This window comes from Pinus tabuliformis, chromosome 4_2, assembly GCF_031772625.1.
Source record: "Pinus tabuliformis cultivar Carrire ecotype Pingquan chromosome 4_2, CPIR1, whole genome shotgun sequence".
Classification (NCBI taxonomy): Eukaryota; Viridiplantae; Streptophyta; class Pinopsida; order Pinales; family Pinaceae; genus Pinus; species Pinus tabuliformis.
The window spans coordinates 458,209,165-458,785,880 of record NC_142304.1 but is presented as its reverse complement, the minus strand read 5'-3'; the positions used below and the strand labels follow the sequence as shown (position 1 = coordinate 458,785,880).

General features: G+C 39.0%; 1 protein-coding gene across 3 annotated transcripts; it reads left to right on the top strand.

Annotated features, from left to right (window-relative positions):
- Positions 1-116,053: 116,053 nt before the first annotated feature.
- Positions 116,054-511,450, top strand: UPL6 (ubiquitin protein ligase 6). 3 transcript variants are annotated; one of them, XM_089428856.1, is made up of 26 exons: positions 116,054-116,813; positions 124,868-124,968; positions 125,139-125,266; positions 149,139-149,250; positions 184,724-184,901; positions 202,282-202,458; positions 202,783-202,965; positions 252,805-252,886; positions 262,669-262,778; positions 262,941-263,248; positions 263,442-263,538; positions 263,957-264,100; positions 275,884-275,970; positions 276,090-276,176; positions 276,495-276,629; positions 276,753-276,878; positions 280,894-280,992; positions 336,171-336,238; positions 371,453-371,519; positions 404,568-404,738; positions 404,903-404,992; positions 417,732-417,812; positions 504,397-504,470; positions 510,164-510,235; positions 510,345-510,437; positions 510,545-511,450. In XM_089428856.1, exons 1-26 carry the CDS (start codon positions 116,655-116,657, stop codon positions 510,609-510,611), a joined length of 3,096 nt encoding a protein of 1,031 aa, XP_089284982.1. In that variant the 5' UTR covers positions 116,054-116,654; the 3' UTR covers positions 510,612-511,450. The 3 variants fall into 3 exon arrangements, with proteins under 3 accessions (XP_089284982.1, XP_089284980.1, XP_089284981.1); XM_089428854.1 differs by having other exon boundaries at positions 116,055-116,813; positions 276,489-276,629; XM_089428855.1 differs by having other exon boundaries at positions 116,056-116,813; positions 124,868-124,965; positions 276,489-276,629.
- The last annotated feature ends 65,266 nt before the right edge of the window (positions 511,451-576,716 follow it).

The following is a 576,716-nucleotide window of genomic DNA, read 5'->3' as shown; positions in this document are numbered from 1 at the left end:
GTTAAAAAATGAAACAAAGTGTCAGAGCATGGTTCTTGGTCTTGTGTCAAGCTCCTTAAAAAATGAAACAAGGAGTCTTGAGGATAGTTCTTTTACTGTGTCAACCTCGTTAAAAAATGAAACAACTCCCTTTTCCAAATCGAGTATTTGATTAAGATCTCGTCAAATTCCAGTCGAGTCTTTCCTTGATCTTGAAAGTGAAACTTCATTCCATCCACCTTTTAGCAACCCGATGTCTACTTCGGTGAATGAAATGAAGTTTGGGGGGCATGTGCCTCGACTCTCATCATGCTGGGGGCATGCCATTTTTTCATCCAAGCATAGTTTTTCATTTCAATCTTGTGTAAACATGAAACCGAATCCAAGCATAATTTTTCATTTCAAGCTTGTGTAAACATGAAACTGAATCCAAGAATAGCTTTAGCTTTTTGTTTCAATCTTATGTAAACATGAAACCGAATCGAAGCATAGTTCCTTGTGGTTCAGGCTTGTATAAAAATGAACCCATCTCCATTTTAACCCTCATGATTGCCATTTTTATCAGCCTCTCCCATCAGATAAGCCTTGGTTTTTTCTCCATTCCATCACCACCATCTCTTTGGCCGATCATTCGCTTTCACTTGGTTGTTTTACCCTTTCTTGAGGAACCGCAACAATGAGTGGTTTTACTAGCCAACCTCTTGACCTCTTAGTTTTTGAGCAGTTCCACCATAACCGGAACCAGTTGCTACCCTTTATACCACTCGTTCCTCCAAGACGAGTCACCTTTAAGCTCTTTTCTGACTCGTAAAAAATGAAAAGATTGCCGAGTATTTTTCCCTTTTAGACTCGTTAAAGCAAATAAAAGCACGAAGTCATCTTTGATCTCTTTTTTGACTCTCAAAATATGAAATATTGCCAAGCTCTTATCATTTTGAACTCGTTAAACGCTGTGAAACGTCATTTACCCAGTATACGTTTACCCCTTTTTTCTGGCTGGGATAAAACTATTTACGAAAAAGGTATACCTTAGCCAAACATGACTAGAAGGTTCTCTTGAATATTGTTTTCTACCTTTTCAGGTTCGAGAGACAACTTAATGAAAAGGGATCCTTCGATTTTTCTTTTCTGTGTCTTTTTCAAACTCTCTAAACATGAAAAAAATTTCGAGTTTCACCTTTGTCGGACTCGTTAAAGATTAAACGACATAGGACTTGTCATTATGACAAGACTAAGCTTATCCTTCTGTTGTGGCCAGCAACAACCCCCCTTCTTATTTAGTTTTATCACTAGTACTAAATAAGTGGGGACCCTTTTTCAAAAATTTAAAAAAATCAATTAATGCTTGTATTCCCTTTTTCAATAAAACTTACTATCATACACTTAGGATAATACCCTAGAAAAATCTAAAAAGACTTAAGTTTTATGATAAGTTAGAATAAAATCACTCCTTAAAGCGCGTTGCATCGCAAAAAGGGTAATGGATGCCTTCTTACAAGAGGAATTCTAAAAGTGCGAAATCGCGATGCGAAATCACACATCAAAAAGACCCCCATCGCATCGCATGCCTCAAACATCACTTACGCTGAAATGCCTTCAACCACCGATATGTGATGGCGCATCTCGCAAATCGCATTTCACAGAAAACACATTGATGGATTATTACCACACACAACGGATTTGCGATATTGCGATCTGCGATATTGCGAAGCAAATCGCAAAATCGCCTTATCGCAAATCTTCAGGGCTCGTTGTTCAAAAAAGATTTTTCCATAAACCGAGACCTAGTTATGCGTGTTAATGTTAATCAATGAGTTTGTTGGCAATCATTAATGAAATATGGTTTTGATCTGATCGAGGAGCCATTTCACGTAAGGTGGTATATTTTATATGTTTTCTGCATTTAAAGCTTTCCCGTCACCTTTTTCTTATCATCATTCTCACCTCATTTGTAAACTGCAGGAGCAAAGAGCAGGGAAGTATACATAGCAGTGTTCAGGATATTATGGGAAAGAAGGGTAAAGCTCTGAGTTCTGAAGATAAAGAAATGATGCCCTTGTACACAGACACCACCTGTAACAAAGACGCCGGCATTACTACTTGGGAAGGCATGTACAGCCTACTCGAGGAAGAAAATCCCAAGGTAATGGAGGTTACAGCTACTGCAGGCTCACACAGATCTTTTGAGGCGTCTATTACAGACCTAGCATGTTCATTCTTGCATAGGATAGCAGCGAGGCCCAAAATTCTTCCGTACATGGACATGGTTAAATGGATACTATATAATGTTGATATCACGTATAGATAATTTAAAGCTCAAAACCATGAACTCACGGAGTCGTTATTTTCACAAAATTTAAGCTTTATATCCTCTAGCAAAAAGCGCGCAAAAGGCGAAAATCGCACCAGGGAAGCTCGAATCGAGAAACAGAGGCAGTTTTCGATGCGGATTAGCGCCTAGCGCTAATCATGCATCACCAGGAAAACCCCTCGAGATGGAAAGCCTTTAATTGCTCAGTCGCCTATAAGCCCAGAAATTTGTAAGAAAAAACGCTAAAGGCGAAAAGCAAAACTTGAACTCTAGACCAGTGGTATTTATCAGATATATCATCAAGTGGTATGTAGATATCTACCAAATGTATAGCATCTACAGACAAGTTGGAGATAGAAGGCTCAAGACAAAGCAGAGTCCATCAAAAGGTTAACCAAGTTGAACTGGGATTCTTACTGGATGTACTTGGTAAAACCACACAGCCAATGCATGACTCTCAAATGTATTGACAATTCTGCCGAGAAGATGGCGCCAGCTCTTACCTATTCTGTTTTCGCAAGACAGCTAAAGTCAGAAGTCGGCCAGCCAACTCTCCTCAAGCAAATGTTGAATGCTTGCGAATACAAGGAACAGATACATAGATAGTTAGTTATTAGTTTTAGTTTTAATTTTACTTTATTTTTGCCTGAAATGAGGACGGTCATTTAAACCGCATCTTACATTTTTGTAATAAATTATTTTTAGATTTAGCTAGTAGTATTTAAACCCTTCTCATGCATTTAGAGAAGGGTCCAGAAATTTATCAAAAACTTGTCCTCAGAACATGCACTTTTGCACCCTCCAAGGAGGTTTTGATGAATGAATGGAACAGGATTTATTGATATCTGTGTTTAATATCTACTACTGATGTTGCACTTTTGTACTCTTAGTGGATGTTGGATTAAGAAGAAATAGATCATTATTGCTTGAAGCTCATGAGTAGAACTAGTTATAAATGGTACTTTTATCTCTTAACTATTTCTGCTTATGTGTTAAGGTGATATTCATGTTCAGTTATTTATGTATGAATGCTTAAATTCTTGAGTTATCATTTGGCACTTTTGTACGGTGATAGCTATTTATTTATGCTTAATATATGAGTAGCTTATTATGCGATATGTTTTTCATAACTGTTTCGTATAACTTTTTATATGGAATGGTTTATCTTTATTGAATTCTTTTCTCATGGCAGTTGAATGATCTTTATTACCAGTTGTTATTTGAAATCATTTTAGATCGCATAACAGAAAGATTACATCCCGGGTTAGTTTAGAATTAGATATTTCTATTTATTAGAATATGATTGCATGTTGTTAGATTAGATTTAGAATAAAAGCATTTTACTTAGGAATCATTAGGAAAGAAATATCAATTCTCAACACACACACACACACACATATATTGGGAAACTGGTCCCATATCCCCAGTCGGACCCACTATACCAGACGGAAAATGAGCTGCTAACCAAGGTCCGGACCGGGTGGGTATCCCCCTTGTTGTACACCCAATTTTCGGGGCTTCAACACCTTCCTAGGGCTCGTTAAAGTTTACTAGGTAGGATCCATCCGAAGGATGGGCTTATATTATAAGCATATGTCATACCCTTCAAGCTTGTGTTTCAAAAATAACTGGGTAATCACCAGAAATGGTGGGGGAAAATTGGAAGTATTCATCAGTTGTATTCTTCACTTGAGGCAGCATGTCGCTCTTGAACATTGACACTCATTTGTTGTTCGTGTCAAGTTTTGGGACATCCTCACTCTATCACTTTCCTTCCTGGGTTTGGGTTATCCATTTTAACCTATCATCTGATCTCTGCCACATCACCATCACCTTTGATCCTATGATGTAAAATGTTGCCAAACTCCAGAGTCATGTCATCCACATGTTCAAGAGAAGTCTTCTTGCCTGTACATTGTCTGATCATCTGTCACATTCTTGGATTACTCTCATTCATTGTGTTTCTCGTTTCGTGCCGATGATGAAGGATCCATTAGGACCTTCTTTTGACGGATCGCTTACTATCGACTTCAGCTCATTATCTAGGAAGTTGATCTAGGAACTCCTTTCCAATACCTTAGAGCTTGCATGCCTCAATGGCAACTTCTTCTCACTAGACGATAGGTTCTCATCATTAGCCCTCAATCGAGTGATTTCACAGGTGTTTGAATTTAATTCCTTATTCACACTTCGTGAATGTAATGATAGTACCTTGAGAGCCATTGACATTATGGGTGGTTTCTCTCGCGCTTGTTAACGATTCACATCATTGGGCGGTAATCAAGTGATTTTGTAGCATGTTTGACTTTAACACGTGTATTCACATGTTAGAATTTGTACTTTGATCGGGTCGTGTTGGAGTGCAAGAACCTAGGCTTAGATCACAAAACTCCAGGTTGCGAGGAGTGATGAGTCATTCATGATTATATACATGATTCTTTAGATGAATGGTTGTGACCATGTCGTGGGTATCATTTTGATCCTGCTCAGTCGAATGGCAGCAATCATACCGTGGTATTTTCATTTTAATGCTCTCTATGCGAATGGCTGCACCTATGCCATGGATCTATTTCATATGATCCCTTCAGTCGGATGGGTGCGTCCATGCCGAGGATCCATGCACATGATCCTTTTCTTGATGGATAGTTGCGCCTATACCATGGATTCATGTATTGTTATATGCCTCTCATGTTTATCAGGCATGACTATCAGATTTCATATATGTACATGTATGTTTGATTTTCAGGTCTTTGAGTGTTGGTATTCCAAGTCCTTGCTCCATCTTAAAGCATTTCATCCATCGCTCTCAACTCTGACTTCATGCTTTAGGGGGCATCTGTTACACAGTAATTTGTCACTCCCCGTTCCTGATCCGGAGAACCCTAGTAGTGACTACTATGTTATAATTTCACCATGAAACCTATGCTCTTGCATCCCTTGAAGTTTGAAGAAATTACTCCCCACTCCCTTCAGAACATTTCCAGAGAATCCTTCATAACCCAATTTTTAAGATCAACGCTCATTTACAGTGTCTCACCCGCGTCGATGGCAGATTTTTACACTGTGACCCACACCAATCGGTGCTATTGTTAGCCTAATACCTGCACCGGTCTACTTCTAGATTGTTTTTATAAAAGGAAACGGAGTTTCACATCTAGAAACTTCTAGTGGCAATGTGTTGGATGTTCGTTTGGTTGGATAAGGGTCAAGAACTCCATATAAGGTTCTTTCCCCCTTAAAAGTGGACCTTCCCAAGGAGATGAGACCTTCTAAATCCCTTGAGTGGATCTCATTATTATCCTCCTCTCCCTATATAAACCACTTCCTCTTACCCTTTTTGGTTACAATACAACACATAGTGAAAGTGGTGGAGAAATAGAACCAGCTGCAAAATTCTAAAATCTTTAGCTTTTCATAGAAGAAGATTAGTCTTAGCTGACAAAAGACTAGTATTTGGTAGCTAAAGCATGAGGAGAGAGAGTTAGGGCTTGGAAGCCATTTCATGTCAAGCTAGAGGATGGAAAGAGTGTTGAAAAGGCATGTAGCGGGACTTGGATACCTTAAAGGAGATCTCCAATGTCAAGGCTTCGGTTGTATTTTTATTTGAAGTTTATTTTAATACAACTAATGGTTTATTTCCTATATCAGGGGTAATATTATATTTGATAGCTTATAACTCCTTGACATTTTAAGTATATTGGATTCGATTTTATGCTATCACATTTGTTGTTGTTTCTTGCATGTTTGTTTCAGGTACTTGAATGAAAGGAACGAAAGGAAGCTGAAGCAAGGAAGCAAGATCACCATCAAGTGGATTAGCGTTATAAGAGGTTGGCCCTCCTATTCGATTCTAATTCAAGGAAATTTACATTAGATTGTCTTGTTTGTGGCTAGACCCACTCTCTTGGGCTAGAGGGATCATCTCTGTCCACAGAGAGGATATTCCTATTCCACATGCCCTGCATTTTTTATCGTTTCTTCAAGGTCAGTTCCATAGGAACTTATGGCAGCTATATGATTTATTTTCACTCTCCTGATGAGTGCATCAGCCATTTTGTTTTCTTTGTATTTAATGTATTTGATCTCAAAACCAAACTCGTCGAGTGTGGCCAACCATCTATCTTGCCTTGCATTTAATTTAGGTCGATCGAACAAATATTTCAGCCCTCCATGATCAGTCATTAGAGCAAATATTCTGACAAGAATGTAGTGTCTCCAAATTTTGAATGCATGGATGATGGCAGTAAATTCCAATTCATGACTTACATAGTTTTTCTCATGTTCATTCACCTTCCGAGATTCATAACAGACCACTTGACCTTCTTGCATCAAGACTCCACCCAATTCCTCTTTGCAGGAATTTTTCCATACAATAAAATCCTTCTCAGGATACGCTATTCGTAGCACTGGTGCATTAGTTAACAACTACTTCAAATGATTAAATCTTGTTGCACTATCAACCATCCAGTAAAACTTCTTCTCTTTCTTTTGCAATGTAGAAATTGGGTGGCCAATTTTGGAGAAGTGCTTGATGAACCTCCTATAATAGCCTTCCAACCCCATGAATGACTTAATTTTGGCCACATTCTTAGGTGTTAGCCTTTCCATGATGGCCTTAATCTTCTCTACATCAAATGCTACCCCCTCTTTTGAGACAATGTGTCCCTAGTAATGGATCTATGATTGGAAGAAGTCACATTTACTAATTTTGCATAAATATTATGCTCTCTTAATAGTTTAGTACTTCAACCAGATGTTCTTTATATTCCTCGGTCTTTGAATAGAGCAGAATACCATCAACAAAAACCACTACAAATTTATTCAACTAAGGGAACAACACATTGTTCATAAGGCACATAAAAGTTGCAGGGGCATTAGTAAGAACAACCATGTGGACAATGGAACCTTGACTAGTCGCAGTTACCAAGGTGGAATATTTCATGGGAATATTTTAGAGAATATTCTTTTTTGATGTTGTGAGGAATCTAAAAGATTCCCTGAGGGGCCAGATTTATAGGTGGTAGAATGGGGCCAAGTTTATACTCATTTTAACCATAATTTTGCAAGGATCACAATCATGCGATCTGTTTTTACATATGAGCAATGAATTTCATGGGTCATGTTAGAAAATCAAATTTTCCATTAATTTTTGGGCATGGAGTTCGAGACAACAATGCGCCTTTCAGAAGTACGTCATGTTTATAGTCAAAAGTCTAAGGAGGACGATACGGACCAGTTGGTGTTGTGATTGTTGTGTTTTGAGAAGTTAAATTTCAAGTCACTCCCAAGAATAAAGGTATAATGATGTATTTTTCCATGCACTTGATTTTCATTTAATGAGATGAATGAAGTGGCCTCCCACTATTGAAACAGGGCGTGAAGATGTAATCCACACTAGACAAACTCTGTTATCAAACTTTTGCGTGCATTATCTTTATGATATCCTTTATGTTGCTTCTTTTTTAAGTGTTTTCATACATGGTTTTTCATGTAATTCTTCTAACATCAACGGAAGAAAATATCATGGATAATGTCAATAAATTAGAAATACCGGATCAGTTCCCCAACAGCAAAGATCTTCATTAAAAGTTTATTTATGGCTTCTCCTGTAGCAACGAACATAGCCCTAGATCTTCTTAATCAGTAGATATTTATACATGTTCAATAATTCCATAATATCCTATGTATTTATTATCCAATCTTGATCTGTCTTGTAGCAAGGAGAGAGTCCCTAAATTCTCTCATTCTTCAGATCTTTAGAATCTTCCCAAAATTCTATAAAATAACTAATATTAGGCACATAAACAAATAAACTCTAAACAATAATAATAACACATTAAAGTTGAAAAATACATTATTAAGTGCATAAGGAAAGGTTTAATGTGCCTAGGAAAGGTTAGATGGGCCTGTTGATGGTGTTGGACCTGCCAAAATTCAGGGGATCTCCCCAATAAGAAGTACCAACTAGACCTCAGACCGTTTAAAGTAGGAGTCCCAGTAGTGGGTGGTAATGTAGTGCCTTGACCACGGTAGTGCCTAGAGATAAGTATGATGACTTTGGGTGGAAGCAAGCGTGTGACCTTGCAATGAGTCAAGTGATATGCATAGGGATTCTAACACACAGAGGGGAAAAATAAGTGTAGCCCTTAGAAGCCTGCAATAATATGCAGCCTGAAAGGAACACATGAGTGAAATGACATCACAAGTTGGAATGAGGAATAGTCCACAAACCAAAGTGACGGGTTAATCCAACAACACGCATTCAACAAAATTCATACAATTGCATACAAAGTAGTTAATAATAAAATCTGTAAGTTACACAACATACATCGCTAAAGCAACCAGAATAGTCCAACTAAAATAACAACATATGCATGAAAGCGTGTTGGCTCTATTATTATTATTATAAGTGAAATTTCCATAAATACATACACCATTGACAGCCACTAGCCCCAATACTGGAACATTACAGTCAAGAACACCTACTCCTCCAAAGAATTATACTCGCTCTATGTTGTGGAGAAACCAAGGCTTGTCACAATACTCCTAAGCCTTTTCTAAGCCTAAGCCTAGCCAAAATATTAGCTCCAAAAAGCATGTTCTATGAGTTATGGGGTTCTATTTGTAACAAAGGGTGAGGTGACCCTTGACATTCCCCTTTGTGACTCTTTGACTACCTTCATGACTCTTCAACTTCTAAATAACTCATTACATTACGTAGTGACTGTTCACATTCCACTAATGACACTTGAAATTTCACTTACAACATATTTACAAATAATATACATTTTCCACATGTACCAATGTGAGACAAAATAGGTTAGATATAGCCTAACAAGACAAAAACACTATGACTAAAAAGTTTGGGGAAATACTAACTCAAAAACCTCCACTTGATGCTTTTAGGTCACGTATTGATGCCAAGCATGGTATTGTGCGATGATGTTCCCAAACTGCTTGATGGTGTCTTTCTGATAGCAAACTCTTGCCTCCATAGCTTTTGGGTATATGGTATTGGAACCTTTGTCCAACTCATCCTAAAGCATGTGCATTATGGTTTTGACCATAACAAGACCACCAATGTGCTTCTGCATGTTTTGTACGCTCAACTCCAAGTCATCGTTGGTGGCCTCTCGCCTTAGCTACTCCATGTACCTATCGATCTCTAGCAGGATTTGGTTCTTGTGCTTAGCTTCAGTGAGGGAAATGATTGACAGGATCCTATGATTTCTCGCCGTGACATCCAAACTCTTATACAACCGTGCATATGAAGCTTATATGTTTCTAACGAACAGGGCAAGTTGCTCATAGTTCAGGATCAACATATGGACCTTCGCTTTCTCTGGCTCTACATGCGGCGTCATCATCTTTGGCAAGTAAAGCGGGGACCTTTGGACCGCATTGTCCACTCTTGCAAATGGGCGATGGCAGCATGTATGTCCCTAATATTTTGGAAAAACCTTTTGCTCCATTGTTGAAAGTTATGCAGATGGACAACTTCCTTATGCACGTTGACGAATTTGTCATTGAGCTTCCACATGGTAGTATCAAGTGTTGATACTTTAGCAAGTATCACTTTCCTCATCTCTACTATTATGGAACATGAGCTCTGCTCTCTAGATTATTCTGCCTCTTTCTTGGTCACCTACAATTTCTTTGCCATCTATTCATTCTCGGTGAACAGGAACTTGACATTTGAGCTCATGACGCCTGCATAAGCCAAAGTGGCATCGACCATGGCAACTGGATGCTTTCTCACATCTAACACTATCACCCTTTCCTTCATGAACGCAAGTGACACATGATCATCCTAGAAACGCTTTCTCTGTGCCTGTACAATCTTCTTTTACAACTCGTCAAATGATAGATTGTACACATCCATCACTAGATCATCATCAAGGAGAACAACTTCTCCTTGCTCATTCGGGATTGGTTTTAACACAAGAGGTGGTGGAGACTGAGAGGTGACCTCAAGTGCTCTCGGCATGAGATCAGTGTCTTGGTCCTGTGGCTTCTACTCCAACTCCATATCTGTCACTTCAATCAGTTGCTCAATCTACTGAGCAAGCTCCCGATCCTACATCTGCTCAGCCTCTTCTTCAGTTGCCAATTGTTTTGACTCCTCAAACGGTATGGGCGTTGTTTGCTCTATCATCACACCTTGCCTTTCTTCTTCCTCTTTTTTCTGATTCTCTTCCCTTTCTCTCCTTCTTAGCTCCTGCTCTTCCTTCAATTTCTTTTATGTTTCCTCCAACTTCCGTTTTGCTTCCTCCAGCCTTTATTTTTATCTTTTCCTTCACTCTACTCTCTTTAACCATTTCTCCCTCTTTGCCTCCATTGCCAGAGTTGCTTTCTCAGTTATATGATATGCTTTCATCTTATAGATTTTCTCAGGCTTTGGGTTCTCGGCAATCTTCCTCTTGCCCTTGTCCTATGTTTGTTTGTTGCTTATTGTTGTTGTTGTTGTTGCTTCCTGCACTGATGTTGTCGGCATAGCAACTTTCCATGTTGTGGCTATACTGGTCAGCTCGTGGAGCTTGGAGTCATTGCAACAGTATCTCCAAGGTCCCTCCTCATGCCAATGAAATGTCTCGTGGATCCATTGATAGTACACCTTTGCACAGTGGTTCTTGCAAATACCATGGGGATCATACAGATTATAGTCTTTGGTGCCAAACTGGAACTTCACTATCTCCTTAGCTTCAGCGTCTGCATCTTTCAAGCTCTTAATCTTGTACAATCTAATCAATAAAGGAAGAGCGGGCCATGGTGACTTCTTACTTCTTTGCAACCCTATTGATAGCCCTGTGGAGATGTGGTATGAGACCTCTTACATGACCAACTTGTCTGTGGCATACCTTGGTAGAACATGCGGAGGCTTATTTATGCCAAACATCCTGATGAAGGTGCCACCAGGTGAGGCATACTAATCTGCAATGCCAAGTATTGCCTCCATCGCTTCTTTGGACATGTAAGTGGATCCTGCTTAAAGATCAACTTGTACAATGGGATGATTAAATAGTCAGTCAACCTCACCATAACTCCTCAATAGCTGCAGTCGGAAAGCAACTTGCAATAAATGTTGACGATAATTTCTTTCGGTGTCCATGTCCAGCTCATGCAAGGAAACTAATGTTGGGCACAAATTGCATCAAGTAAATACGCGGACATGTATAATCTTTCTTGCTCATCATTTGGTGAATTTTGGGCGTTAGTCACATCGAATTTCAACTAAAGAGCCAACAAATCCGACCAGTTTAATGGCCTTCCATCATTCACCAGTTGGTCCAACATAACTAACCAATTTTCAGGAAAGGTCTCCGTGCTCTCTTGACCATATAATCGGCATGCAAATATGATCAAGAACTGGTAAGCCTTCCTGAGAGACTTTGTCTTGTAAACATGATTGGTTGTCGTTCTAAACTTCGACGTCTCTTTCACCCAACGCTTTATAATATCCCTAGTGTTCACAAAGCTATGGGTGGCATAGAAAAGTGAGTCCATGCGATTCACCAGCTGAGGTAAATGATACATCTGATTATAGTTATTTGTCCTTAAGGTGGAAAGGTTTATCCCACTGGCACTTCTCAATGTCATAGTCTCTAGATCTGTGTGTGAGACAATCCAGTGGATGATGTCTGCACATTGGAAGGCGCGGTACCTGCATGCAACCTTGTGTAAGCCTGACCGGTGGATATTGATGTAAAATTGTTGATCCTCTAAGCCTTCCTTGAAGTACTCTGCAAAGATATCCTTGATTTCCTGCCATGTTAGCTTCATGCCCTTCTCAATGAACAACTAAGTGTCTGCATAAACAGGGAAATTCAATGACACCTGCTCAACTGCTTCCCCAATTCTACTCTCGATAGTATCTTTTGATGCAGCTTTCTTGGAGGCCATGTTACTTGTAACTACTAAAGAGTTGCTCAAAAACTATTGTACCTGGAGACAGAGAGGACGCTCATGGCATACAAATGTTAGCTTGAAACCAAAACCTCTTCAAGAACAGACCAAGCAACAAACTGGGCAAATGTCGGGAGGGATTGCACAATTTTGGCTCACATAGGTGACTAGCTTCCAGTTGGAACTGAACATTGTGTATTCCCAATAGTTAGTTTGGAGGTCTTGTTGACTGGAACTGCGCAATGTGCAATTCAATCTAGGTACAGGCTAGGAGAGACTATGTGTTTCATAGTCTCAGTGACCAAGGCTCGAGATTGGCTCCTGGAACTGCACATTGCGCAGATGTAGCCAGGATTGGGTAACCTCTGCACAATTCTAGAAGCCAAGGTTGAGGCCTTGAGTTCCAGAAATGCACAATGCATGCTTGGGAAAACGAGATTTGGGCCAAGGAAGCCCAGATATGCCCAAGGGGAGTAAGAACTTGAACAGATCTGAGGGGTAATGCGATGTTGGGTGGATATCAAAGTGAATGATGATGCATGCAAGTGAAACAAGTGAAGGAATCAATCAAACTGAAGGAAAATGAAACATGTGGATAGAGTCGCCACAACGACGACCATTAGTGCAAAAACTAGGTGATGCATGCAACACTTGGGAAAGGCAATGCAAAACATAAAACAACACTTCTACAAGCTAAACAATTTAAAACACCATAGGTCATTTAACAGAATGAGTGAAAGAATACTTTCACAAGCTAAACAACAAAAGCGGTAGAAAAATGAAAAAAAGAATAAAAAAGCAAGACTTACCCGGAAAAGCGACGACGATTGCATCGAAGGTTCCTTGATCTCCTTGGGAATGCCATAGGTCCAAGATTGAATGTGAAAATGAGCTTCGACAACGTCGATTAAATAGATTTGGTCAATTTAGGGTTTATGACGCAAAGACCAACAATCAAGGAAAGGGTGACACTTGGCGGCAGTTTCGAAAATAACTCAAGTGTCTCCTCCATGCTGCTAAAAGTAGATCCCTATTTTCTATGGATGATTTTTCACTTTTTTACTTTTTACTTTTTTCGGGAAAAGTTTCCATGCATGGCCTAGAGAGATTGCACAGCTCTGGGAAGGACTAAGCAACTCACTAGCTCATGCACTGAGCAGCTTCTGAGGGAGAAGCTTCTGCGCAATTTCTAGGTTGAGTGGCTCTAGGCTCCCTCACAGGCTCTGCATAATTTCCAAACTGAAGGTTGGCTATTAGCTGGCTCTGCACATATTTGGATTTGAAGGCTCACTGTCAACTTGGACTACGCAATTCTTGAAAGAAAGGCTGGTTGCCCTCAAGGATTGCATAGTTCACTAAGGCAAGCCTGGAACTGGGTTGAAACCAAGTCAAGGGATTGGCTCATGGGTTAGGCAGTAAACCAAGTGAGAAAAAACAAGCCAAAATGAAAAAGATAAAGCTTAATCAAAGCACAAGTACCTAGGTTAGTGCAAGATGAGCTACTGTGATTTAGAAGGAAGGCTCAAAAACGAAGCATAGGCAAAATCTTGGAGGGGGGGTGTAGCCGCTACAACATTGACGACACACTGGTAGAACTCTAGCTCTATGTATGGACCTTGTCTCACGTAAAGCAAGTCTAACTCTTCCAGAAGTATTGTTTGATTCTTCGATTTGTCATACCTTCTTCAATAGCTTGAGTTAAAAATGTAGTCCCTACCATTCTCTTTATCTGCAGCACACATACCAAGCCAAGGCAACTGAGTTGTTTCGATTGGGGATGAGGGCTATAATTATGCACAAGTAATATAGACCGTTAGAGTTTTAGTTTCATCTCTGGTGTTTCTTCGCTCCCAGTAGGCCTGGACAGTACCCCGACAAAGTCACTTTAGGAACACAAGCATTGCTCCATTGCCAACGAGATTGAACAGTACCCTCGCAGAGTTACTTGCTTCACCTCTTTGTGCAGGAAGCCTTTCTATTATTTCGCCTTTATTTTATTTTTCACTTCATTTTTTTTTGTTTTCAAAGAATTGTGCATAGGCACTTATTTATTTTATGAGGCGGAAGAGGGATCCCCACTTATTCAGAGAATAAGAGGTTGTCCTTCAGGGAAGGTTGTTTATATATACCTCTCACATACTTGTTTAAGGTTTTCCCCCTCTCCTTACTCTACTTGCTTGAGTTGACAAGGGTTAATCGCATATAGAAAACCGAATAGAGTAGGTGTTGTTAGAGCCTAGATTTGTCTCAGGCTGAAAAGACAAGGTTCTAGGTCCACATCAAACCACGCTCAGCCTCATAGCTAGCCCTACGAGGACAGGAGAGGGCTCTCTCCGGGTCGATCTCGGCAAAAGATAAGCGATGTGGCTCGAGATGACTGATTTTGCAACTAATATTAGGCTAGGTATTAAATGCAGGGATTTGATTTGGTTTTTTGAGGGTTTTACTGAAAAATGGGAAAGGCAAATTTGGGCTCGGGGATGAGGCACAGTTTCTGGAGAGTTCTGATTGGGGCAAGGAAGGCAATCATTTTGATGCTTTAAATTGATTGAATGGATAGATCAGACTGGTGAGGAGCTAAGGAGAGAAAGAGAGTCTCAAGAATTCTCCTTAAACTGATGAAAACATAGAAATTTAAACAAATTCAAAGGCAGAGCAGTTAATGGATTCTACCTTAATCACTCATTTGTTCAAATTCAGAAGAAGAAGCAGGAAAATGATACACATAACACTAATTAACTTAAAATTACTCAGAGAAGCACACCATCAAAACATAAAGCCGCATGGATCCCAAACAGTGTTGCAAAACCCTGGTCTTTCCTTAGCCAAAAGTGCAGAGATAGAATGTACAATGATATGCCAAAGTAATCCCAAGTGCCCAACCCTAAAAATGACTTAGAAATTACATGATATAGACTAGCCCAACCCATTCCCTTGCTTCTAGGGGTCGAGCTCATCATTCTAGGAGCTGTTTCAACCAATTCTAAACAAAGCACTAAAATCTAGGCAGTCAAAACAACTTGCCTCTATAAGGTAGGAAACTGATTCATTCATTAAATTTTCACTTTTTAGTGAATGAATCCTCTAGAACAAGTAAATAAGTGCCAGAATTACATCATGTTCATCCAATTACATCAAGATAGGTCAAAAATAACATCACAAAGCAAAACTAGTCAAACTGGCTGAATTTCTGCGTTGGAAGGTGAAAAATTGGGCAAAAAACCTCTGTGCGCCGTGCCAATCTTTGTATGTGTCGCGCCACTTTGATGTTGATTTTGAGGTATTTTATTTAGGCCAAATTGAGCCCAAGTGTGCTTGTTGGAAATCCTTGCCTGTCTACTTTCCAACCCAAGTGGAATTTCTAAATTTGGTGCCCATTTGCCCCTCCAAAATCTCAATCTCCCAAGACTGCTCTCTGTGTGTCAAAATAGGGGTAGAGAGGTCATTTTTAGGGTGTTTTTGACCTCCTAAGGACTCAAAACTTGCCCAAACTTCTTGGCCATGCACCAAAAGTCATGATTTTTCATGAAAAATCCAAAAATATAAAGTTTTTTGCATTTGGAGCCTCCTATCATAAGCGCGCACCACGTGGCGCGGCGCACAGGGAGAAAAACCCTGTTTTTTGTACAAAAATTTGCAAAAATACCAAAAATGCCCCAAATTTCTTGAAATTTGGGCTGGAGCTTCTTCATTAAGTTTTATGTTGGGCTAAAGAGGCTTCGGCCAATATCTGAAGATGATCGAGCTCCCTTTGCCTCTTTTTCTTCCTTATTGCCTTTCTCAATTTTGCCTTCAAATTCCTGATTCGGGCCTTGCACACCTTGTTTCGTGCCATGTAGTGGAAAGCCATGTGTCTCAGCAAAGCATGGTCCTTGTCTGCCTTGTCATCCAACCTCTCTAGGTGCATGTTAACTCTCTCAATATTGGCCTCTCGATCCTCATTAATCTCTTGCTCCAATGACGTGAGCTCAACTTTTCTCCTTTGTGCAGCCTGGCGATTCTCGCGAATGTTTTGTAGCTCCATGATTGCTTGTTGATCCTCAAGCTGTTTGTTCCTCTACTCCAAGTACTTCATGGTCCACTTATCTCTCTCCAAGTCAAGGGATAAGGCTTGGATCTTTGTTTGCTGCTCCTGGATGATCTCCCTAAGCTTGGCACTTTGTGGGCCCGTATCTGTATCATCATCATGAATGAGAATGAAGTCAGTCTCTCTTTCACCTGAAGGCCCCTCATCTTGCATTGGCCTCTTGCCTTTTTCCTATTCCTGTGATGCTGATGGAGAAAGCGAGGCCCCTTCCACCCCGGGTGGAGATAACACTCACTTTGCCGCTGCAAACAAATGTCTGGTGCCTCTCTGATATGTGATGAATACCGGCACACTAGCGGTCTCATGGTGCTCATACTGATGAGAAGGTCCACCTTCATGCTTAACCTCTGATAATCCCCGTGAAGCTCTGAAGAAGTCATGAGAGATGAAATCATTACAAGTGATGCCCTATACTTGAAGCTGGTGAGCCACCAAAATCTTAATAAGAGCAAAATGATAGACACTGTTAAGTTGCTGCTGAGGGGTTTTATGTTGCATAAAGGTGGTCATCCTCTCTATGTTTTGGCAAATGAAATACGGAATGTTCATCATCTGTACCCTGGTGAAATGCATGAGCAACCTGATGTGATAAGCATAGAGATGAGAGAACCGTCCCTCACAGCTGAAATATTCGTGATCAACTTCATTAGTGGAGCATATTCATCTTTCAGATATCGGAACGGGAATACTCTCTTGAGCTGCCTCAAGAAACTGGTTTTAATGTATGGCTCATAATGCTACCGGTCAATCTTCTGTTTCTTGTGCCATGGTTCACCAATGTTCGGTATGTCGGTTTCTAATGAGACAAATTCTGGTGTAAGCGTGAAGGTGACACCAGCGAAGGTAGCTTGATCTCCATGTAAGTGCAGCACAAAAAGACGAGCTAGCTCATGATGAAATTAAACACTAGCCACCTTTTGGCAAAACTCATAGCATGACTGATGCTGAAAACAAGAGATGGCAAGAGGGCAGGCCTGCAATTCTGTAAGGGTGGTTGGTTCTTCTCTAACATGTCTACCACCTTTATGAGGCCTCCGGGGTACCTGTTCTTCCAAGGGTGAGTCACTTTGGGTTTCCACTTCATAGTCCGATGAATGCTCAGATGCCATGACTGCTGTACAAAATACCTTGAAGAAAAGATGTTGTTGTATATGAGTTGTGCTTGGACTGCTCTTTAATGATGTATGAAACTACTGTGTTGTATGTAATATAGTTGGATTCTACCACCAAGGGGAACAAAAATGCAACAAGGGAATGTTAGGAAGGGGAAAACAGTAAGGTATTATGGAATATTGGAATAAAATTTTATTAGGAAGAGGAGGGGGGTTTAAGGGGTTTTATATATGGGAATAGGGTTTAGGGTTTGGGATTGTTGTATAGGGTTGGGAGATTTTTATAAGGGCTAGGGTTTTGGGGTTTTGGGATTTGAATGTAGGAAAGAAAATGTAGAATTGATGAGCTTAGTGGGAGGGGGTAGGAAATGATGAAACAAGGGAGAAATGGGGAAGGAGGAGAGTCCTTGGTGACAAATCAAAGATTGAAGAACCCACAGCAATCTTCCTTTGAAGTCACTTTAGATGTAGTGTTTGAGGTGTGAGGTTGGAGGATTTGGTACAGAGCATGTAGGAGAAGGGAATAATGAACTTAGGTGATAGGGAATTAGGGATTGGTGAAGAGAAGGGAACAATGGGAAGGAGAAATGATTTTGGTGGAAAAACAGCGAGTTCTGAAACCCTGGCAGCAAGTTTGCTTATGTTTATAGAAGGAGGTTTTGATATATGTGTTCACCCATGTCATCCACCATCACTAATCACAAAACTGGATGAAATATCAAAATAGCAACACTACCTGGCAAATCCACGAAAGTTATGAGCAAATTGGTGAAATTTGAAACAATTTCGGGCTTTGGACTATATGCGTTGCGCCAAGAACCCAGTGCGCCGCGCGCTCCCAGTGCGCTGCGCCCGTTCAGAATAACACTGGGCAGTTTAACCCAGTGCGTTGCGCCACCTGTTCTGTGCGCCGCGTCGGCTAACTGCAAACAATTTCGCCCCAAAACACGCACTTTCTCACCCAATTCACTTTGAAACGCTTCTCTTTGACCTTGGCATGCAGAATGGCATTGATCTTCATGGCAAAACCTTTATAAAGACTTTGATTTGATTTTTGGTTCTTCAAAACCCATTTTTGTAATGTTTTGAAATTGGCACTTTTGCACAATTAATACAACTCTGTTTTTTTCTGTTTCCTCCTTGTTTTTGGTTTGAATGATGAATTTCTTGGTAATTTTTTGTAGGGATAGTTGTCATGGAATTTGGCAAAGGAGACCAGGGCTGTGCCTGAAGATTTCAAGAACTGAAAATTTTGGAAAATTATTACAAAAAACGAAATGTCGACTTGTCTTCAAAACAGAGTTTTGAAGAAAATTCATAATCCATCCGTATGATGATAAAACTCTTTGAAATAACAACTTATTAAGAACCTCCCTCTGGCCTGCTGGCTTTATTAGACCTTTTTGAAGACCAAATTGACTAACCCTAGACCTAATGACTAAAATGACGGTTATGACCTAGAAACTGAAACATGACTGCAAATAACTTTTAAAACTTGATTTTGAGGGACAGACCTGAGCCAGAAGTGCAAAGCATGAGGGGGATGAATGACAAAATCCCTTCCGTCAGATTTATGGCATGCTCCTAGCAGAATGCAACTGATCGAGCGAGATGGGACACCTAAAAATGAAATGCAAAAAAAGTTTTGATCTCTGACGGAGGGATGACCAGACCGACTCTAACAGGCGTACAAGCTAAGAGTGCAAGCGTCGTGATTTCATCGTGACTCACTCTGAAAAGAATGCATTTTCCATCAGGGTATCATCAACTAGAAGAAATGCAAGATCTTCATAAAGAGAGGAAATAGATAGATAACCAAGAGTTGCTAGATGTACAAGTCCTCTTGTATTTCACCCCATTTGTCTCAAGAAACCAAACACGGTTTCATGCGGGAACTAACCTACGGGTGCACAAGCAAACAAGCAAAAGAAGTAAGACAAAGCAAAAAAAAGTAAGAAAAACAAAACAAGAAAGCAAACACTACTCCTACTCCTAAGCTAAGTAGAGCATGGGCCAACTCACAAGAAGTGATATTTCCAATGTAGCCACTGTCGCATTGGTTGACCCATGTAGGCGATAGCATTATCAACAAGAAAGATATTCAAGGATTTCAACAGATAAGAAAGATAAAGCAATGCAAACCAAATAGTTTGAAGTTTGAATGCATCCACAGAAAAGAAAAGATTGAAAGCACATGAAAGGCACTCTACAAACGTATCATGGTGTTCTGTCACATTACGCGTCAACGACAAGCATGTACACACCTTAAAACATGAAAAACAAGTTTTTGGCTTAAGGGAGCCTGACCCAGGTTCAGAGTTGTTCGCGCCAACCAACAAAACCCTAATTGTTGTCCCTTTCGGCAACAACCTGCATAGCGCAGGCTACAGTCTCACCTGAAGCAGTATTGGGGGATGCTAGAACCAGGTTTTTGCATCCAGGTACGATATGATAAGTGGTCTTAATCCCTCATAGCTCAGATCTGCCTTCGCACATATCTATATCCTTTTATGGTCCGCTACTGTAACTCTTAGAAAACGGCTCCTAGACCTTGGTGAAAGTCAGCGATCAGACTCTATAGGCCCCAAATATGCAAATTGTCCACTTTCGCACACTAATTAATAAACCTAGATATATATTCGTGCAGATCTATCCAATTCATCAAAAATCATAACATAATTAACCCTTAGCTTTGCAAAAACAAATAATTACTTAGTTCATGCATAAATATTAAAGGTTCAGTAGGTTCGCACAACAATTACACATTATCCCACAAAAACATATCATTGAGCGATAAAGAATAACATGAACAGAAATAAGAATTGTTATGTTCCTATAGCAATAGGTGTCATATATCATGATTGACTTGGTTTAGCTCTGAAATATGTACATACCTTTGCTTTCTACAAATGTTTTCCATATTTGTAAAAAATTAAAAAATTAAAAAATGTAAAGAGGTTATGCCCTAAAAGAAAAATCAAAGGGAAAAAAGAATGAAATGGTCAGAAAAAATAAAAAATGAACCCCAAGAAAAATAGAAAGACCATGAAAGTGTGCAAGTCAAATGCCACTGCTATTTTACTTTTTGTACAATAATGATTGTGTGCAAAATGTTGTTATGCCACAATCCATGGTAACAAAATAGTTTAATCTTGGTTATTCCATGTTTTGAATTTCATGCTTAAAGATAGAGAATAAAATCTGACCAAACTGTTTAATCTTGGCAGATAAGTAGATAGGTAGAGTGAATAAAAAGATGCTCAACAATTTAATCTGAGACATTGGATGTAATAAGGTTAGACTTAGTTAGATTTCTATTGTAAAAGGAAAAGAAAAGTTTGATAAGGGTTTGCCAGTTTAAGTGCACCCTAATAAAAGAAGAAAAAATGGTTGGATAAGTATTAGGGTAAGTAGATGAATGGTTGCAGAATTATGTATGATGAAGATTATCCAGATATCAAGTCATATACTTTCATCATCAAAAGCACTTAAAGGTATGGATGACAATGAAGACATTTACATCATAGACAAAAATCAAACTAATTAACCTCCTCACTCATTTTTCCTTAAATTTTACTAATTTCCCATAAGTACTAAAGGCACCAACAACCTGAAAGTTAAAGGGGCTCAGAGAATTTCTCTGACTTCTGGAGGGACCGGACCCTCAGCCCAATAACTTGTAAGGCCTAAGTGCTAAAGCCCCTTCATCAAAATTCACCCCCTTCATAATTCATTCATTCCCTTCACATCCTTTCCAAGGTAAAATCACTCTTTACCTGGGAATAAATGGTTTTTTATAAAAACCCCCCAAATACATTTTAGCCTAAGTTATAATGTTGGATGATGAATGTATTTTCGGAAGCATTTACTTGGTGCATTTTCTTTTCCATGGTCATATTAACTCTTAATCCTTATTATTTATTTAACTCTCGAAACAAATTACCCTTTCTTGTATTATTACTAAAAATCCCAAAATAAATAAATGTCCCGTCCCAAGGTTTGAAAAATAAACCATAATTAAGTTAATTAAGTTGGATTAATTAATCGAACCGCAATTAATTAAGAGCCAAAACCCCTGACGTGTTAAAAAGGGATTAATTAGTCACCTGGATTAATTAATAGCCTCTTCGCCAATACATTCACCCCCGATATCATTAAAATTAGTAATCCTTCATTCGTCCAATCATATCATCCCCAATATAATTAAAGTCAATTTAATTATGTTGATTGTGCCATCGGGCCCCTTTCATTAACTTCCTAACACTTTCCGCCGCCGATTGCCATTTGATCTGCCCTCCCTCATCCAACGACTCTTACTCATATCATGCGGGCCTTTTAGTCTAACGTTAACCATGTGATATAAGATGTTTTGACTTTTCACTGATGCTACGTGTCATTCGATTTGTGGCATCGCGCGACCCTCTGCCAAAACCACCAACCTCCCAAAAGGTGTGCGATGAAAACCATTACCACTTCCGCTTGCTGCCTCCACTAAACGACAAAGTGTCCCATCGGTTAGTTGACACCAACTGTCGTTTTCCCATTCACCCACCAAAAGACATTGACTTTGTGCATAAAAACAAAAATATTCATTACTTTCCCTTTTTACCGAGAAAAGAAACTTCTGCTTTCCATGCACGCACAGAATACGTCCAGACTAGCAACTTACTCCCAACCGCCAACCACCATCAGTCGTTCAACTCCAGGCCACTGCAGACTACTGTGCAAACCCAGCAAAGCATTCACCACAGCCATTTCTCCCTTCAGTCAACTATAACCAGGTATTTACGGCATTTCCTTCTCAGAAACCCTGTTTTTGTACTGAAACCTCCACCAAATTACACTAAACTCAAGTATTCTAGTACAATTAAGCTGTTTCTTAGCTCCAAGGCTTCCCCAAGCACGTGTTTTATCCAAAAAACCTTGAAAACCCCACTTTTCTTCCTTGAATACACAAGAACCAAGGATGGAGGTTCCTGTCGCCCTAAATGTCACGCCAATCACTACTCCCCACAGGGATTTGGACCACCTTCCCTTGGCCGATAAAGATTTTCAAATCGAGGTCCTTACTTTTGAAGAGACCCCCTTGAAGCTACACTGCAAGTATCAGGACAATTATCTGAATAATGCTGATAGAATAGGCCTTTGGGAGTCAAACCTACCTAAATATTAATTCCCCACTGTCCATTTTTTCCCAGATATTTTCCACCAATGCCATGCAAACTATGACCCCAATCTGAGAGTTGTAATGTCCCCTGACAAGAAATTGCTTTTCACCATTACAGCTAAGTCTATAAATGAAATGTTGCAATTACAGCCTAGCCAGGACCTCACTGCCCTCTCCATTGTCGATTTACTTGAGAAATCTTCAAGGCTATCTAGTTCTGAAATTAACCAAATCTGTCAGACTTTCATGGAAGAAAAATACAGGCCAAAAGACCCCCCTCCTTACATGTCAAGCTTCTTTACTAATCTGGCAAGGATATCATCACCATGATTGCTTGAATTCTGGATTTTACTCCTAGTGAATATGTAGATGAGTTGACCTTAGCCTACATGTCTATTTTCACCCTTGGTCAACCTCCTGCAGCCAAATTTGACTATGCTACATTCATTGCTGATAAGATGCATGACCAATTTATGAGATTAGAGAATGAGAACCTATTTAAATATTCTTCAGTCCTGTATCATCTTTTCCTCTACTACCAAACTGATAAATTCCCTTTCTCTATGCAAAAGCTTGACACTAGAGGGAACCCCTGGTCAGTCATCTTCTGGACTTCCATTTTTCACAATTCGCCTTCTTCTCCCTATCCTTATACACATTTTATTGATCAATTTTTGCATCTTGTAACTACCATGTTGATAAGAAGTCCCCCTCCTAAAATCAGTGATGATATTAAGAGAATTCTTCAGTTATCCAAGCAATACAAGATTGGGGACTGGTACTTGTACTAGAACCACACCGAGATCAGAATTTATGGGTGTGAGCTGCCTCCCTTTAAACTACCCAAATACCTCCCCATGCGATTATTTACCCTGGAGTACTACAGGCAAATGATCAATTCTGATGAAATCCACTTTATGAAGGCTAAGAAGAAAGCTCAACTAAGGATAAAGGATCACCTAGACCGATTTATTTGCAACAACAGAAAAGCGGGGGAAGAGGCAGAGGAAATCCTTGAGAGATTGAGATTGAAAAAGAATTTCATCTAGCCTTATGATCCTCATAGCTTCATCTGTGACAGAAGGCAAAAGCATAAGCTCTCCCCCTACATCCATCATAGAATTCCAGAGATAGAACAATATGCAAATCAAAATGAATGGGTGGGAGGAACACTTATAGAACAAGATAGTCCATAAGTTGAAGTAGAAAATGTTATGAAATATTTGGAAAAAGGACTTGATCTGGATTCCTTTGAACAGGTGCCTGAAGAATCTTCACAGAGACCAACACAAGAGCATAGTGCACAAATATCAGGACAACCTAAGACTTCAGGACAGGGAAAAGATTCAGGGTCATAGAGCATTTCAGAGGAGTTGACCCAGACTGATACAAACATGGGCAACCCTCCAGTATTGCAGACCCCTCTTAATGAGGAGAGAATTCAAAAAATAAGTAGGAATGATGCTAGCCCCTCTAAAGTGCCATTGGACCAGGTATATGTGAAGAGGCAGAGATTGAATCCTCTGTCTGAACAGGAATATGAAGAGACAAGAAGTGACACAATGCAAACAACACTAGCAGGGGAGACACCATCTACCTCTCAAACACAGGCACTAAGCAGGCAGCAAAGTGTAGAAGTGTCATCACTAAGGAAGCTTCAGAGCAAAGCGAGGGTTTGAAAGAAAAATACAAACAGATTAAGGCTAGGAATGAGAAGCTCAAAGCTCAAACCTATGCCCACTATCTGAAAATGGCTCCCACAAATCAGACAAGGTTGATGTCAGCCTTTGATATCAAAGATGGAAAAATGCAGATGAGATTTTGAATCCAACAGTACAACAGCCAAAGTCCATGGCTGATTATTTAAGAACAAATTTTGAAGTCCTTGCCAAAGACATCCACCCAATTGATTAGATCGAGCTCCATAAGCAAACGGGTGAGATGGTCTATTCCACATTGACGAGTACAGCCATCACTGCACATCAGTTGCAGAATTCTCTGAGTAATACTACAGCACAGTTACAATTGAAAAAAGCCTCTTCTGAGGCTAAGGACACCAGGATAAAATCATTAGAAGACCTGGTGATTGAGTTGGGACATGATCCCAAAGATGTTAAAGCAACTAAAAGATTGATAAAGAAAAAGAATGATGACATTGTTGCACTCAGGAAACAACGTAAACTCCCTCTCCTCATACATCCACAAACTGCAGAAGTAATTGAGAAACAAAATGAGGAAGAACTTATGGACTTGATCCTTAAGTTGAATGAGTAGTTGAAAGAAACAGAGCAAGAACTAGAAAAATCTTTGTAGTCCAAACAGGGTGAGCCGACCACCATTCCTCAAACTATAACACCCATGGTTTCTACAGCAATGCCATCTACTATTGCAACATCTTTGGCACCCAACATTCCCCTAGCAACAGCCCTGACAGCAACAACAACAGCAAGTACATCAGAAGCAACAGTAACTTCAACAAAGCAAATAGAGGAATTAATAAAGTCCATGGCGGAAATGAAAATCCAAGCAACTGAAATAAAGAAACTAAAAGAAATGGTTACCAGCTTGGAAAGAAATTATGACCTATCACAGATTAATTACACTGAAGAAGAGAGAAAAAATAGAAGAATGACTGAAAGGATTAAAACATTAGAGAAGGACTTAACATTGGAAAAGCTTTTGAGAGATATTAGAGAGATTTTATGGACCAATATCATTGATTCCATCAATGATATTTGGTTTGCTATTCAAATCATTTTTGAACAGATAGAGTTAGTCAAACTAGCTACAAAGGCTATACAGAAGACCAGGGAAGAATTGGGAGAGAAACCTGAAGAGGAAACCCAATTGATCAACTTCTTGAATAGCAAAAACAAGCAACATCTAGAACAATGGGATATCGAGGATCGAACTGGTACTATCCTTGACATTACGAAAGTTCTTACTAAGAAGAACTTAATGCTAAACCTGGAAATAAGATGTCAAAGTATTCATGAAGACATAGCTGATTTTATGGTAAAATATGACATTCTAAGAGATAAAGGACTGCCAAGTCCACTGGTCATAAATGACAAGTTGATGACTCATGAGGACTACATTGAGAAACTGCACAAACAAGCCAAAAGTCAAGCCAGCTCTTCCACCGTGAAAGCACTACCTATAGGAAAAGTGTTGTATGATGGTTTGGAAAATCTTTTCTATATTGAGCATGAAGTGAAGCACCTGTTCACAGTCCAACCCAATTTTGTAAAATACACTGAAGATGACAAACTATACAGGAAACTGATCAGGATGAAGATACCAAATGAATAATGGTGGACCAGCATGACCGATATCCTATAATTTACTATAGTAACTCTGAGGTAAATAGAAATATTTACTAAGGTAAAGGTTGGTAAATAGGTAAAGAGTATCAGGAACAGGTAAAGAGTATCAGTAGGGAAAAGTAAGCAAAGATCCAGCACACAATTACTAAAGCAACAACAAGAGGCAAATCCGAGTTTCAACCTCTAGCTCTTCCATAAATAAAGGGACAGTAGCAATCAGTTTTACATATGTCTCTATCTTTTTGTAAAAGATATTTTGTATTCCCTAGAATAAATCTCATATGGTTATGAGATATTTTTGATGTAATTTTTGTATAAATACTTCTCCATTCGAAGTATTGTGTGTGGATTCTATAACATCTTTGTAAATCTATGCTATCAAGCTAAGAAAGCTTTTGTACTCAAAATTGGATTTTTCTGGAAAAGGAATGAAAGTTGAGGACATTTCATCATATTCTCGTGCAGTATAACTACAAATAAGCATTTTATCCTTTTGATTTATGTGTTTTCTATATGTTTCAATGTTTCATGCAGTTTAAATCTAAATGGTAAAATAGTCAAAGTGTATCAGAATTAGCTTTATTTCTCTCTGCTATCAACAATTTACCATTTCTGTGTTTTCTTCTAAACTATTTCAATAAAGGAATTCTTAACTGCTCCTTTGTCCCTGTAGTTTTCTCTAATAAATTCCTGGTATATGATTCTTAATTGCCCTCTGCTAGTTGACCTATCTTCCTTTCCTCTTTCTAATCCTAACTTGAGGATTCTTCATTGCCCTCTAGTTTTGAGAAGAAATATCATCCATTCAAGCCCCAAAGTTTGTTTCTATTCTGCTATCCTGCCTGTTGAACTCATACCTCAGCAATTTGACTTAATCCAGTGTATTATCCCTGATTGACTCCATAGCCCAATGGCCTAAAAGCGTAGTTTGCCCATTTTTTTTAGAACTCCGCCACTCTCAAACAAAACAACCTCATCGAACATTAATAGCTAGCCTAAAATCTTTTCAAACATAGCCAAATCATAAAGAGAGAGCCCTCTCTGGACTTAGGTGGGCTAGAACCTAGGTCTAAAAGATTGGTTTGTAGTTACCTTGGATCCTTTTCTTCTTTCCAATAACTTCTAAGGAAAATCTGAGTGATAACATAGTGGTGACCATACTGGGGAAGAACTAATCCTCAGTTGAAGTAAACCTTTAAGAAACCTAAAAAGCTTAATTTGAAGTATCTTTAAGGAGTGATAGAAGTTATTTTGAAAAATCCATAAAGAATAACATTTAAAAGACTTAAAATCTAGCCTCAGGGAAAACTCATTACACCAGGGTTAATCCTGATCCAAATCCTCCCCCTGTGTTTGAAAATCCCAACCTGATTCCAAGAATCCTTAGAAGACAAGAAAATTCATTGAGCCCCAGACCTTTCTTCAGATCACATTCATGTCCTGTTGAGTTGCTTTTCCTAGAAGATCTTTCTTTTGATGAACATTTTGAACTCTCTCTATTTAGAACCACATCTGATAATGAATTATTGGACCTAGTCCAAGACATAGAATTCCTCAGAGAACTTGAAACCCAACAAGCCAATTTGTCAATTGATCGATATTTGTAGAAGTCCACTTAGTCATCTCTTACCACCGATAGAACACCTGTATTTTCTGAAACTACTTCTCCTTCTGCTAGTTCATCATTATTCCCTCACTCTTCTGAAATCCATTCCACCCCTCCCTTCATCCCTTCACTTCCTCCCCAGCCAAATGTCACCCAACATCCCACCACTACCTCCAGTTCTTCCTCCACAACCCAAACACCTCTTGTTACCCCAACTCCTGTTCATACTACTATCCAACCTAGAATCATTGCCAATAGATATGCTCCCCTTGTGATGCCTGCTCCCCTAGGTGCCATGCCTCAAGACTATCAGAGTAAAATTACTACTTTTGATGGCACTAGAACCTACACAGCTCAGCAGCACACTAAGAAAATGACCGACTATTTTGAGATATATGAAATTGGCACAGTTGACGGTCAAATGAGAATTTTTGTTTAGAGTCCGACTGGGGAAGTTAGAAACTCGTTTAGATCTTTAGCCCCCCAAAGTATAGATAGCTTAAGAATTCTTTACCAACAATTCTTGAATAGGTGGGAGAAAAGGAAGGACCCCCTGCAAATTTTGTCTGAATATGAAAACCTTAAAAGGGGACCTCATGAAACCATTCAGGGCTATTGCGCTAGGTTCAATAGTGTTTATAGTGCCATTCCACTTGACCTTAGACCCCCACTTGGTTTAGCCCTGATCAAATTTCCTGATGGATTTGATTTAGATATGGCTTTCCAGTTAAGAGAAAGGAACCCCCCCACTCTGGAAGAAATGCAGAGTGTAGCAATAAGTGTTGAGGCTAACCTACTTTCCAAAAAAGCCAAATCTAGGAATGAGAGAAGAATACCTGCAAAAGAAGAGAATACACCCTTTGAATAAAAGATGGATGCTATAGTTAAAGGAATGGATAGATTGTTGGACAGAGTTGAAATAATTGAAAGGAAATCTCCTTGGGATGGCCAACAGGCTAATTCAGGGATAAATCCTAATTTTAGAAAAAATCAGAACCAAAATTCTATAAAGAATATCCCTGACTAGCATATCAGACCACCTTTCCAAGAAAACTATGCAAAGGCCTCCCACTCAGAAGACCCTGAACAAGACACTCATATAAATTTAATGGGTCTAGATGATGAGGAAGATGTCTTCCTAACTCAGGACGACCAAGAGTCCCATATATTGCAACAATTCCAAACCCAAATAGGAGATTCATTTGATTTCAGACAAGGATATGACTCTGCTATTTTTGAGGTACATAAGCAGTATAATTTAAGAAGCAGAAAAAGTATTGATACCCCTGAACCAAACCAGAAAATAGGTCCTAATCAACCTAAAAAGGATAAAACAGTTCCACTGACAAAAACACTTCAAATCCTTTCTAGGAAAAATCAAAATCCTCCCAGCCCCAACATAGAAGATGTATTTGATAGTCAACCCAACAATGAACAACCTTCCACTTCACTTCCCTCCAAGGAAACAGTGGAAGAGTCTCCAAAGATCGGATTAGAAAAATCAGCAAAGGATGTCCCAATTCCTGAAAGAGAAGAAAACATAGAAAACACTGCTGCCAAAGTTTCAAATGCTCCAACAGACAAAGCACCTTTGCCCTTTAATATTGGAGCAAAGGTGGCCAAGCTTAAAATTTCAATTCCTTTGACAAAACTGGTAAAACATGATGTTTACAGGTCTCAGATAAACAAATCATTAAAAATCATCGAAAATGAAGATTCTATAAATCTCTTTAATGACCAGCCCGAGTTAATTTTTGGCCCTGAAATAAATGGGAAACCAATGGAAGGAGGGATACCACCCTTCTATGTCAATCTCAATATCCATGACAAGATTTTTCATAATGCCATGTTTGACTCTGGTGCCTTGCACAATCTCATGCCCAAGTCTGTTATGGAGAAACTCAACTTAGACATCACTAGACCCTATAGGGATTTATTTTCCATTGATTCGAGTAGAGTAAGGTGTTTAGGACTTATAAAAGATTTGTGTGTCTCTTTGGTTCAGAACCCTGTCAAAATTATACTTATGGACATTGTTGTAACAGATATCCCACCCAAGTATGGCATGTTATTGTCCAGATCCTGGGGAGGCAAACTTCAGGGGTCTCTACAATTAGACATGTCATATGCTACCATATCTGTTTTTGGACAACCAAAGAAGCTATATAGAGAAACTTTAATGAAGTATGTAGTGAGTAGTCAGGAGAGACCTCAAAACTTTCCTATTTACTCAGTGCATTCTGATATGGATTCCTTTATTCTCTATAATGCATAAACTAATCCAGAAGATACTCTAAATGATATAGCAGCAGAACCAAAAGAAATTGTAAAAGAAAAGTCAATTGTCCAAATTCAAGAGATGTCAGATGACAAAGAAAATCCAGATGCCTTAGCTAAAAAAGATTCCACTACCCCGGATGAAAACTATGAACATGAAATCTTATGGAATTTAGAGTTTGGTGGTTCAGTAAACAAATTAGGTGCAGGAGCAGGAGTATGGATTTATAACCTAGAAAATGATCATGCAGAGGGATATGCCTATAGATTAAATTTCAAATGTACAAACAATATGGCAGAATATGAAGCACTCCTGCTAGGCCTCAAGCTAGTCAAAAGATTAGAAGCTATAAGGGTATCAATCATGGGAGATTCTGAAATGATAGTTAAACAGATTAAAGGAGTTTACATAACCAGAGACCCTAGGTTAGGACTTTATAAAGGAACAATCATAGAAATACTAAACACATTTTTAGAAACCAAACTTGTTGTTATCCCCAGAAAACACAACATGCAAGCTCACAACCTAGCCATGTTTGCTAGTACTTGTAAGCTGCCTTTCGATCCTAATCATCAGTATACTGCTGAGGTCAGGCATAGACCTGCAATTCCTGACAATTTAAAGAACTGGCAAGTATTTGAGAATGATCAGCAAATCAATAATTTTTTAACTTTAGATAATGAATTTGTAAATACCAACATAGATACTGACATAATAGTATATTTTAATTATTCTAATCAAACAGAAATAAATGAGCTAGAAGGAGATCAAATAAAAGATAGACTTCATCCTACAAAATTCACAAAAATAGATATTCAAGATTTAAAACAAATGGAAATTGATGAAATGATTGATGATGAAACTGAAGTCATAAACCTCAAAGATAATTTCTTGCCCAAAGGATTAACTCCTTTGGAGGACTTATTTGACTCAAATGATATTCCTAAAAAGCCTAAGATGGAGCCCTTGAAAGCAGACATTGAAGAATGCAACATAGGAACTCAAGAGAATCCTAAGCTGATAAAATTGTCTAAATCATTACCCCCTGATGAAAAGTTGAAATATATTGAGCTAATGAAAGAATTCCAGGATGTTTTTGCCTGGAGTTATGAAGACTTAAAATCCTATGATACTAGTATTATACAACACACTATCCCTTTGAAAGAAGATCAGAAACCTTTTAGGCAAAAGCTAAGAAGAATTAATCCTATTTTATTACCTTCCATTGAAAAGGAGATCAAACGAATGTATGAAGTAGGAATCATTGCCCCCATTAGGTTTTCAGATTAGGTATCTAATCTTGTCCCTACAAGAAAGAAAACAGGAGAAATCAGACTGTGTGTTGACCTTAGAAATTTGAACAAAGTCTCACTCAAAGACAACTATCCCTTACCTAAGATGGATCACATACTACAGAAGGTAGTAGGTTCTACAAGGATTTCACTTTTAGATGGATTCTCGAGTTACAACCAAATTTTAGTCCATCCTGATGACCAAGAAAAAACTGCATTCACAACATCATGGGGCACCTTCATGTACGTCAAAATGCCCTTTGGATTGAAAAATGCAGGAGCCACCTTTCAAAGGGCAATGGATATTGCTTTTGCAAAGGAAATCCATCATTTCCTGGTTATATACCTTGATGATATTACAATGGTTTCTAAGTCAGATCAACAACACCTGGATCATATTAGGAAAGTTTTTCTTAAATGCAGAAAATATGGCATTTCTCTGAACCCAAAGAAATATTTATTTGGGTTGGAAGAAGGAAAATTGTTAGGCCACATTATCTCTAAAGATGGAATCCGAATTGACCCAACCAGGATTGAAGCTATCTTGCAAATACCTCACCCAAGAAATATTAAAGAACTTCAGGCATTTTTAGGGAAAATAAATTTTTTAAGAAGATCCATCTCTAACTTAGCTGAACTAATTAGATTATCGAATAACATGTTGAAAAAAGATTCGGCTATTAAGTGGACAGTAGAGGCTAAAAAATCATTCGAAGAAATAAAATTAGCCTTAACTCGAACACCAGTCCTTACAAGCCCAAAATTTGACAGAGACTTCATTATCTTTTCCTTTGCATTAGAACACACCATAACTGCAGTCTTACTACAAAAGGATGATCAAGAATGTGATAAACCAATAGCCTTTTTCAGTAAAGCTCTTATAGATGCCTCATTAAAGTATAAAATAATGGAGAAACAAGCTTTTGCTTTAGTAAAAGCTATTAAGGATTTCAGAGTGTAGATTTTGTATTCTCATGTAATAGCTTATGTTCCCAATGCTGTAGTCAAAGACATCCTGACACAGGATGGAGTTGATGGAAAGAGGAGAAAATGGATAGCTACTATTTTAGAATATGATTTAGAGATAAAACCTACCAAGTTAATTAAAGGTCAGGGGTTAGCCAAACTTATGGCAAAAACAAATTTCCAAGCCTTAGACATAAATCTTATTGCAGAACTGGATAACGAATAGGAGATGGCAACTCCACAGATCAGCCAACCCTTTCTAGATTCCCCTTGGTATGTTGATATTATATATGTTCTACAAAACATGCAAGCTCCTCCAGGGTTATCCAGAACTAAGAGTACGTTTTTTAAAATGAAAGCTTCAAAAATTTTCATTATGGATAACACTTTGTTTTGGAAAAATCATGAACGTATTTTGTTGAACTGTTTATTAAAAGAATAATCTAACAAAGTACTCCAAGAATTTCATGCAGGGGATTGTGGTGGACATCTCTACTGGAAGTCAACTGCTGACAAAATTCTAAGAGCTGGAGTTTACTGGTCAACCTTGTTTGCAGATGTTAAAAAATTTGTAACTTCCTGCCATAAATGCCAGATCTTTGAAGGCAAAAGAAAAATTTTACCCCTGCTTTTGAAACCTATTTCCACAAAAAACACTTTTCAACAATGGGGTCTTGACTTCATTGGAGAAATCCATCCCCCCTCTTCTGCTCAGCATAAATAGATACTCACTACAACTGATTACTTTACCAAATGGATAGAAGGCATTCCCTCTAGACAGGCCACGGATACTATAATAATAGACTTTCTAGAGGCTAATATTTTGTCTAGGTTTGGTTGTCCTAACAAAATCATCGCAGATAATGTTGCAGTCTTCAACTCAAAGAAAATGATTGATTTCTATCACAAGTATCATATAACACTTGGTCATTCCACAACTTACTATCCTTAAGGGAATGGACTTGCAGAATCCTCCAATAAAAGTCTAATGAATATTATCAAAAAACTATTGGAAGACAATAAGAAAACTTGGAACAAGAAATTAACCAATGCTTTGTGGGCAGATAGACTTACAACTAAGAAATCCATTGGAACCAATCCTTATGAGCTAGTGTGGGATGGAGGCAGTTTTCCCTTCATTTTTAGGAGTTTCAGTCATGAAATTACTTCAAGAAACCCAAGTGGAACCAAATGATATACCAAGGAGAATTAACCAAACTATCCATTTACAGCAAACCAGGGAGGAAGTATACAATAGAGCCCAAGTACTGCAAGAAAAACTTAAGAAGATTTTTGATAAAAGGACCAAAGCAGAAGACTTCTACCTGGGAGACAAAGTGTTAAAGTGGGATTCAAGAAGAGAGGACAAAGGGAAACATGGGAAGTTTGACTTCCTGTGGAAAGGTCCATACATCATATATGCCTTCAGAGGAAATAATTCATATTTTCTTAAAGAATTGGATGGTGCAGAGATCGAAGGAGGACTAGTCAATGGTCGAATGTTAAAGCACTACATTGACCCAATTTACTAATTTTACCAGTTCAGTTGTACATACTATATCCTTCATAATGTTCAGTGTTGATTGGATGGTAATTTTGGAGTTGAAGCCCGAAGAGAAGGCCCTAAGCTTCAAAAGTTTTATTGTCAGTAAATATCAATAAGGCAACAAGGTAAAGGAGAATTGCAGAGTAAAAATCAAAGTTTTTCAAAGGCCATTGATCTACAGTTCTTGACTTTCCACCAGGAAAAGCCATCCCCAAGTGGATCCATTGTTATGTTCCTATACCAATAGGTGTCATATATCATGATTGACTTGGTTTAGCTCTGAAATATGTACTCACCTTTGCTTTCTACAAATGTTTTCGATATTTGTAAAAAATCAAAAAATTAAAAAATATAAAGAGGGCATGCCATAAAAGAAAAATCAAAGGGCAAAAAGAATGAAAAGGTCAGAAAAAATAAAAAAATGAACCCCAAGAAAAATAAAAAGACCATGAAAGTATGCAAGTCAAATGTCACTGCTATTTTACTTTTTGTACAATAATGATTGTGTGCAAAATGTTGTTATGCCACAATCCATGGTAACCAAATAGTTTAATCTTGGTTATTCCATGTTTTGAATTTCATGCTTAGAGATAGAGAATAAAATCTGACCAAACTGTTTAATCTTGGTAGATAAGTAGATAGGTAGAGTGAATAAAAGGATGCTCAACAGTTTAATCTGAGCCCTTGGATGTAATAAGGTTAGACTTAGTTAGATTTCTATTGTAAAAGGAAAAGAAAAGTTTGATAAGGGTTTGCCAGTTTAAGTGCACCCTAATAAAAGAAGAAAAAATGGTAGGATAAGTAGGTAGGGTAAGTAGATGAATGGTTGCAGAATTATGTATGATGAATGATTATCCAGATATCAAGTCATATACTTTCATCATCAAAAGCACTTAAAGATATGGATGACAATGAAGACATTTACATCATAGACAAAAGTCAAACTAATTAACCTCCTCACTTATTTTTCCCTAAATTTTACTAATTTCCCATAAGTACTAAAGGCGCCAACAACCTGAAAGTTAAAGGGGCTCAAAGCATTTCCCTAACTTCTGGAGGGACCGGACCCTCAGCCCAATAACTTATAAGGCCTAAGTGCTAAAGCCCCTTCATCAAAATTCACCCCCTTCATAATTAATTCATTCCCTTCAAATCCTTTCCAAGGTAAAATCACTCTTTACTTGGGAAAAATAAATGGGTTTTTATAAAACCCCCCCAAACACATTTTAGCCTAAGTTATAATGTTGGATGATGAATGTATTTTCGGAAGTATTTACTTAGCGCATTTTCTTTTCCATGGTCATATTAGCTCTTAATTATTATTATTTATTTAACTCCCGAAATAAATTACCCTTTCCCGTATTATTACTAAAAATCCCAAAATAAATAAATATCTCGTCCCAAGGTATGAAAAATAAACCATAATTAAGTTAATTAAGTTGGATTAATTAATCGAACTGTGATTAATTAAGAGCCAAAACCCCCGACGTGTTAAAAAGGGATTAATTAGTCACCTGGATTAATTCATAGCCTCTCCGCCAATACATTCACCCCCGATATCATTAAAATTATTAATCCTTCATTCATCCAATCATATCATCCCTGATAAAAGTCAATTTAATTATTTTGATTATGCCATTTGGCCCATTCCATTAACTTTCTAACACTTTCCGCTGCCGATTGTCGTTTGATCTGCCCTCCCTCATCTAACGACTCTCACTTATATCGCACGGGTCTTTTGGTCGAACGTTAACCACGCGATATAAGCTGTTTTGAATTTTCGCCGATGCTACGTGTCATTCGATTTGTGGCATCGCGCGACCCTCTGCCAAAACCACCAACCTCCCAAAAGCTGTGCGATGAAAACCATTACCGCTCCCGCTTACCGCCTTCGCTAAACGACGAAGTGTCCCATTGGTTAGTTGACACCAACTGTCGTTTTCCTATTCACCCGCCAAAAGACATTGCCTTTGTGCATAAAAACAAAAATATTAATTGTTTTCCCTTTTTCCCAAGAAAAGAAACTTTTGCCTGCCATGCACGCACAAAATACGTCCACACCAGCAACTTACTCCCAATCGCCAACCACCATCAGTCATTGAACTCTAGGCCATTGCAGACTACTGTGCGCACCCAGCAAAGCATTCACAACAGCCATTTCTCCCTTCAGTCCACTATAACCAGGTATTTACTGCATTTCCTCCTCAGAAACCCTGTTTTTGTACTGAAACCTCCACCAAATTACTCTAAACTCAAGTATTCCATTACAATTAAGCTGTTTTTTAGCTCCAAGGCTTCCCCAAGCACTTGTTTTATCCAAAAAACCTTGATAACCCCACATTTCTTCCTCGAATACACAAGAACCAAGGATGGAGGTTCGTGTCGCCCTAAATGTCACACTAATCACTACTCCCCACAGGGTTTTGGACCACCTTCCCTTGGCCTATAAAGATTTTCAAATCAAGGACCTTACTTTTGAAGAAACCCCCTTGAAGCTACACTGCAAGTATCGGGACAATTATCTAAATGATGCTGATAGAATAGGTCTTTGGGAGTCAAACCTACCTAAATATGAATTCCCCACTGTCCATAGTTTCCCAGATATTGTCCACCAATGTCATGCAAACTATGACCCCAATCTGAGAGCTATAATGTCCCCTGACAAGAAAGTCCTTTTCACCATTACAGCTGAGTCTATAAATGAAATGTTGCAATTACAGCCTGGCCAGGACCACACTCCCCTCTCCGTTTCCGATTTACTTGAGAAATATTCAAGGCTATCTAGTTATGAAATTAACCAAATTTGTCAGACTTTCATGGAAGAAAAATATAGGCCAGAAGACCCCCCTCCTTACATGTCAAGCTTCTTTACTAATCTGGGCAAGGATATCATCACCATGATTGCTTGCATTCTGGGTTTTACTACTAGTGAATATGTAGATGAGTTGACCTTAGCCTACATGTCTATTTTCACCCCTGGTCAACCTCCTGCAACCAAATTTGACTATGCTACATTCATTGCTGATAAGATGCATGACCAATTTATGAGATTAGAGAATGACAGACTATTTAAATATTCTTCAGTCTTGTATCATCTTTTCCTCTACTACCAAATTGATAAATTCCCTTTCTCTATGCAAAATCTTGACACTAGAGGGAACCCCAGGTCAGTCATCTTCTCGACTTCCATTTTTCACAATTCGCCTTCTTCTCCCTATCCTTATACACATTTTATTGATCAATTTGTGCATCTTGTAACTACCATGTTGATAGGAAGTCCCCCTCCTAAAACCAGTGATGATATTAAGAGAATTCTTTAGTTATCCAAGCAATACAAGATTAGGGACTGGTACTTGTACCAAAACCACACCGAGATCAGAATTTATGGGTGTGAGCTGCCTCCCTTTAAACTACCCAAATACCTCCCCATGCGATTATTTTCCCTGGAGTACTACAGGCAAATTATCAATTCTAATGAAATCCACTTTATGAAGGCTAAGAAGAAAGCTCAACTAAGGATAAAGGATAACCTAGACCGATTTATTTGCAACAACAGAAAAGCAGGGGAAGAGGCAGAGGAAATCCTTGAGAGATTGAGATTGAAAAAGAATTTCATCTGGCCTTATGATCCTCATAGCTTCATCTGTGACAGAAGGAAAAAGCATAAGCTCTCCCCCTACATCCATCATAAAATTCCAGAGGTAGAACAATATGCAAATCAAAATGAATGGGTGGAAGGAACACTTATAGAACAAGATAGTACACAAGTTGAAGTAGAAAATGTTACGAAATATTTGGAAAAAAGACTTGATGTGGATTCCTTTGAATAGGTGCCTGAAGAATCTTCACAGAGACCAACACAGGAGCATAGTGCACAAACATCAGGACAACCTGAGACTTCAGGACAGGGAAAAGATTCAGGATCACAAAGCATTTCAGAGGAGTTGACCCAGACTGATACAAACATGGGCAACCCTTCAGTATTGCAAACCCCTCTTAATGAGGAGAGAACTCAAAAAAGAAGTAGGAATGAGGCTAGCCCCTCTACAGTACCATTGGACCAGGTATATGTGAAGAGGCAGAGATTGAATCCTCTGTCTGAACAGGAGTATGAAGAGACAAGAAGTGACACAGTGCAAACAACACTAGCAGGGGAGACACCATCTACCTCTCAAACACAGGCACTAAGAAGGCAGCAAAGTGTAGAAGTGTCATCACTAAGGACAACTTCAGAGAAAAGCCAAGATTTTAAATAAAAATACAAAGAGATTAAGGCTAGGAATGAGAAGCTCAAAGCTCAAACCTATGCCCACTATCTGAAAATGGCTCCTACAAATCAGACAAGGTTGATGTCAACCTTTGATATCAAAGAGAGAAAAATGCAGATGATCTTTTTGAAGCCAACAGTACAACAGCCAAAGTCCGTGGCTGATTATTTAAGAACAAATTTTGAAGTTCTTGCTAGAGACATCCACCCAATTGATCAGATGGAGCTCCATAAGCAAACGGGTGAGATGGTCTATTCCACATTGACGAGTACAGCCATCACTGCACATCAGTTGCAAAATTCTCTGAGTAATACTACAGCACTATTACAATTGGAAAAAGCCTCTTCTCAGGCTAAGGACACCAGGATAAAATCATTAGAAAACCTGGTGATTGAGTTGGGACATGATCCCAAAGATGTTAAAGCAGTTGAAAGATTGATAAAGAAAAATAATGATGACATTACTACACTCAGGAAACAACTTAAACTCCCTCCCCTCATACATCCACAAACTGCATGAGTAATTGAGAAACAAAATGAGGAAAATTTATGGACTTGATCCTTAAGTTGAATGAGTAGTTGAAAGAAACAAAGCAAGAACTAGAAAAATCTTTATAGTCCAAACAGGGTGAGCCGATCACCATTCCTCAAACTGTAACACCCATGGTTTCTACAACAGTGCCATCTACTATTGCAACATCTTTGGCACCCAACATTCCCCTAGCAACAGCCCTGCCAGCAACAACAACAGCAAGTACATTAGAAGCAGCAGTAACATCAACAAGCAAACAGAGGACTTAAGAAAATCCATGCAGGAAATGAAAATCCAAGCAACTGAAATAAAGAAACTAAAAGAAATGGTTACCAGCTTGGAAGGAAATTATGAGCTATCATGGATTAATTACACCGAAGAAGAGAGAAAAAATAGAAGAATGACTGAAAGGATTAAAACATTAGAGAAGGACTTAACATTGGAAAAGCCTTTGAGAGATAGTAGAGAGATTTTATGGACCAATATCATTGATTCCATCAATGATATTTGGTCTGCTATTCAAATCATTTTTGAACAGACAGAGTTAGTCAAACTAGCTACAGAGGCTATACAGAAGAACATGCAAGAATTGGGAGAGAAACCTGAAGAGGCAACCCAATTGATCAACTTCTTGACTAGTAAAAGCAAGCAACAGCTGGAACAATGGGTAATCGAGGATCGAACTGGTACTATCCTTGAAATTAAGAAAGTTCTTACTAAGAAGAACTTAATGCTGAACCTAGAAAGAAGATGTCAAAGTATTCAAGAAGACATAGATGATTTTATGGTAAAATATGACATTCTCAGAGATAAAGGAATGCCAAGTCCATTGGTCATAAATGACAAGATGATGACTCATGAGGACTACATTGAGAAACTGCACAAACAAGCCAAAAGTCAAGCCAGCTCTTCCACCGTGAAAGCACTACCTACAGGAAAAGTGTTGTATGATGGTTTGGAAAATCTTTTCTATATTGAGCATGAAGTGAAGCACCTGTTCATAGTCCAACCCAATTTTGAAAAATACACTGAATCTGACGAAATATACAGGAAATTGATCAGGATGAAGATATCAAATGAAGAATGGTGGACCATCATGACCGATATCCTATAATTTACTATAGTAACTTTGAGGTAAATAGAAATATTTACTAAGGTAAAGGTTGGTAAACAGGTAAAGAGTATCAGGAACAGGTAAAGAGTATCAGTAGGGAAAAGTAAGCAAATATCCAACACACAATTACTAGAGCAACTGCAACAGGCAAATCCGAGTTTCAACCTCCAGCTCTTCCATAAATAAAGGGACAACAGCAATCAGTTTTACATCTGTCTCTATCTTTTTGTAAAAGATATTTTGTATTCCCTAGACTAAATCTCATATGGTTATGAGATATTTTTTATGTAATTTTTGTATAAATACTTCTCCATTCGAAGTATTGTGTGTGGATTCTATAACATCTCTGTAAATCTATGCTATCAAGCTAAGAAAGCTTTTGTACTCAAAATTGGATTTTCGCTGGAAAATGAATGAAAGTTGAGGACATTTCATCAGATTCTCGTGCAGTATAATTACAAATGTATTATGTCCTTCTGATTTATGTGTTTTCTATATGTTTCAATGTTTCATGCATTTTAAATCTAAATGGTAAAATAGTCAAAGTGTATCAGAATTAGCTTTATTGCTCTCTGCTATCAACAGTTTACCATTTCTGTGTTTTCTTCTAAACTATTTCGATAAAGGATTTTTAATTGCTCCTCTGTCCCTATAGTTTTCTCTAATAAGTCCCTGGTATAGGATTCTTAATTGCCCTCTACTATTTGACCTATCTTCCTTTCCTCTTTCTAATCCTAACTTGAGGATTCTTGATTGCCCTCTAGTTTTGAGAAGAAAGATCATCCATTCAAGCCCCAAATTTTGTTTCTATTCTACTATCCTCCCTGTTGAACTCATACCTCGGCAATTTGACTTAATCTAGTGAATTATCCCTGATTGACTCCATAGCCCAATGGCCTAAAAGCCTAGTTTGCCCATTTGTTTCAGAACTCCACCACTCAAACAAAACAACCTCATCGAACATTAATAGCTAGCCTAAAATCTTTTCAAACATAGCTAAATCATAAAGAGAGAGCCCTCTTTGGACTTAGGTGGGCTAGAACCTAGGTCTAAAAGATTGGTTTGTAGTTACCTTGGATCCTTTCCTTCTTTCCAATAACTTCTAAGGAAAATCTGAGTGATAACAAGAATAATATTCAAAGGCAAGGTATTTCTCCCAAAAATTGTCTTTATTAAGTTCAGCGTTCAATTTACAAACTTCTCCACCTTGCGCACTCAGGTGCAGGGCTCCGCACACTGAGTTGTGGACTTACCAAGGTCTCCTGCGCACTCAGGTGTAGAAGCCATCCCCTTTCTCCTAATTATAGGAAACAGAGCTTTCCTACCTTAGCACTACCCAAAACAATCTCTATCTTGACTTCATTTTTTCTTCTAGACTCACTATGACTCAAATATATATAGCATTTCCATTACAATACCATGGCCCACGACCTATGGGTGAGTCTAAAAACTGACCTATCACTTACCCAAACAAGGGGCTAAATCCCTTTTGACTCCTACTTAACTGTGCTCTCCACATCCACATTTCGCAGAGACTTTACATTCTTTAAAAAACTTTTACAAAATTTGGTTAAACTAACCCCAAAACTGACCTTGGGGACCCTATCCCAATAGGCCCCCAACACAAATATGGTGACTCGCCCTCGAGTCACTCGGCTGGCACCTCGATCTTGCTACGGAGGCCACCTAATTTGACCTGTAATGTTGTGATATCAGCAGAACTCTATACCGTGCCTACTGAACTTCCTCCACTAAATTTTTTGTCTTCGGGCCTTCCACTACTAGGCGCATTATTCTCTGTGTCTGTTGCAGTATTCTTAACATTTCTTGAAGCAATAGAGTAAGCTGACAGGCTCACTCTATCCAAGGTTGTAATATGGCCTTGAGAAGGCCCTCTTTCCTTTGTAGCCGTTTCGTCTGTGATTGCAGCTGCTTGCCTTCGTGCAATCGCGCAAGGCATTGTGTTGGCGCCAAAGTGCATGCAATCGCTCGAACTTCATCATACTTGCATTGTGTCTACTGGATATCTATGTTAAGCCTCTGCAAGTTTGGGTCCTCCTGCAAGTTCGTCCATAACTCCATGGACAGATCAAACATCATAGACATTCGGTGACTGTTGTATCCATTGTGCCCATGTTTTCCCTTATCGTTGCTCCCAAACCTCTGGCAGAGTGGTTGGTTGCAACTTCAGCTGTAGCTCTAAGATCTTCATCTAAAAATCGAATGTTACTTTGTCGATCTCATCCTTCGACGTGCCGACCGCCACAGGCAATTTTCAGATTTTTGTTGTCGGTGCGGCATCCTCTGAAATGTTCAACTTTGGAACTATCTTGCAGGCCCACGTTATCGTTGTATCCAAGCTCTGACTATGTGCTTGCAGCTCCTTCTCTTTTAGAGCCTGAGATTTCTCTGCGAACATCTGCTCATTGTTGAACTTGACTTCAATGACTGTGAGTGCATGCTGCTCTTAGATCCTCAGCTCGTCTTAAGCACCCTGATGCAATGCATGGAGGATCTGAAGTGGTAGCACAACCAAGTTTACCCCCATGTCCTTAAATGTACTTAACACAGCGTGTTCTTCCTCTGATTCTACGTGGATTGATCATTCTGGTAGGGGAATGACTCTGAGATCCATAGTCTGTTCCAGCTCTGCGACTTTCTCGCTCCCTTGTGCTAGGCTCACTTGCACCCCGCTCTCTTGCCCCACGCTCGCTTGAATCCTGCTGGTTTGGATTTGTAGCTTGCACAGATCCTTCTAGACGCTCCCTAGCATCTGCATGTATTGTTTTTCAAATTATTGTCACAACTTTGTTGTGGTGTCTCTAACCTTTTCGCCAATCTCATCAAGATCCCCTTTTGTGAGGACCATCAGGTCGATGCGCGTCTGCTTGTCTGATTTATGCTTCTTTCATGGCCCAATAATTGTCTCATTTTAGCGCTTCTTCAATGTGAAGGGAGTGCTCTGCTCCTCTCCACTGCCTCCTTCCGGCTCTAAGTGTTCATGCTCGTCTGTATGCTCGGAAGCTGATTTTTGAACTTCCTTTGTGCCAATGTGCTCCACCTCGGCACGCTCTTTGTCAATGCACTTTTTTTCTGCAATTGCCTTAGCAGTAGCTTCTTTCTTCTTCTATTCAGCCAATGCTCGCGTTGCCTTCTGCGCGGCAGAGCTCTTGGTACCCTTACTAGTACCTGCACCAAGGTCTGCGGGTTCGCACCACTCCATTGGCCAACTCCCCACAATCTCCTGCACATGTGTTTCTGATACTAAGTATGGAAGCTTGTTCCATATATGCTTAGGGTCCTTCCAGATCCTGATTGAGACGTTATGGAAATCGACCTTGAACTCCGTGAAGGCCCTCAATTTCTCGAACAAGGTTAGGGACAAACTTGGCCACTGTTTTATCATTGTTCGAAGATCCATTTCCATTAATATCAAAAAAAAATTGATTCTTTGATCCTCTTTGAATCCTTTGTCGCCCACAGTGAAGTGAACTTCGCTGCCTCTGGTAAGTCTTCCGCCTGCGGAGGAAACTGGCTATCCTCCGGCAATTTCCATGCTACTAATACAATTGATAGCAGGAGCCACGCATAATGAAACAGTTTGTTGTCCTCCTCAGCTTCACGATAGTTCGCGAGGAACTCCTTGCACAAATACTTCGTCCAGTTACATTATACTCCCTTCGCGCACTAGGCATCCAATGACACTACTCGCACCAGAACTTCATCCGTGCGACATTTCCTCATGATCTTGTCTGCAAGAATTTGGGCAGTGAACTGCACCACCTAGTCCTGAATAAAGCGGATAGAATGTATGTGCAACTTCTTAACTAGACCAAATTTTGCCTTCATCTCATCTGCGAGCTCCTTTTCTCCACTTTTCCCTCCAAACTCCTTGGCAGGGTCCTCTCCTTTGTTATCTGATGAATGGGCATATCGGTGGTCAGGATGGGTTCCCGAAGCCATAGGCACCCATCATGCACCAGCATGAGCAGCTGGCGCACACACACGGTGTTAATATTTGATCTATGAAAATGTGGTATGCAAAGCAGTTGCAACAACCCAGCCTGCTCAACACCTCTGACCCACTTCATGGGTTCCAACCATGTAACTCTAATCTCTTCATAGTAGATCTTCTTCATATATTTTCTAATGGCCAAATGAGGGAATCTCTCATGGTTTGTAATGTTCCAATCTTCCATCTTCAGCTCCAGAATGTGCGTTAAGACCGTGCCTTTGAATTCAACCTATTCTGGCAACAGGGGCGTCGAAACCATGAATTTCCTAGATTCAGGGTATTTGGTTATTTTGGTTTTTCCTTTTCGCGAAGGGATATACTTTGTGATACGTGTGATATGCTCGCTCTCCTCGGCATCCAACTCCTCCACACCTTGGAAATATTCTTCCTCCAAATCTACAACTTTCTCTTACTACTTATCATTTTTCTCCTTCTCTCACACCTCCAGGTTCTTCCTCGGTGACTGTTTCACCGCATAGGTTACTTTTTCTTCTCTTTTGCAGTCGATTGCTTTTGCCTAGGCAACCTCGACATCGTAGGCATAGTGGGTGTAGCTTCCATGCTCGTTATTTCAGGTGTCACCGCGGCGGAGTTGGTAGCTTCAGGACTAATGACTTTTGTGAGATTTGTGGCAGTCATTTGCTTGAGAATAGTCCTCTTGTTAATTTCAGGCAACGTCAAGAATATCAAACTAGCAATTAAGTCCTCCCAAACCTTATGATTCATACAACGACAATAAGATGGATCATACAGAATTCTCAGAATGCAAAGTGTTCTTCGATGGACCAACATGCTCAATTTATAGGAGTTTTTGAATTCAAATCCAACTGTTCCCTCCAATTTCTTATCATAAATGCGTCTTTGGTGGCAGATCTTCAAAGATTTTCACCATAAATGGCACCTACCCACTCCTCTTAACGGAAATTTTTTCATCAAATCATGAATAGTGACTCCAACGGCTACTTTTAGACCCCTATGTTCGGCACCATCCTCCATGGCGCAGCTCATCTAGTGCAGCTTCACCTGTTGCACTAACCTTCCTACTATGTTTTTCTCCTTGTCGGGCAACATAGTTTATAGTACCACAATCCCTTGCAGCTGCCTGGATTATTAAGATTGTCCTGCTACCATATAGTCATTGCGCAAGGGCAGGATCCCTTATGTATAGCTTCAGCCTACTTCCATTCACTTTCCCAGGGAATGGTTCCCCATTCAGCTTCGCAAGCTGAACTATGCCACCATCTGTGATCTCCTTAACAACATATGGCCCTAACCAGTGCATTTGAAATTTCCCTGGAAATTTGGTGAACTTGCTATCATATAATAGCACTAAATCATCTATCTTAAAAGTGCATAGCTTAATATGCCTATCGTGCCATGCTTTCTCACGTTCCTTTTGTACTTGCTGGTGAAATCCTGCAAGAAAGTGGTCCTCTTCTAACTCCATGATCTGCGTGAGTCATTCCTCCAAGGTCTCGCAATCCACCATCTCTGTCAAAGCTGCAATACATAAACTTGGCACAATATACTCCATGGGCATCACTGCTTCAATTCCATAGACCAACTTAAACAGTGTTTGGCACGTCAACTTCTTGCAAGTCATCCTATAAGCCCATAACACTTCTGGAACGCGCATATCCCAATCATTTCTTTGTGCGTTGTAGACCTTCGTTAATGAATTCTCCAAAATTTTCTTAAACGCTTCCACCGTTCCATTCATCTGTGGGTGATATGGCGTGCTCTTTTGATGATACACCTAGAATTCCTCAAGCATCACACTGATCGTTTCATTTAAGAAGTGTGTACCCCTATCACTCATCAATATCTTAGGGCATCCAAACTACGTTAAGACATATTCAAACAAAAACTTCGTACCGGTGGCAGCTGTATAATCCTTCACTGGCTGCGCTTCCACCCATCTGGTTAAATACTATGTTGCAGTAATGATATATCGCGCATTTGTCTTCTTACTTTGTGGTTGTATTGGACCTATGAAGTCAATGGCCCATTTATCAAATACCTGCAATGAAGCCTGAGGATTTAAAGGAAATTCATCCCTTTTTGAAGGATTCCCCATCCTTTGGCAATAATCGCACGCCTTACAATATGTCGTAGAATCCTTGTGTAATGCCGGCCACCATAACCAAGCGCACAAAATCTTCTGTGCGATTGCTTTTCCTGCGTAGTGACCTCCTGCCACTCCTCCATGTGCATCAGCTAAGATACTAGCACGTTCAAATTCAGGAACATATTTTCGTAACTCATTCATTCCCATCTTATACAAATGACCGGCAATCACTAAAAAATCCGCAGCGCGGACTACTAACTCCTTTTTCTAGGTAGAATAGCCTTCCAGAGTTTTTCTTGTTGTTAAAAACTGAATAATATCCACGAAATGGTCATCCACGACACGCACCACAAATAGTTGCGCATCCGGAAGTCCTTCCTCCAAACTACTTGGTTCTTCGCCCATTTCAATCCTTGACAGATGGTCTGGTCCTGCATTCAGCCTTCCAGGCTTCACAATCACTTCAAAATCAGTCTTTATTAAGTTCAGCATCCAATTTACAGACTTCTCCACCCTACACACTCAGCTGTAGGGGTTCGCGCACTCAGCTGCGGACTTACCAAGGTCTCCTACGCACTCAACTGCATGACCATTCCCCTTTCACCTAAGTACAGGAAATAGAGCTTTCCTGCCTTAGCACTACCCAAAACAATCTTTATCTTAACTTCATTTTTTCTTCTAGACTCGCTATGACCCAAATATATATAGCATTTCCAATACAATACCATGGCCCGCGGCCTATGGATGAGTCTTAAAACCGACCTATCACTTACCCAAACAAGGGAATAAAGCCTCTTTGACTCCTACTTAATTGCTCGCTCTGCATCCACATTTTATGGAGACTTTACCTTCTTTACAAAACTTTTACAAATTTTGGTTAAGCTAACCACAAAACTTACCCTGGGGACCTCATCCCAACATGTGAAAACATGAAGAAAGAGGAAATGTTTTGTTTCGCAACAGTGCTTGCTACATATGACTCCTCCAATGCATGAGCGATGGTATCGTGTGGTTCTGGTGGAGGATGCGAAAACTGTGAATTGGATTGATTTTCATTGTGAGCAAGAGAGTGATGAGGAGCCTGGGGAGATTTAATAGATTTCTAATCGGAAGTGGAGATGACCTCAAGCCTACGAGAACCTCACATAACCATCAACTTGGGCTGAAGTGCCTCGATAGCTTGAGTTTCCATTTCATCAAAAGATGTATCATCAAAGACTGGTGCCTTAGAAGGATCAACAGTAGGTGAATTAGAATCGTCATCAAATGAATGGGTGAAAAGATCACGACAGCCATGATCAAAAAATTCAAGATGGATAATGATATAATCATGATCTGACAAATTGTAGAGAGGGGTTGATGAAAAAAAAATAAAAATCACCCTCTGAGTTTCTAGAAATGAAAGATGAGAGATCCAGTGCGTCTAGGAAGAAATATGTGTCCTCTCCGCAATCAAATGATAGACTAACATCCTGCACGTTCTGTGAATGATCGAAAATGGAAACATCCAGAGATGGATTTTCACAAGAGGAATCATAAATCGCAAAATTGCATAAGATGTCAAGATAATGTGGATAAAAGGAGGTCCTCCTTCACCATATATTCTTGTTCATATTCCCACACATACTAATAAAAAATGATAGCGCATGTTAACTGTTCAACACCAACTCCACCCACAACTTGATCCTCATGAAAATCACATGTGGAATTCGGAACGGATGAACACAACACACCAAAATCCAAAGGATCAAAGGAACCGGTGGACAGAGGCCTAGCGGATCAGACCACGTGACAACCTTCATGATTGCAGTTCAAATCTGAGCAGAAATATAGAGCAGGTGGGATAGGAGGAGATGGTGACAGTTCAACAAGCGGGTTCACAAATTCTCCCACCTCTTCATGCAGAGATAGAGTTGTTTGATGAGAAGGGGGCAAAGGGTCACTTGGGACAGAAACATCATACGTCTTAGATGTAGCAGCTCCAACATCAAGGTATGTTGGGAGAGATTCAGCAGTTTGTAACTTGTGTTGATTCTCAGAGAGGTAAACAAGATATTGAAATATTCCTTCCATAAATTTCTAGTCGACTTCATCTTTTGGAAATTCAAATAGTAATGAAGAAAGCGATCATAAAAGTGCTCAAGTGATTCGTCAGGTGCTTTTCGCAATTTTAAAATTTTCTAATGAAGTGCTTTACGGTCATAACGAATGAAAGCACAACATAATTCTTTGAACATGTGATTGAAAGAGTGTACAAAGGCTGTGGGCAATGTGTGACACCATTGCTTGACGCGCCCTTCGAATGTGAAAGCGAACAACCCACATGTGATGTCATCCAAGGTGACATCATCCATGTCACAGAAGCCCAAAAATGAAATTGCGTGAATTAACAGGGGTATTTCATTTTCGCCATCAAATTTGTATCTGGACAAGTAATATATAACATCCACCGACACGTCGAAATCAATAGCGTGAGAGAAACATTTTAGGGTTGTGTTTGTGATATAAGTCATGAATCATGTGCAAAAATTCAAAATAGACTTCAAGGGCTCATCTTGTCATTTGGCCCTCCTTCTAGCGCCAAAATGTTGACGGTGTTGGACTTGTCAACATTTAGGGGATCTCCCTGGTAAGAAGTCCCAACTAGACCTCAAACCGTTCGGAGTAGGAGTCCCAACAATGGGTGGTAATGTAGTTCCTTGACTGTAGTAGTGCGTAGAGATAAGTATGATGACTTTGGGTGGAAGCAAGTGTGTGACCTTGCAGCAAGTCAAGTGAGATGCATGGGGGTTCTAACACACAGAGGGGGAAAGATGTGTGCCCCTTAAAAGCCTATAATAGTACACAACCTGAAAGGAACACACAAGCTGGAATGTCAAATAGTCCATAAACCAAAGTGATGGTTTAATCCAACAACACACATTCAACAAGATACATACAATTGCATACAAAGTAGTTGATAAGCAAAGGCATAAGTTAAACAACATACATCGCTAAAGCAACCAGAATAGTCCAACTATAATAACAACATATGCATGAAAGCGTGTTGGCTCTGTTATTATTATTATAAGTGAAAGTTCCATCCATACATACACCAATGAAAACCACTAGCCCCAATAGTGGAACATTACAGTCAAGAACACCTGCTCCTCCAAAGAAGTATACTGGCTCTACGTTGTGGAGAAGTCTAGGCTCGTGACAATACTCCCAAGCCTGTTCTAAGCCTAAGCCTAACCAAAAGTTAGGCTCCCAAAAGCTTCTTCTATGAGTTATGATGTTCTATTTAAAACAAATGGTGGGGTGACCCTTGACATTCCCCTTTGTGACTCTTTGACTACCCTCATGACTCTTCAACTTATAAATAACTCATTACATTACGTAGCGATTATTCACATTCCAATAATGAAACTTCGAATTTCACTTACAACATATTTACAAATAATATACATTTTCCACATGAACCCATGTGAGACAAAATAGGCTAGAGACAGCCTAACAAGACAAAACACTATGACTCAGAAGTTTAGGGAAAGACCAACTCGACAACCTCCACTTAATGCTTCTCAGTCGCATACTGATGCCAAGCTTGGTACTGTGCGACGATGTCCCCAAACTGGTTGATGGTATCTTTCTGATAGCGGACTCTTGCCTCCATAGCTTCTAGGTATATGGTCTTAGAACCTTTATCTAACTCATCCTGAAGCATGTGCAGCATGGTTTTGACCATAACATGACCGCCAATATACTTCTGCATGTTTTGTGCGCTTAGCTCCAAGTCATCGTTGGTGGCCTCTTGTCTTAGCTACTCCATGTACTTGTCGATCTCTAGCCGGACTTGGTTCTTGTGCTTAGCTTCGATGAGGGAACTGATTGACGAGATCTTGTGCGTTCTCACCATGACATCCAAACTCTTATATAATTGTGCATATGAAGCATGTATGATGTTGAAAAATGGGGAAAGTTGCTCATAGTTTTGGATCGACATCCATACCTTTGCTTTGTCTAGCTCTGCCTACGGCTTCATCATCTTTGGAAAGTAAAGTGGGGCCCCTTTGTATCACATTTTCCACTCTTGCACATGGGCGATGGCAGCATGTATGTCTCTAAGAGTTTGGACAAACCTTTTGCTCTGCTGCTAAACGTTATGCAAATGAACAATAGCGTTATGCATGGTGACGAATCCATCATAGAGCTTCCGCATGGTAGTCTCAAGTGTTGATACTTCAGCAAGTATCACTTTCCTCATCTATGTCATTACAGAAACTGCGCTCTACACTCTGGATTGTTCTACCTCTTTCCTGGACGCCTGCAATTTCTTTGCCATCTATTCATCCTCTGCTAACAGGAACTTGACATTTGAGCTTGTGGTTCCTGCATAATCCAAATTGGCATCGGCCATGGAAACTAGATGCTTTCTGACATCTGACACTATCACCCTTTCCTTCATGAATGTAGGTGACACCTGTTCATCAGGGAAATTATTTCTTTGTGTCGTTACAATCTTCTTTTGCAACTTGTCAAATGATAGATTGTACAAATCCATCACCAGATCATCATCGATGAGAACAACTTCTCCTTTCTCACTCAGGACTGGTTCTGACACTAGAGGTGGTGGAGAGTGAGAGGTGACCTTGGGTGCTCTCGGCACGAAGTCAGTGTCTTGGTCGTGTGACTCTTGCCCCAACTCCATGTATGTCCCTTCAATCACTTCCTCAATCTGATGAGCAAGCTCTCGATCTTGCATCTGCTCACCCTTTTCTTCAATTGTCGATTGTTTAGACTTCTCAATTTGTATGGCCATTGTTTGCTATGTCATCATGCCTTTCCTTTGTTCATAAAACAATCAGATTGTAGCAGAGACCCATATCTGAGAGTTAGGGTGGTTGGTGGTCCATTATGACCCCTCCACACATAGCACAACAACATATCTTTGTAAACAAACTCTATAAAGACCCGAAACACAGATGTAATCAAGGTTAATGGATATTGTTTTGATGTAAGGTTCAACTTCTGGAGACTGTAACTACTGTGATACCTGCAGCATCTGGTCTTCATTTTCAGTTAATGCAAGCTTCTTTTACTGTTAATTGCTCACTTTCCACTTCTTCTTTGTTCCAGGTTGTGCTTGTTATGCATTTTTCATGTGCTCTTGATGTTTAGCATTAGAGGGGCTGTCATCCCACCTCTGTGTTAGAATATAGTATGTATTATTGAAGGTGTATGCAGGTTTCTGTTTTCTTGGTGCCAGAGAGTTATCATCCTGTCTACGCATTAGGAAATAGATTTACAAACCTTTCTACTGGTTGCAGCCGGCCATCACATGGTCTTGTGCATCTGCTGGTGTCGTCAGTATTCTTCATCTTCACCTGTTCCTCAAACTGTGAGTAATTGGTGGTTTAAAGCCTTGTAGTCTGGGGGTGTTCACCCATGTCTGGGGTTAAGCATAGTAGAAGTGGTTATCTGGCTTTAATATGCATCATTCCTTCCATTCATCCACCATTTTCCAACATTTTTGTTGAGTTTGTAATGTTCCCGAGCATCTCTGAGATACAACCTAGGAGAGTTTCTTGGGGTGATAACAGTTCCTATTTGCGGGAATTTGTGCATAACAAAATCCTTCTCAGGATCTATTATTCTTAGCATTGGTGCATTGGTTTACAACTGCTTCAAATGATCGAATCTTGTTGCACAAGCAACCATCCCTTCAAACTTATTTTCTTTCTTTTGCAATGCAGTAATTGGGTGGCCAATTTTGGAGAATTTCTTGATGAACCTCCTATAATAGCCTGCCAACCCCATAAATGACCTAATTTTGGCCACATTCATAGGCGTTGGCCTTTCCATGATGGCCTTAATCTTCTCTAAATCAATTTATACCCCCTCTTTTGAGACAATGTGTCCCAAGTAATGTATATACGATTGGAAGAAGCCACATTTACTAAGTTTTTCATAAATCTTACGCTCTCTTAGCAGTTGTATTATTGTGACCAGATTATCTTTATATTTCTCATTGGTCTTTGAATGGAGCATAATGGCATAGAAATAAATAAAAACAAAAAACAAAAACAAAACAAAAATAAACAAACAAACAAAAACCTACAAATTTATTGAAGTAAGGGCACCACACATTGTTCATACGGTACATAAAAGTTGCAGGGGCACTAGTAAGCCCAAAGGGCACACTAAATTCGGCATAACTACCAAAATTGTCAGTCCCTGAAAAATTTAGGAGCAAAGCGATGGCCCAATCATATGGGACCACGTGGCTCCCACAGAATGGCCAAGTTGGCCCCTGGTTGACCAATATTGGAAGCAAATATATTAATCAGCCAGCACTTAATTTCAACGGGTCATCATTTCAATTTTATCGGCGAACATTCCAACATTATACAAGCAATGATATGTGTGTGTGTGTGTGTGATAGCGGTTATGAGCGATAACAATACATGTTTAAAATCTAGCCACAGTTATAACGAAAATGTCTCGATAGTTTCCAATGACAAATGGTTTCCAAACCATAAATCCCAGCAATCCGATTTGTGATAGACAATTTTAATAAATGTTTGGATGTTTTAAAAGTTTGGTGGTCAATGGTATTCATATTCAACAGCCAACAGTTACACGACGAAGTTCCAACTTAACAAAACCGTCGACTGTTAGGATTCCAACAACAAACACCACAACCGGTGGATGGTCATTTGAACGACATATATAAATAGTGGAAGGTTTGAAACATGTTTACAGTTGGCAAAAATATATAATCCAACAGCCAAACCACACAACTAAACTTGGCGATGGGTGATAAAATATTGTTGTTTCATTTAAAATAGCCATGGTTTTGGCGGTTTGTTATGTGCTATGTTCGGCGAAATTGTTATCAGAGCGAAGTTTTGAATATATTCCATGGGTGTATTTAAATTAGGTTGTTTTCGTTATATAAATTGGGACTCAGATGGAGTCAAACCCGGGACCCCCAGACGGGCCTAATGACCCAGCATTCATGATCTAACTATGGTTCCAGGCTGATGGACTTTGTAAAGTCAGCCACTTTATTTTATTTAAATCGATTGCATGCCATTCAAATGGAGAGTAGAACCATGAGCGGAAACTCTGGCGGCGGAACCAGGTTGAGCACATGGGAGGATGGAACCGTGACTAGCGAAACCATGTGGCCAATGGAACCTTGACTAGGCAAAGTTACCAAGGTGGAAAATTTCATGGGAATATTCCAGATAATATTATTTTTTGATGTTGCGAGAAATCTAAAAGATTCCTTGAGGGGCTAGATTTGCAGTTGGCATAATGGGGCCAAGTTTATACTCGTTTTAACTAGAATTTCGCAAGGATCACAATGATGTTGTATGTTTTTACATATGAGAAGTGAATTTCATGGGTCATGGTAGAAACTCACATTTTCCATTAATGGTTGGGCATGGAGATTGCACCTTTTAGAAGCAGGTCATGTTTACAGTCAAAAGTCTCAAGAGCACGAGACGAACCTACTAGTGTTGTGATTATTGTGTTTTGAGCAGTTGAATTTCAAATCACTCTCAAGAATAGAGGTATAATGGTGTATTTTTCCATGCACTTCCTTTTCTTTTGATCAGATGAATGAAGCAGCCTCCCCACTATTGAAATAGGGCCTGGAGATGTAAACCACACTCGACGAACTTCGTTATCAATTTTTTGTATGCATTGTCTTTATGGTCTCCTTTATGTTGCTTCTTCTTTAAGTGTTTGCATACATGGCTTCTCAAGCAATTCTGATAACATAAACCGAAGAAAAGATCTTAGATAATACCGATAAATCAGAAATACCGGATCAAGTCCCTAACCGACGAAATCTTCATTAAATGTTGAGTTTTAGCTTCTCCTGTAGCAAGGAACACGACCCTAGATTTTCTTAATCAGTGGATATTAAGATATGTTCAATAATTCCATAATATCCTATGTATTTATTATCCAATCTTGGTATTTCCTGTATAAGGAAAGATTTAATGTGACTAGGAAAGGTTAAATGGGGCTTAATTTGCATCTAATTTTGAAGCCCATCAATAAATTGTGCTAAAATATCACATTATTCCCAAATCTACAAATAGTTCCTTCCAAAATTTTGAAGTAAATTTGGCATCTCTATCTGAGATGATTTTCTTGGCAATTCCATGCAATCTCACAATTTTCTTTATGGCAATTTTAGGCACATCACTTGTTGAATTTGTGGACTTAACAACTACAAAGTGATCCAAGTAGCTATAGACATGCTCATAATTCAGAAGTGGCTCAGTAAAATCTCAAAAATAAAAGTTGTCGGATTAGAGTGAAACCAAGGCCAGATTGTAGTGCTCATTGCCCTAATTCTAACTGTGTGAACGACACTCAAATTCGAGTTTGTATGATCACGTTATAGCTGGTCAAATTTGTAGTCAAACTTGTCCAAGTGGTCATCTTAATGAGGCAACAATTTGGCAGCGACCTGGTGCATGGAATCCAGCCACCGGAATGGGCGAATTTGTTGCCTACTTAATATCAACACAGACCCTTAAAAAATTCGTAAAAAAAAATGCTAGTTGTTTCATTAAAATATATATATGTAGAGAGAGAGAGAGAGGGGCGGTAGGATGCCACCCCCGGGCATCATTATACTATAAAACCCTAACAACAACAAAAAATGTGATTTGGTCGACGAGTGGTCAAACCCCACCGACCCTAAACATTAACATACAACCTCACGTATACCCTATATATCTGTTAAACAAACACATGTCAGAACCTGCTCAGCCCGGTGGGGCCGGTCCGGCATCCGAGCAGTTCCAACCCCACCGACTCCCATATGGTGCATCATATTTTGGTGCTTTGTTATTTTTTAAACACCCCAATCCAATTATAACCACTTGCCAACTCATCGGTCGTTGGGTTTTGTAAACTCCGCCAAGCCAATAGTATTTAAACTCTCATAATTCATTCAACCAGGAACTAGCGGTGGAGGACAAACCAGAGCAGAAGAATGAGTGGGCAGAGGTGTGGAACCATGAGTAGGGAATATGTTGAGATGCCAAAAAGATTCCCTTAGAGGGTCAGAGGTGCGAATGTCAGAATTTGACAAGCTTATAGTCATTTTTGCACATTTTCTCACCAAGATTCCAACCATGTGGTTTGTTTCTCCATCTCAGCAACATAAATTCAAGTAGCCAACAACAAGGTGTCTTGGCATAATCTTAAGGAATCTAAAAGATTCCCTTGGAGGCTGATTTTTTATCGAGGCAGAATGATGCCAACTTTATAGTCATTTTTCACAGAATTTCGCAGGGAGCGCAGTGGTGTGCTCAGATCTTCATACAAGCAACAAAATTTTCTGTCATATTCAAGAAGGAATCTTTGGGGAAATCTTCAAGATTCCAAAGTGTCCAAAATTTGACGTTGTCAGAAAGGGGTGCCACAAATTCAGCAGTGATGTCTATTTCAGCAGCTGAGCTTTGCATTTTTTAGCCATCCCCGAAAGTGCAGGTAAATGATGCATTTATGTCATGTTTTTCTTCTGGTTTGTTGAGATGGCGTTTTTGTTGTTGAGATCCATTATTACCATTATGTTCACGGACACTTGTATGCCACATCATGTGAGATTTTATTAGCTTGTATTGTTGAGGAAATTTTCCCATATGAGTGAGAGTTCCTGAGAACGTCTCATGGAGAGACATGCCACTCTGGTTGAGGGTATTCATCCTTGTAATGACAAATAATGTACTATGTACTCATCATCATCTTGCAGCATTTAATGAAGCGGCCTCCCCACTCTTGACACTAGGGCCTGAAGACGTAACCCACGATGAGTGAACTCCATTATCAATGTGTTTTGTGTCCTGTGATTTGATGGTTGTTGTTATGTTTCATTTTCTTTAAAGTATGCACATGTGGCTGTTTTATGCTCTTTCACATGAAATTTTGCTAACATCATAGAAGTAAAAGATCTTGGATAATTTCGGTAGCTGAAGAGATCTAGATCAAGTTTGGTATTAGAGCGGTCTTCTTGCTGATGTGAATTGCAAGTGTGAATGATTGAATGTGCAACAAGAAGGGAAATGGAGAACAATAAAGATCTCTACGAGGACCTCCTCAAAATGGAACTCATGGTGGACATAATGCATTAAGATTATGAGAAGAAAATAGCAAGGGAGGAATGAGAGAAAGAAAGGTCATAGGATGATTCTCTATCTAACCCCTCGAGTGAAGATTCATCTTCTTCATCGTCTTCTCATTATTCTGATGAGGAGATCAATCAAAGCCTTCAAGCAGAGAATGTTGAATCGAGGAGACTTCTACGAGAAGAAAAAGAGGAAAAGCAGAGACTACAACTTCAATTATGAGCCACGGTAGATGCCTTGGAAAAATTGAGGCACAACGAAGGCTTAGCAAAGCCATTATCACCTGTTTCAGAATCGATAACTGAGGTAAATAATGTTGATCATTCTTCAGTTTCATTTTGACATGACGTTATTTTTGTTGGAAACATGGAGGTACCCATTTCAAGAACTGGCATGAAACTCCTTACAAATATGGGATATAAAGGAGGAGGATTTGGTGTTAATGGCCAAGGGATGACTCAACCATTGGAGGTTGTACAAAGACCTCGTTTTTCAGGTTTGGGATAAACTGAAGGAGACTGCTCAAAGGTGTTATAAGCTTCCAAGGAATTTTTGAAACCATCGAGGAAAGAGAATTATGGGAACACATTGCCATCCTTCCATGACAGTGCACATCACAAAGGGAGAGCTAAGGCAAACTCTCATTGCTAGGATCACACCAAAGACAGTGAAGAGAGGTATTAACAGTCTCAGTACTCTAAAGTTCATATTGATTACAAGCATGTTAATGATGAACTTAAATCATGACATGTAGAAACTTGTCGTTTTTTTTTGTTTACATAACCATGTGTTTGCTAAGCGCTGGAAGAGAATGGCAGCAAGAAAGAGGATGAGGTGTGAAAGGCCTTCTCCACATCAGGGAAATAAGAAGGTTTAACAGGTTTGGAGGAAGAAGACTTTTTGTAGTCATTGCAATAGAGGTGGACATCAAAAATCCATGTGTTGGAGGCTCCATCCAGAGCAACGTCGTAATGACAAAGCACTCATGCAGAAACCAGTTAGTGAAGGTGTTCAACAAGCAAATCTGCCACACCCCTCGTGGTTCACTTTGTTGAGTAAGAGATGGTTTTACTAGATTTAGTAGCTTGTCATGGCCACATTTTGTAAATCATGTGTTGCAATTTAAATTGTAAAAGTGATGATGTGTTTTCCATCACTTATTAAAGCAACGATGATGTTTTGGCCTTTTATTGATAGTTGGGGCATTAGATTCTATTCTAATGTAAACTTGACCAAAGAGTGTGTGTTATAAACTCTTGGCAAGTATGGGGATGCTTGGGTCATTGTTGGTCATGTAATTGATCATGTAATTTGCAAATATTGTACTACAGGTTTGTAGAGGATGCAGGTGTCGGTTCATCACTTATGGCTCTGAAGGACAAGGGTGAAGGAGAAGGAAGGGTGACATGTCAGGACACTTGTGGTGCAGACAATGTAACACAGTAGTTGTAGAATATGTTCATTCTTTTGGAGGACCAAAACCTCCTCAATGGGGAGAAATGATCCAAGTGGCTCCAGACACGCTCAAAATTCAGAAGTGGCTCAGCAGAAGCTCAAAAATCAAAGTTGTCGGATTAGAGTGAAACCAAGACTAGATTGTAGTGCTCATCGCCCTAATTCCAACAGTTTGAATGACACTCAAATCCAAGTTTGTGTGCTCAAGTTATAGCTGGTCAAAGTTCTGGTGAAACATGACCAAGTGACAGTCTTAACAAGGCAACAATTTGGCAGCGACCCGGTGCATGGAGTCTGACCACCGGAACGGGTGAATTTGTTGCCTACTTAATTTCCCCAGTGACCCTTAAAAAATCGGTCAAAAAAATTGGCTAGTTGTTTCATTAAAAAAAAATCAAAATAAGGGTAGCGGGATGCCACCCCCAGGCATTGTTATATTATAAAAATAAATAAATAAAAAATAATGTGATTTTATCGACAGGCGGTCAATTCTCTCCGACCCCTAAATTAACATACAACCACGCATACACCATATATATCCATTAAACAAACATACGCCAGAACCGGCGGGGCTTGAACCCGCCCGGCCCGGTGGGGTCCGCCCACCACCCCGGTAGTTCCCCAACCTTAAACCAAACTGCATAATAAAAACAAACAGCCAAGACTGCAGTATGCGCTGACCGTCAGAGTTATCAATAATCACCTGTAAAATTTAACAAAGTGCCAAAAGCCAATGCACCATATGGGGGTCGGTGGGGTTGGAACCCCTAACAATCCCACTCCCATTATAACCACTTGCCAACCCATTGGCCATTGCATTTTGTAAAATCTGCCAACCAAATAGTATTTAAACTCTCATAATCCATTCGATCAGGGACCAATGGTGGAGGGAAAACCAGAGTGGAACCATGAGCGGGCAGAGGTGTGGAACCATGCGCAGGGAATATGTCGAGATGCGAAAATGATTCCCTTAGAGGGTCAGAGGTGAGAGTTTTAGAATTTGATAAGCTTATAGTCATTTTTACACGTTTTATCACCAGGATTATAACTTTGTGCTCCATTTCCCCTTCCGAGTAGCAGAAATTCAGGTAGCCAGTAGCAATGAATCTTGGAATAATCTTGAGGAAACTAAAAGATTCCCTTAGAGGTTGATTTTTGACCGAGGCAGAATGATACCAACTTTATAGTCATTTTTCATAGAATTTATCAGGGAACACAATGGTGTGCTCAAAATCTTCGTCCTAGCAACGGAATGTTTGGCCATCTTCATGAAGTAATCTTTGGGGGAATCTTCAAGATTCCTAAGGGTCCAGAATTTGCCGGTGTCATAAAGGGGCAAAGTTCATAGTCATTTGACACAATTTCGCGCCACAAATTCAACGATGATGTTCATTTCAGCAGCTGAGCTTTGAATTTTTTGTCCATCCCTAAAAGTGGAGGCAAATGATTCAGTTATGTCATGCGTTTCTTCTGATTTGCTAAGATGATGTTTTTGTTGTTGAGATCCATGATTACCATTATTTTGACGGATACTTGTATGCCACATCATGTGAGATTTTATTAGCTTATCTTGTTGACAAAATTTGCCCATATTTGTGAGAGTTCTTGAGAACGTCTCATGGAGAGACATGCCACTTTGGTTGAGGGTATTCATCCTTGTAATGACAAAGAATGTACTCTTTACTCATCATCATCTTGCAACATTTAATGAAGTGGCCTCCCCACTCTTGACACCAGGGCCTGGAGATGTAACCCACACTGGGTGAACTTCGTTATCAATGTGTTTTGTGTCCTGTGATTTGATGGTTTTCATTATGTTTCATTTGCTTTAAAGTATGCACATGTGGTTGTTTTATGCTCTTCCACATGTAATTTTTCTAACATCACAAAAGTAAAAGATCTTGGATAATTCTAGTAGCTAAAGAGATCTGGATCACAAAACGAGGCAATTTGCTCAACTTGTCAACCACTACCATGACTGCATCATTTTGTTTACAAGTCTTTGGTAGCCATGTAATAAATTCCATAGAAATCACTTTCCAATTCCATTATGGAATGGTAATGGGTTGCATTAAGCCAGTTGGGTGCTTGCACTCAACCATTACTTGTTGGCATTGTATGCACTTGGAGATGAAATCAACCACCTCGCTTTCCAAGTCTAGCGAATAGTAAAATTTCTTGATGGTTGTTAGAGTCTTTGTGTAACCTGGGCGATCAGAGTATGGTTTGGCATGACACTCCTTCAATATCAACTACTTTAGATTGCCCTCATTTAGAACATAGATTCTATTCCTGAGTCTAATCAACCCATTTTTTTAGAGAAAAATATTTCTTGTCTTGTTCACCTACAAACTCTTGCTGCGATTTCTCCTTTAACTGTTGATATTTTCATCTTGTTGCCCTGCAATTTTTATCCTATCTTCAAGGTCAATTCCATAAGACCTTATGGCATCGATATGGCTTATTTTCACTCTCTTTTTGAGTGCATCAACCATTGTGTTCTCTTAGTGTTTAATGTATTTGATCTCATAACCAAACTCATTGGGTATGGCCAGCCATCTAGCTTACCTTGCATTTAATTTAGGTTGATCGAACAAATATTTCAGCCCTCCATTATCAGTCATGAGAGTAAATATTCTGCTAAGAAAGTAGTGTCTCCACATTTTGAATGAATGGATGATGGAAGTCACTTCCAAGTCACGAGTTACATAGTTTTGCTCACGTTCATTCACCTTCAAAGATTCATAACAAACCACTTGGCCTTCTTGCATCAAGACTCCACCCAGTCCCTCTTTGCAGGAATTTGTGCATACAATAAAATCCTTCTCAGGATCTGTTATTCTTAGCACTAGTGCATTGGTTAACACTACTCCAAATGATCAAAGTGTGCTAAACAATCAACCATCCATTCAAACTTCTATTATTTCTTTTGCAATGTAGTAATTGAGTGGCCAATTTTGGAGAAGTTCTTGATGAACCTCCTATACTAGCCTTCCAACCCCATAAATGACTTGATTTTGGCCACATTCTTAGGTGTTGGCCTTTTCATGATGGCCTTAATCTTGTCTAGATCAACTGCTACCCCCTCTTTTGAGACAATGTGTCCCTATTAATGGATCTATGATTGGAAGAAGTCACATTTACTAAGTTTTGCATAAATATTATGCTCTCTTAACAGTTGTAGTACTGCAAGAAAATACTCTTTATATTCTTCCTTGACCTTTGAATAGAGTATAATTCCATCAACAAAAACTACTACAAATTTATTCAAGGGCACAACACATTGTTTATAAGGCACATAAAATTTGCAGAGGCATTAGTAAGCCCAAAGGCAGAACAAGGCAGAACACAATATTCATAAGGCACATAAAAGTTTCAAGGGCATTAGTAAGCCCAAAGGGCACAATAAGTTCGATAGAACCGCCAAAATTGGCGGTATCCAATAAATTTGGCAGCAAAATGATGGCCCAATCAGGTGGTGCCACGTGGAACCCACGGAATGGCCAAGTTGGCCCCTTGTTGACCAATATTTTCAATGGTTATATTAATTGACCAACAGTTAATTTCAATGGGTCATCATTTCAATTTTATCGACGAACATTCCAACATTATACCAGTGGTGATATATATATCAACGGTTATGAGTGGTAAGAATATATGTTTAAAATCCAACTACAGTTATAATAAAAATGGCTCGACAGCTTTAAATGACAAACAATTTCCAAACCATAAATCCCAGTAGTCCGATTTGTGACGAAAAATTTTAATAAATGCTTGGAAGTTTTAAAACTTTGGTGGTCAATGCTATTTATATTCGGTAGCCAACAGTTACACGGTGAAGTTCCACAGTGTTGAGTAGTTCCAACTTAACAAAAACGTCGACGGTTGGGATTTCGTAACAAACACCACAACCTGTGGATGGTCATTTGAACAATGAATAGAAATAGTTGAAGGTTTGAAACATGTTTACAATTGGCGGAAATATATAACTTGACAATCAACCCACAAAACTGAACTTGGTGATGGGCGATAAAATATTGTTGTTTTATTTAAATAACCATGGGTTTCACAGTTTGTTCTGTGCTATGTTTGGTGAAATTGTTATCGTGGCAGAGTTCCAATATATTCCACAGGTGTATTTAAAATGGGTTGTTTTCGTTATATAAAATGGGACCCAGACGGAGTCGAACCTGCGACCCTTGGATATGCCTAATGACCTAACATTCATGTGCTAACTATGGTGTCAGGCCGACGGACATTGTAAAGTCTGTCGCCTCATTTTATTTAAATGGAGAACGGAGCCGTGAGCAAGAACTCAAACATCAAAACTAGGCCAAGCACATGGGAGGATGGAACTGTGACCAGCGGAACCATGTGGCCAATCCAACCTTGACTAGGCGCAGTTACAAAGGTGGAATATTTCATGGGAATATTCTAAAGAATAATTTTTTTGATGTTGTGAGAAATCTAAAAGATTCCCTAAGGGGCCTAATTTGCTGTTGGCGGAATGGGGCCAAGCTTATACTCATTTTAAATGGAATTTCACAAGGGTTGCAATAGTGCAGTTTGTTTTTACATATGAGCATCGAATTTCATGGGTCATGGTAGAAACTCGCCTTTTCCATTAGTTGTTGGGAATGGAGTTTAAGACAACAATGCACCTTTCAGAAGTAGGCCATGTTTACAATCAAAAGTCTTAGGAGGACGAGACGAACCTGCTGGTGTTGTGATTGTTGTGTGTTGAGCAGTTGAATTTGAAGTTACTCCCAAGAATAGAGGTATAATTATGTATTTTTTCATGCATTTTATTTTCTTTTGATGAGATGAATGAAGCGACCTCCCCACTATTGAAATAAGGACCAGAAACATAATCCACACTAGACAAACTCTGTTATCAAACTTTTGTGTGCATTACTTTTATGGTCTCATTTATGTTGCTTCTTCTTTAAGTGTTTGCATAGATGATTTTTCATGTAATTCTGCTAACATCAGCCAAAGAAAAAGTCTTGGATAATGCCGATAAATCAGAAATACCGAATCAGGTCCCCAACAACACAAATCTTCATTAAATGTTGAGTTCTGGCTTCTCCCGTAGCAAAGAAAACAACCCTATATTTTCATAATCAGACGATATTTATATCGTTCAATAATTCTGTAATATCCTATGCATTTATTATCCAATCCTGGTATGTCCTATAACAGGGAGAGAGTCCCTAAATTCTCTCATTTTGAAGGTCTTTAAAATCTGCCCAATATTCTGCAAAATAAATAATATTAGGCACATAATAAACAAATCATCTCTAAACATTACTAAAAACATATTAAAGTTGAAAAATACATTATTAAGTACATAAGGAAAAGTTTAATGTGCCTAAGAAAGGTTAGATGGGCCTTAATTTGTATCTAATTTGGAAGCCCATCAACAAGTTGTGCTAAAATCCAACTCCATTCCCAAACCTGCAAATAGTTCCTTCCAAAACTTTGAAGTAAATTTAGCATCTCTATCTGAGATGATTTTCTTGGTAACTCCATGAAATCTCATTATTTTCTTTATGGAAATTTTAGGCACGTCACTTGCTGAATTCGTGGACTTAACAACTAGAAAGTGAGCCACTTTGCTCACCTTATCAACCACTACGATGACTACATCATGTTGTTTACAAATCTTTGGTAGACTAGTAATAAAGTCCATAGAAATCACTTTCCATTTCCATTACAAAATGGTAATAGGCTACAATAAGCCAGTTGGGTGCTTGCACTCAAACTTTACTTATTGGCAAAATGTGCACTTGGAGATGAAATCAGCCACCTCCCTTTTCAAGTCGATCCAATAGTAAAATTTCTTAATGGTCGTTAAAGTCTTTTGATAATTTGGGTGAGCAGAGTATGATTTGGCACAACACTCCTTCAATATCAACTACTTTAGATTTCCCTCATTTGGCACATAGATTCTATTCCTGAAGCTAATCAACCCATTTTCTGACAGGCAATATTCCTTGTCCTATTCACCCACAAACTTGTAGAAATTCTCACTGTAGATTAAACTGATTATGCAATGTACTAAAGCAAAATACTTAATCTACTTCTACAATCAAACTTGCAGAAGCTTAATCGATTTTGAGCAAGATCAAACAGAACACATATAACAGAGAAGAAGATTCAATCACACATGAAACACAGAGGAATACTCTAGGGAAAGCCTCAGCTAAAAACCCCGTTATTTGTATTATCATACAAGTGGAAATAGCTCAAGATTACACAAAGCTTTAGCTCTCAAGCTATACAGCTCTTAGTACAATCCCTCACTATTGCTCATAGACAGAATGGACAACGCACATGCCTTCCTTCAGTCCTCCAAGCCTCCTATTTCCTTGCGCAGTTTCTCCTGGGTCCTCCAGCTGTAACCTGTGTGATTCTCACCTCACACACTGCTCTGACCTCTGTAGAAACTGCGCAATCCTCAAGGAATGAATTCCTTCTGCATGCAAGAGATATTCACATGGAAATATTCTAGCAACTGATAGTACACTATCCCTGCCTTTAATCTCAACTGGGTCTTTGTCTGAACTGACATGCATGAGTTATTTACAAGAGAATATTCAGTTATCTGGAGAACAGTAGTTGCATGCATGCATGCATTAACTGACTGAACTCACAATTAGTTCCACAAACTATTTGGAACTAATTTAACTGGACTTAACTCAGTTAAATGAGCTAACTAATTACAACTCAAATACAACTTATCTTTATCTCCTTAATTAAAGGATAATTGTTGCATGTCTTCACAAAGACTTCATGTTTGAATTTTACCAACTAATTAACTCAAGATGAATTAATTAATTATTTTACAAACAGCTGGTGAGACTAAATTCGAATTTTAATTCTCAATTTTAATTCAAGGACAAATTAAAATTGGAATATATCCTAAAATGCTATTTATAGCATTTCTATTTTTAGCATTTCTTGTTGTTGTTTTCAACACTCCCTCTCAACAAGAAAGGGATTATCTGTCACCCCGATCCTGCCTTTGTGGAACTCAAATTTACACTTTGACAATGCCTTAGTCAAAATGTCAGCATCTTGCTCCTCAGTCGAAATATACTACAACAACATGATCCTCCTCGCCACACAGTCTCTGAGATGATGATACCAAATGTCAATATGCTTGGACCTGTCATGAAATATTGGATTCTCAGAGAGTTTGATACAACTTTGATTATCACAATAGGTCACAGTTGGATCCATCCTATGATCAAACAAACCAACTAGAGCTTTCCGCATCCAAATGGCCTCACATGCTGCCTGACTCGCAGCCATGTATTCAGCCTCTACTGAGCTAAGTGCAACTGACCTCTGTTTCCTGCCGTACAAAGAAACTACAGCTGAACCAAGGTTGAAAATTCCTCCTGATGTGCTCTTTCGATCTAATGGACTCCCTACCCAATCTGCATCTCTGAAGCCCTATAGCTTCACTCCCTCTAATTGTCTGTACCATAATCCATACTGAGATGTGCCTCTGAGGTATCTCAAAACATGCTTCGTTGCCTTCCAAAATAGCTTGGTAGTCTGAACCATAGCTTGACTCAATTGGTTCACCGCAAAGCACAAATTTGGTCTTGTGTTCACTAAATGCATCAATGAACCCACAAGCTGCCGATACACAGTAGCTTCTACTACCTCACCTGAAGTAGCATCCTCCTTCCTCCAGTTACCTACTAGAGGAGTCTGTATGGGCTTGCACTTCTCCATGTGGAATCTCCCGAGTATCTCATTGGCATACTTTCCATGAGACACAAAAACTTCCCCATCCTTTTGCCACACTTCCATGCCTTGAAAGTAGTGCATTAGACCCATGTCTTTCATCTCGAACTCTCTTGAAAGGTCCTCCTTACAAGAAATGATCAATTGATCATCACCTGTCAATATCAGATCATCAACACAAAGAACAATGATCAACTGATTACCTTCCACCATGATGTGGTACAAGTTCGCATCCGCTTCACTCTTTGTGAAGCCCAACCCGGTGAAGTAGTTGTCGATCCTGGTGTACCAAGCACGAGGTGCTTGCTTCAGCCTGGACAAAGCTCTCTTGAGTTAACACACATGTGACTCACGATCGAAGGTCTCAAACCCTTTCGGCTACTCTATGTACACCTCTTCCTCAATCTCGCCATTGAGGAATGTAGTCTTCACATCCATCTGATGGATCTTCCAACCCATCTGTGTTGATAGTCCAACATCGATCTGATAGATGAGTACCTTGCTACAGGAGCAAAAGTCTCATCATAGTCGATCCCCTTAACCTATGAGAAACCATGGGCAACAAACCTTGCCTTATGTTTCTCCACACGACCATCAGCAGCATGCTTTACTTTGTAAAGCCAACGGGAACTCACAACTGACTTGTTCTTTGGTCTTGGAACCACATCCCAAACACTTTCCAAACTACGGAGTCATACTCCTCCACCATAACATCAACCCAAACCGGCTGTTGCACTACTTCCTCAAAGGAAGATGGTTCGGTCTCTACACATTCCCCAACAAGGACCATGTAACCAGTGTACCACTCAGGTGACCCCCTCTGTCTGTGCTAAGAAGATGGTTCTCCCACATTCTCTCTCACATCCTACAACAATCTATCAGCTTCTCTTGTGCACTTCCGCCCATCTCTGGAAGACTCTGCATGAGTGGATGTCTCCACTCCTGAAACCTTTGCATGTAGCTGCTTCGCATCAGTCTGAGGCTCCTCCTCCTTAGGAACCAAAAGTTCCTCCTCTGCCTACATCTTGAGCTCCCTCTCAAGGGAAACTCGCATGGCCTTCAGCTCATCGAACTTAAGATCTCTACAGACCACTGCTCTTTGACTGGTAGGCAAATACACCAGATAGTTGTGGGGAGTATCAGTGTACCCCACAAGTATCCCCAACTGTGTTGTTAGCTCTAGCTTCTTCAGGGCATCCTTGGTCACATGGCAATAAACCAATGAGCCAAAGATCCTAAAGTGACTCACATCTGGTCTCTTCCCAGAGAAAGCTTCCTCTAGTGTCTTCATCCCAAGTACGCGATGCGGTCTTCTATTCTGCAAGTTAACCGCTATGTTGCATGCCTCAGCCTACAAATGAAGTGGTAGGCCTTCGTCATGCAGCATCGCCCGAGCTACCCCCACAATCATTCTATTATTCCTCTGTTGTTTATGAGGTGCCATCAACTCCCATTTAATTCCTTCTGCTGCACAGAAGTCCTTAAACTCTTGAGAGACATACTCTCCACCATTGTCGCTTCGCAAGGCCCTGATCTTCTTTCCTGATTCTTTCTCAACCAAGTCTTTGAACTCACAAAACCTTGAGAACGTTTGATCCTTCTTCTACATGAAATAGATCCAGTATCTACAAGAAAAATCATTAATTAAAATAAAATAGTACCTTTATTTAGTGGTGGAGGCTGTCGAGAATGGTCCACACACATCTATATGAAGTCGCTCCAATATTGCTTCAGCTCGATTGTCTTGATCCTGAAAGGAAGATTTTGCATACTTACCCAAGGTACAACCTTTGCATGTGTCCACTTGCTCAAGTTTACCTTTGGGAAGTCCGGTAGAAATCTGCTGCATTATCTTCAAGGCCCCATGATGCGAGTGGCCCAACCTTCTATGCCATAACTCGCCAATATATTGACTTTGCACCAATTCTGCTTTGGAACTCAATGCAACACAATCATCTACCTCCAACTTGTAGAGATTATTCACTCGAATCCCAAACCTCTTTGTCTGACCCCTGGCTATGTGTCTCAGGAATGCCTTTCCTTTACTGAAGACTACATCATAACCTTTGTCTTCCAACATCGCAATTGATACCAAGTTTTTCTTCAGTCCAGGCACATACTTTACATCTATCAGGGTGAGAGGAGCTCCATGCTCCCTTTGAAACACAACCATACCTTCACCTGAAACACGGTACTTTCCATCATTTCCCATCTCTATGTGCATATGGAGGTCTTTCTCATCCAAGGTACTAAATAAACTCTTATCGCCGGTCATGTGGAATGAGGCTCCACTGTCCAGGTACCAAACACAACCCACCATTGATGAAACCATGCATGTGATGAGGGTAAAATCCAATTCGAACTGTGAGGCCAAAGCTTCACCATCTGATCCTTTTGAGGATCCCTTCTTGGATTTCTACAATGGATAATTAGTTTCATAATGGCCCACCTCATGACAATTAAAGCATCGCACTTTAGATTTGTCAATCTTCTTCCCACCATGGGAAGAACTTGATTTGGAATGGGGAGCCTTCCCTTTCCCTTTCCTCGCCTTACTTGCAAAGGTTAGATTTTCTTCATCGTCATGCTTAGATGAGGAACCATCTCTGGCGCTTCTCCTGATCTCCTCCTGCATCAGATCCGACCACAGTCATTCCCAATCTGGCAGTTTCTCTCTTCCATTCACTAAGTCCTCGTAGCTATGCCAGCTCTTAGGAAGACCACGGAGAGCAAGACTCACCATATCATCATCAGCTATCGTGATTCCTGCACTTCCAAGCTCATCTTTGCAGGTGGTGAGTGTTGAGATTGCAACAAGATGATGGAGCTTAGTGAAAAGAGTCGCCTTCACTAAGTGGGCCCGCAGGTTATTTTTGGCGCAAGTCTATTTTTAGAATGTCTATTTTTAGACATATGGATCATGTCTATGGATTGCAGGTTGCTGTTTATGGATGATTGATCAAGTTGGGAAAAAATAGATGGACTTCTATTTTTGATGAAAGTGTGAGTGATCACAGTGTGAGTGATCAAAGTCTATTTTTAGACTGGCTGTCAAAAATAGAAAAGTCAAATATTATTATCTCGCAATAATATTTGGACTATAAACTTAATCTTATTCTCTTGGAGCACTTCAGTTTGAGCTATAGAGGTGGCACATGCAGTTGTCAGAAGGAAATACGCTTTTCTTATGAGTCAGTTGAGTTGTTGCATGCATGACTTCACTTAGAACTCAATCAGTTGAGTTTGGTGGAGTTGATGGAGTTGTGTTCAGTTTAGCTTTGTTAAACTGGTTGTATTTAGTCTAACTGGCAAATAGACTAGAGATGAGTTGGGTGAATTAGTTATTAATTAATTCACAAGTTATTAAATCATAATACAACTAATGAATACATCAGTTAACTCAGTTGCATGTCAGTGCATGTTTAGTTCAACAGGGACAGGTGGTAGAGAATCAGATTGCTATCAGTTGTGACTATAGTTGTGCACCAGGTCTTGCACAATCAAGGGATTGAGTATGCCAATGAGTTTGCTCACGTATTTGCCCACATTATAGCTTGTGCTCACGTCCAACAAAGTGTGAGTGACTATTTTGCAGGTGAAAAACGAGTTTGGTGAGCCATTCTCATCAGTTCTTGAGCAGGTATTGAGCAGTGGAGGCAGGCAAGCAGTGGAAGAGATTTGGAGATCAGATCTGAGTTGTATTGTGTGTAACAGAGGTGGAGATACTTGTGAGAAGTATTATGCTGTGTAATGTTACATGACTCAATCATTAATATAAAGATAGTTGGGGTTTTTAGCGAGATGCTTTCCCCGGGATACATACTGTGTTAATGTGTGAATGCTCTTGATGTTTTATTGTTATTGATGCTACTATATTGATGATCAACGTAGAGGAGCTTATGTATTGTGTATGTTTTCCGCAATACTACATGATCAGGATAATCTCCATTGAATATGTGTTAAATTATTCAAAATTTCTACATGGTATCAGAGCGAGCTAGATAATTGTAGAAAAAGTTTCTACATGGTATCGGAGCTATTGATCATCAGATCTACTATTCAGGAAGTGTTTACATTCTATTTCTTCAGGCAGAGTCTGTAATCGGGCCAGGTAGCCTCTGGATTCATCCTTCCTTTGGAAGGTGAAATATCCGGTAAAATCCCATACAGTCAATCTCTGTACGAGAAATATTTTGTTCTCACGAATTCTAGATCGGAAGCAGTTGAGTTGGTTGCTGGTGGAATTCGAATTTGCAGCAGTGTTTTCTTGGTGACAACGCAGCAATGTCTTTCAACGGATTGCGATTGGAGTATGCTCTTGAGGTAGCTCAAACTATATTGCATGGAAGGACAGGATGGAGGCAGTATTGGATGATAACGGGCTGAAGGAGTTCATAGATACGGATATCCCAAAGCCTACTGATGCTACTGAGGTGGAAGATTGGCAAAAGAAGACCGCAAAATGTTGAAGGATTCTGTTGGAGGGCATGAAGGATCACATTGTGTCCAGCCTCCATGGAAAGGCTACTCCATATTTGATGTGGAAATCATTAACAAAATTATTCCAAAGCAAGAGCGATCAAAGGAAGCTGGTGCTCAATGATAAACTCAGAAACATCAAATGCGAGAAGGGTGACAGTATTCCCAAGTATCTCACGAAGTTCACTCAGTGTCGAGATGAGTTGGGAAGTGTGGGGGTTACTGTCGATAATGAGGACTTGGTGAGCTTGGCTCTCCTTGGTCTTCCGAAGAGTTGCATTCCTATCAGGACTCTGTCAATGGTCGGGAGAAGTTGCCAGGATGGGAAAGACTATGGTCAGATCTTGTGCAAGAGGAGATCAGGCGGAGTACCAGGGACGGATCTTCGTCAAAGGGAGCTGATGAAGAGAATTGGGCTTTGGCTGCCAAAGCAAAGAAAGGGAAGAGCAAGAAAGCTTCTCAGTCTGGTGCGAAAGGCAAGAAGCAGGATATGTCCAAGGTGAAGTGTTTTCACTGTCACCAGCACGGACACTATGCCACAAATTGTCTGCAGAAGAAGAAGAACAAGCAAGCTGTTGTATCTGCAGGGGGAGAGGCCTTAGCTTCTCAGTTTGAGCTTGATTTTTCATTGATCGCATGCTTGGTTTCAAGTGTGATGGGATCAGTGTGGTTCTTGGACAGTGGTGCGTCTTTTCACATGACGGGAGATAGAGATTTGTTCTCTGATCTGGAGGACAAAGATCTTGGAATACACATCGAGATGGGTGATGATGGTAGATATAGTGCGACCGGTATCGGTACCATTTCCTTTGAGAGGGAGTCTGGTAAACCCTTTGTATTGAAGGAAGTCATGCATGTTCCAGGATTGAAGAAGAATCTCATCTCAGTGGCGATGTTAGAAGACAAGGGGTATGATGTTGTTTTCAGCGAGGGAAAGGCCTTCCTGCGCAGCAAGACAACTGGTGAGACCCGGAAGATAGGGGTTCGAGTGAGGAACCTTTATCAGTTGCATGTAGATGGATGCGCAGCAATGGCAGGCAAGGCAGAAGGATTGGTGAGCCGGGATGATGGCGAGTTGTGGCACAGGAGATTGGGTCACCTTCACCATGGAGCCTTCAAGATACTGCAGCAGATCACTACAGGGCTTCCTAAAGGCACACTTGCGCAGTCAGATCAGTGCAAGGGGTGTACTTTGGGGAAGTTTGTGAAAGCCACCTTTCACGAGAAGGATAGTCGCGCCACGACGATCCTTGAGAGAATTCACACAGACGTGTGTGGACCTTTCTCAGTTGCTTCGACAGCAAAACACAGGTATTATGTGATTTTTGTTGATGATTTCTCTCGTAAGTGCTGGATCTTCTTCATGCAGAAGAAGAGCGAGACATATTCAAAGTTTTGTGAATTCAAAGCACTGGTCGAGAAGGAGTCGGGGAAGAAGGTGAAGGCTCTTAGGAGCGATAATGGTGGTGAATACATCTCGGACGAGTTCAAGGATTTCTGCAAGACAGAAGGGATTCGTAGAGAGCTCATAGCTCCCCATAACCCACAGCAGAACGGGGTAGCTGAGCGAAAGAACAGAACGATTGTGGGTGTTGCACGGGCAATGTTGCATGATCAGGGCCTACCCCTTCACTTGTGGGCGGAAGCATGCAATACAGAAGTTTATGTGCAGAACCGTTGTCCTCATAGGATACTTGGCATGAATACACCCGAGGAGGCTTATTCTGGTAAGAAGCCTGATCTTTCTCATTTGAGGATTTTTGGTGCTAACGTTTACATGCATGTGACGAAGGATGCCAGGAAGAAGTTGGAGCCGTGTTGTGGGGAAAAATGCCTATGCAGGACGATCCTATCCACCTAAGGTGTGACAGTGCCTTAGCAACAAACAGAGACAGCTATTCTAGTATTCTTCCTTTATGAATTAAGAATGAAGAGATAGATAGAAGGACTAACCGATGTCTTCCGTTTGTCCCTCGATCCAGCTTCTCTTCTCTTGGAGTGTTCCCAGCTACTTGCCTTCTCGCTCGCCCAGCTTCAAGAGGTTTCTGCAAAATCACAAGAAGAGAACACTACACAAGACATGGATTCATATTCATAACTAGTTCAGGATTAGAAATAAACTAAACATACTAATGCATTCATACATCAAAAATACATCAGCATATAGGAGAAACCAAGATAGCTTTATTGATGAATAACAAGGTTCAGGAAGAGATACAACCCAGAGGGCTCCAATCCAGCATCTCCTTCCCAGCAAATGGAATTCCTATCTTCACCCCCTTCAAAGCATTAAGCACCCAATGATTCCAATCTCAAACCAACAGCAATTCTTTGCAATAACAAAATTCCAGCCTCTAGATCTCATGGAGGAGAGATCCATATATAGATGTTTGGAGAGAGGATGAGTCAGCTTGAGATCTGACTAGTGTCCTCTCCCTCTGTCAGTTCTTGAGTCCACTTGGAGGTTCTTGCTTCCACTTGGAGATTTGGAACCTCTTACTCATCACCAGTCGAATTCCCTGAGGCAAGTGTCATTTTGGAAGCTTCCTGGGTTTTGACACCTTGAGAAATGAGCCTGCCACATGTCCACTCTCGTTCAGCGCAGGTAGCCAGTGTTCCATTTGACATTCAACGCAGGTAGCTAGTGTTGGCTTTGACATTCAGTGCAAACAGCTAGTGTAGCCACTGAAATGATCCTGAATTGACTTGTTTTTGAGCAGTTTCTGGTGGAGAACTTCTGTGAATTGCTGTGGTTTGTTAGCCTTGTTCCTCTAGGGGTAGGAACAACATGTTTAGGGACTTTGGATCCCTTAGATTATGGACATTTCATGCTCAATGTTGTAAGGCACAAAAATGTCTATAACAGTTGCCCCCTAAAGTATGAGGCTGTTTATCGGGCGAAATGCTTTATCAGGGGGATCCGAAGTTCATCCAATGCTGAGAGGAGACCTGTAATAAGATACAATACAATACATTATTTTTCATACTACTTTCATGATCTAGCTGAGGCGAGCATTCCCATGCTCAGCTTTATAAATTCATTTTTCTGTACATAGAACAGACCATCGTCTGATGGTAGACGGATAATTTTGATGAAATTATCATCCTTTGAGTAGGATGATTATCTGCTGCAATGATGTACATGTCAATGTCTTTATTTTTCCTGAATATATATCGCAGCCCGGATGGATGAAACTAGATCCGGGGTCTTCAAACTCGTTCGATCTTCACTCTAAGTACAAGTCGATCCATGTGAGAAATGCTCTAAAGTCGAGCATGGAAAGACATCGCTTGATTACCGGTCAATGATGTAAACCGTTAACAAGCGCGAGAGGAATCACCGATAATGATAATGACCCTCAAGGTACTGCAGTACAATTCACATGGTGTGAAAAAGGACTTGGCGTCGAACACCACGCAAAATCTTTCGGTCGAAGGTCATTGATGTATACCTGTCGCCGGAAGTGAGAAACTTGCCATTGAGGCATGCAAGCTTCAAAGTACTGAAGGGGTTGTTCCTAGATCAACTTCTTGGATAATGAGCTGATGTCGACAAGAAGTGATCCGTCAAAGGAGGGCCTTAATGAATCCCACATCAGTGACACGGAACGGAGCTAATGATTTTAATGGAGGTGAAAACGATCTGTGACATATGATTCAGGGTGGCGGTCATGAAAGGATGAAGGATAATGTATGGCAGTGGATGGGACACGATTGACTTTCCTGAACGACTTCTCTTGAACATATGGCGACATTGATGCGATGGATCAGTAGCATTACCCCAAATATGGATGGTATGGCGAGACCATGGATGTGACCGGTGAATGAAACAACCCAACCCGATTGTGGTACGGAGGAAAAGTGTCATGTTCAAGAGCGACTTGCTACCATCAAAGTTTTCTTTAGTTTCTCCCAATTTTTCCCCAGTCATTGCTGACCAGTACCTCTTTATTTTTGTCAAGCTTGAGGAGGATAACATATGCTTGTTCTATAACCTGCCCTTCGGGCAAGCCCATCGCTATGTTTTAACAAGCCTAGCGATAGTGAAACTCGTTCTCGTCTAAAGACAAGTTTGTCGCTATTTAATGATTTTAACGAGTCTAACGACAAGGATAACTCGATCCTTTTCATTTTTAGGGAGTCTGAAAAGGTACATAAAGTTAACTCCAAAAGTCCTTTTTCGTCATCTAATTCCTTAAGTCCGAAAAAGTATAAAACAATACAGAAGGGATGAGTTTTCGATAGTTTTAACGAGCCGAATAAAACAAGCGCTCGATCTTTTTGTGCAATAATCCCTCAGGTCCAAAAAGATTAAAATCTAGAGGAGGGATAGCACTTCCTGTCCCTTTAACGAGCTGGAAGGCCAAGGACTCGGCAATCTTTTCATATTTTACGAGTCAGTTGAAAAGAGCTTAAAGAAGACTCGTTTTTTGAGGAACGAGTGATAAACAGGTTTAGCAGCTGATTCCAGGTACAGGTTGGAATTTTCCAATCACGGCAGTGTCACAAGGATGGCTAGGTGTAATCACTCTTCGCAGCTATTCCTCAAAATGGGTAAACAATCATATGGAGGTGAACGATCGGCCAAATGAAAAGTGGAGGTGACGGTGCAAACACGACCAAGGCTTTAATGGCTGATGATATTACATTCACAGTGGTTATTTACCGGGATAGTTCATTTTTTAACGAGCTTAAACGCGGGTGGAAACATTTGCTCAATCTTATGTTTATTTTTTAACGAGCATGAACTATGTGCTAAAACTGCTCGGATCTTGCGTTTATTTTTTAACGAGCATGAACTGTGTGCTAAAACTGCTCGAATCTTGCGTTTATTTTTTAACGAGCATGAACTGTGTGCTAAAACTGCTCGAATCTAAGTTTGCATGCCCCCAGCATAATAACGCAAATCGAGGTGCATGCCCCCCAAGCTTCATTGCATTCAACTTGGTGGTTGGAATGAAGGTTTACTTTGAGATTTGGAAAGGAGATTGTTTCATTTTTTAATGAGGTTGACACAGTAAAAGAACTATCCTCATGACTCCTTGTTTCATTTTTTAACGAGGTTGACACGAGATAAGAACCGTCCTCGGAGCCCACTGTATTTACAATATTTCTATTAGGGCGATGATCCACGCTGACAAAATGTTTAGGAATCTTCCGAATCCATTAGATATAGAAGATTTCATATTGTAGGTTTCCACTGTGGCCACTTCCGCCAGATTACTTGCAGGCGGTAGGGCAAAAGTACCCATTAAGGCAGGGTCTTTTAGGAGACCTACTCCGATATTTTGAAGTGAATGATTGCTTCCATGGATCATTGGAATGCTTCCCGTAACTTGTGAACTGTCGGGGAGGAAAGTTTGTTGGTCGACGACTGTAATTCCTCCTTGAAAGGGAAATGAAATCTTCCTGAAGTAGGTCGACACAACTGCAGCCATGGCATATATCCAGGGCCTTCCCAGTAGGATGTTGTAATCGAGGTTTCCATCAATTACTTCAACATCAATTCCTATTGTTTTTCCCCCTAGTTCAACTTGCAAGTTACTTAAAATCCCGTATGGAGTGTATGATCGTCCATCAAATGCTTTTAACGTCGTTGACGATCTCGACAAGGGTGGTGAGCCTAAATTCTTCCAGCAACTCATCGACATAATAAACGTAGATGCCCCCTCATCAATAATTGTTCGATGAACAGTTTTGTTGAGGGCTTTCACTTGAATAAGGAAAGCTAGTTGAGCTGGTAACTGAGGGTCATATCCTTTATGATCAAAGGCCACAAGATTGGAATCCCTTGGGCCAATCCCACCTATTGCTGATAATAAAGCTTGCTCTTGGGAGAGGCAATTTTGCGGTACCTCAAGCGTCGACATAGTGGACGGCGATTGGGCCAGGTCCTCTATTATATTATAATTCTGTGCTATTTTTGCACGAGGATTAAATGTTGACTTGTGTACTACTCCCTTTGGCAACTTTATCATTGGTTCAGGAATGATGGGTGGCACAACTTTGGTCAAAGTTGTTGTCGAACTACTAGGTTGTTCATTAGCCTTGTTATTCGACAGTTGTGGATTCCCGTAATCTTTATTCCTTGTCAAAGCATCATTTTGCTGCTTTGAGATAGACAACATAAGCACTTGGGATCGGGAAGCATTTTGATTAGCAACCAGATTTTGACCTGGGTTTGGGAACGGATCAATTAACACAGCTGAGGTTTGCGAACTTTTGAAGAACCTTCTAAGCTCAGCTTTGTATGGACAATCGGCTGTCCAATGATCCTCGTCACATATCATGCATGGACTTTTTGGTTTCCCTTTCCTAGGAGGGTTTGAAGAAGTTTTTTCAGGGGATGACCCACCCTCTTTCTTCTTCTTCCCTTTGTTTTGCTTCTTCTTGCTCCCTGATTGTTTGGTTTCTTTGCCCTTATCTGCTGATACGGCATTTACTTTCGAAGCAAGAATTTCTTCTTTTGCATTTTGATCCGAATTCTTACGGGCTTTCTTAGACGAAGCCTTTGTCGATTTCGCGTTTGTCGTGCCAATCACACCATCGCTGGCATGAGAGTCACTATTTGATTTAGGAGGAGGAGGAATTGAGAATTCCGGTCTAGGGGCGTCAGGTATTTTGTCATAGAGCGTGCCAAACTGAGTATAAACTAAGTCTAGATATTGTGCACGAGCAATGACTTGCTCCTCTGTTACGACTCCCCCCTTTGCCACATCTTCTGTTATAGCAGGAAGTAACGACTTTATAAACCATTCAGCTAACAGCTGATCGGGAACGTATGTTTTCACCATCCTACGACGACGATGCCACTCATGTATATGATCGGATATATGAGTGGTCGTTGTCTGCTTGAAGTTGGTTAAGATTTCGGTTCCCGTTTCATACCTTATCGGTAATTGAAAATGGGTTAAGAAAGTCGTGGCTAGGGAGTTGAAATTGTCGAACGAGGCTCTAGGTAATTCAATATACCATTTTGCTGTTGGACCCGTTAACGTCCTCTGGAAAAGGCGAAGCCTTATCGAATCATCATTTAGGGTGTTTGATGAACACCACAGATGGAAAGTCATCACGTGATTCGATGGGTCTTCACCTGGATTTCCATTGAATTTAGGAATGTCTGATGGAAGTTTGTGAGGAATCGCTGGCCACCAAGGGGCGTAAGCAATCGGATCGTTGGTTAACCAGTGTAAATCGGGTAACTCTAAAGTTGCCACGAATGGTAACTGTTGATTCAGGTTAGGTGAAGCATACCCAGGGTACGATGGAATTGCCTGAGCAGTGGGCCTTTGCATACCAGCATAATGTAATTGATGTTGGTATGACTGATACGGTTGGTGGATTTGACCACTATAAAGCGGTTGGTTTTGACCGTTTTGAATATACGGTTGTCCACTGTTCGCAAAGATCTGCTGCTCAGAACCTTGGTACACTTGCTGGAATTGTGGTTGTTGGTATTGCACCAACCATGGTTGTGAAGCCATGTTCTGTTGTGATATACTAATTGTTGGACCAAGGTGTGGGGTAATTGTACCCGTTTGGACCTGTGTCGCCCCACCAGTTGGCGATTGTGGTTGTGTCACAGGGTCAAGGGGCTGTTGCATTACAAGCTGAGAAATCTGAGGTTGACATACAACAGGCAACGTTTGAACTTGCGACACTGTCACAATAGCCGGTGTGGTCGGGATGTTCGACATAGGTACACACTGTTGCATAGAATATACAACCCTTGGTTGTTGAGGTAGCATAGGTACCCAACCACTTGATGTAATTCCAGTATAACCTGAATACTATTGTGAACTCCCGTATGGATACCCTCCCGGAGGGGGTAATGAAAGGGCATACTGCCCCCCATACGGTAGCAATCTGGAACTCAAGGGGATTGTTTGTCCTTGTGGACTGGATTGCCCGAATTGACCTCCAAATGGATCAATCTGGCGAGTCTCAACATAAGAGTTGCTGGATATTATTCCGGATGAACAAACTGGAACAGACCACACTGTCGAAATAGTCCCTTGGTGGACTCCTTCTAGCGGTTGTGAGCTAGTCGGGACAGATGGTATGCCGGCAAACATTGTCGGAGTGACGGCAGGGGCTTCTGCTGTCGTTGTGTCGTTCGACACAGTTTGACGGTTGTTCAGACATTTTGAGTCTATCCAATAGATTGCCTAGCGATTCTACAGGAACTTCCACTTGTGGTGGACTAACTTCTGATGAAGGAAATAGAGTGACCCCGACTCCAAAATGGGTTGGAGTACTTGCTTGCGGATCCTCTACAATTTCCTCTATCGCAATCAAACCCGGTGGAAGAGGAAGACCGTCAGGTCCGTAAAATATTTCTGGTGCCGAAGAAGGGGTTGAATCGACAGCGACAGTTGTTTGAGGAGCAAGACTCTCTGAACCGGTTACAGATGGAACTGGTTTAGTAACGCAAGTATTTGCTCCCAGACTAGGATCAGTGTTACTGTCCCTCTGTGGCTATTGAACTTCTTCTATAGAGGCAGGGTTTCCAGAAATGTTTGGAGTAACCGGAATCTCAGATGTTGTTGGAACACTTGTTCTAACTTTGATAAGAGATTTTGAACCGGTTAAACGAGTTCGCTTTGTCCGTACTGTTTTCGATTCCGGAGACAAAGACGGTTGACTCGTAAGCCTCCGCGAACGACGGGGTTTCAATTGACTTTCTTCCACGATTGCGGATTACTCGATCAACCAAAATACAAAAGGGGAAAGTGTGTTTCCGAATTAAATGAATTTTCTAGACGCTTTTAGACACAACTTGCTTTTTCACTTTTAAAGAGTCGAGAAAAAGCTAAAGATGACTCTAGTCTCCTTCGATGTTTTAACGAGCCCGAAGTGACAAATGCTCGGATGGACTTTTTCCGTTATAGAGTCTGAAAAAGGCCAAAAGGAACTGCTCTGGAGTTCTAGGCAGAGGGTGTGCCAAACTTTTCGCAAAACCGCAGAATACTTTTTAGGGTACGGGCGGTCGATCTTCCTGAATGCTGTGTTCAGTGCATTGCGATCAGTAGGGCGGCCGACACGACTTCCTAAGGATAAAGGTTTTATGCCTATAGGGGTCTCCCAATATATACGCGACGGTACGTGGGAGCACAATCCGTACTGGCGCTATCGTCCCTCAGGAGGAATCACCCACCATCCACGAGATCGACAGTCACCAGGCTTAACGACGCCGGAACACATCTCTAGCCTAGACCTCTATGTTGTGTGTTATATTACAAAGCGTTGTTAAGTTCATTCAATTTATTTTAGGTTGATCTTTTTAGAAGTTTGCCTTTCAAGGTTCACCACGAGATGTATGATACAATTCCTAAATGCAGTCTAAAGATGATAAGCAAGCTTTATATCTTTTCAACTTTTGAAAATCCTAGCTACTAAGGGAAAAGAAAGACACCATCTTTTCTCAAAGAGCAATCAGCACACTCTAATGCACTTTTCCTAAATCCAACATGCAAACTATCAAATGCAAATGCACAATGCAGGTGTTTGTTTTCCGCTTTCTTAGTATTGATGCCTACAAAGAAAGCTTTTTGTACAACTTTGAATTTTCTTTTAAATGATCAATACAAACAAGTTTACTTTTTCGAAATCAGAGAGGGTAGAAGAGATTACAACACTTAACGATTTTCGAAATGAAGACTTGTTTCGACACTTAAAAGAGACAAATTCAAACCAATAAGCAAAAGTAAATGTATAATCAATCTGCAAACAGCCAATGAACTCTCTTCTAAGATCGCAATCAACAGATCTAAATCAAGGGCTACAGGATGACTATTTCACTCATGCAAAGGAAAACTGTAAATGACGCCACAAACACATAAAAACACTCACAGTATTTTTGTACAAAAGGAGGCGGAATGTAAGCAGAGAAAAGGAGTTATCAGACTGGTACCTATGCTGGTTACAGGCTGCAAAAATCAGAGATCAAAACAAGGCAAAACAGAGCAGAGAACCCCAGCTGCACAAGGGCAAACTGGTTCAGCGCAACCTCAACACAGAGGTTTTGACATTCAGCGCAGGTAGCCTTCACGGGAATTGCGTTGAAATGCAGAATCCCTTCACTGGGTCTGCGCTGAAGGAGAAACTCTCGTTTCCCACAGGTTCTGGGTCACAGATTGCTATTTAATCAACTGTTTCAGGCCAAATAAAAGCAACAAGCAAGGCACAATCAAAGGGATGCTTTGAGGGGGTACTAAGATCTATCACAAAGGATCATCAAATCATTTGTGAATCCATTGTTGAGATCATAGACAAGTCCAGTAATTGGATCAAAGCAGCAAATTTCTACTTTGCATCCGGGAATAGCAGATGCAGTTCGATTGTTGCTGTCAAGTCTATGAAACAAACAATGATAGAAACACAAATAAAATGACTAAACAAATCTCCCCAGCGGAGTCGCCAATTTGTTGTGGGGAAAAATGCCTATGCAGGACGATCCTATCCACCTAAGGCTATCCACCTAAGGTGTGACAGTGCCTTAGCAACAAACAGAGACAGCTATTCTAGTATTCTTCCTTTATGAATTAAGAATGAAGAGATAGATAGAAGGACTAACCGATGTCTTTCGTTTGTCCCTCGATCCGGCTTCTCTTCTCTTGGAGTGTTCCCAGCTACTTGCCTTCTCGCTCGCCCAGCTTCAAGAGGTTTCTGCAAAATCACAAGAAGAGAACACTACACAAGACATGGATTCATATTCATAACTAGTTCAGGATTAGAAATAAACTAAAGATACTAATGCATTCATACATCAAAAATACATCAGCATATAGGAGAAACCAAGATAGCTTTATTGATGAATAACAAGGTTCAGGAAGAGATACAACCCAGAGGGCTCCAATCCAGCATCTCCTTCCCAGCAAATGGAATTCCTATCTTCACCCCCTTCAAAGCATTAAGCACCTAATGATTCCAATCTCAAACCAACAACAATTCTTTGCAATAACAAAATTCCAGCCTCTAGATCTCATGGAGGAGAGATCCATATATAGATGTTTGGAGAGAGGATGAGTCAGCTTGAGATCTGACTAGTGTCCTCTCCCTCTGTCAGTTCTTGAGTCCACTTGGAGGTTCTTGCTTCCACTTGGAGATTTGGAACCTCTTACTCATCACCAGTCGAATTCCCTGAGGCAAGTGTCATTTTGGAAGCTTCCTGGGTTTTGACACCTTGAGAAATGAGCCTGCCACATGTCCACTCTCGTTCAGCGCAGGTAGCCAGTGTTCCATTTGACATTCAACGCAGGTAGCCAGTGTTGGCTTTGACATTCAGCGCAAATAGCTAGTGTAGCCACTGAAATGATCCTGAATTGACTTGTTTTTGAGCAGTTTCTGGTGGAGAACTTCTGTGAATTGCTGTGGTTTGTTAGCCTTGTTCCTCTAGGGGTAGGAACAACATGTTTAGGGACTTTGGATCCCTTAGATTATGGACATTTCATGCTAAATGTTGTAAGGCATAAAAATGTCTATAACAAGCCGACCGCAGAGGTTAGGATATTTGTGGGGTACACTGATACGCCCCACAACTATCGTGTGTATTTGCCAGACAGTGGTAAAACTGTTGTGCGACGGGATATAAAATTTCAGGAGGAGAAAGCCATGAAGTGTTCGCTTGAGAGGGAGCTACACTTGCATGCAGATGAGGAGCTATTAGTTCCTAAGGATGAGCTTCAGGACGTGGATCAGCCACAGGACGAGGTTCATGGAGTGGAAGAGACCACTCATGCAGCGCCAACCGTCAGAGGGCGAAAGCGCTTGACAGAAGCTGAGCGACTGGCTCAAGATGCAGAGAAAGTTGTAGGACCACCTATAGCCCAACGCAGGCAGAGACAGTCACCTGATCGGTACACTGGATACATGGCTCTTATGAGCAAGTGTGTTGTGGATGAGCCATCCTCTTTCGAGGAAGCTGTGGAGGATCCCGCATGGGTAGACGCCATGGTGGAAGAGTATGATTCTATTGTCAGAAACAGTGCATGGGAGATTGTTCCTAGACCGGAAGGGAAATCAGTGGTGGGTTCGAGATGGATCTACAAAGTTAAGCAGGCAGCTGACGGGAGTGTGGAGAAGTACAAGGCAAGATTTGTTGCCCGAGGCTTTTCACAGATCGAGGGGATCGATTATGAGGAGACCTTTGCACCTGTCGCAAGGTATTCTTCCATACGGACGATTCTTTCTCTCTCAGCGCAGATGGGATGGCACATTCATCAGATGGATGTGAAGACTGCGTTCCTCAACGGAGTCATTGAGGAGGAGGTGTACATTGAGCAACCCGAAGGCTTTGAAGTCTTCAGCAGCGAGTCGCATGTGTGCAGGCTCAAGAGAGCGTTGTATGGGTTGAAGCAAGCACCACGTGCTTGGTACACACGGATAGACAGCTATTTCACAGGACTTGGATTCTCCAAGAGCGAGGCGGATCCGAACCTATACCAGAATGTGGTGGAGGGTAAGTTGCTTATCATTGTACTGTATGTTGATGATTTGATTATAACGGGTGATGAGCTGTTGATACTGTCATGCAAGAAGGATCTTGCTACAGAGTTTGAGATGAAGGATTTGGGCCCCCTTCACTATTTCCTGGGATTGGAAATATGGCAGCGCAGTGGTGGACTGTTTGTTTCTCGGGGCAAGTATGCTCGGGAGATACTAGAGAAGTTCAACATGCATGGTTGTAAGCCTGTTGATACTCCTCTTCCTGGAGGTTGGAGGAAGGAGGATGCCACTTCGGGAGAAGAAGTGGATGCCACTGTTTATCGACAGTTGGTGGGGTCGCTGATGTATTTGGTCAATACACGACCTGATATATGCTATGCAGTTAACCAGCTTTCACAAGATATGGTTAAGCCTACCAAGCTCTTCTGGAAGGCGGGCAAGCATGTATTGCGCTACTTGAGAGGCACATCGGGATATGGTTTGTGGTACAGACAGGAGGATGAGGTGAAGCTATGTGGCTTCACGGATGCAGATTGGGCAGGGAGCCCAACAGATAGAAAGAGCACATCAGGAGGGGTCTTCAGTATTGGATCGACAGCAGTTTCTTGGTACAGCAGGAAACAGAGATCCGTGGCACTCAGTTCAACGGAGGCCGAGTATATGGCAGCAAATTTGGCTGCATGCGAGGCTATATGGATGAGGAAGATCCTAGTTGGTTTGTTCGGTTCTCATTTGGATCCTACTGTGATTTACTGTGATAACCAGAGTTGCATTAAACTCTCGGCTAATCCTGTATTTCATGATAGATCTAAACATATTGACATCAGGTACCATCATATCAGAGATTTTGTGCAGCGGAGGATCATGTTACTTTCGTACATTCCAATGGAGGATCAGGATGCTGATATTCTGACGAAGGCTCTCACCAGGAGCAAATTCGAGTACCACCGAGGCAGGATAGGGGTTGCTGATAATCCATATCTTGTCGAGAGGGAGTGTTGAGATTGCAACAAGATGATGGAGCTTAGTGAAAAGAGTCGCCTTCACTAAGTGGGCCCGCAGGCTATTTTTGGCGCAAGTCTATTTTTAGACTATGTCTATTTTTAGACATATGGATAATGTCTATGGATTGCAGGTTGTTGTTTATGGATGATTGATCAAGTTGGGAAAAAATAGATGGACTTCTATTTTTGATGAAAGTGTGAGTGATCAAAGTCTATTTTTAGACTGGCTGTCAAAAATAGAAAAGTCAAATATTATTATCTCACAATAATATTTGGACTATAAACTTAATCTTATTCTCTTGGAGCACTTCAGTTTGAGCTATAGAGGTGGCACATGTAGCTGTCAGAAGGAAATACGCTTTTCTTATGAGTCAGTTGAGTTGTTGCATGCATGACTTCAGTTAGAACTCAATCAGTTGAGTTTGGTGGAGTTGATGGAGTTGTGTTCAGTTTAGCTTTGTTAAATTGGTTGTATTTAGTCTAACTGGCAAATAGACTAGAGATGAGTTGGGTGAATTAGTTATTAATTAATTCACAAGTTATTAACTCATAATACAACTAATGAATACATCAGTTAACTCAGTTGCATGTCAGTGCATGTTCAGTTCAACAGGGACAGGTGGTAGAGAATCAGATTGCTATCAGTTGTGACTATAGTTGTGCACCAGATCTTGCACAATCAAGGGATTGAGTATGCCAATGAGTTTGCTCACGTATTTGCCCACATTATAGCTTGTGCTCACGTCCAACAAAGTGTGAGTGACTATTTTGCAGGTGAAAAACGAGTTTGGTGAGCCATTCTCATCAGTTCTTGAGCAGGAATTGAGCAGTGGAAGCAGGTAAGTAGTGGAAGAGATTTGGAGATCAGATCTGAGCTGTAATGTGTGTAACAGAGGTGGAGATACTTGTGAGAAGTATTATGTTGTGTAATGTTACATGACTCAATCATTAATATACAGATAGTTGGGGTTTTTAGCGAGATGCTTTCCCTGGGATACATACTGTGTTAATGTGTGAATGCTCTTGATGTTTTATTGTTATTGATGCTGCTATATTGATGATCAACGTAGAGGAGCTTATGTATTGTGTATGTTTTCCGCAATAGTACATGATCAGGATAATCTCCATTGAATATGTGTTAAATTATTCAAAATTTCTACATGGTATCAGAGCGAGCTAGATAATTGTAGAAAAAGTTTCTACATGGTATCGGAGCTATTGATCATCAGATCTACTATTCAGGAAGTGTTTACATTCTATTTCTTCAGGCAGAGTCTGTAATCGGGCCAGGTAGCCTCTGGATTCATCCTTCCTTTGGAAGGTGAAATATTCGATAAAAGCCCATACAGTCAATCTCTATACGAGAAATATTTTGTTCTCACGAATTCTAGATCGGAAGCAGTTGAGTTGGTTGCTGGTGGAATTCGAATTTGCAGCAGTGTTTTCTTGGTGACAACGCAGCAATGTCTTTCAACGGATTGCGATTGGAGTATGCTCTTGAGGGCAGCTCAAACTATATTGCATGGAAGGACAGGATGGAGGCAGTATTGGATGATAACAAGCTGAAGGAGTTCATAGATATGGATATCCCAAAGCCTACTGATGCTGCTGAGGCGAAAGTTTGGCAAAAGAAGACCGCAAAATGTCGAAGGATTCTGTTGGAGGGCGTGAAGGATCACATTGTGTCCAGCCTCCGTGGAAAGGCTACTCCATATTTGATGTGGAAATCATTAACAAAATTATTCCAAAGCAAGAGCGATCAGAGGAAGCTGGCGCTCAAAGATAAACTCAGAAACATCAAATGCGAGAAGGGTGACAGTATTCCCAAGTATCTCATGAAGTTCACTCAGTGTCGAGATGAGTTGGGAAGTGTGGGGGTTACTGTTGATGATGAGGACTTGGTGAGCTTGGCTCTCCTTGGTCTTCCGAAGAGTTGGCATTCCTATCAGGACTCTGTCAATGGTCGGGAGAAGTTGCCAGGATGGGAAAGACTATGGTCAGATCTTGTGCAGGAGGAGATCAGGCGGAGTACCAGGGACGGATCTTCGTCAAAGGGAGCTGGTGAAGAGAATTGTGCTTTGGCTGCCAAAGCAAAGAAAGGGAAGAGCAAGAAAGCTTCTCAGTCTAGTGCGAAAGGCAAGAAGCAGGATATGTCCAAGGTGAAGTGTTTTCACTGTCACCAGCACGGACTCGTTCAGATATGTAGAGATCGTGTCGCCCTTTTCGCACTTGATTTTCCAAAGCTTGTCCTTCAGTGCTAGCTTCCTCTGGTCATTGTTGTTCTGATATAGATCCTTCAACGTATTCCACATTGAAAATGGAGTCTCCTTCCCATGGAGACTCGAGACAATATGGTCTTGGACTCCCTCCAGAAGAATCCTCCTCGCTCTCGCCACACATTTTTTCCATTCTGCCAATTCTTGGGCATTAGCTGCTGCTGGCTTGGGGACTTCTTGATCAATGAAGTCCTTCAAACCATTGTCCTCTAATACTGCTTCCATGCGATCCTTCCATGCTATGTAATTCTAGCTGCCATCCAGGGCATACTTGAGTCTCAAGCCATTGAACGCCATTGGTGAACTTTTAAATGTGATAAGAAATCGATTTTGTACCTACAATCAAGAACTTCAAACTTCGAACTCCTCCCTTCTTTGTATACTGTTCTCCGCTTTGATCACCTTTTCTCTGATACCATATAGAAATTCCCACTGTAGATTAAACTGATTATGCAATGTACTAAAGAAAAATACTTAATCTACTTCTACATCAAACTTGCGGAAGCTTAATCGATTTTGAGCAAGATCAAATAGAACACATATAACATAGAAGAAGATTCAATCACACATGAAACACAAAAGAATACTCTGGGGAAAGCCTCAGCTAAAAACCCCACTATCTGTATTATCATACAAGTGGAAATATCTCAGGATTACACAAAGCTTTAGCTCTCAAGCTATCCAGCTCTTAGTACAATCCCTCACTGCTGCTCATAGATGGAATAGACAACACACATGGCTTCCTTCAGTCCTCCAAGCCTCCTATTTCCTTGCTCAGTTTCTCCTGGGTCCTCAAGCTGTAACCTGTGTGATTCTCACCTCACACACTGCTCTGACCTGTGTAGAAACTACGCAATCCTCAAGGAATGAATTCCTTCTACATGCAAGAGATATTCACATGGGAATATTCTAGCAACTAATAGTACATTGTCCGTGCCTTTAATCTCAACTGGGTCTTTATTTGAATTGACATGCATGAGTTATTTATGAGAGAATATTCAGTTATTTGGAGAACGCTGGTTGCACGCATACATGCATTAACTGACTGAACTCACAATTAGTTCCACAAACTGTTTGGAACTAATCTAACTGGGCTTAACTTAGTTAACTGATCTAACTAATTACAACTCATCCTTATCTCCTTAATTAAGGGATAACTTCCTCAATCAAAGGGATAATTCATCCATGTCTTCACAAAGACTTCATGTTTGAATTTTACCAACTAATTAACTCAATATGAATTAATTAATTATTTTTCAAACAGCTGGTGAGACTAAATTCGAATTTTAATTCTCAATTTTAATTCAAGGACAAATTAAAATTGGAAGATATCCTGAAATGCTATCTATAGCAATGCTATTTATCGCATTTCTATTTTAGCATTTCTTGTTGCTATTTTCAACAACACATATAATAGAGAAGAAGATTCAATCACACATGAAACACAGACGAATACTCTTGGGAAAGCCTCAGCTAAAAACCCTGCTATTTGTATTATCATATAAGTGGAAATATCTCAGGATTACACAAAGCTTTAGCTCTCAAGCTATATAGCTCTCAGTACAATCCCTCACTACTGCTCATAGATAGAATAGACAACACACATGCCTTCCTTCAATCCTCCAAGCCTCCTATTTCCTTGTGCAGTTTCTCCTGGGTCCTCTAGCTGTAACTTGTGTGATTCTCACCTCACACACTGCTTTGACCTCTGTAGAAACTCCTCAAGGAATGAATTCCTTCTGCATGCAAGAGATATTCACATGGGAATATTCTAGCAATTGATAGTACATTGTCCCTACCTTTAATCTCAATTGGGTCTTCGTCTGAACTGACATGCATGAGTTATTTATGAGAGAATATTCAGTTATATGTGTTATGTTTGATCTTGCTCAAAATCGATTAAGCTTCCACAAGTTTGATTGTAGAAGTAGATTAAGTATTTTGTTTTAGTACATTGCATAATTAGTTTAATCTACAGTGAGAATTTCTATTCCTGAAGCTAATCAACCCATTTTCTGAGAGGCAATATTTCTTGTCTTGTTCACCCACAAACTCTTGTTGCAATTTTTCCTTTAATTGTTGATATTTTTCATCTTACTACACTGCATTTGTTATCCTTTCTTCAAGGTAAGTTCCATAGAAACTTATGGCAGTTATATGCTTATTTCCACTCTCCCGCTGAGCGGAACAACCATTGTGTTCTCTTTGCCTTTAATGTATCTGATCTCAAAACCAAACCTGTTGAGTGTGACCAACCATCTAGCTTGCCTTGCATTTAATTTAGGTTGATCGAACAAATATTTCAACCCTCCTTGATTAGTCATTAGAGTAAATATTCTACTAAGAAGGTAGTGTCTCCACATTTTGAATGCATGGATGATGGCAGTCAATTCCAAGAGTGACATAGTTTTGCTCATGTTCATTAACCTTACAAGATTCATAACAGACCACTTGACCTTCTTGCATCAAGACTCCACCCACTCCCTCTTTACAGGAATTTGTGCATATTATAAAATCCTTCTCAGGATCAGTTTTTCTTAGCACTAGTACGTTGGTTAACAACTACTTCAAATGATCGAAGCTTGTTACACAATCATCCATCCATTCAAACTTCTTCTCTTTCTTTTGTAATGCAGTAATTGGGTGGCCAATTTTGGAGAAGTTCTTGATGAACCTTTTATAATAGCCTACCAACCCAATAAATGACTTAATTTTGGTCACATTCTTAGGTGTTTTCCTTTACATGATGGCCTTAATCTTCTCTAGATCAATTGCTACCCCCTCTTTTGAGACAATGTGTCCCAAATAATGGATCTATGATTGGAAGAAGTCACATTTACTAAGTTTTCATAAAGCTTATGCTCTCTTAACAGTTGTGGTACTGCAACCAAATGCTCTTTATATTCCTCCTTAGTATTTGAATATAGCAGAATGCCATTAAAAAAACCACTACAAACTTATGCAAGTAAAGGCACAACACATTGTTCATAAGGAACATAAAAGTTGCAGGGGCATTGGTAAGCCCAAAGGGCACACTAAATTCGGCAGAATCACCAAAACTGGCAGTATCTAATAAATTTGGTAGCAAAATGATGGCCCAATCATATGGGACCACATGGCCTAATCATATGGTGCCACGTGGCACTCACTGAATGGCCAAGTTGGCCCTGGGTTGAACAATATTGGCAGCGGTTATATATATCAGCCAAGAGTTAATTTCAACGGGTCATCATTCAATTTTATCGGTGAAAATTCCAACATTATATATATATATATATATATATATATATATATATATATATATATATATATATATATATATATATATATATATATATATATATATATATATATATATATATATATACATATACATACATACAGATAACGCAACTGGATTTTAAACATGTATTGTTATCAGTGGTTATCAGAGGTAACAATACATGTTCAAAATCTAGCTATGTTTTTAATGAAAATGGCTTGACATTTTCCAACGACAAACGGTTTCCAAACCATAAAGCTCAACAGTTCGAGTTGTGATGGACAATTTTAATAAATGTTTAGTAGTTTTAAAACTTTGACGTCAATGGTATTTATATTCAGCAGCCAACAGTTACGCGACAAAGTTCCAATGACATTGAGCAATTCCAACTTAACAAAATCATCGGTGGTTGGGATTCCAGCAACAAACACCACAATCGATGGATGGTTGTTTGATCGACGGATAGAAATAGTCGAAGGTTTGAAACATGTTTATGGTTGGTGAAAATACATAACCCGACAACCATTCCACACAGCTAAACTTGGCAATGGGCAATAAAATATTGTTGTTTCATTTAAAACAACCATGGGTTTGGCATTTTGTTATGTGCTGTGTTCGACGAAATTATTATTAGGGCGAAGTTCCGAATATATTCCATGGGTGTATTTAAAACGGTTCGTTTTCGTTATATAAAACGGGACATGAACGGAGTCAAATCTGCAACCCATGAACATGCCTAATGAGCCAGCATTCATATGCTAACTATGGTGTCAGGCCGACGGACTTTGTAAAGTTTGTCGCCTCATTTTATTTAAATCGATTGCATGCCATTCAAATGGAAAATGAAGCCGTGAGCAGGAAATGAGATGGTGGAACCAGGTCGAGCTCACGAGAGGATGGAACCATGACCAATAGAACCATGTGGCCAAGGGAACCTTGACTAGGTGCAGTTACCAAGGTAGAATATTTCATGCGAATATTCCAAAGAATATTATTTTTTATGTTGTGAGGAATTTAAAAGATTCCTCGAGGGGCCAGATTTGCAAGCGGCAGAATGAGGCCAAGTTTATACTCATTTTAACCAGAATTTCACAAGGATCGTAATGGTGTAATATGTTTTTGCATATGAGCAATGAATTTCATGGGTCATGCTAAAAACTCATCTTTTCCATTAGTTTGTTGACATGGATTTCAAGACAACAATGCACCTTTCATAAGTAATTCATGTTTACAGTCAAAAGTCTCAAGAGGACGGGACAGACCTGTTAGCGTTGTGATTGTTGTGTTTTGAGGAGTTGAATTTCAAGTCACTCCCAAAAATAAAGGTATAATGATGTATTTTGCCATGCACTTGATTTCCTTTTGAAGAGATGAATGAAGTGACCTCCCCATTATTGACACAGGGCCCGAAGATTTAATCCACACTGGACAAACTTTGTTATCAAACTTTTGTGTGCATTATCTTTATGGTCTCCTTGATTTTGCTTCTTCTTTAAGTGTTTACATACATGTTTTTTCATGCAATTATGCTAACATCAACCAAAGAAAAGATATTGGATAATGTTGATAAATCATAAATACGGATGAGGTCCCCGACAACAGAAATCTTCATTAAATGTTGAGTTTTGGCTTCTCTTGTAGCAGAGAACACAAACCTAGATTTTATTAATTAATAGATATTTAGATTTGTTCAATAATTCCATTAATTTCCTATGTATTTTTTATACAATAATGGTTTGTCCTGTAACAGGGAGAGAGTCCCTAAATTCTCTCGTTCTGCAGATCTTAGAGATCTACCCAATTTTCTGCAAAATAAATAATATTAGGCACATAATAAACAAATCATCTCTAAAAATTCCTAAGAAATTATTAACTTTGAAAAATACATTTTTAAGTGCATGAGGAAAGGTTTAATGTGCCTAGGAAAGGTTAGATGGGCTTTAATTTGAATCTAATTTTGAAGTCCATCAATAAGTTGTGCTAAAATCCAAATCTATTCCCAAACTTGCAAATAGTTCCTTCCAAAATTTTGAAGTAAATTTGGCATCTCTATCTGAGATGATTTTCTTGGGAACTCTGTGCAATCTCACAATTTTCTTTGTGGAAATTTTAGGCACATCACTTGTTGAATTCGTGGAGTTAATGGCTAGAAAGTGAGTCACCTTGCTAAACTTGTCAACCATTACCATGACTGCATCATGATTTTTAGAAGTCTTTGGTAGCCCTGCAATTAAGTCCAAAGAAATCACTTTCCACTTCCATTACAAAATGGTAATAGGTTGTAATAAGCCAGTTGGGTGCTTGCACTAAACCTTTACTTGTTGGTATTGTATGCACTTGGAGATGAAATCGACCACCTCCCTTTTCAATTTGGTCCAATAGTAAAATTTCTTGATGGTTGTTAGGGTCTTTTGATAACCTGGGTGATCACAATATGGTTTGGCATGACACTCCTTCAATATTAGCTACTTTAGATTTCCCTCATTTGGCACATATATTCTATTCCTGAATCTAATCAACCAATTTTATAAGAGGCAATATTCCTTGTCCTATTCACCCATAAACTCTTGTTGCAATTTCTCCTTTAACTATTGATATTTTTCATCTTGTTGCCATGCATTTTTTGTCCTTTCTTCAAGGTAAATTCCATAGGAACTGAGGGCTATTATATGGCTTATTTGCATTGTCCTGCTGAGCGCTTAAGCCATTGTGTTCTCTTTGCCTTTAACATATTTGATCTCAAAACCAAAGTCGTTGAGTGTGGCAAGCCATATATCTTGCCTTGCATTTAATTTAGGTTGATCAAACAAATATTTTAGCCCTCCACGATCAGTCATTAGAGTAAATATTCTACCAAGAAGGTAGTGTCTCCACATTTTGAATGCATGGATGATGGCAGTCAATTCCAAGTCACTAGTTACATAGTTTTTCTCGTGTTCATTCACCTTTTGAGATTCATAACATACCACTTGACCTGCTTGCATCAAGACTTTACCCAATTCCTCTTTGTAGAATTTGTGCATATGATAAAATCCTTCTCAAGATTTGTTATTCTTAGCATTGATGCATTGGTTAACAACTACTTCAAATGATAAAATCTTGCTGCACAATCAACCATCCATTCAAACTTCTTCTCTTTCTTTTGCAATGTAGTAATTGGGTGGCCAATTTTGGAGAAGTTCTTGATGAACCTCCTATAATAGATTGTGAACCCCATAAATGACTTAATTTTTGCCACACTCTTAGGTGTTGGCATGTCCATGATGGCCTTAATCTTGTCTATATCAACTCCTGCCCCCTCTTTTGAGACAATGTGTCCCAAGTAATGGGTCTATGATTGGAAGAAGTCACCTTTACTAAGTTTTTCATAAAGCTTATGCTCTCTTAACAGTTGTAGTACTGCGAACAGATGCTCTTTATATTCCTCCTTGGTCTTTCAATAGAGTAGAATGACATCAACCAAAACCATTAATTTATTCAAGTAATGGCGCAAAAAATTGTTCATAAGGCACATAAAAGTTGCAAGGGCATTAATAAGCCCAAAGGGCACTATCACAAACTCGTAGTGCCCATATCTTGTTCTGAAGGTTGTTTTATGGACATCCTCGTCCTTAATGCATACTTGATGATAGCTTGATCCCATATCAATCTTAGAGAAAATTGCTACTCCCCTTAACTGATCGAATAAATCATCAATTTGTGGCAAGGGATACCTATTCTTAATGGTCAACTTGTTCAATTGTCTGTAATCAATTCAAAGCTTGTGTCGTCCTTTCTCTTTATGAATATAATTGGTATTCCTCGTGGAGACACACTTGGCCTTATGTAGCCCTTCTCCAATATCTCCTTGGGTTGTAGCTTCATCTCAATCAATTCCGAAGTGCTCATTTTATATGGATCCTTTGATGTTGGTGTTACTCTCAGAATTATTTCAATAGAAAAATCCACCTCTCTATGAGGAGCAAACCCATGTATCTATTCAGGAAAACCATCTTTAAACTCTTTCAAAATGGGATATTTTGATAGGACACCATTGTCTCTCTCCCCAACATTATTGTTAGCTTCAACGCTACTTGTAATTTGCACAAAAAATAGGATATATTTCTTCTTTTATCTTCTTTTGGCTTGCATGGTCATAACTAATCTTACTGATATGAGCTTTTGTTTTCCCTGCAATATCCTTCTTTCCCCTACTTCGTCAAGGCATTCAAAGGCCTTTTCATAACAATCTACCTTAATTTGATGTTTGGTCAACCAATCCATGCAAACCAGTATGTTGTATGCTCCTAATGGCAACACATTCAGATTTGCAACTACTGGCTTCCCATTCAATTTAATTGGACAAGCTCTCACCCAATGCTCAATTCTTCTTTTTTGTCCCCGTGGTCAGTTGAACTAGCCAAGACTTTATGCACTTCGTTCTTCAATGATCATTTTTCAACAATGGTGGGATTGATGTAACTAAAATTTGAACTAGGGTCGATCAAAACTGAAATGCTTTGGTCACAGAGCATACCTTCCATTCCTATAATGAATACCTGGTAATCAACTTGGTGATTATCCATTGCTACACAAATCCTAGGTATATTTTGGGCCATGTCTTTGACTCCCTCTACTTCCTCTGCATTGTACAGTCTCGGGCCATTGTACTTGTGTTGTGGACAATCCTTTCTTAAGTTATTCCCTCCACAATTCCAGCACTTATATGGACCTTTCCCATAATTCTTGGTTTATTCCCCCATAGGATTAGTAGAGTAGCCTCTTCTAGCAGCGTTGCACTTTTGTTAATGTTCTTGATTAACAAGGGCCGTATTCATTCCCTTGGTCACTCTTTGCCTTTTTCCTTTAAATTTAGCATTGCTTTTGAATTTTCAGCCTCACTTATACTCAGGTTTGTGCCTAGACTCTCATAGCAGTGCTTTAGTTTCTGAATTGCATCAATAATGTCTTGGGTTCATCGAATTCAATTCTATCCTTGAAGGGTTGTGGCAGTCCACTGACATACCTATGAATCTTTGCTTTTCCTTCCTTGAGGTGGGGAACATACCTTAACAACTCTAAGAATTTAGTGTTATACTCCTCATATGACATTTGCCCCAATCTGAGCTCATAGAATTCCTTAGCCTTGTTGTCAAAGTATCTCTAAGATATATACTTTTTCCTAAAATATTCCTCAAATTACTTCCAAGACAACTCCTCTTCTCTTATTCTCTTTACATTTTTCAAATCTTCCCACCAGATGTGAGCCTTTCCATTTAGGCTGAAAGTAGCTACCCTCACTTTCATGTTCTCTTGATGGTCATGAATTTTGAAGAACTTCTTCATCCCAAGCAGCCATGCCTCAAAATATTTTAATTTCCTCATTTCACCATCAAATGTAGGAGGCTTGGCCTTCTTAAACTCCTCTGGTACATACTCTCTTTCCCTTCCTTTCCCATGATAATGATGTTGAAGATGATATCTTTTGTAAGTAGCACCAGAGTGTTGTCCATGAGTGTCGATCCTTCTCTTTGGGGTACTCAATGGAGTATTCCTTCTCACAGTGTTATCATTTTAGTGTTTGTGCCTTTTTTCCCATTGGTTCTTTCTTCTTGTCCCAAATGTCTTTACATATCCCTATGGCTATCCCCAATTTGTGCTACCTCTACCTCTTTAAGTCTAGCATGCTTTGCAATATGACTGCATTGACTTCTACTTGTTTCTCTTGTGCTCTAACAAGTCTTTCATTAGTAGCTTTGCAACACCTTATTTCAGCTCTTAAGCTCCTCAATATGTCCACCCAATAAGGAGAGTCTTCCCTTCCTCATCGCTCAACTGATCTTTCCTCTTCAACTATCCTTTCTTCTTCATATGCATGTTGTGACTAATTGGAGATATATTGCACCATTCTTGTCCTCATATCTTGGAACCCTAGAGTCTTCTTATGTGTTGTCACACGCACACAACTCTTAGATATAAATAAAATTCAAATGCATAATAGACGTTATCACCTTCACTTGTTATTGGAAATCTGCTTATGTAAATCTAGCTACAACATTACTTCTCAACTAGTACATCAACATTAATAATATCATATCAATCATCAATACCATGCTACATGCATATATAACAATGTAAGCACACCAACAATACATACAATCAATCCACATAAAAAACAAGTTTCCAATGTTTATCACAAGTCTTTAAGGCCTCACTTGATCTCCAAAGGTCTAGTGTTGAACCTTCACTCTGCTAGTGTTGTAACAGGGCACCAATTTATTCCCAATGGTCTAGAGTTAGACACTTGTCTTCTCTGCCTCTATGATAGAGCCCATCCAATCCAAGTGTTGAAACTGGAAGCTCTGATACCACTTTGTAACATACCCCCTACTATCCCTAGCCTGTACTAAAGGTAGAAGGAGGCAATTACTATGATGACCCAACCTCAAAAGTTCAATTATGGAAATGGAGTCTAGTTTTTTTTATCCTTTTCAACTCCCTCAAAATTAAAATGGATGAAATCGTTGCGTTTATCTCATTGAGACCTTTCCAACGATATAAAATTTTCCCAATCTAACTCCCAGATAAAAAGGTATGGCCAATTAATCACTGGCCTATTAGGTCTTATCATGTGGCGCCCACGTGCTTTGATTTTATTAGGGTCCACCTTTACACCTTCATGGGATATGATGTGTCCAAGGTATTCTACTTCTTCCTTTCCAAAGGTACATTTGGACTTTTTTGCGTAAAATTGGTTTTCTTTAAGTAGTGTAAGAACCTTATCCAAATGTTGCAAGTGCTCCTTCCAAGTTTTACTGTAAATTAGAATATCATCAAAGAATACTAATACAAACTTTCTGAGGTGTGGGCGAAATAATTCATTCATAGTTGCTTGAAACGTTGCTGGTGCATTGGTTAATCCAAATGGCATTACTTTAAATTCATAATGACCTTCATGTGTTCGGAATGCGGTTTTTGGTATGTCTTCTACTCTTATTCTAATTTGGTAGTAACCTGATCTTAGATCCAATTTTGAGAAATACCTTGCGCCATGTAACTCATCCAACATTTCGTCGATAAAGGGAATGGGAAACTTATTTTTAATTGTTATTTTGTTTAATCCCCTATAGTCAATACATAGCCTGAATGACCCATCTTTCTTCCTTACCAACACCACTGGAGCAGCGTAAGGACTTTTACTTTTCGAGATGATTCCACACCTTAAGAGGTCTTGGATTAATCTCTCGATTTCTGTTTTTTGGTGATGTGGATATCGGTATGGCTTGATGTTAACCGGGTCTGATCCTGCCTTGACTTCTATTGTATGCTCAATTTCCCTATTAGGCGGCATCTTTAGAGGTAGATCTTGAAATACTTCTTCATGTTTCTTAATTAAATCTTGTATCTCTGGTGACTCTTCACTTGTCATATTTGCGGATAACATTTCTAACTGATGACATTGTACTACATAAGCAGGTGCTCCTTTTCGAATCATCTTCATCATCTGAGATGATGATACAATTTGATTTTCCGGTGCTTGGAACCCATGTAATTTGTACTTTTGACCTCCCCATTTGAATTTTATAAATTGTATTTGGTGGTTAGCGGCATAAGTACCTAAGGTTCGCAACCATTGAACACCTAAAACTACATCTACTCCTCCTAATGGTACTGTGAAAAATGACGATTCTAAACTGAAGTCTTGAATTTGTAATTTAACCTTATGGCATTTTCCCACCTTTTCAATCTTTTTACCGTTAGCTATCATCACTTTCATGTTTGGTAAGGGAAATGAAAATATATTGAGTCTCTTTGCCATGGTTGCATCTAGAAAATTGTGTGTGCTTCCCGAGTCGACGAGAACCACTACGTTGTTCTTCTTTATGTGTCCTTTTAATTTTAAGGTCTGAGGTTGTGATATACCTGTCATAGCTGATAATGATACTTGTGGAATACTTTCGTCATCTATTTCTGGTGAGAATTCTGGGGCATCTTCTGTTTCTTCAATATCAGACTCTTCACTATTTGAATCATTGGTTGCTTCACAATTATATAGGTTCTTTGGTTCCTTTCCTTTAACACACCTATGTTTGGGGTCCCACTTCTCACCACAGCGTTTACATTTACCCTCTTTTATCCTTTGCTTTTCCACATTAGATTTTTCATCTTCACGACGATGTGGGGGAACATATCTTGTCTTATTTGAGTCCATATACTGGGGTATCCTTCGTCTTGCATAAGCTTTTTCCGTTGTTGACCAAAACATTGGTTCAGATTTCTTTTCAGCTGTTTTTGCTTTTCGTCTTGCTTCTTCTATAGATGTAATATCATGCATCTCAAGTTCTGCTTGTAAATGGGTTTTGAGCCCCGAGATGTATGACTGAATTAGACGAGATTCTGATAACCCTGGTACTCGCGTCACTAAAGTCTCCCATTCTTGAGTGTATTCATCCACACTCCCTTTTTGTCGTAATTTAATGAGTTTTGAAAAGAACTCTTCTTCCCTCACACCTTGGAATCTTTTGAAGAATGCATCTTTAAATCTCCTCCAGCTAATGACGTGTGTTGTCTTTTTCCACCACATGTACCAGTTATATGCTTCTCCCTCCATTTTCATGGATGCATGTCTGAGCTTTTCGTCATCGTCAGTGATGTCATATATTTCAAAGTATTCTTCTGCTTTATTTATCCATGCCACATTGTTTTTTTCGTTCCCATCGAATTTAGGCATCTCAACCTTTACCCTCTTCTGGTATGTGGCTAATGGTTGAGCAAAAAGAGGGTGTTGACTAGTAAGGGTATCCCAAAGTTGCTTGTTTGTGAAGGCAGTGTTACTTGCTTCTTGGTGGTGTGTCATTGATTTTTTTGGGGATTCATCCTTGTCATGAGAATCTGTGGACTTAGTTGACTCTGGCGAGATGTGTTCTTGATTCTCTTCACCTTCTTTCAATAGCTCTTCGGGTGTACAATTCGACTTTTTACACAGACTTTTCAGCATTGTTAAAACTTCTCTCAAGCTTACTCCTGTTTGGACATGTTGACTTTCCATTTTTATCTCTATTCGATTTGTCGTATCTTCAAGATTTTTTATTTTGTCTGCTTGTTCCCCAAGCTTGCTCTCGACGTCATTTAATCTCTTACTGACTTCGTCGTGGTTGTTATTTATCCTTTGCTCTGCATCCAACAACCTTTTCTGGAAATCCGCCATTGTCATTGTCGACATTGAGCGGGTGTGCGGAGGCGTGTATTTATTTGCCAGCTAAAAAATATTTCCTTTCTCTTCTTTTTTTTTTTTAAATAATTAAATTAAATTAATTTAATAATTTAATTTAATTAATTAATAAATATATATTTTAAATTAAATTAATTTAATAATTTAATTTAATAAATATAAATATATATTTATTTAATTATAAATTATAATAATTAATTTAGAATTATTAATTATTATAAATATATATATATATATATAATTTAAAGTTATAAATTATATAACTTTTTATTAAATTGTATATATATAATATATATAATTATAATGTGATATATATATACCCGAATCACAGAATTACGTTATAATTTTTTTTTTATATATATGGTTTCTAACCGGCACGTCTGTTGGCAACTTATAACCGGCACGTCTGTTGGCAACTTATATGACTTCTAACCGGCACGTTATACCAGATGGAATGACTTCTAACCGGCACGTCTGTTGGCGTACTCCTTCAGTTCACGATTTTTTTTTTTAAGAAAACAGCGTCCGTTAATTGGGATATGGTGCCCGCGGATGGAATGGGGGACGCAATGACCGGGGTGTATGAAAAATGGTCGGCAGCGGACAGGAGGAAGCGATGATACAGTGGGCAGGGAGCACGGAGTGTGGACCGATAGTTGATTGTAGACAGGTTGTCTAGCAGCAGAATGTATAGCGCGTGGGCAGAGGGAACAAGCAATGGACAGTGGAGAAATGATGGGGATATAGTTACGTTGAACAATGGGGACAAGGTGGAGACAATGACAGAGACTGGTGAACGCGGGGTGTGTTGCCAGGCGAGAAGATCGCTGCTCTGATACCAGATGGAACAGAAATTCTGATACGCAGACTATAAATGAATAAAATACTTTATTAAAATGATGAAAATTACAGATGATGATGTTTACAGTGGGGATGCCTGGCTTATATATCGCCAGGGACACCCTTTCGGAAAGGGCATGATCTTATGATCGTGCCCTTTCGCCTAACTAAACCTAAATTAAATAATAAATCTAAAATTAACTATTTTTTTCATAACAGCATCCCAAGAAGTTTCCATGTCACCGTTATGCCACCTAGCGAGCCTATGTGGAAGGTGTGTCGACCTTCGCAGTCGAAGATTAGCCCTTCCTCATGAAACAACAAAACTTAAATCTAACCAAGGTCCCAACCCTGACCCAGAGGTTGCACCTGACCTTACTTATGGGGCCAAATACGCACCAGACCTCGACTATCCCGACTCCCAACTAGTGGGTCCCATCCACCTACTTGGTTTGAGCCTTGTTAGTTGAGAATGAACTCATCCCGAGTTCTGATTTCCGACTGATTCACTCAACCCTTGACCTGGTAGGTCCCACGGGTGAATTCAACCTATTTTGGAAGTGTTTATACTTAGCAATTGTTTTTTATTTTCTTTCTAATTTCAGACAAACCCAAACCATACCAAATTCGACCACCCATGAAGTAATAAAATTTCCTCTATGAGATCAAGAATTGGAACATGAATATCTCATGGACTCTTCCCAACGCTCCTTCAGCATGAAAGCCATTAAATGATGTGCTTGCGCTATTAGCTAAGATGAAGTGCACAAATGAGCTTACTCACAAAATTTATTGGGATGACAATAAAAACTTGGGCTATTTCTTTCCCAATGGAATACACAAAGAACGTGCAACTTGAGTGCACTTCTCAAAGTCACAAGAATTCAACCCAACTTCCTAGCCCCAACATATAGATGTTTGCATTACTGTTTATTCGCAACAACTAATCTGTGCAAAGCATAAAATGAAATTAACAACAATACATGCTAGCTAATCATGTTCATTAAATTCAATGAAATAAACATAGAGATTCACCATCTCCTTAAGACTAGAAAATCACTGAGAATGAAGCTCTCAAAATATGTACAAGAACTCAACCATTCCTCGTAAATTTATATAAGAATCAACACTTCCATGTACACATAGGAATCTAACATTCTTGTAGCAATTACGTGAGTCACATTGCCTTTCATACAAGGGACACATATCCCTCACATCTACTATCATAAATAACCCTCATAACCAACATGGATATAATATCATTGACACATCAATTGTATTGAGCACTATATATAGACAAATCAGAGTTATACCACTCTTCAACATCGATTCATGCACTCAATACATCATCCCTGAGAAGATTGACCAAGGCATCAACATTTCATATTCATACATGAAACCAAATTCCACATATATGATCAACATTTAAACAAATTACCCAACATAATCAATGCTTAAGATATCAACACTATAAATCATTCATGAACCCAAGTTTCATACATTCAAGTAACCTTTAAATCAACACAGTAAGTATTCTTGTGAGATTCAATGGCACATATAATTGTAAACACTTATCTTATATCCAAAGTCTGGTAAACTGAGATTGAGACTTCAACTCTCCAACCAACCATAGACAAGCTACAACCGCATTTAATTGTAGCTATCACCCCTAAGCCAGAGTCCTGGTGCTTGAGGTGGAGTGCTTTTAAGAGGAAATTCAACCAATATTAATAGTTGAAACAGGATTTCATAGGGCACACTTCCTTCACCCGCCAGCTACACAAGTGTGACATCTCCTATGAGTTAATTTCCCTTGTAAACATTATAAATAATTCCCTTGTAATTATGTAATTACAAGAATTAAAAATGGCCGAGAAAGGAACACAAATTCCCTTGCTTGAGGTAGTTTATTATTTTAAATATCAGTCATGGGCTGACTGAGTAGTTTTAATTGAGTTGATTGTGTATTAGAAACCAGTTGAATAGATAAGGACAAACCCATGTACCTGCTGAGAAAAGGCCACAAGCAAGACAAGGACAACAATTAATGAAAAAGATGGGGCACACTACCCAAGGCAGTTAGATTGTGTAGGTCACTCATAAATGGGAAAAACCATTGTGGTCAGAGTGGGGGGGGGCATTCTCTTTAATCACATTCTCTCACATGTTGTAGGGGATAGGGGATACACACAAATGAAAAGAGGAGGTTGGGAGGCTCCTGTTGAAACAAGAAGAAGGGAGGTCATGAGGCTCCTAAGTGATAAATCTGAATCGCTAAGAGGGTAGAAAAGGTTATGAGGATTCAGAGAATTCTGGGAGAAGAGACACTTTGATGATAACAAGTTGAAAATCCCATGGGCTTGTTGACTAATAATCACGAAGCATAACTCTGATGATAACCAACTAAGAAAACCCATGAGGCTTGCTGACTGAAATTCACAGAGCAGTGATTGTGCCTTATAGGGATGATAAAATCCACTGGAAACTTTGTTGGTTGATAACCTTGAGGAGTGTAGACTCACAGGCTTGTAGGTTGATAATACCTGATGGTAGTTCAATGGGGTTTGGGCTTAGAAATCTGGTAGATGAGACCACTGAGCCACTGGAATGTGCACTCTTATTTCTTCAAAGATAACATAGTTGATTAACCCTCCAACTAATCAACTATGTTATCTTTGAAGAAATAAGAGTGCACATTCCAACAGATCAGTGGTCTCATCTACTTGGTTTCTAAGCCCAAATCCCATGGAACCACCATCAGGTATTATCAACCCACTAGCCTATAATATATATAACTCCACATCTGAATTAAGACTCTTTGTGTCCAAATCCCTGGAGCTGCTAGGATGTTGTATTATCAGTCCCTTTGACTAAAGGAAAGTTTTCCCTGACTCATGTGAAATCTTTGAATAGTGGGTGGGTGAAGGCAGTGTGGCATTGAGACAACCCGTTTTCGCTAATGATACTAGTTTGATTCCCTTAGTAGAAGATGGATGTATGCTAATGACGTGGTTCATCATATTTATTCGACTTGATAGCTGGTGGGTGGAGATGAGGCAATCTTGAGACACTATGTTTCAACTGATATTATTGGTTTAAAAACTCCTTCGAAAACATCTACCTCAAGATTTTGAATTTGGCTCGAGGGTGACAGTTGCAAGAAATACTTGCCTGCAACTTGTCTATGGTTGGGTGGAGAGTTAAGTCCCACTCTCAGTTGTTAATCCTCTTTGCCATATAAGATAAGTTATCTAATTATGCTTCTAATGTTTAAATAATATGCACATGCTTAACATGTTGGCTGCATGTTAATGCTGGTTGAGGAATGTGATTTTATGTGTTATATTAGATACCAAGTGCCCTGTATAAATGCTTGAAGGAATGGTTGGAATTATATGTGTGTTGTGTGAACATGAGTCACAATGATTTTATATTCAAGGGACTAAATAAATATTTGTATGTGTTTGTGAGATTTCATGAGACTGGTGATTGGCATGTATTATGGCCATCATTGTGTGTAGGTCGTCTATATCTCTGATAATGGTATGATTATGTATTTATATTGTAATTGAGGAAGCTGGTTAAGTTTCTTGTGAGTTGATGAAGGGAACTAAGGTGCCTATTATGTATATCTCAATGGGTGAGTCTCCCTGGACGACCTATTACGTTGGTGAAAGGAATTGTTATAAAGCTAGTTTTATTGTTTTAAGCTCAGGAAGGATAACTCCAGTTGAAAGCTCGAGAGAGATAACTCCCAAGTGAGCCATGTAAGAACCTTAAGAGCAATGTCTAAGTCCTAGAGTCGAGCCTGAATGTCCGTAGAACCACCGTAGCTGAGACATGGACCAAATCCCTCGAGAGAAACTCAAAAATTATTATGGGCATGACCCCACTAACATTGACCTTTGACACTTTAACTATCAGCTCATATGATCCTTAATTGGTGACCAAGACCCCAAAATATCATATTTCAGTGTTTTGGGACCCAAGACATTTTCGTGTCTCCTTAGTTTCTTCCAGGAAAGTTTTGTCCGAGAGGTTCTGTTCCGAGACAGAAAAGGGCTTCCCATCATCTGTTGTACTTAAATTTTCATCCCAACACCTCAAATTTTCAACCCCGTGATGGTGAATATTATTCGTTTCTTAACGGGTGCCTTTTTGTCAATTGTTGGAAAATTTCTTCGTCTCGGCAATTCAACGCTTAATCTCTTGGAGTTTCTCTTAGGGATTTTTTCTCCGATATAGGTTTCCACCATGGTGAGTTTCCCTCGAGATGATGTGGCGATAGTGTGCCTGAGCACGAGTTTCTTCCAAGAAGGTTTTCCTCCGAGATGGTTTCTTTTAGGAAGTTATTTTTGAGGTGATGTGGCAGGAGTGGGCCCGAACATGGATTTCCTTCGAGAGTTTTCTCCAAGAAAGGCTTTTCTTCCCAGAAGGGTTATCTCTAGGAGTTCTTGCCAATAATAACTCCTTCCAAAATGGGGGTTTCGCTGAGAATAATTTCTGCTGAGAATGGAGTTGCTTTTGAAGAGGTTAGCTCGAGCTGATGTGGGCCTCATAACCTCAAAATCTTGGACCTCATAGTTAAAATTTTGGTGCTACAAAGTTTTCTTTGGGGTGGTTTCTTCCGGGAGGATCATATTCGGGGTGTCAAGGCAGGAACAAACTCGAGTTGTTGATGTTGCTTCCTGTTAAGAGAGGACACATGGAGAGAGACCACCGGTGTGGTTAAATAAGGAAGGGAGTATGAGTGGTTTGATAACTTATTCATGTAAACAAATACTTAAATGTGGTGACCCCGACCATGTATAGGGCGACAACTAGCACCTTGTTGCTAAGTGGAAATGAGAAAGTTGATTGGGACAATCACATTATGGCATGGCACTAAACTTCAAATGGTCATATATTTCGATCTAGAGTTTAGATCAAGACAAAGTTTATATCACCATAATCTTCTAGACGAGACGAACGCAACTATGTCATCTATTTGAGGTTTTGAACAATTCAGAAATAATTAAATTTTTAGACTTCATTTCCATAATGCTACCTTGGATCTTGGGTCATCATAGTAACCACCTCCTTCTAATCCATTTGGGTTTGGGATTAGGAGGGGGCGTGTTACAACAAGCTTCCACTCAACCTTTCCAAACTTTACAGACATGATTAACACCCATGCCATGATACCATAGTATAAAGAATCTTAGCACACTTTTAGGAGAATAGAGTTCACTTCAAGGGAAGTTTCATCAGCTGGATAAGCTACTGTTGGGTAAAGAGATCACCTCTATAGGTACTTCATCAATGAGTGATCCAGGCGGATCTTCAGATACAATGGCGTGGAAAAACTTAGAAATCCAAGTGGGAAGAATGAAGTCAACCCAGAACTAGAGCAGAGATCTCGTCTTCCTGATTCCAACGGTGCAAGCGGTACTTCAATCTGAGTCCGGATGATGAAGTTATCGCCTGAAGAAGGATGCATTAGTCCTTAAGAAAATGAGGAATTTCCTTTGAAAAGGAGTCTTAAGCCTTTAAGGCCAAATCGCAATCGGAGGTTGCATATGGGCGGATTTAAGCTTTGGGCCATGGAAACCCCAATCGCCGATCTTCGATCAGATCGGATCGGCAGATCGGAGGCAATCACAATTGGAGGACTTACATGTATATCGGCGAGTGGGCAGTGCGATCAGCGATTTATCGGATCGGCAAAACCCTTATCGAACACCCGGAGCAATATATGAGTGGGGGTGCCGATGCGATCGGCCAACGCCGATATCGGCAATTGGCGATCGGTCATTCCCGATAACAAGGACAGAGACACCTCGATATGCCGATTCGCGACCTTAGCGTGGGCCTGATATGGATTATAAGCTCGATTTAATGAATTATGAAGTCCGGGTATAGGGCAGATTTCTTAGTGTTTTCGGGATTTTGAAACCTTATCAATGCAAAGATAAAAGTGCCATTTTGAGAGGCGGTTGCACTAGCTGATCCTTCCACTCTACCAGCCTCTGTTATAAGCCAGACAAACTTCGATTTAAATGGGATCCTGTCCAAAGAATCCATTATAAAACACGATCAATGGAAGAGCACGAGAGGGCATGGTTTTGGTGGTAGCACGTTGTTTCGCAGGAGGCCGAGACCATATATTGGTCTGTTTTGGGACAGTTTACAGACTCCAACCCCTTTTATTGCTGCGGGAAGCTTTGGTGCTACATACCTCTCCATCTCAAGCATTCATTTCATAGCCATCTTGCAGATTGGAGGTATAAGCCTCGTGTGGACAATATGATGAATGTAATTCTGTTTATTCATGCCATTTAATAAGAAAGGCCTCCCCATTATTGAGCTGGGCCCGAAGACGTAGTCCGAATTGGACGAACTTCGTTATCAAGCCTTGGTGTCTTCTTTTTGTGCCTTGTTTGTGTTTACTTCTTCCTTCATCGTGTGCACATTGGTGTGTTAAGCTGCAATTTTACATGTAATTCTTTTCTATACATCTACAAGCGAAAACATCCTAGATCACGTGGTATCAGAGTCAGAGCAGGGCTTTTTAGATGTGAATTGCATGTTTGTATGCTAATAAGAGGCAGGCTTCAAAGAGGCGAAGGGAATTTAGAACCTTTCGATCCAAAATCAGGGTGTGTACCTCGGAGAAGAAACATGGTTGAAGAGGAAGCTCGTATTGAAGAGGAGCGCAATTTCAGAAAGACTTTCTATTCAGTGGCAGAGAATTTCAGTCAACTGGTTATAAGACTGGAAAAAATAGAAGAGAGGAACCCAGAAGGACAAGGTTCAGCACATGGGAATGATGGAGAAGAACCCCCTCCTTCTCCTTCTGGTAGTGAAGGTTCTTCTTCCCCTCACCACCATAATCAGAGAAACCCAAAGGATGCATCTAAATAAACTTTTTTTAAATTAGATGTTAAATTTGAGCTTCCTGTGTTTAATGGTGAAAGTAACGCAGAAAAGCTTAACAATTGGATCAGGGAAATTGAGGTTTACTATAGGATTCAACAAATCGTAGAGGATGAGGTGAAAATACAGGTGACCTCTCTACGGTTGGGCAGCACAACTCTCGCTTGGTGGGGGAGCAAATTGCAGAGCAGTAAAAATGTGGGTAAGCTCTTTTCCTCATGGTCTGATTTTACTTCTGCATTAAGGGAACAATTTTATCCCTTAGGATACAAACAAAAATCTTTGATGAATTGGAAATATTTAAGGCAAGGCAAAGTGCAGGATGTTCAGATTTTTACAGAAGAATTTAGGAAGCAAGCACTGAATTTGGGTATTGCACTTGATTCACCTGAAGTTGTAACTAAGTATATTGGCCCACTGCATAGTTATATTCGACATTCATTATTGTTGTTTGAACCAACCACTATTAATGCAACTAGTGTGAAAGCAATTCATATTGAGAACAGGGGCAAGAATGAAAGAGAGGGCCAGTCCAGAAAGCCACCATTCAAACGTCCCAATGGCAAATCCAAAGGGAAATGGAAAGGGAAGGAGAAGAAAACAACGGCAACCAAAGAGGGAGAGCGGCCTTATTGCAATCACTGCAAGAAAGAAGGCCACGATGATGATCACTGTTGGAAGCAACACCCAGAAAGGTGTCCAAAGAAGTATGGAGGAAAAGGGAAGCAGAAAACAGTGGCAGCGGCACAGCAAGACCTTGGATCAGATTCGGGAGATGAAGCGCTGGTCACAGCAGCGGGAACAAAAGGTACCCTTACACCTCCTGTTGATTCTAAATCACATGGAAGCACCAGTTCTATAGATGAGTCCCTTTCAAATGATAGAAAAAGAATTGAATTATTTCATATCAGAGTTGTAGTAAATCACACCAAAGTAGAAACTTTGTTTGATACTGGTTCCTAAGTGAATTTAATTGCAGAATCCCTGGTAAAGAAGCTTGGATTAGAAATGAAACCGCACCCAAAGCCTTACCTGTTGGGATGGATACATGATAAAGCTAAATTGAATGTAACCCAGCAGTGCAAGGTAAAATTTGTGATTGTGTCTAAGCTGGTAGACGAAGTAGAAATGGATGTAATCCCACTGGATATCTGTGGCATGGTATTAGGGAGCTCATACCTGTATGACAAGAATGTAGTATTTTTCCGCCATGAGAATAAATACCACATCACCAAGGATGGGTTAGAGTACATAGTGAGGGCTCATCAAAATAAGATTAACGCCAGCCTCGTAAGCGTTGGGCAGATGAAACGGCTGGTGAATTCCAGTAAGACATGCATGCTTATGGTCGTAAGGGAGAAAGGGGCCGAATTTGCTGACGCATTCCAGGGTTGCAATGGGAAGCATAAACAAGAATTGATGGACTTAATTTATGATTATAATGAATTGTTTCAGGAGCCCCGGGGACTACCTCCAAAGAGGGAAATCGAACACGAAATCCACCTGTTGCATGACGCCCCTCTACCGAATATCGGCATGTACAAGATGTCGGCAATTGAAATGGAGGAGATCAAGCAGCAAGTGAAGGAATTGTTGGACCAAGGCGTAATCAAGCCAAGTTCCTCTCCATGCGATTTGTTGCTTGTTCTAGTGCCCAAGAAGGATGGCAGCTAGAGGATGTGCGTGGACTACCACGCGATCAACAAAATATAAATAAAAAATCGCTATCCCCTCCCACGCATAGATGATTTATTGGATCAATTAAAAAATGTTGTATATTTCACAAAGTTAGATTTGCGCAGTGGCTATCACCAGGTCCGAATTGTGGAGCAGTAGGTGTGGAAAATCGCTTTCAAAACCAAGCAGGGGTTGTTCGAATGGATGGTAATGCCATTCGGGATTTGGAATGCTCCAGCCACCTTTATGCGGGTTATGAATAATATATTTCAGCCTTTAATTGATGAGTTTGTTCTCGTATATTTAGATGATATACTAGTTTTTAGAAAGAATTGGTTTGAACATGTGAGTCATGTAAAGAAAGTGCTTGATGTGTTGAAGAAAGAAAAACTTTTTGTAAAATTTTCAAAGTGTGAGTTCAGGAAAACCTCTTTGGGTTACCTAGGTCATATTGTTGGTCATGGTCAGTTAAAAATTGATCCCGCTAAAGTCGAAGCAATTGTAAATTTTCCTAAGCCTACTAGTGTAACTGAGGTCCGTAGCTTTCTAGGTGTAGTCCAGTATTGGAGGATATTTATTGCTAATTTCTTTGTTATTGTAGCACCTTTGCACACATTGACAAGTGTGAAACAGGTCTTCCAATGGGGAGGAAGACAATAGAAGTCCTTCGAAACATTGAAGGAAAAAATTAGCACTGCGCCAGTCTTAGCCTTACCCGATCTCCAACAGCCATTTGAGATCAAAACCGATGCCAGCAGTTATGCCATGGGAGTTGTACTGATGCAGAAAAAGAAGCCAATTTGTTACCATTCTGAGAAGTTTTCTCAAGCTGTGATAAACTATCCCACCTATGACAAGGAGCTTTATGCCTTGGTGCAGAGTGTGAAAAAGTGGAAACACTACCTGATCGGCAAGGAGACCATCATCCATACAGATCGTCATCCCTTGCAGTACCTTCAGTCACAAACCAAGTTGCAACAAACTCGTCATTTCAAGTGGATGGGCTTTCTCCAATAGTTTCATCTGGTAATAAAGTATAAGAAGGGCACTAGTAATAAAGTGGCCAATATGCTATCTCGCCCTCATATTTCTGCTTCTATTATTTTGCATAATGCTTCGTTGTCTTTTGAAAGTTATGCTGAACAATATGCTAACAATGATGACTTTAAGGAGGTTTATGCAAAACTAACGCATGGTTCACAGGTGGACAACTATCACTTGCAGGGGAAATTGTTGTATCACCTTGGTAAATTGTGTATTCCCACAGGAGAAAGAGTGCATGTAAATCGAGAGGCCCACACCTCTCTTGTGTCTGGACACTTTGGTGTGGAAAAGACTTTATATTGTGTACAAAGATTTTGTTTTTGGCCTCATATGAAAAACATTGTGACTCGCTATGTAAAGGGTTGTGTGATGTGTTCTGTTTTAAAGCCCTCTAATAGAAAACTTGGGCTCTACACACCACTCCCTATTCCAAGTCGTCCATGGGAAAGTGTGTCAATGGACTTTGTAGGAGGTTTACCTTTGTCTAGGAAGGGTCACGATTATTTGTATGTCGTCGTTGACCGTTTTAGCAAAATGTGTATTCTTATGCCTTGTAAAAAGCAGATTACTGCAGAGCAGACTGCTTCTCTTTTCTTTTAGTATGTTTGAGACTACTTTGGATTACCCACACCAATTGTGTCGGATCGAGACTCTCGCTCCCTTTGGGAGTTCTGGACCAGCTTGTGGAGTATGATGGACACCAAACTGAAAAGAAGCACGACATTTCACCCGCAGAGCGACGGACAAACAGAGGTTGTTAATCGTACCATGGTACACTTATTACGAGGCTATTGTGGGAAACATCCCAAGTTGTGGGATGAACATCTCCCCTATATTCAACATCCCTACAACCAAGCAGTGCATTCATCGACTCAGCGTTCACCATTTGAGACATGCTTTGGTTACCTGCCAAAGGACCCTTTAGACATGGTCTTTGGAAGGGAGGATGGCTCCAATGAACGTAATGATAAAGACAAAGCTCAGCAGTTCATTCAGCGAATCCAAATGATTCACTAAGCAGTGCAAGAGTAGTTGGAAAAGAGTCAAGCCCGTTACAAGGCTCGACATGATAAACACTGAGTTGACCATCAATTCCAAGTGGGAGACAAGGTGTGGTTCCACATCAGTAAAGACAGGATGAAGGGAGAAGGAAAGAAGTTGCAGCCAATCCGGTATGGACCATTCACCATATTAAAGAAGATTGGGAACAATGCCTTTCGTCTTGACTTACCGGTATATATGCAGATGAACTCAGTAGTGAATGTGGAGAACCTAAAGCTGTATGAAACTCCTTTGATCATGGACACTAATGAGGTGGGCACAGTTCCTACCATCGATGATTTTGCACCAGAATATCTCGATGAGTTTCCTGAATACATCATCGTCGACAAAAGGACCAGGATTCACGACGAGGAGATGTAGAGTACCTTCAAGTTGGATTCAAGGGAATGCATCCCAGCAAGGCCAGATGGCTGGAGAAAGAGAAAGTGAGGGAACAATTCCCTCACTTGCCAATTGACTAATGAAAAGCTTTTGGCGGTCCAAAAGCTCCTCAATGGGGAGGATTGATCCAGGTGGATCTTCAGATACAATGGCATGGAAAAACTCAGAAATCCAAGTGGGTAGAATGAAGTCAACCTAGGACCAGAGCAGAGATCTCGTCTTCCTGATTCCAACGGTGCAAACGGTACTTCAATCCGAGTCCGGATGATGAAGTTATCGCCCGAAGAAGGATGCTTTAGTCCTTAAGAAAATGAGGAATTTCCTTTGAAAATGAGTCTTAAGCCTTTAAGGCCAAATCACAATCGGAGGTTGCATATGGGCGGATTTAAGCTTTGGGCCGTGGAACCCCCGATCGCCAATCTCCGATCAAATCGAATCAACAGATCGAAGGCAATCACAATTGGAGGACTTACATGTATATCGGCGAGCAGGCAGTGCGGTCAACAATTAATCGAATCGGCGGGACCCTTATCGAACACCTGGGGTGATCTATGTGTGGGGGTGTCGACATCGGTGATCGGTCATTCCCGATAACTAGGACAGAGACACCCCGATATGCCGATTCGCAACCTCAACGCGGACCCGATACAGATTATAAGCCCGATTTAATGAATTGTGAAGTTCGAGTATATGGTTTTTGGGCGGATTTCTTAGTGTTTTCAGGATTTTGAAGCCTTATCAATGCAACTATAAAAGGGCCATTTTGAGAGGTGGTTGCACCCGTCGATCCTTCCACTCTACCAGCCTCTGTTATAAGCTAGACAAACTCCGATTTAAATGGGATCCTGTCCAAAGAATCCATTATAAAACATGATCAATGGAAGAGCACGAGAAGGCATGGTTTTGGTGGCAGCACACTGTTTCGTAGGAGGCCGAGAGCGTATATTGGTCTGTTTAGGGACAGTTTACAGACTCTAGCCCCTTTTATTGCTGCGGGAAGCTTTGGTGCTGCATACCTCTCCATCTCAGGCATTCATTTCATAGCCATCTTGTAGATTGGAGGTATAAGCGTCGTGTGGACAGTTTGATGAATGTAATTCTATTTATTCATGCCATTTAATAAGAAAGGCCTCCCCATTGTTGAGCTGGGCTCAGAGACGTAGTCTAAATTGGACGAACTCCGTTATCAAGCCTTGGTGTCTTCTTTTTGTGCCTTGTATGTGTTTACTTCTTCCTTCATCATGTGCACATTGGTGTGTTAAGCTGCAATTTTACTAGTAATTCTTTTCTATACATCTATAAGCGAAAACATCCTGAATCAGTGAGTCAAACACTAGAGCCTCATCCCTAAGACAACTCTTGGTGCTCACCACCCCTCACAAATACCTAAGTGTCTCTTACCAATCCAGTAGTTTCATCAATACACAAGTTTCTAGTGGGTTCTTCATCCTTTAGCCAAACCACTACTCTCTATAGTATTTCACCCAACAATCCTCTTGAGGTTTCCTCAACTACTTCACCTTTTACCAGAGAACGATCACTCTGATTCTTGATTGATGTTTTGTCATTTCACCTCTACTCCTTAGAGGATTTTTTTTCCAGAGCTCACCATTGTTCATTTCCCCTATGCATGCGTAAGCCGTTCTCTCTCTTATCGGCTTATTTTTGTGCCTCCTCCAACAACTAATCATTTGTCTTTTTCAAGGCTTCACGCAGTCAACTGCTATGGATAGTGCAACCCAGTCTACCTTTAATTTTGTTCTTTGTTTCCTATACTTGTGCAAAAAAGACACATGGGCTTGTCCTTTGCTATTTTTTTGCAAAGCCGTCCCATTAAACCTCTCAACTAACCCATGGTTGATGTATTTAAAATCACCAATTCCTTCAATGATGTGATGGGGCCAATCAATGACCCCAAGAACTAGGGTGATGGACATAATGATAAGGAGTAGAGTTCATGCTTGGCTTTTGCCCACGCGCTATTATTAATGTCCCAACCATCTTTTGCATTTTATTATTTTCTTTTGTTTCTTGCTTGTGGCCATGACATACTTTTAACTTTCTTTTAGCTACGTCAACCTCTAGGGTAACATTTCAAGGCCCGAACCAGATATGTGGACAAGGAGAGGGGGGTGTGCAAGACCCTGTTGACCCAATGATCATGTGGACCTAGAGAAGGGAAATTGTGGAATAGGGCTTGTAATGTGAAGAGGGGAGTGAAAAATATGGAATAGGAAAATGAGCCCATGCTACCAAAATGGGGGTTTCCCAAGTAGTGCCCTTCTTAATGCCATAGGCCACTAGGTGAGATCCCATGAGACTAGGATTGAAGATTAACCCCCCATTTAAGGTGAGGGAACAAAACAACAGTCAAATCCCTTCCTTCTTCCAAGTTACCTAATAGTCCATGCCATAATTTCCCAAATGAAAAGCAAGCATAAGCACCCAATTGCATAATGAAAAACATACATTTTGGGTTGGATTTCCCACATTCTAACATGTGCTCTCACAAATGGGAGAGAAAACTTAAAAATGATGCAAATGGCAGAGATAAAGTGACACATCGCATCCGCTACTAGGTGGTTGTCAGGGGTTGTTGGCTGCCAGCTCGAAGAAGATGAATAAAATAAATGCTCTCCTAGGGGTACCCAATTTTGGTGGGTAACAAGTACCATGTTACATGCACATATCATGATGTAAGCACAACAACAATGCATACAATCAATCCACATAACAAATAGATTTCTAACGCTTATCACAATGCTTTGAGGCCTCACTTGATCTCCAAAGGTCCAATGTTCAACCTCCATTCTGTTAGTGTTGTAACAAGGCACCAATTTATTCCCAAAGGTTTAAGGTTGGATCCTTGTCTTCTCTACCTCTGTGATAGAGTCCATCCAATCCAAGTGTTGAACTTGGAAGCTCTGATGCCACTATGTAACAAACCCCTTACTGTCCCTAACCCTTACTAAAGGTAGAAGGAGGTGTGACTATGATGAGCCAACCTCCAAAGCTCAGTTATGGAAATGGGGTCTAATTTTTCCGATATTTTTCAACTTCCTAAAAATTTAAAGTGGATGACATTATTGCATTCATCTCATCGAGGCATTTCCAATGATATAAAATTTTCCCCAATTTGACTCTCGGATCAAAACATATGGTTGATTAATCACTGGCCTATTAGGTCTTGCCACGTGGCGCCCATGTGGCACCCAAAGCGGTGCCCACGCCGCCGTTATGCCCTCTGGCGAGCCTATGTGGAAGGTGCATTGGTATTTGTAATTACAGGCTAACCCTTCCCACAAAACCACAAACCTTAAATCTAACCAGGGTCCTGACCCTCGCTTGGAGGTTGCACCAAACCTTACTTCTGGGGCGGACTATTCACTGGGCCTCAAATATCTCAACTCCTGACTAGTGGACCCCACTCGACTACTCGACCCATGCCCTATTAGTTAGGCATGGACTCATCTTGAGTTTTGCCTTCCAACATACTTGCCCGACCCTCGACTCGGTGGGTCCCATAGGTGAATTCAACATGTTTTGCGAGTGTTTATACTGAGCAATTTTTTTGTTTTTCTTTCTGATTCACACAGGCATGAACCATACCAAATTCGACCACTACTAAGTAATAAACTTGCTTTTACGAGATCAATATTGAAATTTGAAGATCTCACAGACTCTTCCTAATTCCCCTTCAGCATGGAAGCCATCAAGTGATGCGCTCATGCTAGTAGCTACGTTGAAGCGCACAAATGAGCTTACTCACATAATTTGTTGGGATGACAACAAAAAATTGGGCTTTTTCTTGTATAGAGAACATGTGATTTAAGAGCACTTCTCAGAGTCATAGGAATTCAATCCAACTTCCCAACCCTAACATATAGATGTTTGCATTCCTTTTTATTCACAACAACTCATGTGCACAAAGCATAAATTGAAATTAACAACAATACATGCTAGTTGACCATGTTCATTAAATTCAATAAAATAAACATAGAGATTCACTATCTCCTCAAGACTAGAAAATCACTGAGATTGAAGCTCTCAAGAGACGTAAAAGAACTCAACCATTCCCCATAAATTTATACAAGAATCAAGACTTCCACGTACACATAGGAATCCAACATTTATGTAGTAATTACAAGAGTCACGTTCCCTTTCATACATGGGATACATATCCCTCACATCTACTATGATAAATAAGCCTCATAGCCAACCTGCCTTTAATATTACTGGCACATCAATCGTATTAAGCACTATACACAAACAAATTAGAGTTATACCACTCTTCAACACTAGTTCATGCACTTAATATGTCATCCCTCAGAAGATTGACCAAGGCATCAACATTGCATATTAATATAGGAAACCAAATTCCATAGATATGATTAACATTTAAACAACTTACCCAACATAACAATGCTCAAGATATCAACGCTCCAAATCATTCATGAATCTAAGTTTCATACATTCAAGTAACCTTTAAATCAATACAGTAAGTATTCACGTGAGAATCATTTGCACATATAATTGTAATAAACACTCATCTTATATCCAAAGCCTAACAATTGAGATTGGGACTTCAACTCTCCACCCAACCTTAGACAAGCTACAACCACCTTTACTTGTAATTGTCACCCCTGAGCCAGATTCCAGGTGCTTGAGGTGGAGTGCTTTTAAGAGGAAATTGAAACAATACTAACAGCTGAAACAAGATGTCATAGGGTACACTGCCTTCACCCTCCAGCTACACAAGCTTCCACTCAGCCTTTCAAGACTTTACAAATGTGATTAACACCCATGCTAGGATACCACAATACAGAGAGTCTTAGCTCACTTTCAAGAGAAAAAAATCCACTTCAAGGGAAGTTTCATCGGCTTGATAAGCTACTGTTATGTAAAGAGATCACCTCTCTAGGTGCTTCATCAGTGAGTCAAGCACTAAAGATTCAACCCTAAGGCAACTCTTAGTGGTTCATCAACCCTCACAAATACCTGAATGTCTCTTCCCAATCCAGTAGTTTCATCAATCCACAAGCTTCCGGTGGGTTCTTCAGCCTTTAGGCAAGCCACTACTCTTTATAATATTTAACCCAACAACCCTCTTGAAGTTTCCTTAATTAGTTCACCTTTTGCCAGAGCTCGATCACTGTGATTCTTGATCGTTGTTCTGCTATTTCACCTTCACTCCTTGGAGGAATTTTCTTCCAGTGCTCACCACTGTTCGTTCCCCCTGCGTATGCGTGGGTCGTTCTCTTTCTCGCCAACCTGTTTTCATGCCTCCTCCAACGGACTAATCGTTTGTATTTTTCGAGGCTTCACACAGTCAATTGTCTTAGACAATGCATCCTCATCTGCCTTTAATTTTGTCCTTTATTGCTTATAGTTGTGTCCAAAAGACACATAGGCTTGTCCTTTGCTAATTTATTGCACAATCAACCCCATTATACCTCTTAGCCAACCCATGGCTCACGCATTTAAAATCACCAATTCCCCAAGTAATCTCCCTCCCCAAGCAACTAGAATATGTATCCCTTTCTCTTAGCCAATATATTACAATTATTTATAATGAGGGAAAATTTAACTAGGGGCTGTCACAAACTAGAGCCAATAAGTCGAGCCTAGAGACAGGTTAAGTTAGAGCCAAGGTTAGAGGTGTATATAGAGACAAACTCATGTTCCATGAGCATGACTTGGTTTGTGGTCTTCCTTAGACCACCACACGATAGAAGATTGATTGCTTTCGCCATATAATAATTTGTGATCAACTTCAAACCATAATTTAAATATTTTGTGGTCATCTTTAAACCATTATAAGAGAGCACTTTCATTTTGTAGAAAACATCATATTCTAGCTAGATTGAAATGTTTTAGGAATTGCTTTGAGCCAAGTTCTAGAGTTGGTGGTTAACGTTAAACCATCACTAGTATCATTTTGGTTTGTGGTCTTCCTTAAATCACCACGAGTAGAAGACTTTGAATTTTGCTACCCATTTGGTTTGTGGTCTTCCTAAAACCATCATATTCAGAGTACACATCCAACCATTGGTTGCTATTCAATTCCCTTCTTGAATTCACATGCACCCTTTTGGATTAAAAGGGGAATGTTGAAAACATAATTCTCATTAATTATTCAAAATTGTATTATTAACTTAAAAAGAAGGTGAAAAGTCTTAAATAGCCATTGAAACTCCAAGAAACCTAAAGACATTATATTTTCATATAAATATATACATGTAAAAATAAGTAAGTAAAATATTAAAAAATCTCAACTATAATTAGTCATAATAAACATTAACCATCCTCATAACTAATAACCTATCTTATGTTTAACAAAATTAATATTTCATTTATGTAAATTTAACTTATTTAATTCCAAACTTAAAATCATTCCCAAAAAAAAAAACCAAACCAAACCTCCATCTAATTCTCCAAACCCAAACCTCTCCATGCGTTTAAAACTTTTACATACGAATCGAAACTTGTTAAGTACGAGGACCTCGACTAAATCCTGAAGTTGGACATACATGCCCGGCGGCCGTTTATGGCAATAAAACAGAGTCCCGTGTCGCCGAGCGTTAGGCATTCACTCCCATGAAACGCCGAGCCTGCTGGTTTGACATTTCTTCGGGCTCGGAATTTCCGAGGCTGGGAAGGACGAACTGAGAAGGAAGGGAAGAAAGTATCTCCGTACTGCATGCCCAACATTAAATAGAAAATAAAGAGGAAAGGAGAGGGAGCGCGGAGCTGAGGTGTAGGGCATTCTCACAGCCTTTTTCATTCTTTTGGAATATACACAATTTCTGTCCTGAGTTCCTATTTTAATACAGACAGCAATCAAGCAGCCATTGAAGCATCAGAGTCTGAAAGTCGGAATTGAGTTGAGTTCTAAATTGGGGTAAGAGGGTTAAAGTTAACTATTTTAATACAGACAGCAATCAATCCGCCATTGAAGCAGCAGAGTCTGAAAGTCGGAATTGAGTTGAGTTATAAATTGGGGCAAGAGGGTTAAAGTTCACTATTTTAATACAGAGAACAATCAATCCGCCATTGAAGCAGCAGAATCTGAAAGTTGGAATTGAGTTGAGCTCTAAATTGGGGTAAGAGGGTTAAAGTTAAGAAGACGCAAATGTTTTTCTCCGGCGACCCATCGAGTAAGAAAAAGGTAGATTTGGGAGGGCGGAGTTCTAAGGAGAGAGACAGGCAGAAGTATTTAGAACAGACAAAGCTTGCTCGTGAACATCGCCAGAGGTTGCGTCAGCAGACTCTCAGTGCTCAAGTAATACAGGTGAGTGAGCTCAATTCTACCCACACATATATATTTCGTGTTCTGTTAGGGCCAATAAATTTGATAGAGGTGCCCTAACTACAATATTATAACGATCATGACTTTTACACTGCAACGGATCAATAATTGAACGCAATGCCAGTAGATATTTCACTACTGTCATTAGAAATTTCATCCGTCCAACCCTTGAGGGTCAAAGCCTTACTGCAACGATGTATTTATTCCGACGCCCCATTGGGTCTTAAATGCATTGCGAGTTCAATAGTTGATCTTCTTACATGATTGCAAAGGGATCCTTTTTTGGGGTTCTTAAAGGCCGCTCGGATATATAGTTGAGATAAAAGTCTGGGTTTGCAAATCAAACTTTGGAGCTACCCCGCATTTACATATCTCAAACATAATTAATAATGGTTTTAAATTGTTTTTGAGACTATTCCGGTGAAATTTTGTGTGAGCTTTATCTGCGGTCAAATTTTGTGTGAGCTTTATCTGCGTAAACCATATTAAGGAATGTAGAGTCGACGTGTTAGCCATACTAGTGTGGTCCTGAGCCATACTAGTGTGGTCCATCATCAGGACGAGACCAAAGCATTTTATGGGACTTAAAGTTTCTTTGAGCAGACATATATCTTCGAGTAAATTGTATGAAATATCTTAATCAATGTGGAAAAAGTCGAAGTCGGGATTAATTCGGCAAGGGTCCAAAAGTTGAAAAACTCGGCAAAGTCGGGAGTTTTTCGAAAAAGTCGGCAAAAAGTCGGCAAAATTAAAAAAATACAAAAATATTCATTTTTAAAAAAATCTGGACTTTTTCAATAAAATCCCGACTTTTTCAATAAAATCCCGATTTTTTCAATAAAATCCCGATTTTTTCAAAGAAAAAAAAATCATAAAGAAACTACCACGATTTTTTGGAAAAAGTCCCGATTTAATCCCGACTTTTTCGATTTAATCCCGATTTTTTCGTTTCTTAAAAAGTCGGCAAAAAATCGGCCGATTTAATCCTTTTCTTGAAAAAATCGCGTTTTGGGGAATAAATCCCGATTTTATCAGGACTTTTTCCACACTGATCTTAATACAGGTCAGCTTGCAAAATTTCTGAGGCCGATCATGGACGACGTTAATAAAACTGAAAAAAGAGACCATCTTTTGTCAAAGTTTTATTTATTGATCTTGACGGAAGTACTTAACAGAATCCTATGGCAAGTCATACCCAATAAGTTTTGTTGAATTTTATGCACAGTTTGGGACCCGATTCTGGAAGTTATTCTTAGCAGAAAGCACAAGATGTTCCTGTATGAGGCAAAGTAAAATGATGACCATGTTCATTAGATGTTATTTGACAACCATAATTAACTAATTTTTCTCATCTTCACTACAGAATTAAGGCTAAGGATGGAGTATTCAACAAATTCATAGAATTTAGGGCCTTTGTTGAAAATCAGACATGAAGAATAAAGTACTTCACTTCGAGATTCATAACTTTCTAATCCATGACATGGATTTGTTCATGAGTTTTCAGGCTGAGGCTTGTCATACAACTGTAGGTGTCCTCACAAGATGTTGAGGGACATGACACTAGAGGAGGCATTTATTGGTGTGAAACTAGATTTATCTTCTTATATTCTTGTGCCTGAGGAGAGGAGGACAAAGTTGGAACTCTCCACTATGAAGGGTATCTATTTTGGATACAATGACACTTTTAAAGCTTATAGGGTTTATATTTTGGCTCAAAGGAAGACCATTTTAAGTAGAGATGTGAAGTTTGGTGAGAGAGCTTCCAGTTCTTGTGACTTTCCTTTTGTGATTGAAGAAAGTGAGGAGGCTATTGTTCCAAAGACTGAACTTGATGCCCTCACCTTATGATAAAACCATAGGTGGGTCCGCTTAGAGTGGGGTTACCTGCACCCCTCAAACCCCCCGGACCCCATAGAGTGGGGTTATCTGCACCCCTCAAACCCCCTGTGACTCCCCCCGCTACATAATCGACGCAACGAAAGGGGGGCTTCGTCTCCCTTCTAACCCCCCGGTTAACTACGTGGGCTAGTTGTGGAAAGAATATAACGCAACCCAACAAGACTTGTCCTTCGGTCTAGGCACCACGTCCCAAACATCATTCGTCATGATAGATTCATATTCCTCATTCATTGCATCCGTACAAACTTGGTGCTTTATGGCTTCTTCGAACGAACATGGCTTAGTTTGAACAATAGTACTCATAGCAACTAAGTACCCTTGATACTTGTTTGGTTTCTTACTTTCGCGAAATGTTCCTCTTGGAGTAGTGTGTCTTTTAGCATCTTTGAGCCACAAAGGTCTTTTCGTTGAGGTAGAGGGATCACTGGGAGGTGGATCAATGTGATCTATCGGGCCTTCAACGTCGGGCATAGGCTCATCTATAGGAGGTTCATCCTGTTTTTCCGCATCATCATCATTGCCCTTCCTAGGGATAGGGAGATCTCTGGATTTCCCAAGGGCAGTGTCTTCATCAAAGGTGACATCATGGCTTACTTCCACATCTCTTTGACCAGGCACAAATTCTATATGCCTTTGAATTTTCATTGTACCCCACAAATATACCTTTCTTTGCAGATACTTCCAACTTGTTTCTTTTCTCTTTAGGCACATGAAAATATATGGGACAACCAAAAATTCTAAAATGAGAAACATTAGATTTCTTACCAGTGAATACCTCCTCATGAGTCTTGAAATCCAAAGCTTGAAGGAGGTTCCTATTTTGAACATACACAGTAGTGTTGGCAACTTCTCCCCATAAGAACTTCGGTAGGCCTTGATCACGATGCATGGCATGGGTGGCTTCCATGATTGTTCGGTTCTTCCTTTCAACAACACCATTTTGCTCAGGAGTGTATGGAACAATTTGTTATGTTCTTAATGCCAACCTCTCTGCAAAAGTCATTGAATTCATTTGATTCATATTCAGTTCCATTGTCGGTCCTCAATATCTTGATTTTCTTCCTTGTTTGATTTTCCACCAATGCTTTGAAGAACGAAACCATTTGAACACCTCATCCTTCTTGTTCAAGAAATAGATCCATGTTTTGTGTGAGAAGTCATCCACAAAAATTGCATAGTATAAGTATCCTCCCAATGATGTTACGTGCAACATACTACTACTTCATGATTTGGACCAATTGAAGAATATCGATAGTTTGGCTTTCACTAGAAGGGAATGGTCCTCTTGTAAGTTTCCCAGCCGCATAACCCTGACAAACTACTTCATGATTTATGTTGAACTCGGGCATACCTGTGACCATTTTCCTGACCCGGGTAAGGCTTTGTAATGAAGGTGGGCAAATCTTCAGTGACATAATTCAAATTGAAGAGAAGTATCGCAAGTCAGGGCTCCCAAAGGACTTCCTCCAATTTGATAGAGACCATCAACCCTAAATCCAAGTGTGAATGCATCTTTAAGGTTTCTTTGCCAAATACATACCTTTCCATCAATGAACGCTACCTTGAAGCCTTTATCTTCCATCGCAGAAATAGACACCAGGTTCTTCTTCAAATCAAGCACATACAATACTTCTTGTAGATGAATGGTTTGACCTTGATTCAAGTGAAGAGTGACAATACCTATCCCTTTCACGGGGTAGGTGGCATTATCTCCAAGTATGATTTCCAAATTAGTCTTCTTTTCAACCAAATTTGAGAGGGCTTCCTTGTACCTAGTGAAGTGCCTTGAGGTTCCATTATCAATCAACCAATGATCCAAGGTATCCAGAGGAGAGGTAGTAGATAGAGCGGAAATAAGATAAAACTCATTTTGTTTTTCTACAACATTACTTCCTCATACCTGTAATTTCTCGTCCTTTTGGGAGGTCGACCATTTCCATATCGAGCAACGAGAGCATTCCTCTTTCCTTTATTGTTGAACTTGTTGTTCCTTTGATTGCCATTGCCTTTGAAATTGTTGTTGTTGTTGTCATCATCCCTTGGAGAATTCTTCTTGTGAGGACACTCTCTAGCATAGTGGTCGAACCTGTTACAATTGTAGCACCTTCCTTTTCTTCCTTCTTTGAATCCCTGCTTGAATCCTTGACCCTGTCTCCTTGGACCAACATTATTTTTCCTCTTAGCATGAGTGGAGAAATCAAAAGGCTCATTTCCATTTGAAGGCTTGTCTCTCTCCATCATCATCGTCTCCTCTTGAGTGCATCTAGCCAATAATTCATTGAAACTAGGAATCCTGTCATTGTTGAGAATGGTGGTGTTAAACACATCCCATGCTCTTGAAAGACATCCAAGTGCAATGAGAGCGAGCTCTCTATCAACGATAACTTCTCCAATATATAGTAGGTCATTCTTGATTTGTATTATTCTCATAAGTAGGATTGGATAGACTCCCCTTTGTCCATCTTGATGTCCTTCAACTTGTTCTTCAAAAAGAGGATTTGATTTGCATTGTTTACTTTGAACATCCCAACCAGCTTGTCATACATCTCCTTAGATGTTCCCAAATCAGAAATATAGGCAACCAAATGCTTTTGAATTGAGTCTATGATAATTCTTTTAACTTTGACCTCACCTTTCTTGTACTTAGTTTTTGCAGTAGCAGGTGCATTTGAAGGAGGCTCTACCACTCTTCCCTGCACATAGTCCATGGCATCATGCTCTTCCAAAGTCAAGTCCAAAGTCATCTTCCATGCATGATAGTCAGATTTGTCCTTGAGCTTATCCTCAGATTTGAAGTAAGATGTGGTAGCCATTGAGACTAGTCCAATAATCTTGTCTAATAGATCTCCTTTAGTGATTGCTGTTCTCTCTCTTGCCTAGGCTTTGTCTTCACCTATGCTCTGATACCATGTTAAATTTTGTTAACAATGGTGTGTTCTATACTTAGCACAATTACTTCAATGTACTTTAGCAACCCAATGACAATTTTCAATTTAGTTTCCAATAGCAATCATATCAACCATTAATCGCATTGACAATAAAAGTAAATAGAACATGAAAAATGCAAAAGACAAGGGAACACCAGATTTGGCGGAGGCCAGGGAAAAATCCCAATGTGGGGAAAACCCTTTGATCAATTCTTATTATTATTATATCAAATGTTCAACAGAGAGAGAGAGAGAGTACAAAATGTCAAAGTTGACTTGCCAAATCAAAGTCAAAACAACCCTGTCAAAACCTACAGTCAAATTCAGCCCTAACCAGAAAGTCAAAGATGGTCAACGCAGTAACAAAATTTCCCCTTTGAACCTTAGTCAAAGGTAGTCAAACTCGGCCTCTTTAGCTGGTCAAATAGTAGTCAGAATAGTCCACAAAACAATAGTCAAACTTGGTCAACTGAAGTCAACTACGGTCAAACATGCCTGTGGTCAATGCAGGTCAAAGTGCTCAGAATTTCTCGATTTCTATGCCAATTGTATGCCCTGTCAAAAACGATTTTTTTCCCACAAAAATTGTGGTCAAATGACGAGACAAAGTGTTTGGTCAATGCTGGTAAAACCACTGCAACAGTCCTGAAATTTGGCAGTGCAATTTGCCCAGAAAATTCGTCCTCCTTGCCACACAGGTGAGAGAGAAGATTTGCCCAATAGCTGTACGAACCAATGAGAGAAGGAGAGAAGAAAATGTGTGATTGATGATGCCTAATGAGGTGAGAGGTCACTTATATTTATACAGGTCGTTGAGGGTGAAGTGACACGTCCATTGGGCTTCATGAGCTTACATGATAATGTGGCCAACCTTGACATTTTACACGTGTGGGCATAAATTCAAAAACACATTTTTGCTTGTCCAAATTTGATGATCTTTAGGTTGATTGTGGTCCTCTCGAAAAGAAGAATTTAATGCAATAATTATCTCCATCAAATGAGCTGTCTAAAGTGGAATTGGGCCCTAGTTACTAATTTTAACACCAAGGAGGGCCAATTTGACAATTTTGGTGGACTTTGACTTAGTATAAAATTCAATTTTTTTTCTTCTTACAAATGTCCAAATGGGACATGACTCAATTACATTTTCTTTGACTCAAAATAATTTCTTTTTGACTTTGAGCATGAAGAACATGCATTGACAAAAAATAAAATATAATAATAATGAATATAATAAACATATTGATGATGAAATTACATTACATTATGAAGACCGACACTAGTTACTCTTTTAACAAGCGGAGGATGGATAGGAGTTGTTGGAAGTGGACTCATGCTCATCCCCGAGAGCTTCGATTTGCAATTTGAGGTAAAGATTATTCGTTTGAGGGGGAGGAAAGATAAGAGTTCTTGGAAGGGAACTCATACTCATCCCCGTGTTTTGATCTGCAATTCTACGTAAAGATTATAAGTCGTCGACATTTATTTAGATATTTTAATTAATTTTTAAGTTTATTCTCAGGTGTGAAAAGTAAGTTTAATAGCCACTTATATTAATATAATAACTAATAAGTAATGTTTAAATATTTATAAATGATGCTTTAATTTAGATATTATTAAATTAGTAATTATTTTTAAACGTATTATATAGAAGTTATATATTTAAAAATTTACATGTTTTTTTTTCTTTTTATATAAATTTAAATAATGTTTAATATTTATAAATGATACATTAATTGTGATTTTATTCATCAAATAATTATTTTTATAAGTATTATATATAAAAATTATATATTTAAAAATTAGTATGTGTTTTTTATATTAAAATTTAATTTTTAAAAATTATAAAATATTTTATATTTGCTTGTACTTGCTGTTTCCTTGCAGTATTGGGATCCTGGCTTTTCAAAAGACAGCCAGATCTGTACCCGAATCTGGATCTGAATCCTGGTAACTTAGGTTGTGCTGCCTTTCCTCGGCACTATTTCTTACTACCCTTTTTGCCTTTTGTTTAAGTGTTCATTTCATTGAGCAAGTCCCTTTTTCTTTAGATATTCATAGACAACCATGGGATTAGGGGCAGTGGCCTCATGGCAAGGTGGCATTCACTGAAGCATAACATTTTTAGGCTTTTAGCATTATTTGCTCTTTGCCTCATAGCCTTTCTGGTTTTAATGACTCAGGCTTTTCTTCATTTAGACCATTTCTCTTATCTTTGACAATTCATCATGAAGTGGAAAGTCTTTGTTATGGATTGAATGGGGTGGATGGGTACAATAGAAAGTTTCAAGTATGATCGGGGATGTGTAAGACGGCCCTCGAAACAGTTTCCTAGTAGTACAAGCTGACCTAAGAAGTACAACAGAAAGTGTCAAGTATGATTGGGGATGTGTAAGACGATCCTTGAACCAGTTTCCTGCTAGTACAAGCTGACCCGAGAAATGACAACACTTATAAAAGAAAACCATCTCCCCCATGGTATAATGAGACAACAAATGAGACTGTAACGTTATGAAATTTTATTGGATTTTGGTAGAGTTTACCACTTTCAGAGCAAGACCAATAAGTTATAGTACCACATCCAAGTAAAACCACCAATGCATGGAATATCTGGATAGAACATGCTATAACCAAACTACCATCCATAAGTGCATCTGCAAATCTGAGAGGTGAGGGTGGAGCATCTGATATACCACAGCTGAGCTAGCACAACACTGTATCTGAAGGAGAACATGAGAGAACTGTCTGAGTTTGGAGAGTCCGAGCAAAAAGGCTCCTGGAATGAGGAGCAATACACCCCCACAAGGGTGCCTCTAAGTTAGTTACCCTTTAGGGGGTAACAATCCCCTGCTCAATTGAGATGTTGTTTATACATTGAGATGATCTAGGATCTCTTCAATTGTAATCTAGATGCAAATCTCTGCACTTTTTTGGCAATTATGCTGATTGTAACACAATTTGACAGAGGGACACAAGTATAGACTGACAAGAAAGCATTGATTGAGTTTTTTGTTTCTATTGCTATAGCTGTTGTCTATTAATTTCACAACACTCAGTGATAACTACCTCCATTGATAACTGCTCTTATTCAATTATGGGAGGAAATTATTTCATGCCATCTCATTTCTCTTTGGTGGTGTGTGTAATAGTAATTCTTGTCTCTGTATTGTTGCAAAAGTGTATTCACTATCTTTATTATATACATGACAGAAATGTTATAGAGGAAGAAGGACAGTTGCAATGGCACGGTCAGTGATACGTAAAGAGTTTTGCATTACTTTTGGCGAGTATGGTGAACAGGCTGGCAGGTGGTATTATATATGTACTTCTGTTTCTTTTTGAAATAACTTTACCTCTTCTAAACAGTCTTTTTGATACTTCACAATGATATTTTTGCAGTTCATTCTCCAGTACTTATGATTATCAGTATTAGAGATTTGTTTGGAATTTTTTTTATTTAACAAATCACATGCTTATTTAGGGATGCATTCAAGCCCAGTTCAGAATATCTCCGCCAGTTGTTGTTTTTCTTTCGTGCAAATAACTATGGGGATATTCTTTGCCTTGTGGAAGCCTGTAAATTGCTTCACCAGTCTATCCAAGCGTCTGGTAAGTCTTTTGAAAAATGACTTGTATTTTTATTTTAGATATTAGTAATATATGATGCAGCTTTAGAATATGTTATGATAATATTTGAAATCTTCAGATTTTATTATTGAAAGTAGTCATTTGATTTGATTGTGCTGTTCTGAATGGCAGTCTTCTTCATGCTTGCTTGGTAAATTGATATGCAAAAAAATATTCCCAAAAAGGAAATCGTATCAATATTTAGTTTTATTCACTGTAGACTGATGATGAGAACCATTTGAAGAAGGATCCATCCATGAGAATTGTAAACTTTAAAGGAATAATTTGGAGTATGCCTAGGACAAGGGGCGAATGCCCTTGGTTCAAGCTAGGTGGTAGAGCTGAAATTATGCTAAGAGTGAGTGTTAAATATTGAAATTTCTAGTGACTCCAAACTTTACATCTAGTTAAGAATTCTGCATATGTTGACTTAATAGCCATATCACTCATGCCTCCATGTGTAATTAGCTTGATATTGAACATATTGTAATTAGCTTGTAATTAACTATCATCCTGACACGGTCAAAACACACATGCAGTCCATTTTGTCGTCATGTATTGGAGGCTGTGATGCCATTTGCAGGGAGTTGCAGTCTAGATTGTTGGCCATTTGGAGGAAGGAACAATTGGCCTCACCTGCTGCTTTTGACCTAGCCAAAAGGTTGGTTGAGCAGAACATTAAACTGTTTAAGAGATGGTTTACCTAGGAGGAGTTGCGGTGACCAACTATGCAGCAAGAATGAGCTGAGGAGGAAGGGTCTTTACTTCATCTGCAAGGAACTTTGGGGAACTGACCACTCATGCATGAGAGACATTGAGGAGATGGCAGAGTTAGAGCAGGAGGAGTTTCTTTCTGACTTTTCGGATGAGGATTATGCTTTTATGGTTGAGTCCATGGGTTCTTACGAGGATGCCTCTGAGGAACATGAATATGGGGTTGTTGACAATAGGCCGGATATATATTCCTGTGTGTATGATGAGCAATTAGTAGACCCTTTGGGAGACATTCAGGGAGATGAGTCACTAGTGACTATTCAAAGAGGGCAAGCTATCTTGGGGTGGGAGTATCTGTCATGTCCCCATTTTTATTTTCCTCTATAGTATAGCCAGGGTGGATTTCCAGGGTACATGATGACTAGGTCAAGGGAGCAGGATTATGTCATGAGGTGTCCCAGGGAAGTTTTGATGAGTTTTTATGGGATCCAACGACATTCGCTTGTCATAGACATTATCATGAGCAGTTCCGTGGCTTTTTGTTAATTTTAGATAACAATGGTGTGTTCTATGCTTAAGAGCAATTTACTTCAATTTTTCTTATTAGCCCAATATGAATTTCTAGATTAGCAATCACATTAACATTGATCATCAATGCAGATAGAACATAAACAATAAGCAAAAGACAAGCCAAGACAAGAGGACACAATATTTGGTGGATGCCAGGGAAAAACTCCAATGTGGGGAAAAACCTTTGATCAAATCTTCTTATTATTCTTCAAAAGTTCAGAAGAGAGAGAGAGTACAATATACAAAATTTACTTGCCCAATCACTGCAAAACAATCCAGTCAAACTGCAGTCAACAGGATGGCTTAACCAGAAAGTCGACGTTGGTCAAACCAACAATGAATCTCCTCCAAATCAGCTTAGTCAAATCTAGTCAACTCGACCTCCAAAGATAGTCCAAATCAGCCCAAAACAGTCCTGAAAAATATGGTCAAACTTGGTCAATGCATAGTCAACTTTTGCGGACAAAGCCTTGCAGTCAACGCTGGTCAAATTGCCTAGAAAATCTTAGTTTTTGTGCCAGAATATGCGGCTTGCCCAAACATAAATTCTCCCACAAAATCACATTCAAATGAAGTCAAACATTGCTTGGTCAACGTTGGTCAAAGTTGGCTGCAACTCGGTCAACGCAGAGAACAGAAATATCCAGTCAACTCTTCGCATGTGTGGAGAAGAACAGGTTGCCTGAAATTCGTACGACCCAATCAGATGAAGAGAGAGAAAGATGTGTGATGATGAGTGACCAAATGAGGAAAATGTCTCCTCTATATATACACAATGTTGAGGGTGAAGAGTCACGTCAGTTGGGCTTTATGAGCCTACATTTTAGTATTTTACTTCTGGTCGACCTTAACAATTTGTCCATAGAAGAAATAAATTCATAATTCCATTTGTACTTGTTAGAATGAGATGATCTTTAGATCAATCCTACACCTCTCAAAAAGAGGAATCCAATAAAAATATCATCTCCATCATATGTGCTGTCCAAGGTGGAGTTTGGCCCTAGTTGCTAATTTTAACACTCCCTCTCAACTAGGGAGAAATCCACCTGCCAAACCATCTGTCAATCTGTACCATCTCTGACATCCCTGCTCTACTTTACTGAACCATGAAGAAATAATGAAGAAGAAATGATTGAGAGTGTATGATACCACTCTCCACTAACCCGAAGTTAGTCTCCATTGATCCCAGATCAATATCAAACATCCTAGCATAGGGAGTACGACAGTACACGATGCGTCCATCGGTAGTATTATGGTCCCTATCCTAATTTCCCAACTCAATGGCTAGATGAGAGGTACTTCCCATGAGTCCCACACTGCATGGATAGGATGCATCGATAGGAGAAGGTGAACCACTTATCCTGCTCATATGCCATAGGAGAAGGTGAACCACTCATCCTATGCATATATCTACCATCATGGGGTATCACAGGGGAAGGTGAACCACTCACCCTGTACACAACGCACCATTAGGGGAAGGTGAACCACTCGCCCTATGGTCGCTCATAGCAACAAGAAGTACCGCAAGCCCCCCGGAGCTCCCAGAGCTCAATATCCAACTCAAACGGGACCCTCATAAGAAGGTCTATCCACAACTCCATGTTGTTCGCGGAAGGTTAAGAATTTGACCTTCCTTAGGGGCTTCATAAGAATATTTGCGACCTGTTCATCAGTTCCAATGTGATGGATCCTTATTGCTCCCCATTTTACCATATCTTGGATAAAGTGGTACATGATATCAATATGCTTGGAGCGGTCATGAAACACGAGATTCTCAGAAAGACGAATCCCACTTTTGTTGTTGCAATAGATCATGGTGGTATCCAACACATGCCCAAACAACTCACTAAAGAGCTTCCTCAACCAAACAACTTCACAGGAGGTCATACTAGCAACAATATATTCGGCCTTGGTGATGCTTAAAGAAACCGATTTCTACTTCCTGCTCATCCAGGATATCGAAGCAGAACCTATTGAGAAGCAACATCCCGATGTGCTCTTACGATCCACCACATTGCCAGCCCAGTCAGCATCGAAATAACCATGGAACCTCAAATTCCTAGCAATGTATCTCAGTCCATAGGTGATTGTGCATCGAAGATATCTCAAGAGATTCTTGGCAGCAATCCAATGTATGTGATGAGGCTTGACCATAAATTGACTCAATTTATTCACTACAAAGCATATGTTCAAACGAGAGTTCACTAAGAACATCAAGGCCCCCACGAGTTGACGATACTCAAAAGGATTTCCCAAATTGGTCCCAACAGCACTTTCGCATAACTTCTTGAAGTTAAGTTCCATCGGAGTAGTCACGGACTTGCAATCCACCATCCCAAATCTTTCAAGTAGCTTCACAATATATTTTCCACGGGAAAGGAAAATCTCACTTGGCTTTTGCCAGATCTCCAAGCCTAGGAAGTAGTGCATCAATCCTAGGTCCTTCATCTCAAATTCAGAAGCCAACTCCCTTTTGCATTGATAAATAAGAGGGTTTGCACTTGTTAGAAAGAGATCTTCCACATACAGTACCAAGATGAGAGGTCTACCATTTTCAACCTTAAAGTAAAGGTTCGGATCAACTTCACTTCTTGTAAAACCCAACTTCATCAGATAACTGTCGATCCTCTCATACCAAGCTCGAGGAGCTTGCTTCAACCCATAGATGGCTTTCTTCAACTTGCATACATGTGTCTCCCGATCTTGAACGTCGAACCCCTCGGGTTGTTCAACATAGAATTCCTCCTTAAGTGAGCCATGCAAGAAGGCAATCTTGACATCCATTTGATGTAAATTCTATCCTTGTGAGGCAGAAAGGGCAATGATCGAACAGATGATGGTATATTGGGCACCTGGTGCAAATATCTCATCATAGTCCACACCTTCATTTTGAGAGAAGCCTCGAGCAACAAACCTGGCCTTGAACTTTTCAGCACTTCCATCAACTCCATGCTTGATCTTGTAGAGCCATTCCTTGGTGACAACATATTTGTCCTTGGCTCTAGGGACCACATCCCAAACGTCATTCTTCATAATCGACTCATACTCTTTGTTCATAGCATCCTTCCAAACTTGGTGCTTCACAATTTCTTCGAATGTGCAAGGCTCAATTTGAACAATGGTGCTCATGGCAACTAAGCACCCTTGGTACCTATTGTTGAAATTTCTAAGTCTGACACGTTAGAAATCCCTACTGCATTATCTGGTTTATTTCTCCTACTTGTTTATTACATTAACAAGTTATTTATCTGACTATAAATACTGAAATAAACACAAACGCAACCTTAACTCATATACAGATCATCAATTGAAATACTGAAACAAACACACAAGGGACACTGTTATTTTTTGGACAAACGTCTCCGGAAAAACCCAATGCGGGAAAATCGGTGCAACAGTTTTGAGGGTTTTATTATTATGCAGTTTTCTTGAGTACAACTAGGGTGCCGAAATGGCTCACCCAACAGAGATTGTTACACGACAGTAATACCTCTTCTCGGAGATAGATATTCAACCTCTCAGCTCTAGTCTGCCCCACGAAAATTCTTCCGACGCTTCTCCTAGGCTTTGCTTCAGCCCTGCTAGCTCCTGAACCCTCTACATTAGTCTTCTGATTCTTTGCGTCAGCTCTCTGGCCCTCTGCGTCAGCTCTCTAGCCCTCTGCGTCACCCACATAGGCCCCTCAGCCTCTGCGTAGTCTTTAGTTGCCTTTGCTTAACTTCTGCTGCCTCTGCGTCAGCCTCTTCAATCACTATGCTGACCGTCAGGCACTATCCCTGCCTCTCCGTTATGTACTCACTACCCCTCGTTGCAACAGATCACTTGTTCAAATTTTCTCAGCAAGCCCCGCTCCAGAAAATCGAATTGACTGATCAATCTTGGTGTATTTCCAACTGACCCTCAAGCCTCCTCTTATACTTTCCCTGATGAGTCTTCAACGACCGAGATTAAGTCTCTAATCAACGACTAAGATTAGATTTGACTTGATCCATGTCATTTAGAACCTTCTCTTCCAGTTTTATATTAATATCGATTAATATTTTAATTTTCCTAAGCTTAGACTTAGGAACTCCATTAAAAATATTATTTATTTTAATATCTCTCCAACCGGGTGGAATTTCCCCAACCATTTCTGGGTCTTGGAGATCTCATGTGCTTTAGCCTCTCCACCAATTTTCATTGCTAGTGCACATCCGATGCTACCACAAATCAACACTCCCTCTTAGTGAGGAATGTGCTTTAGTAATGCTCCGCCACTGACCATCACACTGATCCTTCCGCACTGGTACCTGTGCTAATGCTTGGCCTGCTGCCCAACATCCATTGCACTGCTGCTTCATGTACTGGTGCCCATGACACTACCACTGCCACTGCAACATCTGTACTGCAAATCCCTCTCAACATGCTGCGCATGACATTGACACTGCCACTGCTACATCTGTACTGCAACTCGCTCTCAACATGCTACCCATGCTGCCCATAGCACTGCCACTGCTAACTGCTGCACTGCAATTTAGTTATCGAGAAGTAACTAATCTATCCAAATTCTGACATCCTTGTCAGTTTGGAAGCCTCCTGATGCTGAAGCTACCTCTGTTGCTATCCTGTGCTCCCTCTGCGCTGCTGTAAACATCTCTGCGCTTCTCGCACTGCTGCAACCACTTCTGTGCCTCTCGCACTGCTGTAACCTCCACTGCACTGCTACAAACCTCTACACTCTAGCACTGCCTTATTGCTCCATTGCATCTTGCTTCTACCCGACATTCGTCATCCTACTATTGTCGATAAGGGCTCCCATAGTCAGATATGATCCAAGAGTTTGGGCACCTCAAGGATCCTGCCCCTCATCTTCTGTAGTCCTCCTGACTACAACTCGATGTCACCCCACCTCTTCTCTAGAGGTGCATGAGCACTCATGGCACAGTCGTCATCAGTCTCGACTTCTTTCTCCGCCTTAGCCAGAGCTGCCTTGGAGTTGGAAGCCTCTCCCTTGTTCTTCTTCCTGGGACACTAGGATGCATAATGACCCAACTCCCCACAATGGAAGCACATTACCTTGGAGATGTCCTTCTTCTTCTTCCTCTTCCCTTGTTGTCCCGCATATGCCAGAGCCGCATCCTCCTCCTCCTCTTTCTTGATTCGACTTCCCTTCCGCTACTCCCCTCCTTGGTCAACCATCTAATCTCTTCTTGGCGAAGAGCTGCCCACATCTCTTCCCATCCTGGAAGAGTAGGTCTGCCCAAAATGCCTTGGACAAATGTCTCCCACTCCTCAGAGACTGCATTTAGGGAGGTCCTCACCATGAACTCATGATCCGGCATGGCCCGTATGGAAGTAAGTTGGTCACGAATCTCCTACAATCTGAGGAGGTATAGATCTATCTGCTTCCCTTTCTGCATCTGATACGACCGCAGTTGATTTTCTAATAGCATCTTCTGCTGTACATAAGTGCCTTGATACAATGTTGTCAACAATGTCGTCAAAGTATCCCACATCTCCTTTGCTGTGTTCTTTTCAGCAATATGTGGTATGACATGATCCTTGACCCCATCAAGGACACGCACTTTGCCCTCGCCATTGCATCCTCACACTTCTTATTATGAGTTGGGTCGACTGGGATAGCCACGGTTCTCAAGGCGAAGCCCTTGATGCGATGTCTATCCAGGATTGCTAGAATCTTGGCCTTCCAGATGACAAAGTTGGAAGCCCTGTCCAACATGTACTGATCCCTTAGTTCGTTCACTGCCATCTCCGCTCCTCTTCTGGACTCCCTCTGAGTTTTGACTTCCCTCCTGTAAATCTCCTAGTCTTGATTTCCGTGCTAGAATTCTTCTCGCCAAATATCGAACCGCTCCTCTCTAGTCCTCTATGCAATTGCAACTCGGATCTGGATTTCTTGGCTAGAAATCTGTCAAGGTAGCGACTCCCTCTACCTTGGTTCTGTCCTGTTAGGTACTGTTCTACTTCGACAGAAACAACACCCCACCAGCTTCCAATCCACAATCTGTTCACAACTCCCTAGGCCCCGACAACTGAAGAAACTGAGCCTTCCAGCGCTGCGTAATCTTGACAAACGCTGAATCACTCTTCTGGCCAATTGCGTCAAGCCTACCTAGCTGAGTAGGATGACGTGGCTCTTCGTGAGCCTCTTGTGCCTCTCTCTGCCTCTGCGTTGGCCCTCTCTCTGGCTCGAAATGATGATGCAAGCCCTCTGTGTCACTCCTTCTCTGCTGCCTTCTGCTTAAGGGCAGCTCTGCCTCTCGGGACAACTGCTACTACTGCAAATTTCCGATATCGCTGATGCCTTTAGTCCTCCTATGATCTGCAACGCTCTGATACCATGTTGAAATTTCTAAGTCTGACACGTTAGAAATCCCTATTGCATTATCTGGTTTATTTCTCCTACTTGTTTATTACATTAACAAGTTATTTATTTGACTATAAATACTGAAATAAACACAAATGCAGCCTTAACTCATATACAGATCATCAACTTAAATACTGAAACAAACACATAAGGGACACCGTTATTTTTGGACAAACATTCTCGGAAAAACCCAATGCGGGAAAAGCGGTGCAACATTCTGAGGGTTTTATTATTATGCATATTTCTGGAGTACAACTAGGGTGCCGAAATGGCTCAGCCAACAGAGATTGTTACACGACAGTAATACCTCTTCTTGGAGATAGATATTCAGCGTCTCAGCTCTAGTCTGCCCCAGGAAAATTTTTCCGATGCTTCTCCTAGGCTCCGCGTCAGCCCTGCTAGCCTCAATGTAGCTTCTGAACCCTCTACGTCAGCCTTCTGACTCTCTGCATCATCTCTCTGGCCCTTTGCGTCACCCACGCAGTCTCTAGCTGCCTCTGCGTAGCTTCTGTTGCCTTTGCGTAGCTCTCGCAGCCTCTGTGTCAGCCTCTTCAGACACTGCGCTGACCGTCAGGCACTATCCCTGCTTCTCTGCTATGCACTCACTGCCCCTCGTTGCAATAGATCACTTGTTCGAATTTTCTCAGCAAGTCTCGCTCTAGAAAATCGAACTGATTGATCAATCTTTGTGTATCTCCAACTGACTCTCAAGCCTCCTCTTATACTTTTCTTGTTGAGTCTTCAATGGCCGAGATTAAGTCTCTAATCAACAACTAAGATTAGATTTGGCTTGATCCATGTCATTTACAATCTTCTCACCTAGTTTTATATTAATACCCATTAATATTTTAATTTTCCTAAGTTTAGACTTAGGAACTCCATTAAAAATATTAATTATTTTAATATCTCTCCAACTGGGCGAAATTTCCCCAAATCATTTCTGTGTCTTGGAGATCTCATGTGCTTTAGCCTCTCCACCAATTTTCATGGCTAGAGCACATCCGATGCTACCACAAATCAACGCCTATTCGGCTTCTTACTTTCACGAAATGTCCTCGGAGGTGCAATATGTCTCTTGACATCTTCGAGAGTGTCCCTTAGCCATGAGGGTCTCCTTTTTGAGGAGGAGGGGTCATGAGGAGGTGGAACAATGGGATCCATTGGTTCTTCAACATCGGGCATCGACTCATCCTGCGGTTCTCCTTGCTTTCCTGTATCTGTTTCTTTGCCCTTCCTTGGAATAGGAAGGTTCCTAATCTTCCCAAGGGCAACATCTTCATCAAAGGTGACATCATGACTTATTTCCACTTCTCTTTGATCAGGCACATAGATTCTATATGCCTTTGAAGTTTAACTATAACCCACAAATGTTCCTTTCTTCCCAGATGCATCCAATTTGCTTCTCTTTTCTTTTGACACATGAAAATACACGAGGCTACCAAAAATTCTAAAGTGAGAAACATCAGGTTTCTTACTGGTGAAAACTTCTTCGGGAGTTTTGGAGTCCAATGCTTGATGTGGGCATCTATTTTGAACATACATGACAGTGTTGGCAACTTCTCCCCATAGGAACTTTGGAAGGCCTTGATCATGAAGCATGGCACGAGTGGCTTCTGTAATAGAACGATTCTTCCTTTCAGTAACACCATTTTGCTCAGGAGTATATGCAGTAGTAGTCTCCCTCTTAATGCCAACTTCTCCGCAATAATCATTGAACTCATTTGATTCATATTCGGTTCCGTTATCGGCCCTCAATATTTTGATCTTCTTCCCTGTTTGATTTTCAACCAAGGCTTTGAAAGAGCGGAACCATGTGAACACTTTGCCCTTCTTCTTCAAGAAATAAATCCAAGTTTTGCGAGAGAAGTCATGCATAAAGATAACATAATATAAATATCCTCCCAAAGATGTCATGGGCAACATACTAGATGGATCAGAGTGAACCAATTGCAAAATGTTAGTAGTCTTGCTATCACTTGAGGGGAATGGTTCCCTTGTATTTTTTCCTTCGGCACATCCTTGACAAACACCTTCATGTTCTACTTTAAATTCGGGCATACTTGTCACCATCTTTCTTACATCGCGTAGAGCCTTATAATGTAGATGAGCAAACCTTCGGTGCCATATTTCGGATTGAAGAGATGTGTCGCAAGACATAGCTCCCAATGGACTTCCTCCTACTTGATATACGTTGTCAACCCTGAATCCAAAAGCAAATGTTTCTTTGTAATTTCTTTTCCAAACATGTACCTTTCCATCAATGAATGCCACCTTGAATCCTTTGTCTTCCATCGCCAAGATAGATTCCAGGGTCTTCTTTAGATCGGGTTCATATAGTACTTCTTGTAAATGAATGGTGTTACCTTGATTGAATTGAAGAGTAACATTCCCAACTCCTTTCACAAGATAGGTGGCGTTGTCTCCAAGAATGATTTCCAAATTTGTATCCTTTTCTATCAGATTTGAAAGAGCTTCCTTATACCCAGTGAAGTGCCTGTAGGCACGACTATCAATCAACCAATTTCCCAAGGTATCCGGAGGAGAGGCAGTAGAAAGGGCAGATATCAGATAAAATCCTTTTTGCTTGTTATCTACAACATTAGATTCATCATACCTAGAGTTTCTTGATCTTTTGGGAGGTCAATCATTTCCATGTTGAGTAGCGGGAGCATTCCTTTTTCCTTTGTTGTTGAACTTGCCATTCCTTTGATTGTTGTTGCCCCTGAAATTGTTGCGGTTGTTGTTGTCATTATCCCGAGGTGTATCCCTTCTATTAGGACACTCCCTAGCATAATGGCCAACCCTGTTACATTTGAAGCATCTACCCTTTCTTCCATCTTTGAATCCCGACCTTCCTTGACGTTGCTTCTTTGAACCTGCATTGTTCTTCTTTTTAGCATGAGCGAAGAATGCAGTAGGATCATTCCTATTTGAAGGCATGTCTCTCTCTATCATCCTTGTTTCTTCTTGAGTACATCTAGTCAACAATTCATCAAAACTTGGAATCTGGTCATTGTTGAGGATAGTAGCGTTGAACACATCCCATTCACGAGGGAGACCTCCAAGGGCAATGAGAGGGAGCTCCTTGTTGGCAATAACTTCTCCAATTGATAGAAGATCATTTTTGATTTCAGTAATCCTCATGAAGTAGGATTGGATATCTTCTCCTCTTCTCTTCTTTATGTCCTTCAACTTGTTCTTGAGAAAGAGGACTTGGTTTGCATTGCTAGCTTTGAACATGCTAACCAACTTGTCATACATCTCCTTAGATGTGCCCAAATCGGAGATGTAAGCAACTAAATGCTTATGAATAGAATCCCTGATGATCTTCTTAGCTTTGACTTCACCTTTCTTGTACTTTGTCTTAGCGACAATCAATGCATTTGAAAGAGGTTCAATAATCTTTCCCTGCACATAGTCCATAACATCATGCTCTTCCAAAGTCAAGTCAAGAGACATCTTCCATGCATGATAATTAGACTTATCATTGAGCATGTCACCATATTTGAAGTAAGATAAGGAGGCCATTGAATCTTGTCCTTGATCAACAAATCTCAGTGATTGCTCTTCTCACTCTTGCTTGGGTTGTCTTCACCTTAGCTATGATACCATGTTAATTTAAATAACAATGGTATGTTCTATGCTTAAGAGCAATTTACTTCAAATTTTCTTATTAGCCCAATATCAATTTCTAGATTAGCAATCACATTAACATTGATAGTAAATGCATATAGAACATAAACAATAAGAAGAAGACAAGCCAATACAAGAGTACAATATATTTGGCGGATGCCAGGGAAAAACCCCAATGTGGGGAAAACCCTTTGATCGAATCTTCTTATTATTCTTCAAAAGTTCAGCAGAGAGAGAGTACAATATGCAAAATTTACTTCCCAATCACTGTAAGATAGTCCAGTGAAACTGCAATCAACAGGATGCCCTAACCAGAAAGTCAACGCTGGTCAAACCAGCAGTAAATCTCCTCCAAATCAGCTCAGTCAAACCTAGTCAACTCGACTTCCAAAGATAGTCCAAATCAGCCCAAAACAGTCTTGAAAAATTTGGTCAAACTTGGTCAACGCATAGTCAACTTCTACTGACATAGGGCGACAGTCAATGCTAGTTACACTGCCTAGAAAACCTCGGTTTCTATGCTAGAATATGCGGCATGCCCAAATAGAAATTCTCCCACAAACATCACAGACAAATGAAGTCAAACACTGCTCGGTCACCACTGGTCAAAGTAGGTTGCAACTCAGTCAACGCAAAGAACAGAGATATCCAGTCAACTCTTCGCACGTGTGGAGAAGAACAAGCTGCCTGAAATTCGTACGACCCAATCAGATGAAGAGAGAGAAAGATGTGTGATGATGAGTGACCAAATGAGGAAAATGACTCCTCTATATATACACAACGTTGAGGGTGAAGAGACACGTCGGTTGGGCTTTATGAGCCTACATTGACTTTTGGCTAACCTTGACAATTTGTCCATAGAAGAAATAAATTCATAATTCCATTTGTACTTGTTAGAATGAGATGATCTTTAGGTCAATCCTACACCTCTCGGAAAGAGGAATCCAATAAAAATATCATCTCCATCATACAGGCTGTCCAAGGTGGAGTTTGGCCCTAGTTGCCAATTTTAACACTTTTTGATAATTCCTATAAAACGGGGTTATTATTGGGCATAACTTAATTGATTATGCTCAAGGTGGCATTCTGAGAGGAATATTTGACAGACACCTTAGTGAAATAGCTCGATGGAATTGGAACAAGAAGATCTATAGGATGGGATGTTGAGAAGTGATTTCTAGTGTCCAAAGAGAGAATGTTGGGGTGATTTATCATTTTCCCAGCTTAAAAATGACTTTAATTAGTCATTTAATTAAAAGGGGAAAATATTAATTAAGGGGAAAGGGCCAAAAGTGACTTAAATAAATTAAAAAATCACTTAAGATAAAGTCAAGGAGGAGCTTTTTAGGATAATAATAAAATAATAAAATATGATGCTTCTAAAGGCTTGGAGATCTATCTATGGAGTCTTTAAAAGGAGGAGGAGGAAATCATTTGGGATATCTTGGAGTTGAGTATTTTTCTTGTGAAGAGGTTTGGAGAACTAGGATTTCCTAGCTTCAGCAGTAGGCACAGGATGGAAACCCTCGGGTGATTCAATGAGAGTGGGCAAGTACACATCTCTTCCCTTAGTGAATTCACTCAGAATTCACAGGTGTATTTACTAGTTGCAATTACAATTTGACAATTAGATCCAGTGTTGTAGCATATATATTCAGAGGGCGGATCCACTTTGGAGGATCCCATCTCAACAATCCTCCTATTTTTGTCAAATCAATTTTATATTCATATAAATAAAGCTGAGGTTTCCTGCATGTGTTTATTGCTTACTATGAGATTGCAATTTATATATTTACAATTTGCCATTGATTTGATGGTCCATTTTGAGAAATTTGGTTATTGAAATAACGACATAAACAATTTTATGCTAAGTTTGTATTTGGGACATTATAGGGTTGATTATTGTTTTCATATTCTCCTTTGGTCTCTTTATGCAACATGTTTTTCTCTTCCTTATTTTGTTAGTTAATGGTTGTGACTAGGGTCTTTTGGAAGGGGGTTTACAATAGGATGGTTTTTAAGGGGTAATGATTATGTCCAAAGCTAAGGGTATTGTGTGGATACATCAAGGATAAGGGGGATCTGAGGTTGAATGGTGTAGGAGATAGAGATTGGGGAAATTTTGGTTAGGGTAGATGACAAGAGTGTATGTTTGTTGAAGGGATGCAATAAAACCCAAACCCACACCCAAATAATGGTCGTCCAAGTTTGCCAAAGGAGAGGGATTAGAAGTGTGGCCCAGGTGTTCAACAAGGGATGAGGGCTGAGGTTCCCCAATGGGGAAGATTTCTCATATAACATTTGAGGGGCTCAAGATCTGCTTCAAGCGACCATTTGTTCTACAAAACCATTATTTGACTAGTTGTCACCTTTCAATGTAGGCATGGAGATCAAGTGATATATCCATTATAAAGGCATTCTTTCTTGTAGATCCATCCCAAGAATCTAGCGTTGAAGTAGGTATTGGGGTTGGTGGTCACTTATGCTTATGATATGACAAATATTAAGAAATAAGGGGGATTCAATTGTTGCATTGCGGTAAATGAAGGATGTGCTTTATCTTTCTTATGGTTCCCTCCTTAGTAGGTAAAATGGGTGGGTGTATTATAACACTAGCTTGGATGGGTAGATCTTGGTAGGTAGAGTCAGCAAGTGTGTTTTGAGCTGATGAATAGAAAAAATGTTCCCAAAGATTGCCAGGGAAATAAGCTTTGAAAATATTTTGTATTAGGTTGGTAGGTAGTACAACTATTGCCATCCATGTAGGTTTCTAGGGTGCCATTAATAGATTGAGTAATCTCCTCTTCTTTCATGCTTGGAATTTTTTAATTGGGTTAGGATTGGATTTGAATTGTAGCATTGACATTGACGGTCATACATATTAATAACCTAGGATAGTCTTTGGGATCCATGTTGGATGTATTTCGAAAGTAGAATGTCCTTTGTTCATTTGTGCCACCCCACATGATCCCACATGTGCTTTTGACTTGCTTTTGGGTCAGTTGGATGAATAGGGGATATAGTTTGTTTCTTGGCTCAAATGTAGGTATAATGGGAAGGAAGAATATCTAGGGCATGAATGTGTTTTGTGGAGTCTTGTCCAATTTGTTCCCTCGAAACTTTCACAATGCTCTCTATTTCATGCCTATACTTCAGTAGCTAATGACATCACTTTACTCAATATTTTGGCATCAATGTTAATGTTGGTGTCAATGTCAATTGTTGCATGAATGAATGCCCCACTAGGGGGGGACATTTTTTAATGAAGCTAGAGCAAAACATATTATTGAGGATTGTCTATGTTGCGAGCAACGTTGGGTTAGTTGCAATTATGGAGAGATCATGCGATGGGATGAAATGAAGAGTGGGGAAGAATGTATGGAGTGGAGGGCAATAAGAGGTGGCTTTATCTATAGAGTGAGTGGTGGAGGGCTTCCATAGTATGTTCACACTTTATTTAGAGAATTCTATTATAGAAACATAAAGGCTACCTTATGGATACATTCAATATCAAAGAAACTAAATAATGCACACTCGTGAAGGTAAGGTGGATGTGGGATTTCAATTGAGCTGTGTAAGGGGTATTTCATGCCATTTGTTTAGGGGCCATGCCTAAGTAAGAAAGTCGAGAAAGGTCAAGCGTGCTTTAAAAAAATAGCTTTGTTACACGCCTCATGCCTCCTCTGCTCTTTGGCTAGTTGAATTGCTTGTTATAGGGCTATAGTCTTCATCCATCCATGGCTTCCTTGTTTATGTTTGATGAATGTTGTTCAATAAGTCAAGTAAGGGTTGATGTTTAAAACCAAGCATTGAATCTCTAATCTTGATCTAGTGTTGTAATTGGGCCTTGGTTTTGCCCCTACAACATTTCTCGCACCACTCTGGGCATAATATTCCATAGGTTTGGAGGGGAAGGAAGGAATGAACCAATCTCTCTATCCAGGTGGGGAACTTCTTGCAGGGAAGCATTAAGCATCGTACTTTATGTAGTATGAAGGTCATGTTTCTTAGAGATGGTGTAGATGGTGTGCATTGTCCTCTCTCATTGGTCAAGTGTCTAAAGATCCCCACATAAATGACTTTGTTAAGTCGGTTGGTCCCCTTTCTTCAAAGAATTGCTTTCCAAATTACCTGTCTCTCAATCATATCCTAGCAAAGTAAGACATAATACTAAAAATATGTGATAGTGCTTGAAGGGAAACCTCCACTCGAGAAAGAAGCAAATAAACCTATAAGTGGGCAATGAAGTAGCCTATACTAGGTGTCCCGAGCTCTCACTTGTAGGTTGGAGGGACCTTTGATCAAGATGGGTGGTAAATTGAGCCAACAAGTATGAATGTTCATTAGTTCCAACGATGGAGGCATCTCTTTCGTCGAGACAAACAATTGGTGACCATGTCCTCCCCTCTTCAAATTTCTTAGCCTACTTCTTGGGTTGTTTGATGTGGTGAGGTGTCTAGCCTCTACATAGGCATCTGTTGACCTTCTTGTAATTTAGAGACAACAAAAGGTGCTAAATCTTGAATTCCCAAAAGTTCATAGCCTTGGTGACAACCCTTTCTAACCTAACGTGTGAAATGACTGTTTGTGCTGGGTCATTCTTTATCTTTCAAAATTGGGTGGTTTGGTTGGGAATCTGCACTTCACTAGGGCAACACCGCTATCCTAGCCCACCTTAGGGGGTGCAGCTCTCACTTCCAATAAAAGATTTATTGAGAGCCAAAATGGACATGATGATTTGTATATGGTATAGCCCCTTAATAAACATATGAACCATAGAACACATTTTTTCTACGTATTTGTTCTTGATTTGGATGAAAACAATGCAGTGGTTTGATTGTTGCCAATAACAAGTACAAGAGGGAATGTATGTGATCTCTCCACTTCTCTAGTCAAACATTCTCCTACAATGGCTTTGACTTCCATTCAAATTAGTGTTCCTCACCAGTCGAATGAGTGTAAGTTGTAGTTTCTATAGTGACAGGGGAGAGGTAGCAGCTTATAAAACCGCAATTGGTTGGCACTTCCATCAAAACTTTGGAAATCAAAATGAAGTGAATCACCACCTAATTGACACAATAGCAAGGGGAAACCGAAGTTGCCACCAGTGCTGCCTGATAGGGAAAGGAGCACCATTTGACTGATCTCAACTATCTCCTTTGAGCGTTGATGAGTGAACTAGAGCTATTCCATTCTTTAACATGGGCATTGGGGGTAGTCTTTGTGAAAGTACAAAGGTACTCCACTCATGTATATCCTTTTGTTGATGCAGGGGAGGGAGGGAGTTGTTAATTTTTAGGGCTAGATCATTCTTTGCTGTAGATAATAGCATTTATAAATAATTTTAACGTTTTACATCACATTCACCCCATAACATCATATAAACATTAGCAATTATGTAGAGAGAACAACAATGCAATGGAACAATAAACAACAATAGAAGAAAAGCATGCACAAATAGAGATACCATGATTTAGGTCAGAATCTCTATCATCATGAATCCATAACAAGTCACTGCCATTATAAGAAGAGTAAGGGTACTGTCATCATAAGAGCATGATTATTGTCATTGAAATATATCTAAGTTACATTAGACAAGGATATTGTCTGAAGATACTGCCCAAGCAAGTCAAAACATATCATGTCATAGAGTAGAGAAGGCCACAACAAACCACATAGAAGCCAATCACAATAATATGTTGCCGCTATATATATCAATGATGCTACAAAACATAAATGAAGCCACTGAATATAAATGATGTCGTTGCATATACTATGATGTCACTGTCACTGTCACTGTCACTGAATATATAAATGATCTCACTGCTTATAGATGATACCACTGTGATGTGAACTCGAGATATTACCGTAATACGAACCTGAGATGTGTGGCATACAAAACAAAGGCATTCAGTGCGAGCCACATGTAGAGCGACACCATAATAGGAGTGCGAGTCTACTTGAATGACAAATGCGAGTCAGAGTGAGTCACAGAAAATAACAATGTGTGTCATCGGAAGTGCGAACCACAATTGTGAGTGTGAGCCTTAGTTATATACGAATTGTTGTGTAAAAAGCGAGCTACTATAATGGGAATGAGCCACTGTACAGAGTATAGTCGTGCCACAGTATCATTGAAATGTGCGAGTGAGCCTGAGAAGAATTGTGCGTGCCATATACACGAGATGCGAGCCATATTTGAACCACAAACAACATATGCAAACCTTATAAGTTAAAGCGAGTCTCAACTATTGGTCAGCGGGCCATGCGAGCCATACGAGCCATCTCTGGATTTAATCAATGAACTATACAAATTTAGCGATGCCAAATCCAACGCCACAAAAATAACTGTGTGATCTATAAAACATGACATATGAGCCACCGATATGTACCATAGAAAAATCACAATGCGTATGAGGCCACTGTAATAATGCATAGAGTTACCAATCAGATAAGAGAACCTTTGAAATTCGATGACCGTGCCTCAGGAAACACGAGCCTCTTCTTCATCAATAGTAATCAAGATGACAAATAATTGATAATCAAACCTTTGAAAAATCCTTTTAATTTATACAATATTAAGGTGCATCGATGAACCCTTTCTAGGGTTTCATTGAATTAAGCCAACTTTAATATATAACATTTAAATATATATTCCAAGAACTCAAAATAATAATAACATTTAAATATATATTCCAAGAACCTTAATAATTTCTTGTCCATGATATTATAAAATTAATATTTCTCTTTGGGGCAGATGGGCTTCCTTTGGGGTTTCCTTAGGGAAATTTATCCCGAAGTTGCCAAAATTTCAACACTCCCTCTCAACTAGGGAGGAATTTCGATCTCAATCAAAAATCTCATCTCAAATATACAAGTCTGCTCCATCATGTCTCATCTCTGATGGCATGCCTTCAATAGAAGAAGGCAGACAACTACATCATCATTGCATCTGGACTCATATCATAGAATAAGAATAATCCACAATCAATGGTAGGGGAGATTGATCCTCCAAACCCTACTATTCTCTAGGTCGAGTCCCATGACCTTCATCTCAGCTACATCAACAAGACATCCATCTCATCACTTTTCCTCTCAACCTTTCTCATCTTCGATCATCATCTGGAGAATGATTTCTCTATCTAAAGAAGATGAATCATCATATGGGAGCTCTGACTTCCACCCTATATCCAAGGACAATAGGTGAGATGCACTTACCACAAGTGTAAGGGTCACATTTTATCCTATTGACCTGTGACAATAGGCGAGATCTACTTACCATGAGAGGTAAGGATCACACTCTATCCTACTGTTCACTGGTCATTCCCACCTAGACCCTCAAGAGTCAAGTGGTAGATATCAACATCCCATCACTTGAGCGAGATACTACTTACCATAAATGGTAAGGATCACACCCTATCTCAAGTCACCTCAACCCATTGGCCAGATGGGGAGGAACAAGCCCAACCTGTGTGTAGGATGCCAACTGGGGTATACTCTGCCAAGTCCCAGACTTGATGGTAGGGGGAGATACCCACTTGTCATAAATGACAAGGATCACACATGCCTTACTTGACAATAGGCGAGATTTACTTACCAGAAGGGTAAGGATCACCCCCTATCCTATTGCCTAGAGTTCCCTAAACCCCAGGAGATTTTCGGCTCAATTCCTTTCCCTGTGAGCTCAAATAGGGGGGAAGAGCATAATTCAGTGTTCTCGATCAGTCGTGACCCCTTCCTCTCATCAGTGCCTTCACTAGGCTTATGACTATTAGTCCTGGTCATAGTGCATGACACCTAGAGAATATCAGGTCAAACACAAGCTTACATGCTGCAACACAAGGATCCAATTGTTTGCCTGCTCATCAATCAAAATGTGATGGAGTCCCATTGCCCCTTTATGCACCATATCCCAGATATAGTGATATCTGATCTTAGTGTGCTTGAACCTATCATGGATCACAAAATTCTTTGCATGTCGGAACCCATTACATGTCACAGTGTATCATTGTTGTGCCAAACATATGTTTAATCAACTCACCAAAGAGCTTTCTCAACCATATTGTCTCATAGCTAATCATGCTAGTGATAATGCACACTGTTTTTCAAAGCAACAAATTTCTATGCCAAGAAATCATCCAGGAAACCAGGGTAGACCTAAGGTAGTACTCAGATGCGATCTTCCAAACATTCTCAGCATCAATGTATCTCAAGTATCTAGCAGTGTGTCTCAGTTCATGAATGACTACATTGTCTAGGTATCCCAATACGAACTTTGCAACATTCCCATATCCAGGCTCTATATGGCTCAAAGAACATATTGCAAATCAAGAATCCGTCAAAACTGTATTTGAAGAGGGGGCTCTCTCGATTGCTTATAGTAAATCATCATGCCAAATCTTTGACATCATACTTCCCTTGACAAGGAAGTCCTCATTATCTCTCTGTTACGCTTCCAATTTCAAGAAGTGGATCATCTTGGCTCAAGGGTCAGCTCCCTCTGGGACTGATCATGGCGATGATTTGATCCTGTCATAAATAGATTGTCAGCATATATAACCAAACATCAGAAGCATACCTGCAGCCTTGAAGAGAGGTTGGTGTCCGTATCAAGTGTCCATCAATCTAGGCATGCCAGGTCCAGATGACTAACTTGAGTCAATATGGAACTTTCTTCAGTCTGTAATCATGAATATCATCTTATGTGCCTCAAAACCTTGAGATAGCTCCAAGAACACTTTTTCTTAAATGTCACGGAGAGAGTCAGCTTTGTATACATCTGATAATAATGCATTTGGCAACAAGAGCTAGGATCTTATCATAACCTTCTTTCTCTGATAGCATACTTCTTATCATAGATTGAACCATATCACAGAAGCATCAAACATTGCTACATCTTAGTCATCAAGAATGGTCCTTGCACGAAGGACATATCATATCAGACTGTTGTCTCAATGATCAATTTACTCCCTTTGAATAGGAAGCTTTTTAAATCATAGTTATCAACCAAGGAGACTGAGACTCTTCCTTCGAGGTCTTGAGCTCTTGTCCATTTTCAAGTGCCACTCTAATCATGGGATGGTTCCATATCTTCCTCAATTTCGATATAGAGGACTTAGTCCTCACATTCATCAGACATACTTGTGACCCTAGAACAAGAGCAAGAGCAACAACGACAAAGTAAATAATCATAATGAAAGTGTACCTGGTGATGAGGTGGGATGATATTTCTTTTCTAAATGTAAGAGTGGCTCCTTCATTTTCTCGCACCAGCTCCCTCTTGGAGCTAACACTTCTTGTGCTACTCTGCATCTTGATGATCCTCAAGATGGATCACATCCTCATCCAAGAAATTAGAGAAATAAAATACTCATGTAGGAAGAATCACCAATAATTGAAAAGAATAAATTCACAAAGAAATGACAAATCTTGAAAGTATTCATCTTTATGTAGATTGAAGGAGGCTCACAACTCCCTCTTGATCCTGTCTCCCTCTTAGCCAGTAGGCATCACTGTCCATCGACCATATGTCAATGTTATCTTCATTAGAAATGCATCCTCTTGAGCATCACCTGTATTCTCTTTCCGATCCTTTCAAGCCCAGTTACAAGATAATTACTACAACACATCATCTCCCATTGGGTAGGAGACAAATCAAACTAGGGTTTCTCTAAATCTGTCATAGGTACTTGAAGAACTCAACAACTTCTCATTGATCAATAAGATTCTGCATCACACTAGGGTTTCAACGCTTTAGAACCCAGACCATATCCAAGGCCACTTCAGGGGTTTCTCCAAACCCTAACTTTCTCTTGTAAGAACAGATCTTCCCTAGGGTTTCCTTAAAACCCTAGGTTTCTTTTAGGTCTCTACCATCTTTATTTGCTTCCATTATCAGTGTCTTCAAGGGGGTGTTCTCAATGACTTCTCTTCAGCACAACTCTGGTACCATATTAATTTTTAGGGCTCGATTGTTCTCTGCTGTAGATAAGTGCATTTATAAATAATTTTAACTTTTTACATCACATTCACCCCATAACATCATATAAACATTAGTAATTATGTAGAGAGAACAACAATGCAATGGAACAATAAACAACAACAGAAGAAAAGCATCCACAAATAGAGACACTATGATTTAGGTCTGAGACCAGGGAAAAACCCCACAAGGGGGAAAACCCAACCAAATTCTTCTTCAATTAGATATTCATCAATTGTTCAGCTGAGATACAAAGTACATCCATAATGAGATACATCATTACATCAGGCCTCCTAGGGCCAATCCAAGTCAGTTCACAACTTCGTTTGTGAACTGACTTCCGATAACCAAATGAGTCCAAGAAAGCTTCTGCCATATCACTGTTGCGAGAAACAATATCATCATCAAGCATTGTCACATCTATTGGGCTATATCAAGTCACTGCCATACATACTAGGTCATCATGGAGCAAGGTCACTGTTATATACATCATAGATTACTATAGTATCACTGCCATGTAGATTCACTGCCATCATGAATCACTGTCATCATGAATCACTGTCATCATGAATCCATAACAAGTCACTGCCATTATAAGAAGAGTAAGGGTACTTTCATTGTAAGTGCATGATTATTGTCATCGAAATATATCTAAGTTACAGTAGACAATTGTCTGAAGATACTGCCTAAGCAAGTCAAAGCATATCATGTCACAGAGTAGAGCAGGCCAAAACAAACCACATAGAAGCCAAACACAATAATATGGTGCCGCTATATATATAAACGATGCTACAGAACATAAATGAAGCCACTGAATATAAATGAGGTCGCTGCATATACTATGATGTCACTGTCACTGAATATATAAATGATGTCACTGCATATAGATGATACCACTGTGATGCGGACCTGAGATGTTACTGTAATACAAACCAGAGATGTGTGGCATACAATACAAAGGTGTTGAGTGCAAGCCACATGTAGAGCGATTCCATATAAGGAGTGCGAGTCTACCTGAATGACAAACGCGAGTTGAGTGAGTCACAAAAAATAACAATTGTGTCATAGGAAGTGCGAACCACAGTTGTGAGTGTTAGCCTTAGATATATACGAGCCGCTGTGTAAAGAGCGAGCTACTATAATGAGAACGAGCTACTGTTCAGAGTATAGTTGTGCCACAGTACCACTGAAATGTTTGAGCGAGCCTCAGAAGAGCTGTGCATGCCATATACATGAAATGCGAGTCACTGAACCTGTGTGAGCCATATTTGAACCACAAACAACATATGCAAACCTTATAAGTTAAAGCAAGTCTCAAATATTGGTCAACGGGCCATGCAAGCCATACGAGTCTTGAGGTATACGAGCCATCTCTGGATTTAATCATTGAACCATACAGATATAGTGATGCCAAATCTGATGCCACAGAAATCACTGTGCGATCTACAGAACAGGACATATGAGCCACCAATATGTGCCTTAGAAAATTCACAATGCGTAGAGCCACTGATGCATATGAGGCCACTGTAATAACGCATAGAGTTACAAATCAGATAAGCAAACCTCTGAAATTCGATGACCAAGATGCCTCAGGAAACACGAGCCTTTTCTTCATCAATAGTAATATATATTTAAATATATATTCCAAGAACCTTAATAATTTCTTGCCCATGATATTATAAAATTAATATTTCTCTTTGGGGCAGATGGGCTTCCTTTGGGGTTTCCTTGGGGAAATTCATCCCAAATTTTAACAGGAATGATCAGATTGGATTGAATGGACTAGTACTTGCTCCTACTCCCTTGACATTGGGTTGCTTTCAAAATTATGCATGTCTTCTCCTTATCTTCCCTATTATTTTATAGTGCTTCAGAACTGATAAACTGTGTTCAATCTCTTCTCGGTCTGTCTTCTAAGTTCAAACAGCTTAAATTTCTTTTCCAATTGTTCTCAGATATCCTTGCACGTAGTGAAGTATCCCTTCCTATTCATATTGGTATTAATTCCGCTTTAAATGCATAGAAACCATGGGGTACAGAGAAATATTCTTTAGATCTGTATAAACCTTGTGATCCATGGGAATTCTGTCCTAAAATCTGGATTCCAGTAAAAAATAAATAGTTAATAGTAGATATAAAGCATTTGGCTGCAATGCCTCCATTAGGAAGGCTTATGGTCACATTGTAATTGAGACAATAGCAAGATTGTTAAGTCCAAAATCGTAAGATAATCCAAATGAACTGACATGATAATAGTAAGGAAATACTCAAGTAGGATATAGTGCTGTATAGGAAGAAGCATGATAGAATATTGAATTTGTAAAACAGTATATGCACAATTGATCTTTTTGAATGTATGGGCCTTCTAAGGTGATTGAAATCAAGTCTTGCTTGTTGGCATCTTTTTAAATGTCTGCTAAGATATTTATAAATAAAGACCCAAGTATTGGTGCCCTTAACTCCCAGTCTAGACTTAAAACTCTGAATTATTATATACATTTCTATCATGCACGATTGCATACCAAATTATAACTGTAACTCTATTAAAGTACCGAAACATGTTTACTTACAAAGCATTTTCCTAATGACAGGAAATATCTTAGACATATTTACAAACGGGGATATTTCTTCTGATCAAGCCATTATACAGTACAGAATAAAATATTTTGTCATTTGCTGTCTACAGGCTGTGCATCAAAACAGGTCAGTGGTGCATATTATTGAGCAAATTAACTGGAATTCCATTTATAATTTATTAAAAATTCCTCTGAGAAGTGTACTTATTTTGTTGATTTTTTTATGAAGTTTGTTGCTTTCCTATTAGGAAGATATTCAATTGAATTCGACTGTCCTGTCGTTAAGATCTGTGGATTGATATTTACTTTAACACATTCTTTTGGATATATTACTTTGACACATCCTTTTGGATCAATATATTACTTTGACACATTCTTTAAGGTACCTTTGATAACAGCTGGTAAGCACATTCTGCAATTTAGATGAGTGTTATGATTTACCCCTGGCATCAGATTTAACTTCCCATATGCATTATCACTTACACCATATGGTTCTTCCAACCCCCCCTCCCTGGCACAGTTTGTGTAAAAGTTGAATGTTTTGGTCATCTTCAAGTCACACACTGGCTTCAGTGACCAATTTTTGTAGCAACCAATATTCTTATATATGATCATGTCTATAGAGAAATGGCTACAGATCTCTTCCTGGAAGGATGAAGTAGCAGTTGTTTTTTGTACTGATCAAAGGCCCTCTTATACAACTTGTGCTTAGTTCATGTTGAACAATGAAAGGACATATAAGTGTTTGGAAGATTTGACATATGGACCCATTAGAAATCAGGATATAGGTTAAACAAGAAAAAGACAAACAGAGCTGTGAAGATTTGACAACTAATCTAGTGGTTAAAACAATCACTGGGAAAACTAGCTGCTTGCTTGATCCATGATGATAAATTTTAATCATGGGTTACATACAACATAGTTCTTCTTGAGTAAAATTGATGTTTTTTTTTGTTTTTTTTGTTTGTTTTGTCTTGAAAAATAATCAAATTCCTTCCAAGATTGCATTCTAGAAGAGATGATCTGGATATTCTGTACTAATTTGAATCTTGCATTCATTTCCCTCTTATACAACTTGTGCTTAGTTCATATTGAACAATGAAAGGACATATCAGTGTTTGGAAGATTTGACATATGGACCCATTAGAAATCAGGATATAGGTTAAACAAGAAAAAGACAAACAGAGCTTTGAAGATTTGACAACTAATCTAGTGGTTAAAACAATCGGGAAAATTAGCTGCTTGCTTGATCCATGATGATAAATTTTAATCATGGGTTACATACAACATAGTTCTTCATGAGTAAAATTGATGTTTTTTTTTGTTTTTTTGCTTTGTCTTGAAAAATAATCAAATTCCTTCCAAGGTCGCATTCTAGAAGAGATGATCTGGATAATCTGTACTAATTTGAATCTTGCATTCATTTAGAACTTTAAACACTTATCTTTTTTCCTAGATGTAAATTATGTTGGTTTTTATCTAAGTTGCATGTAAAAGAATAAGGATACGAATATGGATCTACCTAATTTTTTGAAAAGTCAGAATCTGGATGCACGTAAACAGCACACCTCCACTCACCCATACATATATTATCAAAAAAACCATGAAGTAGACAGAAATTAAATATCTCTAATTATATTTGCCTCATATTGCTCTTAAACTTTGAAATTCAGTCCGCTAAACTCAGATTGTATATTTTAGAAGTGGGAGAGGGGCTATTTTTAGAGAAAATTCAGGGTGTTAGAGCCACACACATTGCTTCTTAGTTGGTTAATTTAGTTTTATTTGTAGAAAACTTGTTTATTTTGAGTATCTGCCAGATTAATGTTTTTGGCTTTTGTGAGATGGATCTAGAGTGTGCTCTGTTGAAGAAAGTGTAACTAGGTTCGGTCTTCATAAATGTACTTTTGATATTTGTATTTATTCAAGAAAAGAAATATTATTTTTATAATATATGTCAATGAGTTTCTTGCTCATTGAAGTAGGTCAAGCACATGTTTAAGTGCTTCTAGGAAGTCAAAAGTCAAAGTATTTATGTAAGACCCTTAGAGGGCATGTTACACTATGTATAAAATAGTATAAAGGTCAAAGGAATACCTCCAAGCAAAGTCCAAGTCCTCTCCATGCAGCAACGTCCTCCAAATGAAGCAAAACAATGGAATAAATTCAAGTCGGCCTGCAGTCTTCTAGTCAGCCTAAAAGGAGGGACAGTCCTCTATATATAGAGGTTGTCCACTCCATTACAACGTAACAAAATGACCTCTGAAACCAGTGAGCAAGGAAGACCAAAAAAGGATAAGAAAAGTCGAAGAAGAAGGAGCCTCTAGTGCAGCGAAGAAGGAGAGACCTAAACCGAAGTTGAAGGGACTGTTTTTAGGGTGAAAACAGTCACACGTGCGAGAAATAGAGGACAGTCTGTGGTCACTACAGCAGCAAGATAACAGTCCTATATATCTCATTGTTTGGGCTAGTAACCTAGGCCTATAAGGCCTCCTACTCAAGCGAAGAAGAGAGTCTCTCAAGCGAAGAAGAAAGGAACCAAAGTATAGGGGAAACCTCCCACACGTGCGAGAAATTAGGGCTGCAGTGCAGCCCTATCAAGTCTGCAACTACACCTCAAGAAGAAGCTAATTTGATCAAGGGAAGGAAGGTATCCTCATTGGTGAAGGATCTCACCAAGGACCAAAGATTGAAGTCTCTTCTAGAGCTCACATAAACAAGGTCTATCAACAGTTGCCGAAAGAAGGAGGAGGACGAAGTGCCGGGAAACAACGTGCAGAAAGGAGAAAGGACTTGACTTGTGCTTGGAGGATATTCTAGTCAAGGGTCTAGGGTTTGGCATTGATCAAGAAAGAAGCTTCAATAAGAGAAAACTTACCGAAGGGTTTTCCTCTCAAGAGAAGAGAGGTTTTGGCCCTGGCATAGAGCCAACATCTTGTGTTCTTGTTTCATGTTTTTGATATCAGTTTGATGAAGTACACACACATGCATTAATAAGAGAAGAAGAAGATTAAGCTAACAAAGACAAATTATAAAAAGACTTCACAAATTGTTATCAAGTCCTGAAGAATCACTCTACATATCATTGCCCTAGATTCTTCAACACGCTCTCCAGCACATCCAACCCAGAAAAGGATTCTGCAGGTATTTGGATCTGTGACTGATCATGCAAATGCTGGATTGTCCATAGGTCTTTTGAGATGCACAACCATAACCTGACAGACTAACAAATTTAGTATTTACAAACAATATATTCTTTATGGATGGACATTGGAGTCATTGAACGCATCACCACAAGTTATTTTTTAATAATTCATTGATAAGCTATGTATCTACTTCCTCAACTAAACTATATTTAATGTGGTCATCAATGTCTATAACTTTATTGTGATTTTCTAACATTAGGGACTCTTAACAGCACCTCTTGATCATGAAATAGATCCTTTATTTATGCCCCCCTTAATACAGAAGCTATTTTTTTTTTTCCCTAGAAGATGATAATTGAGTTATAGATTTTTTACAAAAGCATGATAATGATTTCAGAATCTTTTTTACTAGCAGGTCTTTTCCTCTAATAGATCTGAAATCCCCACAGGGGCTCCATCAGGTTCTTGTCACCCTCATAAAGGTAGAATTCTGCACCAGTTTCACCAGTTCCCCTAGACAATCATCGATGTTGAGAAATCCCTTTACTGTTCTCTGTCCAGAGACTCACTGAGGCAGACACAACTGTTAAAAATAAGAATTCATTGCCTAATTTGTCACCATCAGTGTCATCCAGCTTCCAAACCCTCCTCGCTAGTGGTATCATCAATAACAATATTATTCTTTTCGCCTTCTTTTCTTTAACCTTTACTTTGAGAAGATTTTTTGCTCTGATTTCACATTTCCAGGCTACATGGTCTGGTGTTCAGGATATTAGAAGTGTACGTCTCCTCTTTGTTGTTGACATTATGTTTACCTGTTTTCTTGGTTGCTTTTTATTTCTTGTTTCTTTGTTTGTTGGTTCTTTTGGCAAGAAGGGCAATTTCTTCAGTATTCTTGAATGTGCTAATCATTTTTCTTCTTCAATGCGGGTAGATATAATAGCCTCTGACAATTGCGAAGACGATTAACTGATTGTGAATGCCACACTGCTATAATTTTGGGGTAAACTGTTTAACAATGTTGCTTAAGCATCTTCTTTTGAACTTTTACATGTTCTTTTCAAGGAAACATATCCTGGGGAAACTGCCTGGGCATTTCCCCTCATTTGGAGGATGGCACCCAAGGTAAACTGCAGATTTTTTAGGGCACAAGGCCAGGTCAGCAAGTTCTGATTAGATCGTGTATAGCTCATTGACGGTTGTCTCACTGAGAGAAAACATGTCAGAAATTGGGATTCGAACCTTGGTGGGAAGGCTAACAATTTTTCCTGAGTCCCGAATTGCTGTTTCAAAGATAACATAGCATTCAATGCTTTTGACCCAGACAATCCATTCAACTTGTCCTAAATTTCTTTTGATGGTTTTTGCAAGTCAGGATGATGTAACTCAGAGTTAGCTATAACCAATGTTGCACGACTCAAACTCGTATAAGACTTGTCTGACTATTGACTCGGTGACTCATATAAGAATTGGGAATGACTCGTACAAGACTTGTATAAGACTCAACAAAATACAAAGAAAACTTAAAATATGTTAAATTTTAAGCACAAAAAAGAAACTATTGACATTTCTAATCCTTATAAGTTATCAAACTACAATATATGCAATAATTCATAACATCATCTCATAGCTATGATAGTACAACATAACAAATTCGTTTTTTGTTAGCAAAAAATTTAGATGGTGAATAGGAAAATGAATTATGATTCCATTATCAAAATAAAAAATGGCAGTGAGTTCAAAATTCAAATACATATGTTATAAATGATAAGTTATAGTCTCATAATAATCTTGAGACTCATGCACGACTACGCCTAGAAGAAGCCCTCGAGGAGCTAGTGCCAACCTAAGTTGCACGATACAGGGAAACATGTACGAGTTTCCGAAACGGGCACGGGTACGAAACGTGACCCCTCCCCCCCCCCCAAATTTTGGAAACGGGAAAACATGATATATATATATATATACATATATATATATATATATTAGGAAATTTAAGAAATGTTATGTGTAATCATAATGCATGCATGATACATTATAATTTATTACATTTAATGTTTAAACATTATGATTAAATTGTCCAATGTCAATACACAAACTATAAGTCTCTAAATTTACATTACATTTACTCATGAATGATCACATAATGAAAATAGCAATATCGGAATATCCAAAATCAGCCTTTATTATATATCCAAATATCAAAATCAACCTTTATTATATATATGAGGCTGCAAGTACAATAAAGACTGTGAGGCTGCAAGTACTAGAAAGACAAAAGACTAATCCTGATAAAAAATAGAAGTAGAAGCATGTTCAACAGTGGACAGTGGTGCTGAAGAAGATGATTGGCCAATTCCACTTCTAGGCTCCTGGTCCTCAATATTCAGGGCAACAAGCTCCAAATCAGGGCTTTGTGGATCCACATCCCATTCTTTAGAAGGACCACTGCTATATTCTGGACCCCTACGAGATGCAAGGCGGAGTTTGGAGTGCACATAAACAAGATCCTCTGCCTTCTGTGAGCCCAACCTGTTGCGCCTCACAAAATGAATAAAACCATTGGTGCTCCAATTTCTTTCTGTTGATGAAGAGCTTGCCACTTGTGAAAGAACACGAATGGCAAGGCTTTGCAAATGTACACCATTTGCTCCATGACAAATCCACTACCTAATTAGATTCATGGTGCTTCTCTCCTCCAAAGCTGATATATCTGAATAATCATCTAATCCTGTAGCAAAACTGGTAAATTCTTCCTTCACCTCCCTGTGTAGATGAGCTGGAAACATTCTCATAAGGGATTTTTTCACCCCATTAGCCACCTCTCTATTCTTATGGGGTGCCTTCCTCTTTCGATTGCTTTGAGCAATAAGCTCCTCATCATAAAATTTGGGGTTCAAGGCATGTGCTAAAGTGTGCAATGGAGTGTTGAAATCGTTCCACTTATCAACAATGATTTTCTTGACTAAATCAACAAAATGATCATCAACAAACAAAAGTTGTGGAGACTCTTGTGAAATGATTTCCATAGTTTTTTCAATCATGGAATCCATGCCATCATATACCTCTCCTAAGAAAGGTTGGTCAGTGTCAGCCTTCCAAAGAAGCTCAAATGCATGAGTTGTGAACTTTAGCAAGAAATCTATCTTGTTCCACCAATCCTCATCAAGGCACAATCTACGCACTATATATCCCTGCTCTGAATCTTCTTGTCACCACTTAACCCAAAGTTGACTCACCACCATAGAAACTAATGCTGGCTTAACCTCAACAAGGCGATGCAACATTAGGAAGTTTGAGGCATATCTTGTCTCAACAACTTTTAAGAACTCCAATTTGGAGTACTCTTGAAATATTGCTTGAGATTGGTGGTGGTTGGTGATGAATTTAACAATCTCCCTTGCTTCCCCTGTGATTTCCTTTATCCATGGAACTTTATTGGCGATCTCCTGGAAGATCGGATTTAGATTATGGACTATGCAGGGTGTCCAAAAGATGTGGTCATAACTCCCCTCAATAATTAAACCCGCGGATTTGCAAATTGGTGCATTATCCATGATAACTTGCACCACCCTGTTAGGTCCTATTTGTTCAATAGATTTTATAATAACATCAACAATGAACTATGCATCTTTTACCTCTCTTGAGCAGTCTTATGCCTTTAAAAACATTGCTCCTTTTGGTGAGGTGGCAATGATATTTATCAATGGTCTGCGCCTTGTATTTTTCGATCCATTTGAGACTATGGTAACCACAGAGCTACTCTAGGAAGAACAAATTGGTGATAAGATATCCTCCACAAACTCCTCATTTTTGAAAAGCTGAGTTCTGACTTTCTCATAGTTGGGACCCTTGTACCCTTGAGGAGCTTTGTTAATTGCCTTTATCATATCTTGCCAGTAAGGAGAGCGAACAATATTGAATGGGATACCACATGCATAGATGTACCTAGCCACTCTGGAATCAACTTCTTCTCTCGCTTGCACATTCATCAATTTAGCAATTCTGCCATCTTGAACTGAAGCGGATGCCCCTTTGGTATTTTTGGATGGTGGTTCATGTTGTTGAGTGGCTCTTCTCTTCCTTGCTTCAACTAAATCATTGGTTCAATGTTTGGTGTTGCTTGAGGAGTAGCTTGACTAAGCTCTTCATGCCTTCTTTTAATTCCATTTGCCTCATTTTGCTCTCTTTGAAATGCCCTCCTCACCAGTGGGTTTGTTGTTTTTGTGCAACTTGCAATCTCCTGTCCTCCTCCATGCAAAAGATGTGCCTTCATTCTTAGGTAGGATCCCTTGTATGAATTACTACAAAGATTAGATCGCCATTCCCATGAGCCACTACCTCCACATTTTTGAAGCTTCTAAACATGCCTCCAAAGAGGATAATATTCAGGCCTTGGGTTGGACTTGGGGCTTGAACTTGCACCTTGTTTGGAAGCCATTGCTGCAAAAGAAAAATTAGAAAAACAAATCTGTAAAGAAAAAACGTTTTTTCATATATTTAGAAGCATAAACCCTCGAAAAATAGAAGAAATAGTGGGAAAAAACTAAGAAAATGAATGCTTCTTACCCAAATTATTTTTTTGTGGTTGAAGCTACCCCAAAATGCCACAAAAGACGAGAAATATGGCTGTAGTTGAGCCAAAAACCAAGAATGTTGCCAGAAATTCCCCACTCCAAATTTGCTTGCGAAATCTCTTTCTCTTGTTGCTGAAATCTCCTTTGCTCATTGTTTAAAACACCCTAGCTCAAACCACTGCTTGCTTCCTCTTTTCTCCTTGCTAAAATCATCTGTCTCCAAGTGAAACGACTTGCTCATTCTTGTGATGAGGGAATGAGGCGAGAGTCTTTTTATAACTTGCAAGAGCCATCTAGAAGCATCCAAAAGATATTTTATTTGCCCAATAATATAATAAAAGAAAAAGCTGAAAAACACAACTTAAAGGTGGAAATGCGGCCGTACAACCTAGAAATGCGTTTCAGGCTGCATTGGGCCACGTTTCCTGCACGTGAAACGTGGCAGTACGGCTTGAAACGCATTTCCAAGCCGTACCAAACGTGTTTTTGTACCGTTTCTGCCTAGAAACGACCTTAGGACCAGCGTTTCCTGCAACATAGGTGCCAACATGGAAAGGCTGAAGCAACTGTGAGGTAGGTGTATTTGGAGTTTACTTTTGAGATGGCAAACTAGAGAGATCCTCAGTTTCTTCATCAAGCCAACTAAATCAAGGGACTCCTCCTCGACAACCCAATCAGACTCTAAATCAATACTATCCAATAAAATCCTTTAGCCTCCTTCATTGTGCAATGGAGTCACTCAGCTCCTTCAGTCAACACAGTGAATGAGAAACGTGTCAAATGACAAGTGAATGAGAAATGAGAGGGAGGGAGGTGCTTATAAGTCATTTCCTTTCCTCCATTTTCCCTTTCCCTCCACCGGTTCTGAAAAAGAGAAAAATTTATAAAAATCAAATTTTGGTCTGCGCTGGTCTGCCACGAGTCTAATATGAGTCTTATGCATGCCACGGGTCTTGAAGAGTTTGTACAAGTCTTGGAGGGGGGTCTGAGTCTTATGGGAGGGTCTTGGCCTCTAGACTCATTTTGGCATTTGACTTGTGAAGATTCGCGGGTCTTCAAGTGTCTTATAAGGGTCATACTTCACTGGCTATAACATGTCTAGTGATGTTGCTTTGTCAGCCTTATTCTGCGATCCTACATTGTTTTTCTTGTCATGTAGGTTTTGACTGAGTCCCACTTACCATTTCCCAGATGTTCTTTTGCATTAAATGGAACTAAGTTTTGATATTATGGGTGTGAAAATTCTGACTGATAAATTTTCAAGAGGGGTTTCCATTTCGATAAAAAATACTTCCAAGTTGTCTACTATATCTCTCAAAAAGAACATGAAATTTTTGTCTCTCGGCACCTGGATTTTCAGAGCTTTATACCTCTTCTATTGTACCAGTGCCTTATAAGTTATCTTATACTGTCTCTTTTAGATTTTTTAGCCTTATTTTGCTGGACATTTAGTAGGTAGTATCTATCTTTCTGTTTTTAGCATTGTTCTAGGATATGCCTTGGCAGTCCCACTTTGCAATGACACTGGACGTACCTTTTTAGTTTGACCTACTTTGGTGGTCTTTTGATGGACATTAATAAACTTATCTTATGTATTTATAATTGTAGACATCTTTAGAATGTTGACTCTGTGCCTTGGATGTCTCTGTGCTTCAAATCACGTCTCTACTTACAGTTGGGTCTGCGACAAATTCAGTGGGTTCTGCAATGTATAACATCAGTTTGATTTGATTATGGTTTGGAGTTCCATTCTAGGTCTAGTGTCTGCAACAATGTCTGCACAACTTTTTGTCTAGCGTTGGCATTTACCTTCTTTCCCTCTGGAATAGTCCTTCCTAGCATAGTCCTGACTCCTGATCTTCATGTCATCTACAAGGCTAGACATTTCAGTCCCTTGATTTTTTCTAAAACAACCAGTAATCCTAGAAGTTTGTAATTATCTGTGTACAGCTTTGATATTTAATAGTCTGATGATGACATTGTGTATACTGCCCTCTTTGTTTTCATCAGTGAAAATTGATTCTAAAGAATGATAATGTTATTGCCATAACCTCTATCCATATTATTATTTCCATTACTCTCATAGCAGTACATCTTTGTCTATTTTCATTCTTCTATATAGGGTTCTCTATTTAGGATTAGGAGCATCCATTCCTCCTTTATGCGCCTTGACATAAAGGGTTAATATGGGATTTTATAATCAAATCTCTTCTTCTATGTAAGGAAATTCATTGGTAATGGTTTTCTGTCGTGTATTTCTTTATTGTAATTGGGAGGTTTTCCCTCTCAAAGTGGCATCTTAATAATATTAAAATCCACAATTTCACATACCATTGGAGTGGCACTGTGGTATTTGATGTTGATTGTGTTTTAGATAATTTGGATCATAAAATGATATTATTAGAGCAAGGGATTCTCAGACTGGCACCTTCAAGATTTACATTTCAATGTCGAAGCTATAATTGAAGGGGATATCAAAATTGAATGCCTCTTTGACTTATTTGGAAAGAAGATTTGTAAAAGTATCTCTTATTAAAATTTAGGCAGACCTGGTACTGTAGAAATCTTTGAGAAATGGTATGTACAAGTTTGGCTGCATGTCACAATCCTGAAGAAATACCAAAAATAGTAAGTTTCTCAAGTGTGCATATATTTTGTTTTCCAGCTCGAAACTCCACGTGTGCTGATTCATCTATAAGAGAAGACATTAAGGCTGGAACAAATCAAAATATGAAATTATTTGGTGCCAAAATCAAAGGGTTACAATCTATGCGAGTTCATTCCTTGAGGAATGGATAAAAATAATAGGGTTTAGGAAATTGGGCATGTTACCATGTTACCCACCAAAAAGTGGGTAACCTAGAGGAGAATTTTTTCTCCTCCTTGGACAGCCAGCCAGCCAGCAGCCCTATTGATCAGCACATGACATGATGCCATAGATCCTCAACCTATTGCTTTGGTCGGATTTCCTTCTGCCATATGGCATTCCTTCTTGAAGGAAGGTGGGTCATCCATTGGCGGGTACTTTAACCATTTTGTTATTGTGTGCTTTTACGTAATGTTTTTGGCCATACTAATATGAATCAAGGGGTGAGTAAGATGATTGATCGATCTTGACTATATTCTTGTTCTTGCACTTCACTTGGGAGGTTAGTCTTTGACTCTAGTCCAGTGGGATGTCCTTTTATGCCTTAGGGTTAACTGAAGGACACTATTGGGGAGGCTTTCGTTGAAGCAATGTGCCCATGATATTCCATACTTGCTACTTTCCTATTATTCCATCTCCATTCTTTGTGTTGGTGGTCGTTGGTCATAGGAACTGGCGCCTTCTCATCCTTGTCCTTAAGTCTAGTTTGGAAAACTTTGCCCTGGAGGTTGATGTAGTTAAAAGAAAGGTAAAAGCAAAGAAAGCCACAAAGAAAGAGAAAGATAGCATGCAAAAGATGGTTGGGACAAAAATTAGTACGTGGGAAAAAGCCTAGCATTAGCTCTACCACCCTCATTAGATATCACTTGGTTCCTAGAGCACATGATGCTCCATCAATAAAAATGAACCCTTGTATTGGCCCAATCTTGATGAGCGATAAACTGCTTCATCATTAAGGGGTAATAAATGCTAAATCGCTAAAAGCAAGGTTGGGCCCTTGAGCTATGCACCGAAATCAAAGCATTATCATAAAGAAGTAAAAGGCGCACCAGAGGAGTGGAAAAAACAGGTCGACGAAAGTGGTAATGCCTCCACGATTGCTCCCTCCTTACATCTATACACTTAAATATGTTGGACCACTATTAGTTGGTCACTTGGCTATGTCACCTAGCCTTGAAGTCATGCCCATTCCATTGCCGCCATCTTCACTTGCACCTATGGATTGATGGGTTAACTTGGGACTTGTCACTTCCCCCGGGGGGCTAAAAACACCTAATAGGGTTATCCATCTAGCTATCCCTAACATAAGGAGGGAACACTTATACAGGACTTGGTCTAGTTAGATATTTGAAGGTGATTTTTGTGTGAAGTGTTATTGTGACCCTAACATTAAGTATGGTCCACTATGATGCATCTATGGTTTTTGTTATCTAATGATTGTTGATTTGCACTTGATCTTGAGAAGGTTATTCCAAACGGTTCTCATCACAACAACATATAGCTTCTTGAGGCGATTGCCCCAATTTCTCAACAGAGTGGCAAAGGCCGTACCATCCATTGCAGAGAGAGATTGACCTTGATGATGCAACATTGCCTATCCAAAGCAAAGCGTTGGGCTATTTTATGACCCCACATGATGTTTGACACAAGGAACTCCTATATGCTGAAACACAGAGCCCATGGAGCTTGTTGTTGGGGATATTGATCATGTGCATAGTGGACCTAGGATCACCCTAGGTTGGCCTTGACATTGTTTGATGGGCATCACTTGTTCCAAAGTGTAGATGATGATAGTCATCCTTGAGATGACAAGGGAGGGCTTGTACATTACCTTGGAGCCCCAACGCTTGAGTTTTAGAATGCCACATCACCCCTCTTGCTCCTTTAAGGGGGACATTAGGGCAACATGGAGATGGTCTATTGGCAAGGAGTGACTTTAGAGGCTTGCACATGATCCTTGAGATGCATCTTGGACTATGGAGCACTCATCATCCCATATCACACCTTTTGGTGGCTTATTGAGTTCATTTGGAAGATGACTTCATGCTTCAGGAGCATTTTCGTGTGGGATTTCATGGCACTTTTTTCATGTTTTTTTGAGCTACTTGGTACCTTTTTCTTGTGAAACACTTGAGGTAAACTCGTCAGTAGGGCTTATTTATTGTAATAATGAGGGAGTTAAGTCTCATGTAAGTAGAGTCTCCTCCACTCATTCCTTTTCATCATCACACTTGTAATTTGACTTCTCTCTAAGAGAGTGGGACTTGTCTCTTTTTCGCTACATTGGGAAAATGTGAGGTTTATAATGTGACTTGCTTATGGAAGTGATTTTTGCTTCGAGACATTGTTCTAGTGATTTGAAATTACACTGACTGATTTGCAATAACTTAAAGTGTGAATTGCCTTACATTAGAGGAATTGAAAGGTAGAATTGAGAAATAAATAGCAAGAAGAAAGAATACACGACACAACTTGATAACATAGTTCATTCAATAGTTCACCCAATAGTTAAACAAAGAAATAACTCAAGTGCTTTATTACATCACCATGGAACAATCTGCAACAAAATTGTCTTCACCTACTGTCGATTTGCTTGAAAAGTTATCGCAACTACCTCAACTTTCCATTCAACACATCCAGTGTCTTAGAACAAAACTAACCTGGCTTGCACACTTTGTCAACAAGCAACTCCGATCTGCAATACAATGCCTTTACCAACTCTAGGAAGATTGTTGCACTGATCTTAGGCTCTTCCCGCACTTGATCTGCTTGAAAAATTGCTTCAAACTACACATTCTTTAATCTTGCAGAAATTAGACTCGGCATAAAAACATTACTATGCCTGATATTTCTACACTTGGCCTCTCTTGTGCATTGGTTAAAAAACTGGGTTAATATAGGATAGGTCATAGGATTGAACCCGCAGACTGTTGTGATTTTTCGGGCTTTAGCAATTTTACAATTCAAATAAGATATTACAAGATTTTCTATACAAAGCACTTCCGTGGCGTGTTGGTTAAGTTGTTGGTTTGTTGACGTAGAGGTTATGGGTTCAAACCTTCAGACTATCCAGTTTTACACAATGGGTCTCTCTCTCTCTCTCTCATGTGCAACGAAATTTTGAAGCTTCATCGAAGCTACACTGAAGCTATGAAGCTGCATCAATGTCGAATTTGTGAAGTTGCTAGACTGGAGCTACTGAAGTTACCAGATCGAAACTGTAGTCTTAAAGCCGGGCTGAAGTTTTGAAGCAGGGGATAGAAATTATGGGTTGAAGTTGCATTTGAGACGGTGGCACTTGGTAAAGATATCATCTATCAAAAGGAAGAGCCGACTTGGTGGAGGAGGAAGGTCTTTTGGTTTAGGGTCTTGGTCTATCTCAATTTGAATCTACTAAAGGAAGAGTTCTGACTAGGTTTTCCCCTATAATGGGGTTTTAGCCCTCGCTGAGTGCCTACATTTGGTGTTCATGATCTTCATGTATTTGCTTTGATGATTGCTTGATGAAAAGAAGATAAAGGATGAACATAAAGAAGCTAATAAGAACATAATAATATCGCAAGTAATTATCAACATAAGAAAATCTTTTTGCCTTTTGGATTTTACAACAAGCTTCGACCTTGTAGCTTCATAGCTTCGACCTTGTAGCTTTAGAATTTCAACTTGGCAGTTTCAAAATTTTGACCTAGTAGTTTTAGAATTTTGTCTTGCCCAGAATTTGTAGATACCCTAACACAAGAGAGAGAGAGACGCCCAACACTTTGGTCTTGCTCTTATTCTTCCTTTTCGTCCATTTTCTAGCTTCTATCTTAGGAGATTGAACTTGCTTGAGTGTATGTCCAAATGAGGCTGAGTTCCTTATTATTTATATACTTTTGAGGGGTACAAATTACTATCTTTAGGTCGACTTGTCCCTTCATGTAGGCCGGCTTGATCTTTGCACCATGACGAGGTCTTGGAGGGTCTTTTGACTCAAATAAATTTTCTTTACAATATGTAAAATGCCCAAAAGGATCTTTCATACATGACAATGACTCATTTGACTTGTAGATTCAATGACAAGCCCTAAAAGCGCTGAATACATGCTTGACCTAAAAATAAATTTCCCTTGAGCATGAAACTCATGTCTCAAGAATAACAATAATAAATTTATTTTTCTCATTACATCAAATACATAAAATCATCATTGCATATATCATTATGAAGGCTGAATGTAGTTACATATTTCAACACTCCCTCTTAACTAGGGAGGTATTCATAATCCATACAAGGTACTTGGACATTCTCAATCTGAAGAATTCTCATAAGAAGAGTCGAATTGGTAAACCATCTGTTTAACATCATATCATCCAACATTGTCACATAGCAAGGCCTTGACTAACAACTCTATCTCTCCACAAGATCAGAGTGCAATGCTGGCGAGACAATGACTTATAGACACCATCATCATTGTCTCTCAAGGCACATACCCCACTTGGGTGTTCACAGAGTATGTCCTTCCAGGACTATTCTTATCTTTGGTTCCCACTCCTCAAAGAATACCGGTCCTCTTTGACTACTCTTATCTTGGGTGCCGTACCTCATCCTCAAAGACTATCGGATGCCATATGCTTACCCAATCCTCCATTCTTTCTTCCCAATATGAAGACAAGAATGACGTGCCTATCTCTCCCTCTCAACTAGGGAGGATATACCCATTCCTATAAAGGAATGTGTTGAAGAATCTAGGGCAAAGTAGTGTAGTGTGATTCTTCGTTACTTGATAACAATTTGTGGAGTCTTTTTACTTTTCCTTATTAGCTTATTCTTCTTCTTCTTCTTCTTATTAGTGCATATGTGTGTACTTCATCAAACTGTTACCAAAACATAAAAAACAAGAACACAAGATGTTGGTTCTCTCCCAGGGCCAAAACCTCTCTTTTCTTGAGAGAAAAACCGTTTAGTGATATTCTCTTATTGAAGCTTCTATTGATCAATGCCAAACCCTAGACCCCTAACAAGAGTATCCTCCAAGCACAAGTCAAGTCCTTCCTTCTTTCTGCACCTTATTCCCCGATAGTTTTCCCGACACTTGTTCCGGCACTTCGTCCTCCTTCCGGCACTTCGTTCTCTTACTATGATTCTTGTCTAGAGATAGACCTTCCTTGAGTGAGTCTTCTAGATGAGGTGTTCCTCTTCTATCCCTTGCTCAAGTATACTTCAACTTTGACCAACTGAGATCCTTCTTGAGTGTATGACTGTTCTGCTGCCCTAGTTTTTCACGTGTGGAGAGTACCCTTAGTGAATTAGGGTCTTTCTTCCTTCGCTAGAGAGAGGGGCTTCTTCGCTTGTCTTGGGAGGCCTTGTGAGCCTAGTGTCAAACCCAAACAACACAAAATTATGGACTGCTTCTCCCTGTTGTCATACCCGCAAATTTCTCCTCCTCTTCCTTGCACGTGTGACTGTTTCTAGCCCTAGAAATAGTCCTTTACCTTCGCTGTCCTTCCTTCTTACTTCGCTGCACCTTAGGAGACCCTTTAGACTTCCCTTCCCTTCCTTTTCTCGGCTTATCTCTTCGCTGATTTCAGAGTTTACTTGAATGCGTTATGGAGGAGTGGACAACCTCTATATATAGAGGTCTGTCCCTCCATTTAGGCCGACTTGTCCATTGTTTTCAGGCCGACATGTCAACTGTTTGTAAGCAAACTTGAGGACTGCTAGGAGGCTGATTTGTTGAGCAGACTTCGTATAGTTTCTACGGTGGTGTAGCATGCTTGAAGGAGCTTCTTGATGGTGCCATTGCATAGGAGTAGACTTGACTTTGCTTGGAGGTTTTCCCTTTGACTTTAATATATATTTATACATGGTGTAACATGCCCTTAAGGTCTTCAACATAATTCTTTTGACTCTTTGACTCACCTATAACACTTTGACATGTGCTAGACCTACTTCAATGAGCAAGAAACTCATTGACATATATTATAGAAATAATATTTCTTTTCTTGAATAAGTACAAATATCAAAAGTACATTTATGAACACCGAACCTAGTTACATTTCCTTCAACAGAATGTACCCAAGCTCCCTCTTAGCTAAGGACTTGTCCAAGGTCCCTCTTAACCAGGGACTTGCTTCCAACAACTTTCTGCTTAGGTGGAGATTATGGGACTATCAGTGGCTTGTGGGGCTCCTTCTTTTGATGTCATGAAGTTTATTTTGAACATTATGGAATCTTTATCTTTTCGTAGGGCATCGACCATTCTAACGTTGCATGAAGCGGTGATGCTTTTTGGAAGCAGGGACGCGGAAACATCATTTTCCAAAAATCTAGGAAGCGAAGCGTCTACTATATATATATATTTCATATTTTTTTTGCATTTATATTCAAAACAAACATCCCAAATACCAAATTAGTTGTAGAAGACATGGAAACATGCATATTTTTACATAAATCAAGATAGATATGGCATCCATGATTCCATTGTACATCAATGATTAATTATTCGAGCATCAACCATCTATATTCTAGCAATTACAAACATACGTCAAATTTTCAAGCATATTATGAAACATAAAACATTTAAGCATATTATAAAACATAAAACATAAAGCATGTTATCTAGCAAGTGAGAAACTGTCAACATTAGTTATGTCCAAAATTCAAATAATAATGTTCATAAAATAGGCCACTTGGCCACCACCAAGACAAAAAAGTTCAAATTCACAGCAAGCCTACAAGTCTAGTCTATGACAAAAGTAGTAAATTGTGAATATATCTACTAATATCTCCTCCTTCCACCACGAAGAGTACATGGCAGTGGGCCTCCACGTGGTGGCAATGAAGAAGATGGTCGCTGTGGAAGTTGTGGCACTGAAACTGACGAAGACAAAGCACTTGTTGTTGGTGTTGGACCATGGAACATGGGAACCAAGAGATTAGATGGGGGTGGCATCTCAACTTGATCATCATCATCCTAGATAAGAGCATCCTCTAATTTCTCTAATCGCAACACTCCATCCTCCGAATTGGGCTCCTCTGGATTCCCGTCCCAAACTTTAAGGTCATTATTAGTCTTTGCATCATCACAATAATGGGACAACAATCGTAAGTTGTAATGAACATAAACCAAGCTCTCTGCTCGGTCTAAACTCAACCTATTCCTTTTAACAATGTGGATGAAAGAATAATAGCTCCAACACCTCTCCGCAGAAGAAGTGTTTACCACCTATGATAGCACCCGCAATGCCAAAGTTTGTAGAAGTGGAGTAGCACCTCCATACATGTTCCACCACTCAAGAGAAGAAAAAGTCTCTAGGTCTCTAATTGCATGCATGCTCCCAAATGGACCAGTGCTCAGCGTATAGTTGCTCAACTGTTTTCGTACCATGGCAACCTCCTCATCAGGGAATAATTTATCCAATGCAATTATATATTTTTCTAGAACCTCTGGATCTAGGTGTGGTTTTCTCTTGTTCCCCTCCCCCAGGGGCTGATGTTGAAAACCATGATGGATGATAGTATTTAGGTGTCAAAACATATGCTAATGCATGCAATGGAGCATTTAGCATATCCCATCGTTTTTCCACCTCTGCACAAATATAATTGTACAAGGTGATATCTCTAGGCTCAACAATTTCTTTAATCTGCCCAACATGCTATCCATATGCTCATACACCTCCCCAATTATTGGCTGATCTGGATCTGCAAACATGATCATGCAATAAATTGGTTTGGTGAATTGCAAAACATATTTAACCTGTGACCAAAAGAACATGTCAAGAATAGTGTCCTTGGCTACATTAGCACCATCTCTATCAATGTTAATTTCCTCCCATGATTCAAAGGTCACCATATTAGCTAAAGCTTGTCTCACCTTCACTAGTCGCCTAAAGGTGAGGTAATAACTTGCATATCTTGTTTTTGCAAGTTTAAGCAACTGCAACTTGGAGTAAGTTCCATAGAAGTAGTTTACCCTTTTATGCCTTGTGATAAATTTAATGAGTTGCTTCTCTCTCTTGTAAAGCTCATTAATCCACTCACATTCTTTATGCTTCACAATATCATGCATCAAAAGGTTCAATGTGTGCACCAAGCACCCAAACCAAAAGATGTGTGGATGAGTACGCTCAATAACTTTTCCTGCTACCTTACAATTTACTGCATTATCTGTGATCACTTGAACCACATTATTAGGACCAACATCTTTGATTGATTGCAATAGGAGATCTGCAATGTTTTGGGAAGTTGCACTGATGGAGGAGTCATGACATGTAATAAATACTGCACCACTAGCAGAAACACCAAGAACATTTATCAAATGTTGGTTTCTAATAGTTGTCCACACATCTGATAAATGGATACCCCAAAATCCACCCACTCATTTGTAAAATGTGTCAAAGCTCTTTGAACCTTTGCTTTTTCTCTTTCTAATAACATTGTTCTAGCATACTCATAGTTGGGGGCCTTGTATCCTTTTGGGGCTTCATTGATGGCCTTTACCATTTCATGGAAATAGGGAGAGCGAAGCACATTGAATGGTACACCACAAGCACAAAGAAATCAGAGTATCTTTCCATCCACATCATCCCTCCCAACAACATTAAGGAAATCCCCAATTGTTCTTTTACCTCAAGAGCTTGCAGAAGTACCATGAGGAGATGAGCTACCAAATCTAGAGGTTGCACTTGATTCAGATTGAGTTTTTTGTTTCTTGTTTTTCTGTTGCACAACCTCCCCTATTTGGATGTATTTTCTTCTTTGTTCAACTGAAACCTTTGGGCAAATTGCTATCCCCATGACACCCTTTTTCTCATCACTGTCCATCACCCCACAAAGATGCCTCCTCACATGGGTATATGAAACACTATATGGTTTTCCTCCATGACAACCATGAGGGCACAAAAACTTGTACCTTTCACCACCTTTTCCCCCTTCAAGTTTGGTCGCATAATTCGACAAGGGTATTAATGCAGCTTTTCCCTCTAGTGTTTCAGTGTTCTCATCAGGTTCATCCCCTTCCTCCTCATCATACATTGGGTCACTCATATGGGGACTACTATTGTCTTCTTTTTCTTCTTCCCTTCTATTCCTACTCCCCCTTGCCATCATGATGTTGAAGAAAGTGTAACTAGGTTCGGTCTTCATAATGACACATGCCAATGTAAATGATGTAATTTGTATCTAGCAAATATTTTGTGAATTTGAGTCATGGGTTTCATGCTCAAAAATGTATTTGTTTTAGTAGCTCTCGTTATGAGCTCTAGGCTAGGTGATAAGTTTGTGTCATTGATGTAAGTGTTTACACTTGTCAATTTATAACTTGTGACTCCAAGATCAAGGGCAGGATCATGTGTAAAGACTCCTCCAAGGTCAAGATCAAATGATTAATAAAAGACACCTCCAAGTGAAGATAAAAGAAGCAATATATTTTCGGCCTAAATATATTTAGATATATCCATTCATGTCGGCTATATATCATTATGTAAGTTGGCCTAAACTCAAGATATGTCGGCCTAATGAGCAACATTAAGGAGACTATAAATATGGGTCTCTCCCCTCTCATTAACACACAATCACTAGATCAATTCTGTCTCAATCCATGCAAAGAAGTCTCTCCAAGGGTGCAAGGTAAAGGAGAAGATGAAGGAGCCGCAAAGAAGTCTATTCTGTCATCCATAACCGCAGGAAGCTCTTCCACATGTGCGAGGCTAGGGCATCATTCTATCTGCCCTCATTTCCAAGGAAAACATTCGGTATTGGGTCTATTCTAAAGGCAGATCTGTGCGAAGAAGATTGACTAGTGGAGCGAAGGTTTAAGAGGGCTAGAAGAGCCCTAAACCTCCCACAGGTGCGAAGGTACATGTCATCGTTAGGGCTATGTTACAGTCCCATGTCATCTTCATGATTAGAATTGATTTGAGGCCAAAAGGGTTCGGTTGTGGGCCTAGAAGGAAGCTTCTAGCATAGCGAAGGAGGAGGTTACTAGACCAAGAAGCTCACTCCCACGTGGAAAGATAGAGACATCTTCAGATCTGCTGTAAGGGTTATTGATCAGTCCATATCTATGAAGCAGATCACCTTGTTTCAAGTCTAACGTTGATGACAACCGCTGGGTAAGTGTACTACTTTGGGGAAGTGGAGTGTGAAGAAAGGAGGAAGGGAGAAGGAAGCTGATCCGCAAGTTCCAGATCTGATCCATGTTGCAGCAAATCAGAGGACAACAGTAAGAGAAGATTGTAGCCTTGATCTTGGAGTCAACTTGGTCAAAGGGTCTTTATATTGATCTTAGAAATTTTGTCAAGAGAGGATTCTATAAGAAGAATTACCGCGGGTTTTCCTCTCAGGTTTGGAGAGGTTTTTGCCCTGGCTGCTGCCTATATTTTGTGTTACTGCTCTTTTGTTTATTATGCGTGATAGCTGGTTGATGAAGATAACACACATACATATATGATAATTCTTGTTTGAATAAAGAAAGGATTAAAATACTTCGCAAGCAGTTATCTAAGAAAGAGAAATCATTAACATATCAAGCCTCCAGATTTCTCAACACATGAAAACCAAAAGTGGAATGATACATATAAGCCAAAAAAACACCATCTTGGAATATGAATATAGGTGGTGGACAACTTGCAAATAAATGAGCAAGAAGAAAGAACGGGAAAGAGTAGGAGAGGGAGGAGAGAAAATCAAAAAAATAATGACAAAAAAATGAGGGAGTTTGGGGTTTGCTCTTACCTCTTTAGCTCTTGTAGATGGAAGCCCTTCTTTACTCCTCCAAGCTCCTCCTCCTTCAATGTTCCTAGCTCCACCTTCACTCCTCCAATCTCTCCTCAAGTCTCTCTTCTCCTCCCTTCTCCAAGCTCTCCAAAAACATAAGAGTGAGCAAATGGGAGGTGAAAAGGACTTTTATCCTTTTCATTCCATCCCTAACCCAACACTAACCCACCCCCAACCCAACTTAAGCCCAAAAAAAGAAAAAAATAGTTTAAGTGTCCCACACGGTGGAACCGGCTGGTGGGCCCACGGAAGCGGTCGAGCCAGAAGCGGCCTCAATCTGCGGCGGATCCACGGGTCGATCTACCCTCTGGAACGCGGATATGACATATGGAAATGCAGGTCGGGCCACACGGTTCCCACAGGCAGGAATCGTCTGACCTGACCCGATCCTCGTTTTGGTTTTTTAGAGGGTGGATCAGTGGCGCTTTTGTACGGGACGTGTATCGGGCTTTGGAGCCCAGTGGGGGGGAGACATTTCTTGCAACACTCGCCATCCATCAATTTCCTTCATGAGCAACATTGGTCATGTCATCATTTTCTCTGTTGGAAAGTGATCCTTTAGTCTAGACTCCACATCTGGCTTTTTCCTCATACAACTACCTCTTTCAAGTCATGCTTCCTTTAGGATCTTTCATCCAACAACATGAGTGCTAGTTGTAGGGGACATCTATAACCCTCTTTCGATATTCCTGTATAAACCCATCCAGATGTTGTTGAAAATGTAAAATGAACATCAAATCACAGTGGTGATGGCCTTTCATCATGACATCTAGCTTGCCTGCAACATCTTGCACATTCACAGACACATATCCAAGACTTCATATGTCAAGGGTCTCCCTTCTTTACAGACCTTATCGGGGTCTTCTTCTTTATGAAGATGTCACGATCAATTCTCATAGTCGTCGGATGTTGACTTCCTGTCACCCTAGTTGCATATTTTACGATCTCTTCTTTCTTTGTTCACGTATTGCTTCCCAAGAAATTTCCATACATAGTTCGTTCATCTTTGTCAAGCACCTCATATTCCATATGAGGGCATATTATGTTAATTTCATCTGGTCAATATGTGAACCATGCCTTCATGCATCTTTCCAAAAGAGGAGATCCTTCTTTTGGTCATCTAGGCTTCCTTTAGCAACATGCTTTTCTGGATTGATAGTACTTAACCATCTCGACTAAGGTTGCAGGGGAGCGGCTCCCCCCAAGAACCCGCTCCCGAAGTGCGCTCCCTAATTTTTTTTTGCTCCCTAGCCTTTTTTTGCAAATTTTCTTTTTTGTAAAAACATTCTAAACGCAATTTTTTTCAAAGAAACAATACTTTTTGAGTGAGGCAGCCTAATGATCAAGCCTATGGCCCTCGTATTGATATGTGATTCATGGTAATGTTAAATTCTTAAAGTAAAAGTGACATTCTCCTTAATCTTCATTTTCATCCTTTTACTTAATTTTTTAACATTACCATGATATGGCTCAGGATGTTTGAGACTGGTTCCAACCTCATTGGATTTCATGTCAAGAAAGTAGAATTTTAGATCTCATTCAAAATCCAGCAAACTTATTAGTTTTTCAGGATTTCAGGATTGGGGGGATTGCAATGTTTCCATTGGATTTTGTCATGTACTAGGGTATGGAACTCGTATTTAATCAAGAGCGCCAATCCCTCTATGTACCTTGATGTTAGTGACATTGGTTGTTGAACTCCTCTATCATGACCCTACTAAAAATGTACCTGTCACTCAAACAAAATCTTGACTTGACATGCTATTTTTTTAATATCTTATGTTAATGCTTAGAGGGTGATATTAATGACAAAGATCCTGATTTTCCAACAAGACTTAGAAATTAGACATTTCTCGAGGCAGTGAGAGGCCCAAGCATTAGCAATAGATAATAGATTTACTTGTCTTTTCTAGTTTCTAGTAGTTTTTATAACTGTTGACTCTTTCATATTTATTATGATATTTTTTGTAAATAATATATGATAATTTAAGTTTGACGTTTGAAGTTGGCAATTATAACTTATTGGTAATGAATTATGAAAATGATGCTTTGTGAAAGTTGTTTCATTTCATTTCATTTTATAACATTTCATTTCATGTTAGAATTTTTATATAATTTTGGTGATCAATGATGATAAATGTTATGTATTCAATTTTCAAAGCTTGAAACTCTAAGATTGATGAATCATGAGACTTGATATGTTGTATGTTACTAAATTGTGGATGTGTTTGATGAAGATTATAACTTATAGATGATTGATGTTATATGGTTCAATCTATGTTTTTATGCTTTTTATATCTAATTTATCATTCTACGTGTTTTTGTTGACATATATGCATCAAAATATATATTATATAAAAATTCGCTCCCAAACCGGGAGCTTTTGAAAATGTTGCTCCCCGCTCATGCTCCCACTCTCACTCCCCGCTCACGCTCCCGCTCTCACTCCCCGCTTTCACTCTCGCTCCCATGTAACCTTGATCTCGACATGCTGCATTCCTTTGTCACCATACCATCATCCTTCTAAACAATGAATCCCATACAAGGTGGAATTCTCAGCGAGACACTTGCTTCTTCCAAGAGAGGTGAACCTTCTAATGAAGATTCCAACAAAGGATTTTGATTATCCTCATCCTGCAAATGCTCCTTCCTAATGATGATGATGTATGTTGAACTCCTTCTATCATGCTAGATGACTTTCTTTCAATCATATGTACTATATATGATTTCAATGAGGTTTCCAAGAGCTACTTCCTTTAGATGATAACTGCTACATCTATGTAGACTTCTACTTTAGCTATACCTTCAAGCTTCTCTAATGGTGTCATGAGCTCTTGCTTTAACAATATGCTTCTAGTATGATGCCATCTTCTACTAAGATGTATCTTGTCATAATACTTCTCATCTTGATTGCCATGGTGGAGATCTTTTCACCTCCTACTTCTCCTTGCTATGCATTGGAGATACCTTAATAGTGAAGATCTATCCCGTTGGATTTCTTCTCATCTGTTCTTCCACTTCTTTGGTTGTATGAGCTTCATTTCTTTCTTTCCCCTTGTTGTCCTTCTTGGACTTTGGACACTCTCTCTTGTAGTGCTCATATTCCTGACAACAATAACATTGGATCTTTGACATATTTTTCTTGTTTTTATGAGGACCAAACTACCTAAACTTTCCTTTTCTCTTGGCTATGGCAGCAAATGCTTGGCCTTGCTTGTTTGATCTTACATCGCTTTTTGCCTTTAGTCTGGTTTCTTCAGTTTTACACAATGACCAAAGTTCATTGAATGGGGTAGCTTCCTTCTTTCCATAGATGCTTGATGTAAAGTTACCCCATTCCTTGGGTAGTGCATTGAGCACTATGGTGGTCATTTCTTTATCAGACATTATTTCTCCGAATTCTTGTGGTTGGTCTCTTATTTCTGATACCCTCATAAAGTATGAGGCTATTCCATCTTCCTTTGATATATTCATTTTGTAGAGTTTTTGTCTTAATGATATCACTTCTCCAGCAGTACCTACGAAGAAAAATTATACTAGTTTATCGTATATTTCTTTTGATGTCACCAACTTTGATACATAGGGTATGAGGGGATCCTTGATGGATTCAATGACAATCCTTTGAGCCCTTACTTACCCTTTCATGAGCTTGAGCTTCTTCCTTTGGAGGCTTAGTAATTGATCCCTTAACATGTTCAACGACTTCATTTTCTATCAGGATCAAATCTGTCCTCTTCTTCCATGCAAGAAAGTTTGATGACCCAACCAATTTGTGATTTTGATAGTATATTTATTCATAAATATAAAGGTACTTACTTGTCAAGTGAAGATGCTCCTTGATGACAATATCTTCAACTTGATGCCTTCTTGATTTTGATGATGATGTTGATAACAGAAGATGTGTTCTTGATGAAGATGTCTTCCTCCAAAAGTGATCCTTCAAAGAGAGGGAGATCACCTTGATTCCTTGATGATGATGACAACGCCCCTTCTTGCTTCCCTTGAATGTAGAGGCTTCAAGATGCTTCAATATGTAGTCCTTTTAGGTAGGGTCCTTAAGAGATCTTCTTTGATGATGATGCGCAAGCTTCCCAACAATGCTTCAAGTGAGAAACCCTTCTTTTGATAAGCTAGGGTTGTGAGGTCTTCTTTGCTTGTACTTGACCCTTGTGAATGTCTTTTTGATGGTACAATGTCAATGTTTTGATTTTTTGATACTCCTTTTGATAGTCTTTCTAGTGCTTTTGCCTTTGAGTATCTTTCTTTTAGCTACCTTCCTTGTCTTGTCACCTTAGCTCTGATATCGTGTTGAGAAATCTAGGGGCAACTAGATTATCTGATTTCTCTTACTTTGATAACTACGTGTGATGTTTTTTTGCTTATCTTGATTAGATTTTTTTTCACCTTAATTATTATTGTGTTCTTTTCATCAAACAACTTCCTAATCATTAAGAACAGTGAGACAAAATGACACTAGATATAGGTGATCAGCCAAGGCCAAAACCTCTTCAGTTGAGAGGAAAACCCACAAGAATTCTTCTCTTCTTATAGAATCTTCAATTGACAAATTCCAAGACCTATGATCCTTGACCAAGACCGTCCAAGACCAAGTCAACCTTCCTTGTTGATTTGCACAACGTCCAACAACAAACTTCGACCTTCCAACACTTCTTCAACAACTTCAACTCTCAACAACAATTTCTGTAGCTTCGACCTAGTAGATTCACAGCTTCGACCTTTATGCAACTTCATAGCTTCGACGTTGATGCAGCTTCGACTTAGAAGCAACTTCACAACTTTGACATAGTCACATAGAGGCAACTTCACAACTTCGACCTAGAGGTAGCTTCACAATTTCGACCTTGCAGCGTCACAACTTCAACCTAGAAGCAACTTCATAGCTTTGACCATGTAGCTTCATAATTTTGACCTAGCAGTTTCAGAATTTCGACCTAGCAACTTCATAATTTTGTCTTGCCCAAAAACTGTAGAAACCCTAACACAAGAGAGAGAGAGAGAGGCCCAAAACTTTGATCTTGCTTTTATTCTTCCTTTTCGCCCTTTTTCCAGCTTCTATCTTAGGAGATTGAACTTGGTGAGTATATGTCCAAATGAGGTTGAGTTCCTTCTTATTTATAGGCTTTTGAGGGGTACGAATTGCTATCTTTAGGCTGACTTGTCCCTTCATGTAGGTTGACTTGATCTTTGCACCATGACGAGGTCTTGGAGTGTCTTTTGACTCAAATAAATTTTGTTTACAATATAACATGCCCAAAAGGGTCTTTCATACATGACAATGACTCATTTGACTTGTAGATTCAATGACAAGCCCTAGAAGCACTCAATGGGTGTTTGACCTAAAAATAAATTTCCCTTGAGCATGAAACCCATGCCCCAAGAATAACAATAATAAATTTATTTTCTCATTACATCAAATACATAAAATCATGATTACATATGTCATTATGAAGACCAAACCTAGTTACTTATTTCAACAGATTGTATGTCAAATTTATTACGAAACTTGACAAACTCGATCTTCTTCAGAATCCTTCTTTGTTTGGACTCCCTTGTCTGCAATATGTGTTGCTTCAACCTTCTAACAATTACTCCAAAATCTTGTTAAGCTCCACTAAAGAACCTGAAGTGGTTCTTCCTCTTGACTAACTAGGGTGGAATCTTTCACCACCAAAACTAATCGCGACCAACTAGGTTGTGTCTCCCAACACTGAAACTAGGGATTGTACAAAATGGTTTTCCCCACACATGGTAAGCTGCTAGAGCTCCCAAACCCAATACACAATAATCCAAATCTTTATGGCCTCAAATGATCCCCTCCCTCCCTTTTATTATGATGGGTTGTCAGAATACCATGGGTCAATACCATGGGTCTTCCGAAAACCATGAGCTTTTTCCTTCTTTAAATAAAGTGGCTTTTTTATAGGTTTATTCCTTCATTAAATTTTAAGTCACCTAATAGTCACTTTTATTAATTTAATTACTTAAAATCAACCTAGGGATGACATTAAATTAGTTAGTTGGTCCTCTATTCTCGAAATGTAACATTACAATCCTCCTTCCCCGAGATTGCTTGTCTGGTCGTCCCCAATCAATTCTATTATGTATCTTTTGATTCTTGATGAGCTGCATGAATGTTGGATCCAATTAACTATGATGAAGGCACTGTTAACCTATTGCTGCATCAAATACGAGGGAAATCTGCAACTGCCACTATTTTTCATCTAGGATGAAGCAATACATCCAACCTGGAAATTCCTAGAACCCAAATAGTAATGTGTCAGGCTTCAACACATATTTGCTGTATAATTTCAGTGCTGCTAAACTCCACATCCTAATCACTATCTGTCATATGGTGGGGTGATCCACTTGGATCCCACTGCCAAGTAGGCCCATCAAATTCTGCCATACAGTGGGATGACTCACTTGGATCTCATTGCTAATTAAGGAATATGTCATCCTGCACTCTAGAAAGCTCTTGTTGTGGTGAAATCCTGGCAAAGAGTGTTTTCTCTTAAATTCCCCATTGGATAGGTACCCACTCATAATCTCTCTCCAGTCTAACTGCCATGGACTTTTGATGCAGGATGTGTCAATGGTACCCAAAAGACCTCTAGAGTCCATTACCTTCCCAAAAATGTCTCTACTAGTGCTTGGCAACTTTTGAAAATGTCCACCATGCTGATGTTGCACTACTCTGATTACAATTGGGATGCTTTGATTACTTTTATACCCTGCCTGGATCCCCATATGCTTGTAAGTTTGATACCATCCATCCATGCCACATGCCAAATCTGCTATGTGTGGCTTGAAAATATACTCAGGTGGACCTCTGCTTTTGCATGCCTGATCTATGTATGTCTAAAGAGGGCTACTCCATAATTCAAGAGCGGTCTTCTATTGCAATTCCACTAGCAATTCTAACTATTCCCCAATGGCAATTGTCTTAGAACTCGTAACTCCCTTAAGCTCATTATCTTGCTGTAGTATTGAGTCTTTTAGTGCCTTGATTCTCTCCTTTACTGTTGAAAGGCCTTCCTTTATTTTTTCCTTAGTATGGCTGTCCCTTGGAGGTTGTGGAGGAGAGATCTGTGAAGGGGCACTATCATCCTCACCTGTGAGGGCATCCATATGAATCTCTTCATCTTTTTCCTTTGCTTCCACCAATTAATCATCAAGCGAGTTAAGTTTCATCTTCCCTTCACATTGTCTGACAATATTATGTACCAAATTGTAAGCAACTGTAGAAATAACCTATTGTTGTTTTAGTACAACCACTAATAAGGACATGATGGGCTGGAAAATCTCATCACTCTCATTAATAATGGTAATCATGATAGCTTTTATGTGATCTTGGATGGCTATGTCATGGGTTTCACTGATAGTATCAAGAAAGTGATGAAACATTTGTAGAATAAGATCATCACAGTCTAAATCAAGCATGATGATACATGATTTACCTTTTCCATCAACTCTAGAGCCGTAGTTCTCTTATTGAAAGGACTCCTAATGTCACTTAGCCCACAAAAGCTTTCGGCGATCACATGCAAGGCTGCCTGCATTTTATCATCCTTGAATAGTGCTTTTGGTGTTGTCACCCTTAGAAGCTCACTTAAACAATGTGCAACAACAATTCTTACCTCCTTATCTTCATGTTTCAACAACTTGTGTTTGCCCAAGTAAGTTACCGCTTGAACCATAAGTGCTTGCATTTGTTGGAAAGGTGTTTGATTCACCTTTTGTAAGCATTCTACCACCTCCTTCAGTGAGCTGAGGAGGGTGTCTTTTGATGGAGACCCCTAACTTGGCTTGTCTTTTGCAATGAAAAGTTGTTGCAAAAACTCCATCTTCCCATTGTGCTCATCAACAGACTTTCCCTGCATTCTTATGCTCCTGTAAGTCTTGTTGATTCGACCTGTTGACAACATGTCCTAAAGGTAAATCCAATTCGGAAATTCAACCTGCCGAATCGATTCTCACAGATTCCCCTATCCTGGGAAGGCGTGATCTCCCAGTTTGCTTGAGAGACTTGGCCCGTTATTTATTCACTAGAATTTTCAAGTGTTTTTATTTTTAGAAAAATATGACATTGAAATTTTATCTCAAACACTAGAAGATAAATATTGTAATTTTATTATAAGATTCGCAGGAGGAATTTTATGGATTATTTTTGAGATAAAACATGAAAATGTGTTCTAGAAGATTGCTACTCTAATATGTTGAATCCATACAACACTTTTGCGGAAAAACTCGTTCACTGATGTAATTATTTGCCCAAATTACCGAGACAGCCACAGGATACCACTGGTGTGAACACTTCAAGAAAGATGTAACCAAATTATTGAGACAACTATAGTCCTCTCTATCTAGCAAATTCAGCCTATGAATTTGATTTGGAAAAACACTGGTCCCGCCACTCCTTGCTCAACAATTCGCTGGTTATAAGCATGAAGCTCCATTCCCACGGAATTCTTTAGTTCAACCTTCAACTAAATAAGATCACGTGACCTTCCTCCCCAATGATTGGGGGACTCTGTTTTAGTTCTTCAACTTCCTTTGCTTATTCATTTTGCCCTTCTCTACTAATTGTTGTGCGTGGAGATGGTGATCCGCTCCAATTAGATGGATGCTGCTCAACCCTGACAACTGACGTGTTCTGCTGGGGTCTATGGGATTCTAGATAGTGACTTGCTTCAATCTGTTTGATGCAGCTCAATCTTCGCAATTGATGCGTTTGACTCTAGGACGCTATGAGATTTTATTTTGTTTGGGAACATGGCCCTAATAAAGATTCAATGTTTAATCAGACTTTAATTCGGCCTCCTCAATGGATAATAACGCTTCCCTTTTCAGCCACCTAATATTATGCAATTGACCCTTATTTGATTTGCTACAAATTCGACCCTCGAAACCACGAACTCAGCTGCTATAAACATTGATGAAATCAACCTAATAATTTCAATGAAATCAGCCCTGAATTTCACCCCACGAATTCGGCCTCTGGAAATCCGTCTTCTTGGCCATGAACTCGACCCTTCTTTCTTCAATAATTTCAACCTCCAACTCTATATGGTCTCTGTGCAACTATAGTTTGGCCCTTCTTCCTCAGGTGAATTCGCTTGGAAATCTTAACCACAATAATTCAGTCTGTAGCTTAACTTGAGATTAAATTAGGGGTTTCAGTGCATCACTGTTTTGGTCTTCCAAGCAACTAAGCCTGCAATAGAATTGTGCGAGGGTTTTTAGTAATAAAAAAGGGGACACACACTTCTCCTCACATGACGACTCCACAACTGCAAGAGTGGGTCAATCTCTATGGCTACATGCAACAACTTGATGCTTATGGCTGCTTCCTTTCCCTCAGAATCTTATTCAACTAAATTGTGTTTCACTGGTTCCATAAGCATTGGAACATAGCCTCCACAACGTTCTGAACTCGGCCCTAGGTAGTGGATCATTGACTTGGTCTCAATGCTACAGTGAATTCGGCTCGACAACTTGATCCCTTCCAACAAATATAATAAATCTGACGCAATAAATTCGACTACAATTATAAACAATTGGATTTGCTCCTGGACTCCCTAATTACATATTAGGAAAACAAACAAACTCGATCTTCTTCAGAATCCTTCTCTGGATGGACTCCCTCATTTGCAATATATGCGACTTCAACCTTCTAACAATTACTCCAAAACCTCGCTAAGCTCCACTGAAGAACTTGAAGTGGTTCTTCCTCTTGACTAGCTAGGTTGGAATCTTTCACCACTGAAACTAATGGCCACTACCTAGGGTGTGTCGCTCAACACCGAAACTGGGAACTGCCGAAAATGGGAACTGTACAAGGGTTTTCCCCTCACACGGTAAGCTACTAGAGCTCCCAAATCGAACACACAATAATCCAAATCCTCATGTCTTCAAATGATCATTTGCCTCCCTTTTATTATGATGGGTTCTTAGAATACCATGGGTCAATATCGTGGGTCTTTCGAAAACCATGGGCATTTTTCCTTCTTTTAATAAAGTGTCTTTTAATAGGTTTATTCCTTCATTAAATTTTAAGTCACTTAATAGTCACTTTTATTAATTTAATTACTCAATATCACCTTAGAGATGACATTAAATAATTAAATTAGTTAGCTGGTCCTTTGTTTTTGAAATGGGACATTACATAACCTTCCCATCACTCAAATTAAGAGCCAAGTCAATCCCCTAAAACCAATGTCACATCGTTCGGGCTTGAGTTAGAGCAATTTTAGTCTATGACGTAGATTCTTGCGATTTTTTTTTCAACATGTAATCTGCTTGTCTCGTAATCTCCTCTCCCGGGGTTTTTCCTGTGCCGGTTGGCCTTGAACCTTTGAACAAATTTTCACTCCTGTAACCTACTTGCGAAGGGTTTTTTCTTTGCTACAATTGTGGACTAGCCTCAAACCTGGTTGCCCAAGTTTCTTTTGTGTTAGTTAGCCTCGAACCTAACAATCTGAAATGATTTTTTACCTTTTTTTTGAGGTTCACCGGATTTCGAACCTCAAGGTTTAGGTCGAATGAACCCTATGACATAGCGTGAGACTTGATAAAGACAAAAATGATGCCATGAAGGAAACATGCACCTCAAGAGAAAAAAACAATCTTCAAGAAGGTGGCAATATAACAAACACAATAATATTATAAATAATTATAATAATAATGGTCAAAGGTTAAAGGCCACACACCCTTAACTTGTCACCAATCAATACATATAAGTATATTGTCACGTTACTCATCGTCACATCATCAATTCTTATCTATAATTGTTATTTATTACCAATGATTCTTAGCCTTCTTCATCAGGGAGATTTTCAGTTACAAATTCGAGTTCCTACACACTATGCCCCGCCTTGGGATGACCAGGACAATCACCTCATACTTTCATATGGATCCATTGAGTTAGAACTAGAAGTGAGGGGCATAAGTTCACAGTGCACTAGACAATAGAAGGGGTGAGATTTGGGGTCTCTTCTCAACCTCCCCCCTTCTAGGGATTGACAAATATCATTGAGACTAGTTCGGCAATGCCGAACTGTACATGAGTTCATGTGTCCTTAGAGCACTCGAGGGACCAACTCCAAACAGTTCTAGTGTAGGATGCCCTCGACACATCTGATTACCTACCAGTTCCATAGGGGCAGCTAGATATCTATTTAGATTTTCTTTCTTTTGACCTTGGATGCTAGGAGTATCCCTTGCTTCTACCTCCTGCCCAAGATCATACGATTGGACCCATTGCTGGTTCTAGGGGACTTTGATAGCGACCCTGTGCCCAATTCACATCCCTCACCATTGGTCATCAAACTTAGGAATCTTTGACATCTTTAGCTCCATTGCTAGATCTTCCTTTCTCACTCATTCTTTCTTTGCAGGCTATTGATTATTTTCTATCATGCCATGGTCTTTTATATGCGTGTTACAGTAGCACTATTGCTTGTTTCTTCCTTTCCTTATGTTATTTTTAGTATTTCCTAGGAGTTGTGCTTGCACTTCCACTTTTCGTGTTGATATGCTTGTTACTTTTGTGGTCATTTGTTGGACATTAATAAAATTATCTTATCATATTAGAGGATAAAAGAGAGAGTTTCCATGTTACTTGTGTGAGAGCCAACACACCATGTAATATTTATTATACTATTTTTTAATTATCATTGATTATTTTTCTTCCTGGAATGGATATTGAATCGATGCCGTAGATTGATAATATAAGCATCCACGGTGCTCTCGGCTCTTGTATGTCTTGACACCTTTGTATTAAAATGGTTATGTTATGTAGGTTGTGGTTTGTCCATTCACCAAAACGGGGTGGATCGATGCCCATCCACCAACATACCTATGCTTGCTTGGCTGTCTAAGAAATTCTTCTCATAGATTCTAAATTTGATATAAATAGTATATATGTGAGTTTAAAAGGTAAGTAGTATATATAACTTTATTCTATTTGTGAGTTCAATAGTATATATCATATAAGTTTTAGAGCTATATATACAATAAATAAGTATCAACTTTAACTTTAAAACTTAGTATATATAGCATATAAATATTAATAATAAGTTCAAAAATGTGTGTACTCGGGGTGGGGAGGAGCAATGAAAGGCAATGGGGAAGCATGAAATTAAGGGTTTTGAGGTGATGGCTAAAGATGATGGGTAATCCTCACTTGACAAGGGCTCTTCTTTGGTGGATGGTAATGACTCTAAGAGGAGGAAGCATTGTATGCAAGTTTGTGGTAGAGAGGCAATATTCACTAATGGTCCCTGGTTGCATAGGGAAATTTGCCTAGTTATTCTACAATGTAGCAAACATATTAACTCCTCCTACTCACAAAGCAACCTGCATTATTTGTGGGTGCGATTTGTGGGGATGGCTCCGTATCTCTTGCATCCCAAAATATTTAGGGTGATCGATGATTTCTTGGGTAACTTTCTGTATGCAACCTTGGTAATTGTTTAATAGTAAGGTGTGCCACACATAAACCGGATAGTTTGAAATCAGTTGCTGTAGGAGTGTTGGAGATCGTGTGAATTAAGGTGATGGACTAGGAATGTATTAATTCTTGATGCAGATATTGCCATGAAATATGGCTTGCCTTGCATGACTACCTTAGGTGTGGTTCGCATGGGGTAGCTCAATTGGCAATGGCCGTGGAAATGAAGTCTCGCCGAACCGGAGATCTTGGGTTCAATTCTTGTGCTACCCTCCTTGGAAATGGGGTGAATAACGGACATGTAAAACTCGAAAATGAGAGGGTCCTACCAAGCTTACAAAAAAAATAGAGACTACCTTAGGTGTGATTTTGCTTGATTGAAGAGGAGGAAGTTTGGTTCTTTTTGCAGTTTCCAAGGCATCACATTGGTTTGTGACAAGGCCAATTCTTTGAGTCCTGCAAGTATGTGAAAGAAGAAGATGAGAGTGGAATTTTAGATAAGTTTGAGGAGCATTGCAATCATGCAATGAAAGTGGTAGATTGCTCTAGTAATGTTGATCTAATCATTTTAGGGAAAGAATCCCCTATCATGGATGTTTTGGGGTACCTATCACAAAGTATTGTGAATTTACATGGTTGCACAACTTAATTAGATAAAGATGTCAGTGTTGTTCGTGATGTCCCCGAGGGTTTGAAGGAAATCGTGAATTGAGAGATTGTTCAAGGTACTCTTTGTGTAAGATGTGGTTAGGAGAGTGATGGTTTGGATACACTAGCAAAATATTTGCACACAATACGAGGCTCTCTATAGTCACAAAGAGCTGTTTCTCCTGGTTGTTGTATGATTTTGATCGTAATTAGGTTTTCGGCATAGAACATAGTCCCTGCGCGGCCCTCCTCATCTGAAGCTTGTCAGGGGGATCACTTATTTTTGTTTTCTTTTGCGTTGGGAGAAACAATTGATAGGTAGATGTCTAGGATTCGTCACATACTATATTAGTGAGTCTTTGGACTTCCTCTGGACAACCCTTTGACGGGTCAGTTTACTTTCATGAGATCTCTATTGAATTTTTGTTTGAGACCTAAGGATAGACTTCGCTGGTGTCTGGACCAATAGTCATATAAGCTCTAGGATAATCCAGAGCTTGACTCCCTACACACATGGGACTACTTTTGAGGCTCGATCGAGCAACTGGTGATCCATTTCGAGGTTCTACACCTTGGCTTTGATTGTTAAGAGTGGTTAACTGGCTCTAAGGCTCTCCCTAGGAGTGCATGGACAAACCCCCTTTACCTTGGGTACTCTCTAGAGGAAATTCTTAGATAGTGCATCAGCTCCTTATCCGAATATACAATTGAGTTTCAGACCCTTTTTCTCTCCCCCTTCCTTCAGCCTTGGCTTCTGGTTCCAGCATGTCGTGACATGTGCTTGCTGTGACAGCACTTCTGCATTCATTTTCTGTCTCCTTGATAATTCAGTTTCAGACCCTTCGTCTCCCTTCCCCTTCTTTCAGCCTTGGCTTCTAGTTCCAGCATGTCGTGACATGTTCTTGCCATGAAAGCACTTCTGCATTCATTTTGTTTCCTTCTTTTAGCTATGCAGTTGGTTCCTTCTCTGTTTGATAGCGTAACTGTAGGAGTTGCTTTATCACTCCCATGTGTATTTACGCTATTGTACTTTTCTAGTCACATTGACCTACTTTTGTGGTCATTCGTTGGAATTAGTATTTTTTTTTTGGTCAAAAATACAAAGTTGCAAACAGAGACAAAGTTCCACCAACAATCATGCACTGTTTTGTATTTGATGAATCATCAATCCTGTTATTGACATTGTACTCAGGACGACAAATAAACCTATAATGAAATTATGGATTTTGGTGAGGTGTAGAGAAAATGTCTAAGATAGTGAATGCTATAAATGGTAAAGATTTCTAGCATTCACCAAGTCCAATATGTTTATCCTTCAATGGTTGATATTCCTTTTTGTTGTTTTAATTGAACAGGGAGCAATTAAAGTTCGGGCCTTCAACACTATCAGGATCTGCTGATTTACCAGTGTTTTTGTTGTTAGAGACAGTTATAGTCTTAACAGATCCTGCGCTCCCTTGGTCTGGAAGCACTATGGACTATATTTTGCGGACATATACATTTTGTCATTTCCGTGAGCTAATCCTAACTGTGGTAAGACACCTGTTTGTTTAGATTGTTGAAATTAAACAGTTTTTCCATCAAAACTTCAAAGAGCATGGATCAGGGTTATTGTTTTGCTGGTTATTTCATTGTTTATGGTGATTTTCTCAGTAAAAAGAATATGAATTTTGTTGCGTCAAATATTGTCTTTCTGTTTAGTCTCATCTGCTTAGCTATTCATGCTATGAGTTGTTTGTCAATAAGTGACTGGTCTATCTCAATTGAAATGAAGTTTCCATGTCTTTTCATTTTATCATATGCTGTGTGTTATGCTTTAGACCTTTTCAAAAAATCATAATTGATGTGCTGTTGCCAATGTAAATGTATTTGTTAGTGCTATGACTAAACATGAAAACCTTGGAACCGAACATAAATGTGATTTTGATAGTTTTAATGGAATATTTAGTGCTTACTGTTATTTAATATTATGATCAACCTTGATCAGAAATTTAGTGTTATGAATGTAGCGCATTTATTATTGTTATTGTTATGTGCAGTAACATTGGATTGATCCATAAATGAGTGACTTATAGCCCACTTATTTCACCAACACAGATTTTTGGGGAAATAATATTTTGTTTTCTGTCTTGGTGCAATGCTGAATGCAAATTTATCAGTTGCTAATCATCAACAGGAATTAGAGAATGGCTCTGTTTCAAGCTGTGGTACACTGCTTGCTGTTAAATTATTTATACCAGCTCTGATCTATTTTATTTAAACAAAACCCAGAAAATATTTATCTCAAATAAATTCCGAAACTGCTGATAAAATAAGTACGCTGGTATATTAACTCAGAAAATAATTTACAGTGGAAAATAATTGCAGGAAATCAGACATGTAACAACATGCACAGCAGAAACTTCATCCAAACAATTCACTGTCACTTCTATTAAAATCTGGAAAATATGGGTTACACCCTTAGAGAAAATTTTATACAGAGAAATGTTACTGCTGCAAGGAAACCTGTAACTTGGCCTCCTCCTGAAATTGACCTCAGAAATTCAATGTCAGCTGGAAGAAATCAGTTACAAGAATTTTTGGGCTGCTGTACGGCACCCTTGCTGCCGCATGTGTGGGCTTGGCCTGCTGCTGCCGCATGTGTGGACTCGGCCTCCTCTCAGTAAATCTGCGTTTCTTCTCATGCTGTACTTGGCCCTTACTCTCTCCAACTCGGCTCCTCTGAATTTCTCCCGAAGTTTCCTCAGCAAATTTCTCCCCTTCCTCCTCAGTCAAGTTGAGCCTCTTTAGGTAAAATCTCTTGCTCAAGTGCTCAACAATAATAGTGTTTCACGTCATGACTAGGCTTATTAATGATTTTGTTAGGCCAAATCCCTAACCCTAATTTCCTAAGTGATCAATGGCTAGGATTAAATCCTAAGATCACTTGAGATTATATTGTCTAAGTCACTTAAATAAAGTAACTTACCTATATTTAGACTTAGGCCTAGTAGTTTTCATTAGTTAATTATTGAACTTTTACTAAGTTAAACTTTAGGAAATAAATCAAAAATCACTTACACCTTGCATGCAAGCACCCAGAGAGGCAAATCGAAGTCTTCTCCGTGCTAAGACACAAAGCTAGAAGACGACCTTCCGCAGCTACAGAAATGAACAGTTGCTTGCTTGTTTTTGATGCCCTATTAAATAGACAGATATCTGTTATGTTGAATCTGTGGCCAGAGGGTGCAGCCACAGCACTCAGACCATTGTAATTCTGTCCATTCATACATCTGTCAAAGCTGAGTTTAAGCCTCTATCCTTGCAACTGTCATATATGCATATATTCAAGCACTCTGTGAATAATGCACCAGCAAAATATATGTAAGTGTATGCTGCAAATAACATGTACTCCATGATTTTATGTTTGCATGCAAAGCTGTTTATTCACAGTACAAGACAAATGTATACATACATGCACATATGCCCTTTCTGGCAATTAGTGAATAATTTGTGATTATGCTCTGCTTCATCAATGTGCAGAAGGCAACACTAAATCATCCAATCCTACTGCTGTTTTGTTGTGCCTACACAGTGCTTTTCACCTAGTGTACTTGCCCTATGGTATTTATGAATTCATCATGTGTAGATACTCTAAAAGCAATTAATTATTCATATCAATGATTCAACACAGTGATTTAATTAAAAGAGAGTTAAGCAGCACCAAGCAAGGATTCATACCAGCGACCAGAACAAACCAACAAACAAGAGAAGGCTGTAGAATTTGGCTGGTGATTACTCACACCTACAGTCAAGCAATCCAATAGAACGCCCTATTAATGAACCTGCATTGCAATATTACAACCAAATAATTTTTTGGTGCTGTAGGGAACAGACCGTATGGCTGTGTAGGCATTCAATGCATGGCCAGCACTGGTGGTTGAGCTGTGGGTGTGTCAAACAGTGTACAGCTGTTTTATACCAGAGATCAAACCAATGTTGCTTGAAGCGGGGACATTTTTTGAAGCAGGGTCGCGAAAACGGCATTTCCTAAAAATCTCGGAAGCGAAGAGTCTCAGAAGCGTCTACTATATATATATATATTATTATTTTTTTGCATTTATATTAAAAAAACATCCAAAATACCAAATTAGTTGTAGAAGATATGGAAGAGAAGTCTGACTCAAAGGCTGCTCCAGCAAAAGTTGACAAGGAGGACGACGATGAGGATTGCGCCATGAGTGCTCATGCACCTCTAGAGAAGAGCTGGGGCGATATTGAGTTGTAGTCGGGAGGACTACAGAGGCGCAAGATCCTTGTGGTACCCAAACTCTTGGATCACATACGGCTACGAGAGCCCTTAATGACAGTAGCAGAATGATAGGAGTCAGTTGGTGCGAGGGATGGTGGAGCGACAATGGCAGAGCTAGAGTGCCAAAGTCTGAAGCAACGCAGCAGAGTGTTGAGCAGTGTGGGAGGCACAGAGCAGATACAACAACAACGCAGTTTCATCAGAGAGTCAACACATATTAGCAGTAGAGGTAGCTTCAACATCACGGGGTATCCAGATTGATGAACATGTTAGCTTTTGGGTGATTTTTTAGTTGCTTACTTCTCAGCAAACGAGTTGTAGTGCAGCAGTTATCAGTGGCAGTGCTATGGGCAGCATGATGCAACATATTGAGAGGGAGTTGCAGTACAGATGTAGCAGTGACAGTGGCAGTGTCATGGGCAGCAGTACAGATTGCAACAACACAATGGATGAGGGGCACGAGGCTGAGCATCAGCAACACAGAGGACCGATGCCGTGGATTAGTGCGATACTTTTGCTGGGAAGTATTGCTAGAGCACATTCCTCGCTAAGAGGGAGTGTTGATTTTTGGGTAGCATCAGATGTGCTCTAGCTCCGAAATTTTGTGGAGGGGCTAGAACACATGAGATCTCCAAGACCCAGAAGTCGTTTGGAGATATTCCACTCGGATTGTATTTTATTAAAATAATTAATATTTTTAAAGTCTAAACTTAGGAAAATTAAAATATTAATGGGTATTAATGAAAATATGGATGAGAAGCTTCTAAGAGACGAGGATCAAGTCTAATTTAATCTTATCCGTTGATTAGAGACTTAATCTCGACCGTTGATTTTTCAACAGGAAAAGTATAAATGGAGGCCTGGGGTTAGTTGGAGAAGACACACAGTGAGATTGAGGAAATCGATTTTTTGAGGTGAGAAGTTCTCAGGAGGGAAATTGATTGGGCAGATCTTGTAGCTGCGGGGCAGTGATAGTTCGGGAATATAGACAAAGAAGCGGAGAGAAGCTTGTGGAGGCAGCGTAGTGGCCAAGAGTGATGACGATGGGCCAGTCTGGGCCCACACAGCCTTGACGCAGAGCCAGAAGGGCCAGTGCAGATGGAGAGAACGACCTTTGACGCAGAGAGCCAGAACTGTCGGAATAGTCGAGAAAGATGGCGCAGAGCCTCAAACAGCTCCACGCAGGCCCACATAGTTACTGCGAAGGGGCTGCGCAGTTGTAGCCGGGGCCAACCAATTTTGCTGCCAGATTAGCCAAAATCTGCTGGGTGAAGTGAGGTAAAACTCACTCAGGTTTTCTTCCATTGAATTTATCTATCACTGGTTTGCCGGGAGGGCAACCTGTATTTGTATTTAGATCTTTTGCTTAATAATAGAAAACCCTCAGAGTTGCTACATCGGTTTTCCCGCATTGGGTTTTTCTGAGAACGTTTAGTCCAAAAATAAGTGTGTCGTTTGTGTGTTTGTCTCATTTATTTTTCAGTACTTGATCTGTATATTGGTGTAGGCTGCAATGTATTTACATTAATATTTTCCGAATATTTTTGAAAATAACTTGTTAAATGAAGAACACAATTAGGTAATGCAAATCAGTTTATTGCAGTAGAATTTCTGACTTGTTCAATTAAGAAATTTTCACATGCTCTGCGTCTTCTGCTCCCGACCTTCAGACTGATGCTGATACCCTCTCTCTCTACTTCTCACCTGTAACTCTCTCTCTGATTTTCTCTTGCCAAACTTCGACCAGTGAGAAAATAGATCTTACTTGGGACACTGAGTATCTGCCTCTAGAGTATCTTCCAATTGCCCCTCGATGTCCTTATAATCTTCCAGTTGAGAACCAATGACCCAAATTAGATTCTAATCAATGGTTCGGATCATTTGGACTTGATCTTCGTCTTCTTCTAGAAGTTACACCCACAATTTAGATTAATACCCATTAATTATTTTAATTTCCTAAGTTTAGACTTAGGGTCCCATTAAAAACAATGTTTTAAAATTTCGACTCGACTCCGACTCCGTATCGATTCGGCTGACTCGATTTCAATGACTCGATCGTTGTAAACAATACATTAAATATTTTTATTATTATAAAAAAGCATAATTTTAAAGATTTTCATTCATGTTTCCAAACACACAGCATTAGAATATAGATAGAAGACAACATATGATCAAAGTAGGCTCATGAATATATCCATTACATCAAAATGGCACACAGTGCACTGTCCAATACATACATGATGATGATATAGAGATCAAAATAAAAACACATAACCAAGGAGGCTATAAATGGCCTCTACAACAAAAGTAAACTGTGACCAGTACTACTGGCTACTGCTAGAGGAGTCAAGATCATCTGGCTCAACCTCTGGATCAGAGTCAGATAGGTCAACCAATGTCTCCTCCTCATTATCATCTCTAACTGCAATTGTAGAAGTGGTAGCACTAGCAGGCTGTGCAACAACTGCAAGCTGAGATAGACGAGATATGCGCTTCTGTCGTGGCTGAGCAGAGGAAGCGCTTGCAACTGGAGGACTTACTGGCCCTGAGGCTGGTATAAGTGGATCGGGATCTGCATTCAACTGAACATTATGTTCGAGTGATGCCACCGTCTGTAAATCAGAATCAATATCCTCATTAGAATCAAACTCTGCTGGATGACTCTCCACTACCCAATCTGATGTTGGATCAATATCTTCCAACACAATGGGATCTGAATCAGTTTTTTGTTTAGCAATTGGTTGCGTCTGAGCCGGAGGTTGTATTGGACACGGATTAGATCATTTAACCGTTTTTGATCCAAACGGTTTCTCTTCTTCGTGTGAATCCTCTCAAAGACATACCAATTGTGCTCACACCCAGTAACACCGCAACTTTGACTTAAAATACAAATTGCAAACTTCTGCAATTCAGGACAATGGCTACCAAAAGCCTCCACCATTGTGCTTCGAAAAACATAGGAGTGTAATGAGTTAGCTCAACAAAATTACAAATTATATTCAACTTTCAAATTATAAACGATGTAACAAAATAAGTATTAAGAATTTGAAAATTGAAATTTTTGTTTACCTGGCTCATCTGCGTCCCTTGCATTCTTTGCTAGGTTCTTCCCAAAGGTACCCGTGGCTTTGCTGAAGCTTGTGACCTGTCGGTGTATCTCCAACTGATCACACTCCAATGGGATCATGCGATCAATGCAGTCAATCAATCCATCTCTAACCTCCCCCTTCAAAGCTCCTGTGGCCTTAGCTTTATAATGATACCGTGGGCTCAAAAAATACCCAGCTGCATGTATAGGGCAATGGAGTTGATTGTTCCATCTTTCATCAATGATTGCCCAAATGGGCCCATACTTAGCCACTTTATCCTTGTATGCCCTATTTATTTGCTCCTTTGCTTGATCCATAGCCTCATAAATGAAGCCCATAACCAATCTTTCCCCATCCACCAACTGCAACACCTTAACCAGTGGCTCAACAAGCTTCACAATCTCTGCTGCCTTTCTCCAAAGTATTTCTTAATTAACTTTCTTTTTCAATTCTTTGCCTTCTTGTTTGTGAGATCACTGGCTTTGATTCCATTCATCATTCGAAAATATCTTTTGCAAGTTTCTATGTTGTGAAAGCATAGATTGCAATGTCAAAAAATGAGTAGCAAATCTAGTGATGGCATGCCTAATAATATCCCTGCTCCCTGTGTGTCTCCTCATAAGGCTCAAAATCCATGAATGATTGTAGATAAATTTTGTTATGCTTTTGGCATAATCTACAGTGTTTTTGACCCAATCTAATTTGCGAATGTCCTCAAGCATGAGGTCTATGCAATGTGCAACACATGGGGTCCAAAATATGGTTTTGTGTTTTTCCTCTAACAGTTTACTAGCAAGAACATAGTTAGAGGCATTATCTGTGATGACTTGAACAACATTAGCCACCCGCACCTACTTAACAACCTCATCCAATAGCTGAAACAACAATTGTCCATCTTTTACCTTATCAGATGCATCAACTGATTTTAGCAACATGGTTCCCTATGGGAAGAAGATAAGAAAGTTTATGACGGTATGGTTCCTTTGATCAGTCCATCCATTTGACATGATGGTACATCCTGTTCTTGCCCATGAGTCCTTGAAATCTTTCAAATACTCATTAATGGAGGCAATTTCTTTTTGCAAACGATACCCCCTTATCTCATGCATAGTAGGGCCTTTGAAGCCTTTTCCAACAACATGTATGGCATCAAACATAGGCTCATAATATGGTGAACAGGAAGCATTGAAGGGGATATAAGCATCATGCCACCATCTACATATGTAATCACAAGAAGTTTCCCTCGATTCTTTCTCCCAATGGTTATCTAAAGTGGGTTGCAAAGTTCTACTAGCTTGAGGACCATGTGCATCTCATGGAGAGGAGGGTGTGACAGTGAAATAACTTTTGATATTCATATCACCCTTCTTTTTCGTTTTACCCTTGCCCTTTTCTTGAATAGACTCTAAAGAGGGAGGAACACATCGAAAGGGGTTGGATGCATCAGTACAAGGGATAGAGGAAGAACCCTCAAAATCAAAATGGGGGTTGGTAGCCAACATTTTTTGTATACTCTTCCTCCCAATTTTAGCCTCTAACTCTTTTTGCCTAGCCTTTTCTTCTTTAAACTTCTCAAAGTTGGCGCCATCTTTCTGGTGATTCGCATGGAGTAATTTGGCCTCTAATCCCCGCCAAGTGTTGTTTCAGCCTATTAATGCCCCCAGGACCTTCCTTAATTTTTCTATGGCAAAATTTGCAATGCATTTGACTATCAACCATTTCAACATATGCCTAAGCAACATCTTTCACTCTAGGTGCCATTTTTTCACTTGGAAATCAAAGGAAAAAATTTGAAAATGAAAACAAAAAAAATAGCATTGCTTTAGTGTTCATTTCTTTCACAAAAAACACTCTTTTGAATTTCCAGATTTGCACAAAAAAATAAATATGCAAAAACAGATTTTTACAAGTGAAAAAAAATACCTCTAGGCACAAATTGCCTCCTCAAGGTTGCTCCAACAAACCAACTTCTCATTGCTGCTCCAATGGCTGCCCAAGAAGCTCCTCATTCTTGCTACAATGCTCGCCCAAGACTCCTCACTGCTGCTCCAAAAACAAACTCTACAAGTCCTCACAAACTCTCACTCAAATTCTCACTCAAATGCAATGTTGAGATGGATGTGAGAAAATGAGAGGGGTTGGGTGGGTTTTACAGGGTTTAGGAGAGGGGAATGGACCCCAAAGAACCTAAAGGCAAATTAGAAATGGGTTTGGAGTCCCCAAAAAACAATTAAAAAAGAAAACCGCGTTGTTCTGGCTTTTTCTGGTCGCTTTCACCAAGCCGGCCGAGTAGGCTCGGACTTGGCCGAGCCGACCGGGTTATCACTGATCCGGCCGAGTCGTTAGACAACTCGGCCGACTCGGTAATAACCCGGCTGACCGTTTCGGTTCGAAGGCTGAGTCGACCCGGTGGGGGCATGACTCGGACCGAGTCGGTTTCGAACCGATCATTTTTCAAAACAGTGATAAAAAATAAGTAATTATTTTAATAAAACTGTCTCTGGGTGGAATTTCCCAAAACGATTTTTGGGTATTGTGGAATACATATGTCTAAGCCTCCTTGCAAAATTTGAGACTTGGAGCACATTCGATGCTACCAGAAATCAACACTCCCTGTTAGCGAGGAATGTGCTCTAGCAATGTGACTGCCGAAGCATCCCCTTGTTTTGTAACATCTCCCTCTGCGTTGCTGATGTCTGACATCACTGCCCAACAACTACTGCGCAAGTGTTGCATCTGTACTGTTGCTGACCCTGCCACTGCGAACACTGCATCTGTACTGCAACTCTCTCTCATTCCCTGCCACTGTAACTGAGAATTTACCTGTTTCTGCTACTGAAACAGATTCTCCACCATACCCATTTGCTCTCTGAACTGAATGAACTTAGCTCTTCTTAGAGCCTTTGTGAGTATGTCTGCTACCTGATCTCCTATGGGGACATATTGCAGTTGTACTGCCCCATGCTGAACACAGTCTCTGATAAATTGACATCTGATATTAATGTGTTTCGACCAATCTTGAAATACTTGATTCTCAGAGAGTTTGATACAACTTTGGTTATCACAGTAAATCCTAGTCACTTCCATCCTTTTTATGAAAAAACTCACAAGTAGTTTTCTAAGCCATATAGCTTCGCACGTAGCTGTGCTCACTACCATATATTCAGCTTTTGTTGAGCCTAGAGCTACCGACTTCTGCTTCCTACCACACCAAGAGGTCATTCTTGATCCAACACTGAAGCAGTACCCAGAGGTACTTTTCCGGTCTACTGAACTACTTGCCCAATCTACATCTGTGAATCCATTCAATCTGACATTATCCCCTCGGGAATATTTCAACCCATATCTGACTGTTCCACGCACATACCTTGGAATGTGCCTAGACGCTGCCCAATGCACCCTTTTCGGTTCCATCATGAACTGACTAAGTGTGTAGACAGCGAAGCAAATGTCTTGCTTAGTGTTGACCATATACATGAGCGACCCAATGAGCTGTCTGTACAAGGCGGGGTCCACCTCCTTGTCTCCTGATGCATCTATTTTCTTCCAGTTGGTGATCATGGGAGTAGCCATGGGTCGACAATCCTGCATTCTGAATCTCTTCAGAATTTCTGTAGCATATCTTCCTTGCCCAAGGAAGATCTCTCCATTCTTCTGCCAAACTTCCAATCCTAGAAAATAATGCATTAACGCCATGTCGAATTCTACTTCAAGATTTTTCTTGTACTCCTGTATGAGCCTAGATGACCCTGTTAAAAACAAGTCATCCACATATAATACCAGAATAAGTAGCTTATTCTCTACCATTAAATAGTAGAGATTGGGATCAACATCACTTTTGACGAATCCCAACTGCTGCAAGTAACTATCAATTTGACCATACCATGCTCTGGGTGCCTGCTTAAGCCCATATAGGGCTTTCTTTAATCCACACACATGAGTTCTCTTTTCATGCGTTTCGAAGCCCTTGGGCTGTTTTATATACACCTCTTCTTCTATCACTCCGTTCAGAAATGTTGTCTTGACATCCATCTGGTGAATCTCCCATCCCATTTGAGCTGCTAGGGATATAACAAATTTGATCGAGGAATATCGGGCTACTGGGGCGACGGCCTCTTCATAGTTTGTTCCATCTTTTTGTGTGTACCCTTTTGCCATGAACCTAGCCTTGTACTTCTCTATACTGCCATCTGCAACATACTTGATCTCGTAGATCCACCATAATCCTACAACTGATCTATTCTCTGGTCTAGGTACTACTTCTCAGACATCATTCGTCATGATAGAACTATACTCTTTTACCATGGCATCCACTCAAACTTGGTGTTGAATGACTTCCTGAAAGCTAGAGGGTTCTTCAACCTGTGCTACCAAGGCCTGGTATCTGTCAGGTTGTCTACGTTGCTTCTTCTCGGTTCTAGGAGCTCCAACAAACTCCTCTGCGTCTGCCGTACTTCCCTGTTGGTTCTACCACTGGTGGTGGGAGGCTCAATCAACTTCTCCTCTTGGTCCTGTTGTTCTATCTGCTGAGAACTATCTGGATTTCCTTCTTTTGGGGAAATGCTGGTACTGATCACTATACTCAATCTAGGTGTCTGTCCTCTTGCTTGTCCTCCTCGCTGCCCCTGTTGTTGTTGGACTAATGGAACATCTACTGACTAACCTTCTGCTGGCATCTCTCGAGATTTCCTGAAGGCTCTATTCTCCATGAACTTCACATCTCGTCTCACTACAATCTTCCTACTACTAGGAATGTAGATTCTATATTCCTTTGAGGTTTCACTATATCCTACAAGGTACCCCTTTTCTGCAGTCTGATCCAGTTTACTGTGCTTTTTGTCTGGAATGTGACAATATGTCACGCTTCCAAATATCTTGAGATGACTTACTTCCGGCTCTGTGAGGAGTTCTATTATGGATATATACCGCTATGTTGCAAGCCTCTACCCATAAGAATCTAGGCAAGTCCTGATCATACAACATAGCTTTTGTTGCCCCAACAATAGTTCTATTTTTCTGCTCTGCTACTCCATTCTGCTACGGATTATATGGAGCTGTCCATTCTCTTTTGATGCCCTCCTTTGCGCATAAATATGTGAAATCTTTGTCCGTATATTCTCCACCATTATTAGAACACAATACCTTTATCTTTATCCCTGTCATGTTTTCAACGAGAGCCTTAAACTCTCTGAATCAATCAAAGACCTCATCCTTGGTATTTAAGAAATAGATCCAGGTTTTTCTAAAGTGATCATCAATAAAGGTGACGAAGTATTCGCAACCACTAAGAGCTCTTGTGGACATTGGGCCACAGATATCTGAGTGTATCAATCCCAATACACATTCTCCTCTATTGTTGCTTCTGGAAAGAACTGCTTTAACGTACTTCCCTAGTACGCATCCTCTGCATAAATCATCATGCCTAGTACTAAGGATTGGAACTCCTATAATTGTCCCTCTTAGCATCCTTAGTGCCCCATAGTGTAAGTGTCCCATTCGCCTGTGCCATAATTCTTTCAGTTCCTTTTCACCATTATGACTGCTGCCTATCAGTGCCATTGGAGACTCGAGCTACAACCTATACAGTCAGTTGCTTCGATCTCCAATTTGTCTCCTCTTCTTCCAGCTTGGATGTTTGACATATACTTTCTTTCCAATGAAGTAGACATTGTATCCCTTGTTCTGTAACTTGGGCACTGAAATCAGATTCATTTCTAACCCGGGCACATGCAGAACATTGGTGGCTTGGATGTTGGTCCTTGCTTCCGTTTGAAATGCTATGGTGCCTCTCCTTACTGGAGTACACTTAGTTCTATTTTCCATAGTAATTTGGAAGTCCATTTGTTCTTCTTGATAACTCAAGAAATATTCTCGTACTCTAGTCATATGGGCTGAAGCCCTACTATCAATGTACCAAACATCTGCTGACGCTGAAGTTGCTAAGCACGTGAATTCTTCTTCTAATCTGGAAGATAATTCAGAGACATCTTGAGTTTTCATCTTTGTGCTATTTTTCTAACGATCTCTAACGCTATCCTGCCCCAACAACTGTTGCAGGAAAAACTGTGTTCTCCTAAAGACTACTCTGCGCTGCTACCTTTATCACTAGAAAACTTCAAATTTTGAAATTTTCCTCTTTGTTGACTCTCTTAGAGAGATGTTTTCTCATGAGAATTTTGCCCTCCTAGGCTCGACTGCGCAATTCTTCTGGGATTTGATTTTCTGCCCATGCGGTAGTTTCGAACTCTCTCCTTCTCTTTAATGCGGGCTCTTCCGGTCTGGACTCCTGGTTAACCTTGCTTTGGTACCATGTGAAAATTTCTAAGTAAATCCAACTGCAGTGATTTATATTATTTCTTATACTTATTCACTCAGAAATAAGTTATTCACAACGTTTCTACAACAAATATCGAAATAAATTCTATTGCAGCCTTCACAATTAAAATACTGCGGAAAGTGAATACAAAGAAAAATACTAGCACAAATATAACCACGATGACAGTTATTTTTGACAATTGTCCCCAGAAAAATCCAATGTGGGAAAACCGGTGTAGCAGATGAGGGTTTTTTCATTATTCTTTAGCAAAAATCTCATGTACAAGATACAACCAACATAATAGAAGAGAATTCTCTTTGAGAGATTTTACAGACACTTCTCGATGAGTTACTGATATAGGAGAGGACTTGCTGCCCCCTCTGCGTCTCACTGCATCAGCCCCTGCGTGAGCACTGTGCAATCCCAACGTCACATTGCCTTTGCGCTGTCCTCCCTCTGCACTGCGTCTTTTGCTCCTATCCTTTAGACTGATACTAATACCCTCTCTCTCTGCTTCTCCCTTGCAACTCTCCCTCTGATTCGATTTTCTCTTGCCGAAATTCGACCAGTGAGAAAATCGGTCTTACTTCGGAAACTGAGTATCTTCCAAATGCTCCTCGATGTCCTTATAATCTTCCAGTTGAGAACCGACGCCCGAGATTAGATTCTAATCAATGGCTCAGATCATTTGGACTCGATCTTTGTCTTCTTATAGAAGTTACGCCCACATTTTAGATTAATACCCATTAATTATTTTAATTTCCTAAGTTTAGACTTCGGGTCCCATTAAAAATAATTAATTATTTTAATAAAAATGTCTCCTTGTGGAATTTCCCAAAATGATTTCTGTGTATTGTGGAATACATATGTCTAAGCCGCTCTGCAAAATTTGAGACTTAGAGCACATTCGATGCTACCAGAAATCAATAGAAGGTGTTGCGCTAAGCCTTAAAGGCTGTTAAAGGCAGCAAGAGGCAACCAAACAATGGCAGCGTTAAGCCTTACACAGTAGCGTGAGGATAAAGAGGAGGATGTTAGTGGCAACGTGAGAGAAGGGAGGGATGCTGCAAAAGTTGAAAGGGACTGCAACAAAGGAAGATAGGAGGCAACAAAGGAAGAAAAATTGTTTCAGGGCTGCAGTGAAGCTACAAAAAAGGAGGCCAAGGTTTGCAGGGCAGAAGTGAAGGGGAAAAAGGCCACAACTAGTAAAACGCTGAGCTGAGGAGCAACCAGGAAAGGCCCATGATAGACAGAGAATTAGGGTTTGTCTCAAGCCTTAAAAAATTTGAAATTTTGTTCAAAAATTTTGAATTTCGAACTAAGATATTTTTGCCTCCAATCATTCTCCAATAATTATTATCAAAACCCCCAGATGTGAATGCTTCAATGAAAGATCTAATTGTTTTTTAACCCTGCAAACAAATTTTGAGCCCAGATCTTGCTCTCGAGGGTCTAGATTTGGCTCAGATTTGAAGATTTCCTTGGCTGATTTCTCAGATCTATTCTTGCACAAGTGAAAAGAGAAAATTTCAATACCCAATATGTACAAAAATAGAGAAAATCCCAAAAACCCAAGTGTTAAAATTCAAAATTATGTTACAAAACTTCAGATCTATACAAGTAAATTACATATCTATACAAATAATCTACAGATGTATCAAATTTGAGGAGTATGAGTCCAACTCCGCTTCCAAATTTGTAGCTCTAAGACTCTTCCTAGCTAGATCTAACTATTTAGCACAATTTTTGAAAGATAAATAAATTTTTAAATGAGGTACTAGCCAGGAAAACCCTACAAGAGAAGTTTCGTTTGATAAATGATGGGGTTTCAATCAAGCGGGCTCTTCAAATCTCATGCCTTGGGAGTCCGTTGGTCCAACCAAGGACTTCCCCAAACGCCCAAATTTTAAATACGAATGATTTGTGCAAATACTAGATCAAATTTGTCAGATCGATAGAAATATAAAATAACAATATAATTTTCAACAATTAGAGATACCTGCTAATTCAAATCAAATTAAAATTGCTATCTTAGATCCAATAAATTAAGCAAGATACCTGTGCAATATATTATTCCACGAAAGCTATTGATCGACAATTTATAAGTAATATTCGGCATAAGATTAAAAAACTATACTACCATAAAATATTGAAGAAAAAAACTGCCATCATTAAAACCCCAAAGACTTTGCGTGGTTATTATTTTAAAAATATATACAAAAGAGCTTCGAGAGCTTGTACACGATCTAAAAGATCTGATGAATTGAATGATAACTGACTTTTAATTTATAGATTAATTCTCCAACAGCTAGTTGGCTTGATCTTTGTCGAAGTAATCTCGATCGTTGAAAAATATTTAATTATTTTTTAATCTCTTCCGTTGAAATTGTTTTATTTTTGAGGAAATTCAATTTTTTATTTAATTCAATTTTAATCAACTCAAAATTATTTATTTAGAGTTGATTTCCTCAAAAACTTGACTTTGACTTAATCACCAAGGCCCAAGGGTCCAAAATCTCGTGAAAATTTCAATATTCCCTTGATCGGGGACCTCTAAAAATTAATTCTTCTAAAACCCACGAATTTTTAATTTGGAGAATTATTTTTTCCTAAGACTTAAAATTAATTCAATTTATGGCTTAGGGTTTTACTTTAATTTTTCCAGAAAATTTAATTAATTGACCCATGAGGGAATTAATAAATTTTCCGACCCTCAAATATTTTAGCCATGGTGTCTAAATATGAGGGACCATGCACTAAAATATTTTTTACATCTACATATTACAATTTAATACATGAAGGGGGAACACCCGTTTGTTATAGATCCTCAATTATTTACCCAATTCTGTGACTCAAATATGATCTAGTAGACCAAATGATTTGTAGTAAAATATTTTAGCCAATTAGCTAAAATAATTCCCAAATCACTTTACAAAAGACTCGACTAGAATAATAGGACTTACCTAAGATCTTGACGACAAAATCCACCCTAGCTTTGGGGTGAGGTTCGAGGGAAAAACTCTGCCGATTATTCGTGTTTAGAAACACACATGAATTGGTGAGACGAAAAACTTACTAGGGTAGAACTCATTACCAAAAAAGTAGGCTTACCTAGGTTATTACATACACAGACGGTCTTGCTAGGATCATTTACATTATAAACATGTGGAATGGGTTTACGACTTCTGCAAATGATGACCAATGATGATGATGAAATCTGGATGATCTCACTGTTTGATCATGGTGGAATCTTCTTGCGAAAATGTACACTACTATAGGGTAGTTGACACGGAGTGGTCAACATCCCGCTCTACTTGGGGACATGTTGCTTCATTGAAGGAATGTGAGAATCTAGAATCTGCACCCAAACAACACACAAAATTACATAAGTAGCGTCCATTCAAATAAAATCCAAAAATCATCATATAACATTAAGTGCATGAAATAGAAGCTCTGAAATGTACAACTAACCTAAAGACAAAAGTTAAACCTTAATCTATGAAATAGAATGGTGAAATGGAGACTACTCTAACAAGAAAAATAACAAGGTGTAGGGTTTGAAATACAATACAAAGGATACTCTATGGCATCAGATGTGTTGAATATAGTGCACACTGAGCATTTGCCGAAACCTACTTGCTGAGTTCATACCCTCAACATACCCATGTTCATTTTTTTGGATAAAAATATGCCAAGAAGTTGGGGGATTTTACTCACTTTGACACAAAGAAAACTTTGTTGTTCTGTAGCAGACCTTTGCATTGTTGCAACCAAGGCTTTGATACCACTGTTGTGTACCTGCTATTAAGCCCAACAAAAATAATTGGATATTATTAAAGTAAATGTGTGCATCATGATAAAAAGGCTATGCATCTAACTGGAAATTTTTAAACACGTGGATGCACACCGTTTTAAGCATACACAACAAATGAACAAAAAACAGAATAAAGCTGCAACAATAATACACAACATTTGACAACAACAACAAATGGTGACCATAACACTCATCTCATGAGGAAAATGGCCAACTTGCTGCATATGAGGGACGTTCCTCCCAATTGTAGGCTTTGCTGTTCCATTTATATCAATAGCATGCCACCTGTGAGCTAGTGCTATGAATCCACTAGGAAGGAATCCTAGTTATCTAACACCTATGGCAATTCTCAGCCCCTTACATGGTTGCTTTCATATACAGTATAGCTGGTGCTCCTTCCTAGCACAAAGCTCTTCTTTTGCTCTGCTCTTGCTGTCTAAAAACCATACCCTCCTCTTCTACTTGAATTTCGTTTTTCTCCCTTGCATGTTTGATTCTGATATTTCAATTTTCCAAGAAGTGATTGTACACAGCCCAAGCTCTCGTAAATAGGTGAGATGAGTTTTCCCACCAACCTTTTACATGCTCAATAATTGTGTTATTGAAATGATTAAAATGGGAAATAAAATGTTCATCACAACAAATGATTTAGGAAGGCACGTAAAAACCCCTCAAAATACCCCCTTTAGCATCCTTGTGGAATCATAGCCTCCCAAACATCATCATCCATCCCTCTCGTGTTGCAGCTAATGCTTTACTTTTATTATTAATTTTGATGTACAATTACGATGCTAGGCATTCTGGCACAAAACATACAGGCTTACCATCCTAAATCACATATGTACAGTTACATTATACTTCACAGGAGTTAAAAACTGGGATGTTACATGCAAAGGGCTCTGGCTCATGGACAATCATCTGTCCATGCATGGATAGGTTCTGTGGTTCCTTTGTCCTCCAATCATGAAACAGATTGTCTCATTGAGCCTTCTTCTGTTACTGCCCTTCTTCTTCCCAAGCTTCGATTCTCCCTTGCCTTTTGGCCTTATGTCTTCAAGCTGATTGCTGATTTCAAACTTTGCCTCAATTTAATTTACAAAGCTTGGATGAGGAAATATTTTGGATCCATTTCAGATCACAGACCCAAACATAATTGTGAGCTTTGATGGTTTTCAGATATGGGTTTTATAGTATGAAACATTGTGATAAATCGTCAACTGGTTAGACAGTTATTTGTCCTCATTTTTCTTGTCTCTCAAATGAGAGATTTTGGGTCCACCTTATATAGGTTGCTTTTAAAAAATGGTAGCATATATTCTATGTTATTGGTTGTTATGCATTCAAGCTGAAGTGCAGTTTTTCTGATAATATGGATTCAATTCTCATTTGTACTGTTGTTGCAGCAAGGCATTCAAACCAACATTCCTGGAAGTGGGGTGTCTTATCTAGAGTGTTTACTTACAAGACTTGCTTTGAGTAGTGCTCAGAAGCTCTACACTGCTCACAATATGCATTTGAGTTTTCCAATACAAATTTTGTCCATTCCTTTCCTATGGAAGCAATTTCCAAATCTGAAGCAGGTGAGAAAAGCACTTTGTATTCTGGGCATTTGTGTTTTATCACTATTCATTTGTGGAGGTTGAAATTGAGGTACTTTTCTAATTTGAACAATTATTATTAATTGTGAGGCATTGAGATACAGAGTTATTGACAAATAAGGCTTTGCTTGTAAACCCTATTATGGAATTCATGCTACTTGGTGTTATAAATAAATTATTGGGATGTGCTGTGTTTTTGCAATTGAAATTCTGCTTATTTACAACTTTTACTGGTACAATACAGTCCCTTTTTATAGTTTGAAAGGGCTTACTGCTTTATATGGCATTTTCTGCATATGTTTGCAGGTTGTGATGAGCCAAGGTCTCTGGCCATGTTACGTTCAACAGATAGAAAATGTTTTACCAAGTCTCCGCACTCTTCTTCCTCCAGATACATCTTCACAGCTTCCTAGTCATGCTTGCATGCTTGGTAATGTGCTAGAAGTAGCTGGGTTTGCTTTATCTCGGCCAGATTGTACTCTGCAGACGGTATGAAGTTTACCTTTAGTAAAATCCTGTTATAGCATTCATAATATTAATCGCAGAAGCTACAAATTGTAATGAACGTAATTAACATCAATGGTACTAATAAATAAATGAAGTTCTTAAAGGTTGTGTCCAGTCATACTTGCTGATCATAAAATGGTATTTATATTTTATATTTTCTCTTTTGGCCGCTTATATATGAGCCTTTGTAATGTTTTCATCGGATATGTCAGTGCATGAACCATTTGGTCAACTACAGTGGAATGAGAGTGTGTTTCAACTTTCAATCCCTGTTCGCCAGGAACCAAAATTTCTGTTAGGAGACAATAAAACTTAGGTCGTGAGACATTCATTTCCATTCGAATTTTCTGTTCACTCCTGTATTCACTCCACTGATTTCCACTTGCACTCCTTAATATCCTGTTCATTGCTTTTTCAATTCACGATTTACATGTCCAGTCCGTAATATCCTATTTACATTTGGAAAATTGTCATAATTCACTGCCCTGCAAAGATTATTGAAGGCCTTTGGAACTGGAATCTATCTATTTGGGAATATGTTGGAAGCTGCTCAAAAGAATAAAGAGTAAATAGCAGAGTAAATATAGACACCCAGTATAAAGCAGGAACTGTCATCTGCAATCAGAGTCGTTTGTGTAAAAAATTATAGATTTCCACCGCTATTGGAGACAAACTGTGATTGCAGGTGTCAGTAGTTAGTCAGAATATTGATGACCAATTTTAAATGACACAAAACCCTATAAACAAAATTGACAACGAAAAAATGATGAAGGGGAATAAATTTGTGCTTTTGTGATAAGACCTTTGTCAAAAATGAGCCGTAAGAAGCATCTGAATCTTTTGGAAACTGCATATGAAATGTTGGTGTGTGTTAAGCCAAGCATTAACTGCATATAAAGTTAAAACTTAAAAGTACAGCTGGTGGGCACAAATCCCATTCTGTTAATTTTAGATAACAATGGTATGTTCTATGCTTAGCACAATTTACTTCATTGTTCCTTTAGCAGGCCAATGACAATTTCCAATTATTTCCAGTAGCAATCACATTAACTTAATCACATTGACAGTAAATGCAGTTAGAACATAAAAACATATGTAGAAAACAAGCCAAGACAAGAGGACACAAGATTTGGCGAATGCCAGGGAAAAACCCCAATGTGGGGAAAACCCTTTGATCAAATCTTCTTATTATTATTCAATCTTTCAGCAGATAGAGAGAGTACAAAAATCAAATTCACTTGCCCATTTCAACTTTCAATCCCTGTTGGCCAGGAGCCAAAATTTCTGTTAGGAGACAGTAAAACTTAGGCCGTGAGACATTCATTTCCATTCGAATTTTCTGTTCACTCCTGCATTCACTCCACTGATTTCCACTTGCACTCCTTTATATCCTGTTCATTGCCACATTCACTTCACGATTTCCACTTCGAGTTGATAGTATCCTATTCACTCCTGCATCCACTCCAGTCATTTTTCTCTCGTATATTTAAAAGAAAAAAAAGATAAAGAAGAAAGAAGAAAAACTTTTGGAAAATTGCCATAATTCACTGTCCTGTAAAGATTATTGAAGGCCTTTGGAACTGGAACCTATCTATTTGGGAATGTGTTGGAAGCTGCTCAAAAGAATAAAGATTAAATAGCAGAGTAAATATAGACACCCAGTATAAAGCAGGAACCGTCATCTCCAATCAGAGTTGTTTGTGTAAAAAATTGGTGTTCAGATTCACCTGAACATAGTCATCATTTGCATCTGCCATCAGAAATACTACAAAAAATTATAGATTTCCACCGCTATTGGAGACAAACTGTGATTGCAGGTGTCAGTAGTTAGTCAGAATATCGATGACCAATTTTAAATAACATGAAAGCCTACAAACAAAATTGACAAGGAAAAATTGATTAAGGAGAATAAATTTGTGCTTTTGGGATAAGACCTGTGTCAAGAATGAGCCGTAAGAAGCATCTGAACCTTTTGGAAACTGCATATGAAATGTTGGTGTGTGTTAAGCCAAGCATTATCTGCATATAAAATTAAAATTACAGCAGGTGGGCACAATCCCATTCTGTTAATTTTAGATAACAATGGTATGTTCTATGCTTAGCACAATTTACTTCAATGTTCCTTTAGAAGCCCATTGACAATTTCCGATTATTTCCAGCAGCAATCACATTAATTTAATCACCTTGACAGTAAATGCAGCTAGAACATAAAAATATATGCAGAAAACAAGCCAAGACAAGAGGACTCAAGATTTGGCAGATGCCAGGGGAAAACCCCAATGTGGGGAAACCCTTTGATCAAATCTTATTATTATTATTCAATCGTTCAGCAGAGAAAGAGAGTACAATATTCAAATTCACTTGCCCAATACACGGTCAAATCAGCCCTGTAAAATTCTGCAGTCAACTGCAGTGAATTTCACCCCTAACTAAAAAGTCAACGCTGGTCAAAACATGAGCAAAACTCCACCAAGGCAGGTTGGTCTTCCTTGGTCAAACTCGGCCCGAAGAGGAGGTCAAATGCTGCTCAAAACAGCTCGGTCAAACCCAGTCAAAGGAGAGAGAAAATCTGCTGTGATTTTTTGCGGTCCAAACAAAAGTCAATGCTGGTCAAACAGCCCCAAACACCTTGACTTCTGTGCCGATAAATGCGGCCTCAAGAGCGAAATTCTGCCCCAGAAAATGCAGTGGAACTTGGTCAAAGAAGCTTTGGTCATTGCTGTCCTGAAACTCTGAAATTTGGCCTGCAATTTAAGCCAGAAATTCGTCCTTCCATCCATACTTGTGACAGAGAGAGTTGATCTTCAAGCTGGTCAAACCAATCAGATTTGGAGAGAGAAGAAAGAGTGAGTGATGTCCAAATGAGGAGAGAGGTCATTCCTATTTATACAATTCGATGAGGGTGGGAGGACAGATCTATTGGGCTTCATGAGCCTAGATTACGCTGAGGCCGACCTTAACAATTTGCGCATGAGAGAGAGTAAATTCAAAATTCCACTTTTGCTTGTCCGAATGAGATGATCTTTATATAAAACATGGACCTCTCGGAAAGAGGGATCCAATGCAATAATCATCTCCATCATATGAGCTGTCCCAAGGTGGAATTTGGCCCTAGTTGCCAATTTTAACACTCCCTCTTAAGTAGGGAGAATTCCACCTGCCAATCCATTTGTCATAATCATGCCATCCTGTCATCATGTAACATCTTTGTTATCACTGCTCTGTTGAACCATGGAGTAATAATGAAGAAGAAGTGATCGAGAGTGAGTCACAAGACCTTACCACTCCCCACTAACAGATGTCAGTGCTTGATCCCAGATCAAGTTGTTGAACACCATGCATCCTAGTCATAGGGAATACAACAGTACACGATGCGTCCATTGGTAGTGCTATGGTCCCTAACCACTTTTCCCAACTCATTGGCCAGATGAGATGTATTTCCCATGAGTCATAAACTCCATGGGTAGTATGTGTGCTGGGGCACTAGTAGGAGAAGGTGAACCACTCATCCTACTGATATGCCATAGGAGAAGGTGAAGCACTCATCCTATGCATATGTCAATCGTAGAGGAAGGTGAACCACTCACTCTACACACATGTCAACTATCATGGGGTATCATAGGGGTAGGTGAACCACCCATCCTGTACATAGCGCACCACTAGGGGAAAGTGAACCACTCACCCTATGGTTGCTTATAGCTCCAAGAAGTACCCCAAGCCCCCAGGAGCTCCTAGAGCTCAGTGTCCAACTCATACGGGATCCTCATAGGAGGGTCTTTCCATGACTCCAAGTCTCTCTCAGAAGGTTAAGAATTTGACCTTCCCCAAGGGCTGCGTGAGAATGTCTGCGAACTCCTCATCTGTCCTTAATGTGTTGGAGCCTTGTTGCTGCCTGTTGTACCATATTCCAGATAAAGTGGTACCTGATATCAATAAGCTTGGAGTGGTTGTGGAACCTATGTTGCGGGGGAGCGCCCCCCCCCCCCCCCTCGAACCCGCTCCCGAATCGCGCTCCGGACGGGAGCGTGCTCCCTCAAAAAAATTTATGCTCCCTAGTCTGTTAGGAATCGCCATAGGGAGCGATCGCTCCGGGAGCGATTTGCGCGGGGCCGGGAGCGATCCGGCGGAAAAAAATTCCGTGGACCCGAAAAAAATAAATTTTAAATTTTTTTTTTTTGGTTTTAAAAGGCCAATGGGCCAAAAAAATATTCATTGTTACTTCATTGAGCTTGAGTTTGGAGCTGGAGCAAGAGCAAAGGAGCGAGGAGCAAGTGCTAAGGAGCGAGGAGCAAGTGCCAAGGAGCGAGGAGCAAGCCTGCAGAGGTAAGTAACTTAGTAATTTAGTTAGTTTAGCTGGTTAGGTAGTAATTTAGTTAATTTAATTTAGCTTATTGAGTTTAAAAATCATGTATTTAAATTAAATTAATAAATTAAATTAATTAGTCCCAATAAATTAAATTAATTTGCAGTTTCAAGAATCAAAACCTTACAAACATCAAACACCATGGACCTGGCTATATTTCTTGGCATTTTCCTCTTCCTGGTCCCTTTTATGGTTATTATGGTGCTGGAGAGTAGGAAACGGAGGGGCCAAACTGAAGAGAGGGATGAAGAAGCTGGAGAAAGTCAAATTGGTGAAAACCCCGGTGAGGAGGAGCTGGAGGAGGGTGTACATGACCCTCAAAAAACTAAACAAGACCAAACTCCATTGTGGAAATATGTTAACAGGGCTGAAACAGGGAGAGGGGGTGGAACCACTAAATTTCATTGCCCCCATTGCAACACTGATTACACAGGTTCATACACCCGTGCTAGAAGACACCTCTGCGGGAAAAGGCCATGGGATGGAGACAAAAAATAGGAATCAAAACTTGTACAACGGTGTTAGCGGCGGATAGAGCCAAATACATAAGAGAAGAGGAGGAAGCCCAATACAAATAAAAAAAATCAAGGGGTTTCTTTGAACCAAGCTCACACTCACAAAGAACTCCTTCAGCATCCTCCCAAGGCAGTGGATATGGAGGCACAGGGTCATCATCTTTAAGGCGTAGAACCATATCAGATTTCCTTGATGAGGGGTGTAGGAATGATGTGGATTCAAAGGTTTACAGGTTTCTCTATGCATGTGGGATACCATTCAATGTTCTTCGCTCACCTTATTGGCACAAAATGGTTTCTGCCATAAATGATGCCCCTAAAGGATACAAGAGCGCTGGGTATGACAAGGCAAGAACCGTTGGCCTTGATCATGAAAAAGCAAAAATATCACATTCTTTGAATAGAATGACAAGTTCTTGGACTGACCATGGGGTGTCCATTGTATCTGATGGATGGACAAGTGTAAAAGGCAAGCCATTGATAAGTGTTCTTGCTGTGTCTGTTAGTGGTCCCATCTTTCTAGCTGCACATGATTACTCAGACAAGTTCAAGACCGCCATCAACATTGCAGAAGCATTATTTGAAACAATTGAGCGTATTGGCCCATATAATGTCATCCAAGTCATCACTGATAATGCTCCTAATTGGAAGGCAGCGGGAGCAATTATTGAGGATAAATACCCGAACATATTTTGGTCTGGATGTTTGGTTCACACATTGAACCTTCTGTTGCATGATCTTGTCAAGAACAAAAATGAACAATACCAATGGATTGGTGATTTGTACAAGAAAGGCAAACAAATGATAAAATTTATTACAAATCATAGCAATACCCATGGCCTTTTCCGCAGTCACTCGAGATTGGAGTTGTTGAAGATTGCGAAGACCAGATTTGGTAGCTATTACCTCACCTTCAGGCGCCTTTTGAAGGTAAGAGAGGCATTAGCTAGCATGGTATCAAGTCCACATTGGCAGGTATTAAAGGAAAGGGCTACAAATGTAGCTGACATGGCAGGTTTTGAAATGGTGGAGGAGGCCGCTCTTGATGGGCAGTTTTGGACAACTGTGAGGCAGGTATTGGATTTCACCGAAAGCCAATTTATCACATGATTCGGTTTGCAGATACAGACAAACCAGTGATTGGCGAGGTGTATGAGCAAATGGATACCATGTTGGGGGAAATAAAAGACATTGTTCATAATAGAGATCCCAACTTGTACAAACTGATTCATGATTGTGTGTGTGAACGGTGGAATAGGCTTAATCTTCCACTACATTGCTTGGCGTATATCCTTACGCCAAAATACTACTCTACATCTTGGTTGGGCCAACCTGCAACAGGGGGTGGGGTTAGGACCAAACCCCATTTAGATCCAGAGGTAACTAAAGGATATTTGGAAGCATTAGAAAAGTTGGTACCTGACAGGGAGGAATGTGCAGCTGTGCGCCTTGAAATAGTCAGATACTTCAGTGGCACTGGTTTGTATGGTAACTTCCATGCAATGGACGACAGAGATAGATTTGATACTCTCACATGGTGGGAAACATATGGTGGGCATGGACTTTTGCCAAAATTGGCAATAAAAGTTCTTTCACAGGTTGTAAATACTTCTTCTGCAGAGAAGGTGTTGGAGCACCTACAGCTACATACATAATGTGAAAAGAAATAGACTCAATGAAAACCGAGCAGAAAGCCTGGTTTATGTGCACTACAACTTGAGGTTGTTGAGTCATTACTGTGATCGGGCTTATGAGGATCCCACATATAAAGTTGGGACAATCACCTAGAGGATGACAATTTGGAGGATGGCATTGTACATATTGAAGAACTGGAAGAGGAACTTGTAAGGGATGAAGATGAAGCAGCTGTAGCAGCCATGCCACCTCCACCTCCACCATCCAGTAGCAGTGCTTGAGGTCCGAGTCTTGTTCCTTTGCTGTCGCCACCTCCATCTACACCCTCACGTGGAGGTTCTAGTTCTGGTCGTCGGTCTGTGCGAGAGACTCCTAGAAGACCACCACGACCTGCTTATACTCCTGGAGACTCTCGTGGCAAGGGCCACATGTAGATTCTGATTTACATTTTACTTGTCTTTTTTAGTTTCTATTAGACTTTAGTTTTCATAACTATTGAGTTTTGAGTCCTTGACTCTTGACTCTTTCATATCATAATGATATTTTTTGTAAACAATATATCACTGTGACAATGAAAATTTGAAGTTTGAAGTTGGGCCTTGGCAATTATAACTCATTGGTAATGATGTGAATTATGAATATGATGCTTCGTGAAAGACTAAAGTTGTTTCATTTCATTTCATTATTCATGTTTCATTTTATAAATTTATAACATTTCATATCATGTTAACAGTTAGAAGTTAGGATTTAGAAATATCTTAGATATTACTTCTTGTAATAGTTAAACTTAGCTTACAAGTACAACTTTGGTGATCAATGATGATAAATGTTATTGAATTTTCAATTTTGAAAGCTTGAAGTTGAAACTTTAAGATTGAATTTGATGAATCATGATTCATGATGATGAGACTCAATATGTTGCAGTTGTAATATGTATTTTACTAACTTGTGGACATGGTTGATGACGATTATAATTTCTAGATGATTGATGTGATATGGTTCAATGATCAATCTATATTTTTTTTATGTTTTTTATGTCTAATTCATCATTCTACATGTTTTTTTTGACACATGTATCAAAAATTAAAATATATATATATTTTTAAAAAATCGCTCCCGGATTCGCTCCCAAACCGGGAGCTTCTGAAAATGGTCGCTCCCACTCCCAAGCAACATTGTGTGGAACACGAGATTCTCTGAAAGGCGAATCCCACTCTTGTTGTCGCAGAAGATCATGGTGGTATCCAACATGTGATCAAATAGCTCACTGAAGAGCTTTCTCAACCAAACAGCTTCGCAACAAGCCATACTCGCAACAATGTATTCGGCCTTGGTGTTACTTAGAGCAATCGATTTCTGCTTCCTTCTCTTCCCAGATATTGAAGCAGACCCCAAAGAGAAGCAACACCTAGACATGCTCTTACGATCCACCACACTGCCAACCCAGTCAACATTTGTATATCCATGTAGCCTCAAATTCCCGGCGGTGTATCTTAGTCCATAGTGGATTTTGCCCCGGAGACATCTCAAGAGATTCTTAGTAGCAATCCAATGAATGTGATGAGGCTCGACCATAAATTGACTCAACGTGTTCATAACAAAGCATATATCAGGACGAGAATTGCCAAGAACATCAGGGCCCCCACAAGTTGACAATACTCGGAAGGGTTTGCTAATCGGGTCCAACAACACTTCCACATAGCTTCTTGAAGTTGAGTTCCATCAGAGTATACACAGACTTGCAATCCACCATCCCACATCTCTCAAGTAGCTTCACAATGTATTTTCCTTGAAAAAGGAAAATCTCACTTGGCTTTTGCTAGACCTCCAGCCTTAGGAAATTATGCATCAGTCCTAGGTCCTTCATCTCAAATTCAGAAGCTAACTCCCTTTTGCATTGATGAATGAGATGTTGATTTTTGTAACATTGGATGTGTTCTAGCCACGAAATTTTGTGGAGAGGCTAGAATACATGTATTCTCCAAAACCCATAAATCGTTTATGGAAATTCCACTTAGAGGCGACTTAATTAAAATAATTAATTTTTTTTAATGGTTCCTAAGTCTAAACTTAGGAAATCTGGTTAATTAAAGAGTATTAATTAGGTCATGGTGAGAATCTTCTAGAAGAAGGCATGAATCGATTTCTAGTTAATCTTAGCCATCGATTATGATTTAATCTTGGCCGTTGGTATTTCAACAGAAGATTATAAGAAGTCGATGGGTTGATGGAGAACACATCGGGGTAGATACTCAGTGGCTCAAGCAGATCGATTTTCATAGTGGCTAAAGTTTGGCAAGAGAAAATTGAGTCAGAGAGTGAGTTGCAGGTGGGAGAGAGAGGGCATCAACATAGTCGGAGGGTGCAGGAAAAATCTGGAAGGGGCAGCACAGAGGAGGGATGCAGTTCATCAACGCAGAGGAGTGACACAAGCACTGCGCAGAGGGTGACGCAGAAAGGCCAACGAAAGGGCAGGAGGTCCTCTTCGGGGTCAAAAAAATGCTGTGGAGTGTGAGAAATTCATCAATAAATTTCTCTCAGTGATTCTTCCTCTATTTTGGCTATTCGTATCTTGTACATAAATTATTGTTGAAGATTAATAAAAGAAACCCTCATTTGCTGCACCGGTTTTCCCACATTGGGTTTTTCCGGGGACAATTGTCCAAAAATAATTGTCATTGTGGTTATATATGTGCTAGTATTTTTCTTGTATTTACTTTCTGCAGAATTTTATTTGTGAAGGTTGCAGTGTATGTATTTCGATATTTGCCGTAGAAAACTGCAAATAATTTGTTTAAGTAATTTAACAAATAGGAGAAATATTATCAGTTGTTGCAGTAGGATTTGGGATCACCAAATTTTCACATGGTATCAGAGCACTGGTAAAGCAGGAAGAGCTCGGTTGCAGACAGAAGAAGGATTTCGAAAGCACTGCGTAGGCAACAGTTCGAAACCCCAGAGAGGCTGCACAGTCCATTTGCTAGGTGGGAAATTTTCGTGGAAAATTAATTCTCTGAGTGAGTTGACAGAGAATAAAATTTTCCGGATCGAGATTTGTCAGAGGCAAAGGGAGCAGCGTAGCAGTTTCCACGCAGAGCAGGACGTGTATTTTTGCAGCTGTGAATTCAGTGTTGGGAAGGAAAAATAGCACAAGAAATTATGGATAGTCAAGAAGCCTCAAAATTATCTTCTAGATTGGAAGATGAGTTTGCGTGTTTGTCAAGATTGGCATTAGCTGGTGTCTGGTATATTGATAACGGAGCTTCAACTCACATGACTGGAGTAAGGGAATATTTCTCGAGCTATCAAGAGGAGCAAATGGATTTCCAGATCACTATGGGCAACAAAACTAAGTGTACTCCAGTAGGGAGAGGCACCATAGATTTTTCAGACGGAAGATGGAACCAACACTAGCGCCACGAATGCACTGTATGTGCTAGGATTGGGTATGAACCTAATTTTATTGTCCCAATTGTAGGACAAGGGGTGCGATGCATGCTTTGCAGGAAGGAAAGTATATGTCAAGCATCCCACCTGGAAGAAGGTGAGACATATTGTAGCTCGAAGCAACAGGCTATATAGATTGCAGATCGATTCTCCAATGGCATTGATAGGTAGTGATAACAATAGTGGGGAGGAGCTGAACGAAACTATGGCACAAGAGGATGGGGCACTTGCACCATGGAGCACTTAGGATGCTCAGAGAGATTGTAATAGGAGTTCCAACTCAACACCGAGCACGATGATCTATGCCGAGTATGTGGACCTGGGAAGTACGCAAAAGTTGCATTTCCCAGAAGTGGCAACAGAGCCAATGGCGTGTTCAGATTGATACACAGATATTTGCGGCCCTATGTCCACTAGAGCTCTTAGTGGTGGCGAGTATTTCGTCGCCTTTATTGATGACCATTCTAGAAAAACTTGGATCTACTTCTTAAAGACCAAGGATGAGGTCTTTGATTGGTTTCTAGAGTTCAAGGCTCTCGTAGAAAACATGATTGGGAAAAAGGTCAAGGTACTACTTTCAAATAATGGTGGAGAATGCACGAATAAAGACTTCACAGATTTTTGCACAAAGGTATCAAAAGAGAGTGGACAACTCCCTACAATCCACAACAAAATGGAGTAGCAGAACGAAAGAACAGAACTATAGCCGGGGCAACAAAGGCCATGTTGTATGATTAAGATTTGCTTAGATTTCTATGGGCAGAAGCATGAAACACAACAGTATACATTCAAAACAGGACACCTCAAAGAGCTTTGGGGAAGAAAACGCCAGAGGGAGTCTTCACCGGGAAGAAACCTGAGGTAAGTCATTTGAGGATATTCGGGAGTATGGCCTATTTTCACATTCTAGATGAGAAGCGCAGTAAGTTGGATAAAACTGCAGAAAAAGGGTATCTCGTAGGATATAGTGAGACCTCAAAGGCATACGAAATCAACGTTCCTAGCAACAAGAAGATTGTAGTGAGGCGAGATGTAAAATTCATGGAAGACAAATCTTTCAGAAGATCTCGAGAGATGCCTGTAGGAGATCAATCATCAGAGGTTCCGTTAGTTTAGCAACAGTAGAGATTGCAGGCTGAACAAGTAGGGGGACAATCACAGGATTCGAGTATAGTGACTAGTACCAACATCTCCTTAGTAGCAGGGGATCAGGAAGTTCTTAGCAGACAAAGCTGTAGGAACAGGTCGAGGAACAAATTGAACCTCCCACCACAAGTGGTAGGACTAGTAGGGAAGTGCGTCAGACCTTGAAGGACGCAAAAGAGTTTGTCAGAGCTCCTAGAACCAACAAGAGGCAGCGCAGGCAGTCTGACAGACACTAGGCCTTGGTGGCTCAGGTTGTAGAACCCTCCAATTATCAAGAAGCTGCACAACATAAGGTGTGGGTGGATGCCATGGTAGAAGAGTACAGTTCTATCATGACAAATGATGTTTGGGAGGTGGTTCCTAGACCAAAAGATAGATCAGTTGTGGGTTCTAGATGGATCTACAAGGTCAAGTACGCTATAGATGGCAGTGTGCAGAAATATAAGGCTAGATTCATGGCAAAGGGGTATGCATAAAAAGAAGGAATAGATTGAGGAGACTTGGCTCCAGTTGCGAGATATACCTCTATAAGATCTGTCATATCCCTAGCAGCGTAGATGGGATGGGAAATTCACTAGATGGATGTCAAGATAACATTCTTGAACGGGGTGATAGAAGAAGAGGTGTACATAGAGTAGCCTGAAGGCTTCGAAACTCATGAGAAGCACACTCATGTATTGAAATTGAAGAAAGCCATGTATGGGCTTAAGCAGGTACACAAGGCATGGTATGGTAGGATTGACAGTTACTTGCAGCAGTTGGGATTCATCAAGAGTGATGCAGATCCCAATCTCTACTATTTGATGGTGGAGAATGAGCCTCTCATTCTTGTTTTGTATGTAGATGATCTGTTTTTGACAGGATCATCGAGGCTCATAGAAGACTGCAAAAGGAACCTTGCAGTAGAATTCGACATGAAGGATATGGAGTTGATGCACTATTTTTGCGGGTTGGAAGTATTGCTGACAAATGGGGAAATCTTCCTTGGGCAAAGGAGATATGCTACTAAAATTATGAAGAAATTCAGAATGCAGGATTGCAGACCCATGGCAACACCCATGATTACCAACTGGAAGAAGATAGATGCCTCAGGGGACAAGGAAGTCGACCCTACATTGTACAAACAACTAATTGGGTCACATGTGTATTTGGTCAACACCAGGCCAGACATTTGTTTCGCTATCAATCAATGTTTTAAAACTCCGACTCCGACTCCGACTCCGACTCGGTATCGACTCGGCCGGCTCGATTTCAATGACTCGGTCGTTGTAAAAAATACATTAAATATTTATTTTTTATAAAAACACATAATTTTAAAGATTTTCATTCATGTTTCCAAACACACAACATTAGAATATAGATAGAAGACAACATATGATCATAGTAGGCTCATGAATAGATCCATTATATCAAAATGGCACCTAGTGCACTGTCCAATACATACACGATGATGATATAGAAATCAAAACAAAAACACATAACCAAGGAGGCTATAAATGGCCTTTACAACAAAAGTCTGTGACCAGTACTACTGGCCACTGCTAGAGTTGCCAACATCATCTGGCTCAGTGTTACTTGGGAGAGGGAGCGAAAGTGGGGAGTGAGAGTGAAAACGAGAGCGGGAGCGACATTTTCAGAAGCTCCTGGTTTGGGAGCGAATCCCGGAGGAGTTTGACAACTAATGTCACTAACATCAAGGTACATAGAGGGATTGGTGCTCTTGATTAAATACGAGTTCCATACCCTAATACATGACAAAATTCAATGGAAACATTGCAATCCTCCAATCCTGAAATCCTGAACTGATAAGTTTGCTGGATTTTGAATGAAATCTAAAATTCTACTTTCTCCATATGAAATCCAATGAGGCCGGAACCACTCTCAAACATCCTGAGTCATTTCATGGTAATGTTAAAAATTTAAGTAAAATGATGAAAATGAAGATTAAGGAGAATGTCACTCGAACTGGTTTTTCTGTCGGGTCATAAAATTCTTCAATGACTCGGATCAACTCCACCGTTTCGGATTCGATTCGGCCGAATTTTAAAACAATGCTATCAATACCTTTAGTCAGTTCGTGGTGGAATTGAAAAGAGTGCATTGGGCATCAACTAGGCACATTCTCAGATATGTGTGTGGAATAGTTGGACTCAGGTTGAAATATACTCGAGGAGATGACGTCAGGTTGAGCAGATTCACAGATGTAGATTAGACAGGTAATTAAGTGGACAGGAAAAGTACCTCTAGGTACTGCTTCAACGCTTCTCTTGGTGCAGCAGGAAGCAAAAGTCAGTAGCATTGAGGTCAGCGAAAGCAGAATATATGGTGGCTAGCGCGGCTACGTGCGAAGCCATATGTCTTAGTAAATTGCTGGTTAGTTTGTTTAGGAAGAAAATGGAAGCGACCAATGTTTATTGTGATAATGTTAGGATATTCCGACACATAGGAAATAGTTAAGTATAACTTGGTCTAGTGTAGAGTTAGGTAAAGTGTGTTTCTTTACTATGTACTTTTGTAACTTACGATCCGACGGTCACAATATGTAGTGATTCGATGGTTCATTCTCTCCTCGGTATTATCGACACTTGATCCGTGGCTTAACACCCGATTGGTCCATGATCTCTATTTAAAGAGTATGGAGGGTCATTTGTGGGGTAACCGTTCATGAGAGAAGCTTATGTAAATTTTCTTTCTTTTATTAATAAATTGCCTGAAGTGGCCGCGCTGGCTTAGGCGGTGGATTGTTTCCCTCTTTGAGGGTTTTAACCACGTCAACAATACTGGTGTATTGATCTGTGATCTGTTTGTGAGCGGTGTCCTTTGGTGTTCTGTCTGAGGAACTTACCCTATAAATTCCTACATGGTATCAGAGCCAAGTTGAGGGCTACATCCGTTGGTGATCCAAATTTGAAGCCGGTAGAACTGCATCCGACTGCCGTTTCCTAGATATACTATTTCTGACTGCTTTCAGATCGAGATGACTGCTCTATTGTGTTAGGAGTATATGTTCTAGTGAGGAAGCCCTTTCGTTTCACGCGAAAAGGTTTTCGGTAGCCCTAGCTACGTCATTTTTAAGATCTGGAGGTATACAGTGTTTATTTGCAGTTTTTAGTTATTTTCTCTCTGTTTATTTCGGTTTATTTAGCTCTTTGTTTTTTTAATTACCGGATCTATACCTTTCATTTCTGCGTATGCTCTTTGCCCTGCGACTCTGTGCGATCTGTGTAAATTAGAAATAGAAAGGAAGGATTTTTCTCATGCGTATGCTCTTTTCCGCCGTGCCTTAGTGTGATCTAAGAAAATAAAAAATATTGAGGAAAATATTTAGTTTCCGGCTAAAGCTAACTTCAAGCCGTAAGGTTTTTTTTTTTTTGTATGTCCGTGTTGGGTTTTGTGTTTTTTGTTTTGCAGGCAAAAAAGAGCTTTCTCAAGTAAGCACGCACCCCAAAGCTTCAGTAACTAAAAAAACCCTTCCTCTTTTCCAAAAATTACTAACCTTTTAATCTAGCTCACTTGGTCCAAAGCTACTTTATGAGAATAGAGGTCTTGAGTTCAAGTCTTTCTTTTTGTTGAGCTAATTAGATTAAGTTTGGAAAGGGGGCAGATTTTTTTTAAATATAACATTATCATTCATTTCCGCACATTCCCGCACTTTGTCGGCATCTTCAACAACTTTTCTTCAAAAAGCCATAACTTCTTCATTCGGAAGCCGTTTTCAGAGCCGTTTTTTTTGAATCAGCCTATTTTTTCGAGTTTTTTTCCATTGGAACACTTATTTTCAACATCTACAACTTCAGTTTCTGTTAAAATGGAAAGTCCATGCCAAGTTATTCTTGACAACACCAACTACTTCCAATGGTGGTCCTACATTGTGGATTTACTTAGAAGTAAAGGTCTTTACAGAATAGCCTCAGGCCAAGAAACCAAACCGAAAGATGAAGATAAGGCAGCCAAATGGGAAAATAGGCAAAATCAAGAACGTGGGTTGATAGGGATGTCTGTTTCTTCAGACCTTAGATTCCATATCGCAGAACTTGATACTCCTAATGAAGCAAGGAAGCAGATCACTAAAGTTTTTGGAATTAATAATGAACTTAGAGCCCATCAACTCGAAAATGAGTTTCTTACATTGGACCCCAATAATTTTTCTTTCATTGAAGATTTTCTGTCCAAGTTCAAGACCCTTAGACTTCTTTTGGAAGGTGTTAAGGTTAAGAAAGGAGATAGTAACCTTATCTATTCCATTCTTACTAAGTTGGGACCAGCCTACTCTATGTTTGTTTCCACTTTCCATTCTACAAGAGAAGTGTTCATTTCTTAAGGACAAGACTACAAGTCCCCTTCCTTTGATGCCTTTTGTGATTCTTTAATAAGAGAACAAGAAAAAAACTTACACCTTGGTCTTCTTAATCTTGGAAACTCTTCTAAGAAAGCCTTAGCCGCCCAACAACAACCAAATTCAAAAAATCCTAAGAAGCCATATCCTAAAAAGAATGGTCCTAAACCAAACAATGGTCCTAAACAGTTTCAACCTCAAAATGAAAATTCATTTCAACAAAATGATAAGGCAAATAAAAACAAAGGGAAGAAGACTGATAGACATTGTCACTTTTGTAATTGAGATGGCCACTTAGAATCCAAATGCTTTAAGAAGATGGAAGCCTTGAAAGCAACACTGAAGAAGCATAACATCCATTTGGAGCAGTCTTAAACTTCAACTTCATCTTCAGGAATAACACTTTCTGCATGTGGTTGTCAAACATATCGGTATGGATATGCACTAAATGTATCTTCTTCTTCTAATTCTCATGAGTGGCTCATTGATTTTGGAGATTCTTATCACATGACCAAAAACAAAGCCATGTTTTCTTCTTTAAATGATTGTAACACCAAAAATATATATGTCGGTGATGATAGATCTCTTAGTGTTGTAGGGACTGGGACTGTTCATATAGACAATGGTCAATTTAATGATGTGTTATGTGTTCCAACCTTATCCTGCAACCTTCTATCTGTATATCAGATAACTCATTCATGTGAAGGTAAAATCGTTGAATTTTCACCTCACGATGTTGTAATTAAGGACCTAAGAGATCTTAGACAGATTTTAGCTACTGGCATTGCTGATGATTCTACAAGGTTGTATAAGTTTAACAACTTTGGGTCATCAAATCTTCCCTCGGTATTTGTTGCTCATAATGATGAAGTGAGCAAACTTTGGCATGAGCGATTTGGTCACCAAACTATCGCTCCCTTCAGAATCTATGTAAAGAAAATATGGTAACAGGGCTTCCAATGGTATCTTGCAGTGATGGTGTTTGTTTTGGATGTGTACTCGGAAAACATCATCGGGATAGTTTTGAAAAACGTGCCTCTTGGCACGCCTCAGCCCCTTTATAGCTTGTGCATAGTGATTTATGTGGTCCACTTCCAGTTGTTTCATTCTCTGGCTACAAGTATTTTTTAACTTTCATTGATGATTTCTCCAAACACACTTGGGTATACTTCTTAAAACTCAAGAGTGAAGTATTTAACATGTTCTTGGCCTTTAAGGCCTTTGTTGAAAAACAATCTGGACATCAAATTCTTAAGCTAAGATCTGATAATGGCGGAGAATATGTTAATAACAAATTCATCAACTTTTGCACTGAGAATGGAATTCAAATGCAACACACTGTTCCATATACTCCACAACAAAATGGTGTAGCTGAAAGGAAGAATCGCACCTTAAAGGAAATGGCTAATTGTTTGCATCTTGCCATTACACAATTTGCCACTACTTTCATATCTCTTCAGTCTCTGTTGAATTCTATGTTGGATGTGAAGAGCATGTTTCTTTCACCAGATTGGCGTGCTTTATCTATTAGCCGCAAACTAAAGGGAGAGGGCATATGTAGACTAGTTTCATATGATCAAAGCTTTTGGGCAGGAGTAGAGGATGTGTGTGCCATTTCAGAACCTTTGGTAAGGGTTTTTCGATTGGTTGATGGAGACAAGCCCGTAATGGGCTACTTGTATAAGGCCATGGATATGGCCAAAGAAGCCATTCGTAAGGGAGATGAGGGGTTAAATAAACAACAAGTCATTTGGAGAGTGATTGATGAGCAATGGAACAATACCCTCCATCACCCCATTCATGCTGCAGGTATCTACCTCAGCCTCGCATTTGCTTACGCCTGTGGTTTCAGATTTGATGCTGAGGTGATGGATGGATTCTTCACTTGTGTTGAGAGGACGGTGGCATCTGAGCAAGAACATGAATATATTTCTAAAGAAATGGAGGTATATAGGATGGGAGGTGGCACATTTGGTTTTACCATGGCTATTAAGAATAGGATGACCAAAATGCCAGGTAAGCTTCAGTTTGTTTCAAACTTTCAAGGTTAGAATTTCAATGTTTTTTTTATGTTTCTCATTTTTCTTTTAACTTGTAGATGCTTGGTGGACAAGCTATGGTGGCAGAGTACCCCATCTCCAAAAACTTTCCATTCGAGTGCTCAGCCAAACATGCAATTCCTCTGGGTGTGATTGTAACTGGAGTGTATTTGAAAAAATACACAACAAAAAATGCAAGAGGTAAAAAAAATTCAAATTAATTTTTTTGAATTCATTTGATTATTTTTAATATTTAATTTTTCTAAGTACTAATTTACAATCTATGACCCTAATATAGATTGGAGTCCCAATGCCTCAATGACATGATCTACGTCTACTACAATCTTCGATTGTGGGTGAGACAACTTCAGAAACCTCCTCATGTGGAAGCCATCTCATTGGACAATATTTATACCACTACTGCATGGAGGATCGAGACTGAGAGGTCGACCATGGACTCAATCCTGGATTGGTTAGATGTGGATCCAGAGGAGGTAGCAGTTGCAGGGGAGGGAGAGCCAGATGTAGAGGAGGAGCAACATCAGGGTCAGGAGGCAGAGATGGATGAGGATGATGAGGAGGAGGTGACACCATCTAGGATGCGCAGTAGCAACATAGGACAGAGGCCACCTCTTTCGTCAGCTTCTCAAGGACAAATGACTCCATTTTTATTTCCAGGCGCTGGGCCTTCTTCCTCTAGGGAAAAGGCAAAGCCATTCCCTATTCCCGTAAAAGGGGCAGAGGATCTCAGTGACTGATTACTTTATGACATGTAGATGACTTATGATATACATTTATTATATTTTTTGTTGATATTTTGACTCTTGAGAGTTGAGACTCATATAAGACTTAAGATTCAGGAGTTGATTCACTATTTTGATATGTGATGTAGCACTAGACTTCATATACATATTATATATTAGCTTTCTTTACATGTTTATGTGGAATTGAATTTATTTGATGTTGTGGATACTTTAGATGCTAAAAGAATTTGAATACTTTTGTGTTTATTTATTTATTTTAATTTTGCTGAATTTTTCAAAAAACTCCCGACTTTAACGAGTTTTTCAACTTTTGGACCCTTGTCGATTTAATCTTGACTTTGACTTTTTCCACGTTGACTAGAACACACTCCTCACTAAGAGGGAGTGTCTATTTTTGTAGCATCAGATGTGTTCTAGCCACAAAATTTTGTGGAGAGGCTAGAATACATGTATTCTCCAAAACCAGAAATTGTTTCTGGAAATTCCACCTAGAGACGACTTAATTAAAATAAGTAACTTTTCTTAATGGTTCCTGTTGACCAATACCGGTCAACTACCCATGCAGTACACCCCCTTTTCTTTGCAAGAAAGGGGCAGCACCTGATCAGCGTGTCCGTGCCATCCTGCAGTCATCAGCAGCTTGATTATTTTTGTTGTAAACCCAGTCTGCATGTATGAATTGTAAATAATCCTAGCAGATATGAGTCGTGTATGTAAAATTGCCTAGGTGGACCTAACTTTCTAGTGGTAATCTACGTCCGGAAGGTTTTTCGTCTCACCGATCCATGGATTGGCAGAGTTTTCCTTCAAACCTGACCCCAAAGCCGGGATGGATTTTGTCATTGGAATTTTAGGAGAATCCTAGTGTGTTGATCTGCTAGATTATAGTTGTGTCGCAGAACTGGGTGATTTATGAGGGTCTATGTTAAGTGGGTTTGTCCCCTTAAGATGTAAATTGTAAAAGTCATGATGTAATGTATCTTGAGGGTTGAAAAATGTTTTAAATCCCCTCATGAGCATAGTTTTTAAAACCGTTCACAAAAACCGGTTACCGGTCCAACCGGCCGGTTAGCTGGCCTGTCGGTCGGAACCGGCCTAAAAACCCGGTTAACCCTGCCTTGTGACCGAAATTTAGCCCTAACCGGCCATAAACCGGCCGGTTTGTAGCAAACCGGCCGGTTCCGTCCTAAACCGGCCGGTTTATGGCAAGCCCACCGTAACTTATGAAAAAGCGCAGGCAGTTTGTGGTTTAGGGGTTTTGGGGGGGAGGGAAAGGCATTTTCCCTCCTAAAAGGCCCTCTCCAAGCTATAAGAGACCCCTCTCACTCTCATTTGTCTCACACAACTGATTTGGAGTGTTTGTGAGTTTGTTTGTGAGCTTGGAGAGTGTGGAGTTTATGCTGAAGTAGTCATCTTGGAGTTGGAGTTGGAGCTATTTTGGAGAAAGTGTGTAGCTGTCAGTGGAGTTGCCATCTTCAAGAGGAGACTAAGGGAGCTAGTTTGCATTTCCAGGTAAGGATTTGCACTTGATAATTCCTCATTTGAGTCTGTTGTCCATGAATTTTTTTTTTGTGTTATAAACTTCTCACTTCTATGATCTACCATCCAGGGAGTCATCATGCCTCCAAAAGCTGAAGATACTGCATGGGCTCATTGTGATATGATTGATGGCAAAATGATCTGCAAATATTGCTAAAAATCCATTCAAGGAGGGGGTATTAACAGGTTCAAGCAACACTTGGCTGGGATAGGAGGCCATGTAAAGCCATGTGGAGCACCAAATGAAATAATAGGGCATATTAGGGCAGAATACCTTCAGAAGTTTGAGACTCAAGTCACTGAACCAATAGAGAAGTTTGTGGCTACACAGTTTGGGAGTCGAGACTCAACCAACTGAGTTTGATCATGATGACTGAGACTCATGAGAAGTTTCAACTTCAAGTGATAATGTTGATCACTATTATAGTATTAGTAATTACTATTATCATATATGTAGAGTCTAGACTGAAGTCTTGTAGTAGGCCACTGGCCCCATAGTTTGTAGGCTTTATTTTTGCACTCTAGTGGCCATTTAGAGCCTCATTGCTTATGTATTTTGTCGATGATATGTATTGCACTCGGTGCCATTTTGATATATTCACCTTTAAGGCTTTACATGGTATATCAATGAGCAATCTTTGCATGTTTTGTCTCTATTGGCTTGGAATCATGGTTTTAAATCTTAAAAATAGTTTTTTTCATTAAAAAATAATTATTTAATGTATTTTTCTAAAACCGGTTCGTTTAGACCAAACCAGTCCCGGTTAGACCGGTTCCGGTCGGTAAACCGGTTCATTAGGTGGACCGGTCCGGTCACCGGTTCCGGTTTTAAAAACACTACTCATGAGTCCTAAGTTCTAGGTCCTAGGTGATGTTTCCGAAGGCTTAGTTCGATGATCCATTTTATAAAAATAATAAAATAATAAAATAATAAAATAAATAAAAAATTAAAAAATGAAATAAATAAAAAATAAAAAAATAAAGAAAAAACCCTAAAATAATAAAATAATAATATTTTAAGTGAATGCATGCAAAATATTATTTTTTAATAAATCGACGGATGAGATCAAGAGATATCTTGATCCTCATCAACGGTCGAGATCATTTCAGCATGGATCACTCGAACTAGCCATTGGAGTCATTTCCTTTAAGTAGGGTGCTAGGGGTCAGTTCAAATCATTCGATCTGTGAGTCTGATACTGAAGAAGCTCTCTTGTAAATCTGTTTCTGGTTAAATAAAGAAGACTTTGGGGTCCATATCTTGCTGGTGTTACTCTCTTGAAATGCTGTGAGATTGTTTAATTTTCTGCATATTTTCTTTTCAGCCATTAATAATAGCCTTTTTTATAGAGTATTGTGGGCACAGGTATCTTGTCCACTTGCTAGGGTTTGAGTGCTGTTAGGGTTTCTGAAGTAATGGCAGGTATCTCCATTACTGTTTGAAATCTAGCAGCATTTTTGCCCTCTTTATTGACGGTTGTTTTGAGCTGTGCAGAAAACATTTTCTAAAGGAATTTTGTGGGCGTTCGGGGAAGTTCTCGGCTGAACCAGCCAACTCCCGCAAGCATTTTCGCTGAGCCCAGTTGGATTTGATCCTGGGTCTATCATTCGGTTTATTTTTCTAATTTGCATGAGAGATTTTCTGAAGTTCTTCACAGTGAAAACCATAAATTTTTATTTTTAAAATGTTTTCTGTGCTTACTGCTAAATCTGGCTGCTAAGGGGCCAAAAATTTGTACATTAATCAACTGTCTAGGGTTTTAAATTTCTGCTTTATACAGTCTTCATTAGGGTTTTGTTTTCTTGTGTTTGAGGCTACAAGATTTTCATCAAGAAGCATTTTTAGAAGGAGTTAAAGGCTGCCCAGCCTTCTGCCACCGAGACGGCTGCAAGCACTTTTTGGTGTAGTTTTATTTTGATCAAAGAAGCGAAATCAGAAATCTGTGAGCCTACAGAATACCCACGCTGCTGCTACAGTCAAGAAACCTGTTCATTCGAAAATGCATTGCTGTCGGGGTATCTGATCCGCAGATAGAAATCGATCACCGCAGAATTGCTTATGTTAAGCTTCACGTGAATCATATTCTGGTTTCAAAGTGGCTGCAAATATTTTGACTCGGGGTGAAATCTTTGAATGACAACGTGTTTCCCTCAATTGCCTCCGTCTGGTGCCAGAAGACACATCACTCTTGCGGACTTGTCTCAGGTTTTTTTTTTTTAGAAACCATTGTTATACGTGACTGCAACTCAAAATCGATCCGTCACATTTTCTGTTCATCGACTCAGCATGGACGGATTGGTATAGTGCTGGCCTGTCAACACGCCATCCCAAAATCGTGTCCTTATTTGCCGCCGAGAGCCGTCGGAAATTTCATCTATGCGCCATCACTCGCAGAGTATCAAAACGATTTATGTTAAACTCTGCCTTTGCTGCGTTGTGCGTGGAAGTGGATCGAAATCGCCAGGGTCATCACGCCGCGGGCCAAGTCACGCATATTCACTGAGTATCAATGTTCCAGTTTCTTGGGTTTTACACATCTGCGCAGGTAAATTTGAACCCAAACGCACGCACAGGAACAGGTAATAAAACCTCTGTGGTAAATCGATATTGTTTGTGGTCATGGTATGCGTGAGACTATCGCGTCATTCTTCTGCCTGAAGTTCGATGCGTTTTGATTCATGTTAATAGCGTGGTTTTAGATTTAGGGTTTCGATTCATTTCGTTTTAATTTTGTTTTTTATTTTATGTTAGTTTTCGTTTTATTTTTTGTTTTGGTTTTTAATGTTCATGTGGTTACGTAGGCAGGTGTTAAGATTTGTTTCAATTTGATTCAATTTCATTTAGTTATGTATTATAGTTAAATTTCAATTCTTTTGTTTTAAAATAGTTTCATTTTATTAATTCATAAAAATCAAAAATAAAAAAATATATTTATGTTTTAAATTTTTATTTTAGTTTGTAATTTAAATCTTTTGATTTTCAGTTTAGGACTTTATTAGGATTTAAAAAAAAAAAAATAATTAAAAAAAAAAGATTTTTTTTTAGATATTTTTAGTTTTAAATTTTTTTTGAAAAGCATAAAAATTTTGCGGAAAATTTTCTTTGTCAGATCCAGTTATTTTTCGGGAATTGTCATGTTATATCTTTCATGCTGAGATCTAAATTTTCAAGTCGAGATACGAAATATGATATCTGGTTAATGATTTGTGATTCTCGTGGTGGTTTAAAGCATTCATCTCTTTAAAATTCTCAGTTGCTGGATATCGTTTTGATCACTCTATGAGCCTTTTTGATGACAAATGATTGCTGCTCACGGTTTATCATCTAACAAGTAATCGTTTTAATAGCAATCTCTCAAGGCACTGGTCTGCTAAATTAATCAAATCCATCTAGTGCTTATCATATCGTGTCTCGTGTCTCCCAACCAACTGTTTGGCAGTTGGTCTTCATTATCTCATAGGGTCTACCCCCCTTAGCCGCGGGAGACAAGCTTAAACGGAGGGATCGGGGATTAGAGTGACAGCCCCCGGTCTGAGGGTTGTCGTGTCAATTCGCGCGACAACAGTTCCTATGTTTAAACTTAGGAAATCTAGTTAATTGAAGGGTATTAATTAAGTCATGGTGAGAATCTTCCAGAAGAAGACATGAATCGATTTCTAGTTAATTTTAGCCATTGATTATGATTTAATCTTGGCCTTTGGTACTCCACTAGAAGATTATACGAAGAAGTTGATGGGTTGATGGAGAACACACCAGCGCAGATACTCAGTTGCTCAAGCAGATTGATTTTCTTAGTGGTTGAAATTAGGCAAGAGAAAATCGAGTCAGAGAGTGAGTTGCAGGTGGGAGATAGAGGGCATGAACATACTCTGATAGTGTAGGACAAATCTGGAAGGGGCAACACAAAAGAGGAACGCAGTTCATCAACGCAAAGGAGTGACGCAGGCACTACGCAGTCACTGCGCAGGTGGGTGACGTAGAAAGGCCAACAAAAGGGTAGGAGGTCCTATTTGGGTTAGAAATGCGCTATGGAGTGTGAGAAATTCATCAGTAAATTTCTCTCAGTGATTCTTCCTCTATTTTGGCTATCCGTATCTTGTACAAAAATTATTGCTGAAGATTAATAAAAGAAACCCTCATTTGTTGCACCAGTTTTCCCACATTGGGTTTTTCTGGAGACAATTGTCCAAAAATAATTGTGTCATTGTGGTTATATATGTGCTAGTATTTTCCTTGTATTTACTTTCCGCAAAATTTTATTTGTGAAGGTTGCAATGTATGTATTTCGATATTTGCCATAGAAAACTGTAAATAATTTGTTTAAGTAATTTAACAAATAGGAGAAATATTATTAGTTGTTGCAGTAGGATTTGGGATCTCCAAATTTTCACATGAGAGGGTCATCCCCTGTCAGAAACAGCTCATCCACTTAAAGGACCAAAATGAGAGGCCTGTCCTTTTCAACCTTGAAGCATAGGTTTGGGTCAGCATCACTCCTTGTAAATCCCAACTTCATATGTTAGCTATCAATCCTCTCATACCAAGCCCTAGGGGCTTGCTTCAACCCATAGAGGGATTTCTTCAACCTGCATACGTGTGTCCTACGATCTTGAACGTCGAACCCCTCAGGTTGTTCTACATAGACTTCCTCCTTAAGCGAACCATGTAAGAAAACATTTTTGACATCCATTTGGTGTAGGCTCCATCCTTGCGAGGTAGCAAGGGCTATGATTGAACAAATGGTGGTGGACAACTAGTGCAAATAGCTCATCATAGTCTCAGCATCTTCAAGAGTATTTTTGAGCCACAAAGGTATTTTTATTAAAGTAGAGGGCTCACTAGGAGGTGGATCAATGGGATCCATTGGTCCTTCAACATCGGGCATCGGGTCATCGGTCGGAGGTTCATCCTGCTTTCTTGCATCATCATCATTGTCCTTCCTAGGGATAGGAATATCTCAGACTTTCCTTAGGGCAGAATCTTCATCGAAATTGACATCATGACTTATTTCTACTTTGTTTTGACCATGAACATAGATTCTATATGCTTTCGAAGTTTCACTGTAGCTCAAAAACGTTCCTTTCTTCCCAGATGCATCTATCTTGTTTCTTTTCTCTTTCTGCACATGAAAATATACGGGACAACCAAAAATTCGAAAATGAGAAACATCAGGTTTCTTACCGGTCAAAACTTCTTCGGGTGTCTTGAAGTCCAATGATTGATGTGGGCATCTATTTTAAACATGCACAACGATGTTGGCAACTTCTCCCCATAAGAACTTCGGTAGGCCTTGGTCATGAAGCATGGCACCGGTGGCTTCTATGATAGTTCGATTCTTTGTTTCGAGAACTCCATTTTGCTCAGGAGTATATATAGTAGTGGTCTCCCTCTTAATGCCAACTTCTGTACAATAGTCATTGAATTCATTTGACTCATATTCGGTTCCATTATCGGTCCTCAATATTTTGATCTTCTTTACTGATTGATTCTCGACCAAGGCTTCGAAAGAGCGGAACCATTTGAACACTTTGTCCTTCTTCTTGAAGAAATAGAACCATGTTTTGTGAGAGAAGTCATCCACAAAAATTGCATAGTACAAATATCCGCCCAAAGATGTTATGGGCAACATACCTGATAGATCAGAATGGACCAATTCAAGAATATCGGTAGTTTGACTTTGACTTGAGGGGAATGGTTCCCTTGTGTGTTTTCCAGGTGCACAACTCTGACAAACTCCTTCATGATCTAAGTTGAAGAGAAGTATCACAAGTCATTGCTCCCAACAGACTTCCTCCAACTTGATAGAGACCTTCAATCTTAAATCCAAGAGTGAATGCATCTTTCGAGTTCCTTTGCCAAACACGAACCTTCCCATCAACGAATGTTCCCTTGAAACCTTTATCTTCCATCGCAGAAATAGAGACTAGGTTTTTTTTAGATCAAGTACATACAACAATTCTTGTAAATGGAGGGTTTGACCTTGATTTAAGTGAAGAGTAACAATTCCAATTGCTTTTACGGGATAAGTGGCATTATCCCCAAGTATAATCTCCATATTTGTCTTTCTTTGAATTAAGTTTGAGAGGGCCTCCTTGTACCTAGGGAAGTGATTTGAGGTACCATTATCAATCAACCAATGATCCAATGTATTTGGAGGAGAGGCGGTGGTAAGTGCATAAATAAGATAAAATTTGTTTTGCCTTTCTACAACAGTATTTTCTTCATACCCAAAGTTTCTCGACTTCTTGGGAGGACGACCATTTCCACATCGAGCAATGGGAGCATTCCTCTTTCCTTTATTGGTGAACCTGTTGTTCCTTTGATTGCCATTACCTTTGTAGTTGTTGTTATTGTTGTCATCATCTCTTGGAGTATCCTTCTTGTGAGGACACTCTCTAGCGAAGTGGCCAAACCTGTTCCAATTGAAGCATCTTCCTTTTCTTCCTTCTTTGAATCCTGACTTGAACCCTTGACCTTGTCTTCTTGGAGTAGTATTGTTTTTCCTTTTAGCATGAGCGAAGAAGGCGGTAAGATTGTTTCGATTTGAAGGCTTGTCTCTTTCCATCATCCTTATTTCTTCTTGGGTGCATCTAGCCAATAATTTATCAAATCCTGGAATATTGTTATTGATGAGGATGGTAGTGTTAAACACATCCCATTCTTTTGTAAGGCCACCAAGGTCAATAAGAGTGAGCTCCCTGTCACCAATAACTTCTCCAATAGATAGGAGATCATTCTTGATTTCGGTAATCCTCATGAAGTAGGATTGAATGGATTCTCCTCTATCCATCTTGATGTGTTTCAACTTGTTTTTGAGAAAGAGAACTTGATTTGCATTATTTATTTTGAACATCCCAACCAACTTGTCATACATCTCCTTAGATGTTTCCAAATCAGAAATATAGGCAACCAAAGGCTTGTGAATAGAATTAACACTAATTTTCTTAGCTTTAACCTCACCTTTCATGTACTTTGTTTGTGCAACAATGTATGCATTTGAAGGAGGCTCCACTACTCTTCCTTTGACATAGTCCATGGCATCATTTTCTTCCAAGGTCAAATCTAGAGACATCTTCCATGCATGATAGTCGGATTTGTCCTTCAACTTGTCCTCGGATTTGAAGTAAGATGTAGTCGTCATTGGGACTAGTTCCAAGTTCTTGTCCAATAACTTTACTTAGTGATTGTTTTTCCTCACTCTTGCTTGCGCTTTGTCTTTACCTGAGCTCTGATACCATGATAATTTTAGATGACAATGGTATGTTCTATGCTTAACACAATTTACTTCAATGTTCCTTTAGCAACCCAATGACAATTTCCAATTATTTCCAGTAGCAATCACATTGATAGTAAATGCAGATAGAATATAAAAACATATGCAAAAAACAAGCCAAGACAAGAGGACACAAGATTTGGCGGATGCCAGGGAAAAGCCCCAATGTGGGGAAAACCCTTTGATCAAATCTTCTTATTATTATTCAATAGTTCAACAGAGAAAGAGTACAAAATTCAAATTCACTTGCCCAATACACAGTCAAATCAGCTCTATAAAATTCAGCAGTCAACTGCAGTCAATTCCAGCCCTGTAAAATTCTGCAGTCAACTGCAGTCAATTTCAGCGCTAACCATAAAGTCAACACTGGTCAAAGCAACAACAAAACTCCACCAACGCAGCTCGGTCTTCCTTGGTCAAACTCGGCCTGAAGAGGAGGTCAAATGCTGCCCAAAAGAGCTTGGTCAAACCCAGTCAAAGGAGAGAGAAAGTCTTCTGTGATTTTCTGTGGTAAAACAAAAGTCAACTTGAAGTCAACACTGGTCAAACAGCCCCAAACACCTTGATTTTTGTGCCAATAAATGCGGCCTCAAGAGAGCAAAATTCTGCCTCAGAAAACATAGTCAAACTTGGTCAATGAAGCCTTGGTCAACGCTGTCTCGAAACTTTGAAATTCAGCCTGCAATTTAACCCAAAAATTCGTCCTTCCATCCGCATGTGTGAGAGAGAGAGAGTTGATCTTCAAGTTGTACGAACCAATTAAATTTGGAGAGAGAAGAAATGATGAGTGAGTGATGTCCAAATGAGGAGAGGGGTCATTCCTATTTATACAATTCGATGAGGGTGAGAGGACATATCTATTGGGCTTCATGAGCCTACATTAAGCTGAGGCTGACCTTAACCATTTATGCATGAGAGAGAATAAATTCAAAATTCCACTTCTGCTTGTTTGAATGAGATGATATTTATATCAAACTTGGACCTCTTGGAAAGAGGAATCCAATGCAATAATCATCTCCATCATATGAGCTGTCCCAAGGTGGAATTTGGCCCTAGTTACCAATTTTAACAAGTTCACACTGTCAAGGGCACACTTGCATCTAAGGCGTTAGGTGTTGTGCAAATGCAGAGAATTGCGAAGCATAATGGTGAATCAAGTGAACATGAAAAAAAGCCAAGGGTTAACCATTGTGACCATTGACCATACTAAGTCACATATGAACCTATTAATAGACATATAATAACCAAGGGTATCGTTCAACTACCCAGGTACCATTTTTTTTTTTTTTGGTTTTTCAAGTTGTTTGTGATCCTCCAGGCTTGACTTGTGGCTTGAGGAATCACGACACAGGGGCATCTAATCCGTCAAAGTCACCTAGGGATAGCACCCAGCCTGGGCCACACCAGCCCTAAGCTGACTGGATATTTTTGCATGTCTCCTCCTCCTAGCATAGGGCACAACCATCCCTTGTGAGGTTTGATCGTGGGCCCCCTTGCTAACGAGGCCCATCCTCAACTGGTTGTGCTAGTGGGACTTGACTTAAGGTACCAAATTAACTTAGAGTGTAAGGTGTAAAGTGATAAAGTGAAGCTAGAAGTAATCAATTCAATTTCACAATGTATACAAACAACCATTAGTGGGCCCCTTGTATTTGTCTTCCGACTTGATCTCAAGGATGATCCTAAAATTAGCAAAACATGGCGCCATGACATTGATGATAGAGGTTGCAAAGTTTAATGGCCTATACCACAGACAAAGCACTATATGGGTCAAAAAAATTGAAAAAATATTTTGAGATGTATCTGTGAAAAATATGCCAAGAAACAAATTAAAATAGCTTTGAAATAACTAGATGGTCCTGCATATGAGTGGTGTATGTGGTTCTATCAAAAGCTTAAAGCATTATCAATAAATGGGTCAGTGTTTGTTATTTACTTTTTCAATAGATCCTTAGATAGCAAAGAACATTGTGAAGATAGAAGCATGAGGACTTGCCAAGATGTACTTGCATCAATACAAAACATCCAGGCCTCTTTTGAGAGATTGGAAAATAAATTGCATTATCAAATTAAGATCAACTTAAATGCCAAATATAAGATTTCAATGATGCAATGAGTGCTAAGTGAACTACTCAAAAATCATGAGAAATTAGTCAGTTACGACTAACTCTCATGGAAATGGTCATACGTGAATGACTTACTTAACGCAGTTGAATCCCAAAAATGATATCTAATATAATGCACTGCGTAAACCCCCTAATACTTTGATTTCAATGAAGTTATCAATGAAATTGAAAGTGAAACTATTATTTCAATGGAGTTTTGGTCCCTTCACAAACTGATGACGATTGAAGAATAAAAGAAAACTGATAAGTACAGAGGAAGTATTGGTCACTCCATTGTATGTCCATCACAATTTTATAAAAACCAAGACAATGCTTATTGGAGGTTGGAGCCCTCATGCAACTGTAGAAAATTTAAGGAGTGCTGTAGCCCAACCCAGTTTTCAAGTTTTGCATGGTTTAATGCCCAAACCCATCATAAAACACATGACTGATATTTATATCAGATTTGCATTAACTTGAAACAAGTAGCTACTCTACCATTTACTTTTCAACAACTGATACAAGAGAAAAATAACGAGCACATGCATGAATTTTAGACACTTGTTTTGTTCAAGTTGACCATGGAAAATCCCCACTGTAGGGAAAACCAGAGCTGGAGAAGGATTTTATTTTTGCTTGTTTAGAAATTTTATTACAACAAAATGCAACAAGAGCTTCTACTTATCTCTTCCCTTTTGAAGCATCTCTCAGGTTCTTTTACACTGAATTTCTGGACTGATAATTGTACCCACAGTCTACCTCCTTCAGTGAAGAATACGTTCTCTTAACAGCTTCTTCTATGCTGGAGAATACTCACTGTACAGTCAATATTCTCTGCTCTGAGATACACAGGTCACTTGTACCAATAGCAAGCCTCTCCTTCACAAGCAGCATGCTGAACTTGGCCTCGAATTGTATGCTGTTATAGCTCAGAAAGGGACCCAAAATGTATGCTGAACAGGGCCTGAAGTTTTCACTGAGGGTACCCAGAATTTCGCTGTTAGAGTAACCTCCTACCATAACTCTTGTACACACAAACTGTAACTGAACTTGCTTCTAAAGATGCCCTCGACCTGTGTAGAAAAGCTTAGTGTGACTGTCTTCTTAACTTCGAACTCTCTCCTTGACTTAGATACAGCCTCCAAGAGAATCGAACTGTGGTCTCCCTCCTATCTCTTTGTTGTAGAGTTTCTTCAAGCTCTCTTCCTTTCTCCTTGCTTCTCTCTTCATTGCTGTCATGAGAATAATGAATGAGCTCAATACTCCTTTTCTCCCTTTTTGTCTTCCTTTAGAATAGAGAACCCTAACCGTTGAAATCAAGGGCTGAGATTAAATCTCAGCTCAATGAAATCAATGGTTGAGCTCAAGCCCCTACTTGACCTCCTCCTCATGTGGTCCCCTTTTCTATTAATTAGCCTCCTAATATTTTTAATATTTTCGTACCATGGTCACTTTTTCCTCATAAAGTGTACTTAGTACTTTTTCACATAAAGTGACTTTTAAAACACGTGGCTTTAATAACGTAAACTACCTAGTACATCTCCACATAAATAGTACTTTAGCCCCCTTGATATTAATAAACTTATCATATCACTTAGACAAAATAAGCTTAATGTGTCTCCTAGGCCAAAAGGAGAAATGCCTAGTGTTGTCACCCAAAGTGTACACTAAGGGTCACAACGCTCAGGACAAAGGCTGTCACTATAAACTTTGTCCACTCCATTCTAGCTATCTCCTAGGCAAGCTAAGGGGGTTAGTCCCTAAGAGGTGAAAGATGGATGATGAAGGAAAACTTGTTGGGAACCAACAAGTTCTAGGAGATGCACTGAAAGCTATCTTATTAACTTGACTTAAATTAGATGCAAGCAAGATTAATTGAGCAATGTTTAAGATATTCAATTAAATTTAGACAAACCAGATTTAAAGTTATGAGACCAGTGCCTTTAAATACAATGCTCAAAAAGAAAAGACTTGCAAGATAAATGATTCACCAAGTAACAAGATGACAAATGCTGCTTTAGATGGATGATCAACTAACTTATATGAAATGCAAGATGACACGAGATGTTAAAAACTTAAGCACTTAGATTACGATTTACACTGAGCTAAACGCTAAGTACTTTAATGAAAAATTTCAATTAAACAGATGCTCAAAATACTCAATTTTAAGAACTGAAAGATATACAATTTACCACAATTCCATGAGAGAGTATTCAATAGAAATATTGATCACCATTACTTGAAAATTCTCAATATTTTTTTTTTGCTAAGGCAAGAGTGGATCCTTCTATTCAATTAAAAAGAGAAATATTGTACAAAGGCGACCGCGGCTATGAGGCCCGCCAATACGACAAGCCAACCCTAGTACAAGGTCACAAAACGACAAAGCCTAACCTAGGACGCGGGCCCGCCAAAACAAACTTGCCGTCCAAAACTGACCGTTGGATCTTGAACTGAAGATCCAGTGGATTAGAAAGATATCGGGTGGCCAACAAGCACACATTTTAACAAATGAATCGGACCCGATAAACCCAATAGACCATAATCTATAATCATATCGGGTCCGTTTTTGGCTTAACCTTCGATCACTTTAACCCTCCAAAATCCACCGTTTGCGCGCGATCCCGGAGAGGTCTTGTGAGCAGCTCGAAACATAACCCCTGATGTGGACCCACCAACTTGCACACAAAATCCTGGCCATAGATTATCCTTGCTTGATCCAATGGTTATGGATCATATCGCACAGGCTAAGAGCACCGATAGTTAGCGCGCGATGAAGGCGGTAATTCCTCCCCACCCTTAGCCATGTGTCGCGTGGTGAGTGGAATCGCTCCCAAATGAGAAAAACCGCTTCCTTCTTGATGAGCTTGCGAAATATCGGAAACCACCGCAAGGGCAGTAAAGCTGTTCACTAGAATAAAAGTTGGGGTTTGTCATTACTGAGAAAATCCGGGTTTCGGCTCATGGGCCAAAGGGAGATGAAGATCCCTCTATCCAGCCGCCCCCCTGAGACGTCTGGATTGCCATTACCCATGTTAATGAGGTCGCGATAGACGTGCCACCTAAAATGGATCACACTTATGTCAAAACACTTCATGATGAAACCAGAATAACTTTACCCTGTTACTGTGGCTCTGTGTCAGCATATCCGGTCTCTTGATTTTCCTGATGCTGCTGTCAGTTGCTAAAGGCTCTGGGTGAACATCCCTCCTTCAACCTGTCATTTGTTATCTCCTCCCACCAGCAGCAGAGATCTATATGCTTATTTTGTACCCCCCTCACTGGCAAGCCAGTCCGCCACTTTGTTGGCTTCCCTACGAACATGCACCAACCTGAGGGTTCTCAGCATTCTTAGGTGCGCTTGGATTCTTTGGTAGACTTGCAGAAGTCGCAAATGTTCTGAGATTTTCTTAGGAGCAGCGCCAGCGTTTATCCTTTTTACTGAGTTAATGACTAGTTCTGAATAAGCCTCAATGATGACATTTTGAATGTTGTACTTGAGCAGTATTTCCAGGCATGATTCCATCACCATGAGCTCGGCCATATTGTTAGTAGCTTTGCCAAGATAACTGTGGAAGATGACCTGTCTGTTTCCTTCCTCATCCCTCAAAACCCCTCCATAACTGCTTCTCTAGGATTCCCTTTTGAAGCCCCGTCTATGTTGAATTTTAAAAAACCATGAGAAGGGGGTTGCCAAGAAGACTTTTCTGTTGAGGTTTTCTTGATAATCTGCATAGAGCCCTGAGGGGGAATAACCTTGAGCTCTAATTTCTTCAATATTCTTGCCTCTCTTTGTTCAGTAGGTTTACTTGTAGCTCCTCCTCCTGTATATGTACAGTTTCTTTGAGTTGTTTAAGGACCAGTTTGAGGATGTTACTCACCGGACTCACTTTCTCCTTGAAAATCCTATTGCTACGCTCCTTCCAGACGTTCCAGATTAAGAATCTTGGGGTCAGCATCCAGACAGAGTTTGTGATCTCATTATTCGAGAAATTTTCCCTCCAATTCTTCAAAGTGGTGGTGATGTCATTAGCATCTCTGTCTGTCTGGTCAAAGACTTCTCCAACCCAATTCCAAATAGTTGTGGTGAAAGTGCATCTATTCAGGAGATGATTTATAGTTTCTTCCTATTGCCTACATAAGTGACCTCTTGAGGGGCCAACAAAACCTCTTTTTCTTAGGTTATCCCATGTCAGAATCTTGCCCTGGTGAACCAACCACTTGAACAGATTTACTTTCATCCAATGAGGATTTTCCCATATTTCTTTCCATGTCTTATCAGTGATGGGATGGTTTAGCCCCGCATCTATTCTTTTGGCTTCCTTAAGGTTGAAGAGACCTGTCTTGTTCTTTCCCCATCTTAGTTGATCATTCAAGTTTGAGTTCAATATTTGTCTCTTGTCTAAAAGACCTTGAAGGGCTGTAGCTTGAGTATGCAACATGCCCATTCCACTATAACCTGGAAACCAAGTTCGCCATTTCTTATCATTCCTTGCTTCGTCCCAATAGTCACTTACCCACTTTAGTCCTTTGCTGATGGTATCAGTGTGAATGTCTGCTAATTCTTCACTTCGGAGATTGTTCTCCTGTTGCCAATTGTCCTCCCAGAACCAAGCCATGTTCCCATTTCTGATCTCCCAGAAACTATGGTTTTGGACTAGGGCTCTGTTCTCCCATGCCCTATTCCAAATTGCAGACCCTTTTACTTGTCCTGTCATTCTGATTAGATTTTCTTCCTGCCATTCGCTAGCATATTTGTGCTTCCAGAGTTTTGCCCAAGGGGCTTGAATTTCTTTCAGCCATCTCCACCAGATTTTGGCACCAAGAACTCTATTTAGAATTCTTGGGTCATGAAGACCCAAGCCACCATGGGACTTAGGTTTGCATACTCTGTCCCATGCCACAAGGGCCCATTTCTTCTTTTCTTCACCTTTCCCCCATAGAAAGTCTCTTTGAATGTTTTTTATATTGGTCATTACACCGGCTGGTGCTGGAATGACAGATAGCATATAGATAGGGATACTTTGTAGGACAGCCTTAGTGAGAACTAGTCTCCCTGCTAGATTTGATGCTTTGTTTTCCCATTTGCTGATCTTATCTTTTAGCTTATTAAGAACAGGCTCCCAGATATCCTTGTGAAGCGGTTTGTCAGTAAGAGGAACTCCCAGGTACTTCGTAGGCAGTGTATCCCTTTGAAAGCCCAAAACTCTGGAAATATTTCTTTGAATTGAAATATCTGTATTGAAAAAGAAGATTTTTGATTTAGTGACTTACCTCAGTGCCTGCTGCCCTAGCAAATCCACTCAGAATATGTTTGAATGCTTTGGCTTCCTTAACAGTGGGAGTGCCTTGAAGCATAGTGTCCTCCACAAATTGCTGATGTGTCACTGTGCCCTCACCATGAGTGAGTCTCAGACCCTGAATTCTCCCTTCCTCCTAAGCAGCTCTGATAGCTCTTTCTAACCTTTCCATCATTAGAATGAAGAGGAAAGGAGAAAGAGGATCTCCTTGCCTTAGACCTCTAGAAGGCTTGAAGGTTTTGGAAGGAGCGCCATTGAGAAGAATTAAACAGCTGGCTGTGGTAACTAGCGCCATAACCCATTTTATCCAATCGTGATCAAAGCCATAGGCTTTTAAATTTGCTCTTATATATGACCAAATAAGTTTTTCATAGGCCTTTGCTATGTCCAGTTGCATTATGATTCCAGCCTGTTTGTTGGTAATGAGTGAATAAACAGTGTCATGTGCTTGTATTATATTATCTAGAATTTGTCTTCCTTCCACATAGCCTATTTGTTCCTCTGACACTAGGGTTGGGAGGAGAGGTTTGAGACGATTGGCAATGACTTTGGATATAATTTTGTAGATCACATTGCATAATGCTATAGGTCGAAATTTGTCTGGAGAGGTGGCCTTCTCCTGTTTGGGGATTAAGGCTATGAAAGATTCATTGAGCACCTTTAAGACTTTCTTAAATCTTCGAGAGTCTTCCACTACCTCCAGGATGTCCTGTTTCACTATCTTCCAACAAGCTTTGAAAAAGTCCACATTGAAGCCATCCGGGCCTGGTGCTTTCCCATTTTGCATCTCTTTCACTGCTTCCTCAATTTCTTCCACTGTTACTGGTCTATTGAGATTGAAATTATCTTCTTTGGTGACCAATTTAGGGATGTACTGAGTGAATTTTTTTGTAAACTGGTCTCTATCTTCCGAGGTTTCCTCCGCAATTTTCTAAAAATGCTGGAGTAGAACTTTCTCCATCTCTTCATGAGTGTTTCTCTCTACCCCATGCTGATCTGTAAGTTTCACAATTCTATTGTTGTTTCGGTGAGCTATGGTGGATTTGTGAAAGAATTTGGTGTTTCTCTCCCCTTCTTTGATCCATTGTACTCTGGATTTCTGTCTCCAGAGTATTTCCTCTTGAAGGCATCTGTTGTCCCACTCCTGCTGGAGTAACTCTGCCATCTCTTTCCTTTCATCTGTGTATCCTTCTGTGATAAGAATCTGGTTTATTTCCTTTAGTTTCTTTTCCACCTCTCCTTTAGCTTTGAAGATGTTACCAAATTCCTTTTTGTTCCACTCTTTGAGTCTACCTTTAATGTGTTTGAGCCTGCAGTGAAGCAGGAACATCTTTGTACCTTGAAGGTGAAGATCTTCCTTCCACCATTGTTCAATATTTGTGAGGAAATCTGAATGTGTGAGCCAAGCATTTTCAAACTTGAAGGGGGTGTTCCTTGGTTTTCCAAAAAGGGAGGCTTCTAATTGGATAGGCCAGTGATCTGAACCCCCAAAAGGTAAAATGAGTGCAGTAATGTTGCTTCCCCTGAGAAGAAGTTCCTCTGAAACCATAAATTTGTCCAATTTTGAGGCCACTTGAGTAGGGCCTCCTCTTTTGTTGTTCCAAGTGAAGATTCCATTGCTTGTTTCCATATCAACCAATTTCATATTGGTGATGAAGTTTTGGAAGGCAATTGAATCTCCCCCAAGTATTCTAGTTCCTCCTTTCTTCTCCATGAGTGATTTTGTTATGTTAAAATCACCTCCAAGAATCCATGGTAGAGTTGGGTATCTCTTCTTCATATCCTCCAGTGTTGTGAGGAGTCAAAGTTTGTCCTCCATTGGTTGTGGACCATAGACATTGGTGATCATGTAACATTCCCTGTCTCGCACCGATTGGAAAATCAAAGAAAGGTGATGTCTGGATGCCTCCGCATCAATCACACCAAATTTCTGTGGATCCAAGAGAGTGAGAATACCACCAACGATTTATTTGCCTTAACTTCAAGGTATTCATATCTATTTACCCATTTGCTATGTTTTTCACAGATCTTTTCCATTGAGCATTTGTTTCCTGTATGAATACTATGTCAGGTTTTTCCTCTCTAATCCTTTTACCAAGATTCCTCTGTTTTCTTCTGCTCCCTAGTCCTCTAATGTTCCAGGTTGTGATTTTCATTGAGGTGGGGTTATAAAGGAGTAACTAGAAAGGTCTTTCATCCTTCCTGAATCAATCATGAGCTTGCCACACTCCAGTAGTAATTCCTTCTGTCTTTTTCTACCCCTCCTTTTGCCTGGATTATTTGTTAATTTTCCGGTTATTAATCCTATTGAGGAGGTTCCTTTGTTTTCCTAGTTGTCATGTCCTCTTTTGACTCCTGCAGCTATTTGATGTGCCTTGTTAAGGAATATCTGTTGGACTTTATCCACGTCCTCCTAAGGGATGGAGTTTATTCCCAGGTTTCCGCCCTTCTCTAGAAACTTTTCCAGCTCTAGGTTCTCCCTTTCCAAGATCTCTTGCAAATCTTGATCCTTCGTACCACTTTCACTTTGAGTCATTTCCTGGTCTTTTTCTACTTCCATGGTATTCAAAGAGTCCAACGTGTGTTCATTCTGTTTCTGAATGTACTCTATGCTGGTCTCTTTTTCTTTCCCCCTTGCTGTCTGATTCTCTATACTCCCTTTATCTTCTTCCTCAACTTCTTTTTCTCCTAAGATCTCAAAGCTGTTGTAACTTTTTGTTTTATCATTCACACTAGGGCTATTTTGTGTCTTCCTTCCTCCCCCTTTTCCTTTCCCTCCTACTTTAGTGAAACATATATGGTCTTTGCTTTTGTTGGGATTTAGGTTTTCCTCCCTTTGATTGAGTGGACAGTCTCTGGATAGATGCCCATGCTCATGACATTTGTGACATCGAAACGGGATATGTTCATAGTCAACTGCTTGAACCCATTCCTCATCATAGACTTCTAGAATGACCTCATCTGGAAGGGCTCTTGATAGGTCCATTTCCACACATATGCGGGCATAGGATGTATATTTTCCCCTTAGAGTTGCCTCTGAAATCTTTAAGAAATGGCCTAATTTATTGCTTATAGCTTTTAAAGACTCTGACATCCAGTAATCTAAAGGTAAGGATTATAGTCGAATCCATACCTGTACCAAAGTGAAGGTTTCTCGTTCAGGCACAAAGTTCATCGTCCATGGCCTCATATAGAGCCCAACAGCTACAAAGAAGTATGGCCCTCCTTCAAAGATTCTGTCTCTATCTTCCATGTTCATAAACACCACAGTGAAAAAACCTTTGGATCCAAGATGAATATTTAACTCCCCCTTTGGTTTCCAGTTGTATTTTATCCAGGTGTACAACGCTTTCTCTGATTGCCAGATTCCCATAAATTTACATATGATGGCATAGTTAGCCATGTGATCTCTGCGCTTGCAGAGCTGGATCGTTCAGACTAACCTGAGGTTTAGTTGTGGTCTTGGGTTTATAGGGCCCCATCTTAGCTCTGTTCTCTGACCCTTGACCTCTGTTTTCCACTTTTTCCTCCCGACAGTCTTCTTTGTGGGCCCCTTGATCTGCATTGGTTTTGCTACCTTCCGCCTTCTGAGTTTCTTTGTCTTTTGTCTTGACCTCCCAGGGCTTTGGAGGTTTGTTCTTTTTTCTTCCCCTTCCTCTGTCTGCTACCATATAACTGTAGGAGGGAGTGGAGCTCCCTCCTCCCTATGTCTCCATGGATGCTTGGTACTCGCTGCCACTAGTTTCGTTAAACCCTAGAACCAGAGCTTCGTTGCCTCCCTGATCACGGTGTGTAATTCAAAACCCCCGCATTAGTTGTAAATGTTACTAGTGAGTTTAATGTTGTCAAAAAATTCTCAAAATTAAATATGCAAGAAATATCCAATAATTCAAGTAAATAAATCCACACTTCGAATAAATTTTCTTTTTAAACAATGAGCGATCTCAATAGACATCGAGCATCAAAAATTAAAACCCAATGTCAATTGTCATGAAACCTAGCTGAAGCATGCAAAAGGCTTAAGCACTTAAATTTCAAAAATTAATTACCAGAAAAAACAATGAAATTTAAATGCTAATCAAATAATTACTTCTTCAAGAAATTTTGGAATTAAAATGATTTTCGTAAATAACCAAACCTATAGTCGAGCTTAGAGATAATTTAAAATTTAAGTTACTTTGACTATAAGAACCTTCCCACAATCAAAATTTTCTCAAGGCTAAAGAGTTAAATTAAATGTCTCAAAACCCTTATTTTAAAATAAAACCCAAAAAATTGATTTTCAAAAATATTGTCATAATTTTTATTTTTTTTATAGATGATTTGCGAATGTTTATGAAATTAAAAAGTTAAAGGGGAGGAGCGGGAGCGAGGAGGATACGATGGATGCAACCTGGAAGGAGGAGCTATGGAGGATGTAGGTTGGAAGAGGGATGAGCAACGAGGAACGCTAGTTGAGGGAAGAGCTGAAGACGCTGGGGAGAAGGCTGGCAACAAGGAGAAAAGGATGCAAGCCAGGAGAAGTTAACGTGAAAGACTCAGGAGATGGAGGAGAAAAAAACGCAAAAAGAAAGGGAGCCACTGAGGGATGAGGTTTAGAAGGAGAAAAAACGCATAGGGAAATGGGAGCTGTGGGTAAAGTGAATACGCAGGAGAAAAAAACGCAGAGGAAAAGGGAACCGCTGGAGAAAGGACGCACGATAGAGGGATGAGGGCTTGTAGAGGGATTAAAAACACAGAAAAGAAAGAAAACGCAGAGGAAAAGAAGCTGCAAGGAAGGAAAATGCAGAGGAAAAGAAGCTGCAAGGAAAGAAAACACAGAGATTGGAAGAGGGTTTGCAGATGAGGGGAGGAAAAAAAATCGAAAATGCAAAGGAGGAGATAGCTAGAGCTTCAAGGTAGTAGATGGGAGGAAAAATGGTAGCCCAATGGCCCCAAAAAAAGTTCCCTTAAATTTTTATCTCAAACTGATGTATTTCTGCTTCAATTATTTTATGAGAAAAACCCAGATTTGAAAAATTTAATTTGAAGATTTTGACTGAAACTTTTCCCTGCAAAAAATTGTTTGTGAGACCAGCGAGGGTCTATATCTGTCTCAGATCTTAAAAAATCTCCTTGTAGAACTTTAGATCTGCTCCTGCATAAGTGAAAAAAAATCCAACACCCAATACATATACAAAAATCTAAAACAAAACCCAAATCCCAAGTTAGAAAACTAAAACTAAAATATTTAATTTTTCAGATCTATACACTTAAATTACATATCTATCATATCTGAGGAGTATGAGTCCAACTCCGCCCCCAGATCTGTACATTTGAGACTCTTTCTCGTAAGATCTAACAATTTAGCACAATATTTTGAAGATAAATAGTTTTGTAAGTTTTAGGTATTAGCCTAGGACACGCCTAGTTCAACTTAGAACTTCCCCAAACGCCCAAAATTTCTGAGTCAACTTATTTTTGCACACTTATAAAATAAGTCGTTAAACCAATAGAGGTATAGAATAACTATTAAATCTTTAAAGATTAGAGATACCTGCTAATCAATTAAAAATCTTAATGTTATCTTAAAACCCAACAACCTAAGCACGATACCTGTGTAGTAGATTGATCTACAAGAGCTATTAACCAGCAGCTTATAAATAAGACTAACAAAACTTTAAATACAAGTTACCATAAAATACCAGAGAGGAACACTGCCATCAAGTAAAACCCCAAAGACTTTGCGTTGTATTATTCCATAAAAGTTTACAAGAGCTTCAAGAGCTAGTACACGATTCAATGATTGAATAATTTCGAATGACAAATGACTTCTAATTTATAGATTAATTCTCCAACGACTAATTGGCTTGATCTTCGTCAAAGTAATTTCGACCATCAAAAGCGTTTTAATTATTTTTTAATTTCTTCCGTCAAAATTATTTTATTTTTTGAGGAAATTCGAAATTTTCATTTAATTGAATTTTAATCAACTCAAAATTAAAACTTTTACTTAACTACCAAGGCCCAAGGGTCCAAAATCTACAGAAATTTTCAATATTTCCTTGGTCGTGGGACCTCCAAAAATTAATTATTCTAGAACCCACGAATTTTTAATTTGGAGAATTAATTTTTCCTAGGACTTAATATTAATTAAATTTTTGGCTTATAATTTTAATTTATATTTGCTAGAAAATTTAATTAATTGACTCATGAGGGAATTAATAATTTTTCCAACCCTCATATAATTTAACCATGGTGTCTAAATATGAGGGACCATGCACTAAAATATTTTTTACATCAGGATACTACAATTTAATATATGAAGGGGGAACACCTGTTCGTTATAGACCCCCAATCATTTACCCAATTCTGCGACTCAAATATGATCTAGTAGACCAAGTGATTTGTAGTAAAATAATTTAGCCAATTAGCTAAAATTATTTCCAAATCACATTACAGAAGACTCGACCAGAACATTAGGACTTACTTAAGATCTTGATGACAAAATCCACCTTAGCTTTGGGGTGAGGCTGGAGGGAAAAACTCTGCTAACCATCCGTGTTTAAAAACACACATGCATTAGTGAGACGAAAAACCTCCTAGGATAGAAATTGTTACCAAAGAAGTAGGCTTACCTAGGTTATTACATACATAGATGGTCTTACTATGATCATTTACATTATAAACTTGCAGAATGGGTTTGCAACTTTTACAAAATGATGACTAATGATAATGATGAAATCTTGATTATCTTCACTGCTCGATCATGATGGAATCTTCTTGCGAAAATGTACGCTGCTATAGGGTAGTTGATGCGGAGTGCTCAACACCTAGCAAAAACCTCCTTGGTACCATTTTCAACAATGACCCACTGAATTCTAGGATCAAGTTCTACATTGCATCACATTTGTTGCGTCATCTTCTACTCTCTGTTTCTTAGATCCATGCAGTATATGTGCCATACTTCTGATTACTCAAGAAACTTAGTTATCTATCTTCATAAGATATAAAGATTCTTGTATACTGGACTGAAAATATAATCTCCCTTGATTCTCCCTCGAAAACGAAGCATCTTGAGGAGGGATGAAATGGAGTGAAGATAATCAATATAGATAGTAAATGCACAAATATATAATAAATAAATCATTGTGTCGAGAGGTGCATTCTCTAGCCCACGTAGATTTATAACATATTTCACAAAATAATAAAATAAAAATAGAAATAATAAACAATAATAGAAATATAAGTTCAGTTAAAGTTAAAAATTTATCAGTAAACTAGATTAGATCCATCTTAATGCTGGATCTATCAAGCATTTAGAGGGGTCATATTCTCCAGGTGCAAACCTTTTTTACATTGTAATGACTCAGTTGGACTCTGAGGAATTTTAGCCCTATCGGTGTTTGATAGAGCTATGGTTTAGATCAATCCAAGCTAGTAATAAATAAATAAAGTTCCTAAAGGTTGTGTCCATTCTTATTCATCACTCAATGGTATTTATAATGTATTTATAATGTCACTACAGGTGTATCAAACATATGTAGGTGTATCAATATTATATTATTAGTTTATATTTGTCCTAGGACAACCTATTTAAGAGTCCTCATAATCTTTCCAATGAAATCTTTAGTGAATGAACCGGGTGGTTCATTACAAATATGGAATCTTATTCAACTTTTAGTATACAGTTTTAAATTTTTTTTTTTAATTTTTTTTTTGAGAACATACGATGCATAATTTTGAAAAGTTAGGAAGTAGACATGGAGAACAATTTGTATGCCATGAACCAGAATGCAAAAATGCACATTGCAACCAGTTTGTTAAATTTCCATGAAACTCTGCAACTACTTAGATGAATATCTGAGAATTGAAATCTAGTTTACGTTCACCAAGATACGGATTCTCTTAACAATTCATAAGCAACAGAATAGAAATACAGATATAAAAACACATCACACAAATTGAGACACTTATTTTCTCAAGAAACACAATAGGGAAAACGTGCTTTCTCAATGTGGCTATTTTGTTGATTGTTCTCGGAGCAATTGAATCTATTACAAAGCACTCTGTCTCTTTTGAGAAAGCGTTCTGCTTCTCACACAAATCTCAACTAATACAATTGATCTTGGCTTGCCTTGATCACTACTTGATCTCGGTTCTTGCACACAATTCTTCCTCTGCTGCCTCCTCGACTTGCTCTGCAAAGCTTGCTGTCCTGCTTCAATTCTGCTCCTCCTTCCTTGCGCACTTGAGCCCCTTATTCCTTGCGCTGATCTCCTATTTCCTATTGCACTTTTGGTCCTATTTCTTAGTGCACTTGAGCTCCTATTGTAGAAATGACTCGAAATTTGTAGCTGCTAATGAAATAAAACTGAAATCAATAGACACAATTTTTTTCTACTAAATTATGCAAAAGGAAAACTGAGAATAGAAACACATGCAATCATTCAATCACAATGCACGCAGTTTTTACTGGGGAACCCAATTGGGAAAACCCCCTCCTTTTTTGTATTATATCAGATGAGAACAATGATCTATTACAATGACAAGTTCAATCCTTGAAGCTCAACTTGCACTGCAATATTGATCTCCTACTATGCTTGCTCTGACCAACACTTAGCCAAAATAGGCCTACACCTTCCTCCTATTTCTTTGCGCAATTTCTGCCTTTAAAGAATAGGAAGCTTCTATTTCCTTGCATAATTCCTGAGGAAATTAGCTCACCTTCTCAATGCAAACTCTGTACACTCACTAGTATACAATAATAATTACATTGATGCCTTTTTCCTCCACTTAACTAGGAAATTTGAATTTGCATGCATAAATAGGGCTTTTCTTAGTAAATTGACTAGTTAATTGAGAGATCAGTGAGTTAACAACAATTACATCTACTCAACAGAACTCCTACTACCTCTATTCATGACTAGAGCTCAAATAACTGAGTGTCACTAACTATAACTCCACTAGATTGCTAGATCTTAGCAATCAACCTAAGTTACCGGATCCGGCGCAAGGGGGTCCAGGATCCACGGATCTGATCTTGATCCGGATCCGGATCCAGATATGCTTGGATCCTTGCAGGAAACGATCACGTGGCAGATCGCAATTTGCTGGAAACAGATCCTGGATGGTGGAAACGGATGCTGTGTTGGGGAAACAAATCCTGCAAGGGAAATTTAGCTACCATGCAACCTATACATACTTCAACCTTGCATGATTTGTGATTTCCATTTGTGTATAATAGAGCTTTGGCTCAAACAAGCTATCTAGACCAAGTAAGTTTCAAATATTGGATCCTACGCCTTTGATTCTCTGCTATTGGGTTCAACTCCATCACTTTTCTTATATATTTTATGGTTTTCTTCTATGTTTCCTAACGTTTCGAGCTCATAAATTATTGAGTTTCATGTATTTTCAGAGGTTTTCAGGTGTCCTTAGTGTCAACTTGATTGAAATTTAAAATGCTCTCATGAATTCTCGAATTGAGTATTTAAAAATAATACTTTGCAACATCCATATTCTGTTTCTAAAGGAATTTATGACCAATTGGTTATTTAATCTCAAGTATTTGCTTTCAGACCATTGAAACCTTTTTGGTTTTAATTTTGTAATATAGGATTGGTACTAGGTAGATTGAGGTCTAATTTCAGTTCAACAGGGTTTGTTATGTAATCTTGTTCGTAGATGTTGGAATGCTCCCTCAAGAGTCTAAGACTTGGCTACTCAGATGCACAAAGAAGTACCTGTTAAATGGAGAGTAGGTTTTGTAGGAATCAAGGTTGAAATGGACTATTTAGCATATTTAGTGTTAGGCAGTAAAGTCAGGAAGTTAAGTGATTTTACATATTTGGACTGTTTACATAGTTAGATTGTTTAGTATATTCAGTTACTGTGATTTTTAGATTTTAGGTTTCGTTTGGTGGTTAATACAATGAATTGGTCCCTACTTGCATTCATCCACGAGTTTGTAGACCGCACTCTACTCAATTTTAGACAACAACGAAGACGTTTCAGGCAACAACAAACAATGATTCACCATGCAAAACACGAAAGCAACACGACCCCACTCATTTTTGTACTTACTATTATCAATTATTATATTATCTTTTCGTATGAGGGAGGATGCGTCAAATCAATGTTTCAGTCTTCATATTTGTAATTTATCTAATGATTTTAGTAAGGTTACTTGGGAGCAGGAGCGGGAGAGACATTTTTAGAAGCTCCCTATTTGGGAGCGATATATATATATATATATATATATATATATTGATGCATATATGTCAACAAAAGCATGTAGAATGATGAATTAGATATAAAAAGCATAAAAAATAGATTGGACCATATAACATCAATTTAGAAGTTATAATCTTCATCAACCACGTCCACAAGTTAGTAACATACAACATATTGAGTCTCTTGATTCATCAATCTTAAAGTTTCAAGCTTTCAAAATTCAATATATAACATTTATCATCATTGATCACCAAAGTTGTACTTGTAAGCTAAGTGTAACCATTACAACAAAGAATATCTAACATGAAATGAAACAACTTTCAACTTTCACGAAGCATCATATTCATAATTCATTACCAATGAGTTATAATTGCCAACTTCAAACTTCAAACTTAAATTGTCATATATTGTTTACAAAAAATATCAGAATAAATATGAAAGAGTCAACAATTATTAAAAGAAAAGACAAGTAAATCTATTATCTACAACTTCCTCTTGCCGCCACAAGAAATGTCTAATTTCTGAGTAGGTCATGGTACTGGTGGTCTTCTAGGAGTCTCCTCCTGCATAGTCGCATGACTAGAACCAAAAGGCACATGCCCTCCACGTGAATGGAGGCAATGGAAACAAAGGAACAATACTTGGAACTCGAGCGCTGACATTGCTACTGGATGGTGGGGGTGGCATGGTTGTTGTTGCTTCATCATCGTCTCCCAAAATTTATGCTAACAATTCTTCAAGATGTATAGTGCCATCCTCCAAATTATTGTACCAAGCTACTTACGGAGGTGGCTTTTATATTCTTTGCATGGCCTAGGTCAGTTTCCCTCCTAATTGATAGCCCGGTGAAATGTTGGTAGTTTTTGTAAAATCTTCTAAGATGTTAATTGGTAAAAGTATTGGGGTTGGTTGAATATATTTACCAAAATAACCTAACCCCTTCTTTGTAAGACCTGCATAGAAATATGCTACTGACGTAAGTAAAGCTAGAGATTAATATCATTTGTAGGTCGAGCGCCTAAAGGTCCTTTCCTTAACAGTCGAGCCCCGTTGCCGGTTGTTATCAGTCGAGCCCCGTTGCCGGTCCTTATCAGTCAAGGACTCTGGGGGGTTGCCCCAAATTATATATGTTGGATCCTCATAAACCCGACCACAATAATGACTCAACAACCTCAAGTTGTAGTGCACATAAATCAAACTTTCTACCCAATTTTCATTGAGTTTGTTTCTTCTGACATTTATGTATGAAGTTGTAGGTGCTCCAACACCTCTCTGTAGAAGAAGTATTTACAACCTGTGAGAGAACTTTTTTTGCCAATTTTGGCAAAAGTCCCATGCCGTCATATGCTTCCCACCATGTGAGAGAATCAAATATGTCTCTATCTTCCATTGCATGCAAGGAACCAAACAAACTAGTGCAACTGAAGTGTCTGCCTAATTTAAGACGCATATTAGAACACTCCTCCCTATCGGACTAGCTTGTCTAATGCTTTCATATATCCCTCTTGTAACTCTAGATCTATATGGGGTTTGGCCCTAACCCCACCCTCAGGTGCAGGTTTGCCCAACCAATATGGAGAGTAGTATTTTTGGCATAAGGATATACACCAAGGCATGTAGTGGAGCACTAAGTGTATTTCATTGTGTACACACACAATTGTGAATCATTGTATACAAGTTGGGATCATTTTCCTAAACAATATCTTTTATTTTCCCCAACATGGTATCCATCTGCTCATACGCCTCCCCAATCACTGGTTTATCTGTATTTACAAAATGAATCATGCTATAAATGGGCTTGGACTTTGGTGAATTGCAATACTTACCTCACACGTGACCAAAACATACCATAAAGAGTAGTCTCCTCCCCCTGTTCATAACCTTGCTTGTTAGCTGCATTTGTGGCCCTGTCCTTTAATACCTGCCAGTGTTGACTTGATACCATGCTAGCCAATGACTCTCTTACCTTAAAAAGGCACCTGAAGGTGAGGTAATAGTTAGCAAATCTAGTCGTTGCAATCTTGAACAACTCCAATCTTGAGTGACTGTAGAAAAGCCCATGGGTATTACTATGATTTGTAATAAATTTTATCATTTGTTTGCCTCGTACAAATCACCAATCCATTTGTATTGTTGGTTTTTGTTCTTAAGAATATCATGCATCAAAAGGTTCATTGTGTGAACCAAACACCCAAACCAAAATATGTTGGGGTATTTATCCTCAATAATTGCTCCCTCTGCCTTAAAATTAGCAGCGTTATCAGTAATGACTTGGATGATATTGTATGGCCCAATACATTCAATTGTTTCAAGTAATGGTTCTGCAATGTTGATGCCGGTCTTGAACTTCTTTGAATAATCATACGCTGAAAGGAAGATGGTGCCACTAACAGACACAACAAGAACACTTATCAATGGCTTGCCTTTTACATTTGTCCATCCATCAGATACAATGGACACCCAATGCTGAGTCCAAGAATTTGTCATTTTGCTCAAAGAATGCGATATTTTTGCTTTTTTCATGATCAAGTCCAATGGTTCTAGCCTTGTCATACCGAGGGCTCTTGTATCCTCTGGGGGCATCATTTATGGTAGAAACGATTTCATACCAATAAGGTGAGAAAAGAACATTGAATGGTATCCCACATGCGTAGAGAAACCGGTAAATTTTTGAATCCACATCATTCCTACACCCTTCATCAAGGAAATATGATATGGTTCTGTGCCTTAAAGAGATGTTTGTTCCTGTGCCTCCATATCCACTGCCTTGGGGGGATGCTGATGGAGTTCTTTGTGCATTTGATTGTGAGCTATGTTCAAAGAAACCCTTTGATATTTTAGATTTGTATTGGGCTTCTTCCTCTTCCCTTATGTATTTGACTCTTTTTGTTGCTGACACACTTACACAAGCTTGATTCCTATTGGTTTATCTCCATCCCATGGCCTTTTCCCATAGAGGTGCCTTCTGGCATGGGTGTATGAACTTGTGTAAATGTTGTTGCAATTGTTGCATCTTTGTTTAGTGGTTCCACCCCCTATCCCCGCTTTAGACCTAGTAACGTATTTCCACAATGGGGTTTGGTCTTGTTTAGTTTTTGGGCCTCATTATGTCCATTTTCTTCCTCCTCACCAAGGTACTCCTCTCCAGGGTTTTCATCAAATCCACTATAACTCACTTCTTCATTCTCTTCTTCATCATGATCAACCCTCCTACTCTCCAACACCATAATAACCAAAAAAGGAACCAACAACAAGAAAATGCCAAACCATATAGCCATGATGTTTGAATTTTGAGTCTGCAAAAAATGGAGGAATGGGAATGGGAATGGGAAATAGAGATTTTTTTTCTTCTTAATTTAGCAATGAACATATAAAAAAAATGCTAGATTAGGGTGTAGATCCTACCTCTTTGGCCTTCAATCCCAAGCTCCAATCTCCCTTGCAAGCTCCTCAAGCTCCTCCAAGCTCCTCTCTCTTGCTCTCTCCAAGATCCAAACTCTCTCTTGCTCTCTCCAACTCGACAATGGGTGAATAATGGGAGGGGAGAGGGCCTTTTAAACCTTTCCCCCCTCCCCTTCCCTCCCTCTCTGTTCGCCGGCTGTCGCCTCCCTCTCCGCCACACGACCTTTTTTTAGCATCGACAGGAGCGTTTTTTTAAGAGGGTGAGCGGTCGGGAGCAATTGCTACCCAATTGCTCCCCCTCTTAAAAAATCATTCCCGGAGTGAGGGGGAGCGGTCAAGGAGAAGTCATTCCTGACCGCTCCCCTAATCCCTCCCTCAAAAAAAGAGAGCAATTTTTTTTTAAAGGGACCACGCTCATCAGGTAGCTCCCTACTCGCTCCCGGACGAAGCGTGAATTGAGTGTGGATTCGGGGGAGGGGGCGCTCCCATGCAACCTTGGATTTCAGTTCTAAATGTTGTGATTTATAAATGGTAGATCCCGATCCGAATCCTGCTAACTTAGCAATCAACTCATGCACAACGCTACTTCTTACCCACAAACTGGAATTGACTGACTTAACTAACTGAGTTGGCCATGTCACTCTTGCTAACTGCAACTCAAGTCATCATGCTGATGTGGAAATTCGAATTTCTCCATTTGACTAAGGCACAAGTCAAATGAAGCCTTTTCTTGCTACAATTTAACACCTATCTTTTAGGATCCCAGCTCCACACAACCCGCACACAACCAATTCTCCTAAATCCTAGCACATTTGTGGCTCCTATTTCATGGGAGTTGGGACACAATTCCTGCACTCCACAATCAAGGCTCTCTCTCACAATCACGTAAGCTCTGTCTTGTCACGATTCTTCGCACACAAAACAATTGTGTTTTCCTTGTGCCTTCATCCTAATTTTATAGATTCGATCCATGCTAAATTAGGCTAGTTTAATTTTAGAACTCGACCTCTGATAGCAAGTTAACTAAGTGTTACTCACTCTCCTTCCAATCATCACTAAAGTCGTTAACTCGTGCTCTCTCCAATCAACTGGGGAGATTTAAGTCGCTCTTCCTTCAATCAAGATTGAAGACTAACTTGCTCTAACTGAACTTCTAACTGCTACCTCGTTATGGAGTCAAACTGATGAAGACTCTACTTAACTGAAGCTCCAACTCTACACATTCTAACTTGATGATTATTCTAGTAAACTGGAAATAACTCATCCTAACTGAAGTCTAACTCATGATGACAATTCAAGGTCTTCACCGGCTAAGCCACAAGCCAGAAGACCTTGCTTGCTACATTTTCAACATTGACAAACCATGAAATGTAGACTGTTATCAAAACTCACTTTTTTCATTATTTTAGAATGGGGAGAGGGGCTCTTTTATAGGCGGAAGTTAGGGCTTTAGGGTCTTAAGTGAATCTGGATGTTCTGTATCTGGATCTGAAGCTCCAGTCAAATTTTCATTTTTCACAGCTGATAAGATTATATTTAATATTAAAAAACTGTTTACAAGGGGTTAACATGTGCTAACATTGAAAATTCTGATGCAAACACTATTGGACTAGCCATAACCCTATGCTATTTTATTTTGCTGAAATTGTGAATATATTAATGTGATTTGTTTGTTCAAACTTCACGCAAACTAAAACTTAAGGCATCTAATACTGATACCATGTGGGTATGTTTGGACCAGGTCATGGACTTTGCAACTAGCGCAAGATTTCTTTTGGAGGATATACCACATAATTTTAAGACTTCAAATGCAAAAATATCTGGTAGAGTTTTTTTCTTTTTCTTTTTTGGGTTGTATTAAAAACTGTTTTTCTTGGTTTCAGGAAAATTGGTGTCAATCTGTAGCTTTTTCTATCTTTTTTTTTTAACTGTATAAATGTAATTGTTTTTATTTTAGCAATGCGAATGCAAATTCCTTAAAGTAGAAAGCTATTACTATGCTGATTTTTTTATAGAAACATTCACACTCAGAGGGTTGTTGTATTATGGGCGCTTTCTTCAGATCTTGCTGGTTTGAGATTTGAGCTAAACATTCAAGCAGACAAGTGTTAACTGCTTTTGTTAAAGGACTTTGTTTTCATCATTTGAACATTGTTCTTGCTTGACCAGGTCTTAGCTGCACTTGTGGTAAAACATACTGTTTGTTTGGCTGTTGCTCGTTTGTTTGAACAATGGAGTTGCAGTTTGTCAATATAAAGAGGTTTATGGAGACTTTAAAAAGCAACAAATATGTAGTCATGTTCTATTTGTGCTTTTCTATTCTTAAACCTGGCCATTGCAATATGGTTTATAACATATGTATCTGCTTCTTTGGAATTTATTGTGCAATTATTGTTTCTTCAGATCTGTAAGACACCATTAGTTTAAGTTTTGAAAACTGAATTCTATTTGGTGTTGACACTTACTATCTGTCTATGTTGACACTAAGGAGACCTTGTTCATCAATGATGAGATTTAGTGAAATTTTAAATAACAAAAGAGAGGTTGTCACATTGTATTGCAATTATGAAGAATAGAAAACAAGTCTCGATTGCAAGCTTTGAAGAAACAAGGCATGATGACTATAATTGATCATTGTGTTGGTGAAAATGCCTAACCCAAACTAAAAATGCCAAGAATGCAGAAGCCCGATAAATAACCTGGGCAGGGAAAATGAAGGCTGTAATGGGCAACAAGAACATAAAAAAGAGGTGAGGTACATGATCGAAATGTTTTCTGATCGAGTTCCTTTATTCTTCCAGATTCTCCTGATAGATCATAGATGCGATTAGAAATATGTTTGTAACTTTGTTTTGCATTCAAGCAAACCTGTACAGATACACATACTCCGTGCTGTATTTTTGGTATCCTGTGATAACCTGTTAGTAGGATTCAATCGAGAACTGTAGTTTTCAGCCTGACAATATTAATGCCCTTTACAACTGCTGTGGCAGTTTGATACTTCATCAAACAAACGTGAATATGCCTCGGGAGGAAAGTTGGAATAAAAGAAATCCATTCTTAATTCTTTCGTGACCTTATATAGATGCAACACTAATGAAGATTATATTTAAATCTCGAAGTATCACGATAAGCTTGCTTCTGTGACTGCACTGCCCTTTAGTCAATACAGCATTGCTTTTTCGGTTATGCACAGGCTTCATGTCACCAAAGCCCTGATTCCATGTCAGGAATAGTAGGGCATCCTTAAATATGTGTGATAAACATACTAAATCCAATACATTAATAATCAAACTGTTAATTTTTGGTATGTTCTATGCTTAAGAGCAATTTACTTCAATTTTCTTATTAGCCCAATATCAATATCCAGATTAGCAATCACATCAGCATGATAGTAAAATGCAGATAGAACATAAACATAAACAATAAAAGACAAGCCAAGACAAGAGGACATAAGATGTGGCACCAGCGAGGGACAAACCCCAATGTGGGGAAACCCTTGATCAAATATTCGTATATTCTTCAATAGTTCAGCAGAGAAAGAGATAGTACAAAATTACAAATCTGATGATTTATGACAGCAGCAGTAAAGCCTAGATCAGAAATGTCAATGCTGATCAAACATGATGGAAATCTTCCTCTAAGTGGCTTTGGTCAAACCCCGCCAACATCAGCCTTCAACAGTAAGCTCAATGCAACCAAAAACTACACAGCTGGTTCTGCTCCTAGGAAGATCCTTCAACTCCTCGGAAGATCATCCATATGGCACCAATAGGATGCTGAACCAATCATGGTCAAACCTTGACCCAATACATCTCCCAAAACGCTGTTGACCTCCCCTGAGCTTAAGTCAATTTCAGATTCCCGGAATATTCGGGAATCGGACGGACATGGGTGCGGTCAGCTCTTGCTGCACTTGCTATCACTGCTCCATGAGTTTGGGCATCAAGCTTCACCTCTCATCCTCCAAGCAGTTAATAAAGCAGGCCTTCTAAGGCTCTGGTACCAAGGAGAGACTCCACCACTGCCACACTGTCCAAGTCTGGTAGAACAGCTTTTGCTGCTGGCTATGGCCTGCGGCCTAGCCCAGCAGCAAGTTAGGCCTACGGTCCTCCATCAAACAGCACCCAACAACATGAACACAGCAGTATTAGTCCCACAAGAACTCGTCTTTGCTGTCAGCACTTTCTAGCACCCAACTGTATACACATGCTGATCTGATCTTAGCCTATAGGGCAGTTCTTTTCAACGCATTACTTCACTTTATGACTGTGGCTTACCAACCTTGTAAACAGTCCTTAAGGCATGCCCTAGATAATTTCTTTCAGCATGCTGTCACCTACAGCAAAATGAAATTCTATGCTGTCCTTCCAGGCTTCTTTATGCTTATATTAAGGTTCCTTCTTTGCTGCGAATTAGGGCCTCTCTTTGCTTCAGCCAGGGCTCCTCTTCTTTACTGTGGATTAGGGCCTTCTTGACTGTGGATAAGAGCCTCTCTTCACTGTGGCTAGATCTCTCTTTGACAGCGGTTAGATCTCTCTTGGTCTTCACTACATATTTTCTTTGAGATAGGAAAATTTCTCTCGGCTTTTGTCAGACCTCCAACCCTAGGAAGTAGTGCATCAGTCCTAGGTCCTTCATCTCAAATTCGGAATTCAACTCCCTCTTACATTTGTGAATGAGAGGGTCTGCACCTGTCAGAAAGAGGTCATCCACATAAAGTACTAGTATGAGAGGTTTATCATCCACAACCTTAAAGTAAAGGTTTGGATCGGCTTCACTCCTAGTGAATCTCAACTTTATCAGATAGCTATCAATCCTCTCATACCAAGTCTGGGGTGCTTGCTTCAAACCATAGAGAGCTTTCTTCATCCTACATACATGAGATTCCCAGTCATGAACCTCAAACCCCTCGGGTTGTTCCACATAGTCTTTGAAGTGACGAAACCAGGTGTTTACTTCATCCTTCCAAGAGCTTACGGGCATCATACCAGATATGTCGGAGTGGACCAACTGCAATATATTTGTGGTCTTACTATTACTTGAGGGGAATGGTCCCCTTGTAAGTTTTCCTTCGGTACATACACATTCATGCTCTACTTTGAACTCGGGCATCCCTATCACCATCTGTCTCAACTCGGGTAGGGTCTTATAATGAAGATGGGCAAACCTCCAGAGCCATAATTCAGATTGTAGAGATGTGTCGCAAGACATGGCCCCCAATGGACTTCCTCCAATTTGATACAAAGTGCCAACCCTAAACCCAAGAGTAAAAGCATCTTTAAAATTCCTTTTCTAAACATGTACCTTTCCATCGATGAATGCCACCTTGTAACCTTTGTCTGAAGTGAACAAAGTTCCTTCTTAAGATTAATTACTCCAAAAGACTTGGAATATCAAATTATCCATTAAGGATATAAATATTATATTAAATATGTGAATAAGAATAAGAATGATAATGATAATGATTTACAATGAGAACAATAGGCTTGCTTATATATCACGCAAGCGTCTCTTCATGAAGAGTCATGTCCTATTAGACATGCCTCTTCAACCTAATTATTAGCTTAACTTAACTATTATTTATGATTATTATCTTTTACATTATATTTATATTATTTATATATTTTATTCGTTACGTTGACTCCTTCTTCAGAAAGCTTTGTCCTCAAAGCTTGTCGATGAAAAAAGCTTGATCTCTTTTTCGGCTTTGAAAGTCTTTCTGTTTTGGAATAGTCATCCTCGTCGATACAAGTTGATATGATCTTCTTAGTGACAAACAAAATTGTCGCACCGATAAGGGATCAGACCATCCCAGATTAATCTTCTGTATAGCATTCTGCTCACTGGAATTTTGTGACGACTTGTTAGCATAAGACTGGATTGAGATTACATCACTATTATCTGGAACATCAGTTTGTTGTTTCGGTTCTGACTTGTTCAAATATGTAGCATGGTTGATTCGTCTGTTCTCATGATTCGGATGCCGATATGGAACCTTTTTTGTTTGATTTTTCCTTACTGGGCATGTGCCAATTTTTATATTTTCTTCTGGCGAAGATGTTGTTGAGTTGGTTATGAAACATTCACTGGGGATGTTCATTGTTTGAACTGCAACATCCAAGCGTGTGTTTTCTTCAACTTGCTCGTCTTCTTCTTGAGTTGTGACATTCACTGAATCGATATTTGTTGTTTTGTCATCAACTTGAATTCCTACATTTGATGCTTCCTTCTTGATAAGTTGTTGGACCTGGCTTTCTAATGACTTATTATCCTTAAGTTTCTTAATTTGTGTCAGCAATTTTTCGCTATGGTTTTTAAATCGAGAAACTTCTTCATTTTTGTCAACATTGATTTTGTCAATTTCTTTTTGCATATTTTGTAATAGCTTTTTACCTTCTTGAGACATTACTTTTGAAATATCTGAGATATCTTTTGGTGTTATAGAATTTGGTTTTAGTGTAAAATCTTGGAGCGTTATTTTCTTCTTCTTGTAAGAAAATGTTAAAAACTTCTTCTTTGTATTTAGAATAAAGGAACCTAGAGTTTCCATCCAAGGTAACCCCAAAACAATGTCACTATCAATGTCAATATCGTCAAAACGTAAGGTTTTCACAGTGAATTTTGAGGTAAAAGTATAATCTCCAATATTTAGGTGTAAATTGCTTATATTGTATTGTTTGCCAAAAATATTTGTTTCAACTATATTTGATTCAGGAATCACCAATTGGTTAGCACATTTAGGACTAACATAATTATTCTTTCAGCAGGACAGATAGAGATTATGATATCCTAATCCCTTCCTGCGAGCGATCCGTTGATTTGAAATAATGTATCAACATATTTACCAAAGGTTTCAGGAAACCTTTCATCTCTCATTTTTGGACTACACTCAATTTCTTTATCGGTTGACTCCATTTTTACTTTGTTAAGATGAACTTGGGATTTTTTTTTCTTTTATATATAATATTTTTTTTTAACTCTCTTTTTATTTTAATCTATAAAATATATTTCCACTTCTCTCTTATAAAAATCTAATATATATATATTTCAAATATTCTCTTCTTCTTTTGCTTCTTCTTCTTCTTTTGTTCACTCTTTTAATAAAATTCTTATATAATAATAATTTTTTTTATATATAATTATAAATTATATAGATTATATAATTTTATTTATATATATTATAAAATTAATTATATAAATTTTATATATACTTTTTTGAGACCCACTTTTCTTTTTATATGTAACTATATAAGGCTTATATAGTATCCTTTTTTTATAATTAAAATAATATTTTTTTTAGAATTTGGATGAGTCGTGACTAATTGGATGAGACGTGATTCTTGGTACCGTCACAATCTTTAGATTTGAAAGATTAAAATTATTTAGATTACACCTTTTTTCTCCAATGTTATCAAAATATCTTTTACTTTTAAAATCCCATGAGCTATTACCATGGGTTGTTTTTAAAACCTCATTTACGTTCACGTAAGAGCTTTTGTATCCTTGTTTTTACTTTAACTTTTAAAATACCATGGGCTATTAAATGTTGTCCACGTAAAAAGTAAAACCTCCGTTAAAATGTTCTCCACGTAAAAAGTAAAACCTCCGTTAAAATGTTCTCCACGTAAAAAGTAAAACGTATTCCTTTTGTTTTTTGTTTTTCTTTCTTTTTCTTTTAACTTTCTAAAATACCATGGGCAATTACCATGGGTTGTTTTTAAAACCGCGGGCTTCTCCACATAAAAAGTTTTAAATATACTTGAAAAGATTCCCGCTTATCTTTATTATGCACTTTTATCAATAATGTAAAACCCTTATATATATATATATATATATTTTTTTTTTTTTCACTTTTTTTTTTCTTCGGAATATATTATTTCCTTTCCTCTTTTTTTTTATATACCCTTCTTCTTTATTTTTTATTAATTTTTTTTTTTAAATAATGGCCAAAGACCTAAAAAATGGAGAATCTCCCAATATGTAGCGAAACACTTCAATTATGACAGCAACGAAGTTGATGATAGGTTGATAGCCAAAGGCCTGGTGATCAGCCAACGTGGCTCTGATACCACATGAAGCGAACAAAGTTCCTTCTTAAGATTAATTACTCCAAAAGACTTGGAATATCAAATTATCCATTAAGGATATAAATATTATATTAAATATGTGAATAAGAATAAGAATGATAATGATAATGATTTACAATGAGAACAAGAGGCTTGCTTATATACCACGCAAACGTCTCTTCATGAAGAGTCATGTTCTATTAGACATGCCTCTTCAACCTAATTATTAGCTTAACTTAACTATTATTTATGATTATTATCTTTTACATTATATTTATATTATTTATATATTTTATTCGTTACATTGTCTTCCATTGTCGAAATGGGCACCAGGTTCTGCTAGAGATCAGGTACATATAGAACTTCTTGTAAATGAATCGTGTTATCCTGATTCAATTTAAGGGTAACAGTCCCTACACCCTTTACGGGATAGGTGGCATTGTATCCAAGAATAATCTCCAAGTTTGTTTCCTTCTCTATTAGATTAGAGAGAGCTTCTTTGTATCGATGAAGTGCCTTGAAGCACCACTATCAATAAGCCAATTCCCCAAAGTGTCCGGAGGAGAGGTAGTGGAGAGGGTGGATATAAGATAACACTCCTTTTGGTTATTGTTAACAACATTTGATTCTTCATACATGGAGTTCCTTGATTTCTTGGAGGGTCGACCATTTCTTTGATGTCCTGCATTCCTTTTTCGCTTGCCATTGGAGCTACCATTCCTTTGGTCATTGTTGTTGAAGTTTCCCTTGGAATGATTGTGATCATCATCATGTGATGTGCCCCTTCTATTTGGACACTCCCTTGCATAGTGGCCAAACTTATTGCAAGAAAAGCACCTGCCTTTCCTTCCTCCCTTAGATCCAGGCTTTCCATGAAAATGACCTATAGACCCTGCATTATTTCTCCTTTTGACATGAGTGGACAATGCAGTGGGGTTGCCTCTATTAAAAGACATCTCTTGCTCCACCATTCTTGTTTCTTCTTGAATGCATCTCGACATCAATTCTTCAAACCCTGGAATTTGATCATTATTGAGAATAGTGGTTTTATATATATACCACTCAGGTGGGAGCCCTCCAAGGGTAGTGATAGTAAGTTTCCTGTTAGATATGATTTCTTCAATTGCAAGAAGATCATTCTTGATCTCAATGATTCTTAAGAAGTAGGATTGAATATCCTCGTCCTTGCCCTTCTTAATATCCTTCAACTTATTTTTGAGAAATAAAAGCTGATTTGCGTCACTAACCTTGAACATCCTAACCAACTTGTCATGGATTTCTTTGGAGGTGTTTAGATCAGAGATGTAGGCCACCAGACGCTTGTCAATGGAATCTCTAATAATCTTCTTCGTTTTGACTTCAGCCTTGGTGTACTTGTTCTTTGTAGCAGCCGGTGCATTTGATGGAGGCTCGGGGATTTTACCCCTGACATAGTCCAACACTTCATGTTCTTCAATATCAGATCAAGAGACATCTTCCATCCGTGATAGTTAGACTTTTCACGGAGCTTATCTTTAGCCGGGAAGTGGGATGAGGAACCCATTGAGCCTTTGACCTTGTCCAACTGTCTTCGGTGATTGCTCTTTCACTCTTGCTTGGGCTTTGTCTTCACCTCAACTCCGATACCATGTTAATTTTTGGTATGGTCTATTCTTAAGAGCAATTTACTTCAATTTTCTTATTAGCCCAATATTAATATCCAGAGTAGCAATCACATCAGCATGATAGTAAAATGCAAAGACAAGCCAAGACAAGAGGACACAAGATGTGGCACCAGCCAGGGACAAAACCCAATGTGGGGAAACCCTTGATCAAATCTTCTTATATTCTTCAATAGTTCAGCAGAGAAAGAGATAGTACAAAATTACAAATCTGATGGTTTATGACAGCAGCAGTAAAGCCTAGATCAGAAATGTCAATGCTGATCAAACAGGTTGGAAATCTTCCTCTAAGTGGCTTGGTTAAACTCAGCCAACATCGGCCTTCAACAGTAAGCTCAATGCACCCAAAAACTACACAGCTCGTTCTGCTCCTAGGAAGATCCTTCAACTCCTTGGAAGATCATCCATATGGCACCAAAAGGATGCTGAACCAAACATGGTCAAACCTTCACCCAATGCAGCTCCCAAAACGCTGTTGACCTCTTGCTGCACTTTCTGTCACTGCTCCATGAGTTTGGGCATCAAGCTTCATTCCTCATCGTTCAAGCAGTCAATAAAGCAGGCCTTCTAAGGCTGCGGTGTACCAAGGAGAGACTCCACAGCTGCCACGCTGTCCAAGTCTGGTAGAACAGCCTTTGCTGCTGGCTATGGCCTGTGGCCTAGCCCAGCAGCAAGTTAGGTCTACAGTCCTCCATCAAACAGCACCCAACTACATCAACACAGCAGTATTAGTTCTACAAGAACTCATCTTTGCTGTCAGCACTTTCTAGCACCCAACTGTATACATATGCTGATCTGATCTTAGCCTATAGGGCAGTTCTCTTCAATGCATTACTTTACGTTATGACTGTGGCTTACCAACCTTGTAAATAGTCCTTAAGGCATGCCCTAGATAGCTTCTTTCAACACAGTATTACCTACAGCCAACTGAAATTCTACACTGTCCTTCCAGGCTTCTTTATGCTTATATTAAGGTTCCTTCTTTGTTGCAGATTAGGGCCTCTCTTTTCTGTGGCTAGGGCTCCTCTTCTTGACTGCGGATTAGGGCCTTCTTGACTGCGGATAAGAGCCTCTCTTGACTGCGGCTAGGTCTCTTTTTGACTACAGCTAGGCTTCTCTGATCTTTCTTTCCACCACGTCCTCCTTGTGAGAAGACAAACCCAAACATGTGGAGAGAGAGATCATGAGATGATGTGCTCCTCAAATGACTTGAGGTCTCCTCTATTTAAATGCAACGTTGAGGTTGAGCTGGGGGTAAAAGTGCTTGTTTAGCTTGCTGGCCGACCTTGACAAATTGTCAATAATATGAATAAATTCATATCTCCATAAATACATGTTGGAATCGGATGATCTGTAGATCAATCCTACACCCCTTGGAGAGAGGAATCCAAGAAAAATATCAGCTGCCATAAATAGGGTGATCCACATGGAGTTTGGCCCTAGTTGCCAATTTTAACACAAACACTATATGCTAGTTATTTATAAAGCCTAATTTTGATTTGAGAGACTCTTGAAAAATGTCATTTCTTGAACTGTGAACCCAATTTGAAGCCTTATATTTTCTGTTTCAGATTATGTTAATGTTGTCGATCAGCCCCTGAAAAGGAAACATGTTCGTCAACATTAAACAAAAAGTTGTCTATTTGGGAGTGACCAGCGACTAGCTCATGTTACACTCGTTGTTTGTATGGGATTGATGTGAATGTTTGCATGTTGATTCTCAATTCATTGTATAAAATCTACATTACTTCAAGGATTTGAAAAAATATCTTGATTTTCAGAAGGTGAAATCATGTACAAGGTTTTTGATTTGACTGGAAAAATGTTGCTATGTTGTTTATATCATTGTAATTCATATTATGATGTTTTTCACAGATTATGATGATGACATGGATGTGGAAGAGGATGCGGGTCACATAACACTGAGCAAGGATTTAGAGAGGCAAATCCTTAATGCAGTTGATTTAGATTTTCTGAAACAACTGGTAAGGGCCTGTCTGTCTGGTTCTGCTCTGAACATTCACTTATATTTTCTGAACTTTGTCCACGGATCCTTGTAGGTTCTGATGTCCAATTAATGTTTCAATAACCAGTTTTCTAATCATCTCTTGCATTGATTAATTTTTTGTTGTGAATTTACGGTGTAGGTGAGATTTTTATATGGTGACATCTCTGGTTTTGGTGATAGTACTTTTACTGAAGGGCCATCTGTAAAAGAAGCAGCAGCTGTTACTGCACTTTGTGCTTTTTTGCATGTTTCTATCACAATGTTACCCCTTGAGAATGTCATGACTGGACTTGCATATACAACTGAACTCGTCCCTACTCTTTGGCACTACATGAAACGGTGTCACTTGAGCCAAAGGTGGCCATCTATGGAGGCTTTAGCAGAATTTTTCCCAGGAGATGCTCCGGGTTGGTTGTTGCCTCTTTCTGTTTTCTGCCCATTGTACAGGTGAAATATAGTTAGAGAAATGGCTTTCAGTTTAAATGAGTATTTTTGTAATTGAAGCTTAATATATTTAACACATGCGAAAGTTATATGCTCATATTGTGACAAAAAGAGGCTATGACCAGCGTTTTCTTTTAGATGAAACTCAAGTGAGTTTATTTTATTAGTTAATCATGATACACTGGTTTTCTGTTAGGCATATGTTGATGATTATTGATAATGAGGAGTTCTACGAGCACCAGAAGCCTCTTCCATTGCAAGATGTCAAGGCTTTAGTTATCATTTTAAAAGAGGTATTGGTTTATCTAGCCATCAAAGTGTTGAGTTTAGATTTGTTAAAGTGTACTAATGCTAATTGTTTTCTATCAATGTTATCATTTAGGAGCATTAAAGGGTGTGTTTATTGTCAACAGGATCGTACACTTAACACTGTAGTTATGCACTCCTTTTCCATCCTTGTGATGCAGTGTTTTGTTGGCTTTGGCAAATTATTAGTATAGTGCATTGTATCTGTCCATGGGAAAGAAAATTTGAAAACTTATATGATGGCTAATATAGAAATATAAAAATCTTGGCACCATGAAATTCTACAATATGCAGGCTATTTTCTACACAAGTGAAAACTATTATAGCAGTGGTGAGAGGCTTTCACATTCTGGATTAAACTGCATGTATCTGGTAGATTAAAATATTTTCTTTCTTCTTCAACAGGCATTGTGGCAGCTGCTATGGGTGATCCCCTCTAAGACTTCTGCACCTCAGAAGACTGTTCATTCTGGATCAAATCAAAAGAGATTTCCATTACAATCTATCCGAGAGAGAGTCAGCACAGTAGCAGCTGAACTATTGGCACAGGTTTTCAAACTCTTCAGAATCCTTGACATTGGATGTTCCCAGTGCTATTTTTTCCTTATTTCCTGTATTTATGTGTAGAGAGGTGCATTCTACAACCCAGAATTGGGGAGGTGTCACATGCGAGTGAGTGTGTGTAACACTGGTGTTACATTGCCTTTCGCATAAATAAATAGATGTGTCATGAGTGACTGAGTGAAACACTAACGTCACATCGGTTCTTCATGTTAAAAGAAAATAATATACTTTAATGATAGACAGCTTAGACCCATCTTATAAAGCCCCAAGAGGGATGAAATCCCTCAAGGTGCAAACCTTGCCATTGGTTTTTTCATACCGCTTGATGCTCAATTGATAATGGGTGGTTATATGGGTCTAGGGTGGTCTGCAATACAATTTTGATTACCTTTTTGCCTATACCATTTCTTCTACAGCATTACTGTTTTTGGGCATGTTAGCTAGCCTTCCTAAATAAGTGATATTTGCAGGTTCATGGTCAGTGTTCCATTTGTTATCATTTTGATCGTTGATAGAGAGACTTGTTGTCTGTAAGGGTCTGCTCTAGATTTTTCCATACCTCCTGCTGTTCGATAGATCCGGGGGAGGGAGTTGTGGGCTGTGGTGGTGTGTGTTTTATATGAAACTAAGCTGGTTTGCAATAGAATTCTGAATTCCTTTTTGCTTATACCATTGATTCTAGAGCATTACTGTTTTTGGGCATGTTAGTTAACCTTCCTAAATAAGGGATGTTACAGGTTCATTTATCAGTGTCTCATTCATTATCATTTAGAAAATTGATATAGGGACATGTTATCTGTATTGCTCTCCTCTAGTTACTTGGTGATGCTTTGCTTGTGGTCTAGGATGGCTTCCCCTGCATTACCTATGTCCTTGGGGATGTCAAAAAACTGAAATGAAATGAAATTATATTAGTGTCAACAAATGAGCAAAAAAGGTTGCTGATCTTGAAAGTCATTAACTAATGGAAGCAAAAGAAAGAGTGCCCACGACTTCTCCTCCCTAAAATAAGAAGGAGCATATGGCATAGTAACAAATTAAAGCGGGGTTAAATTTAGAATGGGGAAACCCTCAATAACAAAGTACAGTTCTGGAGAGAGACGCAAAGAGCAATTGATGCTACAATAGATAGAGCAAGTCTATCAAACCATAAGTAGAACATTGAAGAGAAAGTTTTTAAGACCCTAATGCGGGTATGTATGGGGTTAAATCCATATATAATAGTGTGTTGTATAATTGGGGGCCCACATGTGTGATGAGTAAGAATAGCTATATATAAAGGCCAATAGAGTCATTAATGTAGACATGGAATTATGATTTGAACATCTCGATGTACTTCGATTATTTGGGAGTTGTCCTAATGCATGAAGGGTTATTGTATTACCTATGTTCAGATCCGACCCTCTGGGATCCAAGATCCACAGATCGACGGATCGGATCCAGATCCTCCTAGATCTGTCGGAGAACTGATAGCATGGCGAATTCCTGATCGATGGAAATCGATCCCTCGCCTTGGAAACAAATCCTTCACTTTGGAAATGGATCCTTGTAGAATTCCGGATTTCAACTTTTTATTCAACTCGGTTTTTAGTTTTTGGAATTTAGTTTTAGGTTTTTCTTGGCTTAATTGGATGTTCAGTCCCTCATTCTTGTTTTCTATGAGTTTGTCGGCCATAGGATAGCGACAAGAAGAGATTGAGTTGGTTGTGGGCAAAGATAGGCGAGTGAAGCCGTGTGCTTTGTCGAGCCTGGAGTACCTGCAATGTGTTGTGAAGGAAACACTGAGACTGCATTCAACGGTGCCACTGTTGCTTCCTTGCAAGTCAATGGAGGCGTGCATGATAGTGGGATACCACATTCCTACTAAAACGAGGCTCATCGTGAACGCGTGGGTGATTGAGAGAGATCACAATGTGTGGGGAGACCACGCTTTGGTGTTGAAATTGGAGAGGTTTATATATTTTTTAATTTAAATATTTATTTTATGCTTATAAATAAAAGATAATGGTATAATCTATTTATTTTATTAACATATTAATAGAATTTTAAATATTAATTAGTTTTTGCATAATCTAATAAGTTATAAAATTATACTACAAATTATCAAATAACAATGGCATACCAATTATCAAATAACAATAGCATCGTATCAATATATAAATTTATAATACATGAATCTATAAAATGAATAAATAATTTTATTAAATTCTTTAATTTAAAAAATAAGAAATAACACATACATCTATATATCTTCGAAAGCCACTTTTTCTTATACCTATTATATTCTTCATAAATTTAATTTATATAATATATATGATATTCTTTTATTATAAAATTTGAATCATTTATGGTTTACATAATATATATTATAATCTTTTATTATAAAATTTGAATCCGTTTCCATCGATCTGGAATCCTGCAACTTCTTACATTCCAGGACCCCCATCATCTATTCATGATGTAGAGCTGCAATATGCAGAAGAGAATGTAGATCCATTTTAGGACATGTAGTTAAACCTATTGCACATTATGATATTAGTAGAGTGATTAGAGACTCATTTTTGTACTAATATGATTCTTTTTGTATGAGGGAGGATGCATCAATTCATGTTTCAGTGTTCATATTTATAATATATATAATGGTTTCGGTTCTAAATGTTGTGATTTATAAATGGATTTGATTTTTGAATTCTAAAAGTGTTTTTATAAATTTTAAAAATATTACTATAATTTTTGTACTTGATGTATCCTTGCTATATCCAGATCCTGGATTTTAAAAAATCTAGCAAATCTGGATCTGGATCCGTATCCGTATCCGAATCCTGGTAACTAAGTGTATTACTCATCATTATCATTTTGGAAGTTATACTCAATGCCTATATTTGGTATGCATTGTGTGCACACAAGTTTATTATGATATTTTAAGCATTGGGCTCATAACATTTGTTGTTAGAGTAGAAAATTTATGATTTGGGGTCTGGGAACATTCAAACAACACCTTGCATGGTTTGATCTATAATGATTTTTAGGGAACTTTGACTTGAGTGGGGCTTGAAGTGTTGGAAAGAAGACGTTTGTTACCATCACTTGCCCAAATTTCAACTGCAGATTGTGCGACTGTTGGAGTGGTAGTTCGTGCAAGTTCAGTGCTTTTTTTAAGTGCTGAAACTTGTTTAGAAATAGTAGTGTTCACTACAATGGGAATATTGAAGATTATCAGGTCTAGTTGAAGTGAGACCAGTGCCACTTGAAAGATGACGTAGCAATGTGTTATAGGTCTGAAGATCAAATATGTAGGTGTGAAACTAATGAAGTGATGAGTTGTACAAATTCACTCTCCATATAAGGATGGAAAACAATAAGTTTTGGACCTTGGTAAATTGACCAAACATTTTGTTGAAAATTCCAAAGCAAGTGAGACCTAGGGAGTTTTGTATTCATAAACCCACTCTCGTTCGTATTGGGTTGGTTACACAAACTCACTCATTTACATCGAGTCAGGTATTCATAAATTCACTCATTTATAATTTGGTTACACTTGACCTTTATTGAGTTGGGTATTCATATAAATCCACTTCTATTTTGACTTTGACCAATACTATATTGAGTTGGGTCATAACCCTCCTTTCACATTTGTATTTGATGTTTTTTACAATGACCTCCTATTCAGCTTAAGGGGGGATAGTGGAATGATGGTGTAATATTTACAAATGACCATATCTGGCCTCACCGTAATCATTATTGTTGCATATTAGTGTGTTTCTAGGGTTGGGCTCAAACTTGAATTAGTTAGTGCTAATTTATTATATTCCTAGGTGGTTAAGGCTAACCTATTTTTTATGTGGGCCCGTAAGCCCTCTTGGAGAGGGCACCTTATTTGATGAGTTGTGTATATAAATACACTCTCGAGTCTCATTTCTAAGATTCATCATGTGATCTTTTTGATCTCTCTAGTACATGTGATTTAGCCTAAGACTGCTATAAACTCTTTGTTCGCTCGCTCTCCTAAGTCACAGGACACGTCCGCCCTAATACGTGTCGAATACGGTTTTTATCGTGTCCTATAAAATGGAATACGTATTCGCCAGTTTTCGTCGTGTCCTGAATTTGGAAAACGCGTATTTCGTTGGTAGAAAACGTTGCCTGCATAAGCTGCAATTTTTTTGAAAGAAACAAATAATTTTTGAGTGGGGCAGCTTAATGATCAAGTCTAGGCCCTAGTATTGATATGCTATTCATGGTAATGTTAAATTCTTAAAGTAAAAGTGACATTCTCCTTAATCTTCATTTTCATCCTTTTACTTAAATTTTTAACATTACCATGAAATGACTCGATGTTTGAGAGTGGTTCCGGCCTCACTGGATTTCATATGGAGAAAGTAGAATTTTAGATTTCATTCAAAATGCAGCAGACTTATCAGTTTTTTAGGATTTCAGGATTGAGAGATTGTAATGTTTCCAGGTGACACCACCTGCCCGGGCTACCCCTACCACTAGTAGAGGACGTGGTCTACCTCCTATAGCTCCTACTTCTAGTTCTTCAGCTTCTAGAGCATAGCAAACTCCACTGCCAACTCCACCAGCACCAGCATCTACATCTAGAGGGAAAGGGAAGGCTGTGGCATTTTCTCGCAAGAGGGGCAGAGGAAATCAATAGGATTAGACTTTAGTTATTTTCTTATGTGCTTGTAAGTTGTACATGAACAATGAATATTGAATATTCAAGAATCAATACCAAGCATATCACATTCTAATTTCTAAATAGTAAATTTTGATTCTATTTACTTTTTTAAAGTGAACTATGAACTTTGAGAAGTAATTATATTTTAATTTGATTAGATACGCTGCAACCTGCAATTTAATATGGACAAAAAACTATATTTGGTATATATATATATATATATAAAAAACGTGTTCCCCGTGCCCTGTTTTCAGGTCGCTGCGTTTCGTATTGAAAACTCGTATTTACGTGTCCTCCGTGTCTCGTGTCCTCGTGTCATGTGACTTAGTCGCTCTCATGTTATTTGGTTGCATCTCTCTTTAGTGCACTTATGATTCAACGCTCGCTCTCATGTTATTTGGTTGCATCTCTCTTCAGTGCACTTATGATTCAACTCTCTGACAAACTTATTTGGGTTTTAACTTTTCTGTTATTCTTCCCTAGTGATGTTTTTCTTGTCATTTAGTGCACGAAGTACGGTTTGTGGGTTGGTTCTATTTGATCCTTTCACTTTATTATGAATCTTAACATGTTCAATTCTTGCTCTTCAATATTCAAGTGAATTACTCATTAAGTGTATCCATCTTTTGTTTACATCGGAGTTGCGGGGGAGCGGTCCCCCCCCTTCGAACCTGCTCCCAATCCACGCTTCGGGCGGGAGTAGCTCGGGAGCGCGCTCCCGATAAAAAAATTTGCGCTCCCTACCAAAATCAGGAGCGATATCAGGAGCGTCGCTCTCGGAGCGAAAATTATATCTCGGGAGCGATTAGGGAGCGATTGCTCTCGAGCTTTTAATTTTCGCTCCGGGAGCGACGCTGGCAGCGATTTGCGCGAAAAAAATTGCGGATGCGAAAAAAAAATTAATTTAAAAAAATTATGTTTTAAAATGACTTGGGGGCAAAAAAAAATTCATTGTCACTTGAATGAGTTGAGGAGAAGTTGGAGAGCAAGAGCAAAGGAGCAAGGAGAAGCGAGGAGCAAGTGCCGAGGAGCAAGGAGCAAGCCTGCAAAGAGGTTAGTTACATTAGTAACTTAGTAATTTAGTATTTTAAACTTTAGTTAGGTAGTAATTTAGTATAGTTTAGTTAGTTTAATTTATTTAGTAAAAAAGTCTTGAATCTAAATAAAATTAATAAATTAAATTAATTAATCTAAATAAGTTAAATTAATTTTCTCATTCATAGTCCTATTCCCATTCCCATTAAATTTTGCAGATTCAAAAGCCTACAAATATCAAACATCATGGACCTGGCTATATTTCTTGGCATTTTCCTCTTCTTGGTCCCTTTTCTGGTTATTATGGTGCTGGAGAGTAGGAAACGGAGGGGCCAAAATGAAGAGGGGGATGAAGAAGCTGGAGAAAGTGGATTTGATGAAAACCCTGGTGAGGAGGAGCTGGAGGAGGGTGAACATGACTCTCAAAAAACTAAACAAGACCAAACCCCATTGTGGAAATATGTTAATAGGCCTGAAGCAGGGAAAGGGGGTGGAACCACTAAATTTCATTGCCCCCATTGCAACAATAATTACACAGGTTCATACACCCGTGCTAGAAAACACCTCTGCGGGAAAAGGCCATGGGATGGAGATAAACAAATAGGAATCAAAACTTGTGCAGCTGTGTCAACAGCAGATAGAGCCAAATACATAAGGAAAGAGGAGGAAGCCCAATACAAATCTAAAAAATCAAGGGGTTTCTTTGAACCAAGCTCACAATCACAAGCACAAAGAACTCCTTCAGCATCCTCCCAAGGCAGTGGATATGGAGGCACAGGGTCACTAGCTTTAAGGCGTAGAACCATATCAGATTTCCTTGATGAGGGGTGTAGGAATGATGTGGATTCAAAGGTTTACAGGTTTCTCTATGCATGTGGGATACCATTCAATGTTCTTCCTTACCTTATTGGCATGAAATGGTTTTTGCTATAAATGATGCCCCTAAAGGATACAAGAGCCCTGGGTATGACAAGGCAAGAACCGTTGGATTTGATCATGAAAAAGCAAAAATATCACATTCTTTGAATAGAATGACAAGTTCTTGGACTGACCATGGGGTGTCCATTGTATCTGATGGATGGACAAATGTAAAAGGCAAGCCATTGATAAGTGCTTGCTGTGTTTGTTAGTGGTGCCATCTTTCTAACTGAATATGATTGCTCAGATAAGTTCAAGACCGCCATCAACATTGCGTAAGCATTACTTGAAACAATTGACCGTATTGGGCCATACAATGTCATCCAAGTCATCACTGATAATGCTCCTAATTGTAAGGCAACGGGAGCAATTATTGAGGATAAATACCCCAACATATTTTGGTCTGGATGTTTGGTTCACACATTGAACCTTCTGATGCATGATGTTGTCAAGAACAAAAATGCACAATACAAATGGATTGGTGATTTGTATAAGAACGACAAACAATTGATAGAATTTATTACAAATCATAGCAATACCCATGGCCTTTTCCGCAGTCACTCAAGATTGGAGTTGTTGAAGATTGCGAAGACCAGATTTGGTAGCTATTACCTCACCTTCAGGCGCCTTTTGAAGGTAAGAGAGTCATTGGCTAGCATGGTATCAAGTCCACATTGACAGGTATTAAAGGAAAGGGCTACAAATGCAGCTGATAGGCGAGGTTTTGAACTGGTGGAGGAGGCCGCTCTTGATGGTCAGTTTTGGTCAAGTGTGAGGCAAGTATTGGATTTCACCAAGCGCATTTATCACATGATTCGGTTTGCAGATACTGATAAACCAGTGATTGGCGAGGTGTATGAGCAGATGGATACCATGTTGGGGCAAATAAAAGATACTGTTCATAACAGAGATCCCGACTTGTACAAACTGATTCACGATTTTGTGTGTGTACGGTGGAATAAACTTAATCTTCCACTACATTGCTTAGCGTATATCCTTACGCCAAAATACTACTCTACATCTTGGTTGGGCCAACCTGCACCAGGGGGTGGGATTAGGACCAAACCCCATTTAGATGCAGAGGTAACTAGAGGATATTTGCAAGCATTGGAAAAGTTGATACTTGACAGGGAGGAATGTGCAGCTGTGCGCCTTGAAATAGGCAAATACTTCAGTAACACTGGTTTGTTTGGTACCTTCCATGCAATGGAAGACAGAGACAGATTTGATGTTCTCACATGGTGGGAAACATATGGCGGCCATGGACTTTTGCCAAAATTGGCAAAAAAAGTTCTATCACATGTTGTAAATACTTCTTCTGTAGAGAGGTGTTGGAGCACCTACAACTTCATACATAATGTGAAAAGAAATAGACTCAATGAAAACCGTGCAGAAAGCTTGGTTTATGTGCACTACAACTTGAGGTTGTTGAGTCATTACTGTGATTGGGCTTATGAGGATCCCACATATAAAATTTGGGACAACCACCAAGAGGAAGACAATTTGGAGGATGGCACTATACATCTTGAAGAACTGGAAGAGGAACTTATAAGGGATGAAGATGAAGCAGCCGTAGCAGCCATGCCATCTCCACCATCCAGTAGCAGTGCTCGAGTTCTGAGTCTTTTTCCTTTGCTGTTGCCACCTCCATCTACACCCTCACGTGGAGGGCATGTGCCTTCTAGTTCTGGTCGTCGGTCTGTGCGGGAGACTCCTAGAAGACCACCACGACCTGCTTATACTCTTGGAGATTCTCGTGGCAAGGGCCACATGTAGATTTACAGTTTACTTGTCTTTTCTAGTTTCTATTAGTTTTCATAACTGTTGAGTCTTGAGTCCTTGACTCTTGACTCTTGACTTTTTCATATCATAATGATATTTTTTGTAAACAATATATGACTGTGACAATGAAAATTTGAAGTTTGAAGTTGGGAATTATAACTCACTGGTAATGATTGTGATTTATGAATATGATGCTTCGTGAAAGACTAAAGTTGTTTCATTTCATTTCATTATTCATGTTTCATGTTATAACATTTCATTTCATGTTGACAGTTAGAAGTTAGAAATATCTAAGATATTATTTCTTGTAATGGTTAAACTTAGCTTACAAGTACAACTTTGGTGATCAATGATGATAAATGTTATATATTGAATTTTCAATTTTGAAAGCTTGAAGTTGAAACTTTAAGATTGAATTTGATGAATCATGATTCACGAGACTCAATATGTTGCAGTTGTAATATGTATGTTACTAACTTGTGGACATGGTTGATGAAGATTATAACTTCTAGATGATTGATGTGATATGGTTCAATGATCAATCTATGTTTTTTTTTTATGTTTTTTATATGTAATTCATCATTCTACATGTTTGTGTTGACATATATGTATCAAAAATTGAAAAATATAAAAAATATATATATTTTTAAAAAATCGCTCCGGGATTCGCTCCCAAACCGGGAGCTTCTGAAAATGTCGTTCCCGCTCCCACTCCCCGCTTTCGCTCCTGCTTCCAAGTAACATTGGTTTACATACACTCCTTAGAAATCACTTTTGGAGGCACTTTTTGGCAATATGATTCTTCCTCTAGATCAGGGGGCATGTTTTTGCATTTTTTAAGCTATTATATAATACAGTTTGAACTCATATTGGGACAAGAATACATATTTTTGGCCATTCCAATGTCTTTTTTAACAACACTGGTCTTTATTGTTTAATTTTTCAGCTTTGAGGGAAAATCTTATTAATGGTGGGGGCATGTTGTATTCCCATTCATATCATCTTTACTGAGCATTAGATTCTGTATGCATGATCTATTTTGTATGCATGATCATAATATTGCAAAAGTAAGAACAAACCCTTACAATTTTTATAGTGAAACAAAGAGATGTGAGGAAAGAATATGTAAAGTTTGTGATGATAACAAATCAGATGATGAAAACATTTTATTTGAGTGAACAACGTACGTGAAACATAATATCTTATTTTCAAAACATTTGTCACACCTCTAATATTTTATACTATGTGAATCGATGAAAACCAAGGTGAGCTTTATAATTTTGTTTCCAAGTTATTAGATCGTAGAAATAACATGGTTAAACATATTGATTAAATTTTCTTTGATAAATCATAAGATCCAATAAACGAAAGGTTTATCTCAGGCAACAGTAACCTCTTCATCCTCATGATTATTTTAATATTTGTAAAATATATTAAGGGCCTTTTCCCTTTTGTTAGTGACTTAATCTTCAAGTCAGGGTTTTACCTTTGTGGTATAAATAGGGGTTCCCACACACTCATTTGTAACTCTTATCGTTTTATCAATACAATCAGCCAGCTTAGTGCAGCAATCCTCCACGATAACTTGGATTTGTAGGTGCAATCCATCTTTTGGTGTGCAAGGGCCCCGGTGTTTCTCTGCTTCTGGCATTATGTTTGTTACTCCTGGTTTCATGTTTCCTTTACATCAATAGTTGCATTAGTAGTTCCATTTTGGGTACAGGAACACTGCAGAAATTGTGTATGAAGTGAATATTATATGGGTAGCTGATATGCATATGGTTTTGTTTATAAAACCTCTGATTTTGTCAATAAACAAATTATTGGGTCCTGTTCCTAAAAATAACAGAGACCCTTTGTTATTTTTTCAAGTTCAGTAACAGAAAGGTTTTAGCTTATCTAGCTTCTGGTCTTATGGCCATCGCATGTCCTTGTAATGTACAGATAAGATAATATAACTTTATTTTGTCCAACAAATGACCAGACAATATAGGCCAATAGATTATGGGACTAAAGAGTAGAGCAAGTACAAAATAGGAGTGTGAAAGCAATGTCTAGATCAATACTTAAAGCAGAAAAAGATAAAGAACTAAGTATCTAGCTAACAGATGATATAAAACTAAAATGGAAGTACAGGAAATATGCTCGAAATAGAAAGCCTCAGTCATGAACTTAAGATGTCAAGGCTTGGTTGAGCTGGTTGTGCAGAACAAGTTAGGGGACCATGAGACAGGATCCTCATGGGAGTTTTCAATCACTATTAACTGATCCATTTTCTGAGCCTGGGGAGTAGTGTACATGACAGGTGTATTATCTGATCAGTTTGGTGGTCTGGAGGTGTGGGCCTTTGTGTCCTAGAATGACAATGCCTTGTGAGTTTCAATGAGATTGGTTGACTGGGAGGTGTGGGGGTTGTGAGGAAACCAGAGGTCTTACAAATCTGGTATATAAATGAACATTATACAAATATAGTATAAACATAATACTAAATAGTAATATTATATTTACTCAACTGAAGGGTCATAACCCTTCATCCTTGTGACCAGTCAATGAACATTTATACTGTCAGGAGGGTCCTTGTAAATCATCACTCATACATTATTCAAAACAGAAAATATGTCATACTTATCGTTTATGGATTTCCTTACCTTCTCCTATTTGTATTTGATGTTTTATCATTAGCAAGTAAACTGTTTGTAGCAATCCTCTGCATTTTTCCTGACAGAATCAAGAAAACTAAACAGTGAAATGCTCTGCACAAAATGGCCCTGAACTTGTGCCCTTGTTACTCAATTCCCACTAGTGTTTTGGATGCAGAGATGCTCCCATAAGAAGTATTGTGGAAAATCCTAGTGATATCAGCTATGGAACTGTCGTTTGCATGCTTAATTTTTGTAAACCATGTGCATTGAGGAGGGCATTGCCTTTTCACGTTGTTTCAATGGAAGCATTGATAGTAATTTACCGTTCAGACATAAGTACATTACAGTGTATAAAACTTGAACAGAACTTGAAGTTCTTAGATTTTGATGACAAGGATTTTTTGAATGCATCATTATGATAAAACACGACTGCCCATGAAATGATTTTAGAGAACAGTTTGATTTTGATGACAAACAATGATGAGTTGATGGTTCAAATGTGAACCAGTATGCTTTACCAAATTGATAAACATGAATTCTAATGTCTGGGCTCTGAGTTCTCATATATGATTGACAATTTGCAGGGTTGTTGAACAGGTTTAAGTTTTAACTTACATATATTTCTTTATTTTAATATCTAAATTTATTCTCATCTCTGTTGCTATTATTTTTATGTTGTGTGCATAATAGTGTATTTTGGGTATGTACAGTTGCAGGATTGGAATTGTAGGCGAGAATTTACATCACCAAATGATTTTCATGCTCGTGATGCAGTTGATGGAATGTTCTATGCTCAGGTTAATTATTGTTTTTACATGTGATATTGCATTTTCAGATGGGTTGATTGCTTTCTATTTAGTTTTCTTATTTTTTATGATGCAAGAGAAACATAATAATTTACATATGTCCTTTATAGGCTGGAAGTGAAAATTCAAGAGCCCATGAGCTACTGAAACGAGCACCATTCTTAGTGCCATTTACAAACAGGGTTCAAATTTATACTGTGAGTTCAAAGAATTTAGTGATTTGAAGCACAAAGAAACCTCAGGCTTTATTAGCTGTCACTTCTTTGTAGGCTGTTTTAGCCATCTTGTTTTGTCTATGCAATTTAATTTAATGCAAGAAGCATGTGATCAATATTGATTCACAAGGAGTTGTCTTTTGGCGTCTTGCTAGATTTCTTTTGGTTAGAACTTTCTTTGTTGAACGTTACAGGCATACCAGTATAGACTATATAGGTCTTTCTTTGTTGTTTTGGTTCTTGGTTATGCATAACAGTATGTTTGAGAAATAATAATAAGCTTATCTGTGCCAGTCTCAGTTAGCTGCAGCCAGACAACAAAACAGTTTTCACACACCCTTTGTACGGCACCGAATCAGGATAAGGCGGAATCGGGCTGTTGAGGATGCCTTCACTGAACTAAATGGATTGACAGGAGAAGAACTTAGGGGAATGGTTTATTACTAATCTATTGTTGCATCACTACATTGATAATACTTTTGAAGAACTTATTTTGATTATTAATCTGTTATTTGAGACACTGTAATGGAATTTTAAATAAAATATTTTATATTTCAGGTTCGTGTAATATTTGTGAATGAATTTGGAGTTGAAGAGCCTGGTGTTGATGGCGGTGGTATTTTCAAAGATTTTATGGAGAACATAACAAAAACAGCCTTTGATATACAGTATGGACTTTTCAAGGTAATGTGTTGATGCTTGCTCCCATCTTTACTGTCCTTCATCTAGACAAAGTATCATTTGGAGTGAATTCTTCTGGTTTTGATATAATGGCATGCTCACTTTTATGTGTTTGGTATGATGATGTGTATGGTCTGACATCCTTGAATGAATTTGTGAGGTGTTTTTAGATTTGCGTGTCTCTTTATGTTAGGTTTTCTGTGGGTTACTTTAGTCTGAAGGCCCTGTTATATTTTCTGTCAATAGATAATGGGCTCTATCCCCATGAATATCCTTTGCACTTCTTTTCTTGACAGGAGAAATATCTATATGTTGTAAAGTGTTGTGGATACAATGTTAGGTTGAAACAATTCAAAATTTTTTGCCATGGGTAATTTATGCAGAGAAGCAGGATAAATATTGATACCACCACAACCATCTGGAGACAAAAAATTATCAAAATTAGTATTTTGAAATAACAACTAAAGCCTAATATCGGAATGATAAAATATTGGATGTGATAAACTGTATGTTTTCATTGTTTTGATACAAAAGAAAAAGGATGTAGAAAACTGTTAAATATATGGTTGTGTTGGGGTGGTTATAATATATAGTAATAATGGTCATGCAACAACAGCAAGTTCTGGTCATGAATCATGGCCTTAGCAACCACAATGACAAGTTGATTCTTCTGCTTTGTAACCCCATTCTGTTGTGGGTTGTATGGAATAGTTAGCTCCCTCTTGATTCCTACCACCTTGCACAAACCATTGGACTCCTTGGATCTATACTCAACCCACTTGTGCGAGCTCAAGACTCAATCTTATTCCCTGTCTGGTTGTTAACTAGAGCTTTGAACTCCTGAAACCTGTTAGTGACCTCATCGTTGGTCTTTAGGATGTAGATCCAGGCTTTGCGAGAAAAGTCATCAATGAAAGAAACATAGTACATGCTCCCTGAAATTGATTCTACTGACAACCATCGACAATTACATTTGAATGCATTAGGTCTTGAATCTCCTTAGAACTGTGGTCACTGCTTCAAAATGCAGCGTTGGCATGCTTGCCAACTGTGCACCCTGTCTCTTGGAATAGGCAATGCCCTGTAATGCAGATGCCCTAAGCTTTTTTGCCACAACTTGCAAAAGCTATCACTGTTATGAACTAGCAATAGGTTCACCCTGCAACTTCTAAAGATTACCTTCTTTAACCGCTATTACCTGAATTGTATTTGGGCTAGATTCCTATGACCTAGTGAGAACTTGTTGGTTTTTGAACTCAAATGCATAGCCCTTATCATCAAAAACTAATACTGAAGGCAAGTTCTTCTTGAGAACTATAACAAACAAGATATCATCAAAATCTAAAGGGTTAGTTGACTTGAGCTAGAAGGGAATAGTAATAGCTTGTGCTATTGGGGACTTGGTATCATCACCAAGCTCAACTTGCACTCTTCAGTGCTACTTCATAGGCTAGAAAATAACTGTTGGGATGATGTCATATGATTAGATCCTCCACTGTCCACATACCACACATTATTAAAAACCCTGTTGGTAGAAAGGCAAGATACTATTGAGAAATATTTCTTGAGCTTGGCAGCAAATTCATTCATGTATGTTTCTGTAGATGTTGCTAGTAGCTACCTCCTTCTGCTACTACTTCTCTTTACCTTACTTGTTGTCTGGACACTCAGATGCATATTGACTGTGCACAAATGAAGCACATGGTTTTACTCAAGTTCTCCTTTCTTGGCTATGAGGCTAACTCCTCACTCTTTCCCTTACCCTTGCTGGGTCCTTTATCTATGCCCCTATTTGTCTAACTGAACAGGGCTAGGTTCTTGTCACCACCTTTTTTCTGTCTTTTGACTCCATCTGAGTCTTCTCCTGGATACAATCATTCCACAGTGTTTTAAAGCTAGGATGGTTTTCACGAGCACAAATACCTTGGGTAAATGGTTCCATGAAGTTTGTGAATCCATTCAGTGCCATGCTCACTATCTTTGCATCTGAAATCTTATCTTGAACTGCTACAAATTGATCATGAATCTCCATAGCCTTCATAGGGAAACTGGCGACTAAATCTTATCTGGTCATCTCAATGCATCTGAGTTTGTTTCCATACATTCTTTCTGCTTATGATCTCACTACTTTGGTAAGGATAACCAGGATAGTAAACATTTTCTTTGCTGTTTTATTCTCAAATATATGAGGGATCAAATGATCCTTTATGGCATCCATGAACATTTGCTTTGTCTTCTCTGCCTTATATTTGTGAGTTGCCAACTATTGTGCATCTATAGGCGAAGTCACAACATCCTTAATTTCTCAAAGATGTTTCTTGTCCAAAAAGAGTGCAGCCCTCACTTTCCATGATGTGAAGTTTGAGGCACTGTCCAGTCTATCCTTGATTTTGAGGCTGGTTGAGGCCATCTGTGAGATCTAATGCTCTAACTTTCAGATCTAGAAACTAGTCCTTGAAAGTTATATTGAAACCCTCTAATTGCTGGTCCTTTTTGGCAGTTGATTTGCTGTTTTCAATCCTCTTGAGAATATCAACTGGGAAAATAGTTCTGGTACCATGCATTTTTTTTTAATCTTAGGTGATGGCTATCCTAATGTTCTCTCATTAAATAAAGAAAAAACTGAATTTATATAAGAACAAAAAATTAAATTTTTGAACAATGCATCAATTACACATTAGTTGAAAAATGTACAAACAGAAAAAATAAAACACATACATGGATATTTCTCCTTCAGATCATCTTTTCATACCTTTGATCAAGCTTACAAGTTGATCTCATAGTTTTAAAAATCGGAACTGGGTTTTGAATAGGCCCACCTAGCTAATTGGGTTTCAAACTAGAATTGGATCGAACCAGATTTGAAAGAAGTACATCAAATAAAATATTTATTTTTTAATGAAAGTTAATTATTTTGAAGATTCCAAACCATTTAGAGACAAAATATGCAAAGTTTGCTCATCTATATATCATGTAAGGGTCAATATATCAAAATGGCACTGAGTGCAGTATATATCAACAATAAAATAGATAATCAATGAGGGCTCTAAATAGTCTCTAAAATCCAAAAACAATGCTACAAGCTACTGGGCCACTGGTCTACCACAAATCACTGATCAACATGATCACTCTTCATGACCTTGACCTCTTTATGTTTTGGGAGAAAATAACAATATCCTCAATCTTAGCAATTAATCTCCTCAATCCTAACTGCCACCTATCTCAATATTGAGATTTATGTCTAAGATTAGATCCTAATCTAGGTCACTCATGTTCTAGGACTTTTAGAAGAGTTCATTTAGATCCCTATGTCTAGTTGACTTTGAAACATTAGGATTTCACTTTTGTTTCATATTTAAAGTGAAATTACAGTATAGAATAATTTCCCACTTTTCATAACTAGTCACTAAAGAAATGTCTTGAATGAGTTCCTGCACATTCACAATGAACCTGTGCAAAAGCTCCTGCTTGAGCTACATTTCTCAACAGATGAAAGTGTCCATGCCCTGTTGGAGAACAGAGCATACCTTTCTATAGAATATTCAGAAAGTTTATTTGAATTCTAGAAGATGACATTCTGCTATTGTGAAGTGTAATGCTGATGATTTTCTAAATACAAAATTAGAATATGCTACTGATGAATTAATACAATAGTGGCATTGATCGAGCTAAATGGGATAGCCGCTAACAGTTGTAATGATGTTTTAGTTTTCTTTTGCATGTATGTGCTTGTATTTTCTGTCATATAGTTTTTTATGGTTGTAGTTATTTCATCATTTACAGATGTTTTAAGATATATAACCTTCTACAAAGTGATATCATGTTTTTGGAGTCAAAATCACAATGTCTAACTTCGATTGGAATTCTAATTGATGTTTTAATTTTGATTTCTATTATTGTAGAATTGAAAATGAACACCCATTGAAGAATATATCTTCTTTCTTAGAAAGAAAAATGTTACTGGAAGGTTTTATAATTTATTCTGTATTAATAAGCTGCAACCTTTGTTTGGTTGTAGGAAACTGCTGATCATCTTCTCTATCCAAATCCTGCATCAGGCACAATACATCCTGAACATCTCCAATATTTTGAGTTCCTTGGAAAAATTCTTGGAAAGGTGTTGTTCATTCCAGCTCTCATGATTTCTTTTGTACTTTACTTTTGTTTCTATTTTTAAATGCATATTCTACTTTCTGTTTCCTGCGCAAGTTTCATAGATTTACTGCCTGTTAAATTCATAGCTTATGGATCATTTGCAAGCATGGCATTTGAAACGGATATTTTGAAAACACTGTGCACATTACCTCTGGAGCCAATGATTGCGTTATGCCATAAACATTATGATAGGATTTTTTTGTGTTGGGATATTTGCCGAGTTCCTTGGAAATTTCAAATATCCTGCATTTCTCTGTTTTTTCTTGTTAATTTTAGAGATATTGTAGTGTTTGTTGTTTCTTCTTTTGAAGTCAGTTTCTGATATCCACCTATATTGACAGGAAATTTTAACCTTAATCAAACTCCAAAAATAGAAGAATGAAAATAAAAATTGAAATTAAGGTAAAATGGAAAGAGAATTTTTGCAGGGTGGTATTTCAACTGGGAGATTGCCTCCGCCATATGCTTCCAAGTGCCCACACAACTTGCAATATAAATTTCAAATATCAAATCTCTCCTTGGGTTATCTATATTCCCACATAGGGTCCGAACATCTCGGCTTTTTTAGTCTCCAATGTAATGATTAAACCTAGGGAACAAAAAATATTTAAAAAAAATTAAAATCAAACATTTTGGAATAAAAAGCCAAAAACATTGGATAAAAGGATATAAATATAAATGATACTTAAACAGTAGATCTCCTGCAACCCTATACGAATTCAAGAGAGGGAAAAACTGATAGACAGGCAAAACCTTTCAAAATTATTTAAAAGTACGAAAAGGGAGTTGGACATACTTCCAAATACACTGCTGGTTGTGGGAATCCCTCCCTATTCCACAATAAATTGATTATGGAAAACAAAATACACTCTCTCCCTATCAAGATGAGGGAAATGTAATGGGTAATGGAAGCCCTAAAAAAAATCTAGAAAACACACCAAAAAATACAATGGAAATTAGTTGCCATACATGCAAATTCACCCATGGATGAGGGAAATCAATCACCACTCCAAAAAAGCACAGTGATGGCAAAGGAGAATCGTGTTCTCATTCTCAACATGAGCAAAGTCAGTCTCCTCCTTCTTTCTTCCAAACCCTTCCTTCGTTTACAAATTGAGTAAAAAAATGTAATAGCTCAGCCAACCCCTTGCCTGGAATAGATTGAGTTTTCTGACTGGCTTGCTTCCTTGGGTTTGATATTTGGTTTCGTTTTTGAGGTTTTCTTGTATTTTATATGGTATGCAGGCAAAATTGTAATCTTTACTACAGCAAAGCACTTTCAAGGAAACATATATTGCACAGCCACAAAACTTTTATTCAAGAATTGAATTGCATATACATGCCTGATACATTCCACAATTTGTTGAAGGCTGTAATATGAACCTGCCACTCTGATCTGGACTCTAGACAATATCTCAGTTAGTTCTCTGTTGTGTGGACGTAATAAGATCCCCAACAGCGGCATAGTATGGACATTTTTCTAATGTTTCCTAGCCAACACACTCATCTGCAAGAGTGGCTGATCCTGTCTGCGCATTAGCGGCCACCGAGCACTGTAAAGTTTAAGTTTTTTTTGTGGCTGGAGATGGCTTGGTCCAGCTGCTACGTCACCTTTCCCTACAACCTGTCCCTGTGATGTTCTTCCCCATGCAGAAGATAGGCCTCGTATGCTTGTCACGGCTCCTGCCTGACCCAAATGGCTCCCGATCATCTGAAGTGATGGCTGTACTTTGAATGGGAGAGTTCTAATCTCACGCTGTGGTTGTATCCACTGGCTCGAGCCAGATTTTTCCTTAACCAACACAGTCTCCTTGTCTGAGTAGTTACAGCCTGCCTGTCGATGTCATGTAACCAGGATCTGCCTGAAATGTCATATGTGGGCTCACGTAGGTTCTTCCCAGCTCAGCATATACCTGTATTCCAATGGTTCAGGGTCCGATCTTCCTCCGTTAGCCCACTGTTACTCTTTTTAACTGATGCAGTTGGCCTGGCTCCTGCAATTGCTACGGATCTACCCACAATAGCCCTGATCTGCCTCTTGTGGCTCGCTATGCCCCTTCTCAACTGATACAACCTGTCTGGCCGCTACAACTGTTGATTTCCTAAGTGCAATATAGATGAGCACAATTTCCTGAAACTGATAATTTCTTCCAATGATATTGATGTTACTGTAGCACATTCAGATTATCATTAAGCAATTATACTCAAGAGAAATTCAACTATAAATGTGGTAGGGCAGTAGAGATCACAGTAGAACAATAATGCACAGAGACACAAGAAATTTTACCCTGGGAAGACCTTAACTAGGGAAAAGCCCAGCAACCCTTTCTTAGGAGAAATTGCCAATTCAACAAGTGATACAATCTGATTTGCCAGTCAACCTAGGTCAAACTGACCACAGAAACTACTCAGCCCAAACCTGGTCAAACAAACCCAGAACTCGGTGAAACTGTGCTCAGAAAACTTGCCCAGAAATTCCGTCATAAGGCTGCCCATAAGCTTTCGGTCAACCTGTGGTCAGAGGTCCAAATTCTGTCTAGATCAACTTGGTCAAACCTCTGTCAATAGTCAAGCTCTGCGGCCCACATGTGTAGAGTCAACCTGCCCATAAACACTAGTCAAACTGCCCAGAAAACTTCGGTGAGACAGTCTGCTACTGCGGCCCACACGTGCAATGGAAAACTGCTGCTCAAAATCAAATTACATGACAGAAAAGAAGCTTGGTCAAGTCACATGTGTGAGGTCAGACAGATCAGAAACATCTCCAGAAAAATTTGGCTCCTTCATCAGACTTGTTCCCCACATGTGAGCTAGGAAGAGAGAGATGATGTGTAGATTGAATTGAAATCGAGTGCCTTTTTATAGAGGATTTAAGGTGCCCTTATGCTGGGCCGACATGATCCTTTTAGAGGCAACTTGAATTTAAATTTAAAATTTAATTTCCCTCCTTTGAGCGACCTTAAGATTTTGGAGGCAAATTCAAAATTTGAATTTCTTCTTTTAATTTTCTTTGAGAGCTGACTTGGATACAAAATTGTATGTCCATTCTCTTTTAATTTTATGTGCTAAAGCAATTGGAGAATACCAACCACAGCTACTAAAATTCAACAACAACCACATATTCTACCCCAGGTAGCCCGATCCGTACCCCATCTTTTTTCTCAATTGCTGCGGCCTGCCTGGCCACGACAAGAGCCACGCAATAACGCTCAACTTCTTCTCTGTACACAGGTAAACGTCTAGCTCGTTTGGTCATCCTCCCTACACATACAAGTGGCCACAATACTAGTCGATTCTACAAACTCAGTGCACTTCCTCTCACTGGCTCTCACAATAGCGTACCACTTAGGTGTGAAAATTTCTAAATCTACACATCAGAAATCCTACTGCAATGACTGGTTTATAATCTCCTACTTGTTTTTACATTCAACAAGTTATTTAATTATTTAAACAGCAATGAAGATACTATTGTAGGCTACACATACAGACAGATCATGCACTGAAAATAGAACGAGACAAATACACAAGGGACACCGTTATTTTTGGACAAATGTCCCCCGAAAAAACCAGTGCAACATATAGAGGGTTTGTATTATTAAGCAAGCAGAATCTGAGTACAACTGGTTGCCTCTCACACTGGCTAACCTTTCAGAGAAATCCTGGTAGCAAGATATACATACGAGGGTTTACCTCATTCTCCAAGTCACAACTGATCCATTGAATGGCTGACTCTGGCAAGCACTGCAAAAATCCCATCACAATCTGCTTTGTGTGGGCCAACTTCTTGCCTTTGGGAGACTGCGTCACTTCTCTGTTGGATCGATTTGCTGACAGGAGCTTCGACTTTAGCCCTCCCGACTCAGAACATTGAACGCACAAAAAAATCTCGAACTCTTGACAATTATCTCGCATTGCCATTGCAAGAACCCTCTTGGCCTGCGTCAGCTCTGCGTGAGCTCCTTCTTGGGCTGCGTAGGCCTCTTCGCTGCCTCTCTGATTGGTACTCGTTGGTTCAAAACTCTTTTTCGATCCAACTCTTTGCTATTGTCCCTCTCACTGCAATAGATCACTTGTTCGATTTTCTCAGCAAACCTCACCCCAAAAAAATCGAATTGACTGATTTCTCAAGTGTATCTCCAACTAACCCTCAAGCCTCCTCTTATACTTTTACTGTTGATGAATCAACGGCCGAGATTAAGTCCCTAATCAATGAGTAAGATTAAACAGACTTGATCCTCGTCACTTAGAAGTTTCTCACCCATATTCTTATTAATACCCATGAATATTTTTATTTTCCTAAATTTAGACTTAGGAACCCATTAAAAATAATAATTATTTTAGTAACTCCTCATCTGGGTGGAATTTCTCCAAATGATTTATGGGATTTGGAGATCTCATGTGTTCTAGCCCCTCCACAAAATTTCGGAGCTAGAGCACATCCGATGCTACCCAGAATCAACATTAGGATCCTTATTGTGTAAGGTAAATCGAACAACAAATGGACCATTTTGTGGGACTTAATCATTGAAGATTCAACCCCACAACTTGGGAGATACTCCCCTACTCAAAATGATTGATTAGAACTGTGATTTTCTCTAGCAAGCGAAGAGAATCTTGCATGTTGAATTCCAATGAAAGATTTGAGTGATCTTTCTTCTGACTAGCTAGGGTGGATGATTGTCCACCGAAACTGGTTTTTCCTTCCAAGAGTTTTCGTCTGAGGAAGAGATGAGATGCCACACTCTCCAATCCAATCACCAAAAAGAAAAATGCATAATGATGAGAGGGAAATCAATTTCCTCTCTTTTAATTTCCTTTTTTCCCAATTTCCCTCATTTTCTCCAATTTGAATTTTTCCCCTCTTGTTAATTTTTATTTTATTTTTATATTGTTTCTCCCATCACTTTTGTTATTATCACTTTATAACGTCACTTTACAAAGTTGACGTTTTTTTATTAAGCGACCCCCTTTTACTAATTCCCCCAGTGTGACTCTAGCCCACGGGAGTCGAAATTGAGCTAGCGAGTCGTCCCTTTGTCAATCATTCGAGAGGGGACATTACAGTCCTCCCTTCCCAAAGATTGCTTGTCCTCAAGTAATGCCATCACAACTTGGTACTCCATTAACTAGTCCCAACCGAAAATGAAAATTATACCAGGGTCCCAAACCATCATGCAAGATGTGAAGCATCTTCCGCTCAACTCACTGTTTTGCAAAGTATTGACACAAGAGCCCTCATGAATAGAATTGATGAGTAGAGCAACACAATACTGCAATATCTTGATCAATCCCTCAAAAACATTCTCAACTAGGGAACCAGTCCCATGCACCCAATGAGTAAACCCCTAAAATTAACAATTCGATCTTCTCAGAAAAATATCTCGGCCTCCATGACATCCCCAAGTTGCTGAAATTCTATAGTATGTGCAGTGAATACAATTTTTTGATCTGATATTTACTTCCTATTGAATTTTCAAACAATATTTTTTATGCCACCGTTGTCATTGAATAATTACACCTAGATAAACTCAACTATAAATGCAGTGGAAACAATAATGATCATAGAAAGATAGCCATGCACATTAGACACTGTTTTTACCATGGGAAACAAAACCTGAGAGAAAACCCATCAATCTTTTCTTAAGGAAAAATGATCTTTTTAGCAAGGTTTACAAATCACAATTTGTCTAGAAATTTGTGCCAATATTACAAGTCAAATCACTAGTCAAACTTAGTCAACCTTGGTAAAGAGTAAATTGTGGTCAATGTGGTATGCGGTCAAGGTACAACCTACGATCAACCATCATACGTGCAACCTGTGATCAAGGTATGGTCTGCGGTCAACCCTCGCACATGCGACCGCGGTCAAACTTTCGCATGTGTGGCCTATAGTCAAACTTTCACACGTGCAGCCTACGGTGTAGAAAACTAGGGTAATTTCCAACCTAGGGTTTCTTAAGTGACTAGGGTTCTCAACAAAATCTTGTTTTCCTTGTTCAAAGCACGCCACAAAGATTTATCCTGCACAATAATATCATCTTCTTAAGCCACACTATTTTCTCAACAACATAATAGAACCTATGTTGCATGAAATGTTGGTCCCAAGGGCGTTTCTGCGCTGAAATGAAACTGAAACACGGAAACACGTTTGGTACGGCCTGGAAACGCGTTTCAGGTCATATTGGCTCGTTTCACGGGGGGGGAAACGTGGCCCAGTACGGCTTGAAACGTGTTTCCAAGTCGTACGGTCGCGTTTCCGCCTTTAAGTTGTGACTTTTCTGTTTTTTTGTTTTGTTTTTATTATATTATTGGGCAAATAAAATATCTTTTGGATGCTTCTAGATGGCTCTCGCAAATTATAAAAAGACTCTCGTCTCATTCCCTCATCACACGAATTGAACAAGTCGTTTCACTTGGAGATGGACGATTTTAGCAAGGAGAAAAGAGGAAGAGAGCAGTGGTTTCAACTAGGGTGTTTTCAACAGTGAGCAAAGGAGATTTCAGCAGCAAGAGAAAGAGATTTCACAAGCAGATTTGGAGTGCAGAGTTTCCGACTACGACATTCTTGGTTTTTGGGTAAACTACAACCATATTTCTCTTGTCTTTTTTGGCATTTCAAGGTAGCTTCAACTACAAAAAATTAATTTGGGTAAGAAGCATTCATTTTCTTAGTTTTTTCCCACTATTTCTTCTATTTTTCGAGGGTTTATGCTTCCAAATATATGAAAAACGTTTTTTCTTTACATATTTGTTTTTTAAATTTTTTTTGCAACAATGGCTTCCAACCAAGGTGCAAATTCAAGCCCCAAGTCCAACCCAAGGGCTGAATATTATCCTCTTTGGAGGCATGTTCAGAAGTTTAAAAAATGTGGAGGTGGTGGCTCATGGGAATGGCGATATAATCTTTGTAGTAATTCGTACAAGGGCTCCTACCCATGAGTGAAGGCACATCTTTTGCATGGAGGAGGAAAGGTGATTGCAGGTTGCACAAAAACAACAGACCCATTGACAAGGAGGGCATATCAAAGAGTGCAAGATGAGGTGGATGGAATTAAAAGAAGGCATGAAGAGCTTATCCAAGCTACTCCTCAAGCTCCACCAAACATTGAGCCAAGGATTGTAGTTGAAGCAAGGAAGAGGAGAGCCAATCAACAACATGAACAACCACTATCCAAAAATACCAGAGGGGCATCCGCTTCAGTTCAAGATAACATAATTGCTAAATTGGTGAATGTGCAAGCGAGAGAAGAAACTAATTCCAGAGTGGTTAGGTGCATCTATGCATGTGGTATCCTATTCAATGTTGTTCGCTCTCCTCACTGGCAAGATATGATAAGGGAAATTAAAAAAGCAACTCAAGGGTACAAGGGGCTCAACTATGAGAAAGTCAGAACTCAACTTCTCAAAAACGAGAAGGAACTTGTGGAGGATATCTTATCACCAATTCATTCTTATTGGAGTAGCTCTGGGGTTACCATAGTCTTAGATGGATGGATAGATACAAGGCACATACCATTGATAAATATCATTGCCACTTCACCCAAAGAAGCAATGTTTTTAAAGGCGAAAGACTACATAGGAGAGGTAAAATATGCACAGTTCATTGCTAATGTTATTATAAAATCTATTGAACAAAGAGGACCTAACAAGTTGGTGCAAGTTGTCATCGATAGTGCAACAATTTGCAAAGCTGCAAGCTTAATTATTGAGGGGAGGTATGACCACATCTTTTGGACACCCTGCATTGTCCATAATCTGAATCTAATATTAGAGGAGATCGACAATAAAATTCCATGGATAAAGGAAATCATAGAGGGAAGCAAGGGAGTTTGTTAAATTCATCACCAACCACCACCAATCTCAAGCAATATTTCGAGAGTACTCCAAATTGGTGTTGTTAAAAGTTGCTGAGACAAGATATGCCTCAAACTTCCTAATGTTGCGCCACCTTGTTGAGGTTAAGCAAGCATTAGTTTCTATGGCGGTGAGTCAACTTTGGGTTGAGTTGAGACAAACAAATTCAGAGCGGGGATATATGGTGTGTAGATTATGCCTTGATGAGCATTGGTGGAGCAAGATAGATTTCTTGCTAAAGTTCACAACCCCTGCATTTGAGCTTCTTCGAAATGCTAACACTGACCAACCTTTCTTAGGAGAGGTATATGATGGCATGGATTCCATGGTTGAGAAAACTATGGAAATCATTTCACAAGAGTCTCCACAACTTTTGTTTGTTGATGATCATTTTGTTGATTTAGTCAAGAAAATCATTATTGATAGGTGGAACAATTTCAACACTCCATTATACACTTTAGCACATGTCTTGAACCTCAAATTTTATGACGAGGAGCTAATTGTTCAAAGCAATGGGAAGGGGAAGGCACCCCACAAGGATAGAGAGGTGGCTAATGGGGTGAAAAACCCCTTATGAGAATATTTCCAGCTCATCTACACATGGAGGTGAAGGAATAATTTCCCAGTTTCGCTGCAGGATTAGATGATTATTGAGATATATTAGCTTTGGAGGAGAGTAGCACCATGAATCTAGTTAGGTGGTGGATTTGTCATGGAGCAAATGGTGTTCATTTGCAAAACCATGCCATTCGTGTTCTTTCACAAGTGGCAAGCTCTTCATCAACAGAAAGGAATTGGAGCACCTACGGTTTTATTCATTCTGTGAAGCACAACAGGTTGGGCTCATAGAAGGCAGAGGATCTTGTTTATGTGCACTCCAACCTTTGCCTTGCATCTCATAGGAATGGTCCTTCTAAAGAATGGGATGTGGATCCATAAAGTCCTGATTTGGAGTTCTCTTGCTGCCCTAAATATTGAGGACTAGGAGCCTAAAAGTGGAATTGGCCAATTATCTTCTTCAACACCACCATCCACTATTGAGCATTCTTCTGCTTCTATTTTTGATGAGGATTAGTCTTTTGTCTTTATAGTACTTGCAACCTCATAGTCTTTATTGCACTTGGAGCCTCATATATATAAGAAAGACTGATTTTGAGATTTGGATATATAATAAAGGTTGATTTTGGATATTCCGATATTGATATTTTCATTATGTGATCATTCATGAGTAAATGTGATGGAAATTTAATCATTTAGTTTGAACTTTAAATGTAATAAATTAGAATGTATCATGTATTCTTTATGATTTCACATAACATTTCTTAAATGTCCTAACAGATATATATATATATATATATATATATATTGCATTTCCTCGTTTCCAAAATTGGTGGGGGGGGGTGATGTTTTGTACTTGTGCCCATTTCGGAAACTCGTACCTGTTTCCTCGTATCATGCAAATTAGAATAGAACATTCAGTATAATACCAAATTAACAATGCTAGTGTAATCCAAATTCATTGTCTAGTATAATTTTACACAGTTCTGAATCCAATAGTACTTGAAACATTAACAACAATGCCCTAATCAACAATCCGAGTTATCCTAGAACTCCTTCACAGACTTGAAAAACCTTATCGAAATCTGTGCCAAGAGAATGCTTCTGCCTGCGATTTAATTCAAATTCTCATCCTCAATCTTGGTCAATCCTAATCCAATCATTCACACTACTTCGGATGATCCCTCCGAGTTTTATTACAGGAGCACAGGCTGTTCTCACGAATTGCGAGTTTTGCAGGGTAGAAGTGGCCTCAAGAACCCTTCCGCACTTACCTTAGCGTGTACTGGACGACTATGGGTCTACTACAGGTCATTGCCAGCCTTAGGATAAACTAGGAAGCGACGTACAATGTCAAAGATACCCCGACCTACAACGGTGTAGGCTCAAAAATGGCGTGCAAGTTGCTTCAGGGAGGTAGAGAGGTGTCTGAGGGATGATTGAAACTCTGATCGACACTTAAATTTCCTCAGACTTCCTCCAACATTTGTCTCAAGGGTTTTATGTAAGTGGTTCAAGAACTACGAGCATGCTCTAAACCTCTGTCTAACGTTATGAGGGCTCGGGCTTGAAAGGCCTCTGTTCAGACTTACACAATTTCAGATGATCACAAGACTGTTAACCTTAAATCTGTTCTTAGATTTCGACATCAAAAATATGATGTTCAACTCCAGGAGAGTATCATCCTGCTTCAGAGGGTGTTTTCCTTCTGCCACAGAGTGAAATCATAATGATTAAGCCTAAGAAAACTTCGGTTTGCCCAGGAATTGTCCTTAGAGAAACTCGTCTAGCTTCAAGGTGACTAGATATTGCCTTGCCACAAATCTTTCCCAAAATACTTTGTTGCTCCTTCAGATAGTTAAATCTTGTTGCTAGAATAAAATAAAAGTGACTAGGTAGGATGGGATTATCTCCACCAAAACTAGTCGAAGGAGTAATGGGGTCTTAAAACCCTCAAAGCCTCAGGCTTAAAGGAAAACAAAGACAGCTAAACCAATCCAATGATGCGTCAAATGAATCTAACCCTCTTGTATTTCTAGATTTCCTTGAGGGTATTTTTCTCCTTAATTAATTGAGTGAGTATTTTGTCTTTGAGGTTTCTGCGAACTTCATAATTGTGTAGATCATCTTTCAGATTCATCGCATTAGGTTTCTTGTTCAACAATGTCGATCAACAAGAAACCTAATGTGATGAATCCGGAAGATGATCTACATAATTGAGTGAAGTTCACAACAAACCATAACTTCGGCCTTTTTTGTCCCTACTACTCCAAAACTTGCCCTCCGCTGCCCAAACATTGGGTATTTTGGGGGTTTCCCCCTTTATCAAGGACTATAGCCTATGGTGATTGATAGGCTACTTCATCCCTTGGGTCAATTAATCCTATGGGGACATTACATGCAGTCGACCTTTAACACGTACAAATTAGGCAACTTGTGCAACGTTGGTCAAACTAGTCAAAACTCAACTTGGATTCACATGTGCATCCTCTAAGAGCAGAGATAGAGTGATGAGGAAAAGATTAAAGATGAATCTCAAAAACAAGTTTCTCCTTAGCTGAAATTTTTCTTCCACTAGAAAAGATAATAATGAGCTTGCCATGTTGATGAGTGTCTCCTCATATGCACATCTATTTATGCAGAGTTGTAATGTTGAGTAGACCCACAAGAAGTCGATTCACTTATTGAGCCAACATTACAACTCAACATTAAACTAGAATTGTTTATTCCACTAGTGAGTGAAAACCCCATTAAATAAACAAACCAACCTTGCTTTATAAAAAGTAGACAACTCCATCGTGGAGCAAGCAATGTGAGTACTATGGGCCAATCTCCCCGAGCCAGACACTAGAGGTAACGGAAATATTGCCCTGAGGCATTCACCCCTAGCCAAATTAGCATGGCCCTATGGGTGAATTTATCATCCCCTTAGTCAAATCAACATGACCCTGTGGGAGTGTTGATTTTTCAAAGATCTTCTAATCTGAAAATTACTTCTTATGGTTTCTTATATTAATCTTTCTTGTGTTCGCATTCATCATAAAGCAATTACATAGAAGATCTCAACTATAGAAACAAAATGCTAGTAGGATCATAAAGAGAACCAAACACATGAGACACATAATTTTACCTTGGGAAAATGCACTTGGGGGAAAAACTCAACAACCTTTTCCTGGAGAAATTATTCAATTCAACAAGAGATACAATTTGATCTTCCAATAAAAAACAAAGTCAAAATGAACATAAACATTCCTAAGTCAAACCTTGTCAACCAAAGACAAATTTGGCTTCCTAAATTTTGGACTCCTCAAATCTTGACCTCCTGAGATTTCAGCCTGCTGCTTCAGAAATGAGTCTGTTGTTGCCTTAGAGATTAAATCTGCCCAGATTCTCGACTTTCCCTTTAAACATGATTTTCCCTTGTCTTTTTCCTACTTCGCTTGAACAAAAGTGATCCGAATTACTTCTCAATTGATGAAGTCTAATGGGTCTATATAGTGATTGGATGAACTTGAAGTGGTGTGTTCGAAGTGTCAAACCAACTTGATCTTTTGGAGGGTTGACTTGATCTTTTGAAGGAACATAAAAGTTAAATTTCAAAAGGTAAATTTCTTTCTTGAAGATGATATGAAGAACATGTCTTGTATTTATCATTACCCATTTTTGAAGGGCTAAAATATTAATTATGAATACCGACCATAGGTACAAAAATTCAACACTCTCTTAGCTAGGGAGGTATTCATAATGACTATCCAAATGTTCTTTTGTTGACAAATTTATCTAAGAAAAGGTTAGAAACAACTCATCAGTATCAACATCATATGATTACCATAATCCTAGTCAATAACTTTGACCCATTGTAAAATCTACAACATCAACTAGATACCATAATTGTTGTTAACATCTCTAACCGATGGGACATTATTAGCATCAACTAGTCACCATGATTCTGGTCGGCGCCTCTGAGCCATGGTATACAGACTAGTCCTAGTTCATAATCATCTTGGTCAATCTCTTTGACCCATGGTGAAACCCTAGGGACACACTCAATCCATTTGATTAATTCTGATCCCAAATTCAAAGGCCTCACTCTACATGAGTAATTCTAGGCCATGATGCTAAATGGGCTCACTCAACCTATCTGGAGAGTAATCTTGAGCTTGATGCTGAGAGGCACCCACTCAACTCTATGGTTGAGTAATTCTAGGCCTCTAAGAACATTCTTCCTAATTCTGGTCAACATACTTGTCTTGGGAAGAATCATTGTCCTTTGCTGAACCATTCTCCCTAATCCTGGTCAACATACGTGACCCAGGGAGAATGATTGTCACTGATGCTATAATAACAACGCTCCCTCTCACTGAGGGATGCATTCTCAACTACTCTAAGATTGTCCTCAACGTATGCAATCTTCATCCTAGGATAGAGGCTTTGTCAGCAACCTGCTTCTCTGTAGAAAAGTTTTGGATCCACACTGCTCCCTTTTGTACCATGTCTTGGTACTACATCTCAATGAGCTTCGACTTATCACTATGGTTGACACCTACACCTGAACAAACAATCCTGCAAGTAGTTTCTGAAGCCACACTGCTTCACAACCTGTCAATCAAGCTGCAATATGTTCGCAGTGCTGAGTGTGACAGTTGTCTGCTTCCTGCTCATCCAAGAAATCATAACGAAGCCCAAACTGAAGCATCATCTTGATGATTTTTTTCAGTTTTCTGCACCCTGCGTAATCCAAATTTGTGCATCCCAAACACCGTTCTTCTCAATTCACATCCAACTGTACCATGCCGGTACCTCAACATATATTGTGCCATAGCTACTTTCAGGTCACCCTGATTGGGTGCTCCCTTTGACATTGAAATAGATCCTGCTATAGCAATATGGTTGCTAGTTAGCTTCTTTAGATAAGATAACATGAAAGTGGCTATGGATCGGTTGTCCATCATCCCAAATATCTGAAGGATCATGATAATATGCTTACTCGACATCTGCGATACTTCTAGTTCTAAGAAGTAATGCATCCAACCAAGACCCTTCATCGCGAACTCAAAGATCAACTCCCGATGACACTGAAGTAGCGCTTGACTGCTCCATTTATCATGAAAGCAAATCCTCCTGCCACTGTTGCTCCCTCTATCATTTGAGTCCTTCTGTTCCTGTCAGAAACAAGTCATATAATAACAAGATCAACCTTGATCCATTAATCCAAGTATACCAAGTCCTGTACAAAGCCTTTTGGAGCAAACTATTCTTCATAATCCTTTCCCTCTTCTTGAGAGAATCCTTGATTTGTACTTCTCTATGTTGCCATTTGTTGCTTGCTAGATCCTGTAGATCCACTTGGAAGTCACCACTGACTTCTCTTCGGCACAATTTCCTTCATCATGACATCCTTCAAGCTTGCTGGCTTGTCTGCTTCCTCTGCTCTTTCGGTCATCGTGTATGCTTATAGATGTCAGTGCAATTCTCTCCCTCTAAATCACTGATATGGGAGAATCCTCTTCCACAAACATCATTAGGAAGCCTTGGAAGAATGATTATAACCCAACAAGGGGAAACAAAAACAAGAGGCTTCCTAATAGTAAAAGAACAATAATAATCAAGGAAGATAAGATACTTATCTTTTGAGGATTGTGGGGAATTTGTTAGCTCCCTCTTGATCCTCTTTGCTTTCTTGTGAAATCCATCTGTAAGCTCATCATCCTTCTCTTCATTATTAACGTGTTGTCATTTCTTTCATGAGCAAGGGTTTCTTCTTTCAACGGAAACATCAACCTTCAATACTTAAGGTCTAGTTCTAGGGTTTTGTTTACAGATCCTAGAGCTTTCTTAATCATATCCTTCAAGACCCTAGGGAAAATAATGTCGTTAGATTCTGTTATGTGCATCACACACACTCCTATTTCATCTTGCTCGATAGTTCTTCATTAATGTTGTAATACTTTCCCTTTGACAAAACCTTTATCACAGTGAACATCAGTATCTTATATAATTTGATCATTAGAAAGGAAATTATGGTTACACATATCCACAAGAGGAAGAAGTATTGAAGTTTCATCAAATTTATCTTCAGACATAACATCACCATGCAATCGAAATCTCCTGGTAGAGACTGCTGACATGGCTCAGAAGTTCCACACACTCTTCAACAGCCCTTGTAACATTGAGAGTTTATTCTAGACTTCTGGTAACAGTAGCAACAAGTGTAGCTTTTAACACTTGCAGCAAATAGTCACTTACTGCAGATCTCACCTACAAATTATCTTTCCATATCCAAAATGTCCAAAACCATAGAATCTTCATGCCTCTGCATATGTAATGAAATCAATCAAGGATGTTTCATCTTGATTCAATCCAAGCAAATGTATCAAGATCGATGGTCTATTATAGCATCAATAAGTAACAATGATCCAGATTTCCTTCATGGAGGAGGCATCAGCAAATTCTGTCCTCAGATTAGGACAAACTATTTTACAGATCTCAGATGATTACACTCAGTTCTTCCAAATCAAGTAACTCAGCCTCCTCAAACCCACTGTAGCAGCAGTAATAATTTTGTCCTTTTCAAGGACAACCCCAGTGCTGGAGGTGACTCGGTCTTTACAAGAGGACTTTGGTCTCCAAATATGATGGGGGACTCAGCTTCTTATTCATTATAAACTTGTCGTGTCAAAATACCTCATGTGAGTAATGTGACATCATGACATTGTAATGAACTCGCTTCATCAAGGTGTGCTCTTTTTAAAAATATATATATGTATATGACAGTGATCCCACTCCTTGATGTGCAAGGAATAGACTCCAGCATTAAGGGTTGGGCATTCATTTATCTAAACATGTCACGTTCACAAAATAGGTCCCTTCCTTAATTGCTTACAGTACCTAAATTCCATAGCATCAACAACCGGCAATATTAGCAGCATATGCAAGGCATCTTACAACATAATTTCCAAAGGGGAATGTCCTTACACAAGTCCATACTTGTTTCATATCCAAGATTGTGAGGATGGCTTACATGTTATAGAGCAGTGGTTGACTTATCCAAGACATAGGTCTTCTAGGGCTTTTCAAACCCTAAGGTCATCAATTTTATGTTTATGATATAGCTATTGCCATGCATAGATGAAGGTCGATGATACTTTGTCAACTTGCGCAGGACTCATTGTCTTACAAATACATTAAGACTATTTCTTGAAATGTGTTTGGTCACCTTCATATATTCACTGTTCCTTCTTTAGTTCAGCGCATTCATCTCTTCATAACTGTCCTAAGATATGCCTTGGAGTATACTTGAGATCCATTCGGCATATTAATCAACAGTAAGTCTTAAATTCGGATCAACATCCTCCATGTCTTCTATACTTGGTCTCTGAGTATGTTCAGAATAACACTGATGAATTCTTTTTGCTTACAAATTCAATCATTAGTATGCCCTATCAATTATAATGATATGATTAGTATCAATCATAAAGTCTGAATATAACTTGTCAGTTCACAAGCTTGAAGTAGGTATGTCCAGAGATTTTAAAATCTTTGCTTTAGATCGATGTCCCAGGCCTATCCTTCTTCAAAGAGTTACCATTTACAAGTTTTGTTGAGACATCACCATTTGTATTTACAAAGTTCTAGGGCCTTTGGGGCATAGTTGTCCAGCTCTTAAGGGTGTTTGGCCTTGAACAAACTTCGAGGATAACCCTGAGTTTCATGGCCCCTTGTATTGAGCTCAGAGGCTTTGTCAGCTCCCTGTGGCTTGGACTGAGGCCCTTGGGCCTGACTGAGATAGCTTTGAGGTTCTTCGGAAAGACTGGGCTGGTCACTGAGGCCCTCAAACAGACCCTCAACCTTCCTTCCTTTTGCAATCTGACTACTTTGGACACTGAGGTACTTCTTCAATCTAGTTCTGATATCCTTTCATGTAGGGCTTCTTTGATGATGGGCACTCAAATGATGCATAGCACTTTGCTACTACACACTTCGATATTTATTGCATTGAGGAGATTACATTGGACAACATCATGAATACAACCTTTCCTTGGCTTTGGCTTCCTTGAGACGATGGATATTTTGACCTAGGCCTTAGATGCTTTGGCTTTCCATAGAACAAGGTCTTGGTTACACCTAGAAGTCTTCTTCTTTGCATAAGTACACAGACCTCACAAATTTTTCCTTGATCCTTGAAGGAGATCATCCTTCTTTCAGTGAGAGATGCTCCTTAAGACTGTTCTTCTACCCACGCTCCGATACCATGTTGATTTTTCAAAGATATTCTAATCTGATAACTACTTCTTATGATTTCTTTTTAATCTTTCTTGTTCTCACATTCATCATAAAACATTTACACAAAATAGTAGAAACAAAATGCTAGTAGGATCATTGATAAAGAGACAACCAAACACATGAGAAACAAACTTTTATGCTGGGAAAACCTACTTGGGGGAAAAACCCAACAATCTTTTCCTTAGAGAAATTATTCAATTCAACAAGAGATACAATCTGATCTTCTAGTCAAAAACAAAGTCAAATTGACCACAAACATTCCTAGGTCAAACCTGGTCAATCAGAGACAAATTCAGCCACCTGAAATCTCGGCCTGCTGCTTCAGAAATCAGTCTGCTGCTGCCTCAGAGATTAGGTCTGCCTAGAAACTCGATTTGCCCTTGTCTTTTTCCTCCTTTGCTTGAACATAAGTGATGTGAATTACTTCTCAATTGATGAAGTCGGGTATATACAGTGATTGGATGAACCCAAAGTGGTGTGTCTAAAGGGTTAAGCCAATTTGATCTTTTGGAGGAACATAAAAATTAAATTTCAAAACTTGAAATTCTCTTTTTTGAAGCCGACATGAAAAACATGTCTTGTATTTATCATTACAAATATTTGAAGGGCTAAAATATTAATTATGAAGACCAACCGTAGCTACAAAACTTCAACAGGGAGAATGTCTGCGTGATGCTGCAAACTGTAGAAACATCATCACAAGTCAAGCACAGGCTCCTTTGTTTGAACATACTGCCACCAAATTGGAGCACCACAAAACCCCAACGAATCACTGAAAGTTCAAATGATCGCCTTGAAATTGAAACCCCGTGAACAATCTAAGTGACTTTCCTTTGTAAACATTCACTCATCCTCATCACTTGCTGAACTGCTAAGCCCTGTAATTCCAGGGCCCCATGCTAATCTCAAAAAGAAACTGCCATGCTGACGCTGTGCCACTTTGGTCCTAACTGCCTGCCCATTGTGCTCATACTCGGTTCTCCTCTCTTAGAACCCTATGCCAAAATATCTGTAAGTGTCGAACCCATGATCATGAACCATATCCTGGCAAGGCATCTCAGCGAAGTCAGAGTCTACCGGTACACAACTAGACTTGTTTCTGAATAACAGAAGGGAAAACCTGTCTCGCCATATAGAGTAAATCCCATCAACCTCTCTCTTGACAATCCAAGAATGAAGTAGACCAATCACTGTCACAACCCTGCCCATCCAGAACTGAAGCAATCTAACAACCAGATGAATCCCTGGATCCCATAGCGAACTTGAAAGTCCACCAATTCCAGTTCCTACTGACTGCTTCTGTGACATACTGATAGCCGTTGGAATCCATTTGAGCTTCGTCTCTAATAAAACAGAAATCAACCGACATGTTGTTTCCTCTTCATATTTTAAAGCCACCAAACTTTTTGAAGCTTCTGTTATTAAAGGCAATGCAACATTCCCTTGAAGCTCAACTCTGAGCAAATGTATGTGGCATTTATGAGAAATATTTCTAGCAACACTAGAGAGCTGGGAGGACAGATGAGAGTCACCATATTCCAGAATAGTCTTGAAATGCTCAGAGGGAAAAGTAGTCACATACTTGTGTGATACTATCAGGCAGCCACAATGTAATAATGTGTCCAAAATTGCCCTATTAAATTTGTCCAACCTTTGTCCCGGAAGAAGTACCTGATTGCAAAGTTCATCTTCCCAAGCAAGTTTGTGAAGCTTCAAACTCATTAAAGATATTTTCTTGCGTAGAGGAAAAAATGTTCTTTTTCTGTACACAAGCAAGACCTTGTGATCACTCCAAGGCAAGAAATCTGATTTAAGTATTCTTTCAAGTGACGATAACATAGGATGCTCTTCAGCTAAACAATCTTTTAGATTCATGGTATGCATCTTAAGCAAAGAATAGGGCAGTTTTATAGAACCTTCCCAAAACTCTATGCTTTGAACCAACTCTGTCAAATACAGGTATGCTACCTGAACACCTTAAAAACAGACATCAAAAGCTGTCTTCTGCAATATATGCATGGTGCCTAGTCCTGTCTCAACACTGTATCGTATTTGAAGGAACCTATTTGGGGGACACTGTTCTTGATCAGGCTCACTAGATCTACCTGATCAGAATGTAGAATACAAAGCGTTTCAGGTTCTGAAATGTATCTATTATTCTTTTTAGCTTATTATCTAACTCATAAACCATTTCATAATTCATTCGAATGCAATCAATAATGACAACAACAGGTTTGGATATCTCAATATGATAAAGTAGTATCCTGTTCTTTTGAAAATCAAGATTGGATGAAATAGTAATTGAGAATTCATTGAGATCGGTATGAAAAGAATTTTGCATGCCACTTGTTTCTTTGGCTGAAGTGTCCAACCCACGACCATGAATCATATCCTGGCAAGGCATCTCAGCAAAGTCATAGTCTACTGGTCCACAACTAGACTTGTTCCTGAATAACAGAAGGGAAAACCTGTCTCGACATATATAGCAAATCTCATCAACCCCTCTCTTGATAATCCAAGAATGAAGTAGACCAATCATTGTCACAACCCGTCCATCCAGAACTTAAGAAATCTAACAACTAGACGAATCCCTGGATCCCATATCCAAATTGAAAGTTCACCACTTCCAGTTCCTACTGACTGATGCTGTGACTTACTGATAGCCGTTGGAATCCATTTGAGCTTCGTCTCTAATAAAACAGAAATCAACCAACATGTTGTTTCCTCTTCATATTTTAAAGCCACCAAACTTGTTGAAGCCTCCGTTATTAAAGGCAATGCAACATTCCCTTGAAGATCAACTCTGAGCAAATGTATGTGGCATTCATGAGAAATATTTCTAGCAACACTAGAGAGCTGGGAGAACAGATGAGAGTCACCATATTCCAGAATAGTCTTGAAATGCTCAGAGAGAAAAGTAGTCACATGTGTGATACCATCGGGCAGTCACAAGTAATAATATGTCCAAAATTGCCCGATTAAATTTGTCCGACTTTTCTCCTGGAAGAAGTACCTGATTGCAAAGTTCATCTTCCCAATCAAGTTTGTGAGCATCAAACTCATTAAAGATATTTTCTTGTGTAGAGGAAAAAATGTTTTGTTTTGTTTTTTTTTTCTGTACACAAGCAAGACCTTGTGATCACTCCAAGGAAAGAAATCTGATTTAAGTATTCTTTCAAGTGACGATAACGTAGGATGCTCTTCAGTTAACCAATTTTTTAGATTTATGCTATGCATCTTTAAGCAAATAATAGGGCAGTTTTATAGAACCTTCCCAAAACTCTATGCTTTGAACCAACTCTGTCAAATACAGGTATGCTATCTGAACAACATAAAAACAGACATCAAAAGCTGTCTTCTGCAATATATGCATGGTGCCTAGTCCTGTCTCAACACTATCGTATTTGAAGGAACCTTTTTGGGAGACACTGTTCTTGATCAGGCTCATTAGATCTACCTGATCAGAATGTAGAATACAAAGTGTTTCAGGTTTGGAAATGTATCTATTATTCTTTTTAGCTCATTATCTAACTCATAAACCATTTCATAATTCGTTCAAATGCAATCAATAATGACTACAACAGGTTTGGATATCTCAATATGATGAAGTAGTATCCTGTTCTTTTGAAAATCAAGATTGGATGAAACAGTATTTGAGAATTCATTGAGATCGGTATGAAAAGAATTTTGCATGCCACTTGTTTCATTTGCTGAAGGATCTCCAGATCTCAAAGAACTTCTTTTTGCATTCAAGTAAAATGACAGACCAGTGGACACAGACATAGAGTTGAACAATAAAGAGTCCTTCTTAGAACTTGACTGGAACCCACATTGTAGATTATTCTATATTTTCATGTCAAAGCTGTCAGGTACCCCATCCAGAAGAGTTTTAGACTTGACCCCTGGAATATCTGATATACAAACACTTTCAGAGAGATCTGGACCAATATTTTCAGGTTGATTATCCTTGTGCCTATCAAAATTCTCCAATATATTCAAAAAATTTGTAGTCATTTTCAAATAACTGTAAAATTAGTCAATCTGCAATTCTCTTCGTCTTGTTTCTTTTTCAGAAGGGTAAAGCAAGTATGATTGTCGCAGGTCCCTCCCTGTGATCTTAATTTGGACTCGTCTGATTTCCATAGTAACACCTATTGCTTCCATCAATTCTGAGAAGATTTCAAATATTTGTATATAGCTGCCATCAAGTATGTCCAGCACCTCAATGAACTCTGTTTGTGTTGCAGTAGCTGATTCCCATTTAATTGTGCCAGAATTCTCCGTTGTGGCCACTATGGGGGCAACTAAAAATTCCATTTCTAACATCGCAAATTAGAGAAAACCTTGAGTCAACTTTATCATACATTGATCCAGAAGAATGTTCAGCCCCCAATAATCAAAACAGGTGAAATTCATGGAGCAAGGCAAGTCAACAGTGTCCACAAGAATTTTTGGTTGTTGCTCAAGCTGGCCAAATAGATCTTTAGAATCTAACAAAAACAAGTGTGCTCTAACTTCTTGATTATCATATTTGTCTAGAGTCTAGGCCAACTTCACAAACTTCAAACTGCAAAAGACTGCCCACATGTTCAGGAAAATTGGCAGATCCATTCAGTTCTGCTGAGCTTCCCCAAAGCATTGAGTGCTTCATATTCTCTGTTTTGTTTTCTTCCTCATGTGTACTGGTGTGATCAGATGGTAGGATCACATGAAGATCAAACTTGTTTGCACACTGCTCCATCACATTCATAGCAAGTTTAGGGGCAGCATGAGCAACATCCTCCTTTCCTCTTCCCAAGGAAGCTAACATAGCAGCTACCAACTGCTGTGGAATACCTTCACTTTCATCCAAAGAAGTAGTCATAATTGCTTGCATTGAAGTTATCACATTTTCTGGGTGTGCTTCACTGATGACAGAGAAGGAAATGTTTCAACATTTCAAGGATCAGGTTATCACAGGCAAGGTCCAACAACATAAGACATGATTTAATTTTTGCCATCATTTCTAAAATGGTAACCCTCTTCCCAAACGAGGGATCATTTATCTTATCCAAACCTCAGAAAGTTGTAACAATTAACTGAAAGGTGTCCATCAACACATCATCATTATAAGCAGCATTTGTTGTTGTGATTCTAATGATGTCACTAATCTATGTGACCCACCATAAGTGACACTTCTCCATTCTAGTGTCTCAACAATGCTGGTGTAATTAATGCTCTCCTTGATGGGTGTATTGCTGCATCCACTTACCACTTGCTTGAGAATTTCGAGAGAGTAACTTTGGAATGAGGGAGTTGTCATAGCTTCTTCCCTGCTTCAAACACTTGTCGTCCCAACTGATTTTCCATTTGAAATTTTCACACTGAATACCCTTCAAGCTGGCAGGATGCATAGCTCTGATACCACTGTAATAGCTCAGCCAACTGCATGCTTGGAATAGATTGAGTTTTGTAATATTCCTAATTAGCCATGGCTAATTAGAATATTTGATTTTGCTCAATTTTGCCTTCTATAGTTATTTGTAAATAAAAAGGTGAGGAAAAGGGGACATAACTCACTTTTAGAATAAAAAGTCACTTCTTAGTAGCACAACGTTGTGACTTAAAGGGGAGCCAAGGGGGCCAAAGGACCACGCAGAGATGGGGCCCACACAGACACTTGGAGGGACTGCGCAGATGGAAAGGGAACACGTGGCAAGAGGGGATTACGTTGGAGGAGGTGAGCCTTGGGATTGGGAGAGGCCAATGCTATAAAGGAGAGAGGAGCCCCCTCATTTTGTCATTCGATTATGAGCATTTGAGCTAGTCACTTCGACTTGGAGCACGCTGGTTGTTTAGCCTGTCTGCAGCATTGTTTAGTGCATTGAGTGTCTCCGTTCGGAGATCTCACCCTTAGGCCCGGGGGACTTCGAGTGCCTACTCGGGCAAGGTATTTTCAATAGTCTTTTTGCAGTAGTTTTGATCTTTGGCATTGAGGTGGAGTTGAGCATTGGAAGACTGCGCAGTCTTGAGAGAGAGGGACGCAGTTCTTCTGGGAGCAGTTCCGGGTTGAGGATTTGTGGAGGAGTTGAGCTGGGATATTGAGCAAGGGTTCAACTCTTGCATATTGGAGGGGTTTGGCAGAGTTTCAGGCAGTATTTTGGAGGATTCTACTCAGTGGTAGCACAGGGCCTTGAGGGATTGCGTGATTCCCCAAGGGGGCGATTTTCGAGGGTCGGCCATTTCAGAAAAGCTTTCTAGGTTTTTCTGGGTTTTCTGAGTAGGGGCGGATTCCAGAGTTTCAACATTTTCTGAGGAGGGGAACAACCCCAAATCCTCATTTGATTTCCAGCAGTAGCAGCAGCACGACAGTTTTCCTAGCAGCATCCACGCAAAGGCCATTCCTTTGTTATTCTGAGTGTATTTCTTCACTTGCCTGGTGCAAGTCGAGGTGCCATCCTTCTGATCACCTCCTGTACTCATTCCATTACTCAGTATAATAAAATGGCTTAGCATTTCTCTCTACATTTCTCGAGTATCTGCTTATATTTCATCCTTATATAATTATATCTTACACCATTGTTATTTTTATCATTTTGAGTTTCCCGGTTATTATATTATTTGTGCGTATTTGGTTGGAGTTTACTGGGGTTTTGGGGAAAATCTCTGAAACGGGATATTACAGTGGTATCAGAGCATAGACCTGGCTCAACTTGTGGAGCTAGCAATCTATGACACCGGGGGAAAAACCCTACATCTGTTACAGAGGTAGGAGATACAAAGACACTGGGTGTAGGTTGGAGAACACCTACTGAGAAGGAGACTGTGTTCCAGTGGTGGACGCAGAACAGGAGGAGCCTGTGGTGGACGCAGAACAAAAGGAGCCTGTGGTGGACGCAGAGCAAGAGAATTCGATGGCAGATGATGATAGGAAGAAATTTGGGGACATGCTCCTCAAATCAATGCAGGATTTGTCGAGGCAGATCGAGGTGATGGGGCAGAGATTCATGACAGTGGAGGCTAGACAGCGTGAGAGCCCACAAGTTTTCTAGGTTGGAGAGGGATCAGGTGCATCTCACCATTTGCCAGAGCAAGGTGCCACTCAGCAAGTGGCCTCACATGCCCCTATACGCTCTACCATGCCCACCTTCCTAGGAGCAGATACGGGGGCTGGAGCACAACAGGAAGCAGAGCCCAGTCATATGAGCGATTATTTTGCGGAGTACCAGGCCTATGGGCAGGAGTTCAGGGATGCTCTCTCATTCAGAGACTTTGTTCAGCTCCAGCGGGATAGTAGACCCCGCGACCATCACAAAGGATACCGACATTATCATGATGGAGACACCCACCGCACTGCTAGTAGATTTCACTTGCCTACGTCTGATGGCTCATCAAACAGTTCGGCAAGGTCTTGGGTGGAGAAGCTGGACATCTATTTCTAGCTTAACCAGATGTCGGAGACAGAGGACATCATGGTGGCGACATTACATTTGGATGGTGAGGCCCAGGATTGGTGGTTCCATGGGATGGTTACACCCGGGCATTCCAAAGTGAAGACGTATGTCGAGTTCACCAGGAGATTGATTGAGAGGTTTGACCGGAGGGATCCGGAACAGCACTTTGTTGCGCTGACGAGGCTCAAACAGACAGGAAGCCCAGAGACCTACATTGCGGACTTTTTGAGGGTTTCAGTGATGATGCCAGATCTATACACGGCACGGAGGTTCTACATGTATGTTGAGGGGTTGGCAGAGCCACTCCGGGGTCTAGTCAAATCCGCTAGACCAACCACCCTTCAGGATGCTATTAGCAGGACCCGGAACTTACAGGATGTCTTACCCAGGATCCGGACACCTTACCCCTAGCGACAGGCTTTTCAGCCTAAGGGGAAGGATGTGAGGATTCTGCCTCTGAAGGGGAATCCAGGATGGGTACAGATTGATGACGATGCCAGGAGGGAGTTGAAGAAGAAGCGGTTGTGCTTCACCTGTTAGGAGCCGTGGGCACCCCGGTCATATGAGCGATTATTTTGCGGAGTACCAGGCCTATGGGCAGGGGTTCATGGATGCTCTCTCATTCAGAGACTTTGTTCAGCTCCAGCGGGATAGTAGACCCCGTGACCATCACAGAGGATACCGGCATTATCATGATGGAGACACCCACCGCACTGCTAGTAGATTTCACTTGCCTACGTCTGATGGCTCATCAAACAATTCGGCAAGGTCTTGGGTGGAGAAGCTGGACATCTATTTCTAGCTTAACCAGATGTCGGAGACAGAGGACATCAAGGTGGCGACATTACATTTGGATGGTGAGGCCCAGGATTGGTGGTTCCATGGGATGGTTACACTCGGGCATTCCAAAGTGAAGACGTATGTCGAGTTCACCAGGAGATTGATTGAGAGGTTTGACCGGAGGGATCCGGAACAGCACTTTGTTGCACTGACGAGGCTCAAACAGACAGGGAGCCCAAAGACCTACATTGCGGAATTTTTGAGGGTTTCAGTGATGGTGCCAGATCTATCCACGACACGGAGGTTCTACATGTATGTTGAGGGGTTGGCAGAGCCACTTCAGGGTCTAGTCAGATCCGCTAGACCAACCACCCTTCAGGATGCTATTAGCAGGACCCGGAACTTACAGGATGTCATACCCAGGACCCGGACACCTTACCCCTAGCGACAGGCTTTTCAGCCTAAGGGGAAGGATGTGAGGATTCCGCCTCTGAAGGGGAATCCAGGATGGGTACAGATTGATGATGATGCCAGGAGGGAGTTGAAGAAGAAGCGGTTGTGCTTCACCTGTCAGGAGCCGTGGGCACCAAGACATAGAGGTGCTGCTGGCAAAGCACATTTTATTGAGTTCTTTTCCGAGAGCAGCGAGGAAGAGGATGAGGAGGATGATGTTGAGGTAGGAGATAGTCATGCCATGCAGGGTCCCTTGCCGCCTCCACCAGCACCAGCAGGTGGTGCAGCTTTTGCACCTACTGGAGGAGCCCTTGCAGGATTGCGAGGAGTTCCCAAGTATTTGACACTGCGCGTACAAGGGACAGTACGTGGCCAACGAGTATTAGTTTTGGTTGATAGTGGGGCCACCCACAACTTCATCGATGCACAGATGGTTGAGCGGAGAGGTATACCGACAGAGAGCTTCGATGGATATTCAGTTTTGGTCCCAGGGGATCAGACCATGGTGTGTGCTCGTTATGTTCCAAAGTTATCAATGACGATGGGCACCTACACACTGACTGACCACTTCTTCATGGTCAATATTCTGGACACCAACATAGTACTGGGTGTTCAGTGGCTCATCACTCTAGGGAAGGTCACTACAGATTGGAAGGCCCTAGAGATGGAGTGGGACAATGAGAAGATAGGGAGGCATGAGAAGATATGGGGACAACACACATACCTGCCTCAGACTGTTTCAACTCATCGGATGGAGGTAGTCTTCCGGAAGGGAAACATAGAGTGGGCAGTGGAGTTGTGTGCATCAGAGGCAGGGACTACAGGGCAGACGGTGCACCCAGAGATACAGGCCATCCTTGACCAGTATGCCACAGTGTTTGGGGAGATTCCACCGGGACAGCCACTGGACTGGGGGTTTGAGCACACCATTGAGCTTGAGCAATGCATACAGGCAGTGATTACTACCCCTATAGGCATCCCAAGGCCTATCGGGATGAGATTGAGTGAGCCATTCAGGAGTTGTTTGCTCTTGGGCACATTCGGCCGAGCACGAGTCCTTTTGCTTCTTTCGTGGTGTTGGTGAAGAAGAAGGACAGCACATTGCGGATGTGCATTGACTACAGAGCCCTGAACAAGAAGACCCTGAAGAACAAATACCCCATACCCAGGATCGATGAGTTGCTGGATGAGTTGAGAGGAGCACGATTCTTCTCAAAGGTTGATTTGAGATCTGGGTACCATCAGATTCGCGTGAGGGAGCAGGACATTCCCAAGACTGCCTTCAGGTGTCACTATGGGCACTTTGAGTTTTTGGTGATGCCCTTCGGGTTGACCAACGCCCCAGCTACATTTCAGTCTTGCATGAATCACATCTTCTGCAATCACTTAAGGAAGTTTGTGTTGGTGTTCTTTGATGTATCCTCATTTACAACAGGACTTGGGAGGAGCATCTCCAGCACATTGAGACAGTATTGCGCATCTTGGAGGAGTAGCAGTTTTATGCCAAGCTCTTCAAATGTGAGTTCGGGTTGACGGAGATGTTATACTTGGGACACATCATAGGAGTGGACGGAGTGAGGGTCCACGAGGAGAAGATTAGGGCCATCAGAGATTGGCCGGAGCCGAGAAACGTGACGGAACTTCGAGGATTCATTAGCATTTGTACTTACTACCTGAAGTTCTTCAAGGGTTTCTCACAGCTTGCTGCACCCCTGACAGATTTGACGAGGAAGGGGGCATTCAGTTGGTCGGATACAACACAGCGAGCCTTTGACAGGCTCAAGGAGGTTATGAGCAGCTGCCCAGTGCTTGCGTTGCCAGATTTTACGCAGCCATTTGTTTTGGAGTGTGATGCATTGGGAGAGGGGATCGGCGCAATGTTGATGCAGGGAGGTCACCCTATAGCCTTTGAGAGCCAGAAGCTCCTTCCGCACGAGAGGTTGTATTCTATATACGACAAGGAGATGCTGGCCATCATGCATGCATTGGCTAAGTACCGACAGTATTTGGTGGGTAACAGGTTCAGGGTGAGGACTGATCAGAACAACCTCAAGTTCTTTTTGGAGCAGAAGCAGTTACAGGAGAGGCAGCAGAAGTGGATCAGCAAGATCCAAGCATATGACTTTGACATTGAGTATGTCAAGGGTAAGAAAAACGTGGTAGCAGATGCCCTTTCATGAAGGCCAGCCACATTGTCTCTTATGAGCTTGGACGCAGACTGGAAGGCTCGACCCTTAGTGGAGTACTCCAAGGACAGATTTGCATGTGAGGTTCTGGATGGGCAGGTGACAGATGACAGGTACAGGGTGGTCGATGAGATCATCTACTACAAGGACCGGATCTTCTTGACTGAGGGGTCTCAGCTCAAGAAGAAGATACTTCAGGCGTCACATGATTCTCCATTGGCAGGTCATCAGGGGTTTACCAAAACCTACAAGGCCATTAGAGAGAGGTTCTCATGGAAGGGCCTTAAGGAGGACGTACTCCAGCATGTCCAGGAGTGCGATGTTTGCCAGAGGAACAAGGGGGAGATGAACCATCCAGTAGGACTATTGTAGCCTCTTCCCATTCTGGAGGGGAAATGGGAGTGTATTTCGATGGACTTCATCACAGGGTTGCCCATGGTACAGGGCAAGGATTGTATCTTTGTTGTCGTTGATTGGCTGACAAAATACTCACACTTTTTCGCCATATCCACACACTACACAGCAGCGGAGGTGGCCGAGCTGTTCTTCAGAGAGATTTTCAGGTTACATGGTCTTCCCAAGACCATCACCAGTGACAGGGACAGCCGTTTCATGGGCAGATTTTGGTAGGAGCTTTTCCGGTTGGTGGGGACGGAGTTGACATCGAGTACCAGTTATCACCCATAGACGGACGGGTAGACAGAGATAGTTAACAAGTGGCTGGAGGGCTACTTGCGTAACTATGTCAGTGCGCAGCAGCGAGCATGGCTGAAATGGCTGCATCTGGGGAGTACTGCTACAACACTACACATCACATGCCTATCGGTATGTCAACATTCTATGCTTTGTATGGATATCATCCTTTATCTTTTGCTGACGTGATGTTTGGTGCTAGCAAGGCTCCGAGAGCCAAGATTTGGATTCAAGAGAGTCAGGATATTCTCCGAGCTCTCAAGGATAACATGGCTACAACGCAGAACCAACAGAAGCTGTATGCTGACAGGGGTCGGGTGGAGAGACAGTTTGAGGTAGGAGACTTGGTCTACTTACGATTACAACCATACCGACAGTCGTCACTGAAGCAGAAGGGGGTTGAAAAGCTCAAGCCCCGCTTTTATGGGCCATACAGGGTGATATGTAGGATTGGATAGGTAGCATATGAGTTGGAGCTGCCCCAAGGCATCAAGATTCGTAACGTTTTCCACGTATCATGCCTGAAGAAGGCGTTGGGACAGCATGTGACAGTGAGAGATGAGCTACCACCCACGGATGATGAGGGGCATTTGGTGTTACAGCCAGAGGCTATTATTGATACCAGGGAGAGGTAGCTACGGAGCACGACAGTCCAGGAATTCTTGGTGAGGTGGAAGAATTTACCGGATGAGGATGCCACTTGGGAGAGTGAGAAAATTTTGCAGCATCCGTCACTTCAGTTGCTTGAGGACAAGCAACATTTTGCTGGGGGAGACTATAATATTCCTAATTAGCCATGGCTAATTAGAATATTCGATTTTGCTCAATTTTGCCTTCTATAGTTATTTGTAAATAAAAAGGTGAGGAAAAGGGGACATAACTCACTTTTAGAATAAAAAGTCACTTCCTCGTAGCACAACGTTGTGACTTAAAGGGGAGCCAAGGGGGCCAAAAGACCACGCAGAGATGGGGCCCACACAGACACTTGGAGGGACTGTGCAGATGGAAAGGGAACACGTGGCAAGAGGGGATTACGTTGGAGGAGGTGAGCCTTGGGATTGGGAGAGGCCAATACTATAAAGGAGAGAGGAGCCCCCTCATTTTGTCATTCGATTATGAGCATTTGAGCTAGTCACTTCGACTTGGAGCATGCTGGTTGTTTAGCCTGTCTGCAGAACTGTTTAGTGCACTGAGTGTCTCTGTTCGGAGATCTCACCCTTAGCCCCGGGGGACTTCGAGTGCTTACTCGGGCAAGGTACTTTCAGCAGTATTTTTGCAGTAGTTTCGATCTTTGGCATTGAGGTGGAGTGAGCGTTGGAAGACTGCGCAGTCTTGAGAGAGAGGGACACAGTGCTTCTGGGAGCAGTTCCGGGTTAAGGATTTGTGGAGGAGTTGAGCTGGGATATTGAGCAAGGGTTTAGCTCTTGCATATTGGAGGGGTTTGGCAGAGTTTCAGGCAGTATTTTGGAGGATTCTACTCAGTGGCAGCGCAGGGCCTTGAGGGATTGCGTGATTCCCCAAGGGGGCGATTTTCGAGGGTCGGCCATTTCAGAAAAGCTTTCTGGGTTTTTTGGGTTTTCTGAGTAGGGGCGGATTCCAGAGTTTCAACGTTTTCTGAGGAGGGGAACAACCCCAAATCCTCATTTGATTTCTAGCAGTAGCAACAACACGACAGTTTTCCTAGTAGCATCCACACAGAGGCCATTCCTTTGTTATTCTGAGTGTATTTCTTCACTTGCCTGGTGCAAGTCGAGGTGCCATCCTTCTGATCACCTCCTGTACTCATTCCATTACTCAGTATAATAAAATGGCTTAGCATTTCTCTCTGCATTTCTTGAGTATCTGCCTATATTTCATGCTTATATAATTATATATTACACCACTGTTATTTTTATCATTTTGAGTTTCTTGGTTATTATATTATTTGTGTGTATTTGGTTGGAGTTTACTGGGGTTTTGGGGAAAATCTCTGAAACGAGATATTACAAGTTTTTAGACTGACCTGCTTGGTTGGGTTTGATATTTTGTTTTGTTTTTGAGGTTTTCTTGTATTTTATATGGTATGCATGCAAAATTATAATCTTTACTACAACAAAACACTTATTTTCATATTCATACCACATTTGTTTTGATACCACATTTATCATTCTCTAATGACTATTATGGACTGTAATAGCGCAATCATGTACCAAACTGCATACCTCCACACACACATTAACATTGATATATTAAGAAAAGTCCATAATATATATATATATATATATATATATATATATATATATATATATATATATATATATGAACCAAATGGCGAACCTCATTCAAACCTCATCAAAAAATTTGAACTCGAATGCAAGGTTACTTGGGAGCGGGAGCGATGAGCGACATTTTCAAAAGCTCTCGGTTTGGGAGCGAATCAGGAGCACATTTTTATATAATATATATTTTTATATATTTTGATGCACATATGTCAAAAAGCATGTAAACTGATGAATTAGATATAAAAACCAGTGTTGTTAAAATCGTGATAAAATCGCGATTTTTTCAAAAAATCGCGATTTTATCACTATCCCGCTTAAATCGCGATTTTTATCCCAAAAAATCGCGGGCTTTTTTTATAACGATTTTTTCCGAAAAAATCGCGATTTTTTTCGAAAAAATCGCGATTTTTATTGAAAAAAGTGCCGAGGCGCGGGGCAGCGGGATAGTGATCAGGACTCAGGACTTACTATTCAGGACATTATTCAATGTTATGTGTGATTTTAGCGCTAGAAATGATATTAAACATCTTATATATTAGTTTTTTTATCATATTTATGTGTCAATGTATTTATTTTATGTTGTAGATGGTTTAGATATTAAAAAAATTGAAAAAAAATGAAAAAAAATGAATATTTTTGTGCCAAATGCTTTTTCCCGCTTTTTTCCCGCTTTTGCCGATTTTTTCCGCTTTTTTCCCGGCGCCGATTTAATCCCGATCGCGCTTTTAACAACATTGATAAAAACCATAAAAACATGGATTGAACCATATAACATCAATCATTAAGAAGTTATAATCATCATCAACCACGTTCACAAGTTAGTAACATACAACATATCGAGTCTCATGATTCATCAATCTTAAAGTTTCATGCTTTCAAAATTCAATATATAACATTTGTCATCATTGATCACTAAAGTTGTACTTGTAACCATTACCATTATGAAGTAACCAAACTATAACAAAGAATATCTAACATGAAATGAAATGTTTCAACTTTCAACTTTCAACTTTCACGAAGCATCATATTCATAAATCATTACCAACGAGTTATAAATGCCAACTTCAAACTTAAATTGTCACATATTGTTTACAAAAAATACCATAATAAATATGAAAGAGTCAATACTTATAAAAAGTACTAGAGACTAATAAAGACAAGTAAATCTATTGTCTACTGCTTGACCCTCTTGCCATGAGAAATTTCTAATTTCTTGTCTCGTGCTTTGTTGGGAGTTTCCTCCTGCATAATTGAACGACCTTGGTGCTCTTGATTATTGGGAGTCTCCCCTGCAAAGAGGGCTTTGTGCTTTTGATTAAATACAAATTCCATACCCTAGAACATGACAAAATCCAATGGAAACATTGCAATCCTGCACAATCTTGAAATCCTGAAAAAATGACAAGTTTGTTGGATTTTGAGTGAGATCTAAAATACTACTTTGTCCATATGAAATCCAATGAGGTCGAAACTACTCTCAAACATCTTGAGTCATTTTATGTTAATGTTAAAAATTCAAGTAAAAGGATGAAAATGAAAGACAAAGGAGAATGTCACTTTCACTTTAAGAATTTAACATTACAATGCACTGCATATCAACGCTAGGGCCATAAGATTGAACATTAGGCTGCCGCTCTCAAATTTTTTTGTAATAACTCCCTCTATCACTCCTTAAAAGACAGGGAGCGAAATTTTTGTAGTGACTGCTATTAAATTTTGGTATGTTCTATGCTTAGAGTAATTTACTTCAATTGTTCATATTAGCCCAATGTCAATATTTAGATTAGCAATCACATCAGCATGATAGTAAAGTGCAGATAAAACATAAACATAAATAGTAGAAGACAAGCCAAGACAAGAGGACACAATATGTGGCACCAGCCAGGGACAAACCCCAATGTGGGGAAACCCTTGATCAAATCTTCTTATAATCGTCAATAGTTCAACAGAGAGAGAGAGATAGTACAAATATACAAAACTGATATTTATGACAGCAGTAGAAAGTCCATCATTCTACTAATGATGACAGTTCAGAGATGCATCCTTGAATTCTCATGACAATCTTCAACCAATAAGAGTGCTGCAACATATCCTTTTAGTAGATCATCAATCTAGTAGCCCTCCATATAACACTGCTGCAACATTCCTATGATAGCTTGCTGCTCCTGCAATTTTGTTTAGGGCACAAAATGCAACCCTTAACCTTTCAGGCTATTAGCCAACTAAGCCCTTTTAGGGTTGTGGTCCACCAAGGAGAGTCTCCCCTTTATCCACGCTGCCTCCAGCAAGCAGTGTACACCTCAAGGCTGCCTTGGAACAACCTTAGCTGCTTGCTATGGCTTGCAGCCTAGCAAAGCAGCTAGCTGTAGCTGTGGTCTCCTTCAACAGGCCCAAACAAGTCCTAAATAGCAGTGTTGCCTTCTTCACAAACTCGGCCTAGCTAACTGCACTTGCCAGCACCCAAATACATTCAAATTAAGCTCTGTCTTCAACGATTACTAACCTTGTGACTGCGGCTTCCAAATGGCAAACATACCTAAACCATGCCCTAGAACAGCAGTATTTAACACGCTGTCATAGGGATTTCCACGCTGCTCTTTCCAGACTTCTTCACGCTGATATATGGCTCCTTTATGCTGCGGCTAGGGCTCTTTAGGGCTTCCTTTGCAGCGTATTGAAGCTCCCTTAGACAACGGATAGATCTCTCATCAAACTGCGGCTAGATATCTCCTTTCTCTGCGGCTAGATGTCTTCATTGACTGCGTATTAGGTGTCTCCTCTAGTCAGCGGATTAGGGCCTCCTTTAGACTGCGGATAGGAGCCTCTCTTCACTGCGGCTTGATCTTCTTTAGGACAACAGCTAGCTTCCTCCTTGACTGTGTATGGGAGCCTTCTCTTTGACTGCGTCTAGGGCTTGTTTTTAGATCTGCGACTAAGGTTAGATCTCCTCTAGGACAATGTATAGGGCTTCTCTTCTAGGCTTCTCTTTCCACCAAAAACAAATGAGTGGAGAGCTAAGTCACCTGACACGGGGATTCGGGACACGTAGGATTCGGGATTCGTGGTGTCGGATTCGGGACACGCTGACCCCCCGGAACAGGACACGTTAAGACACATTATATATTATTTTATTAAAATATATATATATATATATATATTAAAAATTAGATATTATCATATTTCTTACACAAATTTTAATTAATTATACAAATTTATTGATTTCAAACATAGATCTTCATCTATAGCTATTAGCATGCATAGTACATACAAAATTCAAATAAATGTCAGTGGTACTGGTCACATAAATGATAAATCTATTAAAAATTTAAATCATGATTCATAATTCATAACTGAAAGACGACTTACAACTACAAGATAGTAAGATAAACACACTGACAACTGTAGTTTTCTCATTAAGTCATCAAATCAAAATGTGTTACATAGGTAGTGTTGGTGCAATGCCAATGGCAAATAGAAATAGAAAATATAAAACAACTATAGGTATACAAGCCTCAAGGCATCAATCAGCATCAGAATCAGTATCACTGTCCCCATCATCATGGTCCCCACTGCTCTCCTCTACATCCTCCTCCTCCCCTGTATCCATAGTCGCCTTTGCATCTGCTGGTATGGAGGCTGACCCCTTTAAGTCATCAAATCTAACAGGCTCTAGCACTGGATCATTGAGATCCATGTTGGCCAATGCCAACTCAACAATGGTGTCCAGACCCATATCATCAGGAACAGTGTTACTTGGGAGCGGGAGCGAAAACGGGAGGAGGAGCGACATATTCAAAAGCTCTTGGTTTGGTGCTCTTGATTAAATACGAGTTCCATACCCTAATACATGACAAAATTCAATGAAAACATTGCAATCCCCCAATCCTACAATCCTGAAAAATTGATAAGTCTGCTGGATTTTGAATGAAATCTAAAATTCTACTTTGTCCATATGAAATCCAATGAGGCCGGAACCACTCTCAAACATCTTGAGTCATTTCATGGTAATGTTAAAAAATTAAGTAAAAGGATGAAATGAAGATTAAAGAGAATGTCACTTTTACTTTAAGAATTTAACATTACCATGAATAGCATATCAATACTAGGGCCTAGACCTGATTATGAAGCTGCCAAAATGCTCTACTCCTTGCTGCGTCAGCACAAATCACTTACCAAATGAAAATATTAATGAGCAAACACGCCCTTTTCATACCCGCGCTGAGCTTAACGAGTCCTGGAAACCGGACACGTGTCCTAAAATTGCGACATGCCCCTGAAAATCGCGACGCCCTCGGACACGACGTGTCCGACACGGACACGACGTGTCCTGTGATTTGGACACGAATCCGGACCGAATCGTGTCGGATTCGCCGGATTCGGGATTCGCAGGGGGTTTAGGACGAATCCGGTTTCCTAGGTGGAGAGAGATCACAAGAGATGAGTGTGTGAAATGACTTGAAGACTTCTTGTATTTATAATGCAACTCTGAGGATAAGTTGGGGTAATTTGGTTACTGGCCGACCTTGACAAATTGTCAATAATACAAATAAATTCATATCTTAATCTCCATAAATACATGTCAGAATTGGATGATCTTTAGATCAATCCTACACCTCTCGAAGAGAGGAATCCATGAAAAATATTAACTGCCATAAATAAGATGATCCACATGGAGTTTGGTCATAGTTGCCAATTTTAACACTCCCTCTCAACTAGGGAGAACTCCATGTGCTAATCCATCTGCCACTTCGTACTATCTTTGCCATCAATGTAGTGCCCTGCACTGCTGAACTATGAAGAATAAGAAGTGATCGAGAATGTATGATACCATTCTCTACTGACCCAAAGTTAGTGCCAGATGAAAGAGAGTGTTTCATACAACTCTTACTGATCCGAAATCAGTTCCAAATAATGAGAGTGTCTCATACCACTCTTACTGATTCGAAATCAATTCCAAATAGTGAGAGTGTCTCATACCACTCTTATTGACCCAAAGTCTGTTCCAATGGATCCCAGATCAATATCATCCTAGCATAGGGAGTACAATAGTACACGATGCGTCCATCGGTAGTACTATGATCCTTATCCTCATTTCCCTACTCATTAGCCACATGAGAGGTACTTCACATGAGTCCCAGATTGCATGGGTAGGATGTCTCAGCAGGAGAAGGATGAACCACTCATCTTGCCTATATGTCGCCAGGGGTATCCCAGGGCAAGGCTGAACCACTTACCCTATACACAACAAATCACTAGGGGAAGGCTGGACCACTCACGCTATGTTTGTGTCTCAACAGGAGAAGGATGAACCACTCATCCTGCCTACATCGGAAATCACTAGGGCAAGGCTGAACCAATCACCCTATGGTTGTTCATCGCTCCAAGAAGTACCCCATGCCCCCCGGAGCTCTGAGAGCTCAATATCCATATCATACAGGACCCTCAGGAGAGGGTCTCTCCACGACTCCTAGTCGTTCACGGAAAGTCAAGTAATTTGACCTTTCCCAGGGGCTTCGTTAGAATATCGACCACATGCACATTAGTCCGAATGTGATGGAGCCTTATTGCTACTCGTTGTACCATATCCTGGATAAAGTGGTACCTGATGTTTATGTGCTGGGATCGATCATGAAATACGAGATTCTATGATAATCGGATCCCACTCTGGTTGTCACAGAGGATCACGGTGGTATCCACCATGTGTCCAGACAACTCACTGAAGAGCTTCTCCAACCAGACAGCTTCACACGAGGCTATACTTGCAGCTATGTATTCGGCCTCAGCGGTGTTCAATGCAACCAACTTCTGCTTCCTGCTCATCCAGGATATCGAAGCAGAACCCAAAGAGAACCAGCACTCAGAAGTGTTTTTGCTATCCACCATACTGCCTGCCCAATCGATATCAGAATAGCCATGCAGCTTCACAGCTCCGGCAGTGAATGTCAGTCCATGAGGGATTGTGCCCCGAAGATATCTTAGAAGATTCTTGGCACCAATCCAATGTTAGTGATGAGGCTCAAGCATATATTGGCTCAACATGCTAACTGCAAAACATATATCCGGACGGGAGTTCACCAAGAACATCAATGTTACTATGAGTTGACGAGACTCAAAGGCATTTCCCAATTCAGGTTTGGCAACACTACCACATAACTTCTTAAAGTTAAGCTCCATCGAGGTACTCACAGGCTTGCAGTCCACCATTCTAAATTTGGGATCCAACTCCCTCTTACGTTTGTAAATGAGAGGGTCTGTACCTGTTAGAAAGAGGTCATCCACATAAAGTACTAGTATGAGAGGTCTATCATCCGCAACCTTAAAGCAATGGTTTGGATCGGCTTCACTCCTAGTGAATCTCAGCTTCATCAGATAGCTATCAATCCTCTCATACCAAGCCCGGGGTGCTTGCTTTAAATCATAGAGAGCTTTCTTCAGACTGCATACACGAGATCCCCAATCATGAATCACAAACCCCTCAGGTTGTTCCACATCTGTGGTCTTGCTATTACATGAGGGGAATGGTCGCCTTGTAAGTTTTCCTTTGGCACATCTTGGACATGTACCTTCATGCTCTTCTTTGACTTCAGGCATCCCTTTCACCATATGTCTCACATCGGGTAGGGCCTTACAATGAAGATGAGCAAACCTCTGGTGCCATTGAAGGGATGTGTCACACGACATGGCCCCCAATGGACTTCCTGCAACTTGATACAAAGTGCCAACCCTGAACCTAAGAGTAAAAGCATCTTTAAAATTCCTTTTCCAAGTAGGTACCTTTCCATCGATGAATGCCACGTTGTAGCCTTTGTCTTCCATTGCTGAAATGGACACCAAGTTCTTCTTGAGATTAGGTGCATAAAGAACTTCATGTAAATGAATCATGTTACCTCAATTCAATTGAAGGGTAACATTCCCTACACCCTTTACGGGATAGGTGGCATCGTCTCGAAGAATAATCTCCAAGTTTGCTTCCTTCTTTATCAAATTAGAGAGAACTTCCTTGTATGCAGTGAAGTGCCTTGAAGCACCACTATAAATGAGCCAATTCCCAAAGTGTCCAGAGGAGAGGAAGTGGAGAGGGCCGATATAAGATAATACTCCTTTTTCTTATCAGAAACAACATTTGATTCTTCATACCTAGAGTTCCTTGCTTTCTCTAAGGGTTGACCATTTCCTTGATGTCCCACATTCCTTTTTCCTTTACCATTGAACCTGCCATTCGTTTGATTGTGGTTGTTGAAGTTGCCCCTGTGATCACCATCATGTGATATGTCCTTTCTATTTGGACACTCCCTCGCATAGTGGCCAAACTTATTGCAAAGAAAGCACCTGCCCTTCCTTCCACCCTTAGATCCTATCTTTAGATTGAAATGACCTTTATACCCTGCATTATTTCTCATCTTGGCATGAACGAAGAAAGCAGTGGGGTTGCCTCTATTTGAAGGCATTTCTTGCTCCACCATTCTTGTCTCTTCTTGAATGCATATCGACATTAATTCTTCAAATCCCGAAATTCGATCATTATTGAGAATAGTGGTTCTAAATATATACCACTCGGGTGGGAGTCCTCCAAGGGTAGTGATAGTAAGTTCCCGGTCAGGAATGACCTCTCCAATCGAAAGTAGACTGTTCTTGATCCCAGTGATCCTTAAGAAGTAGGATTGAATATCCTCGTCCTTGCCCTTCTTAATATCCTTCAATTTATTTTTGAGGAACAAAATTTGATTTGCATCACTAACCTTGAACATGCTTACCAATCTATCGTAGATCTCCTTAGAGGTGTTTAGATCGGAGATTTAAGCCACCAGACGCTTGTCAATGGAATATCTGTTAATCTTCTTCACTTTGACTTCTCCCTTGGTGTATTTGTTCTTTGTAGCAGTGGGTGCATTTGATGGAGGCTCAGGGATTTTACCCTTCACATAATCCAACACTTCTTGTTCTTCCAATGTTAGATCAAGAGACATCTTCCATCCGTGAAAAATCACTGGGAAGTGCGATGAGGAACCCATTGGGCCTTTTGTCCTTTCCAACTGTCTTCGGTGATTGCACTCTTGCTTGGGCTTTGTCTTCACCTCAGCTCTAATACCATGTTAAATTTTGGCATGTTATATGCTTAGAGCAATTTAATTCAATTTTTCATAGTAGCCCAATGTCAATATTCAGATTAGCAATCACATCATCATGATAGTAAAGTGCAGATAGAACTTAAACATAAACAGTAGAAGACAAGCCAAGACAAGAGGACACAAGATGTGGCACCAGTAGGCACAAACCCCAATGTGGGGAAACCCTTGATCAAATCTTCTTATAATCTTCAATAGTTCAGCAGAGAGAGAGATAGTACAAATATACAAAACTGATATTTATGACAACAGTAGAAAGTCCATAATTCTACTAATGATGACAGTTCAGAGATTCATCCTTGAATTCTAATAACAATCTTCAACCAATAAGAGTGTTGTAGCATATCCTTTTAGTAGATCATCATTCTAGTAGCCCTCCATATAACACTGCTGCAACATTCCTCTGATAGCTTGTTGCTGCTGCAATTTTGGTTAGGGCACAAAATGCAGCCCTTAAACTTTCACGCTATTAGCCAACTAAGCCCTTCTAGGGTTCTGGTCCACCAAGGAGAGTCTCCCCTTTATCTACGCTGCCTCCAATAAACAATGTACACCTCAATGCTGCCTTGAAACAACCTTAGCTGCTTGCTATGGCTTGCAGCCTAGCAAAGCAACTCGCTGTCGCTGTGGTCTCCTTCAGTAGGCCCAAACAAGTCCTAAATAGTAGCGTTGCCTTCTTCACAAACTTGGCCTAGCTAATTGCACTTGCCAACACCCAAATACATTCAAATTAAGCTCTGTCTTCAACGATTACTAACCTTGTGATTGCGGTTGTGAAATGTACCTAAACCATGCCTTAAAACAACAATGTTTAACACGCTGTCATAGGGATTTCCACGTTGCTCTTTACAAACTCCTTCACGCTGATATATGGCTCCTTTATGCTGTGGCTAGGGCTCTTTAGGGCTTCCTTTGCAACGTATTGAAACTCCCTTAGACAACGTATAGATCTCTTATCATTTCTCTGCAGCTAGATATCTCATTTCTCTGCGGCTAGATCTCTTCATTGACTGTGTATTAGGTGTCTCCTCTAGCCACTGAAGTAGGGCCTCCTTTAGGTTGCGGATACATGCCTCTCTTCTCTGCAGCTTGATCTTCTTAGGACAACAACTAGCTTCCTTCTTGACTGCGTATGGGACCTTCTCTTTGACTACGTCTAGGGCTTGTTTTTAGAACTGTGGCTAGGGTTAGATCTCCTCTAGGACAACGTATAGGGCTTCTCTTCTAGACCTCTCTTTCCACCAAAACCCAAACAAGTGGAGAGAGATCACAAGAGATGTGTGTCAAATGACTTGAAGACCTCTTCTATTTATAATGCAACGTTGAGGATAAGTTGGGGTAATTTGGTTGCTGGCCGACCTTGACAAATTGTTAATAATACAAATAAATTCATATCTCCATAAATACATGTCGGAATCGGATGATCTTTAGATCAATCCTACACCTCTCGAAGAGAGGAATCCATGAAAAATATCAACTGCCATACATAAGATGACCCACATGGAGTTTGGCCCTAGTTGCCAATTTTAACAAGCGCGCACCCGAAATTTGCTCCCACATGGAGCGAATTCGGAGTGCGCTCCTGATGCACTTCCGCTTGGAGCACGCTCCCGATGTGCTCCCGTCTGGAGCGCAGTCTGGGAGCGGATTCGATAGTGGGGGCTGCTCCCCTGCAACTATGCTCGAACCGAACCTAATCGTTGCCGAACCCGAACCATGTGACTTAAGTATTGAGTATGGGAAAAGGTATTTGTGTGGATGAGTACCATCATTCTAGGGTTACTTTTGCCTCAATCATATATATTATCACCCTCAATTTATTGTATTTTATTTGGAACTTGTTCGATTCTGATTATTATATCCACAAGTTTGTACACTCTTCATATATATTCAATTCTCAAACTTGCTGTCTTATGTTTGACAACATTTGATTTCTAAATATTTTAGTGAAGCAGGATTTGATGTGATTCCTTTGCCAGTTTAGTTACTTATTTACTTAGAACATTTTCCCTTTTCATTTATAGAATAACAAAGTGGGTTTGAAAGACTTATCTCAACACGATATCGCAAATCTACAAATATTGATAAAATATTCAAACCACTGACTAACTTCCAAGTGATCCCTTCGTATGACGTTTTGTAATATGCATTATATGTTAATTTTTTCTTGAAACTCTGTGACTATTCTAATTTACTAGAAAATCAAGGCAACTAAACACTGAAACCATGTTTTAACTTTCACCAAGATACAAAGTTTCTTAACCTTCAACATGCGGTGGAAAATACTTCAGATAAAAATACATGCACACACATAAATTTGACACTAGTGTTTTACCTAGGAAACCCAAAAGGGAAAACCTGCTTTCTTTGTCGTAGGCTTTTACTGATTGTTCTTTGAGCAAATAGATATTTTACAAATTCAATATGCTGCTACTGCAGCCAACAATTATCCTTGGAGAGGTTAATCTCCGCTCCACAATTGCTCTCAGCCTACCCCTAGATTACTGCTCTCGCCCTTGAGAAGACGCTCTTGGTCTTGCCTCTTGATCTCGGGTTGCACACACAATTAGGGTATGCCTAAGAAATCTTTTTGAATTTTTTAGTTATGCAGTAAATTCCAGAAAGCTTAAAAGTTTGATCTAGGCCAAATTCAAGATGCCCAAGTGGCCAAAACTTGTGAAAATTTAGATTTTATAGTTCTAAGTGATTTTGACCATTTAACATGTGATTTAGGGCTTAAAGATTATTGATTTGACTATTGTAGTAAAACTGAAGCATAACAAGGGTTTAGAGGTCAAACCTTAGGACCAAGGCCTTGATGATCCCATGGTTGAAATTTGTTGAAACTTTGGGATCAAGTTGCCGTTTGAAAAATATTAATTTGGAGACCTTAAACCTCCAAAACCAACAAGTGTTTAGCCTTTAAAATTTAGATTAGGGTTTTAGGTAAAGCTAGGGCAGAAAATGGCTAAGGAGCGCCAAAACAAGGCTTAAGGAAGACCATTTTCTGGGGATAAAAGGGCTAGAATGATAGATCAAGGCTCGAATGAAGGAAATGGCTACAAAGAGCCAACACTATGCCTAATGAGGCTAGTGTAGTGGGTAGGGAGGACTTAGAGGCTTAGGGAAAAGCCCTAAGGCCTATGGCCTAGGGCCTAAAGCCCACAAAGGGAAGCCACAAGCTCTTAGAGGGTTGTGGCCAAGGGAAAAGAGGATAGGAGGTTGAGGGAGGCGAGCCGAGGGGAGAAAGGAAGGAGAGGAGACTGAGAAGAGAGGAAGCGAAGGAGGATGGAGGGAGAAGAGGCTGGATGGCCGAGGAGGAGATGGATGGCTTGCGACAGGCTTAAGAGGGTCGAAGAGGAGGTCGCAAGGCCTTTTGGGCTCGCGGCTAGGGAGAAGATGGGAGGCCGCAGCCCCTAAGGGTCATGAGTAGCCTTAGGAAGGCTGAAAAGGTTGACGCAGGAGGCCAGAGAGGGGACACTGGGGGTTTGGAGGAGAAAACCGGGGCTAGGAACCTTGAAAACCTTGAAACCCTTGAAACCCTTGCTCAATTTTTTTTTTATGCTTCAACTCCTTGATTTTTTTGAAAATTCTTTCGTGGAAACCCTGCAAAAAATTCCAAGAGACTAGATCTTACCTTCAAGGGCCTAGATCTTGCTCTTCTTCCACTTGACTTCTTGGTCCAACCCGCTCAAATGAAAATAAAAACACCCAAACCCCAAATATATACAAAATAAATCTACAACTGTAACCCAAGTTAGAAAAATAATTTACAATTAACATTACAAAATTAGTTTACAAAATATACATGGGTTTTAAAATAGATTTTGAGAAAATATTTTTTTTTATGATATTTTTTCCTTGAAAGAATGACTAAAACGCTTTCAGAAAATTATGCTCACTATAGCCCTAGCGAAGATTTAGTCCACCATATAAAAAGTAAGGATCCAAGCAAAGTAACCCTTGCTCACAATCTGTGAACTTGGATAGTGAGGATTGAGTACCTGCAAACACGATGTATTATCTCAAAATGATAATATAAAGTGCCACATAGAAAGCCCGTAGTCAATACATACCACAAATCAACGAACAAGAACACCTTGATTTGCACCCCAAAGTCTTTTATTATAGTAGAAAATATAGTTCCCAACGGGACAATAGTTTACAAAATGCTTCAACAACAATTCTAGCAAGAGATCAAGATGACTAGAGACTCAACTGACTCTCTAATTAATAGATAAAACCTCCAAATGGAAAAATAACGACTAGTTTCTTTGATTGTTATCAAAATAATCTTTAGCCGTTGATAAACACTTCAAGATCTTTTAATCTTGGCCCTTAATTTTTTTATTTTTGAGAAATTTTCGAATTCATCATTTATTTCCATTTTAATTAGCTCAAGATTAATTGTTTAGAGCTAATTTCGTCAAAAAATTGATTTTGACTTAACCACCAAGGTCCAAGGATCCAAATTTTCTCAAAATATACAATATTCCCTTGGTGGAGGACCTTTAAAAATTGATTCTTTCAAGACCCACGAATTTTCCCATTTAGAGAATTTATTCTCCCAACACATTTAATTTGACTCTAATTAATTAATTTTTGTCTTAGGATTTAATTTTATTTTGCCAGGAAAATTAATTAATTGACACGAGGGGATTTAATTATTTTTTCAGTCCTGTAATACATAAGATTTTCATTTACAAGACTCGAAGAGGGAATACACATTTGGATTAGGCCTTCAAGACACATAAGCCATCTACGACACCATATGATCTGGTAAACCAAGTGATTTGTAATAAAATAATTTAGCCAATTAGCTTAAATTATTCCCAAACCACTTTTACATCAAACTCGACTAAAAACATTAGGACGCACCTAATAATTCGACAATAAATTTCAGCCTAGCTTTGAGGTTTAAGTTGGAGGGAAAAAACTCTTCTGATTAGCTGTGTCTAAAAACACAGGTAATCAACGAGGTTAAAAAACCTCCTAGGATGGAATTCGTCATCAAATTATAGGCTTATCTAGGTTACATAGACTCAAGGTTTTACTAAGATCATTTGCAATATATAACTTGCAGAATGGGATGAGCATGAAAAAAGTTGGTGCTTCTGCTTCCCTGGAACTTTGACAATGCAAGCCTTTATCCATCTTATGAACTGTTCACTAAATCCAAATTTTTCCATGAACAAGAAGAGAAAGGAGTGACTTACTCGATTAAATGCCGTTTTCCATGTCCAACTTTATGACGATGCCAGGTTCTCCACTCTTGCTTGAATGAATGGCCTCCTGAACCAATATGACATCATCTAGAATTTGTCGATGTTGCATGAACCCTCCCTGATTTTTAGAGATGATTGCCGGAGGAACCTTCCTTAGCTTGTTAGCAACAACTTTCGTAATAATTTTATAAGTAGAGTTACATAGGGAGATTGGCGTGAAGTGAGAGGAGCATGATTTGGATTCTTTTGGGATCAGAGTGGGGAATGAAGAGTTCATGTTTCCTCCCAACTTATATTTCATTTGCAATGTATTAATCATGCACATGAAGCCCTTTTGATAAGAAACTATAAGGATTAATAAAAGCTTATTGAGAAGCCGTTCGGACTTGAGGCTTTATTTGGATTTAGAGACCATATTGCCTTTACAACTTCCTCCCCTTCCATCTCCTTAGAGAGCTATTGATTTTCTACATTAGAGACAATGATAGGAATACATGAGAGAAAGTCCCTTGCTTTGTCTAGATCGACTTCTCTATCTGCAAAGTATAACTCCTGAAAATGAGAGAAAGCCTCTTGCTTTATTTCCATGAATAAAGTCCCTTGCTTTGTCTAGATCGACTTCTCTATCTGCAAATTATAACTCCTGAAAATGAGAGAAAGCCTCTTGCTTTATTTCCATGAAGGTAGATATTTTTGGTCTACCCTCTGGAGCTATTTCGTTGATCTGATTGCGTATTTCCCTAGCCTTGCCTTGTTTATGAAAAAATAATGTGTTATGATCCCCTGCCTTTAGTCAGGTAGTTCGTGATTTTAACTTCCAATATTTTTCTTCTTGCCTACGAATATTTTGGATTTGTTTAGTTGGCTCCTCCTTTCTGTCAATGTGCCATCTTTCCAACGGACCAACTTCCGTTAAACTTTGATGCTGCTTTAATTGCCTTTATAATTCTATTTTTTGATGACCATGAGGTTTGTGGTTGACATTGGCCCAAGATGTGAGAGCTCTCTGGATTGCTTTTAATTTTGATTCCCACACGAAGGTTGGAGATCCTTCAATAGGGGAAATCCAAGCTTGCTTTATAATATCCACAACTCCTTCCTGGAGCTAACTTGGGTTGTAATGGAAAGGGATTGGTCTCGAATCTTCTAGGGGATTGATATTCAAACAAATAAGTCGATGATAAGATTCTCCTGGAACTAAGATATATGAAATGCACTCGTTACCTTTGATCTTTCTATGGATGTGAAAGTGGTCTAGCCTGGTTGCAACATGCCCTTCCCCAACCCTTCTATTTGACCACATAAATTTACCTTTTTTTGGAGCTACGTCGAAGAGATCCCATTCGGAGATCAAATCTTCCATCCTCTCTCAGAAAGGATCCCTAATGATATTTCTCCCGCGCTTTTTTGCAGAGAACAAGATAATGTTGAAGTCTCCGCCAACAACGCAGAGTGTGTGCTAGAGATCATCCTTGAGCTTGATAAGAGAATCCCAAAATTCATTTTTATCTCTATTTTTTATTGGGGCGTAAACATTTATAACAGAGGTCTGCTCCTTGGAATCTTTATCTTCCAGTGTAAGCCCCATAAAAAATCTTGAGGATATGCTGTCAATTTGTGAGAAGTGTGATTCTAGCCAAAAGTTGGTTAAACCACCAAAATCTCCACGAGAACTATGAGCTAATTCGACACTTCTTCACCAGAAAGACTTTGACATATTTAAGATCTCTTTCTTCAAGCTTTGTTTCCTGAAGTAACAATATATGAGGTTTTTCTTGAACTACTAATTCTTTTAGAGCTAGGGATTTAAAGGGGTTTCCCATGTTGGAAAATGTAACTAGTCTCGGTCTTCATAATTGTCATTGTACTCATGTCATTATGTATATCTTATGTTACAAGAAAAATAAGAAAAGAAAAGTATTATTTTCAAGCATGGGTTTCATACTTCTTTTGATTGGTCTTCTAGGTTAAGCATGTTCTTCATGCTACTAGGGTTTGTCATGTCATCAGATTAATTGTCATGAGTCAAGAGAGTTAATATCGTATGGATAAGACCCATCTAGGCAAGATTTATCATGTAAAAGAATTTATCGACTCTTGAGTCTAGAAAGTCAAATAAGCCTCCTAGCACAAATCGATCCTTCTAGTGAGAAGTTGACCTAGAAGAGGCTATTTGACCTGATAAAGAAGGTACATATAAAGAATACTTCGATGTTATTTGTAGCGCTCACTCACCAAGTTCGATCTGCAATAAAAGAAGGAAAAAAGAAGAGCAAAAAGACAAGGAAACAAGGAAAAAAGGGAAGCGAAGGAAGGAGACCTTCTCTCTCATGTGCAAAAAATTTAGGGTTTCTGCAACAGTTAAAGAGGCCGAGATTTCTGAAGTAATTGTGGGTCCAAAATTCTACAGTTGTAGGTTGAAATTTGAGTTTGGAGCAACTTTGATGAGATCTGGCTTTTGTTGACAAAGGTTGATTTTTGTCTATTTGGAAGGGCTTTGTTGGAGGGCTAACATAGTGCTTGGAGGAGGACTTGACTTTGGTTTTGGGTCTTGGTTTTCTCATTTGTTCATATTCTATAAGAAGTTAGGTAGTTCTTTTGGTTTTCCCTTATTTGGGCTTTGCCCTGCCATGGAACCTATATTTGTGTTCATTGTTCTTATTGTTTATGCTGTTGATAATTGTTTGATGAAGAGAATTTAACTAAGAATATAAAGAAGATAATATAAGATCACAAACTTTTATCAAGGATAAGAAAAATCTTTTTAAATAGTTTCCCTACTACATTCTCCAACATGGTATTAGAGCTAAAGTGAAGCAAGAGAAGGCAACTTCAAGATCAAAGGGAATCATTTGCAAAAGGACACACGGAATGAGAAGGAATATTACTGCATCAAGTGTTCATTGAAGACCTCATCATCTTAAGAAGGATAGGCTCTTTTGGAAGGATCTCTATTACACTCCATCATCTAGAAGAGAAAGAAGCATAAAAGAATCTTGGGATCATCATCCACTCTTTGAAGAAACTATTGTTGAAGACATCCAAAGGGAAAATACATCAAGGAAGGATCTTTGAAATAGCCACAAAAGTAAAGGACCCTAATGAGGAGAAGGAGCTTCGTTCAAGGAGGGTCGAGGATAATAGATCGCTGACCGAGGGATGGAAGTAGAGATCTAGGTTGATTTTGTGCACGAGTCTCTACACACTAGGTTGCATACACGAAAAGTACAATGCAAGTATGAGGGTATGAAATTGAAGGAAAGCGCAGAGTTGTGGAGCAAACTTTCGGGCTGATGTATGCCCTAGCGAGTGATCAAAAGTTGCACAGAACCCAAGGACAAGAGGAGCAGGAATCAATGCATGATTATCTCTTCTTTTTGACATTGTTTTACTAGTGGATAGAGTCGAAGTTGAACAACTTGGTTGGGTTACCTTAAGGTTGTTGAAGGGCAACAAGTCGGTGATGTTGGAAACCCTAGATGCAAACCTTTGAGAACTATGTCAAAGAAAGGAGATATGTATACATATCTTCTAAAGATCTTATAGTTGTAAGTCCAATTGCAAGCGCTTGGGAGAGTCATTTCCTATCGAGAGATGACTACTTATGTACTAAATGCCTTACCACCTGACTAAAGCAATTTTGTGATTAGTGAAGGGATATTACTCCTTTTGATGAACAATGGTCTCAACACATCTTGGAAGAAACAAGGATAAAGGCAAAGGATGATACCGAATCATATGGGAAATCTAAAGTTTATTGCAAAAACCTAGAAAGGGAACTTTGGAAAGTCCAAAGGAAAGTAAAAAATGTCCAAGATTCAATGCTTTGGATGCAGTGAGTATGGACACTTCAAGAGGGATTGTCCAAACAAGATGAAGAACAAAAGAAAGAAAAGAAGTGAAGCTCACATAACTGAAGAAAAGAGAGAACCTAAGAAGAATCCAAAAGGAGAAGATCCCAAGGATCTTTACTATTGAAGGAAGCTGCATCCTACCAAGTTCTTTATGCAATTTGTCTTTCTTTTATTAAGTAGAAAGTAGAATAGCATGCATTGTTGCATTCTCTAGAAGAGTCTTGATTTTTGTAAAAGTATGGCATCATAGATAGAAGCATATGATAGTAGAGAAATTAGAGTCTACTTAATCAAATTGCTTTGAAAAGTCATCTAGCTGTCAAAGAATGAGAAGAATGGGATCATATTGCATATTATAGTTCATCCAATCATTTTCTAACATAATGTTAGAGGTAGTCATTTTGCAAAGAGGGATCATCAAGATCCTATAAGAACCATCATTTTGGAAGGTTCTTGGAAGAAGCATTATGACATGACTGGTATATATTCCATCTAGTATGGAAACAATACTTTTGAAGGATGAAGGAATGTAGATGGTCAAGTTGCAGTATGAAAGGCATAGTGAAAGTCTTTTTCTTCTTGGGAAAAGAATTCAATCTTTGATAGGAATAAGAAGCAAGCTCGTTCAAGAAAGGATGGCTAGATGATTGTATTGAAGCAAAGGTATGCACATTTTAAGTAACTCTTTTCCAGGGTAGGGTTCATGTCTACAAGAATTTTATAAAAGAGTTGGTTGTAAAAGTGTGTTTGGAAAGCCTTTCATATGGTTACTTGATGGTTAAAAGAAGAAACTTGACATGCTTTGGAATGGCCAAAGATCATGGCTGCCACACAAGATTGCATGGCATAAATATAACAATATTGATCAACATCAAATATAGTCTCCGAAAGAAAGAAAGGGAGTTAACAGTGACAACTACAAGGAAGATATTGTAGCTTGGTAATCAAGTTTGTGGTCGCCCTGATCAAGATGAATGCATGTAGAGAGATTCTTATACAATATGGAGATGAATTATGCGAAAGGATGTTGATCTCAGAAGAAAGCAAAGTCCAAAAAGGCCACCATAATGAGGTAATTATGATATTAATGTTTTGGTATTGGTTATGTGATTAACATATTGTTTTGCTACCTAGAAGGATATTGCAGAATTGCATAATGGCAGTTGAGGCAAGTTCAACTGTTGGTGTTGAAGTTGATTCAAGGAATATATGGATTGAGTGAATGGTTTTGAAAATCTTTGAAGGATTATGTAGTCAAGATGTTTACATCATCTTGGGATTGAAAGGTAGCAATATAAGAGGATAACCTAATTTTTAATGAAGACCACTTTCATGTTTAAAGGGAGCTATGACAGGCTTAATAAAATGCCTTTATTAATCATGACTAAAGGAAAGTGATATGTGTTTGTCACAAGATTAAAGGAAGAGGATGGATACATAATATCCAGTAACGTAGAAGCTCAACATGATGAGATGCAAAAGAAAGGAGGAGCCATGTGGCTACTACTTAAAAATCTCCATGAAGAAGTAGTAGTAGATACATTAATGAAGACAAGCTAAAAGGCTTGTGGTTATGACTTCCCAACTGAAAGGAAGTAAAAGAATCTCCTCTATGCTTTAGAAGGAGTAGGAAGTCTCCTCAAATACTTCTGAAGGAGCAAGGATCCATTCCTTGATTAAAGAGGGAATGAAGATATCCTCCTTGGTTGGGAGGGGGCGATGATGAACATTGTATTCTCTTCTATCATGTGTCATGCACTGACCAGGACTAATAACTGTACGTCTAAGTGAAGGCCATGATAGGGAGAATGGAGGATTGGATAATCATCTGAGATTTCCTTGAGGATAGAAAATCCAAGATAGGAAGTGGAACGACACTCTTTGAGGATTGGACAGGTATCCATGATAAGAGTGGTTGAAGAGGACCAATATTCTTTGAGGATTAGGTATACTTTGAGGATTAGGAATCTAAGATAAGAATAGTCCTAAAAGGACATACCCAGTGAAAATCCAGATGGGGTATGTAGCTTGAAGAGGTAGTGTGGTATCTCGTGTAAATCCTCCCAACATTATGCTTTGATATAAGAAGAGCTTGTCAAGTTAAGGCCTTACTATGTTGACAATGTTGGTCATGATGTTGATGCTTAAAGATGGCTTATCAATCCGACTCTTCTTATGAGAACTCTTTAGTTTGAGAATATCCTTGTACCAGGTGTACAATTATGAATACCTCCCTAGTTAAGAGGGAGTGTTGGAAAATGTAACTAGTTCCGGTCTTCATAATTTTCATTGTATTCTTGTCATTATGTATATCTTATGCTACAAGAAGAAGAAAAGAAAAATATTATTTTCAAGCATGGGTTTCATGCTTCTTTTGATTGGTCTTCTAGGTTAAGCATGCTGTTCATGGTTCTAGGGTTTTTCATGTCACAAGATTAATTGTCATGAGTCAAGAAAGTCAATGCCATATATATAAGATCCATATGGGCAAGATGAATAAGGTAAAACAATTTATTTTGAGTCTAGAAAGTCAAATAATCGTCCTAGCACAAGTCGACCTTGCTAGTGACAAGTTGGCTTAGAAGAGGCCATTCGACCTAATACAAAAGGTATATATAGAGACTACTTCGACCACATTTGTAGCACTGACTCACCAAGTTCGATCTGCAATAAAAGGAGGACAAAAGAAGAACAAAAAGACAAGGAAACAAGGAGAAAAGGAAAGTGAAGGAAGGAGACCACCTCTCTCTCACGTGTGAAAAAGATACGGTTTTTGCAAAAGTTAAAGAGGCCGAGATTTCTGAACTAAACGCAGGTACAAAATTCTGCAGTTGGAGGCCAAAATTTGAGTTTGGAGCAAGTTTGATGAGATCTGTGTTTTGTTGACAAAGGTTTACTTTTGTATATTTGGAAGGGCTTTTTTGGAGGGCTGACTTGGTGCTTGGAGGTCTTGAATTTGGTTTTGGGTCTTAGTTTTCTTATTTGATCAGATTCTATAAGAAGATAAGTTCTTTTGGGTTTTCCCCTTGGAGGGGTTTTGCCCTGGCTTGGACCCTCTATTTGTGTCCATTGTTCTTATTGTTTATGCTCTTGATAATTGTTTGATGAAGAGAATTTAACTAAGAATATAAAGATGATATAAGATCACAAACTTTTGTCAAGGATAAGAAGAATCATTTTAATTAGCTACCCCAATACATTCTCCAACATCCCAATCCCCTTGTATTCCATGAAACTACTTTCAATGATTTTTAAAGGGGTTGGATTTCTTACGACCTCCTACTTTGGCGCTCCCTTGCCTATAATTTTCCACATACTTTAGCACATTCGTGATTTGGGGTTGGCTTCTGAACTTTTTATTTAGTTCAACCTCTCTACCTCTTTTTCTTCTTTGCTTGAAAGTCTTCCTTGACCCTTCTTGTGCCTCTTTGTTTCATGATTGGTTGAATCATGGCCCCCCACTCAAGCTTTTCCTTGTATTCCTTGTGATGACTCTGGTTACTACCCGTGATCCTTTGGTTACTGTTGGTGAGCTATTTTTATTTTGGACTAGGATTGGAGGATCTAGTTTGTTTTGAACCCTAACTGGAGAGGATTCTTTTCCTTCTTGATAATTAATTTTCTTAGGGCTTGAATGGCAAATTTCCCCTTCTTATGTTCCTAAGGTTTCTTCGTTTGCCTCTAGAGTTTCAACTTCATTTGTCTTTGGAGCTTCATTTTATTTCTATTGTGCTTCTTCCTCAGGTTTGCCCTGTGATTGAAGGGATTCAAAGGGGTTTGTCGAGGTGGAAGCTGCATTTCAATTTTGCCCTTGTGGGTTTCTATTTGTCGCTGTCCAACCTCTGTTTCCTCCCCTTCATTGCGTTTTCCACTGCTCTTCTTGAGATTTCTTTGGTCCTTCTCCTTTATTAGGCTTACGCTTTTTTGTAGTCCTTGGAAAAATGCCCATATTCATGGTAGAATCGACATTTAAAGGGAATTTGTTCGTAGTCTAGAGCTTGGCAATGACTCCACTCCCCTTGAGTCAATTTGATTTCTGAAGCTTGTTCTTTCTCCTGGTTTACCTCCACACAAAGTTTTGCGCAATCAAATTGATAACGCTTGGTCTCGACGTGATTCAGAGAGCGGCCTAACTCATTCCCAGTGGCACACAAGCAATCATCACTTTAACATGAAAGCGAGAGTCTTGGAAGTTTTACCAAGACTGGGACAGAGGTAGGGATGTCTTCGTCCGAATTGAAATGTAATGACCATCAATTGAGATACATACATTTTGGTTCCAAAGAAATATGACCCTTTTATGAAAATAACATCTCGATCCTCCTTGATCTTGAACAAAAAGGCGTAGAAACTGTTACCACAACGAACACAATGATGTTTCCCTTCATCATTGGCTTCCAAGTCTTTTTGATCCATCAATTTTGGGGAAGGCCGCATGCCAGTGAATTTCCCCACCAAAGCTCTATTTGAGTAGGTGAGGGTTGTGCGTTGGATTGCAGATGGGAGCATGACATACGAGATGTTTTCCGCCTTCTTGACAAACTTTGATTGATTTTCTTTGTTTCGTGACTTTTTTTGCAGCATGACAACGAGTGCTTGAAATGCAGCCAGGTCGTCCTTGGGAGGGGGAGGAGGCCCCTTTGAGCCCATCGACATAGTCGGTCAGCTACATAAGCACCGAAAAGATGCAGGCCTAGGGTTAGAGTTGTAGAGCGGCAGAGCAGATGCAAGTAAGCCCATGTGGCAATTAAAAAGGAAGGAAATTGAAAAGTAACTTAAATTTGAATTTAGGAGGGAAAAGTAGCATAAATTTGAATTTAGGTGGGTAAAATCCCAAGACAAAACTATATAAAAGAGGGAGGAGGTTCATTCTCATTATATGATTGTTTATTCTTTCTGGTTTTTGAGCTGAGGGTTTTGGAGGGTTTTAAGACCCCTTTTCCAGATTGGTTTTGGTGGTGAAAGATTCCACCATAGGCAATCCTTCTGTCTTTCTGGCTATAGAACCAAATTCTCGTTGGAAGATCATCTTTTTGAGGCAAAATGAAGATTGGAATCTTAGTCTCTGAGAAGTGAGGGCTGGAATCTTAGTCTCTGAGCAGTGAGGGCTGGAATCTTAGTCTCTGAGCAGTGAGGGCTGGATTAATCATTCCGTGGCAGCGAATTATCTTCTGAGGCAAGCAAGGGCTGGAATCTTAGTTCTGAGACAGTGAGGGCTGCAGTCATCATCCATTAGCAGTCCGACTATACCAGTAGAAGAGGAAGAGTTCCATTGAAGTTTAAAAGGTCAATTTGATCTATGTAAGAGGCTTGATTTCCTCAGATCTTGTAGGCTGAGTTACTCATCTTGTAGCAGGCCAAAATTCGAAAGTGCAGGGTTTTGGCCGTTTACCCTCGAGAAGGTTGAAATCAAGGTGCAGATGGGAGTGCTCTTGAAGGGCAGATTTATATACCTTGGAGACCAAATTCTTGAACAGATCAAAGTGTTTTGGGGAGGCCGAGTAACTCAGGTGTGAAGACTGATTATTTGACAGGCCATGCCATTTTATTTGGAGGAGGACGAGTCTCCTTAAGGAGATGCATCATTACAGAAGGTTGAGCAGGCCGAGTCTCCTTGGAGTAATCACAAGACGTACAACTTCTCAGCAAACCCGAAAGCCAGATTGCAGAGCTAGGTTAGCATTCATTTTTGGGGCCAAATCACCCTGGCAGGGCCGAAGTTTTATACAGTAAATAGTGTCATTTTTCTGAATCATTTCCCAAGTTTTGAAGTAAGAATATGGCCATGTAATTTCCTGTAGCAGACTGATAAAGTCTAACTGAACTGATTTGCTGTTCATTGAAATTTATCCCGTTTATATTTATATTCATGCCATATGTTTGAAGGAATATCTCTCTCAATTCTCTTTATCTTTTATATTCAAGTAATTTAATAAGAGGTCTCATACGAAGTGTTTATGATAATACTTGAAGTAGCAGTACCGCATACAAGGTAAGGCTCATCTTGCCAAAGATAAGCAACATTAACATTGTAAGAACTGTGATAAGAGTCCTGAAAAAGTGCACAGAGCATCAAGTTCTGCTGAATCAAGAATGGAAAAAATGAAAAAGGAGCTCGGGTATTGTGATAAATTAGGGCATATTGATAATAAATGCTTTAAAAAATTGTAGGAATTTTCTAAGCAGTCTGATTGCCCTATTTATGTTCATCTGTTGGACATTAATAAAATTATCGTATCTAAGCATGCTGGGAAGCAAGCATCTTCTAATAACAACAATGACAACATAATTGCCCACAGAATTATGATGACCTTTTCTGTGATTTCCACGACCTCATGCCTACACTGCTTCCACTGACTGTATTGTCTCATATTGCAAGGGATGCTTCATTTTTTGCTTCTCTAGATCATAGCAAGAATTGTGATGGGAAACTTTATATTAGGGACACTTCTACACTCTGTGCCCTTGTGGTCTTTGTGCAAATCTGGTCTTCACTCATCAGATGACTCAAAATTGGAAGAAAGTTGCTCTTTCACCTTTCAAAATTGTTGTGAAAGATGTTAATGAAAAGTTACATGTTGTGGCTTATGCATATCTTGATGATGGGGAAAAGCTGTCTGTTTCCTGCATCTAATTAATGCCAGGGCTTTATGCTTGCATTGTTCAAATTGATGATGCAACCCTTTTATTGAGTGAGAAAATGAGGCAATTGAATTTCAGAACTTTGTAATTTATGAGTAGTCATAAGTAAAACACGGTTCATGGCTTACCCAATGTTCACTCTTCTTTGTATATTTTATAGTTCCATTAGCCATTTATGGCCAATAATAGATATGGAAATTTAAGTTGCTGTTTTGGTTTAATTTGAAAATTGTTAGATTTATTATATTTAAATTTTTATAAATTTTTTAATATTGCTTTACCAAATTTCCATGTAGGATTATTGTAATAATAGAAAAAATTTAAGCTTGTTAAAAATTTAAAACTGGTATGATTCCTTAAAATATTTTTCTTCGCAACTGAATGCAAATGAGTAAAACTGACATATTCAGGAGGTTGTAATGGAGGTAAATATTCATTTTACATTTGGAAAGGGGTGATGTGGGATAAAGAATTATTTCTTGTATCTAGTTTTTAGAGACATCTTATATTATTAAAGTTAGTTTTCATTAAAGCTAGTGTGAACAACTTTACAAGGAAGCAACTTTGATTTGTAATGTGTAGGTGCCGTGTTACGGCAGGGACTAACTTTTTAGGTGCATGACAGTTAGAGCATAGTTTGCATTTGACTTGAAATAAATGTATTAGTCCGTTTCAACTGCCCACATTATGTGCCTTTATTTCTATGGTGACACATCTGTAAAGCAGCGAAAATAATGGAAAAATAAAATTAGCTAGCTCACATGCATCTTATTTTATGTTGCTATTCTGCAGGCAATGTTTGAAGGGATTTTAGTTGACATACCGTTTGCCACATTCTTTTTGAGCAAGCTCAAAGAAAAGTATGTTGCGATACCATAAAAGTGAATTCTTTGTTTTTACTGACTGGATGCCGATGTATTGTGTGGGTGAGAAAATGGATACAAATTGTATGGTATTCTCTGTATGCTTTTATAGACTAACTTCTCATTGCAATGCATTAAATCTTTCAAATGTCAAAACTCATAAATATGCATGTTGCATACACAATTTTTATTTGTAAATGGTTGGATTGAGCACTAGAATTGTTATTTATCCTGCTCGAATTTTGTGTCAATCTTCTAGACTGCTGGCAGAGGCTGACTTAAACTTTAGTTTTACTCCATATTGCTACCTCCATCTGTGCGTGTCTTCACAGGCTCCTTACCATCAAAGTTCTAAACACCTCCTTTAGTGTCTTTGTTTTGGATTATGTCTTTCCTTGGCAGTTGAAAACAATCAAATTATATAGCATAATTATTTCATATTCCTCCATTTTCTGATGTAGGATGCCGCTAATTGTGTTCAGTCAATCTTCTGAACATACTTGAAGTAGCAGTACCGCATACACTGGCTCAATGTTTCCTTGAACTTTATAATTGGCACCCATTCAATTTGGTTGTATCTTTTGAAGTTGAAGTTGATGAGGCAATTTATTTACTACTGTCCTCTTCTTCATCAAAACAATAGATAAAATCTCCACACTTTGCTTTTTCTAGTGGAAACACTGAGAGTGGGGTGAATCAATATTTCTGTCCAATTATTTAATTTTAATCTTCAGAGCATTAATTCTCATTAGCATAAGATAAACATAAACATTCATGAACAGTGAACAATACCATTCAAAAATGCACAATAATCAAGACAGTAGACAAACAGATTTTAGGTGGCAAACCCCCTCCGGGTCAAAAAACATCGAACGCTTCTTAATATTTGTCTTAAAACATAATTACATCAAGTTTTAGCTCCAATTGAAGGAGGCCCCAACCTGTAGGATGCTCCAATGCCCTAGTTTACGGGCTCCAATGCATTTTTTGATAGTCACAATGAGACTCCCAAGAAACTTGAAAGCCTTGTTCATAATCCTTGCCATTGAGTAGAGAGTGCCAACTAAGATGAGATCTTCGGTCTCCTTCTTGCACCCTAGCTCTGGTACCATGTTGGAAAATCAAGGATCCAGTATATAATGTTTGACTTTCCTTACTTAATAATTACTTGTGATTATTAGTTGGCCTTTTATTACTTTTATTTCTTGTTCATTAAGCAATTACCAAAACAGTGAAGATCACAAAGAGACAAAGTACACAAGATATAGGCTTCAAGCCAGGGCAAAACCCCTCCAAGGGGAAACCCATAAATAATACTTCTCTTATAATATCTGTTCAAAATGAGACTTCCAAGACCCAAGACCAAAGCCAAAGTTCCTCCCAAGGACCACGCTGGCCCAACAATAAGATCTCTTCCAAACAAACCAAGTTCTTCCAAAGTCAACGAAGATCAAAGCTGAGAAATCTAGGGGCAGTTCGATTAGGTGATTTCTCTTACTTTGATAACTACTTGTTATGTGTTTTTACTTAATTTGATTAACTTCTTCTTTCACTTGATTATAATTAGTGTTCTTATCATCAAACAACTACCAAACAATAAAGAACAATGAGGCAAGACGACATAAGATATAGGCTATCAGCCAGGGCCAAAACTTTTCCTTTTGAGAGGAAAACCCACAAGAATTCTTCTTCTTCTTCTTATAGAACTTCAGTTGATGAATTCCAAGACCTATAACCCTTGACCAAGACCCCTCCAAGACCAAGTCAAGCTTCTCCTTTGAAGAACTTTCTTTTGGCAAATCCAAGCCAAGTCAAAACTAACTTCACATTTGCTGCAACTCTTTCTTTCGACCTCTACTTCGGATTTGCAATTTATGACTGCAATTTTGGCTACTGTAGAAACTCTAGTTTTTGCATGCGTGGGAAAATACAATGTTTTTATCCTTCGCTCTTCTTTGCTTGAGATGGCTTCTTCTCTTGGTAATTTGTCTTACAAGGGAGACTTCTTTTAGAGGCAAATCTCGGCTTCCTAGTTGACTGCAATTCAATACGACTTCCTAGTGTGGCTGCAATTCGATACTTGATACAACAAGATTGATGCCCTAACTTCTCACGTGTGAGGAAAGAAAGCCCAAAAGAATGCTTGAAATACTTCGATTTATCTTTCTTGTTGTCTCTTCCTTCTTCGCTTGATATAAGACTTCTTCTTGCCTTGTGATTGAACTTCTTGATGAATGATTGATGTCCTTTGAATGAGGCCAAGTGCTTCTATTTATAGGCTTCTTTGAGTGCCCTAATAGGCCGACTTGTTCTTCTTGGAAGGGCGACTTGTTGTAATACTATGACAAGGTCTTGGAGGGTCTTTGACTCCAATTTGCCTCGAATAAATTTTCTTTACAATATGCAGCATGCCCAAAAGGGTCTTCTATACATGACAATGTCTCTTATGAGTTGTTGACTCAAAAACAAGCCCTAGAAGCACTCAATAGTCGCTTGACCTATAAACCAAATAACCTTGAGCATGAAATCCATGCCTCAAGAATGACAATAATAATTTTATTTTTCTCTTTGTATCAAATACATAAAATCATGATTACAATTGTCATTATGAAGACCGAACCTAGTTACATATTTCAACACTCCCTCTTAACTAGGGAGGTATTCATAATCCATACATGGTACTTGGATATTCTTAAACTGAAGAATACTTATAAGAAGAGTCAGAATGGTAAGCCATCTCATAAGCTATTAATTCAGCGTATCTCATTGTATCTCATCATACCAACCAACATTGTCACATAGCAAGGCCTTGACTAACAACTCTACCTCTCCACAAGATCAAAGTACAATGCTGGCGAGACAAATGATTGATAGACCCCATCATCATTGTTTCTTAAGCCACATACCCCACCTGGGTGTTCAAAGGGTATGTCTTTTTAGGACAATTCCTATCTTGGAATAACACATCCTCAAGGAATTTCCTCTTCGACTACTCTTGCCTCTTGGATTCCCTACCATATCCTCAAAGAGCATCAGAATCAATCTCAAATGTTTACCCAATCCTCCATTCTTTCTTCATAACATAAAGACAAGAATGATGTGTTTATCTCTCCCTCTCAAGTAGGGAGGATCTACACATTTCTATAAAAGGAATATACCCAAACTCCCTCTTACCTGGGGACTTGCCCAAGCTCCCTCTTAACTAGGGACTTTCTTCCAATCAACAACCACCTTCTCTTTGGTGGAGATCATGGTACTATCAGTTACTTGTAGGGCTCCTCTTTCAATGTCATAAACTTCAACTTCTTCATCATGGAGCCTTCATCTTCTAGATCTTCTTCATAGGGCATCGACCATCCATCAATTTCCTTCAACAAACCATATGTTGAACCAATAGTCATTACATCCTTCTATTCATCAAAAAGTGATCTTTTAGTCCACATCTGGCTTTTCTTCATACAACTACCTCTTCCAAGTCATGTTTTTTCAGGATTTTCCATCTAATCACATGAGTACCAGTTGTAGGTGACATCTACAACTTTCTTTTGGTAGGCCTGTTTCAACCCAACCAAATGATTTCAAAAATAAAAAATGAACATCAAATCAAAGTTACCTTTTTGTGATGGCCTTTTGTCATGACATCAACTTCTTGCAACATAAACATCCTATACATATGATTCCATCTCCATGACATTCAATATCAAGGGTCTCCTCCTTTTTCAGAGTTTATCAAGGTCTTCATAATCTCTCCATGGAGATGTGATAGCTAATACTTCTAGTTATTGGATGTTGAACGCTTATCTTAGCCTACATGACTATAGTCGCATCTTTCACGAACTCTTCTTCCTTTCTTCACATATTGCTTTCCTCACGATCTTCTTTACATGGTTCTTTCAACCTAGGAACCAAGCTTGTCAACCACCTCATATTCCATATGAGGTCATATTATGTTGATTTCATCTTATCAATATGTAGAAGAAGTCAAGGCACATTGACTACATGCTTTCATGCATCATTCTAATGGAAGAGATCCTTCTTCTTCGATCTTGTTCATGAGATAGAGCATTCAACCATTCTAACTGCAACCATATGATAATATGATGTTATCTATCTAAATATATACATACGTCTTCCTTCATGTGGTCTTTTAGACTTCCTTCGGCAACCTCCTTTCCTTGCTTGAAGATAAATGTACTTAACCATGTTGACATGCTGCACTGCTTTGTCACCTTGCCATCGTCCTTCTAAACAATGGATCCCACACAAGGTGGAGCGAGACATTTGCTTCTTCTAGGCAGAGGCGAATCTTCTTATAAAGATTCTAGTGGAGGATCTGAATGATCCTCGTTTTGCAAATGCTCCTGTATGGTAACCTTTCTTTATGTTCTATCTTGTTAGATGACTTTCCTCCAACCATATATACCTCTACTTGGTTGTCCTTATATGCTTTCAATGAAGATACCATGAGCTATTTCCTTTCTATCATGATGAATGCTATGATCATGTAGCCATCTACTTCAACTATCCTTCCAAGCTTCTTATGATGATGTCATCTCTATTTCAGCTCTAATGCATCCTATCATCCTTACAATGCTTCTTATTCTGACAACAATCTTTAACCATCGTAGTGTTGAAAAATGTAGCTAGGTTCGGTCTCCATAAAATGTATTTGAAAGAATTTTTATTATTGTTACAATGACTTATTAAAGCACGGGTTTCATGCTTGGCTCATCATTTTATTAGTCAAAGTCCCCATTGTGGACTCTTAGGATTAATAAAGAGTCATTAGAGTCATTTTATATTTTATGAGACCCTTCTTGGGCTTTCGAATGATGTAAAATGAATTATTTTTGAGTCAAAAATGAATTATGTAACCTCCACACCAAGTCAGCCTCAAGAAGATCAAGTTGGCCTCACGGAAGGCAATTCGACCTCAGTGGAAGGCTATATATAGAAGGCAATTCGACTTCATTTGAGCATCTCACTCTCTCGAGCATAGTTCGATATTTGAAGCTGGAGGTTGGGAAGAAGTGTGAAGTTGAAGGAAGGGGCTAAAAGGAGTGCAAGTTTGGTCAAGGAGGAAGGGAAGACGAAAATCAAAGTTTTGGTGTGTCTTTCTCTCTTTCTCTCTCTTGTGTGGGTTGGTTGAGGAGATTGAAGTTTCCTAGTCAAAGTCGAAGCTCCTGCTAATGTCGAAAGCTGTCAAGTCAAAGTTGCTAGGGTTGAAGCGCTGCTGTTGCTAGGTGGAAGGTTGGATTGAAGAAGGAGAGGCTGGCTTGGTGTGGAGCAGGTCTTTGTCTAGAGTCTTAAGGAAAACTATTGAAGGAAGAGATTTTCATGGGGTTTTCCCCTAGATAGGGGGTTTTTCCCTGACAGAGTCGCTACATCTTGTGTCTTGTGTTTTTGTGATATTCATGCACACATAATTTGGTAATTGCTTGATGAAAGATAATATAACAAATAAGTAAAAGAAGCCAACGTAATTCACAAGTAATTATCTAGAAAGAGAAATCTAACCCTAATCCTACTAGCATTGGTTTCTCAACAACATACTATATGTTCCAGGTTTGAAAAAGAATTTGCTTTCAATTTCTTGCTTAGAAGATAAAGGAGATAGAGTTGTTTTGTTGATGGAAAGGTCTTGGTTTGGGGAAATGATTCAAGTATTGATAAAGCAAGGGTTATCAGAGTTCATGAAGGAAGTTTGTATAGAGTTATTACACCATCTCCTCAAGCCCTACTTCATATGGAAATCTCTCTTATTGAGCTATGGCATAGAAGATATGGTCATCTTCACTACAAGGTCATTCCTACTCTTACATCTAGTTCATGGCATCCCCGATATCAAAGAAGATCATGAAGGAGTTTGCAAGGGATGCTCTTTGGGAAAACATACAAGAAAACCATTTTCAAATAGTGAAACAAAGTCTAAAGAAATATTAGACCTCATACATTCTGATGTTTGTGGGTCCATGTCTGACAAGTCACTTGGAGGTCATCTTTACTATGTAACAGTTTTTGATGATCACTCCAGAAAGACATGGCTCTACCCTCTCAAGAAAAAGGATGAAGTATTTGAAAAATTCAAAGAGTTTAGATGCGAAGTGGAAACCCTAACCGGAAGAAAGATAAAAACTTTGAGATCCAACAATGGTGGGGAATACACTTCTAAAGAATTGATTGTGTATTGTAAAGAAGCAAGAATTAAGACATGGCTCTACCTTCTCAAGAAAAAGGCTGAAGTATTTGAAAAATTCAAAGAGTTTAGATGTGAAGTGGAAACCCTAACCGAAAGAAAGATAAAAACTTTGAGATCTGACAATGGTGGGGAATACACTTCTAAAGAATTGATTGCATATTGTAAAGAAGCAAGAATTAAGACATGGCTCTACCTTCTCAAGAAAAAGGATGAAGTATTCGAAAAATTCAAAGAGTTTAGATGCGAAGTGGAAACCCTAACCGAAAGAAAGATAAAAACTTTGAGATCCGACAATGGTGGGGAATACACTTCTAAAGAATTGATTGCATATTTAAAGGAGCAAGAATTGAGAAAGAACTTATTGTTCCCTACTATTTCGAACAAAATGGAGTGGCTAAAAGAAAGAATAGGACAATTGAAGAAGGTGTATGAGCAATGCTACTTGATCAAGACTTGCCAAAGTTTCTATGGGGAGAAGCAACAATGGCTGCCGTATATATTCAAAATAGAAGTCCTCATAGGATTTGTGATAATATGACACCCGAGGAACCATTCACAGGAAAGAAGCCAAGTGTGGGCCATCTCCGAATCTTTGGGAGTCCTGCATATATCCATGTTCCAAAGGACAAACGAAAGAAGTTGGATTCTACAACCAACAAAGGGACCTTCGTTGCCTATAGTCTCTCCTCAAAGGCATATAGAATCTACATTAAGGAAGGGAGACACATTGAAGTAAGCAGGGACGTTATATTTGATGTAAATCATGTCTACAAAAGATCAAAGGATATTCCTATTGATTCCGGTGACGAAGATCTACCCATATTTGAAGAAGAAAAAGTACAACCCGACAACCGTTCTACAATTCAAGAGGAAGAAGAAGGACCAAGCGAGCCTATTCAACCTGTGGTCATACCAAGCACAAGGAAAATGCCAAATTGGTTAAAAGTGACTCTTGAAGATGTTGAAGGGCATGGAGCTGCGAAAGGAACCTTTAGGGAAAGCAAAAGGCCGAAGAGATATTATGGATATGCTGCATATATGACAAGACTAATTGAAGCAGAACCATCTACACTTGAAGAATCTACTCATCAAGAAGTATGGAAGAAAGCTATGTAGGAAGTATATCAAACCATCATGAAGAATGGGGTTTGGGAAATTGTTCCTAGATTTAGTGACATATCGGTTGTCACCTCAAAATGGATCTACAAGATCAAACCTGTTCTTGTTAGAAACAATGATAAATAAAAGGCCAAATTTGTTGCAAGGGGTTTCTCTCAGAAGGAAGGAATAGATTATGAAGAAACCTTTGCACCACTGCATGGTATACTGCCATTAGATCTTTGGTTTCGTTCGCTGCTACAATGGGATGGAACATCCATCAAATGGACGTGAAGACAACATTTCTAAATGGGACCATTGATGAGGAAGTATGTAACCTGAAGGCTTTGAGGTAAATGGTAGGGATACTCATGTCTGTAAACTCAAGAAGGCCCTTTATGATTTGAAGCAAGCTCCTAGGGCATGGTATGCATGAATGGATGCATACCTTCTAAGAATTGGGTTCGTGGAGAGTTCCGCTGATCCAAATATCTACATTAAGGTTGTGAATAATGAGCCAATCATTATTCTATTGTATGTGGATGATCTATTCATCATAGGTGTGGAGAGAAGAATACAAGAATGCAAGAAGATGCTGGCCGCTGAATTTGAGATGAAGGATCTAGGACTGATGCACTATTACCTAGGTTTTGAGGTATGGCAAAATCCTGGGGAGATATATTTGGGGCAACGAAAGTACATCATCAAGTTGTTGCACAGATTTGGGATGATGGATTCCAAGCCCATGACTACTCCTATGATCACCATTCTCAAGAAGTTGAGGAGCTCGACTCAAGCCTCGTATATCCTACCTCCTATTGACAGTTGGTATGTTCTCTAATGTATCTGGTAATTAATAGGCCGAATATATGCTTTGCTATGAACATCCTTAGTCAGTTTCATTTGGAGCCTCATCATGATCACTGGATAGCTGCCAAGCATATATTGAGATATCTTTGTGGTACGATACATCACTGCCTAAAGTACAATAGCAAGGAAGTCAATTGATTGGTTTCACAGATTTTGATTGGGGTGGTAGTGAGATCGATGGAAGAAGCACTACCAAAGGATGCTTTAGTTTGGGATTTGCCATGATCTCATTGATGAGTAGAAAGCAAGATCCTATTGCTTTGAGTAGTGCTAAAGCAGAGTACGTGGCTGCATACGAAGTAGGAATGTAGCCTGTATGGTTGAGGAAGCTTCTGGTAGATTTGTTCGAGAAGCCTCTGGATCCTACTGTGATTAATTGTGACAATCAAAGTTGTATCAAGATGTCTGGAGATCCCGTGTTTCATGCTTGGATGAAGCGTATCAACAATAAGTTCCACTATATTAGGAACTTGGTGCAAGATGGGATTGTGAAGCTACAGTATGTCCCGACAGACGATTAGGTAGCTGATATACTAACAAAGTCTCTTCCTAATAAGAAGTTTGGGTATCTTAGAAGCATGCTTGATTTAGTCGATATCGCAGATTTTGTTGATGATGATAAAAGTTTGGGAGACATTTGTTGAGGCCTTGTGTGTGAGACACATTGCCTAGGAGGACATCTGACCAACGCTATGTATTGATGTCTAGTTCCCGAATTAGGGAGGGTGGCATTAGTCATGGAGCTCTAACCTTGGATACACATCTAGATCCCTAGGTTGATGGTTAGAAAGGGAGCTTGATGGTACCTAGAGAGGCTGAAAGCTTTAGTCCATTTTTGTCCCCCTTGGATAGATTGCCCTGGTCAGGAATCTAATCTGTGGCATTGTGGTGCCTAAATTGTTGAGAGACCTTGGATAGATTTCCTTGGTCAGGGATCTAGTCCATGGCAATGCAGTGCCTAAACTCTTCATAGTTCATATAGTTTGAGATCTTTTGTATGAATACCTCCTTAGTTAAGAGGGAGTGTTGAAAAATGTAACTAGGTTCGATCTTCATAAAATGCATTTGAAAGAATTTTTATTATTATTACAATGACTTATTAAAACATAAGTTTCATGCTTGGGTCATCATTTTATTAGTCAAAGTCCCCATTGTGGACTCCTAGGATAAATAAAGAGTCATTAGAGTCATTGTATATTTTATGAGAGCATTCTTGGGCTTTTGAACATGTAAAAATAATTATTTTCGAGTAAAAAATGAATTATATAACCTCCACACCAAGTCGGTCTCAAGAAGATCACGCCGACCTCAAGGAAGGCAATTCGATCTCATTTGAAGGCTATATATACAAGGCAGTTTGACGTCATTTGAGCATCTCACTCTCTCAAGCATAGTTCGATATTTGAAGCTGGAAGCTGGGAAGAAGTGTGAAGTTGAAGGAAGGGGCTAAAAGGAGTGCGAGTTTGGTCAAGGAGGAAGAGAAGAAGGAAATCAAAGTTTTGGTGTCTCTTGTTGATTTCTGGTGGCATCGGATGTACTCTAAGTCTCAAATTTTGTAGGGAGGCTTGGGCACATGTATTCCGAAGAATCCAGAAAACATTTTGGGAAATTCCACTCGGAGACAATTTTATTAAAATAATTAATTATTTTCAATGAGACCCTAGGTCTAAACTTAGGAAATTGAAATAATTAATGGCTTTTAATTTAACTGTGGGTGTAACTTTTAGAAGAAGATGAGAATCAAACAGAAATGATCTTAGCCATTGATTAGCTTTTAATCTGGGCTGTTGATTGTCAATGAGAAGATTATTTAAGGAGGTTTGAGGTCATTTGGAAAACAACATAGAGAGTTGATCAGTGAGATCAAATCGTTGAAGCTAGAGGCAGCACAATGATTTGTAGTGATCACCTAGAGAGGGGCAGAGGGAGTTTTGGTTGGAGGATCTTCTCCAGAGCCAAGAATAATCGGCAGAGAGGCAAAGAGACACACAAAGGAGGTAGCACGAAGGGCAGAGAGGGTGATGCAGAGCCAGGAAGGGGTTATGTAGGCCCCAGGCAGAGCAACATAGAGGCCTCCAATGCAAAAGTTCGAGTTTGCTGAGGAGGCTAACGTTTTTGAGCCGAGAGGCTTGGAAAAGGCTTCTAAGGGCAAATCGATTCTTAGTTGAGAAGCAGGGCTTTAGAGGCTGACGTAGGGCCCACGCAGGGGTAGCGTAGAAGTAGTTGGGGAATTCATTTGTTCAACTACTGAATCAGTGGGACTTGCAGTGTAGAGTGAGGTAATCTCACTAATTTCTTTTGCCGAGTGATATTATTTGTATTGGATTGCCAGCAAGGCATCCAGATATTGTATTAAGAAATAACTTCAACTTGATAATAAAAACCCTCAGATCTGTTGCACCGGTTTTCTCGCATTGGGTTTTTCCGGGGACATTTGTGCAAAAACAACTGTTTCATTTGTGTTGTATCTATCTCTTGTTTAGTTTCTTGTTTCAACATATTATTTAATTGGTGTAGGCTGCAGTGTATGTATTTCAATGTTTGCCATAGAAAACGACAAATAACTTGTTCATGTAAATCTAACAAGTAGAAGAAATATCATTAGCGCTGCAATAGGAATTCTTGGGTTTAAGGAATTTTTCACATGGTATCGGAGAAGTGCAGGTGGAGCAAGAAGAACAGTGCCAAAGAACCCAACTCTGAGTAGAAAAGGAGGTCAACAAAGATGCAGAATGAAACAATTTGAATCCCTAGAGGGGCTTGTGCAGTCCTAGCCGGAGGGTTGAATTTCGAGGCAGTCTCTGTCTGTGTGAGTTGACAGAGAGAAGGGTTCCCAGATCGAAATCTTGCTGTGGCAGAGGGAGACGCGTTGAAGCCTCACCGTGAGGAAGAGTTGGTGGGATGCAGTTTTTCTGGAGACGGTTTTGTTGGTCAGAAAAACGTTAGAAGAGAAGAAAAGCACAGTGAGGGAACTTTTCGTCAGTAGACTTCCCGCCAAAAAGTTCGTTCTCTTATTGGTTGAGCAGCAGCAGTAAGAGTAGAGAGGAGCAGTTCGACAATTTTTTGTGGTAGAGATGACAACCAGTGGTTTGAGGGATCAGGATAGATTGGACGGAGCATCCAACTATGTCATCTGAAAGGCAAGAATGTCATTCCTTGTAGATGAGCATTCCCTTAAGATATATGTCGACAGTGTGGTGGCTGAGCCTGCAGATCCAGATCCACTGAAGAAATACAAAGCAGAAATGGCAAAGGCAAAGATAATGATCTTCGATGGAGTCAAGGATCATGTAGTCTGTCACATTGCTAGCAGAGGGACTTCTAAGGAGATGTGGGATGCGTTGTCTACGCTATATCAGGGATCTTTCGAGTAGCGAAGGGTGTACTTATTGAAGAAACTGAGATCTGCACATATGCAGAAGGGGGAGCGCATAGATCCGTTCGTCACGAAACTTCAGGAGACCTGTGATGAGTTAGCAGCTGTGGGTTCTACACCTCAAGGGTCCGAGTTGGTTAGACTGGCCCTCAATTCTATCTCAGATGAGTGACAAGTCTTTGTCCAGAGTATCCTAGGCAGGGCGACTTTGCCGAATTGTGATGAGATGTGGGGAACTCTGAAGCAAGAGGAGTCGAGGAAAGACTTGGTCAAGTGTAAGCTTGACAGAAGCAGCAGTAGTGGGTCGAAGCCCAAGGAGGAGGATGAGAATGCAACCCTTGCATCGAAGGGGAAGCAGGAGAAACATAGGCGGAAGAAGAACATCTCGAAGATCAAATGCTTTAGGTGTGGTGAAATGGGTCACTACTCAACACAATGTCCTCTCAGGAAGAAGGACAAAGATGAGAAGCACGATCTGAAGGTCGCAACCGCGAAGATCGAGGAGGAGTTCACCATGACAACCGAGATACCTCCAGGAGGGAGGTGGGCTAATTTGGAGCTGTAGTTCGAAAGAGCTACAGATGGGCAGCATCCTTGAGGAGTCCACCTCTCGGATCAATACCTTGCTACAGAGCCCAAATCAATAGTAGCAGGATGGACGAAGTGTCAGATGGTGCAAAGGAGTGTTGAGAGCGATAGATGTAGTGGCTAGAACGCTAAGTCTGAGCATTGTAGAGTAGAGTTGCAACAGTGCAGGGAGGCACAGTGCAGTAGCAACAACAACAACGCAGTGGCTTCAGAGGGACATCATGGGACTTGCAGCATTGAGATGCATTTATGCTGAACACTTGTTTAGTAATTTAGGATTTTTTATTTTTTTGTTGCTGATGAAGTAGCAACAACAATTTGCAGTGCAGAGGCAGTTGGCAGTGACAGTGCCAACAACAACATGGATGCAAAAATTCAGAGGGAGTTGCAGTACAAATGCAGTGTTGATAGTGGCAGGGTCAGCAACAATACAGTTGTAGCAGTAGCACAGTAGTTGATGGACAACAGGTCAGACATCAACAACGCAGAGGACGATGTTATGAAGTCAGGGTGATGCTTCAGTGGGAGGCTTTGCTAGAGCACATTCCTCGCTAAGAGGGAGTGTTGATTTCTGGTAGCATCGGATGTGCTCTAAGTCTCAAATATTGCAGGGAGGATTGGGCACATGTATTCCAAAGAACCCAGAAAGCGTTTTGGGAAATTCCACTCAGAGACAGTTTTATTAAAATAATTAATTATTTTTAATGGGACCCTAGGTCTAAACTTAGGAAATTAAAATAATTAATGGGCATTAATCTAACTGTGGGTGTAACTTCTAGAAGAAGACGAGGATCACGTAGAAATGATCTTAGCCATTGATTAGCTTCTCTACTGGGCCGTTGATTTTCAATGAGAAGATTATGTAAGGAGCCTTGAGGGTCATTTGGAAAACAACACCGAGAGTTGATCAGTCAGATTGAAATTCTAAAGCTAGAGGTAACGTAGTGATTTGTAGTGATCATGCAAAGAGGGGTAGAGGGGGCTTTGGCTGGAGGATCTTCTTCGAAGCTAAAAATACTCAGCAGAGAAGCAGAGAGACACATAGAGGAGGTAGCACAGAGGGCAGAGAGGGTGACCCAGAGCTAGGAAGGGCTCACGCAGGCCCCAGGCAGAGCAACGCAGAAGTTCGAGTGTGCTGAGGAGGCTGATGTTTCTAAGTCGGGAGGACTAGAAAAGGCTTCTGAAGGCAGATCGCTTCTCAGTTGAGTTGACGTAGGGCTTTAGAGGTTGACGCAGGGCTCACGCAGGGGCACTGCAAAAGTAGTCAGGGAACTCGTTGGTTCAGCGGCCGGATCAGCCGGGACTTGCAGTGTAGAGTGAGGTAATCTCATTAATTTCTTCTACCGAGCGATATTCTCTGTACTGGATTGCTAGCAAGGCATCCAGAGATTGTATTAAGAAATAACTTTGGCGTAATAATAAAAACGCTCAGATCTACTGCACCGGTTTTCTCGCATTGGGTTTTTCCAGGGACATTTGAATTGTGTCATTTGTGTTGTATCTATCCCTTGTTCAGTTTCTTGTTTTGGCATATTATTTAATTGGTGTAGGTTGCAGTGTATGTATTTCAATGTTTGCCGTAGAAAACAACAAATAACTTGTTCTTGTAAATCTAACTGGTAGAAGTATCATGAGTGCAGCAGTAGGCCCAGGTTTAAGGATTTTTTCAGCTCTCTCTCTCTCTCTCATGTGGGTTGGTTGAGGAGATCAAAGTCTCCTAGTCAAAGTCGAAGCTACTGCTGATGCCGGAAGCGACCAAGTGAAAGTTGCTAGGGTCGAAGTGCTGCTGCTGCTAGGTTGAAGGTTGGATCAAAGGAGAGGTTGGCTTGGTGTGGAGGAGATATTTGTCTACAGTCTCAAGGAAAACTATTGAAGGAAGAGATTTTGATTGGGTTTTCCTGTAGATAGGGGTTTTTTCCTGGCAAAATGCCTACATCTTGTGTCTTGTGTTTTTGTGACCTTCATGCACACATAATTTGGTAATTGCTTGATGAAAGATAATAAAAAAAAAAAGTAAAAGAAGCCAACATGATTCACAAGTAATTCTCAAGAAAGAGAAATCTAACGCTAATCCTACTAGTGTGAGTTGTCGAGAGGGAGCAGGTGGTGAGGAAGAGTGATTCTTTAGGCACTGCCAGCAGCCTCAGGTGGTATGATATGACATTGTTAGATGCTTTAGAGCAGGATCCTCAGAGCATGGTTGATTTTGACAGTTTCTCATCTTAGGTTTTAGGTCAGGTAGCAGGACATGATTTAGTGTCAGAGGGAGGAGCTACAAATAGTAAGATGGGCTTGGAGATAGATCCAAGTGGAGGAGGTTCTTCCAGAAGTACCTCCCTCGCTAAGAGGGAGTGTTAAATTCTGTAGCTCGGAAGGTATTTCTGTCTTGTGTCTTGACTAGAAGGACCTTGATTTTCCTCCTTAGGAGCTTGCATGTGACATGTAGGGTGTGCAAGTGTGTTGCACACATGCGAATGTGTTGCATGTGACATGCATGAGATGTGTATGTAAAACAAATTAAATTAGAAAGCTTATAAAGTTAAAATTTAGAAAGCTAAAGTAGTTAATTACTTTAGTGTAATTAACTAAAGTAAAGTCACTTATCTTCAATTAACTTGACGAGCTAATTTTTGCCATTAATCTTAGCTTAGTAAAGTTATAAATTGAGCCTAAACTGAGGAGCTAAGACACAATAACAACACAAGATTGAAAGAGGTTTCTCGTTGAGCTCGTGCTGGGTCTGAGAGAGTGCAGCAACGCTGGTGATCAGTTTTGTATTTTCTCAGTTGGGCCATTATTCTAAGATGGGAGCCCAAGTAAGCTCCGTGATTAATTTATTAATGTAGAATTGTTGATTGGGCATAAATTTGTTTATGTGTATGTGAATTAGATTGAATAATTTTGCTTTTGCTAAACATTTGTTTTGGTTAAGAACATAGCCGTGTATTCATTCAATTAATAATTGGCGTGAACCAAATATCGGGTGCTGTGTTCAGGAAATTCTAATAGTGATTGATGGCTTACAAGTTGTTTCAACGATTTTCATCTATATGAGAAGTAGATTTCTCCTTTCCAATAATAGATTTGGTAAAATAAGGCCACTTGTTGTCTATAATAACATTTGATGGACTTATCAACACTTGGAGAAACACAATTCCCCACAGCCTCATGTTCAGTTTGGAGGACATCTCCAAGTTCTTTCTTTTCAATTACAAACTTAATCATTGTTGCAACTTTGGTCAATATTGCTCTTAGTCTATGGGGAAGTTGAACGTAACAAAATTGCATATCGATAGTTTTGTTTAGTTAGCATATGGAGAATTAGATTAGTTTTGCATCATTTGTTGTGTTTCTTGTCCATCTCGTTGTTTTTTGACCTACCCATCTTGTTATTGGTCATGTTTGATGTTGGTTTTTGCCATTTTTCCTTTCAGAGCTGATATTTCTATTAAGATTAAATTTTCACATTCAAATTTTTGGTAAAAAAATGCTTTTTTGGTGCTATGTGGCTTTTTGCTATATTTAATGTAAAAGTTAATGGGTTATGGGTTTAAGGCTATGGCTTTGAAGGAATGATTGAGGGGTATATGGACAAGGTGTAGGAGCGGAAATAGGGATGTGGTATTTGTTGTAGTGGCAAGCACATCACAGGGTTTGAAATGGATTTGAGGTGCGTTTTGAGGTTTTTTTGTTTGTTTGTTTGTTTGTTTGTTTTTTTTTTTTTAAATTTTATTGTTTGTTATTCAGTGTTGCAAACATTGCTATGTTTTGAAAAATCACGTTTTTTTTTTTTTTTTTTTTTTTTTTTTCAGATAAACGATTTTATCAGTTGTTGTTATCGGCGATTTTTTTCAGATAAACGATTTTACTAGCTGTTGTTATGGGCGATTTTTTTTTTTTTTTTTCAAAAAATCGAGAAAAAATCGTTAAAAATCACTGAGGTGGAAAACAACGAACTTTTAAAGCTAAATTTGGTTTTTTGTTGCTCATTTTGCAGATAGAGGGAAAGAGTGAGAGCTAAGGAGGAGGATAACTCATCGACAAGGGCAAGGGAGGAAAAAAGTGAAGGAATTTAGCATCCCAAGCAAAAAAATTCAAGTTTCGACCAAGTTTCTTTAGCAGAGCATGGTTTCAGGCGTGGACATCAAATTTGGTCATTTTTTTTCTTTTTTTTTTCCCTTGGGTTTCTATCACCCATTTATTTTCCATGATTTTTGTTTGGATTTGAGTGTGTTTTTTTGTCATTTTTGTTGCATTTAGTGGAGAGGGTTTTTTGGGTTAAAAATGAAAAATCTTGATTTTTAGTTTTATTTGTTTAATTTCTTCGTGTGCTTTAGTTTTTTTCCATCATTTTTGCTTGGGTTTGAATGTGTATTTTTTTCCATTATTGTTGCATTAAGTTGAGGGTTTTTTTTTTTTTTTTTTTTTTACATTTTGGTTTTTGTTTTTGTTCTTTCAAAAATTCAAAATGTTATATGTAAATTTTAATTTCATTTGTTTGACTTGCAATTCTTCTTGTGCCCTAGGTTCAAACTTCAAACCTCAATCTTACATGAAAACTCAAGATTTAACAAAGTTACAAACATGCCAAGGGAATTGGACCCTCTGTGGGAATTTGGTGAACCCGACGGAGGGTTTGACAAATCAAATTTGACTTGCAAGTTATGTGGGCATCATATGACATGGTGGGTATATAGATTGAAGTATCACCTTGCACAAGGTCTTGGACATGAGGTAGGGCCTTGCTCAAATACAAATCCAGAAATCATCCGAAGAGCTCTTAGACCTTTGGAAGAGATAAAGACAACCAAATTGTCCAAGGAATCTCTGGAAAGTCAAATAGCAGGGACTAGAGTGTCAGGATTGGGAGGTGATCGTGAGAGCGATGCTGGTTCTACTTCACCATCAACATCTACACCCAACCCTGCGGCTACCTCATCATTTTTTGTTCCTAGGAGTGATATTCCTTTCAACGTTGCTAGGAACAATCCATTTTTCCACCCCACAGTTGATGCTATTTCTATTGTTGGCCCAGGGTACAAAGCCCATTCATATGATGACTTTAGATTGCACATTCTTCAAAATGAAAAGGTTGATTGCGCTTAGAGATTGGAGGAGTTTAGGGAATCACGGGCACACATAGGATGCATTGTGATGTCAGACGGTTTGAACGATCAAAAGGGTAGAAGCCTTATTAACTTCTTGGTTAATTGTCCCAAGGGGACAATGTTTATGAACTCTGTTGATGCATCTGCACATATCAAAGATGCACGATTTTTATGTGATTTGTTGGATGTGTTCATTCAGGAGGTGGGTCCACAACATGTTGTCCAAGTCATAACAGACAATGCTGCAAATTATGTTGCTGTTGGCAAGATGCTTATGGAGAGGCATCCTAGCTTATTTTGGACACCTTGTGCTGCACACTACATTGATTTGATGTTCGAGGACATAGGGAAAATTCCTTTTGTTAAGGATATTGTTGAATCATCAAAAAACATTACAAAACTTATATATAATCATCTGTCTGTGCTCCATTTGATGGGAACATTCACAAACAACAAGGAGTTGGTGCACCTTGCCATTACACGGTTTGCCACCATTTTCATATCTCTTCAATCCTTTTTGAATTCTATGTGGGATGTGAAGAGAATGTTTTCTTTTAGAGGAGTGGTGTGCTTTGCCCTATAGCCACAAACCAGAGGGAGAGGCCATATGCAACTTAGTTTCATACCAAGAAAGCTTTTGGGTGGGAGTGCAGGAGGCGTATAACATTACTGAACCTTTGGTAAAGGTTCATTGATTAGTTGATGGAGACAAACCCGCAATGGGCTACTTGTATGAGGCCATGGATAGGGCTAAATAATCCATTTAGAGCTACTATGATGATAAGAGGGATGAGAGGTTTGAGAAACAACAAATCCTATGAGAAGTGATTGATAAGCGATGGAACAATACACACCATCATCCCATTCATGTCGCAGGGGTCTACCTGAACCTTGCATTTTCTTACTCTGGTGGTTTCGTATTTGATGTTGAGGTCATGGATGGATTCTTCACTTGTGTTTAAAAGATGGTGTTGATTTGGGGTAGCATCAAATGTGCTCTAGCCACAAAATTTGGTGGAGAGGTTGGGGCACATGAGATCTCGAATACCCAGAAAGGGTTTGGGAAGATTTTAAACAGTTCAGGAGATATTAAAATAATTAATATTTTTAATGGACTCCCTAAGTCTAAACTTAGGGAAAATAAAATATTAGTGTGTATTAATATGAAATTGTGTTAAAATGGTCCAAAAGACATGGATCAAGCCAGATCTAATCTTAGCCGTTGATTAGGGACTTAATCTCGACCGTTGATTTGTCAATGAAAAAAGTATAAGAGGAGGCTTGAGGGTCACTTGGAGAACACACTAAGGGAGACTAGTCAGTTCAATTTCTGGAGCGGGGTTTGCTGAGAAATTGAACCAGTGGTTTGGGGAGTAGTCAGGAGGCAACAAGTATGGAACATAGAGACAGGAGATCAACATAGAGGCAGAAGAGGTAGACATATGGCCAGAGGAAGCCACATAAAGCCAGCAAGGCCTGCATCACTCACGCAGAGGCTGCAGGAGTGATGCAGAAGACCAGAGAAGCTGCGCAGAGCCTCAGGAGGCTGACACAGAGGACTTTGGGCTGATGCAGAGGGTTTGAGGTTGATGCAGAGGGTTTGAGGTTGATGCAGAGGTCAGTAGGGCCTACATTGGGTTCATAAGAAGTGTTGGAAAATTTGTCTATCTGTGGGTAAGCCAGTTTGGCACCCTGTTGTACTAGAAAATTGTTGAATAATAAAATCCTCCCTTGCTACACTGATTTTCCCACATTGGGTTTTTCTAGGGACATTAGTCCAAAATAATTGTGTCAATGTGTGCATATGTTTGTTTCTGTATTACGGTGTGATATCTGCAGTAATATTTATTTTAATGTTTGTTGAAGTAATTTCATGAATAACTTATGATGAAATAAGTAGGGAAAGTAAATCAGTTGCTGTAGCGATAGAATTTTCACATGGTATCGGAGCAAGTAATTAGAGACATAAAAGGAAAATCAGTTATGGGGCGAGACCACGATGCAGAGGCATCCACCTCAGGGGACTCACGCAGATATTCAGAAAATTGCACAAGAGAAAGAAATTTTGATTTCTCTATGTTGGCTTCCAAGTTGGAAGAAGAAGTGGCGTGCATGACTAGTGCTGCATCATTAGAAGTATGGTATATAGACAGTGGAGCCTCGTGGCATATGACGAGAATCAAGGAGTGCTTCTCCGAATATCGAGAAGAGAAAATGAAATTTCAGATTATCATGGGGAACAAGGCAAAGTGTACTTCAGTAGGAAAGGGTCCCATAGTTTTTCAGATAGAATCGGGAGAGTGGTTTCGTGCCACAAATGTGCTGCACGTACCAGGATTGGGGATGAACTTACTTTCCGTGTCACATATACAAGGCAAGGGCTATGACGTCTACTTCATCAAGGAAAAGGTATACGTTAAACACCCGAGCTGGAAAAAGGAAGTGCAGATCAGGATCAAAATTAATCGGTTGTATAAATTACAACTAGAATCTTCAATGACACTAATAGGCAGTCATGGGGACAAAGACTTGAACAAACTATGGCACAGAAGGATGGGTCACTTGCACCATTGAGCTTTGAGAATTCCTAGGAGCACTGTAACAGGAGTTCCGAATCTGAGTATGGAACGAGATGATGTATGCAGGGGATGTGCTCTAGGAAAGTATGCCAAGGCGACATTTCCTAGGAGCAAACACATGGCCAAGAGTGTACTAGGATTGATACACTTAGATATCTGCGGACCTATGTCTGTCAAAGCTCTCAGTTGTGCCGAGTATTTCCTTACTTTCATTGATGACTAGTCAAGGAAAACTTGGATTTATTTTCTGAAAGCCAAGGATGAGGTTTTGTGCCGATTCAAGGACTTCAAGGCTCTAGTGGAGAATCTGACTGGTAAGAAAATAAAAGTCTTGCGCTCAGATAATGGTGGAAAGTATGTCGATAAGGACTTCACTGATTATTGTGCTAAGGAGGGCATCAGAAGAGAGTGGACAACTCCCTACAATTCAGAGCAGAATGGGGTGGCAGAAAGGAAAAATAGGACTATTGTAGAAGCAGCTAGGGCCATGCTATATGATCAGGATATGCCAAAATTCCTGTGGGCAAAAGCATGCAACACAGCTGTCTATGTTCAGAAGAGGACTTCTCATTGGGCATTGGGTAAGATTACTCCAGAGAAAGTCTGCGCTGGGAAGACGCCCGAAGTCAGTGATTTCAGGGTATTTGGGAGTTTAGCATATTGCCGCATACCTGAAGAAAAGAGGAAGAAACTGGATCAAACTGCAGAAAAGGGGTATCTGGTGGAATATAGCGAGAACGCTAAGGCATACAAAATCTATCTTCTAGGGAGCAGGAAGGTAGTAGTACAATGAGATGTAAAGTTCATGGAAGACAGAGCTTTTAGAAGATCTTGCGAAATGCCTTCCGAGGAGAAGTCGAAAGAGGATTCGTTGGTCATGCCTCTTCAACCAACAGAAGTGAAGAATTCTTCCTCAGGTCAGGAAGATTCTCAGGATGAGGAGGAGGAGCGAATAGAAGCACCTGCTGGCAGAGGAAGAACCAGTAGGGAACTTTGTCAGATTCTGCGTGATGTAGAGAACTTTATCAGAGATCCAAGGAATAGTAAGAGGGAGCGAAAACAGTTAGACAAGTATCAAGCGTTAGTAGCTCAGGATGGTGAGCCTGCTAGTTTCAAGGAGGCAGCTCAACATCAGGTCTGACTAGATGCGATGGTGGAGGAGTATAACTCCATAGTGGTGAACGATGTCTGGGAGGTGGTGTCTAGGCCTCAAGACAGATCTGTGGTAGCTTCAAGATGGATCTACAACATCAAATATGTTGCAGACGACAGTGTTGAAAAATACAAGGCCAGGTTTGTGGCTAAGGGGTATGTTGAAAAGGAAGGGATTGACTATGAGGAAACCTTCGCCCCGGTAGCCAGGTATACATCTATTAGGACCGTGATATCTCTTGCAGCCGAGATGGGATGGGAGATCCATCAGATGGATATCAAGACGACATTTTTGAATGGGGTAATAGAAGAAGAGGTATACATTGAACAACGAGAGGGCTTTGAAACTCATGAGAAGAAGTCTCATGTATGCAGACTGAAGAAAGCCTTGTATGGGTTGAAGCAGGCACCGAGAGCATGGTATGGTCGAATAGATGGCTACTTGCAAAAGATTGGGTTTGTCAAGAGTGACGCGGATCCGAATCTCTACTATCTGGTCGTAGAGAATGAGCCACTTATCTTAGTATTATATGTGGATGATCTCTTCCTGATAGGATCATCCAAACTCATTAGGACTGCAAGAAGAATCTAGCCACATAGTTCTATCTGAAGGATCTGGGATGAATGCACTAGTTCCTATGGTTGGAAGTTTGGCAGCAGAAAGGAGAAATCTTCCTTGGGCAAAGGAGGTATGCTACGGAAACCCTAAAAAGGTTCGGGATGGGAGACTGTAGACCTATGGCTATGCCAGTGATCACCAACTAGAAGAAGATTGATGCATCAGAAGACAAGGATGTCGATCCCACCCTATACCAACAACTCATAGGATCCCTGATGTATCTAGTCAATACTAGGCCAGATATTTGCTACGCTGTTAACACCCTCAGTCAATTCATGGTGGAACCAAAGAGGGCACACTGGGTAGCAGCCAAACATGTCCTTAGGTATTTACAGGGAACAGTTGATTATGGGCTCTTATACACCAAAGGGAAGGATATCAGGTTGAGTGGATTTAATGATGCAGATTGGGCAAGAAGTTCAGTGGATCGGAAAAGTACCTCTGGGTACTATTTCAACATGGGATCAAGAATGACCTCCTGGTGCTGTAGGAAACAGAAGTCCATGGCCCTGAGCTCGTTTGAGGCAGAATATATGGCAACAAGCACAGCTTCGTGTGAGGCCATATGGCTTAGAAAACTGCTGGTAAACCTGTTTAGAAGAAATATGGAGGCGACCAAGATCATGTGTGATAATCAGAGTTGCATCAAACTCTTTGAGAATACAATGTTTCATAATAGGTCGAAGCATATTGATATCCAGTGTTACTTTGTCAGACACTATGTCCAACGAGGAGCTGTATAGTTGAGCTACACTCCTACAGGAGAACATGTGGCAGATATCCTCACCAAGGCCCTTGGAAAGTCAAAATTTGACTACTTTAGGGAAAAGATGGGGATGGTAAAGAACCCCTTTAAGAAGTAGTGTGTTAGTAGCACGCATGAAGAGGGAGTTGCAGTGCAGATGCAGTGGTGGGAGAAAGGACCAACAACAACACAGATGTAGAGGGAGTTGCAGTGCGTATGCAGTGTTGGGAGAAAGGACCAGCGACAACACGGATGCAGAGGGAGCTGTTGTACAAATGCAGTAGTGGAAGTAGTAGAGTCATGGGTAGCAGTGCAGAGGATGTTGGGCAAGGAGGCTTAACATCAGCACAGGGACCGATGTCGGATGATCAGGGTGATACTCAGTGAGGAGTATTACTAAAGCATAGTCCTTGCTAAGAGGGAGTGTTGATTTGGGGTAGCATCGGATGTGCTCTAGCCACGAAATTTGGTGGAGAGTTTGGGGCACATGAGATCTCCAATACCTAGAAAGGGTTTGGACAGATTCTAAACAGTTCAGGTGATATTAAAATAATTATATTTTTAATGGAGTCCCTAAGTCTAAACTTAGGGAAAATAAAATATTAATGTGTATTAATATGAAACTGTGTTAGAATGGTCCAAAAGACATGGATCAAGCTAGATCTAATCATAGCCGTTGATTAGGGACTTAATCTCGATTGTTGATTTGTCAATGAGAAAAGTATAAGAGGAGGCTTGAGGGTCACTTGGAGAACACATTGAGGGAGACTAGTCAGTGCAATTTCTGGAGCGGGGTTCACTGAGAAATTGAACCAGTAGTCTGGAGAGTAGTTAGGAGGCAACAAGTACGGAATAGAGAGATGGGAGATTGACACAGAGGCAGAAGAGGTAGACATAGGGCCAGAAGAAGCCACGCAGAGGAAGTAGAGACTGTGCAGAGCCAGCAAGGCCTGCGTCATCCACGCAGAGGCTGCAGGAGTGATAGAGAAGCCCCGAGAGGCTGCGCAGAGCCTCAGGAGGCTGACGCAGAGGACTTCACGCTAACACAGAGGGTTTCAGGCTAATGCAGAGGTTAGTAGGGCCTACGCTGAGTTCAGAAGAAGTGTTGGAAAATTTGTCTATCTGTGGGTAAGCCAGTTTGGCACCTTCTTGTCCTAGAAAATTGCTGAATAATAAAATCCTCCCTTGCTGCACCGGTTTTCCCGCATTGGGTTTTTCCAGGGACGTTAGTCCAAAATAACTTTGTCAATGTGTGCATATGTTTGTTTCTGTATTATGGTGTGATATCTGCAACAATATTTATTTTAATGTTTGTTGAAGTAATTTCATGAATAACTTATGATGAAATACGTAGGAAAAGTAAATTAGTTGCTGCAGTGATAGAATTTTCACATGGTATCGGAGCAAGTAATCAGATACAGAAAAGAAAATCATTTATGGGTCGAGACCACGATGTAGAGGCATCCACCTTAGGGGACTCACACAGATTTTCAGAAGATTGCACAAGAGAAAGAGATTCCGATTTCTTTATGTTGGCTTCCAGGTTGGAAGAAGAAGTGGCGTGCATGACTAGTTCTGCATCATCAGAATTATGGTATATAGATAGTGGAGCCTTGTGGCATATGATGGGAATCAGGGAAGAAGACGTGGTCTACCTCCTATAGCTCCTAGTTCTTCAACTTCTAGAGCACATCAAAGTCCACTACCAGCCCCATCACCTTCTTCATTTAGAGGGAAAGATGTTACATTTTTTCGCAAGAGGGGCAAAGGAAATCAATAGTATTAGTTATTTGGTTCATTTCATTTTATATGACATTATGACTCATGATATGAGATACATTGTTATATTTTTTGTTGATATTTTGACGCTGAGTTGGGACTCAGGTCTTAGTATTTAGGACATGATTCACTGTTATGTGTGATGTAGCACCAGGCATGATATTACACATCTTATATATTAGTTCTCTTTTCATATTTATGTGTCAATGCATTTATTTTATGTTGTGGATGATTTAGATATTAAAAAATTTGAAAAAATGAATATTTTTGTATTTGCCAATTTTTACCGATTTTCCTGATTTTTACAATTTTTTTCCAATTTCGGACCCCTCACCGATTTAATCCTGATCGCGATGTTCGCAACAATGGTTTTTTTCACTCATAGGGCTTGTAATGGGTAAGGGGAGGACCTCGTTTTTGTGCAGGATTGTGTATGTTGATAGAGTTGTATACTTTCATTAATATCACAGGTCAAGGATGCAAGTGGCCATGGTTATGTGTTGAAGGGAATAGAATGACGTGGGACATTGTTGAATAATAGACATGGATCCATCATAAAGCATATATTTGTTGGTGGGTATGAGAAGGGTTTAACTAAGATTGTTGGCAAAATGTTTTGAAACCCAATTTCATGAACCACAATTCTTCTATCACTAGGAAAACCAAATTCATTCTTCCTCTCGCGGTAAAATTTATCTCTACCTTTGTGATAATTTGTTCCATCTTCAATTGATAGTTTATGAGGCCAAACCTAAAATATTCAAATTTTGAAATGTGGCATTCCCTTAAACAATGAAATTTATTTCAAATGAGGTTCTAGTATCACTTGTAAGAGCCACAAGTGTAGATTATGTAAAATAACAAATATTAAAGGAGAAATATTTCAGACTAGGCTATTCTAGGCCACATACCCTAGCCTACATAATGGACATTATGTTCATTATAGAGAGCTTTGTATTCCATGTCTCCTTCACTTATACAATTCCTTATTAATTCATTAGCTGTTTTATTTGGGCTTTTCTTTGTTGAATTTGGGAAACATACTTGCTTTTTGGTTGTAAGCTTTGTTTACCTTGCATGTGTGAGGTTCTCTAAAAACGACTTACTTATGTTTGGGATATTTATAATTGTTGTGATTATCAGGTCTGCATTGGTAATTTAGTAATATAGGCATCTTAATTGGACCAATAATTAGGTTCTCATAATTGTGAATTTCCTTAGTAATATGGGCATCTTCTTTTAAGATGTCTTCATGAATGACTTTGTACACATTTAGTGAGGCATTTGATGCTTTCATAATTTCATTGCATGTTTCTATTCTTTGAGTCATTTTTCATGCTGATTTGACATCCATCTCTTCTAAAGATTATCCTAGGAATAGCTCCTTTTGTGCTTTTGTCTATTGTTGTCATTATAAATTTTCCATAATTTTTTTTTGGAACATTCTCAATATCATCAATTGTTTCTTCCACCAAACTCTTTGAAACATGTTGGCCAAAATAGTTCATATTCTTCCATATACGAGTTTTGAAGGCCATTTTTCTTGTTCACTTTAGTGTTTGAACCTTTTTCATTTAATAATATCACATCGAATGTTTCACCAAGTTCGTGGGAACTTTTGAATACAACTCATTCAGTTTTCAAGTCTTTAGAGCTCTCACTTTATGAAGTGACCTCTTGAATTGTCATCTTTTTCAAATGAATTGATAATACTTCGAATGTATCTTCATGTTAATCACGAATAACTTGAACTCTTCACAGCAATAATCATCCAAACAAACTGAATATGCTCCATCTCCTTGGAGAGTTGGAATAGATCACTATCAACAAGAAATATTTTGCTTGCTATAAAGACTTCTTGTGACATCAACATTCCTTTTTGTATTTCTCTACTTTTATTTACCATCTTCAACTAGATCTTGGGGGACCTTAGTACAATCTTTGCATCTTGAGCCATAATATCTTTGGCAAAATATTGACCTATGTTTTCCCATCAATTGCAATATCGGCCATTTGTTACTTCCATCAACATTTTGGTGGTGTGATGGTATCCATCCATTACATAATTGATGTCATCTATCCTCATGTTATCCTTTCGTGTCCTAATTGCTGTGTGTCCCACCATTGGCTAGCTTGGTTTATTACACTATGCGATATTTTCTTTCATTGGGTGAAACTTTATTGATTCATTCTTACTCTATTTTTTTCCTTCTATACCAAGGGTTGCATATTGTTTATATAATCATTTTTTCTTCGATTAGGCTTCCATCTTGGTCTTGGTGTATTGCCCCCATTTTCTACATTGAAAACAATGTGCACCATCTTTTGTCATCTTTCCTCATTTTTTCTTGTGTAAGACTACACCATCCTTTGTTTTATATATATATATATTATTTACCATTATTACTTTTTGTTTTATTTCCCACTGTTGGAAATACTAAGAGGGGGGGGGGGGGGTGAATCAATGTTCCTTAGCAATTAGCACTTTTAAATCTTTTCGGAGCATTAGTTAATCTTCAATTATTATTAATGTTTATGCAGTAATAACAAGAAATAAAAGAACACAGTAGACACAAGAATTTTAGGTGGTAAACCCCCTTCGGGTCAAAAACCACCAAACATTTTTCTAATAAATTCTTTAATTTTCAGTGCCAATTGAAATGAAAGCAACAACTTCCTAGAATTCTAGAAAAGCATTCTTCTCCAGCTCCCACTGGAAGGACGCCTCAACGCCCTGGTTTCTTCAGTAGTCAACTGAATGGATGCCTCAACATCCTAGACCAACCTACCACCTTGAAGTGTTCATAGGCTCCAACCTGTAGGAGACTTCATACACCAACCTAGCACCTCCCTGCCACCCTATAATGACCTGAAATGAGACAAGAGTGTGGACTCCCGTACCAGGGACAATGATCCACGATACAATATGATTTACAATGATTTTCTTGTACTTTATTGAACACCAATCACATTATGACCTGCAACTGAACCATGACATCATGCCAATAGAGACTCCTATACCTCCCAATAATGCCTTTTCGACTCTAGGCAAATTGACTCTTTTACAATAATGACTCTTCCAATGATGACACTTTTACAACTTTACAATAATGACTCTTGGCCTTGACACTTCTTCACAGTACACAGATCGCTATCATGTCTTCAAAGATGTCCCGCTGCAATGCTTCCTTTGATTTGATACTTCTGCTCTTGAATTCTTGCTTGAAGTTGTACTTGAATCTTCTTCTACTTGCATGCAAAATTTGGCCGGCGAAACCAATCACAAAACAAAACAAAATACCCTTCAACTTACCTATGCCTGCAAAACACATGTATGTGCATAATAATGAATAAATACAAATTAAAATTACAATGCGTACTTGAAGTGTGCTTGTCAGTTTTGTTGTTGACTTGTTGCAATAGTAGACAAAGACTCCCACTCTTGATATAGGACTAGACTCTATGCAAGACTATCGCCAAAACTGACCTAAAGATATATACAATAAAAACTGATGACAGACAAGTAACATGAACTTACAACATCATATAGATTTAGTAGAGTTGGTGTAGCATCAAATGTATAGTATCAAGAATACAACATCGGAAATGTGGTATCAAAACTAACTGACATATAGAGACATAAAGATATAACTGAAACGCGGTATATACTTACATTGTCTTGCAAAAACATATGTCAAAGATGATACTCAAATTTCAAATGTAAACACTAATCATACATACCTTGCTATAGGAGACTTACCCTTGACTGTTGATGTGTGGTCCTTACTGCAGTGATCCTTGAATGCATGCTTTTTCTTGCCTTCTAGGAGCCCGATATTGAATATGTTGTATCAATGTAATTTCAGATCTCCAGGGTCTGAAATTTCGTTTTGTGGTAGCCCTTTGAGTCCTCTTTCCAACCCCAAAGGTTTGATCAAGATTGGATTCTTCAAGAAAGAGTTATGCCCAATCTCCCACGATGACCTAATTATAGACTGGTTCAGTGGAGCGAACTTGTACGAAGTGCCACGTCTCACTGTTACGATCTTCGGCCCTGAAAACGCTACTCAACAAACTATAGTCCGTCCTCTTTTTGTGAATATTTACGAAATTTGAATCCAATGCTCAGAGAGAAAGTTATGACAATTTTCCAACGTCACCTGTTTGACATGGAATTTGGGAGCCTGCAAGAACCCTAACTTCCTCAGATCATATCTCTGAAAATATAGCAAACCAAGATCTGAAATTTGGTCCGAAGGTTCATCAAGATTTCGGCTCAAATGTTTTTTAATTTCAGCTTCTGAAGCTTCGCAGAAAAATTTTGAAGCTAAAATGCCACGATCACTTGTTTGAAGCCACAAAATCCCTACTAGAGGAGGATATGAGAGTCATTATTTATATGAATGTCTTGAGTTGAGAGGGTCCTCAACAAGTGAACATTGGAGGGATTTTAGGAGCAAAAAAAAACATTATTAATTATTGACTATTCAATGACCACAACCACTTATGAGTGCCATGCCACAACCCCATAGGGTTTTAGCCCACTAACTGGGGTTACTAACTTCAAATGCAAATAACTCTCAAACCGTGAAGAACTGGAAGGCGTACCATATATCAACAGAAACATCTCGACGAGTAGAATCCATCTAGAAGATCTTTGACGCAAAATAATATGCGCTGTCAAGTCAAAATTCCCTTACAAGATGGGGTAGCCCCTAGTGCTACTTGGGTTGACATCAATGACAACCACTGATCAACACCCACTTCGACAAAGATAACATTTTAATATTTTCTATTATGATATTCGTATGTACATTATTGTTTTATGGCCTTTTACACTACACAACTAGCAAATATTTGTATGGCCGTTATTTCTTATTTCTTTTATATGTATAGTTTTCTACATTAGATGACTTCCATTTCTTAAATTTCTTTATTCCCTCTTTTCCATTATGAATCATGAAACTTCCACTTTGAACACATCAATTGTAATGGTAATGTGAAGTTTGGACACGAAACAACAATGTGAATGCTCACATAAAAGAATAGAAAACCCAAGAGAATGTGCTTGTAAGTGGAGACTACCTTGCCATAGTGTATACATATGATACACTCTCCATTGTATTACCTATTTATTGATGTACAAAATTGGAGTATGATGATCTTTGACTAATTCTCCTAGGGTTGCAATTAAAGTATACTTATATAGGTGGTTGACAAGTAAATTGTGTTGACCAATTATTAAGAAACTAATTTCTTTTGGTTGCCTTTATCTATGATGCCTTGCCTACATTTTCCCATGATCTAGGAAGTGTGAGTGAAGAGAGCTTTTGATTCAATATCAGTGTAATACTATAATTCCTAGCCAAGGGGACCAACAAAGGATTGGTGGATTTGGGATCATGCATCTCAAGTTTCTGTAGTTGTTTCTTAGGGGTAGTTTTTTTGATTGCTTGTCGCAGTTAATAAGGCAACTTTGTCATTTTGGCTTGGAAGGTCTTACATTGATCTTTGAAAGGCCCATACACATGATACGAGCAATGGTTGTGCTTCTTAGTGACATTTTTTGTCTTTGATTCAAAACTAATGGTGGTTGAGATAACATAGAAAGAAGATTTCTTAGTCTATGAGCGATGTGGAAGTTGTTTGGTCGGGTGAAGAGCCCTACATTCAATTTTGGAATGCACTTGATAAGAGCAATGGTTGTGCTTCTTGGTTTTTTGTCATTGATTCAAAACTAATGGTGGTTGAGATAACATAGAAAGAAATTTTCTTAGTCTACGAGCGATGTGGAAGTTGTTTGTTCGGGTGAATAGCCCTACATTCAATTTTGGAATGTAGTTGAAAGATATGATTCAATGAACATATTCGAAGGAATCCTAGTTTTGTTTTGATGTGAGGAAGAAAATTACAAGTGAAATTTGATGTGGAGGGCATCTTCATAATTCCTTAGCTCATGTGTGATCAAGAGTCTCTTGAAGTCATCAATGAATTGTTGGATTCATTGTCCAAGAGTTTTCAAGAGTTGTTGCCACTGTGCCAACATTGCAATAATGTATCCTAGTGGGTAGAACTATATGTGGAGGACATCTTTGGGGTCATCCCAAGGATGGAATTTGAAGGTTGGTTGGAGGTTGTGAGGTGTTGGGTTTGTGTCGGCCACCTTGTGTACCTTAGCTACAAGGATCTTTTTGGGTGTTTATTAATGTGGGTCAAGTAGTCTTCGTGTAATCTAGAAGTCAAGCTTGTTCCCATTTAATATTTTGTCAAACTTAGGGATTTTATGTCAAGTGTGAGACATTGTTGGGCAACAAGGATGTCTATATGTGGATTTTGGCTATTGTAACTATTGTTTTTGTTGGTATACTCGCTGTATGGTTTGTGTTTAGGTGATCATTCCTCTATATAGGCAATTTTCTTTTAATTAACCTTGTTGGGTTTAAGCCATGTTCTAGTTAGTGCTATAGTTTCTTCATGATTGCACATAGCCTATAGTAATAGAGCTACACTATCTCACAATAGTTCTAAGTTGCATGAAACACTGAAACATCTAGAAGTTTTTGGAATGGGCACGACTATAAGCGTCATCCTTGAAAAGTGGAAATGTCACTGAAAACATCATATATATATATATATATATATGCATATATATATCTATATATATATATTAAACACATTATCCTACAAGAAAAGAAAGAATGAGACACATAAATGACATTTTACAAGGAAAACCAAGTCTATACTAATTCTCAAAGATGCTTACATGATGCGAAAATCCAATATTAGCCTTTATAGATGAGGCTGTACATTGAATGTTCCAAAACCAACCTTTATACATGAGGTTAACTAAAATAGAACGTGCACTAAAGACAAATATTGACTACATATCACCTCTAAAATTGGATTCGTTGTTTGAGGGTCATGTGTCCGAATCCATCGAATCGGATTCGATTTGACCTAATTTTTGTCTGGATTTCGTGACGCGTCATGTTCGAATGGGACACGATCGAATCCAGATCGTGTCCCGTTCGAACAAATCGTGTCATGAAATTGGGACACGAATTCGGCAAACCGGGACCTGCGCGACCATAAGAGGGTGGAAATGCCTCTAATTTGTATCATTTTGCGTCATTTCTTTTGCAATAGGTGAGTTGTGGGTTTGCTGTTAGGAGTTTGGAGCAAGGAGCCAATGGTTTGGAGCGTTTTCAAGAAGATTCAAGCAACAGGTAAGTGCATTTCCTCTCTATTTTTTGCATTTGTATTACAACAGTTTGTATATGCATTTCTTTTACAAATTTGTGCATGTTTTGTTTATTTTTTTTACAGTATTCATGGCTCAATCAATGGCAGCAAGTAGGGGGCAAATGAAGGGGAAGAATGTCCCAATTGGAGATGCCCCTCCTCCCCCAATTTCATCAGAGTTTGCTGCAAGTAATGTTGAGGGAAGACTTCCTCCTAAAGGTAACATTGAGAAATATCCCTTGTGGAAATATGTCACAAGAGAGGAAGGGCCAAGCAGCAAGGTGAAGGGAGGAGGCAATGTGAATTGGAGATGCAACTTTTGCCATAGTACTTTCACAAACACATTTTTTCGTGTGAAAGGCCATTTGTTGGCTTTACCAGGTTGTGGTATTGGAGCTTGTACACAAGTTCCTTTACAAAAGAGGAAAGAAATGGAAAAAGAGTTCACTGTTGGCATGGAAAATGTGGCTGCAAAATAAAAAATACCAAGAATGATGACCCCCTTCCATTTTTGAGGAAAGACAGCGACAAATTTCCATTTGAGAGTTCTAGTGGGGGACAAGCAACAAAAAGAAAGGCAATTTCACTTGGTCCAATGGACAAGATTTTTCAAAAAGAGAAACGGGAAGAGCTTGATCTCACCATTGCCTTTTTTCTATCAGAACTTCATATCCTTTAATGTTGCACGCTCACCTCTATTTATTGAGATGTGCCGAGCTCTCACGGGGCTCCATCATGGTATGTGCCTCCTGGTTCAGAGAAGCTTAGAACCACATTGTTGAGGAAGGCGAAAAAAGAGGTGCAAAAAATGCTTGAGCTTATTAAAGCATCATGGCCAACATCTGGGGTTATCATTGTTTTTGATGGATGGACAGATCAAACACCACACCCACTCATCAACTTCATGGTGTTTTCTTTGAATGGTCCAGTTTTCTTGAAAGCAGTGGATACACTTGGAGAAGACAAGGATGCACAATATATGGGTGAGTTGTTTATTAAAGTTATTGAAGATGTGAATGTTGATTCTTGTGTGCAAAATATTACAGATAATGCACCTGTTTGCAACGTTGTTGGCATGATTGTGGAAGCTAAATATCCACAAGTGTTTTGGACACCTTGCATTGTCCATTCATTGAACTTAGCACTGAAATCCATTGCTTCTGATGTGCTTTGGATTGGTAACATTATTGAGGATGCACGACATATTCGTAACTTTGTACAAAATCATACAAATGCCCTCACTATCGACAAGGAGTGCAACAGTCTATCATTGTTGAAGATTGTGGATACACGGTTTGCCTCTTCATTCATGATGTTGAAGAGGTTGAGGGAGGTCAAGACTGCTCTTGGGGCCATGGTTATTTAAGAGTTTTGGTCTTTTGGGAGAAAGACAGATCAAGTAGCCTCCAAAAGAGTGAAGGACACAGTGCTAGATGATGCTTGGTGGGAGAGGGTAGATCTAATTATTCAGATCATGGACCCTATCATTTCTTTGCTTCGATTTGCCGATACAAACAAACCCATCCTAGGAGATGTTTATGAGGGATGGGATTCCATGTTTGAGTCTGTGAGGAGCATTATTCTACAGAGTGAGTGCCCCGAGTATGAGACATCACCAGAGGGCTTCTGTGGTACTATATATGATATTCTTGTCAGCAGACGGGACAAGAATTGCACATCTTTACATTGTTTGGCACACTCATTGAACCCAAAATACTACAACCATGAGTGGCTGAATGGTGGGCCTTCCCGCAGATTCTCTCCTCACATGGATGGTGAAATCTCTTAGGGGAGGAACGATGCATTCAGGCGGGTTTTTCAGGATAGTGCATTGCTTGATGAGGTGGAGGATGCCTTTGCATAGTTTTCCACTAACACTGGTTGATTTGTAGGATATGATGTGATTAGAGACGGGGGTGCTAAGAAGCCTTATTCTTGGTGGGCAAATCATGGGATAGCAAGCCCTCCTCTACAACAGTTAGCCATGAGGCTCCTCTCTCAAGTGACTTCATCCTCTTGTTGCGAGAGGAATTGGAGCACATATGGGAATTTGTATAAAAAAAAGCAGGCTTAAGCAGTCCAGGGCAGAGATAATGGTGTATGTGCACACCAACCTTCCTCTTATTTACAGGCAGAGGGAAGAGTGGTTGAAGGGAAAGACAAAGATGTGGGATGTCTTTCCTAATGATATGGGTATGGACAACAGTGTTGAGTTGGCATTGGCCAACATGGATCTCAATGATCAAGTGCTAGAGCCTATTAGATTTGATGATGGTGATACTATAGAGGGGTCATCCTCCACACCAATAGATGTAGGGACGACTTTGGATACAGTGGAGGAGGATGCAGAGGAGAGCAGTGGTGACCTTGATGATGAGGACAATGGTGCTGATTTTGGTGATGACTATGAGGATTGATGACTCATGAGTTATGGGCTACCTACTGCCTTGAGGCTTGTATACTTGTAGTTGTTTTGTATTTTCTATTTATATTTGCCATTGGCATTGCACTACCTATGTAAGACATTTTTATTTTGATGACTTAATGAGAAAACTACAGCTATCAATGTCTTTATCTTACTATCTTGTCTTTCTCCCATTGGATCATTAATGAATTGAATATGTATTATGATTTATGATTTATGAATTTAGAATTTATGATTCATTGACTTATCATTTATGTGACATGTATTTGAATTTTGTATGTACTATGCATGCTATAATGTTACTAACTTACTTTGTAAATAGTAAAACTTACATCTAGATGAAGATCTATGTTTGAAATCAATGAATTTGTATCATTAATGAGAATTTGTGTAAGAAATATCTAATTTTTTTATATATATATATATATATATATATATATTTTAATAAAATAATATATAATGTATCCAAACGTGTCCGGTTTCGAGGGGCCAACGTGTCTGAATTTGACACTCGAATCCCCGTATCCGACGAATCCCAAATCCATGTGTCAGATTACTTAGCATATCACTAATCATGACAATCATCATCCTCATCAACAAAAACATAACAAGATTCTTGTTCAGTAGAAGAGGCAATTCTACTAGTACTTCCAGTTTTGCTTGAATCACCCCTAATATCACGAGCAACAAGAGAGAGCTCTAAGTGTGATTTTTTTAAATGAAATGAGCTTAGGAGTGAAATCAAACTCCTAACAGCAAACCCACAACTCACCATGGAAATGAAAAATTTATAACAATCATTTACTACATCTCTCAATTGTTTTGAAATATCTTACCCAACTTTTTCTCTAATTTGCTCTTTCATTGTTGAGAGGCTGTCAAACACATCTAGCTGCGTGCTAGAGCCTCTTTCATATTTTGAGTATATCCAAGAGTTGTTGAGAGACATTAAATCATCCAAATATTTCCAATTATTTTTGTTGCTTCTTGTGCATGTGGGAACTCAAGTTTTCAGTATCTAAAGTTGGTGGAGAAAGCATAAATTGTTAATACCAATAGCTTTAGAGACATAAGTACTGAGAGTTCAAAATTCCTATTATTAGATATCCTAAATGCTGGCTTAAAATATATGATTTATTGATAACTTTAAGCGATATTGGAATTTGTTAGCTTATTTGTGAGGCATTGTAGAATTAAGTGTTCCGTTGGATTAAATATTTTTTCAATTATGATCATTGTTTTGTGGGTTGGGATGGTTGTCATAATTTTAGAAATGTTAAAACAAAATGTTTTTTCTAAAATCCGACAGAGCCTTTGACGAAAAAGAAGACAATGCATTTTACTTATAAAATTTAGGTAGATGTATATTTTTTAGACTCTAGAATTTTATTCACCTTCCTAACAATTTTTTTATTTTTTTGCATTGCTTAGGCATAACTATTTACATGATTTGCCTTCTTTGGATCCTGAGCTTTATCGAAATCTTTTGTCCCTAAAGGTAATATATCAATCACACTTTGTCTTACATGTAGGTTCATATCATCATGGTTCAGTTTGTGTGTTCCTCACTATCTTTTGTTTATTTGCGTCTGCAAAGTAAAACCATTATCAGCTTCAAACATATTCATGAGATTGTTTTTCATAGCTTTTGTTGCTTGAGTAATGGCTACAATCAATGTTGTTTACTAATTTATTTGCTTCTTTATAGTTTCAACTTTTGGTGATAGTTCTCATCTTGTAGTTCTGACAAGCTATTATGGTTCTGATGTATTGTGGATAGTGGTTCTTATTGTGATGTGGTTCTACTGGAATGCCATGCCCTTTTTTTGTTTTTTTGTCGATATATGATATGGGGTTATTCACAGGTGTAACACCCCCTAGCCACCTAGCTGAGGGACATTACCTCTCAACTCTACCTCTATTATCACCTGTTCTTGTAGGTGACTCAACTCATATAATTGATGAAAGTAATCCATTCTTTGAATGTGAATGGGAATCTATTGGCCGTCGACTGAGTAGTTGGACTGCTATCCATCAATTGAGCAGTCAGTCGCTATCCATCGTCTGTATTCATGATTGACTATTGTCGACTTTTATGGATGAATTCACCATACGACAAATACAATTGACTGCCTAGATGAGTCTATTGTACGTCAACCATTTGGCGAGTGTATGCACAAATTCTTTATATAATATTCATGCCCACCAAGATCTAATGACAATCATCATCATTTTAACTAGATTGTAATAATTTTTTGGTGCATTACCAGATGGATTTCCTCTATTATGGTTCCCTTGTACCATAATTCAGGTCTGTGATGAATATCTCATGCATGCATACCATACTATGCATCAATTAACATGCTCAAAATAGGGCAAAGGCTTACTTAGAGACAACTATGGTCATACAGACAGTACCAAACAAGTACTACACCGAGTATCAACTCTAGCAGCCTCCCTACCTATAGTCCCTCATCCCCTATCTTGCACAACCTAAGGTAGTGCATCCTTTCTTTGCCTCTCTACTCCATCGAGCTGTGCCACTACCCTTCTTGGTTTTCCAATGCAGACCGACTAGGAAATTTCAAAGTCTTGTAGTTTCTACAGTTCACCCCTCAGGCCTCACTTTAGAAAATTTTACCCAACCAATTCCCCCTCCAAGCTCCAGCCTTTCCCAAGACGAGCAAGGGTAATTGGCTACAGAATTTCACGATGGAATTTAACGCATGTTTACCAAGTTATAGGCTCAAAGGCTATCCAAGTTCACTTACACTCAAGCTTGTAGCATGAATTAGTAATGAACCAACAGTGAAGCAACACAATACTAGGGAGCAATGATGGTTGAATTATCATGGAATGAATGAGAGAATAATAGGAACACAGCTTTTGTATGCATGTGATATTTCCACAAAGCGTCACATGAGGAATTCACCCCCACCACTTTGTAGCTCACGTAAATCACTTTTGCCTCACTTTTTGGACTTAGGCTTATAGCATGTCATCATAACTTTGGGTTATATTCATAAAGTGACTTTATGAATATTATATTATTTTCATGGCTTAAGAACCATTTCATGGTTCCACCCCTTCACCTTTTCCTCTTGTGGAGTCCTAGACCCCAATACTCTTTTCGCCCTGTGGTCTTCAGTCATGGTGTGTTTTATTAACATGGATATGATTACATGTTACAGCATTAGGTTCATTGGGCTTTTAGCACATAGGCTCTCCGGCCTTAATCACATAGGCACTCTAGCCTCAAAACATATAAACATAGGCATGTAGGCCCCAAAAGAATATATACATATGGGCATGCAGGCCCAACACAACCTAGCTTACCAACCTAATAGAGATATATACAAATACAACATAGGGGTCATTTTAGGTGTGTTGCAATCAGTCCTGAGACACTGTCACATTTAGTATGCTTTTTTTCCTTCTTCTACAGCTAGCTAGGGAAAATCACCATTCATGCATTGTGTTCATATGTAATTGAATTGGAGATGGTTGAGGGGTTGGACCATCCTCCACCACTGTTAGCTATTGGATCTTTGGCTGCTTATCATGTGTCATAACTATGATGTAATAGTCTCTTTGAGCAACACATGGGTTTGGATCAATTATGTCTGGCTCTTAGATCCTATTGGTTGTGTATTGGTTTGATGGCATTTTAATGATTTGCAGGTTTAGTGCACTTGTTTTGATTTGTCATTCACTTAAGGCAGACATTCACCTCACTTTGCTTGTTTGCTTGTTTCGATCTGTTGCTGTAACATAAATCACCTGAATCGAGTGCATGTTCGAGTTTGACTACCTTGAAGTTTGATAAAATTTCAACAATAAAATATTTGATAATAAAATTCAACCTAAAGGTCAAGAAACTAAAAATTTAAAAAATATACACACTAAAGTTCAATATACTCATAATCAATATAGTTTTGCCATCATAATTCATCATAATCAAGTTAAAATGTAACAAGTCGAAATTTTGTATATATGTATGAAGAATAATCTAAAATGTTGAAGTTTTTTTATCTATTGAAAAATGAAAATGAATTATGTTTCTATTTTTATTTTCAAAATAAGTATATAATTGTTAAAGGCTTAAAGCATAATATTTTGATGTTCTAAATTCTGTTAAGTGATCACATTTTTGGATTATGGTAGAATGTCACATAGACAGTCTCTATGTGGATAGAAAAACACTTTATTTCTTATAAAATTAAAATATTTCCAACAAATTTACATCTTTTTTCAAACATATATGTATACTAATTGAAAATATTGAGGTAAGGCCCAGATGGAAAATGAAATAACAAAAGCATTAGATAACTTAGGTGGAAAATGAAATAATGAAAATACAAAATAATGCTCATGTGGAGAATTGATTGTTGTGACTGTGGATCGAGCACACAAACCTTAGGGCTTTTATCTGCTGTTCTCTACCAACTGAAGTATACCACAGATGGCAGATGTTATGTACTACAAGACAGGCTTTACAGGAATGAGAGAGGGTAATTGGTCCCATAGATAGGTATAGTTGAAGTATCATGTATGTAGGCTGTAGCCTCAGCCATTGCATCCAAGAGAATGGAATAGGAAGGGGTTGGTGTTGTGTCTGTGAGGAATGTTTACCTTCCAGTTTGCAAGTGCTCAAAGAAAGAAAGAATAGGAGTGTTGAGGCAAGGGTTTAACTTTTTTAATTTTTAACAATTGAAGAAGCAAATCTTGATGAACTTCAATGGATTATTTGAAATTGGTTGAAGTTCGGCGAATTTTGAACTTGAATGTTGAAATTTGTTGAACCAAATGACTTAGGCTGTAATTGTTTTTTAGCATTTGTTCTCAAGCACTCTTACTTTTGTTAAGGTCATCCAAACCTTGAGTGCTTATTAGCAGCTCGATAGGGAGGTTTATAGTGTGCTAATCAGTTACAGTTTCACTGCAAAATTCTTAGTTTGGTAACAGAAAACAATCCCTAGGGACACTTCCTTGAGACTGAAATAGTACCAATCCAAACGAAGAGGCTTCCAACCGTGACAAGGATTGCTTTGCCTACAGATGTTGGGTGAATCTGCCTACGTAGATTTGCTTGACAACAAGTACTTGGGCTTTCAACCATAATAATGGATTGGACAATGCAAATAAGTTGAATAACACATACATCTGAAAACCTAAGAAAGAAACTTTGAGTTCAGTTCCAACCTAGTGCGCTACAATCCAAAATCTGTATATTGCAGAGTCTAATGAAATCCTAAATCATCAAATTAGACTCCTCTAGAGTAAGGCTCCAGCTATGCAAAAATATCTGATTCAACCATAGTTTTAAAACTCAGCCTAGTGTAACTCGGAATCGGTCAAACTGGTCAAGTTGAGAAGCCACTGATTCAACTCAGGTTGGGGGGCTGATTTGGTACCAAACTGGCCTGAACCGGCTGAGTCACCTTTCGGATGCCTTATGGCGACTCAACAATGGTTTTGTGGATTTTTATTTTTTATTTATTTAAATAAAAAACAAAAATCCTCTCTAAACCCTACCATTTTAGTATAAATAGACAACACCCCACTCCTCGAAAACAAAAACCCTATTCGTGCCACACCTCTATTTTGAGGTTTTGTGTGCATACATGAACCTCCAAAGTTCTTCAACAGTGTTGGAGACTTGAGCAGTGGCAAGCTTGGAGTTGGTTTGGATCTGTCTAGTGGATTTGGCAGCTTTGGGAGGAGACTACAGCCCATATTATGATTCTTAGGTATGCTTTCCCTCTTTTAAAATTTCAGATCTGAATTCTGTCTCTGTTTTGCTTTTTTGTTTTTTGTAATTTCTCTTTCAAGCTTGAGGACGCTGCAAGGAAGAATCAACTTGCAGTTATGAGAGCAAGTGCTAGTGCTGATATTGAAATTGTAAAATCTTTTTCTATCCCTTCTACTAATGTCTATGACCCCTTTCCTTATGTTTCTCCCCCCTCTTGATACTCACACTTAGGGTTGCAGGGGAGCTCCCGCTCCCAATTCGCGCTCCGAGGGGGAACGACTCAGGAGTGTGCTCCCGGCAAAAAAAAAACGCTCCCTGGTTTTTCGGGAGCATTTAGTCTTTTTTGCAATTTTTTTTTGCAGTAATATTTCAAATGCAATTTTTTTTCAAAGAAACAAATAAGTTTTGAGTAGGGCAATCTAATGATCAAGCCTATGGCCCTAGTATTGATATGCGATTCACGGTAATGTTAAATTCTTAAAGTAAAAGGATGAAAATGAAGATTACAAACTCTCTTTAATTTTCATTTTCATCCTTTTACTTAAATTTTTAACATTACCATGAAATGACTCAGGATGTTTGAGAGTGGTTTCGATCTCATTGGATTTCATATGGAGAAAGTAGAATTTTAGATTTCATTAAAAATCCAGCAGACTTATCAGCTTTTCAGGATTTCAGGATTTAGGGGGGTTGCAATGTTTCCATTGGATTTTGTCGTATATTAGGGTAATGAACTTGTATTTAATCAAGAGCACCAGTCCCTCTATGTACATTGATGTTAGTGGCATTGGTTATCGAACTCCTCTAGCATCACCCTCCTAAAAATGTACGCATCACTCAAACAAAATCTTGACTTGACATGCTATGCTTTTTCTATCTTATGTTAATGCTTAGAGGGTGATATTAATGACAAAGATCCTGATTTTGTAACAAGACTAAAATATTAGACATTTCTCGTGGTAGCGAGAGGCCCAAGCATTAGCAATAGATAATAGATTTACTTGTCTTTTCTAGTTTCTAGTAGTTTCTATAACTATTGACTCTTTCATATTTATTATGATATTTTTTGTAAACAATATATGACAATTTAAGTTTGAAGTTTGATGTTGGCAATTATGACTCATTAGTAATGAATTATGAATATGATGCTTCGTGAAAGTTGAAAGTTGTTTCATTTCATTTCATTTTATAACATTTCATTTCATGCTAGATATTATTTGTTGTAATGGTTACACTTAGTTTACAAGTACAACTTTGGTGATCAATGATAATAAATGTTATATATTGAATTTTGAAAGCTTGAAACTTTAAGATTGATGAATCATGAGACTCAATATGTTGTATGTTGTAATGGTTACACTTAGCTTACAAGTACAACTTTGGTGATCAATGATAATAAATGTTATATATTGAATTTTGAAATCTTGAAACTTTAAGATTGATGAATCATGAGACTCAATATGTTGTATGTTGTAATGGTTACACTTAGCTTACAAGTACAACTTTGGTGATCAATGATAATAAATGTTATATATTGAATTTTGAAAGCTTGAAACTTTAAGATTGATGAATCATGAGACTCAATATGTTGTATGTTACTATGTTACTAACTTGTGAATGTGGTTGATGAAGATTATAACTTCTAGATTATTGTTGTTATATGGTTCAACTATGTTTTTTGTATCTAATTCATCATTCTACATGCTTTTGTTGTCGTTTATGCATCATATATATATATATATATATATATATATATATAAAACGCTCCCGAAATCGCTCCCAAACCGGGAACTTCTGAAAATGTTGCTCCCGCTCTTGCTCCCGAGTAACCTTGCTCACACTCACCTAAAAAGAAGAAATTTTTTGAGAGATATTTGACGCATCCCCTTGCTCTGCCTTTGCTAGTGCCTCTCAACGAAGCCAAACTCAACCTACATTAGATAGCTAGTGGAAGAGGCAATATGAAGTTTCTATTTTTGAATATGATGCTAGATGGTCTTATGATGTAGATATCCCCTTCAATGCCATTTGGTCACCTTATTACCAAGCTATGTGGGAGTTTGTTATTGCTGGAGGAAATGGATTCAAAGGTCCTACTATGTATGACTGGAGCAAATCTCTTTTGCAAAAAGAGGTTTTGTCATAGATGAATATTTGAAGGATTTTAGAGTCATGGGCCAACACAAGCTGTACCATCATGTTAGGTGGATTCGTTGATGGAAAGAACCATACAATCATAAATTTCCTTATCTCTTTCCCTTTAGCAATCATGTTTTTGAAATTCGTTGATGCATCTGATAGGGTGAAAGATACAAGCTTGTTATTTTAGCTTTTGGATGAGATAGTTAGGATAGTGGAGGAGCAAAATGTTGTTTAAGTCATTATGGATAATGCATGTACCTATCTTATTGTTGGTAAGATGCTAGAGTTCAAATATAGGACCATATTTTGGATCCGATGTGCTTGACATTGCATAGACCTCATGCTTGAGGTCATAGGAAAAGTGGATTGGATAAAGAACACTATAGAGCTATGTTGCACGAAACTTCTAGGAACCTAGCATTTTGGGCCATACCCATACCTGAAACTTCGAAACTCGAACATCATGTAATCATCTATGAGAGTTAATATAGGCTTGGTTTTCTTTCTAAATTGTCATCTATGGGTCTTATTCCCTTTTTTCTTGAAATATAATGTGTTATTCACTTGTTTACAAATTTCTTTAAACACACACACACACACATACATATATGACGTTTCGGTTGACGTTTCCGTTTTTGGGAAGTGACGTTTCTAAACGTACTTGTTTTGGAAACTCCGTAATGTTTCGGTGCTTTGTGTAACTTAGCTATAAAGCATGCCAATTGTATCACAATATACATCTAGAACCAGTCATGCTTATATAGCCTTGTTGCTGCAAAATCTAGTGGGCCTTGAAGAGGGGTACCCTACAAGGCTATCACTACACCAAGTGACAATAATGAGATAGTAGTTCACTGTCACCACAACTACTACCTGTTGCTCTTCATGGATTTTCACCAATGGGAGGAGTCTTGGTATAAGGTCACCTACAATAGATATTCTAGGTTTTATAGGTAGAATGTGACTTAAAGGCTTATAAGGGAAGGACACAATTTAGGTACAAGGCTCCAACGATTAAGAAGTGGGTGTTAGAGGCTAAATTGTGGCAAGATATGACCTAGGGTTTCATTGATAGGTTGAGAGTTGGGGTGATCCAAGTTCAAGTTTCCAAGAAAGGGTTTTCCCACATTTTATTTCAACAATGTTATGGCACATGAAACCCTCAAGAAGCCCTCAAGTTGAAGCTAAAACCAAACTAGGGTTTTACTCTAGGAAAAACTGTTGAAATTTTAGGGCAACCTCTAAACTGATAATTACTTCTTGTTATTTCAATTCGGTTAATCTTTTCTTGTATTCATTTCATCATAAAACAATTACATAGAGGAGCTCAACATCAAAACAATATGCTAGAAGGATCATAAAGAGACAACCACACAAGAACACAAACATTTATCCTGGGAAAACCCACACGGAGGAAAAATCCAACAACCTTTTCCTTAGAGAAATCATCAATTCAACCAAGGTACATCAGTCAAATAGACCAACAATATAGCTAGGTCAAACCTGGTGCATCAACCTCTTAGTCAAGTCATATGGCTACCCAAGAAATTCGAACTGGCTTGCTCTATTAGGGTAGAATTTCAGCCTCCCTTTATATCCATAAACTTGGTCCTACAACTCTTAGATCACCTTCTTCTTCTTCTCTACATCGGAGAAGACATATATTGTTTTCCCTTGATTAGGTTCTGTGTTTTCCTCATATCTTTGACTCCCTACTTTAGGTGTTTTCTTGCCTTAGACCAGAATTTCAGTTGCTTGCCTCAGACTAGAACTTTAGTTGCTTGCCTCAGACCAAAACTTCGGTTGCTTACCTTAGACCAGAGCTTTGCTTGCCTTAGACATAATGAGATTCTTGCTTTTTGAGGAGGTTGAATTGCCTCATATATGTATTCATCTTGAAGGTCGAATCTGTGCCTTTCTTTGACTGGTCCAACTTGACTAGGAGGGCCGACGTGGCCCTTTTTGCATTGACTAAATTCAACTTTAAAAATTCAATTTTTCTTCTTTTTCAAAGGGCATGAAGAACATGGCTTTTTACATTTTTCTTTTGACTAAAATAGCATGAAGGACATGCTTTATAGAATATATCAATGCTTACAATATTAATTATGAAGACCGACCATAGCTACAAAATTCAACACAAACAATAGGGAAAGAGAGACTGTGGATGAAATTGGAATGAATGCCCACCAAAGAGAATGATTTTGAGGCAACCACTATAATCCTTGATGTTTAGATTTTGCAAAACCAAAAATCTCCCCTCCTAGTCAATTCGCACTAAAAGCCCTAAATGGCCGCTTGGGCTTAAGATGACCAAGTTAGGTAAGAGAGAGAATGAGTAAAAGTTTATGGATAAAAGTGACTTGATCACCAACAAATAGATGGCCAATACCTAGTTCTAGGGTTGATGGAGTCTATGGATTCTTTAGGTTGGCCACAACTTGCAAAGGAGTAAGGATATTTTGATACCCTAACTATTACCTTTGTGAGGGAACAAACTTCACTTGGGAGAGCTAATGTAAGATCATTGAGGGGATTTCCATTCACATATCTTAGAATAAGTAATGCATGCAATAATATGACGTAGCTTCCATAAAATTGATATTCAACAAAATCAGGGCTCAATATTTAACCTAGATCACTAATTTATTCCATACATTAGATATGAAATCAGAAATTTTCAATAGAAAAAGCACTTACAAGACACTAATGCACGTGCAATCCAATCGTTGATCCAACACTTCTCCAAAGACAAGAATGTAGCTCCAAGGCAAAATATGCTCCATAGATAACATCTCTCCAATAGGTACAAGAGGCCGAAATTCTCAAGTAGAGAGGTCGAAGTCACAAGTGATGATGATGACAAATGAAAAGATTCTCTCCTCTATATATATGAGGAGGACAAGTCTAATTTTTAGTCTAAAATCCCCTAAAAGACAAGTAAGATCATAATGATGCATTGGTTTACAAGTTAACCCATCTAGCTAGGCAATAAATCAAAAGAGAGCCCACATGTGTGAGTCGTAAGCCTTCAAATCGTTGACTTCAACCAATAAATGAGCTCCATGTGGCATGCATTGAGGCTTTTGAGTGCCAAGTGTGGTGTAGAAGCCTCTAAAAATCGTCATATGAGGGTTGGCCCTCAAATTTTCATCAATATTCCTCTATAGTCTCCAAAATCCACTTGGGGTATCAAAAGGTGGTCTCATGGGTTTCATACTGCTCAAAATGTCAATCTTTGCTCCAACGTTGAGGGCTTTCCAGGAGCTACTAGCACTCCCATGTCTCAGAAGGTGGGATCATCCTCATTTGAGCCCTGAATCAGTTGCCATCCCTCATATGGTGTTATGTTGACCCGAGGGCATGCTGGGTCTAGGTGTACCATCTTGAAGAATCAGAAAATGTAGTGCAAAGTGGAAAAACGCTCCATGTGCAGGAGGTGCCTAGCGGTAGGTATGATGTATTGCTACTTCTTGAAGACCCAAGGATCTCAACGCTTTACCTATGGGTGCCAATACAGTTCTCTGGGGCTTGGGTACTTGTGTGTGAGGTGCCTAGGTCATGGGTTGTGAACCACCTGACAATCACAACACAAAGTCTAGTGAAAGCAACTAGTTATCAGGGACTAATTATTTTTACATCTAAGTGAACCAAGATTGAATGTAAAGTGCTATTTAATACTTCAAATAAGGCTTCCCTTCCAAAAATGGGGCCTTCAACTCGCAATGGTGTTTCCTCCCTAGGTAGAAGTGGCTAAAGGAGAACCCTATTAGGTGTTTCTAGCCCCCAAGGGGAAGCGACATTTCCTCAGTCCTCCCTGTAATCAATAGGTGTTAGTGAATAATGAGGGTACGAAGGGGAGAAGACTTCATGGCCAAGTGCCATGGTCAAGAGTACCATCATGATCAGGATCCACATCATGAGTGTATAGATGTGAGGAGGGAGCAATCGTGGATGCATGAGTTACTAACTTGACGTTTCTTTTTCCACCCCTCTTGTATGCCTTTTGCTTGACTTTCTTGGTGTTATTGCTCGTAGCTCAAAGGGTTAGAGCTTGCTTTGTACGCTGTGTAGTAGTTGTATTACCCCTTAATGATGAGGTAGTTCATTGCCCATCAGGGTTGAGACATGCAAGGATTCCTTTTTATGATATGATGGAACTGAGTGATGGCCATAATGAGTGAGGCAGGGCTTAAGTTAAGTTTTTTCCCTCTTGCTAATGTGTATGTTCCGACTATCTCTTGCATTTTGATATTCTTTCATTTTTGTGCTTTTTCTTTTTCTTTTCGCTGCATCAGCCTCCCACGGAAAAGTTTCTGGCCCTACCCATGTGTGTGGATGTATGGGTGCCAAATCCCAGAGAACTATTGGTCAGTTGAACCTGAAGAATGGAGGTGAAAAATTGGGATTGTTATGTGAGATTGAAAGTGGTAAGTATGGAATAGGGATAAATGGAACACACTATCTCACTCAAGGCTTCTTGAGTATTGCCCCTCTTATACCCATTAGGCCATAAGGGGAGGTTCCACTGGACAAGGGATGAGGATTAATTGCCATTTAAGGTAAGGGAATAAGATCTTTGTCAAAACCCCTTCTTCTTCTTCAAGGTCACCCATAATCCATATCAAAATCCTAAATAAAAATAAGCATAAGCACCTGATTCGTACCTTTTGATCGGAAGCTCACCTTCATCCATGTGTCTCTCCCAATGGGTGAGAAAGTATATGATTGTTGTAGGTGGTGGAGATAAAATGACATGTCATCAACTAGTGGTGGCTGCGAGAGGTTTCCTTGCTGGTCGACTAGATGTGAAGGATAGGAGAAAAGTTTTCTCCTACAAGGTCACCCACTTTGGTTGGTAACAAGCCTAATGAGGAAAAACATCGGGGGCAAGGATATTGTTAGGCATACCATCATGAGATTTGCAACTCTCTTCCTCATGTTGCAATTTATCTTTTCACAATCACAAATTTTGAAGAAAATGTTTTCTAGTGATGAAGGAAATGAATCTTGGTGGGCTCACTAACAATATGGAAAAAACATCGAAAATAAAGTTTTTTTACAATTTTCTCTTGGAAAAGGCAACATAGCCTATGGAAATTGACAGGCCCCTTGATTAAGTGTTCTGGTTGGTGGATGAGAAGAATTGGGCATTGGTTATAACTATGATGCAATGGAGTATATATGGGTATCCTACAAGGATAGAGTAGTTAAGTATGGGCCTATTTGGGAGATCATTGATAATAGATGGAACAATCAACTTCATCTACCTTTACATGGAGTTGAGTATTTCCAGAACACAAGGTATCATTGCAAAGCTCGATTACGAGAATATCAAATTGGGGAGGTCAAAGATGGGTTGTACGAGTGCTTGGAGAGAATTGTCCCTGATGAGTATGAGTGATTGGAAATCCATTGATAGATCAATACTTTCACTAAGGCCATATGTATTGTCGCTGCAAAATCTAGTAGATCTAGTGCAAATCCTTAGTAGGCAACCTAGCTTTTATGGCAACAAAGAAATTAACCATCATTGTCATGCCAACAACTCTCTCATATTATTTTGTGGATGAATGTTATCCCTGCAAGGGAGTCTTCCCTGAATAGGCTTGGAGGTTGGATGACTATGGTTTCCAGCCAAATGGCTCTCTAAGGATCTTGCAGATAAGTCACCTCGAAATATATTCAATAAAGGAAGATTCAAGGGTGATAAGAGTCTAATGATTATGGAAGAAGGTATTGAAAATTCCTTGGAGGCCAATACAAGATTTATAAATATTCAAGTACACACTCGACCAACCCCAATAAACTAAGGAAAGGTCATTATAAGTTAGGGTTTAATATATGGGCATATTTAAAACATGCAAAACTGTATAACAGTCAAGAAATAACCTATAAATGATATGACCAACAAAGGATTAAAGGTTATCAAAGAGGTAGGCAAGGGATTGGTCAACATTAAGTTTTAAATGATCAACAAAGGATTAAAGGTTATCAAAGAGGTAGGCAAGGGATTGGTCAACTTTAAGTTTTAAATGATCAACAAAGGATTAAAGATTATCAAAGAGGTAGGCAAGGGATTGGTCAACTTTAAGTTTTAAATGGCTAAAAAGCCACAGAAAATCAATCCAAACCTTAGACATGAACCCTAAATATGATGTTAAAACATGTAATAAATGATAGATTGTTCTTTTTAAACATTGATAAGTGTAGTTCCTACCTAAAGGACAATAGCATATAGGTGCAAAATTGCTATTAAATGCATATTTAGACCAAATATTAACCCTAGATACCATGAAAAGGAGAAAAGAGAGAAATTTAGAATGTTCAACACAACAAGACTAGTGCCTCCATTTGATTGGGGAGTGGAGTCAATTAGGTCAAGGTCAAAGTAGGAGAACCTTGGATGAAGAAGGGTGGAAGACGATATATTCACTTGGGAACCCTAAAACTTCTTTCATAGGAGATTTAAGGTTAAAGTATGCATGAAAAAAGGTTCCTTTGATGGATTCTTAAATGACAAATTTTGCATAAGAATTCCTAAAAGATATTGCACTTTTAATATGGCACAAGATAAACTATAATTTCAGAAATTACATGCAAAATAGAAGAAATAGCATTGAACTTGCACCATTCGAGCAAGAATAACTTCATCAATCCACAAGATAGCCTCTTTGTGCAATCAAGATCCTTCCCAAGACAATTCATAGACTACTCAGCCATTGTGTTCAACAGAATGAAGAGAAACCCAAGTGTCCGCTCTTTCAAGAGAAGAGAATTGAGTGAGTGTGATTATGGTCCGAAGGAAAGTTTGCTTAAAGCGCTCAACAAGGCTAATAGGTCAAAAAATAACCTAAAGATAGTTGTACAAATAGATAAATCATAATAAAATGTCATAAAACCTCCACATTGTGGGAGGAAAAGCTCTAAAACATGACGACATCATCCCCAAATGGGCATCTCCATCAAGCAAGTGACAAACTGGGTGTAAGAGTTCTCCCCACTCCAAGGGACATCAACAAAATGCATGGGTGCATTTGCAACTAACATCTTGTCATATCAATAAGGCTTATGTCATCCTCCTAGAGCATGCGTGGATGACACTGCAACCCTAACGCACAATGTTAGCCTCAAAAGTGAATGTGCCAACCCTTCCAAATCATCTCAAGTGATTTCCATCCTTCTTTGGGATTTTGAGCAATGCAATTCCCATCAAGTAGGTAGAAGGCCAACATAGAGGCATCTTGGGTCCTCTAGGCACATCATCAATTAAGTTAGCATCTTGGCTTCCTAGATCAACGCTTTAGCTTCTGAAGGTGGAGAAGGGGGCCATACATCCCTATGGGGCTCCTCGAGGCCCAATGCTAATCTCTAAAGGGAAAACACTGGCTTTGCAAGTTTTTAAGTGCTTTCACATATGGGCTAAACATCCTTCTTAATGTGGTGGAAGGGTGACATGACAACACTCATGGGACGTCCAATGTATCAATGCGAAACCACCTGAAACATACTTTCAAGATCAAGTTAGATCAACATCATTAGGGACAAAACCATTGTAATATTATAGTGGACCATATTTAATGCTAGGAGCTCAAAAATACCTCACACAAACCTTGCTGTCAAATGTCTTTCTATCTGATGATTTGTAAACAAGTTACCACACTTATGTTAGGGATGATTATGTGATTAGATCTATTAGGTGCTTCTATCCTAAAAGGGGAGGGACATTTCCTAGGTAGGTAGTTCAATTCATAGATGCATGCGATAAATGTGGTGAGGGAGTGGGAACGGCTCCAAAGAAGATAGCCATAGTCATGGTACCAAATGAAGCAAGTCCAACATCATGAGTATGATTATGATAAGAGGGAGCAATTATGGAGGCGTGAGTTACACCTCCTTGGATTCTTTTTTCATCTGCTGGTGCGCCCTTTTAATGATTTGTCTTTCTTTCTTGTATAGCTTCGGTGGCCCTACTTGCTTTATGCTTGTCCAATACCCCTTAAATATATAGTAGTTTATTGCTCCTTGAGGTTGGGACATTCATAAGTTCCTTTATTTAGATAGAGGATGGAATACTTTGGAACTGGGTGATAGCTAATGAGTACGATAGAGCTCATTCTAGGATTTTTCCCACATGCTTATTACATGTCCTAGCCATCTTTTGCATTTATCATTTTCTTTCATTTTGTGGTTTCGTATGATTTTATATTTCTCTTAGCTACATCAACCTCTTAGGGAAGATTTTTTGGGCCTTAACCCATAGATGAAAATATAGGGTGTCAGTCCCAATGACCAATGATAATCAACCCAAAGAGTGGAAGTGAATACAATGTCAAGATGTAAGGTGGTAAGTATGGATTACCTTGGTCATGCTATATAAATGGATGCCTCCTATTAGTGCCCCTCCTAGCAGTGGAAGGAAGGACCTTAGTGGAAGTCGCGTTGGTCTAGGGTCAAAGGATAATCTCCTAGGTGAAGTATGGGAACTAGGGTACAAATTACAATCAAGAGCGACTAATCATCCATCTTGGACTGTAATCCATATTAGTATGTCCCAAACATTAAATCAAAGCAAACAATTACATAAATGGTCAGTGTACCTTATGATAGATGAGCCGACTTCCTTTGACTGGAGCATAGGTGGAGAAATCTAAAGTAAAGCTATCTGTGGTTCTTCATAGGGTTGTTGGATGGCTGGCTGGCTGACCAAAGGGGAGAAGATTTTTCTCCTAGGGTTTACCCACTTTTGCTGGGTAACATTTGGCTCTAACCTGGGGACATGTGCTCACCTTAGACCGCATGATCCATGTGCTCAAACGAGGAGTGCAAGACAATCCCAACAATTCTTTGCTTGTAGAGCTATTACCTATACACCCAAAGCAACTTGTTGATAGCAATTATGTAGTGTGAAAATCGCCAGCCTTATGATATAGGAGAATGTGAAAATTCCTCAAGCGAAATTCCTACTGTAGCAATTGATGATATTGCTCCTATTTGTTAAATTCCTTTAAACAAATTACTTGCAGTTTCCTAAGGCAAATATTGTAATACATACACTGCAACCTTCACTTAATTAAATTATATGCGAAAACAAGAGACTAAGCAAGAAAGAAAATACAACAAAAATCACATCGTTGTTTTTGGACAAATTGTCCTCACAAAAACCCAAAGTGGGAAAATCGGTGCAATAGCTTTGAGGGTTTTGTATAATTAAGCAATAGTTTTTGAATACAACTCTGGATGCCCTCTCGACAATCCAGTTACAGAGAAATACAACTGGCAGAGAAGAATTGTGAGATTACCTCACTCTACTTGACAAATCCCGACTGTTCCGGTAGCTAAATCAACTGTCCCCGACTACAATTGCACTGCCCTTGCGCAGTAACTATGTGGGCCTGCGTGTAGGTCTCTGAGGCTTTGCATCAACTCAACTGGGAAACGTCTTTCCTTCTGGAGCAGTTTCTAGCCCTCCCGGCTCAGAAATGTCAGCTCCTCTACAAAACTCGTATTTCTGCGTGAGCCCTTCTGGCTCAGTGTCAAGCTCTGCGTGGGCCCTTCTTTCTCAGCGTCAACCCCTTTGGTGTCTCTTTGCCTCTCTCTGATGCGTATCCTGGGCTCTGGAGAAGATACTCCAACCCAACTATCCCTGCCCCTCAACTGCAAGAAATCTCCTCGATTCGAATTTCCTCTTGAGAACTTCTCACTTCAGAAACTCGATCTCTTGATCTCTTGGTGTTTTTTCTAAATGACCCTTAGGCTCCCTTAAATAATCTTCTCGTTGACATTCAACGACCCAGATTAAAAGCTAATCAATGGCTAAGATCATTTTAGCTTGATCCTCGTCTTCTTCTAGAAGTTACACCCACAATTAGAATAATACTCATTAATATTTTTAATTTCCTAAGTTTAGACTTAGGGTCTCATTAAAAAATAATAATTATTTTAATAAAATTGTCTTTGGGTGGAATTTCCCAAAACACTTTCTAGGTTCTTTGGAATACATGTGCCCAAGCCTCCCTGCAAAATTTGAGGCCTAGAGAATGTTCGATGCTACCCCAAATCAACACTCCCTCTTAGTGAGTAATGTGCTCTCGCAATATACATTGCTGCATACTGCTCTGACTCTGAAGCATCATCCTCTACGCTGCTAATGTTTGACATGTTGTGCACCAACTATTGTGTTGCTGCTGTAACTGTATTGTTGCTGACATTGCCACTGCCAACACTGCATCCATACTACAACTCCCTCTCAAGTGTTGCATTTGTGTTGCTGCTAGCACTTCCATTGCCAACTACCACTGCATTGCAAACTGTTGTTGCTACTCCATCAGCAACGAAAAAACATCCCAAATTACTGAACTAACTGTGTTCAATATGATATTACGTGAATGATGAAGCCGGACTGCTGCTAGTCTCTGCACTGACCCTTTGAATCTACTGCGCTGCTGCTGACCTCTGCTCTGTGCCATCTTCACTGTTGCCTCTGCACTATTAAGTGTTTGGCACTCCTAGGCACTGCAACTCTCTTCGACACTCCTTGGCACCATCTGACACTAGTCCATCGTGCTACTTCTGGTCTGGGCTCTCGTAACAAGGAAGTGATCCAAGAGGTGGGCTCCTCAAGGATCTTGCCCATCTGTAGCTCTTTCAAACTACCACTCCAAATCAACCCACCTCCCTCCTTGAGGTATCTTGGCTGTCATGGTGAAATCCTCTTCGATCTTCGCAGGCGCAGCCTTCGAATCATGTTTCTCATCCTTGTCCTTCTTCCTGAGAGGACACTGTGTAGCATAGTGATCCATCTCACCACCCCTGAAACACTTGATATTCAAGACATCCTTCTTACATCTCTGCTGTTCCTGCTATCGCTTTGATGCAAGGGCTGCATTCTCCTCTTCCTCCTTGGGCTTCGACCCACTATTGTTGCTTCCGTCAAGTTTAACCTTGATTAAGTCTCTCCTCAGCTCCTCTTGTTTTAGAACTGCCTACATCTCATCCCAATTCGGCAAAGTTTCTCTGCCTAGGATACTCTAGACAAAGACTTACCACTCATTTGAGACAGAATTGAGGGCCGGTCTAACCAACTTTGAAGCTTGAGGTGTATGCCCCACAACAGACAATTCATCACGGGTCTCCTGAAGCTTTGTGAGGAATGGATCCACACTCTCCCCCTTTTGCATCTGATTAGATCTCAGCTTCTGCTCCAGGTACATCTTCTGTTGCTCAGAAGATCCTTGATATAACGTAGCCAAGGAATCACACATCTCCTTGGTAGTCCCTCTGCTAGTGGCATGACACACCATGTGATCCTTTACTCCATCAAGGATCATCCTCTTAGCCTTCGCCATTTTTGATCCGTACCTCTTCAATGGATCTGCATCTGCAAGGACAACCGCCACGCTATCAACATATGTCTTGAGGGCATGCTCATCTAGAAGGAATGACATCCTTGTCTTCCAGATGACATAGTTGGATGCTCCGTCCAACCTGTCCTGATCCCTCAAGCCATTGGTTGCCATTTTTTCCAAAAATAGAAAGTCGAATGACCTCCTCTCTCCTCTGTACTCAAGCTGGGCTAGCCTATGCACTCCCTGCTGGAGCTAGAAAAACTGTTGCCCCTTGCTACTGCTCAGCTCTAGAGAATTTGAATTCCTTGGCTAGGAATTCTCTGAGGAAGAAATTCCCTCAGCCGTGTTTCTCGTCTCTCTTCTAACGATTTTGTGCCCAACAAATTGCCTGCAGGAAAAATTGCATCCCACCAGCTCTCCTCACGCTGAGGCTTCAGCGCTGCTCCCTCTGCCCTGACAAAAATTCGATTTGGAAGCTCTTCTCTCTGTCGACTCTCTCGGAGAGAGACTACCTCGAAATTTCACTCCTCCGACTAAAGACTGCACAAACCCTTTGGGGTTTCGAATTGCTGTCTCCTGCAGCTTTTTGATTTCCCTCTTCTACTCAATGCTAAATCTACCGGCTCTGCTCTTCTTGCTTCACCTGCAGCTCTGATGCCATGTGAAAATTCCTCAACCGGAATTCCTACTGCAACAACTGATGATATTACTCCTATTTGTTAAATTCCTCTAAACAAATTACTTGCAGTTTCCCACAACAAATATTGTAATACATACACTGTAGCCTCACTTAATTAAATTATATGCGAAAAAAAGAGAGTAAGCAAGAAATAAAATACAACACAAATGACACCAATGCGGGAAAACCGATGCAATCGCTTTGAGTGTTTTATATTATTAAGCAGTAGTTTCTGAATACAACTCTGGATGCCGTCTCGTTAATCTAGTTACAGAGAAATATAACTGGCAGAGAAGAATTGTGAGATTACCTCACTCTACCTGGCAAATCCCGACTGTTCCGACAGTTGAATCAATTGTCCTAGGCTACAACTACGCTGCCTCTGCAAAGTAACTGTGTGGGCTTGCGTGGAGCTCTCTGAGGCTTTGCATCATCTCAACTGGGAAATGTCTTGCCTTCTGGAGCAGTTTCCAGCCCTCCCGGCTTAGAAATGTCAGCTCCTCTGCAAAACTCAGACTTCTGCCTGGGTGACTAAGTTGCCTCTGCGTGAGCCCTTCTTGTCAACGTCAAGCTCTGCGTGTGCCCTTTTGGCTCAACGTCAACCCCTCAGTTGTCTTTATGCCTCTCTCCGCTGCATATCCTGGGTTCTGGAGAAGATACTCCAACCCAACTATCCCTGCCCCTCAACTGCAAGAAATCTCCTTGATCAAAATTTCCTCCTGAGAATTTCCATAACGGTTTTTATCATGTCCTCCAATCGCGACACACATTTTCGATGTGGAAAAATGTGCCCTAACGTTTTGCCTCTTAGGACACACATCCCACAAAAAGTCACTCATAATGCCTGTGCATGGTTCATTTTTTTGGTTTTTTTCGGTCTTTTTTCGCCATCGAAGCTCATTGGAGTTGCTTCCTTGTTGGAACTTGGTCATTGTTTGCTTGCTGGAGTTGTTGTTGTGTTGTGTTGGAAGTTCCTTCAACGATTCCCAACTGTCAACTTTACATCAACCTGGGTCCTGGAGAATAGCGTTCATGGTTTGGAGCTTAAATTTCTTGTTTTGGAGCGCATTCAACATTTTCTTGTATTCCATATGCCCATTTCTATATAATTTGTATCAATGTATTCAAGTACCTTTTCAGGTGCCGACTGCCATTCATGCTTTTTATCCTTTGAAATAACTTTCTTCATGGTCTCTATAGCTCGATTCATTTGGTTGCTCTCTAAATATCCATTCAGAAACAATTCCCATGTTTTGAAATTTGGTTTTCCACCTTTTTCTAAAAGATGTTCAAGAATAGACTCTGCGACCTGCCTTTTCAATCATTCCTTTTGTGATGTAGGTATCAATTAGTACATTGGGCACTCTGATATGATAACTTAGGCCACGAATTCCCACTCTTCAAAACATTTTTTTGCTCCCTACATATCTCCAAGTTTGACCATTGAAGAAAGCATGCATATATAGCCGTTGTATTGTTTTAATTGCAAATTTGAATGGCTACAGAGAGTTGACTTAAATATATAGGGTTCTACCTTAGTACCTAGTTGAGTCTGTCTTGCAATTGCCCACATTTTCCAGGATGTGTAACTTGAGTAGGTCAGATTAATATACTAGTCAACAAGAGAGCTAGAACTATCGAGAAAGAAAATATCAGTGTCTGATGTCACATGTGAAATACACAGAATGCCCTTGTTGAGATGATTGGGTTCTCAATTTGTTTAGTAAGTTAATAACATGAAGATCCAAGAATGAACATTGAACTGTGAGCAATGGACATCATTGATTTAGTAAATTAATAAACTAATACTATATTTCAGTAACTTAATATGGATCAGGAACTATATTTCAGTAACTTAATATGGATCAAGAACTATATTTCAATATATATATATATATATATATATATATATATATATATATATATATATATATATATATATATATATAACGTGTCCCTCGTGTGTTGTTTCCGGGGTTGTTGTGTCTTGTGTCAAATACTCGTATTTACATTTCCTTTGTGTCTCGTGTCCTCATGTCATGTCACTTAGGCTTGCTTCATTCCTTATCAAAGATAAGCTTCCTTCCTTAAGAGGAGAAAGACTTCAATTATACCTTTCATACTTGCAACTCGACCATTTGCATCATTTTATCCTTTAAGATTCTTGTTTCCACACTAGGTGAAGTATGCTAGTCACAATGCTTCTTCCAAAAGAACCTTCCCTAATTGATGGTTCTTATTGGAGGATCCTGGTAACCCTTTTGCGGAATGACTACCTCTAACATTGTTTACAAGATGCTTGGATGGACTATAAATGTGTAAGATGGTCCAGATCTTCTCATTCCTGCCATCTAGATGACTTCTTGCAAAGAAATTTGATCACGTCGTTTCTAAATCTTCTACTATCATATGCTTCCTGTTGTTTTTCCACGATAATTGAGTCATCTGACAATCACTGACGCTACCAATCCAAGTATCTCAGCGAACTGCTTTGCACAGAGGAACAATATGCAACAGTAAATCTACTAGTGCACAAAATATACGCAACTTTTTACAATTTTACAACAATGCATCTTTGTTATATTAATCAAACTGATAATACAACTATCTAAGGCTCCCGTACTAGGTATAATGACCCTCATACATCCACTAGTACAAGAATGCAAGAACAAGATACATTGACCATCTAGTTGATGTTGCACACCATCACAATTCCTCGATCGTACCTTGAGCACACAACAGGTACTTTGCTCCCATTCTGCAACACTGCCTCTATTAATGCACCAACTCCTCTAGGCCACTGAACACAACTCTCCAATCTGACCTCTAGTTGATCATAAGTCCATCTACAACCAACACAAAGGGTCTTCACGCTCACTAGTTGCTTCTTAGTCCTTCGAGGACACAACCCTTTGAGACTTCTTGCTCACCATTGCTCCTTAGCTACTTAGGGACTTCTTCCCACTATTGTCTTCCTATGTTACTCTAATGAAGATAAACATAGGCAGGAGGGCTGCCACCTATCATTGCAAGACATTGTTCTCCCACAATGAACTTGGGCTAGTACAATTGCACTTCCTGGGTGATCAGACCTTGAGCTCCTCAATTCTCTGCCTCATCTAGTGGCCAACCTTAATCCTTCAAGGTGCTACACTTAGGGACGCTTCCCTCCAACAATCTACAAGTGTCCAATACCAATGTCCTCTTCTAAGACCTCTACATCCACTAGCAATTAAACATCAATAAGGGAATACACACCTTGTTCTCCAATTCACTGTTGGTTCTCTTGTCCTTAGGATCTGTGCTACTTGAGCTCTGGTTAGGGCACACTAGCTGCCTTAAAATACTGTTTCTGAACCTGTGTTACCCTTCCAAAATTGCCGTCACTCCTTGCTGTCCCTGCCAACCTTCTCCACGCACTATTATAGGCCTTGGGCATCTCCACAAGGATATCTACAACTGCTGGTTTGCTACAACAAGGGTCCGAGCTCTTCCTTCAAGGATATCCACCCTCCATTCTACTGCGCTAGTCGTTGTACACTTATGGCTTGCTTTAGATTGAATGCGGCTAGGGGAGATGGCCCTAGAATAGGCCTCTTGGCTCTCAAGCAATCCTGCACACAAGTTGCTGTAGCAACACTTCTCTGCGACCCTAAACATAGTACCAATACACATAAAAAAAGCACAAAAATACCCCGCGACCTACATCAAAAATACTGCCATGTTCTCCAAGAGATTCGCTCCACAAACAATGCCAAGAATTAGTCCTCTCGTGCTCGCTAGCTGCCTTAGACTTCGGTGTTCTATTTCAAAGGTTATCCTTGATGTGATTGGACGTTGGATGTGTGAGAATCTCTTCTCACACTTATCCTCTATTCATATGCTAACATGTGGGTTTCACCAAATGCCCTTGTGGCACTCTTAAACCCAAGTTGATTTGCTCTGGGTGCCACAAAAGTCACCAACAATATATAAAAATTCATATCTCATGTTGTAGACCTTCGATTTGAGTGGTTTTCGCTGCACGTAGTTCCTCTATCATCCCATTGGTTAAACCAATAAAAACCATTTTGGTTTTGACCCAACTCCTTTGGGTGCAAAACCCCCATCTTGGGTTCTAAGCCCACAAACCACTTTTGTGGCGCTCATTCCTCCAAACCACAAACCATAGGGCTTGGAGTACCTCCCAAACTACTAAATCTCAACTCTTCCATCTATGATTCTATGCTTCACAAAAACCAAGACTTCTTCTAGAGAATGCAACTATGCATGCTTACTTTAACTTCTATTTTCTAATAAAAGAAAGACAAATTGCAAATGAACTTGATAATGATGGAGCTTACTTGAATAGTATAGATCCTTGGGATCTTCTCCTTTCAACTTTTTCTCAGGTTCTTCCTTTTCTTCAGCTATGTGAGCTCCACTTCTTTCCATCCTTTTGTTGTTTTTCTTGTTTTGAGGATTGTTTGGACAATCCATCTTAAAATGTCCATATGCATTGCACCCATAGCATTGTATCTTTAGATATATCTTGTTTTCCTTTGGACTTTCCAAACTTCCCTTTCTTCTTCTTGTATTTTACAACAAGGGCTTGAGAATTTTCATTTGATTCAGTGTCATCCTTTGCCTTTATCCTTGTTTCTTCCAAGATACATTGAGGCCATAGTTCATCAAAGGGAGTAGTATCTTTTCTTGAGTAGGCAATAGTTGCAAAACTGCTCCATTTGAGGGGCAAAGCATTTAGTACACAAGTAATCATTTCTGAATCGGATATGACTTCCTCAAGCCCTTGCAATTGGTCCATCAATTGTGAGATCCTCATAAGATATGATGGCATATCTCCATCTTTTGACATCTTTGTTCTATATAGTTTGATTCCTCAAGGATATTTTTGACCTGATGTACTTATAGAGTACAAGATTAACAACTTATCATAAATAACTTTAGATGTACTCAAATCAACAACAAAGGGAATAATTGCTTGTGATCTTTTAGCTTCTTTTGTTCTTTCTTAGATTCTCTTCATCAAACAATTATCAATAGTATAAACCATAAAAACAATGACCACAAAATATAGGCTCCAAGCTAGGGCAAAACCCCTCTAAAGGGGAAATCCCAGAAATAATCTCTTCTCTTCTTATAGAATCAATTCAAATGAGAAATCCAAGACCCAAACTTCAAGACCAAGGCCCCCTTCAAGCACCAAGTCAGTCCTTCAATAAGCTCTCTTCCAAACAAGACAAGGCCTATCAAATTCAACAAAGGTCAACCTCTTCAAAGTCTGCTTCAAACAAGGTTTCGACCCTTACTTTAGATTTGCCTCTCTTGGCCTGCACTAGCTGCAGAAACCATAGAATCTTCGCATGTGTGAGAGAAAATGATCACAAATTTCAAATTTTCTGTTTCTTCTTGAGATGCTTCCTTCTCCTAAACCTTTGCTCTCTTTTCTTCTTCTTCCTTTCTTGAGATCGAACTGTAGAAGTGTATCCAAATGTGATACAACCTTAGCCACTAATACCCAAATTATGCAAACAAAATTGCATGCCATATACATGTCCCGAGATTAATCACCTGATCCATGGTGAAAATCTTCACAATTCAAGGTTTAGCTTCGCTTAATTAAACTTTATGCGGAATTACTGCATCTGATGAAAACCCACTTTATTAAAGGTTAATTCTTTGAGCGGAAATATATTCGCGTTTCCTCTTAACCCTTATAACTCAACCCTTCATGATCCTTTGGTTAACTCTTATTAACTGCGCATATCAACCTTACCATGGTGTTCAGCCTTTAGTTAAACCCAACTTAAACCATAATATCTTTACTTTGCTTATTTCTATTATTTCCCGTATAATAGAAATATTACATAAACCCACACTTAAACATTACCTTTCTGCCTTTGCACATTTACCGATACTCAACCTTTCGCTTCAAATCTACACCGTTGATTTCTTCCTTCGGATCAACGGTTATTGCATGATCTCCAACCTTCACCCATGCCGCCGGAACTCAAAGAAGTCAGACTTCTTTTAAATAACCCATCGGGTCTGCCCGACATGTTAACCCACACCCATATATGCACGCGATTACTGTCTGATCCATCAACCATCAAACGATCACGATTATTGGAACTCAATGAGGTTTTAAGCCCGTTGAATAAAACCTCATCGCGTCCGTTTTCTAGATTAAACCTCATTCTTTTCCCGATGCGATATGCGTCCAATCAATCACTCAACGGACGACTATGATCTACTCAGACTTCAACTGGATTAAGTCACGGTTCATAACTTTCTCGGGTCCAGAATTGAAATACCGCTTACGGCTTTGAGACCACGCGAGAAACAACTTCCCACCTATGAAAACCGCCTTTCCATTCTGATTAACGCCCATGCATCTTCACCACATGATGACCATGGATCTCTTTCCATCGGATGACTACGATATTTTCTCCACCATTCCTCGTTTGCTGTTATTATCCGTCGATCTAGAAGATCTGACGGTTTCCAATATGCTAGTCAATCGACCCCAATCTCGGTTGAAACTCTCCTCCGTTCGCTTATTGGTGGAATTGCGTTAAACACACATTTATCTTTGCGCTCTGTCCTTCTCGATTTCGTTTGCACACACATATCTTATGCAACAACACTTCGTTTATAAAGAATTACAATCTAGTCACATATGTAATCTACACAGGGTTGAAATCGAATTTCTGTATTCGTAAACAAGTATTTACAATGGTTTTTCTCTAAGGCTTGATTTCCAATATCTGTGGCCTCTGTTTCCCTATCTGCCCCTAGGGTTACGATCAAGCTCGATGTCATCTCTGAATTCTAATTCACACTCTAACTAACTAACTCTTCCTATGCCTTTTAGACCTACATTTATACAAAAGGTTCTATGAACCAATTTTGGTCCATCCTTAATAATTTCAACTAAATCTTAAGAATCTTCTCAATCCCAGAAATTATGAACTAATTCTTAAATTAAGATCTACAATTAATTTCCAATCTATCAACCCCTATGAACTCTCAACTATCTTAATTCTCTCATGTTCCCCTTCATTTGAGAACATTTACAATATGCCTCTCAATACTTAATTAGATCCTATTCTCCTAAAATCGCTCAAAAACATTAAAATTACATTAATTTGATGCATAGGAAACGAACTTCCTTAAAACACAAGACCCCCTATGTCTACTAAAATACAATGATATTTCTGAGCCGAATGCTCCTGCATCAGACTCCCAAGGTTGAAAACATTCATGATCTCCTGATCATGTGTTCTCATGTGTTAATAAAAAAACCTCCAGGGTCCCAAACTTTAGTTTGTAACTGCCCAAATGCCTTGCACCTTTGCTGCTACTGTATATCTGTTGTCTTCTGGTTCATCTTCCTCTCTTCAATCAGTTTCAAATTCTGATTGATCACTCCTCCTGCTGTCATTTTCCTCAACCTGGACTGTTTCATCATCATCTGCCATAATTCTTCAATCTCCATCTCCAGCACATCCTTGAGCTAGTAGCAAATCTTGCTTTTATTACTCGGCCTCTTGTTGCTGTACTTTGTCCACTCATCTTCAACCTGCTGTTTACTTTCTTAAGATTTTTCTACTTCAACTTCTACTATTACTCTTCAGATTGCTCTAGGTATTGCTGTAGATATTGCTTCCACCCAAACTTCCTGAATATCCTTGAAGATATCTCCCTCTGCAACATCTATTTTATGCTCCTTGTCTGCAAATTCACTTTCCAATGATTTAATGTTTTGGTTCCATGGGCTAAGTACTATCATGGAATCTTCCTTTTCCTCCCTCATATCTTCAACAACAGATTCTTTTGATTGTCTGCTAGTCTCCTCATTAACCAAATGTGCATGTGCTCCCCCTTGGTTGTCCTCATGAGACAACATAGTCTCATTCTCCATTAGAATGTCCCATTCTCCAACAGAATGCAATTCCGATCTTGCCTCTTTGAAATGTCTTTGTACATTTCCTTCATCTTCATGTCAACTTCAAGTGACTGCCTATCACTTGATTCTCCTTTATCCATATCACAATCTCTGTGTTTAACTTCATCTCTTTGGTCTTCATGCTGAATTTGTCCTCTATTAAGCAGTGCATCTATATACGTCTTCTGTACCAGTTCAAAGTTGTTTTCTCCTAAGAAGTATTCATCATCATATATGGGCTTACAATCTTCTTCAATTTCTATGATACTTGTAGAAGTTTTTCCATCTTTATCTACTTCAAAACCTGCCTGCTTACACCAATCATGAGAAACATGATATCCTTTTACCAACATCATTTCTAATTTATTATTACGCATGAGATATTTATTAGGCTTCTCATCTTCCTTAACATGTATAATAGTTTGCAATAACTATTCTTCATTTGCTAAATCTGCAACCACACACAAAATGTCAGAAATAAAAATATTAGGCCTGTTAGCCTTACTTGTCATCATATCCATTTGTTGATTTGAACTCTTCAAAGAGCTCATGGGACTTCTTGCAAGTCTCTCTTCCTCCTCATTCTCCAAACAACTTACAAGATCCTCAATAGATCTCTTCTCAACATCATCTGTTTCAATGATGTCTTCTTGCTCTTGTCCACTGTAGTGAACTTCTTCATTCTCATTCAGTTCTGATTTTACAACCTGAACACTTACTCTTTGGTTTTCTAGCCTTTTCTCTAAAAGACTTAACTCATGCCATAAATTTGCCATCTCACTTGGGATTCCTCCTAAAAGCTCTGTACAATCCTCACTATCTTCTTCTTTGTCACAAGTATAATTTCTTGGTGACACTACTTCTTCATTCTCGATCAGAATAAAATTCCGACCCTCCATCTCTGTGATAGTTTTAGATCTTTTTCCATCACTCTTCCTTTGGCCATCTAAGAAAATCAATTTCTCTTTGCCCTTACCAATAACAAATTCTTTATCATAAGATATAATTGTGTCATCTCTACTGGAGATATTTCCTTTACTAAGCAAGGAATTTATGAACTCCTTCTGCTGTAATAACTCAACTTGATCTTCATTTGAAAGACAGTGATCATCATACTTTGCTTGGCAACTTTCAGCTTCACTCAAGACAGTTCCATAGGATGGTTTGTCTTCTCCAATACCTGCATTCACACACAACTTGTCAATTTTAAAACCACCAGGCCTCATGATCTCACTTGATGATTCAATCACCAAGTCTTCCTGCTGTTCCAAGTCCTTTACATGACTCAGAAATATTTCGATGGTCTTCTCTTCAATCTCATCAAGTCCTTCACTTGGTTGTTGGATATCCTTCCCTACTTCTTCTTGCTTTTGGCCATCATCATGAGTCAAAGTTCCTCTGCTTTCAGTCTTTGCAATATGCTGAAAAGTAAAACTTTTTCCCAACTGCGTACAGGTATTTACATGAAACCTATCTATCTCATCCTCTTTCAGAACATAATTTAGATTCTGCCTGTCTTCTTCCTCCTTTATGACAATATCAGCAAATTGTCCTTTTTCACATGTTTCACCTGCAAACATACACAAATTATTAGATTTAAAATCATGTGTCCTTTTGGTCTCACTTGAAGTTTCAGTCTTCAAGTCTTCATCTCCACCCAAAACTTCACCCTGTTCTGCTTCACAAATGGAAACTTCCATTTCCAACTCAGTTTCTCTGAGTTCTTCAACCAGCCACTTCACTTGCCTCTGCTGTAGAGTCCAGACATCTCTGTAACTTAGGCCATTTCACTGACTTTTTCCTCAAGACCCAACCTTGTCTTTGGTTTTCCTCTAGTATCATCCTTAATACATTGAGTTGTTCTTTTAACTCAGCAATCTCCTTGTCAATCTCCTCTTGACTCATCCTCTTGCCATTTGCCTTGGCATCCTCTTTCTTCACTTTTCTTCTGCTGTGGTCTTCTTCAAAACCTCTGCCATGACTATCAGTAGTCATCTTCTTCTCCATCTCTACGAGTTCTTCACTCGCTCACTATGAGTTGCACAAGTCTTTGCAACAGCAAGTCCTCCCTGCTACATGATACCTCACTAAGCTTCTCTCCTTTGAGCTCAGTCTTTTGGCATCTTTCTGGTTCTCTCCTCTGGAACCATATGAGCACTCCATGCTCTAGACTTCAACTCATCTGCACTTTTGAGAACACAACTGTCCTCTTATATTTCAAATAGAAATGAAATACTAGGGTCTACCTCTCTCTCTCAGAAACCCTTATTGGCTTGCTTCATCACTGCTCTTCAGGTTGTGATCTTCTTGCTAAGATGCTTCACTAATTACTGTTACCTGCATATCAATGATATTTAAACAAAGATCATTCCAAGCTTTCAAAAGCTTGTTGCTGCCAAATTTCTATGGCCACTTTAAAATGCTTCTGCTCAGCTTCCTTTTGAGAACACTCTTGTCCTCTCTGTCCAACCTTCAGTCGGATTCTTTAGGTTCACTGCCACTTGTTTTTCCAGTCTTTCATTCACTTTGTTCTTTAGAACACATACAACTTTCCTTGTCTGTCTGCTTCTATCAATCTTTACTCTGTCTTTAACTTGCAAAACTCAAACTAGAGTTAAATAAAACAATACTTGTATGATTTCACAAGCAGTCTCCATCCACTCTTCACATTTGAGTGAACCTCCAATTTCCTTAAGAAAACAAATTTCACTGTGCTTCCTTTATGCTTCTGCAATCTCTTCTTAAGAGTATCACTTACTCTCATTTTATGTCATGCTTTCTAGTTATCAGATTCAAATACCCTGATCTCCTCTTCCTTTCGCAATCACACTTGCATTCTGCACAATTATGCTTTAATTAAAAAGAGCTTTAACCAACTCTGATACCAAATGATACAGCCTTAGCCGCTAATACCCACATTATGCAAACAAAATCGCATGCCATATACATGTCCCGAGATTAATCACCTGATCCATGGTGAAAACCTTCACAATTCAAGGTTTAAGGCCCCTTAATTAAACTTTATGCGGAATTACTACATCTAATGAAAACCCACTTTATTAAAGGTTAATTCTTTAAGCGGAAATATATTCGCGTTTCCTCTTAACCCTTATAACTCAACCCTTCATGATCCTTTGCTTAACTCTTATTAATCGTGCATATCAACCTTACCATAGTCTTCAGCCTTTGGTTAAACCCGACTTAAACCATAATACCTTTACTCTGCTTATTTCTATTATTTCTCGTATAATAGAAATATTACATAAACTCGCACTTAAACATTACCTTTTTGCCTTTGCACATTTACCAATACTCAACCTTTCGCTTCAAGTCTACACCGTTGATCTCTTCCTTCCGATCAATGGCTATCGCGCGATCTCCAACTTTCACCCATCTCGCCGGAACACAAAGAAGTCATACTTCTTTTAAATAACCCAACGGGTCCGCCCGACGTGTTAACCCACACACTTATACACGCGCAATTACCATCCAATCCATCAACCATCGAACGGTCATGATTATTAGAACTCAACGAGGTTTTAAGCCCATTGAATAAAACCTCATCGCATCTGTTTTCTGGATTAAACCTCATTCTTTTCCCGATTGGATATGCGTCCAATCAATCACCCAACGGACGACTATGATCCACTCGGACTTCAACTGGATTAAGTCACGGTTCATAACTTTCTCGGGTTTGGAATTGAAATACCGCTTATGGCTTTGAGATCGCGCGAGAAACAACTTCCCGCCTACAAAAACCGCCTTTCCATTCTGATTAACGCCCATGCATCTTCACCACGTGATGACCGTGGATCTCTTTCCATCGAATGGCTATGATATTTTCTCCACCATTCCTCATTCGCCGTTATTATCCGTCGATCTAGATGATCTGACGGTTTCCGCTGTGCTAGTCAATCGACCCCAATCTTGATTGAAACTCTCCTCCATTCGCTTATTGGTGGAATTGCGTTAAACACACATTTATCTTTGCGCTCTGTCCTTCTCGATTTCGTTTGCACACACATATCTTATGCAACAACACTTCGTTTATAAAGAATTACAATCTAGTCACATATGTACTCTACACAGGGTTGAAATCGAATTTCTATATTCGTAAACAAGTATTTACACCGGTTCTTCTCTCAGGCCTGATTTCCAATATCCATGGCCTTTGTTTCCCTATCTGCCCGCAAGCTTACAATGAAGCTCTATCTAATCTATGAATTCTAATTCACACTCTAACTAACTAACTCTTCCTATGCCTTTTAGACCTACATTTATACAAAGGTTCTATGAACCAATTATGGTTCAGTTCCTTAATAATTTCAACTAAATCCTAAGCATCCTCTCAATCCTAGAAATTATGAACTAATTCCTAAATTAAGATCTACAATTAGTTTCCAATCTATCAACCCCGATGAACTCTCAACTATCCTAATTTTCTCATGTTCCCCTTCATTCAAGAACATTTACAATATGCCTTTGAATGCTTAATTAGATCCCATTCTCATAAAATCACTCAAAAACATTAAAATTACATTAATTTGATGCATAGGAGACCAACTTCCTTAAAACACAAGACCCCCTAATTTGATGCATAGGAAACCAACTTCCTTAAAACACAAGACCCCCTATGTCTACTAAAATACAATGATATTTCTGAGCCGAATGCTCCTGCATCAAAATGAGTCAAATTCATCTTCTTTTTATACCTTTCATAAAAGGTTGAACAGACCTCTTCTATGCTGATTTGTGACTGGTAGGGCCAACTTGGTCTTGGAGGTCTTTTTGACTTTCTAGACTGAAAAGTAAATTCTTTTACTTGTTACCACTTGCCCAAATGGGTCTTATACAAAAGATAATGTGACTCTCTTGACTCAAGGTAAATATTTTCCTGACTTGACAAACCCTAGGAACATGAAATGCATGCTTGACCTAGAAGACCATTTGAATGGAGCATGAAACACGTGCTTGAAATAATATTTTTTCTTTCTTCTTTTTCTCGTTACATAAGATATACATAATGATACGAGTACAATGACAAAATTTGATTGGTGGGTTTATGACTGAGAGTATTAGACAACGATGCCACAGAAGTTAGGCAATTATGAAGATCGAAACTAGTTACATTTTCCAACACCACCTTCCTTCAGGAAGTATGCTAGATGGGAGAGAGCTGTGAAGTAAAGCTATCTGTGGGTCATCATAGGACTGCTGGCTGACTAAAAGGAATAAAATTTTTCTTCTAGGGCTACCCACTTTTGATGGGTAACAGGTACTTTTGGCAAAAAGCTAGTAGAAATCGCAAGAGATGTGGACCAACTAGAGAAGTGATTCCAGAGATTTTTAAGGTTCAATTGTTTAAAATTCAAAATATAAATACTTGTCTTTTAGCCAAACTCAAAATGCAATTTGTTGAACTAGTTTTTTCTTTGCAGCACATTGGTGGGAGTCATTTGAGTCTGAGTCGGTCTGAGTGCGACTCGAAACCTGAGTTGATAGGTGGCTGAGTTGAGGTCCAAGTCCGAATTTTAAAACTATGGCTTTAACTTCTAAGTTCCAAGGGTTGTAATTCCTTACTCTCACAACTTAGTTTTGCAGGAACTAATGCCACAAAGGAGGCTGTTGCAACCTTTTCCTCTCTTTCTGATTTAGATTACATGCTTTATTTTTTATTTTATATATATATATATATATATATATATATATTATATTTATTTGTTTGTCTTTTATCTTGTGTTTTACTATTTTACATTCTATGAGGGAATGAGGGCACTTTCTGTTGGCCATTTTTTGCACGCTAGAAACCTGTGGGATGCAATGAACAGAACCATTGGCCATTTGTGGATAACTCGATAAATGGTTCTCCTGACCAGAAATAGGAAACAGGGGCCAGAAATCGTGTCTATTCCCATTTTCGTTTTGGACAGTTTTCTGACAGAAGTGGCCCACTCAAGCATCAATTTCTGGTAATATTCATGTTTATACTATTCCCACTTTGATAGTGGGAGCTTGGGGGTCAATTCCTTTGGCCAACCTGCTGACAGAGTCTCAAACCCTGGTCACTAGTGGGTTACTTAAGGCAACAAATAGTTGAACATAAATGCTCTGACAACCTTGCACCACAGTTATTGTCGAATATGACATACAAATTGCTAGTAGCCCCTTTGAATTTAGTTAAAATTTAATTCAAGGCACATCATATAAATTTTAAATGCATTTAGTTGTGTGCTTGAAATGCATAGTGAGTGAGTACAGTGCTAAAATCCAAATCTGATATACTATAGACCACAGTAATGCTAGCTTAGTGTTGTCGTTAAAGAGTCAACCCACACACATCCATGTTATCCATCCTAATTGACAGCCGTGTTCACACATGCATCTAGCCATGTAATACACAATCGTGACTTGTGGGACTGGGCACACAAAATAATTATCTTACTCTATCACTAACTGTTAGCATCCATTTTATGGATCAAATATCAGGTTTTGGGTGTTCTGAGTTTTTCTTCTTTCTCATGTTACCTTATTCTGTTTCTTTGCTGTTCTTATGATGTTAATTTGAACCTTTCGTACAAAACTGAAAGGCTTTTTCATTGTCATACACAGAAAAGTATAGAGGCAGGTACAGAGATGGGCTAGAAAGTAAGTGTCTAACATAATTGCTATTACTGCAGCATTATGATGGTGATGTTTCCCAACTGGGGCTCTATTTTGTCAGTGAAAATAATGAGTATGGTGAACAGAAGGAGGAGGAAATGCTACCAGGTGGAAGGGATATGCAAGTTACTAATGAAAATGTTATCAAGTTCATCCATCTTATGGCAAACCACCACCTGAACAGTCAAGTAATTCTCTTAACAAGCTACGGAGTTTGGTTTTGTCAGAAGTAAATTGTTTGTGATATTAAGTTAATTGTTTATGTGTTCGTAAAGAGAACCTAAGTTTGTCTCTGCATGTCTGAAGTTGGCGCACCTGCTTAATTTAGTTGTTCTGTGTTGTTGTCAAGCAGATACGCAATCAAAGCTCTTATTTTTTGCGAGGATTTCGACAGTTGATACAGTCTGATTGGTTAGACATGTTTAATGAACATGAACTTCAGGTGAATTAAAATGAAACTGAGATTTGGGATATTTTATGGGTTTCCTTGGCAATCTGAGAGAACTTTTACGGAGGCAGCTTTAAGTCTTAATATAGGGGCCTCTACCCTTTTATTTGTTTGGTAGAGAAGTCTTCATATTACATTGACATATATATAGCAAAATAGGGACTGATCCCTTTAAATATTCTGTTGATGTTTGAACATAAGATGTTTCTAGTATCTACGCATGGTTTAACATTCTCAGCTGTTACATAATTTGTATTTGATGATGTTGTTAAGAAAGGTATCTGTATGCCCTGTGAACTTAAAAAAAATTGTAGTGGGCTAGGTTAATTTTTCCCTAGGGTTTCATAAGACACTAGGGTTTGCAGAGCCAAAATTTACTTTCAAACATTCGTAATTCAACACAAATATCATCTATTTTCTCGATTTAATTGAACCAGAACAGTGTAGCAGAATCTCCAACCAACAAATATAATTAACCGACTGTGCAGTGCAGCAATTTCATACAAGTTCATGTAATAATAACATGATAAATTCATCAACGAATCACTGTCCAATGCCAATGCTCACAATATAACCAATCGAAATCCAACAACAAGTATGAGTATCGAACTGTGTACAGAGTTTGAGCATCTAATTTTCCCTTGGTCCAACCTTTACTCACAGACATACGAAAACTTTACAGAAATATCTTTGGTTCTATTCAGGAGCTTGGACCATTTTTGAAGGTGAGAAAAGCTCTCATGGCAAACGATTCCTACACAAACATACAACAGATGCGTTCCTGTGCTTAATTCTGCAGACATGAAGGTTGACGACCTCAATTCCACACACAATCGTCCCGAATGTAATTATGATCCTCACTCAGGCATGCAGAGGAGACAACAGTCTTCGACGGGTTTGACGGTCTCAACTCCAAGTCTATGCATGAACTTCCAGATTGTTACTAGGATGCACCGACAAACATACGTTACAGTCCGGTTCTCAATTTCATAGATTCTATTGGTTTGACGACTCAATTCAACTCACAAACTTCCCAAACAGTGTTGTGGGTCCCGATGCTTCCACATCCAACTTTGTATGGGCCTCGCATGTCTTCAGGTATCTTCGCACTGGAGTAGATCGCTCGTGCTTCTGTCAACAGGTCGTGAAGCTTTCAATTTTCACTGAATGGTACTTAAGAATCCCGTTCTGGTTTAGACGGACAACCTTTGACCAGAGCGGATGGGGTAGTATTAAACTTTCTTGACCCCCCACAACTGGATCAGCCTCAACTCGCAGAAGATTTTAGTATATCTTAGGAAATCAGCTGTCAGCTACAGAAACACAATAACCAAAGATTCCCTTTGATTTGGCCCTTGAGAAATTTGTTGGGCCAGATGGCTTCACTCCTACTTCAGGTCAAGGATTCGATTTCTTCAGAAAGATATTCTTCTGTCATGCCAAAAATAAAATGAACGAAAATAAAATTGAGTCAACTAGGGTGGAATCTTTCACTATCAAAATTGACAAATTAGGAAGGGGTTTTAAAACCCTAAAAGATAATGCTCAAAAATAGAATAAGGTGATCCAATCCAATGATGACAAATGAAAGCAACCCTCATATTTATAGATTCGCTAGAGGGGTCTCTTCTTTTTAATTGATTGAGTAAATTTTACTCAAAACCCCAGTTTTGGGTTTCTTTGCCCAGCTGCCCAAAACTCGTCTAGACATTGGGTATTTTGGGTTTTTTCCCCTTTATTGAGGACTATAGCCTATGGGGATCGATAGGCTAGTTCATTCCTTAAGCGATTAATTACTTGTGAACATTACAAAAACCCTGCATCAAGTTTGTTTATGTTATAAACATAAGGGGGTGTGCTATGGCTTGAAGTTGGAAGGGTAGTCATTGAAGGTGCGGATCCAAGAATCATCTGCTCTAATAGACTTGCTATGAACCAAATTACCCAAAACTACTCAATATACCTAAATACACTAAATGCAAATGTCCTTGAAGGTGCTGATCCAAGAATTGCCTGCTCTATTGTCACTTGTTATGAGCCAAATTTTCCAAAACAGTACATTAAACCTGAATACACCAAATTAAGTGTGGAGAACAGCTCACAAGAATATGAATGATGATGTGTTACACAATAACTGTAAATTTTAAAATATTATGAGCAGTACACTGACCCCAAATACATTCCGTATACCATGGTCATATCCAATGTCTAATAATGACTATTCACTTCTTATATATGCTAGTTCTTACTTATTACTCATTTTGGCCCAATGTCAGGTTGGACTAACATTTACTAATACATATGACCCCTTATATTGGATAGAGTGCCATTACATACCCCCATTAGGGTCCTAACAAGATGACAAGGAAACTATTAAATGAAAAATAATGAAATACTATTTTTTGAAACTTAAAGGAAAATATATCTTTTGAGGGGTTTGACTACTAACTATTACTCTTTACTTGAAGTTGTTGATAATCCTAGAGTTGAACACCCAACCTTTTGCAAGTTGGTTAAACCAGTGTCACATTTATTGTTATCAGGAATTTATCGCTGGGGGTCCAAAATTTAAATTATTAGCAATATCAGGGAAAATATAAAAAATTATTGGGAAACTTAAAAAAAATAACATTTTTTTTGTTGATTTTTTTACTGTTGAAGAAACATCAAAATCAAACAAACACATTGCTACATAAATCTGGAAATAAAATTGTTATATAAGATATATAAGATGTTAAGTGGTACAACAGATATTGATACTAAAGTATGATATTTGTCTGGAGTCATAAGATCTGATAGAATAATACATAATAATATCAAAACAAAAATAGATGTATCTCATGAGATGAATCATGGCAATGAAAACAACGGATTTTCCCTTGTTTGCTTGATGGAAAATGGTCACAACATCCTTAACAATATTATAAAAACTGGACCATAAGATTGTTCAATCAAAAAATACATAAGATATTCAAATTTTGGAAAGAACATATAATTCATGGGCATTCATATGAATCCGAATTATTATACACAAATGTGCAAAAATTTTCATGTATATAACAAGGGTGCATATAACCAAAATAGCACCGTGTGCAATCCATCTTTGAATCAAAATAGATCAATATAGAGGCTCTAAATGACCTCTAGAGTCCAAAGAAAATCATGCTACAACAAGTAGCTACATAACATCAAAATCATTGCCTGTATTGGGATCCTCCTCACCAAGATCACCCTCTAAGCATTAAAATAAGATAGAAAACGCTTAACATCCTAATCAATGATTTTGGTTGACTGAAGTATACATTTTTACTAGGGTCATGATGGCGGAGTTCAATAGTTAATGCCACCACCATTGAGGTACATAGAGGGCTTGGTGCTTTTTCTTAAATGTCAATTCCATAGCCTCCTACATCATAGAATCCAGTAGAAACTGTAAGATCCCTTTCCCGCCAAAGTTCTAGTTTTGAATAATTTTCCGGGTTTCTGTTTTAAATTCTCCCACTGGTATCCTCTATCAATTAATTCTGGGCACACTGTTGTAGACTTTGACTCACAATCTCAACTTCAGAAATGCATAAAAAAGAAAAGTTTATACCCACAGACCAAATCTTAGAGCATCCAACACATTTATTTGATTACCCAGAAAATAGTACAGAACTGATATATGATTTTTAACATAGTAATACCAACAGAAATACTTCTTTTCATTGACTGTACAACACATTAAAGATTTGATTTGGAATAGATGAACCTGGTAACATTGCTTCAGTTAGATGGCCCTCTGAATGACAGTTGCTTTCAGGAACAATCTCTTCTTATATTTCGGTCTCTGTTTATCAGTTAAGACCAGCACCTATCTCCTTGGAAATATGGCCCAGGCAGCAGTTAACCAACTGATACGAGCTTCAAAGAATGATACTCCCACATGATTACCCTCAATGCATATCCAGGAGTACTGTGACACATACAGGCAGGAAAGTGGCAGCGTGCAAGCTCAGAAAGACACCCACGGACTGATATGAGATTACTGTGACTTCAAACTGGGAAACTGCGCCCTTCAGCAAAGGTACTCTTGCATTTTTTGCTCAAGAGTTAACTCCCATAAGCATACACACATCCAACAATTGGAGGAAGAGTCCACTGCTTGAGTTAAATAAGAAATACGACCCCTGTAAGTCCAGAACTCGTCCCTGGCAATAGAGTGACAGCCAGCAATGGTAATCTTCCAGCAGTTGAAAGAGGGGACTGGGTTTCCCTTGTAACCTTAAAAGAACTTGACCGAGTTGAGGAAACAGTCCAACTAGTAAAAGGTTAAGTCGACTTCTGTAGTTGCTTCAATAATAACACCCAGAAACTTGTTCGCCTTAGTTGAATGTGTCCCAGACATAAACTCGACCCACCGAATTGATACTAGAGCTGGGTCTCTTCATTTATTCCCTCAACATGTCAAATAAAAGGAAGGACACCAAATAAGCTCATAAAATCAACTGATAACACCAAAATACCTTATTCTTTCTTGCAAATCTTGTTCTCCATCGCAGCGCAGTGGTGAAATCTAAGTGATCATTCTCGAATCCAAACTAGGGTGTCTAGTTTCAACACGGAAGTCTGTTATGGGCCTTGGTGGCTAGGGTTCCAAAACCCCAAGCTTCTCCTTCAAACTCTTTCCAAGAGCTCTTTCTCCAAACTCACACAATGCACGAATGCAGAGAGTCTCATCATTTTCCTTGTTTTATGAGTTTAGGGTTTCCTCTTCACATTCTCCTTTTATTAAGGCAACTTTTATAAAGTCACTTTATGATATTTCACTTTATAAAGTTAAAGTGACTTTCACTTGCCTAGGAAATATCACCCTGTCTCATTTTTGGACTTTATAATGTTTTCCTTATGCAATTTAAGTCCCCTTTATTAAATATTTCCTTGTTACACAAAGTTCGTATACTTAGAGGAATGCTCTGATACCAATGTAACTAACAAGTGTTGTAATAGCAGGTTAAACACTCCAAAAGTCTTGGAATATGAAGATATCCATAGAGTATACACTAATATTTAAATTGTATTGAATAAGAATATGATATTATGAGAATGTTACAAATGACGACCCACTTATATACCTAGGCAGGTACCCTTTCATGAGTGGTCATGTGCTTAGGGACATGCCACTTTAGTAAATAATTACTGTTCAGTTAATTATTATTATGATTATTGTTTGTTTATATATATATATATATATATATTTTATTAATAACATCGCCTTCCTCTTCAGAAAAGCTTTGTCCTCAAAGCTTATTGCTTGACAAGGTGTGTTATCTGTTCTTTATCTTTTAATCTTTTCGCATCTTTCGAAACTTTTCGAATTGTCATCTTCGTTGATACATGAGTGATCAACAAAATTGTCGCACTGAGAAAGGATCTGACCATCCTAAATCAATTTTCTGTTGAATCTTTCGGTTACTGGAAATTTGTAATGAATTGTTATCACTGGATTGAATTGTGCACACTTAAATATTCTTCGACTGTGGTGGCCCTTTAGCGGAAACTCTGTTCCTTTTCTTCAGCCGTGAAAGGCGATAGCGAGGTGGCTAAGGTGATTACCGATCGACAAACAAGCTGACAACGTTCAATAGGTGGACTTGGGCGGTTGCATTGGTTCAGACAACTGTAGCGGGGGTGGCCAATCAACTACGTTTTTTTGGTTTTTTATTTTAATAATTTATTTTAATGATTTTTTTTATCTATATATTTTCAATATGATTTTTTTTAATATAATTATTTTTTATTAATTTTTTTTCCTTTTAATTTTAATTATAATATATGTAATCCTTTTTCCCCCTTTTTAAAACTTTTTATTATGATTTTTTTTTTTCAATTTTTTTTTTTTTAAATGGCCAAGGGCCTCTGATGTAATCAACAAACAAAGAAACTCCAAAAGTTATGTAGCGAAACACTTCAATCACACGACAACAAAGTTGACGGCCAAAGGTCGAATCAGACTGACTCTATGCAGCGGTTGAGCGGCGAAAGGATTGAACAACTTTGATACCAATGTTATGAAGAAAGTTCGTATACTCAGAGGAATGCCCTGATACCAATGTAATGGACAAAGTTCATAATAGCAGGTTAGACATTTCAAAAGACTTGGAATATGGAGATATCCATAGAGGATACACCAATATATAAATTGTATTGAATAAGAATATGATATGATGAGAATGTTACAAATGAGGGCTCACTTATATACCTTGGCAGGTACCCTTTCATGAACGGTCATGTCCTTGGAGACATGCATCTTTAGTAAATAATTAATGTTCGATTAACTATTATTATGGTTATTGTTTATTTATAATATTAATATTATTTATATATATTTTATTCAAAGCATTCACCGCTTTAGCCAATGGGAACCACTTTAGTGAACTCCGTCGTAAGCTTCCTAAATGGTCAAGGACATTATAGAAACATTGCAATCTTGCCAATCGTAAAATCCCGAAAACTGTTAAGTCTACTAAATTTTGAATGGGATCTAAAATTTTACTTTCTCCATATGAAATTCAATGAGGTAGAAATCACTCTCAAACAACCTGAAACAATTGATGGTAATATTAAATATTTAAGTGAAACAATGACTTCAAGAATTTAATATTACTATTAACTACTAGGGTATGTATGTCATGAGTGTTGAGAAATCTAGGGTTAGCAAGGTAGTTGATTTCTCTTCTTGATAGCTGCTTGTGATGTGTTTTTACTTCACTTAGTTAACTTCTTCTTTCACTTAATATTATTAGTGTTCTTTATCATCAAACAACTACCAAAGCATAAAGAATAATGAGACAAGTCATAATAGGACATAGTATATAGGCTATCAGCCAGGGCCAAATCCTCTCCAACTGAGAGGAAAAACCACAAGAATTCTTCTCCTTATAAAATATTCAATTGACCAATTCCAAGACTTAGACCCTTGACTAAGACCCTACAAGACGAAGTCAAACCTTGCTTCTAGCAACTTTTGGAAATTCTGATTTCCAACAGCTTCTTCTGCAATTTCGATCTGCCCAGCAGATTCTTCTGCAACTTCGATCTGGCCAGCAGATTCTTTTGCAACTTCAATCTACCTAGAAAAATCTTCTATAGAAACCCTAGATCTTGTTTCTTTGTCCTTCGCTTGGTTAGATTCTCTCTCCAAGAGAATTCAGCTTGCAAAATGGCTTTTCTCGATGACCTAACTTCACTTCTGCAACTCTGCTTTACTGCAGCAGCATGAACCCTAATTCCTTTGCACATGTGGTGAGAAGTAACCCAGAAACAATCCTAAAAACTTGATTTTCTCTTCCTCCTATGACTTCTCCTTCGCAATCTTTTTCCTTCTTGTGATCGAACTTGTGTGAGTGAAGTGTGTCCTCCAAGTGAGGTCGAGGTCTCCTTTATATAGGTTTCTCATTGGGTCGAATTGCTCCTTTTAGGTTGACTTGTCAATGAGCGTAGACCGACTTGAATATTGCATCATGACGAGGTCTTGGAGGGTCTTTTAACTCAAATAAAATTTCTTTTTACAATATGTAACATTCTCAAATGGGTCTTTAATACATGGCAATTATTTTCTCGACTTGTGGACTCAATGATAAGCCTTAGAAGCTCTTAATGGGAGCTTGACCTACAAAATAAATTTGCTTGAGCATGAAACCCATCTCTCAAGGACATTAATAATAAATTTATTTTTCTTATTACATCAAATACATAAAATCATGATAACATATGCCATTATGAAGACCGAACCTAGTTACATATTTCAACAGTGAGATGAGTCATAGGAAATGAAAACAATATACTTCCCCACAGCGCAATCTCTTAAAAAAATTAGGGTAAGATTTTTTTTTTGGTTATAACTAATGGTAATGTTAAAAAGTTTTAAGTAAAAGTGATGAAAATGAAAGATAAAGGAGGATGTCATGAAGGAGTATCTAGGAAGCGTCTAGGGAGCACCTTGGGAGTGTCTGGGAAGTACGGTTCCTAACATAATGGTTCCAAAATTCCAGGAACTGTGCAAATCTAGCCCAAAGCACGGTTCTGATTACGCTTCGCTTGTGGTTCCGCAAAGTCTGTGGTTTTGTGGTCTAGTACGTGGGTGGGGGATGGTTCCTGCAACACACACACACACATATATATATATATATATATATATATATTGAATAAAGAGATAAGAATGTCTGAAAAACATGAGATTACAGTGTTTCTGACTTCATCTTTAATGCATTGATAACTCATATATATTTATTTATTTAATTTTTATGTTGAATAAAGAAAGAAGAAAGTTGGAAAAAACATAAAAAATTAGAGATTAAACTGTTTCTGACACCATCATTAATGCAATGATAATTCATATTTGAGAAATAGTTTCATCAATTGTAGAAGAATACATATAGAAAGTTCTGCACTAGAATTTCGTATCTCTGAAACAGTAACTGTCGGACTCTTGACAGGAATTCATATTTCTGTAGAAACAAAATTTCTAAATTCTAATTTCAGATATGCCAAAATTATCACTGATTTATAAATCATAATAATGATTGTAGAAAGTCAGGTTTTGTGTCTGAAAAAGATCATAAGATATAACCTGGTGGATAATGTGATGTGACCTGGCCTATTGGATACCTGTACAGACAACATGATTGAACAGATCAGCCAATAAGCCAGAGGATGAAGAAGTTTTTGGGATGATGTCTGCAGCATGTGCACAATTCATGTCTCCTCTGTGAGATGGAGAGGTGTTTCTTGTGGTGGAGGCAGCGACTATTGGAAGTCCTAAGCCCAGGATAGCAGGGTGATCATGAGATAAGGCATGTTGAAGGTGCATATAGAGTGTCTTGCAATCTGCATCATACCATTGATTCCTGGGGTAGTAACTAGTTTCGGAGATTGGGGATGGATCGGGTAATGTAAAATTCCCACTTGGAATGACCCAAAAATACCACTGTGTTTTCTGAGTTTGTTGAGTTTTCTCAGTGAGATGTTTTGACAAACATTTTAATGACACACTGCTGTAGGTGCTTGTTTCATAGTTTGTTCAACAGTCAGTGGATACACAGTACCAAATTTGCATATGAAAACACTTTAAAACAGCCACATATCATTTATTTAATACCCAGAATTTAACTGGATCACTGTGGAGTGCAAATAAGAGAATATCTTCAGATTTAATGACTGTATATAATATTCAGACTTTCTTTAATCACATATCAGAGTTTGCAAACTTGGAGAATGATACCGGTGAACCTGATATATGTTTGCTTCAGCTAAGCAACCTTCAGTACAAGCTCAGCCTCTGTATAACATCTGCAGTGAAGACTCCAGAAGCATGATTCCCATCAGCATTGTGACTTATACATTGCTACAGTGACACAAAATACCCATATGAATACTCATCAAGCTTGGAATTCATGCCACTCTGAAACTGATACACATGCACAGGAAACTCCAGCAAGAGGATACCCACAATTTCTCTGAATCTGAAATCAACCCCCAGCACTGGTAACACGTTCAACTCAGTCAATAAAAATAAATTCGACCCACAATGTACATGAAGAGTTTCGACCCATTAATAGAGGCAAGTCAACCCTTTATTGTCTTGATATTTCTAGGGCACTAGCTAGAACAATTTTCTACAACAGATAACTACTTCCAATGATTAGTTAGCATTAATTCCACATAGCATTCAATATGATTAAGCAGTTTTACAGAAGAAAAATTCAACTAATAAACATGAGAGAGCAGTAAATATAACCATGAGACAATGAGACACGAGACACAGAAATTAGGCTTGAGGCCAGGGCAAAACCCACGAGGGGAACCCATAAATCTTTCCTTATGAGAGAAAGAGTTCAGAGTTCATCAATACATCAGAAACAACAACATCATGATAATAGGCAAACCAGTAATCTAGAACAAGATGAAGTGCCAAGCCCCCTTCTGATTTTTGGCTCCCTTCTTCTGATTCTAACTTCTTTGGAAATTGGATCAGAGATTGTCAAGACACAAGTCGACGTACAAATGAGGAGAGGAGGTCCCCTTTATATAGTCTTCAAAGGGGGTCAAATGGGTGTCTCTTAGGGGCCCAATTGACTTGAACAATAGGAGGCCGACTTAAGTAATTTGGAGGCATAAATTCAAATTCAAATTTTCCTTTTTCTTTTTATGATGACAATACTGACCATGGCTACCATATTTCCAACACTCCCTCTTAGCCAGGGAGGTACTCTTGATTGTCTCTCAAGATCAATCTCCCCGACCAATCCATAGGTTTTTTGGCCCACAACCTAAGGGAGAGATCACAAGTGCAAGTCTCTCTCTTTGTCAAGCTTAATCTCCATGACCAATTGGTAGATCTCTCGGCCAATAGCCTAAGGGAGATATCATTAGTGTCATCATAAAGAAAGATACATAACATCCAACACATCCCAAAAGCCACAACCCTATGGCATCCAAATCAGTGCCCTATTGACCAGTGGGTTCAATCAATGAGGCCAAACCAAGCATATGCTCATGGTACATCTCTTCCACTACAAACAAGGTCTCTTGGTCCATGACCTAAGGGAGGAATCCCTTTCTCCATCCTAGACTATGTAGTCTCACGATCCACAAAGAACTCGAGATCAATCTCCTTGACCAATCCATAGGTCTCACCAATGTCACATGGTTCGGTTCGAGTTCAGATTCGGCAATGATTAGGTTCGGATTGAGTTCGAATGTTTTGATGAGGTTCGTCATTAGGTTCGTCTATATATATTAATTTAAAATGAATTATACAATAAAATAGTTAGAAATCAACATCAGTAAACATCAAAAATGCTATCACAGACATGGAAACTGCAAGGATAAATTACAAGCTTGAGTTGTGACAGGAAGTTACGAGTTTGGATATATGGACTTGGTCAATGGCTATGAGGTTTGATGAAGTTCGCCGAACCTCAATTTGTTTTTAAGGTTCGCCAAAATTCAAACCTCAAGGTTAAAGTTCGACAAACCTTGTGACATAGGGTTTCACAACAACTCCCTAAGTGAGAGATCACAAAATCAGTGCCCCCAACCAAACTTGTCTCACAATCATCGTGACCTAGGGGATCATTCTATGCCTCAAAACCAATTTCCTCGACTAGATTCACTGGTCTCCCACTAAATTAACCCAAGGGAGTGACAATCTTCCCGACCAATCCATAGGTCTCACAACTGTAGCCTAAGGAAGATTCATGATGCTATACAATCAAAACTTCCGCTTCAAGAAGGATTTTGAGTCATTCCAGGCTTCTCACAGAAACAAACATCAGTAACTTGCTCAACAATAGAAAAGTAGCCATGGTGGATTTCAACACCTGATCAATCATTCCAACAGACAACAATAGGTAGAACAACCAACTGTATATTCAACTTTAGTCGTGGCTTCTTGCAGAAGCAATCATCAACAGATAGATCATTGAACAAATCAAAGAATCAACATCAAAGTCTTGCAACTTCTTCAAATAATTCGTCAGGGAGATGTTGATGGACTTGCAGTCCATTGTGCCAAATCACAACAAAGATATTACCAATCTCATGCCTTTACGAAAACAACTCCTCCTTACACAAAAGTCCCCTACCCTTGTCAAAAACATATCACCAATACATAGTAGAAAAATCACAGGTTCATCTTCAACATATTCAGATCAACATTGCTCTTCAAAACTTCTAGCCATCTTCATCTTGGAAGTCACATAGATCAGAAACGTGCTTCAATCAAGCTAATCTTGTCTTCCCCCTCTGAGTCTAAGCCCATCCAATGATGAGTCTTCTTGTCACTTGTTCTTCCATTATTTTCAACAATTGCCACACCTTGGCAGTCTTCATTATGTACCTGCAATCCTCAATAGGAGGCCATGAAAGAAGAAACACAACCAAGCAAGATATACAAAGACAAGAGACTCATAATGAAACAACAATAGAAACAATCAAGAAAGTACTTATCTCTTGAGAATGTGTTGTTGATTTGGGGTAGCATCGGATGTGCTTTAGCCATGAAAATTGGTGGAGAGGCTAAAGCACATGAGATCTCCAAGACCCATAAAAATTGAAATTAATTTAATGGTCTGAACATAACTACGAGGTTGCCACCACCTCAGGTATCATTAGATTCTGTTTTGTTACTAACCTGCATGCAATTTGTGTTGCATATGTTTTCCTTTGCAAACTTGGATTGTCATTGACAATTATAGTGCATAGAATGCTTTGAAGGTGTGTCAAGAAATTCTCTCATTAATTTATTGGGCATGAAATTCTTTCTATTGGGGAGATTTATCCATTTCAAGAAGATCTGCAGAAAACAGCCTAAAAATAACCAGTATGCTTTCCAAGTGGGACAACTTGTTAATAGTGTATTTAATATCAAATGTCATCGACCAAGGTGATGTTTCACAGGTTTAGGCATGGCTCACATTTCTTCTTTTATCTAAAAATGGATAATCTCCTGTGTGCTGCAGCTAATGTTGTGACAGTCCTACTCTCAATGTTGATTGGTTATCTAATGTAAATATTGAATGATTCAAACTTCTGAGATTCTGTTTAATATGGATGAGAATTTGAGACCATTCAAATTGGTTGATACAATAACTATGGAGTATGCAAAATTGCTTTATGTGAACTAGTTTAAGTCCCGTTTGAAAGAAAACATCTTATCTTTCATCTTTGACTGATACTGCTTTTGATCCAGCTTCTTATTTCAGGCTCAACAGAGGGTATGGATGTTGATGGCTTACGTTCAAATGTTCATTATGCTGGCGGTTATAGTGAGGTGAGAAGGCATTAAAGAATTAATATTTTAACTTTTATCTTTTTTCATGGGATGAGTCACATCAGAATATACAAAATATAAGACAATAAAAACAACAAGACTATTTAAATGTATGGAGGAATCCATTATATAAGACATTCCAGTCTGAAAACTTTGATGAGTGATGCTAGGTTTATTTTAGTCTCATTTGTGACAGTGCACCTGTGTATATACTTGACTTCTGAAACATACATGCAGTCATAAATTGGCTTTGTAGTCATTGACAATCATTGTTCTTTTATGGGATGGATTACATTATTATATACAAAATATAGGACGTTAAAACACAGCAAGGCTATTTAGATCTATGCAGGAATCCATTATAGAAGACATTTCATTGTTAATGCTAGGGTTATTTTAGTCTCATTTCTAACAATGCACGTTAAGTGTATATCCTAGACTTCTGAAACATTCATGCAATCATAAATTTACTTTATGGTCATTAACAGTCATTCTGTGTTTAATGGGTTGATTGTTTATGTCTACTTTCCATTACCAAATAATTGTTTTCTTCTCTTATAAGGTAATTGTTAGTTTTTGTAGCTGAGGAGGTACTTCTGCATTGGCAGTGCCTAGCATGCAAGTGACTGGGCATATTTCACTCTTTAGGCACTTTACTTTTTTAAGTGATTTTAGAAAGTTGGAAAGTGTACATTTTTAATTAATGACTGAAAAGTGGCTTTTTATAAAGGGAGTGTGAATTTGTGAATTTGGGTCACTTAAGTGATTTAAGTGGGCCAATGTGAGATTAAGTCATGACCATTGATCTTGAGATGGTGAGATTTAATCTCAGCCATTGAGATTTAGGGTTAGAGATTTTTGTCATTAAAGAGAAATAAAAAGAGAAAGGGAGAGTGAAAAGGCACACAATTTTTTGCGAAGAGAGAAAGAGGAGTTGAGGATAAAAAATAGAGGAGCAACAAGGAGAAGGGCACGAATTCAAGGAGAGATGTCTCCAAATTGGGCACACGCTTCTAAGAAATGTTTCCAGCCATTAAGCAGGCCATACAACTGAGTATGGGCTTGATTTCCTAGTCAAAGAACGGCACATAAATCAATGAATCTATTGCTATACCATACAGGTTATCTCTACACAGAAATCGAGGCAGCAAGGGTCCGATTTTCTATGCTGCATTTGGGTACAATTTTCAAGTGAAGTAATAGGCAGATTTGGCATGAAATTTGAGGCAAGGACACAAATTTTGAGGTCTGTTCTGTTGAGAAATCTCTAGGTCAATGATTAGAGTGATTGCTGATTTCTCTTTTCTTGATAACTGCTTGTGATCTCTTTTTACTTCTTCTTACTTATTATCTTCTTTACTTATTATTATGTTTGTATATCATCAAACAACTACCTAAACAAGAAGAACTAGAACACAAAATGTAGGCTGCAAGCTAGTGCCAAAACCTCTCCACTTGAGAAGAAAACCCGCAAATCTCTTCTCTTCTTATAGATTCTTCAATTAATGAATTCGAAAACCTCTAGACCGAGACCAACACCCTCCAAGACCAAGTCCAACCCTTTCAGATGATGTGCTTGTTTTGTCCAAGTCAAACTCAGTCAAATCTCTTCCAGTAGCACAACTTTGACCCCCAGTTTCAGAATTTCAGCCTCTATTGCAAGGATGAAATTTTCAGCCCTCCCAGCGACAACTATTGCCACACATGTGAGCTTATTCTGGCCTCCCAAGAATTCTTCAGACCTTCACTTGGCTTTCTCCTTCTGGTGCTTGAGGATGGCCTATTGTGACCTTCATTGACCTTCTTTCTCTTCCTTCTTCAAGATCGAACCTGCAGAAGAAAGACCCTAGTCCAGCAACAAAAACCTTAGCCTTCCTTCGCACGTGTGAGAGAGAAATAATCCAGAAAAAAGTCTTCTTTGTCCTCTTCCTTCTTTGCTTCTTTCTTCCTCTTCCTCCTTCGCTTGTATGAGTGTGTGATGAATGTCTTCCAAGGAGGTCGAGATCCCTCTTTTATATAGGCTTCTTAAGTTGGGCATGGTTCGTCAAATTAGGCCGACTTCCTAGCTGCTAGGCTGACTTGGTATTGAAGGGTATTTTGACACTTTTTAATGACAAAAATAATTTTCTTTATAGGTTACAATGTGTGCGATGGGGTCTTCAACTTATGACAATGGCTCTTTTGACTTCTTGACCTGGGACAAATCCTAGAAGCACTCAATGGGTGCTTGACCTCTAAAATAGGAGACCTTGAGCATGAACCCCATGCTCCAAAACTAATAATAATAATTTTTCTTTCATTTTACAATATACAAGAATTAGAAGTAAATTTCATATTTAGGAAGACCGAACCTAGTTACACATTTTTCAACATTCCCTCTTAACTAGGGAGATATTCATAAATGGTACATGGACATTCTCAATCTGAAGAGATCTCATACGAAGAGTCGGATTGGTAACCCATTTGTTTAGCATCATATCAATAAACATTGTCATATAACAATGCCTTGACTAACAACTCTATCTCTCCACAAGATCAGATCACAATGTTGGCAAGACCAATGATTTATAGACACCATCATCATTGTTTCTCTCAGAACATACACCACCTGGGTTCTCTCAGAGCATTTTCTACCAGGACTATTCTTATCTTGGATAGCCAGTCCTCAAAGAATGTTGGTCCTCTACGACTACTCTTATCTTGGATGCCCTACCACATTCTCAAAGAGTATCAGATGCCAAATGCTTAGCCAATCCTCCATTCTTTCTTTCCAAATGAAGACAAGAATGATGTGCCTATCTCTCTCTCTCAACTAGGGACGATATATCAACCAAACCAAGCTTGTCTCTCAAATACACAGGCTTCTTGTTAGGAAGATATTTTGTCAAAATATCAACTACCTGTTCATTAGTGGAGATATACCGTAGCTGCAATACATGATCTTGTATTAGCTTCTGACTGTAGTTATACTTGTTGTTTATATGCTTTGTCTTTCCATGAAACATTGGGTCTTCAGACAATCTTATACAACTGGTGTTATCACAATGTATCACTGTAGGGTCCATTGGTCCTTTAAACAAGTAAGACAACAACTTCTTCAACCAAACAACTTCTCCGCTTACTTCAGACACTGTAATATACTCGGCCTCAGCACTACTTAAAGCAATCGTATCTTGCTTTCTGCTCATCCATGAGATCATGGAGGATCCCAAACTAAAAAATCCTTCTGTAGTGCTCCTTCTATCATGCTCATGGCCTCCCCAGTCAGATTTTGTATATGCAATCAAATGGACATCATTCCTCCTATGATATTTCAGGCAGTAGTGGATTGTTCCTTGTAGATATCTCAATATGTTTTGCTGTTATCCAATGATCATGCTTGGGCTCCACTTGGAATTGGCTTAGAACATTTACTGCAAAAGATATGTCTGGTTGTTTATTCACCTAGTACATCAGTGAGCCAATCAATTGTCTATACCTGGTTGGATACACAGGGCTCAATTCAGAACTCAGTCTTTTCAAGTTTGTGATCATCGAGGTTGTTATTGGTTTGCACTCAATCATGTCAAACCTCTTCAACATCTCGATCACATACTTCCCTTGACCTAGATAGATCTCATCAAGTCCTTGCCAGACTTCCAGTCCCAAATAGTAGTGCATCAACCCTAGATCCTTCATGTCAAATTCTGTTGCTAGTTGCTTCTTACATTCTTTAATTCAACCTTCCACACCTGTCAAGAGAAGATCATCCACATACAGAATAATGATTACCAACTCTCCCTTCACAACTTTAATATAAAGGTTCGAATCCGCAGAACTCTTTGTGAAGCCTAATCTTTGTAGGTATGCATCCATCCTAACATACCATGTCCTTGGTGCTTGCTTGAGGCCATGTAATGCCTTCTTTAATCTGCAAACATATGCCTCTCTATCTTTAACTTCAAAATCGAAGGGTTGCTCTATATAGACTTCCTCATCAATTGTGGCATTTAGGAATGCAGTCTTGACATCCATTTGGTGGATGTTCCATCCTAACGATGCTGCCAAAGAGACCAACGAATACATAGTTGTATACCTTGGTGTCGGAGTAGATGTCTCTTCATAATTGATGCCTTCCTGTTGAGAGAAGCCCCTAGCCAGAAATCTTGCCTTATATTTATCAATACTTCCATTTGTTGCATGTTTAATTTTGTAGAGCCACTTGGAGGTTACCACATATTTGTGTTCAGGCCTAGATATAGTCTCCCAAACTCCATTTTTCATTATCGATTCATACTCTTAATTCATTACATCCTTCCATTCTTGGTGTGTGACAACTTCTTTAAAGGTGGATGGCTCTGCTTCTATCAATTTTGTCATATAGGCTGCATACTCATAATATATTTTGGGCTTCTTTCTTTCACTGAATGTGCCTTGAACTTCTCCATGACATTCTGCATCGAGTAGTGTAGACTTCAACCAGTTAGGGCTCTTTCTAGTTTTGGTGATTACCACAGGCTGTATAGGTTCACTGGGACATTCATCTTCATGATTTGATTCTTCTTCCTCCTTAGTAACTTGTTATTCAAATACCAGAAGTTCTTCGTCATCAGAGTCCATAGGGAGATCCTTTGATTTCTTGAATGCAATACTTTTGTCAAATATCACATCACGACTGACTTCTATTCGATGTCCTTCCTTTATGTAAATCCTATAGGCCATAGAAGAGTTACTGTAGCTAACAAATGTTCCCTTGATGCCCAATAGATCCAACTTTTTTTTTCTTGTCCTTAGGTATATGAATATAGACAGGACAACTAAAAATTCAGAGATGATTCACACTTGGTTTCTTCCTAGTGAATACTTCTTCCAGAGTCATGTTATCTTGTGACCTGTGGGGACTTTGATTTTGTATTTATACAAGTGTCTTTGTAGCTTCACCCCACAAACATTTCGGTAAATCTTGATCATGTAGCATAACTTTTACACTTTCTTCAATGGACCGATTATTTCGTTTTGCAACTCCATTTTGTTCGAGATTATATGGAACTATCAATTCCCTCTTAATCCTAGACTCCTTACAGAAGGCTATAATTTCCTTGGATGTGTATTCTCCTCCATTATCAAACCTTAATATCTTGATTCTTGTTTCTGTAAGGTTCTCTTCTTCAACTTTGAATTCTTGAAATTTGGTAAATACTTCATCTTTGGATTTCATTAAGTAAACCTAAGTTTTCCTTGACTGGTCATTTATAGATGTGACATAATATAGATGACCTCCAAGTGATTTAGGAGTGAGAGGACCACAAACATCATAATGAATAAGATCCAAGATTTCTTTTGACCTTGAAACACTGGTTCCAAATGGTCTCTTGGTGTTCTTCAGAATCTTACCTAATGCACATCCCTTGCATACTCCTTCGTGATCTTCTTTCAGTTTAGGGATTACATCTATTATAAATTTAGGGTTGGAAGGATTTTGAGGTGGATATGACAGAATCTTCTATGCCAAAGTTCACATGGGCTGATTTCAATGTGAACTAAAGCTTGAGCAAGGGGAGTTAGCAGCCTGTAAAGTCTTCCTTCACGAATTCCAATCACTCTTGCATTTTCTATGCTTGAATTTTTACCCCATACTACAACTCTTCCATTAATGAAAGCCACTCTATCACCTTTATCTTCTAGACTTGAAATGGAAAGTAAATTCTTATGTAAACCTGAAACAAATAGGATGTTGTTGAGATGAATATTTCTTCCATTCTCCAGTTGTATTGAGGTTGATCCAATTCCTCTCACAGGATAGCTCTTATTATCACCAAGCTCTACAAAGTAAGAGGACTTTCCTTTTGACAGTGTTTTTAGTTGCTTGTGATTGCAGATCATATGTCTTGATGCTCCACTATCGATCACCCAAATGTTGTCATCTTGAAATGTGCAGTTAGTGGTGAGGAGAGTCCTTCGTCCTTTGTCTTGATCACTTCCTTCTTTGGAGTAAATAGAAGATTCCATACTTCTTTGAAGCCCTTCTTGAGATGACTTGCTACCTTTGAACACTTCTTTAGAAACTTCTTCAGTGTAGTAGAGATCTTCATAATGCCCTTAGCCAACCTTAGCTCTGAAACCATGTTGAGAAATCTATAGGGCAATGATTAGAGTGATTTCTCTTTTCTTGATAACTGCTTGTGATCTCTTTTTACTTTTTCTTACTTATTAGCTTCTTTACTTATTATTATGTTTGTATATCATCAAACAACTACCAAAACAAGAAGAACTAGAACACAAAATGTAGGCTGCAAGCCAGGGCCAACACCTCTCCACTTAAGCAGAAAATCCACAAATCTCTTCTCTTCTTATAGATTCTTCAATTGACGAATTTGAAGACGTTTAGACCAAGACCAATACCATCCAAGACCAAGTCCAACCCTTCCAGATGATGTGCTTCTTTTGTCCAAGTCAAATTCAATCAAATCTCTTCTAGTAGCACAAATTTGACCCACAACTTTAGAATTTCGGCCTCTACTGCAAGTCTGAAATTTTCAGCCTTCCCAGCAACACCTTCTGCCACACATGTGAGCTTATTCTGGACTCCCAAGACTTCTTTAGAGCTTTGCTTGGATTTCTTCTTCTTTTGGTGCTTGAGGAGGATGGCCTAATGTTACCTTCATTCACCTTCTTTCTCTTCCTTCTTCAAGATCAAACGTGAAGACCAACAACAAAAAATCTAGCCTTCCTTTGCAGTGTGAGAGAGATAAAGCCCAGAAACAAGTCTTTTTCATCCTCTTCCTTCTTTGTTGTCTTCATCCTCTTCCTCCTTCGCTTGAATGAGTGAATGATGAATGTCTTCTAAGGAGGTTGAGATCCTTCCTTTATATAGGCTTCTTAAGGTGGACGTGGTTCCTCAAATTAGGCCGACTTCCTAGCGGCCAGAACGACTTGGTCTTGAAGGGTATTTTTGTTGATTTGTGGTAGCATCGATTGTGCTTTAGCCATGAAAGTTGGTGGAGAGGCTAAGGCACGTAAGATCTCCAAGACCCAGAAATGGTTTGGGGAAATTCCACTCGGTTGGGGAGATATTAAAATAAGTAATATTTTAATTGGGTTCCTAAGTCTAAACTTAGGAAAATTAAAGTGTTAATGAGTATTATTATAAAACTAGGTGAGAATGTTCTAAATCACATGGATCAAGCCAAATCTAATTTTAGCCATTGACTAGGGACTTAATCTCAGTTGTTGAAGACTCAACAAGAAAAGTATAAGAGGAGGCTTGAGGGTCAGTTGGAGGCACACCAAATTGATTAGTCAGTTTGATTTTTTGGAGCGGGGTTTGCTGGCAGAATCAAACTAGTGATCTATTGTAGTGAATGGCAGTTTGGCATGAGGCCGAGAATACATAAAAGAGGGAGAGATAGTGCCAAAGAGACAACATAGAGCCTGGAGAGGCTAGCGCAAAGGCAACTTGGAGCTACTGAGAGGTTGAAGAGGCTGGCATGGGTGACACAGAGGCCTACAGAGCTGACGTAGGGCCAAGAGGCAGTGCCTGAAGAATTTTCGTGGGGCAGATTGAGTGCTGGTGAGTCGGGAAGGGTGACGCAGTCCCTGTAGAGTGACGTAGAGCAATAGAGAATCTTGGAGCAGCTTTTGCTGTCTAGCTAAGGAGCTACCATTGTTGCTGTGGGATCGTTCATCCAGTGTTTGATGAGTCAAAATATCTGTCTCGGAGGAGAGGTACTACTGCTGAGGACATTCTCTGTTGGGTGAGCCATTTTTGGCACCCTAGATGTATTCAGAAACTACATAATAATAAAAACCTGATATCTGCTGCACCAGTTTTCCTGCATTGGGTTTTTCTGGGCCATTACATGAGCTCTACCCCATCATCATGGCCATCACCCTTGTTCCATCAGGTTCTATGTGCCTCTTCATGATATAGGAACCCATCATTGTCCCAACCCCTGGTGAGCAATGAACCACCCCACCTTAAAGGGGGGAATTCACTACTATATCTTATACACCATGCTCTAACCCCTTGAGCCCCGAGCAGTTAATCATAAAAAACCATAAAAAGGCAAAAGGCATATAAGGAAGGGTGGAAAAATCAAGGTTGGGGCACCTCATGTACCACGATTTCTCCCTCCTACACCTTATAAACCCAAGTGTGGGCTTCCCTCTTATTAGCTACCCCTGTGCCCAAGCATGTGACCCAAGGCTGCCCCCTCTCATTCCCTACCTCATTCACCTATCTGCCACATGCCACCACCTTTTGGCATATGTACCTTGATTATATTATCCCCTTTAGAAGCAGAAACCACCTAATAGTGTACTTGGTTAAACCCATTAGGAGTTTAGGAGACATTGGCACATCCCGAAGCCTATTATGGAAGGGCAGGTCATTATGAAGTCCCCACCTATGCCATTATGGAGTCCCCACCTGTGGTCCATGATTAGGTAAGCTCATTTGCTCAATTTCTCTAATGACTCCTTGTATTAGAAGCCTAGGGGACGCATTGGATCTTATGTAGGATTGTAGATGGTTTCCATTTGGGGTTTGGTCTCCTTATATGGGGTCCTAATCCTCTAGAGGGCTACATTGGCACACATAGGGTGAGCATTGAGAGCCATGGGCCTCCATAGCAACAAATTACACTTCATGGATCCCCACAACCTATGTTGCAGGAAACGTGGTATAGAGGTCCGTTTCCGTACGGAAATGGGTATGAAACGCGGAAACGCGTTTGGTACGACCGTGAAACGCGTTTTCGGCCGTACTGCCACGTTTCCTGAAACGGAAACGTGGCCAGTACGGCTGGAAACGCGTTTCAAGGCCGTACAACCCATGTTTCCTCATTAACTTGTGTTTTTTTAATAAATTACTTTTAGGGTATGTTAGTGACTTCTTGTTGCTTCTAGATGCGTGTCTAAAGTTATAAAAGTGAATTTTTTTCCTAGTGTCGATATGCAGTTCGTCAGGAAGTTTGAGGGATATGCAGTTCATGGTAATGTTAAATTCTTAAAGTAAAAGTGATATTCTCCTTTATTTTTCATTTTTATCCTTTTACTTAAATTTTTAACATTACCATGAAATGACTCAGGATGTTTGAGAGTGGTTTCGCCCTCATTGGATTTCATATGGAGAAAGTAGAATTTTAGATCTCACTCAAAATCTAGTAGACTTATTTGTTTCTCAGGATTTCAGGATTGGAGGGATTGCAATGTTTCCATTGGATTTTATCATGTACTAGGGTTTGGAACTTGTATTTAATCAAGAGAACCAAGCCCTCTATGCAGGGGAAACTCCCAATAATCAAGATAATGTAGGGCACTAGGGTATGAAACGTGTATTTAATCAAGAGCACTAAGGCCGTTCGACTATGTAGGAGGAGACTCCTAATACAACAGTGGTCCTTCTAAAGAATGGGATGTGGATGCAGAAAATCTTGATTTGGATCTCTCTCTTGCAGCCTTATAGTCTTTATTGTACTTGCAGCCTCATATATTAATATAAATAATGGCTGATTTTGAGATTTGGATATATAATAAAGGTTGCTTTTGGATATTTGGATATTTTTATTTTCATTATGTGATCATTCATGAGTAAATGTGATGTAAATTAAATCTTAATGTTTAAGTGTAATAGATTATAATGTATCATTTATGCTTTATGATTGCACACACACACACACACACACACACACACAAATATATATATATATATATATATATATATATATATATATATATATATATATAGATATCTTTTCAATATATATATATTTGCGTTTCCCCATTTCTAAAATTTGAGGAGGTCGCATTTCGTATCGCTTCCCGTTTCGGAAATTCATACTTGTTTCCCCATTTCGTGCAACTTAGCCCACAACCATTCAGAGATCGCTCGTGGTTCACTTATTGGACGAGGAGGATGCACCTTATCCATCATGCCCAGCTGGCCCCAGATCTACTCCACACACTTGGCAGATGATCGAGGACTTCTATGATGATGTGGCATCTCCCACATTATCATCCTAGTCCTTGAGGGCAACCTACAGGCATCTTCGATTTGTTTGGAGACCCATGAGGACACTTGTGTGCCCCCGTAGTCATTTGGAGAACCATAGGTTATTACAAGGGGCCAACCCCTTGTCCACTGCTTTTGAGGATCCTATTCTTTATTGTGGCACCCATGGACCTCATTAGGCCTCTTAGAGGGCGCTACGACATACATAGAATTAATATTTGACCTCTTGAGGGGCTTACTTTTCATTTGTGAGCTAGGTTGGTGACCTTGTCACCAAAATGTTGTATTTTTAGTACATTATTTTATTTTTGGGGCTTATGTAGGCCAAGGAGGCTAATTCGAACTCCTTAGATGTGTGTAAATACAAGTGAGGCGAGATCATTTCTCATCATCACTTTGGATTGGATCTCTCTCTTCTTTAGAGAATTTTGCACTTTTTGCTGGAGGATGAATTGGACCATATATGGATAAATTTTGATGTATGTTTATTGGTTTGTCTTCTCTTGGAGCTTTGTTATTGTCATTTGTGAATGGTTGGATATACTCTACTGCATTGTAAGTATAAAATTTTTGATGCTATTCTAATTTCTTGTTACTTTGTCATATATGATGGATGGGATTTTCGTCGTTTTAAGGCTAATTGTTGCATGCAAATTGTTGCTTAATATTGTGGGATTGTCTCGATCATGACGTTCTCTCCATGCATTGGCCCTTGTAGTATGAGCAAAATCTCCTAGAGGTAAAATTTGACCTTGACAAGTCATTCCTCCTGTGTATTTGAAGTATAAAAGCTGCAAGATTACTTTCACTTGACCTAGAGGGTTTGTGAAGAAATTTCAAGGCCTCCTTCACTGGAAACCAAGAAATCCTACACATTATCAACATAGACTCCATTCTCCCAAACATTAAGGCATTGATCTACCATGGGTGGTCACCAACACTCCTAATCTTTCACCTTCTCCCAAGTCTAGCCACATTGGGGTGCCTAGGGCATCAATTTCTTGAGCAAGGATGATGGGGTAGAGCTCATGTATTGGCTTTTGCCCATGTGCTAAATGTTTTTGTCCTGACCATATTTGCATTTTGTGGTACTTTTTCTGTTGAATGTGGCCATATGTGCTTTTAACTTTCTTTTTAGCTTCATCAACCTTCGGGCTTCATTCCAAGCCATGACCCAAGGTGTGGCCAAGGGGAAGGGGCGAGCTGACCCTATGCACACCCGATGGAGAAATGTGGACCCAGGTGGGAGAAATGATGGATGGGGTAATAATGAGTGAAAAGAGGGCAATATAAGCAGATAAGGGAGCAAGACCACACAATCGAAATCGATGTTTCCTGTGAAATACCATACTTGAAACCAATTGGTCAGTAAAAGAGATCCCACGAGACTAGAATCCAAGGTTAATTCCTAATAATTCCTAAAAGGGGTAAATGGGATAGAAGCACAAACCTAGCCCATTCTTTCCACCGAAGCCCCCCATTAATCCATGCCCAGAAGTGTCCATGATAAGTAAACTACAATACTCAATTTCAAAATGACAAGGCATATCTTTAGATTCGGGAGACCCACCTTCAAACATACGATCATGGCAAAAGGGTGAGGGACCAAATGGCTAGCTCAGACGGCAGAGAAATGGCACAATGAGTTAGTTGATGGCTGCCAGTTGAGGACCTTCTTGGAGAAAATTTTCTCCTAGGGATATTACCCACAAAATGGTGGGTAACAAGTACAAATTTCTACTCCTTGAAATTTCACATGTTGTAAACTCGGAAATTTTCTTTGTGAGATCAATAATAAATTCCTGTTCACAATGGCTTTCCCTTTGGGGTTTTTCCATGAGCTGTGGCCAAAATTTTTATGTCAAATGTGTGGTTGCTTATTGTTGTTTTGCGCTGCTTAAGATCAAATTTACTCTTTTGTATTTCTGGTCATAAAAATCAGATTGTATGTGTTTAAGTTTAAAATCATTTTTTGGGAAATTTTTTATTGGGGACAAAAATCAAAGTTGATTAAGTGTTTGACAAAAGTCTTACAAGGGAAAATAAGTTTGTAGGTGGTTTCTCAACATGGTATTGGAGCCGGGACTCTTGGGGACATTGGGCAGATTTTGACATAGTATTATTGTAGGGATTGCAGGGAGTTGTGTTAGGAAAATAGAGAAGAGAAAAGTTATTGTTGGTTAGTTTGGTAAACATGTCAATGGAAACAGGGTTGAGGGCGGAGGATTGGTTTGCTTCAGGAGTTTGAGTTGTGTGACATTGATGAGAAGACAATAACAATAACCACTGATCCAATACAATTGGTTGATTTTAACAAGAGGAATGTTAAGGCCCAAGAGGCTCCTTCTAGATGCAATCAAATACGACCTTATTCCTCATGTTTCGAAGAAGACTTGTGCCTTTGAGACGTGGGAAACCTTGTTTAAAGTTTTCCAGAGCACTAATGAGAATAGGAGGATGGTGTTGCAGGAAAAACTAAGGTAAACTTAGGTGACCAAAACTAACATTATATCCTCATACCGCACCAAGATCACTCAAGTGAAAGATGGGTTGGTAGCCATGGGAGAAACCATCTCTGATGAGAAACTGGTTATATCAGCCATGAGTGGTTTTCCCAAGGAGTGGGATGCCTTTATTGATGGGATAATGCCCCATGAGCATCTTCCAGATTTGGGAAGAATGTTGGATGATTTCCATCAAGAAGAGATAAGTCGTAATGCCAAGAGTGGTGGGGGAGAAGAGGAGAATATTGATCTTACAGTTAAGGGCAAAGACAAAGGCAAGGTGAAAGGAAATGGGCGACCTGCTTTTGAGAAGGACATGAATAAAGTGAAATGCTTTGCTTGTCACAAGACTAGTCACTCTGCAAACTAATATCCATACAAGAAGAATAAGAAAGAGGCACAGGTAGCAACAATATTAGCATCAACTAAGATTGACGATTTTGCTGGGAAACTTGAGAAAAAAGTTCTCTTATTGCCTGTATTTTGGATAGTAGTGTTGCTATGTATGAGGACAGTGGGCTATGGCTAGTTGATAGTAGGGCATCTAGTCACATGATGGGGATGAGGTGAACGTTTGACAATGTATTAGAGACAATATCAGATTGGAGTGTGATTAGTGGGACTAGTACCACACATGTAGTGAAGGGGGTTGGATGTGTCAGGTTCTAGCTAGAGTGTTGAAATTTGGTACCGGAGGACAGGTGGTTCCCTTAGGCTTTGATTTTTGGCTTAGGGAAAAGTGTCCAAAAGAATTTAATTTTTCTCCTAAAGTGACTTTATACTTTTTATAAAGTTAAATCTAATTTAAAAGTGACTTTAAGTAATAAAGTTACTAAGTCTAATTTTAAAGTGACTTTTATAAAGTCAATGAAAAATTAGAAAGGAAAAGTGACTTTTGAAATAACTGACTAAGTGGGTCTTTATTAAAGTGGGGTGAATTAAAAAATAAAAAGTGAGATTTAAATGAGCATTTAATCTCAGCCTTAGATCTCAATCTATTTCAGCCATTGGATTTAGGGATCACCCAAAAGTCACTTGGATCACCCAAAAGTCACTTGGGGTTAGATTAAAGGAGGAAAATGAGGAAAAGGTCATCAATTCTTTCATGAGCATATTGAAAGAAGGAGAGCAAGAGAGCAAGGGAGATTTTTGGACAGTGAACTGCGGAGTTTCAGCAGCGGAGTTTCAGCAGAGTGGAGTTTCGGCAGCGGAGTTTCAGCAAGTCTGTACAACGGAGTTTCAATAGGGCGGAGTTTCAGCAAGGCTGAGTTTCAGCAAGTTTGTACAACGGAGTTTCAGGAGGGCGGAGTTTCAGCAAGGCTGAGATAAATTGTAAACGTTTGCTTGCTGATTTTTGCTGAATATTTCTCTTACTGTAAAAAGGCATTTTCCAAAAATCAAGAAGAGCTCTCAAACTGGTTTTCCCCAAGAGTTGTAGGGGGTTTTTCCAGGGTCACATTGACCAAAAATCTCAGTGTTTAAATGTGTTTTAATGGCTGTTTATTACTGCTGATTTTTATTTCTGCAATTTCCAACATTCTGTAAAATTTCCAGAATTTGTGTTTTCAGCAAATTTATTTTTTCCAGCTTGTTAAATGTATGGTTATGGGAAAGGGCATTTAACTATATGGGAGAAATAAGGAGAAACTGAAAATCGGGGTGGGAAATGAGAAATTTCTACATGGTATCGGAGCTTGAGTGTTGAAGGACAGTTTGGGACAGCAAAAGGAAAAATTATAGCTGCTGATTTTTTCACTCAGAAAATTCCAGCAAGCTGATTTTTTCATAAACAACAGTTTTACCTTTACTACAACCCTTCTATTTTTCAGTTTTAGGACAAAAGGATGTCATTGGGATTGAGGGTGGAGGATAGGCTGGATGGGCATACAAATTACAATGTTTGGAAGGAGAGAATGCAGAGTATCTTTGAGGAGGCAGAAGTCTGGGATATCATGGTGCATACCACACAGAACCCTGTTGTTGTGCCTACTGATGCTACTCAGTTGACAACTTATAATAAAAAGAACAACAAGGGTAAGAGACTGATTCTAGACAAAATCAAAGACCATTGCATTCCTCATGTGAGAGGAAAGAGCAATGCCCATGAGATGTGGACAGCATTGTCCAATCTCTACCAGAGTACTAATGAGAACCGAAAGATGGTCCTGAAGGAGAAGCTGAAGAACATTAAGATGAGTAATGATAGTGCAGCTAGATATCTCACAAAGATTACTAATGTGAGAGATGAGTTGGCAGCGATTGGAGAGGCCATTCCACCCACTAAGTTGGTGCGGATTTTAGTGAACAGCCTCCCCCGTTCATGGTTGAACTTTGCTGATGAGGTTTGTGCACGTGAGACCCTTTCCACATGGGAGAGGCTTTGGGATGATTGCATTCAGACAGAGATCAGGAAAGGTCAGCTTGGGGCAGCCAAGCCAGTTGAGCAGGATGAGGATGTAGCACTGGTGGAAGGAGGCAAGAAAGACAAAGGGAAGAAGTAGGGTTCCACAAGCAGTGGTGGGGGCAAAAGCAAAGGTAAAGGTAAACAGGGGAACACACAGAAGGACTATTCCAAGGTGAAGTGTTGGAATTGTCAAAAGATGGGACACTATGCAGTTGTGTATCCGGAGAAGAAGAAGAAGAAGGGGAAGAACCAGGATGTGGCAACTTCAGCAGAGATTGAGGACTTCGCAGGTCGTTTTGACCGGGAGTTTGCGTTCACTACGTGTGAGTCCTCTAGTGCAGTATCACCTGCCACACATGTTCAGAGTGAGCATGCTTTTCCCTCGATTAGCGGAGCATCTTCAGGTATCTGGTATGTGGACAGTGGGGCTTCACGTCACATGACAGGAGTCCGTAAGTAGTTCTCAGAGCTTTCAGAGAGTGGCACTGATATAGAGGTAGTACTCGGTGATGACAGAGTTATTAGAGCAGTCGGGGTGGGGACACTGACATTTCAGAGGGAGTCCAAACCTCCCTTGAAAGTGTCAGATGTTTTTTATGTGCCAGGGATGAGGAAGAACCTCATATCCGTCTCAGCTTTGGAGGACAGAGGATATGCGGTACTGTTCAGGGGAGGACAGGTGTTGATGTATCCCAGGGGCACTCTAGCTGATTCAGCTATAGTGATAGGGAATCAGCTAGAGTGATAGGTGTATGCCATGCAAAGGTGTACAAGTTTTCATTCCAGCTCCTTTTGGCATTGAGCAGTAGTACCGACAGCAGAGCTAGCAGTTTTGAGCTGTGTGAGATTTGGCACTGCAGGATGGGACATATGTATCATGGAGCTTTGAGGACATTGCGGGAGATCACTACAGGTGTGCCAGATTTTAGTACTGATCACTTTGATACTTGCAGAGGTTGTTCGATGGGCAAGTTTGCCAAATCCCCTTTTCTCAGCAGTGACAACAGAGCGACTGGGATACTTGATTTGATTCATTCCGATGTGAGCGGTCGGATGTCTCATGTTTCCTTGAGTGGATATGAGTACTATGTTTTATTCATTGATGATCACTCCAGGAGGACCTGGATTTATTTTTTGAAGACCAAGAGTGAGGTCTTCAAGCGGTTTCAGGAGTTCAGAGCTCTTGTGGAGACACAGACAGGTCGAAAGATCGAGTCCCTGAGGTCGGACAATGGAGGAGAGTACACCCTTGGAGAGTTTGTTGACTATTGTGCGGAGGCAGGCATTAGGAGGGAGTTCACTATTCCTTACAACCCCTAGCAGAACGGGGTTGCAGAGAGGAAGAACAGATCCATCATAGGGGCTGCCAAAGCCATGTTACATGATCAGGGGTTGCCATTGTTCTTGTGGGCAAAGGCCTGCAACACAACTGTTTACTTGCAGAACAGCAGTCCATCGTGCCTTGGGGCACATGTCTCCGGAGGAGGCTTTCTCTGGGAAGAAGCTTGATATTGGTCATCTTCATATCTTTGGATGCATTACATACTCCTATATACCCAAGGAGAAGAGGACCAAACTAGAGCCCACCGCAGAGAAGGGTATCTTTGTGGGCTACAGTGAAACCTCAAAGGCCTTTCGGATTTACATTCCTGCACAGAGGAGAGTTGTTGTCAGACGGGATGTGAAGTTCGAGGAGGACAGGGCCTTTAGGAGGTCATGGGAGTTAGAGTATCTGGATCAGCCAGACCCTCAACAGCAGTTGAGTCAGTCGCAGGGATCCAGTGGGCAGGGATCAGGAGGATCAGGAGGTACATCTATGAGGATGTCAAGTCTGTCAGTGAGCAGTGGCTCATCGAGCCAGAGGGGTGGTGCTCCGGGCAGCATGCAGAGCAGTTCACTAGGGAGTCCACTGATGGACAGTTCACACGGTACCTTAGCTTCTACAGGTTCAGGTGCAGGCAGGAGGATAGTAGACAGACAGTCAGGAGTTGAGGCTCATGATGATGATGATGAGGAGGAGTTTGATTCTCCGGTGGGAGAAGTGCGCTCAGGGAAGAGGAAGCCCAAGTGGCTTCAGGACACCTTGAGAGATGCCTCATCTGTTGCTAAGCCGAAGAAGCCGGTCAGAGAGAGTACACCACCTGAGAGGTTTTGTAGCTATATGACGATGGTTACTAACATCCTTGACTCTGAGCCTTCTAGCTATGAGGAGGCAGCTAGCCAGCAGGTCTGGAGAGAGGCCATGCAGGAGGAGTATTCTTCTATCATGAAGAATGATGTTTGGGAGGTGGTGCCAAGGCCTGAGGGCAAATCCGTGGTTACTTCCAAATGGCTTTACAAGGTAAAGCATGCTGCAGATGGCAGCATTGAGAAATTCAAAGCAAGGTTTGTGGCTAGAGGGTTCTCCCAGGTAAAGGGAGTTGATTATGAGGAGACCTTCGCTCCCGTGGCTCGATATACTTCGATCCGCTCCATTATATCGACAGCAACAGAGATGGGTTGGAAGATCCACCAGATGGATGTGAAGACTGCATTTCTCAATGACTTCATACAGGAGGAGGTGTACATTGAGCAGCCATATGGCTTTGAGGTGCATGGGAAGGAGTCCCATGTGTGCAGACTGAAGAAGGCCCTTTATGGCCTGAAGCAAGCTCCCAGAGCTTGGTACTCCAGGATAGATACATATTTGCAGGGGATGGGTTTCACAAAGAGTGAGGCAGATCCGAACCTTTACTTTATTGTGATTGGTGAGGAGCCTCTCATTCTGGTGTTGTATGTGGATGACTTGGTCATTACAGGTGCAGAGAGACTCATAGAGCACTGTAAGGGAGATCTTGCGACAGAGTTTGAGATGAAGGACATCACCTTGATGCATTACTTTTTGGGCTTGGAGGTGTGGCAGGAGGAGGGGCATTTCTTCCTGGGGCAGGGGAAGTATATTGTGGACATCCTTAGCAGATTCCACATGGAGGATTGTAGACCCATGTCGACACCGATGATCACCAACTGGAAGAAGCTTCATGCTTCGGATTCTGAGTTGGTGGATCCCACATTGTACAGGCAGCTGATTGGTTCCTTGATGTATTTGGTCAACACTAGACCAGATATCTGTTTTGCAGTCAACACAATGAGTCAGTTTATGTGTGAGCCTAGGGAGGTTCACTGGGTGGCTGCAAAACACATTTTGCGGTACTTGTAGGGGACAGTGGATTATGGTTTGGACTACAGGTAGGGAGATGGAGTGAGATTGGCAGGATAGACTGATTCTGATTGGGCAGGTTGTGCTTCTGATAGGAAGAGCACTTCAGGGTGCTGTTTTGGGTTGGGTTCAACAGTAGTGTCATAGTTCAGCTGGAAGCAGCAGTCAGTAGCACTGAGTTCAGCGGAAGCAGAGTATATGGCAACCAGTCTAGCTAGTTGTGAGGCTATCTGGCTTCACAAGATGTTGTTTGGCTTATTTGGTCAGCTGTTGAGACCTTCAGTGATTTACTGTGATAATCAGAGTTGCATTAAACTCACGTAGAATCCAGTATTTCATGACAGGTCAAAGCATATCGGGATCAGATATCATTTCATCAGAGACTATGTTCATAAGGGAGCTGTGAAGCTTGAGTATATTTCCACTGTTGAGCAGGTTGCAGATATTCTTACCAAAGCCTTACCACGGAGCAAGCATGTCTACTTCGGAGACAAGATGGGTGTGGTGAGGAACACCTTCCTCGGTAAGAGGGAGTGTTGAAATTTGGTACCGGAGGACAGGTGGTTCCCTTAGGCTTTGATCTTTGGCCTAGGGAATTTAATTTTTCTCCTAAAGTGACTTTATAATTTTTATAAAGTTAAATCTAATTTAAAAGTGACTTTAAGTGATAAAGTTACTAAGTCTAATTTTAAAGTGACTTTTATAAAGTCAATGAAAAATTAGAAAGGAAAAGTGACTTTGGAAATAAATGACTAAGTGGGTCTTTATTAAAGTGGGGTGAATTAAAAAATAAAAAGTGAGATTTAAATGAGCATTTAATCTCAGCCTTAGATCTCAATTTATTTCAGCCATTGGATTGAGGGATCACCCAAAAGTCACTTGGATCACCCAAAAGTCACTTGGAGTTAGATTAAAGGAGCAAAAGGAGGAAAATGTCATCAATTCTTTCATGAGCATATTGAAAGAAGGAGAGCAAGAGAGCAAGGGAGATTTCTGGACAGTGGGCTGCGGAGTTTCAGCAGCGGAGTTTCAGCAGCGAAGTTTCAACAGGGCGGAGTTTCAGCAAGGCTGAGTTTCAGCAAGTCTGTACAATGGAGTTTCAGCAGGGCGGAGTTTCAGCAAGGCTGAGATAAGTTGTAAAAGTTTTCTTACTGATTTTTGCTGAATATTTTTCTTACTGTAAAAAGGCATTTTCCAGAAATAAAGAAGAGCTCTCAAACTGGTTTTCCCTAAGAGTTGTAGGGGGTTTTTCCAGGGTCATATTGACCAAAAATCTCAGTGTTTAAATGTGTTTTAATGGCTGTTTATTACTGCTGATTTTTATTTCTGCAATTTCCAGCATTCTGTAAAATTTCCAGAATTTGTGTTTTCAGCAAATTTATTTTTTCCAGCTTGTTAAATGTATGGTTATGGGAAAGGGCATTTAACTATATGGGAGAAATAAGGAGAAACTGAAAACCGGGGTGGGAAATGAGAAATTTCTACATAGAGTTAGGAGGATTTTTGGAGTGGACAGGGATGTTGTTTGTGCCAGGATTGATGGTACACTTGCTCTCAATGTCAGCCTTGGAGTAAGATGGATATAGATTTCTGTCCTGGGATGGACAAGTGCTTCTATGTTTAGAGTGAGTGACCTTGGATGCAACAATAGCGCTTGACATTGTTGAATTTTTGTAGCTATGGTTGGTCTTCATAATTATAATTTTGGCCTTATAATGTATAAATAATTGTAAGACATGTTCTTCATGTGATTTTGATTATTTAGCCCTTGAAAGAATTTATATATGACATGTTATTTATGTCGGATTTAAAAAAGAAATTTTCAAAATTTGAAATTTGAATTTTTTGCTCTAAGATAGTCAAGTCGGCCCTCCCTCAAGTCAAGTTAGCCTAGTGAAGAGACATACCCATTTTGGACAGGCATATCACTATATAAAGGTATTCAATTTCCTCCACAAAGGGCACCATTCGATCATCACACAAGAAGATAGTTTCTGAGCAAACTGAAATTCTGGGCAGCTTTTGTGTAACATATTCTAGGCAACCTGAAATTCTGGGTAGATCTGAGGAGGTTGAAATTTTGGAGAGCAAAATTTTGACTTGGTTTGACTTGACTTGAGGGTTGGAGACGAGGTTTGACCATAGCTTGTTGATCTTGTTGATGTCCTAGTTGACTAGTCGCATTAGATGTATCTATTGTTGTACTAAAGAATTTCTCTAAGAAAAAGGTTGTTGGGTTTTTCCCCAAGTGGGATTTCCTAGGGTAAATCTTGTGTTCTCTATGGTGCATTGTGATCTCTATTGCCTATATGGTTTATGGTTGAATTTTTGAAATGTAATTGCTTAGGGATAAATTGGAATAGTTAAAAGAACATCTATATCATTCAAAGTAATTACCTATAGTTCAGAAATATTCTGCTTGTATCTATTGGACTTGAAAAATCAACATGGTGTCAGAGCTTTGGCGATGAAAAGGACGTTGAGATCACTCTTGAAGAAGCTTTGGTAAGAGATCACTCTTGAAACCCTAGACCTACAATGTATTTTCTTGTATGACCATGGGTCCCACATGAAGGCAAAAAACAAATTAGGAGCTATAAACTTTAGGGCTTGGAAGACAAGGATTGATCTTGTCCTTGCAAAAGAAGGTCTCTTGGGTATTGTAAAGGGCAAGGTTAGCGAACCAAAAAAAGATGAAGAGAAAGCAAAGTTTGAGAAATATGATATCATAGCCATGAGTGTGGACTCTATCAAAGATACTTGATTCCCTGTGTTTCAACTCTTCAATTTTCAAAGCAGATGTGTGATGCCCTAACTGGCTTGTTCACTATCAACAATATTGGTCAAGCCATGACTTTGAAGAATGAACTTCGTGATGTTAGAATAACAAGGAATGATACTATAGCCTCATATTTCATGAGGATATCACAACTATGAGATCAACTACATGCAATTGATGAAGTCATTTCAGATAAAGAATTTGTAATTATAACACTCAATGGTTTACTTGAATCATGGGATGCATTTGATGCAGGAATATGAGCTAGAAAAGAAGCTCCAAAATTTGATGAACTAAGGGACAAATGTACTCAAGAAGAAACGAGGTGCATATCAAGAGGAAAGATTCAAAGATTTGATGGAGGCGATTCTCAAGCATATGCAACATGTTTCAAGAAAGGTGGAGGAAGAAAGAAGTTTGGTTTCCAAAAAATAAATGGTGGAAGAAGAAATGAATGAAGAAGACTGGAAGAAAGAAGATCCGCCCCTCAAGGAAAGAGGGACATGTCAAAGGTTCAATGCTATTAATGTCACAAGTTTGGTCACTTTGGACATGATTGTATTGAAAGATCAGTTGATAGAAAAGGAAAGGGAAAGCAACATGCCTTCGTAGCATATTTTGAAGAACTTCCAAAGAGACCTAAGAACGAAAATCCAGGTAATAAAGAATTCTTCTATTTCTCTACTCTTACTGGTTTTGTTGCAGATAGTAAAGACTTGTGGCTAGTAGATAATGGTGCCTCAAGGCACTTGATTGGAGATCGAGACAATCTCACAAGTTTGATGGAAAGAAGATTAGAAAAAGGTGCAACTTGGAGACAATAACCATTATGTAGTGAAAGGCATTGGGAAGACATCCATTCAGAGGTAGAATCAGGTGATAATGTTCGTCTTAGAAACATATTATATGTACTAGGTTTGAAGAAGAATTTGGTTATTTCATGCTTGGAAAATAAAGGAGATAGAGGAGCATTTGTTGGATGGCAAAGTTCTAGTTTGGCCAAATGGCTCTAGTATAGGATTTGCTAGAGTAATTGGAGTTCATGAAGGAAGGTTGTATAGACTTTTGAAGCAACCCACTCAAGCACTTGTACATAATGATATTAATCCATTTGAGCTTTGTCATAGAAGATATGCTTGCCTTCACTATAAAGCTTTGCCAACCTTAAAGATGATGGTTTCAGGTGTTCCAAATTTTCAGGAAGAGCATGGAGTATGTAAAGGATGTGCGCTTGGAAAGAATGTCAAGAAGCCATTTCCAAGCAGCGAAAGTAGATCCAATGAAGTTTTGGACTTAATCCATTCCAATGTATGTGATCCTATGCCAGTGAAGTCTCTTGGAGGCTCTTTGTATTTTGTATCTTTCATTGATGATTTCTCCCACAGGACGTGGATCTACTTCATGAAGACAAAAGATTAATTCTTTGACTAGTTCCAAGAATTCAAAGTTGAAGGGCAGTAAAATATTGAGATCTGACAATGGAGGAGAATATACCTCCAAAGAACTCTTTTCTTTTTGCAAAGAAGCTGGGATTAAGAGGTAGTTGATAGTCCCTTATAATCCACAACAAAATGGAATTGCTGAATGAAAGAATAGAGCAATGATGCATGACCAAGATTTTCCTATGTTTCTATGAAGTGAAGCATTGATGATTGTTGTCTACATTCAAAATAGAAGACCTCATCGAATCTTGGAAGACAAGACTCTTGAAGAAGCATTCACCGAACAAAAACCCTAGGTTGGTCATTTAAGAATATTTGGTTGTCTTGTTCATATTCATTTTCCTAAAGATAAGAGAAGGAAGCTAGTGCCTTCAGGAAAGAAAGGAATATTCGTTGGTTATAGTGAATTGTCAAAGGCATATTGTTAAAATTGGAAACTAGGGCCAAACTCCACCTTGGACAACTCATACAATGGAGATGATATTTTTATTGGATTCCTCTTTCCGAGAGGTGCAAGATTGATCTAAAGATCATCTCATTCTGACAAGCAAAAATGGCATTATGAATTTATTTCTTCTAAGGACAAATTGTTATGGTCGGCTCTAGTCAAATGTAGGCTCATAAAGCCCAATCGTTGTGTCTCTTCACCCTCAACATTGTGTATAAATAGAAGAGACATTTTCCTCATTTGGACACATCTCAACACACATATTTCTCTCTCCTTTCCTCATTGGTTCGTGAAAGAAAAGGAGCAACTCTTCTTCTTCATGCGTTGATTTGGGTTGATCGAAAATTTCATGGTGAAATTTTAGGACTCTTTTTGGGCCATCTTCAACAATGTTGACCAGCGTTGACTGAGGGTCAAAACTGCACCTTTGAGTGCGTTTTTCAGGCAGAAAGTCCAATTTCTTTAGGCTGCGTCCCTTGGCACAGAAGTCGAGGTATTTGCAGCTGTTTGACGTGCGTTGACTGCACATTGACCGAGTTTGACTGAATTTTTCAGGACTGTTTTGCACTGATTCAGACTGTCTTTGGAGGCCAAGTTCACTGGGTTTGACTGAGCTAATTTGGAGGAGACTTTATGTTGGTTTGACCAGCGTTGACTTTCTGGTTAGGGCATTCTGTTGACTGCAGTTTCACTGGATTGTTTTATAGTGATTGGGCAAGTAAATTTTGCATATTGTACTCTCTCTGCTGAAATTTTGAAGAATAATATGAATATTTGATCAAAGGGTTTTCCCCACATTGGTGTTTTTCCCTGGCATCCGCCAAATATTGTGTGCTCTTGTGTCTTGGCTTGTCTTCTGCTTATTGTTTATGTTCTATTTGCATTTACTATTAATGTTAATGTGATTGCTTATCTAGAAATTGATATTGGGCTAATAAGGAAAATTGAAGTAAATTGCTCTAAAGCATAGAACATACCATTGTTATCTAAAATTGACACATATAGAATACATATTCTAGGACAAAAACAAGTTGAAGTTAGCAGGGACGTGACCTTTGATGAGAATGTGGCTTATTGGAAGTCTAAAGATGTGGACGCTGATGAGGATGAAGAACATGAAGCTCCCAAGGAAGAAGGATCTGGTCCAATTTTGTTTGAACATCCCGTTGATCATCAAGAAGAGCCAAAAGGGCCAAACGAAATAATGGACCCGATTGTTGCTCCTGTAATCAAGAAAAGGTTAGCTTGGTTGAGATCCATTTTGTAAGAAGCCGAAGGACATGCAACACCACTTGGCACATTCAGGGAAAGCAAGAGGCCAGAGAGGTATTTTGGTTATGCAACATTGATGACCAATCTTATTGATGTTGAATCTTCCACCAATGAAGAAACAACTAACTAGCAAGTTTGGAAGGATATGATGTTTGAAGAATACCAATCAATTATGGAGAATGATGTATGGGAAATTGTGCCTAGAGCTGAAGGATAATCATTGGTGTCCTCCAAATCAGTGTAGAAGATCAAGCATGTAGTGGATTGTAGCAATGACAAATACAAGGCAAGATTTGTGGCTAGAGTTTTCTCCCAGAAAGAGGGAGAAGACTATGATGAGACTTTTGCTCTGGTTACTAGGTACACTACTATTAGATCCATTATTTCTATTGCTTCATTTATGGGTTGGAATTTATGTTAAATAGATGTAAAGACTGCTTTTCTTAATGGCATGATTGAAGAAGAAATGTACTTAGAGCAAATTCAAGATTTTGAGGTCCATGGTAGAGAGTCTCACATTTGCAGGTTGAAGAAAGCCTTGTATGGACCAAGAGGTTGGTATACACAAATTGACAATTATCTGACATGACTTGGTTTCTCCAAAAGTGATGTTGATCCAAACCTATACGTCAAGGTCGAGAAGAATGAACTTGTGATTCTGCTATCATATATTGATGAGTTATTTCTGATAGGTGTGGAGCATTTGATTATTCGGTGTAAGAGGGATCTAGCTTCTGAATTTGATATGAAGGATCTTGGATTAATGCACTATTATTTGGGGCTAGAAGTATGTAAAAATCCCAACAAAATCTTTCTTGGTCAAGGAAAATATATTATCAAGATCCTGCAAAAGTTTGGTATGATGGATTGTAAGTCAATGTTGACTCCCATGGTTACAAATCTGAGAAAGCTAAGAGGCTCCAAGTTTGATTTGAGAGATCCATCAATGTACCATAAGCTGTTTGGCTTGCTGATGTATCTAGTTAATAGTAGGTTGCACATTTGCTTTACGGTGAACACATTGAGGTTGTTCCAGGTGGAACCTAGACCTGATCATTTGATTGCAGCAAAGCATATATTTAGGTACTTGCGTGTACAATTTACTTTGATTTGAGATATGTCTCAAACAACAATATTTAGTTGTAGGGATAAACAAATGCAAATTGTGTAGGGAGTGTTGAAGACAGGAAGAGTACATATGGAGTTTGCTTCAGTTTGTGCTCCGCTATGATTTCGTGGATGAGCAAGAAGCATACATCTATTGCATTTAGTATTGTCGAGGCAAAAGATATTTTAGCTAGCTTCGCAAGTTGTGAAGCAATGTGGTTTCAAAAGTTACTCGCAGGACTGTTTGATCATGCGTTGGAGCCGACCGTGATATATTGTTATAATTAAAGTTGTCTAAAGCTGACAAAGAATCCAGTGTTCCATGACAGGTCGAAGCACATCGAGATCAAGTACCACTTCATCTATGACATGGTGCAGAAGAGAGCAGTGAATCTCCAGTATGTTTCCACTGGTGAGAAGATTGCAAATATTTTGACAAAGCCTCTCTCATTGAGAGGGAGTTCTAATGAGATAACATCATGGATTGACATTCTCCCTGTGTCAAGTATTGTGGCCTGCATTAGGGAGATTATCCTTGTGTCAAGTACTTTGACCTGAAGTAGGGAGAATGGTCTAGCAAAGGAGTGACATTTTTCCTATGTCATGTATGACCTGAATTAGGAAGAATGGTCCTAGAGCATTAGGTCATTTAGCATCAAGCCCTGAATTACTTTGATAAGGGTGTGGCATTTGGCGATTCACCATGTGTCAATACGTTGACCCGAATGTTGGTGGACCAAGACTAGTTTGGATGCCATTTGTCATGTACTGACCTGAATTATGGAGACTAGTTGATGCTAAAAGATGTACCATGTGTCTGAAGTACTGACCTGAAGTATGGTGAGGATATACCATAGGTTTGAGGTACTGATCTGAGCGATGGTACCATGATGACGTTGTTGATTTACCATGTGTCAAAGATGGTTGACCCAATTATGGTAAATGGTTGATGCTATTGGATTACCATGTGTCACAATTGTGACCCGATTATGGTGATGATTTGTTATAACCTTTTCTTATAGAAATTTGTTCACAATGAAGAACATCTGTCTAGTCATTATGAATACCTCCCTAGCTAAGAGGGAGTGTTGAATTTTTGTAGCTGTGGTCGGTCTTCATAATTATATTTTTGGCCTCGCAATATATAAAGAATTTGTATGACATGTTCTTCATGTCATTTTGATACCATGAAAGAATTTATTATGATATGTTCTTCATGTCAAATTTAAAAGGTAAATTTTTGAAATTTGAAATTTGAATTTTTGGCTCCAAGATAGTCAAGTCGGCGCTCCCTCAAGTCAAGTTTGCCCTATGAAGAGACACACCCATTTTGGACAGACATATCACTATATAAAGGTATTCAACCTCCTCGACAAAGGGCACCATTTGATCATCACACAAGAAGATAGTTTATGGGTAGGCTAGAATTCTGGACAGGCGAAAATTTGGGTAGGTCTGAGAAGGTTGAAATTTCGAAGAGTAGAAGTTTGAATTGGTTTGACTTGACTTGAGGGCTAGAGACCAAGTTTGACCGTAGCTTGTTGATCTTGTTGATGTTCTAGTTGATTAGCCGCATTAGATGTATCTCTCGTTGAACTGAAGAATTTATATAAGAAAAATGTTGCTAGGTTTTCCCCAAGTGGTTTTTCTCGGGGTAAATCTTGTGTTCTCTATTGTGCATTGTGATCTCTATTTTCTATATGGTTCATGGTTCAATTTATGAAGTGTAGTTGCTAATGATAATTTGGAATAGTTAAAAGAAGATCTATATCATTCAAAGTAATTACCAATAGTTTAGAAATCTTGTGCTTGTATCTATTGCAATTGACAAATCAATAGACATCATAGAGGGGTAGTCATACAGGTTTTTGGGACAACTTGTGGGTGTATTTGATGGGATCTTGGATGCAGGATCATTGCCAGCTATTGAGAGGGGACAAGCGACTAGGAAGAGCGATTCTTTCGTTGCTATCAAGAGACTCAGTTTGTATGGCATGGCATTGATAGAGGTTCAGGAGTGTGATGGGAGTCCTCACAACATGGTTGGTTATGGTAGGCTCTCAATTTAGGTTTTAGGGCAAGTACCAGGGCGGGCTTCAGGTTCAAAGGGAGTAGTTACAGTTGATGAAATGGGCTTGGAGATAGATCTAGCCGCTGGAGGTGCCAGGAGTACCTTCCTTGCTAAAGAGGGAGTGTTAGTTTTGTTGGAAATACTAAGGGGGGGGTGAATCAATATTTCTTTTCAATTGTTATTTTTACTAGTTAGATCACTTATAATTAGAACACAAAATGAACAATAAGAATAAATACTTTTATTAATCAGGAATAACGAGGACTTCAATCCTCTTCTTTACAATAAATCAAGTACAATATAGTGTAGGGCTCCAACCCTAGATGAAGACACCAATCTCCAATCCACCATGCTCCAACTTGTACTTTTCCAAGCACCGACTTGGACTTCACGAGGCTCGAACCTCTAAGGATCCAACCCTATCTTCTTAAGGCATCAACCTTGTCTCTATGAGGCTCCAACCTCTATGGTTCCAACCCTCTCACTGATACAGGCTTTGTTAAAATTCACAAGTAGTGCCAAACTCCATGTGGGTCATCTTATTTATGATAGTTGATATTTTTCTTGGACTCCTCTCATCGAGAGGTGTAGGATTGATATAAAGATCATTCGAGTCCAATAAATATTCATGGAGATATGAATTTATTTGTGTTATGGGACAATTCGTCAAGGTCGGCCAACAACTAAACTACCCGCACTTGTGCTCCACATTTTAGTATAAATACAAGTGCCTTGCAAGTCATTTGCCACATAACTCTCTTGAGATTTCTTCTTCTCGACTTGTTTTGGGTTTTAGTGGAAAGAAGAATTATCTAAGGGATAAACACTGTCCTAGAGGATGCTCTAAACACAATCCTAGATGATGCCCTAGTAGCTCTATGCATGACCTAAATCAAGGAAGACACAGTCAACCCTAATCCTATACGCTGTCAAGGAAGACGTTGTCATATTGTGAAGAGGACATCCCTAATCCTATAGTGCAACGCAAGAGCTCCTCGAAGGATTATAGAAACTCGGTTTAGGGAGCGAGGGCATTTTGTTTTGGGTCATAGGACTAGGGAAACTTCAGCTTGGAAGAGGAGGCAATGTGGAGCTTTCTAGGCATTGATTGAAGGGCAAAATACTCTTGCATGGAGGCTGAGTGGGAGAGGGCTAGATGCATGTCTGTTGGGCAGCAATAGGAGACAAGGAAACTTTGTTTTGGTTGGCTGTAGGTGACAACAAGTCACTGTGGTAAGCTGCAGGCCTTAACACCCCAAATCAGGGCATGCGTAGCACTATTGGAGGGTATTAAAGTGCTCAGATCAGCAACATGGAGGCATAGGATACTTGTGGAGGAAGTCGTAGTTGTTTTAAGGGACTGTGTGGGTATGTTTTAGGACTGACATGGGCCACAGTGATGCCCTAACTAGAACACAGTCATAATAGCAGTTGTACTCTTACAGTGCAACATAATGCACATAGGAGTAGTAATGAGTAAATGTTGTACAGTGTAGCATAGTGCACATAGGAGCAACAATGCATAACATGATGTACAGTGCAACATAGTGCACATAAGAGCAACAATGCATAGCATGATGTATAATGAAGCATAGTGCACATTGGTGCAACGATGCATAGCATGATGTACAGTGCAACATAGTGCACATTGGCGCAACAATGCATAACATGATGTACAGTGCAACATAGTGCACACAGTAGTAGTGATGGTGCAGCATGGTGTAGATCGGTGTTGCTGGACATTGGTGCAACAATGGGATAGCATGGTAATGATGGGCATATAGCAACATCGGGAATGCATACAACACCAAGGTGATGAGGTATTGTAGCAGCAGGATGATGAGGTATTGCAACATGCATTTGGGTGCAACATAGTGCAATGAAGAGCTCAGCGTAGTGCAACAGTACAGTGATGGGTATAGTCATGATTAGTGAAGCATGATGAGATGCAGCACAATGATGATGGGTGCAACATGGTGTAGCACAGTGAGGTGCGGCATGATGATAAGGTGCAACACAATGATAGGTGCAGCATGGTGATGGAGTCACCTTGGAGAATTAGTTGAAGCAGCATGTCTTCAATTGGGTTCAGCTACCTCATGTATCATCTTCTTAGAGATGATCGATGCTCTTATTTAGATAAGTCAAAGTGTTGACTTATGTTGTATATGTACTCTCTCTCTCTCTTTCTCTGTGCTGAACTATTGAAGAACATATAAGAAGAATTGATCAAGGGTTTCCCCACATTGGGGTTTGTCCTTGGCTAGCACCACATCTTGTGTCCTCTTGTCTTGGTTTGTCTTCTGCAATTTATGTTATGTTCTATTTGCAATTTACTATTATGCTGATGTGATTGCTAATCTGGAAAAGATATTGAGTTAACTGTGAAAATTGAAATAAATTTCTCTAAGCATAGAACATACCTAAAATTAACAGGCTCCAACCAAGTCTTCTTGAGGACTCCTATCCTCTAGGGGCTCCAACCCACTGCTTCAGATTTCGATATGGATTCGATGATTTTTCAAGGCTCCCAATGTCTTCTGCAACTAGCCTTGACAAAATCTTCACTTTCAACAATGCCTTCACTTAATCTCCAATGCGCTTAGCTCATCAATGATAACTTTGTCTTCTCAAAAGGTATGACCATTGCTCTTCATGTCACCCAAATACTTTCCCCAAGGTCCCATCATGAGGGCTTTCAACAATGCCATAAAGTGTCTCAAGGATGCTTCCATAAGCCTTTTCAACAAATACTCATCACTGTTGCTCCATCGCTCCAGCTAGTGATGCTTCATCTGAAAGGCTCAAGATAGTTTGCAAAATGTTTCCAAAGAAACCTTCAAAGTCAACTCCAAGTGCAAGGATGTATACTCTAAGACTGCTCAGAAGAGTCTTCACAAAAAAGTCTTCAAGGTCACTTCACAAGTGATCCAAGTGTCTTCAAAAGCTGCTTCAAAGATCCACTTCAGGGCCAGCTAGGTATAGTCCTTTCCAAGGGTCTGCTCTTTAAATAAGTGTACTTCTATGATGCTTCATCAACAACCTTTCTTCACATGTATACTCCAATGCTACTTCTTCTTCCAACTGTCCTCCAAATGATGCCTAATGGATTTCCTTTTAAGAGGTGGCCAAGCTGCCAACCAAATGTCACAATACCGAGTTTCCAAGGTGATTGACTATACTCAATATTAGCTTACAGGTCTGAAGTATATGTTTCCTCCACAGTCAACAACGACAAGTCCAGTTGTTATACAAGTCCGAGATTATGTTTATAGCTCCGAGGTCATAAAGTATAGTCCACAGTCCGAGCTGTTAAATTCGAGATTCAACACTTGTTCATAGGTCCGAGATATGAGTATAGTCCAAGCTCTCCAGAAGGACACACCCAAGCTTGTAGATCTGAGGAAAGTGCAACAACAAGTCAACAAATAAGTGGCTGCTTTCAGATCAAAGCTCTTACACAATTGTCCAGGGACTGTTTGCCTGAGGCATATGCAATTGACTGTTCATCAACCAACAGTCCGAGCCACCACAAGCTACCACAGGTCCAAGGATAAGAGTCACTGTACAACGAGTCACTCGTAGGTCTCGCTGCCCACAAGACTATAACTAAGTGTCACATAGAAGCGAAGTCTATTACAATCCTTCTTTCACAGGCTTAAAACAGTTTGAAATTTAAGAGATAAACACAGTAGTTTGCCCAAACAATAATTCTCTGCCCTCTTTGTTTTCCTTGCTTCAATGCTCCTTTTCTGAATTCTTATGATGTTCTTCATCGAGTTGATGATTGGAATGACAAGTCTAGACATCATATATATACTGGTTTTGACCATAAATGAAAAGACACATCCCTTGGCCAAGGTGCATCAGCCTACACAAGTCGGCTTACCAAAAATACTGATTTTTCTAACTTGTAAATTCAATTTCTCTCAATCTAGAAGGATTTAGAGGGCGAGTAATAACTCATGGGAAAGGGAAAAATGTTTTCTACATGCTGGTGCCATTTTCATCCTTAAATGAGGTCATTTTATCACCAATAAAATTTCTTTTGTGAAACTGTCATCATTAGTTTATTCATGGCAGCCATTAGGATTTTATCTTTATGTTTTAGGCATTCAATGTTTAGGGCTCCTTCTTCATAGACTTAGGCCATCAAGTTTATTAGAATTAGGGCTTTCATTTTATCTTTTAGGCCTTCAAGTTTATGACATGCAAGAAGAGAGTTTCGTCACATGTGATCTTCATTTATTTGGTTTAGGGCATCTTCAAAGGCATCATGGGCATCTAGGGCTTCATCATCAATAATCTAGTGCCATCCATTGTTCATGGGCATTTTAGCAAGGCTAGGGTATCATGAAGCTAGGGTTTTAGGGATTTATCATGTAGCTAGGGTATATGCGTCATGTGACTTGAATATGCATCATTAGGGTGTCATCCTAGGGTTTGCATGAGGTTAGGGCAACATCACGAAGGGGTTATTCATGCATCACAAGAATATTTTCCATCTCCAACAATGCCATATTGACATCAATGACAACCTTGACTAACAGATCGATTGTTGGACATTGGATAAACCAACGCTCCCTGTGTGTTTCGTGACATGGACTAATCGCCTCTCGTGGATCTTTATCTCTGGCGATGCAATCATTGACTAACACCGGCGGGTTTTGGTGTAACGACAATCGTGATTCCCAACAGGTGGTATTAGAGCGTAGGTCACGAGTTCGATACACACCCGACTCACGTTGTGGGGGAGATTGTTGGACATCGGATAAACCAACGCTCCCCGTGTGTTTCATGACATGGACTAACCGCCTCTCGTGGATCCTTATCTTTGGCGATGCGATCGTTGACTAACACCTGCACGTTTGGTGTAACGGAAATCATGATTCCCAACAAGTTTTTGTAGTTCAAGAGGTACTTCTTCATTGGCAGTGCCTAGCATGCAAGAAGTGATCGAGCATATTTCACTCTCTAGGCACATTACGTTATAAAGTGATTTTATAAAGTTGGAAAGTGTACCTTTTTAATTAATGGCTAAAAAGTGACTTTTGATAAAGTGAGTGTGACTATAAATTTGGGTCAGTTAAGTGATTTAAGTGGGACTAATGTGAGATTAAGTCATGACTATTGATCTTGAGATGGAGAGATTTATATTCAGCCATTAAGATCTAGGGTTAGGGATTTTTTGGTCATTAAAGAGAAATAAAAGGGAAAGGGAGAGTGAAAAGGCACATTTTTTTTGAGAATAGAGGAAGAGGAGTTGAGGAGAAAAAATAGAGTAGCAAGGAGAAGAAGGGCACAAATCTCAAGGAGAGAAGTCTCCAGAGTGGGCACATACTTCTAGGAAAGGTTTCTAGCCATTAAGAAGGTCGCATAATTGAGTATGGGAATGATTTTTTAGGAAGAGGGCACAAAAATTGATGCACTTATTGTTGTATCGTACAACACGAGAATCAAGGTAGGTTTGACAACAGAAAATTCAAGGGCTGTTTGGCACGATTTATGAGATATGTATATCTTTTTATTGCTTGAAATTTTCTTTATGAGCTCAATAATAAATTCCTCTTCTCACTGGTTTTCCCTTTGGGGTTTTTCCAGGGGCATTGCCCAAAATTTCTGTGTCAAATGTGTGGTTGCATACTGTTGTTTTCCGCTGCTTAAGATCAAATTTAGTCATTTGTATTTCTGCTCATAAAAATCAGATTGTATGTGTTTAATTTTTAATGCATTATTTGGGAAAGTTTTTATTGGAGACAAAAATCAGAGTTTGACTAAGTGTTTGACAAAAGTCCTACAAGGGAAAATCAGCTTGTAGGTGGTTTTTCAATAGTAATTGTACACCATTTTATCTTAAATGAATTGCTTGCTTGTTTTCACACACTTTGCTACAATATTCATCATTGAGTGCTACTTCAGTGAATCTTCCTTCGCCTCTGGCACTAAGGCTTCTAAATCTTTTGGCATATCTGCATGTTTAGTTTATCTGTTTTCACCAAGGTCTGTATATACAACTTTTTTTTCCTAAATAAGGAAACATTATTAAATTTTGGGCCTCATTTTGGGTTTCCTTTAGAGAAAGGAAGCACAAATAGATATGAAGCGTTGATAAAGTGTCTTTATTGAAATTGAAGTTGCCTCTGCATTATGATTGATACATTTTTAGTCATGAGTTTGGTAGTTGGTCAACTGAACCTTTATATCCACCAATACCATTAAACTGTGGTCATTATGAGCTTTATTAAACACTAACATACTGTACTAAAATAAGTTGGTTTACGGAGTCATTAATTGTGATCCTTATTGTGCTAACCTTTTTTCATGTGACTAATCTCACTATGTCAATAACATGTAACTGAGACTTTAACTGTCATTGAATACAAAATCTCAAAATATGTTTAGGAAGGACTCCAATGACAACTGCAAGAACCAGAAATTTTTTCACAACTTTTTGATGACAAAACTTGGCAACCTCAATATATCAAGGTATATAGGCAAGTAGTCATTATGCTTACTGGTTCGTTTAGGTGCATGATCCATGTACATACTATGTGTTGAAAAAAGGTACCAAGGAGGTGTTTCCTAGTGTTTTTTGCCTTTGGCCTAGGAAAACACATGAGACCCACTTTTTAATGTGACTTTATGAGTTATTAAAGTCATGTGACTTTTTAGTCACTTTATGTAGTACACAAAGTACATGGTACTTTATTATATTAAAGTTACTTTATGTTTTTGAAGTCACTTTATGACAAAAAGGTACAAGGTACAAAAATAGGTTATAAAGTGATTAGGGAGGCTCAGTAATGAAGGGGGAGACATAAGAGGGGATCAATGGGAGATTAGATATCCACCCTTGATCAAGGAGGGCTGAGATCTAATCTCAGTGCTTGATCTTAGAGATAGGGTTGTCTCATCATTATGAGACTAAAAAGGAGAAAAGCAAAAGTGAATTCATTCTTCATGTGCAAGTGTTGGAGAAGGGAAGAACAAGGAAGAGGAGAAAGAGAAGTGAAGACGCTGAGACAACCATTTGCTAAAGGAGAGAATAACCTACAACAACAAGGAGAAACTTCTCAACAGCCAGAGTTTCAAGGCCTGTAGAGTAGGTATGCAGATCGAGGTGCTGAAGTCAAATCCCAGTGCGAGTTTTGAGAAGACAATCTTCTTTAGTGAGTTTTTTGAGGTAGATTGTCAGACCAACAACTTGAAATTTAAGGAGGAAAAATATGTCAGTTAAGCCTGAATTACAAGGAGATATTTCAGGGCAAAGGGAACACAGATCAAGGAGGATTTGCTGTCTGTGGCACAAGTTTCAGAGAAATGATTGCAAGAATGCTGGCATATAATTTCTGGGGGAGTGATTGCAGACCTAGGGCACAATATTCTGAGCAGAGAAAGTTGATCTGTGGCACAAATTCCAAGAGCATCAAATTCATGGCTGTGACACAATTACCAACACAGAGATTGCTGGCCAATGCACAGGTTTCAAGGACAATGGCACATTTTCCTATACAGAAACAGGGAATAATAAGTACCCTGTGTGATGCATTTAATGCTATAATTAATTCTTTGAGAAAAGCAAATAAAATACTCTTTCAAATTGGTTTTTGCCTTTGGGGTTTTTCCAGGGTCTGAGATTGACCAAAAATTTATTTTATTAGCTGAAAGTTAAAGTCAAAGAGTAGTGGTAGCCTAGTGGTGTTTCAGTTGCAATTTTGTATCCATGTTTTAATGTGCAAATGAACCATGGTGTTGGGCATTAAACAATGATGTGTAAAACAAACTAAAACCAGAGGGGCTACAACACCTAAAGTTTTCTACACTATGCTTGTAAGTTGCGACATTTATTGCACATTGGAGAAAAAATTGTATGTTGCTCTTCCTCTTCATTGAATTTGAAACTATGCATTGATACATTATTACGCTGTCATCGCTGTCATGTTGTACGTAGGGTTCACCTATACCAACATCCATGATGAGACTCTCCTAAAATTATTCCCTTATGCAAGTTTTGTCTAATAGATTATTGATTAGGATTCAATTAAAATAAAAGTCATCAGCTATTTGATCACCTCTCTCTACTATCATATTAGTACTATGTGACCTATAACTGTTGAACTTTGTAGCTATGGTTGATCTTCATAATTTATATTTTAGACCTTTAAATGCATAATGAATTTGTAAGATATGTTCTTCATGCCATTTTTATTGTTTGGCCCTTGAAAGGCTTAATATGAGACATGTTCTTCATGTCGGATTTAAATGAGAATTTTTCAAAATTTGAATTTTGAATTTTTTGCTCAAAACTAGTCAAGTTGCCCCCCCCCCAAGTCAAGTCGGCCTTGGTGAAAAGGCACACTGATTCGCAAAGGGAAAACACTATATAAAGAGCATTCAACCTCACACAAGAAAGACAGTTTCTAGGCATTCAAGCAAAGGAGAAGAATGGTGAAGAAGGACAAGAAGGAAGAATTCAGCTCTAGCATGTATCTCTCTCTCTCTTGAATTCACACGTGTGACTTTATGGGCAGTTTATGGACAGCATATTCTAGGTAGGCCGAAATTCTAGTCATATTCGGGGAGGCTGAAATTCGGCATAGGTAGATTAGAGATGGCCGAAGTTGAAGGGCAGAAGTTTGACTTGACTTGACAAGAGAGCTTCTTGACTAGGTTTCACCATAGCTTGTTGATCAGTTTGATCTCGTAGTTGACTAGCTGCATTACATGTATCTCTTGCTGAACCGAAAAATTTCTCTAAGGAAAAGGTTGCTGGGTTTTTTCGTTCTCTTTGTGCATTGTGATCTCTACTATCCTTGTGCTTTTATGGTGGAATTTTTGAAGTGTAATTGCATAATGATAAACTGAAATTGTTAAAAGAAGATCTACATCATTAGAAGTAATTATCAACATTTCATGAATTTAAGCTTGTATCTATTGTACATGAAAAATCAACATGGTTTCAGAGCTTTGGGGAAGGAAAGGACATTGAGATTTCACTTGAAGAGCTTTAGAGAAGAAGCTTTGAAGATTACTTATGATTTTTTTGTCTACATCCATAGTTTCCTCTATGAAATCAGAAAACAAGCTTGAAGCAGCTTCAAATTTAAGGGCTTTTAAAACTATGATTGGCCTTATTCTTGCAAAGAATGATCTGTTTGGTATCGTGAAAGGCAAGGTCACTAAACCTTCAGATACTGAAGGAAAAAGAAAATATGAAAAGGATGACATTAGAACTATGAGCTGTTGAAAAATGTAACTAGTGTCAATCTTCATAATTGTATTTGAATCATGATGTAACATATTTATTAAAAGAAAGAAACATAATTTTTTATGAAAGAAAATTTATTTATTATTTAATTTATTTATAATTTTACTTTTATTTGTAATCTTCTAGGGTTTGTGTCAAGAGTCCTTGCCCTTGTCATCATGTAAAAGGCCCTTCTTGGGCTTTATCAATCAATCAAGAAATTTGTTTTGATGTAAATTAGGTCGTTTAAGCCTCCTCCACCAAGTCGGCCTCAAGGAAGACAAGTTAGCCTAATTGGGTGGTAGAATCCACTATATAAAGGCAAGCCGCATTGTGGAAGCTTGGATTGGAAGGACAAAAAAAGGGTAGGAGAGGGCATAGCCAGTGCGGTTGACTCTTCCGAAAACAGATGCGCTGATGCGCTACACCTTTTTTAGACAATACATTCTTTCCGATACAGCAGGCATTGAAACTGTTAAGGAGAGGATGCCCCCGACAGGGTGAGGACCGACAGGGTGCGTAAGCACACTCGACTGTCAAGGCTGCCATCGGCTCAACTGGTAAGGCCGCCAAATCGACCTCTTTTGAAGTACATTCTCAACAAGCTTGATCTGCAGTTGTTGGAGAAGGAAAAGGGGTGTGAAATTCTTGGAAGAAGGAGAAAAACCCTATTGAAGAAGAGGAAACCCTAGTGAAGAAGTTTGGAGACCATTTTCTCTCTCTTGCAATTCACACGTGTGAAACTTTGGAGTTGCAAGAGGGCCGAAAGTTGCAGACCTGAAGCTGGGCCAAAATTCTGAAGCTGTAGTGTCAAAATTTTGTCTTTGATACAATATTGTTGTAGTTGATCTTTGAAGTTTGGAAGGAAAGTTTGAGCGCTAACTTGGTGGGGGAGGAAGGTCTTTTGCTCTGGTCTAAGGTATTGGTTTGTATCAATTTGATTTGAATTTACTAGTGGAAGAGTTTGATTGGTCTTTCCCCTTCTTAGGGGTTTTAGCCCTCACTGAGTGCCTATATTGGGTGTCCTTGATCTTCATGTTTTGGTTTGATGATTGTTTGATGAGAAGAAGATAAAATAATTTTAGAAGTAATTGTCAACATAAAAAAATCTTTCTGCCTGTCTGGTTTTTTAACATGAGCATCATTGTAGACTCTATCAAAGATCATTTGATTCCTTATGTTGCAAGTCATGAACTTCAAAGTAGATGTATGATTCCCTAATTGGATTAAATTCTATCAACAACATTGCTCAAGCAATGAGTTTGAAGAATGAGCTTTGTGATGTTAGAATGACAAGACACCATAGCCTCATATTTCATGAAGATTTCTCAATTAAGGGATCAACTTCAAGCAATTGATGTAGTCATTTCTGAAAGAGAACTAGTGATTACAACACTTAGTGGTCTACCAGATTCATGGGACTCATTTGCATCAGGTGTATGTGACAGAAAATAAGCTCCAAAGTTTGAAGAACTATGGAATGCTTGTACTCAAGAAGAATCTAGGCTCATGTTAAAAGGAAAGCTTCAAGGACTCGAAGAAGGTGACTCTCAAACATATGCAACTTTTCAAGAAGGTTGGAGGAAGAAAGAAATTTGGATTCCAAAGAGGAAATGAAGGTAGAAGACTTGAAGGAAGAAGACCTACTCCTCAAGGAAAGAATAAAATGTCAAAGGTTCAATGCTATCATTGTCACAAATTTGATCATTATTGAAGCGATTGTCTTGAAAGATTGAATGATAAAAAGAGAAAGGGAAAACAACATGCTACTACAACATACATTGATAAACTACCAAATAAACCTAAGGTTGAAGATTTAGGTACCAAAAATTTCTTTTAATTTTATGCTCTTACATGTTCTATTGCAAATAGTGATGATTTGTGGCTAGTAGATATTGATGCCTCAAGGCACATGTGAGATTGTGACAACATTAGTAGTCTAATGGAAAGAAGACTATCACAAAAGGTAGAACTTGGAGACAATAACAATTATATAGTAAAAAGGCATTGGGAAGAATTCCATTGAGCTGGAATCAGGTGAAAATGTTCCTCTTAGCAACATCCTATATCTACCAAGTTTGAAAAAGAATTTGGTTTCCATTTCGTGTTTGGAAGATAAGGGATATAGAGTAGCATTTTTTGATGGCAAAGTTCTTGTATGGCCTAATGGATCTAGTATAGATTTTGCTAGAGTAATTGGAGTTCGTGAAGGAAGGTTGTATAGACTCTTGAAACAACTCACTCAAGCATTAGCGCATAATGACATCTATCCATGTGAATTTTGGCATAGAAGATATGCACACCTTCACTATAGAGCTTTGCTTGCTTTAAAACAAATGGTTTCAAGTGTTCCAGATTTGTAGGTCGAACATGAAGAAGTTTGTAAAGAATGTATGCTTGGGAAGAATGTCAAGAAACCCTTTCCAAGCAACGAAAGTAGATCCAAGGATATTTTGGATCTGGTCCATTTTGATGTATGTGGTCCAATGCCAGTAAAATCTCTTGGAGGCCATTTATAGTATGTAACCTTTATTAATGACTTCTCTTGCAAGACATGGATTTACTTAATGAAGACAAAGGATGAAGTCTTTGACAAGTTGCAAGAATTTAAGGTTGAAGAGAAAAACTTGAAGGGAAAGAAAAACAAGATTTTGAGATTTGATAATGGAGGAGAATATACTTCCAAAGAGCTTGTTGCCTTTTGTTAAGAAGTTGGGATTAAGAGGGATTTGATTGTTCCTTACAATCCACAACAAAATGGAGTCGCTGAAAGAAAGAACTGAAGCATTGAAGAATCTATTAAGGCAATGATGCATGATCAAGACTTACCTATGTTTCTGTGGAGTGAAGCATTGATGATAATTATATATATTCAAAATAGAAGTCCTCATCGAATTATGGAAGACAAGACTCTTGAAGAAGCGTTTACTGGACATAAACCTCAATTTGGTCATTTGAGAATATTTAGTTGTCCAATTTATGTTCATGTACCCAAAGATGAGGAAGACGCTAGATCTTTTAGGAAAGAAAGGAATACTCATTGGATGTAGTGAGTTATCAAAGGCTTATGAATCCATGTTCCAAGACAAAGACGGGTTGAAATTAGCAGGGGCACGACCTTTGATGAGAATGCTATCTAAAGAAGTTCTAATGAATTCTGATGAGGACGAAGAACATGATGCTCCCAAGGAAGAAGGTTCTAGTCCATCCAATAGTCCAGAACATCCTGTAGATCATAAAGAAGGGCCAAAAGGGCCTAGCGAACCAATGGATTTGATTGTTGTCCCTGAGATTAGGAAGAGGCCAGCTTGGCTTAGATCTACCTTTTGCAGGAAGCAGGACATGTAGCACCACCTAGCTCCTTCAGGGAACACAAGAAACCAAAGAGGTATTTTGGTTATGCATCATTAATGACTACTCTTATTGATTCTAAACCTTCCACCTTTGAAGAAGCAATTAGCCAACAAGTTTGGAAGATGCGATGCTAGAAGAATATCAATCAATCATGAGAAATGATGTATGGGAAATTGTGTCAAGGTTTGAAGGGAATTCCATGGTCACGTCCAAATGGGTATACAATATCAAACATGCAGTGGATGGTAGTATTGACAATTACAAGGTGAGATTAGTGGCTAGAGGGTTCTCCCAGAAAGAGGGAGAAAACTGTGATGAGACTTTTGCTCCGGTTTCCAGGTACACTACTATTAGATCTATTATTTTCTATTGCTTCTTCTATGGGTTGGAATTTACATTAGATGGATGTAAAGATTGCCTTCCTCAATGGTGTGATTGAGGAAGAAGTGTACATAGAACAATCTCAAGGTTTTGAGGTTCATGGAAGGGAGTCTTGCAGACTGAAGAAAGCCTTGGATGGACTTAAGCAAGCACCTAAAGCTTGACACTCTTGAATTGATAACTATCTGGCAAGACTTGGTTTCTCCAAAAGTGATGCTGATGCAAACCTATATTTCAAGGTCGAGAAGAATGAACCTCTGATTCTATTATTGTATGTTTATGACTTATTTCTGACAGGTGTGGAGCATCTCATTACTCAAAGTGAGATGGAGTTGGCTTCTAAATTCGATATGAAGGATCTTGGGTTGTTGCACTATTATTTGGGATTACAAGTATGGCAGAAGCTTGACTAAATTTTTCTTGGACAAGCAAAATATATTATCAAGATCCTGCAGAAGTTTGGAATGATGGACTGTAAATCAATGGCGACTCCCATGGTGACAAATCTGAGAAAGTTGAGAGACTCTGAGTTAGATTTGGTAGATCCATCCATGTACCGAAAGCTTATTAACTCATTGATGTATTTGGTTAATACCAGGTTGGACATTTGCTTTGTAATAAATACTCTAAGCCAGTTCTAGGTGGAACGAAGACATGATCATTGGATTGCAATAAAGCATGTTTTGAGATATATGCGTGCTACTGTTGATTATGGTTTGAGATATGTCTCAAACGATGATATACAACTGTAGGGATATACAAATGCAGATTGGGCATGGAGCGCTGAAGACAAAAAGAGTACATCTGGAGGTTGCTTCAGTTTGGGCTCCGCAATGATTTCGTGGATGAGCAAGAAGCTGACATCTGTTGCACTCAGTAATTCTAAAATAGAATATATTGTAGCTAGTTTAGTGAGTTTTGAAGTAGTGTGGCTTCAGAAGTTACTCGTGGTACTATTTGACCATGTGCTAGAGCTGACCGTGATATATTGTGATAATTAAAGTTGTGTGAGGCTGACAGAGAATTTGGTTTTTCATGACAAGTTGAAGCACATCGAGGTCAAGTACCACTTCATTCGTTACACGGTGCAAAAGGGAGTAGTGAAGCTCCAATATGTATACTGGTGAGAAAATTGCTGATATTTGTACAAAAGCCTCTATCTTGATCGAGGTTTGTATACTTCAGGGACAAGCTTGGAGTTGTTGAGAATGCCTCTCTCATTGAGAGGGAGTGTTAACGAGATAACATTAGGGACAAACATTCTCCCTGTGTCATATATGATCAGATTTAGGGAGAATGGTGCAATAGAGGATAGTCATTCTTCTTGTGTCAAGTATATTGACTAGAATTAGGAAGAATGGTTGTAGAGGCCCAAAATAACTTAGATGCAATGTGGCCTTTTAGCATTAAGATCATTTAGCATTAGGGCCTAAATTACTTAGATAGAGTGTGGCCTTTGGAAATTTACCATGTGTCTAAATATTGACCAGCATGATAGTGAACCAAGACTAGTCTGTATATCATGTGTCAGATAGACCAAAATTATGGTCACTAGTTGATGCTAATGATGTATAATGTGTCAGGAGTACAGACCAAGATTATGGTGAGGAGGTACCATATGTTAGTGGTATCGACCAAAATTATGGTAGTTTGTTGATGCTATTGATATGCCACGTGTCAAATTTATTTGGCTAGAATAATGGTAGTTGAAAGATGTTGATACTTTTGATGATTTGTTATAACCATTTCTTAGAGAAATTTGTCAACAAAAGAAAATCTGTCTAGTCATTATGAATACCTCCCTAGCTAAGAGGGAGTGTTGGATTTTGTAGCTATGGTTGGTCTTCATAATTTATATTTTATCCCTTGAAATGCATAATGAATTTGTAAGACATGGTCTTCATGTCATTGTTATTATTTAGCCCTTGAAAGAATTAATAGAAGACATGTTCTTGATGCCGAATTTAAGAGAGAAAATTTCGAAATTTTGAATTTTGAATTTTTGGCTCCAAACTAGTCAAGTCGGCCCTCCCTCAAGTCATGTCAGCCCCAGTAAAGAGGCACACCCATTCACAAAGGCAAAACACTATATAAAGAACGTTCAACCTCCTCCACAAGGCTCCATTCGACCTCACACAATAAAGTTTTTGGGCATTTAAGCTAAGGAGAAGAATGACGAGTTCATCTCTAGCATCTCTCTCTCTCGCGACTTCACACGTGAATTTATGGCCAACATATTCTGGGTAGGCTACAATTTTGAGCAAGCTAAGTTTCTGAGCATATTTTAGGAGGCCGAAATTCATCCTATGTAGATGAGAGAGGGCCAAAGTTGAAGGGAAGAAGTTTGACTTGACTTGACTTGACTAGAGGGTTGCTTGACCAGGTTTGAACATAACTTGTTGATCTGTTTGATCTCATTGTTAACTAGATGCATTAGATGTATCTCTTGTTGAACTAGAGAATTTCTCTAAGGAAAAGGTTGTTAGGTTTTTACCGCAAGTGGTTTTTTCGAGGGTAAATCTTATTCTCTTTGTGCATTGTGATCTCTACTATCCTTGTGCTTTTATGGTTAAATTTCTGAAGTGTAATTGCTTAATTATAGAATTGTTAAAAGAAGATCTACATCATTAGAAGTAATTATCATTATTTCATAAATTTGTGCTTGCATCTATTGCACTTGAAAAATCAATAATAACAACCTATTTCTATGGTGGCATATCCCATGGTGGGATTTTGTTCCACATTAAGACTTCTCTACTCTCTTCATCTGATTGTGTGTGTTGGGAATAATCGCCCTAGTGCTATGCGATGTGTTACAACATATTTCTATAGTGGTTATCCCATTAACACTTAGTTTACTCTCTCAATGTGTATGTTCGTGCTTTGGGAATAATCCCGCATGGATAATAATTATGAGACAAATTTGGTTTATGATGCATTACCTACATGAAACATTTTCCTTGTCTCAAAGTTTGCTTTGAGATGCAAGTCCTTGGGTCGAGCTTATTGTCTCACTTTGGTACTAACACCATTGGTGGTATCAATGTTAGTCTTTGTGGGCCCTGTTACCCATCCATATACATTGGTAACCCTAGGAGATTTTTTTTCGCTATGTTGCAGCTTGGTAGTCAAGATTCCTATCATGATCCAAAAATTGCTAGCTCTAGACGTCTCTCATTTGTTTCATTTAATGTATGCATTGATGTAACCTATTCATCTGATGTAGGCGAGCTTTCTATCATGAGGTACTCTAACAATTTTTGCATTCAAGTGCTTTCAATTGATCTTTGAGGCATTCTAGCATGGATCACATGTTTAAATTGAATTTTAGAGTGCTATTGCTGTGTACTTGTTCCCTTAGCTTCACCTTGGTGGTTATCATGTGTCCTATTTCAATGTGACCATCCTTAGGGTCTTTCCTTCATTGTCTAGGATGGGTACAATTAGGAGGCTGGGATGATGGTATCACTCCATGTTATTCATACCTAACACTTGTTATCATTCCGTGATGCCCATCGCCCCTTTTTCATTAGTTATTAGTCATTTGTCCTATGAGAAGAATGAGTTGAATATACTCAAGGTTGATGCATCTGTAAAAAAGAAAAACCATGAACCAAACGTCAAAATGCAAAAGAATGGAAAGGGGTGTAAAAGCAAGCAAAAGCCAATTATATCTTGAGCTCTACCCCCTCTTATATAGCCATACACCCTCAAGAGTATCCATGCATATCAAGCCTATCGAAGTGAAATGGACTCTTAGTAAGCCTCCATACCTTGATGAAGCGATAAACTGCCCATGATAATAGGGGGATCATATAATCATTATTGGGAGAGCTTGTTACACAAGCCATGTCAAAGCAAGAAAAGAAAAAGGTAGGATTGAGGGGTCTTGGAAAAAGAAAGGCGAGGGAAGGTAACTCAAGCAATTAAGTGCTCCCTCTACAAATGTGCTCATGGACAACAATTTTACTTGTTGAAGAATCTAGGGTGTTGATTTGGGGTAGCATTGGATGTGCTCTAGCAATGAAAATTGGCGGAGAAGCTAAAGCACATGAGGTCTCCAAGAACCATAAGTGGTTTGGATAGATTGTATCCGGTTTGGGAGGTATTAAAATAATTAATATTTTTAATGGAGTTCCTAAGTCTAAACTTAGGAAAAATAAAATATTAATGGGTATTAATATAAAACTGGGTTACAAGTTTTCATTTGTGTGCTTGTTTTCCTTCAGTTGATGATCTGTAGATGTTTTGACTGTATTGTGTTTATTTCGGTATTTAAGTGTTTTAAATAACTTGTTCATAATTTACAAGTAGAAGAAATAAACCAGCAGAATACAGATTAATTTTCTAACGGAGAGACTTAGAAAATTCAACATGGTATCAAAGCGTGGTCGTAGATCACAGGAGAGTTGAAGTCACCAGTTGAGAAGAGCATTTGCAACAAAATCAGCGGTCCCGAGTGACAATAGCTGATCCTTGCAGAAGCGAAAGAGGAAGGGTTGACACAGAGGGACTGCGTCAATAGTCTGGGCTAGAGAGAAGCCAGCACAGAGGTTGAGGAGGGCAGAGAGAGGCTCATGCAGAGGCCAGGAGGGTTGATGCAGTTGGCTATGGGAGCTGTTTTGCCGATGTCAGGATTGCGCAGAGCCAAGAGGCTCAATCCTCCAGTTGCTGGGGCGAAGGAAGCTGTGGGCAGTTTGCACGAGCGAAGCTAGTGGGGTTCTATGGTTAGAACAATACCTAATAGGGAAAGACCAAGGTAGAGGAAGTTGTTGCCGAGGCGGATTTCTAGCCAAGGAATCCAGATCAGTGTTGCAGTTGCACAGACGATTGGAGAGGGGCAACTTGACGGTTGGCAGAAAGATTTCCAGGAGGGAAATCGAGACTCAGAGGGAGTCCAGAAGAGAACTTCCATACGGGAAGTAGAGAGACTCAGCAGGAGTCGAACCCAGAACTTCTAGAAGGGAAGTAGAGAGACTCAGCAGGAGTCGAACTGAGAATTTCCAGTCGAGAAGTAGAGAAACTCGGAGGAGTCGACATAAGAGCAGCGAGATGGCCGTGAATGGGCTGAGAGATCAGGACAGGCTGGATGGAGCATCCAACTTTGTGGTCTGGAAGGCCAGGATCTTGTCCATTCTAGACAAACATTGTATCAAGGGCTTCGCCTTAAGAGTGATGGCTATCCCAGTTGACCCGGTAGCTAATGAAAGGCACGAGGAGGCAATGGCTAAGGCAAAGTGTATCATCCTTGATGGGGTCAAGGATCATGTGGTCCCACATATTGCCAAGAAGAAACAACAAAGGAGATGTGGGACATGGTGAAGACATTGTACCAGCATACTTCCGTGCAGAGGAAGATGTTCTTGGAGAATCAACTAAGTTCATGCCAGATGTAAAAGGGAGAGCAGATAGATGTCTTCCTCGGTTGGTTGAAGGAGATCTGTGACCAACTGACTTCCATAGGGGCCACGCCGGATCAGGAGATGATGGTAAGGATTGCATTTAATGCAGTGTCCAAGGATTGGGAGAAATTTGTCCATAGCATACTGGGCAAGGCGAGTCTTCCAGATTGGGAAGAACTATGGGCGACTCTTCATCATGAAGAGATCAGACGGCTGACCAAGACGGGGAGTAACAACAGTGGGGTCAGGATCAAGAAGGAAGAGGAAGAGGATGTAGCTCTGGCATCTGCGGGAAAGAAGGAGAAGAGGAAGAAGAAGGACCTCTCCAAGGTCAAGTGCTTCCATTGTGGGGAACTTGGCCACTATGCGAACCAGTGTCCGAGGAAGAAGAGTAAGGGAGAGGCTTCTGACTCAAAGGCAGCGACACCGAGGGTGGAGAAAGAAGTCGAGGAGGATGACGATTGTGCCATGAGTGCTCATGTGCCACTTGAGAAAAAGTGGGAGACATCGAGCTGTAGTCCGGAGGACTATAGGCGATGAGGAGCAAGATCCTTGAGGTACCCAACCTCTTGGATTATACCTCGCTACGAGAGCCCTGAAGAGGAGTAGCAGCACTGGCGGATGTAGGTAGAGACAGATGTGGATGAGGCGACAGAGAGTGCTATGGTGCAGGAGTCCTCAGGCAGCGCGAGGCTAGCAGGCTGCATAGTGCAAGAGGCATGGGAGTGTTGCAACGGTGTAGGATGGCATAGAGAGGTGTGCAATGGTGCGAGATGCAGGGAGTTGTAGCAACGCAAAGGTCAATAGAGGGAGCACTTGTTAGCAGCAGATAGAGCTTCAGCATTGGGAGTGTTTCTAGCCTGACAGGGATGTTAGAAGTTGGGTGGATTACTTACTTACTTCTCAGTAACTGAGTTGCTGTGCAGTAGCACGATGCAACATGATGAGAGGGGGATGCAATGCATATGCAATGTTGGGAGGATGGACCAACAACAGCACAGATGCAAAGGGAGCTGTAGTACAGATGCAACAGTGGCAGCGGCAGAGGCATGGGTAGCAATACAGGATACTGGACTGTAGAGGATGTTGGGTGGGGAAGCCTAGCATCAGCACAGGTACCAATGTCGAATAATCAAGGTGATGCTCAGTGAGGAGTATTACTAGAGCACAATCCTCGCTAAGAGGGAGTGTTGATTTGGGGTAGCATTGGATGTGATTTAGCCATGAAAATTGGTGCAAAGGCTAAAGCACATGTGATCTCCAAGACCCAGAAATGGTTTGGACAGATTGTACCCGGTTTGGGAGATATTAAAATAATTAATATTTTTAATGGAGTTCCTAAGTCTAAACTTAGGAAAAATAAAATATTAATGGTTATTAATATAAAACTAGGTTCGAAGGTTCCAAAAGTCATGGATCAAGCCAAATCTAATTGTAGCCATTGATTAGAGATTTAATCTCGGCCGTTGAAGGACCAATGAGAAAAGTATAAGAAGAGGCTTGAGGGTTAGTTGGAGAATACACCAGAGTGATCAGTTATTCATTTTGCTAGAGCGGGGTTGCTAAGCAAAGTTGAATTAGTGATCAGTAGCGAGGGTTAGTGAGCACTGGGCAGAGAGGCAGAGACAATATTGAGAGACGAGCACAGAAGCAGGGAGAGCGAGAGCAGCAGCCAGTTCAGGCCACGCAGAGCCCAACAGAGACAACGCAGAGGGTAGAGGGATTGCGTCATCCATGCAGAGGCTGCTAGAGTGACGCAAAGGCTCGCAGAGGCTGCGTAGTGCCTCAGAGGGTTGACCCAGAGGGTCCTGGGGCTGACGTAGGTCAACAGGAGGTTGAAGCAGAGGCCAGAAGGGCCAGTGCCGAGCCTCAGTTGTGCCAGAGAGGGTTTCATGGGACAGGTTTTTTGAATACCTGTTTCCGAATATAGAAGTATTGATGCTGTGTATTTTTCTCTATCGAGTGAGCTAGTTAGGCACCCAATTGTACTCAGAAAGACTGCATAATAATATAACCCTCAGAATAGCTGCACCGGTTTTCCTGCATTGGGTTTTTCTAGGGACATTTGTCCAAAAATAAGGGTGTCACTTGTGTGCTTGTTTTCTTTTAGTTGATGATCTGTAGATGTTGTGACTATATCATGTTTATTTTGATATTTAAATGTTTTAAATAACTTGTTCATAATTTACAAGTAGAAGAAATAAACCAGTAGAATACAGATTAATTTTCTAACTGATAGACTTAGAAAATTCAACATAGGGCATCTAGGTTATAGAGAGATTCTTCTAATGAGGATAACTATTTGTGAGGTACTTCTTACTTTTTCTTATTAGCACAATGTTCTCTTATTATTATTAGAGTGTGTTCTCTTACTTCATCAAACAGTTACCAAAACTTTAGGAGACAAGAACACAAGATGTTTGTTCTCAGCCAGGGCAAAACCTCTCTTTGCTAGAGAGGAAAACCCTTCTGCAAATTTCTCTTGTTGAAGCTTCAATTGACAAATGCCAAACCCTAGACCCTTGACGAGTAGATTCTCCAAGCACAAGACACAATCTCTCTTCCTTTTGTTCTTTAATCAATGCCTTCTTCTGTTATGCACCTTGATCTCTTCCTTCGTACTTCTTCCGACAACTGACAACTCTTTTTCCGGCAACTGCAGAAACCCTAGGTCTCCTTAGGGACCTCTTCTTTGGTGTCGCCTCTAATTCACTTTGCAATCTTCCTTTTCCTTGATACTTAGGCTAGAGAGTGAGACCCTCCTTCAGAGATATTTCCGAATTGAGAGGCTGATCCTCTTACCCTAATGTAGATCTGATTTCATTGCATGTTGTGGCTGATTTAGGGCTTGATATAGCCATTTTTACTTGCTTCCTTCCTTCGTTAGATGTGGGACCTCCTTTTCTTGATATGGAGGCCTATTTGGAGCCTCTTTTTGACCCAATCGAAACTTGTTGGAGAGCTACAATCTCTGACTTGTTGCAGCAGTAGAATGTGCTCTCTTACCTTCACATGTGTGACAAAAAAGAGCCCTAAAAACAGTCCCCAATAATCAGATTCTTCTTCTCCTTCTTCGCTGCCCTAGAAGCGCCCCAATGCTCCTTTTTCACACCTATTTTTCGTCCTTCCTTCTTTGCTGATTTCAGAGATGATTGATGATCTAATGGTGAGGTTGAACTTCCCTATATATAGGAGTTTGTCCCTCCTTTTGGGCCGACTTGAGCTAGTGAGGCCGACCTGACTTGAAGTGCACCAAATTTCATTTCCTTGAGCCAACTTGAAGAGGACACTTGTCTTTGCTTTGGAGGATCACCCTAAACATATTTCTTTGACTCTAATACATATGTTTACATAGTGTAGCATGCCCACATGGGTCTTCAATAATTACATTGACTCTTTGGCTTCGTAGAAGCACTTTAACCTGTGCTTGACCTATCAAATGGACAAGAAATCCATTCTTGATAATGACAAAAATAACAATTCTTTTCTTTTACAAGTACAAAGATCAAAATTACATTTATGAAGACCGAACCTAGCTACACTTTCTTCAACATTGCTTACCTAATATAAGACCATGACACCTTTCATGAAGTAAACCCCAAACCATAACACCTATCACTTGTACCTATCAATTGAAATGGTTGGCCTAGGAACTATTCCTTCTCTTAGGGTTGGAATTACCTAATAGGGTCATGTGATAACCCTCCCATACATAAATATGTTAACCTATGCATAATGATAAGCTAGTGAGGCATTTGAAGATGATAGTTGTGTGATGTACTTTGATAGCTTTGACATTGAATATGGTCCACCTTGATGCTCTTATGGTTCTTGTACCCATGATGTTGATTTCACTTGATTTTTCCAAGTGTAGCCAAAATTCCTCGAGGGATGATATGATGCCTTCTGGAACTCATCATATTGTGTGTCCAACCACTTTGATGATTACACAAATCACTTTGACAGAGGGCCTTGGGAACCTTTTGGGGGATGTTGACATTGAGGGTGTCTTGGCATAGTTGATGATACCCTCCCTAAACCTCAGGACCTTGGACGTTGGTGATCCAATGTAGGATTTTGCTTGGAGAGTAGGTGTGCCCCTGATATGAAAAGCTCAATGTTACTTGGGAGTGGGAGCGAAAACGGGAGTGGGAGTGACATTTTCAGAAGCTCCCGGTTTGGGAGCGAATCCCGGAGCGTTTTTTATATAATATATATATTTTTTATATTTTGATACATATATGTCAACAAAAACATGTAGAATAATGAATTAGATATAAAAAACATAAAAAAACATAGATTGAACCATACAACAACAATCATCTAGAAGTTATAATCTTCATCAACCACGTCCACAAGTTAGTAACATAGTAACATACAACATATTGAGTCTCATGATTCATCAATCTTAAAGTTTCAAGTTTTCAAAATTCAATATATAACATTTATCATCATTGATCACCAAAGTTGTACTTGTAAGCTAAGTGTAACCATTACAACAAATAATATCTAACATGAAATGAAATGTTATAAAATGAAATGAAATGAAACAACTTTCAACTTTCATGAAGCATCATATTCATAATTCATTACTAATGAGTTATAATTGCCAACTTCAAACTGAAATTGTCATATATTGTTTAAAAAATATCATAATAAATATGAAAGAGTCAATAGTTATAAAAGCCACTAGAAACTAGAAAAGAGAAGTAAATCGATTATCTATTTCTTATGCTTGGGCCTCTTGCCACCATGAGAAATGTCTAATTTTTTAGTCTTGCTGGAAAATCAGGATCTTTGTCATTAATATCACCTTCTAAGCATTAATATCCAGAGGTATCTTTGTCATTACCTCTGTATCTGTAGGGATCTTTGTCATTAATATCACCCTCTAAGCATTAACATAAGATAGAACAAGCATAGCATGTCAAGTCAAGATTTTGTTTGAGTGATGCGTACATTTTTAGGAGGGTCATGATAGAGGAGTTCGGCAAACAATGTCACTAACATCAAGTACATAGAGGGATTGGTGTTCTTGATTAAATACGAGTTCCATACTCTAATACATGACAAAAGTCAATGGAAACATTGCAATCCCCCAATCCTGAAATCCTAAAGCACTGATACGTCTACTGGATTTTGAATGAAATCTAAAATTCTACTTTCTCCATATGAAATCCAATGAGGTCGGAACCACTCTCAAACATCCTGAGTCATTTCATGGTAATGTTAAAAATTTAAGTAAAAGTAAAAGGATGAAAATGAATATTAAGGAGAATGTCACTTTTACTTTAAGAATTTAACATTACCATGAATAGCATATCAATACTAGGGCCTAGACTTGATCATTAAGCTACCCCACTCAAAATTTATTTGTTTCTTTCAAAAAAAATTGCATTTCAAACATTACTACAAAACAAAAATTGCAAAAAAGGCAAAACACTCCCGAAATCGCTCCCGAAAAGGTAGGGAGCGAATTTTTTTTAGGAGCGCGCTCCCAAGTTGCTCCCGCCCGGAGCACAGATTGGGAGCGGGATCGAGGGGGGGGGGGCGCTCCCCCGCAACATAGGACAAGATGCCCCCACAATAGCATTGTGCTTTCTTGATGGACCTTGGTCTTCTCTTGGTGATGATTCAAGATGATCAATGGCTACATATCCCTCCAAAAGGTATTTCACACCACCTACCCTAATGATGTCATGCCCTAGCATGATAATGTTACCCTTTTGCTGCATCTGATGATGACATGGGCTTTCTACAGGATGATTTTGGTATTGAGAAGGTTTTCATGGGTGATGAGGCACCATATTGATGAGGATACATGACCTTTTAGATTAGACAAATCCATTGGGTCATCCTTTGGAGCTTTTTTAGGAAGAGATATGCACTTTGGGAGATAACTCAAGGCTTGGAGGCTTTTATACTCACATGTATGGGTTATGTGAGGCTTATGTTCATTTAATTTCATTTTTTTGACTATCTTTGGGTTTCGACTTGATGACCTGTGCACCTTGTATGTTGGATTTAGTATTTATTTAGGAATTTCAGCCCAATTTGAGGATAAATTGACCTAGTTCCTATGATATAAGTAGAGGCTCAATTTACCTGTTGGCTTCATGGTCATAGTTGGATCATTACAACTCTTCATTAGTTGAGCGACTTTCTTGGGTTGGTCTTTTGATGTGCTTTGATCTTTTCATGGATGGTTATTTTGGATCTTCAATGTTGCTTGGTGAAGTCGGTTAGTTGATTTGCTTTATCTTGGTCTTATGTTCCATGCGATGTATGTTCTTGTTTGAAGTTAGGTTTTTTGGTATTTGCTTCATTGTCCCTTGTTGGGCTAAGCTCTTCCTCCAAGTATTCTAGGAATAGAGATACGTTTTTCTTTCCCGTAATCATCCAAACAGTTAAGAAGCTAATTTGCAAACCTTAGGGTATGTTGGTTATTTGCCCTAGTTTTGTTTGTATTTAGAGTCACTCTGAAAGAAACTCTAGAAATAGTTTGTATTCTAGACTCCATTTTCCCTAGATTGAGAAGGCAATAGTCTTTCTCATTTTTGGCATTCTTTTAAAACTTTAAACTCGTTTTTTTATTGTTTTATGGTAAATAGGGTTTAAATTACAACAAAAATCTTGTGTTTTTGACATTTAATTACATGTTGGTGTACACTGTATACCCTAGGGTATGTTTTGTTTAAAAGTGCATTAGAGAAGCTAAATCAAAGTTTTTAATGCATTTTTAGTTGTTTTCTAGGGCTTATGTCATAATTGATTTGTTATTATACAATTTATTAATAGTCAAAACTTGTTGTAATTTCGTCCTTAGTTTACTCTTAAGTTTAGCCTTCATTCCATATAATCTTCATACAATTCTAGCTACTAAATTTGTTACTATTATAAACTATTGTTTTGTTGCAATTTGTTGGCCATATAACCCCAGTTTCTATTAACTTTGAGTTTTTCTTGATTTAGTGTGTTTAGGTAACTTGTTTGCGACTTCATTAGGCTAACCTAGGCCTTTAGATTGACCCAATGGTCCTTTGAACTTGAGTCTAGAATTTACTCCATCCCATGCAAATACTAATTTCTCGTATCATTATCCAATGGATTTTTCTTGTAGGAGCCTTATGGGACATTTAGCTTAAAATCTTTGGGTTGCTTGATCCCTAAACCCTACTAGAGAAGCCTGCGTTGTGTTGAATTGTGTCCTTCACTAAAGAGAGGGGAGTAGTTGTTGATAGATAGTGGTAACACTCTTGTGTGTTGCACATTGTCTAGGACACCTAGTTAGGATTTGGAATAGGAACTAGATTTTGTTGTAACATGCCATATTACCCATCATATAACATGAGGATTACACATTATTTTTATCACATATTATAGCTGTTTGCAAGATGATAGCTTCATCAAGATGGCACTTCAATTGGGTTGCTCAAGTTGATTGGATAAGACTCTTTTCTCGTTTGTGATGGATTGTCATGGCATTGTTCTTTCTTCATGGTTGCACTTGTTTTATTGATGGATCAACATGCTAGTAGATAGTTGTTGATGGTGCTTGGTACTTTATGTGAATATTAGTATCATGTTGTTACACCCTCCACATATGTATGATGGTCCTTGTTACTCCCTGGCTGTTGAAGTATTTAACTAGGTTTGATCTTCATAAATACGAAATGTACTCTTGATTCTTGTATATTGTAAACAAAAAGAAAAATTGTTATTATTATTTTTGTAGGATGGGTTTCATGCTCAAGGTCAATATATTTGTAGGTCAAGCACCCATTGAGTGCTTATAGGGTTTATCATAGAGTCAAGAGGTCAATTGAGTCATTGTCATACATAAAATACCCCATTGGGCATGTTGTATCATGTAAACATAATTTAGAGTCAAATGTTCTCCTCCAAGACCAAGTCGACCTACAAGAGGAGTCAGCCTAGCAGAAACAAGTCGGCCTCATAAAGACTATTCGACGTCCACAAGAAGCCTATATATAAAAAGTACTCGACCTTATTTTAAGACATATCCAAGAAGTTCGTACAAGCATAAGAAGGACAAGAATAATCAACAAAGAAGAAGAGAACAAGAAGAAGACAAAACCAAATTTGAAGGGACTGTTTTGGGCTACAATCTCCCTCATGTGTGAAGGAATTAGGGCAAATTTTGTCGCAGCTAGAAGAATATTGCAGTCATCATAAGAAGTCAAAATTTGGGAACATAAGGAGAAAGTTAGAAGGCCGAGTTACTAAGGAGAAAAAAGACCCTAAAGCGAAGGAGAAAAGAGACATATTCTACCATCTTCCAGTCACACGTTCGAGCTAGGGCTTTTGCATTTAGGCTGAAAATTGCAGTCATAAGTTGCGCGAAATTGAAGTCGAAGGAGAAGATGCAGCAGTTGTGAAGCAAGTTTGACAGGGTTGACTTTGTGAAAAGTAAGGTCATCTATAAGATGTTTGACTTGGTCTTGGAGGAGTCTTGGTCAAGGATCTTAGGTCTTGGAATTCATCATTTGAAGATTCTATAAGAAGAGAAGAATTGTTGTGGGTTTTCCTCTCAAGAGGAGAAGTTTTGGCCCTGACTAGCAGCTTGTATTTTGTGTCCTCTTCTCTCATTGAACTTCATAGTTTGGTAGTTGTTTGATGATAAAAGAACACTGTAATAATCAAGTAAAGAAGAAGCTAACTACAAGTACATCAAGTTAAGTAAAAGAACATCACAAGTAGTTATCAAAGTAAGAGAAATCAACCTAATATAGCTGCCCTAGATTTATCAACATTGGCTTCTAGTGATTACTGAAGGATATTATTCTTTGATGATCCACATTATAGACAATAGCCTGTTACCCACCACTTTGAAGGTGATATCCCAAGGGAAGTTTTTCTCCATGATGTGCCTCAGTTGACAGCCATCAGCCCCTTGATGCCTCCTACTAGCTCGTTGTGCCATTTCTTTGCCACCTGAGCCGACCATGTGGTCCCTCACTCACTTGTATTGATTGTATGTTTGAAGGTGGGCCTCACCAATCTAAAGGTATGTCTTGTCATTTGGTAATTGAGTATCAGGTTTACTTATCATGGATACTTCTGGGTATGGATTGATGGGGGGGTTTGGCGGAAAAAGTGGGATTAGTTTGTGTTGATGTCCACTTGATCTCTTTTGGTTGTTACCCTTGGATCTTAGTCTTGTGGGATCTCCTTTATTGACCATTTGGTTCTAGAGTGGTACTACTTGGGAAACCCCGACTTTGGGTGTGTGGTCCCGCTCCTTATTTGCACATATTACTCCCTTTCCACTCACTATACCCCCATTCATCTTTTCTCCCACTTGGGTCCACATTCCCATTTTGGGTCCGCATAGGGCTAGCCTCCCTATCCCCTTGCCCCCATCTTGGGTCAGGCCTAGAATGATATCCCAGAGGTTGAACCAATTAAAAGAAAAAGTGAAAAGCATAAATGGCCACATTTAATAGGAAATTGTACAACAAAATGAAAAAGATGGATGCGACAAAAATAATTAGCACGTGGGCAGAAGCCATTACATGAGCTCCACCCCAATCATTGACCATCACCTTGGTTCCATAGGTCCTATATGCGCCTCCACTATCTTTCAGGAACCCATGATTGTCCCAACCCTTGGAGGGCAATAAACCGCCCTACCTAAAAGGGGTAATCACTGCTATATCTTGCACATCATGCTCTTGTCCTTTGAGCCCCAAGCAGTTAATTAAAGAAAATTCATAAAAGGAAAAAGGTATATGAAGAAGGGAGGAAGAATCAAGGTATCATGTACCATGATTTCTCCCTCCTATACATTACATACCCATGTGTGGGCTTCCCCTTATCTAGCTACCCCTATGCGTCACAATGTGGCCCAGGATTGCCCCTCTCATTCCCTATTCCATTCCACTTATTTGTCACTTGACACCCCCATTAAAGAGATGTACCTTGGACGTACTATCCCCTTTAAGGGTTGAAGATACCTAATAAGGTACTTGGCTAACCCCCCTTGGAGCTTGGACACACTAGCACATGTCAAAGCCCACTACGGAAGGGCATGCAATTATGAAGTACCCACATTGTTATCCATGATTTGTAAGCATTTTACTCGATTATAGTAATGATTGGTTGTACGGGAAGCCTAGGGGACACATTGGATCTTATGCAGGGTTGCAGGAGGTTTCCATTTGGGTTTGGTTTCCCTATATGGGATCCTAAACCCCAGAGGTCTACATTGGCACATGTAGGGTGTGCATAGAGAGCCATGGGCCTCCACAACAACACACACCACTCCACGGATCTTCATGGATGCTTAGAGACTACTAGCGATCCACTTTTGGGATGATGATGATATGCTTGGTACATTATGCCCAGCAGGGCCCCATAGGAGTCCCACACTCTTGCTAGGTGTCCCAAGATTTTTACGATGTCATGGAAACATTCATTCCGCCACTTAGACCCTTGCAGAGGATCTCCGATTCATATGGAGACCCATGGGGTCATCTATGTACCCTCATACCCAATGGGAGCACCACAGGTCTACTACTTGGAGAATGAGGGGCCATCCCCTTGTCCATGATGTTTCGAGGAATTTATTTCTCAATATGGCACTTCAAGATATTATTGAGCCTTTAGAGGGCCCTACGACATGCACATATTATTATTTGGCCCCTTGTGAGGCTTATTTTTAGAGTTATGAGCTAGTTTGGTGGGCTTGTCATCAACAGGGGTTTTACTTGCGCATTATTTTATCACTAGGGGCTAATGTAGGCCGATAGGCTAATTCGAACTCCTTAGGAGGATATATATTGATGTTAGATACACTCATTTGTATCATCACTTGACTTGGGATCTCTCTAATCATAGAGAATTTTTGCACATTTTTCTTGGTGGATATTTTTGGAGATGGATGAATTTTGATGTATGGATTTGGGCTATTTCTCGTCTTGGAGCTTTATTGAGCAAATGAAATGCTGGTTGGATATACTCTATAACGTTGTAAGTAAATTTTGATGTTATTATTCTTGTTGCTGCATATTGCTAAAATTAGGGCTAGTTGTTGCATTATCGAAATGTGGAATTGAGCGTGTTTTAGCTAATTTAATGTATGGGCCAATGTTATATGAATGAAATGTCCTATAGATTTATTTATCTAGAGAAGCTTGCATCATTTTCTTTGAAGTATAAATGCTTGAAGGTCACTTTTCTTTTATTTCTCTTAACATTGGACGAAGTTGACTTTCTGGGCCTCCTTGATCAAGAAACCAAGTTCTTACTCATCATTATCCTTGACTCCATATCCCCAAGTGAACTAATCACTGATCCCTCAAAAAGGGCGATCATTTCAACCTTCTTTTAACCATTTCCCCCCTTTACCCCAAGTCTAGCCTCATTAGGTGTCCTAGGGCATCAATTTCTTGGGAATTGACCAAAGGAAAAAATTTGATCTCCTATAGTCTACTGCACTGGTGAGTCCCCTCCCTCTCCTCCAAATTTGAGGCAATTCTAATGGTGGAATCTTTGGGAATCTCAAGCCCTAGATCTAGGATCGAATTGTGCTTGGCATCCCCAAGGCTAACCTCAATAGGATCAATTCAACCTTTTGAAGAAAGTATTCTTGTTTGGTCCTTTCCCCTCACCATGTCTAGGATATGAAACAATGTTGCATTAATCGTTATCGGGATTAAATTGGCGCGGGGAAAAATCAAAAAAAATAGTAAAATTCGAGAAAAAATCGGTAAAAATCGGGAAAAAATCGCAACATACAAAAATATTCATTTTTTTCAATTTTTTTAATATCTAAAGCATTGTTTTACAACCCGCCCATTTCAACTCCGAATCGGCCGTTTCGAACCGAGCCATGACCAAAAACATTGACCCGGCCAGCAACCCGGCTCGGTTGACCGAGTCAACTATGACTCGGTCAACCCGGCTGGGTTCGTTATGACTCGGCCGAGTCAATGAACCTACGGCTGGGCAGCGTAAAACATGAAAAAAATTCACTTTTTTTTGTGATTTTTGGTAAAGTTAAATTCAGTTTATGGATTCCAAAGGGTAATGGTAAATTGTTAAATGCTTTTGGGGTCCATTTGCCCCTCCCAAACCCTATTTAAGACAGCCAAATGCTCTCATTCACTCACAGCAGTCTTATGCATTTGAGTGAGAGTCTTCTTTGAGAATTAGTGAGCAGTTCTTGAGCTTGTTTTGGAGCAGCAGTGAGGAGTCTTGGAGGAGCATTGTAGCTGGAGTGAGGAGCTTCTTGGGCAGCCATTTGGAGCAGCATTGAGGAGCTGATTCTTGGAGCAAGCTTGAGGAGGCAGTTTGTGTATTTTTTTCCACCTCTATAAATCTGTTTTTGCTTAGTAAATTTTAGGTGCATATCAAGAAAGCTTAGAGAGTGTTTTTTGTCAAATAAATGAACATTGAATCAAATTTTTTTTTTTTTTTTCATTTTCAGATTGTTTTCCTAGTAAAAAAATGGCACCTAGAGCAAAAGATCCTGCTTGGGCATATGTTGAAATGGTTGATAGTCAGATGCATTGCAAGTTTTGCCATAGGAAAATTAAGGAAGGTCCTGGGGGGATTCATAGGTTGAAACAACACTTGGCAGGGATTAAAGGCCAAATTACCGCATGTCCCTTTGATGAAATTGAGGAGATTAGAAAGAATTTGTTGGCCAGCTTTGAAAAATTTAAAGAAGATAAGGCTAGGCAAAAAGAGATACAGGATGAAATTGGGAGGAAGAGGGAGATACAAAGAATGATGGCTACCAACCCCCACTATGATTTTGAGGGTTCTTCCTCTATCCCTCAAACTGATGCATCCAACCCTTTGCGTTATGTTCCTCCCTCTTTTGGTTCTGTTCAAGATAAGGGAAAGGGTAGAATGAAGGGTGATGTGACTATCAAAAGTTATTTCACTCCCTCCTCTCCATCAGATGCACATGGTCCTGAAGTTAGTAAAGGTCAAATTCAGCCCACTTTAGATGACCATTGGAAGAAAGAATTGAGGGAGACTGCTTGTGACTACATAGCTAGATGGTGGTATGATGCTGATATCCCCTTTAATGCTGCTCGTTCACCATATTATGAGCCTATGTTTGATGCCATACATGCTGCTGGAAAAGGCTTCAAAGGCCCTACTATGCAAGAGCTAAGCGAGTTTCGTTTGCAGAAAGAAATTCAATCCATTAATGAGTATTTGCAAGAGTTCAGGGACTCATGGGCAAGAACAGGGTGTACCATCATGTCAGATGGATGGACTGATCAAAGAAACCATACCATCATAAACTTTCTTGTCTTCTGCCCACAGGGAACCATGTTTTTAAAATCAGTTGATGCATCTGATAAGGTAAAAGATGGCCACTTGTTGTTTCAGCTATTGGATGAGGTTATTGAGGATGTGGGGGCGGCTAATGTTGTTCAAATCATCACAGACAATGCCTCTAACTATGTTCTTGCTGGTAAACTGTTAGAGGAAAAACACAAGACCATCTTTTGGACCCCATGCGCTGCACATTGCATAGACCTCATGCTTGAGGATATTGGAAAATTAGATTGGGTCAAAAACACTGTAGATAATGCCAAAAGCATAACAAAATTTATCTACAATCATACACTAGTTTTGAGTCTCATGAGGAAACACACTGGAGGCAAGGATATTATTAGGCCTGCCATCACTAGATTTGCCACACATTTTTTGACATTGCAATCTATGCTTTCGCAACATAGAAACTTGCAAAAGATGTTTTCCAGTGATGAATGGAATCAAAGCAATTGGTCTAACAAACCAGAAGGCAGAGAATTGAAAAGGAAAGTCCATGATGAAACTTTTTGGAGAAAGGCAACAGAGATTGTGAAGCTTGCTGAGCCACTAGTTAAGGTGTTGCGGTTGGTGGATGGGGAAAGGTTGGCTATGGGCTTCATTTATGAGGCTATGGATCAAGCAAAGGAGAAAATAAAGACAACAAACAAGGATAGAGTGGCAAAGTATGGGCCCATTTGGGCAATCATTGATGAAAGATGGAACAATCAACTCCATCGCCCTATACATGCAGCTGGGTATTTTTTGAACCCACGGTATCATTATAAAGCTAAGGAGTCAGGAGCTTTGAGGGGGGAGGTCAGAGATGGACTGGTTGATTGCATTGAACGCATGATCCCATCGGAGTTTGATCAGCTGCAAATACATCAACAAGTCACATCCTTCAGCAATGCAACAGGTACCTTTGGGAAGAACCTAGCAAAGATTGCAAGAGAAGCAGATGAGCCAGGTAAACAAAAAATTCAATTTTCAATTTCATAATGGTTTTACAGTTTTACTTTTTTTATTAAAGACTAAAGTTTGTTAAATCATTTATAATTTGAAAGTTAGATATAATTTGTAATTTTGTTGAGCTTCAGCCTTCATCTAACTCATAATTCATTACACTCCTATGTTTTTTGCAACACAATGGTGGGAGGCCTTTGGTGGCCAGTGCCCTCAATTGCAAAAGTTTGCAATTCGTATTTTGAGTCAAACTTGCAGTGCATCTAGGTGTGAGCGCAATTGGTCTGTCTTTGAGAGGATTCACACAAAGAAGAGAAACCGTTTGGAGCAAAAACGATTGAATGATCTAGTTTTTGTCCAATACAACCTTCGGCTCAGACGGAACCAATTACTGAACAAAAGACCTGATTCAGATCCCATTGTGTTGGAAGACATTGATCCAACATCAAATTGGGTAGTGGAGAGTCGTCCACCAGAGTTTGATCCTGATGAGGATCTTGATGAACTTGAACTAGAACATCAACTTCAGCCTGTTCAGTTGAATGCAGATCCCGATCCACCAGCCTCAGTCTCACAGCCAGCAAGGAGTAGGACTCCAGTTGTAGGTGCTTCCTCTGCTCAGCCACGACAGAAGCGCAGCCGCATATCTACTCTATCTCAACTGGCATCTGCTGCACAGCCTGCTAGTGGTACTGGCACCACTTCTACAGTTGCAGTTGGAGACTATGATGATGAGGAGGAGGCATGGGGCCCCTTGTCTGACTCTGATGATGATGATCCAGAGATTGGTCGAGATGATCTTGGCTCCTCTGGCAGTAGCTACTAGCCAGTAGTACTAGTATTGGAGTCTGGTCACCATCACAGTTTACTTTTGTTGTAGAGGCCATTTCTAGCCTCCTTGGTTATTTGTATTTTGTTTTGAGTCTTTGATCATGTATGACAGTTGACTATGTATTGCCATTGGGTACCATTTTGATATAATGGATTGGTTCATGAGCCTACTTTGATCATATGTTCTCTTCCATCTATATTATAATGTTGTGTGTTTGGAAACATGAATGAAAATCTTTAAAATTATGTTTAAAATATTTAAAATTATGTTTTTTATAAAAAATATAAATATTTAATGTATTTTTTACAACGACCGAGTCATTGAAATCGAGCCGGCCGTGTCATTACCGAGTCGGAGTCGAAGTCGGAGTCGATCCTCGGCCGAGTCGGAGTCGGAGTCGGAGTCGTAAAACATTGATCTAAAGCATCTACAACATAAAATAAATACATTGACAAATAAATATGATAAAAGAACTAATATATAAGATGTTTAATATCATTTCTAATGCCATATCACACATAACAGTGAATCATGTCCTCAGTAGTAAGTCCTGACTCATGACTCCCAACTCAACCTCAAAATATCAACAAAAAATATAATAATGTATCTCATATCATGAGTCATAATGTCATATACAATGAAATGAACCAAATAACTAAAGTCTAATACTACTGATTTCCTTTGCCCCTCTAGATGTAGATGTCGGTGGAGTTGGCAGTGGAGTCTGTTGTGCTCTAGAAGCTGAAGAACTAGGAGCTACAGGAGCTAGACCACATCTTGTACTGGTGATAGGGGTAGCTTTGGTAGGTTGTGTCACCTCCTCCTCCTCATATATATATATATATATATATATATATATTTTTATTTTTTTTCTTTCGCCGTAAAAAAATTTGTGATTTAATCAGCCGATAATATCGCCAATTTGAAAAAGTCGCAATTTTCCGATTTAATCGCAATTAATGCAACATTGATATAAACATCATTGGTTGCTACATTTGATCCCCGAACCTGGGCTAGATCCACTTGGCCCTATGTGGTCCCACTTCTCAATAAGACTATTTGTCAAGGACCATTAGGGAATCCAAGTTTTCCAAGGATTATAGGGATTGAGAAACTTGTTCATAAGCCTATCCTTTCTCCCTCAACCCTCCAATCCTCGCTCCTTATCCCAGGTGGACCAAGTCCCTTGCTTATAGAGCAAGCAAGCTCGATTCTTCACTCCATCCTTGGGAAAGGGTTTTCGAGGTCACTTCTCACCTAAGTCACATGACACGAGGACACGAGACACGGAGGACACGAGACACGGAGGACACGTAAATACGAGTATTCAATACAAAACGCAGCGGCTTGGAAACAGGACACGGGGGACACGTTATATATATATATATACCGAAATATAGTTTTTTATCCATATTAAATTGCAGGTTGCAGCTTATCTAATCAAATTAAAATATAATTACACTTCTCAAAGTTCATAGTTCAATTTAAAAAAATAAATAGAATCAAAATTTACTATTTAGAAATTAGAATGTGATATGCTTGGTCCTGATTCTTGAATATTCAATGTTCATTGTTCATGTACAACTTACAAGCACATAAGAAAATAACTAAAGTCTAATCCTATAGATTTCCTTTGCCCCTCTTGCGAGAAAATGCCACAGCTTTCCCTTTCGCTCTAGATGTAGATGCTGGTGCTGGTGGAGTTGGCAGTGGAGTTTGCTATGCTCTAGAAGCTGAAGAACTAGAAGTAGGAGCTATAGGAGGTAGACCACGTCCTCTACTGGTGGTAGGGGTAGCCCGGGCAGGTGGTGTCACTTGGAAACATTACAATCTCCCAATCCTGAAATCCTAAAAAACTGATAAGTCTATTGCATTTTGAATGAAATCTAAAATTCTACTTTCTCCATATGAAATCCAATGAGGCCGGAACCACTCTCAAACATCATGAGTCATTTCATGGTAATGTTAAAAATTTAAGTAAAAGGATGAAAATGAAGATTAAGGAGAATGTCACTTTTACTTTAAGAATTAAACATTACCATGAATAGCATATCAATACTAGGGCCTAGAATTGATCATTAAGCTGCCCCACTCAAAATTTATTTGTTTCTTTCAAAAAAAATTGCAGCTTATGCAGACAACGTTTTCTACCAACGAAATACACTTTTTCCAAATTCAGGACACGACGAAAACCGGCAAATACGTATTCCATTTTACAGGACACGTTAAAAACCATATTCGACACGTATTAGGGCCGTTTTCATGTCCAGTACGTAAAATACGAGACACGAGACCCTGGTGGACGTGTCTTGTGACTTAGCTTCTCACCTATCCATTGACATATACTTTACAAGTGAATCTTTACACGATCGAGATTCCTCTCATCAGTGAAAGTCCGTAAAGAGCAGGAAGCAATGTTTTAAAACTCCGACTCCGACTCCGACTCGGTATCGACTCGGCTTGCTCGATTTTAATAAAAAAACATAATTTTAAAGATTTTAAACATAATTTTAAAGATTTTCATACATGTTTCCAAACACACAGCATTATAATATAGATGGAAGACAACATATGATCAAAGTAGGCTCATGAACCAATCCATTATATCAAAATGGCACCCAGTGCACTGTCCAATGGCAATACACAATCAACTGTCATACATGATCAAAGACTCAAAACAAAAAACACATAACCAAGGAGGCTAGAAATGGCCTCTGCAACAAAAGTAAACCTTGACCGGACTCCCGTACTAGTACTACTGGCTAGTAGCTATTGCCAGAGGAGCCAAGATCATGTCGATCAATCTCTGGATCATCATCAGAGTCATACAAGGGGCCCCATGGCTCCTCCTCCTCATCATCATCTCCAACTGCAACTGTAGAAGTGGTACCGATAACACTAGCAGGCTGTGCAACTGCAGCAGATGCAAGCTGAGATAGAGTAGATATGAGGCTGTGCTTCTGTCGTGGCTGAGCAGAGGAAGCACCTGCAACTCGAGTCCTTGCTCGCTGTGAGACTAAGGCTGGTGGATCAGGATCTGCATTCAACTGAACAACATGTTCAAGTTCAACTGATGCCTCAATATCTAAATCTAAATCAAGATCCTCATCAAGATCAAACTCCGCTGGACAACTCTCCACTACCCAATCTGATGTTGGATCAATGTCTTCCAACACAATGGGATCTGATTCAGGTCTTTTGTTCAACAATTGGTTTCTTCTGAGCCGGAGGTTGTATTGGACATAAACTAGATCATTATCCGTTTTTTATGCAAACGGTTTCTCCTCTTTGTGTGAATCCTCTCAAAGACAGACCAATTGCGCTCACACCCAGTTGCACTGCAAGTTTGACTCAAAATACGAATTGCAAACCTTTGCAATTCAGGACAATGGCCATCAAAGGCCTCCCACCATTGTGATGCAAAAAACATAGGAGTGTAATGAGTTAGCTCAACAAAATTACAAATTATATCTAACTTTCAAATTATAAATGATTTAACAAACTTTAAAAAAAAAGTAAAACTATTAAGAATGTGAAAATTGAAATTTTTGTTTACCTGGCTCATCTGCTTCTCTTGCAATCTTTGCTAGGTTCTTCCCAAAGGTACCTGAGGCATTGCTGAAGGTTGTGACCTGTCGGTGTATCTCCAGTTGATCAGACTCCAATGGGATCATGCGATCAATGCAATCAATTAGTCCATCTCTGACCTGCCCCCTCAAAGCTCCTGAATCCTTAGCTTTATAATGATACTGCGGGTTCAAAAAATACCCAGCTGAATGTATAGGGCGATGGAGTTGATTGTTCCATCTTTCATCAATGATTGCCCAAATGGGCCCATACTTTGCCACTCTATCCTTGTATACTATCTTTATTTGCTCCTTTGCTTGATCCACAGGCTCATAAATGAAGCCCATAGCCAACCTTTCCCCATCCACCAACCGCAACACCTTAACTAGTGGCTCAGCAAGCTTCACAATCTCTGCTGCCTTTCTCCAAAAAGTTTCTTCATAGACTTTCTTTTTCAATTCTTTGCCTTCCGGTTTGTTAGACCAATTGCTTTGATTCCATTCATCACTGGAAAACATCTTTTGCAAGTTTCTATGTTGGGAAAGCATAGATTGCAATGTCAAAAAATGAGTAGCAAATCTAGTGATGGCAGGCCTAATAATATCCTTGCCCCCATTGTGTTTTCTCGTGAGGCTCAAAATCAATGAATGATTGTAGATAAATTTTGTTATGCTTTTGGCATGATCTACAGTGTTTTTGACCCAATCTATTTTTCCAATGTCCTCAAGCATGAGGTCTATGCAATGTGCAGCACATGGGGTCCAAAAGATGGTCTTGTGTTTTTCCTCTAACAGTTTACCAGCAAGAACATAGTTAGAGGCATTATCTGTGTGACTTGAATAACCTCATCCAATAGCTGAAACAACAAGTGGCCATCTTTTACCTTATTAGATGCATCAACTGATTTTAAAAACATGGTTCCCCGTGGGTAGAAGACAATAAAGTTTATGATGGTAAGGTTTGTTTGATCAGTCCATCCATCTGACATGATGGTACATCCTGTTCTTGCCCATGAGTCCTTGAACTCTTTCAAATACTCATTAATGGATTGAATTTCTTTCTGCAAACGATACCCCCTTAGCTCATGCATAGTAGGGCCTTTGAAGCCTTTTCCAGCAGCAAGTATGGCATCAAACATAGGCTCATAATATGGTGAACGAGAAGCATTGAAGGGGATATCAGCATCATACCACCATCTAGCTATGTACTCACAAGCAATCTCCGTCAATTCTTTCTTCCAATGGTCATCTAAAGTGGGCTGCATTTGAAATTTACTAGCTTGAGGACCATGTGCATTTGACGGAGAGGAGGGAGTGAAATAACTTTTGATAGTCATATCACCTTTTTTCATTCTACCCTTTCCCTTATCTTGAACAAAACCAAAAGATGGAGGAACATATCGGAAAGGGTTGGATGCATTAGTATGAGGGATAGAGGAAGAACCCTCAAAATCATAATGGGGGTTGGTAGCCATCATTTTTTGTATCTCCGTCTTCCTCCCAATTTCAGCCTCTAACTCTCTTTACCTAGTCTTATCTTCTTTAAACTTCTCAAAGCTGGCTAACAATTGCTTCCTAATCTCCCCAATTTTTGGTGAGGCACATGGAGTAATTTGGCCTCTAGTCCCCGCCAAGTGTTGTTTCTGTCTATTAATGCCCCTAGGACCTTCTTTAATTTTCCTATGGAAAAATTTGCAATGCATTTCATTATCAACCATTTCAGCATATGCCCAAGCAGGATCTCTCGCTCTAGGTGCCATTTTTTGACTAGGAAATGAAAGCAAACAATCTGAAAATGAAAAAAAAAAACATTGATTCAATGTTCATTTCTTTGACAAAAAATACTCTCTAGGCTTTCTAGATATGCACCTAAAATTTAATAAGCAAAAACAGATTTGTAGAGGTGAAAAAAAATACCTCCAGGCACAAACTACCTCCTTAAGCTTGCTCCAAGACTCAGCTCCTCAATGCTGCTCCAAATGGCCGCCCAAGAAGCTTCTCTCTCCAGCTACAATGCTTGCCCAAGACTCCTCACTGTTGCTCCAAAAACAAGCTCAAGAACTGCTCACTAACTCTCAAAGAAGTTCTCACTCAAATGCATGACATGGCTGTGAGAGAATGAGAGCATTTGAGTGTTTTAAATCTACTGTTGCTCCAAAAACAAGCTCAAGAACTGCTCACTAACTCTCAAAGAAGTTCTCACTCAAATGCATGACATGGCTGTGAGAGAATGAGAGCATTTGAGTGTTTTAAATAGGGTTTGGGAGGGGGAAATGGACCCCAAATAACATTTAACTAATTCATAAAACACATTGGACTCCAAACCAATCAGAAAACACTTCAAAATTTCATTAAAAAAATGATAAATCGCTGTTTTGATGGGGTTACGGGCCGTTGTTTATGACTCGGCCGAGTCAATATGGAAACGACCAAGTTGGCCGAGTCATGGCTGACTCGGCCAAGTGAACCGTTTCCTCCACCGAGTCACAAATCTGGGCAATGAAACAGATCAACTCAGCCGTTTCCATTTCAAATCGGCCGAATTTTAAAACATTGGCAGGAAGACTTAGCTGTGGTGACAATGGTCTAAGCCTTCATAGTTTCCCTCTTAGGAACCCCTTTAGGTCCCTTGTTGGTTTGAGTGGTAACATTTCTGGCACCATTGTCGGGGACACGAAGTGTCTGTTTTGTTCCCCATACAACATATTGACATATCATTATTCCTGACTCCAGTGGAAGAACGAAGCCCTAGTTCTTCATTGAGCATTAATGTTAATGCTTGTAGGGTGGAGCAAGCATCAAGGCACCTCAATTCACCCTGGTGACTCCACTATAATATTAATACAGAAAATCGTAGAAGATGGAGATTTCTCTCGGTCCTATATTTGAAAAGCTCAATAAACAAGAGATTCAAGAGTTGCAAAGGAAAGTGGTGGGATATGCATAAGCCTTTCAAGATATGGTGGAGAGCTTGGATATGGAATTCATGCTCAGGTTTTATAGGTTGTAAGAAGTACAACTTGACATAATAAGGTGTGCTTGTGAAGAGGATCCTAATCGTCTCTGTGACTTTGCTCACATAACCTGTAGGCTGTGCTATGAATATTTTGGATAACCTGATCAATAACAATAGGAATAGTTCCTCTAAGGATGATGAAGAGTTGGACCTTGCAAGCTTCCAGATCACACAAGAAAGAATGGATGAATATAGTAGGTCATGCAGGGAGGTGGTAAGGGAATATAATTCTAATGAATTTTTCTCCTGCTTATATGATGAAGAAGTGAAGCTTCATAAGATGAAATGTGAATATAAAGGGAACCCTACTAATGCCCTCCTCCTAGAAGCATACTACCAGAGTCATGTAACAAATACCTTAGCCATTGTTCGTCAAGAGAAGAGAGAAGAAGAGAGGTCCCACTTGTCAAGCAATCAAGATGAAGATGATGTCAAGGACCTCAGTGATGAGCAAGAAGGTGAGTCCTTGTGGGGACTGCAAGACAGGCAGGATGATTTTGAGGACGCCTGTGTTGGGAAGGATGAATTTATTGAGACCAAGCCTACCTTTCTCAAGGATATTACTCTCGATGAATCCTCTTTTGAAAATCTTAGAGAGAGATGACCCCATTAGCCCCTTGAAAAATGGCATTGAAGATTATTTCCACATTGAAAGGGAGAAATGGGTTATTGTTGGTCCTCAATTTGATTGTGCTCCCATTTATGACACCGACAAGGAGGATGAGGATGAGAATGAGATTGGTCTTCCCTTCCCCTCAAGAACTATTTACGATGACATACCCATTGATACCGTTGAGAAGGAGAATTGTTACTTTGCCTTACATAAAGAAGGACAACCTTTGATGGAAGTGATTGGCTCTCCTTTTAATGAAAGCCCATTCTTTGACTCTCCTTTTGATGAAGGCCCATTCTTTAATATTTATAGTGAGGAAAGAAACAAGGCTCTTACCAACCCACCTTATGATTATGTAGTCAAATCACTTCAACCTTTAGGTTGTGGGGAAGGAAAGCTCGTCGCATATGACACTTCACCCTCCCCTTTGCCTTTCTCTTTTGTTCATCACCTTGAGTCTTTCTCAAGTACGTCCCTCATTCTTTTTGGTATCACCTTGAGTGACCATGCCCGTTTTGCCTTTTCTGAATATGGTGTCAAGGAGGAACCATTCATTGAATATACCTTATCCCCTTTGACCCATCCTTAGGTTTATGATCACCCCGCGTCCTCCCTTCCCCACTATGACCATCACATTGGGAGACCTATTTGTTGCATTCCTTCTTTCTCTCAGCCTTCGTTCCCCTTTCATCACAACCATGTGACATCCTCAAAGCGTGACGCTGCAAGCAGTGATTGTGATGAGGAGTTCTCGAGAGTAATCATTCATTCCTCCATTTTGTGCCTAGAAGGGGAGCCTTGGACCTCCAGAATGACCAGTTTTCTTTCTCCATGGCCCTCCCTCTACCTTGAATGGAGATCATATTTTCCTACCTCCCACCCGCCTCATTTGCCATGTGACTATGTTCACATTCAATTTGGGGGTTGGTACATGAGTAATCATACTGGAAGGCATATGTATATTGATGTGATGATATGTTGGTTGCACTGGCTTTATGATTACACTTAGTATTAACATCAACATATGCATGTTAGGGTAGGATGCATTGCATGGTGATTTTTGCATTAGAACTAACTGCATATGATGTTTCTCATGATAGATTAAATTGCATGTTTATCAAAAATAAAAATAAAGAATTGCATATTTTATTTCTTGTTGGTTTATGGGCTAACATTAAGCATGGGCAATCATAAGACACCATGAAAAACATGCCACCCTGTGGCTTTGATCTTTGACATGTGCAGATAACAGGTCTACGTTGACCAAGAGATTGCTAGAGTTCTTGTGACCTCCCGTTCGAGCAACCTCATCCACTTCTTCGAGAGATCACGTCCCAGTTGGAGCCAGATGTTACCCACCACTTTGTGGGTGATATTCCCAGGAGAAATTTTTCTCCATGATGAGCCTCAACCAACAGCCAACAACCCCTTGATGCCTCGTACTAGCTCGTTGTGCCATTTCTCTACCACTTGAGCCGGTCGTGTGTTCCCCCACCCACCTGTATTGATCGTATGTTTGAAGGTGGGCCTCCCGAATCTAAAGGTATGTCTTGTCATTTGGTAATTGAGTATTGGGTTTACTTATCATGGATATTTCTGGGTATGGATTGATGGGGGGATTTGGCAGAAAGATTGGGCTTAGTTTGTGCTCCTGTCCCCTTGATCTCTTTTGGTTGTTACCATTGGATCTTAGTCCCGTGGGATCTCTTTTATTGACCATTTGGTTCTAGGGTGGTACTACTTGGGAAACCCCAACTTTGGGTGCGTGGTCCCGCTCCTTATCTGCATATATTATTCCCTTTCCACTCACTATAAACCCATTCATATTTCCTCCCAGCTGGGTCCACATTCCCATTCTGGGTTCACATAGGGCTAGCCTCCCTATCCCCTTGCCCCCATCTTGGGTCAGACCTAAAATGATGCTTTCGAGGTTGAAGCAATTAAAAGAAAAAGTGGAAAACATAAATGGTCACATTTAACAGGAAATTGTACCACAAAATGCAAAAGATGGTCGGGACAAAAATAATTAGCACATGGGCAAAAGCCATTACATGAGCTCTACCCTAATTATTGGCCATCACCCTGGTTCCATAGGCCCTAGACGAGCCTCCTCTATCATTTAGGAACCCATGATTGTCCCAAGTTCCAACTGCTGGAGGGCAATAAATTGCCCTACCTAAAAGGGGGTAATCACTGCTATATCTTGCACATCATGCTCTTGTCCTTTGAGCCCCGAGCAGTTAATTATATAAAATTCATAAAAGGCAAAAGATATATGAAGAAGGGTGGAAAATTCAAGGTCAGGGCACCTTATGTACCATGATTGCTCCCTCCTATACATTACATACCCAGGTGTGGGCTTCCCCTTATCTTGCTACCCCTATGCCCCACTATGTGGCCTAAGATATCCCCTCTCATTCCCTATTCCATTCCACTTATTTGTCACTTACCACCCCCGTTAGAGGGATGTACCTTGGACACACTATCCCCTTAATGACTGAAAACACCTAATAAGGTACTTGGCAAACCCCCTTTGGAGCTTGGACACACTAGCACATGCCAAAGCCCACTACGGAAGGGCATGCCATTATGAAGTACCCATGTTGTTATCCATGATTTGTAAGCTTTTTACCTGATTATGTTAATGATTGGTTGTACTGGAAGCCTAGGGGATGCATTGGATCTTATGTAGGATTGTAGGTGGTTTCCATTTGGGTTTGGTTTCGCTATATGGGATCCTATGGTTTACCCATAGAGGTCTACATTAGCACATGTAGAGTGTGCATAGAGAGCCATGAGCCTCCACAGCAACATACACCACTCCACAGATCTTCATGGATGCTCAGAGATTACTAGTGATCCACTTTTGGAATGATGATGATATGTTTTGTACATTATGCCCAACAAGCCCACACAGGAGCCCCACACTCTTGATAGGTGTCCCAGGATTTTTACAATGTCATGGAAGCATTCATTCCACCACTTGGATCCTTGCAGAGGATCTCCGATTCATATGGAGATCCATGGGGTCATCTATGTGCCCTTATACCCAATGGGAGCCACACTAGTCTACTACTTGGAGAACAAGGGGCCACCCCCTTGTCCGTCATGTTTCGAGGAATTTATTCCTCAATATGGCACTTCAGGATATTATTGAGCCTTTAGAAGGCCCTATGACATGCACATATTATTATTTGGCCCCTTGTAACACTTATTTTTAGAGTTATGAGCTAGTTTGGTGGGCCTGTCACCAATAGGGGTTTTACTTGCACATTATTTTATCATTAAGGGCTAATGTAGGCCCATAAGCTAATTCAAACTCCTTACGGGGCTATATATTGATGTTAGATACACTCATTTGTATCATCACTTGACTTGGGATCTCTCTAATCATAGATAATTTTCGCACTTTTTCTTTGGTGGATATTTTTGGAGATGGATGAATTTTGATGTATGGATTTGGGCTATTTCTCTTGTCCTGGAGCTTTATTGAGCAAACGAAATGCTGGATGGATATACTCTATAACGTTCTAAGTAAATTTTCATGCTATTATTCTTGTTGTTGCATACTGCTAAAATTAGGGCTAGTTGTTGCATTGTCAAAATGTGGAATTGAGCATGCTTTAGCTAATTTAATGTATGGGCCAATGTTATATGGATGAAATGTCCTAGAGATTTATTTATCTAGAGAAGCTTGCATCATTTGCTTTGAAGGATAAATGCTTGAAGGTCACTTTTCTTTTCTTTCTCTCAACATTGGACGAAGTTGACTTTCTGGGCCTCCTTGATCAAGAAACCAAGTTCTCATTCATCATTATCCTTGACTCCATATCCCCTAGTGAACTAGGCACTGATCCCTCAAAAAGGGTGATCATTTCAACCTTCTTTTAAGCATTTTCCCCGATTTCCCCAAGTCTAGCCCCATTAGGTGTCCTAGGGCATCAATTTCCCGGGAATTGACCATAGAAAAAAAAATCGATCTCCTGTAGGCTACCACGCTGGTGGGTCCCCTCCCTCTCCTCCAAATTTGAGGCAATTCTAATGGTGGAATCTCTGGGAATCTCAGGCCCTAGATCTAGGATCGAATTGTGCATGGCATCCCCAAGGCTAGACCTCAATAGGATCAATTCAACCTTTTGAAGAAAGTATTCTTATTTGGTCCTTTCGCCTCACCATGTCCAGGATAGGAACATCATTGGTTGCTGCATTCCATCCTCAAACTTGGGCTGGGTCCACTTGGCCCCGTGTGGTCCCACTTCTCAATAAGACTATTTGTCAAGGACCATTAGGGAATCCAAGTTTCCCAAGGATTATAGGGATTGAGAAACTTGTTCATAAGCCTATCCTTTCTCCCTCAACCGTCCACTCCTCACTCCTTATCCTAGGTGGACTAAGTCCCTTGCTTATAGAACAAGCAAGCTCCATTCTTCACTCCATCCTCGAGAAAGGTTTTTCGGGGTCACTTCTCACCTATCCATTGACATATACTTTACAAGTATCCGTACACAATCGAGACTCCTCCCATCGGTGAAAGTTCATAAAGAGTAGGAAGACTTAGCTGTGGTGACAGTGGGCTAAGACTCCATAGTTGCCCTTAACCTAGTAGTTGCCCTCTTAAGAAGCCCTTTAGGTCGCCGGTTGGTTTGAGTGGTAACAGGTCCTAATGAAGATATCCAACGTTATCCACAGATAGTAGGTCACATAGTTTCCTCTTACATCATGCTCAACTCACTCATTTAATAAACATTAATTAATTATTCTAAGATTACTTTATTAAAATTTTATAAAGTTACTTTAATAAATCATAAATTTATTTTATTAATTTTATAAGGTTACTTTGTTAATCTATATATATATATATATATATAGATAGAGAGAGGGTAGAGGGGTCCACGAAGAAAAAGACTACCCTGATTCTATTACATGTCTAATTAGGACGAATTATATATGCTAAAGCGATGTACACAACTAGAGAGATTCTTTTTATTATGCTTTGAGGACAAAGAATCTCTTAAAGAGACGTTGTAATAAACATAATAATAAATAGTAATTAATGAAAATTTGTAAAGCTGTGCCTTATCAACGAGACATATATCTTCATATGAAAGGGCATTTCACCTAGTATTTATAACAAAGACCCTCATTGTAACAATCAATCATTCATTCTATCATATATATTTCACAGACCCCCAAACTGCAAAACTTGCTGAGATATGTCTTCGCTCCACCTTCTTCACCTTCCAAGGTGAATTCTTTGAGCAAACAACTGGGGTAGCTATGGGATCTCCTCTATCCCCCATAGTAGCTAACCTCTTTATGGAGAAATTTGAAAAGAAATCTCTTGACACTTTCCCCTTGAAGCCTAAATTCTGGATTAGGTTCGTTGATGACACTAGTGTCAATTGGCCATATGGAGACAAGGAGCTAAGTAACTTTCTAGAACACGTAAACAACATATCTAATGACATCAAGTTCACATTGGAGGTTGAAGATAACAACAAGATACTATTCTTAGACATTCTCCTTATAAGAAATGAAGATGGATCACTGGGACATAAAGTCTTCAAAAAGAAACCGCACACTGATAACTATGTGCATGCCGACTCTTAGCATCACCCAACACAGAAGATGGAGGTTCTCAAGACTTTGTTCACCAGGGATTTCAGAATCAGACTCCTCCCATACAAAGGAAGAAATCAATTCTTTAAGGAAAGTCTTTGAAAACATAGGATCTAAAAAGTTAGACATCATCAAGACAATAAAAAGAGCAAGGGGTGGAAATAAAGAAAAGCATCCTATTTCAAACACCTAGGTGGCTAGCAGAAGAGCGTCTACCGTACATACAGGGAGTCACAGACAAGCTAGCTAGGGTACTCAAAAAGAAGGATATTGAAACCTCTTTCAAGCCCTTGTTAACCATTAGGCAAAGAATGAAATCTGTTAAAGATAGCCCTAATCTCCTGCAGAAGAAGGGGGTCTATAAGATCATATGTTCATGTGGAAAATGTTATATTGGGGAGACTGGAAGGTCATTCAAAATTAGACTAAAAGAACATGGCGTAGACATTAGAAATGGCAAAGCTTGATCCTCGGCTCTGGCAAAGCATTCAGAAAAAACTTGTCACTATATTTTTCTTGAAGACACTAAGGTTATCGCCAATGTAAACCATAAGTATAAGTGAAAAATTCAATAAGCCCTTGAGAGCATACACCGACTCATTCCTCTCCCCATTGAACCTCCCCCTTCTTTGCTCCCCCCTCTCCTGCCCTCTTTCCTTCCCTTATACACTTGTTTCTCGATCCTTGTCCTCCCCCTTTTTCCCCTTATCCTAGTCCTACATCTATTTCAGGTCCTCATTATATCATTCTGTAGTAAAACATTTAATTGCCCTCCCCTCATTCTAGCCTTACAGTCAGTTGGTTCCCTTTCTTCTTAAAGCTTATTATATCTTCCCTTATCTTCTGTTACCCTCCTTTTTCCTTATCATCCTTTAGTGTGGCTTCCCTTATCAAATTTATTAATTATAATTATTATAACACCACAAATTAATAATAAAGCAACTTATTATTGGTTACATTAATTATATTATTATTAGTAGTAATGGTACATTATTTTTTTTTAAAAGAAATGGGTAGCATTTTCATTAAGATTTCTGGAAACGGGCTAGGTCCCTTACAAAACTCCGATATGAACTGTCTGTATCTTTCCTTTCATTACACAAAGCATGGACCATCTTGCTACCACAATTATTTACATATGTTCTATAGGAGCTATAACTATAGATTCTCCAAAAGGTGCCATTGTAGACTATACAACGATAATGCATATATATATATATATATATATAGATATATATAAAGAGAGTGCAATCAACTGCTTTCTGTCTCGGCGTCATCACCCGCACTCGCAAGCTTGCTCGCAGATATGTTTAGGATCTTCGGTTCGTTCTCTTCTTCTCCCTGGATCTTCGCAGCATCAACACCAACTTTATTACCATCGCTAACCGAATCTTCAGAGCAACATCCTCATCGCATTTCGCACAAGAGACCAAGAGATTTCGAACCCCAAACACCTCCTTTAAGACTCCCACTGTAGCCGTCTCCATCTTGATATCTATATTATCGACCTTTTGTTGATCGCCTAAACATCCATACACAAACCTTCTAGAGTTTTTTGCACGAGCTCCCAGTCTAGACAACTGCGCGTAAATTACCGCCGCGTTCTCGTTTATTTCTTTGATGATTTCCCTGATCACCTGTTTGCAGTAGCCCTCCACTATACTCTCCATACCAACGTTCCCGATGCCATTGCTTGAACCCGAGCTCCCAGAGCCTGAACCACCTCGACCGACATTCCCTGCTGAAGACATTTTGGTAGCAATTCACTTCTGCACAACTTGAATCTTATGGTTAACAAATCGAAGCCAACCAAGGTATATGACGACTGGATCCACCCCAACATTCCTCTCCAACCTGCCAACATTCCTCTCCAACCTATCGCTCATAAATGCCGAATAGAAATGGGTCTTATCAACAACAATTCCATCCATTCTTCCCCCCTTTCCAAGGACAAAGGCTCGCAACAATGGAGCAAACCTCCCCTTCATAAGCTGATAGATTATACAAGCCGACGATGATACAAAACCTCATAACACACCTGTCCTCGCACATGAACTGTCGTTCGACATCATCACAACTGTGCAATAAAGTACCACCTACCATCCCGAATATCAAAGAGCGAAGGTACCTCAGATAGCCATCCAACATAACTACCACCACACAAAGGCGCCTCGGAAAGCAGGCCTCCTTAACTGCAAACTTGCTGTTCTGACAACCCGTACCACTGACGTATAACGCCTTCCTGTAGCCATCGGCTAAGGGATGGGACATGATGAAATAAGGTTGTTTATGCATACAACACCCCTCCCTAATATAACCCCCGCGTTTTCCTGGATGTCTGCCATATTGTTGTTGGCTCTCAACACGTGGAATAATTCGACTTTCTCAAATCTTTTTAACAAGTGTATTATTCTTATCATGATTGAGGAGGACTCATCCTTGAGGAGCCTGATACAATTTTGGATGATAATCTTGGAATCGCCCACTATATTCAAGGAGTTGACACCATTGTCCAGACAAATTTTTAATCCTTGCCAAAGAGATAGAGCTTCCGCTTGGTTGTTAGATGTGACCCCAAGGCCCTAGGCGTAATTTACTTTTGTTTTTTCTTTGAGGTTGATTATTACCCCTCCCGCTCTAGCCTCCCTAGTAGTAATGGTACATTATTACTATTAATATTATAATTAATACTAGTAATATAATTTCATTATTAGTAACTTATGTTGTCAATAATTGTTTTTAATAAGTTTTTCTCTAATAATTATTTTGAATTTCTTTTTCTATTATTTTATATTAAAATTTATAAAGTAACTAAATAATTAAATAGATTAATTAACTTAAATCTACATTATAAAAATGAATATTAATAGGATTGTTTCTTGTAGCATTTGAATTTAAATATATTGGTTATAAAATTATAGAATTATGAATAAATATAAAATAAAATAAAATTAAAATAATTAAGTAAAACTTTAATAAATTATTTATTTTATACTTTTAGGTTAAACTACTAGTTGGCTCTATTCCTTTTTTCTCTTTTTTCCCCTTCCCCTATTTATACCGTCCTTTTCTCTTGTCTTCTTTGCGGGTTTCTTTTCTAATGATGGGTCATGGTATTGGCTCGAAACGTCGAAACTCAAAATGAATACTGTGGATGTTCTAAGATCTCATAATCAAAATCCTCACCACAAAAATCTCCAATCTCTAAATACATTGTGTATTTTACATTTTATGTACAAACAAGTTAACAACTACAATGTTTGTTTATTGCATATTTGGCTTGAAAGTAGGGATCATGGGTCGAATCAGATAATAAATCACGATGCTTGAAAGTTACGTCTTTTGCCATGTTTCAGCTTCGTGATCATCATCCATTTCATTGTCAAGTGTTTCCACTCCTTGGGAGGCATACTACTTGGGTGCTTTGATAAGTGTAATGTGTCTTGGCTTATCCATAACATACTCTATCAATTTCCTCTCCGTTATATCTTCTTTTGGGTTGGCTATTGCATGCACCCTAGAAAGGTTCATGGTTCAAAATCCCATGAGAAGAAGGGGTTTGGATGCTTGAGGCTGGTTTAGTTGTATAAAAAAGAATAGAGAAAGAGTATGATATGAAAATGCAAAAGTAAAAATTGAAGTGGATATTAATAATAAATCAAAAACCAAAGTAAGCTTGAGCTCTACCCTTCACCATGAGGCCATTTTCCCAAGCGCTATGCAGTGGAATGCATAATTAAAGGATGACTAAGTTAAAGTATTCCAAATGCTATGCAATGAGCTTGAGCTGTACCCCTCACCATGAGGCCGTTGTCCCAAGCGCTATGTAGTGGAATGCATAATTAAAGGAGGACTAAGTTAAAGTATCCCAAATGCTATGCAATGAAATGCATATACTAGAAAATGGGGCTTCCAAAGTGAAATAAAGAGTATATGAAAAATGCAAGAAAAGGGGTGGCTGCCAAGGGTAAGTCAATGTTGATTTTGTAGCTTCAAAAGGTTTTTTGCATAGGATTGTCTAACATGCAGAAGAAGAAGTCCTCTTTATGTGGTTGTTCGAGAAGAGCAACTAATATGATCTCCTTCCTAAGTTTTTAACTTATGAAATGTATGTTGATTAATTATTTAATTAATGTTGACATTGGGCTAATGTTTATCCAAGGATAAATATGAAATTATTTAAGAGACTTAGATCTAATCTCCACTATTGGTCTAAGAAGGCTGGGATTTAATCTTAGCCATCTAGCATTTTGGAGATAGAGGATTTGGCCAATGGAGAAATTCTAAAGAGAACCTATGGGAGAGGATGAAGACACATTACATCGTTATTTTTGAAAGACCGATTTTCTCAAGTAGTGAGAGACTCTAGGATTGAAGAGAAGGGAAAAGAATTCCAACAAGGAAATTTTGGGAGCAAATTTCAGAGAGTCAAAGTCTAAGAGAGGTTGAATTACTGAAAAGGAGGGTTGAGTTCTGGAGGGAGGATGAATTATATTGGGGCTGATTTTTCTTAAGTGTGTGGGGGCTTTATGAAGGGGGAGAGAGTGGCCAAGGTAGCTGGTGAGGGAGACCGATTTTCTAGGGATGAAAATTTCAGGAGGGCCAAGTTCCAGGATGGCTTAATTCCTTGAAGCTGATTTTCTAGTGTTATAAAAGGACTACGAAAGACAAGTGTTCCTAAGGCTTGGAAGAGGGTCCTAATCTGACCCACTTTACTTAACTTTATGGGAAATAAAGTTAAAGTGAGTTTATAAAGTATAAAGTCATAAAGTGACTTTATAAACATAAGTCATAAAGTACCTTTTGAGTAACTAATGAAAAGGGGCAAACGGAAAAGGTCTCTCTTCTTAATGAGAGAACAAAAGGGAAAATGGTAAGGGGAGAAGGCACCATTTTTCACACTTCATGAGATTTGAAGCTAAGGAGAAAAGGAGGTTGAGAGAGAGAAGTACAACAGGAGAAAGGAAGAACAACAGTGAGCTTCAGGCAGAGAAGAGCATGCATTCCTAGGCTGAGAAGGCACAGAAATCAAGGCAATTCTCCACCACAAGTTTCAAGGGGCCATTTCAATGCATTTATTGCAGCAGGCTGAGTGCTGAAATTGAGGGGACTGACAAGCATTTATTGCAGTAAGTTCTGGCACTAAATTCAAGGCTCTGGGCTGTATTCAATGCTGCACAAATTCTGATACAGTCAGCTTTAAATTCTAATCTCTGAGCAGACAGGATGTGATTTTGGAGGCTGTCAGTGGTGTGTACAATGCTGTCAGGAGTACGAAAATCAAATTGTCGAAGCTTTGAAATTATGGGCAGATTTCTGAGTTTGTCAGTGCACAAAGTTCAAGGCATAGGCACAAATTTTGAGGGAGACAGACAGTATAACAGTGGCACAAATTCCTGTGTAAGCCTGAGCACGAATTTCTGACAGCAGGCACAGAATTTTAGGAGGCTGCTTCAACACTTTCTCCAAGGAAATCTGAGCAAAAATTTTGAGGGAGATAAGTAGTTTTAATTTCTGTCAAATAACTTGTAATAAATTTTCTCATAATTAATAAAATATACCTCTCTTCTCACTGGGTTTCCCTTTGGGGTTTTTCTTGGGTCTTTGGACCAAAATCAGTGTGTTAAATTGTGGGAGAGTTTGTTATTCTTAGCAAAAATTTTTAGTAGAGTTGGCTCAAGTGTTTCATGCTTTTTTTGAATATATTCAAGTTTAAAACAGCAGCATAAAACCATGATGGGCTGGGCATTAAACTGATCTGATTCTTAAAACTTGAAACTGGGTTGGGCCTTGAAATTCCTACATCCAGAGGGGCCGATTTCCAGGTTCCAAGTAGCTATAATTTTCCTGTGTCTTTTGTGGGTCTAGGCCCGAGTTTTCTTGAGTAATATACGATGAAGGAAGATTGTTTTTGGAACTTTTTTTTTTTCTTTTTTTCTATTGTGATTGATTTTCCTATTTGTTTCCAGTTTCCACTGCAAATTTAATTCTGAAATTTAAAATATCAATAAATTTATTTTCAACCAATTTTTAGATTTTATTGAATAAATAAATTTTGGGTATAGAATAATTGTTGAGGTATAAATAAATCAAATTTGAGGTATTCTTTCTGGCTCTAGGCCGTAGTTTTCTTGAGTAAGATACAATGAAGGAAGATTGTTTTTTGATTTATTTTTTTCTCCATTGTTTGATTGATTTTCCTATTTGTTTCCACTGCAAATTTAATTTCTTAAATTTAAAATATCAATAAATTTATTTTCCACCAGTTTTTAGATTTTATTGAATAAATAAATTTGGGTATAGAATAATTGTTGAGGTATAAATAAATCAGATCTGGTATTGGAGATTTAACACACAATGCATAGGGGCTCCCTCTACAAAGACAGTTATGAGGATGAATACCTTATGTAACCTTGCATGTCAGTGACAACATTCCCATGAAGTAAACACCAAGTCACACTATTGTTATTTTCAGTTACAACATGATGCGTTTTTTGGGGAATTATTCCTTTTTCAGTGCACTGGCACACCTAATAGTATTTTATGATGATTCTCCCATATCAAAACATGGCAAATTGCATAAAGTCATAAGGTAGTGTGAAATTTGAAGAAGATACTTAAGGTGATGTACCTAATTCTTTTTAGGTTGTGTTGGAATTTCTAAGTTTAATCCGTTAGAAATTCTTCCTGTACTATTTGATTTATTTCTTCCTACTTGTTCAATTACTTAACAAGTTATTTACCATGTAAATACTGAAAATAAATACAAGTACAATATCAACTTCTATAGATCATCAACTGAAAGTAAACAAGCACACAAGTGACACCGTTATTTTTGGACTAATGTCCTCAGAAAATCCCAATGCGGGAAAACTGGTGCAACTATTTAGAGGGTTTTATTATTATGTAGTTTCGAAACACAACCAGGGTGCCATAAATGGCTCACCCAACAGAGAATGCCCTCGGCAATGGTACCTCTCAGTTGGAGACAGATATTCTAGCTAAATCACCAGATGAACGATCCCACAATAACAATACAACTTCTGCTGCTTTGCGTCACCCTGATAGGGACCGCATCACCCTATCTAGCTCTCCAGCTCCAATTTGCCCCACGAAATCTCTCAACACTGCCTTTAGGATCTGCGTCAACCTCTCTGGCCCAACGTTAGCCCAACATCAGCCTATCTAGCCCAGCGTCAGCCTCTCGGGGCTCTGTGTCAGCCTCTAGAGCCTCTACGTCTCAAACGCTAGCCCTCCTCAAGCTCTGCATAGCTCCTGGCTGTGTCTGTGTGGCCTTTGTGTGGCCTCTAGCTCGCTGTGCGTCAATCCTCTCTGGGCTTCTGCGTTGATGCTAACGGTACTAACTCTGCCTCTCTGCTATGTATTCACTGCCCCTCAGCTGCAACTTTGATTACTCATTCAATTTCCTCAGCAAACCCTGCCCCAAAAAATCGAATTCTTGATCTCTCTTGGTGTGTTCTCCAACTGACCCTCAAGCCTCCTCTTATACTTTTCTCGTTGGTTCATCAACGAGCAAGATTAAATCTCTAATCAACGGCTAAGATTAGATTTGGCTTGATCAATGACTTTTGGACCATTCTAACTTAGTTTTATATTAATTCATATTAATATTTTATTTTTCCTAAGTTTAGACTTAGGAACTCCATTAAGAATAATAATTATTTTAATATGTCCCAAACTGGTTAGATTCTACCCAAACCATTTTTGGGTCTCGGAGATCTCATGTGCTTTAGCCTCTCCACCAATTTTCATGGCTAGAGCACATCCAATGCTACCCCAAATCAACACTCCCTCTTAGCGAGGATTGTGCTCTAGTAATATTCCTCATTGAGTATCACCCTGATCATCCAGCAGCTGTCCCTGTGTTGTTGCTAGGTCTTTCTGCCCAACATCTTATAAATTGCTGCATCATGTACTACTGCCCATGACCCTGCCATTGCTACTACTGCATCCGTACGACAACTCTCTCTGCATTTGTGTTGCGGTTGTTGGTCCATATACCCACCACGGCCTTTGCACTGCATCCCCTTCTCCTCACGCTGCATCGTGCTACCCATAGCACTGCCACTGCTAACTGCGGCACTGCAACCCAGTTACTGAAAAGTAAGTAACTAGTCCACCCAACTTTGACATCCATATTAGGCTAGAGACTCTCCCAATGTTGAAGCTCCCTCTTCCACTAACAAGTGCTCTCTCTACTGACCTCTACACTGCTGCAACAACTCCATGCATCTCGCATTGTTGCATCCTGCTAGCTTTTGCGTTGGCCTGGGACTTCTGCACTGTAGCACGCTCTGTCGCTCCATCCGCATCAGTCTCGACCGACATCTTCTAGACCTGCTACTCCTCCTCAGGGCTCTCGTAGCAAGGTATAATCCAAGAGGTTGGGTACCTCAAGGATCCTACCCCTCATCGCCTGTGGTTCGTCTGACTACAGCTCGATGTCTTCCCACTTCCTCTCAAGTGGTGCATGAGCACTCATGGAATAATCGTCATCCTCCTCAACTTCTTTCTCCGCCTTTGCTGGCACTGCCTTTGAGTCAAAAGCCTCTGCCTTACTCTTCTTCCATGGACACTGGTTTGCATAGTGACCCCGTTCCCCACAATGGAAGCACTTGACCTTAGATAGGTCCTTCTTCTTTCTCTTCTCTTGCTTTCCCACAGATGCGAGAGCCGCATCTTCTTCTTACTTCTTGATTTTGACCCCTTTTCTGCTACTCCCCGCCTTGGTCACCCATCTGATCTCTTCTTGACGAAGAGCCACCCAGAGTTCCTCCCAATCTGGAAGGCTCGACCTTCCCAGTATACTCTAGGCAAATACCTCCCAATCCTCTGAGATTGCGTTCAATGCGGTCCTCACCATCATTTCCTGATTCGGCGTGGCCCTTATGGAAGTTAGCTGGTTATGGACTTCCTTTAATCCACCGAGGAAGACATCTATCTGCTCTCCCTTTTGCATCTGGTGTGACCGCAACTTATTTTCAAGTAACATCTTCCTCTGCACGAAAGTATGTTGGTACGATTTCTTCAGTGCATCCCACATCTCATTTGCTGTGTCCTCGGAAATATGTGGCACCACATGATCCTTGACCCCATCAAGAATAATGCACTTCGCCTTGGCCATTGCCTCCTCGTACTTCTCGTTTTTAGTTGGGTCAACTGGGATTGCTATTGTTTTCAAGATGAATTCCTTGATGCAATATCTGTCTAGAATGGACAAGATCATGGCCTTCTAAACCATGAAGTTGGATGCTTCATCCAGCCTATCCTGATCTCTCAGCCCATTCACGACCATCTCGCTACTCTTCTTTCGACTCCTCCGAGTCTGTCAACTTCCCGTCTGGAAGCTCTCAGTTCGACTCCCTTTGAGTCTCGATTTCCCTTCTAGAAATCCTTTTGCCAATGTCAAGTTGCCCCACTCCGATCGTCTATGCAACTGCATCACTGATCTGGATTCCCTGGCTAGAAATCTGTGTAGGCAGCAACTCCCTCCTCCTTGGTCTTGCCCTGTTAGGTACTTTTCTGACCACAGTACCCCACCAGCTTCACTCCGCAAATTACCCACAGCCTCCTATGCTCCAGCGACTGAAGGACTGAGCTTCTAAGCTCTGTGCAATCCTGGCACTAGCAAAAGCTGCACCTCCTGGCCACAATGTCGATCCTTCCTGACTGAGAAAGATGACCGGGCACTACGTAGGTCAGATCGACTCCTCTTTGCCTCTGCACTGATCCTCCTCCTGGCTCGAATTGATGACGCGGGCCCTCTGCGTGACCCCTTCCTTGCTGCTTTCTGCTAGGAACAACTTTTATCACTCGAGACAATTGTTTCTGCTGCTACTACTCTGCTCGATTGATGCGTTCAGTTATCCTGTGATCTGCAACCACCCTCTGATACCATGTTGGAATTTCGAAGTTTAACCCATTAGAAATTCTTCCTGTACTATTTGATTTATTTCTTCCTACTCGTTCAATTACTTAACAAGTTATTTACCATGTAAATACTGAAAATAAATACAAGTACAGTATCAACTTCTAGAGATCATCAACTGAAACTGAACAAGCACACAAGTGACACTATTATTTTTGGACTAATGTCCATGGAAAAACCCAATGTGGGAAAACCGATGCAGCTATTCAGAGGGTTTTATTATTATGCAATTTCAGAATACAACCAGGGTGCCATAAATGGCTCACCCAACAGAGGATGCCCTCGACAATAGTACCTCTTAGTGAGAGACAGATATTCTGGCTAAATCACTAGATGAACGATCCACATCAACAATACAACTTCTGCTATTCTGCGTCACCTTGATAAGGACTGCGTCACCCTATCCAGCTCTCTAGCTCCAATCTGCCCCACGAAATCTCCCAGCATTGCCTCTAGGATCTGCGTTAGCCTCTTTGGCCCAGCGTCAGCTTCTCAGGGCTTTGCGTCAACCTCTGGAGCCTCTGCGTCTCACACGTTGGCCCTCCTCAGGCTCTGTGCAGCTCCCGGCTACCTCTGCGTGGCCTCTAGTTGGCTTTGCATCAATCCTCTCCTAGTTTCTGTGCTGATGCTAACAGTACTAACTCTGCCTCTCTACTATGGATTCACTGCCCCTCAGCTGCAACTTTGATCACTCACTCAATTTCCTCAACAAACCCTGCTCCAGAAAATCAAATTCTTGATCTCTCTTAGTGTGTTCTCCAACTGACCCTCAAGCCTCATCTTATACTTTTCTCGTTGGTTCATCAACGACCGAGATTAAATCTCTAATCAACGGCTAATATTAGATTTGGCTTGATCCATGACTTTTGGACCATTCTAACTCAGTTTTATATTAATTCATATTAATATTTTATTTTTCCTAAGTTTAGACTTAGGAACTCCATTAAAAATATTAATTATTTTAATATCTCCCAAACTGATTAGATTCTGCCCAAACCATTTTTGGGTCTTGGAGATCTCATGTGCTTCCATTTTTCATGGCTAGAGCACATCTGATGCTACCCAAATCAACATATTGTACATGACCCACTTTTTATGATGCATTGATTCATGTATATATGTCAAATGGCCACACTTGATGCCTTTAGCACTTCCTTGCTTGGATAAACATGGTCCTTTCGAGAATGTTGATGATATCTTGCTTCCGCACTTGATTGAGGTCATTCTAGCTTTTCTGGAGAGCATTGGACCTTGTGATGGCTTGAAACCCTTGAGGAGACATCTTACCACACATTTCAGATGAGACGTTGCACCTTCTAGCATGACTTGGCACTTGGATGATGGACATTGCACCTCGATTGTAGATATGGTAGCTCTTCATGATAGTTGGAGACCAAGAAAACCTTTCACAACTCGGTACCAAAATCTCTTCATTGGCTATTGCTTTTCTTGCAATAGTTTTGGTCATAAAGCTATATATTATAGAGCTTATGCAAGAACTGGCCTTGTGAGAGATGGAGATAGAGGATCTTATAAGACCTCAAACTCAAGGAATGATTATGTGAACGATAAAACCAGAAGTTCTCATGGGTTTGTTGATAGAAAATACAATTCTTTTGCTCCCCTACTTGATTACAATACTGAATGTGATAAGTGCAAGAACTATGGCCACATAGTGCGTGACTATAGGTGTTGCCTAATAAAGTCTCCTACACAACACAAGGAAGATGATGTTCTTACTAGGCATAGAGAAGAATACACGAATGTGTGGAAAAAGGAAGCAAGGAGAACATAACAAGGAAGAGTGTGGACTTGCATTGTATGCCTAAAACAAAGGAAGCCATTGGTACATTGATAGTAGATGTTCAGAGGACATGGTAGGGGATCATAATAAATTTCTCACCCTAAAGGAAGATAAAGGAGGCAAATTTACCTTTGGAGAGAATGTTTCCGCAAGGATAGTTGGAAAAGATACGATTAGTCTTGATGATGGAAAGACTAAAACATAGAATGTCTTGTATGTTGAAGTGTTAAAACACAATCTTCTAAGTGAGTCAAATGTGTGATCAAGGTTACAACTTCACATTTCATTCTAAAAGATGTGAGATAAGGGCTGTAGGCTTTAGAAGATCATTGGCAGATGCAAACAGAACCCTGAACAATGTATATGCCCTTGATGAAGTTAGAGGAGAAAAATGCTATATCGGACAAGTAGACAGAAGCTGGTTATGGCATAGAAGGTTGGCTCATATAAACTTTAACAATCTAGAAAAACTAAGCAAGACAGAAGCAGTGAGAAATATGCCAAGCATCTCAAAACCTATGGACGCCTTTTGCAAGCCATGTCAGCAGGGAAACAAACAAGAGTTAGTTTCAAAACAAAGGAGTACTCAACATCAACACCATTGGAACTTGTACACACAGACCTCTGCAGACCAGCATGAGACTGATTTAAAAATCAAGTGCTTAAGGTCAGACAATATCTGAATTCGTATGTTATCATTTTGACCATTTTCCTTCTGGTTATTTATATTGTATTCTGTTGTGTTTTCATGTTGGCTGACTCCATATGCTGTTAATTTTGCAGTGCTTTCTCTTACAAAACTGCCATTGGTCATATATATAGAAGTTATTTCCTAAATGTTCCACGATTTGGACTCATTTGGTCATATATTGACCTTTTTCTGGTCATGATGTGACCAATTTTGGTCCTTATGGGTCCACATCATAGAACATTTAGACGCTATTATGTAAAATATACCCAACTGGTGTAAAGAATCTTCACATACATTACTAGCATGCTATATTTATTGCTTCCATAGTCAACATTGTCGGATTCCCTTTTCTAGCAGCCATGATCTTGGAAAGGGATTGACGAAATTCCCAGGGTATTTGCACACAATAGTCATTTGGTCACTTGGTTCCAAATTTGCTGAAATTCATACTTGTGCTTGGTAAACCATTTTGCTTCTAAGTTAGCAAAGCAAAAAAATTCACAGCAACCTAAGGAATTATTGCCAAGAGTCTTTTTACTGGCTGGAAATCATGGATTCTGTCTTAGATTTATATTTATAAATTTTCTGGCTTTTTCTATTAAGCTAACTATATGGTCTTTCTGCTGAGCAGGATCATCCTATCATTGAGATGTTCTGGGAGGTAATTAAGCAATTCAGTTTGGAGCAGCAAAAGAAGTTTTTGAAGTAAGTAGTTTCTTTCTGCATACACTACTGATGTAGTAGTAGATGTACCGATTTTAAGTAGTGTTTTTGTAATTTTTAACCGTGTAGTTAGTACTAATCATTGTCATGTTTATTATTTATCAGCTATCCCATGCAATCCTTTGCTTTTTCTTTATATCAAATATTATTTTCATGCATATGTTCATTTAGTTTTTTAAGAACTATTTTTTTTGCAAGGCATTTTAGGAGGTTATATTTTCTCCAGGAAGAACTGCAGCAGAATAGTGGTGTGCTATAAAATAACTCTTCAATGAAACTATAGACTAATTTTCAGTGTTTATTTCCGCAATGAAGGGATCTTTTTGTCTGTGATGAGCTTTGACTCTCTAGTCTCTACCTTCAGTAGCTGATGGGAAAATAGTATGGTTTTTCCAACTCTCTTTGGCATTGAATTGCTTGTAGCCAAGCCTAGGAGATCAAAATTTGATTGGTCAGGCTTTTTTCAAGTTCCTATGAATATTATTTGTATTTCTTGTACATTCTGGGGGAGATACTTTTCCTTTTTTTCGGGAATGATAAAGACCATTCGTTAGCTAAGGCTTTCTAGACATTGTCTTTCAGTATTTCAAGAATAGAACTGAAGTTTCTCAAAGGGATATAGAAAGTAATGACAGGTGGAATGTTCAGATAATGAATGGCAGCTTGCACTTTGTAATTTCTGTTGATAATAATAATATTGTAACAGTCATATAGTTACTGTAGTTTAGGATTATAACTGTAATACACAAGTGCTGATCACTTTAGGGTCTTTTAAAAATGTTCCTTCAATGTTCCTCTTATCATGATTGAGATGAACATGCCCTTATTTAACATTATGAGGTATCCATTAGCACAAGTCCATTTGCTTGCACTTTTTCTAGGCATTGACTAATGGGGGTTATTACTGGTCACATGAACGAGTTTAACACAATCATAGAGTCAATTGATGCTATAGATGCATCTTTCACCGTGATGAAGTTGTTACCGACTTTTGTGTATGGTACAAAAAACTTGAGCTATTTGATTATCTCCTTTAAGTCAAAGGCCAATTTCTCAATGTATGTTGGTTTTTGATTGATTTGGTTGCATCAGACATGTGTTCTAGTCTCAATTTTTGCCTAAGAGGTTAAGGAACACGAGATCTCCAATAGCCAAGAAAGGTTTTATGAGATAAGCTTGCAAAATGCCTTAATTAAATTAATTAGCCACCATTTAAATATTTCCTAAGTCTAACCTAAGGAAATGTGGTTAATTTAAGTGAAATAATTAAGGAGATTGACTTATGTTGCCGCAAAATTTATTAAGACCTTGGGTTTGGACACATGGTGCCAACCACTGTTGCGAACATCTCGATAACATCCCGATTTTATCTTGAAATCACGATTTTTTGGCCTACCCGATATTTGTCGAGTTTTAGCAATATTTTGATGGTATCTTACTTTTTCCGATGTTTGCCGACTTTTACTGATATTTTCCTGATTTTTACGATTTTTTGGTTTTCCAAATCGTTGCCGATTTTATCCCGATACCGATGTTTGCAACATTGGTGCCAACAAAGATTTCTGTCGTAGTCTAGCACATCGCCGACATTTTCACTTCCCTTGGAAAGAGAAGCATCTCACTCGAGGCATGCCGAAACTCATAAAAGGATAAGGGATCATAGAACAAGGTCAAGGAATGATTTAACAAATAACTCATCCACAGATACTACATTTGACATCACATAAACATCTTCTATTCAGTCAAGAATTAAACAAAAACATCTAACAATTGGAAACAACAGAAGGCATTCGGAACCATGATCTTAAAATTTTTAAGAGGCCAAATAAATAATCATCGTAAAGACATATCTTCATTCCCCACAACACTTCTTTCTATTATCAACCAGATCATTACAATACATTGCACCTCTTCACAATGATGGCCCATGGGAGACCCTGAATAATTATCACGCAAAGCATAGAGCATAACACAGGAATACAATAGAAAGACTGCAACAGTGCAACTCGCTCAAAACTTCGCACTGGAAGCATCTTGGCATCCACTAGAAATTCTCTCCCTTCTGTCGTCTTTCCTTTAGCCTTTTATAGATTTCCTTCCTTGATCCCGCTCGCTTGATCTAGTCCACTGACAAAATCTGGGTGTTTTGGTTCTTAGTACTAGCTGGCTGTGAGACTGAGGCTGGTGGATCGGGATCTGCATTCAACTGAACAGGCTGCAGTGGATGTTCAACATCAAGTTGATCAATCTCAAGATCCTCATCAGGATCAAACTCTGGTAGACGACTCTCCACTACCCAATCTGATGTTGGATCAATGTCTTCCAACACAATGGGATCTGAATCAGGTCTTTTGTTCAGCAATTGGTTCCGTCTGAGCCGAAGGTTGTATTGGACAAAAACTAGATCATTCAACCGTTTTTGCTCCAAACGGTTTCTCTTCTTTGTGTGAATCCTCTCAAAGACAGACCAATTGCGCTCACACCCAGATGCACTGCAAGTTTGACTCAAAATACGAATTGCAAACCTTTGCAATTCAGGGCACTGGCCACCAAAGGCCTCCCACCATTGTGCTGCAAAAAACATAGGAGTGTAATGAATTATGAGTTAGATGAAGGCTGAAGCTCAACAAAATTACAAATTATATCTAACTTTCAAATTATAAATGATTTAACAAACTTTAATAAAAAAAGTAAAACCATTAAGAAATTGAAAATTGAAATTTTTGTTTACCTGGCTCATCTGCTTCTCTTGCAATCTTTGCTAGGTTCTTCCCAAAGGTACCTGTTGCATTGCTGAAGGATGTGACCTGCTGATGTATCAGCAGCTGATCAGACTTCGATGGGACCATGTGCTCAATGCAATCAACCAGTCCATCTTTGACCTCCCCCCTCAAAGCTCCTGACTCCTTAGCTTTATAATGATACCGTGGGTTCAAAAAATACCCAGCTGCATGTATAGGGCGATGGAGTTGATTGTTCCATCTTTCATCAATGATTGCCCAAATGGGCCCATACTTTGCCACTCTATCCTTGTATGTTGTCTTTATTTGCTCCTTTGCTTGATCCATAGCCTCATAAATGAAGCCCATAGCCAACCTTTCCCCATCCACCAACCGCAACACCTTAACTAGTGGCTCAGAAAGCTTCACAATCTCTGCTGCCTTTCTCCAAAAAGTTTCATCATGGACTTTCCTTTTCAATTCTCTGCCTTCTGGTTTGTTAGACCAACTGCTTTGATTCCAGTCATCACTGGAAAACATCTTTTGCAAGTTTCTATGTTGGGAAAGCATAGATTGCAATGTCAAAAAATGTGTAGCAAATCTAGTGATGGCAGGCCTAATAATATCCTTGCCTCCAGTGTGTTTCCTCATGAGACTCAAAACCAGTGTATGATTGTAGATAAATTTTGTTATGCTTTTGGCATTATCTACAGTGTTTCTGACCCAATCTAATTTTCCAATATCCTCAAGCATGAGGTCTATGCAATGTGCAGCGCATGGGGTCCAAAAGATGGTCTTGTGTTTTTCCTCTAACAGTCTACCAGCAAGAACATAGTTAGAGGCATTGTCTGTGATGATTTGAACAACATTAGCCACCCCCACATCCTGAATAACCTCATCCAATAGCTGAAACAACAAGTGGCCATCTTTTACCTTATCAGATGCATCAACTGATTTTAAAAACATGGTTCCCTGTGGGCAGAAGACAAGAAAGTTTATGATGGTACGGTTTCTTTGATCAGTCCATCCATCTGACATGATGGTACACCCTGTTCTTGCCCATGATTCCTTGAAATCTTGCAAATACTCATTAATTGATTTAATTTCTTTCTGCAAACGAAACCCCCTTAGCTCTTGCATAGTAGGGCCTTTGAAGCCTTTTCCAGCAGCATGTATGGCCTCAAACATAGGCTCATAATATGGTGAACGAGCAGCATTAAAGGGGATATCAGCATCATACCACCATCTAGCTATGTAGTCACAAGCAGTCTCCCTCAATTCTTTCTTCCAATGGTCATCTAAAGTGGGCTGAGCAAGACCTTTACTAATACTAACTTCAGGACCATGTGCATCTGATGGAGAGGAGCCTGAGTGAGTGAAAAAACTTTTGATAGTCCCATCACCCTTCATTCTACCCTTTCCCTTATCTTGAACAGAAGCAAAAGAGGGAGGAACATAACGGAAAGGGTTTGATGCATCAGTTTGAGGGATAGAGGAAGAACCCTCAAACTCATAGTGGGGGTTGGCAGCCATCATTCTTTGTATCTCCCTCTTCCTCCCAATTTCAGCCTGTATCTCTTTTTGCCTAGTCTTTTCTTCTTTAAATTTTTCAAAGCTTTCCAACAAATTCTTTCTAATCTCCCCAATTTGATCAGAGGGACATGGAGTAATATTGCCTTTAATCCCTGCCAAGTGTTGTTTCAGCCTATGAATCCCCCCAGGACCTGACTTAATTTTCCTATGGAAAAACTTGCAACACATCTCACTATCAACCATTTCAACATATGCCCAAGCAGGATCTTTTGCTCTAGGTGCCATTTTTTGACTAGGAAAACAATCTGAAAATGAAAAAAAAAAAAAAAAAATTGATTCAATGTTCATTTATTTGACTAAAAACACTCTCTAAGCTATCTTGATATGCACCTAAAATTTACTAAGTAAAAACAGATTTATAGAGGTGGAAAAAAATACCTCCAGGCACAAACTGCCTCCTCAAGCTTGCTCCAAGAATCAGCTCCTCAATGCTGCTCCAAATGGCTGCCCAAGAAGCTCCTCACTCCAGCTACAATGCTCCTCCAAGACTCCTCACTGCTGCTCCAAAACAAGCTCAAGAACTGCTCACTAACTCTCAAAGAAGACTCTCACTCAAATGCATAAGACTGCTGTGAGTGAAATGAGAGCATTTGGCTGTCTTAAATAGAGTTTGGGAGGGGGAAATGGACCCCAAAAGCATTTAACAATCTACCATTACCCTTTGGAATCCACAAACCCTACTTAACTTTACCAAATATCAGCAAAAAAATGAATTTTTTTTATAAAAAACGCTGCCCAGCCGTCCTTTTCATGACTCGGCCGAGTCAATACGGACCCGGCCGGGTTGACCGAGTCAGCTATGACTCGGCCGAGTCATTGGATGACTCGGCCGAGTCATAGCTGACTCGGTCAGCCGAGCCGGGTTGCTGGCCGGGTCAATGTTTTGGCTAGTGACTCGGTCCGAAACGGCCGTTTCGGTTTCAACTCGGCCGAGTTGTAAAACAGAGGTTCTTATCCCCTTTGATTCTTTCCTGGCTTCTGTGAGTTCCAAAGTAACTGCTTCTAATCTCTTTTTTCCGCTCCTTTCTTACTGTTCTCAGCTTCTGGTTATTGTGACCATTTGTTTTGCCATTTCCAGTGATTTACTTGTCGACCATTTTCCGACCAAAACTTAATCAAAATTTGCCAAAACTGTTACCAAAAATGAAGGACCCAACAGGCCCCGATCACAGTCCATTAACTCGCCCTCGAGTCAATCCTCTCTATTGGTGCATTTTTTCTTTCTTATGTGAATTCCTCTTTTGTACCTTTGTGCACACATCATTGAGGCTCTTCGGTATATAATCGTGACCAACTGGAGTTGAAGATACAGCAATTGTTTCTCTTGGAAAATGTTTGATGGATTTACTCAATTGGTTGCAGATTTGTAACTGGATGCTCTCGAGGACCATTACTTGGCTTCAAACACTTGGAACCTCCATTCTGCATTCAAAGGTGAATTTTGGTTGAGATTTGGACAATATTACTGTTCTGTTTGTTAAAGTATTGATCTGACAAGTGTCATTGTTAACTCAATGTTTTTTTTTTTTGTGTGTTATCACAGAGCTGCTCCTGAAGATGCCCCTGAAGAAGTGCTTGACCGCCTGCCAACCTCGGCAACATGTGTGAATCTTCTTAAGCTCCCTCCCTACAGAAGGTACAAACGAGTATTGTAGAATATAGTTCTTGTTTTAACGCCACTCCTGCAGCAAGTATTCATTTGTAGTCTTTTCAATGATAACTGTTGATGTTTTCATTGTACAGTAAAGATGTGCTTCGCCGTAAGCTGCTCTATGCAATCAGTGCTGATGCAGGATTTGATCTTAGCTAAGCAGTAAATTTGATTCCTCAGTGCCACTTGATTCCATAATTGCTTGTCATGTTGCTTATGGAGATTTACTTATAGTCATTTTATATATGACCTTATTCCAAGAAGCAATGAAGTTGAGTTGTGGTGATCAACAGCAAGTGGAAGGGTATAAAGTTGTAGATGTTGATTGATGTAAATATAAATTGACATTCTGGCAGTGGAGTCATGGGTGGCTAACACTAGTTTTGTCATAATGTTTCATCGTAATGATATATACAGGGGGATCTGTTTGTTCTACATGATCAGATTTACTTGTATGGAGCAGCAATGTAGATCCAGGTTGGCTTCAAAACATATGAAAATAATATCTACAAAGCATTTCATTCTACAAATTGCTGTCTTTGGAGGAGAGAATAATGTACAACAGTAATAGCTATCCCTACAGTATGTGTCTTCTGTGGTCAGATCATTCTAATCCATTCTCTAGAAATGTTGCAAACAGCTGAAATTTTGAGAATGCTTATATGCTTCCCAGAGGTCTGATAGCACAGAAGACACTTGCGCTCAATCTTGAAGTGTATTTCACCATGCTACACAGGTTGGCATATGTAGGGTATTGTAAATGATGTAATTGTCAATAATTTATTTGCCAGCAGCCTCCCATTTTGTGCCATTTTGTTCATATAATTGCCATTGAGATGTCCTGTCATTTCGTTTAATTTTTGTAATGGCAAAAGAGGCCGAGGCAGTAATAAGAATGATATTTCATCTTAAACCATGTAAAAGATGCAGAACATGTGTCATACATCTCAACTTTCATGGTAATGCTAAAGATGATATCCTGCAGTATTTGGAGATTATATTCTATACAATGAGTGCTGAATTTCTATTTAGCTTTGCCTTAACAACATGACGAGAAAGATACCAACCTTGCAAGCATTCCATGTGAAAATTGTGGGATATCGAATATTTGGTTAATTTTGCTGAAATCCAATGAAATCTTTTCCCTGCACCCATGGAAGTTCTTGCATGCATGTACTAATGCAATAGCAAATAAGTGCAAGGTAAGCTTTGTGATTAAGATATATAAACCATGAGTGAGTTCATTTTGAAGCAATTATTATTATTATTATTATTATTTTTGTTTTAATTCAGTAAATCATTAAAAAGATTTACCTTCTGTATTTATATCTTGCAAATTACTTTCATTATTAGTATGTCTAAGTTCCTGATTGAGAAAATTATGTATAGTCAATGGTGAATGAAATAATTTTCTTAGTTGTAGATGCTCAAGCATCGTGAGCTTGGGTTTATAGGTCATTGAAATGATCATTATTATGTATTCGTGAGCTAACTATCAGTTCATATTGACATGAAAATTGTACGAGTTGTGTAGAAAATAGTTTATTGGAGTTGTTTGATACTATCAGTGTGCTAGAACATTTGATTGATAGATGACAAATGCGGTATTATTAACAATGCTCAAGAATTCCAAATTCTTACAACTTACAATGATGAAAAAAATTGAAATATTGAAAGGCATATTACAATGATAACACTATATTAATTATGTGAAGGCACTGCTCGGACATAGCATAGGAGATGAACAAAATGTCTTTCAATGCCGACTTAAAAGGTTCTTGGGTTCCTATTTACATTTGTCTAACATGATCTATTTTGTAGTTTTTTAAAGGTAATACAATAATATATGGATTCTGAACATACAGAAGTCACGGGCACAAGGGTATTTTTATGCTTGAATGCTGATTTGTGAATTGAAGTATATTCTTTCCTTTTTATCGTTGTAGATTGAAAAAAAACTTTGACACACTGCATACATGTCTTGAGGAGTGAAAAGCTGATTTTATAGTAATTTACTTCAAATCATATTTTAATAAGTTTGATTGGACAAAAATAATACAAAATGAGTAATTTAATGTGGACAAATCCACCTCTTTTTTCTGGTTGAAATTCTTGAAATACAATGTGAATTTTCCCAGGAATCATGGTTTTGCCTGGTTATTGCAAACTTTAACCCTAGGGGTTTTGGCCCATTTTGAGTTGGATCAAGGCAGAACTGAAAAAGTTAATTGTTAGAAACATAGTGTTTGTCCATTTATCACTCCAATACAAAATAGAAAGCACTGCTAGAACACAGCAATGAGAATAATTAAAATCTATTTCAATGCAACTCTTAAACATGACTTTTTTGTTCATATTAACAGCAGCTTAGTAATGTTAAGTTGTAGTTGTAAAGTACTTTGGTGATACCCATATCTTTTGTGTACAAGTGAATCAATGGCACATAGCAAACATTTTGGACTTTTGTTAATGGTCATTTGGTATGAAATACATGTAGATCAATCAAAAGTTCTCTTCCCTAAAGACGTGATGCCGGAGCATCCTACTTAGAATATTATTGTTCATTTGGTTGATTTAGAGGGTGATGTTTTTAATTATTTTTAGGAATCATGTATAGATTGAGTGAGAAATATATGTGTGAGGTTTTCAGTTGTGAAATATTCTCAACTATGAGAATATCAGGGATAATTGATATGTGTAGATCTTGTAGAGATCTTAGGGATTACGAGATCCTCAAATAGGAATTAGTTGAGTAAATTATGGGAAAAATCATGGATTTAGTATAATCCATAATTATGTAATTAATCTATAAATGTAAGCCTGTGAGGAGAGTGAAAAACAAGTGTTAGAGAGAGCTAAGTAGTGGGGAGAATAGATCAGAGCACGAGATGTTCTAAATATATATGTAAATACTATTATGAATGAAAGGATTTTTGTGTTCAAAACTTGTTTCTGCGTGATATTTTATTATGTGATTTGATTTTATTGATTCTTTAAATCGTAGGCTGAATCCTCTGTTAAATATAGGAAATTGTGTGTGAAATTAAAACCTTTAGTGGAGTCTAGTGTTTGAGGATCGCTTGGACAAAGGCTTTAATTTGTTGATCGCCGATTGAAAGTGGACAAAGATTGAATGAATTGATAAATCATCATTGATCATAGGGTGGATCAATGATGATCTATTTGGGAGAAGATCGACGGTGTTCGTTGGTGAATGTGCACGGACTTTAACACAAGAAACAAACCTGATAACATTTTAAAATCGAGTTAATTGATAAATCGATTGTGACCATTGAAGTGATCTGACGGTAATCGTGTTGGAAGATGCACACAGTTCAATCCAGCTTTCAGACGTGATATTTTATGGATTGTGATTTAATCTAGTTGAATTTTGGATCAATCATAGCCGTTTATTATGAATGGACGATATCCGACGGATATCACTTTGGAACATGTGTGCTGGTTAGCATTTAATTCGGGCGCGATAAGGTTTGAACTGGATTGTAATTTGTTTGGGATCCACACAAGAGATCAGGGTCTAAATAGTTTGGTAAACAGGGGTTTTAATTATTTAAATTCCGGATTGGTGTAATCGGTGCAACTTCACTTCATCAAAGTGGTATCGAAGTAGAAGAAGATTCTGCGTGAAGTATGATTATATTGCAAATTTGTTAGTGTTAAGACTATAATTTTTATGCAGAGTAACAGCAAAAGAAGGTGAGAAGATTTGCAGCAGCCTAGAGCAAGGAGTGCTCATATGGTTCCAAATAAGAGAACCAGAGAAATGCCAAAAGATTGAGCTCAAAGGAGAAGCTTGGTGAGGTATCGTGTAGTAGGGAGGACTTGTTACTGTAGAGGTTTTGTTGCAGCTCATGAATGTTGTTACGAGAGACCAAGAAAGCATATGACAAGGAAAATCAGAGGCGCAGCGGAAGCAAAAGGAAAAGAAGAGGAGTCAGTTTTAGAATTTGATTGAGGTAAATATTTTCTTTTATTGAATTTTGAATATTGATTTAAGTTTGAAGAATTAGTGAAAATGAACATGGAGAAACTTAGGAAAGGTTCAAATAAATGTCAGATGAGTCATGAAGAGCGTAGGATAAGTATCGCAGTGATGAGAGCGGAGTTAAATATACTACAGGAATGGTTTCAAGAGAAAGAGAATAAAGACCGAAGACATGGATGGAGAATAAGGAAACGGGTTAAGTGGAATCTATTGCAACAGAAAGGGAATGCTATGTTGATGAACAAACTTGAACAAATACATATTTCTTTGTTGGAGGAGAGACTCATAGGAATTGAGTCACAACAAAGAGGATTTGCTGAAACCCAGAAATCCCATGGTGGGAATTTGGTGCTTGAAGCATCAAAAGAGACCGAAAGGTTAACTGATAGTTTGTCTGTGAATGTAGGTATGGTACTAAATAAGGAATTTGTTACTATATAGACAACTAATGACCATTGTTATGATCAAGAAGTCTTTTGTGAACCTGAAGGAAATTGGGATCATTTTTTTTCATTCCATAAAGTTGAGTTTGCTTCTCAATTAAAGAAGGAAACAGTAGCTAAAGAGACATAAGCCAAAAAAGTTGAGACCAGAGAAATTGTAACAAAAGGAGGAAAGGACACCATAGAGAACATCCATTGTGTTGATGTGATTAACAAAGAGGAATTACTCCTAGAGCATGGTGGAGAAAATTGCTTTACAAATATACAGAATTTGGTTGATAGTTCGAGTAATGATGATGGTAAACTTTCAGATTTAGTTCTTACTAATTTTAGCACGACAGAGTTACCTAGCAAAGCTATAGGTACAAACGATGAACTAGTTCGAGACTCATTCAAAATTTGGAAACCAGGAAAATGGGTATTCAAGTTTACACATGTAGTCCACGAGTCTATATTTTCAGAACAAAGGATGATAAGGTATGGAAAGTCAAGAATCATGTTTAATAATTCTCTGAAGATATTATTCTGCGAATTTAATGCCAAACTACATGATGAAGTTATTCTTTTGAAGGACCATCAACAAAACAGAGTTTGGAATCTTGGAGGTAGCAAGTCATTCAGACTTATGGCTGTCACATTACTACAGAAAAGTGACAGACCTCATAGGCAAGAGTCTATGATTTTTTTTCTACATCGGGAGTTTGATGCAAAAACATCTTGCTCAAAATATTATTATTCATTTGGTTGATTTAAGGGGTGATGTTTTTAATTATTTTTAGGGATCTTGTATAGATTGAGTGAGAAATCTATGTGTGAGGTTCTCAGTTGTGAAATATTCTCAACTATGTGAGAATATCAGGGATAATTGATATGTGTAGATCTCATAGAGATCTTAGGGATTATGAGATCCTCGAATAGGAATTAGTTGAGTAAATTATGGGAAAAATCATGGATTTAGTATAATTCATAATTATGTAATTAATCTATAAATGTAAGCCTGCGAGGAGAGTGAAAAACAAGTGTTAGAGAGAGCTAAGTAGTGGAGAGAATATATCAGAGCATGAGATGTTCTGAATATATATGTAAATGATGTTATGAATGAAAGGAGTTTTGTGTTCAAAACTTATTTCTGTGTGATCTTTTATTATGTGATTTGATTTCGTTGATTCTTTAAATCGTACGCTGAATCCTTTGTTAAATACAAGACATTGAGTGTGAAATTAAAACCTTTAGTGGAGTCTAGTGTTTGAGGATCACCTGGACAAAGGCTTTAATTTGTTAATCGCTGATTGAAAGCCGACAAAGATTGAATGAATTGACAAATCATCATTAATCACAGGGTGGATCGATGATGATCTATTTGGGAGAAGATCGACGGTGTTTGCTGGTGAATGTGCACACACTTTAACACAAGAAACGAACCCGATAACATTATAAAATTGAGTTAATTGATAAATCGATTGTGATCGTTGAAGTGATCCGAAGAAAATCACATCGGAAGATGCACACAGTGTAATCCATCTTTCGGACGCGATATTTTATAGACTGTGATTTAATCCAGTTGAAATCTCGATCAATCGTAGCCGTTCATTATGAATGGATGAGATTCGATGGATATCGCTCTGGAAGATGCGCGTTGGTTAACATTTGATTGAGACGCGATAAGGTTTGAACTGGATTTTAATTTGTTTGGAATCCACACAAGAGATCGGGGTTTGATAGTTTGGTAAACAACATTTTTAATTGTTTAAATTCTGGATTTGTGTAATCGGTGTAGCTTCACTTCATCAACATGTCTTAGACAATAATTTTAATTGATAGTTCAGCCTTTGAGTCTTCTTTGTATAATCTAGTTCAAATATTTCTTTATAAATGAACATTTCTGTGTGATAAAATATAATCCTCATAGCAATATTGAATCTGTATTTGTCCATTTTTCTTTAGTGTTTAACCTTGCTGGCCTTTTAGGTTAACACTGAAATTCAATGAGCATGAAGTATATTGTAGATTCAATTTTTTTCTTTCCATTATTTAAAGTGAAGATTGATAAACCTGTTAATATACAAGTAGTTACTCGTGTTACGTAGAATATTCAAGCATTAGCCTTGCATCATATGACTTTTCCCTGTCAATATATAGATATTAACAAAATAGATTTAATTATTTGAAATCAAATTCCCTAATTTATTATCCTTCTCAATTTATTTAGCTTATTATTATTTTTTACATTTTTAATTAGCTAATTTATTTATAAATTATTATTTATCTTTTATAAAATTTATTTTATTTATAAATTCTAAAGACATCATCTTTTTCCATTTCATAAAGTGTATAACAATAGTAATAATAATAAAATATATATCGATTCTTTCCAGAGTGGAGGAAATATGTCAATTGTATTGAGATGGCATATTGTGCCGACAGCTGAGCATAAATATGAGTCTTTTTATTAAGTTTTCTCCGTTGGGAAAATATATTTTCTAGCTTCTCTCTTCTCACCTAAAATCATACAAGTTTTGGTTTAGAATTTGTTCTTAAAAAAGAACTAATTTGTTTTAGAATAATGAAAGTAATATAATATATAAGAGTTGTTCTTAGAAAAATGTGTTTTTTTAATAAATGGTATAGATTTTAAAAGTTTGTTAATATTTTGAATGTTAGAAGTGTTTTTTTTCCTAATTTCTTTTTAGTAATCGTAAAATTCTGAAATGAATAATAAGAAAGAAGATTAATCCCCTAATTAGGGTGAACAAAAACATGTGAATGGAGGTTGGGAGGGGTGCCTACCACCCAATTGGCCCCCACTATAACTAAGAGGTGTAGGGGTGGTGTAGCTTGCCCCTCCCATGCACCAAGCATGCAAAGCATTACTTCACACTTCAATCTTGCTATGTCTTAGGAATGTGTTTAGCATTCATGCCATATTCAAATTCCTCCCCCACCATTGGTGGAGTTAACTTTTTTTTTTTTTTTCATGAAGGGGTACACAATTGGTATTTAGTTGTTTATAGGACGACGTGATCTTTGGACCTGTACAAACTAGGGGTTTTGTGCTTTTGGCGATTTAGTGAGAGTGATCCATGCGTGCATGTCAGATAAAACCTTCTTTGGACCTGGTTGCTTACATTGGTTGCTTAGGGCATTGGATGGAGATTCTCAACCAGGGGTTGGAGCCTCTATGCAATGCCATTTTGTGATTCTATGGAGACATTAGGAACTGAAAGAGGTTGAAGCCATAATTCAATTGTTTGCATGAGGATTCTTGTTGGCTTCGACAAATTGTGGAAGTGGGCTCAGGGTATTGATTCCTCTTTTGTCCTCTAATTATTTGAATTTTTTTGTGCTTGTGTGGAGCTTAATTTCTGCCATGATCTTTTCTTGTTTATGGGGGAGTTATGCACTCTGAGTTTAATGTATTCCTAGTTTTTGGTGGCTTTGGTGTCTCTCTTGTTCTTGTGAATCTTTGGATTTATGGGGCACTCGTTAGGTGGTGGGTCTCTGAGCCACAAAGTATTATGTTTTTGGTCTACTTGCTTGAGGTTGTTCGGGTGGGTCTATTGGTCCTGTAGTGGACGAGTCTCAATTAGTTCCCACTGGGATGGTGTTAGTTCTCTTTGGGTGAGTCAGTTAGAGATCATGCAACTTGTTTGTTTGGACTTTAATGCCGCACCGAAGGATTCGTAGTTGAAGAAGTGGGGATGGTCGTGGCCAACAAGGTCGATCGTGTGCCCATGCTTAGGCATAAGAAGTGACTACCATTTTTCACATAGTGACTTCTTCGCATGTTCAGGAGGAGGTTTGTCAAAGGTAAACTTATGCATCATATGATTGATAAGTATATTTAGATTGAAAAATTATCAGGGAGGTTTTTAGCTGGGTTCCTGATCCTAGTCACACACTAAGGAAAGACATAATCAATACTTGTATTCCATCACCCTCCATTGGTAGATGAAGAATCTTTTGGGTCGAGTCCTAAAAGAAAAACATGAAGATTGGAATGATATGATCTCTTCCTTACACGAGATCGAGAGGGTGCAATGCTACCAACATTACTATTTGGAGCGATTCGATGCACTCTAAGCCCCCCTAGAAAGGCATCTCCAATGTGAGCTTAAGCCTCTTGCTACAGTTGGTACAAGTGTTGATTTCTGGTAGCATCGGATGTGCTGTAAGTCTCAAATTTTGCAGGGAGTCTTGGGCATATGTATTCCAAAGAACCTAGAAAGTGTTTTGGGAAATTCGACACAGAAATAATTTTATTAAAATATTTAATTATTTTTAATGGGAACCTAAGTCTAAACTTAGGAAAATAAAATAACTAATGGGTATTAATCTAAGTGTCGGTGTAACTTCTAGAAGAAGATGAGGATCAAGCAAAAATAATCTTAGCCACTAATTAGCTTATAATTTGAGTCGTTGAATGTAAAGGAGGAGATTATTTAAGGAGGCTTGAGGGTCATTTGGAAAGGCACAGAGTGAGTTCAAAAGTTCGATTTTCTGAAGCAGAGCAACTACCAGGAGAATTTTGATAATGAGCTTTTGCAGAGAGGGGTAGAGGGAGTTTTCGTTGAAGGATCTTCTCCGGAGCCAAGAATACTCAGCAAAGAGGCAAACACACACACATAGAGGAGGAAACGCAGAGGGCAGAGAGGGTGACGCAAAGCTAGGAAGGGCTCACACAAGCCCCACATAGAGTAGCACAACAACTTCCAGCACATATGTCTGAATTTGTTGAGGGAGCTGACGTTTCTGAGCCGAGAGGGTTGGAAAAGGCTCCTGGAGGCAGATCGATTCTCAGTTGAGTTGATGTACTGACTTAGAGTCTGACGCAAGGGCAGCGCAAAAGTAGCCGGGAACTCATAGTTTAGCTCATGGATCAGTCAGGACTTGTATTGTAGAGTGAGGTAATCTCACCAGCGTCATCTGCTAAGTGAATTACTCTGTAATTGGATTATCGAGAGGGCATCCAATGGTTGTATTCATAAATACTTCGGCGTAATAGTAAAAACCCTCGGATCTGTTGCACTGGTTTTCCTGCATTGGGTTTTTCCAGGGACATTTGTCCAAAACCGTGTCATTTATGTGTATCTTTCTATTGTTCAGTTTCTTGTTTCATCATATAATTTAATTGGTGTAGGTTGCAGTGTATGTATTTCGATGTTTGTCATAGGAAACTACAAATAACTTGTTTGTCATCAGTATTGTAGTAGGAATTCCCGGGTTTAAGGAATTCTCACACGGTATCAGACTAGTGCATGTGAGACAAGAAGAGTGTTGCTAGAGAACCCAATGCTGAGTAGAGAAGGATATCGAATAAGCTATAGGAAGCAACAGTTTGAATCCCCAAAAGGGTTTGCACAATCTAATCCAAGAGGGATGAATTTTCATGGTAGTCTCTCCCTCAGTGAGTCGATAGAGGAAGGGCTACCAGATTGAAATCTTGTTGTGGCAGAGGGAGCAACGTTGAAGCCTCAACGTGAGGAAGAGCTGGTGGGACGCAATTTTTCTGTAGGTCGTTTTGCTGGGGAAAAAATGTCAGAAGAGAAGAGAAGCATAGTGAGAGAATTTTTTCCTTAGTAGACTTCCTGCCAAGAAGTTCGTTTTCTTATTGGTTGAGCAACAGTAGTAAGAAGCAGAGAGGAGCAGTTGACCATTTTCATGGGAGAGATGTCAACCAGTGGGTGGAGAGATCAAGACAGGTTGGATGAAGCATCCAACTACATCATCTGGAAGGCGAGAATGTCATTCCTTCTAGATGAGCATGCTCTCAAGACATATGTCGACAACGTGGTGGCTGACCCTGCAGATCTAGATCCACTGAAGAAGTACAAGGAAGAAATGGCAAGGGCTATGAGAACGATCCTCGATGGAGTGAATGATCATGTGGTTTGTCACATCGCTGGTAGAGGGATTGCTAAGGAGATGCGAGATGCATTGTCTTCGTTATATCAAAGATTTTCTGAGCAACATAAGATGCACGTCGAGTAGAAACTGAGATCTGCACAGATGCAGAAGGGGGACCGCATAGATCCGTTCCTCACAAAGCTTCAGGAGACCTAAGATGAGTTATCAGTTGTGGGGTGTTCACCTCAAGACTCTGAGTTGGTTAGAATAGCCCTCAATTCTATCTTAGATGAGTGGCAAGTCTTTGTCCAGAGTATCCTAGGCAGGGCGACTTTGCTGAATTAGGATGAGATGTGGGCAGCGCTCAAACAAGAGGAACTGAGGAGAGACTTGGTCAAGTGTAAGATTGACAGAAGCAACAACAGTGGGTCGAAGCCCAAGGAGGAGGAGGAGAATGCAGCCCTTGCATCAAAGGGGCAACAAGAGCAGCGAAGACGTAAGAAGGATGTCTCGAATATAAAGTGCTTTAGGTGTGGTGAAATGGTTCACTACGCAACACATTGTCCTCTCAGGAAGGAGGACAAAGATGAGAAGCATGATCCAAAGCCTGCACTCGTGACAATCGAGGAGGAGTTTTCCATGATAGCCAAGATACCTCTAGAAGGGAGGTGGGCTGATTTAGAGTTGTAGTTCGAAAAAGCTACAGATGGGAGGATCCTTGAGGAACCCACCTCTCAGATCGATTCCTTGATACATGGGCCCAAATTAGAAGTAGCAGGATGGACTAGTGTCTAATGGTGTTGAGGAGTGTCAGAGAGACAATTGTAGTGGCTAGGAGTGCTAGAGACTGAATAACGCGGAGTAGAGTTGGCAACAGTGCAGATGGCACAGAGCAGAGGTCAGCAACAACGTAGTAGATTCATAGGGTCAGTGCAAAGACTAGCAGCAGTCACGCTCCATTATTCACATGGTATCATACTAAACACAATTAGTTCAGTAATTTGGGATGTTTTTCCATTGTTGATGTAGTAGCAACGACAATTTGCAGTGTAGGGCTAGATGGCAGTGCTAGTGCCAACATCAACACAAATAAAGAAATTTAGAGGGAGTTGCAGTACAGATGCAATGTTGACAGTGGTAGGGTTAGCAGCAGTACAAATGCAACATTTGCGCAATGGTTGGTGGACAACATATCAGACACAAATAACACATAGGGAGATGTTATAGAACAAAGTGATGCTTCAGCAGGTTGCTTGGCTAGAGCACATTCCTCACTAAGAGGGAGTGTTGATTTTTGGTAGCATTAAATGTGCTCTAAGTCTCAAATTTTGTAGGGAGGCTTGGGCACATATATTCCAAAGAACCCAGAAAGAATTTTGGGAAATTCCACCCAAAAACAATTTTATTAAAATAATTAATTATTTTTAATGGGACCCTAAGTCTAAACTTAGGAAAATAAAATAATTAATGGGTATTAATCTAACTGCGGGTGTAACTTCTAGAAGAAGACAAGGATCAAGAAGAAATAATATTAGCCATTGATTAGCTTATAATTTGAGCCGTTGAATGTCATTTGGAAAGACACAGAGTGAGTTCAAAAGTTCTGAAGCAGAGAAGTTGCCAAGAGAATTTTGATAGTGAGCTTTTGCAGAGAGGGGTAGAGGGAGTTTTGGCTGGAGGATTTTCTCCAGAGCCAAGAATACTCAACAAAGAGGCAGAGATACACATAGAGGAGGCAATGCAAAGGGTAGAGAGGGTGACACAGAGCTAGGAAGGGCTCACTCAGGCCACACGCAGAGCAACACAACAACTTCCAACGGAGAGGTCCGAATTTGCTGAGGGAGCTGATGCTTCTAAGTCAGGAGGGCTGGAAAAGGCTCTTGGAGGTGGATTGATTCTCAGTTGAGCTAATGCAACAACTTAGAGGCTGACGTAGGGCCCACATAGGGACAATTCAAAAATCGTCGGGGAACTCATAGTTCAACTATCGGATCAACCGAGACTTGTAGTGTACAGTGAGGTAATCTCATCAGTTTCTTTTGCTAAGTGATTTTCTCTGTAACTAGATTGTCGAGAGGATATCTAGTAGTTGTATTTAGAAATACTTCAGCTTAATAATAAAAAACCTCAGATTTGTTGCACTTACTTTCCCAAATTGGGTTTTTCCAGGGACATTTGTTTAAAAACAACTTCCATTTGTGTGTATCTTTTTCTCTTGTTCAATTTCTTGTGTTGGCATATCATTTAATTGGTGTAGGCTGCAGTGTATGTATTTCAATGTTTGCCATAGGAAACTGCAAATAACTTATTTGTGTAAATCTAAAAAGTAGAAGAAATATCATTAGTGCTGCAGTAGGAATTCCCGGGTTTAAGGAATTCTCACAACAAGTGCATAAAAACTAGCTCTTGTGACTTCTTATGGTTCTTGATTTCACATTATAAAAGTCCTATGGTGGACATTTTCTGTTATGTCTAGTTTCAGTTACTCTATTTGATATTTCTCCTTTTAAATTAGTGGCCAACTGATCCGGTTTCCCTCGTGGTATATTGAGGTTGGTAGTATTTTGGACAATGTGATTATCAATGATGTACTCTGAATTTCAAAGCTAATACCAAACTTACAAAAAAGAAGAAGATAAGGCTCTTTTTTCAAGTGGTGAGGTTATTTAATTGATTACAAATATTATTAAGGGCTCATTAGTACAAGGAATAGGTGTAAGAAAAACGTTTGGTGAACTTAGTCATAGTTTCAGAAGGCTTCTGACATTTGAAATGATAGGTGTACGAGAAGACTCATGTAGTGCTTTCCTTGATAATGTAAACGAATATGGCTCATCAACAGCATCCATTCATTTTTTGAAGATAATGTAGTTTTTGATAGACTCATAGAAGACATGAATATATTTTAATAATTGTATTTGATCTGTAAAGTGTTATGGATATTCCGCTAGAATAGTTTGTCATAACATATTTGATAAATTATTGAAATATTTATTATAAAGGTGAATTTACTTTAGATCTCAGATTTTTTAATTATTTGTCTTATGCTTAAATATATGAAATAGTTGAAATGCGAAAAATAAAGAATATAAACACACACACAAACCATCCATAAATAAACATAAGATTTCTCCTCTAAAATTCGTAGGGGAGAAAACCTATCTAGGAGGTCAAGTTTCTCTACTCTCTTTTCTCTAGTATGAAATTCTCAAATAGAAAGAAAAAGGTACCCTCTGTGGAGTTACCCATTAGATAAATTTTGAGGTCTAAAATGGGTCTCCTAAGGAATATTATAAAATAATAATGAAAATAATAAAAAAAGATTAGATTACCTCATTAAGTTTTGGAGGGCAAAAATAAAAAACTAATTTTTCAACTCGTATTTTCAATTTATCTCCCTATGATTTTACTCAAATTTCAAGTAGGAGCACTTGTTAGATGCGCAATTTAATTTTCCATCCAAGGAGTATTTTTGTTGCATACTTTCGATGGACCCTACTACACAAAAAATGTGAAATACATGAAAAAACATGATTGCAATCACATTTGTTCATGTATTTAACATTTTTCATGTAATATGGTCCATCAAAAGTATGCAACATGGGTACTCCTTGGATGAAAAATTAAATTTTATATCCAACAATTGCTCATGCCCAAAATTTGAGTAAAATTGTTGGGAAATAAGCTGAAAATTCGAGTTGATTTTTATTATTATTATTATTATTATTTTTATATATTTACTTTTTTACCCCAAAAATGATGAATCATCCCCATGGTTGACATCATCATATTGAATCTTATTGGTTCTTATAAAGTTGATTTTGTTGTACATTTTTGTTTTGAGACCCATTTTTTACCTCTAAATTTCTCTAATGTAAGATCTGCGACCTATAAGGTGATTACATAATCTTGTCCCCATCTAATCTCTTCATGTATTTTAAATTTTTCTTGGTGTGGACCTACTCAAAAATATGTAGAGTGGGTACTCGTGGATGCGAAATCTAATTCCACATACAACAAGTACATACACTTGTCGTTTGAGTAAACCTACAGGGAGATAAGTAAAGAATATGACTAAAAAATAGTATTCTTTTCTCTCCAAAAATATTCTTCCCTAGGGATGACATCATCATCTCGAATCCTTTTGGTTCTCTTAAAGTTGACTTTTTAGTACATTTTTCATTTTAAGGCTTTTTTTTTTTTACCTCAAAATTCCCCTATTGAGAGTTTGAGATTCCCCACATTCACTACTGAGTAAATGCATATGTACAGGGGTGGTTTAAATATGTAGGCATTATCTCCCCCTTTTCCAATATTTTAAAAGGACCATATTGCAAAGCCTTGATCTTTTTACAATGACCTTGTAGCATTTTCTTGTTCAGCTATAACTAAACTTTATTTTCCACTTTAAATGACTTCTTTGTTATGTGTTGATCATGCCAACTTTATATTCTTTCCATGAATTCTTCAACATTTGTTGTACTTGTGAATGGATCTGACTAATCTTCTCAACAATTTTTTCTACTCTTAGTGCGTATCTTGTGAGGTCTTCCCTCACTCCTCACTATTGATATACATATAAGGGTAAAGGTGGCAAATATTTAGAGCAAGTTTCGAAAGGTGACTTACCAATAGAAGTGTGGACTACTTTGATGTAGGAGAGTTCTATGTAGTTCATATTTTCATCCTAGGTCTTTTGATGTTTTTTATTGTAACCCCTCTAAAGATGCATCAAAGTTATATTGGATATTGGCTACTTTTGTCTACCCATTTGTTTGTGGATGAAACATTGTAGATCATTTCATTGTCCATATTTTCCCACAATGTAGTCAAAATGCTTTGAGAAATCTGGTATCCATGTTTGAGATAATGCTCCTTGGTATCCCAAGTTGCACCTAGACCTGTTCAAAAAACATGTTTGTAGCATTTTGTCTTTTGATGTTCATTTTGCAAGTGATGAGAATGCACATCTTGTTGAACCTATCAACTACCAAAAATTGATAGGGATGTCCCTCTTATTTGTTGGTAAACCTTCCAAAAAATCCATGGAAATACTTCCCCAAGGTCCAGCGGGTACAAAAGAATATATAAACATTGCTTCTTGTTACTTGTCTTGTTGGTACAACATACATCCTCTAATACACTAGATACCATCTTCTTTCAATCTATGCTAGTAGACATACCTCTCTAAGTTGGTAACTATCTTCCCAACACCAAAATGCTTTACAATTTTCAAGGTGTCAACCTCTTTGATAAGCTACAATCATTCACCTTTAGGAACACAAAACTTGTTAAGCTTGTAAGTAACCCATTTTACAAACGATAGTCAACCTCGCTTTCACTTGAATCTTCTATATGAGTTTGGCCATGTAGCTACTGAAACACCTCATTGAAGTCCTCATCTTATTTTTATGCCTCTTTATATACATCATGGGTAAAAGGTGGGCTTGAAATCATGTTTTCCAACCTAGTTGTGTCGCCCTTCTTATATTTGATGACTAAATGACACTACTATAACAACTCCATCCACTTGTAATGTATGGTTTGTTGTAATTTGGCCTACAAATATTGTAGTAGGTGGTGATCTATGTGGATGGTGGTCTCGTCCATTAGATAATGTTTCCTCTTCTTGATAGCTTGAACTAAGACATAAAGGTCCTTGTTATAAGTATATTAGCTGATAATTGACCCATGAGATATTTTAGAATGATAACATAGGAGCCTTCCTCCTTGCATCAAGACTATTGCCATGGGATACCCACCTGCATTTGTCTCCACTTCAAAAGGCTTCTATAAGTTTGGTGGCATGAGAACTAGTGCTTGGATGATCACTTTTTTAAGCTTATCAAAATCCTTTTGTTGGTTCTTCACCCATTAGAAACTCTTACCACTCTTTTATATGTTTTGATGTGGTGTAGCTACTACTTAAAATGAAGCTATAAACTTCCACAACGATTGTGCTACCCCAACAAAGCTCTTAACTTCAATGACATTGGTAGAAATTAACCATTTCATGATGGCCTTCATCTTTGTCAGATCTATCTTGATATTTTTTCCACCGATCACATACCTAATATACACCAAAGGCTATTGAGGAAACTCACATTTCATAAGGTTAGCCAACAACTTGTGCTTCTTTAGATTCTCTAACACCTACATGAGATGTGAGGTGTGCTCCTCCCAGGTAGGCACTATAAATTAGTATATTGTCCAAATAGACTATAACAAATCAATCTAAATATGGGTGTAATACATCATTCATTAGTCTCATAAATTTAGCCAGCGCATTGCATAAACCAAATGGCATGACCATTCCTTCATACAAACTTTGCCTTGTCTTAAATGTATTGTTCTATGTGTCTTTTTCTTTGATGGATACCTAATGGTATCCCAATTTGAGATCTAATTTAGTAGAGGGCACTAATTCTTGAGTGTAATTTTGTTCAATGATTTATAGTTGAAACACATTTTTGGATTTCCATCCTCCTTGGGTAAAATTATGATACATGACCCACAATGTGAGGTGCTTGGTTAAATCGCATGTTGCTTCAGTAGTTGGTGCAACTACTTTTATATTTCATTTACTTCTAGAATTGACTATGTATATAGCCCAATATTTGGTAATAGGGAGTCTATCAATAACTCTATTTTTTGATCTCTTAGGTGGTATCCGTTTAAGCTCTTGGAACAATCCTTTGTATGCCTACAGCAACTCCTCCAACTAATGTCTTTTCTTGGCTTGGGTAGCACTTACTAGTGAGATCTTCGACTTGCCTTTATCCATGTTATTGATGCAGGACTTCCCATCTTTGATTAAGCAGTAGTAGTTGGATATTTACATGATGATTGCATCCCTCATAATACATATAGGGGCTTCCAAACACTATTCCATACACGTCAAGGGGTACTACATCTAATTCCACTTTGTCAATAAAATGAACACCTACAACAAAGTTAAATTTACATTGTTTCATTACCTTAATCCCAACATCCTTGTTTACCCATTCCAATGGATATGGGCTATGGAAATTCACAAACATTCAATCTAATTTTGTTGACTAGATCTATTGCTATGATATTAGCCTATGAACTGAAGTCAAACAAAGTGTCTATATTTTTCTTCTTTCACTAGATCTTAATGTGGAAGAGTTTAATCATCTTAGCCTCTTCTTGGTGATGAAGGATACTCTAATTCAACTCCTTTTTTCACTATTGTGAAAACAATATTCTTTTCCACTTATAACTTCTTTCAAGCTATTTGCTCAAACCTATGTCTAAAAGATTATTTTTCTTTGCATCCTTCTTGTAGTTCTTCGAGTAAGACTCTAGTGTAGTTTCCAACACTTTTCCTTACTATGTCCATCAACATTGTAATGGTTACAATTGTTGTTGGGATCCTTGCACTTATGTACAATTAGTATTATCTTCTTATCCTTCCCCTCTTTCCTTTTCTTTTTCCCCTCCTTAGAAGCTTCCTAGTGCTCTTTCTTCTTGGAATTACTTGCATGCCCTTTCTTGTGGCCTATGTTTTCTAGATGGTTTCCTTATACACATACCTAATGTTAAAAAATAATTAACAAAGCAATGACACACATACAATATTGCAGAAACAAAAAAACAGAAACACATAAAATAAAAGAGAGACAAATATACGTGGTTCAACCAATTTGGGCTACATCCATGGAGAAACAACAAGTTCTTCCTTTCATATTATCCAACAAAATGAAGAGATACAACCTACATCAAATCCAGTGTAATTTCCTCTTCCCTCTCACACAGTCTCCTCTCTCTTTCTTGCTCAAAGTAATAATAATACACATCCACAATACAATTCCCTCATATAAACCGAGGGTCACCTTTTAGGGAAAAAAACCTTAAATTAACATAACTTCTACCGTTATAATATCTTCCTAATTAACGACCTATATTGACTATGAAATTACAATATTTTACAAGGCAATTTTTTTATTTATTTTTAGCTTCAAGGGCACTGCCCTTGAACCCCTGTCGGGGGCTTGTTAGTCCTCGGACCCCCACAGGGGGGACAAGTCCCCCCCCCTCCCCCACACCCCCCGTGTGGAGGGGTGTACAATATTCTTCGGGTATGCACCTAGATGAAACAAGACCTCCGAATCAAGGAGATAATCAAGATCCACACCCAACACCTAATCTATTTTCCTTAGCTTGAAAATAATCACTTTATTTCATCAATGACTCTGTAGAACCCCCAGATACTTGAGGAGTGCATTTGGTTTCTTGAGAGATATACATAACATGATGCTCATCTTTCTAAACTATGTGGTGTAATCCTATACACTTTTCCCTTGCCTATACTTGATGTAGTTCCATGCGATCCATTAGTTCTCAATGTTCCTAATAGGGTAGAATTATGACTTAATGAGGGTTTTGAAGTCCAAATTAGTTACTAGTAGATCACCCTCTAACCTAAGGTTAAATCATGACCCTCTAAATTCTGTTTAGAAAATGATGACTTTGCTTTTCATCTATATCATAAACAAAAAAATAATATTTTGGTTTCTACAAGTTTTAATGCAATGATCTCACCTTGAAATGACCTTTTGTCCACTTTTTCTTCCACCTTGAATATGAACTATGAAGGGCTAAGGACATTAGAACTCGGTTTCTCTTTCTCAAATTCTTTCCTCAACTCCTTTTTTGCATCCTCATTATCTTCCAACTTCCCCTTTGATTTAATATCTGAGTTAGAGCCTTGAACCTCTCCAAATGTTCCAAGCTTGTTTTCTAGAGCCACCATGAGGAGGTTGATATTGTGATTTAGGTTGGAAACTTTTACTTCCAACCTCAAAAATATATCTTCCGCTGGATATTGAGGGTTATTTCGAATAGAGTCGCCGACCATGGCTAGAGTTATGCAGATTTATTCTTAAATATATCCTTGGATCCCTCACAGCTTGTCACAAAATGGTCCGAAGAAAACAACTTTGATATTGGTATGATTTGTAAATTGTTGTTGATAATTCTTTGAAAAATTCATCATAACAAATCTAATAAAATAATAAAATATTTATGACGAAGGTTAATTTTATTAGATCTTAGATTTTATAATTATTGGTTTATGATTAAATGGATGGAATCACTGAAATGTAGAATATAGAGAATAGAAAAATACTCACACACCACCGACAAACAAACATAATGTTTATACCCCATGAAACAAATATGAGAGTAAACTTAGCTAGAAGGAGAGGTTGCTTTGCTCTCTTTTCTCTAGTATGGAAATATGAAAATACAAAGAAAGAGGTACTCGAATGGAGATACCCGATACTAATGGTCTATAAGGCTATTACATAAAATTATCCTCCTTCGTTATGCTCTCAATTTCCCAATACTAGTTGCTTTTCTCAACTATGAAACAAATGGAATGCCATTGAATGAACCACCACTCCTCCTAGTGGCTTGATATTTAATGCTTGATCATTTTCAAGAGGTACGGGTAATATTTTGACTTTCTCAACCCTCAATTAAAGTTATCGTTTTCGACCTTCTAGAATCTTCTTGAAGTTCCAAATGTGTTTAGCTCCATATGTGTAACGGGGGTTGACATGGCATCCTCTCCTACCATGGTGGTCAACATGGTATGCTAACTGGTGGGATGCATATCTTTTGCATATGAGCATTTATTGATGCAATTTTTGTTTTGTTGGATTTTTTTATTTTTATTTATTTATTATTTATTTTATTTTTATGTTTTTGGAAAGATATCTCAATGTAGATTAGCAACAAGGGGTCGCAATTGAAACTCATAAAGTTTGGACCCTAAAAATGCCATTTCGAGCCTCAAAATGACACTAGAAGGTCTCAAACCCCAATTTTCCAAACTAGAACCTATTGCTAAAATGATTGTGCAAGCTAGTTCCTCTAGTTTTTTCCACTTTGAAAGAATAAGGTAGATGAAATATAATATAATGATTGAATCCATATCAAAATCAATAATTTAATATATAATTTTTCTAATATGAACTTTGTATGGTAGTTCTGAACGTTTGTTTGAACATATATATGATCTTCCATGAAGTTTGAATCATATAATCATTTCTGTGATTGTTAGCCTATATGATTTGAATATAAATATTGTAAAAATATATTTTTATCTTATTTGATCTAATTATGGATTGTGCAACAATATTACACTAAAATAAGTGTTTTTAATTCAACACAATTTATATTGATTTTTTATTTTCAAGTACAAAATATATTTGGAAGTAACATTGAATTTTTAAATTATAGGGTGATATCATCATGTCATTATTTATGTTTGGTGCTTGGAATAATACATTAACTCTAAACATGTAGGCATTTTAAGGTTATTTGTATGGTTTTCTTTGTAGTATACTAGTGTTTTAGACCACATTTTTAAAAATGTTGCAATTTTAAACCTAAAAAGAATGGTGCTATAATAGCATCACTTTTTAATTTAGTGGCAGTTGATTTTCAAATTTTGGTTGTAAAGATATTGGTTGACACTGATTGTTTAGGGCATGATCTTAAAGTCCACCTCGATTTCCTTCATCAAAAATGGTACTCTTGGTAGCATTGCCTTTTGATTTAGGGATTGATTTTAAGATATTGATTATAATAATAATACCGTTTGTTAAGACCAAGTTTTAAACAAGTTGTATTTTTAACCCTGGAAAAATGGTGCTATTGGTAGCATACTTATTGATGGTAAAGTTGTTTTTAATATATTTTTTTTAACATAACCAATTTTTATGGACACGGTTGCCAAATGTTGTATTTTTTATCCCCAAAAATAGTGCTACTAATAGCAACCCTTTTCAATTTAGACATTGATTTTTGTATGTTTAATGTGAAAATATGGCTTTCTAGGGCTAGTGTTCTCATTTTGAGAAAGCAGTTTCAATTAACTTAATAAGTATGTTACAACTTGGGATCAAAATGGGTGACATGGAGCTAGCTTGAACAAAAAAAGGTACAAAATATTTGAATTTAATGAAACAAAAGTTTATTGTTGCTAAATCATGCTAGCAATGTCCACTTCAAGTTCATGCCCAAAAATTAAGATCACGAATAAAAAGTCACAAGAGACTGTACATCACAATTTTTTTATGTTTTCACATCCATGAAAGATAGGAAAAATGAAAAAATATAAACACTATGAACCTTGTGTAAAACTTCAAGGATAATACCTAGTGCTTTATATTCAAGCCAAGATTTCAGTAAATGATGTGTGAATCACATGACAATGTGAGTGCAGTGAAAAATGAATATTTGTGAATAAATCTACTATTAGGCGAAAATACTTTAGTGGTATGTCAAGTACATCCATTATAGTGAAAATATTGACAGGGCTAAATATTCCTTTCCAGCTTCACAAGTTCACTTAGTGAAAATGTCTAATTAGACCTTCCTTTGTAGAAATGAGAACCCTTTGGTTATGGCTTCACTATTTTAATTTCGGGCATAAGAAATGAAATGTTTCCACCACACGATTTAAATGACAATATCAAATGCATGTAACTAATCTTGGGCAGAAGTGATGACTAAGGATGGTAATACAACTTATATTAATAGGAAAAGTCCACAATCACCATAAAAACATACCTATGTTGAATACTCTCATATTCCCCACAAAGCTGGAAAAACTTCATTACTATGAGACTTCTTTATGATTGAACCAACAATCTATAATGAAACAAGTTAGTCCAAAACAATTGAAAATTAATAATAAAGCATTTTCCGTTCTTATGAATTATATATTTCTCCCTCTCATTCTTTGCTTAGTGCGAGACTTTTATTTTCATAACTTAGATTTAGTTTAGTCAATAATAAATATAATCGCATAATAAAACTATAGGTAACTATGATATCTACCTACTCTCAACTAAAAAATGAATTGGAACCAATAATTGCACCACGCAACATAGAAACACACTTATGATTAGAGAACTCGATCATCCATTCTCCAAAATCAAAAGTAAATATCATAGTGGAGAGAGATCTTATAAAAGATACTTTTAAAAAATGGCCCAATGTCGGACATGTATCAAAGGCACTAGCTAAGGGAAAATAGTGCTTCCTAGATGGGATAGAACTGTAAATTGATAGTTGTAAAGGCAAGAATAATGGCATTGGAGATAACATTGTTTCCATAAAGAAGAGATATAGAAGATCATTCGAGCTTTTCTTGAGTATATGTCATGGGTTACTTCATTACTATAGTGATTGATACTCAAACATTGGCTCGAGACATTTTCTCTACACAATTTTACCTTAAAACAATTAGGGTCACTTTTTTCCCTTGTACCAATGACCATTTTTTAAACCTAACGTCCTATATTCCTTGGAACCAATAAAGGGTAGTACAATAATACTCCCCTATTGTCTATCAACTATATTGTTCACCACATTCTTAAAACCAAAACATAAGTGGAAAAATATTTACTAAATACAAGTCATCAATCAAAGCCCTTAAACACCCTCTAATATTTTACAAAATACTCAAGACTTCCTATATTAAATTTGATGTTAACATGTAAAAAATAAGTGAGTAATAAATAAAGCAACAAGATAATACATGATATAAATGTTACAACTCATAACGCCAAGAGCGTTGGGAGAAGTAGGAATAGCCCACAACTATGCTAAGATATGCAAGAACATTTGGCTAATAAGGGCCTCTTGCTTATATACGAAGATATCATACAACACCAAGAATGTCTTTGGAATGAATGTAACGATTCTATTTATAAAATATGTGTACGACATTTGGCATTTCAAATTTTCAATTGTGCGCTACCCTATCTTAAACTTTTCAATACATACAAATTTATTTTTTCCCTTACATTAATTATTCAACTCAAATGTGATTTGAATACTAAACTTTCCTAGTTGATTTCAAACTCTCATATAAAATTTTCTTCCACTTGTATTAATGTTTAAACACACATGAGATAAATTAAATAAAGAAAGTAAAACACCTTATGTTTTGACTTTTTTTATTTCTATTTTTTATCATTGGAATCCACTTATATAATATTTTCCAGAATTACAATTTTAGTTGGATGAAATTGTTGTTTTTAATGTAGAAAAAGATTCAAAAACCTGGAATACATTTACTACAGCTAGATTGTGCAATATTAGCATATGATATTTGCAATTCTATCCAAAATGTTTTTTGTTGAATTTTAGGCAAAAAGAACATTGGCTTCATTTGACTCTCCTTGAATGTATATGAGGATAACTCCTTTCATTTTGACTTGTTATTGTATATATCTAAACTCTCTTGTAAATAATTGGACTTTGGTGTGTTAGCATGTATATCGAAGTTCTCTTGCAACGAATTTGACTTATCCTTGTTTCTCTTCATATTGTGATGAATTACATCTTACATTGTTAAACTTATAGGAAAAACCCTTTCATTTTGACTTGTTATTGTATACATCTAAACTCTCTTGTAAATAATTTGACTTTGGCGTGTTAGCATGTATATCGAAGTTCTCTTGCAACAAATTTGACTTATCCTTGTTTTTGTCTCTTCATATTGTGATGAATTACATCTTACATTGTTAAACTCATAGGAAAAGTATAATGAGAAGATAGCACTTTCATTTAGAAATTAGCAATATATCTCTATATATCTGTTGGGTCCCTATAATACTAGTGATTACCCCATTACTATTGTAGTTATACCCCTTATTTATATTGTTGTGCCCCTATTACCCCCATATTGTTATTTCTGTGCCCCATAGAATCCCTCTATTGTTATTTTTGTGGCTTTATATTATTATTGTTAGGTCGGCTGGATTATATTGTGACTCCTTAGACTCCTGTATATAGAAAGGAGGTTTTGTCATTTGTATCATCCAAGAATTGTTCATTTATGTAATGTAAAGGAGGTTGCCCCCTCGAAGAGGCTGAATTCTAAGGCGTTGATCTATCTTTTCTATCTTTTCTTCAGCTGGTTTCATAACATTTGGTATCAGAGCTTTGGATTATAGGGTTTCGCTGCTCCAAACAGGTCATTGTGGCATTTTCGCTATAACTTTTTTTCTGTGACGTTTCAGAAGTCGCAAAAAAAACCCATTTGAGAAGAAATCGCGCTGAACCTTGGGTCCAGAGTTTAGAGCTTTTCACGCGATATTTACGGAGATATGATCTGAGGAAGTTGGTCTTTTTGCAGACTCCTGAATTACATTCAAAACAGGTGACCTGGGGAAAATCGTCATAACTTTCTCTCTGAGGATCGGATTGAAATTTCGTAAGAAGGTACAGAAAGAGGACGGAATCTAGTTTTTTTTTTTGTGTTTCAGATTCAAAGGTTGAAACAGTGACTCGTGGCACGTCGTACAAGTTCGCTCTGCTGAACCAGTCTAAAAGAAAGTCACTGTGGGAGATTTCACATAACTCTTCCTTGGAGAATCCAATTTGGCTCAGACTTGTGGCATTGGAAAGAGGACGCAGAAGGCTACTACAGGTAGCAATTTCAGAACTCGATGATCCGAAATTACAGAGATACATCAGATTCAATATCAGGCTTCTATAAAGTGAAAAAATGTGTGTAGTTTTTTTTTAAATTTTTGTGTAAGCTTGGTTTAACGGAATTCAAAGGGCATAGTAAAGCATTATTATCGGTAACTGATGCCCCAAGGAAAGAAAATTCAAACACCTAGTAAGGAACCTGAAAGCTCTAGCATGACTCATGAAGAAGAGGAAGAAATGCTACATGATATATCAAAATTACAAGAACAAGTACAACAAATGTCACGCTCACAAAAGCTAACAGAAGCTAAGATAAGTGGCATGGAATCTAAGGTAAATGGCGTGGAATCTAAGATAAAGGGCATGGAAGCTAAGATGGATGATTTGAAGATAGATTTGAAGACAGACATGGAAGAATTGAAGAAGTTGCTAGAAGAAAGGGTCACTAATGGTGAAAAGGTAGTAAAGGAAACTCATGATGAGAACAAAAGAAATGTTAATCATGATTCCATAGATGCTAATGTTGGATCAAAGAATCACCATATTCCAAAAATCGATATGAGGAAGTTTGATGGCAAGGATCCCGCCACATGGATATTACAGATGGAGCAATTCTTCGATCTCAATAATGTGCAAAACACACAAAAGGTACGTATGGCAACTGTATCAATGGCTTTGCTCTCGTAAACAATTTATCACTTGGGCAATTTTTACGGAAGAATTGATAGCACATTATGAAGATACAAAAAGCAACACTTTTTTTAGCCAATTGATAAGTCTCAAACAAAAGGGTTCAGTAATGGAACACATTGAGGAGTTCCAAAAATTGAACATAAGGGTAAAAGATATTCCAGAAGAGCATAGGATTGATGTGTTCATAGGGTCTTTAAAGGATAATATCCAACATGATGTTCGCCTTTGGGAACCTGATTCATTAGAGAAGGCATTCAGGTTAGCAAGAAAAATGGAAAGCAAAATTATGGCAACCAGGAAGCATACCACTCACAACTATAAAGACGGAAGTGTTGTTGCCCCTAGTCTTCCACAACCTATAAGGTTGACACCACAAAAATTGGAGGAAAAAAGAGCAAAAGGGCTTTGTTACAGTTGTGATAGCAAATACACTAAAGGTCATAAGTGTACTGAGAGGAAATTATTCTACATAGATTGTGAAGAGGAAGAAGAAAAAGAGCAAGAAAGGTCAAAAGAAGAAGATATACTCCAAGAACAAAGCCTAGATGAAGAACAAATAAATCCGACCATATCTTGTAATACATTGGCAGGAATTACCACTCCTCAAACCATCAAGATAGAAGGACAAATCAAGAAGAAAAAGGTAATAGTGTTGATTGATTCAGGAAGCACCCACAATTTTATTCATTGTAGGGTAGCAAAAGAATTGAATTGCTTCCTATATCAAGCACCAGAGTGTCAAGTTATGATTGCAAATGGAGGAACAATAAATTTCTCTAGAAAGTGCCATAATGTCAAGCTATCCATGGGAGAATATGTATTGACTAGCCCAATGCTTTCCATTCCAATGGGAGGTGCTGATGTTGTACTAGGAGTCCAATGGCTACAATCCTTGGGTACAATAGCTTTTAATTTTCAAGAACTTTTCATCAAATTTTCTACGGAAGGAAAGGAAGTTGAATTAAGGGGTATCGCAGGGAAACCAGGAAAGATAATCAGCTCTAATAGCATGACAAAGCTTCTAAAAAAGGAGAAAAGAGGTGTAATTGCACAATTATGTTCGCTAGATGTTTCCACATTGGAATCATCTATTTCTCCAAATCTCCAAAAAGTCCTGGACAATCATTCCAAGGTATTTGAGACTCCAAAAGGTCTCCCACCTATGCGTAGTCATGATCATGCTATTCATCTGATTCCAGGAAGTGTTCCTCCAAACATCAAGCCGTACAGATATCCCTATGTCCAAAAAAGTGAAATTGAACGTATGGTTGCAGAAATGCTAGAGGCTGGTATAATTCAACCAAGTCAAAGTTCTTTCTCAGCTCCAGTAGTATTGGTGCACAAGAAGGATGGATCATGGCGCATGTGTCCGGATTATAGGGAGCTCAACAAGCTCACTATTAAAGATAAGTTCCCCATTCCTGTTATTGATGAATTACTGGATGAATTGCATGGATCAATTTACTTCACCAAGTTGGATCTTCGTTCGGGATATCATCAAATCAGAATGAAGATTGAAGACATTCCGAAAACGACATTTAGAACTCATGAGGGTCATTATGAATTTTTGGTCATGCCTTTTGGCCTTACCAATGCACCTTCAACATTTCAAGGTTTGATGAATTCAATTTTCAAACCATTCCTTAGAAAATTTGTGTTAGTATTTTTTGATGATATACTAATCTACAACAAGTCTTGGAAGGATCATGTTGAACATGTTGACAGGGTGCTACAACTATTGGAGGAGAAACAATTATATGCAAAAAGATCCAAATGTTTCTTTGGAGTCCAGGAGGTGGAATATTTGGGTCATATTGTATCTCATGAAGGAGTTAAGGTAGACCCTAGCAAAATTAAAGCCATTAAGGAATGGAAAATCCCCACATCCATAAAGCATCTGCGAGGATTTCTTGGGTTGACAGGGTATTATTGCAAGTTTGTTAAGAATTATGGGAGAATAGCAGCACCTCTAGTAACATTATTGAAGAAAGATTCATTTTCATGGACTCCGGAAGCAACAAAGGCCTTTGAACATCTTAAAGAGGCAATGTGCCAAGCACCGGTCTTAGCTACACCGGACTTCACAAAAACCTTTATTATGGAATGTGATGCTTCAGGAAATGGAATTGGTGTTGTTCTAATGCAAGATGAAAGACCCATTGCTTTTGAAAGTCGTCCAATCAAGGGAAAGTTTTTAAGCAAAGCTATTTATGAGAAGGAAATGTTGGAAATACTCCATGCACTTAAGAAATGGCGACCCTACCTAATGGGAAGACACTTCAAGGTAAAAACGGATCATGATAGCCTTAAATACTTTTTAGAACAAAGATTATCCTCTGAAGAGCAACAAAAGTGGGTCACAAAGATGTTGGGTTATGACTTTGAAATCATCTACAAAAAAGGGAAGCAAAATGTGGTGGCAGATGCACTCTCAAGAAAGGATGAGGATGTGGAAGCATTGTTGTGTGCCATTTCTATTATCCAACCAGATTGGATAAACGAAGCAAGGGAGGAATGGAAGAATGACGAATAAGTATGGGCACTTAAGACACCAGGTCTATTACAACCTTTATCCATTCCAAGCCAACGTTGGGAGGAGGTTTCAATGGATTTTATCACAGGTTTACCCAAGTCTGAGGGAAAGAGTGTCATCATGGTGGTAGTTGATAGACTTACCAAGTATGCACACTTTTGTGCATTATCACATCCATTTAAAGCCAGTACAGTTTCTACTGCATTTATGGAAACAGTTCAAAAGCTACATGGAAACCCAAAGATTATTGTAAGTGACAGAGATCCCATTTTCACTGGAAATTTTTGGACAGAATTATTTTCTTGTCTTGGTACTCAGTTAGCTCATAGCTCAACTTATCATCCTCAATCTGATGGGCAAACTGAGATAGTAAACAAATGTTTGGAAGGATATCTTCGTTACTTTGTATCTGATAAACAGACACAATGGGTCAAATGGTTGCCTCTGGCTGAATGGTGGTATAACACTTCCTTCCATACAACAACAAAAATGACCCCATTTATGGCACTTTATGGGTATCAACCACTATCCATCACATCATATTTAAGAGAAAATTCTAAGGTTCAGGCAGTGGAACATCACATCGAACGTCAACAACAAGTCCTCCAGCTCTTAAAGGATAACCTCGTGTTGGCACAAAATAGAATGAAACAACAGGCAGATCAACATCGCAGTGAAAGAAGTTTTGATGTAGGTGATTGGGTATTCCTATGGCTACAACCATATAAGCAAATGTCCCTAAAGCAAGCTAAGAAGGATAATAAATTATCACCAAAGTATTATGGTCCGTACAAGGTGTTGCAAAAGATTGGTACTATGGCATACAAATTGGAGCTTCCTGCAGCTTCTCGATTGCACCCAGTTTTCCATGTTTCATGTTTAAAGAAGGTTATAGGTGACAAACTCCCAATTCAAACAATATTGCCAGAACTTGACGAGGAAGGAAAAATTATATTGGAATTGGAAGCAGTCACAGAAACAAGAACTCGACAGCTACGAAATCAATCAATTTCAGAGTATCTTATCAAGTGGAAGAACTTATCTGCTGAAGTTTCCACATGGGAGGATGAGAATTTTATGCAGAAGTATCCAAAACTACTCAAACGTTGAGGACAACACTTTTTTGAAGGAGAGGAGCATGTTGGGTCCCTATAATACTAGTGATTACCCCATTACTATTGTAGTTATACCCCTTATTTATATTGTTGTGCCCCTATTACCCCCATATTGTTATTTCTGTGCCCCATAGAATCCCTCTATTGTTATTTTTGTGGCTTTATATTATTATTGTTAGGTCGGCTGGATGATATTGTGACTCCTTAGACTCCTATATATAGAAAGGAGGTTTTGTCATTTGTATCATCCAAGAATTGTTCATTTATGTAATGTAAAGGAGGTTGCCCCCTCGAAGAGGCTGAATTCTAAGGCGTTGATCTATCTTTTCTATCTTTTCTTGAGCTGGTTTCATAACAATATCTTTCATGAACAAAGGTATATGGAGATGAGACTTATTAGAGAAGAGGAAGAATAAAGTCATGGTAGATGTCTTATTATCTAAAATGAAATCTTGTACTAAATGTGTGAATATTTTGATCTTTTAACGATAGCAATTCTTTTTATTAGTAAGACAAACAAAGTATATAGGAAAACATTCAAACATATGCATATAAAATTGAGACATGAGGATTTGATGGTGTTTTAATGATTATGAATCTTTAAAAAAAACTTTTTTAAGTGCATATTTACAATCTTTATAACTTTTAATCAAGTTATTGTTCATATTTAACATGAAAACCTATAAATAAAAAATAAAAGTTATAACAAATTAATAGAAAAATCTATAATGAAAATAACTCTTAATACTTGAACTCTTTCTAGCAATGTAAAATACTGCCAAAAAATTCAGCCGAGCATCAAAAAATCACATATGAAAGGTGTGCACTATTTCTTACATCAATTTAGTGCATGGGAAACACAAAATTGAATGGATGAGAAGACTTAATGACCACTCTCTATGATCACTTGATCTATAGACTAGTATCATGTATTGGCAACTACAAAAATGTAGTAGTGGCTTCTTTGAAATGCCAAAAACATGAAAGAACTTTCAACATGATATTGAGTGAAAATGCATCATTCATGTTATGATTCCAAGAAACTCTCCTAGGTTGTAGCTCGGAGATGCCTGGTAACATATAAATTCAACTATTGTTGCAGGGCTTTCAACATAATATTGAGTGAAAATGCATCATTCATGTTATGATTCCAAGAAACTCTCCTAGGTTGTAGCTCGGAGATGCCTGGTAACATATAAATTCAACTATTGTTGCAGGGTTTAATGGAAGGAATGATGATTTGGTTCAAGCCAGATAACCACTTCTACTCTGTTTCACTCCAGACATGCATGAAAACCCTCAGACTACAAGGCTTTAGACCACCAATACTCACAGTTTAGATATTTAGGTGAATATGGAGAATACTGACCACACTAGCAGATACACAAGACCATGTGATGGCCTGCTGCAACTAGTACAGAAACCTGCGAATCTAGTCTATTAATGCAAAGACAAGATGACAACTCTCCTGCATTAGATAGAAAGAAACCTGAGCAATCTATTCAGTGATGCATTCAATATTCCAACACAGAGATAAGATGACAGTTATCTAGTGCTAAACATTGAGTGATCAAGAACAAAGCAGATCAGGTACAAGCTTATAACAGAGGAAAATGGACAATGAACAATTAACAGCTAAAGAAGCTTGTATTGCTGAAAATGAAGATGAGACGCTGCAAGCGACAAAGTGTCTACAGTCTCCAGAAGTTGAACCTTACATCAAATGCCAACCCTGATTACATCTTTCTTCTGGATATTTATAAGTTTACATTATAATGGCACCTGCCTGTTTAGGTATGGAGGGGTCTTAATTGACCACCAACTGCATTTAACTGCCTGATGGAGTGCCTAAACGAGGTTTCTTTCCTCCCTCTGTAAATCTGACCTGTACAACTGTTGTGTTGTCCTTTAGGCGATTGGAATGCTTGTAGCAGTGAAGTACATGACTGATAAATTCTGTTACAGAGCCGTGCTATGTCCCTTTCTCCTTTTGGCCATTCTTTCTATCTAATGTGGTTGTTGGGGATCCGACTGTTATGAGTCAAGCAAAGCTGGTCATCTCCTTGGGCAACAGAACGAACGTAGGATGTAGGGTGCATGGGTAGGTGGAAAGTTGGGATGAGCGAGAGAGATGACCGTCAGATTGGGGAAATGAATGGCAGAGATGGCTCAGCGAAGGCTACCGGCCGAGGTGGGAGCAGGGTGCGTCAGGGCTGTTGGATCTTTAGTGGACAGATCAGACGGTCATCAAGCGATGGAGTTGCGTGGGTGCTAATGGGTGAGGGTGGTTTACTTGGGCGGTAACGGTTTTCATCGCACCACTTTCGGGTGCTAAGTGGTAATTGCTCGGGGAAACGCGATTCCACAGATCGAACGACACGTAGCAGCAGATGAGAGAGAAAATTGCTCTCATCGTGCGCTATTGTTCGATTTGGTTGTCCGTGCGATATGAGCGAAGGCCGTCAGATCTTGGTGGAGATGATCTGACAGTGGAGAGTGGTCGAGCAGGTCGCCTTTATTAGGCGCGATGTGAGCTGTTGGATTGGTTGGGGCTGATCAACGACGGGGATGTGGCGCGATGGGTTACGAGCGCGTGAAGACATATGGTATGGTTTTACGGGTGCTTTGGGGTTTTGCGCTTGGGGCTAAGGCCAAAGGGGGTTGCTTTGTCGGGTTTAGAAGGTAAATAGGGAAATGGAAATGGTGGAGAGTAAGCGGGGTAAGAAGAGAAGGGGAAAATGACCCATGTGGGGCCCCTTTAAGGACACAACCAACAGAACAGGCCTTTCTCTGACATTAGAAAGTCAGCGCTACACAGCAGAGCTAACAGTTCACATGGTAGGATTAGTGATCATTTATCTAGGGAGCTTGTGGGTGGTTCGTGTTGGCCGAAATGGTTTCAAACAACTATGCCATGGCAAGAAAATTATGGAGAAACACTAAACTACGTCCCAATGTTGAAGAGGGATCATGCTTGTGGTAAATTAGAAAATAGAGGTGATGACTCTCCTACTTGGTCCATCAATGTTCTCTCAAAAACTAGAATAGATGTTCTAGGGGAATTCATTGACTTACTAGAATATTTTAAGAAAACTTCTTGTGATTCAAAACCTTAAGTGTATTATTGAAGTGGAAGCACACATTAAGATGGCTTAATTGACACAATTTAAAATCTTACTCACACTTTTGTAGTCTTATGTGAGAAAATCTAGAATGAGAAATATCTACCTATTACATTCATCACACAACCTTAGCTCGATTACATAATCATAAATGAAGCAAAAAAAAATGCTTATCAAACCATTAAATTGACAATATCACATATTCTTTTAAATTCATAAAACCATAGCTTATTCTCACAACCTCAAGATGAATCATTAATGGCATGTTGTAGAGGAGATAAATAATTTTCAAATGAATAGTCGAGAGCCTTAATTGATCTTTCTCTTGATGGGTTCAATAATGCATAAGGCCAAAATTGCCCAGGCAACTGGATTTTTTTTAATAAAAGTTTTTGAACTTATGCACATTTGAATTGAATTGTCTCAATTGCATTGAGCTTGTAGGGCCCAAAAATGTCAAATTAACCGCTTTTGGAAAGTTCAATTGCTGCTTCATCAGAGTAAAATAGTTCTATACGAAAAAGTCATTATTATATGAATTTAAACCTAGATAATTGAATTCACTAATATCATTTCCAATGAAGTATTTTTTAATGGAAAATGTGTTCTCTAGTGCTAAATGCTATTATGAGGAAAACATTGTTAAATCATTTCCTTACTCCAAAACTTGACCAAATGCTTTCTAGTGATAAAGAAAGAGTCTATCAGGCTTAGAAAACAATAGTGATTATATTGATGTGCTTAAGATCATTCTTTTGCTTCACTTTATTACTTTGTGCACCATTCTCATAGTACTTGTCATTACTTTTCTAAAGTTGGAATCTCTTTCCACATAAAAAAACCCCATAATTTTTACTAATAGAAATAAAAATTACACTTTATAAACACACGAAGTGTGTATGATGTAAAGCCATGAAAGAGCATCCTTGTATGATGCAAATCATCTGTCAATGGAGGAGAAAATAATGAATCCCTATTATCAGAAAATAGCCCATTTCAATAAAAAACCAAGGCACGCAAGCATGTAGACCACCCTAGTCCAAGAAGGGATTGAAAAGAAAAGAAAAAGTACAGATATCCAACAAGTAGTGTGACTGCAAAAGAAAACAAAAACAAGGCCCGAAACCCACACCAATAGGTCACAATAACCTCAAGAAGTAAGTCATGAACCCTAAAGGAGCCTGTGTAGAGGCTATGTAGGGAGTTGGCGTGATAAGGCATGAAAAGGGGTTTAAAAACCCCATCTCCTCAACTCATCACATGTGGATGGCGCAAAAAAAATTCGGCAAAGACCATGGTCCCAATGGCAATGTGCGCAATCCACGAATCAGAAAGCTCTTCAAAGATGACCCCTATGGTAGCAAGGAAAAGGAAAGGGACGTAGAGCCTAGAAAAGCCCTCGTGAATCCTTGTAGAAGTGGTGAAGGAACCCATAGTAGATAGAATGGAAATGGGAAAATATGTGAGACAGACAAAACCACCACAATATGCCCATTCCATGTCTAGGCAACCAAACAAGGAGGTAAAGGCACAAAATATATCCATTGAAGCTCCATCCCATCATAAAATCCACCAAATTGAACCTAGAGACACCACAACAACAACATAACCATCACACACAGTTGCAAAGGAGGAAAAAATATGACAGAGTAGGAGAAGATGAACAATCCCCAGGTAGAGTAGCCAGGGTTAGCCATGCTCGCCCATCCAACTTTTTCCTAGTGCATGGTATGTTGTGGTGGAGTATTAGATTAAAAATTAAATTAAAAAAAAAAATGTGAAGTGTAGCTTTAGTTCAAATGATAATAATAATAAAACATAACATAAACTCAATTAAAAACTGATGAAAAGTAAAAAGTAATAAAGTTAATAATATGGATTACTTTGCTTGTTATATTGCAATTTTGTTTTTAATAAGAAAACTATAAACCAAATTCATAATATACATATTGCATTAAAAGAAATATGTTTAGAACTTTATATTTATACTTAAAATAAACCATTTTTCATATATATATATATATATATATATATAATTTAAAATTAGCTTAGATTTATTTTAATTCCAGATCTACCAAGCATGAAGAGGGATTAAATATCTTGAGATGAAAACTTCTTTTAGAGAGAAATGAGATTTGGTCCTTCTCAGTGCTTGGTAGATCCAGAGTTAAGATGGAGCTAGGTTGGTTTATCAGTATTACTCTAGTAAATGATATTTAAATGATTAATAGGAATTGAATGAAATCTCCAAGTGGCACGATGGAGTCGTTGACACAATGTGATCCCACGACCATACTACTTCAACGAGTTACCAATTCGCCATGGTTGAAAAAAAAACATAGGTTCCCCTGCCTTCATGGAGTAAGTTATAAATTTAAAATTATATTTAAAATTTATTATTTTTAATTCTAAAACTTTTACAACTTTTGAACTACACTAGATACAATCCCAATTATCCTTCAAATATTTATTTATAAGAACCAAAATAAACTTCATATGAACCAATAGGATTCAAGATAATGATATCAACCATGTGGGACGATTCACCATTTTTGGGGTAAAAAGGAAAAAAGATTGAAAAATAATAAAATAATAAAACTACTTTTTTAACTTGTATTTTCAACATATCTCCCTATGGTTTTACTCAAATTTCAAGCTGGAGTACTCGTTGGATGCAAAATTTAATTCCTCATCCAAGGAGTACGCATGTTGCATACTTTTGATGGACCTTACTACACAGAAAATGAGAAATAAATGAAAAAGCATGATTGCAATCACGTTTTTCATGTATTTTTCATTTTCATGTAGCAGGGTCCATCGAAAGTATGCAACATGGGTACTCCTTGGATGAGGAATCAAATTATGCATCCAACGAGTGTTCCCACTCGAAATTTGAGTAGATCTATAAGGAGATGAGTTGAAAATACGAGTTGAAAAAATAGTTTTTTCTTTTCTCCCTCTAAAATTTGATGATGTAATCTAATATAATTTTATTATTTCCATTATTATTTTATAATTTCCTTAGGAGACCTATTTTAGACCTCAAAATTCCATCACGAGTTATCGCAAAATTATTATTAATAATTTAATTTAAGTTGATGTAGTCATTGAATTGATATAAAATAGATGTGGGAATAATTTTTATTGAAACAAAATTGCATTTGTTGACTTTTTTCCATTTTAGTCATGACTAGAATATTATTTTTCTTGATTTAATATATAAATAAATTTAATTTGTTGAAGCCCAAATATCTTATGAATATTAATATGTCGAATTAATATTAATATCTTTTATATCTTAGAAATTCAACATATTAATATAAAGTCAACATATTGAGCCGACATTTAAAAATATTGTCATACAATCTTTCTTACATTACGCCTAAAGCTTACACATATCTCCCTAGAACACCTCGTGGTGCAATAATCTTCTTTTATTGGCTTTAATGGTATATACATATATAATAAAATATTTATAAAACTATTCCCTTCCTATATTTATTTTGGATTATTGTTTTTTTAATTTATATATAAACATAGATATAAATATCTTGTTGACTTTTATTGAAATAAAATTGCATTTGTTGACTTTTTCCATTTTTGTAATGAGTTTTTCCAAATTTTCACCATATTCAAGTTCATATATTAATTTTATTGATTTAATATATATAAATAAATTTAATTTGTTGAATTCGTTCTATCTTATTAATATTAATATGTTGAAGTAATATTAATATTTATTACGTCTTATAAATTCAACATATTAATATAAAATCAACATATTGAGCTGACATTTAAAAATGTTAACATACAATCTTACATGCAATCTTTCTTAAATAAAGCTTAAATCCTACACATTTCCCCCATATTGGGTTGTAGAGCATCTCTCGAGACATTAAAAAATGCCATTTACTTATGTATACAACTATATACAATGAGGATTTTAATAAAACTAAAAATAATAATATTTCTGTAAAGGGAGATGTGAAATATATATAAAATATAACTAACTATTATAAATTAACATTTCCATATATATATATATATATACATTAATTTTTTTTTTTTTTTTAATAAATGACAAATAAAAATACCATGTGCATAGATATGTTGTTATCTTGACTATGAGGGTTTTAATAAAATTAGAAATAAAAATATTTCTGTATATAGAAATGTGAAATTTATAGATGATCCATCTTGACTCTAGATTTACCAAGCACAAGAGGGATTAAATCTCTTGAGGTGCAAATCTTTGTTGAAGTTTTGCACTCAAAGCTGAAATGTGGAATATGAAAAATATTAAGAACAAAAGTAATTGAACTAATGTGGGCCATAAATTAAATATTTCGATGACCATGTTGACTAAAATATTTGAATGGCAATTATGTATATATTATATTAAACAATTGAAAATATTTTCACTCAAAGTTGAAATGTGGGATTTAAAAAATATTATGAACAAAAGTAATTTAACTAATGTGGACCATACAAAAAATATTTCAATGACCATGTTGACTAAAATATTTGAATGCCAATTATGTATATATTATATTAAACAATTGAAAATATTTTTTCCAAGGCCCATATTGAGTATGATATTTCATTTTTTCCCTCGAGGAAATATTTTGGCAAATCCACCTGAAGGGGTCACTTCCCATCGACTTATTAGCATAGCCTATCCCTGAGGGCATCGAGGAGAATTGACCCTGTGACCTCCCATTAGCGAGGTGCTTTTAGCGATGGGAACTCGACCAATTGAGCTAATCCTCAAAAATTATATGATATTTCAATGTTAACTATATATATATATATATATATATATATAAAATGATTTAAACTAATAGATTTATCAGTGTTAAAACATTTTAGATAGTCTAACTATTCTACATTTTGGACCTTTTCTAAGTATATTTTTTGGTTAATTTTGTGCGAAATACAATCAAGGTTTGTTGAAATTGAAAATTTAAGTTATGTAGTCTACACAATCAAAGTGTACAAGAAAATTTACAAGGCGATGAATATATTTATGCATTAAAAAATGCAATTTAAACAATAAAAAATTACAATCTCATGAATAATTACATTGTAGTAACATTATATTGGTGGGTTGTTCAAAATGAAGGAGACATACAATTTCTTCCATGCTTACCATAGAGTTCGTGTATGATACATACATACATACATACATACATACACACATACATATGGAGTTGATACCAACTTATATCTATTTTAATCTTATATATGTGGAGTTGATACCAATATAGACCATTTTAACCCTATATCTATCAAACACTGAGAGGGAGAAAATTTCTTGAGGTGCAAACCTTTTTTCAAGTTTTTCAATTAAAATTATGTTTGCACTTCAAGAGAATTAATCCCTCTTGGTGCTTCATAGATATAGGGTTATGATGGATCTACTTTAGTTTCACAAATTTGTGCGCTGATTAAAAATTAGGTTTTGTCATTAGACACAACATGATGTTGATGTCATTATATCATAGTATTCTTGCATTAACTAGTAATATGCATTAAGAGAGGCTAACCTAGAGAGATGTGGTCCCTACTCACTCCCTTTGCATCTTCTCCCTATCTTTCCTCCCAAACATGGATCTGGGATGGGAAAATTCCTTTCTTCCCTTTGGAGTCACAACATTTCAAGAATTGAATCACATTTCTTAGTAATCCCTCTTATAATAAGGTCCAACAATATTTGTTATGAAGATAATAATGATTCTAGATGCAAACTTCTACCACCAATTCCTCGTCACAAGGATTTGGTTTTAACTAAAAAGGTATCATATGAAATCCACACCTAATTATGGTCCTCCCCTCAAGAAATGGATCTATAGATATATAAGCTTGATGGAAATGATAAAAGGTATGCTCTCGTATTAATTTTGTTGAAAATGTTTCAATGTGTTCTTAATTTTTGTGAAAGAAGAGTTAACTTTTGGAATGGTCCCTAATTCATGGGATGGCAAGGTAAGTACCTAAATTGGTGGGCATCGTACTTTATCTTAAAATGCATGTCTCATTTCTTGTCTCAATGTGGGTGTGTTATTCTTCCCCTTGATTACAAGAACATAGAATCAAAGTTGGTGGCTATAGGGAATATTGTCAATAAATATATTGATAGATTTAAACCTAGACTATGAATTTTTATAGGGATATGTGTAGAGGTATGTTTATGGAAAGGAATCTTTGAAGCAATGATTTTGTCACTCGATAATTGATTGCAAATTTAGAATTTATATCATTTATAACTTCCATTTAAATATAAATCCTATCATAAGTGCACACATTTTGCAAAATATTTTAAATCATTAATGAAAAAAAAAACCCTTGTAAAGATTATACAAGTAAGTAGGAAATCAAGTAGTAACTAGAAGAGGAGCCTCAACTCCATATTCTGACCTATTTTACATTCTGGCCCATCTTGATTTGGATCCCAATTCCTTATTGTCTCATCTCTCTAAACCATGAACCCGCTCATCCACTCTTGCTCCAATTCTCACTCCTCAAGTTTTTATCTAACCGATTTATGATTCAAGGGGTCCATTTTCCCTCTACAAAAAATGAATTCATCCATGATCATAAAAATGTAGAAAAGGAAGTAACACAAGAGAAATCATTTTGTATACAAAGTTGGATGTCCCCAGGGACAAATCCCTCCAACAACAATAGGAATATGACTTGGATGACAAATCACTCCCAAAGAAACGTGGAAAGGAAGCTCTTAAGTGAATAATAAATAATACTACAAGTAAAGAAAAATCCCATAGAATCCAATCATCAATAGACTGGCTCTGATCTTATAATAGAGAAAAATCATGGAAAGAAAACTTAGATGAAGGCTCTTGTTAGATAAATACCAAAATACCAATTGTTAAATAATGAATATTGTCTCCTATAATAGCACAAGAATCAGAAACAGGTTTAAGGTGGAAAAAATAAGGGATGCCATTAATTTAGAGAGACTAGATGTTATCCTTATCAAACAGTCAAAAATTAAAGAGAGTGCATTTTTATAAATGGGAAATAAGTACTAGAAATATATATTTGAATTGGTAAGTAGTGCTAGGAAGCCATACAAAGGCATAGGAACATTATTGACTGAACACATTTTTGAGATAAAACATCCTTGGTGACTCAATATGCGATCTTGAATAGTTGCTTCCATAGATATTCTTGGTCTATATTCAATTTATTCAGCGTCACTCATTGCTCCACTATAGGAATAAACATGTTATATTACATGAAGGAAATGGAGAGGCTGTATAAGATTGAAAAAATAAAGAAATCCAAATACTTTAATTTGAACCTTTCTAAGATGAAAAAGAAGAGGCACAAGAATTAGAGAGCTATATATAGAGAACATCGAATACTTGATCTTATATTGGGATATAGTGAAAATTAAACCCAAAAAAAAAATAAGCATGGATAAATAGAAAGATGGGTATGGGGTACATTGTAGCACGTCTCAATATATTTTTTTGTTAATAATAATCACCTTTTGGAAAACAATCATATATCCCTTCACATTATTCAAATTAACATCTTGGATCATAAGATAATTTCTTACAAAAATTGATCCAAGGATCACCCTTATTTCTGTGGTATGAGAAGTTAAGAGAAACAAAATCTGCACTAAAAAGGTGGAAAATAATTATTTTCTTTGACCATTCTAGGAAAGGACAATTTTTTTTATAGTAGCTCCAAAAAATTTAATTCACCATGGAAATTGAAGTAGTATCCTTGCAAAAAATGGAAGAATAATATTTTTCCAGAAAACTTCATGTAACATGTAGGAACAAGGAGAAACATTAAAGGTTAAAATACTAAACCGTAAGGACAAAAATGGGAGACAAAAAAATCATCTTCTTCTAGAAGTGAGAAAGAGCTAGGCAACAAAGAAACAATGTTGAAGAGATAAACTCGGCCTTGGGTGGAAGGATGTCAAACTTTGAAGCAATCAAAGGTTAGCTTATTATAATTTCAAAGATCTATGTAGAAAAGAGGAGCATCCATCATTTAAGGAATGTAACATCCTCGCGTTCTATCCTTGCTTATTGTAATGATGATTGTAATTGTAATGCCATTGTGGAGGGACCACTACTGGCTGGACCTCTAATTAAACATATAATAATAATTATTAATTAATTAACAAAAATGAAGGTTGGATAGCCTTATGGATCCTTGGCATGAGGAGAAACTCGCTTGCTCAACTATCTTCACTTAATGTCACTTTAATGCCTAAAGCCTATTTTCCCACCTGTATTTCTTGAATCACCACAACCCATACCAATTGATAAAATGCCAAGGTTGCTTGAATACTCAAGGGGTTAGTTATCTAATTGACACTTATAGACGTGACTAGGAATGAAATTAAGTGAGAAGATATCATTATCAAATTTTACAAAAGTGAAGGAGTAGAACAACACCATCAGTTGAATTGCGAGGAAGTGGCATAAAAGATGAAACCACCTCCTGATAGGTGAAGGGGTATGATTGGACTATCTTGTATAAAAGGGGAAGGTGATGACCATTCTGGTGGTTCCACTCATAGACTAATAGGGGATTATTTTAGTCTCTAGCTTGCAGACCATGAGAGGAGAAGGAACTCAAGAGCCAAGCCAGGCTCTAGTAGCCACAACAAAAGAGAGAAAGAAGGTGTGCTAGATGCTAGGAGATTGGGAGTGGTTGGCCTTATATGTGTCACATTCCCTTGTTTTTTGATGCATTGTCATTGAGCTAATAGCTTGCATTTGTGATATGGTTAGGTTTCCATGTGGTTATGCCTTATAACCAGTGAGATATTTGTCTAAAATTGTGTAGCTTATGTTAACTTTAGTGAATGAATGGGCCATGAGAGTGTTTGATCTAGCCCAGGGATCATTAACTGCAAGAAATATTGCAGTGTAGTTGGCCTATGGTTGGGTGGAGAGTGGAAGTCCCTCCTTCAGTTGCCAGCTAATTCAATATACACAGATAAGTACATCTACATGTGCTTATGCTTCACTTTGAATAAACAATGATGATGTTATGTGTTATAACGATGAATGTATCAATATTTCTAACACAGGAATGTGTTATTCCTAGTTATTTATAATGATATGATCATGTGAATGATTTCCTTAGTTGGGGAAGTTTAGCTAATATTTCCCTATATTGTTGATAAGTACCTATGTAGTAGGACTCCTTATGTGAGACCCATCATTTAATTGATGCACTCACAAATTTGTTTTTAGCATGAAAAGAATGCGATTTTGTCTTTTCTCTGATGAAATGCCTCATCTGTATGCTCTTATGATTGAGGGGTCTTAGAGCCTTGCAAATGTTGATATTGCATGAGTATTAATTCCATTCATAGTCCCTGTATGTTTACTTAGAGAGTTCAGTGGAGCACTACTTGTGGTGTTTTTCCATCATTGATTTCCCTAGATATGTCAAGGCTTCTATTGTTTAGAGGTCGTCAGAGGCCGATCTTTAGTTTTGAATGTAACAAGGGAAAAAAAAACCCTTGCATATATAATTGGTCTATTTTTGATTGGAGTAGAGAATAATTTTTCTACTTATCTAAGATGTAAGGCTAGAAAAAGAACACAAAACTCTACCATTGTAGTAGAATATCAATTTATTTAACTATTTCCTAAAGTTAAACTTAGGAAAAAGTAAAACTTCCTAAGTTAACTTATAATTTAATCTCAACCATTAATCACGATTTAATCTCAGTCATTGAGTAGGATATTAAGGTTGAGGTTGAAATTATAAGAGGAGATAGAGTGAGTTGGTGGTAAGTCAGTTAATCATAAGCAGGTGTGAGAGAGTAGTGAAGGAAGAGTGAGGAATTCAACAGATCACATAACTCAACATCCAAGTAGAAGAAATCAAGTGAGGGCTGACCCTTTACAACCCGACACAGAGTTCTATTCACGTGTTTAGATCAGATTGTTGGTCTATGTATGAAGTTCACAGATCTAGTGCATAGGAAGGGAATCAATTTAGCTAGAGTGTGGACATGTATTTTTCTTGTGATAAAAGAGGAAGTTTCTCCCTTGTTGTAATTATCAAAAGAAAATATTTTTCCGCAAAAGAATAATAAAATACACACATTGTTGCATGTTTTCCTCAGGGTTGGTGTTTCCTGGGTATATATTGTGTTATATATGTTAATGTGTTATTTATTTATTTATTTTCTGATGTGCATGTTATAAAAATTAGTCTATTTGTGACTTAAGTTTCCAAAAAATTTGTTGTTTATATTACTTGGTTTTTTACACTAAGAAAATCAAAAATCAGTTTACTAGGTTTTAAGGAAATCTAACATGGTATCATAGCTCAGTTTGTGATTGAAGGCTAAGATTTTTTTTTTTTAATCTCTAGGCGCGGTTTCTATGATTTAGAGGGAGAAAGTTATCAAATCGATTTGGCCGTTAGGGTTCTGAGCAGTGTGCATTGATCATACTAGTGCGATTTGTATTCAATAGTTCAATTTGATAGTATGGTATATCAAGGTCTCATATTTGAAGACAGACTGGATGGTGCGTCCAAATTCTATTCGTGGCATGAAAGGATAACATTGGTGCTGGAGGTTTGGGAATTTTTTGATAATGTCCCAATGGCACAGTTAGATCCTCAAAATTTGGCCTGACATAACAAGATGGATGCCAAGGAAAGATAGGTTATCTTGGAGGCATTCATATCCCACATTATAACTCACCTGACTAGGAAGAAGAAAGCCAAATAAATGTGGACTTCCATCATTGGCATCTATTAGGGTTTGAGCGAGGCCAAAAAACTAGTGCTGAAGGACACACTTAGGAGAATTAAAATGTTCAAGTTAGATTTGGCAGTTTCTTACCTTTTTCTAAGGTAAAAGAAGAGTTGGATGGTGTGGGTGAGACAATTCTAGATAGGGATCTGGTAAATTTTGGTGTATTGGGTTTCATCAATTCATGGCAAGCCTTCACAGATGGAATATGTACTCAAGAACACTTTCCAAATTGGGAGAGTTTGTGGGGTGACTGCATCTAAGAGGAGATTCATAGACAAGCTCAAGCTAGATCTCATGGTAAAAATAAGGAAGATGAAGAAAATTTCACTCTAGCCAGCAAAGGGACCAAATCCAAAGGAAAAAAGAGCAGTGGTGGTGGAGAATCGAGTTCTAAAGCTAAGAAGAAGAAAAATAATCTTAGCAAGATCAATTGATTTTTGTGCCACTAGTTTGGGTATTATGCTAAAAACTCCCCAATACAAAGAAAGGGTCTAAGAAGGACCAAGTAGTAGCCTCTATAAATATATATGCATTTTCCTCTCATTTTGAGGAGTTCTCACTCATTGCTTATATGGCAAGATCAGTAGCCACTAGTTTATGGTATGTCAACAACTAGTATGTGGACAAAGATGCATCCTGTCATATGAAGGGAAACAAGAAGTATTTTAGCAAACTATCAGATAAGGACATGTAGTTCGTTATCAAGATGTGAGGTGATGGGAAGTATTGGGTCAAGGGTGATGGTATGATTTGTTTTGAGAGGGAGTTTGGAAACCCCAATATATCTTAAAGATGTTCTTTATGTATCGGGGCTAAGAAAGAACATCATCTCAGTTTCGACTTTGGAGGATAAGGGGTATGGGGTGAACTTTAGATAGGGTAGGGATTTTATAAAAACTTCAAATTCCAAGGTTCCGAAGTAGATTGGGGTTAGGCATAAGAGACTATACAAATAGCAATTTGAGATAGCCACAACACTAACAAGTAGAGGAGGTCACGACTTAGGTAGTGAGCATGGAGAGTTGTGGCGTAGGCACATGGGGAATCTACAACATGGAGCATTCAATATTCTTAAGGAGATAGAGACAATGTATAGAGACAATGTTTCCACATTGTAGCATGGATCAACATGAGGTGTGAAAGGGTTGCACGCTTGGAAAGTATGCCAAGTCATATTTTCCTAGCAGAGATGATAGGGCCAAGGGTATCTTGGACCTTATCCATTCATATGTATGCGGTCCTTTTTCTATAATATTCCTTAGTGGCTACAAGTATTATGTTGCCTTCATAGATGATCATGAGAGGAAGACCTGGGTATTTTTCATGAAGAAGAAGCATGAGGTCTTCTCGAAGTTTTTGGAGTTTAACTCCCTGGTTGAGAACGAGATTGGTAAGAGGATCAAGAAACTAAGGTTAGAAAATGTTAGGGGGTACACCTTGAATTCATTCAAGGAGTTGTGTGCCAAGGAAGGCACCAGGAGGGAGTTGACCATGCCATGTATTCCTCAGTATAATGGGGTGTTAGAGCACAAGAATAAGGCCATGGTTGGAGTGGCCAAATACATGTTTCATGATTAGACGCTATCCAAGTTCCTTTGGGTTGAGGCATGTAATACACCAATATTCTTACAGAACTAGACCCCACATAGAGTGTTGGGGTGAGTTACACCAAAGGAGGTGCTTATAGAAGAAACTAGAGGTGTCTCATTTACACATATTGGATAACCTTGTATGTTGCCATGTAGCAGATGAGAAAATGAAGGTAGAGCCCACAATAGAGAAGGAAATCTTTGTGGGTTACAATGACACATCCAAGGCTTATAGGGTGTATATTACAACACACATGAAGACAATCATCAGGAGAGATGTGAAGTTTGAGGAGGATCAAGATTTGAGAAAGTCCTTAGAGCACGAGTAGAATACTACGTAGGAGGAGAAGAAACAAGATCCAAAGAAAGAGGCTCAACTAGTACCTCAAACCACAATGGTGTATGGGAAATATGAGGATGAGAAGGACATGCAGATGGAAGAGCAAGCGGATCCCACATAGACAACAAATCCTAGCACGGGGAGAAGGAGAGAGAGATAGGTAGATCAATTGATCCACGAGGTGTAGGAACAAGTTGATGCTCCAAGTACTTTAGTTCAACATAACAGACAACCTTAGAGGTACACAAGCTATATGGAAGTTATGATTGACTTGATAGATATCGATTCTTCCAATTATTGAGAGGAATCCACTCATAATGTGTGGAGAGATGTCATGGTGGAGGAGCATGCCTCTATCATGAAAAAAAAGTGTCTGGGAGTTGGTGCCAAGGCTAGAGGGAAAATATGTGGTATGTTACCATTAGTTCTACAAGATCAAGAATGGAGATGATGGGAGTATTAAGAAGTACAAGGAAATATTTGTGCAAAGGGGTTCTCATAGATAGAGGAAGTTGACTATCATGAGACCTTCTCCTCAGTTTCTAGTTATTTATCTGTTAGGGTAGTTTCAGATATTACGACACAGATGGGGTCGAAAATTGACCAGATGTATGTGAATACAACCTTTCTCAATGGGGTTGTTGAGGAGGATATTTACAGTGAGTAGTTGGAGGGATTCAAGACATGCAACAAAAAGACATACATAGACTCAACAAAGACTTATATGGGCTCAAGTAGGCTCCAAGAGAATGGTATGACCAAAAAAAAATTACCTTCAGAGATTAGGCTTCACCAAGAGTGAAGCAAGCCTCAAACTCTACTACATTGTTGTTGGAGGTGAGCCGCTTATTTAGTGTTATATATGGACAACCTAATTTTGAGTCTTGACAGGTGCAAACAAGATCATCCAAGAGTGAAAGAGAGATCTTGTAGGTGAGTTTGAGATGAAGGATGTGGGTTAATGCACTATTTTCTTTGGATGGAGGTTTGGTAGGGTGATGGAGATATATTCATGGGACGTGGCAAGTATTCTTTTCATATTTTGAGGATATTTCACATGCAATATTGTAGGCCCATGACCATGCCTCTATTCAAAAATTGGAGGAAGGTGGATACATTTAGATCAGATCCTACACTTTACTGGAAGATGATTGCATCACTAGTGTATTTGGTGAACACGTGGCCATACATATGTTTTTCGGTCAACTCTTTGAGCCAGTTTTTGGTCAAACCTACTAGAGCACATTAGGTTGCTGCAAAGCATGTTTTGAGATATCTTAGGGGAACAATAGAGCATGGATTGTGGTATAGCTAGTTTGATGAGTTGAAGCTTGATGGATTCACTAATGAAGATTGGTAAGGGATCTCCAAAGACAAGAAGAGCACATTGGGATGTGCATTTAGTGTTGAGTTAACAATTGTTTCTTAGTTTAGCAGGAAGAAGAGATCAATCACATCAAGTTTTGTCGAGGTTGAGTACACGAATGCTAGTTTGGTAGGGTGAAAAGTTATTTGGTTGAGGAAGATTCTCATGGGCTTGTTCATGATAGAGTTGGAGTCTACTATGATACAATGTGACAATCAAAGTTGCATTAAGCTCTCTGAAAACCCAATGTTTCATGATCTCTCGAAGCACATTGACATATGTCATCACCACATCAAAGATATTGTTCAAAGAGGTATTCTTACACTACAATACATACCAAGAAGAGAAAAAAAAGGACATTTTTTACCAAGGATTTTCCAAGGACCGTATTTGTTTACCTCAAAGAGAAGTTGGGTGTACTGTAGAACACCTTGCTCTCTATGGTTGAGTGCTGATTGGAGTAGAGAAGAAGCGTTATGCTTGTCTAAGTGGTAAGACTAGAAAAATAACACAGAAGACTTCCACTTTAGCAGAATATAATTTATTTAACTATTTCCTAAAATTAGGTTTAGGAAAAAGTAAAAGTTCCTAAGTTATCTTATGATTCAATCTCAACGATTGATCACGGTAGTAATCTCGTTCATTGAGAAGTAGATTAGGGTTTAGGTCAATATTATAAGAGGAGAGAGAGTGAGTTGGTGGTAATTCAGTTGAGCAAACGAAGGTGTGAGAGAGCAAAAAAGGAAGAGTGAGGGTTTCAGTAGATTGTAGAACTCAACATCCAAGTAGAAGAAATGGGGTGAGAGTTGAGCCTTTACAACCCACCGCAGAGGTATATTTTCATGTGTGGATTAGATTTTTGGTCTATGTAGGAATTTTGCAGGTCAAATGTGCAGGAAGGGAATCGATTTAGTTTGAGGGTGGATGAGTATTTTCTTGTGATAAACTCAGAAGTTTCTCCCTTGTTGTAATTATCGAAAGAAAATATTTTATTGCAAAATAATAATAAAATACACACAATGTTACAGGTTTTCCTTAGAGTTGGGTTTTCCTGGGTATATCTCGTGTTCTATATGTTCATGTGTTTGTATTTTTATTTTTTTTACATGGTGCATGTCAGAAAAATTATTGTGTTTGTGATTTAAGTTTCCAGTATATCAGTTGTTTACATTTCTAGGTTTTTACACTTGAAAATTAAAAATTAGTTTACTGGGTTTTAAGGAAATCTAACTTGTATAATCCTCGAGTGAAAATAATAGGACTCATACCCTAGCTAATAAGAGCCATGGATATAATATAAATATGCATCTAATGAATTTTATTACTCGACCAATGATGGAAGTTATAATGAGAGCTTTCCCGTCAATAGAAATTAAATAGATTATGACATGCCATGCCTTCCCTATTGTATGCATTGTTGATTGGAGTGGTACTAGTTGATGGAGGGTACAGGGCGTGAGACAGGAAAAATCCTTGTTACTTGACATGGAAGTTCACATTGTGTTGCATTATGATGGTTGCAAGAATGATGCATGTTGGGTATTGTGATGGGGAACATTGAGTGCGGAATGGGAAAATCCCACATTATCTAACATGGACATTCATGTTGCGTTGTGCCAATCTAGTGGTTGGCCATGGTGTGTTGGGTGTTGTGGCACAGGGATAGGTCAGGAAAATACCTATCCCAGAGAAAAAAAATATCTGTGTGGAATGGGATGTATAAATGTCATTTAACCCTAAGACTTTTATAACATAAAACCAATGCAAATACACAAAAAGGTTGGGCCCAGTGGGACCCTCAGCTGAGTTGAGTTGGCATGTTCTACATAGGCTAGACGTGGCCATGCAGACATGATGGGGATGATGACGAGGCATAGAGTTGATTTGGTGCTTATGAGGCATGCTATGTGTCATTAAAAATAGACCCATTTGATGGCCAAGAAGTCCATAGTTGGATGATAGGTGGAACTGGCAGAAGATGCCACATGGTAGGATGACATCACCATCACATAACTAGAATTTTGGGAGGATGACATGGATAGGTGATGACATGGCATAAACTATGGTATGTGGTATGTGGTTCCACTTGGGTCAAATGTGATACATTTGGCTATCATGGAGTCTATGTAGCATAAAGACATGTCATTGCGAACTGCAAACCATAGCAATGTTTTATAGTGTTTATTGTAGTGGGATTCACAATAGATGGAAGCCGCATAATGGGAAGGTGTATACTAGTTAACATGACTTGTGCCTTCCATATAGCACCAAGAATGGTTGCGCCCTTCTTTAGTTTGTAGGTTTTAACCACGTATAGAAATTACCTGCATACGAATTCTAACAACAGAAAATAAACAATGCGAGAGCATAACACATAAAACACATATACACAGAGATTTTCCCTTAGATCACAAAACCAGCACTACCAACTTGATTTTTCATTATGTTCCTTTCAATGTTATAGTTCATATTTATACATGTCGAGGCATCCAATACCATGGACCGAAAACCATCGCATCCAAAACCATGGACCGAAAACCATTGTGTCCAAAACCATGTGCGAAAACCATGCACAAAACCATAGGTACGTCCGCCCAACCTAATATAGGGTCCAAAATTTTTTTTGCCCCCAGACTCCGTAGAGGGGAGTTACTCGCCCCCCCTCTAACCCCCTGGTTCACTACGTGGGCTAGTCGTGGAAAGAATATAACACAACCCAATATTCTCCCACTTGTTGTTTTCTTTCCACAAGAGGCCACAGGAGAGCTTAGTCATTTATCTAGCCCTGCAACGCCCATTGTTTCTCTACACCAAGAGAACTTCTCAATCATATGCAGTATTCTTCAAAGTGTCCACCTTTACCAGCAACACCCTTTTGTCTTCTATCATATCCCTCACAAAGTGATAATGAACATCAATGTGCTTTGTCTTTGAATGGTAAGCAGGGTTCTTTGCCAAGAAAATTTCACTTTGGCTGTCACAGTCTATCCTTATAGCTCCCTGTACTAACCCCATACTTGAACACAATATCTGCAACCAAACAACTTCCTTGCATGCATGCGTGACTGCCATGTATTCTGCCTCTGTAGTTGATAGTGCCACTACATATTGTTTCTTACTCATCCAACTGAATACACCTCCAAATAGGTTAAACACATACCCAATTGTAGATATTCTCTGATCCAGATCTCCAACATAGTCTGCATCAACAAAGCCATGGATATCCAAAACTCTGTCTAATCTCGGTCTTCCTTGGTAGCACAAACCATAATCACTAGTGCCATGCAAATACCTAAAAACCCGCTTCACTACTGTCCAATGCTCCTTACCTGGTTTTGACATAAACCTGCTCAATACTCCTACTGCATGTGTAATCTCTAGTCTAGTATAGACCATTGCATACATCAGGCTACCAACTACACTTGCATATGGAACACGGGACATCTCCTCTTCCTCTTCTTGTGTCTTTGGACACTGTTTAGCAGATAACTTCACACCTACACGAATAGGAACCTTCACTGGTTTATTATCCTGCATATTAAACCTCTACAGTAGTGTCTCGACATACTTCCTCTAGTTTAACCAGAGCTTCCTCTTTGCTCGATCTCTTTTAATTTCCATGTCCAAAATATAGTTTGCAGCACCAAGATCTTTCATGTCGAATTTGGAGGACAATTGGGTCTTCAAATCCTGGTTGATTTCTTTGTCATTTCAAACCAACAACATATCATCCACATATAAGACCAGATAAATAACACGGTCACCAATTAATTTAAAATACACACAGTGATCTGCTTTTCTTCTGGTGAATCCAAGTCCCGGTATAAATGTATCAAATTTTTGATACAACATCCTTGGTGACTGTATTAACCCATACAGGGACTTCTTTAACTTGCATACTAGTTCTTTCTTACCCTTCACCGCAAAGCCTTTAGGTTGCTTCATGTAGATCTCCTCTTCTAGATCCCCGTGAAGAAATGTTTTCTTCACATCCATCTGTTCTACCTCAAAATCAAAAGCAACAACAACAGATAAAAGTAATATAATAGAAGCTACCTTGGCAACAAGAGAAAAAATATCACCAAAATCAATTCCTGACACTTGGGAATAACCTTTTGCTACCAACTGAGCTTCGTATTTCTCCACCTTTCCTTCTGCATTTGTCTTGTTCTTGAACACCCATTTGCTGCCAATGGGTTTCCTTCCAGCCGGAAACTCCACCAGATGCCAAGCCTCATTTTTGTGCAAAGATGCCATTTCATCAACCATGGCCTCTTTCCAAAGTTTTCCATCCTCTGAATCTACTGCTTCCTTCATAGTTCTGGGATCATCATCAGTAATAGATAAAGCAAAATTTGAACAGAAAGTATATGGACTATACCTTTCTAGCTGCCTTCTTTCTTGAATTGATCTTCTCACACTCGGAGTTTGTGGCTCTTCATCTTATGATAACTCTTCTACTGTAGAGTCTGATTCTTCCTCCTTAAGCTCAAACTCTATCTTCTTAGGTTCCTTTGGTTGGACTTCATGTTTAATAACATATTTCACCTCTCTAAACATCACATCTTGAATGTACACAACCTTCCTTGTTACTGGGTTCCAAAGCTTATAACCCTTTAAACCATCCTTATACCCAATAAGGATGCACTTTTCAGATTTACTATCCAACTTGGTTCTTTTCTCCTTTGGAACATGTACATATGCATCACATCCAAATACCCTCATATGTGAAAGAGAGGGTTTCTTACCAGTCCATACCTCTTATGGAGTCTTATCCTCAAATGCTGATGAAGGTGATCTGTTGACCAGGTAACATGTTGTCTCCACCACCTCTGCACATAATTCTTGTCCTAACTCGGCACCTTTGAGCATGCTTCTTGCCCTTTCCATCAATGACTTGTTCATTCTTTCTGCAACTCCATTTTGCTCAGGTGTGTATGGAGTAGTCTTATGCCGTGCTATACCACACTTATTACATAATTCTTCAAATTCCTTACTACAAAACTCTCCACCATTATATGTCCTCAACACCTTTATCTTCTTCTCTGTCTGGCTTTCCACCAGAGCCTTAAATTCTTTAAACCTGTCAAAGACTTCAGATTTCTTCTTAAGGAAATATATCCATGTATTCCTTGAGAAGTCATCTATAAATGATACATAGTACACAGAATTACCCAGTGATGGAACCTTCATAGGTCCAAACACATCATTGTGCACAAGTTCTAATATCTGTTTCTCCCTCTTATCACCAGAGGGGAAACTCACCCAATTCTACTTCCCATATACACAATTTTCATAGAAATCAAAATCCAGAGAGCTATTACTCATACCTTCTACCATACCTTTACCATGAAGTATTCGAAGGCCCTTCTCCCCAATATGTCCAAGCCTTTGATGCCACAGCATGGTCTTCTCTCCAGAGACCACTAGATTTTCTGCTCCACTTTCAGGAACCACATAACTGTTTCATCCACCAACAACAGTGCTACCTTGCAGCTTGTACAAAGTTCCAATTCGAACTCCCCACATCAATACCAGTGCTCCCCGAACCATCTTGCAGGTATCCTTCTCGAACATTGTTTTTACACCTGCATCATCCAACTTGCTTACAGAAATCTGATTTATGGCTAATTCATGAATATGCAGAACACCTAGAAGTATTCTAACCCTTCCACCTTGCAACTTCAACTTTACTTTTCCACGACCAATGATTATAGCCTTCCTGTCACCCCCCAAGAAGACATCACCACCATCATATCTCTCATACTCATAGAACCACTCTCTATGGGGAGTGAAGTAAGAGGATGCACCTGAGTCAATCAACCATGCCTCATGATCTACATGTGTACTTGAAGAATCCAAGTACACATCCCCACCTTCATCTGAGGTGGTTTTCGCCTTTGCAGAAGGAGCATCATCAGATCCCTTTCCTTTTTCAGGAGCTTTAGATTTACAATCCCTTTTATAGTGTGCTTCCTTTTCGCATTTCCAGACACCACCTTTATAGGTTTTCCTGGAGATTTAGATCTCCCACTCCATGACTTATTTTTGTTTCTATTCTGGGACCATCCTCGTACAGACAAGGTGTCACCATTCCGACTCCACATCATCTCCTCCGTCAACAAGGATGAGACTATTTCATCAAACTGCAAGGAAGTTGCATTGCTACCTATTGCAATAACCAGACTATCCCACGAATCGGGTAAAGAACACAATAGACTGATGCACTTATCTTCATCTGAAATTTTAATATCAATAGATAATAACTTACTTACCACAGTATTAAATGCGTTCAGATGCTCTGTTGCTGAGTCTCCATCTTTCATCCCCAGGTTATACAACTTTTTACGTAGGAACAATTTATTCACCAGAGACTTAGATTGGTACAAAGTCCCTAACTTGTCCCTCAAAGCCTTAGCCGTAGCTTCCCCTGGTACATTCAGCAATATTGAATCTAAGACACACAATCGTATTGTGCTCTTTGCCTTCCGATACAACTTCTTCCATTCTTCATCGGACACTCCTGTTGGTTTAGTACCTAGATCTACTACGATCCACTGATCTTTGTCCACCAACGATCCTCCATCTTGAGTTTCCACAACTCAAAACTCTGACCATTAAATTTCTCGATCTCTATCTTTCCACTACTCGCCATCTTCTTTCACCACTAGAATCAATCTCGTAGATCTCCCACTGAATAGGGTCTACCACAGGCCCGAGCGAAACCCCTCAGCAACAAAGGCATCCCCTTGAAGCCAAAACAACTCTAATACCAAATGTAGGTTTTAATCCCGTAAAGAAATTACCTGCATATGAATTCTAAGAATAGAAAATAAACAATGCGAGAGCATAACACATAAAACACATATACACAGAGATTTTCCCCTGGATCCCAAAACTAGGACTACCGGCTTGATTTTTCATTATGTTCCTTTCAATGTTACAATACATATTTATACATGTTGAAGCATCCAATACCATGGCCTGAAAACCATCGCGTCCAAAACCATGGACCGAAAACCATCGCTTCCAAAACCATGTGCAAAAACCATGCACAAAACCATAGGTAGGTCTGCCCAACCTAATATAGGGTCCAAAAACATTTTTGCCTGGGGCATTGCCTTGGACCATGTAGAGGGGGGCTACCCACCCCCCTTAAACCCCCTGGATAGGGGGGGTTGCCGCCCTAGCTGTGACCCCCCCGCTGTGCAATCGGTGCAACGAATGGGGGGCTTCGGCCCCCCTCCAACCCTCGATTCACAAATTGGGCTAGTCGTGGAAAGAATATAACACAACCCAACATAGTCTGGGGTGTGAATGATAGAGAATGCGATGAATATTTGCCACCAAATATCGTCAATCTTGCAGTGCCAATTTGGATTGGTATCTACCTTTTTTCTTGGCATGATGGTGTGGTGGAAGACACATGCAATGTGCAGGAGCCATGTATGCCAATTGGTGGGCCACATGGAGCGTTTTCTGATGTGGTAAGGGAGCTAAAAGGCCAAAGTTTGAATGTGCATAATTTTTGATTCAAACATCAGATTGAGATAAAATTTATATTTCTAGAAAGCTCTTGATGAGCCTAAACCAACAATGGTATCAAAATTTGACTTTGAGGACTTTTGGAATTGAGTATTTTTGTGACCCCATCTTCATAATGGACCTTGGAAATTGGGTTAATTTTTATGTAACACCTACCATCAACCTAGAAATTACTTTAATGGGGTGGGAGGGAGTGCTTCAAAGTGGTATCAGACGAGAGGTTCTACACTGGAACTTTGGGGATAAAATAAAATAAATAAAAAAGTAAATAATTTTTTGGAGCTCTATTAAAAGTGGTATTACAGCATGGTTCAACACTTGGATTGGATGGGCCATGAAAGTGATAGTTATAATTAAAGCTCAAGGTTCAATGCTAAAACTAAGGAGGCTTGCACACAAATGATTCAAACTTCTTTAGACAAGTAGTTTGACATGAATGGAAACACATGATTTTAAACTTGTAGATGTCATGAGTGCTAAGTTTTGTAAGATGTTGTCTGGTATGAATATAGACGTGTCGATATACTCTTCTAAATTCTTGAAATGTGTGTTAAGCGTATGATTTACTAAATGTGTTGAATGCATGTGGATATCATAATTGTGAACTAATAGAATGGCATATTTCGGTAGGCTAGTATGTTTTCTAACTGAGTTTTAAGTTTGTAGTTGTTTTTGCTACTAGTCTTGGTGACAAGGTTGATTCCAAACTTAGTAATGATGTGAATATAAACATACTAATATGCAATTTGGATTCTTAAAGTATGTTGTTGACATGAGTTCTATACATGTGAACAATAACATATCAACATGCTTCATGTCAACATGCTTGGTGTTGGCATGGAAAGGTAATGAGTGAATTTATTTATGCTGATATAACTAAAAACTATGTGTATATGAAAACACATAATAATAACCATTTGCAACAAGAAATAAAAGGATGGACAAAAATGAGGTACAACGAAGCATGGACCAATTTTTTCATGAGTAGGAAAGGGAAAATTCGCCTAAAAGAGTAGAAACCTTCATAACCTTGAAATTTGAGTTTAAGAGCTACACGACAAAAAATAAAAGGCTCATTAGGAAAAAAAAGGAGAAGGTAAGGCTGAACATAGTGCTACTAAAATATCATACATGCAAGGGTCGTTGCAACATGTATTAAATTATAGAGATATAGAAGTATGCCATTCTGACAAGGCCAAAAAGAGACCACGTAAGGATGAAGAGAAAGGAAAGCCAATTTCATGTTGGTACTATGGAGAGGAACATCTAAGAAGAGACTACCCTAATAGATGGTGAAAGAAGAAGAATAGTTCATATCTATTCCAGGCACATGAACTAACAACTAGTAGCACTAAAGGAAGTGATTCAAAGAGGAAGAGAGATGAGGGAGCATTCCCTGAAGCTCCTTGAATTGCTGAAAATTCCCTTCTTGAAATACTTGGAGGGATGTTAAAGTTTTTAGGTTTCTATAGAACTCGGGAAAGACTCTGACTCAAATTTTGTGCATATGCTGGTGATCAATACTTTGAACACCAAAAATCAAGGGATTGAATTTCTTGGGAATATGGATGATTTGTAAAAGGGAATGTCGATGATGTGGAAAAGGGAATGTTATGGATGTCTTGGTTATTATTGTTGACCGGAAATCTTCTATTGCTTTTTTTTTGTTTACTTTGAGCATGGCCATGCTACTTTGTATTTTATCATGTGTTTTCTATTGTTGTTTTTCTCTGTTTTGTATATTTATTCTTTCCTTTTGTGGTTTGGTGTTGGTGGTTTTTTAGGTGTGAGAAAGAAAAGAAAAGGGTTCTAGAGAAGGGTTGAATAAAAACCAAACCAGAAGTGCAAGACCTTGGTTTGAAATAAGATAAATGGTAGTCATGGGACAAAAGAAGATGGTTGAACAACTAAAATGGGCCTAGCTGAGTCCACTTGAATAAAATGGGTAGCAATGTAACAACCATGAAAATGGCAAAAGAAGGGAGTTACCTTAAATGAAATTTCACATGGCCAGTTGTCGTCGCTGCTACAACACCCTCCAAAATTTTGGCCTGAACCAAATTTTAAAGCCTACCTTGGTCTTGCATATTGTCATCACAAACATTGAAATCCATTGTCTGTGTTTTCTCTAAGTGTTTTGGTTCCCTTTGTAAGAAAAGAAAATGCCATATTTTTGCATGTTAAGTATCACACAATGTGTGTGAGGTTGTTTTGGTGGTTTCAAGGGGTTACTTTAGTGTAAATGAGTTGATATTACCATGTAAACATCCATCACACTCACTTCCAAATTTGTAAACATTGTCACACAAGTGTTGTCACAGTCGTGGCAAAGGGTATCTTTAGTGTCACACTTGTCATGACTCGTCGCAAAGTTTTCGCACTTAGGGAAGTATGTTGTTCATGTTTCGTGGATGATATATGTTGTTATGTTGTCAAGTGTTCTAAGTATGTGATCACGGTCAAGTCTTATGATTGTTCATATAATCTTCATCGATCCCACACTTAGTCAAATTATGAAAGCTTTCTAACCAAGCAACTTAGCCTCATCCAACCCTCCTAAACTGCGCATTGCTCAATATGAGCCCTCTAGCTACAACCCTTCCTCTTGACTATGCAATGCATATTTCCTACCTCCCAAGACTACACATTGTGCATTTTTAGTGCTTAAGCCCAAACCTTCGCCTCCAAAATTGCACAATTCAACCCTCCATTCTAGCCTCAACTACACATTGCAGAGTCTCTGACCTCCAGGCCAACCCTTGAGCTCGTGAGCGATGCAATTACACAATCACCTAACCTAATCTTCATTCAAGAATTATGTAGTAGGAAAAATCAAGGCTCAACCCTTTAGCCTGGATCACTGAGCTCCAAAACTGTGAAATTTTCTTGCTCAGTCCAGCTTGAACTACACATTGTGCAGTCTCAAGGTTCAAATTTCACCCCTAACTGCCAGAGTTGCACAATTACGTAGTCACTAAGCCTCTCCCTCAGCCTGCCACCCAATTCTGGCTCAGTCAGTGGATCAACTTGCAACATCTTAAACTGGGGGTTTATCGGACTGATGTCGTCTTGTCATGAGTGAATTGCAAATGCAGGAACTCTATCATACCATGATAAGAAAATGTTGAAGGAGATGGATAAGGGAAACATGCTAGAATACATCTTTGTAGCTGATTATACAAGTTGATCAATCAAGAGAAATCAAAAGGACACTAGTTTGGACCACAACTCAAGGCCTGATATCATTGATGTCTCCTTACCTCTAAGCCACATGGAGGTGGAAAGAAGGGAATTCCTACGAAGACACATAGCGAGGAGCAACAAGAATGGCTTGACATTTCCATGTAATTAAGAAGTCCATGTCAGTAATGTCATGTCATGAGTCGCCATATTCCACATCATTCTTTTGGATTATGTAATTTCCTATTCGAAAATGTATTGTGAAGTGGAAGTCCAAAGGACATGTATAGAAGATGAAGAGTCATGTAAAGTCAAAAAGTCATAGGAAGTCAAACATTCATGAGGGTATTCAAAGAGTCACAAAGGAGCTAAAGCATCACCCCATTGGTTATATATACACCATAATTGTATGAGAAATGGAATTTTCACCTTGGCTCCTCTCGCAAGGCATTAGAGAGACAAGATATTTCTTTTGCGGAGCGAGTAGTGGTTCCAGCGCTCCACTATTGGAGCTAGTGGTGTTCATTGTATAGATTTGTCTTGGGACTCTTACTCATATATGAAGTTTGATGGCCATCATGTTCTTCATGCATGGATTATGAATTTTTGTAATATTTTTCTGTGAATGTTTATGATTCATGTTTGTTTTCACCTGTACTAAATTATTTGAACTATTTCGGTTATTTTAGTTCTTATCATATTGAGATGTGTTGTAGTGGTTACAATTCCCGTCACATCTTTGTGGATTATTCTTCTGGCTGTTAGTTGGATATATATCATTGTGTGTGTTTCTACCAGAGTGGTGCTATTACCTCTCTCTTAGAGGCTCACTTTCTTTTCCTTCCGTAGTAGAAGAACCTTGACACACCGATAACCAAACACTCACCAGGCACACTTTCTTTTCAAAGGAACACATGTGTTCCTCTCTCTTGCTGATAGCTAAACCCAAGGAAAATATATAAGAATACATGGCAACTGAGCTAATACTCTAAAGGAGGCTCCTACTCCAAATGGTGTGAGGTCTAATTGCGACTTCACATCGAGGAGACCCCTTTAGTTGATGGATTTCCAAGACTGTTAACAAATGGCACTAGAAGAAGGGCCAAATGATAGGATGTGCTCATTGAGTCTACTTTGAATCTCTTATTCAAAATGGGTCTTCCACAAATCATAATCTCAGGATGTTTTTCTAAAGAGCTTAATCTTACCATCCTTTCAGAAGTTTTCCATAACATGTCCCAATTTAAGTTTGATGGCGAGGGTGAATTAACTTTTTGTGAACATCTGTTTCAAGTTTTCCATTTTTTATTTTCTAATGGAATACATCACAAGGATGTCATGGATAGATTACTCACCCTGACATTTGAAGGTCGCATTAATCGATTGTGTCATACATTACCCACTGCTTCTATCCATTCATTCGACCATATTGTGAAGGATATTAATAAAGCATTTGATAGGTATGAATACCAGAGTGTTCTTTAAAGAATTAATCAACTAAGAATGAATCTTAATGAATCAGTTGAGGCTTTTCCCAATTGATTCCTTCACTTTTGTTATGAATTTTTGGGAGAAGCCACAGATTGGGATTTCTTTAAACAAAAGTTTAATCATTTGGTTCATATCTATTTGCAAAGTGAATTTGAACCCCCTGATGCTTTTACCTTCTCGACTCTTGTAAATTATGAGACGAATCGAATTTTAGAGGAGGAACCTATTGCTTTTGTTCCTTGACCTCCTCCTTTTCTAGTCTTGATGTGGGTGCCTCCTTGTGCTGATAATAAAGTTGGGAAATCCACAAATCAAGTTCCTAATCCATCTCTTCATCCTCCTTATGCTTCTCATGATTAAGATCTAATGAAAGAAACAACAGAGTGGCTCATGGAGCCTAGGGTGAAGGCTAATCCTTTCATTACTTAAGATGACATTGGAACTCTTAATGAAAGTGTTACTTATTCAAGTGGAATCTTCCATCCTCTATCATCTACATGTCATGACTCTGTGTATCATGATCCACATTATCAATCTACTCCATCAACTAGCCCTTCATGCTCTCTTGATTTTTGAGTTGTTGGTTCAAATTGTGATCAAATACAAGGAAGTCACATTACACTGGTAGAGGAGGAGGAAAGTGAAGAGACTTTTAATCTCTCTTCCCTTTCTCAAAGTCCCCCATGTCAAGATGATGCACTTCCATTCTTGGATGATTTTCAATCTACTAATCTTAGAAGTGAATCAAATGCAACCAATTCTTCCAATTGATCTGTAGCCTTGGGTAATAATCATTCTGATGATGATGAATCTATTGATGTATGCGATCATAGCGAATTCCCAAGTGCACCAACTGATATTTCAATTTATCAAGAATCTTCTATTTTAAAATATCTAGATCTTAAATTTGTTTCAGTCAAAGAATATTCTCTTATGAGTGATTCCTCCTCTTCACCTCCTTATCCTTTGTGCTCTACTCTTTACAATGCATAAACTTGCGATGAATATTCGCCAATGCTCTTCAGGTTTGTTATATCATGATTTGAATCTTGAAATGACACAAGATAGTGAGAATGTCCATGAAGAAGAATAAAGTGATGAAACTATAGAGCATCTATTCCATCCCTTATCATCTCTTGTTTTGTATGGGGGCACCTCTTCGAATTAGTGTGATCATGAGACTTTTTCGATTAATACATTCTCAGATTTGCGATCAAAGGAATATCATGACTTGAGTAATATGTTTTTTGAAGTTCAAAAATATGATCAAACCAGTGATGTAGATAATTTCCATCCAGATAATGGTGATCCTATTAACTTAATCAATAATAATTGTCCACATGCAATTTGCGATCTGACTCAGTTTATAAAATGTTCTTATATGCCTTTCCAAAGTTCCAAAACTTGTCAGGAAGTCAAGGCACTTCAAATCTCATTGATGGTTATGTCAGGTTCTTGCAATCTTGATAAAATTCCTGAACCATGTCAGATATGGATTTTCTCGCACAATTATTTCATTCATATTGTTTCACTATGTTAGCGCTTGAAATTTCACCTCAGGCTGAGAAAGGTAAACCTCAAGGCAACATCAAACCATTTAGCCTCGTAGCTAGCCCTACGGGGCAGGAGAAGGCTCTCTCCGGTCTATCTCGCAAAATCTCCAATAAATGAGATGACCAATAAGGTATCACTGATATTAGGCTAGTAAACTGATCAGAAAGATTGATTTTGGGGTTTTTTGGTTTTTGGTGGCAAATTGAGGAGAGGGCAATTTTGGGTGCGGGGATTGGACACAGTTTCTGCAGGGGGTTCCTTGGGGCGAGGTAGGAAACAGCGTTGATGCCTTTAACTGAGGTGAATGGTTAGGAATGAAAGATGAGGAGCTAAAGAGAGCAAACAATCACTTTGAATTCTCTTTAGACAGAAGAAAACATTGAAATTAAACAAACTTAAAAGCAGAGCATGGCAAGCATGAATTCTTACTTTAACACTTCATTTGTTTAATGTGCAGAAGTAAAGAAAGGAAATGAATCACATAAAAAAGCTTACAAGAACATTGAGAAACACACCATCAACACATGAGTCCACAAGAATCCCAAAGAGGATTGCAAAACCCTGGTCTTCCTTAGCCAAAAATTGCAGAGATACAGTGAAATAATACAATGATAGCTTCTCCCTCAAGAGTCCAACCATGAAAATGAGCAAGAAAGTACATAATATAGATGATCTAACCTCTTTCCCTGCCTCCATGGGTCGAGCTCACTATCCTAGGAGCTGTTTCAACCACTTCTAAACTAAGCACTACAAACTAGGCAGTCAAAACAACTTGCCTCTATAAACTTGGAAACCAATTCATACATTTAATTTTTACCCTTTTCATAAATGAATCTTCTAGAAGAGTTACAAAAGGGTAAAAGTGTCTAAAAAGTGTCAAAATTACATCAAAGAGGACCATCATTAACCTCAAAAAGTCAAAAAGAGTCAAATCTGCGTTTTCTGGGCTGTACAATGCATTTCTGGACAAAACTGCCTGACGGGTCGCGCCCCCCTGCCTGACGGGTCGCGCCCCTTTGGAGCCCTGTTTGAGGCACTTGCAGGTGGCCAAATTGAGCAAAAGTGGGCTTGTTGGAAAGGTCTGTGAGTCTACTTTCCAACCCAACTGGAATTTTTGGATTTGGAGGTCATTTTCCCTGTCAAAACTTAATTCTCCCAAGACTGGTTTCTGCAACTCAAAAAAGGGGCAGAAAGTCAAATTTTGCATGTATTTTGACCTTATGGAGGCCCAAAACTCCATAAAAACTCAAGTCCATCCATAGGCATATGTAACTTTGCATGAAAAATCTAGAAATGCTGAGTTTTTTCAAAAAGGAGTTGCCATGACAAAGGGTCTCACCGGGGGTGAGACCCGTTAAAGAGCCAAAACCTGTAAATTACCAAAAAATGCCAAAATTACCCAAAATTCTCAATTTTTTTTGGGATTTGAGCTGTGGCTAGGCTATTGAGTGCCATGATCCTTGAGTGAAGCCTCAGCCAAGATACGGAGGGGATTTGGCTTCTTTCTCCGTTTTAGAGCCTCGGTCAACCGCCTTTGAAACATTTTCATTTTGGCCTTGCACACATGCATCCTCGCCCAATAATGATTTTTCATATTCCTCAGCAACTTTTTCTCTTGGTTGGCCTTAGCCAACAACCTCTCTAAGTGTGCATTCACCTGGATGAGCATAGACTCTTGGTCAGTAGGCAATGGATCACTGGGTCTTCTTCAGTTCAAGACTCGGTCACTACGAATCCTCCATAGCTCATCAAGTACTTTCTCCTCCTCCAACTGTTTGTTGCGCTGTTCCAGGTAAGTGATGGTCCATTGGGCACCCTCAAATCTCCTCTGCAAAGCATCATTTTCAGCTCTGAGATGCTGAATGATCTCCTTTGCCTCTCGGCTAGGAGAACTGGCCTCAAGATCAATGACCTCGGTGTCTGGGACTCCTGATGGACCCTCATGGATCATGGGTTGTTTGCCCCTCTGTGATGCCTGTGCTGATGAAGAAAACGAGGCCCCTTCCACCTGATGTGGAGATAACACTCGCTGAGCTGATGATGAAGGCGAGACCCCTTCCACTGGCTGTGGAGATAGTACTCGCCTGGCTGCTGCAAATAAGGCCCTTGGGCCTTTCTGATAGGTGACCAGAGGTGTGGAGCTGACATGTCGAGTGACCAGAATATCAGGCTGCTGAGATGGTCCTCCCTCCTCCTGAATGACCTCAGGATGTGGCTGAGGTGGTGCTGTGAAAAACTCACAAGAGATGAACTCCTCCCATGAGATGCCCTGCTGAGTCAACTGATGCAAGACTATGAGCTGAATCAAACCATAATGACATAGGCTCCTGTACTGATGGGCCGGGGTCTTCCTCTGCAACATGGGCACCATCCTCTGAATGTTCTGAAAGAAGAAAACCGGGATGTTCATCATCCTCACTCGGGTGAAGTGCATCAAGAGGCGAATGTGATATGAGTACACCTGTGAAAATCTGCCCTCACAGGTAAAATAGTGCATAATAAGCCTCATGATGGGAGCATACTTGCTCCGGAGAAATCTGAATGGAAAAACACCTGCCAAATGTCTCATGAATGGTGGTCGGACATAAGACTCAAAGTGAACAGTATCTAGCATCTTGCGCTTAGGCCACACCTCACCAACATTAGGTATCCCTATAGCATGTGAGGTCACCTCGGGTGTCAATGTAAAGTCCACCCCTGTAAGGTTGACATGTCCATCATGCAAATGTAAAACAAAGAGGCGGGCCAACTCTCTGTGATGTTGAATCCGAGAGATCCTCTCACAAAACTGATAACAAGACATGTACTGAAAACAAGTGATTGCCATAGGACAAGCCTATAATTCTGCCAAAGAGGTGGGCTCCTCTCGCTTATGATGTCCACCCTTACCACCCTTACGAGGCCTCCTCTGTACCTCAACCTCTGTAGATGATGAATGGTCATCACTTTGCTCATAAGTTTCGGTTTCTGACATAGTTTAGGAGCAAAGTGGACAAACTGTACTGCTGTCTTTGCCTGTAAAAAATGTTGAATTCTATGCTGTTTCAAGGGGAAAAAGACATGAGGGAAATGTTAGGGGAGGGATCTTTTAACAAGGAATTGGGAATATATAAACATAACAGGGAATTTTTAAGGAAAATGTTGCAAATCATTATGCATATAGGAGTACATATTTATAATCAGGGATATTGGAAAATCATTTGCAAAAATCACTGCATATGGGAAAAACATGTATGATAGTGAACATATGGGAATATGGATACATGTATTAATAGGGGAGATAGGGAAACATATTCACAAAACTGCTGACATCTTCACCAACATTTTCTTTTATTTACACATGCATATGGTGGAGGGAAATTAGGGTTTGAATTTTTTATGCTTTGGGAAAGGGGTAGGGTTTGCATTTTAGTGATTAGGGAAAGGGGAGGGTTTGCATTTCATTTAAAAAATGGTATGGGAAAAAAGATATACATATAAGTGTGAGTGAAAGGGGAAGGAGGGAAACAAACACAAAGGGAAAAACACCTTGAAACAACACAAACCCTAGCACATTTTCAACATTAACATTGCAGTCATATGAAGGAGTTTCACTTGCAAAATTTTGATCATTAAACATGTTCATGACATCCACCATTCATAACCAGCAACCATTCCATGTTTAGAACACCTACCTCAAACGATTTGATAGCTTGGAGGGCGTTTGAGCGAATTTGTTTGGAGTTTGCAGCAATACAGTTCAACGGGTCGCGCACCACACCCAATGGGTCGCGCCCCTCTGACGGGTTGCGCCCATTGTTTTTCTGCACTGGAAACAACCCTCTGACGGGTCGCGCGCACCTGAGGGGTCGCGCACCTGGCCTGACGGGTCGCGCACCAGTCTAATGCTCGAAATCGCTCTGCTTTTGCTCCTTTCTCTCAATCACTCTCTCAAACCTCTCTTGCAAGCGTTAGGATGCACAATGAGAGTGATAGGAGGGAATTTGGGTTTTTATAAGTTTCATTTGAAAAAATTTCATTCACAAACCCACTTTCTAATGTTTTCTCTTTGACACTTTATAACACTGACTTTTTGGTTTCTTTTATCTTGAATTTGACTCATTGAGTGCTTTGACTTGATTCTTTTTGCAGGTAGATCATCTGAGGGATCTTGGGAAGGGGACCAGGGTTGCATTTTGCCCGCTGAAGACTTTTGAAATTTCACCACTTATTTACAAAAATTTGAAAAATGACCTTGGCTTTAAAAACAGAGTTTTTAAATCCAAGGTGAAGATTAGTTGTCCCAGATAAGAAATCTTGAAGAAACACTTTTACAATCATCCCTCTGGCTTGCTGAACACTCATTGACCTTTCAGGCACATGACCTTGTAAACATTTTTGACCAAAACCCTAGACCTAGGAAATTGACCTCAAGACAAGACGAGACAAGCTTGAAAAAGCTTAATGACTGAAATGACCTGAACCAGCAATGCCAAGAGGGGTACAACACACCAGCTCCTCCATCAGGGTTATGGCATGCCTAACGGGATGCAAAAATTGACACTGGTGAGACACCTACATATGCAAATGTGAAGAATTTTGATCGCTGATGGAGGGCTTCAAGACCGACACTAACATTGGCTCCAATGGGGATGGTAGCTCCTTGGAGGTACCAAGAACCTTAGACCTCTAGGAGAGCAGACCAGTGCCTTATTCATTGGGCGATGGAGTCAACATATACACACATGACCAAATTTGAAACAACTTTATTTGACTTGGACAATTGACTGAAATCCTAGACTAACTTTGACACTAACTTGCTTACTTTATGCAGAAAATGAACTGACTGAAACAACTTGCAAAACTCACACCAACTAATCACCATTTTCAGAATTATAGCCTTCACCGCGGGCCCCAAACTGAAGATGAGAGATCAGTTTCACACTTGCTGCAGAATGAAAATAAAATGGTAATTACAATGAGAGTGTTTAGAGCAGAAAATGCTCAAGCATGATACCTTTTGAGCAGCCGGCCATTCACCGACCCACCGAGACATTCATCACCGTTCATTTCTTTGAGAAGAAAGGCATTTGGACCACGGTATGCTGCAATTTTGTAAGGACCCTTCCATAAGTTGTCGAATTTTCCATGCTTCCCTTTGTCTTCATTACGGGCATCCCATCTCAACACAACATCATCGATCTGAAAATCATCTGCTTTGGCCTTTTTGTCATAGATTTTCTTTATGCGCTCCTGCAACTTAAGGGAATTCTGATGAACCTCTTCTCGTGTCTGCTGTAAATGAATCATTTGACTGATCCGTCGTTGCATAGGATCCTCCTCACCACTAGCTTCTTGAAACAACTTGGCTACTGGAACACTAAGTGAAGTAGGAAACACTGCATCAACTCCATAAACCAGTTCAAAAGGTGACATACCAATTGACTTCTTTTGACTTACCCGATCAGCCCATAATGCATTTATTAACTTCTTGTGCCAGCTCTTCTTATTTATTTCCAGCAATTTCTTTATGATGTTCACTAGAGATTTGTTCGAAGATTCAGCCAGCCCATTACCTTGCGGATGGTAGGCGGTTGAATGCCCCAAGCTGATGTTATATTTATAGCAAAAATCAACCAACTTCTTCGATTTGAATGCTGCTGCGTTATCTGTAATCAACTTATGTGGACAGCCGAAACGTGACAAGATATTATTTTCAAGAAAAGAAATAATTACCGAATCCGTGGCCTGCCGGGTGGGAATGGCTTCAATCCACTTCGTGAAGTAATCTGTGGCGGTCAAGATCCATCGATGCTGCCCGGAAGATGCTGGGTGGATTTCGCCAATAAAATCCAAGCCCCACTGCTGAAATGGTGTGCTGATTTCAACCGGCTTGAGAGGCAATGGCTGTAATTTCTGTTTTCCTTGAAAAATTTGACATTCATGACAATTCTTTACCGCTTTATACACATCAGAAAATAAAGAAGGCCAATAGAAACCAGCTCTCAAGATCTTATTAGCCGTGGTCTTCCAAAATAAGTGACCCCCACAGTCACCTTTATGGAAATCATCTACTGTTGTCTTAGCTTCCTCTTCGACCAAACAGTTCAGCAAGATGCCACCGGGATCTTTCCAATAAAGTGCAGATTTGATAATACAAAATTTAGCAGCCTTTAATTTCAATGTTCTAGCTTTGTTTCTAGGCA

Coding starts and splice junctions, on each gene's coding strand:
- UPL6 (XM_089428854.1), top strand. CDS start 116,655: ATGTTTTTCTCCGGCGACCCATCGAGTAAGAAAAAGGTAGATTTGGGA. Junction 202,459..202,782: donor AATTTCCAAATCTGAAGCAG/GTGAGAAAAGCA, acceptor ATATGTTTGCAG/GTTGTGATGAGCCAAGGTCT. Junction 404,739..404,902: donor ACCACCACCTGAACAGTCAA/GTAATTCTCTTA, acceptor GTTGTCAAGCAG/ATACGCAATCAAAGCTCTTA.